The 532,130-nt window shown below is 43.1% G+C and overlaps 6 protein-coding genes and 1 long non-coding RNA gene across 18 annotated transcripts in view; 4 read left to right on the forward strand and 3 right to left on the reverse strand.

The window, feature by feature from the left end:
* Window positions 1–22,657, forward strand: part of UPF3A (UPF3A regulator of nonsense mediated mRNA decay) — a 26,621-nt gene extending 3,964 nt beyond the window's left edge. The window contains exons 3-10 of one of the 5 annotated variants that reach the window (XM_055702167.1): window positions 6,654–6,760; window positions 8,674–8,772; window positions 8,867–8,977; window positions 12,377–12,432; window positions 12,525–12,683; window positions 14,450–14,610; window positions 17,961–18,255; window positions 21,183–22,657. In XM_055702167.1, the coding sequence (XP_055558142.1) occupies window positions 6,654–6,760; window positions 8,674–8,772; window positions 8,867–8,977; window positions 12,377–12,432; window positions 12,525–12,683; window positions 14,450–14,610; window positions 17,961–18,255; window positions 21,183–21,356 (1,162 nt within the window). In that variant the 3' untranslated portion in view covers window positions 21,357–22,657. The remainder of the gene's footprint in view (window positions 1–6,653; window positions 6,761–8,673; window positions 8,773–8,866; window positions 8,978–12,376; window positions 12,433–12,524; window positions 12,684–14,449; window positions 14,611–17,960; window positions 18,256–21,182) is intronic. The other 4 variants (XM_055702163.1, XM_055702164.1, XM_055702165.1 and 1 more) reach the window with 4 other exon arrangements.
* A 15,776-nt stretch (window positions 22,658–38,433) lies between these two features.
* Window positions 38,434–50,027, forward strand: CHAMP1 (chromosome alignment maintaining phosphoprotein 1). 5 transcript variants are annotated; one of them, XM_055702458.1, is made up of 2 exons: window positions 38,434–38,556; window positions 46,315–50,027. In XM_055702458.1, exon 2 carries the CDS (start codon window positions 46,375–46,377, stop codon window positions 49,243–49,245), a length of 2,871 nt encoding a protein of 956 aa, XP_055558433.1. In that variant the 5' UTR covers window positions 38,434–38,556; window positions 46,315–46,374; the 3' UTR covers window positions 49,246–50,027. The 5 variants fall into 5 exon arrangements, with proteins under 5 accessions (XP_055558433.1, XP_027660689.1, XP_055558435.1 ...); XM_027804888.2 differs by lacking the exon at window positions 38,434–38,556 and adding an exon at window positions 38,837–39,157; XM_055702460.1 differs by lacking the exon at window positions 38,434–38,556 and adding an exon at window positions 39,191–39,629.
* Window positions 50,028–90,736: 40,709 nt separating this feature from the next.
* On the reverse strand, window positions 90,737–104,474 carry SOWAHC (sosondowah ankyrin repeat domain family member C). 2 transcript variants are annotated; one of them, XR_008730832.1, is made up of 2 exons: window positions 102,746–104,474; window positions 90,737–91,394 (listed from the first exon to the last, which is right to left on the reverse strand). XR_008730832.1 is itself a non-coding variant. In XM_027804904.2 (1 exon), the coding sequence occupies exon 1, from the start codon at window positions 104,337–104,339 to the stop codon at window positions 102,822–102,824; it is 1,518 nt and encodes a 505-aa protein (XP_027660705.2). In that variant the 5' UTR covers window positions 104,340–104,474; the 3' UTR covers window positions 99,422–102,821. The 2 variants fall into 2 exon arrangements, 1 of the variants encoding a protein (XP_027660705.2); XM_027804904.2 differs by lacking the exon at window positions 90,737–91,394 and having other exon boundaries at window positions 99,422–104,474.
* A 106-nt stretch (window positions 104,475–104,580) lies between these two features.
* On the forward strand, window positions 104,581–134,975 carry SEPTIN10 (septin 10). Of its 2 annotated transcripts, none has more exons than XM_055701689.1 (10): window positions 104,581–104,721; window positions 112,898–113,015; window positions 113,743–113,938; window positions 115,402–115,588; window positions 120,109–120,270; window positions 121,841–121,937; window positions 122,504–122,672; window positions 129,881–130,013; window positions 132,744–132,931; window positions 134,112–134,975. In XM_055701689.1, the coding sequence occupies exons 1-10, from the start codon at window positions 104,692–104,694 to the stop codon at window positions 134,125–134,127; spliced, it is 1,296 nt and encodes a 431-aa protein (XP_055557664.1). In that variant the 5' UTR covers window positions 104,581–104,691; the 3' UTR covers window positions 134,128–134,975. The 2 variants fall into 2 exon arrangements, with proteins under 2 accessions (XP_055557664.1, XP_055557665.1); XM_055701690.1 differs by lacking the exon at window positions 134,112–134,975 and adding an exon at window positions 133,165–134,044.
* Window positions 134,976–156,461: 21,486 nt separating this feature from the next.
* Window positions 156,462–414,707, reverse strand: SH3RF3 (SH3 domain containing ring finger 3). The gene is made up of 10 exons (XM_055702859.1): window positions 413,869–414,707; window positions 253,835–254,110; window positions 246,597–246,692; window positions 222,913–223,281; window positions 206,527–206,627; window positions 202,267–202,437; window positions 198,667–198,917; window positions 194,318–194,622; window positions 170,885–171,222; window positions 156,462–159,887 (listed from the first exon to the last, which is right to left on the reverse strand). The coding sequence occupies exons 1-10, from the start codon at window positions 414,262–414,264 to the stop codon at window positions 159,719–159,721; spliced, it is 2,472 nt and encodes an 823-aa protein (XP_055558834.1). The 5' UTR covers window positions 414,265–414,707; the 3' UTR covers window positions 156,462–159,718.
* A 7,887-nt stretch (window positions 414,708–422,594) lies between these two features.
* On the reverse strand, window positions 422,595–424,884 carry LOC129735409 (uncharacterized). The gene is made up of 2 exons (XR_008731001.1): window positions 423,795–424,884; window positions 422,595–423,497 (listed from the first exon to the last, which is right to left on the reverse strand). It is a non-coding gene; the product is annotated as an uncharacterized LOC129735409 (long non-coding RNA).
* Window positions 424,885–450,663: 25,779 nt separating this feature from the next.
* EDAR (ectodysplasin A receptor) lies at window positions 450,664–523,984 on the forward strand. 2 transcript variants are annotated; one of them, XM_005438822.3, is made up of 12 exons: window positions 450,664–450,972; window positions 497,264–497,332; window positions 498,040–498,162; window positions 499,271–499,452; window positions 504,213–504,298; window positions 514,517–514,603; window positions 515,730–515,858; window positions 515,947–516,021; window positions 516,321–516,393; window positions 517,107–517,266; window positions 520,237–520,297; window positions 521,686–523,984. In XM_005438822.3, exons 2-12 carry the CDS (start codon window positions 497,282–497,284, stop codon window positions 522,003–522,005), a joined length of 1,347 nt encoding a protein of 448 aa, XP_005438879.1. In that variant the 5' UTR covers window positions 450,664–450,972; window positions 497,264–497,281; the 3' UTR covers window positions 522,006–523,984. The 2 variants fall into 2 exon arrangements, with proteins under 2 accessions (XP_005438879.1, XP_005438880.1); XM_005438823.3 differs by having other exon boundaries at window positions 515,733–515,858.
* Window positions 523,985–532,130: the final 8,146 nt, after the last annotated feature.

Raw genomic sequence — 532,130 nt, forward strand, 5'->3', positions numbered from 1 at the left:
AAGATGTATTTCTTAAATTGCTTTGGTACTAGACTTCAAGATGCTGCAAGCAAAGAATACACATTTTTAAACTTTTGAACAATGAATTCTCTGATACATGGTACTTGGATTGTCAGTTTCCTTGAGTCCTGTGTATGAGCCCTGTAATAAAACAGCGATACAGGAGAAAAATGTTCTCTTCCTCCTGAGTTTTGGATTTGTGTTCTCTCCTGCCTTCACAAATTTATACTCTCTAGAAAAAAGTCTTTTCATATAAGTTTGAATTTTGCAGCATGAACTGTTTTGTATTCACTTTTTTTGCTTCATTTTGCTTCTTAAAAATTATGCTTACTTACAAAAGATGTATTTTTTCAGAATGGGTTTATCTTTACAGGGTTCGTATGGCTACAGCTTCTTGCGGTGAACCATGCAGTTTACATGGGCATTTAGCTGCAGTTCTGCAAAGTATTGGCTTGACTGCTTACTTGTTCTTTGACTGGCCCAGGATCACTTCACCCACTTTGAATGCTGACACATACCTATGTACATCTGTTTATGGCTTAACTCTATATATGTTAACACACTGTAGAATATACAGTAAACTTCCAGAAATTACAAGTTAGAGACAAAATTAATACAGTGAGTTTTGATCTCCTCATACAGCAGAGAAATCTCTTCTGTGTGTAAAGCATTGTATTGCAGTAATCTGTCTTGTTATGGACAGTTGACAAAATTTCAGAAAATTCTGTGCATGTGTCTTCACACTATTCCAGCTAACAGAAGGAGCTACAGGACAAGGTGGGCATGCTGTCTCTACCGCGCCGTCTGTCTGATTAGCTTTTTTCTAGATCCTTTATCGTGTGCATACGAGCAATCAGTCCAGAGAATTCAGTGACAATATGACATGGAAAGATTCAAGCAAATTCTAACGAGAAGCTACTCAGTGAAGAGGATCTGTTTGTTGGAAAGAGAAAGGGGTATACAAATGTTCTGATGCAGAAGCAGACAAATTTGCCTTAAGAGCTGTAACATCTCAGTGTAACTCCAGCCTGAGTAGCTCTGGATAACTGAATTTTCTAAGAGCTCATTTAGGTTTCTGTAGAGTGCAGACTTTTTTTTTGTTCTTCACACACTGTTAAACCACAGAACTCCTTTTCAGAAATTGATGCCAGCAATGATGGAGACTGAAAACTGTTCAGGAGCAGTTAGACAAATATGTTCATTTAGACAAATAAATATCTATGAGAACATATTAAACACAAGGATACAAATTCTGTATTAAGAAGTCCCTAGACTGCAACTAGCTGAAATTATACGCTAGGTGAAGTGTCAGTGTATCGTTTCCATTTTTTAATAAACTTCTAAGCATCCTCTGCTAGTTGCTGTCAGAAAGAGGACTAGAGAAGTCTTAACTGTAGCTGTTCATACATTTTTATTTCCAAGGTCATCTCACCATAAAGGACAAAACAAACAAGATACGTGTATCAACTCCAGTTTCTCTTTTTTTCGCAGTCTAAAGGTCATCAAAGTTTACAATGTCTTATAGGCAAGCTATAACACTTTTTAAAATTTCATTTAAGTAAAGTCATTAATGTATAACACTTTTTCAGTTAACATCCGTGTCAGTAAAATAATTTCAGAAAGTGACTGTTGCATTGTGTTTCGTTCATTTTTTTCAGATCCATCTGATCTGCTGCATGACGTTTATTCTCTCTTGTACATTGACATCACAATACAAACAAAACATTCTGTGACTGATTTGGTGGCCTTCAGAGATCTAAATTTAGATTTACTATTTAAATCAATTTAGATTTGTTGGGTAGACACATCATCTGATACCTGATAATAAAGATTCTGCCTTCCTGACAGTCTGTCTTGTTCTCAAACTCCAAATATTAAGTATTTTTTCCAGATACTTTTTTTTTTTTTTGTCTACAAGTCGATGTTTCTGAGTCTTCTAAAGCTTGAGTCAAGTGCTTGAGCTCTGACTCTGCAGGATTTGGGTCATTGCTTGGGCGTGGTACTGAGCTAGGACTCGTTAATATCGTTGTGAGGTTATAAAAGTAAAGAGATCTGAACAGGAGCTTTGCTTATGTGAAACCTAGTCAGATAGTTGATGCTATGCCACATACTGCAGACTGTGATGAAGCTTCTTGCAAACAGCACTCCTCCTTTTCCCTTCATAAATTATTACCAACATCTTGCTTAGGATTATTGTGATTATTGTAGGCAAATAGCATTAATGCTGTAGGATGGTGGTATGCACCCAGAAACAGCTGCTTTGAAGGGGCAGCACCATTAGAGCTTCTAGGGAACCGCCACAACAGTGTTCTGGATGGAATGAGTAACAGTCAGTCATTGCAACCGTGCAGTGTTTCCGCTTCTCCTCTGCTGTGCAAATTGTGCTCGTTTATACATGTGTAAAAAGGAAGGGCTGAGTTAAGTTAGTATTATGCCAATTCCGTCCACTATGTGAATGACCACAGAAGGTGAGAGATGACGGTGAAGGCCAGTGGATTTTAGCTTGACATGACAATGTAGATGATGAGTTATCCATTTGATCAGAAATTATTAGGTAATATAGGAATGGGTGGAGGAGTTTAACACTCCAAAAATTAGATGTAGAGATCCACATATTTAACATGTTTATGTACATGTTAGTATGTATGTGTGTGTGTGTATATATATACACACACACACACATATACCATGACTGACAAGTTGACAGTTTTTTTTTTACCAAGATATGATGGCTGTTTTTCTGGCTTACATGTTGCTGTTTATACTGTAGATAACTATTTAAAATCACTTTCCTGTATACCAGTCTTTTTACACAATTGCGTTAAAAGATACTTTGTAGAAGTAAACTATTAGAATGTATTTTTTATTAAAACTGTTATAAAAGTAAGGTCTTGAAAAGATGATAGACTAAGTGTTAGAGAAATACATGTAACCTAAAAGATTGAATGCCCTTGAATGCACAGCAGAAAACAAAGTGTGTTGTACTGAAGAAATGTGTACAGTCAAGTCTCATCTGGGTTGTTTCCATAGAGATTGCTCTAAGTGATATCCCAGAAATGCCAAGATTATGTGCAGTGTATCTGTCCAAAACATGATATGGATGGAAAGCAATGTTATAGACAGCAAACATATGGCAAAATAGAACCAGCTGTCTAGTGTAAACCTTAACCATGCAACCCCAAAACTGAATTTCAGATCCTGAACAAAACCTACGCTGGTAGATACTTTAATAAAGGAGGGGGCACAGAGAGTCCAGAGAGTCTAGTGGCCCTTCTGTAGAATTCAGCTGAACGGCAAAATCCTGAAGAGCAAAGGCTGTATTTTATCCAATAATTGCTGAATACAAAGTACAGAAGTAAGGCAGAAATGTTTGTTCCTAGGAGAGGGTAGTAGCTACCAAGTGCCTGTGGCTGTGAAACCCTGGGCATTTGCTACACGGTCACACAGTGGGTAGGTGAAGAGGGACTCCAGGGTTGGGAGCAGCAGCTGGAAGTCAAGTGTCTGAAACCCAGCATAAGAGACAGTGTTTTATATTTAGGCCAGTGCTAAGCATTTCTGACTTGCTAGGTTTAATAAGCTTCCCATTATAGAGAGTGAATTTTATGCTTTTTTTTTTTTAGGCACACCACTTTGCTGGGTAAGAAGCCTAAGTTAGGTGTCTGAAACACTCTGGTGATCAGGGGTTTATCCACTTACGCACTCTTGACAGCTAACTTGCATGCATGTAAGAACCAGCTCTTTATTTGTAGAAGTGGCTCCATCAGAGAAGGAACCTGTAATTGCTAAGCATTGTTGTAGCTGTGTTTCTGCAACCTTCTACCCTGATACACAGCAACAATAATGAACAGACAATCCTATTTTATTGTGCTGCTGTGCACTTCAATATCTTACTGTGCACAAGCATGCTTTTATATTTTTGTATGTTTGTGCTGATGTGAATGAAATTCTTGAAGATGTTAATAATGTATTGCAGTAACATTGGATCACTTATTTGCAAGGTAAATTTTAAATCTCTGCTTTCCAGAGTCCCATTTATATGTTTCAGACTCATTTTTTTTTGTACTAAAAAATTCTTAATAACCATATCAAATGTTTCTCTATTTTGAAAGATACTCACTGTGATAAGCCTAAGCTGAAAATGTTAAAGAAAATACTATGTTGTGTTCCAGGAAAAGATTGTGTTGCCAAAGCAGATGAAACAGATGATGTACAAACTAAAGGAAGCAAGAAAAGAATAAGTTTTTATTTTCAGGTCTGTTTCACAATGGTTGTGTGCCCAACCATAAGGTTCTAAGTTACTGCAGGGAAAAAAAAAATCCCAACTACACGATGAAGCTGTTTGCTGTGCACTAAGACAGAGAAGTGTCACAATAATGTATTGGGTAGGACACTTAACCTGAGTCCCAGTCTTTGATCTACAGAAAGTTTAGGTGTTTTACAAAAAGATGCATAAAACACTAAAATCGTTGTTCAGACTAGGAACTGAAACTCAATTTCTCAATCTCAGATGGTAATAACTGGGCTGAAAAATAATGCTCCCTCAAGATTACTGGTTTTGTCTTGTGAATCTTCAGCACTTCAAGTGTATAATTATATTTGGTATCTCTAATGTCAGGCTTCATTTAATCTAAACATCAAAGAACATGAAACATAAGAGTAGTCCTGTTAACATGACAGAAAAGGAAGTTTACTTCTTGGGAGCCACCAGTTATCAAAGAGACTTCGTTGTTTCAGCCATTAGGCAGCACATTTCTTCCAGCACAGCTATGGATTGACACAACTAAATGTCCTCTTTTACATACACTTGTAGGCCTTTTTAAAAGATATTTTTTAAAACTGTATTTAATGATAAAAATTGTTACGTTTCATCTTTTTTTTTTTGCTGTGAAACCAATGAGAAGGAAGCTGGCTTGTTTCATCTGCTTTGCACCTTGGTGGTAGCTCCACAGCCACCTTTGAGATACCTTGTGTTGCATGTGCAGACTGGAGGTTTGCAAATCTGATCACAGAGGATTCTGCAGGGTTTGCAGAACGCCATGACAAAGCATAGCCATGTGCCACCATGCACATTTGGTCAAGTTGTCTAGAGGTTACTTGCAAGCAGTCCACAGCTGTGTGGCAGCTGAGCATGCCGTGCCTGTGTCTTTCAGCACTGCTTTGTGTCAGCAGCACAGCCCTAGCTGTGCCATGGCAGGCATTGTTGTGGTTACCTGCTTATAGTTCACTCAGTGGTGTTCCCACCCTAGAATATCAAAGTATAGTGAATATATATGGATGAAACAGCTCTTCCTTAGAAGTAAAAGCCTTATGTTCTACGTGCTGTCGAAACACTCCATAGCTGGTTTTTGCAAAATACCCAAATGAAAAAAGCCCTTTGGGTTTTTTTAAACATTTCTCCAGGCTGCAATATCAAACACACATTTGGTGGGTTTACAAAATTATTGGTTAGTTATTCACAGCAATGCTCTTCATGGCCACCTTCTAACACCCAAAGTGGAATCTGTATGGATACACGTCTGAAAAATAAAAAATTGCTTGGTTTGTAGTAACTGTTGCTTTGAGCTGCCGTGTGCATGTATCCTGTGATTGAACACATATTTTTTGGTCTTTCTCACTCATTGTGAAATCTGATTCTGAAATAGCTGTGGGATTAAATTACAGTTGCAACTGTGTGTTTATTGTCTCCTGCTGCTGGTGGTGAGTTTGTCTGAAGACAGGCCATATGTGGCAATAGCATTATGAACATAGGTATTGTAAAGTTAGGGGCTTGTGTTCAGATATGTTCAAAAATCTGGTGTAATACATAGCTGCTATTGAAGGCAGTTTAAGCTGAACTATTTTATATCACAGTTGCAGGGGTTTAAAGCACGTACATGACATGATTCACAATAACTTAGCTGATGGGTGGTAATTCATTAAATTACCTCTGTTTCTTTGTGGTTGGTGGCATGCCAGCCCTGAGGTTTTTGTATGGCACATTAAACACTTACCCTTGGAGTGGGATTTATGCCAGTAAATTCTTGACAACTCAGATATTTTTTTTTTAGGTAAGTACTTGTTCATTCTTTTGCTAGAAATGCTATAGATTTTCACAGTAATTGTTCTTCACAACTAGACACTGCGTATATATCGATACACATGTATGTCAGGTGGCATGTATTTGTATATAATTCAGTGGATTATCTTGTCATTTTAGTCTTTCATAAAGGTGGAAATATCTTTAAATATAGTGACAGCTTGTCAACTGCCCTTTCACTAGGAGCTTTTATTACCTTCTCCCATTTCAGCAACAGTAGACTTTCTTAGCACAACCAAGAAGTTCGCCAAAAGCACGCTGTTATTCATATTTCTTAAGTAATGAAATACTAGACTTAAAGCTTTGATCCTGCGCAATGGAAACATATGCTCCATAATTTAGGGAGACAAAAATTTGTCTCAGGAAAAAATTCACAGTTGCACCCAGGAAGCTGTTCAGTTACTTTCTGTCATATGTATAATTAGGTATGTGTATGTAAAGACTTTCATATGCATGTTTAAGGTAGCCTTTTCTCAAAGAAGGTGAGAATTGCAGTGTGAGCCTTCTAGTTTTACCTTTTTTCCTAGTCCTAAACAGAATAGTAAATAACAGAAAATAAAATTGTTTCTTGTTGCAGCCTTTATCCTCATCTCTACTCAAGAGCATACATTAACTTTAGAAATCCTGAGGACATCCTTCTTTTTAGAGATCGCTTTGATGGCTATGTCTTCATTGATAATAAAGGTTGGACTATTTGTAAGATATTAAGTGTGTATATATACATATACCATTTTAGAACATTTATTTACTTCCTTTTTGCTAATTATGCCAGGCTTTTCTCTCAATATACAGTTCATCACATACAAATATATTAAAATCTAGCACTTAATGAAGTGCAGAATACATTTGTCTGTGCAGTCTTGCTTGTCTGTGTTGTGTGCATGCTTTATCTGCGTTCTTGTACCTTAAGCAGTATGGTATTAAGACAGTTATCTTACACAAGCCTCACAATTCATCACAGCAGAAATGGAACACATTTCAAGCATGAGTTGTTACATCTTCAGTGCATTTCTGTGAGATGAAGTTGTGCTACTTATTCCTATTTTGAAAAAGGAAGACAAAAACTTGACTTCATCGTTTTGGCTACCCACTGTGAGATACGTACAGCGTAACTTTTTAGAGCATTTACAGACAGCTTGAGTCCCAAGAACAAGAGTCACAAAAGTGGTTGTCGTCTTTAAAATGTTCAGTCTGCAGAAGTTTGCCCAGCAGTAGAGAAAAACTCAGTAATATAGGTGTGGATAAATCCAGGTCTGCTACAGTAGCATGAAACTGCCATAGCCAAGAAATGGCACTTTCCCTTTAGCGGTTCCTTGCCTCCTTCACTCATACCTTTTGTAAAAAATTGCATGGGTTGTATAAACCAGACATAGATGTGTGGGTTTCTGTCTGTTCTGTACATGCAGTGTTGCAGAGGTTGTGTGAAAACGAGTCCTGTCCACTCTTGCTGGAGGGTTGATCAAGAAGCTGGCTGTCAAACTAACAAATTCCTCTTCCACGTTTCCTACCTGAGATATTTTATAGGCTTCTAACTTACTCAGATTTGGATAGATTTTTCGAGAGATGGAGAACACCACATTCCTCACAGTGTGTGGTTCCCAGATTGAAAATTCTGGATGTTTTTAGGTTAAAAACTAGAAAGAAACTTTTCTTGAGATTCTGCCAGGGCTTCACTTCGCCTAAATTAAACATGCTCTTCAGTGTTACGCTGGACAGAAGCGAGAATATTCTGTGCACTGCAAAACTGAGTTTGGATGCAGCTGGACAGTTCAGCATGATTGATTGTGCAAATAAAAGAGCACAAGTTTTGATCAAAGGTGCCCTCTGGTGAGGCTTGTGGCAGCACTGCATTTATTAAAACAAGGATTACCAGGTTCAATAAGGTTAACACATGTTCTAGCAGATTTAAGCCAATTTTTCAGTGGACTTGAGCAAACTGTAATCTTGAGCTTGCTGCAAGTGGAAACCAGGCGAAATTCAAAAGCTGCATACAGACATCTGACTGCAGTCCAAAGAAGAGTCCAGTATTTAAGGCAGAATTCAAAACAAAGAATCCATGTCAGTAAACACAAGCATCATAAATAGAAAAAAAGATTCACACAATTCTACGTTCTGAGTTTTACAGTTCTGGTTCTGAAAGAAGGTGGTATGTTTTAGTATTACCCAGCATTTATTTCTTTTTTAAGCCTTTTAGCAACAAAACTTTACAGAAGCAACTCAATTGTTTCAGATTATTTCCAAGTAGTACTTATCACTTGTCAGGCTGAGATTTTATGTACATTTTTGTAATCAATGAACTATAAATGATAATGAAAGAATTGTATTGTGCACAGTAGTCATCTTCATTTTGACTGTCTTTGTTAGCATGTCCAAAAAGTACTCAGTGTTTCTGTATATAATTAAAATATAAATGTGTTCTGTTTTGAATTTAAAGTACTGCTACATGTGATTTTTCATTAGAAGTTTAGGATAGGATTGTAGAAAAATTCACCTTGAAGTAAGACTGTTCAACACAAGTTTCAAGAGTTTTGAAAATTTTGCTTGACTGTAGGGAGGGTTTCTCCCCCTCAGAAAATTAAGCGTTGTTCTCTTTTAAGGTTTGGAGTATCCTGCAGTGGTTGAATTTGCTCCATTCCAGAAGATTTCAAAAAAGAAGCTGAAGAAGAAAGATGCAAAAGCCGGGAGCATTGAAGATGGTAAACACATTTTCTTGGTGTCACAGTGGAGAATAGATTCCATTTCTGTCATGCATTGCAAAGTATTAACATAATGCAAAAATTTTTTTTACAGATCCAGAATATAGGAAATTTTTAGAGAGTTATTGCGCTGATGAAGAGAAAGTCTGTGCCAATCCTGAGATTCTTTTGGGAGAGATTGAGGCCAAAACAAGGGAACTCATTGGTCTGTTTTCTTGATTTTTTTTGTATTATTGAGAATATTAAATATCTTATTTTTATATCTTTATGATATTAGCTGCAAGAGTTGACCTGTTCAGTCTAACAGATTGAGATTATCGTAGTTAAATTTTTGTTACCCAGCCAAGTGGTGGCAGGAAACAGCCCACCTACTCCTTTAAGTCTCTATGCATGGAATCACTTGACTTCACTGGAAGTTAGGCGTGCACAGTGGCTTCAGAAATAGGTCCTTAATATTTCTGAATACTTACAGGTGTATTAGAAGATGGAAGATTTATTTTTAAAAGATAAAATAGCTGAATACTTAACAATTGATCTCTGATATTAGCTGCTTTTATTGAGAAACATGAAATTATCTCTCTTTGTTCTCACGGTCAAGATTCTGCAAAAGCTTTGCAAGTAAGGCAACACCTTGTTTTCTGTATGCATGCAGCATGACTTTCACAGTCTCGGGGAGAATCTTTAGTAAGATGAACACTGAAATCTTTAATGCCAGTATGCAGTTCTCAGGATGACATGGAATACTGATGTGCTGTGTTTCCAAGTGACAACATGCAGAACAATTACTTTTTCCCTAGGTGTGACAATCTAGTAGGAAAAATACCAACCTTTGCTGTTACTTCTTTACAGTGTAAAAGTAGACACCTCTTTTGGTTAGAATCATAGAATCGTTTAGGTAGGAAAACACCTCTGAAGATCATTGAGTCCAGCTGCAAACCTAACGCTGCCTGAGTCCACCACTAAACCATGTCCCTAAGCACATCTACATGTCTTTTAAATACCTCTAGGGGTGGTGACTCCACCACTTCCCTGGGCAGCCTGTTCCCGTTCTTAATAACCCTTTCAGTGAAGAAATTTTCTTAATATCCAATCTAAACCTCCCTGGTGCAACTTGAAGCCGTTTCCTTTTGTCCTATCACTTGTTACTGGTGTTTGAGAGTTGGCTGGGGAGATTTGGCACTTAAAACTATTTAAAGGAAATAAAAGTGTTGAAAGTATGGACATTTAGATAATTCTGTTATCAGTAAAACTTGTTTGTTGCTCTTCTAGATAGGGGAGTTCCCCAAAATTTTTCATTTACCCCAAGTCTTCCATAGTATCTGATAGCAGAGTGAAAACAATCAGAATTTTCCAAGAAGTTTATGATTTACAAAAAGTTTACAGTTTCGAGCAAGATTTATTAACTTAAAAATATTCTATCAATGGAAATGATTAGTCTTGAGTTGCAGATCTCCAAATAACAGTATTGGCTGAAGGCAGCTTTACATTCAGAGTTTTAATGTTTTGTTTCTGTTAAACCACAGAAAATCAAATTAGTTGCTTTATTCTTTCTGCTATTCAAAGCTGTGGCCATTGCTATCAATATAAAAACAAAGGTTACTTCAGTGGATAGCTTGTTTATAGCAAAATTATGTAAGGGTTTAGTTGTATGTTCAGTTTCAAAGGTGTTACTCCTACTGAAGCCAATGAAAGATGTGCCCAGGACTTTGTTGGCAGAATCAGGCCTCACATTCTCAGCATTTCTCCAGGTAGTGTTACCAAAACCCAGCGTGTTTCATGTGTCATGTATGATGTGTTAGCTCATCAGTTTCAGTATGACAGAGAGATACAAAACAGATTTTCTCTGTAATGAGATGAAGATGCTCATTCTTCTGGCTTGTTTGTAGAGAGCAAGATAAACTATAAGAGTTAATGCTGACACAGGTCTTCGTTTTGTAATTTGTTTTCTTTTACAATTCATAAAACATTTTAAGGAAAACCTCTTAAATTTTTATTTGCAGTAAGGCCCATAAGTAAGATGGGTAAAGTTCAGGTTTGATAAACATTCTTTTTTGCCCTCCTCTTTTGATCATACTTATCACACTACCTCTCTCCCTTGAACTTCAAGTATATTTTCTGATTAAGCTGCTTGTACCACAGCCTTAATCATGACTAAGGTCAAGTTCTGGACTCCCAGTGCAGCTTGTCCTTTCCCCAAACCCTCCAGTAACAATTTGTGATCACTTTCAGCATGTAACAGTGCTCAGAGGTGGACACTGCTCAGGCACAGGAACCTACAGGAGCAGGAAAGAGGCAGAGCTGCAGATCTTAGGGACTGGTAGGGAGGGTGCTGGGGACCCAAATTTTTTCAGTATGGGGGAGGCAGCATGGGAAATCTAGGGATAGAGGGAGGAAAATCTCAAGTCAACAACCTTTTTTGGTTGTTGCTTTTGACTGTTGTTACTTGCTTAAAATAAATACTGAATTCGGTCTAGTCTTCCCGTTCATAACTGTGTAACAAGGTTTTGTCATTAACGAATGGGTTGCCCCCAGAATATTTATACTTTCAAGACAAAAAAATGCAGATGTTTTGGGGTATGAATTGTGTCTAGATTTTGGCTATGCCATTTCAAATTCAATGATTTTTTTTTATTTTTTCTTCCAAATCTTGTCATGCATTCCAATAATGAAATTTTCTTCTGGTTTGAGGAAGAATATTATACATAATTGTAGGGCAATTTCTAGTAGTAAACATTTTCTGTAACTGTTACCCTGGGACGTCTAAGGTTGACAACATTTGTTGTAACTACTCACAGCTGTAAGTACATGAATTCCAAGTTTGAATTCAGCATTGACAGTCATGAATGCTATGCTATACGTGATACAGGATTTGATGATGTTCTCCTAGTTTTTGTAGAATTTGGGGATGGTTCAGGCAGATGGCTTAGGCTAGATTTTGGAGTGTTAGGACAGCTCTGTAACATAAGAATGGCTGTGTGATCCAGTAGATGAGGTATTCTATTTGTTATTTGGGAAGCTGGAGCTTTATTGAATCTGCTGATACTTTGCTATGTAACCTGGGAGAAACCACTTATATCTTGTTCATCCTGTTTTCCCATGGAGAGATGAATGCTAAATGGTAGTTACATGGAAATGTTGTATGAGAACAAAAATGTTTCCTTCATGATGTACTTCAAAATCTGGGATTGAAAAGTGCTGTGTGAGATTACAGTAATGTGGGCTGTTGTGAACAGCAATATAGCTAGGTTTTGATGTACAAAATTAAAATGTAGGAGGAGATTCTGAACCCGTTTCTTTCCATTTTGGTGAAATAACCATTCTATGAGCAAGAGAAAAAAGACAGTCTCTTGAACTGAAAAGATAATGACTTTTAATTAAATAATCATGCAACATACCTCTGTTGCTTGTATCCCTAACAACAAAAAAGCAACAAAGTGTTTCTAAAACGGAACAATGGGAATGCATTCAAAAATATATAACCAAATAGATTTATTAATTATTTAGCTCCCTTGCAGATAAAGCTAGAAAAAAGGGGTTAGTACTAAAGTAAATGAGTACATATTTTAGGAGTTGAACACTATATCACAAATTTTTTGTGTTTTAGCTAGAAGAACAACACCCCTTTTGGAATATATTAAAAATAGAAAATTAGAAAAGCAGGTACGTTCAGACTTTTGCCTGAAGTTCAACATTTAAGTTTTCACGTGTTTTTTTGTTGGACAATTTACAATTAATAATTTTGAACTCTTCAGAGAATACGAGAAGAGAAAAGAGAAGAGCGAAGGCGGAGAGAATTGGAGAAGAAACGTCTGCGGGAGGAAGAGAAAAGGAAGCGTAGAGAAGAAGAAAGACGGAAGAGAAAAGAAGTGGAGAAACAAAAGAAATTTTCTGAAAAAGAAATAAGGATCAAGGTACCTTAATGAAAAAAGACTACTCTTCTGTTGTAGTTATCCAGAAGTTCCTTTAGTATCTCACCGTTTGTTTAGTGTACTACAGTACAGTGTGGATATACCAAGCCAGTTTTGACTGGAAGGGAAAGTAACGTAGGGCTTTGGGTAGGTGGTGCTGTTAGAAAGTGTGACTAATTGTCATAGGTACAGCGATGTGCTGATGCAGTTATGGCAGATAACTCAGATATCTTTATACATGCTGCTTTCTATGCCAACATAACCTGACAGAACCAAATTGTTCTGTGCCAACATGTTGGAAGATGATTGCAAATACAGCTTTAACAGTTTCTGCCATGTAAATCCTCATCTAGCATATGTGTGGAGAGTTTTTCATGTTTATGCTCAGAACTGGTGTATTTTAATAGTACGCTTTAACCAAGTCTTGCTAATTTCAGTCTGCGCTGCCTTGTAACTATCTGGATGGATGTGCTTTAATTGACTTCACTTAGGTGGATGTATTTTGTGCTATTAAGTCTGGACATCTAAAACTTTATTTGTATGAGATGACATAGATAAAAACTATTCATCTGAACTAAATTTTGTGATAATGGAAAGGCTTTATAGGCTGTTTTCTTGAAGAGGAAAATTGATACACCAGTCTGTAGCTTAATGCAAGGACACAGACTCGCTCCAGATCTTGTGGTGGGGAGAAGCCACAGAGCTATGTATTTCTTTCCTCTTTTCTTCCTGGACAACAGTTTTCTTCACCTGGAGGTATAAAAATAGTAAGTTCTGAAACTGAATTACAGACTTTTTGTATCTGGGCATAAAGAAAAATACTGTAGTTGAGAAGAAAAGGGACTTGCTCCTTAAAATGTATTAATCAAAACATTGTCCAAAAACTCCAGTATTTATGACATTTCTGTGGTGATGTGACCTTGAAAGCTAGTTCTGTCTCTGAAAGAAAAGGAGACTATTACCCGAGAGAAACATTGCAGAAGTTTTAGATATTGGAGAAGAGTAATGTGTGCTCATTTCAGAAAAACTGGTGGAATGAAAAAATTGATAAGATGTTCTGCTTATTCCTGTTATGTTAGAGAAATAGTTTGAGACAGTCGGTCCTTCTATAAAGATTATTCCTGTAATGCTAGACACTGCTCAAGCCCTCTGGGGGCTATTTGGTATGAAAGGAACAGACTTGACAACCTTCATCTCTGAGGTGAAAATGTAATGTGATCTTTTCTGCTAATACCATAATTTTTTGCTCAGTCTGTATCTCTTGTGTCAGGCTGTATTTATACTAAGCACCTACTATATGCCAGGCTATCCCAAGTAGTTCATGTGGCACACATTTTATATGTAGTATTTCAAGGGATGGAAGTATTAATCCTGCTCTCTTTGTGGTGTCGTAGAGGTTCTACTTACTGTATTGGCAATAACGCTGAACTCTGTTATATGATTTCTAAGAAATCGTAGACCATAATAATGTCTTTATATATAAAACTCAGGAGAGAAGAGTAGGTAAGTGCTTTCTGCAGTATTCTCAGCATATTTGAAACTGTGCAGTGGAATGCTTGTGAATTACTGTCACTCCTTAGCACAAGTAAACTGCCCTTTTTAAATAACTTTGAAGTTCATACTTTTAAAATACATTCCTAGCATTTTAATAAGATATTTTCAATCTTAAATATTGAAGGAGGTTGCTGATATATGTAATATGTTGTTAAAATGTCTGTTACGACAGAGGGTAATAGTTTTACATCATACTATATACAAATATCTCTTAGCTTCTCAAGAAGCCTGAAAAAGGAGATGAACTGGCCAGTGAAAAGCACAAAGAAAAAGGTGAAGAAGCTGACATTGAGGAAAAAAACTGGGATAAATCACCTGGATCTGGGAGTATAAAATCCAAATCTTTGGAGGGTTCACTGAAAGAACTTAAGGAAAAGTAAGTAATATTTATATTTTAGGCTTCAATTTTTATCTTAAATGCTTTCATCTCAAGTCTTAAACATGATATAAGTGGTGCATTAACTGGGTGTTTTTTCAGCAAATAACTGATTTCATTCTGTGTGTGAACAAATCTTTCACTGTACTTCTTGTAAAAGGTGTTTAGTAACAGCTTACTGGCCTGGTGGCAGTATTAGTGGATGCAAAGTGTTATTTGTGAAATGTCTTGAAATCCCAGATTAGAATGATCTCTGTTTGAAAAGGTATTCAGATTTCATTCTTATTTCACCTGTTCCCCATCAAGAGCTCAGGTAAGGCCCTCCTTCCATTACTGATGGAAGGCTGAACTGGCTAGGTTGCCTTCACGCTTGGTTTTGCTGCAATAAGCATATAAATGTTTTTGGACAATGGCAGAATAGTTAAGGTATGAATGATAGACACATTGAGAAGGCTGTCTCCCAATGCCATTTGTGTTATTGTGCTACATTGTGTTACAATAGTAAGAACAAGAGGTATAGCTTAGGCCTGTTACTACTATAGCCTGGAAGTGTTACACATTTGCAGCAGTTGCATCTCTCTTTTGTCCTTCGGCAGGTCTGTCCCATCGCAAGCAGGATTCACTCATAAGATATGTAAGATACATAACTAAGAATACGCTGCTGAGATAAATAGTACTTGGTTCTTCAGTAGAGCTTTTCAGCTAAGCTCTCAAAAGTACTTTGCAGTACATAAGGACAAGCTGTAGCGTTCAAATAAGTTACCTAAGGTATTATGTATATATATAAAGTGTAGGAGGAAGTTTGGGACTGTGCTCTAGGAGCCTTGCAGGCTTACCTACCTATTCTGAGTAGTTTAAATTTTACCTTTGTCCACATAGGTTCTTGATTTTTTAAAAAAAAATACGCAGGAGCTGCAAACTTTCTCTTAATGGCAAATAGAAAAATAATGAAAATTTTTAAGATCTATTTAAATTCTTTAAAAAATAAAAAACCCCTGGAAAATAAAACCACTGAATTTGCTAATTGAAGGAATGGTTCACCAATAATATCCTACATGCATTATTCATCTCAGATATGGGCTCAGTGTTTCAGTGTGTTGAGTATGTCCTGAAAGATGCTGAAAACTTGCATTTCCTATTCTCTAATGCAAGTTGAAAATATTCAGCAACTCTGTTCTTCAACAAGGGAGACAACAGGGTCAACAGAAACACTTGCGGGGCAAGTCAGTTTTTTGCTAATAAGGCTTTTTATGTGTTAAGCTTTTGGTGGTGCCATAAAACGTTTTTACTATGGATCCTTTAATAAGGCATTAATGTAGATTTTCCAGGTGTAAAACAGAGTCCTTTTGGCTGCTCAGCTACAGTAAGTGTTACATTGTCTTTCCAAGTGTTCATTTCATCATGATTATTAGTGGGTGCGATTAGGTAGTAAGCTATGAGCTATTTCAACTGGATCAGAAATAAAGTTGCAACTACTTTGACTCAGAAGTCAGTAATAAACTGTAGCTTCCAATTTTAGCTGCAAGAGACTGAATTGCCTGTTTGAAATAACGTTGTAAAGCTCAGTAGCAATAGCTATCTACCACAAATTAAAACCTCGGTATGAGATGCATGGTCACATATGGATTGGAAGCTATACCAACAGAAATATGCTTCCATTCCCTTTACTTCCATTCATTTCTGCTTTCTCTGTCTTTGGGTGTGTAGCTTTCTCTTTTACCTAGACTTTGTAATTCCTTACCCCACCATTTCCCCTGTTGCCTGCCTGTTCACTGTGGCTGAATTTAGAAAACTACTTTAACCACTTTTGAAGTGGAGTTTGTATCCCTGTCACCTGCCTACCTCCAGGCACACCCATTCCTTCCTTACCCACAGTAACAGGCAGGGGAAGAGACAGGTACCAGGCAATGCTACAGCAACAAATCGAGATGTGTCTTTCTGGCTTTTTGGAAGGTCATGCTCTGAGCCTTGCTAGAACTTCAAGTTAATGTCTAGAATAGCATATTAGACGTGAAACAAAACAGCTTACAGCCACATACCCCTTGAGAGCCAGCATAGTATTTTATATATATGTTTCTGTGCTACAGGTATGGTATCTCTGTAATTATGATTGATTCAGATGCCTGGGACATTGCTGCCACTTGGTGAATGTGTTAGGCTGGCACAAGCAGAGTCTTGCAAAATGCTGAATAACTTACCTGTCATTCAGGTTGTTTTGCAGACCTGCAGCTCTTCCTGAGATGGGGCTCCTGTCTTGGCAGCCCCACCGATGCCCAAGTTCATGGTAGAGGTTGAGCATTTTCACAGTTCTGTTATTTTAGTTAAAAAAGTGATACAGAAAGGTCTTCTATTGATGTGAAACCCTTCTAAATGAGCAGCATATCACTGTTTTATCATGACACCATTAGAAAATCTCCATCCTCTCTGATTCTGTCTGCTGATTCACAAAATGTGAGCAGATTGTACAAAAGCACTTTCCTGTTTCAATTTTAAGTAGTTATACATATTTAATATATAAAAAGAAGCTGCCTGTATTTGTTCCCTTTAAAGTTCAATCTATTCTGTAATCTTTCTTCATTATTTGCAGATTGGCTGTATGAGAGAACCACTCTTGCTGAGCAGGAACAATGAAGTAAATTAAGAGAGCTGAGAATTGTATCAGACAGGCAGCAAAATGTTGCAGGCTAAATAGTCTTTATAACATAAACCTGTTGCAGCATAGCAGAAATTAAGTATTATGTTGTGGTAAGGTAATGGCCTTTTGCCTAAATAAAATATGCAAAGGTAGACTAAATTACCTGGAGACATAGTAAACAAAAGCCTGGAACATAAGTATTCATTTTCACAAATGCTTTCTGCAAGTCGCAGCGTCAGTGAGTAGAGTCTTAAAACTTTACAATTTGTTACATGATACCTGCACAATTCCTTCGGGCCCAGAATGTTCCCATTCAAGGGAATACTCATGTATATGAGTTACCTCAAGAACAAGCTACAAGGGCTAATAACGAAGCGTGTGTTTATGTGAAGAGTGTGGCAGAACTATGTATGGGATTGTAGAGAGGGATACAAATTGAAGAACAGGCCTTCCACAGCAGTTGCACAAAAGTCCGATCTTGCTTGCAAAGCTTTGTCTGCTATTTTGCACTGAACGCCTTAGTCAAGGGCCGGTCATACATGAATGAGACATTCAGCAAAATTGCACATAACTCCTTTTTAATGAGAAGAGAACAACCTTGCCATACAATTGATCTAAATACTGTTGCAAAGGAAAGCTTTGTGTTGTATCCCTCAGCGACTTTTTTTTTACTGTTAATTGCTTCGATTTTCTTTGGTTTCATACATACTTGTAGGTCACAAAATGATAGTGACAAAGAGCAAAGAGATTTGGAGAGAAGATTTCGAGAAAAAGAACCTGAAAGACAAAGGTATCGACTGGATGATGGCAGAAAGCATAGAGCTCACTATGAGTTTGACAAGTTTTTGAGAAGGAATGAAGAAGAGCTGAAATGGGGGAAAGGATACAACCAAGACAGAGGAAAGAAAGGGAACTACAACTACGGCTTCACTGTGGAGGCAGTAGACAAACTGGGTAAAGAGGACAAGTGTGATGACATGGCATCCAAAAAGGAGCGCATAAGAAATAAGGTTCTTTTATTCATTTAGGATAATCTTTCATTAGTTAAATATGCTTCGAGATCACAGGTTTTACTTTTGCAAACTCAGCATAAAGATGCTTTTTCAAAAAAAGCAATTCTTTATTTCATTTTCAGTAAAAACCAGGCTGCTTTCTGTTGTTATCAGAGGACAATAGCAGTTAAAATAAGTTAAGATTACAGGTCTCTGCTCTTTCACATTACAGGTCTCTGCTCTTTCACATTTACAATATATAGAAGACATACTGTCTTCCTTTCAGCCCTAGCATTTTTAGAGCGCTATTCTTGGAAGCCTTGTATTTTATGAGTCTATTAAAAATTGTTACACTTCTGATCTGTAATGAAATATATAAACTGTGGCATACTAGCCTTTTAAAAAGGTACTTCCATTACCCAGCTCATAAAGTAATTATGTTGTGGATTAGCCAGGCATTGCTTGGTAGAGGAACCATAAGGACTTAAATAAATAGCTAATTTGGAGACCATTGTATTTAGAGGGTGTAAATGTGCAAATTCTTCAGTATTGTATACCTGCCAGTATGGAAAGGCTGTTGTTTGGTTAGGACAAATTATCCTCACAGTCATTGTCAGGGAAGGAGCAGGTGCAAAACCAGTGCAAGCAGGGTGTGTGGTAGAGCTGTGCCTTATTGTGTCCCAGAGACACAGGGCATCATTTTTCTCAGACTGTCTGAATTTGTGGATGTGCCAGGGTCTTTTCAGGAGGTGGCTTTCCATGTCACCCTCATTTTCTCTCCCTTCTGAGCCTGGATTTTCCACAAAAGATAACCAAAACACTGTTTTGTGTAGAATTTTTTTCTACATGTGAAACTCTTTCAAACAAAGTGACTGATTTGTGATGTGGATTAAGGCTGACAGGGAGTAAACTTACCACATGCAGAGTGAGTCTGTATGGAGCGTGCACAGAGCAAGCCCAGGTGGACTCACTGTGCGTAAAGTAAATCACCTTGTGCAAACACAGAAAGCCTGGTGTGCCCCACTTCTTGTTTATGCAGAGGTTAATGCGCAGTATGGGTGAGTTTTATCTGCATGTATACAGTAGCCACTTTCCGTGTTACACCAGCAGCTCAGGCTGTAGAAAAGTCAGAAAAATGGCTAGTTCAGAAATGGGAAGATGGGAGAAACCATTTTCCTCATGCTTGTGATGCTGCTCTTGAAATCTGGCAAAATAACCTGCAGCCTTGGAACTGGGTGGTGGGTCTTGGGGGACCTTTGGTCAAGCCTTAAGAAGCTGCCTCCTTTATTTCTTCCCATCACACATCTGGTAGCTTGCTGAGCCTCTGGATTAGTCCACACTTCAAGTGCTAGATTTGTTCCCTAAAGACAATAAGCAGTATCGGTAAAGTTTTTTCAGTGTGGTGACTTTTCCTTAGAGTGTTTGTCACATAGAGAAGAGCTAAGGGCTGAGTTTTAAAACTTACCTATAGAATTAACAATGCCAACACAATTTTTTAGGCAGAGATCGAACTTCTATCTGAAGTTTGTAAGATTTAATTAGAAAATGGGAAATTTCTGGTGTAAGTAACAGTTGTGCTAGCTTTCATGCAAACTGCAAGGTTCAGAGTCTTGTGATATGAAAAATTGTTTGGACCCTTTATTACAAACTTCCCAATGGGTACTGTTTGTCAGAGGATCTAGTTTTATGCAGATGTTTATGATATAGAAAGATGTGTGTTATGCATTTCATACCACACTACAAAGCACCAACTAGAATGATCTCGTTGTATGGCCCAATAGTGAATCTTGGTATCTGGTCTAAAGAGATGCGAGGAAAAAAGTGGAGCAAAAAAGATAAAGGTGAAGGAAAAAGAAAGAAAAGGGGAAAATGCGTATTGGGAATAAGAATGAAAGAACAAAAGACCAGAATGACTTCAGATTATGAAGGTAGTTGAAAATTAATGTAGTTTGATGTAGGACAATTTCAGTGCTCTGCCACTGTCTTAAAACAGGCTGTTAAATTTTATTCGCTAAACTTAAGACTTTGGTCAGTAAGCTTAGGTTTTGGTGAATGGATTGCTTCATAACATTAAAAACTGGTATTTGTTAGAGTATGTATGTTGAGACAGTATGTTTTATTACTGAAATTTCAAGACTGAAAAGTGTTCTCAGGAGCTATGGAACATCACCATTTGCAAGTCTGAGGTGTCTTTTCCTTGTAAACTGGCTCCTTCCATTTTCCAGTGACCAAGTCAGCATGAGTGTATGATTGGGTCACTCACAAAGCCTGCGAATACTCAAATTGTACTTACTTTGTTTATTATCAGTGGGTGAATTCCCCAGCTCCCATACTCGGTATGGAAGGCATGATGAAGTGGAACAATAACTGCAATTTCATTTTGATATGTATAATTCAAATGTACATTCCATGTTTAAATCATGGCAATGAGTGATGATTTGAAAGGTACTGCACACATATCAACTGGTAAAGTTCAGTTGAGGATAGTTTTCTAGCTGTTACCTGCTAAACTGTTCTCCAATTTGTCTTTTTTTTAAATGCTTGTATTTAATATTTGTTGTTCATCTGCAGAGTTGCAAGTGCGCAGGCTGCTGTTCTCGGTTGGTGTTAGTGAATGGTGTAACATTTTTCAAGTTCTGCCTGTAATACTGTGTTTGATAGTTGACTGCAGTATGTCTGCTTGTTTATGTCAAATGTATCGTAGGATCTTTAATTTTTACAGCTGTATTTATTCAAAATGCTTGGCTCCCAAGAATAGTGTTCTAAACAAGACAGATATTAAAGAGTCAGTTCTCATTACACTCCATTTTTTTCGTGGGTCTTATGAAATGTAAAGTGATTTAACACAGAATCTGCTTTCTTCACAAACATTCATCACTTTAAAATCCCACATATGTCTCCCTCACAGGTTTCCCAGAGCATTAACCACATCTCCTTTCTTCTAGGATCGCCCAGCCATGCAGTTATACCAGCCAGGAGCTCGCATTCGAACACATATGGGATCTACAAGTAAAACCTATGACTGCAGTGGGAAGTCCTTTGAAGATGCTCTTGATAAAAAGTATGAAGCAGATAATTCAGTTGGAGGTGGTTCTGAGAAGAGCGAAGAAGCAGAATAAAACAAACTGGAGGAAAGACTCGTGAAAAGGGGTGAACTTCAGATACAGTGTCATGACAAAATAATCCATCAGACTTTCAGAAATCCACAGGCAATTGCACCAACAAAATTATAATATCTCTGCCTCTTACTTTTTGTAAAATACAAGGGAAGAGTGACTGGAATCATATAAAGTATGTTACAGCTAGGAATATTATTGCTTTTTTACGAAAAGCAGCACAAACACTATTTGCCTAATTTAAAAGCAGTTCAATATTTTATTAGATTTACCTTGAAATAGAAAACCTCTAATAGTTTTAAAGGAGTATTTATATAAGACTTTTCAGAAGCTATTTCACCTTTTCAAGTCTAAAGAACTGAAGCGTACGTTTGCATCAGTTGGAAATCTGAGGCTTTAAAGGTATTAGGTGCATGACATGAGGGTCACGGGACCCCTTCCTGCAAGTGGCAGCGCAGGGGCTGCTGCAGGGAGTTGCAGGTGGTCTCGGTGGGACTGGCCCTGCGAGGAAGCTCTGGAGCCAGTAGTGTTTGCAGGATGAGGCCCACAGTTTGCACAGTTGTGAGAAGTGTCTGTTGGTAGCTGTACCTCATTGTGTTTACATTGTTTTTCAATTAACTATAGCGTCAGGTGTTAGTAAAGCTGTAAGTATGTTGTTAAAGAGTTTGTCATTTTCTGAGCCACTTTTGCCTTTTATGTTTTAATAGATTCTTGTGCTTAAAACAGGAGAAAGCTAACGCAAACCTCAGCACTTAAACAATATATCTGGTTTTAATAAATTAGCTGTTTTTTATGTTTTTGACAACTGACTTTTAAAAAAAAGTTGTTGTACAGTGATGACTTTTTATATGCTAATGTTTCATATAAGTTGTGGTTGCGGGATTTGGAAAATATGATATGTGAACATTCTGCAGTTCTGTTTGTTAAAAAAATACACACATATGCAACTGCAAACTACCATTTTTGTAAGATCTAGGCCAGATTCTGCCCTCTGATGCAGGCACATATGTGTGTGTGTGTGTGTGTGAATATCTCTCTTCCACTGGTTTCAGTGATAGCCATGTGTTTACAGAAAGGCAGAATATGTTCATTTATCTTTCATGGCTGAAAATTTCTCAGTTGTCTGAAACTGAGACCTGCTTTGTCATTAAAGTTAAAGAGTAAGATATTAATTTATTTTTACATCCTCTTGGAACATTTTATTAAGCATAACATCTAATTGTTCTAGACTGAAAAATTATTTATTGTATTTTCCCAGATATTAAGCATTAAATAGAATAAAAGCAAAAAGATTTTGACTATGATTTTGAGATGTGATCTTTGGTGATTTTTTCATCTAATACTCTAGAAAAATCAAGTAAGATGCTATGCTACTTTATATTCTTCAGAAGCAGATAAAAATACAGTCGAGAAGAATTTTAATACCGAGCCAAGTAAGTGAGCTGCCAACTAAAATTAGTTCAAGCTTAAGTAAAACTGCTGTTGGAGAATTATTTGGATTTAGCTCCATCTAAAGTTTATCTTGTTTGCCAAGTCTGTCCTGACTGCTGAGAAAGAATTTTGTCTCGGCATCCTGGCTGAGTGAGGTAGCGTTAGTGCAGGGCAGGCTTTCCCTTCAGTGAAAGAGCCCAGCTTGGTCTAAAGAGAAGGCGACTTGCCAGGAAAGTTCTCCTGCCGTAGAGCCAGGCAGAGCTGAAATCTTCACCAGATGAGGGTCTGCCCAAAAGCAAGTGTTTCCCACCTGTTTGGGTGCCCAGGGGAGGCTGGAGGGGGGGTGTCTCACCTTGTGGGGGAACCACAGGACACAGAAAAGTAGCGATTCTGCATGCGCTCACAAACTTGAGCTTAGTATCTTTTGGCTTTCGAGCTACTCCCCTGCCTTTACCCGAGTGCCAAGGTTATGAGTATCCCTTTATAACATCATAGGTAATTAACCAAACACAGTCTAGTTAGCAGTAATTTTCTGTTTGGGTCTTCTTACTTTCCATCTCGGAGTTGCCAGAGTGGATGTCAAACCTCGACTCAGTAAAAACTGTCAGGATTTGAACATCCGTATCTGTCCAGTCAAGCAGCTGTGCCCTTGCTGACTGGGATTCCCGCCACCTGTTCGCTTGTTTTTGCTTTCTTGTGAGTGCAGCCTCCTGCACGGGGCAGGGAGCCCGGCCTTCGGCTTCTGTGCTCACGTGGGGTGAACATTCAGAACATTCGGATTAGGATGGGGAGAGTGCGCTAGTCTGCATCTGCACCCGGCGGCTTGGCCGCACCGCTCCTGGAGCTCTTGGGGCTACCTCTGTGACTCAGCAGGTACCAGCATCTGCTCCTCCCACATCTGAGGGGGCCAGCAAGAAGGTACTGGCCACTGCCAGCAGAATCTGAGCGTTTCTGTAGCCTTGCAACGCCTGCCACGACCTCAGGAAAGGACAGGAGCAGCGAGGCAGTGCCGGGAGCACCAGGAGCCCAGGGCACGAGGGAGTGCTGCCTGCAGGCTCGGCACTGAGGTGTGACCCCGGGGAGATGAGAAATGCCTCCCGCCAGCAGAGAACATGCCGCTGCTGAGCTTCCCCTCTCTGTGCTGACGGCCATCTCCGGGTGGATGTGGGAGCCGGGACTGGATTTGGGGTGGGGTTTGTACAGCCGTGTCTGTAGGGCAGACTGCACCCCTGGCCTGATGCGGGCTCGGGGGGCACCGCCTGCTGGAAGCGAGCGGATACCTCATTGGTAACGCTTGCAAAATACGATGGCTAAAGCAGCAGAACGCATTTGCAAGGCTGTGCCCCGACCTCTGCTGCACAGGGGTGCAGCAGGGCCTGAGCCTGCGCCCCTCGCTGCGGTGGCGAGGTGGGAGAAGCTGCCACCTGCTCAGTCAGTGCTCGCTCGTTCTTCTACGCTTCTCCCGATGACACCAAATAAATGCAGGCTCGCAGCCTGTCTTTGTGCAAACTCAGCATGGCATGAGAGCTTTACTGCCACAATAGTAACTTTGTTTTGCAAATTCAGCTTTGCTGAAAGTAGATACAGCATCCCTGTGGAATGGGCATCGTGTCTGGTTACATCAGAGCCGACTCTGGTGCCGTCTGTTTTCTTGCTTTTAAAGTATAATGCTCAACATTTAATAAAAATATTCAGTGACTTGATAGCTTCACTGAATTTCTGTTGCCCTGTTTCTTATTAAGTCCTGAGGTCATCAACATTTAGCAATATGGAAATCACCCGGCCTGTCAAACTGGAATTGGGCTCCATTCTGTCATGAGCTATTGTGTTACAGGACACTGATGTGGAATGTAAATATTCAGCAAAAAAACCTGCATTCGTGCCTGTCACAGCTTTAAAGAGAAGCTTATTGAACTCCAAAACATCATACTGACACCTTCACATTCGATTTTTAAACACATTCTGCTGCTCCTTTTCTTTTAAAAGCAAATGGCTGTAGGTTGTTTTCAGAGAGCCTTTGGAGGCCAGCAGCTCAGCTCAGCAGCCGCAGTAAGCCTCGCTGCTCGCCGCGCTGCCAGCATGTTTGCTGCTGGCCTCTACTTGCAGCATTGATCCTGAACAGCCCAAACAAAGGCGTGAAATGTTAACATGACAAAACCCACTGACTGCACAAAATTACACTGAACATCAAAAGAAAACATGCTTTAAAAGGAAAAAAATAAAAATAAAATGCAGTACTTGCCCCCCAAACCTGATGGAATATAGGATGGTAAAAATCGGTGGCAAGTGTGACTTGTGAGTTGGTAGTGCTGGTCTGAGTCTTAAATGATGAAAGGAGAAACTTAAAATTCTCAGGTTATTATCATTTATTTATAACTGTTTCCTTTGAAAGAAAGAATATGTGAAACAAATGGGAAACCTATTGATTATTTTTTTTCTTACCTGATCTGATAATTTCCAAGTGATTTAAAAGCATGCACTCTGTCTTCTTTGCATCCACTTGGGCTTTTCATTGAACTTCTTCCTGAAGACTGAAAGTGTTGTCTTCTTACCAAGAGCTGGTTTATCTCTTAACAGTTTAATCTCCCAAACCTCTTCACTGCTGTATAACTAAAAAGTAAATATTTTCCAGATATATTTTGTGGTTTACATGTTATTAGACCACATCCTGATCTCCTGAACGTGTCCCATTTGCATATCTCAGCTACAACTATGTGAATACTATCAGAGGCTCATTACTGTTACATACATAAATATTACAGTATTTTGATTCAAACTGACACAAACACAGAAAACATAGGACTGCGACTGTGAATGCAGTGTTCTTCACCCCATTCAAACAAGTAGCCCTGATTAGGAAAAAAACCACAAACCCAGCTCTCTAAAAGGGTAAAGACTAACCTCAGAGGGGTTTCAGATGCAAATTGGCTCATGGTCCATACAGGATGGGCAGCCTTCAGCATGGGCAGAAGGCAGGAGACAAAAAAAGATGCAGAAGTAGGAAGCTGTCTCTCTTTTTTTTTTTTTTTTCCCTTTTTAAAAATGTTTGTATACTCTAAATACAACCATTTTGCATAAAACTTGCAGGATTTTTTTTTTTTTTAAATTAGGATCTCAGTTGCCAGCTCTTCTGAACAGAGAGAAAAATAATGCTAGAAGGATCCAGCTGGCCAGACAGAGTATTTAGATCATTCACAGCACAAAGGACCTGGCCTGTTACCACTGATCTGTGCCCAGGTCACTGTGCTGTGCTGCTTTCCATCTCCAGTTACCGCAGAAATGCAGATGGTTCTATTGAATGAGACTGAAAAGTTCCACTTCACATTGTTTCTTAACAGTGAACTTGAATATAAGTTCTGATATCTGACCTTACCTGCTGGAACTTCTTGCATGTTTTTGACAGATTTTCAGCATCTAGAAACAACAGTATGTGTATAATTATGTTCTCGGGCATTCGGATGAGACAACTGTAATGCCCCTGCATAAATTAACTGTGTATTCCAGCGTGTTGTTGCCAAAGATGTTCCTCACCCACTCTGTGGTACAAGAAAAGGAAAAAGACAGAGAAGAATAAACACAAAATAATCCTCACACACCCTGATCATTTTAAAGTGTGATCATGAATACCATAAAATTGGGCTAGAAATAAGTCAATACTTTGCTGTTAGAAGGAAAGAGGTTTGGAGAGGCTGGGACTCAAGAGGAGACAATAGGCTGGGCCATCGCTCTATACGTTGATGAGAGAGAGGAAGGATGAGGTGACGACAGGCTGGATGCTGCCTGTACCTTGAATTGCAGAAATCTTGGGGATGACCATGGTTCAAAACTTGTCTGAAGCATTGACACGGAGGTGGGGTGGAGAGCACCTAGCAGCCTGGTCCTGCGGAGGACCCTGCAAATTCCCCACCCCCATTGATCAGGGAGACCTTCCAGCAGCAAAGGGGGGCCACAGCTACTACAGGCATTTTTTCAGTGGTATAAAGGGAGAGGAGGGCATTGCTGTCCAATCTACTTCTCTTTCCCAGAACAAAAGAGAACAGAAAAGAGATGTAAAGATGCTACTGAGGGAGAGAGGGTCTGTTGGGGCCACGGGTGCACCAAAGTGCTCTGCAGCCTCCTCCCTCCCTGCTCCAAGGTGTTTGGCTGGCTGTACTGAAGGGCAGCTCTGGCACAGGGCAGCTGTGCCTGGCCACGCACCTCCCACCCCAACCCACCGACTCCATTTCCCGGCTTGACCTGGGACCTCCTTGTCCACTACAGACCCGTTGGTGAGGGCACGGCCCCTGCCCACCCTGGCTCCCGGCTCCCGGCTCCCCTTCCCTCGCAGAGCAGCCATCTCTCCACCATTCCTGTAGCTGCTACCAAAGACAGAGGACTTGCTCTGCTGACAGCAACGTTACTTAGTTTGGAGTTGGGGTTCTGCCTCCCCTCCCCTAGGAAAGTTACAGCTCAACTCACTCCACTGAAATGAAATTAAATACTTGAGAGCTAATTTGGCCCTCCACACAGGGCAACATCCAAAACAATTAAGAAGGGAATATTAACTGTGATTAGCTTAGGGATGTCAAATGAAAAATGGAAACACTTCCACAGCTGAACAGACTTCATTTATAACACTACCCTGTAATACAAACATTAAACCTGATTGTGTATTGAAAACTTCTAAGTTCCTTACGTAAAGATCAAATATCTAAGAAGAAATGTGTTACATAGGGTAGGAAAGTATTCAGTGGGTGTTTAAGGCATACTTCCAATGACTTGTGATTTCTCCATAGCTACAGCGTTAGGTAACAGGTTTATTGCTCTACTCAATTACTGTCATTACCATGTAATAAGAACAACAAAAAGGCAATTCCAGAAAGTAATTTAGAGGCCTAAAAGAATGAAATGAAATCAAATAGCTGTCTTGTATGATTATACTCCATGCCTTCAAACTGTTGACATTTTCACCAAGAGAGAAACTTCACAGGTGAATATGATATATTTTTTTACATTTTGCTTATGCAAAAAAGGTAATCTAGAACTGCAAACTAAATGCAAACATCTCTCATTATAATATTAACTGAAAGGGGGGAGGCATGAAATTTTAGCATGATTTCATAAATCAAATGAAATCCCTAGATGCAGAGAAGAAAATTCATAACAACTTAGGGGAAAAAAGTTTAACCATACAGTACAAAAAAGTTATTCACTAGACCACAGATGGCTTCTAACACTACATGCGTTCTGTTTGCTAGTGAAATACTTGCTCTGTAACTGCTGATCCAGCAAAAAATCTGTATGGAGTTCCTTCACCTTCTTTGGGAAAACCCTCTCTTGGCTAGATTGAAAGGGCATCTTCTAAGTACTCCACCTACGGAAATCACAGCATGAAAAAAGATCAGAAGTTAAATTACTTTGGCAAAAAAGAAATGTAGTAAATGGGGTACACCTGATTTATCTGGATTTTAATGAAGTGTTTAATTCCATTCTAAATGGAAATTATTAGATGAACTAGAGAAGCTGGAAATGAATTCAAGAACTGCGAGCTAGGTGAAAGTGCTGGCAAACCAGCGAAAGACAAAAAACTGGGGATGAAATGAGAACCACAGTGGAGACAGGTTAGGAGCTGGATCTGGGCTGACTTTACACACTATTTCCACAAATGACCAAGGCAGGAGTGAACTAGTGATATCTGAAGAAATAAAACCAAGATAAAATGAGATAGTGCAAAATGCAGGTACCACACTTGGGGACGAGTAACAAGAGCGCTCTTAACTGAAGATCTGGATGGAAACAACCAGCTGTTTTTTAAGTCAGTCATGGGAAAAACACAATCCACAGTAGGTCGTGGTTCTGTGGAAGTCAGTCGCTGTCCTCGAGTGTGTCAGGCAGAGCATGGCCCAGAGACCCAGGGGAGACCTACACCTGAAACCTGCCCTTGGACACTGGAAAACTGCCTGCCCCTGCTCAGGAAAGATGCTTTCAAGCTGGAAGGAGGGAGGAGATCAGGACAAAGAGGGAGGGAAGACCAAGCAAGCTCCTGCTCCCCAAGAACACATCACATGGGAGATGGCTGAAACCAGGGAACAAAGAGGGTGGGCTTGAACTAAAGGTCACTCTTGGCACAGCAACAAGTAATATATTCCCTATAGTCAAAAGAGGATGAGCCTGGGACTTGCCTACACAGAAGAACAGGTAGGTACCCAGCCTGCGGCGCTAGCTTTCTCCTGTGGCATCTAGAAGTGGAACAGAAAAAAATTCTTCATCAATCAATAATTGTGGTTGATCACCAGACTTTCACTACACCTTTACAGCATGGTAGGATTGATTTGCTTGAAAACTTAGCCACAGCTGCTGAAAAAATACTGCTTCTATAAAAGTAGCCTGTGATGTATGACACATCACGGCTAAATGTTACCTGACACTACAGCTGATCAGGAAGACAGGTACCAGCTTTTTTGAAAATGCTAGTAGTTTTGGCTAATGTTTCAAAATTGTTGAAGGTATTTTAAAGTTTATTCCCTCAAACAAAGAGGGAAAGCAAAAGCTGTTTTGAGGGGCTTCTTTTTTTCCCGTAGGGTAAGCCTGGAACCCTCAGGTGGCAAATGCTGACAGCTCCTGTATCAAACACATTTAAAACATGAAATAATTTTTAAAGGTGGGTCAGTTCCCTTCTCAAAAACTATATATCTTCTTTCAAGAAGAGGAATGAAGCTCTTGTCTCTGAGGTGCTTTTAAAAATATCCTTGTGCCATAAGACATAGAAAAGAAAGCAAATTACTGCTGCCGCAAACTCTCAGCTATTTCATTTCTTGATGATGGATGTTTAGCTTTGTGCTATTGAGATTCTTTTGTGTGTATTGTCCGATGATGTACCACAGTTCAAACAAAACCCAGGAAGGACTTCCAAACTCCAGCAGAATGGAAGTGCCAGAGGACTTCATGCTTGAAAAAGAAATGTAAATTTGTGCTTTCTCTGGAGAAATGTTTACCACCAGAATGGTGCGAGGCAGGCAGGAAAAAGCATTCAATATAAATTAAAGGATTTAAATTATGTCACTTTTCAGAACGTCTTTTGGCATTACTATAAGGCTGGCCAACAGCTTTCCAGGGTGCTGTGTAGTTTTGGCATCTACAGACATTTTCCTTTCCAGAAGCATAACAGTGCAATAAACTTTTTTTTTACCTTGCTGGTGTCAGCATCAGCGAATGCTCGGGAAGCACCTGTGTCCGGACTCATCCTGCCTCCTCACCTCTGCACCGGTGATAGTGGTGGGGCAGTGGTGGAAGTCTCTGCCAAAATAAATAATGTCGAGGCCTTGGAACAGGCAGACCTAAACACAGCTACACAAATAATACGAAGGAGAAAGTTGTCTTGGTCAAGCTTTGAGAGGCCCCAATATAAAGCTTAATCCAACTCTGCTTTAGGCTTTGGTAACCTCACAATGAATGAAAGAAAGTTTGAGACAGAAGGACCTTTCCTAGCATCATGCTGACTGTGGCAGAAAACAGAAAGATCGAACAAGCCCCATGAAGTGATCCAGCACAGCTCAGCACAGTCCAGCACTGGTGTTAAGTAACATTTACCTGGTGGCCTGAAAAGCATATAGTATTGACAAAGGATCCACGACTCCTTTCCTGGATTAAACACATTTGAAAATGGCAAATAGGGATTGATGAAAAACATCTACTTATAATTTAGGTACAGATTTATAATTTAATATAATCCAGGAAGAGATCTTTTGGAAGATGTTGGACCAGAGAAAGATCATAAAGAGATACTGGTATTTTGAAAGAAAGCCAGATAACATAAAGTAAGTAAATTTAGAAAAAGAGCCTTTTTCTGCTGTAAACTGTAAATTGGTTTAGCCTGATGTTACACCTTTAGCCTAGAGAAGGGAAAGGACTCTGCTCCAAATCAATTTCAATGCCTTTACAAAGGTGTCTGGCTGGAGCGAGATATGTAAGTTCCCCTGATAGTCAACAGAGATCTTGGTTTGATGCATTTGTCTCTCCAGAAGCACCTAAAGACACCTGAAATGCACAATTTATGGGATTGCATTCCCATACTATGTTCCCCCAGAGCACAGGAATGCAATCAGTACAGCTATAGTTAATTGTTTCAGGATGTGCTATAAAAAGCATTCATTTGCCTTGCACAGCCCTTTGCAGAGAGGAGAATGCACTAGCTGCTGGTTTGTTGTCAAGAGTAACGCAAAGCGTACATTTTAGCTCACAAATCCCCTGTAATGTGAAATTCTTGCTACTTCAAGATTGTCTTTTTCCTCATAGCCCTCTGGACAGGGGGCACTCATGGCAAAGGAATTTGTTTCCAGCCTCAGTCTGCCTGCTGCCCTCTCAGATCCCCATTTGGACATGTGCACGAGCCTGTGAAGTCACACTGTGCTTGCGTCAAAATGTTGAGATTCTTTAACTGAATAGATACAATCTGGCAGCTTTCTGCACTCATTGCACCAGTTTTGCAAACTAATTATGAAGTGTGTGCTAGAAGATTGTTTTTCATAGTGTCTTCTATTAATTAATTATAAAAAAAAAAAAAGAACTTCCTTTGTATCTGAATAACGTCAAGAGTAATTTCATCACACCAACATTCTCAGGTGGTTTCAAGTGGGCGTACAAAAAGTAAAACCTTCAGTCCTCCCTTGTGGCTCCCTTACAGGTGCATAGGGACTCTTAAAGAGAGGCATTTGCCTTCTAGTGTTGGATGGCCACCTGGCCACCTTCTTACCCTTATCAGCATTGCCAGCAACAACCTTCCTCTTCACTAAATGCCTGCAGAACTCATTTAAAAACTCAGCAACCATTACGCACACTCCTGGAGAGTAAAGCATATCCCCACAGACAGCAGTGCCACAAACTGCATCGCGCTGACCCACCAGTGTTTCATCTCTTCGAGCTTTTTCAGTGTTGTCGCCGATATGGCACTTCCTCCAACTAAACTTCCAAAATGGAAGCTCAGCGAATGCCAGCTGTGGTTGCTTTCTCTCCTAGGAGGCAGACATCCATTTCTAAAATGACTAGACAGACACCACCAGCATTTCAGAGCCCACATGCACAGTGTGTCCATGCTCAGCTGGCCAGCGGAGGGCTGGATCTGCTGGCCATGGCTGCATGGAGCTGGACACCAGCAGGCTACTGATGGGTGGAAACCCCCTTAACACAACTCTCAGGCTCTACCCTTCATGCTTTGATGCCATCAAATGTATGAAACAGTGAAGTTCATGGTCAGGTCTTTCTTTCAAATTTAGATTGCAGAAAACCATCATTCAAGAATTGTGGGTTTCCTTGTCAACATCATATTCTGGATTTCATGGCATCCATGAACTAGAAAAAGCTGTATCTCATGGTATAGTTCTACAGCCCCCATACTCCCTACAAGCTGAAGCCCTGACAGAGGAGATACACCTACATCAATAAACCACGCGGGAAGAACTGCAGGGCAGGAATAGGTAACACAACATCAAGTGGGGTGCCGTGAGTTTCTGCTCCAGTTTGAGACAATGGAGTAGGCAAATGTTCTCAGAGGTATGAGCAGATCACAGGGTGACTATGAGCCACAAATGTGATACAGGCAAATGCATTCTTGTGTGTCAGGCAAGACATTTCCATAGGAAAGGCAAGTATTGTGCAAAGCTCTGGGCAGAACTCACCAGTACCACTAGGGACATTTCTCATTCTTCAGGTTCAAGAAAGACAAATACTACCTGGGATGAAGGCAGACAAAGACTAAACAGTTGATTAGGGGCATGGAGGGCCTACAGAAGAAAACAACTAGAATGAGCAAGAAGACAAAGGCTGAGAGGGCTCACATGACTTTCAAGAAGGCCATGAAGGCCATGAAGGATGAAGGCCAAAAAGGAAAAGCACTATTTAAGTGCAAGGAAAAATATGGCAAAGAACACAAAACAATTCAGGACTCCTTTCCAAGAGGAAGACCTCACCATAAACAGTGGAGTAGCAAATGTCACTCAGTACACTGGTAAGGAATGGTGAGGAAGTCATGCATGCTCTCTACGTCTCTACAAAGTTCATGCAGAGGGAACCAAACCCCTTTCTTTAACTTCTGGCATCACCATAACCAAATGAATCTATATGGTATAAATGCCCTTGTTTACGTAGCCTGAATGTACATATTCATTTTGGCACCAGCGTACAAAACAGCAAGAACAGTACCTTTCTTACTCCTTCAGAACTCAAAATACTAAATCCTAAAGGAAACACATTTGCCAGGGTTTTAGTTAAGATCTGAACATCTTCCCACAAATCAAAGTAGGCAGATAATTCTCAGAAAGTTTAAAGTCACAAATGAGCCCTGAAAGTTTTACTCTGGATGAAGTCCATTTTGTATCCTGTATAAACACGGCCAACTGCACGGCTTGGTTTCAGTGGGAAAGGGGGTGTGAGTGCAATAGCAGCAACGGGCTATTTTTGCAGTTTGGAACAGTCGTCGTTTGCCTGGCTGTGCTTTGGGCATGGATCCAAATGCTCTAGGTCTGAAAATGACCAACCTTTCCATCCTACCATTGTAAACTCCACTCATTTTCCCAAGCTCGTGTTATTTCCATGACTGTCTGCTGGCACCGTCCATCCCAACCAATGGCTCTAGTTACACTTTGGCTTTCCCCCAGGCTGCGGCTGCTGAAATGCCTCCCCCTATGCCCCCAGAAAAGGGTTTGTGTCCAGCCACATCAAGTCCCTGGTCCTCCTCACTGCGTGGCCTCATGGACCTTAGCTCTGGCACAGAGAGGGGACAGCTAAGAGGGGTGGTCTCTGGGCTGCAGGGCTGGTTTCTGCCACAGCCTGAGAGAAGAGGAACAACACTAGGTTTGTCCTTGGGAGCTGAGTGGCAGAGGACGTGCCAGGGATGCCCAGCGGCTGTGCCCGGTGCATGGCCACCAAGGGCAGGGACACCTGCCCTGGGCACAGGGGCTGCCTCAGGGCCAGCACCCCAAAGGCTGCCCTCTGAAGGATGCTGGCTGGAGGGATGGCAGGCAGGGCTGCAATGGTGGCCCCGTCACCGCAGTGTCACAGTGCTACCACCCAGCAATGCAGCAGCCACACTGCCCTGGGACAGGATAAAAGGGGGCGTCCTCCTGCGTCCTGCTGCCAGCCTGGCCAGCCTGGCCATCAGGACAGAGCTGGCCCAGGGGAAGCATGAAGACATCTGAGAGGACCTCCTTGAGGAGCTGGTGGAATTATTTGGAGGGGCTGAGGGAGGAAGACCAGAGGCTGGATGAGGCTGCTAGAGGCTCTCCACTGCAAGGCCAGCTTCCAGGGGGGCCACATGCAGAGCTCATCTGATGGAGGGAAATAATTTTCAGCTGGATAGCCATGGCAAGACCAAGCGAATGCCTTCTTGAGGAGCACTGCAGAACTTGCCATCCTCAACCCCTACAGAGCCAGGGGCAGCAGTGTAAGAAATGGGATGCACAGATGTTGCAAGGGGTCCTAGTGCTTTGGAGCACCCACCGGTGTCCTGCCAGGTGCAGGAAGGATTCTTGTCCCTGAGGTCAATGACGCCAAGTGCCTTTTGCCACTCTGGGGAGCCCCCAAGATGGCTCCAGTTTGAGGAGGTGTGGGGCCTCTCCTGGGAAGTGTGACCAGCCTGTGGGATGAGGATGCAGGTTTTGCTCACGTGCTCAGGGAATTCTGGGGTCAGGAAGGAATTTTCCCCCGGGGCAGATTGGCACTGGTCCCCGAGGGTTTTTTGCCTTCCTCTGCAGCATTGAGCATGACCACTTGTCAGGGCTCCTCTACTCTTCTGGCTAGGCCACTGCCCGCCGCTGATGCACCACGCAGGTGGCCTCTCATGCCCTGCAGCTGAGGAGAGGAAGGCTTTTTTCCCCCCCAAGGTGGGCTAGCAAGTGTCCCCAGGGGTTTTTTGCCTTCCTCTACAGCCTTGAGCATGGGCCCTTGCCAGGCCTCCTTTGGGCCATTTTGGCTAGGTGCCGGCTGCTCCTGCTCTGGGGAAGAGGCCCAGGGGCATGAAGCTTTCTAGACTCCTAGGGTGGGCCCCCAGGGGTTGCTTCTTTTTCTGTATTGCACTGAGCACAGCCCCTTGTCAGGGCTCCTCCGAGCCATATTGGCAAGGTTCTTGCCTGCTGCTCTTGCTACTCCTACCCTGACTCTTTCCAGCTCTCTTTCCCATTGCCAGACTGTGACAGGAGCAAGCTCTGCTCTTCCCTTGGCTCCGTTTCTCCAGGCGTTCTTGGCTGTGCAAGCCAGCCCGTACTTGGAAGGGCTGCAGGCTTACTGCACCGCCAGGAGCTGCTGCTTCTCAGCTGTCCCTGCAGGCAATACAAGTGTGGGGCAAGCACCAGAGCGCTCTTCGTGGATCTTCGTGTGCCTTGAAGCACAGCGGAGCAAGTTTTGGAAGGCAAAAGGTGTGCTTGTCACGGATACGTCACAGCCTTGAAAATACCCCATGGTACCACACACCCCCTCTTCTTCTTTTGTGCGTGGTCAGTTCTGATCCTCACTCTTCCAGTTCTCACTCTTCAAGAAAGAGGGACTGCTTGGTGTGTATTCCTGCTGCTCCTTTCTGCAGCTCCGTCACTTGCCCTTGCCAGACTGCAAGGGATGTTTTTTCAAGCCAAACTGAAGAACCTATCGGTCTGCTCCTGGCTACAGGTGCGCATTAGGTTAACGCTTGTGAGCTTCAGCTCAGAAACAGGTTCAGAAAAATCAAATAAAACCAAACCCTGTTTTCACTTGTAACCTTTGTGATATGCGTCCCCCAAAATGTGTTTGGAGCCGACCCCCCGCCCCCTCCCCCCCGGGCATTTCGGGCAGTAACAGTCTCATTGTTACTCAGCTCTTGGTGAGCGCAGGGCATGCAGCGCAATAGCTACGCTGTGCTGTGCCTAGAGCTCCGCCTGGCAGGTCTGAGAAGTCCATCCAGAAGAGCAGCTCTCTGCAGCCCCATCCAGAAGAGAGGGGCACAGACGGGCAGACCTACAGCACTGAGGCAGGGACTGAAGGCTCCAGGCTGAGCTGAGATACGTCCCCTGGGCCCTTGGCATGAGACGGCGTTGGGTCCTGGGGGAGGCCGGTCCCAGCCATTGAGACCTACAAGAACCCCCAGGACCCTGGCAGATGTAGACCTGTACTGCTCATACGGTCTCCTTTAGACATTTATGGTTGGCCACTTTGCAGACAGAAGGAACTTTGTTCTGAAGGAGCACTGCTGTTCTCAGGCTCTTTTGTTTTATTATGTTCTTCCCAAGGGAAACAGTTCAGGCATTTCTAAAAATGAGTACAAGGGGGGGGGTGTGGGGGGGTGTGTGTCAGGAAATCCATGGGGAAATGAACAGGTATTGTTCCCCTCAAAAAAATTTGCAACCATTTAGTTGAGGAGTGCATCCCGCTTCAGATTTGAGGGCTTCATCTTTGAGCCTCGCTAGTGTCAGAGATGTGGGGTTTTGCCATCCTGTGAAAATCCCGCTAAACTGGATGAACACAGAAGACTTTAAAAACCCACACCTGACGCATACTTTTTCCAAGTTTGTTCAGATGGTCAAATGCACAGCTCACACCCCCATCAGAAGGTACATGCCTCCTTTCCACAGAGTGACGGAGCCAATGCCCAGGCTGGGACATGGTTACCCATTCAATCCCTTCTGCTAGTGCAGGGCTGGGGAAGGAATGATGTCCTCGGCCCGTACTGTTAGGGAAAGAAGAAGGTAGAAAGAACAGAAGAGTTCAGTTGGAATGATCATCTAGTCCAACTGCCTGACCAGTTCAGGGCTGACCAAAAAAGTTAAAAGCACGTTATTAAGGGCATTGTCCAACCGCCTCTTAACCACTGACAGGCTTGGGGCACCAACCAGCTCTCTAGGAAGCCTGTTGCAGTGTTTGACCACCCTGTCAGTACAGAAATGGCTCTTAACATCCAGTCTAAACCCCCCCTGGAGCAGCTTTGAACTATTGCCACGTGTCCTGTCGTTGCCTAAAACTCCCAAATTACTGCACTCTGATTTAAACAAGAGCGCGCACACAGTTCAGGTCAAGCTCTCAAGTGCTTCACCCTCTCAAGTCCACACCATCTCAAGCTGTCGAATCTGATCAATGTAAGGACTTCTAATCAAGGGAGTCAGTCCTGGGAGACAAAGAACAGATCGAGGTAAGGACACCGTAAGGTAAATTATGCAGACAGAGGTCTCCAGGTGAAAAAGTTCTGGCCGCAAGACGAGTCAAACCGCTAAGGTGCTGCCATCCTCAGAAAATTAGTTGGAAGTAGGGGAAAGGTAACCGCGGTAACAGCAGACAGCGACCTCCACTCTGCCAGCCCCCCGGCGGAGGGCAGCCCCCCTCCCCGGGCAGCCCCGGCAGCGGGCGGGCGCCAGACGCGGGGAACTTCCCCGGCCCGGCGGGCGAATGACAACGGCGGGTGCCGCGGCCACGCGAGCGCTCCCCGCGCGTGACGCGTGCCCTCGGGCGGCGCGGCGTGCGTGTTCGGAGGCAGGGCACCCCCCGCACCGGCGCGGCAATGAACCGGCGCCAGCGAACGGCTCAGTGCTCTGGCTGGGAGGCCTTCCCGGGTCACGGTTTTCGGCAGCGCCGCCCCCGAGTGCCGGGGAGGGGAGCTGAGCGCCTCCCGCCGCCGGCCCCGCCTCGAGGAGCCGCAGGGCGCGGTGCGGGGGCCGCCGCCGCCCCCTCTGCACGGCAGGCAGCGGCACGCGCCGGCACCCAGCGGAGGTCCCTGGGGCGCCGGCGAGGCCGCACCGCAGCCGCCGCCGGGCAGCAGCGGCGGAAGCCGCACCGGGCAGCGCGGCGGGAGCTACAGCCCGTGGCGCGCCGCTCGCCGCTCCCGGCCCGGCCTCGCCGCTCGGGTCGTGTCACCGCGAGGAAGCCCCTTCCCCGGCCACCCTCCCGCGGGGGAGCGGTCACCGCCCCGTGCCCCGGCACCGCGGGCGCTAACGCCGCCGCCGGGCACCGGGCACCGCGCGGGCACGCCCGCCCGCGGCTCGCCCGCCCCCGCAGCGCGGACCCGGCCCGGGGGAGGCCCGCGGGCCCAGCGCGCTCCCGCGGCGGCGTTACGCCCGCCCCGGCCCGCGCCGCCCGCCTCCCGCCGCGGGGCTGTGGCAGCGGAGCACCGATGAGGCGCCGCGCTCCCGGCGCCGCGGGGCCTAACGGTGCGGGGTAGCAGGAAGCGGCTGGGCTGCGACGGACCCGCCGGCTACGGGAAACGGCAGCGACGAGCGGCCTCCGCCGGCGCCTGGCGGCCCCGCCCCCTCCAGCGGCCGCGGCGCCGGGCGGGCGGGGGCGGACCCCCCCGCAGCGCGAGCGGCACCGGGCAGCCGCCGGGGCGAGCCCCTCCGGTGCGGCGGCGCCCCCTGCCGGCTGGGCGGGGCCGGGGGGGCCGCGTGACGGACCGGCGGCGCGGCGGGGGGGGGCGGCGGGCGCCGCGGCCCCCTCCCCTCCGTCAGGGCAGCGGCACGTGACTGAGCCCGCGCGCCGCTGTCTCGACGGGCTCGCGGTAGGGCGGGGCGGGGCTGCGCCCAGCGACGGCGCTTCCGGTTGGGCGGCGGGCGGGCCCGGGGGAGCGATAAAGCGGCCGCTATTCGGCCGCGCGCCCCCTCCCGGAGCCCCCCCCTTCCCCTCCCCCATCCCCTCCTCCATCCCCTCCTCGCCCTCCCCCTCCTCCGACTCCCCGCCCCTCGTGCGGCCCGAGCCCGCGAGCGCTGCCGGCCCGGCCTGCTGCCGTCACCGCCACCGGCGGGGGTGCGCCCGGCCCGGCGCCCGCCGCCGCCCCAGAGGTGCCTCAGCGGTGAGTGCGGGCGGGGGGATCCCCCTCGCCGCCCCCGCTCCCGCCGCCGGCGCACGCACAGGGCGGGCGGGCGGCCGGGGCCCGGCCCGCTCCCCTCCCCCTGGGCACCGGGCCTGGGCCTTCCCCTTGTCCAGCCCCCGCCGCGGCGTCGCGCCGGGGGAGCGGGCGGCCGCCGGGGGGAGGCGGGGGGGCTGTCGCGCGGGCCGGCGGCGGTCGGTGCCGGCGCGGGGGAACAAAACCGGCGGGGCGTGAGTGGCGGCGCCGCGCGTGGGGAGGGCGGGGGGGGGCGCCCGGCGGGGCGGGGATGAATGGACGGGCGTCGCGGCCCCCGGCCCCGGGAGGGCGGCCCCGGCAGGGCCGGGCGCGGGCCGAGCCGGTTGCCCTGCGGGAGGCCGGGCCGCAGGCACCCGCTCGGCGAACGAAAGTTGAACCGGCGGAGAGAGGAGCAGGTGGAGCGCGGCGCCGGTTCGGCTTTTGCGGGACGGCTCGGGAGAGCGAGCCCCCCACGGGCGCGTCCACGGCCATGACAGCAACCGCGGCGGGGAGCGAAGCGAGGGCTCAGCGCGTTGGCTGGGCTGCGAGCCGGCGTCCTTAGGGACGGGTGAGCCGAGTGGGCTGCTGGCGGCGTTTGGAGCTGAGCTCTGAGCCGGAGAAGGCTCGCGTGGGTTAACCGCACTCACTTCTCGGAGCCTGGAGGTGGGCTGCGGGAGCCTGTAGTACCTGGTGCAGGTGTTGGGCGGATTTAATGCTCGCCTGTGCAGAGGGGGAGTTGCGTTAACAGTTCAGCGCTGTTAGAAGTTACACTCTTCCATAATCTCCTTTTGAACCTCCGTTGCTTTCAGGATAATGTGAATGGAATTCTTAGCCGGGTGTCACCAAGATTCACAACCTTGGTTCACAGCTTCCGACTGGATTGTGTGTTCTGGCGGGTCCAGTGGCACTTCATTAGCTCGGGTTCAGCACTGCAGAAATGAGGTTTCTGGGGCCATTTTGGAAGCTAGCTATGTGGAATTATGAATTTGGCATTAGCCCTGTCGGAAGTACATGGAAATGTTTCCTACCCCAAATCTGCCGTAGGTATATTGATACTACTCCACGGTTTAGACAGTTAGATCTGATTAAGAGCTGATGTTGGTGTGTAAAATTGTCATTCTCTTAGCAGAGATGGAAATCTTGAAAATAGTTGCATTTCTGTTCACTTTGTGTTTCTTAAGTCATCTGCATATGCATCAAGTGTTGTCACTTTGCAGCTCTCCTCTGACTTGAACCTCTCCTCAAAACGGAACCACGTTAATACAGCCGTTTCCTGCCTGGATCTGGGGTCTCACGTGTTCTCAAGCGGAGCTCGCCATTTCAGTGCGGGGTCAGGTCAGGGTATTTGTGCCTTTTTAGGTGTGTAGTTATTAAGTTCAGCGATAGTTGCTGACAGAACTTAGCCCAAATAGATTGGCTGGTAGCTGGGAGTTCAATTGTGAGGATGCGTTTAGATTCCTGTGGACGCTGCTGGATTAGCAGCAGCGTAGCGCTGCCTGCCTTGTTCACAGTGCATTGGAAGTGACCCCCTTACCTGCTGTTTGTGTTGTGAAGTCCCTGCTCTGCCGTGCTGTGAGGACGTTTTGTGTGCAGCTGCCTCTGGGAGCTAAACTTCTGTTTCTTGTCAGTCACAACATGGGGATGTAGCTTCAAGAGAAGCATCATGTTGCCACCAGGCTGCCATTTACTTATTGGCACTGCAAGAACATGTCATTTTTCCTTTTGCTTAAACACAGCAATACTCCGGATCTCCTCCTGTTAGAGGCAGTGATGCAGCTGTATCCAGCTTGCTTGTGCTGGGAGCTGACTTTGCCATCTGCCCTCTTTGCTGATAGAGGTTATGGCTGAACTGCTTGCCTGCAAGAAACTTCCAAGGCTTATGAAAATGCCAGCCTACCTGTGTAGCAACTGATACAGGGAATCCAATGCGGTTGTGGGGAATCACAGAAAATAGAGAACTTTCTTCTTGAAGTCTTTCCCAACTGTGCTGGCATCATTGATGTGTGTTGCATGTCCTCATTATCTGTTTGTGTCTCACCAGGCTTGATTCTTTATCAAGAGGAAAAGAGATGCAGATCCTTCTGCCAGTGAGAACCAAGATGGTCTGATTTTGAAGAATGATATGACAGACTACTTGTTGCTGTGTTTTGAATTCGTACATGTAATGCTACAAGCGATCTGTAATTTTCTGTGCTCATAGGCAGTCTAGATCTTTAGCTTTGAGCCTTTGGTTGCTTCCCTCTGGCACTGCCTCATGACAATCACAGCTTATCCACTGTAGAGGAAAAGCACAGGGATATATTAAATGTTGCAACACTGGGTGTATAATATGTTTATTAAAAAAAAACCTGAAATGAGTAGTAGACGTGTAGCTATGAAATTGGAATGGAGTTGAGAAGTGGAGACATCTTGTTAGCTGCCATAGTAGGTGTTGTGCCATCCCCTGGTTGAATTCTTTCTTGCACACAGTATTTCCTGCACATTTCTTTCTACCACTGGGAGGTTTTTGAGAGGCTGTAGGAAGTACAGCTTAATCTTTAGTGGGATCCTCATGAGTGATGGGATGCCGAATCCAGGAATTGGGTCTGAATTGGCTGTAAGTGCTGGCTGGGAAGATACCAGGAGGTCTGTCTGCTCTGTGCCTTAGCTTAGGCCACTCCTACTGTTCAGCCTAACAAGAGCTCAACAGAGATTGCTGATGCTGTTTGACTGGTCTCTGTGGTTGCCCTGCAATATACGTAGCTGACTTCAGAATTTGCAGTTATCTCATTGCATCTGACTTCTTGGGTACTTTTTCTTTCCACCCAGTTATGACTTCAGCCTCTTGAATGCTGAGAATCAAGCAAGAAAAGTAGTGATGGTTGTTCTTTTCTCAGGTGGCTATATGTCCTCATTACTGATCCTTTTCCTCAGCTGTTTTTCGCTTCTTCCTATGGTGGAGGAGGTTATGGCCAGAACTGCAACATAGGGGACAGGAATTGGCGTAAGGATCTTCAGCATCTTTGCGGAGAGAGGAAAGACCTGGTGGTAGGAGCCTTTGTATGTAGGTTCTAGACATGCATGAAAGAAGGGGGATGGGGAGAGGTGGTTGATGGAGCAGCAGTAGACACTGGTGTGGTCCCACTGCTGAGATCTCTGGGTCTGTTCAAGCAGCTTTTATTTAACCTGAGTGATGGACATTGGTTTATGTCACTTCAGGTCAGCAGAAACTTTTAGTGAAGCTAAGAGCCGAGTTGGTGCTGATGCTGTTGGCTCTGCTTGATATCTGTGGATATAATGAGCTTGTAGACAGAAGCACTTACCTGTTCAGGTAGATTTCAGTGGAAATATTCATGTCTCAGGAAGACTCTGAATGAGCCTTGGCTGCCTTAAGCTAAAGTTTAGTATTGCAAACTCCAGCTCCTTAGTTGAATCTTAGTACTTTGTCTTGAGGTGGAGATAGGATGCAAACACAGGACAAGCATAAATGCAGGGCTTCAGGTTTCTGCTGTAATTGTAATGTGTTCTCAGAATAGGTAAGCAGTTTTGTTGAACTATCTGTGTTTGTTTTCTCAGTGGTGCAGCCATGAAAAATGAGAAAAGTGGGAGGGGACACAGAAACAGTGGTTAAGGGTTGCGGTGTGCTTGGTAGTCTTAAAAGTGGCATGCAGCACGAGCCTCAGCTGTAGCCACTGTTGCATGGCATATCCTGTAATTGTGAGTTTGAGTGAGGTCTCTCTGCTGAAGTGTCCTTTTTACAAAACAGGTGGGGTCTCGCAAGTGTTCAACAAAACAGTGGCCTGGTGCCTACACAGCAGTTATCGTACTTGGATGGGAGGCAGCTTGTTTGTCTCTCCTAGGAGTCTTCAAGCAGGCTTGAGAGATACTCCAGTGGCCATCTCCCTTCTGCTGTGTTGCATGCAGGACCTTGTCTCTTGTCATGACAACTTGGATCTTCATTCTGAAATTCATACTTTTCTTCAAAGGGCTTCAGATGGCTGGATTGATGTTTGGACTTAGTATTTGGTCAAGTTCTCTGCAGTATGCATGGGGCGTCCTGCCAGATGGATCGCACCAGTTACTTTCCTTACCCTTTTTATGGGTTTGAGTTGGAGCAGTGCAGAGGGAGGTCCCTTTGGCGTCTGTAGTAAAGCATTTACACAGAGGAAGCGTGGTCCATCATTTTAGTGCTGCCAAAAAGATACCACTGAGCACAGATTACATCACAGTTCATGCAGGCCCAAAGCCATGGGGACCTGGTTATTGAGCAGATGGTTTCTAGCCTGGCTGCCTCTGCTGACGTGGGCCTGTTAAGAAAACAGTGACATGCTGTTTCTCAAAACTTTCACCCAACTAGGCAAGGCAGGATCCAGTGCGAAACAAGTTCTGATGCAGGAGTTGACAGCAAAGAGAAATGTGAAGCAGACCGTTATCTGTGTGACAAACTTGAGTATAGAGGAGGGCAGTAATCAGAGCAAGCTATGCAGAGACAGTGGCATTTGAGCTCAAAGTGAGAAGGGATCAGGAGGGATTGACAGGAAGAATCTTACAGACTAGCTATTCAGATATGTGCTAAGTGAACTGGCAACATTTCAGAGTTTACTCCTGCAGAAGAGTTTCAACAAATTTGAATTGATAGCATGAGTTAATAGTGGCTCAGCACTGTTCAAGTTTTGTATTCTATTTTAAAACTAGATTTACTATTCCATGGAGTCACAGCCTAAGGTGCTGCAGTACTAAAGAGTTGTCTTGGCTCAGTAGCGTGCCTCAGTTCAGTAGAGGTTTCAACAGAAGAGGCAGTTTCTTCAGTGACTGCCAGCTACAGTGTGCTGAAATTACAAAATTAAATATGGTGAGTGATGGCAGTGTGAGAGAAAGTAACCCCAACTCTATAATCTTATTTCTTATGCCAGAGGCTTGAATGTCAACCTTTGGATGTCTGGAGATGAAAATGAGGAAGTGCCTGTAACTTCTCTGTTTCCAGAGTAACCTCCTGGTCAAAAAAGCTTAGCAGCAACCTGTACAATTTTTGGAAGGAAGCCAGGGACCTTTTCTTCTCACTGTTGCATTTGGAAAGAAAATGGAAATATCCAATGTAAAGTAAGGTAGGACTGAATATAAGGAGAGGATGGGAGGTGAGGTGAAGTGTAGTTGGGAGGAGTGAATAACAGAAAACTGCAGAAAGAGCAACAGTTAGACATGTAAAGAGCAGAGAAATTATGAAGAGGGTAAAAAAGTTTGTTAGGTAAACTGTTGTAAGCTATGATAAATTCAGTTTGGAAAAGCCTTTTTTGGTTTTCTAGGGAAAATAAGATGGACAAATTCAGGATTACCACCAATTTTGGAAGTGGCAAATTCCCTTTCAATCATGAAAATGTGATAGTGCTGTATGACCTTATTGTCCTAATTATGTTCTGTGATCTAGTTAAAAAATGTATTTCTTTAGCTCATATGATCAATTCAGAATTTTGGCTTTCAAGTTGAAATCTGCCTTTCTTTCCATCGCCCCAAATCCCCCAACCAAAAAATAAACCCTCATTCATAAAGACTTTTAGGTCTTTTGCAGTGTTAAGATGTGGCTTGCTTTGTTTTTTTTTCAGTTGACAATTTGTTTGCTATTGCATAGTTGCAGGCCACTGAAGACTACTGTTATCTTTCCATTTTGTTTTGATCTTTTACAGGAATATAAGGTTTGTTATAAGATGTTGGGAAGTGTTTTGTGGTGAACACTGGTTGCGGTGTGGACTACATTTTGATGTGTCTTTTGTATGGTTGCTGATAATGCTGGGGAGCTACAACTTACACCCCAAAGGTTCTTCCATTTCACTATTTGTAGAGCAGTGCAACTGTGACTCGTGTAGCTAGCCTGTGGTTGGACGCTCTTCAGTTGTCTTACAGATGCAAAGCAGGATCCCTCTTAAAGCTCTGTCTGTGGTCACGTCATACTTTCCCATTGGAAACCTACATATTCCTGTGATTTAATGTGAAGTGCTTGTGCGTAGTGCCTGCAAAGAAGTTGTTCCATGAGCAGCAGCTCAGCTAGTGGACATTTATTTCTTAGCGGTTTGTCCCCGCTGCTCCTCAGCCAATCTCTCTTTCCTGTTCCCCCCCCCCCCGTATCTGTGTCATCCTTTAGCAGCACTGTTAATTTGCTTTCATATTCTCCCTGCCCCAAACCCAAAGCAGCTCACCGTTGTAGTATTTGTAATTCCTTCCCTTTTCCCCCAATTACAAGCTGAATCAGACACTGCTTGTTCTGCATCTTTTAAGACTATTTGCATACTGACCATTCATGTACTGATTGATTACAGGCTAAACAGAGCCAGTAACTCGTTGGAGGCATTTCTTTTATTCTCTACTCAGTTCCTGATTTTCATGAAACTCGTAGAAATTTGAAATGAGATTGGGTTGCTTTGTCCAATTTGATTGACATTGACTGTAGGGCAATGTGTTTGTGTAAGCCTCATTTCCATAAGAAACCAGGGTAAAAATGCTTTAGGAATAAATTAAGGAAACTTGGTTTGGATGCATATGTTTAGATTCATTGGTAGACTACTATATATTTAGACAGGAAAATTAATGTTAAAATTACACAAAACTTTTGTGTGTTTTGAAACAGTGTCTTAGAAGACCCCCAAAATCAGATTGATAGCTTAGCATGATAATCATGTAACAACATTTAATTTGAACCTACAAGAAGATTATGTGCATTTCACATAGATGTCTAAATATTCCTTTTCCCCATAGAGATACCCCCCACATTTATGTGAAAATGACTTACAGAATATGGTTAGACTTGGTTTTCTGCTTATTGCAGTAACCGATCGGGGTAAATTCTGCTGGAAATAGTGGAATCTAGCCATATCATTAAAAATTATTTGCATTTGAGATTCTGTATTTCTGGGGTTTGTGGATTTTTTTTTTTGGTTTTGGTTTGTTTTGGTTTGTTTTTTTTTAAGGTCTTGCAAACCCAGTAATTTTGAGAAATTTCCATCTTTCTCTTTGGGTGAGGCAAACAATGTTTTGAATACAGAGGGCTGTCAACTACAGCAACTGGAAAAAAAGTCACTGCTATTTTTTTTCTTAAATGGTGTTTTTGTTGTCATTGTTGTCATGAAATAATGGAATGGAAAAATTCTTTTCATAATGGATAAAGTCTTTATGAGCAGCAGCTTTTGTTTTTCATGTAATTAGTGAAAGGAAAACAGTGTTTAACAGACAAAAACAGGGCTAGGCTTTAAGCTGCTGTTTCCTTGAAATTTTTTCTGTCTTTGTCAAAACCAGCTAATTTGTTTTGAAATTTTATGGTGAACGTGTGGTTTTGAAATGGCTTTATCGCAGTGGCACTGTTTCAAAGTACTTTTTGTTTTCAGTTTACATGTGTAATGTAAATAAAACCACTTAAAATCTGGGAAGACAACTGAGAAAGCAAGTCACATTTATTAAAGGAAACGTAAACCTAGCTCTTCATTACCTGGGTTCTTATCATTTGCTTGCAGATTGTTTTACTTAGTTAGGAAGGCCTGTGTTAAGTAGCTTTGTTCAAGTTCTACTGATGTAAAATGACTTGCAGAAGTTGGAGACACCTGTGATTGGATTTCTTTATGAAGTAGTACCTGTGCAAAAGTTACGCTTTCTAAAACGAAGGGGGGTGTGTGTGTGTGTGTTTAAAAAAAAGCACATGCAGTTATTTAGGAATGATTAACATTGACAACTAAATATACAGATTTTTTTCCTTTATTGCAGGAACTGAAGATTCCTCTTTAAAAGGTGCAGTGCTGTGAAAACTGTTACTGACAATTGAAAATGGACATGTTGCAGATCCTACGTAAAACCACAGAGCGCTTAGAGTGTGATCACTGCAGCTTCAGAGGAACGGACTATGAAAACATACAAATTCATATGGGTACCATACACCCAGAGTATTGTGATGAAATGGATGCCGCCGGTTTGGGTAAACTTATATTTTATCAAAAAAGTGCAAAACTGTTTCACTGCCACAAATGTTTCTTTACCAGCAAGATGTATTGCAACGTATATTACCACATCACAGCACAGCATGCAGCACCTGAGAAATGGAATGAGGGGCAGAAAGAACAGGTAGAAGGAGATTCAGATTCCTCCAAAAAAAGTGTTGCATTGGAGCCACAGAAGCCTACCCTTTCCCCTGAGTCACGCAAACCTACTGTTTCTCCTGAGCTCCCCAAATCTGAACCTGTTGTTTCCCCCAAGCTTCAGAAATCTTCAGTGTCTCCAGAGCCCCAGAAGTCGGCTCAGGCAACTTCCTCAGAGTCAGAGAAGTCAGCCCAGGCCATGTCCCCAGATCCAGAAAAGTCACCCCAGGCCACATCTCCAGATCCAGAGAAGTTAGCCTCAGCTGTGTCCCCTGACTCTCAGAAGCCATCTCCTGCTGTGTCCCCTGACTCTCAGAAGCCATCTCCTGCTGTGTCCCCTGACTCACAGAAGCCATCTCCTGCTGTGTCCCCTGACCCACAGAAGCCAGCCCCGGCTGTGTCTCCAGAGCCTCGTCGGCATTCCCCGGCTGTGTCTCCAGAACCTCGTCGTCATTCACCAGCAATGTCTCCAGAGCCCCGTCGCCATTCTCCCGCTGTATCACCGGAGCCTCGTCGCCATTCTCCCGCTGTGTCTCCGGAGCCCCGCAGATACTCCCCAGCTGTGTCACCAGAGCCAAAGAAACCCACTCCAGCAGTATCCCCTGAACCACGAAGGTATGCCCCAGCTGGCTCTCCTGAGCCCCGAAGGCATCCTTCGCAAATGCGTAGGCCTGCTTCTGCTTCTTCACCCGAAACCCGGAGGCCACCTCCTGCAGTTTCGCCAGAGTCATGGGGACCTGGTCCGACTGTTTCCCCAGAGCCGTGGAGATCCACACCTCACGAGGTGCAGAAGTCTTCCACGGTATCTCCCTGGGCTCCAAAGCCTGCCATGTCAGTGTCTGTAGAATCCCGGAGGTCTGCCCCTGAGTCCCGAAGGCCTGGCCCCGTTGTGTCGCCAGAACCTAGGAGGCTTGTTTCTGACTCGTGGAAATCTACATCCTTTTCTGAATCCCAGAAGTCTACTCTTGTTTCTTCTGAGCCATGGAAACCCATCTCATCTGTTTACCCTGAAGGCTGGAAACCTGTTCTGTCCCCTGACACGTGGAAGCATTCTCCCCCTGTTTCTCCTGATCTTCGGAAGTCTAGTCACACTGTTTCCTCTGACTCTTGGAAGCCCTCTTTCTTTCCTGAGGTCCGTAAGCCTGGCGCTTCAGTATCTCCTGACTCTTGGAAACTCTCTGAGTCCCGGAAGTCTATGTATTTTTCTGAAACTCAGAAATCCACCTCTGCTGCTTCGTCTGAGGTTCAGAAACGGGCGCATTTCCCTGAACCTCGGAAAAGAGCTCTGTTCCCAGAGTCTCGTAAGTCTAATCCCGCTGTTTCTGCTGATGTCCAGAAACGTGCTGTCTTTTCTGAGCCCCAGAATCAGGTGTCTACTTCTGCTGTTTCTGCTGAAGGCCAAAAACATGCCCTGTGTTCTGAAGCCCAGAAAGCAGCTATTGTTTCTTCTGAAGTCCAGAAGCATGCCCTATTTTCTGAAGCACAGAAGCTCGCCCCCATTTCCTCTGAAGTTCAGGAGTCTGTTTCCTTTCCAGAGTCTCAGAAATCTACTTCTCCTGAAATTCAGAAACATGGCCTATTTACTGAGTCCCAGAAACCTCTTCCTTCTGTTTCTCCTGAGACCCCCAAACAAGCTGTTTTTACCGACTCCCAGAAATCTACTGTTTCCCCTGATGTTCAAAAGCATGCTGTATTTTCTGAGATGCAGAAGCCTGTTGCTGCTTTATCCTCTGATGTCCAGAGACATGCTGAAACTACTGTACCTTCTGAAATCCAGAAGAACATCCTGTTTTCCGAGTCTCACAAGTCTGCTCCAGGTTTTTCCTCCGAGCCCCAGACACCTAGTGAGTCTGGTGAGAGTGACTTTCTTTCTCACAGTTTAGATGATCAGAAACCACTGGATGATTTATTCTCACAGGATGAACAATCAATATTAGCCAAAGAATCACCAGAAGACATGTTATATTCATGCCCAAAAAAGAAGCCGAAGAAGGAAAACCAGGAGAACTCGGACTCTGAACTAAATAGCAGTGAGTGCGGAAAAACAGAGATGGACTCAATGGAGATAAAGGAGCAAGAATCCAACAGTGACCAAGAGCAGTATGATATGGAGTCATCTGATTACGGCAAAGAGAGCAAAATAGATGCAACTACTCCCATGCAGCCACAGTGCGTGCTGCAGTTTACTGAAGAGAAGGAGGCTTTCATCTCTGAGGAGGAAATAGCAAAATACATGAAGCGTGGCAAGGGAAAGTATTATTGCAAAATTTGTTGCTGTCGTGCAATGAAAAAAGGTGCCGTCTTGCACCATTTAGTTAACAAGCATAATGTTCAGAGCCCATACAAATGTAAAATATGTGGCAAAGCTTTTCTCTTGGAGTCTCTTCTTAAAAACCATGTTGCTGCTCATGGTCAAAGTTTGTTGAAGTGTCCGCGTTGTAATTTTGAATCTAATTTTCCCCGAGGCTTTAAGAAACACTTAACCCATTGCCAAAGCCGTCATAGTGATGATACACCTAAAAAACACTTGGACAGCTTTGAACCTCTTGAAGAACAGATTTAATCTGTTTTTTCCCTTGTGCTAGAAAAGCTGAATTTACAGAAGTGTTCAAAAGTGTTGCTGTATGTTAACAGAGTAGTTTAGCTGATCTGACAAGTCAGAAGATGCATGGTTTATTGTACTATGTTTAACTTGTCTTATAGCTGTATTACTGAAATGATCTACTTTCAAAAGTAATTTTAAATACGTGTTCATGTCTTTGTATTACCCATCAGTAGAGTCATATTTTATTTTTCCGATGTACTATGTTTTTGAAACCAAAATGGATACAAATTAGTTTTGTAAAGATTTGTAAAACATACAGGCAATTAAGGACTGGAGTGACAAGCAATCCATATATTCCTGTGAAGACTGAACTTGTTTTTTCACATTTGTTAAATGTTGTATTTTTCAAAATGTTTTTATCAAATTCTCAGAACTAAAATTCTCCCCAAATTGAACGTGAATGAGCCAGGCATGAGAAACTGCTAATCCTTCTGGAATAATTCCACCCTGAGGTTGTAACTGAGTATATGGTCATTTGTTGGAAATCTGTTGCACTCTGACTGACTTGTCTCGGATTTGGAAGCATCCAAGGTACTTATTTTGTGATTCTGTATTTTGGCCATGTTTTAAGCATGTACTAATATACGTTAAATTGATGGATTATTGCCAGACTATGTATAGCTCAACACTTTCTCTTGATGATTCAGATGTTTTTATCATCAGAAAATCCCTAAATTTCTTGTATTTGGTGAAATGTCATGCTTTAATGTTTTAACAATAAAAAGAAAACCAAACAGGCATTGGCCATTTTTGTTGGGTTTTTTTTTCCTCAAATCAAGAACAAAAACCTTTCATGTTCAACATGTTGTCTCTTAAGTATCTTTAGCAACAGGAGATGCAAAATTATCCTGCAGGGTCTGCTCTGAATACTTCATCTTGCCAGTCATCAGCCTATGAAAGCAAGGTTAGTCAAAATTTCCTGTCAGCTTCAGAAAAACTCATCAGACATAAACGAGGGAAGACATGGAAAACAGGAATTTATGCACTGTTATTTAGCATGCTTGCTTTTGTGCTATTTGCATATTAACTGTTGAAAAACCACAAGTACTTTATAATTCAGCAGGAGTATAGATTTGCAGTGGAGGTAGCGCAAGGAAAGTTTCCTTCTCTTCAGGCTAAAAATTGTGCCTAGACTTAAGCTGTTGTAAATACTGGCTTGGAATATGAGGGTGATAGTGTTAAATAAATAATAATCAAAAGTCTCCAGGTGTAAGCTCCTACCGAAGAGCTTCAGATTGATTTGATTGAGGCCTGTGCCTGATACCTTTTGTGTTTCAAGAGGATTTCTGAAAGGAAGGAAAAAAGCGTTCAAAGCTCTTCTCTTTAGTGACTTCTCAGTGCTGCCTATTAAGAGTAAGCTTCCTTGCAGGGTTCTCTCGCACGGGACCAAACCCGTTGTTATGCTGCTAAGTCCAGTGTCCTTCACTTCCTTTCATGGTGTCCAGACTAGAATTCTAGAATTATTTCCCCACCCCCAGGAGTGACTGTACATACATCTGAAAAAGAGCATTTGACTAGTGAGGCTCTGCTAGTGTACTGAACTTCATAGAAAAGCTGCTTTTCTCCTGTCGTTTTGTCAGTCTTGGCACAGTCATTTGGTTAAAAAGATGCCTTATGCTATTTGAATAAAAGGAAGAAATGAGAGGTTTGTTTGAATTGGAAGTCGTGTCACCTTTACAGTTCAGTGTCTCAGTACTGATGGATATTTCTCACTGCTGTGCACCAGCTAACTTCCTTGATTTCTGGGAACGCATCATCAAGGCTTGATGCTGTTTCTCTGCATATTTTTTTTCCTGACTACTTGATTCTTATCTGGATTTAGAGCTGTCAAAGTGTACTTTGTAACTCTGGGAGAAGAACTTTCAGAGTTCTCTTGATGTTAGGGCATTGAATCTCTTTAAATTCAGACACGATGAGCACTTCCCCTTTTGTCTTGGTACAGAGTTTTGTCAAAGTGTTGTGGCAGTTGAAGGGCATTTCTGTTGTGTATTGTTTTTGTCCGACTAAATATTCTTTTGCCATTCGCTTACATAATGCTAGTTTGAGATCTTTAAGATGTGTGGGAGGATCTGCTGGAGCCTGAACTCATTTAACTGATTTCTCTAAGGAATGTGTAAGACGCCAACAGAGAGATCAGACTGGATTTATTGTTTCCCTTTCAGATGACCCATTAAAGACACTGAGGAGAAGGATGAATCCTCCTGAGTAGAAACAGTGATCATTCTTTTTTGACATACGAAAGAATTGCAAGTGAAGCCCTTCAAGATTTTCCATTGAAAGAATATGCTTAATGCTATAATGTAGTCCTTGGATACTCTCTGAAATAACTTCAGTTAAAATTGTTAGTAATTTTGTTTCATATGTTAGAGTATGAAGCAAATACAGAGGTTTGCAGTTTCTGGAAATTGTACAGCATATTAAGTAACTGGGGCGTTTCATCAAAGCCGGCAGTGTTGTGTGCTGCCCTCTTACTCCTGTTCTTTGGCACAGGGACCCTTTGGGGTCAGTGCTGTGTAGTTCTAACTTCACATTTCCTTTGGAGGTGGTTTGCTTGGGAAATAGCGCGATCAGGTCAGGAGGCAGTAACTGGGGCAAACACAAAGTTTACTTATAGTATAGGTATTTCAGAAAACTGCAGTTCCTTCCCTCTCTCAACCCTGGGGGCTGCTCCTGCCTGAGAAAAACGTAATGACAGATCTTAGATATAAAGAAGATAACTCTACCTACTGCCCCTCCCTGCCCCCCCCCCCAAAAAAAGGCTATTTATATAGCCTATGCTGTGAAATGTCGTAGACAAAAAAACTCCAAATACAGTATTACTAGCCCACACAGTGGCTCACAGGTGGTGCATACAGCTATGAAGTAATTACTTTGATAGACAAAAAATGAGAAGCCTGTTTGGAACAGTGTATTAAAGTGTAGAGAAAGTGTAGAGCTCCAGCTGGAATGGGGCAGGAATAGAATCTTGTTTCAGTAACAGAGATGAGTACAATTAAACTTGGATTTTTAATGGATTTTTGTAAATATCCTGATTTTTTCATCATGCTTAAGAATAATGGGATTGGATATAGCAGGTTATATATATTTAAAATGCCTTTCCTTCTCTTTGTATATTACTATATCAATGCTTAAGCTCATGAAATTTTAGAAGCAGAAAATCTTGTAGAAAATACAATTATTGAAGGTTTGCCTATGACTTAATAGTTTTGTACTGTGGAGGCTTTTTTTAATTATGCCTGTTTATTGACGTAGACATGAGGTCATCACAACTGTTGCTATGCTCATATTTCTGTATTTTTAAAAGGAGTAGAGAGAGGAAGAGTAGAGCTGTTGTTGTGACCTGTTCTGGTCAAATAATTGATTTTCTGAAGTATAAGCATATAAGAACATGCTTACTTCCCATGGGGGATGAGACAGGTTGCTCAAACAAGTATCAGAGTTGGGTAAATCAATTTAAAACTCAAGAGTGCAAAATTTGCCAAAGTGAATATGAAACTGAAAAGCAAATAGATGAAGATGTAGGGTTCCACATGACTGCTAACCTTTCTGTATATGCTTTGTGACAGACTTCAAAAGCATGATTGTGTGCTTTTAAAATACGGAATGTATATGAACCTTTCACAGCATATGTATAATACTTTGCCTTTTCTTTCCTGTAGGTTTACATGTATTTAAAAAAAAAGGCACACCCCCACACACACCCCAGTTTCTAAGGGACTTCTTGGTCAAAAGAGGAGTAGACCCAGTTGCTTTTTAACTAACAGCATTACCCAACCAGGGTTGCCACATGGATGTTGTTCAGTTAACTCTAAAGATCAGAAACACAAGCATCCTATGTATAATTAACACTGAAAAATTATATATAAAATACCTAATTTTTCGATGTTATTTTGTAAAACTTAAGAGACTTAAGGAGTTAACTCCATACCATGTGTATATAGATAACTTGAATGCATTCTGTGACTTGCTGCTTTGTATGTCCTGTGGCTGTAGTTCAGTGTAGAAAGAGTGAAGTTACCTAAAAGCCAGTAGAAAATATTTACTCATGACAATACAAAAGGCTGTGAAGATTACTTTTCTCTGTTTCCCCAGTATTCAAAAATATTATTTCTTGCAGTGAAAAATAATACAAATTAATGAAATTCAGCATAGTGAAATAATTTCCTGACTTTGTAGGGTGTCCTCTATATGTACTTGGGTATAACTCACAATAATCAACATGAAGTTTCTCTTGAGTTTCTAAAGAATGCTACTTTAGTAATTATATGTATGATTGGGAAAATGCTTCTGTATGAACTTCTAGGCAAGATGTCAGTGAAAACGGCAGTTCCTTTGATACAATCCCCATCCTTGGAGAGGAATCTCTTCTGTGTATGCTTGGAAGGATGCAGGTTTGAGTCCTTTTCATGGAGAATGCTTGGTGGAAAGTACAAAATGGAAACAGGATAAAGAAACACCAGAGGATGTTGTTGTTACAGAAGAATGTCATTTTTCAGGTAAATTAGCTGTGGCCACATGTGCAATACAAATTTACCTTCATCTCTTTCTTGCAGAAAAGGGAGAATAATTGCGTGGAATGTCCAGTCATGTTTTTAAAGTGTATTTTCACAAGCATTCAATCAAATTAAAAGTAGTCTTCTGCAGAGAAATAAGGTGTTTTTCAGCAAAGTCCATTTCTGTCACAGATTACAACTTCATTTGATATTTGGGAAGAGATTCTTGCAAGAATTACTTCTTTCAGTAACAAAATACTTCATCTTCTGTCAGCATACCAAAGAGTATCTAAATAGTTGTCTAGGTGTATGAGTACATTGTTTAAGCTCTAGATTAAAGCAATCATAGTATCACAGAAAGGTTTGGGTTGTAAAGGACCTTAAAAGTCATGTAGCTCCAACCCCCCACCATGGGCAGGGACACCTTCCACTAGACCAGGCTGCTCAAAGCCCCACCCAGCCTGGCCTTGGACACTGCCAGGGATGGGGCATCCGCAGCTTCTCCGAGCAACCTGTGGAGGTCTCACCACCCTCACAGTAAAGAATGTAACCGCTAGAATTCTTACATGATGAACATTTACATAATGTTAATGTTATTGGTTGATCTCGTATTAATAAGCAAATTAATTGTAGAAAAACCCCATTGTTTATCAAAACCTGAAGACCATTTAGGATTCAGTAGTAATGTTTTGAAGTAAGAATTATGTGTGCTTCACACAGAAGTATTAAATTTTAGTTCATTTAGCAGAAGCCAAACAGTAATTTTTGCTTATTTTTGTCTGGCATGCTTGGCCAGGTATTTTCTTCTGAGTTGCACAATCGAAATAATAGGTCTATTTTCTTTTTTCTTTTTTTATTTTCTTCCCCCACCCCCCAAGCCCCCCAGAAGTGTTGCCATCTCCACATCGTGAAATAACTGACCATGTAATTTCATGATCAGCTCAGGGCAGTATAACTGTAGCCTTTTTCTGGATGGTGCTGGCCTCTCCCTTGCCCTGGCAGCGTGTTCTCACCATTTTTCCTCTGTCCACTTTGCTGTCCATAGTGGGTTGATCTTGGCTGGATGCCAGGTGCCCACTAAGCTGCTCTATCGCTCCCCTCTTCAGCAGAATTGGGGGGTGGGGAGGAGATAAAAAAAACTTGTTGCCCAAAATAAGATAAAAAAAAACCCTTGTGGATCAAGATAAAGGCAGTTTAATGAAGCAATAGGAAAGTTTGTGTGTGTGGAAGCAAGGGAAAACAAAAGATGTTATTCTTTACTTCCCATGGGCAGGTGATGTTTGGCCACTTCCCAGGAAGCAGGGCTGCAGCACGTGTAGCAGTTGCTCTGGAAGACAAATGTTGTAAATAACGAATGCCCCTCGCTTCCTCCTCGTTGCTCTTAACTTTTATATCTGAGCAGGTGTCATATGATATGGAATGTCCCTTCGGTGACTTTGGGTCAGCTGTCCTGGCTGTGTCCTCTCCCAAGATCTTGCCCCCACCCCCAGCCTACTGGTGAGGGGGGGGATGTTGGAGAGGCAGCCTGGGTGCTGTGGCAGTGCTGCTCGGCAGCAGCCGGAACACTGGTGTGTTGTCAGCACCTTTCCAGCCACCGGTACCAAGCACAGCGCTACGAGAGCTGCTGAGGGGCTCAGCCAGACTCAACATGCTGTTGTACAGCCTTGTGGTGGTGCAGATCAGCTTGCAGATTCTGCTGGAAACTTGCTGGTTTTCCCTTGTGTTCTGGAGTCAAGTCTGTTGGTATGACTGGCCTTGCAGCTGCAAGTGCTGATGCAATGGAAGTGAGTGTGAGGGGGATGTTTCTCCAGAAGATAGAGGGCCATGGCCAGAAGGGACTGTGAGCTCATGTGGGCTTACAGTGACTCTAAAACTGCACCCTGGCTTGCAGACATGCTGGCTAAATTGCTCAGCAGGGATGTCCTGACAACTCGGATTATTTTCTCACATCTACCTCTTACCTGACAGTTGCCTGCTGGGTTGGTCTTTTCTTTCAGTGCCTCTCCGTAGTCTCTTTTTAGTCTAGATCTTACTGAATGCTCCTGGCAAGATTCTTCTTATGCCTCGTGAAAGAGTGCCAAAGCCACAAATGATAACCCACGACAAAACGGATAAATTACGTGTGTGTGCTTAGTGTTTTGTTAGCTGAGCTTGGAGACTCGCTGTTCTGTTGAAGCCATGGGGTAGCTCTCATTGTACCTAGACAATCCTCGACTGCAATGGAGGTTTGTACAGGTATCAGGAACAGATTTTTTCATTCTGTCTCAGATGTTTGTACAAATACTGACTCCAAACTGCACAACCTTCTGAAAACCAAAACCTCAAACTCCAGAGTTTAAGCGAAACTCAGTGTAGAGGCAGGCATTGTTCTCAGTGGCTTCCTCCATGCTACAGGAAAAAAATTATAAATAGTTGTTTTCTCTTTGTACACTTGACACTTAGTGTTATTCCTTATTTTCCCTCCATGTACAGCTGTAGAACTTGAAGCATATTGAGGAAAATTAACTCCTTTTAAGTAATTTCCAAACCTAAGTGAAGCCTCCTGCCTTTTGAAAGTAAAAAAAAAAAAAAAAAAAAAAGAAATCCTTGAAACCTAAGAGGGAAAATAAAATATTTGTATTAAGAAAGATACCTATCATAGAAACCTGTCATCCTGACCTGGTAGAAGACTAGAGAGTTTTATTAGTTATAGCATCCACGCTATGTACTTCTACATAGGAATAGTCAAATGTTCACAGGCATAAAAGTGTTCTGATAACTCCTTAAACATAGGTCCTACATACATTTTCATCTCTAAAACAAGATTAGGAGCTAGCCTGAAAACAAATAAAGTAGTTTTCAAAAAATAGCAGATAATGGAAATGGGGGGCCCAGGTCACGGCCGTGTTCCTGCCAGTGAAGAGCAAAGGCTTGCAGAAGCATGGACAGATCATGTGGGTTGACACCAAGTTGTGAAGCAGGTATTGTAGACAAGGATTTGACTTCTGTGACTCAGGGACCCTGTGTGAGGACTGAGGGCTGTTGGGGAGGAATGGGATCCTCCTGGCGGTACTGGGAAGATCAACATCTTTGCCAACAGGCTGATAAACCCGATGAGGACAGTTTTAAACTAAAAACGATGCAGGAAGGAAATGGCAACCTGCAATTAAGTGAACAAAACATGGGAAATGAGTGGAAAATAGAGGATGTGGGGGTCGTGTGATCAGGAGACACCTCCGGAAAAATAAAATGGTGAAAGGAGGCTTACATCTCACGTGTATGTATACTCACAATGCTGGCAGCTTGGCCAAACAAGCTGGAGGGACTATAGCTGTGTGGGGTCACTGCTGGAATAACTGAAATGTGGTGGGCCAACTCATACGGCTAGGTTGCTGTGATGGACAGTTACAGGCTCTACAGAAAAGACAGGAAGGGAAGATAAGGAGGGGATGCTGTTGCCCTGCAGGTGAAGGAGCAGCTTGGATACATGGTACTTCTATAGGATGTACAACAGGCTGGTTTGAGAGCATGTGGGTCAGGATTGGAGATGTCAGTTAGGGTGACATCATGGTAAGGATTTGTTGCAGTGCTCCCAACCAGAATGAAAAAGCAGATTAAGCTTTCTTTAAACAGCTTGAGAAAGTGTATCACAGGTGCTGGTCCTTGTGGGCGACTTGGTCCCCCTGACATCTGATGGACAGGCAGGATCCAGTCAGTCTAGGGGGATTCTAGTGCGTGTCAGAGACAGCTTCCTGATACAGTTACTAGGTAGGCCATTGGGGTTCACAGACAAGGAAGAACTGGTTAGGAAGTTGGCAATCAAAGGTGGACTTGGCTGTAGTGACCATGGAATAGTGGGGTGCAGTATTCTGAGGGGGAAGGAGCAGATAGAGTACAGACCATAGACTTCAAGAGACCAGACTTTGAATTAGTCACGGAACTGGTAGGTGGGATCAGAGGAGAGGCAGCTATGAAGGGTAAAGGAACTGAGGAAAGCTTATTGCTCAGATGCGTTGGGATGATCTCAGGTAGTGAGAGGTAACGTCAAAACTTAAAACCGCCTTCCCCCACACCTCCCTTCTTCCCGGGATCAGCTTCACTCCGGGTTTCTCTCCCTCCTCCCCCGCGGGCCGGACGGTGCTGGGGCTGGGGGGTCCCTCAGGCGGTCCCTGCCGCTCCTGCCCCCCGGGGGAGGCTCCCCACACTCTGCCCTGCTCCAGCCCGGGGTCCCTCCCCCGGGAGCGGCTCCTCCGCGACCTTCCCCCGCGGGAGCCCTTCCCCCGGGCTGCAGCTCTTCACGCACCGCCCCGGCCGGGCCCCCCCGCGGTGCCGCCCTTCAGGCCCAGCCGGCTCCAGCCCGGGCCCCCCGCGGGGTCACAGGCCCCGAACCCGCCCCGGCCCGGGCTGCCCCCCGCGGGGCCACAGGCCCTGCCAGGAGCCGCTCCGGCCGGGCTGCCCGCGGGTCGCAGCCTCCCTCGGGCACCCCCTGCCCCGGCCTGGGGTCCCCCGCGGGCTGCGGGGGGGGATCTGCTCCCCCGTTCGCCGCCATGGGCCGGGGGCACGGCCTGCCCCAGCGGGGGCTTCGCCAGGGGCTGCCGGGGCATCTCTGCTGGGCGCCTGGAGCCCCCCCTGCCCCTCCTGCCCGGCCGGGGGGCTGCAGGGTGCTGCGCTCACACCTCCTCGCCCCTCTCTTCTGCAATTGTTCTGCAGATTCCTCCACACCCCCCACCACCCCCATCCTTCTTAAATACGTCACCCCAGAGGCGCTGCCACCGTTGCTGATGGGCTGGGCCTTGGCCGGTGTCAGGTCCATCTTGGGGCCGGCTGGCATCGGCTCCCTCAGACACCGGGGAAGCTTCTGGCAGCTTCTTGCAGCAGCTTCTTACCCCTGTAGTCCCCCTGCTACCAAAACCTTGCCACACAAACCCAATGCATGCTGTCCCATTAGTACAAAAAGTCTGAACAAAGAAAATGTGGGACTGAGTGGGGTGGGTGGATTAGTGACAGCAGGCCCACAGAAGGCTGAGGCACCCCGTGCCAACTTTCTTAGTCTTCACGAGCAAGGTTTCCCAGGCCCCTGTGGTTAGTAAAGGGGTTGAAGGAGTGGAAGGACTATCAGCAGAGAAGGTTGAGTTAGGAGTTACTTGAGAGAACTCAACTTATCCAAGTCCATGGGACCCTACAGGTGGCATTGCAGGGTGCTGTGAGAATTGCCTGATGTCCTTGCAAGGCTGTTGTATATCATCTTTTACAGACTTTGTGGGAGGTCTCCAGTGACTGGAGAGAAGCAAATATTGCACCCATCTTCAAGAAGGTTCAGAAGGATAGTCCAGAATTGTCCTGGTCCTGGCAAATACTCAATCTGTTCTGATAAAAATGCTAAAATCAGATGCTGAAGACGACTTATCACTGGTGTTGTATAAATGTTATACTGATGCTGACTTTGAGGACAGATTCTTTCGGAAAATTAAAGAAATGCAGGGGCATGTTCATAGAAGCTCCTTCAGTTGTCCATCCTTTTGCAGAGTTTCCAAATCTATGACATTATAAAGGCTCAGCAGTGCAGTTGCTACAGACCTGAGTTGGCCCGATGACATCCTGTGCTGTTTTGTTATGGAGAACGAGGAAGCTGGTAATGACCAAATGAAGAGTTTGGAGAAAACGAGCTCTGCGGTTGAAATGATGTCTCAGCATGTCAGCAACACGCATGCTGGTGCTACGGCCTCACAGATGGGACAGAAGGTTTTACACGAAGACCATATGCGCCCTAAAGAGATAATGTTATGACCTCTCTGGTGCAGCTTTGGCTTAAGGGGTTACTGCTCTCAACTGCCCGATTCCCTTTGCCTGTGCACTGTTCCCTAACTTCTTTTTGTTTAACTGTTTCGCCTGTGTGATTTCTAAAGCAGAAACTAGTCCATAAACAAGACTTGACTGAAAATATTTTTTTTAAAAAACGGAATTTGTAAGTGCCTGTGTTTATAGTTAAATGAAGGATCCCACCATGGTGCAGATGGGGTGTTAACATCCAGAAGGGGCAGAAAAAGTTAGGTAGGGCTGAATAGTAGGTGGTAATTACATATTTTTTGGTGAAAGAGCATACACCCCGCCATGTATAGCCTATGTGGACCAAAATATTCCTGTCTGAATGAGTCCTTCACCACATGCCACCTCAGGTACCTTCTGAGACCCTGCTACTGAGCAGTCTGGGACTTGTAGCAGCTGAGCTTCAGGCCTCCCTCTTAAATGAAATGCTTTCTACATCACGTGAGGCAAATCAACGTATTTGAATGTTAATGCTATTCTTCAAAGTTCAAATATTTTGCTGCATAAATTTGTTATTTCTGTGGGGATTAAACCCAAGATTAGAACTGTGAAATACTATTTTCCTCATTTTCAGGTGTTGTTCTGCTCTGTACCGAGCCTACTGTCCATTATTACTCTTCCTCTGATTCTAAAGCAGCATCTTGTTTTCAAAGTCAGCATTAAAAATAATTGCCAATATGGAATATTACCTTCTCCTAAAAAGAAATAATTGTTGTGGCTAATTGCAGGTTGGAGTTGGCACAAATAAACCCTTAAACAAACGAAATGTTCCTCATATGCCTGTGAGATAAATATGTGCTGGACAGAAATTGATATATGTGTGCAAATAAAATGTGGCTTTTGCGAGTATCACTTGCTCAGATGTAAGAGATTGTTTTGTTACAGCTTTCTCTCATGTTTGACTTCCTGAGGATCTCAGAGCTAAAACAATTTTCAGAACTGGAAACTGAACAGACTTTACCCCCTTTTGACTGTGCTAATCTCCGTGGTGTTAGCTGCAACCATAGGAGTGTGAAGTGTTAGAAAAGATTAGTGTGAATATCCACGCTTCTGTGTTGCAAACTTTGGTGTACATTTCAATTTACACAAGAGGAATTCTGGCTTCTCTTTCAATTGCAATATATGGATTTTTATAATTAATTGTTTAATTCAATGTGGATGTTAAAGAAAATGTAGTTTGAATCAAGAAATTTAAAGTGCTAAAGCTGCTAACTGGTGTAACCAGGCCTCAGCCCTTGTATAGCCCTAATCCAAGGCTGGTTTAAAACCCAGTCAAATTAAGCTGTAGGAGGATAGGAAAACAATAGATGATCATTTTGTTTACGCAGGTGCTTTCTGCAACACAGATGGCTTTAGAAAAATTAATATAGTGAGTAAGAATTGCTTGTTCAAAGACTAAGCATGCTTGAAAGATTGTGTGAGTTAAAGCAGGCAGAAAGAAGATTATGATCCAAAGAGAACCTTGGAACCGAGGCAGAGGCTGGAACCAAATAGATGAATCAACTGGGACGAGATTGGGTGATGGATTCCAGAGCTGATAAGACCAAAGGAAACATCTAAAGCCTCGGACATTGACTAATGATCTGATTAGTGTATATAAGCTGTGCTGCATCCCTTTGCCAATCACTGAGGTGTTGGCCCAGCTCTGAGTTGTGATTAAAGTAAGCCTAGCGGTACCCACATCTGTGTGAATTTCTCCTTTAACAGTGGATGCAATCACATTTAAAACAATCCTAAAACTCTGACGTTGCCGTTTGTGCATTACTATATCATGTCTTTCGTTTTTCAGTCTCATTATAAGATTCTTTTAATCTGCTCTTGGTTCAGCAACACCTTTCTTGGGTAGGCAGGACCTCTGCTGGAGCTACAGGGAAATTTGGCTGGGAAGCGTGTTCATCAGCCTGCTCGGTGAACGCCGGCTGCCTGACTCAGTGCTGGGAAAACTGGCAGCGAGCAGGGAAGATGCCAGCCACTTCCTAGGCTGCAAACCTTGCTAGAGCTAATGCTTTTTGTTCTTCTGTTAATGAAAGCATTATAAACCACGGTTCAGCTCTATGGATGGTGGTGTGCCCCCCATGCGGGGCTCACGTGTCTGGGTGCAGCTCGTCTCAAGCAGTGCAGCTTGCCGCGGGATGCAGGGTGCAGCATGCGGGATGCAGGGTGCAGGATGCAGGATGCAGGATGCAGAGTGGGCACTGCCGTGCTGCTGCCTGCAGCCTGACTGGCTTCTGCACTTCCACCCCACTGGAGTTGTGGGGCCTTGCCTCTTGACTTGGTTCACTATTCCTTTAAGCTCTTTTGAAGAGCTGTAATATCTACTGAGATAAAAATAAAATGACGGATGGATGGGGGTTGATAACAGCGTTGTTGTTTTGCGCACATGACAACTATTCCACCACAAAGATCTTGATGTTATGCTACACCAAGCGCTGTTTTATCTCGTCATCGCTCACTGCTACCCTGAACCTGGTTTTGGTGAAGTTATCCATTAGAGGGAGCTACAAAGCAATTTATTAGTAGATCAGCTTTAAGGCATAGTTTTTAAACATGTTTAATACACATACCGAATACTGATACTTCAATGATATGTTCAGAAATAGCTCTGTGCTTTTCTCTTTGTTATGGTGAATTAGTTTTGGCCCTTTTAAGACTAATTTCCTCGCCAAAGTATCCAGAGTCCTCTGTTTTAAAACATTTCCTTGTTTTCTTTTGACACCCTTCTCTGCTGTGCAGTTGTCCCATTCCCATAGCACGTGCATTATTTTACAAGGTTGTTTTAAACGCTTATGTAATCTCCAAAAAATAGCCACTCTTTTGTTCCCTAGGTCAGTACTTCTCTCATCTTGATAAGAAAAAATGCTAAAGGAATTACAGAGGAAGCCTGCCCTTACGTGGTGGTATTGAAGAGCCAGGCTGTACTCAAAACCACCTAATGCCAGCCTTCTGTGCAGGGGACCCGTGCTGGGGATAAGCTCTGCAAGTGCAAAGAGGATTTAAGTACAGTCCACAGTGGCTGGTGCACACAACAGAGACACAGCCTTTGACTGATGAGAGGGTTTAAAATCTCAGACCTGTTGACCGCCAGAGGCTGAGAGGGTAAAGCAGGGCCACAAGCACTCCCCACAAGTCCTGCTCGTACAGCATTTGCAGCTGGTCCCTGCTGCTTTTGTGAAAGAACCTGGCACAGCTTCTTGCCCAAAATTCACGTAGGGGAGGGTGGTGAGTGATGGTCACACAGAAACGCGCCGGAGGGAACGAGTGAGATGAAAAGGATGCCAGTGCAAAGCCAGATTTAGACTCAGGTTAAGCTTCTCCAAGTCTGTGCAGAGAGTGGGCAGCCTCTGAGCAGGAAATCTGAAAATATAAATCCAGGCATGGCTGGCACTGCTGTAGGAAATCTGCCTGCAAGGCGGTGGTACTGCCGGCCTGATTTACCCTGGAATGTTTCCATTTCCAGCACTGACCACGTTTTCTTGGCTATTGATGGGCAGCAAAGCAACTGTGCTCCGAGACACTGCCTTCAGATGCAGCCTGCTCATCTGCAGTCAAATGTCCCCTTGAAGGAAGTTTGCCTGAGTGAGGCTGTGCACTGCTGACTTACTGAGGCAAAAGCTGTTTACAGATATAAAATACAAACAAGCCCAGAAACTTTTCTCCTTCATTATTTTACATTGACTCTCTGTGGTCTGGGCTGGCTCCAGCATTTTTTCTCACTGTGCTCATTACTCTGGGCAGTGATGAAACTGGATAAGCCAAATGACCAACTTGGCTTTGACATGATTATAATGTCTTAATGAAAGTAAGGGGGAACACAAATGTGCTGCCTCAGCCATGAGAACCTTCCTGCTTCACTTACAGTAAGAAAAAATCAGAAATCCTTAATTCCCTCACTTTCAGATTTCTCTAGCACACATCCATACTAAGGCATTGCATAAAACATCAGGAGGAAGAAGTCAGAAGACTTTCATGATTCGATCTTTTGAACCTGTCAGTGAGAAATCCTTTGAAATGTAACTTCCCACTAAAGAAACCCAGGTAAAGCCATAGGGACATTTTAATCGTATTAAAAGCGGTCACCAAAGAGGGTCACATCACTTGGAAGCGAATGCTGCTTTTAAATAATGATCTTCTGCTGCAAGATAAATTGACAAAATAAGTGTGATAAATGACCTTAGGCGGGACTGCTGGCATAGCCTTCATTGTGTTTTTGAAGCAGCAAGGAAGGATTCAAATACCTATGCATTTACAGCAGAACTGGGCTAATTTATCTGCTCTGGTTTCTGTCAGCACGTTTATGTCCAAATAGCTGAAGTGAAGCTTCCAGTTCTGCTGATAAGTAACAGAAAATTAAACCGCTGCCGCTGGCTTGCACAGCAGAGTTTACATCGTTTTGCAGCAGCTGCGGGGTGCATTCTTTATGTTTAATGTAAACAAACAGATAGGACCCCAGCTCCTGGGGGGGGGCTGTTGGGGTTGGAGGGCAGCTGGCTGCTGCAGAGCCATGCCTCGGCGGCCGGGCTGCTGCCAGGCTGCCTGCACTGGAGCCGGCACAGAGAAAGCAGGCACTGAAGCCTTTGATGGCTCTTGGCCTGTGCTGTATCCTATCCAGATTTCTTAAAACTGGCTACTTTATTGTTTGGCTATAAACTGGTGGTTGATTAGATGCAAGTGGGTTTGTTTAATTAAAAAAATAAAAGGCCAGCTAATTGAGTTAAAACTATGTGGTTTATGGGAGAAAATGCCAAAGTTAATTACGGTTACCATCTGTTTCATCAAAACACTCGTTCACTTTGAATACCTCTATTGTCAGGGCTGGGTTTAATATCTTTCTCGGATTTATTCCAGTGAGGAGATACTTTAAAACTAAATCACGTTGTTGCCTATAATCTAGCAGACAACAGAGTGGTGGTGTCTGCAGTGACCTTATGGTGCTATTTATTTTAAAGGAAATATTGCTGTGGCTTTAATCACTGCAAGCTTAGCTCTGTGCGTAGGAAGGTTGCATGATTTTTTCCAGGGATTTATTCAAAGAAATCTTTGTGTATGTGTTTCTTTGTGAGGCAAATTGCAAACATGAATGGTGTTCTCTTCTGAAGTACCTCCTTTCCGCTACCTGGCCATGATTTAATTCCTGCAATATCAATTCTCAAAAAAGCCATGAAGAATTCACCTCTCCCCACGGTACTTACACACACGTACACATGTATGTGCACACACCTTGCTCTTAAGAGCTGTGTATATATGAGTTAGCTATCTTGAGAGTCTTCCCATACCCTTGTATGACACAGCCTGGAGAAACTGAGTGACTGGCATAGCATGAGCTTTTACCCCATGGACTTGGTTGCAGCAGGGGGCCATCCGTTGCAGGCTGCTGCAGTACTGCTGGGCTGCCTGCCTTCACTGGGGGATGCTAGCACAAATACCAGTTCTTGACTAGTTTCCAGGAGGGTTGTGAGGTATCTGAAGTCAAGGCTTATGTATTGCTGTTGGTAAATAGAAGAGGTCAGACTAGTGCACAGGTGGTAGAAACAAGGTGGCTGTGAAGCTGGCATCAGGATAACAAAAACCAGTATCTTCTTTTAACATCCCACCTGTCTTATTATATACATGTTCTCTGAAACATTAATTTGGCTGGCAAATGAGAAGATATCCCTGACTGACTGTTTGTAATTTCCAAGGCTCAAAGGAACATATGAATTCATGTGTCCTGAATCCTATGAATTCATGGAAAATTCAGTGGAGGTTTAATCTGCTTCTGGAAAGAAAAAGTCTTTGCTCTGCCTGCTTCAAAAACAAAAACATCCGTTATTTTTCTTGGTGATAGGACCGTACTGCTACCACTCCACACAGTGAAATGACGATTCCTTGAAAATCTTGGTACTCTTGTATCTTGGATAAATACTAGCCTAATGGGAGTGATAAAGAATTAGGCAATAAGATTAGAAAGAGAGATTGTTCCTGAATCAGTCCATTAGGATTAACCAGGCTTTGTTCCATGGCAACTTAGCTAAGAATAATCATGACTGCAAATAGTGCTGTTCCAGTTTCTTGGGTGGAGCACAGAGTAAAATTGCTGGTCTCCAAATACAATTGTTAATGTGTTTGGCAGTTCTTAAATGTCACTGTGGCCGTACTTCAGCAATTCAGTTAGAGTTGGTTTTGCTCTCACATGTGATGCATAAATTGTTCAAAACCCTGCAGGCTAGCTGAGTTCATAAGGTCCTTGCATTTTCATGTTATTTTCCGTGGGACATGATTTCTGACATTAACAGTTGAGGTTGACAGTATTGTCTCTGCCACCTGCCTTGAGTCATGGGTGGCATAGAAGGTGTGAATGGAGTATGTGAGATGTGGGCTGAAGCGATCAGGCTGGCACGTTGGTGGGTCCTGATGATAAACCGGTTCTCAGGAATGTGGATCTCTGGTGAAGAAGTTCAAAACACCTTCTCTGTTAATCGTGCTGCAGTACACACATACCCGGGTCCCGTTCTGGGTGCAGCTGAGCTGGGCCCAAAGGAAAGGCAGTATTACCAGTGAGCAGGCTGATTACATTGATTCTGTCAAGGAGGAATCTTAAGAATCTGTTAAGAATCATACATCTTGCATTTCTTTATATTACTCGTTTTTCTTATTCTACTGTGCACTCCCCCTATCCCACATTGCAATATATTTTTATTTTAAACACATCTTCCTGTCTCATCTGTGCTCAGAAACTATGGTGCCTTCTTAATTCACGAACCTAAGTTAGCATTAATCATTTTACGTATTTGATTACAGTGGCATAGTCATTTAAAGAATGATGATGAGCATGAATTTAACCACTTTACAGGCAACACTAAATGTACACAGGGTCCAGGTAGCATTTGTTTGTGTATGCAAAATACTCTGGTAGGAAAACCCACCATATTTACTGGCTTATGGTTTAACGTGTATTTCCAGATGGTCACTTATTTCTCCTAAAACCAGCTGAGGCCCCAGAAGATGGTGTGTGCAGGTATGCCACTGCTCTTCACAGGTGCCTCTCTTCGAGGGTCTCACTGCGATGGACTGCCTTTGGGGCACTTTCCTACCTCTCCTCCCCATACTCTTTACAAGGGCTGTTAATCCAACAGGCCCAGCTCTTCTGGGCACCCAGCAGCCTCTCTCTTTGGGAAGTCTGGCTGAGGCTGAGAGCATCTGACATCTCATTTAGCTTTAGCTATCTGGCCTGAGCCTGTTGTCCAGGTTCCTCCATCAGTCAGTGGAGAGTGGCAGGTACCACCAGGGGATGGCTCAGGCGCTCTTGGGGCAGGCTTTGGGGATGGGAGGCTGCCTCCTCCCCAAACTCTGCCCTCCTTCCCCCTGCTGCAAAGGGGACACAGGCATCCAGCTAAGATGTGACCCAAATGTGTAAGGAAGGAGGGGAGATGGTTGCCAGCCAAAGTGATCCAAACACAGACTCACTGAAGCACTGTTTATTCATCTGAAGGGATGCAGAATGCAGAAGAGGGGATGAATGGAGTGAAGCCCATGCATATATTTCCCCATTAACTTCAGTGTCTCCTATTAAGCTTTGGCAAGATACTTTTGGTTTGGTTGCTCTCATCCTTGAGTTCAAAGAATCACCCTTTATTACGGGTGTTTCTCCCAGGGATCCAACACCAGGTGGCATTGACAATTGCCATTACACCCCCCCTCCACCTGGCTTCTCTGGCAGGCCAGCACCTTTCAGGTTTTGGTCTCCTCTTTTGCCCTAGCGCCAGGTCTGGGTTCTCACCAGGCATTCTCCAGCTCACAGCATTGCTGCTGTTATGGGCTTGTGGTGTTAGCTGAACTCCACCTTGCCTTGCCATCATTGCCTCTTCTGTTTTTCCCCCTCCAATTACCTGCCTCTGATTTACAGCTAGAGTGGATAATAGCAAACTCATAAAAATTACAGCATCTTTATGACAGAATGTTTGTACCAACCACATTTACTACATTGCACTCAAACTCTCCAAACATACAGTTTCATTGAGGGTAATTCTGGAGTCTGTTTACTTTTAAAAGAGCCAGAAAAATGAACATAAGATTTGTGCTTGTGGTTGCGTACAGCCCTGTGTGCCTTTGGGAATGCAGGGACTCTGCCTTTGAAGGCTATAGCCATGTAGAAAACATCTGTAAATCTTGCGGAGACATGACAGATAGTCGTTCTGGGGTGTGTCATTTGGAAACTCAAGTTTGCAGAAAGCCCATCTCACTGATTGCAGTCTTCAGGCTATGGAAGATTATCCATGAAAAGCAGACCTGCCGCACACGCATGCAATGCATTGGGCACAGGCCTAGGTTATGGCGAAGGGCCCGTCCCATCTGAGACTTTTCACAGGCAGTGTAGTTAGCTGAAAGAGTGGTACGTGTGTGGTCATGATACTGATGCTCCCATCTGCCATCCGATGTTCTTGTCCTGGCAGAAGTGTTGTTATGTGCCATACTTTTGCCATGAGGGGGAGTACACACTGCTTACCAGCTGCATTTTGATTCCATTCCCTGTCCCTACACTGTGTCCTTGTGTATCTACACCTCTCAGCACATCTGCTGAGTTGGCCGAAATACTTTTCAAGATACTGGTTTAGGAAATATTTGTGCGGGAGCAACAAAGCAGAAAATGCAGCCTTTCTGGTTGTCCTTTGGCTTGAAGCTAAAATGAAGTTCACCAGCTGGAGAGAGGAGCAGATGCTCTGCAGGCCCGTGCTGGTGCATGAGGCCATGCTCCAGGGCTGGCCACAAGCCACACTCACAGCACCGGGTTAAAACAGTGAAGTGTGTGACAAAGTGTCCTCCATGTTCACTGGCTGCTGAATACCAGCCCTGAGCAGGAGCTAGGACTGTCCTTGTACTGCTTACCAAGAGCATTTATTCTTCAGATTTAATTAAAAAAAAAAAAAATTAGACAAAAATAACACACACATACCCCTTCCCTAAATTACAGTGATTTATTCAATGCTTTGTGCTTTTTTGCCAAGGTCATAAAGAATACCTCCTTTTTAATGTGTTGCAGGAGAGCACTGATACTTTTTCCAGAACTGATTTAGTCTGTATACATTGAAGTTTGATATCCTGCAGATGCTTGTCTAATTCTAATAAAACAGCCAGACTGACCCAGCATGGGAATTTTATCATAATCCTCCTGAGGAAAAAAATGTTCATCCCAAGAGATATGTCATAGGTCAAACAAAAACTGTCATACCTCCTCCATGTTTTAAAAACACCCATCATCTTTACTTTTATTTACCACAAATATAAAAAAAGGTTTTTGTCAGCAATTTGTCTTTTTGTTTATGTGCTGGTATGGTAACTAATTATTACAAGTTCCACACACTGCTAATCTTGCCATAATGGTATTTCTAGTATGACAACTTTCATCTGCTGACTAAACAAGCACAGTCTTGCCTTTCTCAGCATGGCCGTGAGTCAAAACCAAGTCACTAGGATTTGAGCATCCTGGGGCTCGCCTGTACATGGGTTTTGCATCAGCACAATTAGGCAAGTTTAAGTCAAAACAGTGCAGCCCCCAAGCATGGGTGAAACTGCACTCTGGTTAAAGTGCTTATATCAGCACAGCTCATCTGAATAAATTCAGTGCAACAAGCAGCCCATGATGGAATAGCCGTGCTAGATAGCTGTCCATGGAGCGGCTGTCCTGGTCTGGCTGAGACAGTTCCACAACGTCCACCACTCTGCCAATGTGGGAGGAGCTCAGTGTACAAGAAATTGGCCGTCATACTGCTCACCAAGAAGGTGAGATTTTTCCCTTTGCCTCCTTTCAGATCTGGGAATTAGGGGCCTGGACTCTGAGCCTTCAAATGGTTATAGGGAACAACACAACACAGGGAATACCCTGCTTTCACGTCACCTCACACCAGATGACTAGGTGCAGGAAACATGCTCTTTGCCACATAGCCCAGTGCAGTAAATGTTCTTCTTTTCATTTCATGCAAGTGGCTTATCATGCAGGATCCTCACCACAGGACCAGACTCAGGGTAGTTGTCCTCTGTCACATGATCTGCTGCCTATGACGCATCTCCTTACTGTGGGGGGTTTGTTTGTTCCTTTTTTCTTTTTTTTAAAGCCTGGTCACCATGTGCTGATGGTGTAGGTACACAGTGTGTTTGCTTTGGCAATGAAAGCAGCTGAAGAATTTCCCACTTCATCCTCCAACCCAGCTGCTTACCCTGTCCCTCTTGGTTATGCTGATGCAACCGCCTGCACACAGGTAGTAGAAGCCAGGTCAGAGAAATAGTGATGTTAAAAAGGAACTTTCAACAAAAAACCCCACCCACAATGGCAAAGGGGACACTGACTTGTGGTTGGGACAGGAATGCACTGCAGACGACAAGCAATTTTTAATATGTCACTACAAAAGCAGTTCATTACAGGACTCTGAAAAAGAAGTATGAAGCAGCTTATGTTAGGGGGAAGGGTTCACAAAAAATGTGAAAAACAAGTGTTGAAATAAATAGAGCAAACAACTAAAATGACATTTGGAATGACACAAATGTGTTGTCATGCACTGTAAGTATCAAGTGTACTTCTTCAGTCCGCCTATCTAATCTAAACACAGAGCAGCATGTATATCTAAAAAACAAACTCTTCCAAAACATTGCAGATACCCATCTTGCCCTGGGGAGATGATAAGAAGGAGAGCAAACCAGGTATGACAACTGCTAGAGGCATCATGTAATGCATGGTTAGAAGGCATTCACATTCCGCTCTAATGAGAGCGTAAAAACATACCGAGGAGAGGAGAGGAGAGGAGAGGAGAGGAGAGGAGAGGAGAGGAGAGGAGAGGAGAGGAGAGGAGAGGGGAGGGGAGGGAGGGGAGGGGATGGGGAGGGGAGGGGAGGGGAGGGGAGGAGAGGAGAGGAGAGGAGAGGAGAGGAGAGGAGAGGAGAGGAGAGGGGGAGGGGAGGGGAGGGAGGGGAGGGAGGGGAGGGGAGGGAGGAGGGAGAGAGAGGAGAGGAGAGGAGAGGAGAGGAGAGGAGAGGAGAGGGAGGAGAGGAGAGGGGAGAGGGAGGGAGGGGAGGGGAGAGGAGGAGAGGAGAGGAGAGGAGAGGAGAGGAGAGGGAGGGAGAGGAGAGGGGAGGAGAGGAGAGGAGAGGAGAGGAGGTGAGGGGGAGGAGAGGGAGAGGAGAGGAGAGGAGAGGAGGAGAGGAGAGGAGAGGAGAGGAGAGGAGAGAGAGGAGAGGAGAGGAGAGAGGAGAGGAGAGGAGAGGAGAGGAGGAGGAGAGGAGAGGAGAGGAGAGGAGAGGAGAGGAGAGGAGAGGAGAGGGGAGGAAAGGAGAGGAGAGGAGAGGAGAGAGGCGATGGTAGGTCTCAGTTAAAAATTCAAGCACATTAATGTTGAAAGTTAGTTTCTCAAAGTGTCTTATTTTATTTTTTTCTATTCAAAATAGACACCATGCAAGTTCAGTATAAAAAAAAAATAGAGGTAGCATTAAAGCTTAATTTTGAATGCTAAATTTACTGGAACAAATGTGAATGCTTTTATTGCCACCAACATATTTAAAAGCAAGTCTTCAACCTGTTTTTTTGTCTTACAGCAAGCTGTTATGGTTAAAAAAATCCCACCCCTTTCCAAACATACCCAGCTTTATCCCAAAAAATTCCTTGCATAAATTCTGGTTTGAAGGAGTAACTTTTACTCAAATTGAAAGTCTTTCAGGGACACTCCTAGAGCTTGTTTTCCAGGAGTTTGGACTAACATTACAGATTTTTTTCCGTGACTGGTAATTGATGCACCCCACACGGATGTGTCCTACCCATCCTAAAGTGCTATTGGCAAGAAAAGTGAGGTGACAAGGTTCGATGTGATTTGCAGTGAGGATAGGAGCCAAGCTGCCATCTGATTTTAATGGTGATCCTCCAGGCCCCAGTTTGCTCACAGATGATCTTGCTCAAGAAAGAGAAGAGAGAACCTCTGGTTCTGCAGACAAGAAAGCTTCTTCCTGTTGCTTGAAACAACACTGGCTACTCTGTGACCCTTGAGTGTATTTTCACTTTGATGTTAAATAACAGATACACAATAAAGCTTCTGCTATATTTTAAGTGCTGTTTGGATGCACTCTATACAACAACAACTTCTAAAATGTCTTTGCTTTAAACAGGAGAGGATATAACATGCATTTTTTATCTCGTACTAATAAAAGATTTCTGAGTAGGATTAGCTAAGGAGACAGTGTTTGAACTTGAATTACTTTTTTGTCTTGAGTGTATAATCCTGGTTCAATAACACTGAGTTTCCAAAAAGCATTTTGGTGTCATTTTTCCTGTCAGTGCTGGAAATCCCATGAAATCACCAGTGACTATATTTCATGATTTCAGGGATGAAATCCTGAAGGAGTTCCTGAGAGATTTTGGCTATGCATGGAAAGAAATTGGAAAACTGTACCTTCTTTCTTTGGCTTTGATGCAGAATGACTCCTGCCTTGGTGCTAGTCTTTGCTCCTGCCCATTGTGCTCTGCAGGAGCACCTGCACAGAGTCCAGCTGTTTCCTTCCCTTCCTGCTCTTCCGCCTTGACGCCACGCTGCACCGAGAGCCTCTTCCACCTGCAGAGCTGGGCTTTTAGTACCCAATGTGCTGTTCTCTTAAAATGCACTTCAGTCTATACTGGCAATTTTTGTCTGTGACCTGGAGGGGAAATATTTAAAACCCCAACAAACAACAGATTTCAGCTGTTGACCTCAGCAGTTCTTAGGAACCACATCATTTCCCTGATACTTGCAATCCAGTAAACCAGTCAGGATGCTAGCTGCTGGCCTTCAGCCAGGGAGCTGGTTCATCTGCATATGTCTGCAATCGTTCCAGTCCATTGCCACAAGCGCCATGGGCAGTTTCAAAAAAACAAAGAGATGTTAAAGATCCTTCAGTCTTTGTAACTGTATACTAAAGAGAAGCAAACAGCCTATTGCTGCTTTGGAGATTTAAGGAGCTGCAGTACTGGGAGGTGGATGAGACCATTTCTTTGGTATTCATTTCTGCATAGACACTGTTAAAACCAGTTGCAAAATGGGCATTTTTCCTGAGCTTCAGATCAAGCCCATATTCCTGACGAGGGCGTCATGCTTACCCCACCAAGCAGGCTGGCACTTACTTATGTGAGCTGTTGGCCACAGAGAATGAAAATTCAGGTAGAATGAAATGCCAGTTTATCCCGGGGGGGGGGTGGTGGTGGTGGGGGAAACACGTGCTTCTCTGACCATGTGAATGATGTGTATTTTTGTGGATCTTTTTCTTTTTGTATGTTTACTCACACAACAAACTTTTCAGGTTAAAGTTCAGTAACAAACCAGAAAGTTTTCTCATTGATTGGATATTAAAACAGTGAGGCACAACTATGTCTTAACAAAAATGTATTAATATACCATCAGAATACAGTAGGGCAGCATTTGTTATCAAGGTAAGGGAGGGCAATGTATTTTACCCTTATTTCAACCTCATATATGACAACTTTCTTTTACAATGCAACTCCCTGGTAGATTTTAGATAGATCTTTATGTTGCATTCCAGCCACTGCAGCACAATTATTACTAAATGGCTAGTGGTGTTGCCTTAATGTGTTTTTTTTTGTTGTTGGGGCAAGCTCCTCATATCTCTTCACTCATAAATTTAGGCTCCTTCCACACTGCAGTGGCAGGCACTGAAATCAGGGAGGATTCGCCACTGCTGTTAGAGTGGAGTATGTCAGAGGTGATTTTCATCTATATAAGGTGTCTGATTCTCTGTTAATCAGCACTCCCCAAGGGTCACCACTGGGACAGTCATGCCAACTCCTGCTGCAGAGAAGGCAGAAACAGGTATGGGATCATAGAAACAGGTATGGGATCACACCAGAGAAGTGTTGCAAATGGGGCTGACACCCCTTAAGGCCGTAACCTAAAACTACCAAAGTCAATGGTACTTCGGCCCTTTGAAAATTTTATCATGACTTCCCAGTCTAATATTTTGGATATTGGGCCACAATCCATCCGAGTTCCCTTGGATTTTTTTTTTTTTCTATCTGAGTGGCAAACATATCAGTCTAGCTGTAGCAGGGTAACATGCCAAGGATCAAACTTGTCTGTCTGACCAGGATAGTTTGGTGGAGGAGGGAAATATAATCAGAGCTGGATGGCAAACGTGTCACTCATAACTTTTTTCTGCAGGATTCTCTTTCAGTGTAAGTGGATAGCAGACAGTTCCTGCATGGGTAACACTCACTGTCAGCTATGCAATAATTTGGATTTTTCCTTATAGGGTCTCAAGCCCTGTTTATTGACCATCCCTCAAGTCTTGTTCAGAGGAGAAAATTATTTTTTCAGAAGACTTTTTATGTGGCTTATATCAACAACCGTCTGATGGCTTATACAAGCCATGAGGGTGGCATCATCTCTACAGGATCTAAGTTAGACCTGTGTCAGAAGCGTCTGTGTGGTTTGTGTTAATTATTTTGGATGTCTTGAGATGTTACAGACCCAGAATTTGGGACCATTTGGCATTGTTTGGCACTTTCTCAAATCAAAGCCAGTAACCCAAGGTAAGCCTGGTGGGAAGGGTTCATTCTCAAATTCTTTCTGGGGCTGAAAACACAGAAGAGAAAGGTTTCTTAGTCTCAGTTCCTCTGCCAGCACCCAAGGTGGTCAAGAGAATAAAGAAGAATCAAGAAGAAGGGCCTACTCAGTTCTAAGCCAGACCATGATTCCAGAAAATAAAGGTAAAAGTCACTAGCATCTCTTTACTGAACATGTGCAACGTATATTTTTTCAGATATTTCTAACCTGGAAATAGGAAAAAGCACATTTCATGCCAAACTGCAATTCTTTCCTCCTGAGGATGGTGACATTGCAACCTTGACATATTTTTTAATGTGAAAAACAACACTTTGTCTCTTGGTGTTATTCTGCAGTGCCTGATCTCCCACAGCTGACATGAAATGAAACACCCTTCCCCCCTACCCAAAGCCCCGATAAAATCAAACTGAAGTCTGAGAATGGAAAATTTCAGACCATCTGTTCAAAGTTACAAACAATTGAAACCAAGGTATTTTTCTGGCCAGAGTTTTCAACCGTATCTACAATAATTAGGTTTAGTTATATTTCTTTAAACGGTGTTCCTTTTTTTCCCCGCACAAACACATTTATGATTAGAGCCCTGAATGCATTGGAAAAGGCAAAACAAACACACACAAAAATCCCCTTTCTGCAAAGATGAACAGGGAGAAAATCCTCTTCCAGAGTCAGAAACAAGGGTACTGCTCATAGCAAAGACAAACCGTAGCTGCATATGCCTACAAAAATAGTTTACACTCTGATAGCATATGGGTTTGCTGCCACCCTTGGCAGCAAATTACTTTCAGTCCCCATCCATAGATAGCTCTTTGACATGAGTATCCATGGCTTCATTGTGGTCTCAGAGGAGTTAACAGCACAGTCTCCAAGCCCTCATAAAGGGGAGGAAGAGCTGAATTTTTTATCTTTTGCGGTTTTTTACATTTTTTGCATATTTGTGGCTATTGCTGTATAGCAGGTGACCTGCAGGGGAGTACGTACATTTAAATGCTTCTGTGGCTATCAGCTTAGCAGCTTCACCCTAGCAGTCAGCAAACTTCAAAACCCACTTCCATTTGAGAAAGTCTGCCAGGGTGAGAATGATTCCCTAATTAACCACATCCTCAGTGTATCACCATTAGATAACACAAGGAGATGTGTTCACGGCTTGCTGCTTCATCAAGCTGCCGTAGTGATTCATTCCACATCGGCTAGCACTGGGAGAGCAGAAAAGCCCACACTGGCAGCAGAGATGTGAAGCAGAGAGCACCATTCCCATAAGAGTTTCTTTCAAGTGGTATCTCTCCCATCGTTTTTCCACAGACGAAGGCTTGCCCTGTGCTGCTCCAAGAAGCCTGCCCTCCATTTATCTCCCAGAGTAGGAGATCTTTGTGGTTGGGTCAGCCACTCAAAGGGTGTGAGTCAAAATGTGTGTTTCTCGAACCTGATGGCAGCTGGGCTTAACTGGATGCCAGACTCTCTGGAGCAATAATACTCAGTTTCCACTGAATCCTGCTCCTGGAGATGGGAGAGCTCTTGAATTTCTTGCAGTCATAGAACTATTTGCCTAAGAGAAGAGAAGCTGGAGCGTGGTGCCCCACTGTAAGCACTGCACACACCACAATGATTAATTGTTCTTTGTGGGAACCCCTGTCTGATTACAGTCATCTGAATGCTGGCTAAATCCTCCCAGCCAGGGGCCTGGACTCCTTTGATCATCAGGCAACAACAGCTGCATGTAGGCATCACCAGAAGATGTTTCATCTGTCTTGGTTTAGACACCCACCTCCATATAGGAAGCTTAAGCAACTGTTTTTGGATCAGATCATCAAGCTCTTAGAAACCTGTACTTGAACAAGATGCATCCAAACCTCTATATTCAGAAATAAAACTTGTATTTCTCTGAAGATGTGAAAGGAGATTTATGTTTTGAAGCATCTCTGCGTTTTCATTTGATTCCATCCTCCCCAGCATCAGTCCCTGTCACCCACATGTAACATTATGATTGATGAAAGAGAGAGAGAGAGTGTGTGTGTGTGTGTGTGTGGTTTCAGGGTCTGTCATCTGCCTGTTAACAAATGTGATGGGTGAATAAATTACTGGCAGTACAGCCTGGTGCTCTGAGTTATTTCAGGGACTCAGAGTTATTTTTGCAGGATGCGCTGTACTTTATATTACATGTCTACAACACTGTTCCTTACCCCTGTGATGCATGTCTAGTTTTTCTTCCAAAGAATAGCCTCTTCTAGGAGGCTTCTCTGGGCCTGTCTTTCTCTGCAAGGACATTCTTTAAAGAAGTGAAGCACTACTTGAATGTGGCATGTACTTGACTCCTTTCCCAGGAAGTACTCCAATCTTAAGGATTAGACTCAGTGTGTGGAAAACTGATGGGAGTTTCCCTCAGGAAGAAAAGTTTGATTTGTTCAGCCAGGGAGGGTTAGTATTCATTCCAGCAAGAAATATAGTTTTATGGTTTAGCTCTAGTAGCTGCATGTCAGTTATGTCCATATTAAAACATGGCTCAACTGTTCTTTGTTCCTAGTTCAGGGCCAGATGGCAAGGCCCTATGCTAACCTGCGTGAAGGGAAATACTGTACTTTGATCTTCAGTACTGGCTAGCCCAGGATCCTGCCAAGATCCTATCCCCCCCAGCCCCCTCACCTACCACAGAGCAAGTTGATCAGCTGTGCATTTGAATTCCTAGTCCTGCTTTTTCTATATTCACTTTGCTGAAAGTCTCCCTTTTCCTCCAAAGGGCACCTTCTCTCGTGTATTTGCATTGCAGTCCAATCTGCTCCAGATACATGCCTGAAGATGTCAGGTATGTTGTACAGTATACAAGGAAATGAAATGTTTAACATGTTATTCCAAGTCCTGTAACATCAACTACGCGTACGATGTGAGGGAAACAGGGTTTGGTTGTGATTCTTGTCCCACCAAAAAAATCTTGAGTGCTTGTTCTACCGGTAATGACCTGCTACACATCCTATTTTCCTGCATTATTTTACTACAATCATTTAGACTCTGCTGGGACACAGACAAGGATGAGAAACTGAGAGATGCTGAGCTGACAACAGACATGGAAGAGACTTTAATGCACAGAGTTAACTATGCAGGGTGAGACAGGTAGACAAAACAGGCACTTGGCTTAACAACTTGTTGGGAGGATGGTGGTACACTGAAAGAAATGGGGTTATTTAAAAGCAGCTAAAAGCTACCGATTAAAATACCTCTGACAATGGCATCATAGCTGTAAGTGTCTACAAGGAAGACACACCCTTAGGAAGACAACTGTCAGCTGTGCTGTCCAGGAAGGAAGATTGCTCTTCCAAGAGGAAGAAATCTAGTACTTCTCATTAGAATTCTTCACCTTCACTGAAAATGGTGGATTTTTGCCCTTGCCAGTTCTGGAATCTCTAAAGTTACATGTCTTAAAACGGGAGAAAAATACTTTCTTTTTGTGTCTCGTTCATAATATTAATATATGAGTAGTGTTGTAGCTTTGAGATGTTGTGGGAGTTCCTTACTTTACAGCAGCTTCACAAGCAAGGCATTTGTCTAGTGCCAAAGTAGACTAGCATGCCAGCCTGACCTTCAAGAAGACAATGTCCTTAGTATTAGTTATATCTCTCTTGGGATGTCCTTTTTTTCTTTTGTTATGAATAAGGTAAGTCTGTTGAATAATGTTTGTTCGTTATCAAACTTTCCATTCTTAGGAAAGGAGAGGCCTTCTTCCTCTTTAAGGGTGTTTGTTTTACTTCTGAGGGTTGCTAGGTTCCAGTATACTGGTAGGTAGCATAGACAGCAGGGTTTAACAACAGATTTTCTGTATCTGAGTCATTGGATGTACTATAGAAAGAATATAATGTTCTTTAGAAGGAATCAGGGTTTTCAATTCAGGATACATGCAATATAAAAATTAGCAAAATTAAAAAGTGGTGATGTCTCACCATTTTCTTCACACAGAAAACATGGCCAAAAACACATCAATCTTTTAAGAAAACATACGAAACTTCTAACATGCTTCATTACATTTCCTTTTCACAGTGGTAATGACTCGTTTTGAAATAGTACCTCCTAACTTCTGTAACTTTTTCCTTTTTACAATTCTTTTTAATAAAAAACCAGTAAATAACCTGAGGTGTAGTTCCCCGATGCACAATTAAATGGAACAGGAAACTACCATGAGTGGGAGTAGGTTTGAATGGTCACTGCATAAGCACCTTTCTGTGTGAAAAGCCTGTCTCTTCTGTCTCAGCCTGTTGCCATGCTGCTTGCTTGTGGAGCTCTCCAGCCATCGGCTGCTGTTGGATTAAGCAAAGCTAGTCAGAACTCATCATCTTCCTGCTCTTTGCCATCTCCTTGCTCTGTGTCACTGTTGGCAGTATCCCAGGCTGGCTTCGAGCTGTTCAGGCTCTTATCTGGGTAACATCTAAATCAGTATTTGAAGTACAGTTGACCCTACTTTACAGGCACAAGGGTAAGTAAAATTGGTGTTCCCCAGTCTGTGATGGGCTCCATGAAACGTGAGAAAGTGATCCATGAAAAGGCTGTACAATAGTATTTGTAACAATTGTCCACACAGCTACTTACCTATATGAGCAAACAAACCCAAGAAGTAGTGGTAAAAGACAAACCTTCAGACTTTGGTCCTTTTTTGTGGTTATAAATGCAAATCTTTGTGGCACTGCTGTACAAGCAATCTTCTGTGATCCTTTGGCTAAAAATGTCGAGGAACACTGGAAACAACATCTCTCGGTTTCTATGACTTTTCTCTGCGCAAAGGGTAACTAAACAGTGTCTCACAAGGCATGTGTGCCACTTCTGCACTGCAAATGTGACCCTCTGCAGCAGCAAGCATGTGATAAACCAGCCAGGGTGGCTGTAGCCCCTGCCTGAATGGCCTTACTGATGGAGCACCTTGAAGAGGGGCACTGAGACTTTTTTCACTGAGAAAGCCATTCCCCACAGGCATTATCAAAGTGACCTCCTGATCCTTTTTACAACCCCTTCTTAAAGTCCTTCTTCGCCATGCCACCTAGCCTCGCAGTTACCCACCAGCAGGCACAGTGGGCCAATGGTGTTATTGGAAACTGCGCTGACTAGTTTTGTCTCAGTGCTTGATCATTATCTATGTCATCTCTTGTACTGCAATCAAACAGTAAAGGTCTGGGACAGTGACTATCTCCTGCTTTTCTGTGTATCACTTACCCAGCAGGGTCTAGCTCATGATGAGGATATTGAGGTGCTAAAGCAAAAGAAGTAAAAAGAAAATAAATTTCAAAGAATTAAAATAATAGAGTGTTAAACAAATGAAGTAATAAGTACCTATATTTAGCATATTATACATATTTTTAAACAGTTAGTAATGGAAAAGATCACCGTAGGAATAATAATTGTTACTATTTTTGCCTTGTGTAGATCTTTTCATCTATGAATCTCTGAGCATGCTAATTAAAGACTTTGTGCATATCCAAGTACAAATAATTCCCATCTGGAAGGGATGGGATGCTGAGAGCAAAGCAACTGATGCCAATATCCTCATCTAACATTATCACTGCAGATCTGAGGTTAAGCTTCCATTTTTCATTAGTTAGTAGTAGTATGACAACACTGGATTAAGTAGGTCCTCATCTACCGCTTGATACATGGGCCAGCAGTCACCATCAGATCGAGGATGTTTGCTATGGGCATGTACCAGCAAATCTGTGACTTCAGAAGTGACTCAGTCATTGGCCAGAAACACTTGCATGCAGGTTTGCTTAGTGTTAGCCATAAAGCTGGGATTCAGCTTCAGAGCTGAAGGTGGCAACTTCCTTCTCATTTGACCACTCATCACCTGTGGTAAAATAATTCCTTCCTCCAATTTCTTATTGTCAGCATTAGGATTTCAGCTTTCCCTTTGTGGGATGGCAACCACCTCTTCTCTGCAGTAAACAGCAGAGCAATCAGTGTCAGTACCAGCCACACACCTTTTCTTTTGATTCAAGCATCCACAGCCCCAGAAGACAGTCTTCTTGGAAGAAAGCAGCAATCTTTTAAACTTTCACCAGACACTGTTTTACTAAAACCTCTGCAGGTGGTTGAGTGAATTTTCACTTTACTGTGTGCCCATAGGAAGGGACAGATGCACTTTCTCCCTGCCACCGCCCCATTTGAAAGCAAGGTGAGTGGTTTCCATCTCTGTTTTAAAGGCCAGCTACCCACTGGCAAAACTCCCACGGTCCAACTGCTCTTCCCTTTTCACAGACTAACAAATGCCCAGTATTTCTTGGAGCAGCTCTGAGTCAGGTTTGGGTTTGTGCCATGGACCCGTCACAAGGAGCCAGGCAGCCAAATAGGCAAAAGGTGCCACAGTCACATTTAGCTGTATCCTTCAGTAGCTCTTTCAGTTGTAATTCCCTTTTTGTTCAGCCTGGAGCTGATGGTGGCTCAGGGCACCTTTGTGTGGGTGGAAAAGCTTCCAGCAGCAAAGTCTGGAACACTGAAGTCAGCTCCTTGCACATCCTCCCCCCTGCCTAGGTGGGCTGGCCCAGAGATTGTCTGCTCAGATGGCTGCAGATGGAGAAGAGGGTCAAGGAGGATAAGTAAGTGGCAGATGGCAGCTGAAGTTGGATCAAAACAGGAGGCCTCACCTCTCTGTGACAAGCACTGACAGGAGCAGGTTTTTTTTTCTGGCCACGTTTTTGTTGACTGTCTTTAAGAAGCGCCTCTCTGCAGAGTACTTTGAGGTTTTTGATTTAAAAAGTCCACCGCTTTCTGCTGTTTTCCCCATCTCACCCTGCCTGGATGTGTAATGGGCCAGACCCAGACCTAAGTTAAAAGTATCTGTGAACACGAAGCTCAGGTGGCAGGGCCCCTTGATGCAGTTCTTTTGACCAGATTTAATGCTTCTTCAGCTGTGGGGAGCTGTTTCAAGGGGTGATCCACCTTTCTTGCCATGTTTGCTGCATGAACATGCTTGTGCAAGATGTGTAGTAAAAACAATGCAGCCTTTTCTGTGGCTCTCCTGTGTTGACAGAAAGCTGGCAAAGCTGTCTGTAGCCCTTCCCAGGTGCCCTTCTTGTGATGATGCCAACATGTTTTGCCAACACTGAATTGGCCAAGATAGCTGCTTTCATGTGCACTTAAATTCTCCTGTATAAAATGCTAGGAGTGGATGAGTAAGTGAGTTGCAAGCAGACCTGTAGGAACTGGTATATGCCCATGCAGTGCTGTTCTCTGTGCAGCTCAGGATACAGCAAAGTTCTTGTGCAAATCCAGGGGTATTTAGCAGAAGTGATTGGTACCTACTGCCAGCTGTTACTCTTTCTTTTCGCTTCTCCTGCTTTGACAAAAAAAGAGATGGATTGGCCTAAAAGGCTGGTGTCGAGTTGTTGTGTAAAGCAAAAAAATATCACACTTTTATCTAATTTTGCAATCTCAGGATGGGGAGAAGCTAAAGATGAGACCAATACATGACAATAAAGCTTGCAAGCAGGACAAGAAAATATGGCAGAGGTTTCAAGCCTAACTGTAAGACTTAGGCCTTCAATAGTCAAATTGATTGGGCAGTGCTGTTGAGATCAATAAGCTTGTATTTGCTACCAGACATGCTAGTGCCAGTAACCGCATTCTCGGCATAGGACTTGTAGTGGGTTTGTGTGGCAAGGTTTTGGTAGCAGGGGGACTACAGGGGTAGTAAGAAGCTGCTGTGAGAAGCTGCCAGAAGCTTCCCCGGTGTCTGAGGGAGCCGATGCCAGCCGGCCCCAAGATGGACCTGACACCGGCCAAGGCCCAGCCCATCAGCAACGGTGGCAGCGCCTCTGGGATGACGTATTTAAGAAGGATGGGGGTGGTGGGGGGTGTGGAGGAATCTGCAGAACAATTGCAGAAGAGAGGGGCGAGGAGGTGTGAGCGCAGCACTCTGCAGCCCCCCCGGCCGGGCAGGAGGGGCAGGGGCGGCTCCAGGCGCCCAGCAGAGATGCCCCGGCAGCCCCTGGCGAAGCCCCCGCTGGGGCAGGCCGTGCCCCCGGCCCATGGCGGCGAACGGGGGAGCAGATCCCCCCCCGCAGCCCGCGGGGGACCCCAGGCCGGGGCAGGGGGTGCCCGAGGGAGGCTGCGACCCGCGGGCAGCCCGGCCGGAGCGGCTCCTGGCAGGGCCTGTGGCCCCGCGGGGGGCAGCCCGGGCCGGGGCGGGTTCGGGGCCTGTGACCCCGCGGGGGGCCCGGGCTGGAGCCGGCTGGGCCTGAAGGGCGGCACCGCGGGGGGGCCCGGCCGGGGCGGTGCGTGAAGAGCTGCAGCCCGGGGGAAGGGCTCCCGCGGGGGAAGGTCGCGGAGGAGCCGCTCCCGGGGGAGGGACCCCGGGCTGGAGCGGGGCAGAGTGTGGGGAGCCTCCCCCGAGGGGCAGGAGCGGCAGGGACCGCCTGAGGGACCCCCCAGCCCCAGCCGCGTCCGGCCCGCGGTGGAGGAGGGAGAGAAACCCGGAGTGAAGCTGATCCCGGGAAGAAGGGAGGTGTGGGGGAAGGCGGTTTTGTTACTTCTCATTACCCTACTCTGATACTCTGATTTGATTTGTAAAAAATTAAACTAATTTCTCCAAGTTGAGTCTGTTTTTCCTGTGACGGTAACTGCTGAGTCATCTCCCTGCCCTTACCCCAGCCCACGACCCTTTCGTTCTATTTTCTCTCCCCTGTCCAGTTGAGTAGGGCAGTGACAGAGCAGCTTTGGTGGCCACATAGCATTCAGCCAAGGTCAAACCACCACAGGACTTTAAGTGTCCCAGCCACTCTGCAACAAGACCCCTGAAGTAAAGGGGATCAAGCAATGAAGTCTGCCAGGTGGAGTGAACTGAACCCAAGCAAATGTGAATCTAAGTTCTCCTTCATTATGTTAATAGTAGACAGGGGACACTGTTTCTCGACTTTTGTCCTGATAATTAGGACTGCTCCACGCATTTCCTATCTTTTCAATCTATTTTTATCTGGAGAAATCTTCACAGAGTACGAGGCAATACTCAAGTAAATAGTGTGTGCCTTGTTCCAAGTAAGGAGCAGTTTTGATAAGCTTTCCTAGATCGCTTTTGACAGCTTCAAAAGCAATTTGCCAAGCTATGAGCCACCTTGTTACATGTCCTAGAAGAAGGTGTGTTAGAAAAGGTCTCTGGCCCATTGGCAGGAGGCTGTGCTGTAGCAGGTAGTTGTGTCCTGCACTGCCACATGTTTGGTGAACAGCTACCTTTTGAGACTCGTATCACAGTAAAAATGAAAAACTGTATGCATCATTGGGGTCTCAAAACTATCAGAAAGGTTTTTTGAGGTTGTCTAGAACAGTATATAGCTGACATGGGGAATGCAAGGTGTCTTTTCTTTGGGCTGGGGCTCCATCCCACCATCAACTGTAGATGGAAGGTGATTCAGGGAGTCCTGCAGCCTGTCTGTTTGCACGGGGTATGGCCTGCTTCAGCAGAGGTAATGCTGCACTGGTGCAGGCAACCTCTGAAATCAGCTCAAGGAGGAGTGCTTGCACAGACTGCTTTTGTCATTTCATGGCCACGGGGTACATTCACCCGGGACCTCAAAGTGAAGAGCACTGTCACACCTGTAACCAAAGAAGAAAACACCTGGGTCTCTCAAGGCACTTTTGCAGGAAAGACAGCAGGGATCTGCCAAAAGTTTGTAAAAATGGGAGCAAAACATTAACTAACCCTTGGAGGAAAGCCTGGGGAGACAGTTCCCCAACCGCAGTTTTGAGTGAAGGCCAGGCAGGAGGGCAGCTCCCCCACAGGCCAGCATCCTCGCAGGGGAGCAGGGGAAGGGGGACCCGCTTTCATTCGAAGCGAGCTCTGCAGGCTGGCAGGGGGTCAGCCTGTGGCACCCAGCCCTTGGCAGGGATGGTGTGTTGGTGAAGGAGCCCGTGGGCCCCATGGCCGGCTGGAACCTAGCCTGGCAGCTGAGGCCTGCAGGTCCAGTCCAGCCTGCATGGTGACCCTCGAACCTCGCTCATCCCCTCACCAGTACCAGACCCTGCATTCAGGCCAGGCTGAGGGTACTCCAAAGAGTGATAAAACTCTGTCAAAGCACCTCTGGAGAACTTGGCAGTGCCCTAAGGGCTTACTGTAGTTTTGAAGGGCAGAGTTGTGCTATTTTCCTTTTTGCCTGGATATCAAAGTGGCTGCCAGACTGTCCAGCTCATTTGCAGAAACCGAAGAGCCAGAAATAATCTGACAGAAATCTGTCTCCCAGCATGTGGCTGTCGATCTGCAGCCTGGGCTCTTGCGTCGCCATGGAAATTAAGAAATCTCTGATTAAGAAACCTCTGAGTTTAAATCTCATTGAGAAGGAAATGAAGTAGTGAAGTGTCACAACATGGCGGGACAAAATCTGTCCTCCTTGGATTTACAGTGAGATAGAATAGACATCTTGGGACCAGGATCAGACAGGATGATAGGGACTGTAATGGGCTCCTATCAGAGGGCCCCACTGGCAGAGAGAAGTAATGCCTTCAGTGGTTACAGTGTGTTGAAAATTTCTGTCCTGCCCTTTGGAAAAACATGCTAGTTAAACATTAACATGGTTCCTTTAGCAGTGGCCCAGGTCCCAGGCTGGGGACAAGCACAGACAAATGATCACAAACTTGTGTTTCTCTCACCTTTCATAGAGCCAGGGTTACATCCCAGCTTAAGGTTTCTTAGCCTATATTTACCTCACAGCACGAAACCCCCTGGTTTTCCTGACATGGTGATTTTAGGAAATAGGTGGAGCATGATGGAGCATGGTGAAAATGTGGTTAGACAGCACAGGCTAAATCTTTTGAGGAAGGTCCCACTGCTCCCTTCTTTCCCAGTTTCTCAAGTATTTGCTACTGCCGAGCTGTTTGGCTGGGCACTGATGCTTTTCTGACCCTACCTTGAGCCGAGTTACTTCATTAAGATAGCAGAAAACTAAGCCTACAAAGAAAAAATTTATCACTGCTGCAGCTGTAGCAAGGAACTGGGTCTGTTCACTAAATGGTCAGATAGCTGGCAAGTAAGGGATGGTATGGTGAGGAAAAGCAGTGATTGAGAAACCAAGGGGCAGGTCTCTCTCCTTTGGAAACAAGCTGTTGGAGCAGGTAGGCTGTCTTGTCCAACTGCACCCTTATTTCTCATGGCTTGTGTGCAGCTGCCAAACCCCGGCAGCGTGGCAGTCCTTGTCCCAGCTCTGTCCTTCAGTAAGGCAGGGCAGTTGAGCCAGGACAGGCTGTAGGAGCCACTGCAAGGTGTGTTTCACCGGGCCTCTGACTTGGGTGAAGTTATGTGGCAATCTAGGACAGCAAAGGTATGAAAATAAGGCCAAGGAGAGGGGAAATCGAGACTTTCCCCATCTCCAGTTATGGTACTCCCACATCCTGCTTTGGTTACTGCATACTCTCTCGTGCTGTTGGAATGAATCGTTTTGCTCCAAAACCTTCTAGGGAAGTGAAATGAAAAGCCAGAACAGCACATTTATGACAGAAAGGCACTCAGTCTTGAAGTATACACATGCAGCAGAAAGCGTGGTGCCGTAATCTGGTGTTAAATATGCCAGGCCAAAGATAATGTCGATCAGGGAATGGCATGCAGTCCCAGACCCACAGGGTCAGGAAGAGTGTGACACAGGATTTGTGCTGCCTCTAGGCTGGCTGTAGGAGGTGACAGGTGATCCAACATAAAGCTCAGGTGGCACAAACAGATGATGCCAGATTTCCCATTAAACCCCCTGCCCCGCCCTGCCAGTACAACAAATTAGCTGTGAAAAACTTGACTCTGCAGCAAAAGTTTAGCCTAAGTCAGCACTTTCCATTGTGTGGCTGCAGCATTTTTGACCTAGGAGCCCTAATGCTGGATTTACTGCACTGTGAAATCATGGGTACAGGAAGAGGGATGCAAACAACGAAATGAGGCCAAAGCACTCAGCACCTCAAGAACAGTGGCTGGTAGGACTAAACCTGCAGAAAACTGCAAGGACCGCTGGGTCTGGCAGTGTTTGAGCTCCCAGCTCTATTGTAAGCACCCATCAGAGCAGATTAACAGCTTGCCAAGTCCAGTATCTACATAAAAAGCTGGGAAGAGGGAATATGATAAATTATCTCTCCATATTCTGATTGCATCTAATTTGGTGACTGACCATCTGTCTCCTTTTTTTAGCTTCTTTTTAAGTCTGTGGCATATGTGCTGGCTTTCAAAATCACTTCCAGATGTAAAATTATGTCAGATAACAATCCCTTTTTGCTTCTTTCACATTAGATATTTAGGTGTAATGGGTATGGCAACACAATTATTTTACCATTGCCTTTCTCATAATTTTTTTTAAAGTGTGCTGTATTCCATTGTAAGAGTACTGTGCCTGTCCTCTCAAGTAAGGAGCCCCAGTGCCTACAGTATACACACTGACATCCAAAGTTTATGTTCCACATGCTTCTCTGCACAAAATAATGGCCTCTTAAAAAAGCAGAGAAAAAACCCAGCTCATTGGGTAGTGTGCTTAAGGTGGGGTCTATAAGGAGGAACTTTTTGAGAGAAGAGAACCGGGTGAGGAAGATACTGGTGTTGTCCCTGATTACCAGATTTTTTTAAAGTAGTTAGAGGGGTTTGCCCTGGAGTGTCAGACTTGCACAGTGACATGAACTGAGTTCATGGAAAAATTTAAATAAGCAAAACACTAAATCCACATGGAATGCCATAAGTGTGAATGTCTAAAATTTGTCTCCTGAGGATTTCTGGACAAGTTCTAAGTACTCTTTAACTAACAGTGAAAATGCTTTGAAGCTGGCTCTGAAATGAATGCATTTCTAAAGATGTCTCATCTTCTTTCATGTCCTTTTACTTTCTGGCTCAGCTTTAGATAACATGCTGGAACCATCATTTCTGCCGAACTTATCACAAACAGTATCTTCTGCCTGCTGGCATTCAGCTCATTACTGAGGTGAAGGTTCTCAAATATTTCCGTTTCTTTTATCAGAAAGTTAAGAATCTTTGCATAAAATTACCATAATGAAAAAATCTTCTCTGAAAGCAGGTCCTGGTTATTAAAGTTACCTGGAAGTAGTATAGTGAAGGTAATGGATACTTTACATCACAGATAGTTCAAAAAAAAGTATGAAAGGACAAAATAATTTTGAGATGTATTGAAGCAGAAGCTTTTCAGAAATGGCTGGTGAAATCAAATAGTTTGAGAAAAATTATTTCAGGATAAATTAAATATTTGGTTTACCCTAAAATGCATTATTCTTTCTGTTTTGAGCATTGTCATTCATATTTAACTTAGTAGAAAGTAAATTTCAAGGAAATACCAAAACAGAAAGCTGAAAATAAATGCATTTCATTTTGAAAAAAGCAGAAGTGAAACAAGTAATTTTCTTAATTTTTTTTTTTTCTGATTAGACAATTAAAACCCAGCATCAATTCACAAAATGTCACGGCTTTACTGAAACTTCTCTGAGAAATATTTCCCATATTTGTACATATAAGTTGTTTTCCAGGTGGGAAGAAGAGAGAGCAGGAGGGGGATGCAAACAGCCATAAGGAGACAGTAGTTGCAGGCCCTGCTGCCCATCTCCTCTAGCGAGGGTCCTGAGGGGCCCCAGTCCTGGTTTGCTGGCAGAACTCTCAGGGAAAATGAATTTGCCTGGGGCTCCCAGCCTGCACTGTGTGCAGATGGAGGCATCTTGAGCCAATGGAAGAAAATCAAAACCTCTTGTTCTGAAACACTTTAATCTAGTGGGGGAGAGACCTGTTAAAGTAAGCAGAAATTCTTACAGTGTAACCCATTATTTCCTCTATCTATGGATTTAAGGAATAGCTATTAGAACACTGATTTTTTGTGAACCCCTCCCTGTTTGTGAATGGCACCTGAGATACGGCCCTGATTCTGGGCAAGCTCCACTCCCTCTGGGTGAGACCTTGGAGCACCAGTCTCTCTCCACTAAAAGCAGAGGGACTGAGGGTCTTGAGTCCATGCTCTGAGTGGTTCTGCTGGAAGAACGTGACTACTGCCTTGGTACTGCAGCCCAGGTGCAGGTCTGTTGCTCACCCTTCAATTTTACCGCAAGTTTTCAGACCACTTTGATTTTCAATCCATGTTTCAGCTTGCTTCTCCTTCTCAATCTTCCTAAAAGTCATATTTGCTGTCTTTGCAAGATGATTATCAAACAGCTATTTGCTGCTGCTAACAAGGGGCGGGGCACGGACAGACACGACGACGATGGATGAACATTTCTGCCAAAAATATACAAGAGATTCCTACTCTTAAGCGCAGGATGTCTCAGCTCTAAAACTTTACCTGCACGTGGGCTGTGCTGCCTTGTAATGGGTTAACCATCCTAATGTGGAAATGTTTATTTCTGGAAAGAAGAATCCACCTGCAGAGGTACCTTTATACTAATATGATGGAAGGTGTGACCATAAAGTGCATGTGGTATAAACAAACCAGTAAGGATAAGGCCTTATCTTCATAAATAATTCAGTGGAAACTTTCAAATTGGAGTGCTTTGGCAGTATGTCATTATTAGAAAGTGCATATTACAGCAATGTAGTGTTTGCTTGCTTTCTGGATATGCTATGTACTCCATGGATTTTAGAAAAAAAAAAAAAAAAAGTATTTTGGCATAGAACAAAGAAAAGAAACAATAGCTTTAAAACACAGCACACAAATCCTTCTGGTGGCAATCACTCCATGCAGTAGGAGGCTTGTCTTCAGCTAAACTAGTCTTCAGGTACATCAGGTTCTGGCTAGTGAAGCTCCGTTGTCATTTACAAGCAAGCATATCTAAGTGGTTATGTTGTCTTCACTCCATTTTGTTCTGATTTGGCTTATCTACTTGTGCTTATTAGTCTCGGAGCACACAAAAGGGACCAGCGCATTAATTTACACAATCAATTACACAATAATTTGTTTCATCGGGTCACTCTTTTGTGAGTTGCTATTTGCCGAGTACTGCATTGGAAACATTTATTGGTTTTAGGAGAGGTGATGCTTCGCTTGGCTTGGGAAGCAGAAGACAGAAGTCCTCACAGGCAGGAAAATCTGGGCTAGATGGAAAATGCATAAGTAAGATACAAATTTAAGGCACAGAAATTGTACTTGCAAAATACATCTGTGTGAATTCTGCCATTAAGGGAACTCTGGAAACCACAAAGAAAATAACTGCCATTAGCCTGGGAATGACAGTAAAAAGGTTTAAACTAAACTGTATTACAAGTTGTTTGGGATGCACCAAGAGCATGTGTAAACATCGGGGTATACCTGCACAGTACATCTAAGGATTACTAGCAGTTTGCCACCACCAGAAGGGGCAGTCCAGCCATTCTCCATCCTAACCTAGTCCCTCCAGCCCTGCTTGCAGCCACATAGCTTTGTCCCTTCTCTTGGAGCATCCCTATCTCTCAGACTAGAATTGGTGAGCCAGTTCTCACTTGGCAGAAACTGCTCACATTTTTATTTTGGCAGGGTCATTTTTGGTCAGCGCAGCAATGCAATTGGCACTTCTGAGCACCAGAGCCAGTGCTCAGAAGAGGACAAGGGCTTTCACCTTGTGTGAGGGGGGCAGGCAGAGGGCTGGTGCCTTTTCGTTCAGCTGCAAGGAGCATGTAGGTTGCCAGAGCTCTGTCATATTGCAGCACCTGCAACCTAAGGTACATTAACTGTGCTGTACAGTTGTGTAACTCAAAGAAGTCTGTTCCCTGGCTATGAGTCCCTAATTTTTCTGCTGGATTCATAATGCTGCACCGTCTTTTTCTCCGTGCAGAGCTTCTGAGTATAGAGGGGAAAAGTTTGTTTGGGTGCACAGAGTATGTACCCTTACAGTAAGAAGGGTAGGCCTTGAGTTGTTGGCAGGGATACTCTAAACAGTGTTAGAGAAAGCTATGCCTTTGGATGGAGAATTACTCAAAGCTTGCATTTTTTCTCTCCTTCCAGTTCCTGTGAATTTACAGCATCAATATTTCTTACCACGCCAACAAACCAGCCTCAAATACCAAGAGTTTGTCCCTTCCATGAAAGCTCAAAAAGACAGAGAAATAATATGAAGACAGTTGAAAATCTCCTTCAGATGCAACCATGTCAGTATGGGTTACTGCAGACATAATGCATTTTTTTCTTTATATGTGTTGGTTTTTTTGAGTTGGTATTAGCACACAGCCTATTCCTTAAAACGCTACAACACCGCTACTGCCTCTTGTGCTGCACTCCCAATTTGACAGTCACTGCTGCTAAACTGCGGTATAACTGAAACACCGAGGTATTTGCATGGGAAGATACTCTCTGGAGTCTAAGAAAAGCTTGTAAAAAGAACAGCTTAAAACTGCAGATGTATATGTGAGGTCCAGATTCTGTAGAAAAGATTAATTTGGGACTTTTAGAACAGTAGAGGAGATATAGCCATGTATCTTCCATTAAATAGTATGAAGAAATCCCCATGTCCAGCTTGGAAAATTTGGAAAAAAAATATTTAGTTGCAGATGACAGAGTCTTCTTGAGCATACTAGCTCCAGCACTGACCCTTTCAAATACCAAATTCATTAGGAAAGAACAAAAGAAAACAAATATAGAAAAACTGTTACACATATAACTGTGCTGAAGAATGGAATTTAAAAAAAAAACACCACAAAAAATCAAGTTCTTAAATTCAAACCAGCATTTAGGGGCTACAACAACATAGAAACCTTGGCAGGATAGTGAGCTCTTACTGAAGGTTATTGTTGTTATTCATTTTCTGGTAAAGCAGGAGGCAGTTGTGCTAGAATTTATCAGGGTAATTTAGAAGGAAGCTTTTTAAATACCTTTACTTAGTTCTTTTATCATTCTCTTAAACTTTTGACTCCTTCTGGTTTCACTTTTTTTTTGGTCAAAACCACAAAAATTTGTTAAGGAAGACTTGGTTAGTTGAACTCAAATTTTCACTGCTTGCTTTCTGACCATTGTTTCTTTTAAATCTTGTACAAGCTGAGGTTAGCTCGATGGGTCCTGAGCTTCAGATCCCATTCTTTGACAATACACACTTGGGAGAACTGGAGCTCAATATAACACTCAGAGTAAAAACTAGGGAGGTGTTAGGTTTCTGCTTAGTCATCTCTTCTTTTTTTCAATTGTTGTTCCTTTTTCTTTTTTCTTTCCCATTAATGACTGCGGAATACTTTGCAAAGAATGCTGCAGATGACCAGTCTTCTGTGATGCAAAGTGTTATATTCCTCTGCCTCTGGAAGCTCCCCAGTGTGAACACCAATACCTATTTGTATAGAATGCCATGAGGAAACAAATCTGTAGAATTCCTAGGAGAAGAGGAAAACAGAATAGATTTAAAAAGACATCCAATGAGGATGATTGAAGACTTAGAAAATTACTTTAGTTTAGCTAGTTGTACAAGATCCATTGCCCTGTTACCCACCTGGCAAAGAATAGGCTCCAAATCTTCATGTGTGATCTACCCAGTAATCTTTTGAGAAAACAAGGAAGAACCAAGTCCCTTTGTGGCTTTTGGATTCTAAATATTTCCCACTGTCCAAGTCAAAATGTGCTTTCATAAATTTCCTGTTTAGCTGCTCTTGACCCTGAGGCAGAATTGAACTCCCCAAGCAGCAAAGTCCTCAGCCAGACTAGAATTCATTTCGAAGGCAGTGACAGCTTAGCTTTCCATTGGGTTAGCAGGGTCTCATCCTGCACAATTGGTTGGTCCTGTGCAAGGGGCTGTGTATGCATATATTTGGGAGTAGAATGGGGATGGAACAGAGGGAATCAATGTCTTTCCTGTGAAAGACCTTGTGGGCCTGCAAAGGTATAACATCAAACCACAGTATAGGGTCAAGAATTGTGCATAAAGCCACCTTTGGGTGCTGGTTTGCTACTTTAGAGCTTTGCTGATGGCCAGGATCCTAAATTATCAAACTTTCTTCTTGAGTATTTTAGCGTTTGCAAATCAAGGAAGGTACTTTTTTTCCTGGAGTAGCAGTTCTTAAGCTTTGAGTCATGAAGTATTCTGTGGCGGTCCACAGAAAGGCAGCTGGTTATTCACACAATGGTACAGGATTTGTATGTTAATATGGCTCTTTTGAAGTTACAGCTGGCTCAATTTGCAATTACCAGAACATAATGAAAGAAATAAGAGTTGGATGGAGTACTTTCTTGAAGTTATTCTGTAATCTGTGGACTAACAACTGGTCTGCAATGGCATAATTTACTGCAACGTGGTTTGTGGTGTGCAAATGATGGAGAACTCTGGTTCTCTGTTGAGTAATTACCATAAAAATTTATGTTGGCTTAAAAGTACTTATCCTCAGAAAGTCCTTGTTCCCTCCTTTGACTATAAAAAGATTAAAAAGAGTATCTGATATAGTCATTTAACTTCTTGATGACTGTATTTGTCTCCTGTTCAATCAAGATGCTAATATTGCTGCTGATAAAATACAAGTTTGCAGACACATGCTGGCGCCAAATTTATTGCTGCACTTGACATGAAGAAAGTGTGGCTAAGGTTAATCATAAGGAAGTTCTAGTTAATCATAGCTTTGGAGTGAAATAGAAGCAATGTACATGCATTAGTGTAATACAGAGCAATTTTCAGAAAAAAAACCCCAAACCCTAATATTTTATTATTATCTCCCTGTGAGACTGCAATTTGTAATTTGCACTGTAATTCCAACAGCTGTCTTTTCTGCCCCTCTGTACAATCAGAAATAGCATCACTGTGTCATTGAAGAAACAATTTTTCTAACAACAGAACTAATAAATGCCTTCTGTTAGATGCAGGATTTAGCCAGCAAACACAAATAGACCTTTTACATCAATACCAGCTAAGATTAACAGTGACATTTAATGTCACCCACTCATTCATGAATTGCCACATTGTCACTGTAAGCCACAGGATGGAGAAAAAAAAGGGGAGACAACTACCAATGAAAGTTATCATTCATGGGAGTGAAGAAACCGCAACTATTTAAAGGTGTTAGTCAAAAACTCTAAAATTAGCAAATATTTGAATCCCACATAAAATCCATATTTAAGATTGTAGGACTGAATATTTATTGAGAATTCTGTCCAGCAAATATTTTTTTTTCAGGTTCAGTACATTATATTTCCTACTTACTCACAGTATTCCTGTGTTAACCTGGACAACTCATGCAGCATTCGTGTGCCTCATTTCTTCAGGCTTATAATTTTGGGGGTACATTTTACAGCAGTATTTCCCATTCTTACATGCGGATTGAAAGCAATTTAGTAATGTCTGTAGAGAACCTAGAGATGCTTTGTATGAGTAGGGTAACAATGCTCTTTTGATGAAACATAGGAACCTGAAGATCCTATAACAACTGCCTTTTTTCTCTCATATTCCCAAAACAAAAAAGCAGATTATAGGGACCAGCAGGATTAGTGAGATTCTTAACTGATGTATGGTTAAAATTACACTGCAAAATTAGACTAAATTTGAAATATCATTTTTTTAACAGAGTTTTATTTTTTTCTGCAATAGTTTTGTAAACATTAGTATAGGAACACACTAAGTAGATTTTTGGTAGCACTCGTCATTACGGTAATTAGCTATCAAGATCTGGATGCGAGTTGTCAGCTAAAGCCTTGTAGCCAGTCTTGCAGTCACACACTGATTTTCACATATATTCATCAATTAGAAGGGGTTTAAGTCCCTCCCTAGGAATATTAAATCAGTCTAGCTTGAATTTGTGTTGTTTAGACTAGGTTTTAAGAATGTAGATTTGAAGATTTAGGCTAATGACAACCCTTTGATGCTATTTGAAATTTCATGAATGCCAAATGTTCTAAAAGATTTTTAAATGAGTTGACTGGCTCCCAGGAGAGTCATAGTGAGGCAAGAGGGTAAAGCAGGAAAACATCTAGCCAAAAGCCACATGCCTTTTCTTTTTTGTATGTGTATATATATATGATCTATTTTACATCAGTAATCCCTGCCTGGCTGCCACTGTTTGAGCAAGCTACAAAAATTCTAGGGAAGTGGATGAGGAGCTACATCATTTCTTGTATTTGGACACTTGATATTATGGGATACCAACTGTGATTTAGCAATATTAGCCTACAACCAGTAGCAGTAGCAATGTCATTGACAGAAGTTTTGACAGGCTCATACGTTTCCCCCACTCCCAATCCATCAATTTCGACTGCCTCAGTATCACTTCCCTGTTTCATTCAAGCGCAAGTCAGAAGAGCTGGTGAGACTATCATGAGGCCGTAAAGGACCACAAAAAGTCACGCTGGTGACAACAGCTCATAGCTTATGGTTACAAGCCCTTTCTAAAAAGACCACTGGGGAAAAAGCAATATTCTCAGAGTAGGTAATTCTTTATTATTGACCACTAAAGTAACAGGTCAGAGGGATTTAAACCAGGCACCAGAAGAGGACCCCTGAAGAGCACTAGTGTGGAATGGGGAACACTAAAATTGTTCCATGATGAAAAAAAGGAGCGGTTGCACTGTAGTGCTTAGTCACTGTGTGTAGTGACGTGTTTGAGATGGGTTATTTTTTTTTTCCCCTTCTCTTTACCTCAGACATTCAGTTTGAAGGGTGTGTAGGGAAGTGAACTTTCAAAATTATTAGTCATCTGTGAAGTTACAGTCTTCTACTTTCAACAGCACGTGAAGCAAAGTTTTCCAGAACATAGATTCATCTACATGGGGATCAAAAGGGACTCATCTGCAGAGGAGGATGAGGAGGGCATTCAGGTTAACCAGAACTCCCATTTTTGACATGGCTAATGGAATAATCAATGGAAATCCTGTGAACTATGCTTAGCGTTTCTTATACAGAGTGGTCCATTATTCACAGCGTTGCCTTTAAGGTACACAATACTGAAATAATTGAGGAGAAAGCGTTGCCTTTTTCTACATTTGCCCACCAAGTTTTCTTGTCTGTGTTATAATTAGGATGCTGTATGTGGAGACCTTTATCACCAACACAATATTTGTTCTTCTCACTCTTGAAGTTTAATGTAGAACACGAAAGCTTATGTTCAGTTTTTCCATTTAATTCTTAATAAAGAGATCTCATTATTTGAAGCATCCTCATTTTCTGTGCTTTATAGATCTACCGATCAATATTTGTGCAATTCAAGCTACTGAAAAATCGGGGAAAAAAGGGGTGTGTGTTGGTAGCTAGGAAAGATGTGGGTAGGTCCAGAAGGGATGAATGAAGATGCACAGCGTTGCACTCCTGAGAGCTCTGTACTTTGCCAAACACCATCAGCAAGACATTTTCATAACAGTTCTTTGTCTTTGCTACCTAGTGGAAAACTGATTGCTTTTTTTTTCAGCCAGGTATTTCAGTTTAGAAGGAATCTCATTTTAATTTAGAATTCTCTGAGTTTTAATCTGTTCTGAGAGGTTAAATCTTAAAATTTGCTAACAATGTAAAAAATAATGAATTTACACTGTACAACTGGTATATCAGAGAGGAAAAAAGCACAGTCCCTCAGTGCATGCAGTAGAAGCCTCTGTTTATTTGTACTTACTCATTTGCAAACATTACTTCAGATGAATTTACTCCAGATCAGGGAAAAGATTTGGGTTCTCATCTTGTTTAAGCCCCCATAGATGTGAATGCTGGAGAAAGGCTGCTTTCATATACAGGTTCAAGAACTGCCCAGCACTTCACAGATGTGGGCACTGAGGAGTGATGATGTTACTGAAGGTGCACATCTTCCAGTTCAAACACAAGGTGCCTGTTTTTTTGCTTGTTTGCATTTTTATGACGAACTTAAGGAACCGTTTTGTTTCAAAATGAAGATTCTGGACCTTTGTGGACAAGAACATCTGTGTTTTCAGCTGGACTCCTTCCCCCCCCCCCCCCCCCCCCTTCTAATAGTCTCTTCTGAGGATGGCTTTAGTTATCCCAGAAACAAAAAAATTTGCTAAAAGTTGATTACTGCAGGAGCTTGAGGCAAACTTTAAAAGGTGAGAAAAAAATCAGGTTGAAACTCAAAAGCCTAACACTTCCTATCACCCTGACAGCTATCAGCTGTAGAATATGTACCCACCATGCAGCCTGTAGAAGATGTACTACTTGGGATATATTACTGCAAGCTATTACCCACAATGCAATTAACTCACTTTGTAACTCCTATACAACAAAAAAAACATCCTTAAATGATATATTTTAAGAACAGATACGATAATTTTACAGCAACCCTCTGCAGTAGTTTCCTGTAGCAGTTGTTCAGTGTTTATCCAACTGATTTCTATCAGTAGCTAAAGAAGTAACACACTCCAATCAGCCATATCTGCTCTGCATTGTACTTGGCACCACTTAAATATAGGAGTCTCCTCAGCACCCCAGTTTCACCCATAGTTCAGTTCACACCATTTATTCACATATAGTGTAATACCCGTACAAACATCACAGGCAGGTGAAATGATGCAGCATCTCTGCTTCCATCCCCACCAAGGAAAGTACTAGCAGAAGCTTCAAAAGGCTTCAGATTTGCCAGTGCTACAGGGCACTGCGCAGCTGCAGGCTGCGTGAGGTGGCAGCTACAACACCTGCAGCCTACTCCACCCAGTCCATCTGCGACAGAAAGGGAAGTTTCAAAAGTCAGAAGGCAAGTGCAAGGTTGATGGCTAATCATCCTGCTCAGGAGGCAGTTGAATCAGTGGGACCTAGCTGCATTCCTTTAATTATACTCTCCCAAATTTTCACAGTTACCTCCATAAGACATACCTATAGTAATATACTATGGGATAGGTTACAAGGAAAAGAAATACCAAATATAAATGTCCTTATATATTCAGGTGTTACAAACATGTTTTCTGGTACTCGGAGGCTTCATGTCATGCACGTTTATGTTCAGAGAACAGAGGACATCTTTATAGCCTGCATAGTTAGTTTTGTCTTTCTGTATTTCAAGTAGTAACAAGGACAGCAGCTCTTTACTATGAACTGTGCCAAGGGATTTCTGTGCCCCAACAAATATTGTGGACATCAAAGAGGTTTCTGTTATTTATGCCCACTCTGCTACCAGTTTCTCAGGCACTCTAAGGAATTGCAAAGTGAAATAATTGGTAGAGGTCAACAGCCAGCTAGAAAAAGTGAAAAGCCTCTAGCTTCAGGGTAAAAACACTGAGGAAATGCCTGGTGTTTCAACTAAACTTAGGGCTAGGTCTAGATACAGCTCAAGCAACTGCATTATTCTGGTGGTCAGAAATATTTAAGATTAAGGTTCCAAAGCCTCTCTTCAGGGACAAGGATTATTGCAAGGACACATCCTATAGGCTGTCTGCTTTAGACCGACAGCAGTAAGCTTCAACAGTTTACCTCCAGGGATGCAGAGGCATGCACAGACACACACACACATCTGTTGACCTCCATTGTCACCCCAGTCCTACTACAGGTTTGCAAAATGCCTTTTAATGAAATATGGGCATATTAAAATAGAATATGACTTGCTAGCTTCTTCTCATGCTTCCCAGTAATCTAGGGGAGGAGACACTTTACAGCTGTCTATACAGAAGTGTAGATGGAGCTAAACTATAGTGGTTCATTCAGCATGGCTAATCCAGCTGAAAGAACACAGCTTTTGCACCTTGACCCAAGTATTACCTGCTTTTAAGGTAACTCTTCCACATGCCACTAGCAGCTTAACTCCTTGAAAAAAAAAATTCAGGATAGGGTTTCTTCAGGTTTTACCACAGAAGATTAAATACCTCACCTGTAACATGGTTTTATTAAAAGCAAACAAAACCTGGTAGCTTGGCTCAGTGTCTCCTGTAATGTGGGTGTATTAGGACACATCAGTACTAACTTTGGCTAAACTAAAAATGATACAAGATAAATTCTGGAACAGTTGCAAAATGATAAGACAAGGTGTTTTGTTATAACAAAATTGGGAATTCAAAACCGTATGTTCCATTTTTTCTGTCAAGCTGTTCACAATTTAACACAAACTAAAAAGCTAGTCCCTGTCCCAAACCCTAATATTAATCTCAGATTTCTTCATTCTCCCCATGCTCAGCTGAGGACATGAAAAAAAATGACAGTAAGTACCTTTTTCTTCAGCGTCTACAAGGAAACAAAATGCATGACTAAACTACTTTTTTCTGGATCAAGTCTCCAAAGTTTAATCTGTTGCCTTTAGGTTCATATGCATTCCATACAACTCAAGGCATATTAAGTCGGGACTGTAGTCCCCTTACCTCTCCTTTCTAGCCAATGGAAAAATAAGTTAGCAATGCAGTGCTGAAGGGCTTCTCCTCCAGTGAGAAGCCTGAATGGAGCCATTCTGATGGACCAGGACTCTCCTTCAACACCTGTAGCTAGCTACACTCAACACAAGAGTTGTTTGTGCTTTTGCAAGCAGTACTAGCTACACAAAGAATTGCTGGTGAGAGGACCAACTAACGTATCAAACATCAGACATTAATTTACATTAGAGCTCTCAGCAAGTCTTCTCCCTCAACTGTTGTTTTGAAGGAGAAGGGATGTATGTTTAGATACAATTTTCTAAACAATTTGTCAAGCCACTGCGTAATCAGCAAGGCTCATGTAGCCTCTCTCCTGCTGAGTCCTCCATCTCCCCTGTAACCTCAGCTGCTTCCTGCATGCCCCCACTCGGCCCGAAGCTTCCAGGAAGGCTTTCCCCTCGTTCCTTCTCTCACTCATGTTCCCAAACTACTGATTAGGGGTTGCTTGGTTTGGAGCTACATGCATCCTGATCCATCAGCATGGTAACAGCCAAGCCTTTTTCCAGTCTAAGCACAAATCTGATTTCTCTCTGAGGAGTTACTAGCAGCATGAGGTTTACTAGTTTTAACATATATTTTGGTAAGGCAACAGCTTCAAAAAAAATTTTAGATATACCAAAATCCCACAGTCCAACTTGGTAATGAAATGAAACCTCCCTTTAGAGAAGCTGCCAGCTATAGTTAAGACATTACAAAAAGCCTTAATCCCAAAACTTTTTTAATTAGGTATCGACCTTTACATAGTCGCCAAAACCGAGTCTTCCCAGAGTGAGAGATACTTAGCTGCACAGAAATAAAGTCAGGACGCTATTTTAAGTTAAGCAGTGACACTCTCCCAGGCCCTTATTTAGACATACTTCTCCACAAAAAAAATTGAGTCTTCAGTTACTTCAACATGAGCTATTAGAGAGTAACTGCCAACGAAAAAAGTTACTGTCTTGCAAAGGACTCAACTGAATTTTTTCCATGTCTTACTGTCTAACGCTTGGAAGAGTATCAGACATCTTTATGATACCCTCCCCAAACCAGCGCATAGGTGCTGCTTGCATATTGGCTGTTCAAACTGAGTATGTAGCATACAGAAGTCAATTCAAGCATAAGCAATTCATGGGCTCTTTTTATTTCAGTAAAACTAAAGCTTACAGATTCTTAACTCATAACCATTCAGAAAGACACCCATAAAAAGTTGTAATAATAGAAACTGACAGGGTTCCAGGCCTCTAAAATATTTCAAACATAAGATACAATAAAAGGTATCAAATGTTTACACATTACAGTCTTGCTGCCTTACACACCATCATAAAGAGTGAACAAACACATTCAGTAACTTCAAGCGTACCATTATAAAAACACCAGTAAGTGCTCCACTTTTCTGTACCGTAAAACTCTTATTCCAAATTCACATCCTTCTAGGCAATGTATCCAAAATATTTGACTTAAGAGTACCTTTAGACTGTAAATATTCTGAAACAGGGCATCAAGCCTTTCCTATCTCCAAAAAAACCTGAAGTTTTAGCTCATGTTATAAAAAGTAACCATGTGGAATGTGACAAGTCATAATGTGAAATCAAAGTGCTTTAGTTCCATAGCGCAGACAGACACTAGTGGTTATCTAGCCATTTGTCAATATATCTCCAACACCAAAAGATACGTTTGCTGTGTTGCACCCCACTTTGCAAAGACCTTTGGACCATTATGGTGAAATTTCATTAACTGGCAGCTAAACAGTATCAGTGGATCAACAGTTTCATTTTGATACCTCAAATAATGAGTTATAAACGAGGCATCTTTTTACCATTTTTCAAGTTCCCTTAGTAATTACCAAAGTTCTACTGTATTATGCAAGACAAAACTACGTTCCAGTTAGTCTTTTAAAATCAAAAGTGTGCTACTTTCCAAATCCCAAAGCACTGAAACCCTCAAATTATTTCCCCAGACCCCAACAGCTATCTAAGACTCAGTATTTTTGTGCAATTCTTTGCTATTTGAACGTGAAGAGATAAACACTTCACCCAATAACTCATACGAAAGAACTATAAACTCTCAAAGCACAAAGTTACTTTAGTAAGGTTTGGACATCAGTAGTTGCATGGAAGAATAGGTGCTCAATTCAGAACTGGCCATGCTGAAGAGGGCTCATCTTGCCAGTGTTCCGTCAGAAAACTTCCTTTCTACAGAAGTCTAAAAAGCTATTTATCTTCCAGAGTGAAGGAAATTTAAGACTTAGGCATTTAATTACCTTCTCCGTTACCTTCTCCGTTACAAAAGAATTAACTGTGAAGTATATGAATATTCCCCCCCCCCCCCCCCCCCCCTTTTCATTGTACAAGTTTACAGCTTAAATGGGAGGGGCTGAGGGAAAACTTCTGGTCCTGTCCTACAGATGTAAAGACAAAGTGCTTTGCAAGACTGATTTTATCCATCACATTTGTGGCAACCAACCCAAAATGAAGGCACATGAAATCTATAATAACATAGCTTATAAATTGTAAACTAAATCTGAACCTCTGTATAAATTCTAGGCTTTTTGCACAAAAGTACTGACCAGCACCTATGCAGAGATTCAATTTTTTTCACGTAACTTTTCCCAGAAGTAACTGTCACTCGCATGCCTATGCAAATACTGTCATTTATTAGGTTTTGACACAAAGTGCAGAAATTGGTAATTTATCTGCATGGGAAGTCTGAAACAAATGAATTGCTAGCACTCCCTTCCCTTGTCACTACAAGAAACGTACACCTACAGGCAGCTGTTACCTTGAAAGTGCACATCTCCCAGCAGCAGTTTCCCTGCAAGGTGTTCTAGAGCTTGTGGCATGCATTTAATCAGTTTCTCAGATTTGGATTTTAACATGTTGAAGCCTACCTACTTTTGGTTAATGACAGGCCAGACATGCACATACATTCTGAGGAAGCCAACTCGAAACACGCTTTACCTTAACATCTAAGCACAGATGAGCTGCTACCTTGAACCTCACTCAGGATCCTGGGTCAGCTCAGTACCTCATTCTTAAGGAAAGCCAAATCTAGATACAAATCTGCCTCCTAGATTTTACTGGAATTGCTACCTTTAAAGCAGAGAAACAGGATTCAAGGTTTGTGAAAGGTTTAGCAGACGGATAGGCTCAATCAGATTAAGACTTACTAGGCTGTTAAACAACAGTTCAAAGCCTTGGTTATCACTCCTCTAGAAATACAGGTTTAAAAGAACTCAAACACCATTGGCATCACTTAACTAGAACATGTCATTATACTGCTTTCACTCAGGATGATAAACAGTGATAGTTTCAGAGTTCTAGTTTGTAGTTATTCACCTTGTGTATGAATTCACACACCTTCCTTTTTTATTTTTTCTTTCTCTCTCTTCGCCTCCCCCCTCCGCCCCCCAATTTCTGCACAGTCAGTTGAAGGGATTGGCACACAAGTTACTACCAAACACAGACCTGTAGCTATTACATTACAGGACCATACTAGAGTTTCATCAAGGTTTCATGCAATGGTGTCTGTGCTCTTTTCTAAAAGAGAACAACTTTCACAGGTAGTACATACAACACAATTTTCTGTTTTTAAATGCAGTGAGTTACACAAACAACATTAAGAAGAACTGACCAGACTTAATAACTGGAACTGCGCTAGGTCTGGCACTTGAGAATTCACAGTGATTAAAATAAAATTGCTTTGCCTAAGACAAAACATAAGATACCAAATATATAAACTCTTTGCTTCCATTATCTTGTATTAGTATTCCAACAGCGATAAGCAAGCTCAGTAGTATCTCAGACAGCAGAGACTTCTGCATGTGGTTAACTTTATTCATTGTTTGCAGTGCAATGGATTTTTTGTTGTTGAAAATATTCACAATGTCAAATCAGGCAATTTTCAATGCATAAAGTCAACACAGGCTCAAGTCTTTGACGGATTTAAGCTTGGATTCTGACAGGAAACCGTTATCCAGCCTCTCATTTTGGGTACCCAACTCCACACTGTGCCAAGTGGTATTGCTGTTAAAGAGAAACTTGAAAGTACACTTGCATATTACTTAGGTGTTCTTCTGACATAGCAAGTTGTTTGTAAGTAGTTTATAGTACTAGCTGATAATAGAAAGCATAGAGCATTTGCGTTTTTCTTTCCCTCACTCAATTTGCTAATCCTAATGTTCACTAACACAGGTTTCCAATCCTGACGCCTGCTCTTAGAGTGAAAGGACCACAGCTTTCAAACACCCCAGCATTTCTCAACGCACCTGCTGCTTCCCATTCCAGCAGCGAGGGCCCAGATGAAGCAGCTGCCCTCAGGAGTTATAAGCCACCAGAGCCCTATTGACCCACTGGGCTCACCTACCCCACTGAACCGAGAGTCAAAGCAAGATATTGAGGACCCATCTGCCCAGAACCCACGAGTGCAGATGAGCACCCACTCGTACCTGCCTCACCCTCCGTGCCATGCCCTAGGGCACACTGGTCCATGCGCCCACCTCCCAGACCTCCTGCTCCCTGGCCTTATCCAAAGACATTGGATTTTGGCCTAAGCTTGAACGACGCTTTCAGGGATTTCTCCTCGTGCTCTTCCTCCTCAGTGTCACCGCGAAAGGAGGGCGTGTTGTGGATGATCTGAGTCCTGAAGCGGATCTTATTAAGCCGAGGCTTCATCCGCCCACTGCTGGAGGCTTTCCTGGTCATCTCCTTGCCCTTGCCTGGCACCGCTGCCCCTTCAGTGCCCTCAGCTTCCTCCCCAGTGCTGTGATGGTGGTGGTGGTGGTGGGAGAGCCGGTAGCTCATGAGGTTGGAGGGCAACACCTTGGAGAGCCTCCAGCGCCCGCTCCCATTGGCAGCGGCCCCTTCCTCCTCCTCCTCCTCCTCCAGGGCCCCCACGAGGCTCCGCATATCCCCCGAGGTGCCCTGGTGCAGGTACTGCGCAGCCTTGCGCCCGCTGTAGTCGCGGATGTCCACATCGGCGTCGTAGGCTCCTACCAGCAGCTTCACCACCTCGGCGTGGCCGTGCATGGCGGCTATGTGCAGCGCCGTGTGCCCGCCGCTGGTGCGGGCGTTGATGTCCACGGGCAGCTGGTGCCGCTGGGCGAAGTTGACCAGCGTGGCCAGCAGCTCCTGCCGCCCGTGCTTGGCGGCCCAGTGCAGCACCGTGAAGCCGGTGATGAAGTCCCGCTTGCAAAGCAGCGCCGGCTCGCAGCTCAGCAGCCCCTCCAGGCTCTCCCACCGCCCGTCCGAGGCCGACAGCATCCAGGCGTGCTCCAGGGGGTCCAGGGCTACGGCGCCGGTAGTGCTCCCCTCCTCCTCGGCGGAGGACGAGGCCACCGAGGCGCTGTCTGAGTCGCGGCCGCGGCCTCCCCCGGGCAGGGCGCCGCGCTTCAGCTGGGGCGAGCCGCCCCGCGCCGCTTCCCGCAGGCTCCTGCGGCCGCCTCCCTGCGCCGCCGCCCCGGGGGCGCCCTCCGCCACCGCCCCCTCTTCTGCCGGCGGGGGCCGCCCCGGGCCCGCGGCTACCGCAGTCTCCTCGCCGCCTCCGCCGCGCCCGGGCGGCGGTCCCCGCCGGGAGCCCTTCCGCTGGCCTCCGCCCGCCGCCGCGCTCGGCCGGGGCGGCTCGCCCCGCCGCCCCGAGGGCTGAGGGCGGCTGCCGGCATCCTCGCCCGCCGCCGACGGCGCCCCCGCCTCCTCAGCGCCCGCCCGCGGGCAGGGCGGCGGGCTCGGTCGCTCTGCGCTGTCCCCCGCCGCCGCCGCCGCCCCCTCCTCCCCGGGGGTCAGGGCGGCGGCGGGGGGCTCCGGGGCGCAGTACCGACGGCGGAGGTGCACGTACTTGACGCCGGTGCCGGGCTCCTGGCGCACGGTGGCCACGGCGTTGACCAGCTCCTTGAAGCGGTGGCGGGCGGCGGCGCGGCGGCCGGGCTCCGGGGGGCTGAGCCAGTCCCGGAAATGCTCCAGCAGCTCCGCGTTGCGCGCCCGCCCGCCCCGCGCCGCCAGAAACCGCACCACCGACTCCTGCCGCAGCTCCGCCGGCTCCGCCATCACCGCCCCTGCCCCATCGCGTCGCGCCGCCGCTCCTCCTGCTGCTGCTGATGCCGCCGCCGCGGGCGCGGCGGAGCCGCGGCTGCCCGAGCCCCTCCTCCCGGCGCCGGCATGCCCCGGCAATCACTGCCGCGCCGCGCCACCCTCCGGCCGGGAGGGGCCCGCGCGGCCGCCCCGCGCCACGAGCGCCCGCCTCAGCAGCGGGGCGGCTACTGCGCGCCCCCCGCTCCGCCCCCCCGCGCGTGGGGCTGCGCGGCCCCGCCCCTGCCCGGCGGCCGGGAGCGCGCCCTCTCCCCTCGGCGGCGGCGCCGCCCGCGCGTTTCCTTCCCTCGCTGCCTGGCCCGGCGGGGCTATGGCCGCTCCCCGCGCCGGTCGGCAGCCGGTAAGTCCCCTCCGCCGTGCGGGAGCCGTGCGGGACGGGCGGGGAGCTCCGTCGGTCGTTACCCGCCGCGGCGCTGGGGGCCCCTAGCGGTAGGTGCCACCCCGGCGCGGCTCGGGGGACCGGTGCCCGAAGGGGAAGGAGGGCGGCGGTTACCGGTTACCCCGTGTGGGGAGGGAAGCGCCGCCGGTACCGAGCTGCCCTCGCTGAGGGAGCGGGGCCGGCGGGTGCCGCTGGGGAAGCCGCTTCAGGGCGGGGGTCGGCGGGGGCTGCGGGGCGAAATAGAGCCTCCGCATGCCGCTGAGGACCCGGAGCTGCCAGGCTTTAAAAGAAATTGCTGTTAAAGGCCCTTGTTTTCAGTTGTCGCCCGTCTTAGGGCTCCCGTAACGTACCGCATCGCGTTTTTCAGGTAGTAAGTGGAATCTTAGCTACCGAAGCTATTGAAGAAGTACTTAACGCGTGGTGGCAAAGCTGTCAGCTTCGCGCTTTGAAGACGCTGAACGCATCCACGCGTTAGCGCTGGAGCGTTAGTTCCCTTTTGAACGTGAAATAAATCGATTCTTTTATGACTTGAGTTTTCTGCTGTGTTTTACATCTCAGCAATGCAAAGCGCGGAAGGGTTCTGGAAGCAACAGGGAGCGGGAAGGATTTGGGGAGAAGTCCTCCACCCTGCCCATGTGTTTAGCTGCATTTGCATTTTCTGGTAGCGGGAAGGTAAATAAAGTACCGGTCTCGGGTGCTCCTTGGCTATTCCCGCCGCCGCGCTGTTACACCCCCGTTCCGCTGGCAGAGCCGTGTGTGAAGCTGCCCCGTGAACTGAAAAAAAAAACCGGAAAGCGGCTGTTGCTTTTCTGAAGTTCTCTTTCCTCGCAGTGGTTTTAATCCAGGGCAAGTGCCTTGCTCTGATTCTCGATGGACACCTGGGGGAGCAGTAGAAGGAAGAGGGGCTGCTTTGAGTTCGGGTGCTGAAAGAGTTACTTGGACCATTGTTAGAGCCCCCATAGGGCCGACCGCGTCCTGGAGTGAAAGGGCTTCATTCATGGTCCCCTGCTTGCTCACAGCGCTGTTGACCACAGCTTGCCTTCTGTCGAGGCTCCCACCCAGAGATCTCCATTTCGCACGTACTGTCTTTAAGGCCTGTATGAATCCTTTCCAGCTGCAGTATAATGCAGTGCAACACATTAATTTTATATAAGTTTTCTCTCTTTGTACATGTTATGTATATGTAGTGAGGTGGAGAGTAAGTATTTCGCAGGCTGAGTCTCATGGGAAGCTGCAAAAATGTCGGGAGAAAAAACCTAAGAGCCAAAATATGAGAACCAATACAAAATTGTTTTGCTGGTTAAAGCATGAAGACTGTGGAGAGATGCAGTAAATCAGCCAAAGTGAGTGAGAGCAGGACTGAGGGTCCACTAAGTGGATAGATTTGGTAAGGGAAGAGAGGAAGGCATGTACGTGAAAAACGTTAAGAGAATGCTATAAAACCAGATGTATAGCATAGCTTTGTAATGGAGGGGGATGATTTTGTATTAGGTTTATAAATGTAAATGATATAAATATAATGATGTAAAATGTATTTATATTGACATCAAATAATATTTCCTAGTTTAACTAACACATGCTGTATAATGTTAAAGAGTTTCCTGTTACTTTCTGGGAGATACTCTGTTTTCAGTTGTGCAAAAGAAATGTAAAATCACTCTTAGAATGCGGTCTGGCCTTTTATAAATCTGTTTACAGTCAGACTGCACAAAGTCTGAGGTACAAGTATTTAGTATTTCTTATTTTTGAAAGTTTGACTTCTGGGAGAGTTTTGGCAGCCATGGTCTGTACAATAGCATACAGTGCTCATCGTTGATTAATTAAAAAGGAGGAAAAAAAATAAAACCTTGTTGCAGTCTGAGAGCCTTCTAGTAGCAACTGCCATTGTCGCATCCAAGAGCAGTATTGCTTTCTCATTTGGACAAGCAGCATCAACAAAAAGGGCCTGATGTGGTCACTGGTGAAGAAAACTGACTTGCTGCTCTTCAGGAAACACAGTGCTAAAGCTGAAACAGGCACAGCTGAGCCAGCACAGCCAAAGAGGTACAGATCTTCTGGAAGTGAGTGCAGTTGTGATACCAGTACTGATACTGGCGCGAGTGTTTTTCTGTGTTGAACTCATCCGAGAGGGCTGCACTAGATTTCCGTTTCCTTGTTTCCTTCCTTGAAAACACACAGGTCAAGAGAGGCCTTTCTGCTTGACCACAAAATGGAATGCTTCCTCCTCCTGCGTAGCAGTAGCTGAACAGTCCCATATGGACCAGTACCGCTGTCATCATCCTTTGCCTGGCACATGGAGTGCCAGCTGTGAGGAACTGGTTTCTTTTTTATCCTCAAGCCTTGATTCCCCACCTGCTGCCTTTTACCACATTGATCCGTAGGCAGCAATGGAGGAACAGATACTACACGTGCTAGATTTTCAAGTTACTTGGATGCCCATTGGTGAAGAGGCCTTAGTGGCATTTACAAATGAATACGCTACTGTCTGTGAAATCACCTCATCACAACTGGGAGACTAGTAAAGTGTCTGCTTGTTTGTTCCTGAATACCTCAAAATACAGTCCAGAAGGACATTCACTAGCAACCTGCACATTGTGCCCCTGTTCTCTACTTACAAGGCTGCCGCTTTTTCCTCTGCCCATCCTGGGTGAGCTCAGGGCATTCAGGAAGATTCTGTCCTGCCTCAGATTTGTTCAGATGGAAACATAGGCCAAAAATGTCACTTTGGTTTTTTTTTTTTTTTTAAGGTTATTTCTAAGGGCTCTCTACATACACACGTATGAAGGAAATCTTGTGATGACTTATGGTTTAAGGCAACCTCAGCTGTATTGTGTGTTGAAATGGGATAGAAAAGGAAAATAGTTGGTGCACCAGAATGCCATGTAAGAAGTCATTTGACAGAGATGAGGGAAGAATCCTGGACTTCTGATGTTTGGACCAATCCCTAAAAGTTGTCTGCTGTTTCTGTCAGACTGAATAAATTACCTGATAATTACCTGATAACTGTGAGTGAAATTGTCAATTGAGTTTTCATTAAATCATCTTTTGGCCAATATTTTTTTTTTTCTACACACCTTTTGGAGGGACTGTTTTGTTCCATACTTGGCTCCTGTGCGTTGCTTTTTATTTTATAGACTGATGTATTAATTCCATGTAATTTTAAATGATCTCCTTTCTTACTCTGCATCTTCACAGAGTTTGCTTTCTTTGTTTTCTTTTTTTCTGCCTCCTCATCCTATATTTTCTGTTCTCTCCTGTGTTATTTTGCCAAAGTTTCCTTTCTGTTCCCTCTACACATCCCATCTGTTCTGTCTCTCTCTCATGCATGTATCTACATCAAGAGATATCAATGGTATGCATACCTACACCACACGTCTACATTTTAGATTTTGACTACCCAAAAATAGAGAGTATTTTTCTACTTGCTTCCAAAATCTCTTTAGTTTCCTACTTAACCTCATGTTGGGAGGCAATAGCAACATTGATGTTTACTGGATTAAATGTAACTTTGGTTATTAGGAAAGTAATTGACTGTGAGTGAGTAATGCGATTATTAGAAGATTAAAATAGATTTTCTGGTTTAATAAATGTCCACACCTGTTTGTGATGGTGGAAAACTGACAACACATGCCCACCCTTATGACTGATGCCCAGGCATCCTTCCGAGGGCTTCTGTACACCCTGGGTAGCTGTCTGGGCCTGGTAGGACCCTCACCTCCGGCCTAAGCACACCAACTTTGATTACTTTTTTTTCTTCAAGATCTGAAGGGCATATTTCAGTCATCTGTACAAGCTGAGTGGCAAACTAGTTATTTGCCTGGACTACTAGTCTGGTTCTGCAGGGGGCTTATGCAAAAAGAGGTGTGTAGTCTGAGACCCATCTTTTGCTGCGGAATAGCCCAGTGTTGTGCAGTTTTAGTCTGAAATATGTGGCAAATTTAAAAGGTAACTTTTTTTTGTTTAGTTTTTTTTCTGAAAGAAAAAAAAAAGTCATTTTAAAATGCTGCTTTTGTCTTGGGTGGTGATTTTTGTTTGTGTGCTGTTTTTAATGGACAAGATGACTTTATATAAACCAGTATGCTTGATTAAATGAATTTGCAGAAATCCAGATGCAGTTCCAACTGCATGCTAACCACCTTTAAAAAGGGGGGAGGGAATGAGTGAGATGTGATTTGGACCATCTCAGGCTATCTATATTGTGTGCTATTTTGATGGCAGTATGAATTCTGAGAAAGCAGTAAGAAACAGGAGGTATTTATGGGAATATTACAGCTCTCATAGCATTCAGATTACAAGCTTTGGGTTATTCACTGAATAAAGTTGGAAGAGATGCTGCATGTGGAGACATAATTTAGCTGCTCCATCCAACGGACATGAATTTGCAAAGACTGGCTAGTATGGTGGCTTACCAGTATGGTGACTTAATTGGTTTCAGCATGATTTACATGTCTTAATTTTTGTGTTATCACCATTTTTCTAAATTATTGATATGGTAGTAACTTGTTTTTCAGCTGGATAATGTATTATTTCTTTAAGAAGTAATAAGAATGTAGGCATCACATGGTCCATTTTGTGGATTACATTTCCCTGCTTATTTGTTAGGCTATAGCAGAGTGAAGCTGTATGAGGTGCTGCTGTTGAGGGAGAGACGTGATTCTCTTGAAAAATTTCAGAAGGAAAAATGTCGGCTATTGCTTTTCTATTAAGAGAATGCTTCAGTTGATGGCAGGTGGAACAGGGTCACAAAGTGATTCTTATATAAGGAAGGTGGAGGGAGGGGAGTCTCCAAATGAGAACAGTAACTCTTGGTCCTGTAATGTTTGTTGCATAGAGAACAGAAGTATAAACATGCAAGAGTGTAGGCTTCTAAATCCGCCTGACTGAGACTGTCTTGAGTTGAGCTGCACAGTATTTCTTGAAAGTTTTGTAGTCTTAAGAGCTTTTATTGCAGCATTTTTTCTGAAGCCGATTCCTGAAGACTCTCTTGTGTCTTAGGACAACTGTCTGAACAGTTTAATAACAGTTAAAAATCCCTAAAAAATGGATTTATATTTTTAAATAGAAATAGATACTGCACCTTTCTGTCTCTAGCTTTTAAAGTGTTGCTCTTAATGTAGTGTTGATTTTTTTATTTTGCATGTGTGTGCTACCAGAAATCTCCTCATTATGTCTCATGATCAAGTCAACTCTGGCCATTTTCTTGAAAGAGCTTAGAGGCTGTGTTTCTGTACTGTTTCTTTGTAAAAATGGCTTTTGAGACCCTAAATTATCCCTTTTTAATCATCCTTCAGTTTGCCAATCTTCTCTTTAAAACAAGAACCTTAGGACAAGACATTAAAACATGTTCTCATGAATGATATATGATTATAGTATTATTTCTGCTTGAAATTCGTGTTCTTCTCTGTGGTGTGTGTTCTCCTGCTTGACATTCTCCTTGTCAGGTCACACTTAGCTGGTTATGTGTGAGGTTTTGGGGTGTGGTGGTTAGTGTTTTTTTTTGTTTACTGTGTCATTACCTCTAACAGAAGGGACTGGAAAGTAATCTTGTGGTTAAGGTGCTAAATTACATGTGTGGTGAATGCGATTCATGTTCTTGCTCTCTTAGTCTTTCCCTTTATTACCTCAACTAATATCTTTGTGCTATCTCTGCGTGCACAGAGTGAAGATGATATGTCTCTTCCCCTCACTCCGGGACAGTGCTGAAGAAAGCTGTGCATAAAACACAATTTCTCTATTGGGGAAATTCTTCTAAGTACCAGGTTCTATAATCTGTTTTTACGACTTACCAGGACTTTTCTGTGTTGTGTAATTCTTTTGTCTCTTATCTGAAATGACATAGAACTTGCCATGTACTTTTATATATTTATATTTCTAAAAAAAATATTTTAATTTTCACTCATAACTGTGTAGTGTCATTAACTTTTATGTACTGAAGAAAGATGAAATATGCTATCTTAAAATAGTATTAAAATTTGAGATGTCTCAGAATATCTTGGCAATTGCATAAATACTGCAGAAATTGTTACTGTCTGTCCTGATGCAATACATATCCATAAGAAGCATCTTTGGCAGAAACTTAGACACAAAGAAATTAACAGTCTTGGACATGTGATACGACTCTTGAAGTAGTGATACAGACAGACATCTGTTGAGTACAAGCATAGCTGTAGCTTTCTAAGCAAAGCACAGAGAAGACACCTTGTTTGCATGTTTATTATTTCTCATTGTCCTATGTTTCATGCAGATATTTGGTCAAATTTCAGTGATAAACAGCCAATGTAACAGTGGAAGAACTAATTATTGTTGATTTTCTGTTTCTAGAAAACAGTAAACTCATGAGTTTAATTGCTACATTGTAATTAATCTCTCCCTTCCTTTTGAAAATGAAGTTACAGAGTTAATGGCTATGAGGACTCCGGTTGGCTGGTTCTGCACTTAGCTTTTTATAGCAAATACAGCTGTAATACCAGTTTCCTAAGCTAAATACTTTTTAATTCTGACAGTCTTTTGTGGATGATGTGGTAGTTATTCTATTGACTTCTGGAAATGGTCAATAAGGTTGTGGGTTATTGGTGGTCTGCCCACTGGAATCCAAGTGGACTGGAAAGAAATTAAGTTCTTTCTGCTTGTGTTTGGGTTTTTGTTTTTGGGTGTTTTTTTTTTGTTTTTTTTTTTTTTTTTTTGTGTTTGGTTGGGGGTTTTTTTGAGAGCAACAAATGGCTATGAAGGGATTTTGAGGGTAGTCCAGTGTGGTTTAGATTTAGGCTAGTGACATGAAGCCAGAAGGCCTCCCTTCTACAGTTATGCTGAGCATTTTGCACTAGTTTTTAGTGTGGAGGCTCAATGGTTTGTTTTAGAGAAAGTGTCTTATATTGGTGGAGATAGAGGTGGTTTGAATGTCAGGCTATGTAACTATAGTTGTTAGATGTGCTGCTACTCTCAGATGCATTTATCTTTAAGTGGACAGAATACTGACAGTTTTCAGTGTTTCACATCCCTTTTTAATAGCAATTTCCATATGGTAGAATACCCTGAGAAATTTCTTTTCCAGACATGCTTTGAATAAACATTTTTTATATAGCTGTAAGACATCAGATTTTCTCTTTAACTTGTTCACTTTGCTTACACATTTTCTCTCATTGTATTAGCCTGAAATGGAGTTCTCTGATTGTAATAGTGTGAAATGAGAGTTAGTGCAGTCGGTAGTCTTACACAAGAAGTTCTGTGCAAAACAAGAAGAGGATGAATTTTGCTGCGAGGAATGTCCACATCTTTTTAGCTGCAAGAATTCTGAAATTTGTTATGCATACCTGTTATAAAAGGTGGCACTTCTGTGGGCTTCTAAGTGTTAAATTGTTTCCTACTGTTGGCTATATACATGTTCCCAGGAACCAGTAACAGTTTCCAATTCCATGCAGACTGGAAACATAAGAGAAAGGATAGCATGGGCCTGTCACTGTTTATTTTGATAGGGAATGTTTGTTTAAAAATACAGTCCATTTGTATCAATCAAGATACTTCCTTTTGGTCTTACGCATTTTTAGTGTGCTCATTGCTTTGATGTCATGATGCTAGATTGCTAGCTGATTTTTAAAGAGGAATGTGCACCTTTAGACATTTCTAATAATGCACGTAGTGTTATCTCTTAGAGTTCTGGTGTGTAGATAATGTGTTATTTTATATAAATAACAATTTCAGTTCCAGCTACTCAGAATGAGTTCTGGTTGATAACATCCACCTTCCTGTGATTATGGTCTCTGTTTTGAATTCTGCTGCTTAAATTGTTTTTAAATATTTTTTTCTTCATTTCTAAGAGCAAGCCAACTGTCATCTGTTTTCTGTCTAAAGTTTTCAGTTGGACTTGTCTGCTTGATTTTGTTCATGTTTCATGGGTTTTTTTTGCAAAACATGGACTTCACTTTGAGCCTGCAAATAGTCCTGTAAAGTAAATTTGAATGTTTTCTCAAATAATGGAATAAATTTGATTTGACAGATCTTTTTTCAGACTTTTGCTTTTCTTGGTTCCATGTAAATCATAAGGAATGAGTTCTAGCTTACTAGTAGAGTTCCTTTATTGCCATTGCTAATGGCTTTGCAACTCACTTCTCTAATGTATTTTTAAATTATTTTTCTGTAGCAAAATGATGGCTATCGAACTTTATCCTTGTCTGGGCATGTTGGTTTTGGTAGTTTACCTGATCAACTGGTTAAAAAATCCATCAACCAGGGCTTCTGCTTCAACATTCTTTGCATTGGTAAGTAGTATCTGTGTATTTTATAGCTTTGGTAGCATACCTGTCTTTAGGAAGGGACCGTAATTTAAATCCAGTTGGAATGTTAAACTCTTTCTTTAATGTTGAGCATGAAATATAATTCCACCCCTTCCCCCAGCTTTGTATCCATCCTTTGTTTTTATGTTTAGCATTTTCATAAACAGTATGAAGACCAAAAATGTTCAAAATGGATGCCACGCATTTATGGATTTATGGGCAGCTGCTTGGATTCTTTTGAGTAAACTGGGCTACACTCTTTATTTTTACTGTAACAGAGAGTTTCAGATCAAATAATCCTAAAATTCCAAGGTGGTGTTAATGAAATACTTCTAGATTTATCAAATGTTTGCTCTAGTATTTTATTGATAAAACCCATGTTGAACGCTGTGGTTTCACAGCTAGTTACTTAGCTTTTTAAAATCTGTAGGAAATTAGTTCACACTTCTAAAGAAACCAAGGTGTCAAGAGACTGTTCTGCTTATTAATCATTAGAAAGTAACTCTCTCTTATCTGTAGGTTGATGAAAAAATGAACTCAAAGGTAGTGCTCTTTATGAAAAAGGAATGCAAGCAACTATTTTGCTCGGTGAAATCAGTTGACAAGTTTTTGTGTAAATTTGTCAAGTTCCTGTGATAACACTTCCTATGCTTATTGTAGGTATTTATTTGACGTGCAAAATTTCTTCTCCAACCCTTCTGTTTAACTTTAGGGGAAACTGGAAGTGGGAAAACAACCTTGATAAACAGTTTGTTTAACAGCAATTTTGATGATCCTGTGTCAACGCATTTTCTGCCAAGTGTACGACTTAAAGCCCAGACTTATAAACTCCAGGAAAGTAATGTTCTTTTGAATCTGACCATTGTAAACACAGTGGGGTTTGGTGACCAGATAAACAAAGGAGATAGGTAAGTGCCCTCTTGTTGCTATGGTCTGCAGAAGTTTTGGTCCTCAGTTTCAAGTTGATTTTTCTTTGGGCTTTGTAGTAAATATTTGTCTTACATATGTTTCAAATATTTGGTTAACTGCTTTCACTGTGTACCAAGTAAGTATATTTTTCTTCTCATCTAGGAAATTATTTGAAAACTCAGATAAACTCTGCCCCTTTCTTGATGATATAATCTTTTATAAATGTATGTAAATACAACATGCAGTATGAATAGAGTTTCTTTTGTGGTGGACAAAAACAGGGAGAAGGTCAATGGGAGACTTCTTAAACAACCAAACAGGTTATAATGTACTGTAGATTATATGTATTATATCTGCTGGGTTTTTAACAATTTGATTGAAACATATTGAAGACCTTAAACTGGAAGGAACATCACATGGGTTACTGAAGGCCTGTGTTTTTTATGTTGGACAGCTCAATCAGAAGTTGTAGAGGTACCACACTAGTGTCTTTCAGAACTTTTTCTGAGTCTCTGCTTTTGTGAATAGAGGATTTTAAAATATTGAACTGTCTCTCAGCAGATTTTGGTTTTTTTCACCTTAATTGTAAAGAATTTTAGCAATCCTTTGTGCTCTATGAGTGCCTAAATGGTAGTAATTATAAATGAGAGTTAAGATTATCATGAGAACTATGACTTATGTATGGCTGCTAGTGACTTGGATGAATGAGATGCAAGTAGATATTAGTACAGATATTAGAGGTTTTGATATGTCGTACAGGAGCTGCCTTTTAGTCCTTTTAATTTTGTGTAACAACTACTCCTGAGTTTTAATAACATTTGATCTCGTTTATAAACTTTGTGTAGAAGCAGAAATATAAGGGTATGCTGCTTGTACATCTAGTGACACTTTCTTTTAGAAAGCAGATTATAATCTATTTTTAAGTAGGAAAAAGTATACTTAAACTGTACTTATTGCAAATCAGATTTACATTCTTCTCTTACATTTCTCCTTTTCAATTTTTGGTTATTGTTTAAGAGCTCTCTCATGTACAGTACTTATCTTCAGAAGATAAAGGAGGTCCTGTTTCTTGGTACTGGTAATTGCATGTTCTTTCTTGTATCCAAGAGTTTCATATCTTATTTGTATCTAAGAGTTCTGCAGTTGCACAGTTTGCAAAAACTTATAGAACATCACTTGGGAAGATCAATTATAATCATAACTAACTTTATGTAGCTTTTTTCACTAATAGTAGCTAGGAAATGTTTTACCTATATTAGGCCCACAATCCTTTTTTTGAGTAGCCTTTCAGAAATTAAGATTACTCTGTACATTTAATTTTTTGCTGTACTGGGTAGATACTTTGAGCAGCTTTTTGACATGTAAAGCAAAAATCCACAAAACAGTACAAGAGGAATTCTTTTCTTAGTCTGGCTCTGTTTAGGAGTAGCTAATCTTTGGTTGTTAAATTTTGTCTCTACAGCTATCAGCCAATAGTGGATTATATAGATGCACAATTTGAAGCCTATCTCCAGGAAGAACTGAAAATTAAACGTTCTTTATTTAGCTACCATGACACGCGCATCCATGTCTGCCTGTATTTCATTTCACCTACAGGCCATTCCCTAAAAACCCTAGATCTGTTAACCATGAAAAGCCTAGACAGCAAGGTAAGACTTTGAAACAGAGTTCCAAGAATTTGTCTTATTTTCTGAAGCATCTTGCAGATTTTAGATCCTCTACCACCTTTCAGTTCTATATCTGTGTGTTTGGTTTTGGGATGTTTTTTACTACTGGTATACCTTAAGTTCAGTATAAATTGGTTCTGCAAGTAGCTTGTAGTTCATCACCTTTTTATTTACAAATCAAAAGGAGAGAGGGAGATCTGGCAAAAGGTTGAAAAAAGAAACAAAACAAGGTTTAGGAAAAAAAGTAAAAAAATTAGAACCACACCAATTTTACCTTTAAACAAACTGTTAATATCTTATTGTGATTGGGTAGATGAATGCTGTAATATTTTGATTTAAGCTTGTTTCTAGTTTACTACTGAGTTTTGGGACTGCTGGAAAGTTGGCATATAAAAAGCTTTGCAGCACTGCGAAGATATTTGTTATAAATAACTGAAGAGGCAAGTGCCATGAACAGAACACTCTACCCGCATGGCTTTTTCTGAAAAAAACTTGCATTACTGTTTTAAGCTTCACACCTTGATTAGTTTTGGAAGTTTTAAAATAGCAGTTTCTAGTGATTACTTGCATTTTCTAAATTCTTACTGTTCTTCTTTGATTAGGGCTGTGTGAACGAGATGAAGGTGAATGTGTAACCCATTTTAAGAAACCTTACATAATTTGGGTTTAATTTGTTGAATTTTTGAGAAACTTGAAAACTTAACTGCATTTGCTGCTCCTCTAGCCCTTTCCTTTGTGCTTTACTGGAGCCTCTGCTGCTAGATTTTCTTTATGCATTTTCTTGTTCATGAGATGTTTCTTCAGGATAACAAAGGTAAATCAGCTGTCTATTCCACATTTGTGATTGATGAGCACATTTGGTATTTTTATAATTTTGTTTGTGGATGTATTTTGCATTTTGAACTTTCAGTAGCACAGAGGAAGTTGGGGGGAGGTATGGTGGGATAAAGGTAGGGGAGAGCAGGGTCACTTCTTTCTGCTATGGTGTTGGTTTATGCCAGATTGAAAAATTTGCAAAACTACTCTGTAATATGCACTAATAGCTAAAGAGTCTTGATACCACTAAGTGGGACATTTTCATGGAGCTTACTGTTCTACTCTAAGTTTTGAAGTTAGAGGCTGTGTTAAACCACAAAAATATTGTTTCTAGATTGTGCTCTCTCTTTACTGAACTCCCTTTAAAACAGTGTTTCTTCTAAAAGAAAAGGAAATAGATCCATGAGTTCCAGCATCCTGAGAAAATAATTTTCTATCAGGATAAAACAAAAGTAATTCTACTTTGGGGGATTTTAGCTTCTAGACCTACTCAAACTGCTTTGGCTCAGAGAGAACATGAATGGCATGTAACTTTGTTGTTTTATCCCTTTGCAACAGATTCTACTTTCTGGGCTTACTACAGAAATACATATATACTCCCCCCCCCCAAAAAAAAAAAAAAAAAAAAAGTAGTATAAACTTTACCTGTAGTTTCATTTCCATCTCATGGTGGAATCATGTTTGTGATGCTTTTAGTACTGCATTCTCCTAGTGGCAATTCAGAACTCAGGATTTCCCAGGATGTGGAAGTCCCTGGGCACGTTTGCTGAGTACAGAATTCCATAAAGAGAGGTTGGTACAGCAACATGTGTACACTGAGTGTATAAATCTATGTCAAAAGTTATCTTCAGTTTCATCCTAAATCCACCAGAGTGTACATTCTTACACTTTTGTTATGGCCTGCTTGGTACAAAATAAGACCAGATTATGCATCTCAGAGGTAAAGAGGATTCTTGGAATAGGATAGGGTCATCCTATAGTCTGTAATCTTGGGAGAAAAAAACAGAGGTATCTGTGGAAACTAATGTTAATCTATTGCTTATAAATTAGATTACTAGCTAAGAATTTTGCCTCTATGTTTTAGACACTGGCAAGCCTTGTAATTTTGCTTAGGACTGAGTCACTACAGACCAGCCAGATTTCATTCACAGATTAAGAGAATCTTCTCTATGCTTTCTTGCTGGGAATTAGTGACTATTCAACTAATAGATCTGCATTTTTAAGTCATTCTTGCAGAATTATATATATATTACTCTTAAGTCACAAAATTACACAAATTTACCTTGTGGGTTTGAGTTTGTTTTTTTTCTTTAGAGTCTTTGGAAATTTTTCTATTGATTTTAAATCCGCCTGCAGGATATCAGCCCATAATAATTTCAAGTATATGTATTTTTTTGCTTCTCTATAGCATAAAGGGACAACGGATGTTTTGACATTAATGTAAGGTGTTACATGAAAATCTTAATTTAAAGGAATAGTGTGTTTTCCCCTTGGCGGGGCAGAAGCAACACTGCATTTCCAGCAGAAGGGTGATCAGAGGCCTGAGTTTTGTGCTAGCAAACACAGAAGTAATGTACATGGATAAAGTTTTATCCTGGTGACTTTATATGGTCATTCTGCATTGCTATTGAATGAGGCAGACTCAGCTGCTTCTTCCCATTGTGCCTGCCTGAGTATTTTGGGCAGCCAGTTCCCTGGGTGAGGGAACTGATTGAAACTGAAAGCTGAAGATTTTTGCTTGGTTGGAGAAACTATCAAGCTGAAAAGGGATCTCTCTCCATGGACAGCTGCACAGATTTTAGTTCTACCTGGCAATGAGCAACTGCAGGCGAGGGGAAGGGCAGGACTGTGGGTTTTGTTGCAAGTGTAGACTTTTTATGTGGGGGTAAAGTGATTCTGTATTAATGGCCTATAGCTTTGTAGCAAAATTCAGTTTTGTAGTTGTGGAGAGCTGTAGCTGGGGAGGAGGCTGGAAGGTAGTCAGATGATTTCCGAGTGACTAGTAGGCATAGGACCGAGCAGTGGGATTTGAGGCACATCTATATGTGGTCCAAATCAATGCAATTTGAAGTCTCTTGTTAGTACAAATATGTGCTTTCAATTAATTTTATTCTTGGATGAAAGTACCGAGATAATAGTTTTCACGTAAACCTTAGATTCTGCAAGCAGAAATTAATTTTTAACAGATTAAGCAAAGATAACTTTTTTTTGTTGCTTATCTAAAGCCAGAGTAGTATTGCTTTTGAATTTTAATACAATGTTTGTGATTTATCGTCAATGTTGATAGCTGTAATCGCAGTTTCTGGCAATTTTGCTTTTCTGTTGTTACTGGTCTCCTCGGTCGTTTTTCTCTGCTATTCATTATATAAGAAATTTTCTTTTAATTAAAGAGTGCTTGAAAAACTTTGTGTTGAAAATACAGAGTAAAAGGTTAATTCTGAGGAGTCTGTGTTCGATCCATTTTAAAAGTTATGTGATAGAAAATCTGAATTGATGTGCCTCAGCTAATTTGATTGAAGCTGTGAATTACTCCTAGCTGTAATAGATTGTTTATACAATCCTAAATTAGCTCAGTTATTTAAAAAAAAGTTCTAGCATTTTATGTGATTTTTAGATATTTTACCCCATGTGTTGGGTTGCATACGCTAGGCAATTGGTGACTATCATCAGATAATCTTAGAAGGCGTACTTGGGAGTTGGCGTGCTATTTATTCATTTGAGCATTTTGCTTGAGATGGAAGAGTTACTTCAAAAACATCCATTTTGAATCCATTCTTGAGATTCCATGCTTAGGCATTTCCATTCAGACAGAATATTCAGAAGAATAAAAGGAATGTGTGTGTGGGTTTTTCTCCCCCCCCCCCCCCCCCCCCCCCCCTTCCTTTTTGCATCTATGATTAAGGAACTCTGTAAAACTCTTGTCTTCTGAAATTTGTATTGTTATTTTAAAATATTTGGACATTAGCATGAATTCTTTGTATCTAGTTCTGAAAATGCATATTTTCGGAGTGGTGATAATATTTTAAAGAAAAATGTGGCAGCTACTACCTTCCTAAGTTACTGTCTTAACTATGGTAGGAAATAGAGCAGTTTACCCTAGTGCAACTGAATTTCCAGTGCTGAATAATTAGTGTAAAGACTGGTAGGCAAGACTCTTCAGTCTTCATCATTCCTCTGCTTGCAGCAGATACTTGAGAAACTCTTTGCTGCAGTGGTGAGGTGAGCAAGGAACCCAAGGAGGAGGCTCGGGGTAGGCACGGTTTGGTAGCCAGCTTCCTTTCCTTTGTGTATTTAAACTATCAACTTTAATTTAACACCCGAACCACGTTCCCCAGTGCTGTAAACTAAAACAATCTATTTTTTTAGCAGAGACATAAATACTTAAAGTAATTTAGTTAATAAGTAGGTGTTGCTGTTCTTTTGAATACTTCAGTGTATGAGACCACCTTCCTTGTTCTTTCCTCAGAATTAATGAATTTTAAGGGAGTATATCAAATAATCTGTTGTTATTTTATTAAATGATGCCAGTGAATGTATTTTTCTGTTTGTGAAGCTTTGATATTAATGGAAAAGTTTGGGCTGTGGGGGAAGTTTTAAAGAGCTTATCACCAAACAATTTAATTTGTAAAAGATGTCACCTCAAAATTGAAGTCTTACACATTTCATATAATTTGTGTCATTAATAGGTGAACATTATACCAATTATAGGCAAAGCAGACAGCATTTCTAAAACCGAACTACAGAAGTTCAAGAACAAAATCATGAGTGAATTAATTAGTAATGGCGTCCAGATATACCAGTTTCCAACTGATGATGAAACTGTTTCTAAAATTAATACCATCATGAATGTAAGTAAATGACAAAAACATTGATATTTCAGTACTAAAGCATCACTATCTAATGCTGATGCATGCCTGTTCTTTCACGATTATCTCGAGGCTTATAGGTTTGTATGTAACAAATTGATCTTTTTCACTCCTTAAAAAGCTTGTATGTTTTATTGGTGTTTCCTCCCTGCCCCCCCTACCTGCAAATCTTCCTGTCCCTCTGCTGTTGCTACCACTTGTTTCAGGAGGCTTTTTCTTTTCTGGCTCAGCAAACAAAAGGAGGTTCTCACTCAAATACTTTTCCTAATTTCCGGATAATTAATATATAATTACTAACATAGATGGACAGCTTGGCTTGCTCTTTTCCTCAGCAGATACTACCTTACATCTGTTAGGAAGTATATTCAGGTGTCTCGTTTCTCCAATATTTTTCTGGTCTTTGTCATAGCAAGTGTTCCATTTGTTTTTTCCTTTCATTTGGTACTTTCATTTGAAATTAGGACAAATTTTCTCAAGGGATTAAAAAGCCAAATACAAATCTGACTTTTTTACTATTGTCCTTTCAGTTCCTCCCAGAAGTATCTGACAGCTTCAGCTGAGCTTGTGGAGCTAGATGTTTTTGCTTTGAGTGCTCCTATTTGCTGTTCATGTGCCTGGTTTGTCAATGCACATGAACATATGTTTGCATGTACAGAGGACTGAAAGGAGGGAGGAGGAGCCCGTGTGCTGGAGTGTATGGCACTGCAGTCCCAACCTCTGGCACTTGTGCCAGGGCGTGAGGATGTGCAGGCTGGTGTTCAGTAGCAGTCCTGCTTTTGGGAAAGGTGATGGTCTGTTACTTACCCCTTTCACGCTCTGCTAGTGATTCATTTTCCAGTTAATGATTTTTTATTTATCTTCATTCAGTCAGTTGTTGCGAGTCAGCATGCAGACAGTCAGTACCCAGCCTGTATTTGTGGCCGTTTGGTCGAGCCCACAGCAGTAACCGTGTCTTGGGTTCAAACCTGTGATCATCTCATGACTGTTACTGGGGGTATGAACTCTGACCGAATGTGTATCAGAGGGATATGTTCTACAGTGGCTTTCTATTTATTGCTGGTACTCTTCCTAATGCAGCTCAAGATGTGGTCGGCTGCCTTTGCCACTGGGGCAAACCTGCTGGATCAGGTCCAACCTGTTGTCCACCAGGAGCCCCATGTCTTTTTCTGCAGAGTGCCTTTCTAGACAGTCAGCCTCCAGCAGGTGCTGGAGCATGAAGTTATTCCTCCTGACATGCAGGACCGGGCATTGCTCTTGTTTGAACTTCATGAGATTCCTGTTGGCCCATTTCTCCAGCCTGTTGAGGTTCCTCTGAATTGACAGCATGCCTGTCTGGTCTATCAACTGCTCCTTCTGGTTTTGTTATTGTAGCTTGACTTTTGTATCAGTAGTTTGACTCGCTACTCATCTCTTCAAAGTGGTTTTTGGTTTGAAATTGCCTGCTGGCTTTTTGTGAAATGGTGTTTTTCTCCCCCTAATTTATTTCTGAAGTGTTTTCAGTTCTGACATAAGAATGCTGAGAGATAAGACTGTATTGGTGTGACTCTTACAGGGGCATTTGCCATTTGCTGTAGTGGGAAGTACGGAAGAGGTGAAAATTGGAAACAAAATGGTGAGAGCTCGTCAGTACCCGTGGGGTATTGTACAAGGTAAATGAATTCTCACAGGTACTTTTATGAGATTGTTGTTGTTGAAGTATAAAATTCCCCATTACTAAAAGGGGCTGGTGTTATCCACTGATACCATATTGATTGTATTTTGGATCAACAGTTTAAGGAGTTTAGCAATTAGTACTTGAGGCATGCACTAACTGGTATTTCATCAGCACTGATGCCTCCCTGGATTCGAGCTATGAGATGGTGTGTGTAATTATTTGGGTAGGTTAGTATGGTGGCAGTACCTCTAGCGCTACCAATTTCAAGGTTTTGTGGTTGTCAGTAAAGAAGAGGGAAAAAAAAGAGAAATTTATCATTGTTCAACTCAAACAGGAAATCAGGACATGTTGGAACATGTTTGCCAGTACTTACAGTTAGTGCTTCAATGTGTGTATTAGAAATTATAAGGAAATATAAGAGGTATAATAAACAATGAGATACCTTTTCCTGGAAGTATAATTAGTATATAAAATAAATTAATCTCAGTGCTGTTTAAAATATATTTTGACAATTTTGCTATTTGTGCGTAATAATAAAATCTTCCTCCTTTAACTGATTAGTGGAAAATGAGAACCATTGTGACTTTGTAAAGCTTCGTGAGATGCTTATTTGCACAAATATGGAAGACTTAAGGGAGCAGACTCATGCACGCCATTATGAGTTGTACAGACGCTGCAGACTGGAAGAGATGGGCTTCAGAGACGTTGGCCCTGAGAACAAACCAGTCAGGTAAAGAACTGAATGTACAGCACTTACTTTCAGCATCCATTCACTTCTCATTTGACTGTATCAGCCCAATACAGAGCAGAGTTCATACACAGAATAGGTTTTCTAAGGGGGAAAGAATTTTTTATTATTTTTTTTTTAAATCAGAGTAAGTATGTAGCTGTTCATTCAATTATCTTCATAAAGAAGCATATGGGATTATATGAACATTGCTTTTAAAAGCATACAAGCTAGTTGCACTTCTGAAATTTTTCTCTTTTAGAATAAAGCTGGGGATTTTAATTTTTGTCATGGAGAATGTGAGTTTTCTTCAGGTATATGCGCTTTATGTAGTTTGAATTATTTTCGTTGTGTATTAGCATGCTGTTTTACTTTCTGTCTGGTTCTGAACAATGGTTTGGTTGGACTCAAAAGTTCAGAAGGAACTAAAGCAAAAACTTACAAAATCATCGGTTACACTTGGCTTCTCACATTATCTGTCATAATAACAAAAGTCTAGCCTTTTCAAGTCAAGAAATCTCTTGCTAGACTGTAGGAAGTTAATACACAATTCCAAAGGAAAGTTAAGCAGAGGGTTAGAAACGCTTTGTTGTTTCATGTAGTAAAGCTATTTTCTGCGAGAGATATTTACAATTTCTGTATCCACTTTGTTTAATCTTTTATTTCCAATTCTGTCATCTCCCTCTCTGTATTCCAACTTCCTTTGGTTGTTTTATGCATGGGACTGTATTTTGTAAGTCATTACAATCCTGATGGGGAAGAACTGATGCTTCAGGATATTCAAGTCATCATGGTTTAGCAAAGTGCTATTATTGCATAGTCACGGTGGGAAACACTGTCTTAAACCAGACAAGAAAACAAAATAAGACTTTGCATTAAAAACAATTTCTAGTGCTTTGAACCAACTGGTTTGTTTACTTTGTGTTTTACTTAGTGTTCAGACTGTCTTTACCCATTCTATTCTGGTGAAAATAAATTACTTCTCTTCAATAGTTGCTTTTAGTGGCTTAAATTCTGTTCTTTCGCTTGTACTTTGCACCGAGGTTCTAAGGCAGTTGCAGTTACTGTAACTCGTAGGGTGTTGATGGAGCAGCATTACTTTGACTAAGTCTAATTTATATATTGTTCATACAATAGTAATTAAATAAGATTCATGTTGCCAGGGGAAGATGCTGGATGTGGGCACTTCTTTCTGAAGCCTTAATGTCAAGGCACATTTAAAGATCTGTTCATTTAGATGATCTCGAGCTGACCATGAACCACAGTGGTCTCTTGACATTTCTCTTGACTTAACGAGAAAGGAATGAATCCTTTTCATAAGCAGAGAACCAAAGGTGAATGATGTTTAAAACCAACTGAAGCTGATGATAGATTTTTCACTACATTTAGGTTTAAGTTTAAGAGCATGTACTAACAGCTCATACCTTGTTATTTTTGTCCACGGAAAGCTAATTTTAGAGATTGTTCATGGCAGTATTGACTGCAAAACTTCTGGCTTTTCTGAACTTGAATTGCACGGTGTACAGCCATCTCAAGATAGGAGTTAAATTCTAAAAATGATTATTCACAGAAATGTTGTCTTCCACAGATGCAAGAATTGTCTTTGTAAAACCCCTAAAACAGTTTGTTTTTTACTAATGGTATAAAGTGGCAGGTTTGTATCAGAATGTTACAGTATTTTATGCTTCAGAAGTTGGTTTAGAAATTCATGGAGATACAGAAGTGCTAAGTCCCCCCTGGTGTATACTTTTTATGTATGGTCCATTAAATGTCAGTTTATTGAGAGCTTTCTGACAAGCCAATACATGTAATCATTAGTTTTGGTAAATTGAATCTATTGAAAACGTCATTGTTTTAGAAGGATGAGAATAGGTATTTCATAAGAATCTAGAAAAATTAACTTTTTCCCAGATTTACTGTGACAGGAAGGGAAAAGTGGGACTGTATCTAGGATGTATGCTTGACCTTTAGTTATATGGCATGGTGAACGACATTGAGGTCTGAAAGAGAAGGCATTTGGTCTTTAGGGAGAGGTGTTTTATGATACCATAAAAAGAGAATTTAGAGGTTCTGTATGTAGTGTAATTAGCAGACTAATGTAGCCTTACTTAATTAAAAAAGCGCCTTAGCTTAATGAATCTACTGAGGAAAACAGTAAAAAATGTCATCCTCAGCTGTGTGATAGGAAACGTCTCTTTCCATAGAGGAAGTTCAGTGTTTCCCATTTTGCTGACTTGTAGATTTAAGTATCTTTCAGAATAGGGACTATCTTGTTGTTCTAGGCAAAAATGTGTTATTAAATTGTCATCCTCTTTATCCTTAAAGATGTTTATAGTTTATGCATATGGATTCTACGAGCTGTAGTTTTAAAGTACAGTTAATATTGCATAGCAGTATATGACTGATGATTAAAATTTTATGTTACTTGTGTAAATAATGATCAAAAAAATCCACGTGACTACTCACAATAAGTAAAGAGCATTTAGGAAGTACAGAGGGATGCTAATTATATAGTTAAAAGGTGTAAGGACATAGACAGGACTTTGGGTATTACAATCACTGAGAGAATGGAATATAAAATCATCCATAGGAATTTAGCTATTAATTCTAATGTTTTCAGGACACCTGGTTTATACTGGCATTTTATCAAACCATTATTTATTTAAATTGAATAACAGTAATGAGATAACTTTAATCAATAATTTGGCGTTTACTTAATCTCATTCATATACCTTGCAAAAACAACACACAAAACTTTTTTTATCAAAAAAAGAGTTCAGTCTTGTAGAGGGGTATAATTCCGAAAGGTCATGAGAATTAGAGTCACATATGTACCATATCAGATTAAAATATAAAATGTGGTAAACCACTTTAAAAATGAAGAATCCACCATATGATGCTTCAGGGAATAAATGGGATTCCATCTAAGGCTAAAATTAGTCATATAGGTATAACCTGGTTTCCAAGCCATGAAAAGCAGCCAATCAGGAATGGGCTTGGAAAGCCTGTTACAGTAAAATTTATGTAATTAAGTTAATGGACAGAAGAGTATTCCGGGGGATGGCTTATGCGTTTTATACTGTATCTGTTGGATGTAAAATCCAGGAAGCGCTTTATTATAATTTTTTGCTTTCTTATAATTTTCTAATACTTAAAACTGGGATTTGCATTTCTTTGTTGCTGAAAAGTAAAGATAAACATTTTTTTGGTGTGGATGGTCTAGTCCTGCCTTTTTGGTGGTCCAGTTATGTCCATTAGGAACATGAATTCCTAGTTTCAGGTCAGTCTTGGCAAGAAATAATTGCTGAGATGTCCTGAATGGAAAAATTTGGGATACTTGAAAACAGAATCTAGACATGAAGAGTGCTTCCAACCAAGCAAACTTCCAAATACATACACATCTAGTAAGCTTAGATGTTTGCAAGTGAGGAGAGGGTTGCTACTGTTAACTGTTTGGAAGCTGGATGTTTTGTAAGCCCATTTTCCAATCTAAGCTATGTTGTTGCTTAAGGGGATATTCTTGTTTTGAAAGAAGAGAGCTAACAGGCAAGGGTCTGCTGAAAAAAGCCAAAGATTGGTGTTGTATGTTTGCATATTTGCATTCTCAGTTGTTAATAATTCTCTTGTTTAGTTGTTTTTCTGTGCTCATAATTACAATTTGTTCTTCATCATAATTGCAGTTAAACATAAATATAACATGAATGTCTCAGTTTCTCAGCTATGCAAGCAATCGTATATTCCAGGCTTTATTCCTCCCTGAAATTGGGATAGTCAGACCTCGCAGGTCTTGAACAAAAGCATGTTTATTTTTTGGTCTATGTTGAGGATGACAGCAGAAAACCAGGAAGGATTCAGTAATGTGAATAAATCTACAAGTAGAGGAAGATTGATAGGACTCTAGTTGTCTTTTCTAAGAAAGGAAACCTAGTATCTGAAAGGCTATTAACTTTTTCTTTAAGAAGTCACTTGGGAATGGAGTTCATCTGACCAAGTGCAGATCTTGGCCTTTGAGCTAAGTATTTTAACCTCCTTATTGTAAGACTAGACTGCATCCAAAATACCTGTTCTTCATGCCTCCTCTGGGAAAATGGCTATTATTTGGATCTATCATAACCTTAGTGTTGCTTAATATCAACTTAGGTAGTTCACAGAGTTAAGCGACCATGCTAAAAATACCTGCCACTAGTTAAATTATAATTTTTTTTGTTTTTCTGATATAATTTAATAGATTAATGTTCTGCAAGAAGTTACAAGTGTAGTTTTCGAGTTTAAAAGCTTTTTAAAATTTAAATGAAAAAACTGTAAAGTGCTGTAAAAATATCTGTGTTGTTCAAAGCCCACAAACATTGTGTTCCACTGAGAGTTGAATTCATTTCAGTATTTGTGAACGTAACATGTTTGATTTGCGTCTTTATATTTAGGCTTCCTTGTTCTAATACTTACGCGGATAGAAAAACTGTATGTCACAGCTATGCTTCTGTAGAAAGGTAGGTGATAGTGCTGTTATGAGGATGGATTAAAGGTGTAGACTTTCTTCACAATCCCTTCCCTTCCTCCAAAACCTCAATAAGAATACATTCTTTAAAATAATTATCTTTAACATCTTAATTTTGCAAGTGGTTTTGTACAGAGTATAAAATCCTAGAGGTCCAACCCAGAAGACTGAGAGAGTCTGTGAATTTGATTTTCATAATGTGCTGTATGGGAAACGGAAAAGTGGTTTACAGTGAGCAGTGGATGCAGTAATGTTGAGAGGATTGGCTTAAGATCTGGATCTATTTTCCACTCCTCCTCAAACCTCCTGAAACCAAAGACTGTTTGGATCATTATGTTGCTGATATGCCAAACACAGAAGAGGAAAGTTTGTTTTAATTTTGTCTTTGTGATTTCCAGAACAATTCCGTCCAGGGGGAAGGGGATTTAAAAAATACAGTTTTATTTTTCCTCTTCCTTATACGTGTAATTTGATTACTTAGTAAATCCAGTGCCTTCAAATTTAATCTTTTACTAATTTCAATAAAAAATTACTTGTACCTGATAAATTAGCTTAGGTTGAGTCTAAAGATGTCCCATAATGAAATGAAGGTGCGATTGCAGCATGTTAGCTTAGTCTAGCACTTCCTCTGGCGGATTTATTGCACCCAAAGGCAGCATGTTAGCTAGCAGAACTGACACAGGGCCGAAAAGTGTGTATAGTGAGATTGCTAGCACTTGAAAAACCTGTGCTGTAGCTTTATTGTTATTACATATGCTGTCTAAACTTAAAGATAGTGTGAATTATTATACCTGTGTGAAAACAGTGCCCTCATTTCACATCGTAGGTACAATTTCAGGACAACCAAATTACTTCACAGCTGGTAAAAAAAATCCTAAACCCAAAAAGGTTGTGCTCTGAATTTGTTTTGTTGGAATGTATTGCTCAAATAAGGTAGAATAGGAAAAGTGCTCTGACCTTGAGGTCTTACAAGTGTTAAGTCTGCATGTGCAATTTCAAGATGATTTTTCTCTTGCTCTTTAGATTGTATTTTGAATACAAATAAGAAACATTAGGATTGGGAAACTGCCCAGTCATCATAAATTTAAATACAGAAGAGAGCTGGTTAAGCTCACTCACTGTTGCTCTAAGTAATTAATTTTTTATGGGTTTTTTTGTAAGCCTTTCAATTTATAAATGGTTTTAATAGAAACAGTAAAAGACGAGACTTAAAAACTGGTACATGTGTATTAAAAATATAAAGCAAGTTTAAATTTTTGATATACATATGTATTTATTTTACACCAGAGCGGAAGGCATGAGGTACGGGGCAGAGGGCAGTAGTAACTAACTCATGGTAGCTGAAAAGAGCTGACTAGTCGGCACTCAGGAAGCGTCAGAAGAGATGAATGATGTGAAAGAATAGCCCCAGAACAGAGCTAGAACATCCATGTTTTGATTCATTCATAATCCCTGTGTCCTACAAGACACTGGACAGATCGTTTTCTTTTTGTAATAAACCATTGGCACAGCTCTGATCCACCAATTTTGCCTCTCTGAAATCTTGTGACTTAGAGAAATTTGTGGCAAATGTTTTATTGGAAGAAGTTGTGTCATTAAGCAGGTATGTTTTTCAAAGTTAGTGTGCTCTTTGGTGTATGAGATACATCTGTGTGCAAGCTCCATTCCATTTTCCCTGAAAAGCAGAACTTTTTCTGCCAGCACTGTGGTGATAGCAGTGGTAGTATAGACCATGAAAATGTCAAACCTTTAGTAGTATATGAATAAATTACCAGCATCTTTTAATTTGCTATGCTATGCTTTGACACAAAAGTAGTTTCTCAATTTCAAGTACCTCTTGTTTGGAGGAAAAATTTGTGTTGTGTACTGAAAAGTCTAGTAGAGTAACTTTTTTTTTTTAAATAAAGGGAAGGGAAGCATATATTTTAAAAGAGATGTTTTAATTACTGTTTTTTTCAGTTGCAAGATATTTGCTCATTTATCTGAACTAATTTACACCTCCTGTATAATTCCAAATATGTGTGGTATATATGGAGTGTATTAGCTTCTGGGAGAGAGGAATCATGAAAAAACAAGCAGTCTTGAGGTGTTGGCCAATCCATGTTGGAAAGTCACCCTATCTTTTGGATGTTGAACTACTTAGGAAATTGTATTTATTCTGTATTAATGTAACTCTGCCATATTTAAATTTTGACATTAAGTAAAGAGAGTGCTATATATTTTGATGGTCCTGTTATTTTGCTTCCTTTTCATACAGGAATAATCAGTTTGTTAGTTGTATTCATGCTCCAGATGCATTGTTTTGGTAATGTCCTCTTTTAATACTGAGGTTTCACAATGCAGAAATTTTGGCAGATTTTTCTGCAATTTTGGTGTTTTATTAGGAAGTAAATAAAAAGGTTATATATGTTGGATACAGAGAGCTATAACTCAAGTCTTTTAGAACATGAGATTTCTAAAGTGCTGTATTTACTTTGAACTGTAAACTGCCCAGAAACTCTTAGCATAAATAATTTTACTCAGGTTTGTTAAATAAAAATGTAGAAAGGTAAGATGCTTGCTTCTGTTTTCGTTTGTTTATGAATTTTTATGTGACGACCTGTAGAAATTAATACTTCAGATGAATATTAATTTTTCAAATAATATTCCAGATTGTTGGTTTTCCACCTTGAATAAAGCAGTGTACTGGAGACTTGCTTACATTTTTGGACTTCAGTCTACAGGAAACCTATGAGGCAAAGAGGCATGAGTTCTACCTTGAACTGCAAAGAAAAGAGGAGGAGATGAGACATCAGTTTGTGCAGAGAGTGAAGGAGAAAGAAGCAATGTTGAAAGAAGCAGAGCAACAGGTAGGCATGCCTGTCTGTCTTGAGTTTGCTGAGATTTGGAACAGTTAAGCTCTTACTAAAATCACAACTAGTTAATATTTATCATTTCCTAATATTTTGAGGGCAGTAATGCTTAAATTCAAAAGCAGATTGATTACACAGGTTGATTGGATTAGCAGATTGTTCAGCGACAAGCAAAAAAGAGAATGTGTCTTATGAGGAGCGGCTGAGGGAACTGGGGTTGTTTAGCCTGGAGAAAAGGAGGCTCAGGGAGACCTTATCACTCCCTACAACTGCCTGAAAGGAGGTTGTAGCGAGATGGGGGTCGATCTCTTCTCCCAAGTAATAGGCAATAAGATGAGAGGAAATGGCCTCCGGTTGCGTCAGAGGAGGTTTAGGTTGGATATTAGGAAAAAATTCTTCACTATCAAGCATTGGAACAGGCTGCTCAGGGAGGTGGTGAAGTCACCATCCCTGGAGGTATTCAAGAAGTGTAGGTGTGGTGCTTAGGGACGTGCTTTAGTGTTGGACTTGGCAGTGTTGTGCTTGTAGCTGGATTCAATGATCGCAAGGTTCTTTTCCAACCTAAATAATGCTATGATTCTATAAATGGCAGTCTTTTTTGGGAAAGAGGGACCTTATGGTCTAAAGGCTTTGGTGGATTGCTGGGACAAGTCAATAGAGTAGGAGGTGATATGGTGAAGTAAGAGTGGTGAATGCAGTGGTTGCAGTTTTCTTTGTCTTCTCTAGCAGAAGTTTCTTCTGAGAAACATTGGTGTGCCATGGCAGTACAGTAGGTGCTTTTCATGCATAGGTTGCTCTGTAAAAACCAGGATTTCAGGAAAAAAATTCCATGGGTTGTTTTTCAGCTCAAGAGTGTGGCATGTATGTTTGTATGACCTCCAGGTTCAAGTTGTTAAATATAAGCTCAACTCTCATGTTAAGAGGTTTGAAAGTATGTGCGCGTGTGGGGTGTTGGTTTTGTTTTGTTTTTAAAATCTTACCTATTCCCAGCTGCCTTAAGAATATTTGGAAATGTGGAACATTTCTTGAATATGTTGGTGAAGATTTTGTCCTGTCAAGCTGAACTGGCAAAACAGGATTTTCTTGTCTGCTTTCTGCCAGACTTTACCATGGTCGTGCCTATTTATATTAAAACACCAGTTTAATTGCAAACCTGTGTATATCTATTATTCTTCTCTGTACTTCAGTCTCCCAGCAAAGATGTAGCAGTTTTTGCAAAGTGTTCAGATGCATATTTTAAATAAGAAGGTGGCCTAATACTTTGTTTTCTAAATCTGTTAAGTCTCCCATGCTACCTGTGGATAAAAAAAATATCAGGCTCAATCCTCCTCAATATATGAGGCTATCCACTTGGAAGAATACTTGGGCATGTCCACCCAAGTAGGTTCTTCAGCTAGGTCTTGCGCAGTATCTGTGGTACCCTTTGATGTATTGCTTCCGTGGTTTATACCAGGTGGTTTGTCAGCTCTGCATATTGCAATTGAATTATGGATGTTAGTTTCCCCAGTTCCTGAGCTGGGAAAGTGATTGTGCAGTCACTCCTGAAAAACATTTGTCATATACTCTTGCTGCTCATTCTGCAAGCAGCGTGTACGTGTATTTGGAAACTAAAGAAAAATGGAAGTTTCCATTGTACTTAAGATTGCTTTCCATATCCTTCACCTAGAGGAAACTTGTAGGTGCAATGGTAGTGCTCATTATCGCTCCTGAGCCATAGAGTCGCTTCGGACCTTACTGTTTCTACCCTGAATGTTTTTATTGGTATACCTGTTTTTGCAATGCCACCTGGTTAACTGTTGCAATGAAATAAATAAATGAACAGCATACATACAACTATACACACACATATATTTATAAAATCTGTCAGCTCTACTGTGTAGAACAGGCATACTGTTATATTTATAATCTTAGTTATTTCTTAGTTCCTTTTTTGCAAAAGATGGAAATAAATTTCTCTGATTTCTATATGTGCTCAGGTTGAGTTACACCCATGCAGATAGGTACAGAAGCAGGATTCTAGGAGAGTTTGTGTGTGGGGAGATGGGAGGTGAGGGAGGGTGGAGTGAAGGGCTTTTTGGTTATCACGCACAACTTCGCAGTAGTTTTAAAACTGGTCAAAATGCATCTGGAGAGTAAAGTCCATTATTATGTCAAAAGAACAATCGAAGAACAATTACTGCAGAAAAGCAGTTAATTTCCTGCAGCTCACAAGTAACACCCCCAACCAAATTCACTGTGTGTGTACATATTAATATGTAAATGTAATTAATATAAATATAAATATAAATATATATATATATGAAAATACATACCTGTATGAGTCCTTGCTCACTTGGTCTTAGGGAAGTAGATTCTACTCGACAGATCCTGTTTTAATCCTTCTGTTGTTAATTGTTTCCTCTCTAAAGGCCTCCTTATTGTTGATATAATAAAAATGTAGTAAAATCTAGTAGGAAATCTAATATTGATTTAGTGCCTTCCATGGTTTCCAGCTGTACTTTGTGTGTGGAAGCCTGGCTTCTGTGAGAACAATCTGATGTGAATTATTATTTTTCTGGATTGCTGTTTTTTAGTCTTACCAGTTTTGAGAACTATTATGTCTTAACGACTTTTAACACAAGTTGAGGTAGGTTTCATTGTTTAATTGCAGAGGGATTTTGTATTCTAATACCACCACCTTGTGTTACTAGTTGGAAATACTATTTTTTGTGTGCTTGCTTTAAACAGATACAGACTAAATTTGAACATCATATGCTAATGCATCAAGAAGCAAAACTGAATTTAGAGAAAAAGAAAAAAGTTCTAGAAGATGAAATAGCTGTGTTTATTGAGAAGAAAGCTAATGCTAAGTTACTCCAATCACAAGCATCTGTCTCTACCCCTGTTAGTTCGAAGAGAGACAAGGACCGCAAAAAGTAAGTGCTGATACTAGTCATCAGAGGCAGCAATAAAAGAATTTCTTCACATATCACTTTTATAATGCAAATTACAGTAATTTTTTAGAAAATTTACAAACATGCTCCTATTCTGTTATGTGATAAGAAGACAGAAGTGTCTAAAATACCCTCATGCTTGGATTTACTTTTATTGCAATTGCTGAATGTTCTGTGAGCATTCTTTCTTTTTTTTTCTTTCTTTTTCCGTGGAGGAACCAAAGTTTTCGACTTGAACTCCTGTGCTTTGATGTCAGAGATGAAGAAATTGTGAATGTTCACAAGCAGAGCAAGAGAGAGAGGGAGAAGTTAGAGAGGGAGAGAAATTCACCCAGGGAATTCCAGAAGTAGTATTTGATTGCAGCACTCAGGTTTTGAATGTACGATATGTTAGTTTTGTGAAGAAGTCTGACTGCTGCTGTCCCATAATACTTCTTCCTAATACAGATTTTTGAGAGGAGAGATTGATAAAATTGGCTGTAAAATTATGATGAGTGCAGAATATGACCAATAAACATTTCACTTCCTTCCCTCCCACCCACTTCTTTCTTTCTCCACTCCCAAAAGAAAAGCTCAAATAAATTGTGAAATTTTAGAAATGTATTCAGAATTATTTCCAGAACAACATGCCCAACTTCTTCTTATATAAACATTGAATTAAATGTTCATATATCAAATTAAATTAAATTTGTTCTCCTCCAAACCCAGAAGTCAATTAACGTATTAATTTCCTTTCCTGGTAGGTTGCAATGTTACTGCAAATAACATTTTGTTCAATAATATTTTCTGCAATTGAAAGCAGATTTTTGGTACAGAAATTATTCGTAACTGCTAGATTATGAAAAACTTTAGAAACTAGATTGGTGCAAATATTTCCACAAATATCATATCATTAAGCTTTGACATTTTGGGGTTGTATGTTAGCAGCCTGCTCGTGTTTTTCCCAAAATTTATTGCATTTGAAGTAATGTTGCCGAGTTCCTTTTCTTAGACTCCTTTTTTAGGATTTACTTATGAAAGTGGAATTGTTGGTAACAGAATTAATTATCTGCACTATTATGAGTAACTTCCAACTTGAGAAAATTTTTAGGTCTGTTTTCTTTCTTGTAGCTTTGTTTGTTCAGAGTATGTTATACTTCATATGCTTGCTTTTGTTTTTCAGTTCCAGCTTTATGTAATACTGATGATAGAAGAAACAATATTGATAAATTCTCCTGAGGAAGCAATGACTCATAGGGTGCTTTTGGAGGTATAGGAGTTGCAGTTTCTTACAAAGGATTTGGAAAGTACCTCTTGTTGCTGTGTGCTGCAAAAGAAGAATTTTGAAGTGTGACCTGTACCCATGTGGTGCAGCAATTTCTGTCATTGCCATCACAGACTTTCTGTTATGAGTCTGCCTTGATACGCACTTGCCTTACTACATGGCTAACTTGCTTTCATTTTTAGTGCATTGTACCAAAGAAAATGTGCCTGCCATAAACAGTTCCATTCATAATATGAATGCTGTAGTACAAAAGTATTCAGTGAATATATCTATTATAACCTTTCTAAAGAGTTATTTTCACATGGTATGATACATTAGTCTACTAAGTATTATCTAATACAACTTGACATAATTCAACCATTTACTGATTTTGCTGACAGATCTTGTTTATAGGCTTTTATGTACAAGCGCTGTCCTGAATTTCAGATATGATCTTCCTAATAAAAAGTTATTGAGATATTTTTGTGGTGCTGTACTGTTGCATGATAGTTTATTTGACATTATTAACTTAGTATGGAAAGTACCTATAACTTTTTGGCGCTTGTGACTGTGGTGTTCAGTTACAGCAGAGGCTGAACTTCACAAAAACTACTAACTACAAGAGCTTCAGGTTAAAACAAGTTTAAAATGTTTTTTCTATTTTCAGTAGCCATGATAACTAATGGGAAACTATTAAGAGGTGCAGTTCTCTGAAGTTGTTTGGTGTGACTCTAAAAACGAAATACTAACTTGACAGAAATAAAATACCTTTGTTTTGCTTAAGTGTTTCTGTTGTTCTGGTTTCTTTCTTCCCATGTTATTAAAAAAAGGAGTAAGATTTCACTTTAATCTGAATAATAGAAATGTTTTGCATCTGTTTTAGATGTCTTAAGTCATTTATTGATTGGAAAAACAGACTATTTGTGCATACTGTGCCAGAAAGGCAATATGACTTGTGATATACTTGTTGTGTACCACTGTACTTACAGTATCATAGAATATCTCAAGTGGGAAGGGACTGGTAAGGATCATCGAGTCCAGCTCCCTGTTCCTCACAGGACTACCTAAAATCAAATTATATGGCCAAGATCATTGTCCAGACGCTGCTTGAGCTCTGACAGGCTCAGTGCCGTGGCCACCGCCCTAGGGAGCCTGTTCCAGTGACCGACCTCATCTTCTATTTCACTCACTCAGTGATGCCTGTCATATAAGGTTGTTTTCCTTCAATTCTGTAGCAACAGGGAGGAATAGATGCTAAGAAACATAAATCCTTCATTGACCAGGACAGGATAGGGTCAAACTGCTAATTCAATCAGCTCCACAGGAGATGTAGCATAGGAGGGAAGGGTTGAGAGGAACCACTCATGCAGCCTGCACACTCAACCAGCATATAACTGATGCTTCTTTCAAGAGAAGACAATGGGCCAGGGCCTGGCCCTGTGATTGCTGTCTGATTGCTCCTTGCTGAGCAAAATGTAGCTTGATGAAAGACCATATTTTTTGCTTGGCTTTGTACCATTGAGTGGGCCATTTGCATCTGTTCGATTAGAAACAAGGGATACACCCTTCTTAAAGGAGGTAACAGCTAAAAAAAAATAATAAATCATTATATTAAGTGAGCAGTAGATTTGGAAGTGTTATCAAGTGATTATGAGCAGAATGCAATTACAATTGTGTGATGTGTACTGTCAGTACTGTTAGTCCCGCATGGGTTATCCAGCTACTGATGTTAGCTTGTGCCAGGCTCTTCATGAGCGTTACAAAACGGCATCAAAAGCCAGCTTTAGCTGTCTATAGTGTGGCCGGTTTGCTGAGGACAAAGCCTGAGATGGTTAAGTGCTGTGTGACCTAGATAGCTCTGTGCCTGGCCAGTACTAGAGGATGTGCTGTGCTTGGACAGCTGGGAACCATGGCAGTACCACACGTGGTACTGAATGGTCAGAATGGGTTTATGTTCAGTTGTGCGTTGGCCCTGCAGGACTCGGCAGCAAAACAAAACTGGTGCAGGCACATATGCAGGTCTCAGGAACAGGTGGCATGTAAAGCAAGTTTATTTGGTTATAGCACAAAATGAGAGCACCGGTGGGTTTTTCTTTTCTTCCTGATATTTATTTAAGCAGCAGAGAGTCATCTGTAAGTATGGGAAATTCCATAGATGTTTTGTTGTACGTTCAGCTAAAGTTGAGACCAGGTAAGAGCACAAGTGCACATCACAGCCTGACAGTCAAAATGCAGTTCAGAGAATTATAAAGGAACAACTAACAGCATCTCCTGAAAGTGGAGAATTAATAGTGGTAGTAAATAAAAACATAGATGCCTCATGGTAGTTCATCTTAGCTATGTGCTTTTTCATTGAACAGTTCAGAGAGGTCTATCCTGCAGATGAAATGGTTTCAGAACCATTTATTGAGGTCTCTTTATTGTTATGGTACCTTTTTCAAGTGGCTACTGCTGGATTATTTATGGCCTTTACAAGTCTAAAGCCTTTACATTTTTAGATCCTTTCCTTAGGATATGTTCTATATGTAGTTTATATATTTACGCTTAACTATGTCTTTAAAAATACTTTGCCACAAGAAAACACAGCCAAGATGCTTAAGTGGTTTTATCTTAAATCTACTGCTTATAGTATAGCATTGCCTACAGATTTGGTGTCAGAAACAGATTTATATTGTGAAATTAGGTGGGGAGTATACTGGACGTTGAAGATTAAGAATGTATGGACATTGGAAGCAAGGACAGGCGACACGGAAGGACTACAAAGATGCTGTTCGCCACTGTAGGGAGAAAATGTGTGCTGCCAAAGCTCAATTAGGACAAAAAAAGGGCTTTTTTGAATAGGTTAACAGCAAAAGGAGGATCAGAGATCACATTGGTCTGTTTCTTAATGAGGTTGGTCACCTCACAAATAGGGTTGTAGACAAAGTGGAGATGTTTAATGCCTTCTTCACCTTGTTCTTCAACACCGATGATGGTCCCAGGGGCCCCTGGAGCCCTGTGTTGAAAAAGCGTGGCTGGGGGCATGATAAACTCCTAGCCGACCCTGAACTTGTTTGAGACTTGCTGCTCCAGTTGGATGTGGGTATATCTATGGGGCCTGATAAGGTTCGTCCCAGGGTACTGAAAGAGTTGGCTGATGTTATTGCAGGACCACTCTCCATTATTTTCAATGGTCTTGGGAGTCTGGAGAGGTCCCACTTGGCTGGAAGGTGGCAAATGTTATCCCAATTTTCAAGAAAGGCAAAAAAGTCATTACAGGCCTGTCTGTCTCACTTCAGTGCCTGGTAAAATTATGGAGAAGGTTATTCTGGATGTTACTGAAAAGCACTTGAGAGACAGCGCAGTCGTTGGTCACATCCAGCATGGGTTCATGAGGGCAAAGTCCTGCTTAATGAACCTGATTTCCTTTGATGATAAGGTCACCCATTTGTTGACCAAGGGAAGCCAGTACACGTGGTGTTTGGTTTTTTTTTTTTTTAATTATTATTTTTGCAAAGGTTTTGATGCTGTCTCTCTCACAGTATCCTTATGGACAAAATATCCAGTGCGCAGCTAGACAAGTCCATAACACGTTGGGTGAGCAACTGGCTGACAGGTTGAGCTCAAAGAGTTATGGTACATGGGGTTACATCGGGCTGGCAGCCAGTCACCAGCGGGGTCCCCCAGGGCTCAGTTTTAGGGCTGGTGCTCTTTAACATTCTTATAAGTTATCTGGATGCAGAAATGTTAAGTAAATTAGCCAATGATATGAAATTAGAAGGAGCTGTGGACTGCATCTAGGGCAGAGAGACCTTAGAGGGAGATCTGGATAGGCTAGAGAGCTGGGCAATCGCCAACCATACGGCGTTTAACAAGAACAAGTGCTGGAGCATTAGGTTTACAGTTGGACTCAATGATCTTAAAGGTCTTTTCCAACCTAAATTATTCTATGGTTCTCCACCTTGGATGGGGTAATCCTGGTTATACATACAAAATACAGGAAAGAGACTGGAGAGCAGGCCTCCAGAAAGACATCTGGAGGTTTGGGTTGATGGCAAGTTGGATATGGGTCAACAGTGTGCCCCAGCAGCCAAGAGGGCCAGCTGTGCTCTGGGGTGCATCAAGCACAGCATCGCTAGATTGTCGAGGGAGGGGATTGTCCCACTCTACGCAGCACTGGTGCAGCCCCACCTCAAGCACTGCATGCAATTTTGGCGCCTCAACAGAAGGGCATCGGGCTGTTAGAGTGTGCCCAGGGGAGGGCAGCCAAGACCGTGAAGACCTTGAGGGCCAGACTTAGAAGCAGTGACTGAGGTCACTTGGTGTGTTCAGCTTGGAGAAGAGAAGGCTGAGGGGCGTCCTCATTGCAGTCTGCAACTTCCTCAAGGGGGGCAGCGGAGGAGGAGGCGGTGCTGATCTCTCTCTGGTGACCAGCCATAGGATGCGAGGAACGGAATGAAGCTGCATCCAGTCCCATCAGATTGGACATTGGGGGAAAGGTTCTTCACTGTGGCAGGTCGCTGGTGCAGGCTCCCCAGGGAAGCAGCCACGGCACTGAGCCTGTCAGAGTTTGAGGAGCATCTGGACGATGCTCTTAGTCATATGGTTTAGGTTTAGGTAGTCCTGCAAGGAGCAGGGAGTTGGACTTGATGATTCTTATGGGTCCCTTCCAACTTGAGTTATTCTGTGATTTTGTGATTTTAACTTACAGAAACATGAGCCTCTTCCATAACAGCAACATCACCTCTATATAAAAAGGAAAATAATCAAAAGAAAAATAACTAATTTTTCAAGATCTTTGTGAAGACTTGTGTAATTCACACTCAGTATATCACTGCAAAAAGTAATTCAGTGTAATCCATAGACAGGTAGATTACCTAAATGGATTTTTGTAAGGTACTGAGGCTTCTACCTTTCCTTGTTTTCTTTACTAAATATATTTGTAAAAATCCAGACCATAGCATCAAGACAGCAAAACACTGATAGCTAGGTATAGATACAGGATTTTAAATCAGAAAAAAAGGCTTCAACAGGATTTTCACTAGGGTGCGCTCAAAGAACGTGGCTTTCGCTCCTGGGGGATGGTCTGTGGCACTGAGCAACTGTGTCACTGGGCCATGAGCAAACCTCTGCAGCTGAACCTGGTTGTATCAGGGGGGTTGGAGTAGATGATCTCCAAGACGCCCCTTCCAACATCAGCGATTCTGTAATTTTGTAACTCATTTAGCCTAAGCAATTTATTTTTTTTTCCCCACAGCAGGGAGTATTAACCTATTTTCTGTAGAAATAAAGCTGTGAGCGCAGGAGGCACTATAAAATGAAGTGCAATGAGAGCTCTGAGCTCATGTGGTTAATTATATCTGCTAGGGCATTAAAATGCTGAAATCAGTCTTTCTAATTTGAAAACTTAAAAATACAATTACATCTCATTCTGATCCAAAATCTTTTTAAAAGACTTCCCAGAAATGTGTGTGATAATGACATATTTTTCTTGTTGGGAAATACTATTGAGATGTGTCAGGATGGTTTCTGGGTGGTCATCTTGGGAGCTTGAAACTTTCTGAAAAAGAGTATTATGGAGCTGCACAAATGTCTTTCGGCATCAGATATTTATCTCTTTATTTTTAGGGTACCTGTACTTGCGATCCGTAAGTAACCATCTCTCTTGGCACTTTCATGTATCACAGTTTATTGGTGTAAATTTCATAAACAAGGGACCCACCAAACTAATGGTTTCAGAATTAAATTCATTATTCCAGCAGAAATTTGTCTTTCTCTGATTTTCATATCTAAGTGTGTAGAATTTCAGTGTGTTCCTATTCATATATACAAATCCATACATTTTTGTAAGTGTATATACACAGAGCGGTGTATCTCACTCCTACCTGTCTAGGTACGTGTATATGGATACGTAAATCACTCACAAGTGTTAATGTTAGCTAAGAGTGGTCCCCAGGCTGTGTGATGCCTGATCAATTCAGGAGGCTATTTTAGTGCTTGATACTTGGTCTTTCCGCCTGCCAGCAGTTTCTGTGCTCGCTTGTGCTGGGAGTAGGAAACCTTTACTACGCCATGCGTCTGTGTACGTTTGGAGGGGCTGATCCTTCCCTGAGAACAGACTGCGAGGCAAGAGCTCTTAGCACCCATAAGGTTTTACTCTTCTGTCCTCACAGGGTGGAAATGTGGAACTAGTCCTTCCTCCTCAGTGTCCTGGTTTTGTCTGGGGTAGAGTTAATTTTCTTCCTAGTAGCTGGTACAGTGCTGTGTTTTTTAGGGTTTAGGATAAGAGTAATGTTGATGACACACTGATGTTGCTGAGCAGTGCTTACGCTAAGTCAAGAACTTTTCCATTTCCCATGCTCTGCCACCGAGGAGGTGCATATGAAGCTGGGAAGGGACACAGCCAGGACAGGTGCCCTGAACTAGCCAAAGGGATATTCCATACCACAGAACATCATGCTGAGTACATAAACTGGGGGGAGCTGGCTGGGGGCCACCAATCACTGTTTGGGGACTGGCTAGGCATCGGTCAGCGGGTGGTGAAAGATTGTATTGTGTATAATTTGTCTTTCTTGTGTTTTCTTTCTCTCTTTTTGTTGTCTCCCTTTTCATTACAATTATAATAATAGTAATAATATTATTATAATTAGATTTTATTTTATTTTATTTCAGTTATCAAACTGTTCTTATCTCAGTCCATGGGTTTTACCTTTTTTTCCAGTTCTCCCCATCCCACCAGTGAGGGGGCGGTGAGAGTGGCTGGGCTGGGCTTAAACCAGGCTTAAACACTCAGAAAGACATCAACTCCTTCATCTAAATCTTAGAAAAGACAGAGACCTTAGCAGTCATCAGCTTTTTGGAGGGAAGCTAAAATAATTATCATGTTTACGAAGAGGACAAGAAGGTGCTGGTATTTGCATAGCCTTTTGGGGCTAGATTACTAGCTTCTGCTTACATGGCTTCTGCTTACAGCTGTTTTGTTGAATGGTGGTTAGTTTTGGGAATGCCAGAGATAAAGTTCCATTCTCCCTCATGCTGGCAGTGCAAAGATACTCGGTCCTTTTAGCCTTCTAGACAAACCTGATGATCCCAGTGCATTTTGGTAGAACCAGCTGAGGGATCTGACGAGGTGTGCAAGCAGCCAGAGAGATGGGACACACAGAACTCTGTCGCCACCTTTCCTCCAGTGTTCCTTAGCCTCCCATCACGCTGTTAAAGACTCGTTTGACTTGCAAGCTCGAGTGAAAAATCCCTGCTAGCTGCCATCTAGAAACACAGCAGGCCACAATGATGGATTGTGCAGAGGACACCATTGCTGTTTTGTGCCTGCGTTCACAGTGGATGAATGATATCCAAGCTTGGCCCCACAGTCAAATCCCTCTATATCCCTAATAACTTAAAACGTGCAAATGCAGAATGCAAAAAGCTATATGTGAAAAATAATTTCTTTGTCTATCCTGATGGAGTTTGAGACTGGCATGTGTTTTGTCTCCAAAGTTACAGAACTTTCTTTGCTCACATTAGCTTCTCAAGGAAAAAAAAATCTCTTAGGCAAGTTAGAGCATCTTCTGCTTCTCAATCTCCAATGTATTTATTCTCACAAAATATGTTAAGAAGTTGGAAGATACTGCTTGCACTTACAATCGGAAAACAGGACCTGCAGTGGGTAGGCCTCAGATTTTTTAAGCATAATTAGAATTTTTTTTTCTTTGCACCCACTCAATGAAAATGAGCCATGGAAGAAAATCCATCATAGCTTTTAATCTGTAGTTACAGTCACACAGGAAATCTGTGATGGACCAGGTACTTGGGCTGACATCCTTTGCTGGTACTAAGCATGGGTCTGTGCTCCCCAAACTTGTACATAGTTCTCAAACCTGCTGCAGTTTTGGTTGATCTACTTAAGGAGGAGGGTGATGCAATCTGAATTCTGACTAAAAGGAGTCAGAGAAAGGGGTAGGTTTGCGTGAGACCTTTATCTCCCTAAATCCAGAATTTAAATGCCTTATGCTGTTGCTTCTAGATCCCCCAGTCCCCCAGGTTTTAGTGAGGTACTCCTGTACATGTTTAATGTCTCCAAAACCATACTGGGGCTCCTGAAGCAACGTGGTCCGTGGCGTGGACCTGAAGTGTCTGTGAGTATATCCTTACCAGTGGAGAGACTTCCCCGCTGGTAGGTAACGTATCCTGAATTGTCAGTCCATCTGGCTGACATTTTTCAGCTTTATTTAGATAGTAAAGTATGTGTTGATTCTGAAAGAAAAAAAATGAGCAAGTTTAAGTTCATGTCAGACTTTACTCATGGCTCCAGTATGGATGCAGTTTGTGCTGAACCAAGCTATGTCAACAGGAGATGAGGAAGACCTACCTCAAACATTCCTTAGCCTGGTGGGCAAGATCGTTGTCTAGAAAGGTGAGAAAGCTCATTTCAAATCCCTGCTCCAAGTCAGGCAGAGCAAGGGGCTGGGTTTAAAACTCTTCACACTCTGAAATGATTTGTGAATGTATTTCCCATAGTTTCTTATGATGCAGGTTGCTCAGGTCGCTGAGCGACAGTGCTCTTTGCGAGGGCAGGTGTTCACGTGCGACTGCTGGGAGGCGGCGTCTGCATCGGTGAGTTTGCTTTGGGAAAATATATTTCTTATTTGGTATGAAATGAAGTTGGAAAGTACTAAAGATGGCAAGCAGCCCATCTGAAACTCTGCAGAGGAATTTACAGATGTCTGTCCTTTCAAATAAATTAACTTTTCCCTGGCGATATTCAGTCAAGTTTTAAGCAGCAAAGCTACAAAATCATCCCTGATCTTGCAACTATGCCAAATGCAAGAGAAACACAAATCGAGGTGTCCTCTGGGTGTGTGTTTCTGGTGTCGTCTTTAATCTGTTCACCTTTAATATCTGAAACCCAGTTATTGACTTCAAGTTGCTAAAGACATTCTTCCAATAAAACTTCTTGATGTAAATACTCAGAAAAAAACAGATGTGAGATCAGGCACTTCTGCTTTATAAAACACCAGATCTGTTTGCAGTAAAGACTGTTTTTGAAGAATATTACAATTGGCTTCAAAATATAATTTCTTGGAAATTAGGAGGGAAGGGTATATTGTGTTTGCTGTCAGTCTGGGTTTCTCTGGATCTTCTATTTGGCACATTTTTTGTTGATTTCTTCTCTGTTGTAAAGCCGATTTTAGTCTAGTTTATGGAGGCTGCCAGTGAGGGGTGCTAAATAACCATCCTGGAGAGCCTGCAGCTCCTGGAGCTGCCTCCTGCTGCCAGCCAAAAATTAGGTTTAAGCATAAAAACAACCCCCTAGGCAAAGGAAAGCTGTGAAAGCCCCACTTTATAAAGCCAAAATTAAAGAATCATCAGGACTTTACTCCTCAGAAGCAGCCAGGATGGAAAATCCTTGGGCAGTGTGAAGTCCATGAGGGTGCGCAAAGTGCAGGAAGGATTCAGCAGGGTGAGGTGTGAAAGGCCATGGGGCAGGGACAACGTCTTGGGCATGAGTGACCCAGGGGGCCGAGAGGAGAGTTGTCAGGGTGGGCATGGTATGGTAGCAGTGACAATCTTTACTTTCCCAGGGTGGGGAGTTCCATGCAGTGTATTGTAAAGCTTAGATGTTGAAAAGGAGACTCTTGAGATTTTTCTGTCTTGACTTAGCTGTCCAATACATGAGATAGTCTTTTGATTTAGACCAGTTTAACAGTCTCACTGTGCACATTTTATTTTCTTTTAATTCTAGACGTAACAGCATATCCTTCCTCTTTCATGTTAGCCGCTTGCTCACTAAATCTTCTGGTAAAGGCTCTCAGCCTTAGAGCTGAAAATGTGCATTATATAAGTCCAAAGGAATGCCTTTTGGTAACAGACTCCGTGGCTTACATCCCAAAACATCCTTCAAAGTAAAAACTGCACAGCTGATGTCCCGCCCTGGTGTGCTGACACCGGAGCTGGAAGGCATGCCGGCTCCAGCAGGCACCACGTGGGTACTTGCTGCTCCTGGTGCGATGCTCTGGAGTGTTGTCTCAGGATGGGTTTGGAAGCAGTTCAAAGCAGAGAGTCAAGGTGCAGATGTAACCAGATAGGACAACAGAAAACTCCTTTTTCATAAGAAAGAAATCCCCTCTTGGATTTCTGACATGATTTCTTGTAGGGTTGGAGGGGTGAGGTCTGGTCGTCTGGAGGAGGGTGAATAGGATGGGAGCAGTCCTGTGGCAGCAGATGGTAGGGACAGTGGAAGAAAAAACTCCTTCATCAGGTGAAAGTCAGCAGTGGCGGGGGGGTGTGTTTCCTCTTTCTGTCCGAGGCAAAGGGAGTACCTGAGACCTGGTTCCTAAATGACAATTTCCTACAGGTCCCTGAAGGGAAAACCTTTTCTTCTCTCTGAACAAAACCCAATGAAATAAAACATGTAATTTCATTTCATTCTGTGCAAATTGCTCCTCTGGGCACAATGAAACATTTTGTTCTCAGGCACGAGTGGGTCAGTGTGGTCTCAACACTTGCCTGCCGTGTGATGTTCATCCTTCAAGCTGCTGGAGAGGATTTGTTCTGGGCTCCTGTGCTAACGCCTCAGGCATCCTAATGATGCTCTGGGATGGGCAGCATCTGGGTAACAGCCCTCACAGCTGGGCGGGCAGCAAGGGACGCCGCTCGCACCCAATGGTCTGACTCTGGCAGGTGGGCAGGAGGGTGGCCGAGCCTCAGCCTTGCCTGGTGCCTGGAGGGTCATCCTGAGCCTGACGGGGCAGGTCCCTCTTCACTCGGGCAGAGGTGAGGATTGTCACTAGCTTTTCAGGCAAATGCTACAATTGCTCAGATGGGGGTAGCAGGGCAGGGGCTATTTATTACCATGGGACTAATTTTCAAATAATTTGGGAATAAAACCCGAGCCTTTTGGCGAAGCGGAAAAAAATTCTCCAACTCTGTCCCCTTGTCTGCTGGTTCCCATTCAGGGCTGAAGCTCAGCACCAGCTCGCTTTTTCTTTCTGCCCCTCTCTGTGACTTCATTTGTAGGTCACGGAGGTTTGATCCCCTTGCCTTAGTGTCTCAGCCTGCCGGTGAGTTGCTGGTAGCAGGGTGGGCATACATATGATTTATCCTGGAGGAGGATGTGACTCTTCCCTGGGAATGCAACATGGGGACAAAGCTGGTTAACTGCAAGCTTTTGGTTCACATAATGCAAATGTAGCATGGACAACAAGTAATGTTTGCCATCCTTTTGCAAAAGATTAGAACGTAAGAGCTTGTTGAGTGCCCTTTGGGAGGGTTTCTATTTGATTTATCGAATCACCACTTTTTTTGTGCACTGTTGCACAGTCTGTCACTTCTGCAGCGTGGGACTGCGTGCTGCGGCACCCAAAGGAAAGCAGCAGGAGTGAGGAACCTCTGCAGTGCTGGGGCACCTTCCTAGGGGCACCTGGTTGTGATGGAGCTGCCTGTAGTCCCCTGCCCCAGGGCCTGAGCCTGGGGGCAGCCACAGGGCTCCCATGGCTCTTAGCAAGGCAGGGGCTTTCACCCGGGGGCAGGGAGGGAGTTCTGCATCCTTCCACCCACAGGTAATGCTATTGTAGCATCGACTGTGTGGAAATTAAATACAGATCTCATGTCCTTAAAACTGCAATATGAACCCATGCTTTTAGTGCTAATTCCCACTGAAAAAAAGCTGTGGTCTTCCAGGCTCCTGTTTGCACTCTCACTTTCACACATGCACACACTCATCCTTCATCTCCTGCTTGCAGACTTATTTTAGCCCTTGCTTTCTGAGGGCCTCCTTCATGAAATATCTTTGGGTCTGATTGTTTTCAGGTATGTTGGTTTGTACCTTCTCCAGGTTAAACTTCACAACTATTCTTTGTCTGTACAGGATTTGTAAACTTTTCAGGTCCTGTTGTACTATTTCTCTGTCCTCACTTGTGACTGTAACACTTCCCAGTTCCATATTGGCTCCAAATGCAGCATATGCTGTTTTCTATAAAGACTAATAAGAAGCCACCAGCTTGACATCGACTCAGATATCTGCCAGGACATGCGCTCCCGGCTAGACTCCATTTCTGCTGTATGCCCTGAAGAAATGAAGCAGTGACAAGTTGGTGGGGTGCCTTGCCTCACAGCCTTGGGCTCCTGCCGATGAGCATGGTGCAGCCCACTCGGCTGCGAGCAGCTGGGTGGGTGGCCATTCCGGCTGGGTGGGTGGCCATTCTGGCTGAGTGGGTGGCCATTCTGGCTGGGCCATCAGCCTGTCACTGGTGTTAAAAGCCGGATTAGCCCTGATGGACCCGTGAGGAGTGTGGGGATCTCCAACCCCTCCTGACCAAGTCTGAAAGCCTGATGGGATGGGAAGACAACTCTACTGGAGCTGTTGGTATGGGAGAGAGCTTTCAGCCTTTCCCTGGTGTGCAGAGGTTACACTCTGGCAGCATGACAGCGTATTTATTTAGTGGCATGGCAGCAACCTGATCAGGGACACTTCTCAGGAAGCTCCTGTGTTTAAAATGTGAAAGTGGCAGGAGAGAGGGGAGACCCGGTGATCCTGAACTTGGGATTTGAACTTGCTTCCCTGCTCTTTCCTAGCATCTCCATGGGCCCTGGGATCTCTGACTGTCTACGTTCAGCTCTGAAACAAGGATAGTATTTTCCTGTGGCCTGGAGTGCTGGAAAATAACCTTCTGGGCCTAATATGAGCATCTATCAAAGACTCAAATTTTGTCATTTTGTAAGACACAGGACAGGCATGGTAATTACTGTTTCAGGACTAGGACTCACTTTAGACTTGTACAAAAATCGAGCAGGTGATAAAGCCAGGGCTGCTGGCAATTACACGGCTGAGTCTGTGCATACACATCTGTGCTGAGGCTCTTCACTTCAGAGGTAAAGCACGTCTTGCTGGACACATAAAGTATGATAATTCTCCAAATGACAGATTAGAGCTGGAAGAGCATTCATTTAATGTTATCCTACGCTTATATTTTCACAAGGGCTGGGTTAAATATATTAGCAGCCAGGAGCCCTTTTGTGCTTGCTGCTGCTGGACGTGCTTGCCCACTTTGTGTCTGTATGGCTTCACAGGCCCGTTAGAGGGACGGAGAGCAGATATTTAGCTTCAGGGGCCACAAGGGATGGAGGACAGAAGAGGGCTGGGGTTGACTGGGAGCTCTCCCAGGAGGGAGAAGAGCTGAGCAGTGAACATCTGCATTATGCCTCCACTCCCCTGGGTGTTAGTGCTGGGGGATTTGGCTGCCAGTGTGGTCAGGCAAACATATTGATGACTGTCCTGAGGGAGGGATAGGAGAGTCCCACCATTTACTGCTGGGGCCACCCATTTCCACTTGCCCTGCCTGCCTGGGATTCTTGCTCTGCTCTGCAGTTTGTTTCTCTTTTCCTTCCTCTTCCCCCCACCTCACAGCTCTGCAGCAGCCTTTCTGTCACTGGCTGTGGCTGTCTCAAGAGGTTTAAGGAAGGAGTTGATACTGCTGGCCAAGAGCAGCCTGGCCATGAGCAGCCACAGCAAAAGGAGATGAAATAACCCCCAAGTCTTGGTAGCTCAGGGGTGGCTTTGCAGGCTGCTGGGTCTCTATCTGTGAAGGACCCCAGCCCCAAGATGCTTCAGTGAGGGAGAAAGCAGAAATGCTCTTGGAGACCCACCACAGCACTGGTTTGGTTTGCTGGTTGCGCAGCTGAGGAGGGATAAAAGCTGTGGATGCAGGTGATGTTTGCCCTTGTTGCAGGCTGCAGAAGGCAAAGTATCAGTGGCAGGACAATGCAGATGACACCCCTCCCCCAGCCAGACTCACAACCCCACCAAAGGTCTGCATCACTAAATGCGCCTTTGATTATTCTTCATCTCTTGGGGTGCCCTGCTTCTGCAACCATTGCCTTTTTTGTTCCTCCTGTTCAGCTTTGCCAGGTGGCCCTGTGGTCCTGTGGTAGCCAGTGCCTCAGCTGTGACAGCCCTGTTGCCCTTGGACTGGAGTTGTGCTCTCACTGAGCATCCCCTGGTTGCTGGAGCAGCCCCTGCCAGCCCTGTGGCTGACCCACTTCCCTCTGTGTGTCCCAGCTCCTGCCCAGCCTGGAGCAAATCCATGGAGAGGCAAAAGCATGTGGTGGTCTCAGCATCATCAGGGTGGTGCTGGGGCTGGGCATAGCAGTGCAGGGGCTGATGTGAGGTTATCTCTCCAAGTTGAAAAAACTTTATAAACATTTGAAAAAAGAAAAAAAAGAAGGAAGAAAAGAATAAATGTGGCACTCTTAAAAAATGACCTATCCAGAACTAGGTTGGAAAATGTATTTGGTTAAAAATATAAGAAAGAAAGAAAGAAAAGAAAAAAAAAGCAGATTAACTTCTGAAAACCCAAGGTAAAAACAGAGTTACACTTATTAGGATACAGTGGAGATTTAAGTGAGACATTAAAGAGGTTTGTTCTGAGTAATATATTGGATTTGCTGTTATTTTATTAAGTCAAAGGCAAGCCTGGCACTGTGCCTTCCTTCACTGCATCGTATGAGCACCTGATTTCATCAGTAGAGGTAAAGGAGAGGTACCAAGGCTGTTTTTTTAAATTCAGATTATCACCGTTTGGCCCAAGGAAAGGTGATGGATTAAAAGAGCTAAAATCAAGCCCGAAACCCATCCAAATAGAAAACAGACAGTTTTACATCCGCAGGTGATTACTGGCATTGCTATCCAGCACTGCAGCAAAAGAGATGATTCTTTAAATTATACCACTCTGCTTAGTGAGGATGGTAGTTTTAGATTTGCTACAAGGGTCTTTTGAGCTGCACTCCTCTTAAAAACATTATTTTAGGGTCTCCTCAATTCAGTTATGGTTGTGCTTGAGCCATTAGAAAAGCCCACATTGCCACGTTCCCTCCCGTACGATGGCAGAGGAATGGGGTGTGAAAACAAAGAAAAACTCTAATCTGCGTTGAGCCGTAATGAAACTAAATTTTGCCTTAACTGTGTTTGGTTCTTCTGCCATCGCTGTCAGATGCCAGAGGCTTTTTTTCCTAATTGAAAATGATAGCTCCCTGGGTGCCGGGGAGTCATGTGGCAGCCTTTTATTGCTGGGTGGATTATGTGCCCGCTATATTTCACAGACTGCCTGGAGAAACGCTGCAGATTTTATTGATATGAGGGACAGTCCCTCATCGTTTCCTTTTGTCTCTCTCTCTCACACATGCTTTCTCAGTGCAGCTCATTTCCAATTTTATTAACATCTGGGATGTGGTAGGAAGGCTTCAATACAAAAATTAGTGGAGAGCTCAGAAAGAAAAATTCCCTGATGCCTGGATTACAGGGATGTGCATGTGTATGCTTCCACTATTTTAGTAAAGGAAAATTTGGGAGGAAAAAAATAAATTCCCCTGAATTCGTTTGACCATGAAAAAGTTAAAGAAAGAAAATTCATCTGTCCTTAAAAAGGTTAATTCAGTCTATCAAACCAAGGAGATTAATGAAAGTGCAAAACCTAATATAGTTTAGAAACTAAGTCAGCTTTAGAAAGCAAGATAAGACTAATGACAAAATAAATCACTTTATAGCCATTTAGCAAGGGTGGTTATGACTAATGAGGTACTGGGTGGGTGTCCCCTTCTGAGCTGCGGTTATGCCCAGCAAGGGTGGGCCAGCAGCTCCCTTGTCCCCTGGTCACCCACTGAGATTGCATCCTTGCGTCTTGGCAGGACCATGCCGAGCAGGGGGGATGCGCTGCCGAGCATCACTGGGCACAGGCAGTAGGGCTGCAGGACAAACCTGCACTGCTGCAAGCCTCACCAGCACTGAAATCGGCAGGACGCTGCACCAGTGTGCAATTTGCTTTGCCCACTGCTGAAAAGAGAAGCCTTTTTCCACACAATAGAAGTTGCTCTGCATCTGTGTGAGCTCGAAGTAGTTGGTGAGGAAACGGGGTGACATCCTCAGGCTACGGCCACCCCAGAGGTGGCCATCACATCCACCCCATCCCATGGCCAGGGGGAGCTTGGATACCTGCTTCTAGCTGTTCTGATTTTGGATTGAGCCCCCACCAAGGATCTCCTGGTTCAGTACCGGTAAGTCTCCAGCAAGACTGGAGCCCTACCCGCCAGCTGGGTCTGGGCTTGTGGATGTCAGCAGGCACCTGAGCCAGCACTGCCCTGGGATCTCAAACACTGGACTGCATCGCATCCCACCGCTGCCGCGATAGGCACGGCGAGGGGGTGGGTGAGAAAAGGCCACGTTATTGATAGATGAGCCCCATCCGAGCACTCCTGGAGCTGGGCTGAAGTGGCCCTTCCTGCTCACGCTGCACCTCGGGCGCTGCCTGCCCAGCACGGCGGGGGCAGGAGGTGCTGCCCCCCCAGCTGCTCCGCTGCCCTGCAGTGTCTAAGGTGGCATTACTTCAGGCACCAGCCGATACTGAGGCAGTGATGAGATTATCCAACTCCTTGGGACAACCTCCTGAGTGCTAGCCCCCCTCTCAGTGCAGTGGCTGGCCCCCCGGGACGGGGGATGCAAGGCTGGAAGGTGCCTCAGGCACTCACCATCTCTCTCTGATTCATATAAATAACCCAACACCTGCTGGAGCAGCAACAAGCGACCTGAGCCTCCCCACCCCTTACCCTCCCTCTCTCTCTCATGCTCTCTCTCTCTCAGCTAATGAATATTTATTTAGACAAACTGAAGCAGTGCTTTTAACAAATTGTCTTGGGCAAAGTCTAACATTAATTGGGTTTGTGTTTCCAGAGCACTTTACTGTCCTCTGCTCCGGGTAATTGGATGGAGGTGCAATATTGCAATGGCTCTTCATAATAAGCCATGGGAAATGCTCAAGAATACATTTTTGTGCCTTTAAATCTGAATGCTGCCCTATATAATCAAGGGCTCTTCTATGAGAACTGGAGATTTGAAGGAAGGAGAACTTAACTTTTTGCTTAATTTTTCTTCTAAAGTGCCTGTTCCAGAATTCTCTGACATTAACAAAAAGTTTGGGCATTGGGTCGTTTCTTAAATGAATCCTATTGCTGCTTCTCCAAGCTGCTGGGATGTCATCAGAGGAAATCGAGAAGCTGCCAGAAGGCCATGCCCTTCAGGCAAGGAAGTCATCCGCAGCTCAGACCTCAGGGTGGCTTCCTTCAGGTTCCTGGTGTTGCTTTACAGCTGAGGCCTGAAACTCTTGCAAGGCAATTCCCTCTATCACAAGCACAGGTAGCCCTGGACCAGCTTACATAGCATCAATTAAAATGGCATGCAGCGCTGCAAGAGCTCAGCAAGAATGCTTGGCTTTTTTAGGGGCTGGTAAGAAAGTAGCGATGGTGATATGTATAAATATAAGTGTAAACACATATATATGTGTGTGTGGTTTATACATATATACACATATATTTATCACAGTAGTGAAGGCAAGATCTGTCGTGTGCAGCCACCTGCACCGACAGGTGCAGCTCACTGCTGGCAGAAGCAATGAGCTCTGGCTGTCCTCAGCTCTCTGGCTCACACCAGCTGCAGGTCAGCAGCCATGTCGCCAAAGCCTTTTGAAAATCACCTGCTTTATTTTCTAACAACAGTAACTTAAACAGGCGAATTATTAATTGGCTAAATTTGGAAATCTGTCCTTCATCCTTCTCCCACGATATGATGAGTCCCTTTCGGGGGATGCCCTGGCTGATCCCTAAAGGTCTCAGTCACAGGAGCAGAGCTGGTGGGGGAAACCAAAATCCCAGCTGCCCCTGAACAGAGGGCAGAGCCTTCCTAGATGGGGCTACAGCTGCTGCTCATTGATTTACCTTCCTAAAAGTCCAGTTTACTGTGGCCACACTTGGTGTATTCACTTACTTTCAAATGTCCTTTTAATTGTAGATGTGTGAGTTATTTGGCCATTCTACACCAAATGGTCTGAAGGCCCAACAACTTATGCACACACAACTCGTGTCACTTTTAAAGATCTGTTCCTTTTTTCCTGCCTTGTAGAGATTCATGCACAGTCTTTTGCATGAGGTGTATTTAAAAAGGAAAATAAAAATGACACATTAATCCTCTCCTTCCTTTGCCTCCCGGATGAGCAAAACTGTTGGAGTAAACTCAAGCTTGTTTCTTCATTTATGCTGAAATGCAGAAGCCTAAATCAAGCGTTGAGAAGATTAGATTATGAACTTTCAGTGGAAAAACTTCAGGGAGACTAATTCTGAGAGCTGCTGAAAGCTTTGAGTTGTTGTACCCCCTGAGCTGCTGCAGACAGCTATTCCCTCCAGGAGAAGGCCAAAGAAAACTGTTGGCTTCCCTGTGGAAAATGCCACATGGTACAGATACCAGCGCAGATCTCACGGCTGCATGGACAACTGCCGTGGCCGCCAGCCCTGGTGTGCTGCCTGCACGGCGCAGTGCCCGGCACCCACCGCCCCTCACCCGGAGCCTGGCACCACGGCGCGGAGTAATGCGCAAGACCGATGTGCTGAGCAGGTTTGAAGGCTTTGACTTTTGCAGTAACTTTTTGCACAACCGACCAACCAGCACAAAAGCCACTGCACATCCAACGTGGGGCAGCCAGCAGGAGAGGCAGCCCCCCAGCACACGGTGGTCTCCCGCGAAGCTGATGGTGTTGGTTGCGTTTCATTTTTCAGCTGTCCTGTGAGTGTCCCAGCGTAAAAGCATTGGAGATATCTGGGCAGTGCTGCTGTGTATAAACCTGCTAATCCAACAAGAGAAATAGGCCAGAGGTGCAGCAAATGTTTTTCTGCCTCTCTGAGGCACTGCGATGTGTTTCATCAGAGGAGAACAAGCTGGGAGCAATAGACATAACAGGATTAAAATGGTGGCTGCTCTGTCATTTTCCACGCTAACCCGGGTGCCTGAGAATTGCTGAAATATGGCTGAAATGCTGCTCTGCTACATCTTGTTTAAAAGAGTGATTTGTTAAAAGAAAACCCAAGCTGAACAACTGAGTCTGGTCCATTAAAATAATATGTAAACACTGGCCCCACAGTTTAGCCATCACACGTTTTGATAGCCTTTAGGAACTGAAAGGCAATTCTCTCCCCCCTCTGCATTATCATATAACCTCATCAGAAGATAAACAGCCTCCTTACCCCCAAACATTTTGCAATTTGCATTTAGATTGTTTGGTGCCAATGTTCAGGATAAGACACTTCCCAGCTCTGTCAAACAAAACCTGATTGTCATTTAGCAGAATGGCAGTCAATTTATGTTTCCATTAATGCAGATCCCAGGCAATTATCTGGGGAGGGGAGGGGGAAAACCTTAACAAATTGCCCCTCTGTCTGCTAGGCTGATTTTCCAGTGGGCAGCTGGAGGGCAAATTCGACATACCCGTGAGGAAGAGGAAGTGAATGCCTTTCTGCTGTAAAGGAGAGGTGTGGGGAGCAGCTCACAGACCCCTTGGCTGTGCAGCATCACAGACGAGAGCCAGCCCCGAGTGCCTCGCAGAGCTGTGATGTGGGTCAGGGTCCCTAGAAGTGGGTCAGGGATGGTGGTGGAGATATGTCAGGCTTTGACTCCCAGCCTGACTCAGTGTAAGAGCTGGGGTCCCCGTGGGTCTTCTCAGAGCTGGTACGGCCTGTGTCCGCTCAGCAGGTAGAGATGCGCTGCCAGGCAGTGCTCTGTCTCCATAGTCCCCTGGCCCGTGCCCTCCCTGGGGACCCTGGCCCCCAAGCTCTTGTTGTGCTTCTGCTTGGCGAGGTGGGATGGCAGAGTGCATGCCCTCCTGGTGACGGGGCTGCTCTTCACCGCTGCCATGTGCACCCCAAAACTGCACTCCTGGGGCCTGCTGCAGTGTTGCATGCACTGACACAACTGACACGAGCTTTACCAAGCTCTTGCGTAGACGGGAAATGTGAATGTAACTGGGTTTTCTCTGACAGTAAGTTGAAGATGCTCTTCCCTTCCGTCCTGTCTTAATGGCTTCATTTTTCCTTTGCCCCGTCACACAGCTGTGCTCCCCATCAATGCTGTGCTCCCCACGAGGAGCCCATGGGCAACAGCCAAAGGCAGTTCCCCCATTTCTCATCCCCATCTTTTGCTGGGGTGCAGCACCGATGGCACTGACCAAGCCTGAGGTTTCCCCAGGCACGGCATTTCCCCCAGAGGACCATCGCCCTTAACTAAAAAGCCAGCCCCCCCTTTCCAATGCCCTCTCTGAGAGGTGGCCAGGTACCACTGGGGCAGCCCCGCTCCCCGGCAGCACTCCTTGCTCGTGGGTTTTTCTACACAAACACATATGTGTGCTCACAGGAGGTTGCAAAGCTCACAGTCCTGCACGCAAGACCATTTCTTTTGCCTTTGCAAAAGCACTGTGTCACACCTCAGCTGGTGTGAAAGAGCCATTTGTCAGTGACTCCCTGGCCAAGTCGGCGGGATGCTGGCTGCCTTTCCCTGGGGCTGCCGGGGTCTCCGTAGGGTGGGAGTAAAGACGAGAGCCAAGCGGGGCCGGGCTGTAACTACAAACACAGCAAGGTCACACGGGCTGTCTGCTGCAGCATGTTGCTGGGAGGGGTAGGGGGCAAGGGGACCCCCCAGGTGGAAGCCCCTTGGTGGCCTGGCTTGTGGTCCCTCCACGGCACAGTGGGACAGGTGGTGCTGCTCAGTGGCTGAGAAGATTTTTAGATCAAGATTTTTTCTGAAGGAAGGGGAGACACCCGCACCCCAGTGATTGGAAATACATCTGTGACTGTTTGGAAAGTTATTTTTGCTACACGAAAGGCTGGGACACGAGGACAGGGCCTTCTCCAGACTGTATCACCTCTTGGCTTCCCTGCGAGTACAGCTCATTTATTTGGTTTGGCACTGACTAGCCAAGCTGTGTAGCTGCCAGGTTCACCATGTTATAAGGAGCTGCTGATGTCAGGAAGAGCTTTTGGCTGTAGGAAAGCCCTGCAGATGTTGGCCAGGTGGTTCTGCTCTCCCTGAGTGTTCAGGAATAGTCAACCCGTGTAACAATTTTAAAATTATTATTTGTCTTCTGAAACATGACTGGAATTCCCACCAGGTGCTGGAGCAGGAGCAAAGGGTGGTGTGTGGTGTGAAGGCTGGGTGAGGTATGTGGCATGTGCTGGCAGCGTGTCCCAGAGAGGTGCCAGAGGAGCAGGGCTCCCAAAGTGTGGAGAGGACCAGCATTCGAGATGAGCTTAGAAACGGCTGGCAGGCTCCTCCATGCGGCATTTTGCACCATGCTTCTCATCAGGCAGGGCAGCCACCGAGGCTGAGCAGAGGTAGAGATGTCACCTGCCTGTAGAGGAACGAAGCTGGGTTAACTATCATTGATAATATACAGCTGTGGGCTGGCTTCAGGGGCGGCGGGTTGGCCGATGTAGATAAGGTGCAGCTGTGGCTGGTTCTGTTAAGGGGTTGGGAGCCAGTGAAGGGAGGGCAGCTGGGGAAGAAGCAAGAGAAGAAAGAGTGGGCCCTGGATGAGGTGAGATGAGGAGAAGGGAGCAGAGGGACTGGCATGAAGAGTGTGTTGGTATGAGATGCATCTTGTTGCAGCTTGATAGTTTGGAGAATGCTGCAACACCTGCCCACATTCAAATTCTTGTGGTTCCCATATTTCAGAATGTTGACTCAGGATCCAGATAAGGCAGACACTTGTGTCACCTTGCTGGGGAGTGGCTGTCTTGAGCAAGCCCATGATAAAGATGCCCTGGTGAGCTAGCTGTGCAGGGCTCCTCCCTGCCCTGTGTGCTCCGGACTGGGACAATGAATAACCATCTGTGGTTGCCCCTTCCTCAAAGGCATCTCCCAGCTGAATCAAGGCAAACAAATCCAGACCCAGTGCGTGCTCCTCCTCCAGGTGCTCTGCACCATGCTGCTGAATGGGAAGCTCAGGAGACATGCAAAAATGGGCTCACACTCCTCATCTGGGTTAGGGGAGCATTCGGATGCCCAGGGTACAAAGAGCTTCTTACCTCTTTCCCAGTTCTTTGGGTGTATGTAGCCTGGAGGACGCGGGACCCTGCCAGCACCACGCCCAAGCCCACCTGGGGCAGGAGGAAGGGGGTCTTCCTCTGCCCACAACCCTGCTCAACCCACCAGGTGACCTTAGAGCAGCCTCAAAGTGCACTAGCAGGATTAGAGGCTGCTGTTTTCCTTGAAAATGCTTCTGCTGCTGCATCCCTTCCCAGCCCCTCTGCCACAGCCTTGCCCTTGCCACCTCAGTCCCTTTTCTGGGCTGTCCCCGCTCTATTTCTCTAGACTGACACACCTTTTCTCCACAGGTAAATTGTTAACCTCTCAAGATTTTGAAGAATCCCAGATCTGCCAAAAGAAGATCCTGAAAGAAATTCCAACTTCTGCTTAGATGTCTCTTACCTTTAACTGGTCTTTATTTATGTGGGAATTACTACTGAAAGCAAAGGAGATGTACGGTCTGCTCAAAAAAGGCAGGGTTTTCACAGGGGTCTTCCCTGTTTCCTTTGTGAACCTCAGAGGCACTTACATTGCTTGCTCACACTGCCACCTAACAGAGAAACCTCAGTCAAGTTACCTTAATGTTTATTTTATTTAAAGAATCAGAAACACAGTCATTGTAGTTCATTTGTACTCATATCTGCCAACATTTCCTAAATCACGTTAACATTCATGTATAACAAAAACATTTTCTGAGCTGTGCAAAGTTCAAAGGAATTGTTCAATTACTTGAACCCATTTCTAGAAGAGCAAACCTGGCATTTTACAAACTGAGGCCACCAGAAGGAGTCTTTTCTTTTCCCCATCCTGTTTTAGGAGATGCAGATGCTCCCTCCTCCCCCTTTCCCTGCTATGACAGGTAAAAATTAGACCACAGCACGAGTCGAACCTCTCTCAGTCCAGCACTTTCTGAACGGCACTGGGTCACGTTTTTGTATCACTGAGCTGTATTAAGTTTTGCTCTTGTGCTCCTGCCATGGAAGTGATTTGTCCAAGAAGATTACTCAGTAACCCAAACTGTGATGATAAGCAATAAACAGGGTCCAGAAACAGCTGTTATCAAAACAGATAGCGCCCATCCCCAATATTTTTCTTTGCAGGAGGTATGACTGTAAGGGCTGTCATCCATTACAAAACACACCATCCTCCCTGCAAAATACATTTTAAAGCACTGATTCCATGACATGACATCTGCATGTTTTCCTTGATCTTCTCACACACCAACTTTTGTCCTGTTAGAGTTAAGCATGAAAAGGTGGAAATCTGGAACCATTTTAGATCTGGCTAAACACAATAGGCAGCAAGCAAGCTGTCATCCTGTTTCGTCTTTCTGAGTGTAGTAAATACATCCACGGAACAGAATTTTAAGAGAGCTTTAACCACTGTAAATTGTCATAAAAAATCTCCTCATCTCTGACGAATCTAACCCAGAATTTTTATTGTAATTGATAACATGCATTTTGGTGTTGCTGACTCGCTAACCGTGCAGTTCACTGTTTGAGGTGCAGTGATACCAATTCTGATCTGGACCAAATAAGTGGAACAGATATGGCTCCAGTCTCAAGCAAGATTTTCCAGAAGATGTTTCTTCAGTCTCTTACTGGTTATGAAAAAGCAATTTCCTCTCAACAGTAACTAAACTTTTAGTGGCTGAGTCAGGAATATGAACAAATGCAGCAATGTTAAGTATAAAAAGAAACACCCTGAAAATGATGCCTCCCTGTTTGAAGGTGCTATACTTGGCTATGGACTGTGTTTCTGGAATTGGTTTGTTACGTGTGACAGCAAGAAGAAACTTATTTTACAGAGAACAAAGTCACGGAGCTGAACTCAAATAGGAACGCTCACTTACATGGGTTTTGATATGTACTAGTATACACTGCATGAATGAAAACAAAACTTACACCTTCGCATATGAAATACTGGAAACGCAGTAATGATGTTCACCCACTGGGCCTCTTCCTTTTAATAAGATCATCTCCAGGTTACAGTGCCTCTGACACGCTTTTAAATGACCACCACATGTGGGCTTTGGCAAACAGCCAGCCGCTGGCAAAGGCAAGGTATGGATACAGCTATGAAAAGCCTTTCATCACATTTCATTTCTCAAGAGCTGATGTCTTTTTAAATACTCTCACAATCGCATTATGGATTTTTTTCTCATTCTGCTTCATAGGAACAACTGGCTAAACTCACTTTACATTTATTGCACCTTTAAGTCCCTGGTAGATGGAAGCTTATATTGCCTGATACGGTTTGAATTGTAGCTTGACCACATTAAGAAATTGAACAGTCTCCAGAACTGTACATTTCTACAGTAAGAAATCACATTTTGACAACGCTAATTACAGCCGTCGCAGATCAGCTCTCGTCTCTGTCATGCAACGACAGAGGAAAACTCCATGGTCCCTGCGCGTGCTAGAACCTGCAGTGTTCTTCTTATTGCCATGAAAAAGTCAATTAAAACAACTCCTCTGGGAATTAGTTTCAATTCTGGAGTAATTATCACTCTCCAGACAGAACGCTGTGCTTCAGTGTGGGTCTTCAGCCACTCTAAATACGTAGGAGAGAGCAAGCGTGTGCGTGTTGCACAGGCACACCCCCCCACGTATATTTATGGGTGACCAAACGCCTTTTTCTCTTTTCCTCTACGAGGCACAAACAAGCAGTCTGATCTTGATCTTCAGGTACGTTTCTAATTTCACACGTTGAATGCAAATCTTGTTGCAGCCTCTCCGTCTAACCAAACCAAATCTTTAACAATTAAAAAAAATAGCACCAGATGTGTGAAAAAGAGGAAATGTCTGATCTAGTAGGAATATATATAAAGTAGAGCAATTCTTACAGTAAAAAGGTAAGTCATACAAAAAAGCAATGGAAAGTGATACTGAAGGACAAAACTCCATGCTGCATATAGTAAGGGCAGAAGACAGGCAAAAGGGATTCTGCTCAAATAACCACAGTTTAATGGTGGAGCTGTACTTCTTCCAGGACCTCCCCGGCGGCAGCGCCAGGACACCGGATGGTATGGGACTCTGAGCACTAACACACTCACCGACAAACTTGCGCAGCATATCTTTGAGGTATATAGAAAGCATAACGTTAACATTTTGGACTCCTCATTCTCTCTTGCACGACGATGCACCAATCTTTAGCTGGGGTTTTCACCACCCACCCCTCCCTCTTTTTCCCTCAGGAAAAACAAAATCCCAGTTTAAGAGCTTCCTAGCACACCTCCTTGAACTCCCAAATCCATCTTGCATAGGCCAGTAATAAGAACACTGCAGCTCTGACAAATAAGTTACAGCAATATAACAACTTTTCTCTTAATTTTTTTTTTAAAGATATCTTCTCTATAATTTACACAAAGGGTTAACAGCCAGAGTTTAGGTTACGTACAGTCCAGATGGGCATCCTTTCAGTCTGTGATTCCAGGTGGAAGGCACTACTTCAACATACCACTGTATGCACTGCACGCGGTCTCAGGAGCACAGTGGGGCACTGCGTCTCCAGAGCTGTAGACTGAAGGGCCTGGGGGGAGTCTTTGGAAATAAAAATGGCAGTGGTTATCAGTCCAGTTTCTCTTTGCCGTCTCTTCTTGTGCTATGTGTTTTCCCCTGAAAGCTCCTCCAGCTGAGAAAGCAGCGAGCTGTCCTCAGAAGCTCTCGACAAAGCTCCCGGGGAAGAGGCCCGTCCTGCCATTCCTCTGCAACGTCCCTTTGTACCAGCCATCCTCCCGTTTCTTGTGCACAAACACAATGTCACCTTCTTTCAGTTCAATCTCTGCCTCGCTCTGTGGCGGGTATGGGACCACAACACGGTACCTTTGGAGACAAAAAAGCAAAGACCTGGTCAGGCAGTGGTCGAGCCTGCGCTTGATGAGTGCAGCCAGGCACCAGAACCAGAACCAGAAATGCTGGAGAAAAATACTTTTGAAAATATTGGCAAGTTATATTTTCACATATAAGTTGTATCTGATGCAGCTGGATTTTCTCCTATAACAGTATGACGGGGAGATTTCTGGTGAGCTTGGCTGGAGGCTTGGCCAGGATGTGCACCGGAGCCAGACCATGAAAGCAGGAAGGTGTTGTCAGACGGCTGGACTGCTCATGATGGTCCCTGCTCCTGGTCATGTGCCAAGCCTGTGCCAAGAACTTGGCTGCTTTTGCCCAGCACTGCATCTGCCTCATCCAGCACTGCATCTGCTCCATCCAAAAATCATAGAACCATAGAATGGTTTGGGTTGGAAGGGATCTTTAAAGGTCATTTGGTCCAACCCCCCTGCAATAAGCAGGGACATCTTCAAAAAAATCTGGTGGCTCAGAGCCCTGTCCAACCTGATCTTGAATGTTTCCAGGGATGGGGCATCTACCACCTCTCTGGGCAACCTGTTCCATATTTCACCACCCTCGTCTTAAAAAAATTTCTTCCTTATGTCTGGTCTAAATCTACCAGGCCCTACTAAAAAGTCTTTTCCCATCTTTCTCATAAGCCCCTTTCAAGTACTGAAAGGCTGCAAATAAGGTGTCCCTGGAGCCTTCTCTTCTCCAGGCTGAACAACCACAAGTGTCTCAGTCTGTCCTCACAGGAGAGGTGTTTCATCCCTCTGACCATTTTTGCGGCCCTCCTCTGAACCCGCCCCAACAGGTCCATGTCTTCCCTGTGCTGAGCACCCCACAAATGGATGCAGCACTGCAGGTGGGGTCTCACCAGAGTGCAATAGCAGGGGAGAACCACCTCCCTCGACCTGCTGGCCGCGCTGCTTTTGATGCAGCCCAGGATACGGTTGGATTTCTGGGCTGCGAGCACACATTGCTGGCTCATGTCCAGCTTTTCATCCACCGGTACCTGCAAGTCCTTCTTGGCAGGGCAGCTCTCAATCCCTTCATCCCCCAGCCTGTATGGATACTGGGGGCTGCCCCAACACAGGATCAGGACCTTGCACTTGGCCTTGTTGAACCTCATGAAGTCACACGGGCCTACTTCTCAGGCTTGTGCAGGTCCCTCTGGATGGCAACAGGGCCCTCAGGCATGTCAACCATACCACTCAGCTCTATGTCATCTGTAAACTTGCTGAGGGTGCACTCCATCCCACTGTCTGTGTTATTGATGAAGATATTAAACAGAACCATCCCAATACAGACCCCTGAGGGTCACCACTTGTCACTAATCATCCCGACATTGAACTGTTGACCACTACTCTCCAGATGCAACCATCCAACCAATTCCTCATCCACCAAACAGTCTATCCATTGAATCCATATCTCTCCAATTTAGAGGAAGGATGTTGTAGGGGACTGCGTCAAAGACCTTACAGTCCAGATAGATGACATCCACAGCTCTTCCCTTGTCCACTGATGATGAAAAATGGGGTTTGCAGTGCTCTCACCAACTGTCTGTAATATCAGCAGAGGTTAGCTAAAGCAATTTGCATTTTTATTGTATTTCTTGAGAATGTGCTTTGGGTCCCTTAAACCTGGAAGGAAGCTAAAATGGAGAGATATCAAATGACTTTCAAAGCACTCTCCAAACCAAGAGGTATCCTTTGTCCTGAATCATTCAGAGGTTCTCTTAGAACTTAGTTTTCAAGTGTCATTTCATTTCAATGAAGTAATGACAGGTCTGATCCTGATACGGCTATGCTGCACTCAGGCTTATCAGCAGGCATCCTGCTGAGTGCAGACCGGGCCCTTTCATATCAACACACTTGTGTGCAGAGCAGGGAATATATTTCTGCTGCACTGTATTCTTTTCTTGTACTTATTTGGCTTTCGGTTAACAGTCAATAACTATCTTGCTAATTGCAAAGTAATTAATATAGTAAGATAGTTAGAAGATGCCAATTGATTACCTAAGGCCCACCTCCTGAGGATTAATATTTCTACAACCACTGCATGGCCACTGATGTCTCCGTCATGTTTCTTACAAGGCAAGTATTTATTTAAAATAATATCCTGTCCCTGAGGACTAACTTCAACATGCCCTGGAGGCTCAGGACCACTCCCTGAGGCCATTCCCAGTGAGATTGTACCAAAGCAAGGGGCTGTCCAGTGCCAGTCACTAATTTTCTTTGCAGATTTTGCTCACATATCTAGTGACTGCAGTTCTGAAACTAGGGCCTCGACTTTGACATGACAGTAAAAGTACCAGGTTTGGCTCTGTGTATGGACATCTCCACAGCCAAACATCCTGTTATTTGGAAAAGCATTGAACTCCATTTGGAGTGGAGATTCTGCTCTAAAACCTCTCTATGGCCTTTTTATCTTGACATAGCAACACAGTTGTGTAGAAAATATATATGCTTAACTGCCATCAAAAATCTGCTGGTCATCTCTATCCCTTGTTGTCTCTTAATCATATTAATAAACCTAGTTGTCACTTCCTTCCTTTGTGGAAAAGCAAATAACAGAGGTTGAAACCTGTGCTGCTGGCTGCCTGCAGGAAAATAGTCTATCACGCTATCATCTGTGGAACTGCTACACTTATATTATGAACCTTTCCCAATTACAGCCATTATGCAAATGAATGCACACATTATTTCAAACACTCTGCTGCAGTACTGATTAATTAAATTATCAGAGTGGAACAATTTTAGCTAAGATGATGCCAAGTTTCAGATCTCACAGCTCTATGCACAATCACAGTGCATCAGAGCTCTGTACCAGGATTTCAAGAGGCTTTAAGAAGAAGGTTGGACCTCAACATCAGTTGAGTGGTGTGGAGGTACTCATGGTCCCTTTTGGCAGATCGGGAAACAGAAACACAGAAAAAGGTGGTGTCTTGGGCAGGGTTGGCATGAAGACCCAGCTAGGACTGCTAACACTTCATGCCATATCTTAAGCACAGAGCTACCCTTTTAAAGCCAGACTCCTAGGAGTGATGAGATGCTAGTCCCCGAATGGTTCACATGAGGAGGGAGGTGAGCACACTCAGCAGGAATTTGCCCACTGTCATAAAAAGGGGTTCTTCTCAGAGATTCAGAAAAATAAATCTCAGTCACAGCATTATCAAATGAAGTACTTTTTCCCATTTACGGAACCTCAAATGTTATGGTTTAAATTTAATTAACTACAGTACCTCATCAAATAGCACCAAAGTGGTTTTGATAGAGTGTCGAAATCTTAAGATATGAAAGACCTTGCAAATCGGTTAAGAAATCCTCTGCGTGAGAGATGGAAAAAGATGCTACGCTTTTTCCCTTGAGAGCTTTTGCAGCGGGGCCTGGGGGAGGCAGCCCGGCGAGGCTGCAGCGGGCAGCAGCAGGGCACGGCTGCTGGCACCGGGCTGCCTGCACCGCAGGTTGCTGCTGTGCCACCCCTCCTGGACGCTGCTGTGCCACCCCTCCTGGACGCTGCTGTGCCACCCCTCCTGGATGCTGCTGTGCCACCCCTCCTGGACGCTGCTGTGCCACCCCTCCTGGATGCTGCTGTGCCACCCCTCCTGGATGCTGCTGTGCCACCCCTCCTGGACGCTGCTGTGACACCCCTCCTGGATGCTGCTGTGCCACCCCTCCTGGACACTGCTGTGCCACCCCTCCTGGACGCTGCTGTGCCACCCCTCCTGGATGCTGCTGTGCCACCCCTCCTGGACACTGCTGTGACACCCCTCCTGGATGCTGCTGTGCCACCCTTCCTGGACGCTGCTGTGCCACCCCTCCTGGACGCTGCTGTGCCACCCCTCCGCGCCTCCAGGTGGCATCTTGGCCTAGTTTATCCTCTGGAAGAGAACTGCAAATACATAACTGAGACACATTTTTTTGGCAGAAAAGATTTCTTCTCCCAGACATTCTCCCTCACTCCCAAAAAGGCAGTCCTGTATACTTCTATTTATATCTCCCCTTTTCATTTCACCTTTTGTCCCCTCTTTGAGAAGCGACTATAAAGCTGTAGGCTTTCTTACACCAAACTGCTTCCTGACATTTCAGACTGATCCCAGAGACTTCTCAGTTTTGTCTGTGTCACATTACATCTCTAAATTACCAACTTTTCAAAATGCTAATTAGCTGGGCAACAATAATGATGGTAAGCGTGACAACCACCTCTGCCTATTATTAACAATGGTTGCTATTTTTTGTTGTAAATCATACTCTGGGATAGTTGTAATTCTGCTAATTTAACCATTTTGGCCCAAACTCTCCACAGCAGTTGGCTGTGTCAGGCTGAGGGTCCCACATTCAGCCCAAATGGTCTCATCACCTCCAGGAATAAAGCAAGGAGTTTTGCACCAGTAGGACCCAGGTGAGGGCTTCCACAAACAGCCCTCAGGTCCCCATACATGGGAGCAAAGACCTGTCCTGTGGCACCATTGGTCTGTCAAGGATGGTGTTCCTTCAGAAAATTACCTGTCCTAGCCAGGTTAAAATCATTCAAACCACCTCAAAATGGTACATGCTTAGTAGAGGCTTGTATGAGAACAGAATGTAAAGTCTCTGCTAATTCATGCTCCAAGATGTCCTAGCTCTGTGGGACCTCAGAGGCTGCATTTCTCTTCCTTTCCCAGCAATGGGCTCCTCTCATGTTTTTCTCAGGGCACAGACCTGACAATGTACTTCCCCACTGCTGGCTGCTGTGGTACCCTTGGGTTGCTCACTTCAGCCCTGGAGGGGACTGTCTGGGATGGGTAGTGCCTGGGAGGGTCCTCAGCGCCCAAGAGAAGTACATGAGGAGGGGCTGTGAGTAGTATTGGCAAGAATGGGGGATGGGGTTTGCCTGGGCAGGGAAACTTCAAGGAGTTGGAGAACAGGGTAAGGTAAGGGAGGGGATGGAGGATGTGGGAGGCTGGTGGGAGAAAAACCAGGAGTCAGGGGAGAAATGGGGCCATGATGAGAACCGGAAGCCCTGACAGAAGGTGTGGATATGGCTGCTGAGGAGGGCAGCTGGGCTGAGATGAGTCTGGGAGAGCCTTGGCAGGAGGGAGCCTAGGGCTGGGACATGTCCTGTGGGGCAGGAGAGTGCATGGGTAGAGGCTGGCACTAGGGCTGAGGGTGGGACAGGGATCCTGGCAGCAGTTATCTCACCAAGAGCTGGGAATGGGTCCATCAACACTGTCTCTGCTGTTAGTAAAGACCTAGGAATCCCAGCTGTCCCCTGTCTTCATAGCACTTGTCCTCACAGACAAAAGAAACACCTCTCCCACCCAGCTCTCCATTTACTACTGCTGCTGACCTGGAAGGTGCAGCTAAGGCTCCTAACTACAATTAGATATTACATGATGGAAGTTCTGGTTTTGTTTCCTGTAAAAAAGCAAAATGATTAAAAATGTCATGTATGTAGATGCATAAAGACATCTATTACCTTAACAGAACAGGAATGTTTCACACCCATGCATCTGAGATGAAGAAACAGGCAACTAAAATTGCCCATGACTTCACTTTTGCTTCCATGCAATATAATCTTTCATTATATGATTAATCTATTAATCCCACAGGATGCCTGCCACATGTAACACACGAGATGTCCTGCTTCGGACATGAGTCAAGGTTCTGATGTGGAAGAAACATGTGGCTGCCAAAGCCACCCCATCTTTTGCAGAGGTTCGAAGATCTCTAGCAAGTGACCACAGTAAAACTCACTGAGTAGCGCAGGCGTGGGGAAAGTGGTTTTTCTGACTCCTCCAGCTGCAAAGCCTTGTGCTGCACTTTTCACAGCGTGAGAATCATCTCACGCACCGTAGTGGCGTAGGAGTCAGCTGTCTGGTCTAAATTACTCACATGCAGGCTCTCTGTCAGCATGCACAGACAGGCATTGAATAATATTGATCAGAACTGATCAGTAATTAAGTATTGGGTTCCGGCCTGGACACTGAGGAAAAAACCAAATACCAAGTATCTGCTCACTGAGCAAAATGCATGCATCCAGGACACTGACAGAGCTGAAGAAACTTAAGAAAACAGATCTACGAGGACGCAAATCAGGTTTGAAGGGCTAACCTCCAATCTGGTCCCATTTAGAGTGCTTGAATTCGGATGATTAATGAAAGCTTCTGTTTGTTAAAGTATGATGCACTAAGGACAGGTTGCAGGGGTCCAGTCCTGTGGCTCCAACTGGTCCCTTGTGTGTTAGGGATACACAGTTAGTTTTGTGTGAGGATAGATAACTGGTGACAATGAAGCATCTAGCCCAGTTAACGACTGCTCTTGCTTATCGGTGGAGCTCTGTTTCTCCATCCTTTTACTGGCAGATTGCAGAGACCTGCAAAGTGCCTCTCCACACTACAAGACGGAACCTGCTTCACCATATTATGGTGTCTGAATCAGCAGCCTCAGAAGAACAAATCTCAGCTGGGTCTTTTACCCTTCTGCTGGAAATATTGCAGGATTCACTTTCTGAGGTGGTTTATTCTAATTTCTCAGTCCTTAGGCAGGTATCCCACGTCAGAGAAGCACTTAACCTCGTGCATACACGTCACTGTTCAGTCAGAACTTACTCCGGGGGTCAGTCCTCTAGTATCACTTTCCAGGAAAGAAAAAAACCCTTCCTTTGCTTTCCCTTTTGGCAAAGGAGATATACGTGCACAACAAAATTGAAGTCAATGGGCGTTAAGCACATGCTTGAATGCTTCCTTGAATTGGGAGCTCAATTTCTAATGTGGCAGTGATTTGTAGAAAGGATACATGGAAACATGAAGGCATCTATTTTAAAGGTCAAACTCACTGCTCCCATCTTATTCTGCTGCACTGTTGTGGTTACAACTTGCTTGAAGGCTCCATGAAAACCATAGAAACACAGCACAGATACGCCAGTCGTGACAGTTAAGTCTGGATGCGACTGTTTTATCAGAATATAACATGGCAGAATTAGTGCCAGTTACTATAAGAGTCAACAACGCGTGACTTGTTTTACTCAGGTTTGCACCTGGGAACAGTGCCAGGCAGCAAGGGGAACATGACTCATGCACACACACATGCACACTCAACTCTCCTGTTTTGCGTAATGTACAGTCATATTTTCTTCAAGTGGGTGGTAAGGAAAGTATTTTGCTTTGGTGCTGCTAGGCAGACAGCATCCCCCCCCCGCCCCTTCCACGTGAACCAACAGTGTTGGTGGGTGTGGGCGAGTCTCTGGCCCAGGGCTTGCCTCATCACAGCGCATCCCTGTGCTGGTCCTGTGACTTGCACCAGCAGCAACTGGATGGAGCAGTAGGTGGAAAAGAGCATGTGGGGCGCTCGCAGCCTGATGGGGTATTCACTTCACAGTCAATCACTGCAACACGAAGTGGCAAGGACACCAAGGACACCACCTGGGAAATTTCTCCGCTCTGCTGCTCGGACTGTTGGATGCTTTATGGCAGAGAGCAGATGCAGGAAGGTGGTTTTATAAACCGACAGTGGGAAACTACACCCAGAAGGCAGAGACGGGCACTAACTATCCCAGAAAACCAGTTAAATATCAAGGTTAAATGATGGGAGAGCTAGGAGCAATTTCCTTTCTAATCCAGCCATCCATAACCAGTTGTGGAATATCAAGTAGGATAAGATAGAATAATTGTTTTCTTCGTTCTCCCCATGCACAAAAATTAAATGAGAGTATAAACATTAGCAGCATCTCTGAGAGGGCGAAACTCACTTCACCTTCCTGTCTGACTGGCTGCAACTCCCACGAAGGGACGTGCTGCCAGGCAGCAGAATAGGCAATTCTTCCCTTAAATTGTGAGCATTGAGCCATGAGCAATCAGAGCCTTTTTATGTACCACTGATATGGCTAGTGGCATGACCAGTAGGTTTGATCAGTAGCCTGGATGGGGCGAGTGCTAGAGCTGCAAGCCAGCCTCTGTAGGAGAAGTAGCAGTGCTCTGCTGTCTGCATGAGCCTCCTTTTGAATGCCGTAAATATTAAGGAATGTGCTACTTCTTCCAACCTTTCAGTGCTCTGTCTCTATGCGCACAGATGGGCGTTGGGAGACAGAAAGCCAAGTACAGCTAAGTGCACTGAAATGCTTTGCAGCTTTTTAAAATTTCATCCAGCATCTGAATCTGTTTATCTAACCTTTTTTTCCCCTCTCCTCCCTTTTCTTTCTCAGAGAATTGCTCCTACTGTGCAGATGAAATGCACCAAAATGCAAACAAGCAAAATATGGAGCTGAGTGACGTTGAAGGCGAGTTCCTCCATTGCCAGATGTGAAAAGAACAAGTGGTTTGAAAACCATAATTTGTTTTTAAAAAAATATAATTTGGTTCTTCTGAGCAATTTGATGATTTAATGAGCACAGATGGATGTGGGATGAATTTCTAGGAGACAAGTGTTTAATGTATCTGCTCAGATTATTCCAGGACTAAGCATTATCCTTCCTAGTGCATGAAGGTAATTAATATTTCCCATTATGGGCATGAAAAAACCCATATGATCAGTTAAGGAATGCAGATACACCAATGATATGGAAGTTAATTCATAAATCAATTAGAGAATCTTGCCTGCTGTGTATAATTAGGGTTACTTCAATTATAGCTTATTTTTGGATTTAAGACTCAGGAATTAAAGTGCTTAAAATCAGAATAAGTTCCTTACCACCATATACTGCAATTGGAAGTATTTACTCAGTTTTAGCAGTCTATATCTGTTTGCTCTGTATCTATTTACTCTTCATTCCAGCATAGTTGATCACATGCAGCTAACCCATGTCCCTCTGGTTCTATTCTGCCACTTAAAATTGTCATCAGTTAAATGTTTCACTGTCTGGGCCATCCTGAGGTGAACTGAGAAATTTGTAGGATATGGGACTGGCCCTGGCATATCAAATAATGGGTCTGGACTTCCTTACAGTAAAGCTTTGAAAGCAGCACCTCAACAGGCAGCTCTGGAGATGTCAGGGGATGTTCTTCCCAGCTTCTTTTCATGGCTACATGTAACTAAAGGTGTAGCATTCCACTGATTTAGTTACACTGGTGCTAAATCTGGTTTATATTGATTTAGCTTTTCTTATAGCATTAATTTAAACTGGTGTAGACCAAATTAAGTGCGCCTAAATAGGGACTGGTTTTTCAATCCTTTTACTAAATTGCTTTTTCATGGATTTTAAGGACAAGAGACTACTGTGATAGTCTGCTCTCACTGCCTTCATTACAATGCTGAAGGACTTCCCTGCATTTATTTCTGCTTCAAGTTTAATAGCTGTGCTTGAACAACAGCATCTCTTTCAGATGAAATGTTCAATCTAAAGTAAAAATACTCCCATGTCTGTCCTGTCTGCAGTCTCTTACAGACCTACCAAGACATTCCTAAGCCTGCTCTTTATCAAGTGTACCACAGCTCCCTGTATCACTCACTGCAACAATATAGTTCTAAATCTTCCATTGTTCTTATGATGATTCTCTAAGGCCGCTCCACTTTGCCTCAGATTTGGATCTTCTGAAATATACTGTTATTCTGTGTTCTCCTTACCAATGTGTTGAATTAGCTTTGTACCAACAGGTCTGTCCTTTTCATCACCTACCTCCCACTTCAGTCCTCTGTTCTGCAACAGCGGAGACTTTATGTTGAACAGTGCAGGTACAAAACCCGACTCTTTTTGGTCTACACTACAGGCACACGCAATCATCTTCTAGTGATTTCTGACCTAGAGTTAGATTTGATGACAGTATATCGGTTTTCAATCCACTTAGTATCTGCTGTGTCGGCTGCGTACAGTTTACTCAGCAAGGCATTTTATGGTAACAAACCAGATGCCTTAGAAAAGTTTAAATATATTATCATGTCATTGTTACCCTCCCAACCAAATTTCAACCTGTGTTTAGTAAAACACTGTAAGGTATGAACTGTCCTATAGGATCCCTTATTATGCCCTGAATCATCTGCTCCATGACCTCAGTTAGATTCAGGATCAGGTGGTTTGCCCAGTCCGTTCCCTTCGGCTTCTTTCATACACTCAGTCAAAAAGTTTCTTTCAAACTTCTGGGACTTTACTATCATTCCAAAACTGTTTTAAATATCAACTCCAGGGAGTTCCCTAGACCGCTTTTTGAAAACTTTTCAATGGTTTTGTATAAAACATGTTCTCCTCAATCTCGTTTAGAGTGAAAAGCATTTCAATACCATTGTATCAGTGCATTATCTGTTCCCTTCCCAGTCCTCAAACCACAGCCTTGTAGAAAATATTTACCTGAAGCCACTGTGACACTGCACATGGAGACCCAGTTCTTTTCTCTACCTGTCTCTAGTCAGTTATCTCTCTCTCCACCTGCTGTTGTATTTTGATGTTCCTAGTCTACTCTTTGTGGGTTTGCAAGGCCAGTTACTCTAAGGTTTCAAGCAGGCTGCTGAAATGAACTCCAGAATCACTGGTACATTCCTCTCCAGAAGTGAGCTACATTTTTGGTAACGGGTCACTGAAGATGGCAATACCTGTAAATATCCTAAACAGGAAGAATTTGAAACAGTCCCTGTTACGGCAAAACAGGCCAGAAAGGGCCTTGATGAGCAAACACATCACCCCTCTTGCCTCTAGGCAGGAAACACCACATGACAACTTAATAATTTTGTTAAAACATAGGGATATCATTTAAAAAAGTGGCCTTTGCTAACAGCATTTACACCCTTTGGGCTGAGAAAGCTCTGCTGTCCTTCATATTTAGACCAGGGCTGTAAGGTGTCACGGACAGGTGCTGCTCACCACTTTTTTAATCCATGAACATTAAACCTGCACTGTGTGCCAAATGATTTTCAATGGGCAGGTGCATGTAAGCCCTGTCTTCCTAAAAGACAGCTGAGTCACCTACAGTCAATCCACACAGCAGCAAAACTGCAACAGCCCTTGAGCAAGTTGAACTTGCAGCCCTCCTCCAAATGCTCCCTGAAGATGCAGGTGACATCAGGAGATACTCAACTTACCTTTCCCGGGGCAAAGGCTTGGGCTCTGGCCGAATAGCTGCCATGGAAGAGAGGGGCTGCCTGGCAGGAGAAGGGATGGAAAAATTCAAATCCAAGGAGCCTGTTTTCCTGTGCAGAGGCTCCAGCCCCATGGCTCCCTGCATTTCACTCTCAATAGGGCACGAGCCAGCTCTGCCGTGGCTGGAGAGGGAGGAGAGCTCAGGTCCCACCGCCCCTTGCAGGACTCCTTCAATGGCTGCCTGGGGCTCGTGTGTGGGGGACACAGATGGTGGGGAGCGTGACTTCTTTTTTGTTGATGCTCCTGCTAGAAGTTTCAGCAGTCCACTCTTCTTCTCCTTCTGCAAAGGAACCAAAGGAAATATGGGCAGTGAGCAGACATACCAACTCCATTTTTCTTTTGGAAAATCGCAATGTGTGTGGCAGAGAACCTCCCAAAACTGTCATGACTAGAGATGGATCCAAGTAGAACTTGAGCTTTTGGTAATAACAATCCTGTGAAAACCCCTCACCATCCAACAGGGCTTTAACTCGTTCAGCAGAGTAAGGACCTAACATACAGCAAAGATTATTTCTACTTGCAAATCCACCCAGGCAGTGATCCTGTGCCTTTTGAAAGAAATAGTGCAGTTACAGTGGGACAGAAAAGGTACAAACTTCCCATGCAGAGAAGGCAGCAATCAAAGTGCTGCTCTCGCCCTCTCTCTTCCAGCAGAATCCTGTCTCTCAATACAGAAATTCCCCAAAAGTAACAAATCAGACTTTATGGCTAAAAGCTTCCACTGGGGAGCACAAGGGTCTGAGGAGAGATTTCAGATCCCAGCCCACTGCAAAAGAAACGCTTATCTTTACTGCCTCATTTACCACCTGATGCAGATTTACTGTAGGGAGAATGGAGGCGCAGGGCAGTGGTTTAATAGTTCTATCCAGCGTGTGCTCCTTTTCACATCCTGCATCACACAGCTGTACCTATTTGTGTCTTCCTCCCAGAAGTGGGTCACCTCTCGTGTCTTAAGGTAAAGGCATTGCCTTGATGTCTGAAGATAGATCACAAAATTCACAATTGGCAATTGCAGTGGCAGTGCATGGAAGGTTTCAAAGTTCTACAAGGGCTTTTGATGCAGAGGAATGAAAACAAGATAACCAGCACCCTTTCAATTAATGTGGGGAGAAAAAAGAGTTCAGCCTGCATTACTGAAGAAACACATCTGACCTGGTGTGCTTTATAGCAGTGTGAGAAATCCTGCTGCACATTTACCTCAAGCACACACAAACACCAAATATTATGTCCCTCAGCTAGAAAGGGTAGAGGGATTGTGTGCAGAAACTGGCCACCCTCCAGCACATGCAACCAGCAATGCTGTGCAGTAAATTTTCCATTTTTTTTAAAGACACAAGAAGTTTTACAAAAGGTCTGTTAGATTTCCTCTTCTGTCTGAAGCACAAGCCATCACCCAAGACTATCTTCAGAGACTCAGGGCTGTGAAGTTTAGCTAGATTTGATAATTTGTTCTATAATAGGATCCCAGGGGATAAAAATGAACCCAGCTACTGCAATACTTATGGAACAGAAACTCTCTCTCTATCTTCAAGCAGGAACACTCTTTGGAAATACAACCCAGTAATTTATTTATTCTCTGTAGACAAAATGTCCCATGCAAGGTTTAAAATTATGCTCTTTTATGTGCTGACTGCTGAAGTAATTTCTCAAAGCAGCTTTAAGGAATAGGAGGGCTACAATAAAATAAACATAAGCTTTTAGAAGATGGTTGGATTTACTGCAGTAAATGTACTTGGAATATCTGGTATCTCTGCTCCCAAAGTTTTTTGCACTCTTTAGCTGTTACAGACTGGTAAGAAAACAGAAATACCTTAGATGTTTAAGACACGGAAGAGCTAAAAAGAAGCACAGTTGTAATCACAGAGACAACGTCCACTGATTTTTGAAGAGCAGAGTCTGAACTATGCTTCCAGATCTCAGTCTCCTGCATACCACTGGTTCCAACTATATGTTCTGTTTAAAAGGGCGTTTGTCACTTACAGGATGAAAGGATCCATCCTGCCAAGATGTTCATCCAGGCAGAATCCATGGAAGCTAAGGGAGGCTGGCCATATGGCACCATCAGGTCAAAAATACTCAATAAATTCCCCTGGAAACAATAGAAAAGCAGACTAAATGCCCCTGACAAACATCTTTCCCCAGTGGGAAGGGACCTTTGTGGGAGCTGTAGTAGGTATGCACGCTGGAATTCACCTGAAACACCAGAAAAATACATCAGTATTTCTCTCATTCTCTAATTAAGAAATATTGCTGCTGTCATCATTATATCAGATTTTAAAGCTCTTCATGAAATTGCAAAACTCATCTTTCCCAGTAGCACACTGAACCAATAGCTGCAATGATCCCAGCATACTGTGTCAATACGCATTTGAAGGTGTCTAAAGGTCAGTGACAGAATACAATAGCTATTGTGGGGCTCTGGAGAAACCACTATTGTGCAGCAGTGAGCACTTTGAGCCTCTTTAATTGGCAGCTTTGCACATCCAAAGTAACTATGTGAACTAAAGCCCTGTATAATGAACAATTAATATTCCTATGTGGTAGCAGCTTTTCTAATTTTTGCTTCTAATTTAAATACCTTGGCAAATTTTCATTAGAAAAACCTTGTGTGACTTAGAGCACTTAAAGCATAGAAGCAAAAACCTTTGGAAAGAAGGGGATGCATATATTCACACCCATCTGCACATTAGAAAGCAGATGAGTCTGACAGTCATTCAATTTTGTTTACAAGAATGGCTTCCACTCTACATGGTTAGCCCTGGCATAAATTTCTACGCTCAAGCTATATCCCTCAGATAACAGAGAGCTGTAATGAACTTACTGATGTACCCTTTGTTCTACTTTAACAAAAGGAAAAATAAAGAATTGATTTTTAGCCCTTAGTCCACTGTCCATTTCACTAAACTTTTGAGACTAAGATCAGTGTTCTTTAAACAAAGAGGATGACTTACTTCAATTGCTTAGCCTAGTCCTTCTAGTCAAAACCTGAGGAGCCCCGTGCTTCCCATCATGGCCCTGGGCAAAATATTTAGAGGTGAACTGATACTAGCCACTTCAGGCACCTGGAGATTAGACATTACATCCAGGTCTTTCTCCCTTTGAGTCTGGCAAATGCTCTCAGCCTTCTGGTATCCCATTGCCAGACCCTCTGCCGATGCTGCTCAAAGCACTTCAAGCACAGCAAGGACTGTCAGGAGCTGATAATTTACTGTGATGTCTCTCATGAAAAACAGATTGGGTTTGAACTTTGGTTGATCAGCAATTCAGCCTAAACCCCTTCATGCCTCCTCCCTCCATCTGTAAAATGGGACAAAGTTAAAACTCCTCCTCGTGCCATGGGACTTTGTTAATGACTTCAGTGTTACAAAGCTGTGCATTTCATTGGGAGTAACCCGTCCTTTTCCAAGGCTTTAATATTAAAAATAGGAAAAGATTCAGAATGGGATGTTAGTATGCAGTCCCAGTTGTGATTTATTGCAAATGTCCAAGTATTATGAATTCATTTAATATTTAGTGTAATAGCAGCCATCCTTCACCAGAAATTAATATTTATATGGCTGTCTGAGACAGTCCTTTCTTCAGCAGTTTCACTGTAAATCAATGAAGCGTTAATGGGCATAAATGCTGTAGAGAAATCTACACTGATTGGTTACAGGCTCTGTGGGTTTTCAAAAGAGATAAGAAGTTTACAGAGGACATATCTGATGACTTTCAGGAATTAAGTTTTTGAATGAAAAAAAAAGTATTACTTTTTCCATTCACAGATGTCTGTTTTATTGTTTTCTAGGAAATCTGTAATCTACAGAAACAGCTGGGTAATTATTGAGTTTTCTTTGTCTAGTAGCTACATTTCCAACTGACTGCAAACTGTGTTTGACATCCCTACCTCCTGAACCTGCCAAGGTCAGACCTTCACATCTGTGTTGATGGATGGATTCACAGTATGGACAGCACTTCTCCCATCTCCTGGTTACTGCCCACATGTTTAACTGAATTTAAATCGTCACCTTTGTTGCTCAGGTTTTATTCTAGGACATTCAGAGTAAAAAATTTCAAACCATTAATTTCACAAGGAACAATACCTTGTTAAAAAAAAAAGGCAAAAGAGCGAAATTAGCTCTTTCAAATACATCTCAGGCTGCTTCTAGTTAAGCAAAAAAGGACTGTGAACATAGACAGTATAGGCAGGTCAGAATTTCTTACTTCTCTAGTGAAGCCTACGCTTGAGACTCTGTTCCTATGGTGTAGCACGAAGGAATCTCTGTGGAAATAAGTCTCTGGAAGCACAAGGATGAGATCAGCAGCATTGCTGTGACTCTGAAGCATGCACCTGGGGAAGCCAGCACTTGGACAGGTGTGAGTTCCCCTCAAGATCTCACTGTGGGAACATTTGGAAAAGTGAATACAGTCTGAGCTTAAGAACTCACGAAGGACTAGATAAAAATTAAAGTCTCAGATATGTAAATGTTGAAATATTTTGCTTCACAGTAATTGGGGATGATTTTTCCCCTCATTAATAACCCCACTTGAAGATAATAACTAGCTCTTCTTTCAGCTTCAGAGATGAGATGAGCACAGAAAGCAGCTACTTCCTTGATGACTGAGTGGTAACGGAGTCCCCTGTCTGCAAAGTAATAATCATGCCATAATCCGAATACCAATTATACGTACTGGCTATATTAATACAGATCTTCTTCTTCTTCTTTTTTTTTTAACCCACTATAATAAACAGAAAATTCTGTTTTAGTTTTCTTCATCTGCAACTCCTAATACTTAATTTCCTACCTATTATTATTTCCTCATTAAATAAATGAGGAAACCTTACTGCAGCTGATAGAAAAACTGGCTCCAGCCATTGAAATGAGATAATTTCTCATGCAACACCAGTTACATCAATAGATAAGAGAGCCGGAGGGAGAAAAAAGGTTTCATTTAAAAAGGAAGAAAAAAGAAACAAAACTGTTTAAATGCTGCCCTGAGCCCTACAGAACAAATTAGGAACTCATCTACCAGTCAGTACCCCAAACCACCACTTTTATTGCTTGTTTAACATGGTCAGTACCTGTTTCAGTAAATTTGAGTTAGTGTCTGGAGAACAGTGCATTTTTATTCTGATTCCAACTTGGCTACTAGTGATTGATGCTTACACTGAAAGAGTAGGTGGTACTTTGGATTACGTCTTTTAGGACAAAAGCTATTCAGGTATTTAAATCTGTAAAATTATTTGACCCAAGATTTCGATAATTATTTACAAAGGAGATTATAAAAACAAACCAGCATAATCTCAAAAGCAAGCTTCAAGTCTGGAATGTCTTTGGATATGTATTTATTACTTGCAGTTTGCCACTATTTCTCATGAAACAAGACAACAGTAATTACTACACAATTCCTTCTGATTTTAGGGTAAGACTAGTTTTTTTATCATGTATTGTATAGAAATATTTGCCAAAGATTTAGTTTTTAATGGAGACAACTGCTTCTGGCCAGAAGTCGATCATTATAATCTCAGTATACAAGCTCCATGCCGAGGAACAAAAAGGATTTTGGGATCATAATGTCATTAGCTTTTAGATCTCAGTGATAGTAACATGCATACATACATGCACAAACATATTAGACTGCTGATCACTAATTTGAAGATAACTAGTATTAAAGCCAAGAGAAAATAAAATGTCTTGCAGTTAGACCTGATTCGGAATTTCAAATGTTTTGAAAACAAAACTGAGAAGAAATTTTGTGTTCAGGTCCCAGTACAGCAAAGCACATAGGCACTTCATCATGTGGTTTTGTTGAACTGGGGCAGATGCAAGGCCCTAGAGACTACTAAAAGACATAAAGAGGTAATCTAAAAACATATTTTCATATTCAATTCAGATGGAATATTAGATCTTTCAAGCACTGGAACAAAGTTAAAGGCTAGCTTAAAGGCAAAAAACAAACCCCAACCAAAACATGTAGAGGAAGCAGAGAGTCTCAGCTATTATTGAGCTTCCTGGAGGCTGCTGAGTTTGTAACAGGCAGAAGGTAAAAAGGAACGCTAACACAATTAACAGTGAATGAGGGACAGGTGATCTGCTATGCTGATACTGTCTTTTTTCTGTGTTCAATGGAGGGGGAAGCTGGTGGATGGATAGTTCTGTATTTCATTGCTTTTCCAGGTCTGGTATGTAAGGAATAGGTGATGGTTATGCAAAGGATGGAAATTTGTTAGGATACGCAACTTACTCCATGCCCCAGTAACAGTTCTCAGTGATATTCTTTTAGTGGCAACAGCTGAAACAAAACACCAGTGAACTGAAAACTACTGCTGTGATGAAGTAACTTGAAATCGTGTGCTGATAAAGTGAAATGCAAGGACACCACCAAAGAAAGTGATAAAACTACGGTTCTCATCAAGACTGTGGCAACACTTCCACTTACTTCCAAGCACCCACTGTCTCTAGAACTAAGCTCAGCTGGATGTGTTTTGGTTCTGATTTTAGTCCATCTCTTCCTTTGAAGTGTGAACAACCTCTCTGGGGACACAAAAGAAGGGAGTAGGCATGATATCCTCACACACATTTGACATTCAGCTCCCTTCTTCACTCAGCAATCCACTGGATGTTTGATTATCCTACAGCAAGTAAGGGAACTTCACACAAAGCACTGAGATCTCCCCTTCTCTGATCCGCTCTCCTGCCTCCAGCACAGCCTATACAGAGAGGCACAAAGTATGCATACTTTCCCTGGGGAATGTGGGGTCCCATCTCATTTCAGGAGAAAACTCAATCAAGGAGTTTCATGCAAGTGCTTCTAGTGTGGTATGCCCAAGCAAGAACAAGAATTCCTGCTCAGTTGTATAAAAAATCCACATCCTTTATTTCTAGAAGGGAACCTTGGTACCCTGCAGAGCTGGGCACATGCTGTGGAATCCTATGTGGAAGCAGGTAACTTCCTCAGAGTGAAAAAACAAGATCCAAGCCACTTTTTCCTTACCAGTAACTCCTGCTGGCTTAGTGTCCTAGTTTTGGCTGGGATAGAGTTAATTTTCTTCCCAGTAGCTGGTATAGTGTGTTTTGGATTTAGGATGAGAATAATGTTCATAACACACTGATGTTTTGGTTGTTGTTCAGTCGTGATTAAGGACTCTTCAGCCCCTCATGCTGCTCTGCCAATGAGAAGGCTGGGGGAAGAAGAAGTTGTGAGGGGACACAGCCAGGACAGCTGACCCAAACTGGCCAAAGGGATATTCCAGACCATATGACATCATGTTCAGTATATAAAAACTAGGGAGAAAGCTGGCTCGGGGCCACTGCTCAGGAGCTGGCTTGGCATCAGTTGGTAGGTGGTGAGCAATTGCATTGTGCATCACTTGTTTGGTATATTCAAATTCTATAATAATATTAATAATAAATCCTAATTATTATTCAAATATTAATATAAGTTTTAATAAAGATAAAATACTATTATAATTACTATCATTATTATTATTATATCTTCCTTTTCTGTCCTATTAAACTGTCTCTATCTCAAGCCATGAATTTTACTTTTTTTTCCAGTTCTCTCCCCCCATCCCACTGAGCAGAGGGAGTGAGCAAACAGCTGTGTGGTGTTTCGCTGTCTGCTGGGTTAAACCATGACACTCAGACACCTGTTCTGCTTGTCATATTTTGTGAATCCCATTTTCTAGACAATTAATTCTACCCCCACGTTGAATGGGAATTATGAATTCCAGTGCAAAGCATGAGCCTTAAAGCTAATAAACCTTCATGCTCAGCAAAAGTTAATGCCCATTCTGAACCCGGCCAATAAACAAATGCAGTGTGCACTCTGGGAATACAAGGCCCAAGTGTTCCCATTGACTCTGTTCTGCCTGACACAGAAAGGGAGTCACTCCTAAAACCTGATGCTCAGCAATGTCAAAAAGGCAAGAGAAGATTGAGAATTGTTAGGAAAGCTCTAGAGAAAGAGTTAAAAAACATTTGTAGAAAACAGCACCGTGGGAAGCCCTGCCATGCCTAACTTCCTGAATGTTGTGTCCTATTCTGGCCACTGCATCTGGAATAGGGTATTGCAGAACTACGAATAGCACAGAGAAGGGCAATGAGGACCAAGAGAGGTGTGAAACAACAACCATACATTGGAGATGCCTGCTTGGAAAGCAAACAACTGACAGGAAATATGATAGTGGTCTACAAAATCCCTGTCTGCTCCGAGAAGGTAACTTGGGAACTGATGGGTTATTTCCCACAATACAGGAATTAAAGGGAACCTCATGAGATTATCAGGCAAATGGTCAAAACTAAAAAATAGGAAGCACTTTTTCACACAACACATAATTAAATAGAGACTTAATGCACACAGTATCGTGGAAGCCAAAAGTAGGAACAGGTTCAAAGGGGATCAGACAAATTAATGGAGAACAGACCTAGCAAGGGCCATTAAAAGAATGGTATGGATCCAACCTCTTCTTCAGGGAGCCCCAACAGGTAAATGAAACAGCACTTACAGCATACACAGGGTGACTTCACCTCACTACAAAAGAGATCATAAGAACAGTGAGAATTATTACTATGATTAAAAAAATCAGCTATTTGGGCAAGAGCATAGGAAACAGGACAAAGCCAGGAATGAGCCCTCCCCTGTGCCCTCCCAGCTTTGGGAAATCAGTTGTTCAGAGACTTCCTCAGCTGCAGGGGTCTGAGAGAGGGCAAAAGGCGCCTGGCAGGATGCAATGTCAGCCAAGGAAGAGACACAGAAGGTTGGGAACTGCAACCCCAGAGAACTTTCACAGCCCTGCAACTGCTGTTTGGATTCCTCAGCTCCATCTCTGCTGTGCAAAACATCATAGATCAAGGGCTGCAGCACTCACTGCACCAAGGAGAAACAAAAGTACTGGTGATGGGGCTGACAAAGCCTATTGCTTCCCAGAGCTCAGCTTGCTTCCTAACCTGGCACTGCACTGCCTTTGTACATACCAACTGCTTCCTTGGAGCTACCATAGGGGTCTCCTACATGATGTTGCACCATGTCTTGAAGACCTACCCTAAACTGAAGCCCAGCAAATGTTAAACCTTTGCTTTAATACAAATCAAGTATGAATAGATGATTTAGGCAACTGTGGTAGACTAACTGTACTTTCCAGAGAACTTAAGCAAAACAGCTGGACATACTATGAGCACCCTTCTGAAACTTTAGGTTAATTTATTCAAACCAGAGGAGAATCTATCACAGCTTCACTGACGACACAGGATTCTGAAATGAGAAAAAGATATACAAATACATTAACCGTTAGACAAACTACTTAGTGTTTTTAAACAGGATGATTTAAAATGACTGGTTAGCTTGCTGCTGCTTGTCTCTCGTAAGGAAGTGAAAAAGATTTATTGGTCCTGGGGAGCACTGGGAGCAGCACTCATATTTTGCAGAAAGCCAGAGCAAGCACACTCATCGAACACCTGAATGAAAAAGAATCAATGACAGAAGTCAGGATGTGCTTTGGCATACTCTAATCTTACACGTAGTTACCTCTGGCTCTCCCCATTCACAAGGGATGGATTTAATTTCAGAAGCAAACAGTTAAAATTGCTTGGTCTTGCTTTGTAATCTTATTAAATGAGAGGCAAGTGAGACTTGTATTTTTATGGAAAGCAGAAACATGTGGGTAAAAGGTTTGGATTAGTGGAGGTCATCTTGCCCATTGTTGCTGATGTATCTATTCCTGCTTGGTTGATACTGTTCCACCAGCTGTGCCACCTCAGGCTGTAATTTCAGCACTTCCAACAAACTAAATAGTATTGGGCTGGCCTGCACTCAGAGGGAAGATTGCTTGTGGAAAATTCAGGCATCACAAGAGGTATATTCTTCTCTTCAAAATCAATTTCCCATGGAAGAGAAAAAGGGCTGTCTGTGGGCAATGAAAAATTGTCAGCATTTGTGTGTACCAGGCACTGGAACACATTACAGTGAAGCAATTCCTACAAACAATTCATCAGTTCATATAAGATGCATTTAGCTAGAGACTGAGGAGTCAGCTGAGACTGACAGAGCATATCACACCTGCACGGACTGTGGCCTAGAGGTGACAAAAAGCAGAAGCTCCTCTTGCTCAGGAAACGTATTTCTGAAAATCAGCTGGGCTTCACACTGCTGCTGGGGGAGCCTGGACTGGGTGAGGAGCGGGACTGAGAGGTGCCCTGACAGTTCTCAGATAGTCTGACATTGTAGATGTAGGACCTTGACACCATCAAAGCCACGAGCATGAAAATTTCGCTCTCTCTGAAGGCTGCCCTCCAGTTTTGCCAACTCCCACAGCATCAAATCTGAATATCCAAAAAATTATTCCTACTGTATTAGGTCTTGCCCCTGCTCCCTCCTGCCCTCATGAAAGCATATTTCAAACAAGGCAAGTGATACTTTATTAGCATCGAGAAGAGAAATACCAATGCACTCAAGCCAGTGGCTTCTTTTCTGGGAGTAAGGGGAATCTCAGCCTCTCAGCACCCATGGGAGTGCAGGGAATCCCAGCTGCTCTGTTTCCATGGGCTTCACAGGCCTCGCTGTACCCAGCAGCCCTGCACAGGGACAGAGCCATTGTCCGGTGCACTGAGGTGTGATCAGTTATCACGGTGCATAAGCTTTGCAGACAAAGCAGCTGAGGTTTCTGCAACCTCCCCCGTCAGCTGTGCTACAGGCATTTCAGTCCTACTACATTTCCAAGTGATGCCCTGTGAATTAGTCCTGGGACACAATGAGGTGGCTGAAGTCCTTTTCTCTTACAGGGTTTAATTGATCACGTATACTCTTTAAAAAAATGAAGAAAGAATCCCAGGATCATTTTAAAAGATTGCAAAGTAAGTGGCTGTCGGTGTAAGAGGAATGTCCAGGCATGTAAATGACAATTTCTTTGATGAAGTGACCAAGGCACTGTGGCTTTCTAAATGTCACAACACTTGGCTTGTAATTACTAGTAAGCTTTGCAATAGCAAAAGGCTTGGTAGAAGCTGCTCAAGGCCTGGCAGCATTTGTAACAAGAGCATCCTCTCTTCATCAAAAACTGAATTTCACCTGTTTTCCTAGTTTCATCTTTTTGTTATTTAAAAAACAAAAATGGAACCATCAAAGACCATTCGCTAAAAAATCCCCTCCCAATTCCCTTAAACTTAAGTCAGGTATTTAGGAGTATAAAATTCCTCTTTCTTAAATTAAAGAGCTAAGCAAGAAGAATCATCAGTGAGAAATAAAGCTAACCAAGGGGAACACACTGTGGCTTTTTTTCCTTTTGTATTAATCCTGGTTTTACATTGCAATCCTACCTCTCCATTCTATCTTCCCTTACTTTGTTTGTTTCACCCACTTCTTTTTCCCTGACACATGACCTGTAGGTATGATCATATAATTAAATGCAACTGAGTTTCACCGATTTAACTAATTACCACCTGTCAAGTGTGCCACCTAAGCCAGTGCTCCCCATTTCCTCATCCTACCCCAACTGTGAGAGAACACGTTAGCTCAAATGTCAGGCTTAACCTGATTTGGGTAACCCAAGATGTCTGAGGACATGCTTTATGCCAAAGCTGTTAGTAGGATAATTTCAGTGGTGCAACCAGTGAGCAGCATCTCACATAGGTTACACACATAGCCAGTCACATCTGTAACTTAAGAGGTCTCTGGACACAAATTTGTTGCTTGTCTGGAGTGGGCTATGCAATGAGGCAGTGAAATCTGCTTGGTGTTTTCACATGCGACTACTGCAGAAATAATTAGCAATGACAACACAGATAGAGCGTATTCCTCTTTTATTATGCTAGCTAGTTGACTGATGCAGAAGAGGTCAGTGTGACCTGAAATGAAAGGTGGATTCTGCCAACTAACAGCAAGAAATGGTCAATTTTAACACACAAGCTCAAAATGCCTCTGTGAGATGTTGGTCACATACACCTCACATCTGAAAGATGGAAACTATAAAGATAAAATCACTACTGCACTGGAGCAGAAATGACAGCTTTGTCATAATAGTCCATCTCTGAGCCCACCTACCATAGATGAAGATGAAAAACCCTTTACACAAGTCAGATAACAGCGCAAGATTTCCCTTTGACCGCAGTTGTTGATTGACTGGTGGTCTGTACAGACTGACAGCCTTTCTTATTTTCATTTTAGCAAAAACAGTGTGGGTAAACAGTGACTTAGAATTGTCTCATCTTCAATTTGATCATGGCTGATTGGAACGTCTCTGCCTATAAAGATAACAGAATTAGTAGTCCATTAGTTAAGCAATCACGACTGCTATTCAAGCTCCTGTACTATGATTACTTTGCTCTATCTGACAACCTTCTCACAGCAGAGCAGGCAATATGATGAATATCTTGCACAAGTTTGTTTTTTCAACTTCTTCCTGCTAGGACAGCAATGTGTGTGTTTGAGGGATCTGTTCTAGTCTTGCACTTTCCCTCTTTTTAAGTCAGCAGCATACATGCAAGAACTCAAACTGCAGATAACCAGATGTTACCAGTTGCTTTGCAATGTTTTCCAGTTTATGATTTTCTGTAAAACCAAGAGGACATTTCAAGTAGGTACCAACAGGGCTTGTCTCAGTCCCGCTGCTAGTCAATCTTTTCATTAGTTACTTAGTAGGTGAGCTAGAGAGTGCACTCCTAAAACCAGCAGTGGGCACTGAGCTGATCAAATCTGCAAGCAGTTGGAAGGTATACTGGTTTCAGTTGGGACAGAGTAGGCTGGGGGCACATGAGAAATTGGGAAGGGACACAGCTGGGGCAGCTGACCCCAACTGACCAGACGGATATCCCATACCATATGATGTTGTGCTCAGCCATAAAAGGTGGGGGAAGAAGGAGAGAGGGGGGACATTCAGAATGCTGGTTGTCTTCAAAAGTCACCATTATGCGTGACGGAGCCCGGCTTTCCTGGAGATGGCTGAACACCTGCCTGCTGATGGGAAGTGGTGAATGAATTCCTTATTTCACCTTGCTTGCATGTGCAGCTTTTGCTTTACCTATTAAACTGTCTTTATCTGAATCCATGAGTTTTCTCACTTTTACCTTTCCAATTCCCTCTCCCTTCCCACTGTGGCAGGGAGTGAGCGAGTGGCTGTGTGAGGCTAAGCTGCCTGCCAGGGTTAACCCACAACAGAAGAATAAGCAGGTAAGAATTTGGAACAATTTTCCTAAAATGGAGAAATCCTGAACCACCATGGTGAAATCTGCAAAGACAAGCATTGACATGCTACTGTTAGGAAAGAGAAATCAAGTGCACAGATGCAAAATGAGAAGTGACTGGCCAGCCAGCAGCTCTGCAGAAAGGGACATGGGAGTTACACTGGATCACCAACTGGACATTAAATCAAGATGCTGCTGCAAAAAAGATGAACTTCATCTGGAAAAGTATTACCAAACATTTAATATGTAAGCCACGGAAAGTGCTTATTCCATCCTAACTGGCACTAACAAGGTCTCAGCAAAACTCCACACTGGGGCACGGTTCTTCATGAACCCAGCAAGCTGAAACCTGCCCAGAGGACAGCTGAAAGTGCAATCAGAGGCCTAGAAAGCATTACCTGTGAAGAAAGGCTAGGAACTGGGCTCAGTGAAGTTGAAAGAAGACAATTCTTGAGGACTGAACACATTAATAGTTCTCTGATAGGTGGGGCTGTCAGGAGAAAGTTGATCAGCTGTTCATCTAGAGCAGGACGTGAAGAAGCAAGATGAATTTGTAACCATAAAAGACTCAGGACGGGTAACAGGGAATTTTCTGGCTCCAGGAATATGAAAGGACAGGAACAGATTGCTCAGGGAAGTTGCAGAATGATCCTAATTGAACGATTTTCAGAAAAGTTAGACAGATATCTCTGGTGGTTAGTTGGCATACATCTGATTTTCTCACAGCTGGTGACTGGAAACCCATCCCAGGCCTGTGGGGCCACCATCCTTCCTACCTTCTCTGTGCCCCTTATCCTGCTGGCCAGCTCTATCTCTTGGCCAGGTTGCACCTAAACCTGCCAACCAGGAGTATCTGGCTTAGATTTAAAACCTGCCCAGAAAAATTTAAAAAGTTGGAAAATCAGTTCTTGCTGTCCTGCTCAAAGCCTAGCTTACGTGTTTCCTTTGACACAGAAGGCACCATTTGTGGACAGGATCTACCTGCCTGACCTTCCCCCTTTTCTGTCTCAAAACTTAAGATATGAAGAATAACATGATGTTGTACAGGAGGGAATAGAGATCTCTCAAGTCATCATAAAAGCCAGCTACTTCCATTTGAAAATATACCAGTTCTGAATTGATTGTGAATTGTGACTAAAATCTACAGCGCAGGAAACCTACCTTACTGCAAAATAAGTTGGCCATGAACTCACATTAAATTACTTCTTCTCTCCCTGGGGCATCTGGTGATGAAGTCCAATGCCAGTCTGCTGCTAGTGTGCTGAATACAGTGAGCTGTGAGTGAAGGTTAATATTTTAGCTTCTGTAGTCTTAAGTTACAGAAACGTACCAGTGAATATTAACCAAGCAAAATATATGCAAAAAAAGCAAAGCAACAGGTTGTGTCCTGCCTTCATAATGAACCGTTTTTTAAACGATTCACTGGTTGACACCCTATATTAATTGATTGCAGGCAGCCTGCAGATGTAGTGTCTGAAAAGTAACTTTTGCATGGTGTACTTTCTGAATTTCTGAGACTGATCTCTTCTCCAGAGGCCATAATAACAGCATTTTTTCCCCAGTCCTTCAGAGACCAGCACTGGCTCCATATCTTGACTTGGTCTGAAGGGAATTACTGGATGCTTGAGACATTCAATCAAAAAAACAACAAACCAGACTGACTTTAAAGTGGCTTTACCATTTGGCAAAAGAAAAGCTGAGGGCTTGTGAATGTTTCTGCTGCTACTGCAAAATGAAAAATAAACAAAAATGTACAAAATGACATAAATATCCCTTTGCTATAACTTGGGTATGCCCTCGAGCTATATGACAAAACCAGAAACGTGACACAGGTATCTGTTGTCTGTTATAATGAGCTGTTTCTACGGTACTGATGTTTGTCAGAAACTGCAATTTCATTAGAATTCTTCTAACAGAGCTTAACGAAGTATTTCTACATTGACACTAGATATTTTAACTCACTTATTACGCATAACCATAGAGAAAACCAGGAAAAATACCAGTACCTGTGTGACCAAAAATAGAAACATGGGCACTGAAAAGTTGACTATAGCCAATTTTCACAGGAAAGTTCAAACTTTGCCTCCATAAAACAACGGCATTGGCACTTGAGATACTTGTATCTCAGTGAATAATCTCTGTTGCCTCTTGGTGGTTTAAGACTTACTGGATGCTGAATTCATAGTTAGAAAACCACTGAGGAAAGTGTGTGTCCTGGACACATGTGAGCCCAAGATGCCACCAAGTCTGACACGTTACAAGTTGTTTCATTGTTTTCAAGGCATCCAGCTTCTTACTGTGTTCTTCTGCTGGAACAGTTTCATCCTGCGTGTTTTCCTTCCTGGGAGTGGTGGGGCAGTGGCAGCACCATGCCAGCTCTGTGTATTACTGCTCCAAGGCAGAAAATGGAGGACAGGGACAGGCACAGCATTCACATTCCATTTTTTTTTTCACCTGTGCATGGGAATTGGGAGCTTGACACGAGGGAATGAGGGATCAAACCATGTTCTTCAGGAATAGGGCATGGAGAGGGCAGAAGCTGTGATGGGATGCTCAGCTGCAGAGTTATGTGGTCTGGGCTGGGGCCTGGCCCCTATGATCCCTCAACAGCCAGACTGTGTCAATGTCTCCTATCGGTATCATGAGAGTGCTTACATGTCACACGACTAATCCAAGGAGAAGCTTGCCATCCCCTCCCACAGCCTGGCCCCATTCAGCCATCTGGTCCTGTGTGATTCCTTCTGCAGGCAGGGGAATGCCATGGGAACGCCAGTGCCGGGATGCTCACACACAGACACGCACATGCACTCGCACACACACACACGCCTCCAGCCTTCTGCTTCCAGCTCTCCCTTGCGTGCTCTTTCTTTTGTCAGTCCTACTTTCCTCCCCAGGCAGCACTAAGGATTTAGTAAAAGCCCATGGGTCCTCTGTGTTATAAAATCAGCTCCTCCTCAGGTGCCAGAAGAACGCTGCGCTTTGGCATCCAAACAGCTTCATCTCAAGTTAGTAGATAAACTGAATTTCCTCTTGAAGCTAAAGCACTCTCCATCTTCTCTTTCCCTGGATCTGCTTCCCCTTACGGCCACAGAATGCAGCACAGAACCACTCAAAACAGCATTAGAGAAATCCACTGTGGACACTTGAGAAATCCTGTGACAGCACTATGAGGCAGATAAGCAGAGGCAGGGGGAGAGAAGAGAGAAGAGGAATAGCTTTCGGAGAGTGCTTGGCAGCAGTCAATGCTTGAAATATCTGTGGGGAGTTTGAAAGCATTTCCTAACATCAAAAATGTGAAGAAGAAAAAGAAATTTTGATCAATGGCGTATTGCCCTTGATCTAAGCAAAAGAATCCTAGCCAGTCAGAAATAACAAAAATCTGTTTTATTGTAAAGCTGAAGTTTTCTATGTTTTGACAGCTGGGCTCATGCTTTTGGCTGGGTTATTTGCCAGCCTTAAAATACTCATCAGCGAGTTGCCAGGTTTTTGTCCTTTCAAACTGAACTCTAATGATGAGGGAGAAGGTGCTGGTGAGATTTTAAGCACGAGTTCCCCGTCCTAAAACAGAATTTTGTGGCCTGCATTTACATGACCAGAAAAAGAGGTTTCTACTCCCTGGCCAAGTTTCTGGTGAATCACTTGCTGGTCACAGAGCCAAGATTTGCTTTCTGGAGCATGGGAAGCAGTGGCTCATTTGTGATGAAGACAGCCCCCTCGCCTTTGTTGAGAGGAAATGGATTAACAGTACATATTCTGTGCACAAGTCTTGAGAGAACTGAAATAAAATATTCCAGATTAAAGCATCCTTACTGAAAACAAACTGGAACACACGTTAAACTGAAAAGTCAAATCTGACTGAAAATGGTCAGTGAAATGCTGGTGTTGGTGGTTTCAGGACCAACTCAGATGTTTTACAGAGTACCCAAGCAAATTAGTGTCACAGAACTTACCCTTTACCTTTTTGATGCAAACATTTACACTACTATTCTAATGTTGCTTCCTCTTAATGCTTTCTATATTTTGATACATTTACTCTAAGAACTCAAACCAGGCTTTTCTGCTCTTGTGCAATTTGGGCATTGTTTTGCATTGCTTTAATTTAGCCACTTAGTTGTTATCATTCCATTTCATACCTGTACAACTTAGGGGGTTTTCTTAGGTGAACCAGTTACAAAGTGAAAAACACTAAATCATTTCATATCTGCTATGAAGACTGAATTCCTCTTCCAGAAATTCAGGGTCAGTCATACTGACTTTGTGTCTGAAAAATCTACTTTCATCAACTCTGTGCTTAGCTTCCTTTACCTGTCCCAGGGTGACCACTATTTTTGTGATGTCATTTTACATCTACAAAGTCCTTGCAAGCGCTCAACACTTTTGAGTTGAGATCACTTTTGAGACTGATCTTCCATTTTCTGGGTAAGGAATTAAATTTCTTAAGTGGATATGAAGTGATAACAAAACCTTTTCGCTCAGGGACATGTTAATATGAGAAGAGGTTGCAATGCAGAGACTAACAGTAAGTGAAAGCTGAAGGTGCACCTTGTAGGATCAGGTCCTTTGGGTAGCTTCAGTTCTGCCAGCTGACAGCTTGAACAAGCAGTTGTAATGTGAACTAGAGTCAAAGAACATCTCAGACTTTACAAAGGGCCTTTGATCTAGTCTCCAACCCTACATCAAGCCAGGGTGGGCAACTATGCATGCAGGTGCCAGGTCAGCACTGAGGGATGCTGCCTGATGGGACTGGGCACTGGGCTGCAAATCAGGGCGAGGCAGAAGCAGGCACTGACAGAAAGGGGGAGTAGTGGAGAGGGAGGTCTTTCTGGTCATGTCTTTACTGGCATATAAAACAAGGCCAGGATTTAGTATCAAACCCTGGTCTGCATCCGTTAACCATTGTGGGTTTGGCTTATATCAACTAGCATTCTTCCAGGACAACGTATGGGCATGCTTTTGGCCACACCACGTACCAAGACTCTTCTCAAGGAGCAGCATGGATGCAGCCACCCTGTTTTGGGCAAAGAAGAAAGTTTAGAAATGTCATGCAGGGACACTTGCAGGGCCAGAAGCCAGGCCTTGGCTTCTTCTATTTTGTCATGCAGTCCTTAAACCAGGATCATGCAAACATACTTTATCTTTGAGGAATGAGGATATTTTGAGCAGGAGGACCAATATTTGAGAAAGTGAGTGACACTGGTGAGGACAGATGTTTACTGATTCAATCTTCACATGCAAAACTGTTGGTGCATGTACAAAGTAATTTTCTGAAGATGTGTCTCTTGTTACCTTAACATCAGTAAACAGCAGCCCCGTTTGTTTTCCCATTTGTTGTGACTTGCTTATCCAGATCCTCTATATATTCCAGGGATACAGTTACTAAATTTAAAGCTGAAATTTGTTGAGAACAGATTTTTTCTCTCAGCACACTTGTAAGAAACATTCAATTTTACATTGCCATTTTTCAAATATTTCTATAATCTGGCTAGATAAAACAGTAAGGAATTGGTGTAACTCAGTGATGAATTAATGGCTTGCTTGCTAGTGCAAGCTCTTATTTTTCTGTTTAGCAGACATTGGGCCAGACATTTTGGAAGAGTTTAATCAAAATCCTCATCAAAAGCCAAATGAGTGGATTTTAAGGAAGGTTTAATTACAGTGGTCAAACCACCCAGCATGATTTGCTTGATTTGATTAATGTAATGAGAAGCACATTTAATGAGAAATGCATTAATTCATTCAAACAAGTGGTTTTATCAGAGGTATTAAGTATCAGCCCAGATTATGTACAGCAGAAACCATTATAGCAAAAATTGACCGAGGTCAAAGCAGTAGTCATGCCATAATTACAAGCTCTCAGCTGTAATATACCAGTTGAACTTGGGCAGTGCTCATCATGACTGAAAAAGCAGGGTCCCCATTTAAAAAAGTCCCTAAGACACGGGGTTTTACTTCCATTCCACAGCTGGGATCTCCATTCTTTTCTTTCAAATGTTCAGAAGATTCAGGAACTGGGATCGAATTCTCTTGAGTCTCAGATGGTTACACATGCAGATATTATTAGCGAATGATGAGGTGAGAGCTCAAAGGACTCCTGATACCAACCTCCACCCTTAAAGGAAACAGAATGTTCCCCGTTTGCTCTCTGTTTTATCTCCCTCCTGTCCCTGTGATGTCTTTGGGACACTCCTGTTCCTAACCTGGAACAGGACAACTTTCAGGGAGAATTATTTTCTGTCTGGGGAAGGAAACCTCCTTCTTGGAAAAGAAGAAAAATTAGCCTCAAGCTGGAATTATTTCAGAAAAAGAAGAAAGAATTGCCTTTACACCTTGCTTTTTTTCAACCATCTCCTAATTTCAGCCCCCATATTCCAACCTTCCTGTTTCAGGACCCCTCCCCATGGGCTCTACCCAGCACCCTTCACCTCCACCCTCCCCACTGGCACCCCTTCTCTGGTGTCCTCTGCTATATGTCCCAACAGATGCTAATGCTCTTCTCTCTCCTGTGCTGCCCTGACCACCGTTACCTCTTTGACTTCTGGTCTCTTCCCAATATTTAGTTTCCAATTTGTTATTCCTGTAGTGTCTGCTCTACCTCTGTGCGAACCGCCTTTCCTGCTGCTTTGTACTCTGTCCGTATAGCACTGAAACAGCTTTGATTTTCAAGAGCTCTACTTCTAAGCCTGCTCGGCTGCCTGAGCATTTTTCAAGCACTGTTGCACAGTGGACTTAAAGCACTGTCTATTGCTCAGTCTTTCATCAGCTACCACCAGCAACTGGCAAAGGAGGGTAGCTCTGAAACTGTTCCCTAAGCGGACAGGAGGCTAGCTCAACAGCTGAGAAGCAGAGCACGGGCCCAGTTGCAGATAAGATCTTCTGGGGGTTGGTGCATATCGACAAGTGAAGACCGGTGTGGAGGCCATATTTTAATTCCTGATTAAGTCAGCAGGAGTACGACAGTAAGACACTATTGTTAAGGTGCCTATATTAATGTAGGTGCCAAGGTTCACTGGCAGATTTTGAAGTCTGTATCAAGACTTTGAACAAATAAGCTGAAGCAGGGAACTAGAGATATCAAAAAATAGACCTAAGGATTCATTTACTATATTAATAGAAAATGAGCAAGAAACCCATTCCTGCTGAAAACCGTAATCCTTAGGAATATTTCTGCCACTTGCCTTTAAACCACAAGGAAACAAAGAGTAAAAATTGGAATTGAAGTCCCTTGATTTTGGAGAAATTTTGGGATGTGCCTGTATCTGACTGCTGCATACCAACACGAACTCGTGATATTGGCATATAAATATTTGCACAGAGGAAAGCTTTAACAATGACGACCTCACCAGTACACTCAGCAAGGCTGTTCCCAAGGTAAAGACTTGGTTCTGTCTTGGAACAAGAAACCCAAATTGCATATACAGACTCGCTACAGATACTGCCCCTTGGTGTCACACTTGGTATCCTTGAATGGAATCTAGGTGGGAAATTACAAAACATAAATTGGTAGAAGATCATATCTTAAAATACTTTTCCCAACTATCTCCAAGCCCAGCCTTCAAGCAGCCAGCCAACTTTGCTAAACTTATCTGAAGAAAATTTCCCAAGGACAAATACATCTGACTATATTGCTGATAAATGCAAAAATTGAAATTGATCTCCACAGCCCTCAAAAGAAACATGAAAACCAATGGATCCTCAACATGTCCATCACCAAAAGCAAACTGCCTCCTACATACCATATGCCCTCTGTACCGTGGTGAACTTACATTCACAACCAGTGTGTGAAAGAAAAACGTGGTTAATAACAAGAGAATGTTTCCCAAAACAGCCATTCTCCCTCTGATCATTCAGCCCTCATCTTCAAGGGAATCCTACGAAAGAAACTGAAAAGGCTAAAATGGGATTAAAATTAATAATTTGATGGGACACCAAAAATTGTTGATTCCAATAACATTGCTAATTTTATGGTACATTACAATTTACCTCAGATACAACTTGCTAATCTCAGTTTCTCAGGAGATAATTATCTGTGCATTTCTTCCGTCCTGTGCTCAGCAGAGCTGAAGACCTTATTACCGCTCCTCTTACTAACATCCCCTCTATTCCTTTCATCTCAAAGCACCTGACTGATTAATATCATGAAACTGAACTCAGATAAATTGCTTCCGATCTTTGCTTATCTGGCAATTTGCTAGTTGTCCCTGCTTCTCTTTTTTGCTCCTTGGATTTGTCTGTTTTTTCGTATCGGGTATACTGATAACATATATTGCCTTTCTTCACAAATATTCCTTCTGAGGGTTATGTCTGTTCACTATTTACCAGAAAACCTGCCCAACAAGCCTCCACTTCAGAAATATCAAGTGTGGTTTCAGATATGGCTCCAGATTCTGACTCACAGATTCCTTTTGGAATAGTTATATGGCTTTTACTCTGGCATTATTCAAACTCTCAATGGCTTCAAAGAAATATTTGGGTTTACGCAAGGAATAGGAATACAACTTAACTGCCCAAATATCTGTCACTACTTCTTAAAAGGAAAGGAAGCATCAGAAACTCAGATCATTCTAAAATGAAGGTGAAATATGACATGGAGGAGATTCAGGAATATACTGTTCAACACAGAGAAGTTATGCACCATCCAATCCAGTCAGAGATGATTTTTTTTTATTGTTACTTCTCTCTGATACTTCACAGTTACCGAATTGGTTTTTGGCAATGCTCATTGCAATGATGTAGTATATTACTTGCTTTTCCCCTTCATCCATGTAGCTCAAAACCCCCATAACTTCCCTGTATTCAAATTCAGTAACTTAAAGCTGTAACAGCTTGAGAATAGTTAACCAGTATCTTAGGAAGGGGCTCGATACAATTTTGCCTAGGAAATTTCAGTGTGTGGTCCCACATGAAATAAAATGGACTACAGAATAGCATGATATGTTTTAGGAAGCAGTGCGTAAAGCTCTAAGGTAATGTGCAGATCTACCACTTTCTGCCAAAAACCATACACTTACTTGTGCTTGCAGAAGTAGTAGGTATTGTTCTGCTCACACAGCATGCAGTCCTTGATGCACACTTGGAAGTCATTCTTTGTAAACAAGTACCTAAATTTCACATCCAGGGCAGAAGTTCTGCACCCCTCTTCTTTTACCAAAAGGGACTCAGAGAAAATTCAAGACAGGATTAAGGAAAGGATTTTAAAACTTGTATTCTTCATCTTGTGAAACTAGCGGTTATCTGTGACCCTGACCACACATGAGACCTGCAGCCTCAGCATTACCATGTACAAAGTAAATATTTACCCCATATGTGCCTGTCATCAGGAAAAAGCTTAGTGAACACGTGGACAGAATTTTCTGCAGGTCCAAAGGAAAAGCATGTCCCCACATCTCTTCCTCCTACTCAGATACAAAACAGGATCTTGCTTCCAGCAGGCAGTTTGTATCAATGGGCTCTGCTAGGCAGTGCTAAGATAACCCTCAGCATTGATAAATGAGAACTGCTAACACAATGTAAACATTTAGTGAAAGCAAAACATTTGCCAAGAACCTAAATGGCTGGGCGCTTAATGCAGTTCTCCACACTGTCTTTCCTTAGCAAGGTGCACAAGGGATGGGCACCCAGCTATCGGTCCCACTGCTGGCTCCTAAGAGTTTGAACCTACAGTGCATTGCACCTACATCCCAACAAGCTGTATTTAATTCCTGTCTCCCCATTTGGCTATGCCACTGGAATAAACGTTTCTGCTAGAAACGGAGATGTTTCTGGAGCAATAGAACAGCTGCTGTTGCCCATGAGCCAGTGTTTTACTGTGCCTGTGGCACCTGCCCTGTGTCACTATCATCTCCTTCCACGTAGCGAGGTAGATGGCTTCTGACTTGGCCATCCCGTTTCCATGCCCATGAGCCAGCTATAACATCTTTCTGCACCACTGCAAATTTGCAGATCCAGGCACTGATCGTTGGAAGAGATACAAAAATTCAGCCCATTAGTGGCTCAACCTTGTTTCCCACCTGCAAGCAGGTAACACAAGAGCAGTGTTGGGGATGGTGGTAGGGAAAGGATGAAATGGGAAAATGACATGAGACAAGGGTGGCCAAGCTGGCAGGTGATGAAAACCAGCTTCCCGCCCCCCCGGGCAGCTGCAGGATCTCTCCTGGACAGCCCCACGGGAGGGAGAGGCAGCGGCAGCGTGGGGCACGGTGGGGGTGTGGCGGCCCTTACCTTCTCATTCTTCCTCTCCTCAGCCTTGCTGGTGGGGCCAGGGGTGGAAGGGCCGCCCAGGGGCCCGCCGCCCGCCTCACCGTTGAGGTGGGCCGCACTGACGTTGGGTGGGGTGATGGCGGCGGCGGCGGAGGTGAGGGGGATGAGGGGCCGGGCCCCTGGGGTGGGCGGTTGGTGGCCGTGCTGCGGGGAGATGGCAGGGTGAGGCCGGATGGCTGCCGCTGGCAGGCGGGAAGGCGAGCTGGGTGTCCGCAGGGGCGAGACTGTGGCGGTGGGCCGCTCCGGGGCCGGCACTGGGGGGTGAGCTGCAGAGGAAGGACAGAGCAGGGTTAAGCCCTCCATCACTGCCAGACCCAGCACTTCAGTGGCCATCGTGGCCACGAGGTGCCAGGGCCCGACAGAGAGCCAAGCGCTCAGCCTTAGCCCAGGCTAAATCTCAGCCTGCAAGTGTTTCCAGCTATATCCTAGAAATGCCCCTCCTGGCTTCGAAAGGCCCATCTGCAGTCACCAAAAAGGCTCGTCATCCCTAGCAATGTGACTGGGGAACAGCCTCACCATCCCTGCCAATGCTTTGCCTAGAAAAAAAAAGAGCAAACCTACTGTGTTTTTAAAATACCTTATCTCATTCCAGATGAGCTGTTTTCCAAACCTCCAGGACCTGCTCCTAACTTGCTAGGTTTTGAAGAATTGCAACATGGGACCTAAAGGGTCAGCCCCTGACCTCGCAGATGGCAATTACAAAGGAAGGTCTCTTGTTTCAGCCCTAGCAAAATGATCAACAGCACATCATTGTGCTGCACAAGATAAATTAAGCAGAAATCCACCAGAGGATTTCTGAGCTCAGCTTCACCTCTTCCAGCAAAGTCCCTAAGGGACTATGCAGTGCCTTTTAGTCTTACTGCCCCTGCTGAACAAACCCTGCCTACAAGCACCAGGAACCAGGAACGAGCACTCATCCGTTTAACAGTGACCGTGACACACTGCCGAGGTCAGCTTTCCAGGGATTCGGGAGCCTGTTGCGTGCCTCATGCTGCAAAAAGTGTGACAAAGCTCCAGGTCCATTTCCACACATTGTTACCTTTGACTTCCAGGTTGGTTGATTGCCTAGGTGTGACCTACATACAGCTCCACTTCAAGTATGTACAGACCAGAAGCCAAGTCCACGCTCAGACATTCCCTCACTTAAACGATTAAATAGTAGGACTGGCTGGAAAATGCCCATTTCACAAATGATTTCAAGGTTTCATAATGTGGTTTAGTTCTGCCTCAGTGGAAAATTTGAACCTTTGAATACTTTTCTGAGCACAACCTACTCATCCCCCCCACAATGGCCTCTATTCTGGCCAGGGCATTCACCTGGGCTGTGAAAACACAGGATCTGGTCACTGTGCTGTTCTCCTCTGCAGAGAACAGCTCTGGGCAGCTGTCTGTACCCTTTGCAACCTGAGTCAGGACAGCTTCATTGCTGAAGTCTGATTGAACTACATCCATTCCTGACAAAAAGCTTTGATTCCAACAAATCAGCTTTTCTTTGACCAAATAGCATTTTTCTGGAAAATTTCTGACCCACTCTTATTTGTGGTTTGTTTTTTTTTTGTTTTTTTTTTTTTTTCTACAAATTCATCCGAAGGATATATTTTTATGCAGGACCAGCTGGAATTCACTCAATCTAAAGCTAAAAAACAATGCTAGAACAACTCAAACCACTATTTTCCGTTTCTGTGGTTAACAGCGGCACCCATTACCAGGGATTGAAACAATAAAGAGTGCTTTAATAAGAAACATTAATCTTACTCACTACACCAGCTGAGCATTCCTGCCAGGAGGGAATTTCACCCCTCAGCCTTATACCCTATTATCCAAAGCAACAGTGAACATGATGGGCCACTGAACATCAGATTAGCACCTCCAAAGTTTACGTGATTCTCCCTCACAGTAATTCTTTGACTCTGTAACATTTCTTTATTAATGCTGCTCATAGCAAATAAACCAAATTATCATGAACCAGTCTTGAACTTGATGTGATTTTACTGTGTAGCATAAGGAAGGGCCTACGACTTATTACAGACACCTTCAAGACTATTCTTACTACCAGTTACCATCCCTCTCGGGATTAACAAAAACATACATTGGAAAACACAACTCCTTTCCAGAGAGCCAGACAGGGCACCACTGGTTGTCTTGAAGTGATTCCCTCCTTCTGATTTTCCTGTTTGGAACTGGTGTGATGAGCAACCACTGCTGCCAGAGATCAAATTTTATGGGATGGTTAAGCTTGCAGGGTCAAGGTTTTGAACTAGTGGTTGTAGGGAGCAATGACTTCCCTAAACTTAGAGGAAAATCATAATAATGGAATTCACTGTATGTACCTGGACACAGAAGATTGATTTGATAATCATATTAGGTACATTGCTTCTTTCATATGGGACTCGGTGTTTCCAGACACAAAGGAAAGAGAAAACATGCGAAACTAAAATAAATGGCCTGAGAAAAATCAACTCTGAGCAGAGCTCTCACATTTTATTCTGTAATTTCATCTGCTTACTGTTACAATGTATGCCTTTGCTCTGGGATCTCTGGATCTGGACTGTGCTGCATCAAACATGCTATTAATTAGCAATGCTCACTGAAGGCTATTTTTGTTCTACACCACTCGTATTTCATTTTGGGTGTATTCCTACATTAGTGGCCTTGTGCAAAATTGATTTGTTACTCATGTATATTGCAAGCCAACAGAAACGTGATTTGAATACTGTGCCAGCCTGTCTCTCTTGGAAAGCTTTTCCGAAAGTCAGTGTGCATTGCGCTGCCCTGCAGGACTAAAGAGACCTTTTGAGGGGCTCTGGTACCCAGGATGCTGGTGAGGACATCTATTATGGAGAATAATACTGATACTCATGAAAAATGTTCTTTATTTACCCAGGCAAAGGTTTATTTAATTAAAACAACAATCTCATGAACCTTCTGGAAATGCTGGAGAACTCCCCACTTAGAAGATTTTGGAGCAGCTCTGTGTTCCCTGGATCACCCTGCCTGCCAACGCCTTGGCACTTTAAGATGTCAGAGTGACCTGGAGGAGCAACCTTAAATCAGGGAAGCTACTGGAGGTATAGCACAGCAGTGCTGAGGAAGAAAGGTGTAGGGCATGCCGGGTGTGTGGGGCAAAATGATCTGTCACCTTGGTTTCAGGGGAGTCCATCTGCCTGTTGGCATGGGCGCGGGAGGCACCAAATGCTTCCTGAGAGCCTTGCCCAAGAAGGGACATTTCTGCCTTTGCAGTGTGGGAGCACAAGGGCTTTTGGAAGGGTGTGACTAGAGGGGAAAGCAGCGTGTTCTGAACTAGACAAAAAAAGAATAAATCGATTATTCCCCAGTGTGACACAGATGCGGTGTAAAGTCCTGCCACTGTTTATTGAGGAGTCTGCACTGTCTGAGATACAGATTCACATGTATTTGATTACATTTTCTTCCCGTTGGTCTGGACTCTGTAGGAGGTGAGATTAGATGGCCATTATGGTGTCTTCTGGCTTCAAAAAGTGTGAATACATGACTTACATTGCAGTGTATTTCTCATTTGTGCCTGCTCTGTTTTGTATCTAAGACCTCAGTTTTCAGCAGTCACAGTCCTTACTGATCTGCCTTTGTAAACACAATGGCTCACGTCCCGATAAAATATCAGAAACAAAATGTTTTAAACTTTGCTATAAAGTTCCACCACAGGATTTACTTTTTACTTTATTCAACATCAGAGCTGTTTAACATCAAGGAAAGGGAATAAATTGTACTCTAGAAAGTCATGCTGTACATCAGAAAGGGAACCTAGAAAGAACAGAGGCCCCCTGGTGTGAGAAGCTCTTATTCTCATTTCAAAAAGGTGGCAGTATTTTTCAGATCTTTTGCTTTATCACTAACACCGGGTCCCGTTCTGCCTAATAAATACCTTTCATCCCTGAAGCCCAGTGAAATGCTTCTTAATTTTAAGTCGTGTATTACTTGCCCTGCGATAAGGGCAGTATTTTTCTGTCAGCAAGCCAACCGGACTCAGAACCGTTAATCTCCTCAGTATGCAGGGTGCTTGCTTTCACTCAGATAAATTGTATAAATATTTGTAAACACTATAATCTATTTCAGCTGTAGCAACAGAACAATCTGATAAACACAACAGAGATCAATAGAAACCCATACATATTACAAGCAAATAAAACATACTCTAGTCCACATTGACTGAGCTGTGACTAAAATGAGAAGGCAAGCTGTGGGGACGGGCAGATTCGAGAGGTTTGTGCTTGAGGGGTATGACACCAATCCTGCCAACGCAAGGCGAGAGGCACCGGCGGGCGTGCACGTACCCATCTGCATGGCGTTGCGGGTCTGGCTGGTTGGCTGCTGAGCTGAATACCTCAAGCAGTTACTCAGCTGTGGAGAGGCCCCCTGGAGCTGGGGATGCGTCTGAGGAGCAGTGATAGGAACAACCGGTCTGACGGCTGCGGCGGCATTGGTGTGACCAGCCCCGATGGGGTGGATGGCTCCTGGGGCTCCTTTTGTTGCTGGAGCTCCCCCAGCTCCGCTGTTCCTGGGCTGCCCAGCTCCCACTGGCACCCTGTGTGAAGAACAGGCACAGTGTAAGCATGCTGCAGAGACCCTGATACCCAGCCACGATGCTGATAAGCACCCCCAGTTACTTAGGGGGTTCAACACGATACTCTCTCAGGTGTTAAACCGAGTTATAGATATATATTTATCTTTATAGGACACAGTTGTAAGCATGCTGGAGGACATTTTCACCCTTTTATCCTATGGGAAGAAGTACAGGGCAACAGTGGAAAAGATAATTTTTCTCATAGTTTTTTTTCTTAAGCTACATTTCTGTCTGAATAGTTTCTAGTAAAGTCACATATCTAAATTCAGAATAAATGGATATCTCCCAAATGCAATTTTGTGTGCCAGAGGCTATTTTACAGGTACTAATGGAGTGCTAATTAAAACAGACTCAGAAATCTTTTCTTAGGACCAAACCTGCACACAGCCCCACAGGGAGAAAAAAAGCTGGATAACAAAATCTGTGTGTGGCTGTTGAAGGAGACTGAAAAGTAGCAGACTTGGCAGGGCTTGGCTTGTCTGAACACTTACCCTACCGATGTAACCAGCACCAGCTTAGACTTGCTAAGGAAATGCAAAAGGGAAGGGAATACAGCAGACCTAACTGAAAAGGAAATCCAAACAATAACTGACCCTTCTTTCAGCTGCATAACCCCATACAACTGCATGCACTGGTTGTATTTCACTTGAGTGGCTGGGGAGACCTTAGAGGGAAGGAACGAGGCTCTTTCTTCTATGCAATGAGTTCACCCTAGAGTAGGTCTTAGTCCTCCTACCACTGAGCTGGAAACTCTGACCAGGTGTAGGAGGACACTGGGGAGGACAGGACAGCAATGGACAAACTCAGCTGCTGCTCAGCAGCTTTCTCTGAGTTTCTTACTCAGGTTCCTGAGTAATTTCCTTCCCCAGCAGCAGGTGCCATGAAACAGAGGGATCATTTTGTGCTCTTCTCTTCTCCTGGACTGCTCCATGTGCTAAGCTCCGTGTGCTCCGTGTCCTCCAGGAAAGGACAGCAGAGGGGACGTGATGCAGAACGAAGTACGGTGGAGGAAATGGAAATGAGACAGTGCAGAGGTTTGGGAAGGGAGGAGAGGATAACAGAAAGGTTACAAGGCCAGCCTATGGGGGTTGGGTTTGGGAGAACTTCTGGTGCTCCAAAATTGTATGGGAACATAGAAAGAAGAGCAGAACGAAGCAGTATACTGAACAGTCTGGTCTGATTCAGAGAACAAGAAAGACAGAAGTAACCCTAAGAAAAGAGCAAAAAGGGGAAGAGCCCAAAGAGTGAAATTCTGATAGAAAGAGACCAAAACACAGGCTGGAAGATATGGTCCAAAACTGAAAAAGATAGCCATCCCCTGTGCCCAATCCCCCCTCTCTGCAAAATCACATCAGGAAAAACAACACTGTGGTGTCATTGACTTGATTGATCTCATGATGCAAGGTTTCCCTGGATTACATTTTGCTAAATGAATCTGACTTTTTTTTTTTTCCCCTTCATTTTTTTTTCATCAGCCTCCAGGTAGGAAAAAGCTGGGAACCCCACCAGATGGAAATCTTGACTGTCTGTCATCTGCTGTGAAGAGCTGGCAGGTTAGCAGCAAGGTTCAGCTGGAGCTGGCTTGGCCATCTGCACTAGATTGAGTTTGCCAGAAAAGCACACCTAGTAGTCCACTGAGAGCTGTGTCCAGGCAAATATGCACACCAACAGGTACAGAAACTATGTGACTCCCGCAGAGCTGGACAGATGTTGGATTTGGCAAATTTTCTCTGCTGCTCTGTGCCTGTCTGTCCATCTAAAGGGTCTTGTCTTTTTTCCACCATGCTCTGCTCACATATGTGCTTTGGCACCTTATAAATCTAGTTTGGTGTTATTAAATTCATGGGCAACTTCTTTTTCTTGGATTTTGTAGGGAGTGGCAGAAAATCATGCATGAATCTAATCCTCTGCTTTGCTGTCAAAGGGGAACAAAGTAAGTTGAAAGTGCAGCAAATAGGAGATTTTGTTGCTATCAGATTTTTCTTGCTGTTCTCACTGAGGGTGATTTACACAGGAACTTAATTAGCTCATAGGATCATAAATATAATCATACAGCTGCTTTCAGGTTTTGTGGAAAGCTCTTTTGCCCTTTAGCACTTCTCTCTGTCTTGTTCTAGCTGTGACATGCTGCATTTAATAAAGTCTTGCTGATTCAGATCACCAACCCTTCAGCACAAACTTCTTTACTAATTAAGAGCTGAAGAGGCATGGAGTGAAGGCAGCCAAGGGGCTCTATAAAATCAGGTAAATACATTTAGGCTGATGAACAGTGAAGAACCCATGAATTAATGTGGGGTTTTTTTTTGTTTTGTTTTTTTTTTTTTTACTGAAATGCAGTATTAGGACTGTCAGCAGGCTTAGTTATCGTCTTCTAATCTGCTCTTAACTATTGGTCTTGCTCAGTCCACATATTACAAACTTGACAAACTTAAGATGGAACAAAACTGGATCAATTTTCCAAGATCAACATTGTCTGAGTTGTGAGGTGCCTGTCTCTCGAGAGGAGTGAACGATGGTGGAGACCATGTGCATGTGAGAGGAGAGATTGAGAGAAATATGAAAAAGAGCGAGCTCGGTTTGCCAACCCATGGTTGCTCTAAGGGAGATTTTGGCATACACATGGCAACATTCACCTGCAAGGAGCACGTGGGACAAAACCGTCTAGGATACACTAATGCACTTTCTCCTCAGCTTGCAGACTATTTCAGAGTGGGCTGTAGATCAGAAACAATCTTTGATTTGGTGTGTCCAATACTGAACTCTGACAAATGGCACTCCTCCTCAAACACACTATTCTTTCACTTTCTCATCTACTGCAAATGAGACTGGTAGCTAAAATCAGACAATTTATTGAACTCTCCTACCACTTCTGGACAATAGTCCAGATCCAAACAACCCAGGATCTTTGATTTAAGAAAAATAAAATCTCCACGAGGAGCTACTGAAAAGCAAGACACAAGCATTCCTTATTTTGTTTTTCCCTGTTACATGTCCGGTAGTTTTATAACAATATAAAAATCATTGGCCAACAAACAGATTCTTTACAATAGTAAAACCTGGGCTCATCAGACTTTGTAGTAAGAGTCTGTAAAGGCCATCATCTAACACAGCTAGGAAGTTTTCTGAGAACATGGATAACTGCAATACTACAAGCAGCAAGTTTCATTACCTAAGTCTGCAATGCTACCAGAAAATTTCTGGAAGAGGAGTGTGATTAAAAAGCAGAGCTACATGGTTTTCAGCACCCTCCAGATGCACAACCCCTCTCAGTCCCAGCTCAGGCATATCCACTTTGACCACTGGTCCTCACCTTGAAACAGGTGTCACATAGTTGCCTGGGAAGACGCCGGACATTCCACTCCTCAGAGATGTCCCCTTGAACCAGCCGTCTTGACACTTCTCAATGACCCGGTACATCTCACCTTTGCGAAGCTCCAGCTCATCATTCTTCTGAGGCTTGTAGGCGTACAGGGCTAGGTAGCTGTGGGAAGAAGTCACACGAGAAGAAAGCACACAGATGTCAACCACCACTTGTCCCAATTCGACTCCAACCCCACAGAGCAGAAAGTGAGCAGATCCACTGCTCAGAAAGGGTAGTTAAAAAGGGACATCATTACAGCACACCACAAGGAATGGCAGAGACAAGATCAACTGGATGCTAAGACAATAAGGGAATAACTAATTAGAGTAAAGGGAGGGGGTAATTTAGAAATTCATCGGACATACTTCTCACTCAAGGCACAACCAAAGCAAAATACTGCTACAAAGCAGCACTGCAGTTAAGGACTTAGCAGCAGTTTCAGAAGGACAAAACAATTACAGAGACAGCCAGAGTAACCAGGAGTTAAGTGGGAAGGCTTTGCAAAGCCTAACATCTGGAAGAAGTATATATTCATATGCTTCAGGGTGGGAGCCACCTCTACTGTGGGTTTTCAGAAGTAATTTTTCTTATGGGTAGGCTACTTCAAAAACATTTAAGGCAGCTTTTCTTTCAGCTTTCTCAATGTTAGTTATGCTGGCCAGTTTTTAAAACAACACGCCAAACTGTTCTGATCTGGTATGGCAATTCTTGTATTATGTGGGTAAAACAAAAAGTAGCAGGGGGCCAAATTCTGCTTGGGGAATTTTACTGTAGTAAGTGAAGTGGTAGAATTTGGCTTTGGATGTTTTGCATGCAAGTATTCTAATAAATCTTTAACAGAGGACCCAATATGTAGAACTTTTTATTTAATTAATTACAGCTTTAATTTATTCCCTTTGTTTAGAATCTTTCTTTTTATCTCTCTTTTTTTCTTCTGTTACTACTTCAGGGATGTGTCTAATGTTGTGAGATGACTACAGCTGAAAGTCCCTGAAGATATTCTCCCTGTTTAGAGAGATTCTTGTTGAAAATTAAGAATGATTGCTTGCACTTTGGGGAATAAAGGGAAGTTGGGATACAATAGCAAGAGTGCACACACAGGACAACACTTTCTTTGTAAATACCATTTTTTTTTTTTTTTGTGTACTGTCACCTTTCTACAAATGCAAAAAGGGATTTCTGGTAATTCTTGATCAAGGTTGTGTCATCTTGAGTTTTTTATTTACTTGTGCTTTACAGGCAGTGTAGAGAGATTAGGACAAATGGGGAAACACTTCAGAAAGTGCATTTACACTACAAAGTGCAGCAGAATGCTCTTAGGCTCAGGGGTGGGTGAGAAAAGGCTTGCTGCCCACCTTATAGCAGTGATCCAGAGAAATAATGAAAACTATAACCATTGTGATTGTAGACTTGCAGCCAATAAAAATGATACATGGCTTTTTACTTCTGCTCTCCAGGAAATATAATTGAGGAATAAATTCTGTTAGTTTTCCTGATTCTACTCCTTTATGGTACTGGTAGATTTCCTTATTTTTATTCTGAAGGCAGTAAATAAACAGCAGTAATGAGCGGAATATGAAATATTTGGTAACAGCTCCTTGGGGCATGCTTAGGCTGATGTGCCTGTCTCTGTTTACCACGTGCATGGGGTACAAAGACCTAATCAGAAATTGTATTCCATTAGTCAACAGATGGGAGAAACCATCCTGCACATCTTTTGTTGAGCCTAAATAATCAGGTGGTCCTGAGCAGGTCCGTAGCTGCTGTTCACCTGATGGAAAACATGAGGCTATGTATGACCTGAAGAACATTAAAATGCATCAGCCTGACATGAAATAAGGTTGCACGCTTCAGTGCTAATCCTTCAGCATTGCACTCTGCTAGGACATAACGGAAAGTGTCAGATTGCACTCACTCAAGGGAACAGAAAGTGTGGCTTTGACTACCTCTTTTTAAGTTGCTGCTTACACAAGGCTCATATTCAGAAGCTGTGGATAAAGCTGGGGGTCAAGGACAGAGCATTTTAGATAGACTCACTTAGCCCCTTCCCAAGGGGCTACATGTAATAATGTAATTTACAGGTTGAAATGCTGGAAGAAGGTGCAAGGAAAATTACCCTAAGTGGATCATAGGCTGCTTTCCCTTGCAGCTACCTCCAGCTTTCCTACTATCTCCCTGCAAATTCCCCCAACTCAGGCTCCAGTAAGCCTGAATATCCAATACCACAATGAGCCTAAACAACCTCTGGACAGAGCATCGAAATCCTTGCAGAGAGTTAAAGAAGGTGTACAACAGCCCAGCCTGGCCTCCATGCCAAAACTGACAAATCCCTATGGCTAAACTGAAGAAAACTTGTATGTGATAACCACACAGCCTGACCCTGGGACAACAGAGGGGATCAGCACTTTCTTTGAGGCCCAGTGACCCCACCACTTACGTGGGGCAGTGAGGATGGCCATCCCTGGGGGCTTCCTCTATTAGTCTGCAAAGAGGTAGGGGCTTCTCCAAACCCAGTGACAGACAGGCCCAGGCTGGGTCTGCTGTCTGGCTGTGGCTGGCATGCCCACTCCATGGGGACAGGTGCATGCCCTATATGCTGGCACAGAGGGGGCTGTGGGAGAGCTGGCGGGATGCCTGCTGTCATACATCGCTGAAAAGAATTTGAGTGCAAGCAGCTTCCCTCCCTAGTGTTTCTGGGCTTTTCCTCTGGCATGGGAATCATGTCTAGGGGTCCCGTTTGCTGCAGCTGGTTTTGCCTTAAGCCAAGGCCTTTGGACTTGGACATGTTTCACCGTTCTCTACATTTTAGGTGTGAAACTTCACCAGCAAACTCTCTACAACCAAGAGGAAAACATTAAAATGCAACAATCTAAAATCTTGCAAAATTTAATAGCAAGTTATTCTAGGCTACATGAAACAGTGAGGCTAATGGTTACGGAGCAAGACCTAGAAGGGGCCAAAATGTTTATTAAAAGTCCCCTAAAAAAAGGCTTGAGCAAGAAGGTAGCTCATGTTCTTAGCCTCAGGGACCTGCCTGTGACTCTACTTGTAACGCAGAAGCCCCAGGGCTGTGTCTAGGGTTGTGCCTCCCCAGTTCTGCTACAGTTTTCAGTTAGCGCTTCTACTTTGACTGGAACTTGGCTTACAAATGCAAAATGACAGACTGGATTACAAGGCTGCTTCATGAGGGAGACGATAGGAGAAGCACGGGAGGGAGAAGGGGAGGCTTGCTGAGGCAGGGAGGCAGGGCCATTGCCAGTGAACTGGAAAATGTCCTGATTCAGCAACTAAATACTGGAAATACTGCCAGTTACTGCTTCCTAGTCTGGACAACGCTTACAATAAATTTGTGCCCTGCTATGTGCCACAGAGGATGACAACAGGGTGATGATGAGACCTCTCTGTGGGGCAGTCAGTGATGTGTAGTACCCCTCAGGTATGAAGATCTCACCTTAATAGCCAAGAAGAAATTTGGTTTGGTTCTGTTCCAATTCCCCTATTCTCTTTAAAGCAGATTTGCTATGTTACTTTTAAGATTTTATTTGTGAATTCAGAGCTTGGTTTAGGCATATCATAAAACCCTAAAATACTGGTGTGCATATGTGTCTGTCTATACAGTTCTACTGCTTTCACGAGGTGTATGTGATGAGATGAATGGGTTCAGTATTGTAACTAGACAGGTACCAGATAAACTAACCAGGCTAGAAGAGATTTATTATGATGAAGTCTACTCTTTTTGTTTTGTATCTAGTCAAACTTCTGTTTTTTCAACACGCTATTCAATAAGCCTATATGCCCATGACATGAAGTTCATTCGTTGCCTTTATGGCACTCAGAAAATGCAATTGGGTCATTTTTTCTTGTTAATGATGAATGTATCAGGTGTTTGATTGCATGGGACTACACCTTTTTAAGAGCTTTAAATGAAGGAAGATTTTCTCTAGTTGAGAGGCATTCTGTTTGCCTCACAGTGATTCATTCAGCTGTAATAAATATACCAGGGGTTTAAAAGGGCTCACAGAGAAAGGGGGAAGTCTTGCTTTTCTCTACTCTTTTTTTTCAATTTCAGCAGAGGCTGGATCATGTATGAAATTGCAATCTCTCTCTTCTCAGAATGCTCCTGAGCTGAGATTCAGGCTTTTCAAACACAGGCACAAATGCGCACAGAAATGGAAACAGAGTATGCAGAGACTGAGATGAGCTGCTTACATATTGAGGGGGAGCTGGACCTTCGGTGGTGTTCCCTGATCTCCAGTCACTGCACTTGTCCTGGGACTAGCCACTGTGGCTGTTCCAATCAAAGAGGAATCCTGAAAATAAACAAAGAAGAAAATACAAGGATTAAGATAATGCCCACCATTTCCTAAAATGCTATGGGATGAAGGCATAGAGGAAAAAAATCACATCTTTTATCAATTCCCAGACTTTCTAATTTCATGATGCTGCACTGAAAAAGACATCTTTTAGCCTTACGCATTTCAAAAATACATTTCTGACAGAAGGGATATTAGGTTATTAACAGCATTTCCATGTACCTGTCAGAGAAATTTAGTTGTACCTTGTGTGCAGATCTTAAAAGTTTTAGAGTGCAAAATGGCTTGACTGCTTTGTAAAATTAGCTCAACAAGTACATCTCTGCAATAGTACCTTCTCTGACAAAAGCAACATTTCCACCTCAAAAGCTTGCATTTAAATTTGTACTCATTTAATGGTCATGGATCTACGGAGAAGAAGATACAATTCAATGTAAAAAACACAGTCTCATTTATGTATACTGTTTTTATCATCAGGAATATTCTTCTCCTTAAGAAAAAGTTGACCACACAACCCGAAACAGGAGTACCTCTGAATGGAGAAAGCAGAGGTCTACTCCACTTCTATCACAGCAAATAAATCCCCGCTGTCATACACAGAACTGGGCAGATCCTTTCTAGCTATTAATGTGAAAGGCAATTCTAAATGTAATCATTCATTTTTCAGAGCTTAATGCTCAGCAAAAGTATGTAGGGCAAACCCTTTTGAGTTGTCTCACCAAAGTCCTCATTCATCTATGTCAAAAATGAATCCTGACTGGAAACTTCTCCTGAAGTAATGCCAAGGCCTGTAGCAACAGATCTTTGCTGTAAAGACAGGGCAGAACTGGGCTGATGTGACCTGTAATGGTTTACTTGAGCAGAAGGCTTTTTTAGTAAGTCTAACCAAATGCTGCATGCACATCCATACGCAGAATGGTTCTACAACGTAGGATTCAAAGTTTATGCACAAATTGCAGGTCCAGACAGAGCCTGTTACATACAACAAAGATTCTGAGCAGTTCACAGACCTCCAGTGCAGCTTTTCTGTTTCCAAATGCTATCCAACAAACAGTAAATATTGAATTATTTTGGGAACAGAAACACAGGGACATTTTTTGCACTTAAAAATGACACTAAATTAAAACAAGATGCTGAATTAAAGCAAGATACACATTGCTACTTAATTAATGGATTTCAAGGTCACTTCATTCCAAAGAAGCCCACATAATTATTACAGTGTCATGTCTTGATACTGAATTGCTAAGCTATATTGCTTTGCTTTATATTAACACAATATCATTAGGAAATCATGCAGTAAAATATGAAGACACTGCTCTGTGATTCCACAGATTCTGGCACAAGCAGCAAGCTGTCTCTGCTCTCACCAACATCTATGATCAGTCATGAAGTTGTAGTGACAAGTACATCTCCTTTTTCTCATTATTTCCCTTCACTTTCTGGCTGCTTGCTCAAACAAGGAAAGTTCCAGGCAGCTTTTGGTCCTATGTGTAAAAGTAAGCGTTCTTTCCAGTTCTGTGACTAAGGCTTTATCAATCCTGCCTGTCACGTCAGTGAGGTAACATCAATTTACAGAAAAAAAACCCCAACCCACTCAAAAATGTAGGGATAGCTTGAGAATAACCCCTCATTTGTTATTTTGAGCTGGTTAATAGGGTTAGGGATTGCAGGAGATGCTGGGCAGAAAGACCTGGCAGCTGCCTCATCCAAGAGGTGAGAAATCAGCTGGTTCAAACTTCTTAATGTTGTGCCACCAGTGGACGCCTGCTCTGAGCTAGAGAAATTGCCTCCAAGAAAACACAAAACAGATTGGTCCCTACCCTTTCCTCGTAAGGCAAAACAATTTGTTTTTACCTCATGAAAAACTAAAGCTGAGTGAACAGCCTCAGGGTGCAACTGTAAAGGTAGAGAAGATCACAGGAGAGGAGGAGAGGAGGAGAGGAGAGGAGAGGAGAGGAGAGGAGAGGAGAGGAGAGGAGAGGAGAGGAGAGGAGAGGAGAGGAGAGGAGAGGAGAGGAGAGGAGAGGAGAGGAGAGGGGAGACAAGACTATTTGAGTTGGAAGTGAACTACAACAATCATCTAGTCCAACTGCCTGATCACTTCAGGGTTGACCAAAAGTTAAAGCACGTTATTAAGGGAATTGTCCAAATGTATCGTAAACACTGACATGCCTGGGGCATCGACCAGCTCTCTAGGAAGACTGTTGCAGGGTTTGACCCCCCCTCTTGGTACAGAAATGCTTCCTAATGCCAAGTCTAAACCACCCCGGTGCAGCTTTGAGCCATTCCCATGCATCCTATCACTGGATCCCATGGAGAAAAGATCAGCACCTCCCTCTCCACTTCCCCTCCTCAGGAAGCTGTAGAGAGCAAGGAGGCCACTCATAAGCCTCCTTTTCTCCAGACTAGACAAGCCCAAAGTCATTAGACACTCCTCATAGGACATTCCTTCCAGCCTTTTCACCAGCTTTGTTGCCCTCCTCTGGACGCATTCAGGGACCTTCACCTCCTCCTTCAGTCGTGGGGCCCAGAACTGCACAGTGCTGCAGGTGAGGCCGCACCAGCGCTGAACGCAGCGGGATAATCATCTCTCTTGGCCAGCTGGTTATGCTGTGTTTGGTGCACCCCAGGATGCTGTTTGCCCTCTTGGCTGCCACGGCACACTGCTGACCCATACTGAGCTGCTCTCAGCCAGCACCCTAAAATCCTTTCTGCAGGGCTGCTCTCCAGCCACTCCTCTCCCAGTTTATGACTGTGCTCAGCATTACTCCATCCTAGGTGCAGAATCCAGCATTTTGACTTGTTCATTTTCCTCCCATTAATCATTGCCCAATGCTCCAATCTATCTAGATCCTTCTGCAAGGCCTCTTGTCCCCCAGGAAAGTCAACAGCACCTCCAGTTTGGTATCATCAGCAAACTGGTTAATGGTGCATTCAACTCCTGCATCCAGATCGTTGATAAATATATTGAACAGAACCGGCCCTAGAACTGAACCCTGAGGAACACTGCTGGTGACTGGTCACCAGCCAGATGCAGCCTCATTCACTACAACCCTTTGAGCTCTGCTCTTCAGCCAGTTCTTCACCCAGTGCACTGTGAACCTGCTCATCCCATCCTTCTGGACAACTTGTCCAGAAGGATGGTGTCAGGGACAGTACCAAAAGCCTTACTAAAATCCAGAAAAACTACATCCATGCTGCCTTCCCTTGATCTACTAGGTGGGTGACCCTATGACAGAAAGATATCAAATCAGTTAAATAAGACTTGCCTTTCATGAACTCATGTTGACTGTTCCTGATGATTGTATTATTCTTTAACTGCCTTTCAATAGTACTTTGTATAATGTTCATATTTTTCCCAGGAACTGAAGTTAGCCTAACAGGTCTGTAGTCTCCTGGGTCTTCCCTCTCACCCTTTTTGTAGATTGGAATAACACTGGTTAGATTCCAGTCAGCAGAAATCTCCCCAGACCCTCAAAATCTTTGGTAGATGATCGAGATCGGGTCTGCCATAGCATCCACTCCTTCAGTACACTGTGATGAATCCCATCCACCTCATGGACTTGTGAACATTTAGCTGATACAGCTGGTCCCTTACAATTTCAGTGTCCACAAATGGAAAGTCACTGTTTCCCTGCTTGTGGTCCTCTGACTCAGGGGACTGGGCAGCCCAAGATCTATCAGTACTATTATAGACTGAGGCAAAAAAATGCATTGAATGCTTCTGCTTTTTCTTCATCCCTATTAGTCAGATGACCATCTTCAACAAGTTTTGGTCCAATGTTTTCTTTAGACCTCCACGTGCTATTAATATCTTTGAAAAGCCCTTCTTGTTATCTGAAACAACACTGGCCAGTTTCAACTCTAATTGAGCTCTGGATTTTCATGTCTTCTTCCTGCATAAAGGAACGACAACTCCGTACTCTTCCTGAAAATCCTGACTTTGCTTCCAGAGATCATACAGTTTCTTTTTCCTGCTGAGCTCCACGAGGAGTTCCCTGTTCAGCCAAGTTGGTCTGCCCTGCTTGCTTGATGCGCAATACAGTCTGACCAGCACTTCTAGACACCTAAACACTCAAAAGCAGATTCCCAGGGTACTCTGCCAAATAGCTCCCTCAACAGCTTAAAGTTTGCTCTCCTGAAGTCCAGGGTAACAACCCTGCTGTCCTTTTTTCTCATTACACTGAAAATTTTAAACTCAGGCATTTCACGATCACGATGGCCAAGTCAGCCACCTATCATCACATCCATCACAAATCCTTCTCTATTCACAAATACCAAGTCTAGGAGGGCACCTTTCCTAGCTGGCTCACTGCGTACCTGTGACAAGAAGCTATGTCCTACAAAATTCAGGAATTTCCAAGATCTGCTCTTCACAGCAGTATGATATTCCTAATCGATGTCTGGGAAGTTGAAATCTCCCATAAGGACATGGGCTACCGATCCAGAAATGTATCCTAATTGCCTACAGAATAACTCATCAGTGCTTACAGCCTTGCTGGGCGATCACTACTAGACACCCTCAACAATATCTCCTTTCTTTTCCATGCCCCTAATCCTTACCCAGAGGGTCTCCACCACATCATCACTAACTGTAAGTGCTGTGCAATCAAACCTGTCCCTTATGCATAGGGCCACACCTCCACCTTGTCTGCCCTGCCTGTTCTTTTGGAACAGCCTGTAGCCCTCCATCCCAGCATTCCAGTCATGGGACTCATTCCACCAAGCCTCAGTAATACCAATGATTACTTAGCTCTGCGAGCTGACCAATGCTTCTAGTTGTTCCTGTTTGTAAGGCATTTGCTACCCATTCCTTAGCTCCTAATATCCTCTCAGAGCTTGCAGAGGTGCAGCTATCCCAGCCAGGAGTGCCCACTGCAGGCACCCTGGGCTGAGCCAGCCTGACTCTGCAGAGAGACAAGCTCAAGCCTGGAGAGCACCATAGCGGTCTAAGCATCATCTATTTGCTGTTTGCACTGACAGTGGTGGCTTCTGCATCTTCTACATTAGTGGTAGCACAAGTACTTTCTATGTGCTGTTACACTTGTACTAACATAGAGTCCTAGGGATTAATAAATCATGTAATTGTTACTCAGTGTTGCTACATGACAATGTTGCTTTCTTCACTTGAATAATCCCAAATAAATCTCCATAGTCCTGTAGGTCCTTTACCCACCTGATATTCAGTTTCATGCCTACAGTCTGTTACTGTAATATTGCTGCATCTGATGCCATCCTGAACCCTACAAACTGTTCATTTTTGCCACTTCACACAGCCTGGTACCATATGCATCTAAATTCTAAATCAGTGCCTGCTTCCTGATTGTGCTCCAGTTTTTCTTTCGCTGCTTTCCCCTGCAGGCTTGGACACCACGGTGTACTTGTGAGCATGACCATGCTTTTCATCATCAGGTTTTACTCCACAGGACCTGCTGGCCTTCCACTGCATTGAATTCAGCTCCTCTGTTTGCATTTTGGTGTTTAGTTTCACACAAGTATTCTGCTTTGCAGCTTCATCTGCCTCTGTGGTCTTTGATGAATTCTCTCGGTGGCTGCCTGATTGCTACTATGCGTCTGACTGTTCACCAGCTTTGCATTGAAACTGCAGTCTCTGACACAGTTGGTGAAGTTTTTCTAAACCTCCTCTTTCAAGGCCCCATTCTCTCTTATGTATCAATAATTATCTCATACTATAAGATACAATATTGCTAGGTTATTTTGCAAGATAATATTTGCAACAGGATTCTGAATAGACTGAATTTTGTGAAAGAATAATCTCTTTCTTTATATTTTGATTATCTTTGCTGGAAGTTTACCTTTGCACTTTTCATTCCCACAATATTATGTGGTATCCCAGCTACTGGTAACACTAATAATCCCCCTGGAAAACACAGCAGACCTTTCTCCATGACAGCTGGTAGCAGGGCTTAGTTTGTTTTCCTTCTTTATTTAGCCCTGGAGCCAGGTTGTACTTTTGCTATTGTGATCTAAGGAACAAGGTACTAAACATGTCCTTTTCTCTTTATCTGCTCAGGGGAATGGGAATCCGAGACGATGCTATGATTTTTTTTGTTCTCTTCTTTGATACCTTTTGGGAGGTCTATGTGCCACATCCTTCATTTCTGATAGCACGTCCCTGCGTGATCCACCTTCCCGTGGCACCAAGCACACAAATACAGCCATGCACAGGCATTACACAGGGAGGACTCAAACACTGCAGCATTTGTGTCTTAACCCTTCTTCCACCCCTGCTACTCGCCATTGCTAAGGTTTTTAAAAGGCACGAGGGCACCTATTGACAAAAACACGCACCTTGCAGAGTTTTCTCAGGGAGGCACTGAGAAGTACTGTCTGATTGCCATGGATTTCATTGCAATCTAAGCAATAAAAGTCACTTCTGAAAATGTCATTTGGTGCCCCTCTCTATCCTTATGAGTGTCTAATGCCTTTAAACATTTGGCTGTTGAGTCTCCAGAGATGACCTACAGGGTATTCACACTGTAGCACACCTCCTGATTAGGAGGCTGTTCAATGGTGGTACACAGTTTTCTGAACTAGACACTGCCAACTCTCATCCCGTTTACTTAGGCCACTAAACAGCCAAATCTGACGACTTCTTGCTCCCACTTCATTCTGGCATCCTCCGAGTACCACTTACCACTGCTGATATGTGCAGCTCCACAGCAACAACTCTTCTCTTCCAGGGGGCAATACAGCCACGGCTGCCAGCCAGCAGGGAAAAACTGCTGCACAAAGGCATGCCGAAGACCACCTCTGGGTACTTCTGCACTAATTCCTGCTTCTTTGCACCCACTGTGCAGAGCAACGTCACCTGTACTGTGGAAGGCTAGATCTTGAGTAAAACTACCAGATATACACATGGGCACAATGATGCTTCATGACAGATATCTCACTCCCAGCTCATGCTGTGCCATCTGTTTTTATCACCAGTTACTCTAGTGTGGTAGGTGACTATGTACCCATGGGCTGGATAGTAACACAAAAGGACTCTTGCCTTTTCTCTGTAAACACAACAGCCTCCTTATGACCACTGAAACACAACTCCCCCTGCTTCCCCAAACACTTAGGCTAATGTCTTATAGAAATTCATAACTCATGCCTTGAAGGCTCCTTAAAAATTGTCTTTTTCTTCTGCCCCGTCTCCATGTTGGCTATTACAAGGAGACTTGTACGTGAGGGCGAAGAATGAAGAAAAGCTCTGCAGGAAGGTATCTTGGGGCTTGATCTGGTCCTAGCAACAGTGTGGTCCTCTGGAGCAAAACAGCAGTCGTGTCTGCTCTCAGTCCCCACACACATCTCCAACACCATTTTTAGATGCCTAAGTCACAGCACCAGGTACCGTGCTGGTGTCATATAAAATCAAGACAGCCAAAGCTAGCTGTCAAAAATGAACTTTGCAGATGACTGTCCAGCCTGAGGGTCAGCAGTTCCTGGTGAGAACAAACAGTCCAACTTGCTCAGAAGTCACTGCAACGTGTCTAAGCTCAGATGGATCTCATTCCTCCTCCAACAGATAAGTATTATTTGCAAGAGAACTACAGAAGCATAAAAACAAATTGCACTTTAATGTATATGTAATGATATATTTCTATTACAGTTTATAGCATATACTCCTGGGTAAATAATACACTGCTGAGATGTTGTTGCCTCTTGTGTCAGCTCTGACATATATTTAAAAGCAACCAGCCTGGCAAAACATTACTGACAAGCCCACAGAGACCAGGAAATTAAAGGTAATAACCACTCATGGGGGCTGAAACTTCATCTCAGATTCATTCCCTTTCTTCCCATCCACACCTGTGCTGGTCTTGGCTGGGATAAAGCTAATTTTCTTCATAGTAGCTAGTGTGGGGCTATGTTTTGGATTTGTGCTGGAAACAGTGTTGATAATACAGGGATGTTTCCATTATCGCTGAGCAGCGCTTACACAGCATCAAGGCCTCTTCTGCTCCTCACCAACCTCACCAGCGAGCAGGCTGGGGGGGCACAGGGAGTTGGGAGGGGACACAGCCGGGACAGCTGGCCCCAACTGACCCAAGGGGTATCCCGTACCACATGGCCTCATGCTCAGCATATAAAGTTGGTGAAAGAAGAAGGAAGGGAAGGATGTCTGGACTCATGGCATTTTGCCTTCCCAAGTCACCGTTACGCGTGATGGAGCCCGGCTTTCCTGGGGATGGCTGAACACCTGCCTGCTGGTGGGAAGTGGTGAATGAATTCCTTGTCTTGCTTTGCTTTCATGTGTGGCTTTTGCTTTACCTATTAAACTGTCTTTATCTCAACCCACGAGTTTTCTCACTTTTACCTTTCCAATTCTCTCCCCCACCCCACTGGGGAGGAGTGAGCAAGTGGCTGTGTGGGGCTTAGTTGCCGGCTGGGGTTAAACCATGACAACACCTCTACGGAAGCAGAAGAATTAGGAGTCCAGACTTCCAGCATAAACTATCTTTTTCTTTCTCTTGTAGATTTACTTTAGATTTTCACCAGTACTTTAAGGCCATGTTTGCAGTTTAATTTGAAAAGACATGGTGCCTATAGGGATTAGTGAAGTGCCTTGCAAAAGCACAAAACTCAGTCTTGGAGGGGAACAGAAGTCATGAAGACAGTGATAAAACTAGGAACAGAGTACAATGATATTGCAGGTTGCAGCAGCCTTCACAGAAAAATAATTGCTGCTGCTATCAGACGAATGTTCTTATCATCTAGAAAATCACCAACCAGAAATCTCTATTTTGACTTCAAAGCAAATCCAGCACTGTCTCACCACAGGGCACTTATCACATTCATTAATTCACAGGAAAATTTCTTTTAATGTCTTGAATGCATATTTACAGCTTACTTAAAATTTCTCTTTAATATTACCTTAAAATAAGAGAAAAACATTCAGCCATTCAACTCACACAGGTTGAAATCCGTCCTCTGGAAATACCACAAAAAAAAGGCTAATGGTCTTTAAGATTCCTGTGACTCGTTTCTCTAATTTGCTGACTCCATAAAACAATGACTGTGGCAATCACTCCAGGCCTTAATGTTCCTAGAAATAATGTATTAGCACTTAATGCATGGTAGTGCCACCAAGTATTGATGAAAACTGTTACACGCAAGATCAAGTAGCCTCATCAAATGCTAATTACCAAAGTGGGAGCTGAAATGGACTTACCAATTCTACAGTAAGACTTTTTCTTCCATAATGGTATGTGTGTAAAAAAACAAACAAACGTGCATGATAACAGCTGCAGCTGCATAAATAGCTGTATAAATACCCAGTTCCTTCCTGCAAAAACTTTAGCTGAATTTATGTGATTTTAGCTTTACTCAAGGGTTCTTACAACCTGGAAGTATCTGCAGCTATGGATGGAGGTGAGGCAGAATATTATGCCAGCCTGTTGTAGCACCACATCGAGCCTGATTATTTTTTGACTCATAGTAGGCCAAAATCTCTAGACAATGTCTTCTGTGCATAGCTCATGGAGCTATGCAGGGAGCTGGAGAAGTCACGTAAATGTATTTTCTGAGCTTCCATTTCCATTATCTTGCAATCTAAGAATGACTGCAAGTTGGAAATAAAAAAACCAAATGTTTTTTGTCATCTTCTTCCAAACATTCATCTGACATTACCATCCATTAAGGACTGATTATTCTGGTTTGCAGCTTCTCGGTTCCCCCAAATGAGGACTAATTAAGCATCATGTGGATGAGCATCATGAGAACCGTACTTTATTCAGCCTTATTTCTCTCTCAGACTAACCCTTTCAGCACTAAGCACCAGTGTCTAGCTCTCCACCCTGTGGTTTTAAGTGGTTTTATAGTGAATAGTTTCTTGCAATTCTGGGGTCAAAGAACAGAAAAAATCAAATGCAGAGAGACTGGAAAGGTTAAAGTGAAAGCTTGACATCTAAAAGATGTTAATTTAACCCCACGTTCATAATTATCCTTTTGATAACTGCACAACAAACTCAGCAGGATCCTGTGCAATGCTTCCTGTAGGAAGTCCCCCTCCAGGGACATAGTAGTGGTAAACAAATAAACAAAAAGGGAAAATACACACTGTAGTAATTTCTGTTGAAATGTCATGCATGTACACATAGTGTGTGCTGGATGGACAGGATTTTGTGGTATAGTGTAAATACCAAGAGAATGCCTTGCTTGCTCTTGAGGCTTCCAAACCAGTAGTTGACTGGCAGGTAGTGTAAAGCCTCAGGATTAGCCCTGTGCAAAAATGATTTCAGTGGCAAAATGTTTTTGGGTTACTACCCTGAGGACCATCTAGAAAAAAATATTTTGCTTTTGTTTTACAGGCAATGGGATTTCACACACACAGTTGAATAACCCTTCTAAAGCACAACCTCCTCTTCCCAGATCCTGCGAAAAAAATAGGTTTTGTGATTCTTGAAAAATCTTTCAAAAGGTATTTGTGATGAGGTAAATTATGGGATAAAGAGAAGACACTGTCTTTAAACTGGTAGCTTCTAAAAGAGGATTTTGCTTTGACCTGGATTCTCAGTAGCTTATGTAATCAGTCAATAGACTGAGTGAGCTCATGTGTTTCATTCGCAACAGTTGTGACAAATAATGTAATATATCCCATATGCACAGAGTATATTCAAAGACCTACTGGTAGAAAAAGAATAAAATAATGCAGTTTACATGCCTGCCCGAAACTCTCTGCTTGAAAAAACTTAACTCCTTCCCACCTACAAAACTCCCAAGAGTTCTTTGTAAAGTTTTGATTTAAAATAGAGATGCAATGAATAGGTAATGTCTGGAACCAGATCTAAATAATTTTGTGTAGAATCAGGAATGTACAAAGAGCATGAAGTAGTTTAGGTTAGACTTTAGTAAAGTCTCTTATGCTGTTTTCATGACATATTTTGATCTAAATGACAGAAACACAGGTCAGACTAATATTACTTCTCTTTTGCCATTTTGACCGGTGCAGCCTCCTAAGATAGCTGCCCTCGGTTTCAGCTGTCTCACTCTCATTAATGGATGTCCAATCAGTTGTCATTCACAGCCAGAGGCAGAGCAGGTTGGATAGAATTTGGACTCCAGGCCAAAGCTGAAAAATACCTGAATTTTTCTTCTTTTCACAGAGCCTGTTGTGCACTTGAAAATTCAAGGTTCATTTCTAGTCTCTGGATTTTATGTGCAATCTGTATGCTTCTCATGGTCAGCACATTTAGGTTATCAGCCAAGACTCAACCAGAGTTCTGCTATTACATTTTCTCAGCTAAAATTCAGCACTTCTAAATAACTGATAAGGAGCCACACTTCCAAATGATTTATATACCAAGACACTTCAAGGAACATTTTTCATTTCAAATACTGTCACTCTTTGGGACTGCGAGTGTGCAAGACATTGTTCTCAGTTTTTCCTGAACATGTGGCCTCTGGTTAGGAGCCTGTACTAACACTTGCTGATACAAATAGACTTTTTGTGCATGGTGATGAATTGCTCAAAACACACATAGAAGTTCCTTCTGCAGGGAGGATCCTGTCTTCCTTACTCGGCTGTTATCCTGTTGTGCACAAAGCCACACTTCATTATTCATGAGAGGCATTTTCTGTCAAAAACCAGGGGATTTGGAGCAGCACTGGCCTATGACCTTTCCAAATAGCAGGGAAAGAATAATTCATAAGGGGTGCAAATGGAAGCAAGACAAGCCATCTGAGGCCTAGGCATGATTACTGTCCAGCGGGACCTTCCCTGCTCCCCAAGGAGTCTCAGTTACGAACTGGTCCTCTGCATCTGTAACCTAATTCAGCTTCAGCTTTATCACAGGCCTGCAGCACTACTTAAATCTTCAATAAAAATCCATTTTTACAGCATGATAGGACATTCTGCATGATGGACAGACACTATTACCTTTTAGATGGAGATCTTAACGTTTAATGAGTGATACTTAGCATGCAACAAAAAGCATACAAGTAAATTTGCCTGCAAGTGAAATTAAGATCCCAGCATTGCCTCTTTGAAAATAAATGCTTTGTACCCCAGCTGTTGTGGTTTTCCAGTTGCTATTTTATCCAGCTGAGGTGGCTTGAAGCTCATTCTTCTACCTTTGAGCATCCCTGGGTTTGCAGTCAATGAAGATGTTTTTTAGACCATCACTCCTTTAAAAATGTATCTTGGCTTTTGGAAAACAGCTGAGTTGGTTCTGCTTAAAGAATAATGAACATGTTATGGAAGGCCTGTAGTTTTCAATTATTAAATTAATGATGTGCAGAAGTGCTTCCAAAACATGTGATTTCATGCTCTGGTCTGCATGTCAGTGCTCAATACACATAAATCTGTGCCCTTCTGGAGAAGCAGAAGGCTTATAATAGTCTAACAACTCATAAAAACAAAAAACATGTCAGCTCAGCATGAAAGTCTGGTTTCAATTCACAAAAATTGACAAAAGCCACAGGAATGTAGTACTACACGTGAAATAATTTCTAAGGGGTGGAATATATTCCACATATACTGAAACACCTGAAATTTGCACCTACATTTTAACTTCCTACAGTAAGAAGCCCCATTATCTTTGTTTCTTCTCATGTCAGCAGAGAGAAAGCAGGTACCTCAGATGTAGGAGCCTCTGGTCTACAAGGAAAATGGATTCTTGTTTTAAGAAGAATGTTTCACTGGGCACCAACAGGTTGCCTGAGGTAGGGGACTGGATGTCATTCAAGAACTACTGCAATTGAATTCTGTTTATTCAAAGGACAGGCTATAGGAAAACTGAGTCAAACTTTTTAAAAATGTAGCCTCCCCCCCTCCCCCAAGCTAAATACCTGATACGTACCACAGAAGCTCTTACCTTTCGGTATTATTTTGGGTTAGTCCCAAACAAAATTCCTTTATTTCCTTTTACGAAGAGATCTGTTCAATACATAAGTGTTTGGAATTTTCAAAGACATGATATAAAGATAGAAAAACCCCAAATTTAGATTCTAATGTTGAAAGGAAAGGCATACATTTGCTAGAAAGTCAGTGCTGAAACCATAAACTTGTTGTTCCCCTTACGCTTTGGCCAAATTTGCTGTTGCAAACTAGCAGGGGCCTGAGATGGTTACAGAGAGAACCACTCAAGGTCTGTGATGACGACTTGCAGGGCAGAGGTTCCACTTCAAGTGAGGAAAGACAATGTGAGACACCTTCCTGCAGCAGAGCTCACCGCTAAGTTTGGCAGCTATATGCACAGCCTTCCTACCAACCTGCCCATGCTCTCAGCAATGTGCCCTGAGCGCTTCCAAAGCAGCAGTAGTCAGCTTGTAGATTCTCAAGATGTCAAACCCTGAACAAGACGTACAGGACATTTATCTTAAAAATGCCAAACACATTTTAGAACAAAACAATCCAAAGACAAGATTCGCACTGTCCCAAATGCCTTGATGTAAGAGCTGGAGGCCCATGTTTATGTTACTTTGGTTGGTGTTCAGCCACGTGAATAAAAGGAAAATGCTGAACTGACTTTCTGTCTAAGGCTAAAGCATCATTAATTGTTTCAGAGCCATGTTGGGTCTTAGCAGATGGCAGAGAAGGAACTGAATTTCTGATATTTTTAATTAAAATATAACCTCAGTTATTATGGGATTAATAGTTACATAGTTACATAGATAAAGCTGCACAATTTTAATGTGATTTGGTAAGAGGCAGATTCTCTACTCTGTAGACCTCAGAAGGCAGGTGAATTCACATTGGTAGCTCTTGTGATTTTACTGCTAGTCTTATGTGAGGCATTTTTCCGAAGGCTGCTCCTACAGGCAAGAGAATATAGTGAGAACTTCACCCCCACTTCCCCGCCCCCAACAGATCCACATTCCTAGCAAAGTTTACAAAAGAAAATGCTTAAATCACTCAAACTAGAAAACAAATAGTAAGGCTCCCAAAAGCAGAGATATGTATTCATACATGTAAATGCCACATTTGGGGTAACCGGGTCTTTGGGCCTGCAATAACACTTTTTGACAGAGGGAAGCCTCTTTTCAGTAAGGCTGATCCAAACCACCAAGACTCCTTTTCCCCTTCCCTGGATTTTGGTCAAGACAGTTTTGGCCGGCAGTGATGCAGGCATGTGCTCAGATGCCTTGTCCGCAAACTAGCTCAATGCCCTGAGGCAGAAGAATCATTCCCCAAACCTGTTCCCACCATGGTGGTCACACTGGAGTGTCTTCATTATACCCCAGCCCTAGCTGTGCTTCTGACCATTACAGCAATTCTATGTCTTCCCATCTGCTGCAAAGGACCCAATCAACCTTCCTGTGGGTTGGATTTTGATAATCGTATCTTGTCACAGGGAACATGGGGCCCTTCTTGTCCCCAGCTACTTGTGCCCAAATGCCCCAGTGGTCTGCAAAGTAAGTGGGGTTTTGCACACCAGTTGTTTGGTTAAAACAGGGGAGAACAGTCAAGGCACTTTCTGCTTCAGGGTCTGATTTTTCCGGTTCACTAGCTTAGAATGAGTCTGCGCATGACTCTAGCAAAGGGTGTGCATGGTGTTTTCCTTGACTAGCACAAGAACAGAAAAGCCGCAGTCTGTCACATCTCTGTAAAGTCCAAATGTGTCACTCTGAGTGCCAAAAACCTGGGTGTCATTTACTTGACAAGCTTGGGACCCTCACTCACGTCTAGGGCTTGTGCTGCTTCACAGATGTCCCAGTACATCTTGGCACACGTGCTGCTTTGTGTGGGGGCCGTATCCTCACCTTCACCCTCCCTCTGAGAGCTGAGAGGAGAGGGAAGACCTTACAGCACAGAGACCCCACCTGGAAAAGGCATGTGGAAGAAAAATAACCAAAAATGCAGTTTGACAGAGCTGCCTCTCTGGCTCCTACATGTGGGTGGGCAGTAGAGGGAGGTGAGCAGCTGAGGCAGTAACAGAGGGTGCTGCTCCACCAAAAACAGCATTTGGCACACCGTTTCACCTGGCCCTGTGGCACACACTGGCATGCACACAGGCACCCTGCCTTCCCCAGTGTCCTTGCAAACCTGTGCTGCAGGGGCCTGGGGGCTCACATCATGGGTGGCAGTATGGCACAGCCATGGAGAGTGACCCCATGGTCTGGTGTACCACACTGGCCCCATGGGGAGACCCACCAACACTGCAGATGTGAACGGGCATTTCTGCCCAAGGCAGTCCCTGCAGTTTGCTGCTTGTCCCCCTTCCCGTCTCCCAGCCATCTACACACATACCAGTGTGGGCCATGCCTGTAATGCGAATCGTTTCCTGCTCCGTGCCACTGCAGGGGTGGGAAGTGATCCATGTTTATCCCTGTATGGGGACACAGGTGCAAGGGGCAGGAAGGCACAGCAAGGGAGAGGAAAAGGGCAAGTGCGGCTTTTTTCAGCAGAGAAACGATGGGTGGGAAGTCCCTGCCATGCTTAGATTATCTCAGCACTAGCAAACAGCACAGACCACAAGGAGCTGGTCTGTGGAGGGAACCTGCGGATGCTGATCTGCACACCAAGTGTGTAGATGACTGAGCAGGAAGGCCAAGGCAGAAGTTTGGAATGATTATTATTCTCTGTTCTTTTCTACAGCTTCAAACTGCAAATTACCACTTGGATTCACTTATCCACAGAAACAGGGGGCATTTGCAAGGGGTTTCAGTGCATCCCTGGTGAATTTACTTCCTGTTTCTACCAGGCCTGTAGGAGCAGCCTCTCAGAAGCTTGTTTTGGGACCTGTCAGGATATCCAGGATGCTGATCCTCTGCCCTCTCCTTTGAGAGGGGGAAGGATGGCGGGTTGCACCCTCAGCACGTGTGGTGGTTTAAAACTCCTTGGGTGTTTCTGAACAGCAGCTACTTGCTGGGTACAACACTTGCCAAAGCATAGCACATTTACTCGTCCTTCAGTGATTTGCAGGGAAATAATCACTCCAAAAATCTTTTTTATCCCAAATGTGTGAATTGCATACTGACATTGCTACCCTGCAGTGTAAGAGATACATTCAGGGTAACAGGATCACTCAAAATTACTACTTTCTGCAACGGAAAGTGATGCAACATAGATGGCATTACTTCAAACAAATTGTAGGATTGCTTTTTTAAAAAATGTGTATTATTGTGAATCAGATTTGGCTTTATCTTCTGCCTCCTCAGGCCTGCCCACTGGTTAATGCAAGGATGGGAATGACACATCCCAAGTACTGTCACATCTGCCTGACAGTACTGTGCAACCGCTTCGTGCAATGGTCAGCCATTTTGAAAGAGGCAAGGCAACAGCGTGCCACCCACTGAAGTTGCTCAAACCCCACCTCCACCCCCGCCTTACCTGGGCCGGGGCACTGGAGGAGAGGTGGGTCAGGTCCCCGATCCTGGCGGCCGCCCGTGGGTCGCTGGAGCTGATGAGGACAGGCGCGCTGATCTCCATGGAGTGCCGATTGCTGGCGGCCTGGGAGGACTTGTGTGTCATGCTGAGGGCTGTGAAGGAGTGGCGCTTCTTGGCGTTCTTCTTGCCCTCCGCCTGCCGTTGGGCTGCCCCGGCCACCCCAGCACCGGCCAGCGTGGAGCAGGGTGCCAGACCCACTGCCGCTGCTGCTGCCACTGCTGCCGGCTCCGTTGGCAGCGGCACATCGCAGCCGGAGGCGGCAGCCAAGCACGTCTTGTCCATCTCGATGAGCTGCTTGGCGGATTCATTTAGCTGTGTGCAGAGGAAAAGGGAAAGATTAAAAAAAGATTAGAGAAGGGGGGATGTTAACAGACCATCACAGCTCGCCGATGGCACCTTCTGGACCTGCCTGGGCCTTCCTCCCTGAAGCACCATGATCCTTTCCTGGTGGCCTACTCCAGTGCCAGCTGCAGCCTCAGCAAGGGGATCATGCTGAGTACTGAAATGTGGCGGCTGTCCCCTGGGACAGAGTGGGGTCTGGGGTGCTATGCATGCCTGCACGCCTGAGGCCCTTGCTGCAGGGCAGATCTGCCCTGGCAAAGGGGGTGCTTGGGGCAGGTCCCCAAACCAGCCTGATTTCATCATCTGTCCACTCTCTCTCAGTCAGCCAGGCAGATCCCTGGGAGGCATGTTGGCACATTTTGTTTCCCAAAACCTGCCCCAAGCCAAGTGTTACTGTCCACCTCCAGGGTGATCCCAAATTTATTTAATTTTCTGAAGTCGGGTGACTTATTTCCATCCACTTCTTAGTGACAGGAAAATCAAAAAAGAGGTTGAATAAGCATCCAGGAGAGTTAGGCTAGAACCAGGCACCACAAATTGCTGCACATTTTAAAAAAACAACGTTCCCCAAAATAGCTTGTCCTAGGCTGCAGAGGCAGGCTGGGGGAAGGAGGCAGGAGCCTCTTCATCAGTGTTTTGCTGTTTCCAGGTCCATCATGGGCCTATGCTTGATGTTTGCTACACAGGCGTTTGATCCAGGGTACGGCTTCCAAATCCTTCCACTTTCATCTCCCTGCCTCCCATCTGACACAGGTTATCCAAATGCAGATGCAAACCAAAGGCATTTGTTCCAGCTGTATCACCTCAACTGGGGAAGAGCATGATGGCCACTGGAAGACTTGCTTGGTATCCAGCTTGAAAAATTGGTCTCATCAGTCCTCCCAAAGGGTTTAAAGCTTGGCCTACAGCCCAAGGAGACAGCAGAGCACCAGGACACTCAAGCCAGTTTTCAACCCACCATTTCTCATTCAGTCCACACTCACAGATAACTTTGTGCCTATCAATGGCAAAGGCATGCTGGGCGGGACAACCCTGTCGCTGAAGTCTCTTACCTCTTAGCCATCCTAACTCATACACGAAAGCTATGTCTTGCATAGCTGAAGAGTTTTTAGGCTCATAGGCGTGCTACAGTCACTGATGATACATGAAGTGCGCTCTGAAGTCAGCAGTGCTTTCTGCACAGCCCTCCCTGCCAATAGATCTTCCCTTGAGGGGTGCTAACAGCTGAGGGAAAATACCACATTTTGCCAACAGACCTTTATATTAAACTAGGATGCGCTGCAATATGTTTGCATTTAATGAATAAAAACAACATATGAAAAAGGGAGCCATGGCTAATGCACACGTGCTTTTGAATACACTGCTATTCTGAGACCCACATAAACCAGAGGTGCATATAACACTATTCTGGATCAAAACCAGGCTATTTTTGTTTCTGTAATCTCTGTATGAATTACAGCAGCATCCAAGAAAATCAGCAGAGGACAAGGTCTTCTCAGGCTTTAAATAAAAAAATAATAATAGTTGCTGCTCCAAGCCAAGCCACTTCAGAAAACTAATACAAGTGAAAATAAAAGGGAAAGAGAGAGGGATGGGAAAGATAACAACAGAACCGTGCATTTAAACAAATGTGTAATTGGCTAGTTTTTATGTCTCCCAACCACTGTCACCATGCTGCAAATACAAATAAGAAATATCTATTGCTAGCCTTATGCCAGCCCTCCTAAGTGTGAAAGCATTTCTGACTCCATGAGGACCCATTCTAAGTAACAGGCAATAAACACACTAACACATCGAAAGTCACCATCAACTTGTCGGATCCTTCATTCTGTGACAGCTTCCACCAAGTCAACCAAGAGGCTCCAATTAATGATGCTCCACTATGGTCAGAGCTGCTGGGAGTCCTGCAACCATTCAATTAGCAGGCCATTTTCCCAGCTGCACTCTCCAACTCGAGACCATGCTTACAGCCAGCACAGTGCACCTGCCAATTTTTGCCAATAACAGCTGATCCCATTTCAGATTCTTCAAGAATGTCCATTATTTCCCACTTCATCATGCTCTAAATTGGTACAACTTAATATTTGCCAGCAGGCTCCAAGCTGCAAGGAAACCAGATGGCTCCCCTCCCTTAAGTAGGTGTTACAGCTCCGCTTACCCAATCGATGGAGATAGTCTAGCTCAATTGTTTGAAATATTAAGGAGAAAAGGAGAAAGATCAAATATGTATGATTCTTTTCTACAGCAGAGGGTGAGGAAATACTTTGCTAATCAACAGCAAACATGAAAAGAATATATTTTAAATCTTTGACACAGGAAAATATAGTGTCAAAAAAAAAAAAGAATTTAGAACTTCCTGATTATACAGCAATGCTCCATATGGACGATGAACTGCTCCAACTCTTAATATCAAAACTCTGATTGTCTTGTAGGAATTAGATTATAAATCCCACTGGCTGAAATCCAATTTAACACCAAAGCTGTTCTTTTTAAAACAACAAAATCCATTATTTTTTTGTTCAAAGTAAAACCTAGTTAAAAAGGTCAATAAGAGAGCTAGCATCTAAACACAGAGTGATAAAAAATAGCCCTGTATTGATATAAACAAAGTCATTCTCAATATCAGTAGAAGATTAAAGGCAAAAAGAAAACCCCTCCCCGAAACAGTCAAGCTAATGAACTCTTGGGAACATCAGAGTCTTCCTGAAATACTGGGAAAATATAAATTTGGTCTGCCAAGATAAAAAATGCTTTATAGCTTTACAACTTTATTTTTGTAGAGAACTGTTTTTAAACAGCTTTGCCCACAGATGCTGGAAAGTACTTCCCAAATAGGCTACGAATACCAGAGAAGAGGTTCTACTTACTACTTTGTGAAAGCCAGTGGTGCTGCCTCTTCACCAAGAACTTTTAGAAACCCTTTTTAAAACATAAACACGATTGCTAATTTCTTATTTTAAACTCTGAGTATGTAAACAAGCATTGCTTTCTGGTGTCTGTCATCTGATCTTCAGGCAGATCTGCCTCCAGAGGAGAAGCTTAATGGAAAGTTCTGACCCGCAGTCATTCTCAGGAATTTGACATGTCTTATGACAGCCCGTAATACCAGAACTCAACTTTCTCGCCTATTTCTGATTCCTCCTCTAGAAAGAATCTATATTTGAAATTCTGGTCCTGCTAATCTCAAATCATAAAAAGCCCTTGAGACTGCAGCAGGACTGATTATACCCCAAACGTTCTGCAACAAGATGTCCTAGTAAACTCAAAATATGATTTAGAAGGATAAGGCTTGGATTTGCGTACCAAACCAGTCTAACATTCCCAGCAGCCCTGCACTCCTGGGTCTGGGAATGCAAAACCTCGTGAGGGCAAGCCTTGTAATAGCTGGGGGACCCTACCATGCAATGAAACCGTACAGTAAAACTGTTCACAGGGTCTCAGGGGCTATTGACTGCAGGTGCTGCATGCTAAGAAAAGGATGCACCAGCCTCAGTTCATAGAGCTACTGTGCCTGTTTCTCAGGAAGGCATTCCCCAGCTGTGAGGAACCCTACTGGAAACAGCTCCAGCTCGTCTGGTTTTAAAAGCAAAGGAGGGTGCATGTGGAATACCTCTTGTGCACAGAGCCTTGTTCACCTCCAAACAACCTTTTCCCACAAAGGGAGCAGTAATCAAGCTCCATTCGTTAAAAATTTGCTGACCTTGATCAGGGAGCCACACTGCTCTCCTCGCCACAATGCAAGCTGTCATGACTTTGGCCTCCAGCCAGACAGCCCATGCAATATGAGCTAAGGGAGAGGTTTTTTCTTCTTCTGGCTTTTAGATATGACTATTTTAGATTTCTACTTGAGACTTTACCATATGGGCAACAAAGGTACAAACATTAAGCTACCTCACTTAGGACTTCTCCACTGCCAAAATTAATTTTTTTATTAGTCTCTAGATAAACCTATTTTTTCTGCAGAATGCATTATGGTGACTTTTTCTCTGCACATGCTTGCACACAGACACATACACACACCCCAGTTCACTCCAGTTCCTGATACATGTAGGTTTAAAAGGGACTACCTGTAAACAGCTTCAACATATTTCTCTTTTAAGGATGAGGGGATACAGGAGAGAAACTGTCATCTGCACTGACTATCCCCACATGGGACTAAATATGCTCTTTATATCCCAATGTGATTTAATGAACTATAGTTTCAATGGGCAGTGTTATGCACCCACTTACATATCCCAGCTAGGATGAAGAGTGAGGAAAAAGCTACTTCTTGTCCCGTGTGGGTCCTAATTAATTCTATTTTAGTCAAAATAAAAAATTATTACTTTGGAACTTATTGTTATTATTATGGAACAAGACAGAAGCATGGGAAATTTAGGTTAGATTTAAATAATTAACCTTTACTGCATCTTCCTTGACAAATACGCCAGTGCGTTCACTAATCCATGGTAGTGGCAAAATTTGTTCTAGCCCAGCTTAGACCTCCAAGGAACACCTTGATGCACGGTGGTTACCACAGCAGCTCCTGGGTTGTTGCAGTTCACTCACAGTGCTATCTTCTGTAAGACAGGACAGTGTCTTATTCTGCTACTGAATACTCCCAGCTTTCTAGACATTTAGGTCTGAGTAAGGGATTAATTTCTGACTGATATCTGACCTACCAAAGAGAGGACCGGACCTTGCTCTGTTTCTGGTTTAGCAACATACTTCAGTGCATACTTGATACTACGCAGACTGAACTGTTGCTAATGGGACTAAAACACCATTCTTTTCTGCATAAGGAAGGATTGCTTAAATTCTCAGTGTTACACATGTGCTTAAGTATTTTCTTGAACTGGAGCCAATTTGAACCAGAAAGTACAGTTTATTAAGACTTTCAGGAAAACAGTTCTTCATTTGCTATGTAAGCTTTTATTCTATCTTTGTGGAAAATACTAGCTGAAGGGTGGTGCTGTTGAAATACAGGTATAGATCAGAAATATGTAAGTTCAAGACCCCTTTTAAAAGTGAAAAGTTACAAAACTCCACAAATCAATGCATACTTAGTGAAAAAGAACAAATTGGTAAGAAAAAATATCCTCAAGGTTTTGGAAAGGAGCCACTGAGCAGAGCATAAAGGAAAATTAAAATTCTTACTAAAACTTCTTCACAATGTCCCCCTGAAAGACTGAAAATGTTTTCACCTAGGGACTGCTAATTTTTATACTTTACAGTTCATAAATATTGAGAAGATCATGCACATCCCTATTTTATGCCTTGCAGAAACTTTGGCAGCTTTGGAGTTCCATAGCTGATTTTGTGATTAAAACAAACAGTCTGAATTTATTACTGCATTTTCACTTCAGAGTAGTTACTTTCAGGAAATATTAAGTTCTTATGCCCTCACTGAATTAGTTTCACTAGTCTTATAATTTATGTTCTGAAGCACTGTGAGGTTATTAAGTAAGTAAGGGCATAACTATACAAATGTCTCCTGTCTCTGCTAGGTCCCTGAGAAGACTGCATCTGTGAAAGCATTTTCATCCCCCAAAAAGCAGTTTCAGAGAACTAAAGCAGCTTTTCCTTACTGTTATCCCTACCAGCAAATATAGGATACAACCTTTCTTCTACTGTAGCCAAGTAGCAAAACACCCTTCGACTCAAATGGGCATTAGGAGAAAGTACATAATACTTTATCTAATACTTTACATGTTCATTGGGTAAGTTACTACAGTGGACGCACAGCAGTTTCAAGGGCTTACTAATGGGATATTAGTAGACAAAGTTGTGCCAAAGGCTCTTCAATCAAGTCATATTGGATGCATCTACAATTTTCATCTTTTATGTGTTTTGTAAATTCAGATTTTAAAATATTTAGAGAAAGCCTCCACAGTTGTCCATGGACAGTTTAAATTCATTGGGCAGAAGCTACAAAACCCTATCTCAATTATGCATTTAGGCACCACCTCCTAATGAACAATCATTAGTAAGGCACAGATTAAGAGAAAATATTACGTCTAAACCAAAGCATTATTTAATGTTGTTGTGCTAATCTCTAACAATCCACTATTGCCTTTTCTCATTTATGGCTAGGGAGGGACAAGCAAATGTGGAACAGATTTTCTGCAAGTGGTTTATCCATCATGGAAGATAGATTTCTGAAACTCCACACTGTGACTGAAACAGTTATTCCATACTCCCAGAAAATACAGGAAGTGCAGTACATGCATTTGCTTGAACATATTCACACAGAACAATAGCTGCAGAAATACTTTTCTAGGACACATCTCGAACTTCAGGTGTCCTGTTCCTCCAGTCATAGGCTGAGGCATACCTCTTGTTCTCTTTTCCAAGAGCCTGCTAAATATGTTAGCATGTTCTCAAGGAAGGAAGTCCCCAGATCCATACAGCAGATAGCCTTCCTAATAAGGGTCATACATGAACACAGTTATGTATAGTCTGGAAAAAGCAAGCCAATCAGTTTTGTCTACAACATGGTTCCCTGAAAGGAGCTGTACTTAGCGATCTATTTCCCTGTCTTACAAGATCTTTCTCATTTAGCAGCAATGTCACTTCTAACGCACTGAGAGGCCAAAGGAATGTAGCATATTAGAACAGCATGTGCTTGGACGAGCGTGTCATCATGATCTTGCAGAATGAAAATAAATGATGCGTGCAGCAGAAGTAAACACTAAGCCCTGGGTGGTGAACTGGGAAATTTTTTTCTTTCTCTTTTTTCCAAACAGTTTTAAGATGGAAAATGGTTTTCAGTGGTGGAGAACAAACACATGGCTTGGTGAATCCCAGAAAAATGCGCAGTCTGCTGCAAAGTCCGCTCAGGAGCAAAGCACAGCAAGTAACCTTATGGAAACTAATGTTCAAATCACTGTGAAGGAAGAAAAGAAAACTAAATGCAATGGCATCAAAAATAAATGAACTCACCAAGAAGTATGCTCTCTGCATCCCTCTGTACTCCCTGAAACAATTCAAGATATCTAGACTTCAGCTCCAAGTATGAAGACTATCTTACACTGATCTGTCATCTCTGAATCTCAGATCTGCTCTGTGTTTTCAATGTGCCTAAGAATTTCCTTCTCTCTTCTTCCTATCTGTCCTATATGGACACCCTTTTTCATAATGAGATGCTCATGCCTGCACCAAAGCTCCTTTGAAAGCAACAAATGTAACGACAGTTTTACTCAACATCAGAAAGAGCGGGAGAATCCAGCCTATTCTTACTTATAAATTATTCAGAAAGCTAAATAAAAAGTGCAGTCATGAATTCCAGGGCTTGATCCTAATTCCTTTGAAGTCAGTGGCAAAACTCCAGCTGCCTTCAATGGTGGAAGGACTGGTGCCCATCTGGCACCAAATTCAGTACCAGAAGAGTCCCTGTTGGAGCTTGTGAGGAGTTTACTGACAAACTATTTTTTCATAAAAAAACACCAACTCATCAGAACTCAAGCACTTCCCAGGAACGTTCTGGTTTTGACAAGACATCCATCAGGAAACAGCTTCTCAGATGATGTTTCTCAGCTAAGACACTGGAATGACCAAGGCTACAGTGGTTTGGGAGTTCACCTGGGTACCTGGGCTCCTGGTTCAAAGTCCCTGTGTGGAGGAACAGCCATGGGAGACCTGAAACAACGCTGCCACTTTCCCAGTAGAAACCCACCAGCCTTCTGGCTATGCTGAGTCTCCTTTACTCTTGTTCTTGCCAAATGGAAAACCTTCGTGATTCTCCCTTTGAGTCCAGGTGCCCACCTGCACAACAATGGAAGATGCTGGTGCTGGCAGTACAAGCGTAAGCAGCCTTGTGCTGGGCTGCAGTCTGGACAGGAGACCAAGATGGACTCAGGAGGCTTTCAGAAGCAGTTTGGATGTAGTCCTCATGTCTCACTGTCACCTGGCAGCTGTATGAGCCCTTTACTGTTGCTGCCAGTTACTGAAAGGAAGTGCTCTGAAGCAGCTTTGTGCTGAAATCTAGAAACCCCTTCACTTTCAGAAACTCTCACTTTGAGTCAGCTGGATCTCAAAACTTCAGAATGGGCTAGGAAAGATATTGCAGTTCCTGGAGCAGAGCTGTGTGGATCAGAAGTGATCTCTAAGCAAGATCTGTAGACCCTATGTGCCTTAAAAAGAGCTATGTTTTCAGTTTTCTGGCAACTTTCTACCCCCTTCCTTAAAGTTCCAGAGGGTTCCTGGTGCTATTGTTTACTTGGGTGATCAGGAATACCCATAACATTTTGAATTAACTGAAAATTGAGAAGTCAAATAACACCAAGGCAGAGGATGTCTTCAGAGTCAATGCACACATCAAGCCTGGGAGTCTTGAAGCAAATAGCTTCCAAATTATGGTGTGTGACCCCAAGTATTTATAAATGGGATTGTGAACCAGGCAATATCATGCTCATGTTGTTGCGCAGACCCTTGTCTTCTTAATAGCTGCACTGTGCACACATGCTACTAGCCATGACACCATGCCCTTTTGCTCATTCTCTGAGATTTGTTCCTGGAAATACTGTTCTTGGAAATACTGTGTTTGTAACGTTCAGGGCTGCGTGAAGGAAGCAACAATATCATGTCTTTTTTTTAAGGAAAACACTTGCTTCCAACTTAATGTTATAAAGGGCAAGGACGAAAGAAAAAATATTTGCTGAAGTCCTTTATGAATTTGATAATAAAAATGTTCTGGTGGACAATGAGAAAAAGGCTTACATGCACCTCACTTCATCGATGTTATCTGCAGAAAGCATGAAGTTGGTTAAATCTGTGAAGCTCTTGGAAGCTCTTGGAATTGCAGCATGAGGAGCACATGGGAAAGCCAAAGTAATTTTTCAAGTACTACAAGGCTTTGCCTACACTGAGCGAGCAACAGTCTTTGTTGCGGTGATTTACAACTTTGTGCAGAACAAGAAATCTTGTCCAACTGGGGAAAATTAAGTTTTATGTGCTGCAACTGAAGATTACCTGTGGGGAACTGCACACAAATAAATGCATTGCTCTCTCTCTCTGATAAAGCTGTGAAATGAAGAATGAAAGCAAATGCCAAGAAAATGTTTTGGTTCAACTGTTTGTAAAAGGAACCAAGGTATACAAACTTTAAGCAGACATTAGCACTGAAGGGTTGTGATAAACAGCCTTTGCCCTATGTGTACTATATTGAGGAAGGAGACATTTTTTACTACATAGTCTTCTGGCTCCTGCTTCCCAAGTACCAGACAGAGAAGGATTGCTGGATATGGTACAGGGTATTTCCAATAGAACAATGTCCCATGGGGCTGTATAGTTAAATACTGTGTGCATGGAGCTCCTGCTGCAGCTGGCTACAAAGCAGGGCTGCTGATTGTGGTGGAGAGTTGCAGCACCAGCTCCAGGGTCACCCTGCATGTTTCACTGGGAGCAGCCAACATCAAAGTATGTCAGCCACCAGTCACAAAAGCTGCTGTGTCATCAGAGAGCTGTGTCCAGGCTTTGGGTTCACTGCTTGCCCGTGGGTTTGAAAATATGTATCAGGAAATGATGTATTCACCCAAGCGTCTGATGACTCCCTAGAGGGACAGTTCTGAGATGTCTCTCTGAAATGGGAGATGAACTACGTGTGTTTGAGATGGGCAGCAGCACATCGGGGCAGCAGCACAGCAGGATACACCAATAGTCTGTGCGACAGGGAGACTGGCCTTCTAACCTATGCACACAGATGAAAAAACGTGAGAGAGAGAGAGAGACATAACTTGTTAGCCTGAGTATGCATCTTGTAGCTGCCCTATCCTGTGGCTATTACGGTGTAAACTCTGCTTGGAATTACCTGTGCCTGAAATTTAAAGTGCCTCCTTCCCACATAGATGTGCCGATGCCTGGTACAACGGCACAGCTCATTTCTCTCAGTGGGAGCACTACTTTACATCCTTCTTCACTCTATACAGTGACCAGTTATTTAAAAACAATTTTTACAGGAGGTCGTAAATAAAAATTATACTTCTGTCTTATTTGTTAGAAGGTGGACAACAGATTGAGACAGCGTTAGGAAGCAGTGGCTGTTGCACATGGCATAATCATACACATCTCACTGGTGTAGGAAGCCTGACCAGTAAATGAAGACTGTGAAAGCCAGTCTGTAAGATATGAAAATGTGTTTTCTGTGCTGTTGATGATGTAATTGGGTTCACAACCCTCCCCGCTCATTTTGCAGAAGTAAAATCTGACATGGCTGAACTGTGACAAATTCCCTCCACTCCGCAAATTCTTGACTGAAAATGGCAGCATTCAACCTCGCACTCACAGCATGACTGACTGCCCCTCGCCTAGAGGAATCATCTGCAGCCTTCTTTGGAGAATCCGAGATGTTAAAGTATGATCGGGTACAAGGCTGAGGTCAGAGTCAGATGTCTCTCCACTGACTTGTCAACAGCTGCACTCAAGGAGTTCATTGAACTTTCTGGCTATCAAACTAGAAAACGCTATTTGTTCAACTTCCTGAGTTTGATATCTGATGTAGGGTAAAGGACATGTACCCGGCGCTGTTGAGTCATGCAGTGAAGCAGCGAGTACCCTTCCCTCGTGCATGTTCATCTGAAGCTGGATTCATGCTCTGGTTTCTGTCAAAGCCTGTTCTGCCACGAGCGTCACTGCCAGATAAGAGGTGTGCCATTTCTTCAGCACCAATGAGCTCTGAGCAGATCTTTTAGGATGCTCAGGCACATGTGTCACATTATAGCAATAAAGTATGATGATTGCTGGCATTAGTCACTTTTATGACATCCATATGCAAATGCTGTTTATGCTAGTATGCTACAACTGGAAGGAATTTGGAAAACCACTGCTCTAGGCCATGCTGTTTGAGTTCCGAGATGGCAAAATTAATGGGCTAGCAAGAAATCTGCACAGTAGGAAATCTTTCTGAAACTGCAGAACACTGGGTGGTGGGTTTTTTTTCTGTTTGTGGAATTACTCAAGCTCAAATCTTTTCCTAACACACTCCTTTCTGAAAATGGACTGCCCTGGGTTGCACCTACATTCTGCAGGCAGAGAGTCAAGTTGTCCGGAGGAAACTGAATTTTTGCAAACTGTGACCACACCATGTGATGCAGTCACACAGAGACATTTGTTAATAATACTTCTATTATTTTTGCCATTAAATGCTGAGAACTCCCACCACACATCAGAACTCTGTTGTGAGAAGCATCATGCAAACACAGAGCAACAAGACAGCTCTTGGCCCAAAGAAAGTACAATTTAACATGAGCACAAGAGACAACATATAGATACAAACAAAATATACGAGACTGTCTTAATCAGCAAGATGGACAGAGGATTTTGCACACCATAAATCTTCTGTAAGCATCACAGCCAAGAACAATTTTAGAGAAAAGTCTGGAGAAGCAGTGCTGATGCAGATGTCCAGATGTTTCTGAAGCATTTGTTACAACACTGAAGAACAGAGAGCACTATGGAAGAAAATGAGAATTTGAAAAAAATGACAAAGCGATTGACATCGCTGGCTGATCAAAGACATGGGTTGATCTTTCAGTAGTAAAAAAAAGATGATAGGTAGACAGAGTAATAAGTAATCAAAGGTTTGCAGGTATGGGCTGGTTGTATGGGCTCTACAGGACAGCAAAAGGCTTCAGAAAGAAAGGAGTGGCAGCAGATGGGCACTCTGGATGGTTGTGAATGAGGTAGGTCTGCATTTGCTAAGGATGCAAAAAGGATGTAGCTACAATCAGGACGCAAGATGATGATAGTTCAATCCTCATGAACAATCAGCAATCAGGTTGGCCAAAAACTAGGTAGAACTGACAGTCACATGGATGAATGGAGCCAGGCATGAGGATATGATTCCTGTTGGCAATGTCTTTATTACTTGCCATGAAACTACATTAATCCCTCTTCAACCAGTGACCACACAGGAACAGTAACATACTTACCTCTGTGTACTGCACTGAAACCTCAGGTATGTGTAGAGTGAGAGTTGCTCTCTGCAAAAGCAGACGTATGTGTCACTGGAGTGGTGTGAGGCTGCCTTTGCTATGACCCTAAACTCAGCCCTCAGGAGCACTGTTGTGCCCTCAGAGACTCCCATATGACAGACAAAACCTTGTGCTTGGGATAGAGCATGGCCTCAAGCAGTAACTGGCCAGGGTTAAACCATTACAGCCCCCAGCTGCTATAGGGCAGAGCAGCTCAGTGCCAGTACCAGGAGCTCCCACACCTTGTCATGGCCTGAGGGACTGCCAGGAATGTGGTATCAATCATCTCTACAGCCCTCCTTCCACCCCAGTAATTCATATATTGAGGGAGAGGAAAAACAGGCACTTGCCAAGTCAACACAACCACACTTGTCTCTCCTGAGCAATGCACCTATGGAAGTAAAAGGCTTTGTCTGGGAATGGGCAAGCTTCTCTAAGCACTAGACTGGAGCAAGGAGAGAAGGTGCTCAGGCTGTTATTTCTGCCCTCAAAGGAAAGACTCACAGTCCTTCCTTCCAGGCTAGGAAGAGAAAATAAAAAGGACATATGAGGAAGACACACCTGTAAATTACTCTGTTGCTGAGGTAGAAGCATATTAGAGAAAAGGGATCAAGGAGACGGCCATCAAGGAACATGCCACTAAGCTTTACTTTCCCCGCCAACAGCAAGGAAGGCAGGGAGTGCTCTCCCTCCTTCTCCAGGACTGCTTTCTTGTCAAGAATCAGCAGCACAAGGCAGAAGTGCCTCTTCCCCCAGTGCCCTCGCCTTAGCCACAGGGTAACTCCAGCATGAGTCCACCACTGACTGAATGCTTCGGCACCTCTCCTGCTTTGTCCCAAGGTTTCTAGAAAAAATCTGTTATGGAAAAATTCTATTATGGAAACCTCTCATGAAATTTCCTGTCAATTTGATTCAATTGTGTCTAAACCGATCGGAAGACTTCAAAGTTAGATTTAGAGCAGGTCGCTCCCTCCAGCCTTACTGAAAACAAGGTTAATATTATTAACTTTGTTTATGGAATGCCTAGTGCTGCTTCGTCATAAAATTATAACTTAATAAAATAATTAGATAAATTGAGGAACAACCAGGAGGTAGAGGAGGTTGCTTGCCCAAAGCCCCACATTCCTCACCTCACCATTTTGGTGTAATGGCTTAGAGCACAGTTCGACGGCAGCATCGCCTGCAGAGTACCTGTGGGTGAGTGTTGCTGCCCTGGTCATGTTTTCCTTCAGTGAGTGTGAGATGCCACATGTCCTCTTTTCCCATCTTGCCACTTTCTGCCCCGTATCAGCATGGATGTCCATGTGGCTGGCTATGCAGTAAAAGGGATGATGGAACAGATATGACTGGAAAGTTGAAAACTGACAAATGAGTAGCTTTCAACAAGGTGAGTTCCCTGATGCACCTCAGCCACGCAGCCCCATATCTGTTAGTCCTGGAACAAGGAAGGCAGAAGTAAGTGTTGTCACAGATGAGGCAAAAGCAGGACAATCCCTTTGGCAGCAGCCCTTGCTTTTGTCAGATTACAGTAATGCCAATATCTCACCCAAAAATGGTGCAGAAGAACATAAAATAAACAATGGCTGGTCTTCTTTTTAAAGGAACAAAATTAGCAAAACCAAGGGCTCCTATGTAATTTATTCTACAGGATAGACTAAACACAAAGGGGTGAGCCTTCAAGAATCCTGTGTGTTCTGGAGAAAATCTGGAAAAGATGGAGATCCCCAGATGAATTCCAGCTATCTCCCCCTGTTTCTGATTTTTGTTTTTAATTTGCTTGTACTGATTCTTCCTCTAGTCTTTTGAACTTGGTTTTCTCAACATTCAGCTCTAACACCTGACAAAATGTTAGAGGATTTGAGACTTAACTCAAACATCTGGTTTTGGCATAGCTAATGATATTTTTAGGCTAACAATCAACTTCATATGTTGCTTTTGTTGTTTGAAGCCTGCATTCAGCACACACATGCACTCCCGGGTCTCTTTGTGCCTAGACTAAAGACAGTTCGACCATTCCAGAATCTGCCACCTCTAAGAAAAGAGGTAAAAACAATTCATAGTTTCATCCTATCAGGAAACTATTATTCTTGAAACTATTCCTCTTTGAAAGCTTAAAGGGTCAAGCTCAACCACATTTTGTGACTCTTCATCACAGTAGAATAAGATTTATGTAACATGCTACCTGAAAACAGAGATTGGGGGGGGGGGGCTCAGCAAATCATTTATGGTGTCACTGACATCAGCTGTCCATCCTGTCCCTCTAATGGAGCTCATCGTACCCACCACAGGCACAGCAAAGGATATAAGATGTGCTTCCACCTCCTTCCAGTGGCTGGGATATTGGACCCACTTTTCCTTGGCACTGCCAGCACCAGCGCCGTGGCTGACATGGAAACATTTTGCCCTTTGCTCAGAGGGCTGTGCCCACCAGCAAAGGGGCTGATAAGATTGCCAGTTTGCCAGAGGCATTGCCCAAACATCTCACACCTTCCCTCTGTGGCTGCGTTTGGATTGAAGATCTCTACTTTGAGAGTTTTAGGGCACCAGGAAAGCTCCCCAAGAAGGAAGCTAATTAAGATGTGCAATGTGCACTAACAAAAACTTTAGGAAACAAAATGAAGAATGCCTGTGTGAGAAATAATGAAATCCTCTAGGATTTTATTTTTAATTAACTGCTAGACAAATCATGTATCTGTTGACATATAGCTTCTTAATATATATTCATGCATTAGGTCTAGGTAAGCGAGACTGAAAGATACTTTCTTTTCAAAAGCAGAAAGATCCCAGGAATTCAGCAGTGCTGAAACAATCTTTAGAAGCTGTCAAGAGGTGATCAATGGCTGGAAAAGACAAAAGCTCTGTTCTCATGCCTCCTCTAGAGAGAGCAGATTACTGATGATGTGCACTGGAGACGCCCCGGGGCCCCAGGATAGCAGGTACTTTCACTGGGGTATGCTGATTTCTAGGCCTCGGAAACCTGTGCCCACTGCTGAAATGGTTGTGTGCTGTGAGGCTGCTGAGCACCACTGGGAAGTCCAAAATGTTTGTTGCACAGGCAAAAGCTAACCCTAAGTAATGTGCTATCTGTTTAGTTGGTCCTTCTGAGTAGATTCAAGGCCAAAAGGACTGATGCTTTGCCTGAGGTATTTTTCCACGTGAAACATTGCAGGATCATATAAACATCTAATTTTTTTGTGTGTGTAAGAGACCTCTTTAGCACCTGTGCCAGGCTTCAGCTATCCCAGGAGCAAAATAAGGAAGTAATGGGCAGTAAACAGTGCATCCAGGCCTCCCCAAGATTTGCTGTACATGTGTCTTAATCATTTTCAGAAGCTTACTCATTCAGGACACCTTGCTGCTTCTGAAAGACACAGAAGTTTTAGGGTCCTTAGTAAAATCAAAACAACCATTGACAGGTACATGACAGACAGTTTTGGAAATTTATAAATATTGCCTATAGCATCAAAGAACTGACTTGAATATAGATACTTCTTGCTGGTGAAATGGCAGGTTTAATGTGCAGAGCACGTTGTGGGGCCTTCCTTTTCACACCATGCAGAGCACAGACACAGCCTGAGCAACTACAGAAGAGTAGTGCCTCCTCCCTTAGGCTGGAGCTAGCAGCCCTGCCTTCCCCTCCTAACCGAGGAAGAGGAACAAGGTCTTCTACAAATAGGCTCATCTGACATGTTTTAGATGCTTCCATTAAGCAGCAATGCCTGTTTCTCTCCCTACAAGCACATGGTTAGCTCTCTCGATGGTAAGGGGGAATCCAGACAGTTAGCTCAGATGTAGAGATTTAACTGCTGTTGGTCAGATGAACTGTATCTAAGAGACCTGCGAGGTATCACAAAGGTTTTGGAAGAGTTTTTCCCAGTTCAAAAGCACTACTAGGGGTAAAACTGCTGTTCTGTTGCTGCTGCTGCTTCTTACTACTGCCAGTATGACTGCAATTCAGCAGATGTCTCTTCACTTGCCATCCAACTGAAAATTCACAAGTTGAAATAAAGAGAGTAGAAAAAAGGATGATAGGACAGTAAAGAGAAGGAAAACACTAAATGGATGAAAGTATCAAGCAAGGTGCAATAGTTTGTGAAGACATTTTGTTCTCTCTGTCCGAGGAAATTGGAGAGTCATCACCGGCATTGTTTTGTAACAAAAGCAACCCCGGGATCATAACAGAAGAATATAAACTTCTGAGGCAGAAACCAAAACTCAGCATAGAAATAACAGAAATGAGACAGAATTACACTCAGAACCAGAAAACATGTATTGAAGCCCAAGCATAATCCAGGTCAGCTGAAGGTAATGGGAAGGCTGATGGGTAGCGCTGTGTGCCGATAGCATGGGGAAGTGGCAGCACATGCGAAACACAGGAGGTGAGACCCCAGTCAGTTTGCACTGGAGAGGATGACAAACAGGATTTTGCAGGGCAAGTGCTGGCAGTCCTTGAATGGATTGTGGCTAGAGAACAAAGTTCTCTTATCAGCGCAACAGTAAAGGTCAGTTAGGTACCTAACTTGCACTTCAATTTGTGGCACCTAGGAGACAGTGCTTCAAAAATGCCCCATACAGTTATAAAAATTATACATATGCTTTTGAAAGACTCAGGAAATGGGCTTATTTACCCAGGTTGCGTGCTGAAGTTGGTTGGGCTGGAAACCTTCTATAAATTACCCTACAGAGTTATTTTTACAAAACAAAATGTAGGAAATTCAGATATTACTCATAATGGGAGATGGGCAGGGAAGATACTCCTGAATGTGACAGCTAGCAAATTTCTGGTTCAACAGTCCCTGAAACAATAACAGGTGATAAAAGTTTGGATGTGGTTTTGATTAACGGAAACATTGGTCATAACATATAAATCCTAATAACTTAATTATGAGTTAATTCACATGAAAGTAGGCAGGAGGACAAGCAAGAGAAGACCTGTAACTAAAATAGTCAATTCCCAAAAGGCAAATTTTCACAGCCTACGGCTACATCTGAATTTACGCACTGGCTGTCACTGTGGTTCACCACAGATCTCGTGACTGTCTGGGCTGGAGGATGACTCAAATGTGACAGCACTCCCACCTATCTCTGTATGCAGGCTTCCCCTCCATGGCACCCACCCGAGATGAACCCTGCAGGAACGTGCTCCCCAATGCAGAATCTAGAAAGCAATCTTGCATTGACTTGTCCAGACATAGCCTGAAGGCAGTGAGTGATTAGAAAAGGTCTGCAAACTGAGGAGCTCAGTTAATCTAATAGGGGAAACCTGGCATTTAAGTCAAAAGGTGACAAAGCAGCTCAATTTTGTACCATGAAGATGGAGGAAAGTCTCACAGTGTCTGCATGAATGATCACCTCATGAAGGATGCTAGAAGTTAACAAAAAGCTCAGAAGAAATTACTTAAAATTAAAAAAAAAATAAAAATATATTTTTCCCAAAGTCGTGCTAATTCACATTTTTGCATGGCAAATCAAGTCAAAGAGCAAAAGGTTCTTTATATAAGCAAAAGGAAAATAAGAAACTGAGCTTTTAGGCAGAAAAGATGGCCACGGATTAAAAATATTATGTATAAAGGTATAAAATATACGTATATATAATTATATATTATTATATATCGTACATTTAATCTTCTCCCTGCTGACTGCTCATAGCCTTAGTTTTCTTGAACTGACATGATAGCTATTTGAAGTTTTTCAAATTATTTTTCTTTGTATGTGTGAAACTAATCAATAATTTTTATTCATGGATTGATGTGAAAGTGGTAGTAGGTGTATAGGTTCTTACTGAGGTCCCTCTTGCAGCCTACAACACAAATTCTGCATGTTTTAGTTTGAATGTGAAACATGGGAACTGTATTTTGCACTCCATTCACATAGATATCTGATACCAGAAAGTATCTTGGAATATTCTACAATATTCTATTCAAGAGGAAAGCAAGTAGGACCAACTTTTTAGAAACTATGAAGGTGCAGGAATAAAAGTCTTAAAACAATGTAATTACAATATTTGCAAATGCATATCAATAAAGCTTTTCAACAGAAATTTGCTGAACACCTCTTAGGGCTTACATTGTTGTCAGCTTTAGAAGGTTCTTATTCCATTTCTATCTGACATACAAAAGGAGAGAGAACAGAAAAAAAATCAATTCTGATGTTAATGGGCATAATTCTTAACTCATTAGTTACTTATATCTACTTACTACTGCGATGAATTTGCTCCTCTGAGATTTAGTAAGTCAGCTTTTCTAAAATCATCTGCATTACTTTCCTTCTACCCACCTTTCAAGAGCCTCCATTTTTATTAGCATTAAATGATACTAGCGAGGCTAAAATGAACCATTTTGACAGTCCTTAAAAACAGACTGTATATTCTTTTTGGAAAGGGCACCAAATAAATGTTATTACCTAATGTTCCTTTTTTTGGAAGCATTTCATAAAAGATACCCTGAAAGGTCTAGAGTATGCTGCCACAGAGACCCCACATACATAAATGACAGGTCAGACATCAAGGTTGAATTAATTATGAGAGTCCCATAGGGACCCATCCATCTGTCCTGCAGCTGAAGGGAGGAACCAGACAGACCGAGAAGAGAGAAAATAGAGAGAGGAAGTGGACAGGGCAACAATTATTGACATTGTTGAAAACAGTGAAAACATCTATTACAGCTAGAAATACACACATGCTCACATCTGAATTTTCAAGAATATAATTGTGATGACTGCCACTGGGGACACAAGGATATCTGGAAATGGCTAAGACAGGAAATGCATATAGAGAAAAAAAGTAAAAAATCTGCCATCCAGACTGAATGCCAGAGTGGGGCTCGCACCACCAGGAAAATCCTGAGGAGTCCTCAAGTCAAGCAGGTCTGTAGGATGGGCTATAGGAAAGGTTTTGCTCTCTTCAGAGTGGTTCCCTGCATCTCCTCCTGGAAACCTGCAAGTCTTCAAATTAACTGAAAACAGACAGACACACACTAAACTGAACCATTTGCATTCATCTGCAGGCTAACCAAAGGCTACCCTCAGCAAAGAACGTAGTTATACAGTTAAGGACAAACTGTGCTGGGAAGTTGGGTCTCTGTGACAGTACTCAATGACCACAGCTGGGATCCTGGTAAATGTGCTCAGGTTCCCCTGTATGAATTAAGCTGTTTTAGGATGACTGGTAGATCCGGTGGTACAGTACAAAACTGTTAAATGTGGTAATCTGCTCTGCAAAGCTAATTTTGGAATGAAAAACCATTTTTTCTTTAAGAAATACATTTGGCTTTTGATTTTTTTTTTTCTTTTGGCTGAACTCTTTTTAAATACTGACTTGCAAGAATTCTTTTCCTCTGGGTCTCTGGGGAGTCCTGTGGATCTGTGCTGCAGGGCACTGAAACCATCGGCTCTGCCTATTCTCCTCCTCCCTATTTCTCCTAGACTTCCATTCCACCTTTTTCTCTTTTTAACTGTGAAGAACAGGAGAAGATCCCCATTACCCTGCTTCACTGCTCTGTAAAAAGAGTTTTAAAACTCCTAATATTACTTAATCACAGCTTTCAGTGCTCCTGCTGCCATAAAACATTATAACAATGGGCTGGCACTTCATCAATTGTAATTTGCTGATATTACAGTCACAGTAGCGCTTGACATAATTGCCTTGCTCTACCACTGACTCATGAGGCTTCTTGGTCTCGGTCAATACTTCTTTGCACTGGGGGCTGCAGTCAGAAATTTTGGTCTAACAGCTCAGGTTTTTGAATTTCCAGTTCCTGCCCATCTGAGCAGGATGAGTCCCTCCAAATACTTGGTAGAACATTGCCCTCAAATTTAATTCCCAGACACTTATATCTATTTGGACACACTTTATTCTTCATTATTCTCAATTTTACACATAGCAGCACAACACTTACAACTTCTAAACAGAGATAACAGCAGTTATTAACAATGAAGGAAATAGCTTCAAGACAGTAAAAGAGAAGAAATTTAGTTAGGATTTTGAATTCCTTGCAGGTTCAAAACTCTTCCCAGCAAGAATATGGCTTCAAACCACACAGATTATTAATAAGATGTTTATTTCAGGACAGAAGGCACCTTGAGAATCAATTTGATTATGTTGGGTTTTTCCGTAGACAAATTAAACCATAAATTATCAGCCCAAATGACTTCTACTGGAGACAAAGGACAGCAACAAAATAAGAAAAAAACCCAGCACAAACTCTCCCTGACAGAGCATATTGTGTGTGACTCATTCTATAAAAGTCACCATTGTGAGCTGCGAATATTTATTCCTTATACAACTGTAGCTCTGCTGAGGTTGGGACAGAGATGACACTACAGAGGCAGGAAAAAGCCTCTCTGCAAAGAGCTGTCAGACACAGCAGGCACACAAGCACGCTTGCTGGACACTTGTAGGGAAAGAAGCATAAAATCCATGTTACGTTACACTTATATAGCTGTATGGACAACCACACATAATGCTGAAATAGAGACTTCCTAAAACACTGCAGGGAGCAGATATATTTTTATGTCTTCATCTGGTTTTTTTGTGCCACTTCTTTGTGATACCACAGCCTGGCTCTAAAAGTCGCCCTCCCAGGCTTCCCTTACAGAAATGGCCCACTCTCAAATTCAGCAGGCACAGGGTGGAAAGAAGATGAGGGAGCCTAGGGAGACACTGCAGACTTTTAGATGGGCTGGATGAAAATCACCAGCGCTGGGAGGCCAGTGGGGTCCTGATGAGGAATCTGCTGATTGCCCCAGCAGGGCTGTGGCACACCCCTCCTCACCACCCAGCCGTGCAAATGCTTTGCAACAGAGCATTTACAAAAGCCTTTCTTGCAAGCGTCTGTATGAGGGGCACGGCAGCAGATTGCCAGGATGAAGCCACACCAAAGGGGGGCCACATCAAGCATTATATCCCCTGTCTATACCTCTGGCATGCTCAGCTATAAGATCCTTGAAGTGATCAGCTTGTTGTCTAATGCTGTGGCTGCTGCAGCAAGGGTAAGGGGTCTTGTCTGGGCTGTGGGAGCAGATGGGGACATTAAAGCCTGCCATTGGGGATGGACTCCAGGCTGGAATTTGCTCCATCCAGAGTGCAGAGCTTTGGATGCCATGTGAAATTCCACGCGCTTGGGCTCACACAAGTGGAAGGCTACTGTGAGAGTTAAGCTTTCCTTGTCCTGCATATTTTGCCAAGATTTTGAAAACCTCTTAATGGACTCGGACAGACTCAAGGAGTGGTTTTAGATTCAAGTACTACTTGTTTAATGGATTTATTTTATAAACATTGGCATTGCCATTTTCAAAACTTCTCTGGGATTTGGCCTGCTGATTCCTCTTAATTTTTAATGTAATGTAACATCTGAAGCTGGCAACAGCAACATAATTGTACAACTCCATGAGTTGCATAAGCTCATCTCGTATTCAGAGCAAGGCCTCCATCCACCAGGACGTGGGTGAAATAGGTGGCTGATGTTTCTGTCTGGAGAATCATTTCCCTTTGGCTTTACAAACCATGGCACAAATAGTATGCCCATGTCACCCAAGTATCTCATTTGAAACGGCCTTTCAAGCCTCCTGATTTCAAATTTATACAGCTAAAATATATGCGTGCACATATACATATATAAATATATGCATAAGTGTATACAGTTATATTTATTTTATATATGAGTGTGTCTGTATGAATGTATAAGCACACACACATTCCTGCTTGCTTTCTTCTCCCCTGGTGCTGGCTACCTAGCTGATTGCGTCTCTTTAGAAACTTCCAGCACCGCTGATCTGACCCTTCACAGTGCTACCTCCTGCTCCTCTATGGCCACCCAGGACGCGCTGGTGCTTGGAGAACTTTAGTGAGGCACCATTGCACGTGTTTCCAACAGGCTGTTCTTCTGAGGCTTCCAGCCCTTTACCCCGTGAGATCAGTAATGAGGGAGAACATACCTAGGGGTGGGAGAGGCATCGGGATGTTATACAGTGCAATAAATAAGCACTTAAGAGTCTGCAGGCAAAACTAGAGCTGGGGAAAGGTGGTGGGGTGCAACGGTGGCTGTGCAGAGCTCCCCAGTTCACTCATTCTGCAGCAAAGTTCAGGACAGCAACATCGCACTCCCCCAGGACAAGAAAGAGAAGGGAAAAGGGATGAAATCTGGGAGAAATCCAGCTTTCTCATTTAATCACAACAAACTGAAAGTGTGTTACACATTCAGAATAGGAGAAAACTACTCATTAACTTATGCAAGGCAGCTGGCTTCCCAATAATGGCTCCTACACATTCTGGTTTTAATATTATTTTTCTTGTCAACTGTGGGAACGCAATGTATATTAATGACGGTTTATTCCAAATTGGTCATTGTTGGAGTTAATAATTAGGTAGTCAGGCACTAATTATCTCTATTTTGTCTCCAATCATTAACTAAGAAATCTGGAGGAGTAATCTTGGAGGCAGGCGTCAGAGCCAGCCAGAGTAGGGTGGGTTCTGCTGTGGGCACAGGCGTTGCTTCACTCCAGAGCGCAGCACCAGCCGATGCCTGGGAGCAGAGTCAGGGTGATACTGCTCCGAGCACTGGGTACAGAGTGGCAGCACCTTGACATATGTGTGTCGTGCCCATCCATTCTTTGCACCCCTGGGTTCACCTATGAAGAGGAAAGCTCCTTGAAGGCACTGCCTGGCACCTGGACAATAGAGCTACTCCAGTGGGGCCACCATGTGCCACCACTGCTGGCTGCAGCTCTTCTCCTGAGCAGCATCCAGCTGGATGGGCACCAGCAGAAGGGTGTGCAGCAGTGGGAAGAAGTGGCACAACAAGTCTGCTTGAAGGACATGAAGTCTCAGCATTTACTCTGAAATAAGCCTCCTGTGGAAATGACCACAGGAAAGTGCTCAGGACAAAGATGGGTCTGGCACAGAGGGAAGGTGAGACCTTGGGCACGCAGATGGAGCTGGCTGAGTGCCTGCTGGGGCAGGGGACACACACAGCACCCCTCCAAAGGGCTGTGCTTTCAGGGCACAGCTGAGTGTACACTGCTGCTCCCCAGTAGCACCCACTTGTCCTCAGATGTGTGCAAGACACCTTGACTGCAATCATCCTCCCCTATTTTCCCTACGTACTGGGGAGATTACACCAGAAACACTTCAACAGTAGTGTAGGGCTGGCCACTTAAATGGAATCAAGTGTATTTTCACAATGCCTTAAGGGACAGCAACCAAAAATTTCCATTTTCAGTTATTCTGTTATGTTTTTTCCTTCTCATTTAAGAATTTTCAAGTTTATCTTGCCCTTGTGGGCCCAAAAAACTCTACAAGATGTCAAGACCAGCACCCATCACCATCTGTTACGAACTTACCTCAACATAGAGGATAGGGAAAATGCCAATCTTGTCACCCAGCATTCCTTCTGCCCAGTTGTCATCTACCCTCCTGATGACTGTCAAAATTTCATCCTAAAATCAGATACACAAAACACATAATCAGATTTTTCCAGTAGAAAGATGCCAGTTTTTAGTTACCCACATGACAGCTTACGGAGAGAGTACACACAGAAGGCCATAAGCCAGGTAAAAATGTTCCCTGAATCCTGGGCCAGCAGCATCCCTGCCCCAGCATGCCACCCCAGGCATCCCACCCAAAGCGCGCTGAAGCACCCTGCAGACGGGTGCAGCTCATGCTGGCTGCCAGCAGCTCCAAGGGCCTGGGCCCAGCAGGTGGGAATAGGCAACTCCTGGCTTCATTGCAGGGACAGGGAGAACATTTGACCCAGGAGGCCATCTCTAACCCAAAGGCAAAAACTCTCCAGCATGAAGCTGTCCCTGTGCATCCAAGAGCCCACTGCAGCACTTGGCTGCTCCGGAGAATGATTCAAAAGGAAGCACCAGTAGAGCATTGGTAGTCCTGGAAACACTTCCAGCAAGAAGTATTAGGTATAGAACGAAGTGCTCAGCAACTAGCCTACACTGCTGATCCATTGAATGTCAAGTTTTCCTTTTTAAAAAAAATAATAGGAGGTAAAAGAGCAAAGCAGGTAAAAAGCCAAGGATAACATAACAAAAAACAAGTTGCGTGCAGCTGTTGGGTCAGCTTCAGTTTAGGTACAAGTTTGTTTTCTAAAACCAATGGCATCTTAATATTATATTTAATCTAAGGGATCTCACAAAAAATTTCTGTGATTATAAAATAGAAGGCCAAGCAAAGTGCAAACAAGATTCATATTGCTCAAAGTTTCTCAAAATTTAACTCTCTAGAATTAAAACCTAGAGCATACCAGTCATTACAAAAGCTCAGGTGACTAGAACCAGACTCTGAGTTTTCCCAGTTTGAGATGCTCAACTTGTCAATGGATTTCTGCTACCACATCTGTCATACTAAACCCAGCCTTAAGCCAGCACCGCTCGCTACAAAGGCTGCGGGAGGCAGCCCTCTCTGCAGGGCACTGCCTGGATGCTCACATCTCCTATGGCCAGAGGAACAGAGTGGGCTGACAGAAGCTGTGAGGTGAAGTTTGATGAGATGCTACTCATTCTCTCATGGCATTTAATCTTCCTCCATGCCTGTGCAAAAATTTCTAAAAAAGAGGAAAACATCTTCCTCCAGAAAGCTAAGACAGAGTTCCCTGCCATTCCCACTTTATTTCCACCACTCACTCTAGGAAAACAGGAGCTACATATTGTCTATCACCCTCCATGTAACAACCTATCCATGTTTACTGGTCAGATGAGGGGAGCTGTTTTTTTGCAGATACTTCTCACATAAAAAAACCCCACAAATTCCTGATGCAGGATGTTCAGACCATGGATTTACGCCAGTAGAAAATGATGAGATCAGGGATGTGATGTGATGTACTTTGCAGTTTTTGAACATGTGCATTTTGAAAACGTGCACTTCGAAATAGTTTAAATGGTTCTTTTGAATTATTCATCTGAATGATCCATTAGGGGAAAGCTTAGAGAAACAGCCATAGACTGAATCCTTCAGCTATTTATTACAGCTGGAGGGATGCAAAAAGAATTTGTGCATTTAATTTCCTGAAGAAACAGATAGCATTCCCTTCCAAAGCCCTCTCTGTACAGACCATTTTTGATCTGTGTAAAGAGCTGACAGTAATACACCTCTGCAAAGTTTCCACATACTCTTACAAAAGACCGATTATCATAAATTTAGAATCTAGGTAAAGGGGGTAAATGAGGAAAATAAAAGACTTCGTTGCTTCAAGAACCTGCTATGAGTGTCCCTACTTTCTATATTTGTTCAGCTATTTTCTTAAAAGAGTTTAAAAAAAACCAAAATGCGATGGGTCTACACTTTCACTGTATGTTTATGTATACATATATAATCTTATGTATGTGCATACATATGCATACACATCTATAAATGTATATGTATATATATATATTTGCATATTTATACACACATAAGATAAGAAACTAAGAAAAAAACTTTTAAACTGTAAAATCCTAGAAGCACTCAACTAGATTTTGTTAGAGGCACCCCGCAATCCCATCCCTGGAGAAGGCTGGACAGACACCTGGCAGGAAAGGTTTATTCTGCATTGATCCTACTTGAAAATGGGGCAGGGAACAGGTGACCTTTGAGGATCGCTTCCAACTTTACCTTCCAGACCTATGAAACCTGGAAGCATTTCTATACACCAGTCTTAGTTCGGGTCTGCCAAATCTGGCTGCTTAATGTGGTCATATATGTGAAAATCAGGTAGCTGAACATCCTGAGATATGCTGACTTTCAAAATGTGTATCTTTGTGGGAGAGCAAAGTGCAAATCCTTAAGAATGCTCTCCATTTCAGAATGTGTTTTAAGAAGGGTGTTGAAAATCTCCAGGAATTACAGCAAATCCCAAAACATCTTTACAAATTCTTTATTAATAGAAAGTTGCTTTGAATTCTCAGCCTGCGACATCATTCTACACCCTGGGCTGGTGAAAGCTTCAACATGAACTATTTTAGTACCTTAAATCAGTTGGATAGCCGTGCTACTTATAAATTCCTAGAAAGGTTCCCAAAAGGATCATGAATAGTAAAGAGCCACAGATCTCTTGGCATACCACTTCAACTTTCTGAACTTCACTATTTCACATGTACTAAATTGATTTCCAGGCAGCATAAAGGAATCCAAGCCTCAAATCTCATTTCAAAAGCCAATGGTATCCACTGTAGTTTGACAAAGATACCTCATGCTCTTTTTATGCCTGTTGCGAAAGTCTCTAATTATTTGCTCTCTCCTACTTTCTCAAGTCTCTCTCTATTCATCAGGAGCGGGCAGCCTTGCAACAGGCACGTGGGACCTGCAGTTCCAGTTTATAACCATTATCAGAAAGCAAGTCAAAGATGAATCACTTAAAAAGCAATCTGATTGATGGAGAAATTAGCCCTTTCTCTGAGAAAACAGCACAAAATTGTGTCCAATAACAGTCATGATTCACAGCTTGATTTTTACTCCGGTCATTAATGGCCATTAACGAAGCAATACAAAGCTGATGTGCCTGCTATTCCGCAGAGATAACAACTCCATCTACGGCACCAGTGAAATCTCAGTGATGGCAGGATGGCACCGTGTGGTGCTTGGTGTGCCCAACACTTGCCAGCTGGCACAAGAATCCCAGTTGCCAGCTAACACTGGGATGGTCCCTCTGTGAACAGCAAATGCTACTGGAATTGAGTTCTAAGGGGCTGGGATGCCACTCCACAGTCAGGAACCAGTATTGGATGTGATGGCTCCAAGACTGGCACAACCACAACCCATCACTGTGGGCTGGGAACAAAAGTACTGGAAAATGAAGGAAATAGTTGGTGTTATTAAAAATGTAATGAGCAATAAAGCATGCAAACAGTTAATGATACCTTGACAGGTTTGAGACTCACCTACCACTGGGACTCAGCCTTCAAAGGGCCATGTGAACTCATGCATGCAAAGGGTGACCAAACACCCAAAAAAACCTGTGGGCTGAATTTGGACTCAGTCTAAGGCTGGAGTAACTACACAAACAGGCAACAGTGCAATTACTTCAGATTTGCACTGCTACAGCTGAGAGCAGAGAGTGCAATTACTTCAGATTTGCACTGCTACAGCTGAGAGCAGAGTCCTCATGCATATGGTTTGTACTAGAGGGTGCATAGTCAGAAGAAGGATGGATTATTTTTTAAAAACAGATGCAGCAGCAGCCCAGGCTCATACTGTGGTACCATGTAAGGAGACATTAGAAAGCTGAGTTAAATGAGTATGCAATGAAACTCTGTAGGTCACAGGCTGATTGCAACCACAGTAGTGAACATCAGGAGTAACACTTCTCAAGCTACTGGAGTTAAACTGGTGCAAAGCTTTCACAAGACTGGAACCAATTGTTACAGAGATTAAAATAATTGCTAACTGCCCAGTTTGGCTGACTGCTGTCAAACATTGAGGGAAAATATGTTAAGTCACACATCTGGGATGTTTCGTCTTGTAGCCACTGCAGTGGGGAAAGCAGTGGCAGGACCCTATGCAAGTACATATGGTTTATTTGGGAGGAGGAGTTAGGGGAACAGTCCACATGTAAGAGAATGACAAATGTGAGCTTTGTTTGTTGCACTGGATACTCAAGACAGAGGTTTCTCTATCCCTCCCGGTTTTATACCTGCACATAAAAAATTATTATATTTCATTTATCTTTGACCTTTTATCTGGACAGTTTTGCATCTACAGGAGATGAAGATGGGGGAAACGGCAGAAGCCCTCTGCAGCACTACTCATGAAGATCAGTGCAAAGCAGACTTCATTTCCTTGCAACCCACCTCTGGAACAAAACTGACATTTTAATTTTGAAAAAAACAACTCCCCCCCCCCCAAAAAAAAAAAAAACAAAACCAAACCAACTCAGAACACCAACCCACAACACCCCCCCCAACAAAACAGAACACCCAAACCCCACCAAAAACCAACTAGTAAGAGGAAACCCCAAACATCCTTCCTTTGTTTTCTTTTCCTGCACCAAGAGATATTCTGACTGCATCATAACAAAGGGGATGGGAAAAGCAAAGTCCAGCAAAAGAGCAACAAAAATAGTAATACAGAAGATCCCTATGTTTGAGTTCCTTTCTTGCAGTTTCTCTTCAGAGGAAAACTCTTCTTTATTACATGTTTATAAATAAAAACTGATAACAAGTGTCTGGTAGCTTTAAATGAGTTGCAGGACACAAATAGATTATACTAGTTTGTATAAACGGTATACCAATGCAATCCCTCTACCTGAAAGAAGAACAAATGGCGTAAATGAAATTGACATGAGGTCCAGCATCTTCATATGCAAACTAAGACATTCAAATGATGAATATTGCTCCTAGTGACAAACCACATTTACACCAATGCAGTCAGTGCTCATAGCTCTGTGCAGAGGAACTGACTGCATCAGCAGACGATCTAAAATCTGGGCTAAACAGGAACCTTCATCAGTGCAGGTGACAGCTAAAATTAGCATTGAGAAAACTGATGAAAACATGATGGTAAAGTCCCAAGATGAAAAATAGATTATTCACTGTCAGGGAGAACAATAGGCAAGACATAAAAACAGTTACAAAGTGACAGTGCGTGTAGTGGAAGGAGCTAAAGAAGAAAATAGCAGTAGAAGAGAAAACAACCCCCCTTGGGAAAGCACAGTCATCAGGGATAAAAGGATGCAGACAGTAACACAACAGGTAAAAAAAAGGAAAATTAAGGGACTGAGAGTAGAGCTATATAGCAGAAAGAAATGCTTCACGTGAGAATGACACTGGACACCCGAGAAAATGAGAACTATCAGTATACAAAGACAGTAATTGTAAAGGATGTATACTAATATACGGCACCAAATATATCAAATACAAAAGTGTCTAGGAAAGGACCTGCTCTAACAAAAAAGACCACAACTGCCTGCCATATCTATTAAGTTTCTTAGACTGAGCAAGCAATGAATACTTTTAAGTGGACAAGAAAGATTGCTTCTCAGAGAAGTCACTGTTGTACCTCTGGAGAAGCAGTGAGGAAAACAACACGCCAGCAAATATATATTTACTGATAGGATCTCAAAGGCAACTTCTGGCTAATTTTCTGTTAGTGCACGGCTGCTGCTTCTCACTAAGCAGCCCACTTTCTTGCAGAGATTCACAGCTCCAGGGAGGCTGGGTAGTCGCAGGGTTTGCAGTGTTTGCAATCAAACACTTCAGTTGCTATGGGCAAAAGTGCTTACAAATCTTTTGTTAAATAAATATGAGAAAGTATACATTCTAGGAAATTGTGTTCTGCTGAGAAATGTTGCAAGAGTAAAAAATATGTTATATTCAGTGAGAAAATTATATGCTGCAAATAATTCATTCAGCTATAATAAGTAGCCTCAAAAGAGGAGGTCAGTAAAATCCTGGTGAAGGATATTTTTATCATCTATTTCATATTCATTCCAGCATAACTGTTATTACTTTATGTGATACTATAACAACCACAGACAGCTGAAATAAAACAGAAAACGACAATGAACAGGTTCTCCACGGCATTCAGTGCCATAAATTAACATTGGGGGATATGCTTTATTTTACTGCAGGTTTCTTGATATCTATGAAGTCCATCTGAGGTCAACACAAATTGCTTGGGATGGGAGGGGGAGACAGAAAGCAGGTGGGGAGGTTGGGGAGAAAAGGGAAACATGACATTTTAAATCCAAAGGAAATTACAATATCTGTTTTCTCTCATTTCAACTGGAATTTATTAAATATTTTGGTTTTAAAAAAACAAAGACTTTTAAAAATGTCTACTTTTTAATGTCTTTATGTTCTTAACGTAGGAAATACTGTGATATATGATGATAGTGTATTTCAACAGCTAATTGGTATGATGCAATATACATTTTGAAGCTGAATAGCATTTTAAAATGCTGGAACATCTGATTTAATAAGGAACGTTAAAAGACACATTTCCATTAGATTTCTTCTGAAATTGAGTCGTTCTTGCAGAACATTTCAATGCAGATGAAATGTATGCTTTTTAGATAGAAAAATGTTCTCAGAAATGTGCAGCCAGTTCTAATTGTTGATTTTCACTGGCTTTCTACCAACCTTGCTCTACATAGCATGAGCTATCTCACTGGCTTCCCCTTTAGACAAAATGGGAGCAATTTCCCAATGATGCTAACACGGGGCTTGCCCTGAGGGGAGGCTTTAGGCCCACCCAGTCCTGCAGCACGGCTGGTACATGGGACATTGCTGGGCCACCAAGCAGGCTCTGCCCCTACAGGAAGAAGGATTTACAAGTTGGGAGAAGTCAATGTCCTTCAGCAGATTACATGATGGGATGTCCTGCTTAATAAAGGAAACTCAGCCCCATCAGCCTGTCCCCACTAGGCTGCCTGAGCTCAAGGAATTTCATTTTCTTATACAAGAAATCAGCTGAAAGAAACAAATGGAGGGGAGGGGGTCCCTAGGCAGAGTTGCCAGGGAGGCCAGGCAGATGTCCCACTGGTCCCTGCACCACTGTGCTCCAGACTTGGCTGCCGCCACCCCACGTGCGCCATCAGTTCCTACAGAGGCAGCTTTCTAAACTCTTTTTTTTTAAAAAAACACTATTCCCCTACCTTGGTGAAGGTCAGGCAATCCTTGTCTTGATCTTTATCCTTTATTTCAAAGTCATAAAGTGCTTTGCCCTGAGGTGGAGCTTGCGGGAGGGGCTTAATACACTGGATGTAGCTGGCGGGGAAGAAGCCATGGTTCCCATTGAGCTCCCCATGGTACCAGTTCTCATCCACCTTCCGCCGCAGTATGATGATGTCCCCCTTGTTAAACTTGAGGTCACCGGGCTCTTTTCCTTCATACGCATAGAGGGCTTTGCCATAGGGAAGCTGAGAAACACTCTGGGGAAACAAAATATGCAACATCTTTAAGCAAACGCAAACAAACCAGCACTGATTTCCTTCTTAAAGTCACTTTCAGCTAGAAGCAAACCGATAATCCATGACCAAATTACCCCAATCACTGCAGCTGACTGCTACATAACACTACACCCTGGATCTCACAGGGAAACTAGGATGTGTGTGATGGTAAGACTGAGAAGGTAAGCCTATTATATCAGAGCAGGCACTGCAGTTCTCTTGAAGCTCAGTTGAAACCTGTGCTACCTCTTACACCATCAAGCAGCATCTGTTACTTTGCAAAATATACCATGTAAGCAGGACTACGTGTTTAAACAAGTAAAACCTGACATGTCTAAAGGTAAAATATTAGATATTTTGACCTTCAGGGGTTGCTTTGGTTTCAGAGGCTCAGAAGATAAACAAAATAAAACAAGCCTGAAGATTCACATGGTTCTAAAAGTTGGCAAGTTGAAAATTTTTCATTGTGTTTGTTTGAATAACGCCAAACAATTTTGAGTTTGAAGCTTTTAGTTTAGCTTTTGATTCTGTAACCAAATACTGTTACTTCTTTCAAAATCCCCAAGTCTCACGCTCCTCACTGAGGGCTACTGTAAACAGTTATAATATTCTTTGTTGCTTCTGAATTAATGTCCCTGTGGAAAAGCAGAATTGGCAGAATGTCTCAAATCTTTCTTTTAGAACTAGAAAGAGCTCTGAGGCTTTTCACTCTCATTAAAAGAAACAAACTTAAAAAACAATATCACAGTACAAGAGCAAAGAAGCCTAAGAAGTTAATAGTTTGGTATGATAGAAAAGAAATTTATTTGATGGAAACTACTTGATTGTGAAGAATTTTTCCTAGAGCTCACTTTGGCTTGGTGCAAGATTATCTCCCCCAGGCTGCAACTGCATGGACAACTTTTTGGTATCGGTTTATGCAGCCCTTGCCCTCCTTGCATACTTGCTCCCCTTCTTGCTGAATCCCACAGAGCAGGGGGTAATTGTGTTGGGCACAGCTGCCTGCTGCTTTGGTCCTATAATAGCTCTTTTAACCCATGCTGGGGGACAAAAGGTGTATCATTGTATTATCCCACGCCAATTCTTGTTTTATTTAGCTTAAGCTAAGAGTCAGCTTGCAAGCCTCAGCACAAATATGTAGCAGCACATACCACTGGGGATGTTAAAGGGGTCCTGTAAAGTCAACCTTTCATAACAGTCTTTTTTTCAGAGATGTATTTACAAAAATGACACCATTTTCTGTTGTATATATATGCCTACGAGTAGTCTGTTCCCTTCTCTGTATACTGGTTGTCAGTGGGGTGTCCTACAGGGACAATAAAAAAGTAAAGATATGTGTAATAAAACAGCCTGGTATTCCCCCAGGTGTTTCTTATGCCTGTACTTCTGGATGACATTCCTGTGCATAAGAATAGCACTCAGATGCTTTCTGTGGTGATCAGGTGGAGCGGCCTGACGGAAACACTCCGTTTCCCCATGCCAGCCAGAAAACAAGATGCTGGGATGACTTTTTACGGTATTTGTTACAGCAACAAGCAGAGGCATTTTTTTGATCCCAATGGGTGCATTAAATGGACCTGCTCTGGTAGGGCAGGTTTTATGCTCCTATACCTGCATCTTTTGGCAGGTGGAGAAGCACCAGCTCGTCATCTGCGCTGCCTGCCAGTGCTGGCTCCTCCGGCTGCTTCTGCGTGCCAGATGGTGACTGCGGCAGGCAGATACCATGCTGTTCAAAAAGTAAGTTTTTTGAGTGCACCTTCACACACGGGCATTAACTTACTCATTTTATTAGGAAGGGCTTTAGTAACTGTGCAGGTCTTGAAAAGCATGTGCAACAGATCTTGCCTACACAGTGAGGGAAGCAGTCAAACAGGCACAGCTCCACAGAGCACTATCCGTGGTGTCTGGATGGGGATTTAATTTCATTCAGATGTTTCCCTAGCCCTTGGTTTTCTCATTACCAGCTTACAGTTTTTCTTTTTCCTCTGTATTCTTTTGAATTTTGCTGTATGTGAATGAAGGTATCCAGTTAAAGACCAGTATTTTGGAAGCACATAGCATAACAAAAAAAAAAAAAAAAAGAAAAAAGGATAAAACCAGAAAAGAAAATCAACAGCCAGCTAAGAAAGCATATATCAAACTGTCTCTGCCAAATCAGTGGCAGCATCCAACTGATATTTTTCTCTCTGCTATTTCCCTTGACACTAAAGCTTTGCCCCCACTTCCCAGCATTTTACAGATTAAGCATATGATACCATCAAACTCCTTAAGTAAGGCATAGATTGCATTACCTATTTGAAATTAGGAAAAAAATATTAAGCTGAAAGACTATGGAACCTTGTAGTAATTTAGAAATAAAAGATTCATTACTTTAACTCATGCTAGGAGGAGACAATTTATCAAACACAAAGTAAGACTTCTGCCAGGTGTGCACTGAACCACTGCTGATCCAGGCACACACCTGGCAAGCACTCTCTGTATCACTTACCCTAGATGAGGCCTGACTATTCCCAAGATCTTTGTAGCAATTCAAGGTCAGATCACTTTACTTTTTAACCACTTTCTCTTCCCAAGCTTCATTTTAACATGTAAAAAGTCAACAGCCCCAAGAGCTACAGAAAAAGAAACTGGATTTTATTCAGTCTCACACATCATCAGTGAAATTCTTACGCAACACATGCTGGGCTTTTATTGCTAATTAATTGAGCTGGCTGGAAGATGATTCAGGTGCCTGTTTATACCTTCACCTGATGAAAATGCAAACTTTTCAGCAAAACAAATTGCAAGAGAAAAATTTTCATTTGAAATCTGGCATTGTTTTATTTGGAGACCCTAATGTGGCACCCCAGGGAATTTGCAGTTTAGGTGCTCGTGTTCCTGTTCTCTTTTGTGGGCTTAATTATGGACCACATCATCTGGGGACTGTCCTGCACAGGGAAGATCTACGTATTAGGTACTTAAACTACCACTGCCAGTGGGAAGGTGCTTCCAGAATAAAATGTTTCAATTATCAGATACAGCTTTTCTAATTCTGAGCCACGGCTTTTCAACTGAAAAATCTGTAGAGGTACTTTTTAAAATGAACATGTTGTTGGAAAAGTCAGCCTTCTACGGAAAAAATGCTGTGATTTAAACATTTCCCAGCCTTTCTGTAAGGCCAGAAGTACCCATTTTGATTTAAGCATGCCAGGTAAATCTTGCATTTACTGTAGCCCAGGCAGAGGTAAAAAAATAACATGAGTCCTCCAACCCTTTTCAAATAAAGCTGCTTTTCCTGTTCTAAAGCTGTGTCTGCTCCAATCGACCAAACAGAGAAATTCACTATCACAATTACCCCCCAAACCCCAGCATAAATTCTTGAAGCTCCCTTGCTGATATTTTCTGGCCAAAAGGTCCAGCTTCAGTGGACTTTCAGTGGTCAGATTATATTAATGAATCCTGGTCCCTAAGAAGCAGATTAAGTTTCTCATTATTGTTCCTACTTTTGGTTCATCCAAAAGTGAGAAGCAAATCAGATTCAAAAAGCTCCTCTTAACTACACCTGAAAGGAGGGAGCATTAAGCATATTCCAGAAGTAGAAGAAAAATGATCACTGCTGCTGTTTGCTAGTTATAATGTCACTGCCCCGCAACAGTTAGGCGATTCTTAGAAATTTTCCTATATCCTATGATTATTTCCCTCTTTGCCAAATCCTTGTGCAATACAATTCTGGCCTAATCACCCCTCTTTTCTTCACATGACTTCCCCAATTCAAAGGGAAGGGGATCAGCCAGGAGCGATCTCCAGGTCATGTGCAAATGCACCAAGTCTTGCCGGGCAGCATGACCTTCCCATTTTCTGTTCAAAATCTCTGCCCCATGCTCTTTCCTATTTCCCCTCAGCTCTTTTCTTCCACACAATGGCATTTCAGTCAGACATCATCTTCAGCATGCCCAGGTGGTCCTTCTTACAAAATCTTCTAATCTAAAACAGGCTGCAAAGTGTCATCTAAGGAATCCGACTGAAGAAAACCAGAGGCTGGCAAAGGTTTTGGTGGAGGGCAGTGATAAGCACATAGAGATGTTCCTCCAGCAACTGCAGGCAAGCTTACAACTTTCTTTGGCTCCCTGCTTCAGCAGAACAAACCTTCCTTACCCCTCCTCTGCTGCTCCTGCGCCTGGGCACCACAGCAGCAACAGCTGGTGGACACCACTGAGATACCTCAGTACTCCCTCACCATCCACTTCATCCCCAGCCCCTCAGCCAAAGCACTTTCTCAGCTGTGGGGCCCCATCCTGGGGTCTTCTGCAACACTATGTCCTGGGAGTCTCCTTTTCCCTGCCTGGGCCCATTGTGATGCTCCTCTCCCCACGGCACCTGGCTCACGATGGCCACACCTGCATCCAGAGGCTGACACAGGGGCAGCCTGGCTGCCCTGCAGGGGACCCAGCAGAGACCCCACTACCTCCCTTCAAGTCAGCTCTTGACCTGTGCTCCTGCTCTGAGGGGCTCCTGCCGTCACCCCCCTCCCCAGCTGCCATAACATTTGGCCAGGCACAATGAAGGCAGCTGCAAAATTAAATGGCCTCCACATCTGACTGTATCAAGAAATCGATTTGCCCTGTTGATTTATTGTTAGGTTAACTGGAATTTGGCTATGATGTGTATTAAATTTCAACACTTTGTGTGGGTGTGTATAGAAATAAAGAATGTAAGAAAGAAAGGAAGGAAGGAAGGGATGAAGTCACAGTCAATGGCAATGGCCAGTTTCTTTTTCCTGCCAGTAAATGCATGCTGGCACAATGCTGAATACTGCCAAAGGTTTCTTTTCTGTTTCAACAATCAATACTGACGTAAAAGCCTGAAGCATTAATATGCTGAACCCCCCCCTTGCAGAAGACTCAATGATATGTTGGCAACTCAATCATTCTGCATTTGTGTTTCAGCAGTGTCAAATGGTAGCAGTTAAGCAGAAACCTGCTGGCAAATTGACAAACAGCCGCCATGAAGCAATTAAGTGGCAATGCTGGAAAATATTTCATTACGTATCCCAAAGAGCATAAGGAGGGGAAAAAAACCCAAATATGCTTTGTTTTCAATAAATTCTCCCAGTAGAAAGCTTTTTATAGTGTGAGCTGCACAGGTAGAGTAGGTCTTAATTTTTCAAAAGTGATGGAAAAGAGACATAGGCTCGAATATGCTCAAAAGCAGCACAGGCTTCAACATGGGTCAAAGCTTGCCAGTTTCTGCATGCGGTACTTGATGAAGGAGGTCACTACTTAGAAAGAAATCTGATGCTTGCCAGAAGTACAGTGCAGGTGCCTGCACAAAACATTCTTTTCCTACTTTATATTATTTAGGAAAGGAGAATAAAAGCCTCCCCATGCAACTGGTGTTTTTTGAGAGAGCAAAGAGCCTGGATGTCTAAGATGAATGTGCCTTCAGCTTCTGTGTCTGTGCATAACCAGGGAGAGCATACACTGAAGCAGCATCAAAGCCCCACATGCAAAATCGTCAGAGAGGCTGGCCAGATTTTCTGGCTCACAAATACATGGAAGGAAAGTCCAAGACCACTCCTTGACATCAATATATTGCATTATATAAGAAATCAAAACTAAAATACACAGAGGCAAGGCCTCCAGCTACCAAGCCCAGATAGAAATGCTATGATCCAATCCTTCTCTCAAACCAAGTTTGTGTTCAGATTCCTGGAACCCAAGAAACCTCTTGAGGCTTCTGCTACATCTCCTCTCAGCAACAGCAGAGCAGAAGATTGTTTTCCTGCCATGTGAAAGCCAAGTTAATACTGAAAGGTAATTTCCCTCCCCCAAGCTCTTGCCTTGTGCTGCTCAAGCTGTGCAAAGAAGGGAAACAGCCTCTTTGTTTCAAGGGCTTCCTCTGTGCATGGGGATCCCCCACAAGAGACAGGTCTGATGCCGCCTGTCTCGTGGGGCAGCAGCCTCATCTGACCCCTGTTTTCAGAGAGATGAAGGGATGAAGAGATTAAAGAATTGGGGAAATGTAAAAGGCAGATGAGTGTTTTAATTCCTCCTTCCTTCTGGTTCATAGGTCTTGTTCGTAGTCAGAACCAGAGGTGAAGCAGGAATGGATGAAACCAAACAGTCTCAGAACATGCTGCTGGAACAGCCTGATAAAAGCACTACTAGGACAGGATTTTTTTTTTTTTTTTTGACTGTACTGAAGTAATTTTAGCAAAACATACTGGCATGTTGCTTGTTGCAGTTCTTCAAATTTCTCAAACACCTCCATATCCCCCATCCTCCAAATATCGGAAGAGTCTGTTCCTCTGAATGAATGAATACACATTTATCTCTTTCATGAAGTACTATCAAGTGTAAACATCCAAAGCAAATCAAATGTTGATAAAGAAGAAAAGGCACAGAAAGGAAAAAGTAATGAAAAGCATGCACATCTCAGTGGTAAACTATAATTAAACACACAAACTATTACTATGGAGCATAAATAATAATTAAAACACATATTGTTAATTTTTTGCTTCATTACTCTGAAGCGTCACACATTACTCTGCATCTCCCAGCCTATGCAAGCAAAAATTCGGAGGTGACACATGGGACTGCATTTACATCTTCCAGCTAGTAGGCAGCTCCCCACGAGCAGGCTCGGCGACACTTCAGCATATGGTTTCCTGCCATCCATAACAGCTTTGCAGAAATCGCAGCAGCTGTGCTGGAGAGGACAGGGGTTGCATGGTGGGGCATCCATCAGCAGGGCTACTGCGGGGGAGATGGGCTGTTCCCTTTTACTAGCACCCAGATCTTGGCACCGAAAGCACCCATTCAAATCAGCTGAGAGTGACTTCAATCACAAGCATGAAATGCCTGCTTGGATCTATTTGGGATGGCAAAGCAGAAGGCAGTCTGGCGTACAGAGCAGTCAGTAATAAACACAAGAAGCGACTCAGTTGTGGTGGCAATGACACAGCCATGTCTGCTGGGCTTGGTAAGGGCCACGGCGCAGGGGCTGTGCGCTGCCCCCTCGCTCCTCACTGTCCAACCTGCTACAGGCACGTTCTGTTTAACATCCTTCAAGAGCAACACATGTCACTTAAATCAATAGCGGTGCTTAAAACACGTTTCTTCTTAGTCAGCCCTAGGAAGCAAGAGAGAGCACTCGTACATGCTGAAGAAACAAGGGGCTGCGGCCAACTTTAGCCAGTGCAGTTATAACAAATGTATACCACTGTAAGATCTCTGACCTGCAGAGTTTTTAGCAGCTTCTGTCCTCAAGAGGAACTTTCAGGATGACAGATCACAAATCACCATTATATCTCACAGCAAAAACTCTTAAAAAGTGGTTTGCCTTCCATGTAAGATGGTTTGTCTTACGTACAGCCATTGAGAAGCACTGTCACCCCCGGGTCACCTGGCCTGACAGATCATGATGGTGACACTGCAGCATTTGCTTTCACAGAAAGCTAATTATAGGAAAATGAATCAAAGAAAATCTAATTTCGCATAAAGTAGCAGAGACAAAACCCAGCAATGTGCTATTAGTCAGCCCTGTGTGAACCGTCAGTAAAAGCCTAAAAATCACAGTTTGCAGGTACAAGCTTTCTGAAATCAACTTTGAGAGTAGGCCGACAACAAAAACAGCACCACGAAGAATGAAAATGGAACATAATCCTTTATATACCCTGGAAAGTGTCATGCTTATTTATAGTGCCATATAAATAGTAATTAATCACAAAAAAACCTCCCAACTTCTGAACTAAAGCTCTACTGTTTTATTTAACTTGGGACCTGGACATAATGGTTAGGTCCTGATCCTGCTGCTGCTGTGGAAGGCTGCAGTCCTTGTGACACCCGAGGACACATGCAGGTGATACACACCTGAGCTGTGCACAGCTCCTACCTGCAGTAAGAGGTGAAATCCTTCTCCAAAACTGTTTTGAAGGTGCTAGGAGGTCTTTGGAACACCTTTATGCCTTCCCAAGAGGTGGTCTTTATACATGGAGAGAAAGTGTCCAAACAGGTTATTTTGTAGTTTATTCAGCAAACAGGCCCAGCTTGCATTTCACTTTATAAGGTCCATCTTTGTACACACCAAGATTAAAGTATGTTTCAAACTTTCCCTTGGCAAATGCAGTTGATGCACACAGCACAACTGAGAAAGAAACAGCAGGCTTTCCACTACACAGCTTTGTCACACAGGCATGTTCGGGATTCTGCACTTTACCAAAATAAGAGCTGTTTTACAGTCTGATAACGCTTCTCTTAGGAAGTTTAAAAACCTGAATGCAAGACTGTCCCATGCTGAGTTCATCCAGTTTCATAATCACAGCTAAAATAGCTTCACACCTTCACATCTTATGTTGCTTCAGCCTGTCACTCATTATCTACCAATATTTACACATTCAAAGATCCCTTTTTCCTAGTAACATGTTGTTTAAAGCAAAGTATTCTCAAACTACATGCACTCCTGTTAAAAAACACGTGATTTTCAGGGTCAGGATGGATTTCTAGCAGTGAATTCACAGCTAGCGCTGCCCAGAGAATCAGTGGGTAACACCAGCCAGCTGTTTAACTGTGTCAGCACAAAGTCCCTCATGTTCTGCAAAACCCAAAAGCTTCCAGACTCTCTGCTCTTTAGTAAGTGCTACTGTCAACACACTTCTGGCATTGTAGGTCAAATTCTGGTTTCAGTTAAACCACTTTAATCCAGTTAATCTTGATGAAGCGGCGTGGAAGTATAGAAAATTCCTGCACAATACAGAGTTTTATCTTCCAAGTAATCTTCTCTGAAACAAAGCTGAATGGCTGGCAGCCTCTACCAAGGGAAATATTTAGTGAAGTCTCATGTGCTGGCCAGCCACAGCCTTTAAAAAAGCCTAGGTATGTTCTGAGAATCTGTCTGTCCTTCCCCTTTCAGGCAGAAAACAGTTGCTGGATCTTAAGGGCCAAATTTTACCCCTGAAATCCTTCGCAGGGCACCCGGTGAAAGGACCAGGTGCTGCACACAGACATTTCAGAGCAGGAGCTGGTCTACAAAGAGTCCCAAGCAATAGCTGAGAGGACTTCTAACCCAAGTATGCAATGTGGCTTCACGAGAAACCACCAGACAAAATACGCCTCGACTGACTGACTGCCTTGCAAAGGCAAGGGCCACCAAAAACATCCTGAATGAGGGCTTCAGGAGCTGGCAGAAGGTTGACACAGAATAAAGCAAATAATAGAAAAAAGCCCATCTTCTGCTGCAACTTAAATGGGCAATCTCACTGCAATGTGCTACTTGAACAGTTCAAGGAAGAAAGACGGCAAAGTTGGCTACATGTAGCCTCCCAGAGCCACGAATAAAGACACGCTATAAAACAAACAGGAGCTCCCTCGAGGCTATGGAGAAACACAAAACAAAACCTTATATTCAAGGCACTGTGGCAGTCATATAACTTGTGTTCTCCATTCAAACTGTGTCTTAAATCCTTTAAATAAACATGAACTCTCTCGCTGATTACTCCCCAGACAACACCGCTTCGGTCAGGAGCAGGACCTGGTTTTCCCAGCTGCCTGCCAGAACCCAGTCCTTACTTGTTTTTTGGTAAAAGAAACGAGTTAAGTCAGCCTGCTGTGCAATTTTGAGACCCTTATGTTTTTTCAGGCTCTTTCACCTCCACAACAGCAGCATCTACAGCCCTGGAATTTTACACAATTTTTTACGCTGTAGATCACAGCAAGAAAAAAGAACATTTTGGGGAAAATACTGAGAAGTATTTCATAAAAGCCCATAACATGAATCTCTGCTGTAACTGCTTCATTTGATCTTTCCTGGTGGAAGCTGACAAAGCATGGGACAGCTTATATTTTCCAGTGGTGCCTTTGTAGCTCTGCTACACAGCCCGATACCTTTGGTTTGCTTTCCAGCCTTTCCACATCTTTCTTCTTGGCTCCTTGCCTTGTGACTCAACCATTTCCTTAGCAGAAACCCTCTCCCACCTCCACCCCAGAAAGGACTTTATGGTCCAATCCTGCCACAACTCACCAGAGCTGGATTTCTTCCTGGCAGACTCCAAGCAGGTCCAAGCTTGGAGGTCCCACTCCCAGACCCTGCTTTCCTGGCAGTTTTCCACTGCAATTTTTTTCTCTCTCAGGTGGACTTCAGGGAGGGGAGAGGGGTAAGGAAGGGTCTGGAGATGCGGCTGCCCCAAAAATGGAGCAGGCAGCTGTATTTACCATCTGGCGAAGCTCCCAGAGCTCAACAGAGGGAGCCCCACTCCGGCGAATCTTGCTGGGATTGCTACCAGTGGAGAAGAGACTTCCTTTTACTTTTAAAAACATAAATAAACAAACATCAGGAAAATGTTTTCCACTCTCCCTCACTCCTTTCATGCAAACTTTAACTTAAAGGTTGTGCAAAAGCTTCTCCCATAATTTCAATCACGAAGAACCAAGAAAATCAGTGGCTGAAACAATGCAAGCCACTTCGGCAGTCTCAGCTCACAGGCTTCCAGCACCCAAACAAAAAAACCAGAAAAATTTAAAAATGAAGGAATTTTTAAATTTGTCTTTCTGAGGTGACATAGGCTTGTTCAAGGACCTTATTAGAATCATTCCTCCATACAGAAACCTGCATCTGCTGAGGAGCTGAGGAGTCTCTGAGGGTGTCAGGCAGAGTATTGCAAGCAAGGTCTGAAGGGTAAAACAGCAATGGTTTTACAGTGGAGCGAGCACGGCCACTGCCAGGGTTTCCAGGGAGCATGGGAGAGGCAGTAAAAGATAACTGATCATGAAGACCCTCTGATATAAGAATGTGATGAAAAAGAGTCCACTCAAAGAACAGTGACATTGGCAGGGTGGGTCATAAACCGAAATGGGTGAATGGGTGAAGAATGAGAAGACAGCCTTAATTCTTATTTCTGATGAAGGGAAGGATCTGAAATTCCTACTTAAACCCTAACGCTTCTGTAGAAGATAGCGTTTGACTTGCTTATACTGATTTTACTGTATGCTTTATAATAAGTAAGTACGGTGCTTAGGAAACATCTTTTTCTGTTGTCTTCCTCACTGCACGTGAGCAGAGAGCAGAGCCCTGCAGTATAGAACTGAAAATATATCCCCTGCTTTCCCCTTGTCCAAAGTTTTCATAAGGCAGCTTTAAAAAACATACTCTGTGAGAACTTTCTGAGATAGTATTAACAGTTTCATAAATACTGTATTACCTGAACTGTGCCTTCCCTGAACTGACAGGGCATTTGATAGATGCACCAATGTGCTGCATACAGTGGAGCTAAGGAACATGTTTCCTTGGTAGCTCAGCTGTAAACTTCAATAGGTGGATAAATTCCCATGTCACTAGAGAATATTTACAACTGAACCTGATTTATCAGCAGCATGCCCTTACCAACAGCCCGCACAAATCCTGTTACACAAAACCGGCTATGGCTCTTTTCTCATAGTTACATGAAAATCGCACGGTTTCTTTTGCACTGGGACAGGCTTTATAGCCAGTGAGATGAAACTGCATTAGGTGATGTTAATGTTGAAATATTCTTGGCTCAAAATGTTAGCATGAGAAAAGTTAGCTCATCCACATCTGCACTGTGTGAGCAAGTGAGCAACCCCCTCGTCCCTTCGCTGTCGGGGACCTTCTCAAGTGGGAGTACGTCGTGGGTCTCTATGCACGTGTTGTCTGAAGGAATGAACATGCTGACCTATTTGTCAGGAATTAAGAGAGATTATTCCCGCCCCCCCCCCCCCCCCCCCCCCCCCCCGGTTTGTCATGATTGGTAATATCAAAATATCTGGTATCCATTAAAAATGAAAAATCCATGCTTTTTAAATCACAGCATTTCAGCTCTGTTTCTGAAAAGTGTCCCTGTGCTCGTTATTTTCCCCAGAACAGGACCTTATTTTTTGGGAACCCTGCCCTTTCCTTGGCGGGAATGCAGGCTCCCTGCCTCCCTGCATCCTGCCTCTGCTTTGTCCTCCCATCCAGGTTCCTTGCCCTGAAATGACTCATTAGCTACAATTTACTGACATGTGCTTTCTACACAAAGACGATTAGGAGTGGCTTTCAAGCCTCAGTCCTGCTGACAGGTGTCCTGGTTTCAGCTGGGATAGAGTTAATTTTCTTCTTAGCAGCTAGAGCAGTGCTGTGTTTCGGATTCTGTATAAGAACAATACTGACAGCACACTGATGTCAGTTGTTGCTGGGTGATGTTTATACTAAGTCAAGGACTTTTCAGCTTCTCAGGCCCTGCCAGGAAGAGGGCTGGAGAGGCACAGGACATTGCGATGGGACACAGCTGGGACAGCTGACCCAAATTAGCCAAAGGGATATTCCATACCATAGGGCATCCTGCTGAGGATATATAAACTGGGGGAAGAGGAAGGAAGGGGAAGGGACATTTGGCATTATGGTGTTGGTCTTCCCAAGTCACCATTATGCTTGATGGAGCCCGGCTTTCCTGGGGATGGCTGAACCCCTGCCTGCCCATGGGAAGTGGTGAATGAATTCCTTGTTTTGCTTTACTTGTGTGCATGGCTTTTGCTTTACCTATTAAACTGTCTTTATCTCAATCCATGAGTTTTCTCACTTTTACTCTTCCAATCCTCTCCCCCATCCCACTGCGGGGGGCGGGGGGTGGGTAGGTGGGGAGTGAGCGAGCGGCTGCCTGCGGCTTAGTCACTGGCTGGGGTTACACCATGACACAGGACAGAGTGGCACCTTCCTGCAGGTTAGCCAGCTGGCTGCCAGAAGGGCTTTAATCAGCTCTGGCTTTGACGAGCACTGGGTGGTCACAGAGGAGGGCTGCCCCATGCCTTCTGTGGCCTCGCTGTACTGAAGAGGCCAAAGAGCATCTTGCACTCTGATGCCACGAGTTCTCACGTCCTGTGGCGGGAAAGGTCCCCTCTGCCGCCGTGCTGGGCTCCCGTTAGGAGCAGTTCAGCTACTCCCCTGACTGGAGCAAACCTCTGTGTGGTTTGATGTTAGGAAGCAACAGCAGTTCCAGCAGACAAGGAAAACATCAAGGAAGATACAAGGCTTCATAATGCAAATCACGCTTTTATGTCATTCTCCTGAATCCCATTTGGTGAGAGGAAAGTTGATTATCTACAGAATATGGGTCAAAGTTATGCCTTAAGGATTTTTCGGTGCTTTGGCTGCTTGCTGACATACTACAGGGCTCCTTGGTGCCTTTTCAGGTTAAAGCTGTCAAAGTGCTGTCCCTGTGCATCTTCATCATCATCATAATACTACTAAAAAAATTCATTTCCTGCACCCACTCCCAGGAGTTTCTCTCATGCTGAATTTAATTGATGCTTCCTCTTGCACTCTGAGGAATGATTACAATGAACGCTACACATGTTTGGAAGCACCTCGGATTTCAAACTGTGCATGGTTTCTAATTAAAGGGGCACACACAGGATGCTTGTGCTACATTTCACTCCTTTCTGTGGCTATTATTACTACATACATTTCAGCGGTAGTCAAAAGAATCTCCTCTACCTCACATAATTGGATCCTGATTTAGACTGGATAATCACCAGTCGTTGATCTGGGTGAAAAATGTCTTTAGGATGGGAAAAAAGATGGCTTGAGATGTAACTAGCCCTCTGGCAGAGACATTGATATTAATGACCTAAGCATTTGAATTTCTGGCTGACTTGGGTATGTAGTACCCGACGTTAAGCACTGGTGCTAATGAAATAGAAGAAAAAAACCCACCCACAAACAGCTAGAAAGAAACCAGCATAATCTGCAAGGATGTATATAAGTGATGAAGCAGCACCCTGCTGTCTGGGTGCCCAGGTCTCTGCTACTGCAGTCAGTTCAGTTGTTCTGAGGAACCAGGTGAAGAGCATCAAAGGACTTGTTATGCCCTCAATCACATCCTGACATATTATTGGCACATTTGACATATTCCTTTATCATCCATAGATGTATTTCCACAGAGCACGGTCAAAGCTGCAGATGTGCTCAACTCCAGAGGTTTTGGGAGCCACAGCCCTGCACGCGCTGTGCCATAGGATATGGCCTTGGTGCTTGCTGACCTGTTGGCGTCGGTCAGACAGGGCACATGGGAGCAGCTTGGCACGCTCAATGCCGCTTGCAACCTTCCCTTCCCCCTCTAGTCCAGGTGCAGCCAGAGACAGCTTCATCCAAGGGTGGCTGATGCTCAGAGGTTTTGGAGGAGTAGCAGAGACCTGGGCACCCAGACAGCAGGGTGCTGCTTCATCATGGGTAGGTGAGTCTCAGCACTACCCCTTCCCCACCCACCACCTCCCTCCCAGCTTTCTGGTTGCTGTGTGACTTGGTGGTAAATACTTCATTCCTGGGAAAAACTGCCTGACTTCAGGTACAATTTTTTAAATGTTGCTCAGCTTTAGCTTCAGAAATCTCAGGACCCCAAATGGCTGGGGGAAGCAACCAGCGCTGAAATCTTGCCCCAGTTAGTTACGCATCTGCATCATCAGCACCTGCATCTGACATCAACAAAGCTGCACAACAAAGCTAATACCCCTGCTTTTCTGTAAGAAAATATGGGGCTGTAAACCTCACAGGGGAAAATATTTCACATGTATTTGCTATTAATATAAAGCCAGCTCGTAAACCATATCTTGCAAAGCTGTGCAGTCATTTCGAAAACCGCAGCTACACCTCACTAGATGCAATGACCTTAAATGTTTTCCAAGGCCTGCCTCTGACTTTGCGTACATGAATGTAAATAAACCAAGAGCTCCCCCACTGACCATAATGACAGTATTCCTGATTGTCACTCTTGTGGCAGCACAGTCAAGTTCCGTGGCAAGTGACACCAGGGGAAGCGCTATGATAGCAATCCTATACTGCATTGCGTGCATCTTTTATCACCTAGTAATATTTAAAATATGGGATGCATTTGCTCTTCGAATACCTTGTAAAATGCTACAGGTTATAAATAATTCAAACCAATAATAATGGGATGCCTGGGCATTTCTTTTTCAGGTTTGAGAAGGCAACTGTCTAACTTGGTGAAACAAACTGGTTTTACTGAAATACTTTTTGCTGCTGATAAAGAAATGGATAACAATTAGATACTCTGCATATTAGCAGTAGAAAAAGACTTAGCAACAGAGCAAACTGGTGCTGGTGTATACATTTTTACTACTTACTCATCTTATGAATGGTTTCGAATCCTTTCAGAACAGAATCGAACTTCTGTGCCTCTACCCTGGGCTAATGCTATAATCACTGGGATATTGTACAAAGCAGGAGCACTGGCTTCTCCTCTGGCCATATTACAAAACTGAAGAGCATTTTGATTTTCAAAGACAGATTTGAGATACTTAACTTAAGTAAAGGATTAGGGTACATCTCTCAAAAGGAAGAAGAGACTTCGACCTCTGAGAGGGGCAGAAGTAAGAAATACTGCCATTCTCAACAATTCCCTAGCAGCTAATTCAGCACGCTGGCTTCATCTCTCCCCTCCTTCAGCAGGCTGACACTTCAGGCTCCCAGCCTGCCCTAACTCTTGTAACTGGGTGACAAGCTCAGGTGACCACTTCAGGACCGTGGACTCTGCTATGGGAACAAGAGGCCTGCAAAACAGGGGTAATGTATGGAGTTAAGCATTGCTCGGAAAAATTATAAACGTACCCTGAAAAAGACTACATCCTGTATTTCTACGGCATCAAAACCAATTAAACTTTGTTTCCCTGTTCGTTATGCCTAATTATTCCATCATACCGCCTCCAAAAAGCTATTCATAGTTATGTGTGTCATGTGACCCCAGCATCTTTCTGAAGACTAAAGGTCTGCAAGTACATTTTGTGAAATAGCAGAGAGTGCTGTTTGGTCAGGCAGTATCTCTCTGAGACATCCACCTTCGTGGAGCTGCTGGAGAAAGTTGCAGTGCTCTCGTCTCTCTCAGCAATGGGACCTAGAGTAAAGAACTCAAGAAAGAACTGGCCAAAGATGCGGTTTTGTGATAGGGGTGAGCCCATCTTCAGGCAAACTTTGCTGGTGAATGTGTCTGTGGGTTTAGCTCCCCGAGCTGACTCCTTAGGCTGTGAGACAAGCACAGTGCACTGCACAAGGAAGCCAATGGGACTGCACACCCGATGGGAGAGCTCAGATGGGAACCAGGACCTCCTTTTTCAGCAGCAGCCCCCAGATGGGCTCTACAGGCTCCGCCCTACCCAAAAACCACAGCTTCAGTATGACAGTAAGTGATAGCTCCAAGTCTGAGAATGGGCGCTGGATCCCTCACTTGAGCAGATGGGAATTACTGTGCTGAATTTCAAAGGAACAGAATTTAATCTCCGTACGATGCCAGTGCTTTCTTTTCACCACCTCATCCCCCTGCCTGCCAGAACCTCAACTAAGAAATTGCCCACATCCTGGTTTGAATGTTTCTATGGAGCCAGAACTTGAAAGACTATGTTTGTGCTCAGAAATTATGTGTAAGTCCATTACAGCACAATAACTCAACTGTAATTGCCTAGCAGTAGAGGCTGAAACAAAGCAAGTATGAGCAAATCCAGAATCTGGGCAAGTATGAGAAAAGGCAAGGATGGACAAGGACCCCTTTAAGGCTGTTGGACTCTCACATGACTGCTGAGTCTAGTCCTATGCCATCAACAAGAAATGTTGCAATAGATATATTTCTCAGGTCCCCAGACATTTTTTTTCTGCATGCTCCAGTTCACCACAGGCAACAAAGCACCCCCCAGAACCCTCTTATGAACTTAACACCAAGTAGGAAAGACCATAAGCTGTAACTTTCACATGGTAAATGAAGGCAGCAGGAGAGAGCAGAAGCAGAAGCATGGCCAGTGTCCTGCTCCTGATGAAGGAAGGATGCTCAGTAAAGCTTGGTAAGAGGGCTTGCTCACCACATGAGATGACAGGTACCAAGCAAAATTCAAAACACATCACCAAGTGGAAGAGAAAGCTTCTTTCTGACCACAGATCTAAAGACTGATGGAAGCCAGAGCACATGGCAAAGACACACCAAGCAGAAGCTTGGTACGACTCTGAGACCCAGTGCACCCTGACCTGAGTCCTAGCTCTGGATGTGGCCGATACCCAAATACTAGCAAAAATGTCAACCCTGCATTGAAGCTTTTTCACGCAACCTGCAAAAGTCCTGCAGCATGAGATGTAGGCGATGTAAGCATGATGCAGTGTGACAATAGCTTTAAAATCCCTTTGGGCATATCAGTGTAGCAAATACCTAATGACTCATACTTCCAGAGCACTAAACATGCCATTACTCCTGCAAGAATCTGATAACTGTAAAAATCCCCTGATAGATAGGAGGACTGTTCAGCCAGTAAGATCCTGTAGCTACTAGATCAATGTCTTCTCACACAGGTAAGAAACGAGAAATTATGTGTTCAATAGTTGAAAAATACAAAATTCTCCATAGAACAAAAAGGGGGAAAAAATCAAACCCAGTTCCAAAACATTGCACTGCGAAGATGTCAACCCCTCAATTTGGTCTCTATTACAGCAGTTTTTGGCTATTTTAACACAAAAATTGCAAGAAACTTTGCAAACTTGCTTTCAGAGAAGGTAATTTTAGTAGAAGTTGAAAAGTGCTGATGACCGTGGAAAGATCCTGTAGGCTGGACTGTATAAAACAATTAATCTGTGTTAACAATTTCTAGAGGAAGTGACAGGAAATGCTGCTTAAGGGAGATCAAGCCCATTTTACCCTTCAGCAGATACTACATGAAAGGGCAACAGCAGCTTAAGATGTTCCTTTCCATGTTTGCCAGTATTGACCTTGTTCAGGCAAATTATCAATCTCCGCATCTCCTCTGAACTCCCATCATTATGAGTGCACACACTCCCTCAATGTCTGATATGCATACATTATCTACATGAATTAAACCAATTTGCATTTGTACGCTGAGCAGCTGGTCTGAAATTTACTCCAGAATAAAGTTTTTTTTTAAAAAAAAATATATCAAAACCCATATATGCAGCTGGGATTGCTTATGAGTGAAAAATGTGGTATCTTTATAGCCAACAGCATATGTATTCAGTACGCAGATCTACAAATATTGGATTCACTGCCAAAATCATTGTTAAGCAAACTGGCTGACTCTCTGCATTTCCCTTATGAACCAGAAGGAACCTGCTGAAAAGAGGGAGACAAAGCAGAATATTTCGCAAAAATTTCAGACCATGGATTTATGGTGTGCACAGTGCAGTGCCATCTAGCTAGTTGCAGCACAGCACGTTTCTTACGAGGATATGAGCTTGGGTCCTGGGGAGGTGTCAGCACCCTTGTGGTGAGCACTGACTGTGGCTACATCACGGCAAACTAACTGGTCTGGAGCAAGGTCAGGCACCTCCACACACAGCTGTGGTGAGTGCTGTAGACCCACAAAACAGCATACACAAGTGACACTGGAATGAGATGCTGTTTTCAAAGGGATTTAGTGGCCTCCTGAAGTGCCGAAGATGTCACATGCAACAGCCTCTTGCTCTGCAACACTCAACCAGAACAGCTATATTGCTCAGTTTGCAAGATCAAAAAAAAAAAATTTTAAAAAAATCAGTCTTCATTTATGCCTCTCTTCAAAACATTAATAAATGCTAAATTCCCCTCTACTTATTTCAGATAATGGAATCTATGTAATGAAAATAATTTTTAATAGGGCTTCTCTGTGTTTTTACTGAGGGCATATTTTTACCCACTGCATGGAGCTGACTTTGCACATATTCATTCTGCTATTTTAGCAGTAGGAGACTAGGTTAACACACCAGTCAGTCACTCCTGGAGATCTGGATTCAGTTCCTGGCCTACATGACAAGTGATAATGAGTTTGGTTATTGAATCTCCAGGGGATATTTGTTCACATTACTAAGCAACCGCATAATTTGGCAAGATGTGTTAAGTATGTGCTAAGGATAAGACCAGGGGCCAATTGCTCAAATGACTGACACAATGCAGCCTCCCTCACATCACTATACCAAACTCCTCCTTTGTGCAATTCTCTGGAGATGAGGAGAACCGTGCAGGATTTCCAGCTTGTCTGTTTTAGTGTCTGTGTCAACCCAGGCCAGTGCACAGCAGGGCAGGTACGATCTGGATCTGCAAATACATACAGAAACAAGACCTACAGCCCTACCATTAAACTCAGCATATAATTCAAGGTTATTTTAATCAGCTATGCATCCTTTTTTCAGCACTTGCTGCACCCAAGTAATAATAAAAAACAACGCAAGCTGAAAAAAAAACCCAGCTGGGATTTAAAAAATAATTCCATAATGGTTATTTTTGTTTGTTCATTGGCAGGCAACTTTTCAGGGTTTGCATCTCAAGGTTTTTCTCTGCAAACACAATGTTTACAAAGTTTCATTTAAATAAAATGAGAACTAAAATTCTTGCATGATCACAAAACTCCATAAACCAGTACGTTGGCCATTGCAAGTACCAGTAACACTGCTATGTCATGTTGGCTAAGCATATCAGGCTTGAGTTTCCTCAAAATGGGCAGATTGCTCCTTGCAGCCAATGTGGCAAGAGTAGTCACTTACCCTAAGGCTACGTCCAGGGGATCTTTTGACTTTGGTCTATAGCTGACTGTGCCCCAGCTTCAACGGGAGGCACGCACAAGCTGTTACAGGTGTCCTCTGGACTGGTAGCACAACCACTGGGAGAGCAGATTGAGTCTTTCAAGGATGATACCTACGGGTATATAATTGCTAGGCTATTTTTAAGAAATCTGGCAACCTCCTTTCCCTGGCCTCTGTATAACAGGTCTGTGAGCTCTGTACGCATCTGAGGAGCAGGCCGGGATTTGGGAAGAGAAAGACAGACTTTGCCTTGTCTCTGCATTACAGTGGCACATGTGTGGGTGCTGTGTTCCCAGAGCCCAGGCTAGCAGGCTTGTCTGTGTGCTCCTGCACCTATGGACCTTGGAAGTCTTGGGGCCAACACTGGGGTACATAGAGAGATTTAGATACTTAAGGAACAAAGGTGTTCTTCATTACTTTCTGGGACTTTGGTGCCTACATCATTTAGGTAAGTGAACGAAAGCATTCTGGATCCTTTCCTTGATATACTGGAGTAGAAATAAACCTTGCTAATGGGCCATCAACATCTGCTATAGATTAAGGTTCAAAAGGCGTTAACACTTCCAACATGTAGGAGATCCAGATGTCACATCAGCACCCAGTCATATGACAGAAGTCAGAATTCATTGATAGCTTCTGCAGCAATTAAAGTTCAGCACCTGTCTGGCTTAGACCCCTAGCAGAGAACAAAAAACCCTAGGAATAAGCCTGCTCCCATTCCAGCGGGAACGATGTTCATCGTGGGGGTGGCTGGTAGCTGAGTAAATCTGGAACGGCTGCAAATCAGGAAATGACTTGTCAGCCAACTCCGAGTCTTTTTTTGGCACACAAGCCTCTTGGGAAGGATAGTGGCAGGAATGAGGCATTTTGTCTGATCATTTGGGAATTTTATGAATAAAAAGATAAAGTTCACTTGCTGTGAATCACAGAAAACCAGAAAACTCTCCCTGCCACGACCAAGAAAGTGTGTGAATAAAAATTCATTGAAGAGAAGCCATGGTAAAGAGCGATGTTACTCATAAACAAACGCCAGTAAGCTTATGCTCACCATGAGCTGGGACACAGAGCCAACAATTAAAGAGCTCCCGTTTACACTGGAAATAATGTTATGGTACTGTTCCAGTTTTCACTGAAGGTCTGGACAGTGACAACATCTCAACTTCCAAGGGATGGTGGATCTGAGCGTGATGTTTCATCTCAGGCAGCAAGCTCACGGCAGCCGGGGAGGACACTGGGCTCCACTCCCCTCAGGCTGCCTTCTCCTTTCAGCAGTGCTGTGCCTCTGGAGCATGGGCAGCCACCACACTAGCAGTAACTTCGAGTACAGCACCGTGGGTGAGCAAGATGGTTAATTACAGCGTACCTGATTTGCCAGCCCATCTACGGAAACATTGAGTCATGTCAGAAATGACAGAGAAAACATTTGCTTTGATTTAGAGCGCCTGCCTTCTCTTTAGGGATGCCAGAGACTCCGAGAGTGTGAACAAGCAGCAAAGCAAGGAAAACATCTAATCTAGTACTTGAATTTATTTTATATGTATTTTTCTCTCTTCTCTCATAACACTCCACCTTCCCCAGATTTCCTTTAAATCAAGTTCTGCTCCAGTCTGATGCAGTTCTTCGGAGTTGTATAAACCTGTCTGTTCAAATGGTCCACCCGCAGAAAAGCTGTGTCAGCCTTAACTGCATCAAACCAACCATAAATCCTAGATGTGCCAGAAAATGCTGCTGAAATGCCAAAGCAAGCCACGCTTTCCAGGTTTCCTGCAGGGAGAATGAGCCCCGAACCCCAAATGAAGGACTGTAATAATCCAACAAAATTATAATTGCTTTTTGCTAATTGGAAGACCATTAATATAAACACCACTTTCCTCATGCATCAGGGTGTCCTTCCTCCTGCCAGATTTTAAGGATGGTATCCTCATTTATTCCAGCATTAAGGTGTACTCACCTCTTGCTAAAAAGCCCAAGATAACAATGACAGAAGAAATGTGAATATGCATCTGAGACGGGGGGCAGGGGGCCACATAGGCCAGCGTCTTCTGGGACCTGGCAGCAAGGTGCCACAGAAAGCATTCTACAGCCATGCCAGACCCTCAGACAAGTGTCCCCAAGAAAAGCATCTTGCTCACCACAGTGTCCAGCAGCCATCAGATGCCTGACCAACAACTGAGTTGGCAACTATCGCCAGCAGTAACGATGCCCTGAAATCCCCAGCTAGGTGGGCCTCATCATCCACTGACAGTGGTAAATCAAGCCTAAGCCGCTGGTGAAGAGGCAGCCCAGAGGAAATTAAGAGGCAAGAGCCATTTCTCTTCTGGCACATCTGATACTGAGATATTCAGGAATATGTTAACAAAAGGCCTCTTGACTCAAAAATCTGCCTCTGTGTCATGAGAAACATGAGCCGTGGTGAATTAAAATAATTACGGCCTGACCCTATTTATAGCATGAATTGGTGTAATGCTGATGGTGTCAGTAGATGGGGGCAACCCACACCAGCTGAGAAACTGGCCCTATATGTTGAATACATACCACGTCTGGACATCTCTGACTCTTGGAAACTGCTGAGACAGCATCTGCTGCCAGTCAGCTTTCAGCTGAAGGGATTAAGCAGCTCAGGAGGTTGGTAATGGGATATGGGCACTTCCATCCCCGCTCCTGGCCGCAGTTCAGCCCAGGTTTATGCTGACCTTTGTGAATGAAAGGCTTTGCCAAGAGAGGGACCCGGCCGATGAACACCCCTTGTGCTGCCGACAGGCATGCTTCTGCACCATGGAAGCAAGGCACGGTGCAGCTTGGTTATCTCGTCGGGGAGGAACTGGTGGGAATGCAGTTAAATGGCCTCATCCGTCCCTCAGGCCGAGGCCAAGGCATACTGGTGGGACAGGCATGGGGTCCCTCTACCTAGGCGAAGTTGTAGAGATTAATTATGAATATTATTAATTCAACATATTCTACCCAAATGAAAGCTGGCATTTTCAAGCAACTCCTGGGAGACAGACTGTTTTATTCAGACAGCAAGGTAAAATTCATTTTGTTGAAACAGCCTCTTCTGCTAGACTATAGAGTGCAAAGGCAAAAACCTGTTTATACTATCTCTGAATGTCAAAAGCACCCTAGCTGACCCAACAGAATAAGGAATCTCCTTACTTTCCCTTCAAAACCAGGAAAAACTTAGCAGGAGAAAAAAATAAACATTAGGATCAGGAGACTGCTTTGGGTCAGATCCAGCTGGTGCAGCAATGCCGTGGGAGGGCATGTGGGTTGCCTTGGCACCTGTAGTGCCAGCTTAATGGGCGCAGGTTGCCTCTGAACCCTCTGAGAGGCAAGGACCAGCCATGCCCCCATGGCCTGTGGCTCCTCTTCCCTCTGGCACTTTCACAGATGCTGAAGCACGGTCGCAGCCCTGCTGCTGCCCCCATGACCCTGATTTTGCTGTGAGAGGGAACAGCAGCCCCCTCTCGCCCAGCTGCGGCCATGCCTGCTGCGGTGGCCATGGCTGCCTGCTCCCACGGAGGGCAGCTGGACTGTCCCAGGGCGGCTGGCAGAGGCTCTCTGCAGCTGCGGCTTCAGGACTTGCCCCAGCAGGGTGAGGTAATGACACAGTCGGGGTCTGTTGAGTTTTGTAGCTGGAACAGGAATTTCTCTGGAACCACTTGCTGCTTATAAATGTAAAAAAAGTAGTGTGCTTATACAATGCTGAGACTGAAGGCCCAAGCAGTGGGACAGATAATATAATACTCCTTCTGTGGCAGTGTCATTAAATAGAACTTTGCATAGGAGCCAAAGCACAGCACTGCAAATCTCTCTCTCCCTGGCAAAATCCTTGCTGCCTGCATTTTTCGGTATTACTCATTACCGCCAGGAGAATGATTTATTTTGAAATAGGAGGAAGAGGAGACACTTGGCACTGCAGCTTTGAAGAGTTCCAGTCTTGTGTTCTGCAAAAAGTATTCTGGCAAAAATACCATTGAAAAAAATTAAAAAGGATTTTACATTAAAAGGAAGAAGAATAAAAAGATTTTGTTCAGTGTGAATTCCAAGATGATTCACATCCTCTTCCCCCTTCCTCAACATACGTCATTGCAGTCATGTGACAACTTCTGCAAAGAGTCTTTCCTTGATGGGGAAATTCAATGAGGAAGGTCAGCACAATGTTTATGCAAAATGAAAGCTCCCCCCACCCAATGTTATTAGTGCTAATGGGAATGACTGGTTAAAATGAGGCAGCAAATAAATAACAATTGCCTATCACCCAGATAAAGGATGGAGGCACTCAATGAGATGGCAAATGTTGACATAAATTCTGTGTACATGACACATATGACATCTGTGGAGGGGAGGGCATGAGACAGCTCCATGGTTTGAGAAATGAGAAACTCAGCTTAATTAAGCTGTAGTGACCCATGGGCAGGCCAGAAAAGACTGCCTTCCTGCAATATCACATCTCTACTTTAATACAGTTCCCTGAGGGGCTTTTAAGCACATGGGCATCTATCAGTTCCCTAGTCTCTTTTCATAAAGGTCCAAAAGAAGAAAAATTCTTTGCCTGGCCCAACACAACAACGATTTTCACTCTTGAAGAAATAAATACACAATAATCTTAAAACTCCCTTCTTGCCTTTAGTTTAAATTTATTATGAATTCTATTGACATCTAGTCATATGCCAGAAGGGCCTTTGACACGAAATGTTAGAGGTGCTCCCTAAAAATGCAGTAACTCAGTGTAACCTGCTGCACATTTCTGATGGCTACCAAATTATTCCCAGCCTCTAAAGTTACAGCTTCACCTTCCCTCTTTTTTGAATGTCTGAAGAAACCAAGCCTTGAAGATGATCTGAAAAGATGCCAAAGACGAGCAGTTTTTGCTCTCATTCTGCACAATGCCCCACCAGCACTCAGTTATGCAAGAGGTCTTTGCTGTTTCTTGTGCTATCTGACTGACCCCTCGTCTCAGCTGCAAGCTTTTGCCTTTCCCACCCAGCTAGCATTTCTACCATCATTAGCTGTGCAGGTTTTCACTGAATTTTCCCCATTGTTATCTGCCTGATAGGCAGTTGTCAGTTTGCTGCTAACCCTTCTCTGGCTAAGCAGCCCCACGAGGCAGCTGAGTTGGATAAGTTTGATAGCAGGACGATGCTGAGCGATTTGTCAGGAATCAATCACAAGCTGCACAGTTCACCGTTTATTAAAAGGATGCCATCATTTGATCATGTATATGTAGGATGGACAGTTAAATTGGACTGACAAGCTGTTGTCAGCTCAGTACAAGGGAAAATACCAGTGCTGACAATATGACAGCTTTCCAGCGAGGCACATGTAGGAACGAGACTACGTGATGGTGAACAGGCTATTAGAGCATGCCATGCCACAGCCCAAGAAAATCCCAGCGCAGAGCATTTTAACTACTACAAACATGTTAGGTACTTGTCGTCTTTCATTAGCTCTTGTCTAATCTCATTAAGCTAACAACCTAACCAATGGCAATAAACCACTTGCTCAACAAACACTATGTAGCTCTAATTGGCATTAATAGGAGATACCTGCCGGCCCCTCTGTGCCTCAGAAAGGTGCAGCCCTCCAGCGCTGGCTCCCCTGCGGCAGACATTGGCAGCGCGGCCCATACCTGCTACCTCCAAGACAGGGCAGCTACTGCTCTTCCAGGAGCCAAGCCAGAGGGACATGAGCTTGTGCAAACAGCCGCTCTTCCATAGAGTCGGAAAAGAAAATATGTACAATTTTCCTATGCCCTGCTAATCCTGGGTGCCAGTAAGGCTTGCCAGCAGCAGGGTATAGACCATTGCATGCCCTGGGAGACTCTACCTTGGACTAAGGGACTGGTACTGTCAAGGATGCTCCTACAACTGGGAAAGCACCAAGCCTGCAGACACACTCTCCTCTTGGTCTGTGCCAGTAACGTCTTCCACTGCCAGGGAGGTACTGGCCCTCTTGTGCAGAGTTTCTACATTCTTAAAATATTGCACAAGATTATATTTCCACATCCAAGAATGATAAAAATTGGCAACGTGCAGCAGATTTACTCACTCAGATTTATTCTTGTACCAGCAGCAGTGAAAACCTGCCTTGATGCTTTACTATATGAAGCACCATTTGTGGAATTATTCATTAGCACTTCATTTATAAATCAGACTTTTAAAAAATTATTGGCAGTATCTCCCCTTTTCAAATTCCAGACTTTAATAAAAATAGACTTCCTTTTCAGAGCTCTGTGTATATAATACCTAACAATATATTTTTTAATAGTGTTTGTAAAATGTGGCCATAAATCATTACCGCTGTCTTTCATTTATGAACCATAGTTGTGCACTGAGCACAGGTTTTATTTAAAAGGGAACATGCACATAGGACAATCCTTTTCAGAACCCCATAATTTCCCTAAATTGCCATCCCAAGGAAAAAGGACTATTTTACTTCACCTTTCACAACTGTCTGGTCACTGAAGTGACTGTTTCAGACAATTTGCTGCTCTCAGCTCCCTGGGGCACAGCCACAGGACTGGATGTGGCCAGGGTCTGGTGCTACAGAGCTAATGGGGGCTGGTGGAGCTGCCCTGGTCCTGCCCTGGCTGCCTGCTCCCAGCCCACCCCGCTGGGGCTAATGCATCAGCTGAAACCTCAGGGATGGACAATAGCTCACTGAGACGGTGTGATTTGACCACATGGCAAGCCCCCATGACTCCCTATCCACTTAGAAACAGATTTGCACAATGTGCATTTTGCTCAGAAACATCTAAAAAGATTAATAAATGAGGAGATGGATTGTGCAAACTATTACTCACATGAACGCTCCCCACCCACCCACCCCATACTCCCTGCTAGCACCAAGTCTCATCAATTCTTCGGGGTTCTTCAGGTTTTCAACTATCCTAAAAGAAGAAAAGGTCCTGCTGTGGTGAAGAGGAAAATCCACTGGAGGCCTCGATGCAGGCACGTCCATCGGCCATTCCTCCCCAACAGGGAGGAAGGAGGCGAAGCCAGTGGTGAATTCTCCCTTTGATCATGTCTGGTGTTGCAAATGTATTTATTTATTTTTTTTTAAATATGTACTTTTACAAATCAGGAAGGTTTTAACTTACACCTTCAGCGATGTGAGTACATAAAGCTTGCCTATGTAAAACTTTAGTGGTGAAACCCCACCAGGTGATTTTCCTATCTGAAACATAGATGCATATTTTGCTGAAAAACAAATTATCTTGCAGTGCATGCATTCATTGTAAACATTTATTCGTTTAACAGAAATAGTTAAAAAACCCCAGCTACTCGTCTGATGCTCTAATCAAGAAATTACAATCGCTTGGGACATAAATATTGCTGTTTACTATTTATAACTCTTAATAAGCTGCATCCCATGAAGTAAACAATTTTCATTTCCAGTCCAAAAGATTCTCTTCAGTGAAAGAAAAAGCATAATCTGATTTTTCAAAACACACTAAAATCAGACAGAATTAGGGAGTCAAGTATTTACTCAGGGAATTTCCTTCTCACATGTTAATCCTCGTCACTTCTCACAATATATCTCTCATGCATGTTTCAATTTACAGGGCACATTCACTCTGACAATTTATTAAATTAAATGGCAAAAGAAGGTGAGGGAGGAGGGGTCTTATATGGGAAGAAAGGTTTACAATAGATCCAAAAGAAAGTATATTGCAAGACAAATAATCATAACTGGGGCATTCTGTAATCTGTTTTTGAAGTAACATGAATTTAAATTTTAGACATATCCTTTGATCTAACTTTTCTGGGGGATTTTTTTGTTTGTCGCTTTTTTTTTTTTTTTTTAAAAAAAGGAACACCTGAAGTACAACAGCTGCAAGCAAAAACTGCTGTTAACTTCTGGTGGATGGAAGGAGTAATTGATACCAGCATTTGCAGAGCTTCAGCACTCGACAGAGGGAACATTGAGGGAAAGGTTTGTGGTTTACAGATCAACACCATCTATCAGTGGTGCTTTTCAGGTGAGCACTGCCAGCCTCTTTATGCTATTAAAATGGCCTAAAATTATGAAGCTTGGCTCTGGGTTTCTTTGAAAGTAAAAGGAGTTTTCCTACCAAGTGAAGAAATGTTATTCGGTTTCTGCTTCCAAGTACTAAGTGCCCTGTTTCACTATTCATCTGCAGTTGTTTTACCACCAGGAAGGTGAAATGGAGAAATGTCCGAATTCAAAAAATCTGTCTGTACATGGAGCGGGGCCATGTACCTATTACATTACAGGCTCTGTCATCTGCTGTGATAACAGATATGTATGCAAGGAAGAAACCCAAGAAACGCTGCAGACGCCGGAGCAGAGCTCCCTGTGCGTGCAGTATGATCGGGCTATTGTTTAAGATCTGTTTTAGGGGCTGAAAATATTTCTCTGGCAATGCTGTGAAGGTAAAACCAGCTCAAATTATCTGCTGCATCAGCACCATTCACATGGATGAAATATGCCCAGGGAGTATGAATCTTGTGACAGACCTTTCCTAGCCATATTATACAAAGTACGCACTACATTTTCAGATAGGAAACATATTTCTTTGTTCTTTCATGTTTGTTTACCTTGGTTTTCTCATTTCTACTTCACATTACTCATATCTGTTAGGCAGCTAGCCCTTTTGGGATGGTAAACCTGACAATTTCAGAGCCACATATCCTTGCTCTGAGAAGCAAGCAGCTTGCCTGTACTGCTCACAAGAAATTCAAGCATGAAGGCCTATCCATGAACATAGTCAAACCCCCTTCTGGAAAGCACTACAGACACACGTTGTCATTTTATGGTAGGAAATGTCCATTGCAAGGGCTCTTGAAAGAGTCCACATGAGGGGATGTGCTGATGCCCAGCTGGGGGTTTGCAAGATGCCACACATGGCATGGAGAGGCTGCAACCCTTTTTAACGAAGCTGGTAGCAACACTGGACTAGCTGTATTGCAAATCACCACTTCTTCCTAAACACAAGATCAGCAGCAGTGACAAAAAGGAACCACTATGAGATACAAGCAGGAATAAATTAAGAAGTCAGTATGCAGACAGAGTGGAGAACAACATCATGAAACTGAAATAACTACTTTATAAACCACAAATTACATAGGACTGTCTGAAAAATAACTAAGTTAAGATGACTACATCAAACAATACCCTCATCAGCAACTCTTTAAAATTCCAATTTGTCCAGTCTCTTTCCTCTTCTAAAACTAATTTTAACATTTAACCTGATGCACTGAAGGCATTTATAAATAAACCAGCCATCAATAAGTACTATTAATTGCTACTTCTCTATGGAGATTTGGTGGGTCACATCCCTGAAGTCCTTTACCATTGCTATGCACAAGCCAAAAGGGCAGGACAGGACCAAGGAGGACAACGGGCCAGCTCCCGCTCCGGCTGTGGTGGGTGCTCCCCCATCCTGCCAGTCCTGCACTGCCACGGGCACAGCACATCCCCAGAGCAGCAGCAAGGAAAAAAAATCACAGATAGGTGAAGGCAGCACAAAAAATACAAACAATAACTGAACAAAGAAGTGTTCTGCAGACAAGGGGAAAAAATGGAAGTCCTTGTTCCCTTCCTGGAAACCTTGTTTGTACCAGTCTAAGATGATAGTAAAGAAAGGCCATTTTCCCAGGGAATAAAATGATCTTGTTTTCCTGAAGATAACATTACAAATATAAAATAAAAAGGGTATGGAGTTATCGTATTCAGTCAAAAATTTAATCTACTGAATCTTCTACATAAAACCAACACACCCATATCAAATGAACTTTTCTTTATCCATCTGACTTGTTCTCACGAGTCATATTAAAAGAACAGCAAATGTTTTAGGATTCAAAATCTGACATATTTTAAGATATCTAGAAACAGGAACTTTTGAATAGTTTTTGAACCATTCTGAACATACTGAACCAAGCATACCTTCTTTTATTCCAATTTAACATCAAATTCCAACCTCTCCTGGCAGATCCTACTTTGAGGATCTTTGCCCTGTTAAGCCTCATTCCTGCTAATTGTCTGCTGAAAGCTGAATAAATATGCTTTCAGGGTAGCCAATGTGCTTTGAGGGTTTTGGCTGTCTGTTGATATGAAGGATCCAAATTTTCCTCGTTCCTGGTTTTTTTTTTGGTTGTTGCTGTGGGTTTGAGAAAGATTATGTTAATATTTTAGAAAGAAATCCAAGCCTTCTTTTTACTTGAGTAATTATTTCCACATCATTCAGTGCTTCCAGCTTTGGAAATATTTTCTGGATTCCTTCTGGTGGTCATCTAACCTATAACATAAAAGGGGGTAAGCATGCCACATTTGTTTTTCAGTAACTGGGCGGTACATGAAAAAAATTACTCCAAAGCCTGCCTTGGCTCTGTTTCAGTTTCGAAGTTATTTCTTACTTCCACACAGCATTAATTTTGGGATACAGCAAACACACTTGTCCTAATTTTGAAATCTGACTCAAGGTTTTTAAAATGTTGTTTTCATTCACACTGCAATAGATCTCTCTACTTTAAGGAAACATTTACTACATATTTTCAATCAATTTGAGGTTTAACCTCGTAAAAAACTCCTTAAGGTGATGACCTTTGCACTGATCCATTTCCACCACAGTGGAATTTAAAATACTTATTTGGGAGTACACTCTGCTTAATTTTCCTGCTGAATGAGGCTTGGCTTAGAAAGCCAGTGTTTTGTTTGGGATGAATTTCCAACGCAAGTTTTGAACCATATCACAGAAGTTAGAGAGAGGGGGACAAGATCAAAACAATAAATAGACCTTCAGAGTGCTGGGCACCCCCTGCAAAGGAGAAGAGCTGGCAACCTGCTAATCACAGCAGGGTTGACTTGGCTGTCCTCATTCATGGAAGTAGGCCAATGCATTTGAAGGGAGCTTTTACTGAGTAAGTGAGGTGCAGATCAGTGTAAGGAAGACACAAATTAGCTCATCGGCTGGCCAAAAAAGCTCATCTTTCTTGCTCAGACCTCTCCTAAAAGCTGTACCTTAACCCACACAACCACCCTGGGTTTTTTGTATTTCCGCTTGGAAGTCAGGAGAGCCTCCCTCCGACTTCTAAAAGACAGAGCAAGCCAGGGCTCTGCGATGTTTTAATTGGTTCACTTGGGAGCCACCCAGATTTGAATTCCTGATTTATATTAATCACAGGCTTAAAATTCTCTTTATGCCAGAGAAGTCCTTCTTGTTCTACCCTTACTTAACATCATAGTGGGGAAATACATATGAACGCAATTAACATTTATATTCTTGACTTGACGTGGACAGAAAAAAAAATAATCTCCATCACCTAGTGCAAAACTTACCACTTCTATTTTTGTTTTAAGAAGTATTAAGTAAATCAGGCTTTTGAAAAGTAACAAAGGCTATATATCCACCACTTCTACTTTGTAGTCTGAGATGCTACATGCATATATTTGGGGGATTAAAAAAATCAATTAAAAACCCAAAGGGTTTTTAAAAATGCAGAACAACTTCCCCACTCCTGGACTTATCATCCCATGACGTTCCAAGAAGCTGGAAGGAACTAATTTTCATCCTGAAGAAAAGTAAGATTCAGCCGACTCCACTGCACGTTCCCAAAGATCACTGAGACACTAGAGGAGAAAGTCTCTACCGGCGTCAGCATGTGACATGGGGCCATAGAAGAAGATTGGCAGAGTGGAAGAGCTGGTGCTGAGGACCTAAGGACCCCACTGTAGGCGCTTTGTGAGCTTTACCTCGGATGAGGCTCTAGTCTGCAGCCATGAACTAGACGTCCATTACTAGCTGGAGTGCATGAGGTGTGCTGCACTGCATCTTCCCACTCAGTTTCCTCTGAAAAGAATCAAATTTGTGTGCTCCAAGACCACCCTGTGACAGAGTCAAAGCACGGTTAAGTAGGATACTTGGATGAGACACTTCAAACACACACTCCTGGTCCAATTGATAATACCCCCATAGACAAATCCACAGTGACCAGACAACGATGATGCATGGTACTTACTTCCACCCCAGAAAACTTGTCAGAACAAAGTACCAGCTCTCCCCAGCCCCACTTATCATTGTGCAGCTGAAGGATGCTGCCACAACTCTTCCCTCCCTGAGGTTTATGCTGCTGTACTTGCACCAGTCAGCTTAAAAAGGCAGTACAGGTCCACTATATGCCAGTACTCGTCCTTCACAAAACTCATATTCTTTGAAGTCTGTTAACTTGTACTGGACATAGACGAAACAGGATCAGTAGATGTAGACCAACATGAATAGGTGTGTGTGAGCCTCCAGCCCAAGGAGCAGCAGTACCCCAACAGTGATAAAAACTCTCCCAAGTCTGCTGGGGTTACCTCACAGCAAGTCCAGCCTTCTCCCCACCAGCAGTCATCCTGCCACCCCATGTAACGTGCACAGCAGTTCAGCACTCTTTCCCTCAGTGTTCATGCTATCCTGTGAAAAGCTATAATTACCCCGGTGCCATATGGTGTAGAGATGGGTGGGAGCAGCAGAACCAGAGCAAATGAAACAAGCACTTATCTGACTGCCTTTGACAAATGAAGATGAGGAACCTGAGCCTTTTTGGAGACGGGAAGGCCCAAGCCAAGCTGATTTTTCCCACAGTGGGAGGCAGAGCTATTGCAAGGTGGGGAGGACAGCAATTCCCGAAGCACCTCCTGCCCAGGTAACAGAAGTGCTGTAAGAAAGTCTGCTCAGGCAGGGCTGCACATCCCTTTTCCATGTGCTTCCCCATCTCCCCCTGCACAGTAGCTTCTCTGCCCAAAGACCCTGAACAAACAAATGTACAGCCCTTTTCCTTGCTTGTCCTTCAGCTGCTTGAGAGCATCGCATCCTCCTATTAACTCCAGTCCACTCAAAGCAGTGGTTTTTTATCAGCCCTTTCTCCCTGTCCATTTTCTCCCCCAACAAGGCTGTTCCACTTAATTTAGATCCTACGTCCTCCAATTTTGCCAATATCTTAGTTCTGTCTATGTCTTTTATATAACGTATATTTATCTGCCTTTTGCGTCCCAAGGCACTAAAAGAGGGCACTTGAGCTTTAAACATTCAGTGACTGTTTATTAAAAACCTCCTTCTTTGTGCGTCATTCATTCAAACATGCTGAAGGCCACTTTCCCTTTAATAAGGTCTCAGGAACCTGGAGAACTTGGACAGGACAGGTGAAGTGGAATTGCTTCATTTCTAATACCCCAGACATAGTGCAAAGTGCTCTGAGATTCTTTCATTCAGCACTTATTTATTGTTCATAATTCACCTCCTTCTGACAGAGAAGGGCATGATAGAGCTAATTTAATATTTCCATGGTCAGATTCCATTCATATTCGAGTGAAATATCAGTAAATAAAACTGAAGCACCATTTATTAGGCTTCTGAAATTGTCACAGGTTAGGTTATCAAACACATTGTGTGCCAACAGCATGAAAATTAATTCGCAATCCTGCTCACCAGACAGTGGCCAAGGAATCACTCAGTCCAGGTGACCAGTGCTTTTGGGAAGCCCCGAGTCCTTCCAAAAATATGGCCCGATAAAGAAGTCCAACTGAGATAAATGAGAATTGAGTGAATACGGCAATTTATAAAGAATTGTTTAATGGAGCTGAGCAAAGCTGTTTGGTTAGGGTACAGAGGGAAGAAATTGCATTTGGTGTATGGGAAACATGGAATGGATTTGCATTAGGTTGCTTCAGCCCACAAAAGATGAAATACTTCTCATCCCCAAGAGAAAAATGTTCCATCGCAGCATTTACCAACTGAAACAGAGGTTTGGGTTTGGTGGGTTTTTTTGTTTGTTTGTTTGTTTGTTTGTTTTTTCCCCCCAGAGGCTTACGTATTTCATTCAGCACCTAACAACTGGCCACTGCCGAGTCCTGACTCTGCTAGAAGAAGCCTGGAGGTGCCAAGAACCATGGCGTGGACTGGCGTTTGCAAGTCCTGCAGCCCTGGCTTTCAGCAAGTTCACTAGGATTTACTGAGAGCCAGAACTTTGAAAGGTCTAAACAAGGATGCCTTAGAAAGGTTAGGAAAAATTAAGACTCCTTCAGCCGCTTCTAGATTCAAGGTAGATCTGTGAACTCATGCTGAGTTTCAGAAATAGTGGAAGAAAGATTTCCTTCCCCTTTCCCCCAGTGCATACTTTGTTTTAGCTTCCTGAAAAGCAAAAAAGGGAAATTATGGAAACTGCATAAAAGAAAGCTTGACCTCACAATATTTCCAGTAGACTTCGGCAGCTTTAAGAATATGTGTAGGTTGCTGAACTACTGGATGTACATCCAGCCTGACCCTTTGAAGTGCACACATCTGAAGTTCAAAGTGAGTCAGAGTTTAATAAAGTGATTTACTTAAATTGCCCGTATTTTGAATTCTCAAGGGCCAAATGCCCCATTTAATTTGAATGTCACCAACAAATGGCAATATACTGAAAGCCTGGAAGATACCAGAAATCTCCCAGCCAGTTCCCAAGGCTGAAAGCAAGGACTTACATAACCCAAGAATGACTACAACATTTCCTACTTGTGATTCATTACAAAATAAAAGGAGTTTGCAGGCAAGATAATTAAAGAAAAGAAAATGTAAGAAAGATAGAAAATACCAGAACTAGTCAACTACAGGTTTTAGCTAAACTCGTGCTTTTGGCCTGTGATTTATTCTACTGGATGTGCCATTTGTTGGGCTGTCACAGTCCATCCACAGTCAGTGCTATTTTCCAAATCAAGTCATGCAAAGGCCAGGCAGGGAAGGATCACTCACTGTAAGACAGTACATCAATCAAAAAGGTTATTTTCATGGACTTGGTCTCTAATCAAGCAGCAAATCATTCTCCAGTTTTGCTATCAAGGACCATTACTTTTAGGAAGTGCTTAATCTGAAAAAAATGCATCTATTTGAAGCTACAGTGTGTCTGGTAAGATATACTGAAGACAGAGGAAATGAAGTATGTGCCACACAACTTACCCTCTCTGCAGTGTTTTATGAATAGCTTATTTGTGGAGAGAGAGGTAAGTTGCTGGCAAGACAGGAGTTTTAGCTTTCTGTTTGTCTAGTTTGTTGAGTTATTACAAAGGTCACTCCTGCACTTCAATTATCCTGAGTGCCACTTTTGATGGGGGAATTTTCATATTATATCCAAGGTGCCTCAAATATTTGCAAAAGGCTTCAGGGTACATGTGCCTTTTTAATTTAAGTGCCTAGATAAAATTACTGTTACATCTGTGTGTTAAAGTATTTTCCCATCAAAGTCGGAGTGAAAGCCTATAAAGCCTCAATATGGCACCATTTGAATGTGGCTGCCCTCCTGCAGGCAAAACATCCCTACCAGGGCATGCTATGCCACCTGAACGTGCCAGTTGGGTCAGTGCTAATGAGAGCCATTTACTGCATACCCCTGGCCTGCCAACCATCCCTTGGGAAATCCTGAGGGACTGTATGCATGTACAATGCAGAGAAACGAGCAGCAATATCAGGGTTGACTTTGAGTTACCCCCAAATCAAGTTTATTGCCCTTCCCCATAACAGAGTTAGCATCTTGAAGTCTTCATAACCCTAATAGCTCCGTTGTGCAGAGTGGCATACAGGAGCCCGCATCAGCTTTCAGAAACGAGCAGTGATTGAGGCCCAGGGTTTGCACCACCTGAAAAAGTACTCTTCTCATCTCCTGTGAGTTTGGCTTTCAAGGACAGGTTTTCTCAGTGGTCAAAAACAGGCCAATATGCCCCCACATACACAACAGGTCAGCTTCCTGATGCCTTCTGTAGCAGGAAAACAGGATGGAGCGTGGACATAACAGACCTGACAAAGCTTCATGCTGGGACCTCTGAATTCCTGTTTTCAACTGTCAGGTGTTGTTCACCGCAACACTTTGCTCCAGCAGTGATCCCATTGAAATGCATGGGGAACTATTATTTTTTGAGCAAGGAAAAACTGAGAGAAAACCAAGCACTCAGCAGACAAAAGCAACTTAGTGCCTTCCTGTACAGATCTTGTCTGCCTCATCCTTTCAGATTTCTTCCACAATTTTAGGGGAAATGTTTTACTAAAAAGTGTTCCTAACTGCTTTCACAAAGGAAGAAGTTTAGTTGCTGCTTAATGAATCCCATAGCAACCATTCTTTGCTATCATAATGCACAGATCATACAGAATAACTTTGTAATGGCCGTTCAAAATGTGATCTAGATAATGAAACACATGTTAGATCAATGTGTCTTAATGCATCCTCTCTGCTGCCAGCCGCTCACTCTGTCTGCCTGCGCCTGCTGATTCCTAACAGTGCAAGGAAACGCCTCTAAGTTACCATCAGCTGAACACACATGTACAGAAACACCCAGAGGAAACCAGGTTTTGGACATAGCTCTGAGTACAGCTAATCAGCAAAGCCTACTTTTCTTTCTCACATATTTGTTTCAATTAGAGCTTTCAATCATCTCTGCAGCCCCAGAGAGGGCTCACACAACCATCGTTGCTGCTAAGGAGGTCATTCAGGATGCTGTCTGGAATATTTGTCCTTTTTAATCATCTGCCACCACTGCTCTTTTAGGACGTTGTCACTCACAGACTGAAGAACAAAAAGGAATATTAAAGTGAAATGGTGTCTGTTTGAATGTGGCAATTCCCTGCATAAAAATGAATCCCATTAATAGGAAAGCCCAACCTATCTCCAGGCAATATTTCAAATCCTTGTCTGTCTGTAACCTTGGAGGAATTGGATTCCTTTATATTATTTAAATTATATACTAGAGGGAGAAATTATGAGGTACTGGTCATTTAAAATGCTTTCTTTAAAATATATAATTAAAAGAGATAGCAGCCCTCCTAACAGCAATTTCATCATGACCGTCTAAAAAATTCTGAATTTATTGGCATTTATAAAGTGGCATTTTGTACCACAGCCTTTCATCAGTAAACCAAGGTTCAAACAATTGCCCTCGCAGACTCATTCCCTAATACCTGAGCATGTAAAATCAGTAAGTGAAATGACAGTGGACCAAAAAAGGGAAAGGAGTCCTAAAAGAAGACACACAGTACTCATATACTCCTTAGTTCAAAACCTTAACTATGTTCAGTGGCTTCCCACTTCCTAAAGTATATGTGGTTTGCAAAGTCCTGGGGGACTGAATATTTGGGCCAGACTTTTATCTCATTTACCTGACTGTAAATCCAAAGCAGCTTGCTGATCTCAAAGGTATTATTCCATTTTATAGGTTAGGAGCAGTTCTGCCAGAGCAATGCACACTTTTAAAAACGCCTTTCTGAATTCAGCAGTCATTCAAACAATCTAGCTAAAAATCAACTGTATTGTTAGGAGCTGTCACAAAAAAACCAGGATAGCAATTGATAACATACATGCCTAGTAACTACATATTTGCTGCAAAACTACATAAATTTAAATTTTTTTTCCCATGAAGAAAGTGCCTCTTTCTCTTATTATACACTCCTGTGCAAAACACCTCTGAAATCCAGGGCAGGTTCAGCAATGTATTAACCATACAGCATTATAAAATCAGAATGCCATTAATGCTAACATTTAAAAACTTCTTTCTTCTCAAAACAGCAGGGAAAAATGTGTCTTGAAATGGTATAAAACACCTGTGTAAGAATTTGGTCCAAAAGGATTGTAAAAGAAAGAAATCCCACCACAAACAAGGAGTTAAATCTTTTGGCTTGCCCACATATATGTGCTTAAAAAATATGTTCTTCTCTGAAAGTGAAGGTGTGGAGAATTTCCATTTTAGGGCTAAATACATATTTTAATTGTATTGGGGGCATTCTTAAGCAAAAGGCCATGATCAGAAGGGGATTCAGGCATCACTTACAGAAGGAAAGGAGCCAGAGAGTTAAATCTCTCCAGAGCAGAACATGCATTTGAGAAGCAGATGACCAAGTTCACATCTCTTCTGTCTCTGGATCACTGTGAGCACACAGGGGGTCGATGCTATTTATTTGCTCATTTATTGGAAGAGTTCCACTTCCTATAAAGCACCCATTCACTGAAGCAGGAATCCGCACTGCTCCCTTCCCAGCTCTACCACAGGCTGGATGAAGACTCTTTTTCTCCTCTGATGAGTATATTTAGTACTTTATAACAAATCACTTTCAGGACCAATGGCTGAGAGCAACCATGCTGGTGCTCAAGGCATAGTGCTGCAAGAGCTGCAGCGGTGAGTATCTGTCTTGAATTGAGAGCAGGACAAGGAGACAGACCTCCTCCTCGTCCCGCTCTCATGGGCTCCTCTGCTGGGTTGGCAAACGGTGCTTGAGTATCCTTCAGCATCCACTCTCAGGAAGAAAAATCCAAACATGAACTCTTCCCAGTACTTCTGAATTGTTTTCAGTTGTAGCCTAGTTTTCTAAGGATTATGTGATTCTACAATGTGCCTGCCTCTCCAGGTGCCCTTGGGACTTTTAGCCTGCTGGGCACTTTCAGCCAAAACTGAGGCAGCAGAGTAGAGTTCAAAGGTAACATGATGGTCATGTGGAGGAGATGGTGGCGAATCCACACCAGCAAGGGGAGCTGGAAAGGGGAAGGAGAAGAGAGCAACAGTCTTTTTGAGTTCTTGGACAGTAGAAAGGCTTCAGTTGAACCGTGTGGTACTAAACAACAAAGCATCCTTGTGGGAGAAAAACTTTGTCCAAGAAATGGATTCTGTGGTGCCTAGTAAGGGACGAATGCACATCACAGCTGCAGCATAATTCAGTTAGAAGTCCATCAGCCAAGAGACAGGCATCCATTGGAAAGCAGGCATCGTTAGTTTGGCTGCTTATTGACCTATCTGCTTATTAGCTAAGACAGCACTCTCTCCATGATATGCTGTGGGAAAAATTAATCCAACATGGAAAATAAGATGGGGGCACCCAAGTTTAGTAGGAAAGCACAACCTAAGGAGCAAATGCAATGAATAGAAGACAAGAAATTTAGTCTGCCTTCTCCACAGCTAAGACTGAAATGAAAGAATAGTGGAAAGAGTTGACTTCACAAAGCTGAAAATTGAACTAAACTAGTTCACTGTGTCAGTAAAAATAAATATAAGGCTTCTGCACCTCCCTTTTCAATGTAAAAATGTATTTTGTCCATTCTGAAGGACTCTAAATGCCATCTGATTTCTGAAACGAACAGCATTCAAAGCTTATTTTAATTTCTCAGTGTTTAAGTTTCAGATTTTTATCTACCAGTGCTCTATGATACAATGTATAAGGCCTCTTTAATAATTAAAAAAAAAAGGAGTTTTTGTTCTTCTAATACTGATGCACAGGTAATTTATTTGTATATTGCAGGAACTATGTGAGGCGAACTGGATTTTAGTTGCTCGCTTTAAAGATGTTAGCACGTTGTTTTACATTTAAAACAGTTTTCTACCCAAGGGAAGTTTATATATACTCCAGCAGCAAATTTTCTCTAACCTTCCTCTGTTGTAATGTTCATAGACAGACCATGCTCATATTTATGTCTGTTAATGATGTTGACTTCAGTCCTTTACGTTTTCAAACTTGTTAGCAGAAGCAAAGACCTTTAAAAATTTGCAAAGAATAGGGATCTAATCGTTTCAGAATAAAAATAGGTGAAGCACTCTCTGTACAAGTATGCATGCATATAGTTATTTTAAGAAGGTAAAACCTACCACCAAAATAAATGGAGGAGCTGACTTGAAACTTTAGATAAAGAAATTAGCACAACTATGAAAAACATGGAAGATCTGTTTCCAGAAATTAACCACAACCTCATTAAAGTCTCAAAGCACCAGCAAATGTTATGAGGGAACCCAAATATCCCCAGCAATATTTCCTGTGTAGGTAATATGATGTTCCTTGATAACTCTGTTACTCCGTGCAACCATAAACAATCCTTTTTCTTTCCCCAGCTTTGTTCTCCAACAGCGCAGCAAAAGCTCACGATAAAGAAATGCTGTTTTCCCTGGAGCACACTGTACGCCTAGCACTCTCCACTCCTCCAGCTCTCCAACATTTCTAATTTATAAATTACAGAGGTTTAGCCTGAGAAACTCAACTATACAGTGTTGAGGGAAATTTCCCTTCCTCTTGGCAAAATATGACTTGTGCTTATACACGTGCACATAGCTCAAGCTGAACTCCTCATACTTCAGGAATTTGGAATAGGTGGGACCAAGCTGCACTTTGGGCTGTGACAGAGAAGCTCATGCAAAAGCCCTTGGCCAGCTGAGGCTTTAGTTTGGTTTTCACATCGATAAAGTTAAAAATCCTGGGGGGTGGGGGGAAAGCCAAAATGGCTTTCCAGAGGGAAGAAACATTTCTGGTGGGGGTAAAATCAATGAAAGCAAGCTAAAAAAATGCCCCTTTTTCTTCCCAGCACAACAAATTGCAGCTGATCAAGCTAGAATGACTCTGAGGGAAGGTCCCACATTCCTCTCACAGTTTTGAATGGGCAAGTCTCAAGTACTGCCTTGGGCTGTACTTGGATTGAGCAGCAAAAGGGTAAATGTTTTTTTAAGCCTATGTCAAACACTTTGAATTTTTCCAGTACACAAAGCTGAGCTAGAATGTCATGAGTAAGTGAATATTGGGACATTATGGCATTTCCTTCTCTGCTGAAAAGGCATTTCATTTTAGAAATACGGCTTTGGTTCTGATTAAACCTGGGCACAAATTCAGGCCAGTGCTTTATTTATGAATATAGATATTTCTATTCCCTGAACTTAACTCCTGGATCTTTAAAGAAATACAGCCCCCCGCTGCCCCAGACCAGGACTGCCACCAATGCCAGCTGCTGCAAGGGTGGGAAAACCTGCCTTTGAGCTGGGTGTGTGCTCTGCCTGGCATGAACTACTTCGGAAAGCTGGAAGAGGCTCTTGAGGAAACCCCACCGAGCAAGCGAGACACCCGGACAGCAGGGTGACATCTGAGAGAAAGAAGGACTGCCAGAAAAGGGCTGTCATGAAAGAACTAGCTCTGGAGGCTGGAGAGGAGCCGGCGAGTACACAGGAGCTGCTGCCTGTCCCAACTGGCTCTGCCTGCTAATCCACTAATGATTATGGATTGTTATTCCATGGCAGTGCTCTAATTCAGCAACTGCCTTGTCTTCTACATGCTGAGACATCCATACCACACCATGCTTCTCCTTCTCCATCCTACATACCCTGCTCAAATGTCTTCCACACCCAAGAGAAATCCTTTGAAGCCAAGAGACTTACACCCAGACCTCCTTCCACTTTCATTTTGATTGCCCAAATGACAGTCTTTCAGTAATTGGGATGTTGTAAATACTTCTCTTCCAAATTTTACTGCCTACAGAGAAAAAAATTCTTAACATTTAGGACTCCTTACTCATAAATTAAGCTAATGTCAACTCTAGAGTGCTCTTGCAAAGGCAGAAAAAAACCCCTATTTCATAAAGCAGTATCTTTCAATCAAAATTACAAACCTGCTTAACCATTTCTCAACTAAACAAATGAAAGTTTTCCTTAGTTTATATTCCACCAATTAGGGATTCATGCAGGAACAGGCATCTGAGTAACGCACATGTCAAATAAAGCATTTTAAAATCTTGTCATAACTGTATCTGCAACAAGCATGTATCTACCGCACACCTAAGCAGCTTCATAGAGTAGTTCACCTTCACCTCTGTCTAAGGGCCAAGATGAACAAGTGAAGGATCAAATCTCCTTCCCAGAAAGAAAAAAATCCACAATCTGTTCTATAAAGTTATTTAGACAAATGGTCCACTTTGTGTTCAAATAGTTTATTTATTTGTAAGTTTGCATAAGGTGAAAAACTGTCAGCTTCAGGAACAGAAACTTGCTCTTCGGATGAGCTGAGCAGGCAGCAGTGTTATAGGGTTAGCAACAGCCCTTGTGCCCCTGTGCACCCACGTGCAGCAGGTCTACCCCTCTCACGCTGCAATGCAGTGAATCCTACATCATCACCACCAGTTAGCTAACGCTGTATTAGTGCTCTTGGCTGTACGTTCTTTAGGGTAGAGGTTTCTCTAATATACCTATGAAGTACCTGCTGCTTGTCTCTGACAAAGGTAGGGAAAAGGACGCATAATAAATCATGCTCTGGGGTCATCTGGAAGGTGTCAGTTGAAGCAGAAGTCCATCCATGTGTATCAACAAGACTGTAGTGAGGGATACCTAGGTTTGCTGATCGAGTGAAAATAATTAGCAAGGACATTTGGCTTTTATAGCTCACTGATTAAAGACCGATAAATTTATGAACTGCCCAATGCCAGAAGCAAATCACTACAGAGCTACTTAAGTGCAAAACTCCCTGGGGAAAACAGACGCTGCACCAACGGCAGTTGCACAGGCAGATGCCAGACATACAAACCTCCAAGGAACAGGCAACACCAACACGCACCTTACTGACTGTTTGAGTGCATTTGAGGTAACTTAATGCCTCACTTATGTGGCCAGGCACAGTCCTCTTTCTCCTCCTCTGCTCTATTTTTAAATATTTTTAAAGCTCTTCTTTAACTGTTGCTCCCTCTCTACCCATCTTAGTACTGAACTGATTCAAGCTCCCAAACCACTGGAAAAACTGTTGGCTTGGCTTTGGGTGAGTGTTCCAGATGAGTGCACTGGCTCGGCTGTGTCACCTAAGGGCAAGCCAGAAGGGGGTGGCAAGGCCAGCCTGGTCAGCACGGCAGAAGGCCCAGCTGGAGGGCTGTGGCACTGGGTGACAGCCCTCACACCAATGGTGCTCCGAAGGCCCTGTGCCTGGCTGAGGAGCAGGCTGAGATAGCTCCCAAGCACCTGGAGATGTGGAACAAGAAGTGCTCAGAGGCGATCCAGAAGAAAGGTGATGTGCAGAAGGAGGAACACCAAGTTCAGTGTCTTGGTCCCATGGGGAAAGCTGCCAGCCTGGACAACGTGACCAAGCGGACAGCTATATGACAGAGGGCAAGCAATGAGCATTCAGTGTGAGAAAGACCGAGTCTAGGAGAGGCAAATAAAGGTCTGCCAGTTAACTAAAACACCAAACAAAATCCCAGAGTCCTGTTCAACAACCCCCAAAGAGTGACAAGAAGCAGATGACCGCAGAAAAACAGGGTAAGACCAGGACAAGTCTGGGCCTTGTTGCTTTCTACTCATCCTCCCTGCAGGGTCCCTTTTGTTTGGCACATAGGACAGAGGCTGATTGTCTCCACTCTCCCAGCCCCTCACAAGCTATTTTTGATTCTGTTTTAAGCAGGACCTGGTAGTGCTGAGCTCCCAGTGCACTCGCGGTGGTGGCAATGAAGCACTCCAGCAGAAATTAACACTGGCGGGGTGGTGGTGGAGAGATGGTGGGTGTGTGAAAGAGCTCCTTTTCTCAGTTTGTGGAGAGGAGAGCAATGTGCCATCTGCGTCGGCCCAGGGTGCGTTTGCTGGGTGTGACCTCTCAGTGATGCTAAATGGACACAATATTTTTAGCTTAGAGATTTCCACTTTTTGTGATGGTTCAGAAAATCCCCTGCAACCTTATAAAAGTTATTTTGCTATGGTGCAATTTAACAGCAATCCAGTGAGCTTTCCATGAGCTACAATGACATCGACACAAACAGTACCACTGCTTTTGCCAGTCAATAATTTTCTTTATGCCCTTTGTAAGTCCACAGCAAGTTCATTAATGTATTGAAAGATACAATTTGGAGGACAAAATGCCATATCTCGAGCTTTGCACGCACAAGTATCAGTCACTTTTACAGTGCCACCATCTGTTTTTCCACATACAGACATTACAACTTCCAGAAGCCCACTAAAACATTAAGCCATTAAACTTCTTCATAGCTTTGGATCATCTGCTTCTTCATCCCAAAGGTTTCCCTCCCCACCTTCTATATTTTTTCCCTAGCTAAGGACCAGAAGAAAAAAAATTCCTCCTGAGTAAGTACCATGCATCTTCCAGCACATACAGGTTCATGGGTACAGTTACAACAGTCTAAAAAAATTACCTTGAACAAACTGTGAACAAACAAAACTCCATGTTTTCACAACTACTCATAAGGGTAACGTGACACATGATGCTTCCGGGAATGTACACAAAGGCTCAGAACAGCATTAGTGTGGATTCCCAGGGAATTTATCAACAAAGTCTTTTTCTCTTATTCATTCCTTTAGCAACAATCTATCTTAAAGGATAGCAGAAGAATGTGTAGACCCCATGGCGTCTAGAGAGAAACCAGATCTTTGTTTGTATACTTCCTAATATAATTTAGATCCCTGGAGATAAATATCTTATGGATTATCCCTTTTTATGCCTGAGTTCACTGCACTTTCTCACTGAGAAAATATTCTGTCAATCAGTGTAGGTCCTGCTTCCTCTTTCTTGTACGCCAGTTTTCTTCCACAGTGTCAAATCCAGAACTGACAACTTACAGCAGGCAGAACAGATGGGCACACATCAGCCCTGAACTATGAAAATACTGTGAACTATTTTAAACAAAAATAATAACAACAAAAAAAATTATGAATGGTTTATAAGGAGGTTTTCTGGGCCTGCTTCATGTAAAAGGTGAAGCAGTCCACACGGCATTTTCCAACTGTACAGTCTATGCCTGCAATTAAGACGGTACCTTCAGCTCAGTTTAAGTTGTATTTAAATACAACAGAAGAGCTGGTTAACAGTGCCCTGCTGAGTCCCCAGAAGTACTGCACATATAAATACTCACAGGATCTTTGGACTCCCACTGCGTACATCAGCCAAGGAGGTTCAGCACCAGAAGTGCAGCACCCAGCACCACCATGGCCCCATCCAGCCTTCCTGGTTAGAAAGGGCCTTAGGCTTCTCCAAGTTCCATGCTAAATCCCCATACCACCTTGGCTGGAGGGACAGAGACACCAAGGAGACGTGGGTAGCCAAAGCCTTGCTCAACTGCAAGCCACTTCTGCTCCAGCAGATATCAGCCTGGAAGCAGTTGACCCAAATGTTGGCTCTGTGCACCTACTAGTATAGCTTTCTAGGTTTGAAAGTTGTATGCATGAGTAGGTATGAAATGCATTTTTATTTGCAGTGGGTTTATAATGCCACCTTAGCCTCCTGAAGCAGCAGCACTTTCCCCACATACAAACTGTGTAATTGTCAGATTTATATTCAAAGAACCTCAACATAAGAATCATTTGCTACGAACACACAAATAGAGCAGTTGGGAAGGGTAAAATAAAAGACATACAAAGTATATTACTGAGCACAAAAAGCAAGCAAGCAACAGTATAAATGAGATGATAGCAAGAAAAGATCTTGCTACTCTTTGGGAAGTAAGATTTTCTGTGTACCACGTAAAGATATTGTTATAATATACTGTCTGTGTAAATCATACCAGAAAAAATTGTGCCTCTGTGTCTGGATAGTCAGTGCATTAAGGATTAGATGCAACTTGGTAAATTTTGAAAGTTTCTCCAAATGCATTCTTCTAAATTTCTCACCAGTATTGCACAGAGGTAATTAAAACTACTGTGAGTTCTTATACACGCTTATGGGCTTCCAGCTTCCCAATACTTTTTTGCTTTATATTGCCAGGCCATTTCTTTTTCTTGTGCCAAAGATATATCAACTCCTTTAAAACAGAAAGGCTAAAAAAGGCAATACAATCCCCTAGACAGGTCGTTTAACACATGCTTTGCTTAATTGATTGGAAAAAGCTAGTAATTTCTCGACCTAGACAATATAACTTCTCTAATGCCTCTACTGTTTGTTATAAAGGGAGACAGAAGGCAGCATAGGTACCATTGCAGAACACGCTACCTTTGGGGGCAGCACTGGATGCAGAAGCTCATTCCACTTAACCTGCAACCACTGCTGCCTCCTCGGCCACTATTTGCTGCCCCTCCAGGTTGTGCAGCGCTGCCCAGCTGCACCAATCACCTGAGTGACCTGACTTGAAAACAGCCACCTCAAAACACATCATAAAAATGGCAGCTGCAGAGGATGCAGCTACCCCTTTGCACACCAGTTCCCTCCTGGGGACGGTACCTCAGCCTGAGCAGGGGACCAGGACCTGGAGACTGGTGCTGACGGGGCAGACCCTGTGCACTTGGGCAGTTTCACGCCTGCTGAAAGCCCATCTGCATCTGTAGTATTGCCAAAGGAGATGGTCCCTGTCTTCCAGATGGTCCCCCTTTCTTTTTTCCAGCCAGCTTTCGTACACGCAAGCACAATCAGCCCATTCAAGGATTTAGTTGGACTAAAACCCATCCTTTTTCTCCTTTCTGATTTGTTTTGTTGCAGTGGTTTTCAGCCTGATTACCATGACAGGGAGGTCTGTTATGAGCACTGGTACCTTGCAGGGATGTGATAACCCAGTTATCAGGTGCCTACTTTTGTGCTAAGAGTAAGTATCACCAGCAAATAAATGCAAGCCATTATTCACTACTACAAACATAAAACTGCTTCTTCTAGCCACATGAGAATAGGAAAAGTGTTTTGATTTGCAAATGTGTTACCTAACTTATTTTAAGTAACGTGATTTGAAGCCTGACTTATGTGGACAAACAACAGGTCCAGTACTCTAGCCACAACAAACCTACGTGTTTTTAAATAAAGCTTGTCCTCACTTGTATCCTACATTCCTAGAGTTTTTCTGATTTGCACATACAAATGTAATTGACGGATTGAGCATACAAACCCAGTGTTCATATTAGGAGGAAGTAAACAGGAGTCACTAGTAGGCAGGCATCCTCACACTCAGTTTTGCCAGTGGGCTCAGGCTGCAGAGCAAGGCTGCTGTGGACACCATCGCACCACAGGGGAAAGACACCCTGCAAAGCCTCAACAAAGGTTAAATGCAACATGCTTAGGTCAAATGCTGTCTTTCAAATGGTGCAGAAATTTAACACAGACCTAATCCCATGTGCCCGTAGAAAGGTCTCTAGTGGGAGGTCCCTGAATACTTTGTGGATCGTACACCACATTTCCCAGAGAGAGGAGAGGCATAATTACATGGGGATCATGACAGAACTTTTAAAACCTCTGGAACTAGACATACAGGAAACTGGGGGAAATGTGTGCCTCTGTCCTGTTCCTCAGTCTTTCAGTGTGTCCTGTCTTCCTGTTTTGCCCTCCTTGCGTGGCATCACTTCTAGATGGGACACAGCAGGAGCCGAATTTCTGGGAGCTGTGTTCCTGTCCCCTGCACTGATCGTGGCCTCCTAATTTTTTTCATGAGATCAAGCTGCTACAGCACTGTGCCAGAGTCCTCACTTAGAGGCAGATCTCACCACAAACTCTCTTGCAAACTTCTCTTTTTTTCTCCCAAGAGAATTAAAGACCTCATTACAAAACGTCAGCTGCTGAGCAGAGGCAAGATTTTATCCCATTTTTTGCACACATCATTTTCTAAGCAAGGTAAAAATTGGTGAGTTTTTCCTTTACCGTGTCAACCTTCAGAAGCTATTTCATCATCCACTGGAGCTCCTCTGAATGACCCTGCTGGCAGTTGGGCACACTTTGCCTTTGGCTTTGAGAGCCAAGGTTTGAGCACTGGGGCTAAGCCTTGGACCCTTTTGCTGTCCTGGTCCCTCTGAGGGCCACCACAAGCCTTTTTGTCAGGCTGACACCTGGCACTCTGGGGTCAGTCAGTGAGGTGTCCCCAAAGCCAAGGAAGCAGGGGATACCTGCCACAGGGCTAGGATCTCAAGTTGCTGAAGTTTTTACACTATTGCAGCAAGTAGCATCTCTGGTAGTGTGAAAAAAGGCAAAAAAACCAGGGTTCTGCACACCTGTCATAGAGGTGTCTGCATGGGGAACTTGCATTGGCCAGTTCATCCCTGGGCAGGAGACCTCAGCCCTGCTTCCCCAGCATCAGCAGGAAATCCACACCTGATTTCAGCATAAGTGAGACCTGGGTTCGTTGCCTCAGGCAGGCAGCAGACACAAAGGTCTGACACCAATGAGTAGGGAGACATGCCTTTTAATCTCCAGAATTTAAACAGGTTTGTCTTCTTTGCAACAGACAGTTGTTGCCTGACAAATCTAGTATGAAACTTTCATAAATTCTAACATATTCTTCTGTAAAGCACAGATCTGAGAAGCTGCAGAGAAATGCTAAATGAGTTCCGGTCTCCATTCATGCTGCACGAAAACATTCTCTGACTGTGAATAAAACATGTCTTTATCACCCTCCTCCTCCATTAAAATGAAAACCTATGACCTGCTACTCCAGCTGATGACAGCTTTACATTTTTGGGGTAAAAAGAAAAAGAGAAAGCAAGTCACCAAAATGAAACCTTGAAGACTACCAGCTGCATGTGCTTTAATTCCAATTACACAGAGAGCATTTGTACACACGTCTTGCAGAGATGCTATATGGATCTCAAAGGCTGTTTAATACAGCTATTAACAGTTTATTTTAGCCACCCTCACAGAAGACTCAATTTGCACTCAATAGCAAGGTGTGAGATGGGAAAGACTTGTTTGCATCCACATTCGAGAGATCTCATTGGTCCATAGGAGGACACTAGAAGCCTGCCAATTCTGGAATGCTTTGCTCCATGGATTTGCTTTCCGTGCGCTGCCATCCATCCCCTCAACCCAGAGCCTATCCACCAACGCTGAGGATACCAACTTCTGTGCCTGGCTTTTCTCTCACTCTAATTATGGAATGAGTGACATCTGGCTGCATTTTGATGCCACCTGTTGTAAAGCCCAAGAACAATATGCATTGAGACTCATAGCTGTTTCCTATTGTACTCATTTTTAATATTGTGAAGGCAGAATTCCCAGACTATTAAAACAGCCTGAATTTAAAACAAAAAAACAAAGCCACGGCTGCAATGCAATTTAACAGAAACCACAGAAGCACATGCTTCACACTGAGGTTTACTCCTCACTACACAGGAATGATGTGGTGGACACATACAAAGGGACCCATTCAAAAAGTCGCCAAAAGCAAGCAGGATTACACTCATGAAGAACATGTTGGATTTGGCACAGACTCCCTTCTCATGCTATCATTTTAGAATAGGCACTCCAATTACTTTAATGCTGTCTTGGATGTTCAGTAGATTCTACTTCTTCAATTGCATTATGTATTAAATCTGCCTTCCAACCATAACCCGAAGTTTCCACGTAATTAAGTCCTTCACCTATGCTATGAACAAATAATCTTTCCTCTTTCTGTATGTAAGAACACACGTACAAACCAGCATGCATTACATTAACAGTGCCTCTTCTCCCCCCTCCTGAAAATACTCTTTGCTCTTTATAAATGTGTGTAAGTTCTCCTAATCATTTTCTGAAAATGCTTCACAAAAAAAGTTAAAGCCTCTCAGCAAAAAGAAACGTGAGAAGGATCCCCAATGAAAACCTAACAGCAGCAAGGGCGTCCTGCATCACTCTCCCTACCCCTTAGAGCCCCTTTCATGTTTGCTGTAATGTTGCACACAGTGCCATCCCTCTGAACTGGAGCCCAAAGATAGTTTCAAAGGTTAGGTCACCCCATTTAGCTCCCACACAAAGGCTCCAACATAAAACCCTACCCTGATTATTTATAGCATCAATCAAGACACTGTCCAGAGAGACCAAAGCATCCCAAGCCTGCCTCAACTGGCCTTATCAATAGCTTGTTGTCTTGCCTTATGCCAGGCCTATCTTCACTGCAATAATCATGCAAATCAAGAGCAAGTCATGCATATACATTTGTAATTTATGCGCTCAGGGTTAACCCAGCACCTTTGGTGAAACTGTGGAAGAACTCTAGCAAAGCAGAACCAAATCAAAGGACTTCCACAGCGAAACACTGCAGAAAATGCTGTAAAGAAATGGTCTCAGAAGTAGGTTTTTAAAATCTCAGCTATGAGTAAATGGATTAAGTTTTATGTCATGCGTCCCACCATTTAAGCTATTTATGTCACCCATTTTTGTAATTTAAGTCTTTTTTTAAAAGGAGTTTATGTCTTACTCTACATTTTAACAGCAACTCTATATTTTTATGAAGAAAGATACACATCTGTCATTTTTATTAGTGTCTGTCACAGACTCTATTCAGGTTTGAGACTATCTGAAAGAGAATAATCCGGTGTTGTTAAAGGACTGTCTGGACAAAACGACACAATGCTTAAGCTGGGCATAGATTTTTACTGTAAGCCATTTGTTGGAATAAAAGGAAGACTCATCATCACATAAATATTTCATGAATTTGTATCAAATTTGCTGAATTGTTAGCTTCAGACAAAAGAAATCAGTGGAAAATGGAAAGGCTTCATTTTGACATTTTGAAAATGAAAGGTTTTGATTTTCTCATTTGAAGTTACTTCCATATACAAATTTCCCTCATTTCTTAGAATATTTGAATTGGTTGGAAACCAAAATAAAACCTTTCATTTCACGTCAAACAAAATGTTTCACTCAACCCAAAGCGTTTTGGAGGCTGTGGGGTGTGGTGGTTGTTAGCCCTCAATTCACTGAAAATTTCATCTAATCCACTCAGTCTGACATGAAACTACCCTTTTTTTCCTCGGAGACACTGAGAAATAGAAACATCTGTTGTTCTCCATCCTTTGCTCAGTAGGTATTTTTTATATCCAGCATCTGATACTTTATGGGATGGTTTTAATACAAGAAGGTCTACTCAGCACTTTAAATACTTTTTACTAACAAGTAAGAACCCAGTGTAAGAGCAACAGAAATACCCAGAAGTTGGTTAATTATGTTTTCTTCCAATTTAACAGCTTCCTTAGAAATGACTACTCTAAGGTCAAGGATCATAGCCTTTAGGTGTTATTCCAAGAGTGGCAATGGGATTCAACAAACCCCTAAAATCACCCAACTTCACAGTTAGAGCAGCTGTGGCACCATTACACAAGGTGGACCTTTCAGCATCATTCAGACTCCAAAACCCACATGTATCTCACCTACCCCTGAAAAACAGGCATCTGTTTTTCATGGCAATGTAGGGGCTGCCTCTCTAGGCAGTGGAGAGAAACAGACAGTTCAACAGGGTAATTAATCTTATTCTGGGAGAAGTGTCTCAGACAAGGAGGAGAACGTCTCTGGAGGTTCTACCACTAGTGAATGACTGTAAAGGAGTGTTTCCTCACTGTATCTCAGGATAGATATCTGGTTTTAAAATGGATCTGACCCTGGTGGCCAGAACAGAGCCAAACAGCTAATAGCCCTTAACTGGGAAAAACTGGCTGTACCTGCCGTGTAGTTTGTCAGCTCTATGCACCATCCCCAAGTCCTCACAGAGAGAGAACTCCCACTTCATGGTGATCAAGTGAGCATCACCATGGAAATGCTGGACTCTTACAACTCCTGTCTCTAGCTCCGTAATGAACACCAGAAGCACTCAGACAAGCAAAACTGGATTTATTTCTGTGTATCTGAGTCCAAATGTCTTGGACCCAGTTCCCTCTTGAAGCTCAGTACAAGAAGCAGTTATCAAGCTCGCTGTGCTTCACCTCCAGTTTCCACCTGAGAAGCAGGTGTTCACACCACTATTGCTTGTTTTTCTTTGTCACCTTTCGCAGAGCATTTAAAAGACATGCAATGAACTCTGCCAGTCCTTAAATGACACTTCGCCTGCCTTCACCCTCCACATTCCCAATGCGTGTCTGCTGACCAGCCGTCTTTCCCCTCCTCCCAAAACCTGAGCAAGAAATCTCAACAAACTTCCTCACCACCACTTGTGCTTCTTGGAGAAGCACAGCAGAAGCAACAAGAGAGATGATACTTGTGCTTGCCTGCAGGCACACGTTCTCCCAAGGATGCTGTCCACTGCTGCTGCCTGCATGGGTGAGCCTGCCCGCCTTCTGCCCAACCTGCACGCACCAAAACACAGCAAAATATCTTGCACTCTTTTGGCAGTCCCCACAGGTACCCCTGTGCCCATGCCACGGCAGCCCACTGCAGTGTCTGTTGACAGTTAGCATCTCTTCCATTCCTTCATCAAGTCCAGGGGAGAAGAAATGCCACCAGGCCATCCAGAACCAGGCCAGGAGGTGCCATATTCCCAGATATTGGCATTTTCTCCATCGTCGCCCCAAGCACAGTTTTGTTAACAAGTGATGATTATTGCTGGGTTTTTTCTCCCTGTTGGTTTCTCTGTAGAAGCTCCCGTGATTTAAACCTTGGGGCAAGGCAGAATAGTATCACCCAGCGAAACTGCAGTACACATTAGTCAAGAAAATGCATGTATTACCTAGTACTTTCTCACTGAGAGTGTGTCTGAGCACATTTCCATTTACTGAAAGAAAAACAGAGAAAATGGTTATTCTAGAGCCAAGGATGAATAACAAACCAGTTCTGTAAACAAAAATCTTCCTAATACATCACTTAGAGAGGAATTTTAGTTTGTGGAAAACCAAATAGAAAGACCATTGCCATTCAGTAAAATACATTTTACTGCTTTTCTCTTATTTTTAGTACTATTACTATGGATTATTTGTATTTAATTGTTATTTGATCTTCTGTGCTGTTACTTTAACGCAGAGCATACTCAGAATTATGCCTAACATTGCATGGGATATGGTGCTCTGCAAGGCAATTGTGCTGTCACCCAGCCACAACAATGACATCTCTGTAAGACGAAGCAAGAAAATATAACTCAAATGTAAGCACAGGGAAAGACTTAATCGAAGTGCTATCTTCTACTACTAAACATATATCCTGTGTCATGTAAACATGGCATATTCTGAAAGTTTTTTATGTTTGAATTTCCTTTTAGGAAAGTACACTAAAATGCCAATTTTTGCCTTATTAAACAGATGTGTAATTTGCTGAGAAAATTCAAATCATTCTATGTTCTGCACTTTAGTTACATTACAGGTACTGTGCCAGAGGATAAGCTGCAGCAATCAGAATGATTTCTTTCAGGACTAATTGGCAGGTAGCAGAATTCCGATGATTATTACAGAAGCTGTTCTCCTTACTCATGTGTCTAAGCAAGAATCAGATCTAAAATGTTAGTTCCTAATTTAGTCTGAATCCCTATTCTATCTCTGCCGATGATATGGGTGATTTACCATTTTTAAAATACACTTGCCAGATAATTAATGCTGGCAGTGCTTTAGTGCCTTTCTCAAGCTCAGTTAATTTTCCACATGTTCATATTCCAGCCATAAAATCACCTTTTAGTCGAGTTCACAATGTAATATGAAAGAAAGAAAAAAATCCCAAAAGATTTATAATTTGTGTCTAACCATAACTGCATGGGCATGAAATTAGCAGGAGCGCAAGCACAGTCGTTCTGACTTGTCAATTGTCAGGTAATGCTTGTCATATTTCAGATCACAGACAAGCTCTATGTCCATTTTCTCTGCAGGTGCCGTCCATTCGCACTGGCGGATGGTGCAAAGGAACGGTACTTGCCTGTCTGTGTCTCCTAAGAGTCACCCACAACTGCTACACTAACATTTCACAACTGCCCTCATTACCATCACTGCATAAAGCGCAAACGAGGGAGCTCCCCATGGAACTCTAACAGTTTCTGAGACCTTGGGACTCGTCAAGGCAATACCCACTTTGAAGCGAAATAAAATGCTTTGAAAATACATAAAGAGAAATTGCATACAGAAGGGAATTACTGAAATGACATGTCAATACGTGAAATACTCTTCCAGCCCACCCATCTGTACAATTCAAAAGTTACTCATTCACTGGTAAGACGCATTTGACTGTGAAGATGCAAAAGGTGGCAATTCTTTTGATAAACACTTTAGCAATACGCATGTAGATGGCATTACGATTGAATCTTGTTCAGAAAATCCCTCTGTGTATTGGCAGAACATGGATTTATATGAGAAATGTCTACAAAAATAGGAATGTAAAGTAACAGAAAAGGAAACCAAGTTAGGAAAAAAAGCCCAACAGTTCAAGCTAGATGTATTTATAATGTAGGGTTTTAGGTTAATGAGAACTACCTGAAGTAACCACTTTAAATGCCTACTTTAAATGTAATAAACAGTAATTATGGATAAAGACTCACATAAATTAAGTTCTAGAAACTGCCACTGAATGGCAGAGCTTCAGAACATGGTGTAATTGTACCCTAATGCCTCCGAACCAGAAGACAATTTAAAAGAATCAAATCACAAGACTTTAAAACAAATCTTACTGTGATAGTGCCTTGACTTAAGAGTTCAAGAGTCAACTTGAGTTCAGAAGGGTGGTGTAGCAACAGTGCAAGCCCTGAGAGGCAGATGTGCAATACACAACGCCCTTCTGAAATAAGGTCCTGCTGGGAACAGACAGGTTCAGAAGAGAAGACCACAAGGTCTTGGTGGCTGCAAAGCCGTATCAGAGAGAAGGAGCTGGGGTGCCAGTGCTGGCCCTGCGTGATTTGCTGCATGCTACGATGAGACCCAACTAATGACCAATTTTCTTCTCACAAAATAATTCTTCTAACAGGGTAGCCCCAGGAGGGACATGAACTATAAATATTCCTAGCTGTTAAATTACCTCAGCCGTTAACAGGCTTTGATTTTTGTCCTGACATTACTTAATACAAAGCACAACAAATACTGCTGAGGCTTTTGTGTCACCTTCACGACCAGGAGAGATAGTTTCCTTCTGTTTCTATAGTATCAATAGCTCTGCGATGAAGTACAGACGATTAGCAGAAAGTTGGAAGGATCCACCACTGAAAAGGGATTATTGCCAGTAGTTTTCATCTCTGTTACTACCGTTTCAGCTCCCTAACAACACAAGAGCACTGGTACTCCGCAGGTTTCTGGAAGGATTATGAAATATATTATATTCTCTGTTGCAACGGCTGTTCCTACAAAAACCAAATGGGAGCAAAAGAAGACAAAAGCTGAGTGCTTCTGAAAATGCCACCTCAAAGATTTATGCCATCTTACTCTTCCCATAACTACTCAACATAATCTGGTCCCTCAACTGTACTAATGTGGCCACGCATACCTCCCCCATACCCACAGTAAAGTCTATTTCCAGCTCCACTTGCATGGCTCAACCAAGGTAAGGCTGTCAATGGCTGTGCTTCGCAAGCCTGGTCCCCACTCACAGCATGTCCACTTCCCACTGCTCTTGCAATGCAAAAGGACCTTCAAGAAGATACAAACATGATAAGCTTAAGAATTGAGGATGGAGTCTGTAAGCTGATCCTTTCCCCAATGTCTTGCAGTCTAGTAACTATGACCTCCTAGATCCTCTAAAATTTCACAATATCTTAGAACCCTACCCACACAGGAAGATGAGTTTCTGCTCACTGCTTTCATTTACATAGTTTCTTTCTATTAGGAAGCATGCCTAATGCCTCCTAATGAATGGGACAGTTTCGCAAGTCATACAAATTGCTCTCTAAGTCTGCCCTAACCTAGTAGATGCATAATGTCCTCTTTTGTCACCACTGAGCTGGAAAGCACTTTACCATGATCACCTGATTCATACACATAACCTTGCTTTTTTCCAGAAAAAATACAGAGCAGAAATGCTTATTGATGATTTCTCTTTTCTGCATGATTAACAATTTTGCCATCTCCATCAAGTAATGCTTTATACTGTTGCTAGGATATCTTTTCTTTCTAACATACTTAAATAATCTTTACTGTCCCCAGCTCTGCTAACCATTGATTTTTCCCTGATGTCTTTAGCTTCCCTCATCAATTTTCTACACTTCGTAACTTCTAACTTATATTGATTACCATCTTCTACTCTTTTTTTCACTTTGCTATAATACTGCTTCTTCATTTCTAATTACTGCCTTCCTCATAATCCTGAAACAGGATGGGCTTTTAGCCAATAGTGTCCCACTCAATAAGAGAATCTATATCTGCTTATCCAATAAAATCCCCTTTAAAAACTCTTCTTTGCATTCTTATAACAAAAGACTTTCTCAGTTAATTTTACTAGTAGTTTTCCTTAGTTTTGTGTATTGACCACTACAAGGAACAAAGCATGTGTATTACTTGTTCTTCTATGCCACACACCTGTATGCCTGCACTGAATTTGATCAGCCTGTGAACCCTAGGTTCCTTACCAGTCACTAGGGTAGAACATCTTTTCCCATTATAAGGTGATTTTAGAAGGCAGTTACTTCCTGAATTAAGATATTTTCATCCATCTTTTATTCAAACTTTAAGCATGTCTCTCTCACTGTGATGCCCTACATCACTGCCATTCTTCCTTCCACCCAGCACAGACAAAAATGTAAGCAGCACCTGACAGATTTTGCTCTCTGGCTTAACATGGTGAGCAACCAGATGACCAGCAGCACCACACTCTTTACCAAGGCTCTGTTGATTAATATTGATCCACATGCTTTCAAGGTCCCACAGTTTTGAGCTATCCATATTCATACAACATGCAACACTGGCTTTATGCGGACTGTGTAGATTCTCCCCACTCCCTTCCCATCTTCTTGCCCTTTCTGTCTTTCATAAGAAAGATAAAAATCAATGATCTTAATTTTTCAGTGTTAGGAACCAACCTGTTAGTTTTTAGAAATGGCATTTATACCATAATTGCACCTTTTCTTCAGGGATGATGCTGCATTCCTAGGACTTGTCTGAACTATTAATACAGTTTCCAAGCAGTAAGATTATCCATTTACCTGACATTCTATATGAAATTGACTCGATTTGTTTGCAAAAAAAATCTAAGTTTGAACTCTCTACTGCTCCCTCTTTTGTTTTCAGCTTTATATCTCCCTTGGTGTGTTATCCAGTTTCCAGGAGGGAAAACTAGCTCCTTTGCCTCCCACTGTACAGGACTCAGTGATCTGGGTGTGAAGTGACATAATTTTCCATAGAACCTAAATTTCCAGCTTCACCTCAGAAATACAGTCAACTGTTCAAACCCTGGGTCTCCTACTTCTGTATTTTTTTACTCATTCACTTGAAATAATATCTAAGAAAATCATGTTGGCTTTTCTCCATGTCCTTGCCTGAAGTCTTCTACATTCTGCATAATTCCACATTTGCAGAAATAATTTCCTCTATTGTCGATAACCACTGGTGGAAACTTGCCAGCCTTACAGTTCCATTTCATGTTTTTATGCTAGGGAGACAGCTGACATTTCTTGCTGAATTCTCTATTCATTTGCCTAAACACACAATTGCTGGTGATAGTTGAATTTGAGGGTGACTGAAGAGCCTTGTAGCAGCAGTGATCCCTCACTCCACAGGCTGTAACCCTTCAAGCATCTCTGCAGTGGCACTCTCTTCTGCTCTGCATGGGGAAGTTTCTCCCATAATTTTTTTCAGCTGGCATCTGTAAAAGGGTTGATATTTCTAGCTACCTTGCATGTACACTGGTTTGCTCTTATCATCTGATCATATTTCTTTAATCTCTAATTTTTCTTTTTTGCTTTGCACACATTCTTCCTTCCTCTTAGGATCTCAACAGCATCTTGTTGTCTAAGTCTGTTTCTCCTAAATGTTGCATGGCAGCAGGATCCAAGCTTCTAAGATCATGTATATTCTCCTTCACTAAGATGATTAGCTTGCATTCATGCACTGGAAATCTGAAGTCTTACCAAGAAAAGTCAGCTCCATGCTCTGGGTTTGACCAAAAAGGCACTGGTCCCTTGTTGCACAAACATACAGATGTTTTCAAGAGGCTCACAAGAACCTTGCTTTGTGGGTTGCATGGAGAACAGTGAGCTCCATCCCACAGAGACAACTGAACAGAAATTAAGAGAAAGGCACAAATACAGGTGCTTCAGCAAAACACTGGACAGGCCTTTCCTCCCCTTTGCCCAGAAAGCAGCCTGCAATTCCTGCCTTGACCGGGTGAGCTCCCCTTAGCACAACTACTGACACATCCCTGTCTATATTTTAGGTAGTGCTTAACCATTCTCGTTTTATAAATGTATCACCCTGAGAGACTATGACTAGTTCATTTAGAATTGCTGGAGAATAAATGACACTTCAGTTAGGTTATTATCTGAAGATTTATACAGATTAGCATAGATATGTCATTGTAATATATGTCTGGATTTGTATAACTCCATCAGTCAAAAGGGAAAAAAGCCATGAAGGGTCTAGGTACGGTTACACATGTGGGCTTCGAGTTTTCCCTCCTGACTTCAGAAACCTACTTGAGGCCCACAAATTAGAAGCACAGCCACCCTGACCAATGTATTTAGGCAACAAAAAGTGATAGATGTACTGAGTTTCTCTTGAAAATATCCTGAAATCAAGCTGCCTCCTGGAAAGTGCTTATTCCTTTCCCCTGACTGTATGGAGGGTGCCCCTGTGACATCAGTTAGGTGGGCTGGTCCCTCACAAAGGTTAGCAGCTAGCAAATACTGGAGAAAATACTCAGTTAATGTTCACCTCCTTTGAATTACAGTGTTTTCCCAAAATAGAATGGTTAGCTTCCTCCCAAAGAGCTATTTTAGTTGTGTATTTTTCTAACAGGCAGCTCTTGTGATCCTGTTCAGACACAACCAGTGACTCGGTGCGTTAATAGCACCTCGGTACCGAGATAACCTAAGAATATAAAATGTTGAGGATGTGTGGTGTTCCAGTCTTAATGTACTTTTCCTGAGGAGCTCTGCAACGAGGCAAGTTGTTAAGTGTTGTTATGACACACTCCTGGGCTTTCACTTTGACTTACTTTCACATCTTGTTGAGTTTTCCAGCGTCTGAAAAGGTCATTTCGATGTGCTGAGGTCATATGTTAAAATGCTGAAAGCAGGGGCCCTCACTAATGGTGCTCTGAAAGCGATTGTTTGGCAGAAGTTCATTGCAGAAATTGCTCTATACTTTTTAGGGTTGTAAAAGGAAAAATTATACTTTGTCCTCTAAGGAGGGGATGTAAAGATGATGTCCAAGAGACATTGTTCAGCCACCGAGAACTGGATAAGTGGGTGGGGAGAGAAAAGGCCACTAGCACCAGCGAGCAGCCAGAAGAGCACTGGAAGGCCAGAGGAGGGGAGAAGGGAGTCAGGGAAGTTGTAAATAACAACCAGAAGAAATAAGAATATTCCTAAATACAAGTACAGAAGCAGGCAAGTCCCTCATCTACAAAACTAACATCAGACTTCTGTTACATAGTCTGTTACATAGTCGTTATGACATCTAAATTTAATACAGATTTCCATAATTTTTATTTAAAATTTGTGTTAATTCCTGTTTGGAAATGCATAATTTGTTTTAAAGATAATTTATTTCCATTTAGGTAGAACACAGTGCTCAGCAGTTTTACCCAAGCAAAGTAGCGTTAATTAAAACCAATGAAGGAGACCTCCCACAGCCTTCTGTACCTCTTGAGGCACTCTGCCTTAAAGACATACTAGAAATAAACAGAGGTAATTATTTTATTTTTTTTTACTTTTCTGATCTTCCAAGAAAAGGTTTACTTCAAATGCCTAGGTGCTGGGAACAACATTTAAGATGGATTGCAGCAAAAGACAGCTTTGGTCAGTACAAAAAGAAATTACATGACTACACAAAGTTCCCACTTCAAGCTCTTGTTCTCCCCAAACTGAAATCAACAGCACGTGGAGAAACAGTCCACAGAAATTTCCTCCCTGTATGCACAGAGCCTACATGCCATGAGGTCTCCGAGGAACAATACTCCTTGGGACTCGGTGCGGGTGTGACAAGGCAATTTGCAACCTCTGAACCAATCCATCACACTCATGCAACAGCGTTTAGCTCTGGGACTCATCCCACCAAAATGGGCTAGACTACTCTCACAAGTGGGAGATAAAAGACTGGGATACAAACCAGGCCTTACTATTTGACCATAATAATATTCATAGTACTTCAGAATATTCCTTCTTTAATACTCAAATATTCAATAATCATATAAAATACAATTGCAGACATGCCTAGCGACATGCTATACAAATACTGTCCAGCAAGGCTTGGGGAAAAAATAAATAAAATCAAATAAAAAGATAGTCTGTGCTTCAAGAGATCAGATATGGTTGGAACACAAAAGGGAACTATGAGAAAAGTTGCACCAAAATTTACAGGAAAAGCACAAAGAGTTCAACTTGTTTTTTTTCACAGCCATCATTGGCAAAATGGAAATGCTAGCAGCAGTAAGAGAGAGCAAACAGGATTTTTGGGAAGCAGGGCCATTTCACTTGTGTTCTGTTTTGTTTGCAGTCTTCCATCTCTATTTTATCTGCTTACACTGCAGACTCAGGCTTCCAGAAAGGCAGGGAATGCGAGACCCAGGTAGACTGAGTTTTTAGTACGTGAGCCTTCTTTTGTAAAGACGTGCTTACCATTTTTTTGTCCACTCCAGTAGTGCCACTGACAGTAGAACCAGTTGCAAAGGCAATGGGAAGCACCATGAAGTTTTTCCAGGACCAATAACTTGCCAAGAAAAATCTCTGCCAGTTCATGACCTCTGACACTTGACGTGTACTGTATTCTACCCTTAATTACAGTCTGAGTAGAGTATGTGTGCCCCTACATTAGGGTATGAATTATTTCATACACATGATTACTCATACTGTGCATCAATTGTAAAAAATGTTAATGTTCTGTGCAGTTGAAGATGACATCAGACGTTCTGAAATGTATACTAAACCTCCGGATCGCAATTCAAAGCATATGTTCTGCCTGGTCTGCTGAGGACATAATGGTACAAACCTAGGATGCCTTTAATGAATAAAACACTAGTCACTGATACCATGTGCATTATACATACTTTCCACTTCACAGGCAAAGCAGTTACAGCTTTCACTGCCTGAAGCCATACTACATCAGACCATGACTGTATCACATCTAAGAGCATAAGCACATTGAGGCGGTGCACTCTTTGAACAGGAAACGTTGAAACGAAACCAAAGGTGCTGCCCAAAGCGTTGCTGGCAATCCCAGACCTGGCACCTCTGCCTTTGAGTCAGCAGCAAACCCACACCGAAGCCTGCTCCTGGGGTCTCCGTGCTGTTGACTATTGCCTCTGCTCAAAAGAGATGCCACTCCGCTTCTGGTTGCTTGGCCAGATTTCAGTGTGTCATACATACCCTGCCTACCTCTATTCCTCCAGCAGTGACAACAGCCTCAACAACCTCATTATTTTTCTGCCCTAAATTATCATTTTATGTCCCTCTGCACTGCTAAAATAAGGGCCATAATCCAAGCCAAAAGTGCATTCCAGCAATACTCAAAATCACATTAAGATTTTATCCTAAGCTTGCATTCAGCAGGGTGAATTTAAGTACCTCAGCACAAGCTGCACAAGACCCCCAGCTCCCATTAGAAGCAAGCATGGGATCTACCTGTTTTGTACCTGACAATGAGTGTTCCTTTGCTAATTCAGAAATGCTAAGGAAAGACAAGCTGGAAATACATGAGAAATCGGCCCAAATCTTGTCAACTATACAAGAATAATGCTTCATCAATACTTGCATTGATTTAAGCATATTTATTCCAAATTGGTCTTAGGACAAATTTAATGCAATTTTGAAGCAGCTTATTTTGGTGCAGTATCATCAGGGAGAGTGGTGGCTTTGTGATGGTGTTGGTTTTTTTTTTTTCAGGATCCAGCTGAACCAAAATAAACTGCTCCTCTGATAAACTATGAATGTTAATAGATAGATCTATGATGATCTAGATAAATCAGTATCTTAACCTGATGTACAGGTCTCTCAGCTTCCTTCATTCATGCTGTCAAGGCCTTTGTGCTGCGGTGTCTCTGCATGTTCAACACATAGGACCATGCAATGGGTATTCGCCTGCTCATGAGCCAAGAGGAGCTTCTGCACAAAAATAATGTTGATTAGGTTTGGCTTTTTGCTGTATCTGTGTAAGAGTGTTTGACGTTTACTCCCAGTTGTATACTGATCACTGAACAGTGCTTATGCATCCTTCCCAGCTCTGGTGACTTATGTTTAAGAAGACAGAATGTGAGTGGTTCCGCTCTCACTTGCTATCTGTGCAAATCAGGCCTAACTTCATTAATTAAATGTAATTGCACTAATCAAAACAAAAGCTTGAACACCGTATTTCAAATTATTTTGGTAGAATACAGTTCATGCAATTAGACCTCGTGAAAATGTCAACTTTTTATGGAAAAAAAAGAGCATGTTGATTTCCAGTTTTCATTTCTGTTTCTCATCACACCTTTCCAGCAGAGCAAATATTTTTTGATTAGGCCTAGTAACCAGTGTTTCCTACGAGAACTATGATGAAGACTATTTCCAAAGTATTCAGCTTTCCATTTCCTGATTCTGATATTTCATTCACTTTAGGGTAAACTTAGACAGTCAGGAAAGGCCCTCTTTATTTTCCAGAGTCCTCATAATCCAGGTCCTTTTTCCTGGACATAACACATCCTACTTTACTTAATTTCTAAGGTAGAACGTGTACAAATTCAAAGCAGATTGCTTCTTCCTCTCCTGTCCTCTAGCCTATTCTTAGTTATCCATACGAGTCTCAATACCTCCAGAAAAGCTGCCTTTTGCTTTTTGGCTTTGGGAAGTGGGAATTATTTCTGAAGAAATGTATAAATATTTGCTCTGAATGCCTGAACAAATGAGTTATTTCCTGCGACTTGCCTCTTGATACCTTAAATCTGTTAGCATTTTGGCATCAGATCCTCCGTTCCCTCAGTGTCTCAGATCACAGCATGAATTGATGGCTTATGAAAAAAGGACAAAGTAATCTCTGGAAACACTGAGAACCAAGAAAAAATAATTAAATAAAAACCGAAAGGAAAACAGCTTAGGCTCATGTGGAAGCAGAGGCTGGGCTGAGGAAACATTAGCAATTTCTGGTGGCTCTATTATTCCGCTGGTTTTACTGTTGTCCTTCCTATACCTCCAAAGGGCAGGTTTAGCAAGGCTTCACGTCAGCAGGTCCCTCCCAGCTCTCAGGCTGCTGCTTGCAATTTACGAGAGCCTCTCTGCAGCCAGGTCAAAGCACACCCAGGGGAAGAACAAAGAATTTGGTGCATTTACGGCCCCTTCTCCACCCCCCAGCCCGGGTTTTCCTCCAGAATCACTCCTTTCATTCCAGCGAGACGCAGGGCCAGCCTGTGCCTGTTAGCCCACACGTCTCCCAGTTAGACATGAAAAATATATTTATTGGACACTGAACATTTGCAGTAGGTGCATTTCCCGTGCTTAAGAGCTGGGCTTGGAGGATGCCTGCTATCTGGCGCTGGGGGCAGGGAACGACCAGTGGAGAAGTTGAAAGCATTATTCTCGGATGTCAGTACTCAGTTCCCCTTCAAAACCTGAACCACAGTTCCCAGTAATTTAGACAAAAGTCCAAGAGTGAATCATAGGGGCTAGATGTCCCTCAGACAACAGGAGTGGATGCAAATACTAATTCCTGTATGCGCTGCTCTGAAGCAACCCAACTGCCCAGCAAAAAAATCACTTAAAGAGAGAAGAAATATATCTACATCAGCTAGTTTCAATCTTTCCTAAAATGACTACACTCCAGAAGCACTAACAAAGAAGCAGATGTAAGATTTTCTGCGACTTATCTCCAAGGCAATTATTTATAAATCTCCTTGATTCATTATGTGCCAAGCCTAAATTAATCTCGGGTTTAACAACAGAAATGTATATGTAGCCTTGCACGTTGCAACCAATAGTGCATGCTAGGCATTTTGCTCTATAGATTATTTTTGATAGCATGAAGCAGTTTTGCCCCTTTTGAATATTTTAGGCAGAAAAATAATTTTCTTGAAGAAAAGACCTTGGCTAGGGACAGTTCCTGCTGCGTGATCTTTAATCTAGCTGCTTCCGAGGGATTCTAAGGGGTCAGGGAAAGCTGGTACCCTATGTGTTTGAGAACTGCACGGAAAACACACACACCTAGGTGCACATGTGCACATACACACACAGAGTTATGTAGAAAACTGCAAAGTACGGTCTTTCTCTTCCCTCTCTCCTCCCTCCCATAATAAAATAAAATTAAATGGCATGAGTCCCTACAGATTAACATTCCCCAGGCTTAGGTATTTTTCTTATCCAAAAGACATCTTACTCCTGGTTGCCAGAGGCAGTGCAAACAAGGAATGACAGGGCAGCTGGCATGCTACGGCATAGTTTGGTCTGTGCTGTAATCTCCGCTGCATCAGATGCAGATTTGAAGAAGGAGTGATGCTATTTACGCCGCGTATGTCGCAAATTCTTGCTCAAAGCATTGCAAAGTTCACGTTTGGAGGCTGATATTTTTTTACTGTTCCCCTCCACCCAAACACTAATTGTTCTTGCTTTTTAATGAAAGTCAGCAAAGTACAGGATTTTAATTTAAGCTGTCAGTCAAAAGTAATGGAAGAACTAGAAGGCCTGACACTGCTTATTTTCTGTGTGCTGAGTAAAGCTATGTGAAGGGGTATGTTTCAACAGGAATGAGGAAGGAAGGACCAGGGCCAGAATAATTAGCAACCAGGCCTTATCTAGGACAAATAATACGAGGGAATAAAGCCATTAAAATATGCAGCTTATTTGCTGATGCTAGAGCAGATGTGGCTTCTTTTCACGGGAATTAAAAAATAATCAAGGCAACAGAAATTGTGTTCTGTGTTCTTATGGTATTTGGTGGAAACTCTGCTCTTGCCAAGGGCAGGAAAGCTGAACTCAAAACAGGCAATGTTAAATAAATGCCCACAATCGTACCCAGCACGGTGCTGGTTATAGCCCGGGGTCTGACCAACGGAGCGGAGAGATGCAAAGCTGTGGGTATTCATAAGCTGTAGGTCAGCCTTGCAAACCATCCACATGTCTACACTGAGACTGTCACCCACAGCACCGAATCCCTTGGGGCAGTAGGGACTCCCCTGCAGGTTCCCCAGGAGATGCACATTCAAACCAAGCTCTAGAGCAGCCCAATGCAGTGCAGTAGATAAGCAAAGGTAAGCAAGGCAGATCCTTCCCCATCCACCCAGGGGCACCCACTGAAGATGGGGAGAGGGAGGTTCTGGCTCAGGACGGGGTGACAGGTCCTGGGGCTGGGACTGGACCCAGCCCCAGGGACCCTAATGCAGAGGGGCTTGTGTGTACACGAAAGGGAGGGGAGGCGGTTTCGTGCCTCTTCTGTTCCTCATCATGCCATATTTCATAGAATCATAGAATCGTTTAGGTTGGAAAAGACCTTTAAGATCACCAAGGCCAACCATTAGCCTAGCATTGCCAAGTCCACCACTAAACCAGGTCCCTAAGCACCACATCTACACATTTTTTAAATGCTTCCAGGGATGGTGACTCAACCACTTCCCTGGGCAGGCTGTTCCAATGGTTACTAACCCTTTTGCTGAAGAAATTTTTCCTAATATCCTACCTAAACCTCCCCTGCTGCAACTTAAGGCCATTTCCTCTTGTCCTATCACCTGTAACTTGGGAGAAGAGACTGGCATCCACCTTGCTACGACCTCCTTTCAGGTAGCTGTAAACAGCAATAAGGTACCTCAGCCTCCTTTTCTCTAGGCTAAACAACCCCAGTTCCCTCAGCTGCTCCTCATAAGACTTGTCTAGACCCTTTGCCAGCTCCGTTGCCTGTCTCTGGACATGCTCCAGCACCTCCACGTCCCCCTTGCAGTGAGGGGCCCAAACCTGAACCCAGGATTTGAGGTGCAGCCTCACCAGTGCTGAGTACAGGAGGACGATCACTGCCCTGGTCCTGCTGGCCACACTGTTTGGGATACAAGCCAGGATGCTGTTGGCCTTCCTGTCCACCTGGGCACACTGCTGGGTCATGTTCAGCCAGCTGTTGACCAGCACCCCCAGGTCCTTTTCCGCCAGGCAGCTTCCAGCCCCTCTTCCCCAAGCCTGTAGCGCTGGAAGGAGTTGTTGTGACCCAAGTGCAGGACCCAGCACTGAGCCTTGTTCAACCTCATACAATTGGCCTCAGCCCATCATTTCCATCTGTCCAGATGCCTCTGCAGAGGCTTCCTACCCTCAAGTAGATTAACGCTCCTGCCCAACTTGTTGTCACCTCCCAACTTACTGAGGGCACACTTGATCCTGTCTCCAGATCACTGATAAAGATACTAAACAGGACTGGCCCCAGTACAGAGCCCTGGGGAACACCACTTGTGACCAGCCACCAACTGGATTCAACTCCATTCACTACCACTCTTTGGACTTGGCCATCCAGCCAGGTTTTTTACCCAGCAAACAGTATGGCCATCCAAGCCATTTTTTCTCTAGTGCCGCACACTTTTTCTCCTGCCTGGCCCTCCTTTTGTGCTTCAGGAGGAAGTGATACCTGGTTTTATCGTCTGCTTTGACATTAATTTCCTATATGGCATAGGAGGACAATGTCTATAAAAAGCTATACATCTATGTCTGTCTGTCTCTCTCTTTCTATATATATATTTCATAGATGGAGAAATAACTCAGCCTTAAATGACACCCAACGCAACTCCTGATTAAATTGCCACATCAGTTATGTTTGACATGTTATAGCCTAAGAAAGCTGTATGGAAATAGGAAGGATGATATTTATGTACCAGGCAGTATTAGGATTCAATCATTTTGGCTGAGATGCTCAGTTTGACTCCTTCAGCTACTTCGTCAAAGGGCCACAAGTCCAACTTGCTTTTTACTTCCAGTGTTCTGGGACTTGTTATTTGCCATTCACTGTGTTATTAATTCTGGCTGCCTGAACATTTTCATTATCATAGGGAAAGGAGGAAACCAACGATAACTTAGCGGGCATTATTCCTGTTTAGGTGCTCCTCTGAGATTTCCTTTTGACTGCAATGTATTTCATTAATTCGGGGGACATTCTGGCATAGATGTCTAATTAGATCTACTTAATGGATTTCATGTCACAGAGGCATGTAAATCTTTCCATGAAAGACAAGGTTTGTATTGAGAGATAATACCTTTTATTAGACTTCCAGATGGAATTGAAAGGAATGGACACAATTTTCAGTTTCTTTAAAAAAAATCTGTAATACTTTGCTACAAACTTTTCCTTTCTTACCTCTTCAGGCACTCAAGAGCTACAAAGACTTGACCACAGCAGTATCTTCATGGCCTTTGTGTATTAGCAATCACTTGTTTTTCACTAAGAGCTTTTGCCACGTGTATTTTTCTTATTTCTTCCAGAATTTTAATCTTCTGACATTCATCTGTTTTTACAGCCCACTGCATGTTATATCCGATGAATGTTTATATTCAGTTTTACTTGTTCAGAGGTGGAAGGGATCCCCAATGAGGTTTCCTTCCAGGTTTCTATGCCCAAAGATCACCAGCTCCCAGAGATTACAAGATGCCACTGCAGTCACCGTAATTTTCGTGTTATTGTCTACTTGACTTGAATATATATTCAGCAATTGCCTATACTTGTCAATTTGTATGCCCAATATCAATTTAAAAATATACATTCTTCTGTCTTAAAATGTCTAGTAGAGTCCTAAAATCTTTAGTGAGAGGAGTTGCTGTGCCTGGTTTGGTGGCTCACCTGTTCTCATGAGAGCAGTGCAGATTGTACACCCACAGGCCACTTTCATCCTTCAGCTTAAGCTTTATTTTTCTGATGCTGGAGGTATTTAAAGTAACTGACAAAGCAGATTCTGCCTCATGTATTAGACACTGCATAGAAATTTGTAGCTAATTTATGGGTTTTTAATGCCCGATATTAGTATATTCTGCAAAATGTGCAAAATATATTACTACAATTTGGAAAACTTCAGTTCCTGTAATAACTAGTTTGGTATTATATTCCTTGAGGTTTTAGGATGCTTATAGTTCAATAGCAGCTGCAGATCTGTTTTGGCAGATATGACAAAAAATCTGGATTGATCTTGCAAGCTTTCTCATAAACTTCCAATCCCTCTTTTAATGTTGCTAAATACATGGCTTCAATTAGATCCCATGGTAAATTGCGTGAATTTATTCTCAGTGGCTCCAAACCCCATATCACAACCCACTTGTGTACAACCCTACCTTCACAAAGACTTGTGTGCGTGTTTGTAAGTCATAAAAATCACCTCTTCTGTATGCAAAAAGCACAGCATTGTGATATATTCTTGAAAAAACAGTCCTTGTAAAAAACTTCCTCAGCTGTAGAGACTAGAAATTAATCATCCCACATACAGTTTTGTTTTGCAGAGAACAGGGGGAGGGATAAATCAACTCCTGCGGTCTCAAAAGGCAGCTTTATTTTTTAAGTGCATTCAGGTATGTGTCAAAACTGGTTTTAAAAACCCTCAGTTTTAGGATATCTCAATGCTAATTTTCAAGGGTTAGATAATAAAAACCCTCTAAAAATCAGACTGTGTAAGATGTTTGGAATTTGGCACCTGAACACAGAAGCTGTAAAAGTGTTTTTCTTGTGAACAAATTAGATTTTTGAGTAGTTCATGCTTTATAAAAGTTATAATTAAGCCCATCTGCTACCTAATACAGTCGTACCTTAAAATAATATTGACTTCCTGTTTTGCAAAATTACATCCTTCCCAAAGTCCAAACAAGGAAATAAACTTTCCTAGTGCACATCATATTATGTCCTTTGCAATATTGATAATAGTTATTCAAAACGATACCTTTTCATGGCTCTTCACAGAGACGTAAATGAAATGGGTCTTGGTATAGAGAAGCTCAACTGAGCAGATTTGTGAAAAGCAAGCACATGCTGATACAGCGAAATCTTTAAATTGGGTAAGCTGGAAACTGGTTGCCACGCTTATCCATTATCCTCAGACACAAAGCCCATAAAGCGTTCAACCTCAGTCCACATCAGTAATGACTAAAAGTCATTAACGTATGCAATGGCTGCTTGTTGGCCTATAGGAAATGAATGGATGGCCTCAGTTCAGTTCACGAAGGACAAGTGGCCAGAGCACAGAAACCACGAAGCACTGCATGGGGCAGGAGACCGAGCTGCCCTCTCTGCCCCAGAAGCCCCATCCTCCGGAGAGCGTCTGGGCTGCAGGCAGCAAGCGGACAAAACAGACATTTCCCACTATCAATTAGCTACTTCTCTCAAAAGCAAAGCTCAATTTTAGGAACAAGGAAGAAAAAAGTCTGGAGCCTCATGATAAGCCCAGGGGATTAATAAAGACAGTTGGGTTTACAGGATAAAGTAGAGACTTTATCACCTGCAGTTCAATCTACCAACTTAAAAATACATGAACTCACAGGACTGGCTTCAACACCACATGAAATAAAAAGCTAAAATAAAGTCTGTATTTGGGGAAGTATTTCTAAAAGATAGAGAAAGAATGATATCCAAGACTGAAGGTCATGCTCGGCATTTCTCCCACCCTGCAAAGCTTGAAGTACTGAATGTAGTGTTGTAGTAACAGACAGCATAATGGTTGTCAGAGATTTTCTTTAAGAACATAGATGAAGGAGAGGGATGGGTCCAGGAGAGAATCTCAGCTTCACAGAAGCAGAGGGAGTCACAAGCTTTCAAATTACCTTCTGTTTGCCTGCTGCTTTGGACACTTTAATTTTTTCCTAAAACCTAAACCCTCCTTCTAAGCTTCTGGTTTCTTCAGCATGCAATTTATCACAATCTTACTTTATTGTGAAATGCACTAAAACACCAAGGCAGAAAGCAAAGCTGAACTCTGTTTAATCCCTCTGTTGCACTGCAGTAAGAGCAAGCAAGCAGGGAGGTGGGTTTTTTTTCTATGTTTACATTTATGAGGGAGGCAGGAGAAGAAATGGGAATGGACGACTCTCCTTGCAATTGGGTTTGGAGATCCTGAAAAGGCAATAATAAACTTCCAGAGCACAGCTGCTTGGTCATAGAGTGGAAAAGCACTTCCAACCACAACTTGACATCATTCGGCATTTCCTTAACTGTTGGCAGGGTGAAGAACGCGCTGTTATTTTACACAGCTATGAAGTACATGCCACAGGAGGTTTTAGCTGCAGTGAGGGCTAAGCACAGACATCAAAGGCTAGCATTTGGATGCAAAGAAGTGAGAAACCCACTTTATTTCTCATAATGAAAAACGTGACTTACGCTTTATCAAACCCTAACTTCTAATACGAGTTACATAACAAAAAGCCCCGCTCTTCTGCTGAGTGCCAAGCAGCTATCAAATATTAAAGAGATGAGCAAGAGCTCTGAAAGGGGGGTGCACGGTCACACTGCGGCAGCCCGAATGTGCACGTGTGCGCGTGTGTGCCTCTGCATACATGAGCGAGAGAGAGTCTTCGTAGCAGGATGGATCCTGAAGGCCAGTGAACAAACCCACAAACCTCCTCCTCTCTGTGTTGTATTCCCAGCATTCCCAGTTGCCCCAGGAGGCAGGTGTCCCAGAGAGGCTGAGCAGGAAGGGAATGGATTGGGCTGGGTGCTGTTTGCAGCCTCTCTGCCAATGAAGTTAATGGGCTGCCAGGGGTGGGCTGTTAATAAGCCCAAGCCCCTAAATCCCAAAGGCAACATGGCCTGTTGGAGATAGCAGCTGTACCAATCCTCCCAGTAGTGGGGACTTTGTGAGATCCAGTGATGGATAACATGAAAATCATGTTATTCTAAAAGCTGAATTTAGCTTTTCCCTAAAACTAGTTGCTTGCTGACCCTTGTGATTAAAGTAAATCTTGCAGGTTTTCTCAGAGAGGAAGAAGGGAAAACAAGGATGCAGCTTGGAATCTCGATACTTGGAGTTGGCAATATTGGGGCCGTGTCTAGAAGAACCAAATGAAGCGTGGGGAAGAAGAAGAAAGGTGGGGCGGGGGGTTGGGGTGGGGTGCTGTGGGCTCTGTTGGGCATCTTCGACACTAACCTTCAGTTTAAATATACTTTCTTGTAGTGCTGAGTTAGCAGCGAGGTAAGCCATCCTGACAGTGGATAAGGCTTTTCAAGTGGATCAAAGACCTGGAAAGCAAAGAGGAGTGGGACGTTTCTACTGACTTCCAGGTGGTTTTGTAATATGATGAAGTATAATTTTATTCCTTTTGTACTCTCTGCTGACATAACCACTTTCACAGAGGGAATAAAAACAACTTCAGGACTTCTGGGGAGAAAGACAGAACTGCTGACTACTTGGTTTCAAGTAGTTCACCAATCAGCATAACCTAGTCAAAAAGCACACTGGACAGGTATATAAAGAAATGCACCACAATCAACTATACTTTTGAAGTTTTTGATCCTGGAGAAAAGGAAAGGAAAAATGGGAGGAAAAAAAGGTGAAGCTGAAGAGCATAAAAAATGTTACCCCAATACAATCAATGTAAAAATAATTTTTATAGAGTGCCCCAATCAATGAAAATTCAATTCAGTTCTGAACTTGAACAACATTACTGTCAGGTAAGTTGAGATCTGAGTGTGAGACATGTTACTATAGTACCTACTTATAAGTCACTTATCCCAGAATTCAGTATATTTACATCCCAGGTTATTGTACTCTGGGTGGAATTAAGAAAATTAGAAAGGATTTGTCAAAAAACTTACATTCAAATTGTTTTGACAAAATACAGACACGTATTGAATAACCTGGGATTTGGTGCATGTTTAATACAGGTTGATACCATTATTATGGAAGAACCTTATTTCATGTGGAGCATGATGTGTGTGTGAAGTTTCTTAACTTATTCAGAAACCTTTGCAACCAGCAAAGTTGCTAGTGAATTTCTGAAACTCTGCTTAGTAAAAATATTTTCAATTACTAACAAAAGAATGAGATTAATCTGATTGTGGATAATGTCACCAACAGATTGGTGGGGAGCACTTCATGAACAAGAAAAAGAAGGGAGCCCCATATTCACATTTTAAAGAGAATTAAAAATTAGATCTAAACCAGTTGTTTACATGACTCCCAAGAACTACAACAGCAGAAAAAGAAAAAAGCCAGTGAGAAAAAGTACGCAAGTGTGTCCTCTTCTGGAAAGTAATTAATGTATAAACAAAACCCAGTCAATTGAAGTCAATGTTTCTGATAACAGGTGAAATTATCCTATGAAAGCCTCCCCAACGTGCTTAGCCATGCCATGCACAGGTTTTGGCCATTCAGATGAAGCTGCTCTTCACCTGCCCGTTTGTGCCCTATTGACTAAAACCCAAACGCAAGCACTGAAAACTGCCCATCTTACAGCCTGCCTTTGAAGCAACCAGGCCCCAGAATACAGTCTCCTTTCCGAAAAATGAGTTGGTTTGTGGGGTTCTTTGCCACAGCCGTACAACATGACCTACCAAGAGGCACCTCAGCCCAGACTGTTGGGACAAGGGGACCTGGCCCCACAGAGGGCAGAGAGCAGCACAGCCCATAGCCAAAGCCATGCTAGACATGATGGCTCCCACTTCCACAGCCACCTTGCAGATCCACACCTGATCCCAGCTAATGCCCGGCACCCACTCTGGAGCAAACCACAGTTTATGCAGCAACATGTTTGTTCTTAAACTCACCTCTTCAAGTGTATTAGTTCAAGTCACATGAAACTAATACTCCAAAGACATAAATGCAAGGATTAATGCCGTATTTATGTAAACAATGACAAGTTTTTTGCAGTAAATGAAAGCCCACCAACCTACAGCTAGGTTTAATTTGGCAGTGCCTGCATTGAATAAATGCACTCTAATGCTAACTGCTGGCATCACAGCTATGCTCAGTCAGCTTTATAATTCAGCCAACGATACTCCTTTCATCAAGCAGTTCAGTATACTAAAGCTTTTCTGTGTTGTTCCCCCACCCCCCCACCCCTCATCTGTGCCTTTGGGATTTTTTTGGATTGGTTTTCAATAGAAATGAGCCTGAGCCATGCTATGAATGGGGTATTAAAGGACAGCCTGGTGACAAAGTGAACTCTCCATGTAGGTTTATGGTCAACAATCACCCATAAAAATAGTACAAAGAAAAGTGTTGTGGTTTTTTTTTTTTTTTAAACTACCACTTAAAAGCACCAACAATTCCCTGAAGCTCAGGTACTAGACTTGAATGAGCCAAATAAAAAGAATATTCAAATGGTAACAGTGCAGTGATCGACAGCAGGCAACTCTGGTTAAGCAACATACCGGGACCCTGATTTTCTGCAAAGGTCTGCAGATGATTCCCACATTGCTTTGCCCTTCACGTGTTTGAGGGTCCCTTGCTCAACAGCAAGAGGTACTATTGCTGTGGTTTCTCATGCCTTCTTGGAATATGATCAAAGACCCAACAAGTAATTCTTGTAGTCCCACACAGTTGCAGTCTGAATATCAACTTCTCTTTCAGGCACAACTATTTGTACTTGATTTGTTTTCATTAGTGCATTAAAAGCCAGCTGGAGCAGGAAGGAAGGACAGCGGACAGGATATACATATTTTTTACTCCAGACATGTTAAACCCACAGACCTACTACACCTAGCACTTCAGACACATTAAGTAAACCTTTGTTGAACATGTATCCTAAAAACTGTCAGTTATGCTTCACTTGTACTATCCCTCTTTGGTTCCACGTGGTCAGGTATGCCTTTTCCTGTAATAATGTTGCAAAAAAATTAAGGGATCCTCTAATTTACTCAGCATGGCTGTGGGGTGCAGAGCACAGGTCAGGCTGCAGCACTGGCGATCACCATCCAATTGTTCTGCTGCCACCGGTGCTCTAACTGTCCTCATTCCCTCCCTCTCTTTCTCATTTTCTTCTTCTCTAGAATACTTTTTTTTTTTTTTTCCCCCTAACACATTGCTGCTTCTTTACCCACACACAGCTATTGTATGAGCTCAGGCTGATATCTGGGTTTAATTAACCATACTTGTATTATGTAGCAATACAATTTTGATATGACTGCTATGTTAGGAAGAGTGGAGTAATATAATGGTCTACTGAAGCGTAGCATTGTCTGTTAAATTGAAGGTGCAGCATCTCCTAAAACACAGCAAGCAAAGCCACCCACATACTTCATGTACTATTAAAACACCCTTATTCAATTTCACTCTCAAATAGACTTCTGAAAAGAAAAACTATATCTTGTAAAAACATAAGGTGGCCTGAAATATTGGTTTATGATGAAAAAATGCCCTACTGTCAGCAGCTGGAAACATTATCCACTCCGCACAGAAAACTTATTGGGAGAAAGGATTGCAGTGAGGAAATCCATGTCATAAGAACGGTGTGAGAAATGTTGCAGCTCATGTATATGGTCACCCATTAGTTGATATCCCTGGATACTTTCTCATTTTTTCATGATCTCTACCATGTTGCATGCACATGCACACACACACACACATAGAGGGGAAAAAAAAATGCTGCAGATGTCTCAGCTAGTCTGTGTTGATCAACATGTTTCAAAACATTTCTCTGTCCAAGTACACAGGTAACATTTTTGCTGCTGTAGCCAAGAGGAAAGTCACACCACTAAAGCTGCATGAGTAGATGAAGTCAGGATGACAAAGGAGGGATTACATTTAGGTAAATTTTGTTTACACATGGTTAGGGATGTTTAAAATCTTCAGGGATCTGAGTGCTGGAGACAACTTGGAAACAAATGTTCCTGCCCTTGCCTCCAGTAAGATCAGCGTGGTGCTGTTAGGAAAACTGTCTCGTTATGAAAACGGGCAGCATCTACTTTTCCCCACATCCTATTCTAAAGCAAAACTGAGGGGTTCAGTGTTTTCCACAACGGCTCAGCAGTTAGGGTGCTAAGTCAGAACAGGAACAACCAGGTTCCTGCCTGCTGTGCCAAATCCAACCCAGGCATCTCAGCATCAGTCTCTCAGGTCTGAAGGAATGGTCCCAAATGCCATTTTCTGCCAACAATTTTCCAAACTGGTTCTGCCCAAACTGTTCAGTTTTCTACGAAACAGGATATTGGCAGTGCCAAAGTGAGCCCAGCATTGTGGCGTGGAGGCAGGACCCACACAGGAGCCTGGGAGACCATGGCTCATTGTCCAGGCGAGGAGAACACAGTACCCCACAGAAAGGTGTGGAAGAGCTGTGGCAGGAGACACTGAAAGACACCTGAAGAGGAACAGCACGTTGATAGTGGAAACTGGGTGAGAGAGTCCAAACAGACACAGATCATGATAATCCTACACAGTCTTCCAATCCCCTTAACCATTTCCCCAGAATAGCCAAATGTTTTCTCCTTTAACCACATAGCGGTCTCAGGACCCTCCTGGCCATATCAGCCAGCAATGGTTGTTATAGGCAGGCAAGTTGTACCCTGTCACACAAACTAACACTGGCACAGACCTTCAGGACTCCACATCACACATCCCCAAAGGGTTTTAATATCTAGCAGTGCACAGTCTGGGATGCCAACTGAAGGTGACGTGGAGAGACAGATTAAATAACGAAGAGCTTAAAAAGAACGTGAAAGGTCAGGTTTCTCTAATCTCTTCCATCAGGCTACAGCATGTTTTTTCCACCTTCCAACAGGTGGGCCCAGACACTGTTGCCTTTCTCCATGACTGCTCTCTTAGCATCATTTTTCTAAAACTCCCTCTCTATTTGCAGTAAGATCTTTCAGTGATTGGCAACACTTTTCCCAGCTACAGGAATTCAAATTGGTAAGACTCCACTGGCCATTCTGGATGTAGTCAAAGTGGATTGACAACAGGGGCTCCCAGTACATGCCTCTCTATTTTATTCAGGAGTGGAACATGCCAGTCTGGCTGCAAGGCAATCCTAAAAAAAAAAGTGTGATGCAACACTAGGGGGGCAGGGGAAAATGTTCTGCTTTCCCCTTGATGATCTGTATTATGGTAACGACAGGATATACAGCATTTAAGCCAGTTTGGTCAGCTGTTGTATCGATTACAGAATACCCCAGAAAGCACCTGGCTGGTGTGGATCCAGGTGCTCCAATATGGATGATGAAGCACTTGGTGAAATGCTTAACAAGGAGCAGGGCTGCAGTGCAGCTGGGCTAGCACTCGCCTTTCAAACACTGAGCAACCCTTAAATGCCCTTTGATTTTGTATCCAAAATATTTAAATTCAGGGATGTCTGGGTTTGCTGCTGTTATATTTTATGGCCCATCAGCAGGTGTGCCACAGAGTCCTGTACCAGACAGCCTGCAATAGGGTGGCCACACTGGCAAGGCTGGCTGGCCACATGTCCTTCCTTTGTAAAGCTGGGACTTCTTCCAGCACCAGGGTGGCATATACAGCATCATGCGGTAAGGACAAGACAGGAGTGATCAACCAAAAAGTACTTAATAAAGCTTAAGAGCCATCTAAATCTAGGCTGCTGCAGTTTTCCACTTTAAAGTCAACATTCAGAGACAAAGCCTCTCCAATCACAGGACTCTCCACATTGCAGATAAACCTCCAATTAGCTTCATTAAGGCAGCTGGCAGCCAGGATGGAACTTGCCAAACCACAAACCCTGTAGCTGGCAGTGCAGCTTTATCTGTTTAGGAAATACACAGCTTTGCTCTGAGATGTTACCAGAATGTGATGGAAGAGCAAAATCCAGTGTTGAAGTGCTGCTGGACTTCTGTTGTTGGAAAACTGCACCTGCAAACCAGTTTCTTTGTTTTGCTCAGTACAGGTGCTGGGAAGGCTTTAGAACAGGGGTCCTCAAACTACGGCCCGTTGGCTGGATATGGCCCCCCAGGGTCCTCAATCCGGCCCCTGGTATTTACAGACACCACTCCCCCCCCCCCCCGCTGGGTGTTGGGGGGGGAAACCAAGCAGCTGCAGATGACTGCCTGCCACTGCATCCACGCACCGGCCCCCTGTTTAAAAAGTTTGAGGACCCCTGTTTTAGAAAGACATGAGCAAAGACTTTCATGAGCCTTATGTTTTGCTGATTTGAGTTTTTGTCCATCAAGCAAAATCCCTACTATTAAGAACCTGTGTTCCTCTATTCTGCATCTCCACAAGCTATTACATAGCAGCTTTTACTAGAGATAAGAGGCCAGACCATGACTAGGGCTGAACTGGCATAAATACAGAGTGGATTAATTCTGCTCCAGCAAATGAAGTTTGCCTGGATTTACAGTGATGTAGAAGAAGAGACTCTCGCCTGCTTCTGCTCTTGCACAGAGGGAATTAGATAGTGAAGCATGACCATTAGGTGCCAGAGGAAAAAATAGTTGGCACCCCGTTCAGAAATAGTTGTCATAATTGCAATATGGCTTAATAAAAAGAGTAATCTGGAGAACATAAGGCACTCCATTTTGTATTTTGCGGACAGTAACACCCAGTTTTCACTTTCTGATTTATGGGTTTGCTTCAAGGTATTCAGTGCTAGCTCTACAGCTCAGTTAAACATGATTTGCACTATTCTGGAAGCCCAGAAAGGATTCAAAATAGACAACTGAGGATTCTTTTCACACCAGGAAATTCTCATTTGGCACAGGACCAACACAGCCAGCTGTATGCGGTGTACGGGACCTGTCAGGGATATTGCTGAGCGGAAGAGACTGCAAATTACAGCAACCAAGTTGTTGTTTGTAAGGTTCCTGCCTCCATCTTGGGTATCTTTGGGTCTTGCACTGGCTGGTGCTGGTGATGTCTAGTACAAGTGCCTTGGAAGGGACTATGATGAAGGAGGCAACCACAGCCCATGATTTCATGTGATAAATACTGCAGAATACACTCTCTGCAGTGGTGGATGGAAAGCTGGGTGCAGGAGGCATTGCTCTACCAAACTAATGAGCTTCTCCCTGCGATGTGGTCGGCACCGGGGCCAAGCTGCCCTTGTGCCAGGCGAGCTTCCTCCAGCAGCAGCTTTGGCAGTGTAGCCATGCCCGCACCAGGAGCTCTGGCTGGCAAGGTCCTGCCAGCCACAAATCATACCTTATCACGGCTCAGCTCAACAAAGTTAGGCTGAAAAGAAGTCCTGGGGTAGACTGAGGCCAAGTCTTGTTAGAGAGCTGTGCTATTAGACTGTACATCTTGGGTGATTAAAATAAAACTCGTGAGCTGACTAGACCTTGTGAACTGAGTGCACAGAAATACACCTCACACTGTCACTATCACCTGATATGGAAACTTAGCCTATCCTTACAAGAAGTGTAATCCTGCACATCATGGCACAGAGTCGTGCTTCCTTTTGGGAAATACAGCCCCATCAGGAGTACAGCTCACCAAGGGGCTGGGGTTGTGAAGCACCCAAACTGCTGCTGCTCTGCAGCACCACAGGATGGATTTAGAGCAACAGGCTCCAATGTTCAGGTCTTTCTATCTTCATTTTATTGTGAAAGCAGATGCTTTCCACATAAATGTTTTGGCCAAAATCCCAGTGTTCTCACCAAAATTGCTTTGAAGGAAATTTTTCATCCTTTTTCATTAAGCGCACACATCCAGCTTGCAACACAAGACTAAAGTGATGCCCAACTGTCAACCATGTGCTTTCTTAGAGAGAGATCATTTTGACCAGAGATAAAAGTGAAAGAACTAGCCTGGTTAGCTCAGTAATTTTGACCAGACATGGACAAAAGAAACCTAAATGAATTTGACCTGTTACACATTTACCTCACCTTCCCACTACCTGAACATATAGATGTCAAACGTCCTCTGTTCCTTGCACTCTCCTGCTACTCTATTTGCCATGAGCAGATCTTCTGTATGTTTGCTTTGCTGTGATTCAGCACCACTTGGTTATACTTTTAAATAAAAGCAGGCCAAGGAGTGAGGCCAAGTGCCGGCTCCTGAAGGCTCACCCCCTTTTGCTGTTCGCCCGCTGCCTGCTCTGTTTTGGCCTCCACAAGGCAGTCTCTGGGCATGATCTTGCCATATGTCGTTGCATCCCCTAAGGCCGGTGTGGTGAAGACTGCCCCAGATTTTTCTGTGTCCTCCTTACAGCATTCTCCCTCTAACATTATATCAGCACATCATCGTGAGTGACCTTGAACACTACATGTGCTCTCCTTCCACGGTCCCAAGGCACTAAACACAGGTCCTCCATTCCAATGTTACCAAAACACCACCCTGGTGCTTACAGAAACCTGGAATGAAAAAGATGCACAACAAATAATAATTGTGTCTTAGGTCCACCAAAGACCATACGGGGTTCAAAGGAGATCTGGGGCTGAGGGCTATACGGTGTGGATGTGGCCAGTCTGTTCCTAAAGGGCCCCTCAGGTGGGGGGGTGTGGGGGCAGCAAACGCTGTCTAAAACGGAGGCATTTAGCTTATACAGATGTTGCTGCTGGTCCATAGAGCATCCCCAGGTCCATCCCCAGGACACTGCCCCAGAACTGCCTTGCCTGGCTGAACACTTGCGTATGAGAGACCTGCAAACCTGCACATCTGGCAGCATTTATGCGAATGGAGACAGCTCTCCTGTGAGCACAGAGATGTCACGGTCTGAGAACACACCTTGGCTTGTACGTAAATCCTTCCAAAACCCTAGCCCTTCATATCCACGCTTTCTGTTCCAAGCACAAGTTTTTAAACATATTAAAGACTACCTTGCTGCTAGCAATTATGTATGAAAGTCAGCATGCAGTATCAAGAACGAATAATTATATGTTCTAGAACTTTTATCACCTTTAATTTAAAAAGGTTCTGCAGATAATTGTATGCATTCAAAACAAAAATAATAACATCATATACAAATACATTCTGAGAAACAAGACTGCATTAAGTAACTTAAGAAGAACTGTTCTACAGGAAATATAGTTAGAGTCTGCCGTCTCCTAATTTTATTTTCAAAACAACCTTCATTTTTAACAAACATGTTTAATTTTCATCTTTTGTTGTTGTTAGTGTTGTCTGCTATTCCCACAGCAATAAAAACCTATCGTAAACAGTGCATGTGTGTGTTAAAAATAACCAACTACTTCAGCAAGTTATTCTTGTTTCAGATTTTTTAAATCTCTGCATTAATGTCCATTAAGATAACCAGCCAGTTCAAACTGATTGACATGGTCAAGAAATGTCCTCAAAATTAAGTTTCTTATTGATCTTCAATTTAATTTTAAAAAGCTATATATTAGACTTTTTTAACTAAAATACTATTTAATACCTTATTTCTGTATTTTTTGTGCATGACTGAAGAATGGAAGAGACAACAAAGACAATATTTTTCTCTTCAAAACTAAAAATAATCTCCATCAGATAATCTTAATATTTTGTCAAATTAGGACAGTCAACTATCCAAAACCAACAGTTCAGCTAAAGGGCTGTCAAAACACAGGTTTTTGGGTACAGATATTTTTAAGCTGCTACTTTCTTAAAGCATTTAATAGAGGGGGATTCAATAACTTCAAGCAGTCAAATCAATGCACTTTCATTTGAAAAGTCCATCTATGGCAAAAAAGCTTCAGCATGGACACTGGGACACACATGACTTTTTGTAGACTTGCGGAAAGTGTATCATATTTACAGCACATCCAACTTCATGCTTTATTAGTGTGACCTCAGTTCTCATCAAGTGTGAAAATGGACCTCCAACATGAAATCCATTTGGCATTTCAGCCGTTCAGCTGCAATGCTACTACTGAGTAAAGAATGTAAATTGCTTCCCCACTTTCATTCTCCTAATGATCAGTCTGCAGCTGAAATACTTCTAGCTTATTATTAATACCCATTTGAACTAATGCTTTTAACTATGCATAAATACCAGAATGTGTTACTTCTTTTCCTCCACCATCATGCAGAGGCAGGTTGAAGTAATCTGCTGAAGTTTGGATTCAAAATGCCTCCACAGAGGAGGACACCCACACAGACTATGCCTGAAGGAAACACCAGTGTGGGTGAAAACTACTCCTATGGGCTCTTGCCCTCCATCAGCACTCACGCCTATACGAAAGAAGCACATGGAAAGTAAGGAGGTGACTGGTGACAGTCAACACAGCTTCACTAAGTGTCATGGTCTTCTACAATGGGGTTACAGCAGTGGTGGATAAGGGAAGAGCAACTGACATTACCTATCTGGACTTGTGCAAAGCATTTGACACTGTCCCACACACCACCCCGTCCCTAAACTGGAGAGACATTGATTTGATGGATGGAACACTTGGTGGAAAAAGAACTGGCTGGATGGCCACACTTGATGAGTTGCAGTCAATGGCTTGATGTACAAGTGGAGACCAATGATGAGTGGTGTTCCTCAGGGTTTGGTACTGGGACCAGTGCTGCTTTAACACCTTTGTTGGTGACACAGACAGAGGGATTGAGTGCACCCTCAGCAAGTTTGGTGACAACACCAAGCTGTGTGGTGTGGTCAATACCCTGGAGAGAAGGGACGCCATCCAGAGGGACTTTGACAGGCTTGAGAGGAAGGCCCATGCAAACCTCGTGAAGTTCAACACCACTGAGTGCAAGGTCCTGCAAGGCCAGAGCAATCCCAAGCACAGATACAGGCTGGGTGGAGAATGGACTGAGAGCAGCCCTGGGCAGAAGAGTGTTGGTGGACAAGAAGCTCAACATGGAGCAGCAATATGCATTTGCAGCTCCCAACTGTATCCTGGGATACATCAAAAGAAGGGTGACCAGTGGGTCTAGGGAGGTGATTCTCCCCCCTCTACTCTACTCTGGAGTACTGCATTCAGCTCTGAGGCCCCCAACATAAGAAGGACACAGACCTGTTGAAGCAAGTCCAGAGGTGGGCCATGAAGGTGACCAGAGGGCTGGAGCACCTCTCCTATGAAGACAGGCTGAGAGAGTTGGGGTTGTTCAGTCTGGAGAACAGAAGGCTCCAGGAAGACCTTCCAGCAGCCTGCCAGTACCTAAAGGGGGCCTACAGGAAAGCTGGAGAGGGGCTTTTTACAAGGGCCATGTAGTGATAGGACAAGGGGGGATGGCTTTCAACTGAAAGAGGGTAGATTTAGATTAGGTATTAGAAAGGAATTATTCACTGTGAGGGTGGTGAGACACTGGAACAGGCTGCCCAGAGAAGCTGTGGATGCCCCATCCCTGGCAGTGTCCAAGGCCAGGCTGGATGGGGCTTTGAGCAACCTGGCTGAGTGGAAGGTGTCCCTGCCCATGGCAGGGAGGTTGGACCTAGGTGATCTTTAAGGTTCCTTCCAACCCAAACCATTCTGTGATTCTAAGTTAAATAAAATGGCATTAGAAGAAGAGAAGTAGAGGTCAACAACAGTGCTGCTGGGAACCAAGAGCCAAAACCTGTTTGAGCATGAGACTAGCAGCCATGGAGGTTTGTGCTGAAGAGAAGCCGATAAGAAGGGAAGGATCTGGGCCCCTGCAGCATGGCTCAAAGCTGTGGGAACTTCACCAGCTTCAGAGGGCTGCAAGCCAGCTCCACGTGAGGGAGCAGGGAGGACTGCCATGGCAGTGTTAAAAGAAAGTGCAAACTGTTATTATGAAAGGCAGCTGTTGCTGAAAAAGCGTCACATTGAGTGATCAGAGCTGCACTAGTGTCACATGGAGCACATTGCACTGTCCTCTCCATCCCGGCAAAGGAAATGTCCACCACAGCGGGTTTCAAGCACAAAGTCCTCCCAGAAAACAGTTTTGTGTGCATTCAGATAAGCAATTATACTTCAGGCTACTATGCTAGTTACCCAAACCCAATATAAATAGTCATCTTGTTGACAGATAAAACACACGGTGCCAAACTTCTTATAACAACAGGACGGGCTATTAATCCCATTCAGTTTTGATGTTATAATGCCATGGAATATATTTCCGTCCACATTACTGACAATTAATGCAGCCTGCACACTGAGAGGGAAAGCTTTGTGTTCCAGGGGAGTAAAATTTCCATGTAAATGTGGGACAAAGGTTCCAAATGGATGGCAAGCCTGAAAAGGAAAGATTTACTACTCAACATGCATTTTGCCACAGAGATATATTTTTTTTAAATAGTAGTAATAGCAGAGCAATGTCCTGCCTGCTAACTAATTGGATTTGTGCAATTCAGGCACCCCAATTTACACTGAAATGGTTTGCCTGCCTTCCTTTTTTTCAGCCTGGCAGATGGACTAGGCAAAAATGTGAAATTCATACAGTCATTGCTACTCATAGCCCACTTAATTCACTTCTTTAGTCAAGATTAAAAAAGAGGGTACCATATCTACCATAACCATCTGGACTGAAATTTGCCAATCTGGACTGACTGGAAAGAAGCCTGAGCTGTACTAAAGAGCGAAACCCTGTTTGGGCTCAGCGGAAGGAATTCAAGCACAATGGAGATGAGGTGCTCCAGGAGCTGGGCACACCAAGGCTTGCTCTCCACTCCACAGCTTCTCTGCCATTTATGCAACTAGAGACAGGCGAGTTAAAAATGTTAATCAAGACATCAGCATTTTATATACTTTTGGGTTTTTTTTTGACATCTGGCAGTATTTATACAAAGTGGGAAGAAATTAAGAACGTAGCCTGCATGCTTTACTTTTAAAAATGAGAAATCGATCAGGTGATGCATTGTCAAAGCATCACACTTTCAGCTAAGAAAATTCCTTCTAATGAAAACATACTGCCAGTTGCTGAGCACAGTTAGCGTATTGACTACATGTTTAGGATTCATCAGAGCTCTGATGGGCTCAAACCACCTCTAGCACAGGGTAGAGGAGACAGTCTGGAAAAACGAAGGGCAGGAAATGAGCCTGGGTTGGCCAGTGGGTAAGTTTATATCTGATTTCACCTGCTGGTAAGCAGGAGCCTCCATAGATCCCCAAGTTCCTCATGAAAATGCTCTGAGGGTATTTGTTAACATCTGTATTTACAAAAAGCAGCTAAGTTTTTTTTTCACCTACACATATCTTCTGATGGCCATCCCCAGCTTTTTAACCTCCAGAGTGAATTTTCAAGGCATTCTCCATCTGGAGCAGTGTTCATATGCCACTGTGTATAGCACTGGGGAAAGTACCTGCTCCGCACTCTGCTCATTTCCACACCGCCCAGGTGCTCCTCCCTTGACTCTGTCCCACTGCAACTGCAACCGAAGTCTTGAGCACTAGAGCTGGTTGACAGATACCATGTAGTATTTTCAGTCATGGGCTATATAGATTTTACCCTCCAGCTTGTCTTGCCCCAGAGAGAGAAGGGATGAGTCAGCTTTGGGTCACACTGTGAGCTTAGCAGTTCTCCCAAGCTTTTCCTGAAGATTTAGGTGGGAGCTGGAAGGTGGGTACGCTGAAGTCTACAGTGAGGACTGTCTGTTTTTTAAAAAAATATATACAGAGAGAATTTTTTTTTAATTATACAAAACATGTTTGGATTTCAGATCATCTACAGAGGCCCCTTCCCATAAAGTGGCTGTCTCCTGGGAACCCATCTGAGCCATGACGCTTCCCTTCCCATCCGCACACAGGTCGCAGGAAAGCTCCTCCGGTGTAGCTGTACCCAGCTTTACTACAGAGTTTTTTCAGTCACACTCTTCTTCCGTCTCGTACCAATCTTAAATCCTGATGCCATTCAAAAGAGAGGAAGCAAGAGATGCAGAGGCAATTTATATATCATTAGAAAGGCCACCCTGCCTTTCATGGGCTCATTGACCCCCACAGGACTATGTGAATAAGCAGTGTCTAGCTTTCTTTCCATCCTGGTAAATCTACACCAAAGCATCTCCATTTTCAAGACTGGTGGGTAAGAAAGCGGTGAGGCAGGCAGGGACGAGTTCTCCAGAGCTGCACCAAAGCCTTGACCCTCTCCATGGGTGCCCACATTACGTCAAACACTGGGTCTGGCATCCATGCACACACATCCACACAATGACACCCCAGCATAGGGTCCTCGTGATGAGATGGGCCAGAAAACATCTCTGCCCCATGCGCTGCGAGCTGTGCAGCAGTGCTGCCTGGCACAGCGGTGCTCCCTGGCACCCAGCCTCCCCGCAGAAGGTGTCACCGAAGGGTTCAAGTCAGAAAACGGCTCATCACTGAAATGCAAGATCAGACTTCTCTTCTGAAATGGGTCTGGCACAACACTGGTGGCGAAGACCACAAAACTGTTAAAACATTAACTTTGGGGTTGTTTTTTAAAGTGTCCCACCTGTAGCCAAGTTGTGAGGAAGGCAATAGGGCTTCATCTCATGTCTTAGTCAGTGAAATTCCTTCAGGTGTGACACGTCCAGGTTTGTCTCAGTGCCACCCTTCACTGCCAAACCCAATACTGAGCATAAAGGTCTTCTGCTGAGTAAGAGCGAGGCTTTGAGAAGAGAGAAGTGTGATGGCGAAGCAGCACAGCAGTAGGTATCACCTCTTCGAAAGTTATATTTATAAAAATCCACTCTTCCAGTAAATAAATTTTAGTACCAAATGTGATTTGCACTATGCACGCATGTCTAATTTACATGCTTGTGAAAATTTGGGCTGTATATCTTATCAGATATTCAGGGTCAAATGTGTAGGTGGCTCCATTCACTTAAATAAATTAGCTTAAAGTTCCTGAAGATCTTAAGTCTGGTTTTGATATATGTTACTTTAAACAGAGTTGACTGAGAGCAGACATACTGTTAAACTAAAATGTTTTTATTCACTGAACAGAACTGGTAATGACTTATTTTATGCACTGGTGTATTTACTTTTCACTCATCTGACTTGATTCCATTATCAAACTTTTTTAATGACAACGTTGTATACAGTTCGGATTGCAGTAAATTAAATTTTTGCTTTTGCACCAAGTCTTTGTTTCTATGAGTTCCAAAGGAACAGAAAGGAAAAGTTCTATATTTAAACAAGACTGTTTTTTTTCCCCTAAAAATACTTTGTAATAGTTATTTTTTTAACACCACCGAGACAGTGACGACAAATCAAAGGACAAAACACCTGGAGGTACAGATAAAACTGACAGTATTATTAGAAACAGAAACATCCTTGTAATATTTGCATATAAATATTTTACTTATTTATACTAATTTATTTATTTTATATTTATTATTTATGATTTATATTTATTTATACCAGCTAAAATGCTTATGAACTTTGTATATACTTTCACTTTATTTATAAATAAGATTAGCAACCATTGTTTTTTCCAGAGGGATTACAAATTGGCTATGAACACAAAGCTAAGAAATAACTCCATCTGTTAAGTACACGTAAAAGAAAACATATTACAAAGTATTTTTACTGGTGTAACATCTGGAACTCCAACGTTGGGATCAGGTTCCTTTTAGCTACAGAATCAGGGAAAGAAGCTAGATTAGAATGTGTGCAAGAAAGCAGGAGGCAAAAGGAGGGAGATGGGGATAACGATATGGTGAAATGAGTGTCCATAGAAAGATGCAGTCCTGGGAGCCAGAAGTGACCACCTGCTCAGGAGAAGCCAGCAGTAATAATTTGCAGGTCTCACTCCCATAAAGAAAGAACTTAGAAGGTAAGAAGATGGTACCTTTCACAGGTTCACATCCCCCAAGTAAAAGGGATGGCATGGATAGAAAGGGTTAGGTATTTATGGGGAAAGCAGACAAGACATTATTAAGAGCAGTGCAAAGATAAGGTTTGACTTGGATGATATAATGTACTGATAAAGTTGAGGGAGATGTCTCCTACCCAGAGTGTTTTAAAGCCCTTGATCACTGTTGCAATACTAACCAGTTAATTAGAGTTGGGACACATGTAGCAATTTACTGGGAAATGAAATTTTGAGGTGCCTTAAAGAAAAATGATAAAAATCCCCAGGTTTTCATAGCACTGTTTCCAGAATGCTTTGATGTCCAGGTACATTTAATAAAAATGAAGAAAGCAAGAGTATATAGATTCCCAAAACACTGTGGGAAAAGGGCAGAGAAGGAAATGTACTTTCTGTACAAGAGCTGGGTCTCTCAGCTGTGACGCCCAATTTCATGCCCCTGGGCGGGGGCTTGGTCAGGACCTGCCATGCCCCAGCTGAAGACCCCATGGCCAGGCAGCACTGTCCTGGGCATGGAGCTGACTTTCAGCCTTCTCCATCTGCAGCGCCTGCCGCACGCAACCGCGGCGTACTTGTGCCTTGTGTCAGGAGGCTGGGTGACTGTGCAGCTACCGCTCCTACAGCATCCTTGTACAGTAATAATGTGGTTGTGCATTACGGATGCCAAACTATCTCAGAGGAAACAGAGAAGTCTGTGGGCGCAGGGAAGTGCGTTACATCTGGTCCCCAAAGTGGGATGGCTTCGGATCTGGGTGATGCTGCAGCCCCACTGCAATAGTGGTGGCTGTTTAGCAGCGGGCTGATGGCTTGAGGACCACAAGCTCCCTGGGCACCGCTCTACATCCGACTCTGCTGCAGAGAGCTCACTTTCCCCCTCGTTTAATGAATATTTAAGTAAGCTGTGCAAAGTGGGAACACCATTGGCAAAACAAAAAGGGTATTCTGGGATCAGCCGCTCCCATTCACATTTATAGGAAGTGTTCCTGGAAATGGGTTCAAGTGCCCCCAGGCAGTAAAGGGAATTGAGCCTCTCACGTCTCGGGTTAGTGGTATAATTATCTGCAACTGAGTAAAGAGGCAGTGGGCTCACCCTTCCTCTTTGGTTTTCTAACCCAGGCTTTTATCTCATCTGCTTTTATTGCAGAGTTTGAAGATTAAATGTGACACAGAGAAAGAGAAAGCACTGGAACAAGATGCATGGAGCTTTTTCTTTCTTTTTTTGGGCAAGAAAGAATTGTTTTGGGTTGATTTAAAGCATTTTTTTCCCCAATTGTTTGCTCTTGGTCAGAGAACTAAAGAATGAAGAAGTGGGCTATTAATTGCAGTTTGGGATTTTATATCAAGCTCTCCTTGCTTTTTCCTACAAAACAAGCAACACATACACAAAGCTTTTAACACATCAACAAATAAATGTCACATAAAATAATTAGGTTCTATTAAAGACACAAGTATAAAAAATCCTCAATATTGTCTTTTTAATGTCACTGTTTTTAAAGGAGAAACCACATATCTGTGTATCTATAGTTCAAATGGTATTTAAGGATATTACATTTCTTTTGGGGAACAAATAAAAGAGTTGTAGACGACCTTAAGCTGTTTTTGAAATTCATTTAAGTTAAAGCATAAAGGGAAAAAGAATCCCTAAGAAAGAAATTTCTGCTTCTCCTTGGGCACCTTCCTCTCTTGCAAAGTAGTTTTTGGCCAGTGTCATTAAAGAGAGTAAATATGGCCTTATCTGTCTCAGCAAGACCTGGCAAACTTCACTAGCAGAAAGCTGAAAGCACTGCTTCTGATTTGTCTTTGTATTACAGTCACGTTGCTGGTCTTGGCTAGTTACACCACACTATTAAAATAGGGTAGCAGGTAGGAAAGAGGAGAAAAAAGGAGGAGGAGGAGGAGAGAGTGGAGGACGGGGCCAGATGCAGCAGCCACCTGACAGGCAGAAAGGGAGGAGAGCGGCTGCACGGCCCTGGCAGCTGCTTGCAGAAGTAAAATCACGCTCCACCCTCCAAGACATCTTTCCCTGAGAAAAAGGGAACTAAACCAAATGGCAGACAAAAAAATTGGCAACTGACAACACTTTTGCTATTTGGTTGTCCAAACTTGGAAATGGTTTGACGATGGTTTAAATGTTACAAATGAGCAGCTCCCTGGTGTATTTGACCCAGATTAACAGCCTCCATGCTGCTAGCACCAATGTGAAGGCAAAACAGTGGTAACATTGGGAGAGTAAGTGCAAGGAAAAGGTTTCTACAGTCAGAGCCTTGGATAGCTGGGAAGGAACAAGGTACCCTGCATGTAGAGCAAGACTGCCCACACACATATTAGTCATTTCAAAGCCTGAATTCTCCAGTTCTCACTACCTGTCTCGTAATCAATGTGGAAATGAGAGATGTTCATCAAAGTCTAAAATAGATCTCTCCCCCTAGCTCCTTCACTCTGGGGGCCAACAGCAACAGCGTGCAGAAACATTGGCAGGAAAACACTCTCGCCTTGCTTAGTAATAGCTGTATCTTGGCTTATTCTTACCAGTACTCAAAAACATGTAAATGCCCCAGACTTCCCATCCTGTTAATTATTTTTGTCAGAGGAAAATTAAATTATACTTCATAGCTCAGGCTATTGTCCTATTCCTGTAAATATCTTCAAAATCTGTATACGATTCCTGTAATATCTTCAAAATCGCTATACGAGCATGGCTTACTTTTAAGAACTGCTTACTTTTAAAAACAGCGGTCATTTTGCAGTGTCTATAATATGAGAACTTAAAAATCATGGGAAACAAATTTGAAAACATCACCGTAAAGCAAGAATTTAATGCATTCTGCAGAGGGGTAAATCTTGGAACAGACATGCCCACATCAGAGAGTAAATCACAGGCAAAAAATCTTGATCCTTATGTCGTCGCAGTTACCCAGAAAGGCAAGGTACTGGTGCTGTAGTGCACTTCCACTGGTTCAAACATTTCCTTCTAACTCGTTCCACACATGCCCTGCTCAACATCCCAAACTAAACTGTTTAGGTGACAGATGAGCTCAGTCAGGAGACTCAGCTAGATATCTTGAAAGAGACTTTTTTTTGTGTTATTATACAGTGCTAGCATTGAACTCTGTGTTGTCATGGAAATCCTCTCTTTCCCCAAGATGTTTAAAGTAAACAGCCATCCCTCTGCCTTTCCTCAGTTTTCATGAATGACAGCTTAACTACTACAGCCACCACTTATCCACAGGTGGTTTTGGCAGTTTAGGAGGTATTTCTCATATTTTTTCACTTAAGTCTGGAACAGAGGTCAAGGCATTCCTCTCTAATCGCTGACCTTCCTTCCCCTCAACTTCTTTTCTACACCAGCTGCTAGAAAAAAAAAAAATGCAGTGCTATCCATTCATTGATATCCACAGATGAAAAGGTATCAGTTTGAAATCTCTCACCTTTTAAAAACATATGAAAGTCTTCATTTAAAACTCTCCCAGGTCATACTTTATACTCTTCTACTTCTGGTGAAGGGGAGGGGAGGAGAATCACCCCTAAGTAAATGAGTGATAACAGCTTCTTTCTTCATCAAGACTGGTACTAACAACACTGCTGTATTTGCAAAAATGAAAAACACTGAAATCACTTAGACAAGCACCATGTTAGTAAGTGGGAGCGACCATCCTTAGCATAAAAGTTATGGTGTGTCCACCAAGACAGGCAGCAATGCAGACAACACTACAAGTCACCTCTTCTTTGGGCACACCTCCACCAGTACTGCACATGATGAAATACCGTGAAATTCTGCCTGGAACAGGCTAGTTACATTATTTTAAGGAGAATCATATTTTTTCCAGTGCTCTTGATGTTTGAAAAAGATTTGGTCAGGAGGATTTTCTGTTGACACAAATCTACCTCATGTTCTCTTTATTTTAGAATGAGGGGAAATAATAACTTACACAGAAACTACTGTCACCATACTTGCTGTTTTCCTCTTTTGCAGTAGCAAAGAAGAAACTGGACAAGTAAACCAGTCAGAACAGCACGCTCAGATAAAATCCTTCCCACCTTCCTGTGCTATCTATGCATTACCACCATACTGAAAACCAAGGGTGTCCCTAAGGTACCACAAAACACTTCCAGCAAGCATCACCAGAGAGTATGCTTCTGCAGGGAGAAAGGTTATGCAACAGGGCTTGCAGCCACGTGTGTAGCAAAACAAAACCGTAGAGCTCAGCAGGGAAAGATGTAGAGCTGGTGAAAATACTTCTGCACAGCTGAAATGAGTGCTGCTCCCACTTACATCAGAGCTACGCTCCTCACGTCACAGGTCTCTTCCCTCTGTTTCTGGGTCATGTTAAGAAACAAGGGAGCAACAGTGAAACTTTGCACAGAGACTGAGCCTCAGCAGCACCGGCTGTAGGAAAATGCTGGTGCCTCACTGTCACTTACCTTCATCAGTCCTGGCACAGGCCATGCTGCCCAAATACATCCTCTGCAACCTTGTGTCTTAAGCCAGAAGCTTTGAAGGAAACTCACTCATTGTGAGCATACAGCACCCAAAAAATTAGCCTTAAGGTCGCTTTGTGGCAACAAGTGACCTTGCCAAAAGCCAGGCTTCGTCCCAGGCACAAAGCGCCACGCTGCCATCAGGCTCACAGGGTCACTTCACTGCTCTCAGAGGACTAAATCACAGCCTTCATGCCCCAGGTTTTGTTAAGTTCAATGAAAATGTGCAACTATTTAAGTGCTTCATTATTCAGGTTCTTTGCTGTCACCTGACTCCGAGCTGTCAGTCTTCTCTGCTAAACATCACTGACTGCCCCTCTCAGCGTGCTCGTTTCCCTTTCCCAAAACAGTCCATGCAAACCTGGGGAGGGAAGGGTGACTGTCACCTTAATGGGCCCACAGCATTCCCTGTCAAATCCTCTGTTTTTCAAACTCCACGAACACAAGCTTGAAACACTTCAAATATAACATTTTTCTTTTTACCATGTTTTGCTGTCAACTCAAGTCACAAAACCACACCACACAACAGCTAAAACACCATTTCAGCCTGCAGCAACCTCCTTGATTCATTTTGGCCCTGGGAATTACTCCTTCAGGTTGAAATACATGTCAGCCACAGAAATTTCAACTGTTTTAATATTTGCTGTGCCAAAAAAAAAAAAAAGTAAAATATTAGTCGACATGAGAGTGATACAAGCTGTCTAATGACACAGAAGAGGTCCACTCCTGCCAGCTCCCCAGCACCCTCCACACCCATCCTCTAATCTTTGGCAGACGCTGGTAACAACGCCTGCGGGATGCTTGGTGTGAGAATCCTGAATCATGGGCAGGAGCGAGGAGGGATCTCAGGTCTGATCTAACATCTGGATTGTGCAGCTTCTCGGCAGACCACGCACAACAGCTTCTGATGAGACTGAAGCCTTTGGAAACCCTGACCCTGTTAGCTGGCTATGGTTTTGTTGCTTTGGCTCTCCTCCTATGCACATGAATCAAAGACTTTCTGTAGTGCTCTGGCTAGGTCACAGACTTGGATAGTAAGGTAAAAGTAAGGCTAATGAATCATTTTCCTCTGCTGCTGAGTCCCATACCTATCCTATCTGTGGCTAATTTTCACCTTTGCTAGGATCAGGATAACAGCTCCTCCATCCACAGGGAATGTCAGCAAAGTACATGCAGATCAGTGGATGGGAAGTGCCACAGAAATGCACTTTATTAGTCTGTTACACAGAATATGTCATTGGTAACCATGTAACTAGACAAAGGAATGTAATAATAAATGTCTCAATCAATAAAATAAAATAGTCTGGAGCAGTATCAAACCTAGAGCTGCTTATCACCACCATGTAAATTTTGTTTTTGTTCAAGGTTTAATACAACATAAAGAAGGTAACAAAGATGAAAATTGTAAGCAACGGAATGGAATGGAATCCTCAACCGCTTATGAATTATAACACTAAAAAAAAGAAAAGAAAAGAAAAAACAAATGTGTTGGAAAACAACTGTTGAGTACATTACACATCAAAACCAATTTTACTTCTGGGTTCTCTGAAAGGAGTGTTTCAATTTTCACACTCTAAAAGAAACCATACGAGAGCTTTAGATGCTCCAGATGGGTCGCCTTTTGTTAAAGCTTTTGAAAATCAGCACTATAGTTGTGTTTCATGGATGAATTTTGGTTGGTGTGTTATTGCAATCAGTAATGCTAAAACAGTCTGTCAAGCTCTCCAGTAGACAGAAGACAGAAGAGAGAACTAAGGGGAAGGAACCCACACAAACACCCTTTTAAAATCCATAATATATCATGTCTTCTTTTTTTTGGAGGACATGAATTGAGAAATAAAGAAAAGGCTGTCAGTCAGGAATGGCTCTGCTAGTAAACGGCAGCTTGTCATTCCACACACTCCCAGATTTTTTGGATGAAAGCTTGTGGGAAACAAATAAATTGTACTTCCTATATATTACAATCAGCAGGCTGGACTCAGGATCCTACATATAACATAAGCCAAATGAAATAGATCCCCCTTAATTTCTAAACACAGTGATCCAAGTTATACTCTTAATGAAAAGGTGATCGCATAATTAACTCTAACCAGCGTGGTTTTACAAGAAACAGGCCTGGTCAAGCAAACTTGCTGCTGTTTTCTGACAGAACCATGAGTCTGACGTGCAGAAACCATCTGCAGTCCCAGCACAGACCTCTGTGCAGCTCCCAGACGTGTGCAGCTAGCAACGCTGACTTTTTGGAAAGCGCTCACACAGCATCAATGCAGCCGATGCTAAATCAATTAAAAAGCAGCTGACAGTGAGTTCACACACATGAATGAAACCCCTCTGATCATAAGTGGGATTCATCACCCAACAGTAGCTTTTTTAATGGGGCCTAGAGGGATCTGGTTTCTGACACAAAACTGCTCCGTATCTTCATCAGTGATCTGAAAGAAACCAATTTTTGTTAACAGTTGGAGAAGGGTGAAAATTGGAGGGAGGGGGATAAACACAACTATGTGTCAATTATTTAAGTTGTCTTGAGTCGCCTGATAAGGAGTGTTCTTCTGAATTACATTAAACCCACGCAGCCAGCTGGAAAATTGCCGTACCGGCAAAGACTAAGGAAAAAAGGATGAGGATCTACAACAGAGGTGAAGCTGTCGGGGGAGCACCATGCCCTGTCCCAGTGGCTGCCCATCCATCAGGGGAAAACACTGACAGATTGGAGCAGGATTGGATTCAAGAAAATGCTACAAAATTTATCTGAGATGGAAGAAATGAAACAATAGGAAAAGACTTTCTTATTTACCCAAGAGAGCTCAGAGGTGACTCATTAGCAACATTCAGGTTGTTACAGAGGAAAGAGGTTTCCAGTCATAAAACGTGCTTTAACCTAGTGGGAAAAGACATAGAAGTATCTAACGGCAAGTCTAAATTCAGACTAAAAGGCAGAATTCAACACAAAAAAGCCATATTTAACATATCAAGACCTTTTCCTAGGTAAAAGAGCTTCTCGTTTGCTTTGCTGTTTTCAGCAAAAATGAGGAGCTGCATCAGTGCAGTGGGCATGTATCTGTTAGATCTGAAAACAACTGAATTTTAAAAAAAAACAAAACAACAACCCGACCCATTGCATTTTATAGGCATACAAACTTATCCAAGGCTTCACTGAAGAGGCAATGCTGACCGAACCATCATGCTGAAAGATCGATTTCCTAAGAAAAAGCAAGCACCATATAATAAGACCTTGAAGGGGTACAGCAGAGATAAACCAGGCGTGGGGGAGGACTCGCTGGCGGCTCCCTCAGTGCCCGCCGCCCCCAGCCCTCGCTCACTGCTGAGAAATCTCATCAGCTGCAATTCAAGTCTTTCAGGTGGATTAAGTGCTTATTATCTTTTTGAGTAGTAGCACTTCTGTTGTAACCATGACCATCTAAGGACATGGCACAGGCAGGACTCGTAGAGAGGTGCAATACTTTTTACAGGGAAAACTAGCACGCATACTTTTGGGCACACGGTGGCCTTTTCCAGGCGCAAGGTAAGCTGTGGAACAGGGCAGGTTGGTAACCAGAGGAGCACTGATGAAGAAGGAGGTGGTGGTGGGGAAACAGCGATGGATGCTGGGGAACGGTCCTCAATGGCCTTGGTGTGGCTCCCCCTGTACCCTACACCTGCCCCTGCAACCCCCGCACTGACTCCCCTGCCCCGCTGCATGCTGAGGCCAGAGCACAGCTGCATGGCTCTCTGCAACATCAGCGATGTGCAGCTGCTTTAATAAGTAACTGCACTTAATTCATTAACTCTCCAAGATTAGCAGAAGACGCGCACTGCAGCCAAGACCAACAGAGCCAAATAAATTTGGAATTTTCAGGCCAAGTCACAGAGTTATGACAAACCAAAGATTTTTTTTAAATGAGGAAAACATTCACTAAGTACTTTTCGTTCTTCAGACCTTTGCAAAACCCTTTGTAGGATCTGCTTTAAACAGGGCTGTTCCTAGAGCAAGCACCAACACAAAACTACACTAAGACTTTTTATTTTGATGACGTTATTTTTAAGTGCATTAAAAAAGTGGATTCACAGCAAGAGGTCAGCTTCAAACTCACCAATGGAAAACAGCAGGATATATCTGTAAAAAATCATGGCAAAAAGCAGCCAGCCCTAGTGAAAACTGTGAGGGTGGATGTGGGTGGAAAGGAGATTGCTTGGGGAGAGCAAGGCCGTTTCTGTTGCCTCTGATGCCAACAGTCCCAGACTGAGGGACCAGCCCCACCTGGTCAGGGCACTGCACGCATCCAAAAATGCCACGCCGGTGAGCACCTGCAAGCCAGCAACCTCTTTACATCCATTAACATTACGGTCACTGCAAGAGTGTTCAGTTATAGCGTGAGTCCAAACAAATGCAGTCCTGTGTTAATGACTTCATTCTTGCTTAGCCTGACCACCAGGCACCAGGCAGGTCGGGACCCCTCCGTGTTTCCATCTGTGCACCCTGCATTAATGCACCACTGCCGGAGGCAGGAAGTTAGTTTCTGTGGAACTAGTCTGGCCTTAAGATATGTATGTACTCAGACCTGTGAGAAGATATCACGCACACAGATTGTAGGAGGACTTGCAAAGAGTTACCATCCATTTGAAGCAATGGGTAGTGGCCAGCAGGCACCTTCACCTCGGGGTGCCCCGTCCCCCAGCCCCGGTCCCAAGTCGCTCTATAAGCTCATCCCAGCTCCCTGCCCCACCAGCCACTGGGTAAACCCGTCCTCAGTTCAATGGGCAATGGGATCTCAGTGAGGCCTCTGCCGTCTCCCACAGGCCCCACCAGTGCTGAGGCTGGCACCCAGTCAAAACCAGTAAGTGCTCTGGGGGGACCCTGCACCTTAAAGTCCTGAGTCCAGGCACACGCTTCAGGCACACTACCTATGCCCATAGCATCCCTGACGCTGAAACAAATGCCGCATCTTTGACAAGAATAAGAATCATAAGCAAATCCTAAGAACTCAATACTATAGTTGTTCATTAAGAAACCCCCAAAGTCTGTGCTTTGCAAGCGATATCATTTACATATTATTTACCTAGAAAAATGTTATTACTGTACATACCCAAGACACACCAACACAAGCTTTGTATGAAATGTGCATGAATGCGTTCCCATACCTGAGCTTAGGCAATAAGACGCCAATACTTTCTTCAAATAAAAAGTCAGAGGTATGGAGGCTGACAGCAAGCTCATCTTTTAAATACTCAAAAAGTCCCCAGGGAACTATAAAACTCAAGAACTACTGTGCATTATTTCACAAAAATGTAGGAAAAAGTAGAATTTCTTATAAAAGGTGACACATTGTAAAGTGTAAGTCGCATAGTATAAGAACATAAAAGCATGAATAATAATCTAGTATTAAGTATATAGAGAAGTCATTATTAGGGAAAAATCACAGATTTTCTTTTTATCATGAATTTGGAAAATTCTAAAAAGAATTTGAAAAGTGACAGTACTTTATTCAGAGAAGTTTCTTCCAAGTGGAGCTTCTTTAAAAAAAACTTGAGAATAAAAGTTTATCTATATCTTCTATTGCTCCAAAAATGTTTGGAAGAGGTGATCTCTGACATTGCACAGTGAGGTGGGCTTTGGATGGTGTCAGCCTTCTGTGGGTGGCTGCAGCCTCCATGCCTTGGCCACCCCAGTTCTTGGTGCAATGTCTTAATGACAACCCTACCTCCTGAGGTAGTTTTATCTATCGTGCTGGTATGGACGTGCATAAAGCCAGTGTAAACCAGGGCTGCTGCTGAAAAGGATGCTCTGGCCCTCCTCGCCACCTGAAGCTGCTCTTTCCTGTCCTGCCTGCTCCTGCCAGCATGAATATTTGGATGCTGTGGAGTGAGCTGGAGAAGGGAACTAACCCAGCTGAAAATGAACCCAAAGTAAAACACAATTCATTTCCCTTCGGTTTCACTCCCTTGTGCAGCTGGGAAAACCCCAGTGGTGGCAAGAAGGGGAAAGGGAGAAAAAGCAGTGAGGGCAACACACGGCGGGGTGTGTGTGTGTGATCTGGACCACCTGCCTAGCAGCAGTCTAGCAGGACGAGCACAAAAATGTTCAAGCCTCTGAGGCAGAACCAGCTTCGGGTCCTATGCCTCTAAATCCTTAAATAGAAAAAAAATTGGGTGGAAAGTTTCTATTTTACATCACTGCCCCAAACCCAGTGAAAGCAAACCTCTGAGAGGTGGTGGGAGGGAGGAGGAAGGCTGGTGGTGAGTGGGACCAGCCCAGCCATCCCAGTGGGTTTGACTAACGCTGGCTGGCACAGAGGGCACAGCAGCACATCACCACGGCATGGGGGAAAGCCAGTGGCATGTGTCAACACTCAGAGGGACTCCACAAGCTCAGCTATTGTTCTTCATCCCAAATGCTCAGCCCACACCCACTTCACCTCACTTGGGTGATGCTGAATTCATTGCAAGACAACCCACCCTGTAATGAGGACCGTCAAACCCACATGTTAGCACTGGGTGGAAGTGCCCCAGCAGACTGCATGTCAAGCTTTTTCCTTCTCTCTCCTTTGCTTTTCAGTCACTTTCCACCACGCACCTTTTCCAACCATCTCCCTTGTGTGACAACACAGTATTTTGGTTTGTCAGCTTTTAGGTGTCAAAGTATATTGACACTTTGGCAAACACAACACTCCTGCAAGCTGACAAGCATGACTTCCCTGCAGAAATTACAACTCTGCACCCTCTGCTACTTCTGCCTGACATGACTCTGAAAGCAAACTTGCCAGCAAGCCTTGAAAACTGAATCCTTCCACTTATGCTACCTCTTAAAACAAATGGAGACCATTCACTAGCTTTTAGGAACACACATCTATCTCTTTCTTTCTTTGATTGCTTCAAACTAGTATTCACTGCTTCTTAAAACCTCTGCATTAAAACTCTCTAATGTTTGTAACCCATTATTTTTGTGTTATCCATTAAAAAAGGGTAGTGATAAAGCACTGACACATTTGGGATAGAATTAGAGAGAGGTGGATTTCCCATACAACAGAGAACATAGCTCCCTGACTTTGTGTTTGCCACTGAGATACGCAAGTTGCTGTCAGGCGTGTAGGCTGAGGATTACCGTATTGGAGTGGAGGCTCATTATAAACATACTAATTGGTACCACGAAGGTGGCAAATGCAGCACTTCAGACAAAGTGAGTTCTAGGTTGCAAAAGTCAGAGAGCTGCTACTTCAGAGTCTGTAATTAACAACATTGCTTATGATGGCCAAACTAGTGAAGAATAAAAAAGATTAAATTTTTTCACTGGATCACTGAACACTTGCCAGAAAGATCACACTAAAATTCAGGCAGTTAAGTTTCTAATTCACAGCCATGATGTTTGACCCCAGTTCATAAACCAATGCAATATAAAAGAGCAGCATTATATGAAGTAGACTATTTCATATTCAAAAAGCCCTTTCACTAACAGGAATGTCTTCCCAAAACTCAGAAACTCCTTTTCCCAGTTTCCACAGTAATTTAGAGTCACTCTAATGAGAGAAAGTTGTGAGTCAAATCCAGAAAGATCCGCATCTTAAGAGCTGGCTACAAACCAGTGAGTATCTACGTTAATCCAGAAGTATTTTCTAATGTCTCTAGCATGCAAAGAGGCCTTTTGTGTATTTGTTTCTCCTACAGGAGACAGCAGAAAGGAATAAATTAAAGAGCTGGACTCCAGAGGGTTAAATTTTTTATGAGGTACTAAACAGTCTCTCAGGTTGGAGACCCTGAAATTGTGCAAAAATCAGTTCCCCTAATTTTTTCTTTACATAAAGTACCTGAAAAATGCTTCACATCTACATCAAAACACAAAATAAGATTATGTCTTCAGTTTGATATCGGATCTAAAAAGCAAGAAAATCACTGTTTTTTAACCTGCTTTCAGTGCAGTCTACAATATAATACAGATCAAGAACACTAAGATTGTATGCAGACACTGCCATGCAAATAAGGAGCCAAAAATTAATCTGAACCCAGGGTGAAATTCAGGGAATTAAGAATACCTTCTGCTTTCAGTTACAACTAGCAGTTCCACCTTTACAATGACAACTGTGGAGAATTTGGCCTATATCTTCTAAGAGAAATCTGTGCTGTATCAATGGGTGCCCTTCTATTGTAGGAGGGCAGTAATTAACGTAAAGCAACAGTTTAAGGCAGAGACAACAGTACTGATGATTTAATCAGGGAATTTCCTCATAGGCTCTCCCAATAAAAAGGACTTACAAACATTGCTACCTAGAGTCTTTTCAAAGTCAGAAATAACAAATATTAATTATCTTCCACGGACCACCTCCATGGCTGCCTCTGTAAGCTGACATTCAGGAACCTTCAGGATTAATTACAAGTAATGAAGCTCACTTCTGTGTCGCACAGTTAAACACAACTCCCTGCAAATGAGTTTGACCTTTCGTGCACCGCGTGCTCTGGAATTCCTTACCCAGAAGGGGATTACGTGCAGCCAGCATCTTCACATAAGAACCAGTATCATGTATGAGCCATGCTAAGAGTCTGGCTCGATATTCAGGCTTTAAAAACAAAACAGGTATTTGACAGGAAACCACGTTTTAGTCGACACCACCATGTGAGCCAGTGACAGGCAGGCTTCCTGCGGAAAGTGCTTGACAACACTTGTGCAGCCTTGTGAATACGTGGAAGGTATATCTGCACTGACACACAGCTCGGCACAGAGAGGCCAGAGCTGTGAAGCCTGAAGCTACCCCAATATCGGAGCATTACAAGGTCAAGATTGCTGCGAGACTGAGCTAAAGAGCTAACGCATTATTGACAAACTATTCAGCCCTAGTAGCACACTGAGAAACATTCCCATACTCCCAAGTGATGCCATTAAATCGGTAATAGGATGAAATTTTATCATGCATTCCATAGTGAGACTTTTTGGAAAAGCAGCAACTTAATAGGATTATATAGCAACGTTTTGCAAAACGAACATGAAAAATTATATCTAATACAATTATTAGTTTGAAGAGGCAGGACTGCTGTTAATCAATCATGTCAAAACACACCTTCTGCACTTTTGCTTGAGTCTCACTCAGATGCTGGAGCCAGGAGCTCAGGAAGTATGGACACAGAGAAGACCAAAGACAGCGTTCATCAAATGACCTCATCGACTTCAAACATGTTACTTTGTGTCATCATTTGAAAAAAAAAAAAAATATTAGTAGTGGTATGAAAGAAAACTAGAAAAAAGCTCATTCTCCAAAGCTTCTCCACAGACATGCAGATTCAATAAATCACATCTTAAAAATCATTTGACATCTGAATTTAAAGGCCCTGATGGACTTGATCCTCACAAGCAGGGAGAGCCATGTCCTTCCCCTGGAGAAAGTGGACTACCTCGTCCTTTAATGTGCTGACCTCTAAGGCTGGGAGCTAACCAGGTGCTGATGAGTATTCGCAGGTCAGTTTTTATTTTCGTAGACTTTAGTTGCTGCCTTCAGTCATCACTCCCGGTAGAGAAGAAACAGTTTTGAAATGCCAGAAAATTGACAATCTCCACTCTTGCAGAGGAAAGCCACTAAATCTAACATCACTTCTCATCACCTGCCATTTATAGGTCAGACGTGTCCAACTGCAAGTCAAGATTAAAAATGGCTTGCTACTAATCTTAGCACAAACATTAGTGCTGCTCTAATACACCGCGCTGGGCAGTAGGGTGGGAGATTAAATAATCAGCTCTCTGGCTGGCCTCTAACCTTGGCTTTGAAATACCTGGGGGTAGGAGCAACATTAAAAACATGTTTAATGATCTCTGCCTGTCTGAGTCAAGTTTAGCAACAATTACAACAAAAAATACAAGTAGTCTCACTTCAAGATGCCTCAGAAGATGCTGACAACAGCTTTGACTTATGTTATTCTTAGTCAAATAAACACCATCTAGACAGTACCTCTCAAAAGTGCTGTGTCTCCTGCTTTGTCTTGCAGCTGCTAGCATGGCTCCTGGCAGCTTTAACAATTTTTACGGGATAATTACACCAGACAATTTTCCATATGACTTTAACTTCATCAATATGATTATCTTTGGTGATATTCATGTAGAGATGTCACTGGAGCATTTCAAGCTGGGCCAAAGATAACATGTTTGGATCATGCAACTGTTTCCGGTGATTTCCTGAAGGATCTGTTCCCTGGGTGCATTTTATTTTTTCAAAACAAAAACATAGCTCCATCACAAATGAAGAAGCAAGATGAGATCAGCTTTTTCCTTCTGTGCAACTGAATGAATCTAGATGTCTGCAGATTATTAAGATTTCTTGGAAAATCAGTGACCATAACAAGAACCTTCTGTGCCCCTCGATGAACAAAAAAAACCCCATCACTGAGTTGCGAACCGAATTTATGGAGCAGAAACACTTGTCAACTTCATTTGGGGAAAAAGGTCTGAGGTGTAAGAAAAGCCTGTAGATAATGATTTACATCATATGGAACCTCTCAGCCCTGTTCTCTTTTAATTACCTTCATCACTAGGGAGACAATGGGGTTTTTGTTTCGTTCTTTCAACTTCCTGAAGCACCGCTGTCCTATTAATCACCCTGCTGCAAGTAACAGCATAGGGATAACTAGCTGTATAAAGAATTAGTTCATCTCACCTAGAATTTATCTGCTCAAAGCAGGGAATCGTAACCACCCGGCTAAGCTGCTTGCTGATAATAAACATGGAGACCCACGTTAGTGGTAAAAGAAAAAGGTCTGAGGTGCTACCACCATCCCAAGCAACCACGGCAGAGCTACCAGCCGCTCCTCACTGCTGCTGCTGCTGCTGCTGCTGCAAAGGGAAATGCTGCTGGGAGTCAGCTGAAGGTCAGCTGCTGCTGCTGCTGCTGCTGCTGCTGCTGCTGCTTCCTCTTCTTAAAATGCACAGCTAGTTTAAGGACAGATGCGATTAGAAAAACCTGCACAGATGGTTTTTGCCAGAGACTCTTCAATAAGTTACATTTATATTCACTTAAGCTCGGAGTAAACCAGCAACATTATCGTTAAAATTAATGTATTCATGCTTCTGTTTGCTGTAACAGTTATCTTGTTGTAGATTGACTTGCCTTCCTCTGTACAGTCTAGCAGACAACAGAAGGTAAATTTTCACCATCCAGAGTATTCTGTAATGTAAAATTCTTCACCAGATAGGAAGGTTTATTACCATGGAGGAGCTATGGTTAAAATAAAACAAACACAGGTTTCCTGGGAGAAAGATAGCCACAGTTTGGAGTGCAAGGAGAGAGATGATCCTAATAAGGCCATGTTTGGTTCAAACCAGTGGATCTAACCTCCACATGAACAAAACAGCCTAATCCCATGCTTGATGCCAATGCAGGCCTGGTAATATAAATAATGAAGATATTCATCTTCAGGTAACCTAGAGCTCAGTTCAGCATGGAAAACTTGACTAGCTCCTGCCTGAAGTCATCCAGCTAAAAACCAAAGGGTTAATTTTCTAGAGCAAAGCACACCAAAGGTATCACACTCGGCCACCTGCCATTTGTTTTCCACTTCACAGAACTGGCAGGTGACAAAGACAACAGCGCAGTCTTAAAAGACTCTTCCTGGCCCCCAGGCCTGGCTGGCTGGGAATGCCACCCTGCACCCAGCAGCACCCCTGTCAGCTGGGGCCATCTCCGCCTGGAAAGCCTCATGGACCATTTTCTCTTCCTCTGTTAAATCGCGCTGACAGTTTACCAGAGGGGCCAAGAGAGCGTTAATCACTCCAAGTAATGCCAGCCACAACGCTGTGCACTCAGAGCCCTGCGGCTGCCCCTGCCCCTCACCCCCCCGGCCTTGCATCTGGACTACATCCATCCCTGAACACATAACCTTTATGTAGCTAGGTTATCTAGCAATTTTTCCTTGAATATTTCTTGAATATTTTATATTCCTTGAGCACTGTTCATAGTAATTGAATAATCCAATAATTCTCAGCAGCAACATACAGCTTAGTCTCTTTCTAATTTGAGCATGATGATGCCTCATAAATGAATTGGGGCAAGCCAAAAAGTAAAGGCGTTTCAGGCGGTAATGAAATCTAAAATGCTTGCCTGCATCAATTTATTAATGTCACTGCAGAGCAAAAAAGCAATACAGCATCAGAATGAAACACACTGCATCTGTGGCTCACCTATCACCTACCACTTACACGTACATGCACATCGTGTTAATTAAAGACTGCAAGGCTGTAGTACAGGTTTCTCTTTATTGAGCCTTTCTGCATTATTTCATGTATAACCCAGACTAAGATGATCTGATAAAAGCTCAGTAGAAAAATGTCGGTGCAGCCTGCCAAGAACCACACAGACTTGGCCTGTGGACAAAACACAAATCCACAACTGTGGAAAGGAAAACAAAAATGAGGACAGAAAACCAAATTCTTTTTCATTTTGGGATATGGAGAATAGAAGTGTGCTTTTCAGCAGCTGGTTGCTTACATGAAATATTTAAAACTTGCTCTCTGCAGCACAGCCGGTAGCTGTTCAGAACCAGAACCACACTGGATATCGCAGGGTCCTGATGGACAGCATTGCTCAAGCAGAGTACGGGATTACTAGAACTTCCAAAGTCACCCCAGTGTAACTATGAACCTTTGGGGAGCAAAACCTTTCCTAGGGGAAAGCCTCCAAGAGAATATCATAGACTTGTGCTACACCTGTTTGAGCTCCTATTACAAAAAAGCAGGAAGTTATTTTGACGCTGAGCCAGATTTTTTGAGAAAAATGCATATAAAGTACCTCTCTGCAGAGCAAACTACCATATTTCCGTATCTGAGGGTTAGCTATTTGGTGATTTTTTTCTGATAACATACTGTGCAGGCAGCTGTGTCCTCAGTCTAACACGATGTCCCTGCTCTAGTTTGCACAGTCTGAAGAATTTTTATGGCACTTTACAGCACTCCACTGCTACAGTACAGTGTTTTCCAGGAATTCATATACATTTACTTATAAGTTAGATTTATACGAGAGCATTTCATGTTGATCAGCTGACAGTACTATGCATGCATGATCAACACAATGTCTCAATCTTGACATTAGTACGATTTGAGAAACACTTTTTCAACTGAGTAAGAAAGGTTGGAAGACAGGCGGAAAGAATGGCATCATGAGCCCTTCCCCTACAAATATGGAGCAGCAAGAGTGGAATTAGACTGACATATTTAGGTACTAGATGTTTGTAGATATTTGTGTGTCCGGGTAGGCATGTTACCCAGCCTTCTCCTGAAAGACTGGAATACACTGGGAAGAAATTTCAACACCCACTAAATACAGCTTTACTGACTTCTTATTTTCTGGCTGACCCTGCCCTGCCTGTCCCCACCCTATACCCTCCAACCCCCACCCCCCCCCCCCACTCCCAAAAAAAGAAAAAAAAAAAGAAAATTTCCATTCCACACTGAAGTGCATCCTTTGCATAATAAACTCAGCCAATTCACTTTCCTTGTTTTCTTTTTACCTTTTGTATTATTTAGTTTATATCAACATAAACAGTCTTGAAAACACTGAACCAATTCATCAGTAGGCCTGTTTTAACTTGAGCTGCAGCTTTTGATAAACATGGACCACATCAATTTACTTAGTTTTATGTCTAAATAGCTGGATAGTCATTGCAAGCTAGACACATCTGAAAAATCCCCCAGAGCAGACAGGCTAGCTGGCCTCTGTCCTGGGGTTCATCTCGCCTCTTTCCTGAAATGCCCTTTGTCGCCAGCCGCCTTCTTCTGGTGGGTTGTTGCTCTGGCTTCGCAGAGAACACACCAGCCTCAGGAGCTCTAATTCCATCTGTTCACAGATGTAATCCAACTTCTTCTGTATCCTAATTGAAGGTACAAAATCTATCTTATAACAGGACTGAAAAATAATTACACCACACCTTACCAAATACTGGCCTCATGCACCTTGTATCATGATGACCCAAGAGGCGTTGATCCTATCACTGAGGTTCATTAAAATACACAAGCTAAACAGGCAACGAATAGCAGAAAAGCTAACCAGTTAAAGTTAAATGAAGTAATTAAGAAACTTCCCTACTCCTTATTGTTGCAATGCCTAGCACTGCCTACTGCAAACCAAGAGCCAGAAACCTTATGCAAGGAATCATAAGAAAAATTGACCTTTTGTCCTTCACTGTAAAAAAAAAAAAAAAACCAACAAAAAACCAAACCAAAAAAACCACCCCAAAATAAAACCCAAAAATACATGGAAAAGTGGTTCTGTCATATGAGGACAGCCAGGATGAATCACACAGCTATTCAGATAATTAGTATGTACTTTACTAGTAGATCCTCTTTTGTTCCTAAAGTGGAATTACAAAGGTGGCAGGCCACCTGCTCAGTCTCCAAAGCCCTCAGAAAAGGGTCAATTGGGAGGCTAGAAACCACTCAAGTAAGATACATAAAGCAGAATAAAAATAACGCTGTTAAACTTTGAAAATCACTACCATCCCAAAAGGTATCATTGGGCCCATGGCAAATACAACAACAAGCATAAGGCATGTGTTATCTGGAGTCGGCAAATACAACAAGAAGCATAAGGCGTGTGTTATCTGGAGTCAGAAATTCAGAAGAAGGGCAGAGCAAAGCACAGGCTTTGTTCATAACTGTACAACGTGCTGGCTGCAAGGACTGGAACACCCTTTAACAAAAGGTCCCAACTGGAAGCTCAAAATTAATGGCTTTCTTTAATGGCAAAAATGTACACAACCTCTGTTGGCACCACTGATGTTTAGAAGAGATACTGCCCCAAAGACAAGATCCACTCCTCCCTTATTTTTGTAACCAACAGAATTTAAAGAGCAAATACAGAAAACACATCACAGCCAGAACAGACTACCAATTTCTTCACTGATGCTTGATGCAAGTCTTCCTGCTCTCATGTCAAACATCCCACCCTCCACGTGACAAGGGCAGATGCAGTGCACCCTCCTGAGACCCAGAAGAGAGGGAAGAATTTTGCACCTTCTAAATGCAAAATCACAAGGCTATCTAGTTCTTCCAGCTCCCACTTTCTTTTCTCCTATCTTCCCTCACTTTTTCTTTTCCTTCATATTATTTCCCTTAAACTAATTGCCCCAATGTTACTCAGGCCCCATCCCACTTTTCTACATTCTGACAGAAATTAGGATTCTTCTTTGTACAGATGTGTACCATTACTGGTGCATTTGTGATCACCCCATTTAGCACCTTCTTGGAGAGTCAGGAGGTGTAGTCTACCTTCAGATTACCTCTGTGTCTTATACCAAAATGTGCCCAATATCAAACCTTGCTGTAATCCCAGTCACCTCTCTTACAGCCTATATGCTGCCATTTCGATTGACTATTTTGGGTGTTTCAGTAATTTCCTACCCATGTAATAACGGTCACATCCATCCCATGCAAGTATCCTTTCATGCAAGATTTCAGGAAATACTATGTCAAATGTCCAGCCACTTAACCATCTGAAGATCTGTTATTTGTAAAGGGCTGTTTGGTAATAAAATGAAAAATAACCTCCAGCAATATAAATACATATGCAAAATGACCAGTCATCTTTACTGCAACAGCTGCTGAGGAAACACAGGATTTCCTTGACTTAAAATAACTGAAGTGTTTCCATCAGGTGGAAAACAGTTTCTGAAAAAGCTCTGTATTTTACTCTGTTTCACTAAATTAACCCCAACATGATGAACAGAACCAGGAACATTTTTTTATTTTTTTTTAATTTCTGTGCATGCTGCAAATAAAAACCTACCCATTCCTCCTGGTCATGCAGCCATTTCATTCACCACAACTCTCTGTTTCCATCAAAACAGCATCAGGGCTATGGCATGCCCTAAGAAAACAGAGCTTCAGCAGCACGCTGCTGTCACTTTCAAGAGCCTTTTCAGGCTCAGAAAAACCTGGGGACCTGCCGAGGACAGGCACCCAAACCCTGCTGCTTGCAAATCTCCTCAAGGCTCTGCCAGCACTTCTGCCTTCTGTGAGAGCAAGAGTCAGCACAGCTAAAAGTATCGTAAATACAACACACCAGGTGGTTTACAAAACGCAGTCCACAGGCTGTGCAATGCATGAGTTTTCCTTCTTGTTTCCAGATATTAAGAAAAAAAAAAAATCCAACACATTTTTTACTAGGACTATTTTCCTGTCTGAGTGGGGCATCCGTCAGGGCAGCCCCAGCTATTAACATGAAGACAGAAGAACACCTGAAATTGTCATTTTGCACTCCCAGTGATGTCCTGTGATCACACATGGAGTCCCAGCAAAAACACTCCACAGTGTGCTCCTGCCCTGGCTCATCTGTGAGCCACCGAGAGCGCACCCAAGTCTGTAAATAGCAAAACTCAAAGCTCTCCTAGGATTAAACACAGTGGTCCAGTGCAGCAGAGGTTTACTTTGCAAAGACTTCTTCCAAATACATTCCGCAGAAGGGGAAATAAATTTGCATTATTTCATCCTACTGTATTTTATCCCTGGGCTGTTCTGACTACCCACCCGCTCCAGGACCAAGAAGCTGGTTAGACCAGTGTATGTGCCGGCTCATTCAAGGATCAAGGCTTGTGAGTGTTTCAGGGAATCCCATAACCATGATACAACTTCAGCCTGCCTAGAACAACCATGATGTGGATTTTGTGTTTTATTTTTTTTTCTGATTATCATTATAAAAAGGGGAAAAAAAACCTGAACTGTTTGTGAGTCTGCAAGGATACAGGGATCTATCTTATGCTGGCTGTGTGGACACAGCTCAGCTTTGGTGTTACTGTTTACTAGTGGTGTAATCTCTTTCACAGAGGGATGATACAGTAACACCAACAACTTGGAGACACATGGTGAGAACATCTTAAACGAAGCAAACAATGCATTCCAGGTGGAGAAACATTCAACATGTACTAAGTTACCCATTGTCTTTTTAAACCCATTGGCTTGCTGTGACTGTCACATTTTTGTAGTGTATTGGCCACACAAAGAAAATCGAGGAAATGTTTCAGCAACTATTTTTAGAGTATCATTTATTATCCTTCCATTAAGTCTTAACTTGCTGTTTCAGACTGCATGTACATGGATACATCTGCTTCTTTTGACTTAAAAATGCAATCTAAGGGTCTCACAATTCAGAATAATTGCATGGTTCCACTAATTTATATGTGGTGACGTGGAGTTTCCTGAGCTGCCAAGTAACCACAGGACATGGTCGAACAAGCAAAGGGCTGAGAAGAAGGACAGGCTGGGGCTTGGAGAGCCTTCCATGTAAGGACACAGAACACACGCAGCTTGGGCAGTGTAAAGAAAGAGGACTAAGGAGCTGGGTAAAATGCATTCTAAGGAGAAGCCGACTATCTGACGAGAATTGAGTTTCTCATTACACAAAACCTAGGGTCCATTTGGTGAAAAATTATCAGTCAGCAGGCCTGAAATAAAACAGTTAAAAACATAATTATCATTGTGAATCTGAAAGCTATGGGATGTGGTAGTGGCCAAAATGTATGTGTGTTCAAAAAGAGAAGATAAAACGTTTCTCAGAGAGAAATCCATTACTGACCACCAAACTATGCACAACACCCAGCCTGGGAAACTCCCAAGCTGCTGGCTGCCAGCAGCCAGCAGCATGTACCACTGGGAAAGATTGCTTTTAAAATCATCCTCCATCTTAGGCTTATTCCCTGAGCACCCCACACAGGTCACCATTAGAAACAAGCAACTCAGTGATACATATTTCTTTAGGAAAGCCCCTCAGGTTTTGCATTACACTCAAAAAATGAACTACTCTCAAGGCAATGATGCCAGAAGAAAAGCAACAGCAGTGCCTGGTGTATGCATCTATAACACATTTGCATTTTAAAAGCAGTATGTTTGCCACATCTGAAATATTCTCATTTCCCTCAAGTAATTCAGGATTGCCTTTGAGAAAGGTGGAAGAAGAAAAACCCAGACAGACTCAACATGTGGGTATATTGGCAAGGTCTAGGTGGCAGGGCCTTCCTCCCTACCCCCTCCTGATGATGCAGAATCAGCCCTTCTCCATCCCGTTCAGAGCATTGGCCAGACTTCGTACTCCCCACAGCTCCTGATGGATGCACCGAGTGTCTCATGGACTGCATGGAGGGGACAGGCTCCAGGCACCTTGAAAGAGCCACCCCTACTGAGGAAAACACATCTAGTTTTGCTTTCTTATCTGCAAAACACAATGCATAGGGAAGAGCTACACCTGCTGCCCCCTGGCCTGAGAAGAGCCATGCCCAGAGCATCCTGCTCAAGGGTTGGTCTATGGGTGCTGCTGGCACCTTCAGTTATTATAAAATGCCAGCCCTGAGCGGGGAAATACTGACTTTGTTCCTGACAGGGAGCGAGTAGGTGTCAGTGCCAAATCCACAAGTTAATTAAAAACTGTATTTTCTATGGGAAAACAACACGGCCGTCATAATAGAGCTATAATTATGACCAGGTTTCCACTGGCAACTTGTTAATTGAATCTTATGCCGTTTCTTAAAGGAGAGCAGAGCTGCTGTCACGCCCTCTTTCCTTCCCGCTGCTGCAATTTCTTCAGCAATATTCCCACAAACATGTCAATATGTTTGTGCCCCAGCTCTAAAAGGGGCTTGGTATAATGTTGCATGGTGTGCAGCATCCTGAGAAGAAGCTGCTCTACCACACGGCAAATCACTACACGTGTAATTACCTACATGATTTTATACAGAGCATCAAAAATGAAAATATGGGTAAGTCTTGTCTCTCCTCAGACCTGCTCTGTCACCATGGCAACCGGACACTTTCTCCCCCCCTGCCTCATTTTTCCCAAGGGACAAAGAAACGACTGGAGACTTCACAAATCGGCATAGATTAAGCACAAGTAGTTTGCCAAATGCATTCGTTCACTGACAGCTCTTACTTCAGTAATTGCGTGCATTGTGCTCGCCAAAAGTGAGCTGCTGTAAACACGGCTGCCTGCTTTCTGCCTGGCACCATCCCTGCAAACCCCCCCCGCCTCCTCTCCTCCACCTCCACCTCCCTCCACATGCCCAGGCAACCTCCCTCCAGCCAAGTTAAGTTTTTGTTCTGTTCAGCCATTGTTTTCCTGTTTACACGCACATGGATGAACGGAGGTGAGCTCCGTTTGACTCCATCTGCACCGTGGAGTCCTAAATTACTCTGGCGAGCAACAGGTTGATGCAAATACCTACATCCTGTAGACAGCCCTTGCACATGCGGCATGCGACAGGGGAGAAAGGCAAGGTCTGGGTTTTGTGACCCAGGCAAATGGAAACTTTCACAGCAGCGCTACATGTCTTGCAAGCACTGCCTCAGCTGCAGGAGGCGTGTGGACTGGGGCTGGCACAAGCCCTCCCGAAGGAGAGCCGCCGGGATCTGCCTCCCACCCACTTTAAATTGCTTATGGCTTTGCCAAACTCTAACTGGTTGGGCTTCGAAGCCTCGTGCCAGGTGTTTGGCTTACACTGATGGAGCAGTTTGCTTTGGGTTTGGTGGAAGCGCTTCTTAAAACTATTCTACTCCTGAAAACAAGGCTGGGGAAAATATGCTTTGTGTGGGTACTAAACCCAAGATTTTCCTAATTTTCGTATGTTCCAGAGTTGAAAACAGGAGGAGAGGGGCATGTATGTTTGCACAATGGGAAAGGTGTACCTCTTTCTTCTTTCCTGTGAACTGTCCTCCAAGTCTGAGTGCTCGAATCCCCCCCAGCCCCTCCATCCACACATGCTGAAGAGCGATAGAAGCTCCCACCTCTGCTGTGTCGGTGACACCAGGAAGAAGCCCCAGGCAAAGGGGTCCTGCGGCCCCACAGCTCCCACCCCTCCCGATGCCAGGTGCTGCATGGCCCTGTGCCTCCCCGCTGCAGACAGCCGCAGGGCTGCTGGCCACGAGCATGAAAAACAAGAGCCTTGTCCCACAGACGGCATGTGGGTGACACACCGCCCGGGAAAATGGCCTCCTCCACATGAATGAGGCTTCTCACTGCTTTCAATGCAAATGAACACAAAGTGCTGCAAATGCAATGATGACCCCTCGGGCCAGCTGTCAGGAGGCAATGTGGAACGTGACATCGAAGATAAAGGCTCCCTGGCACCCTGCACCAGTGATGTCCACTTGCCCCAGCAGTCACTAGACATTGTTCTCGCAGATGTACCAGGCGCTCTCCCAGTTCGGGTCATAATGAGCTGCAGATGTGACAGGCGTTTCAGATTCTGAGTTTGCAGCAATGAAACACTCTACATAGATGCTTCTGCCTCATTTTTCCTTGTTAATTTTTAATAATGACAATTTACTTCATTGTTCGCTTCATACACTGTAACGGCCAATTCAGAAATCATCCTAAAGGGCTCTGATTGCTTAACAAATCTTGCAAACAGCTTTCCAACACTTTTTATAAAGCGTGTATCCTGAAATTTCAGTGTCACTTTGATAGTTCTCTAGAGGGAAGTAATACATAATTAGGAGGCACCATACTTTGGAGATACAGAGCCAATGCTTCAATTAGAAACATCCCTATCTCACTTTTAAAGGACTTCAAAATCAGCATGAGAAAAAAGCTGGTGTTATATACAGAATATATTTACACACATCAAAGCACAAGTCACAGGCGAAATCTTAATTAAACTGAAATTCGGGTTGATCAATTAATTCATACATTTCAGAAGGGAAAAACACCTTATATAACTCCAAGAAACTATCATAAATGTTGGAAAGCTTAGACTTTCCAAAACAAGGCTAAACTCAAATTCCTTCAAAGTTATAGGTTTTACTTCACCGCAAGCCTTCATGCTTTGCCTGTAACCCTTTCACACGGTGATGCAATTAGCTCCAGTTTTCTGGCTCCTTTTGGCACAGAGCTAAAGCTATGTACATGACCTTCTGGTACCAGCTCCTATGGTGTTTAAGAGTATAGTGAATGCTGTATTAGAAAAACCCTGAAGTTCCCAACAGAGCTACAGCTCCTCCATATCAAACTCCAGAGCTGACTCTAAAAGCTGCTTTCCAGCACAGTTTATTTAACATTAGCCATAAATATATATACAGTCTTAAATGCTCCTCATTTCAGGGAGGGGCTGCAATAATATAAACTTTACAGATGTTTGCAACACAGAGAGCAAGATTCTTGCAAGTTATGTCTGGATATCATTGCCTCTCAGCATTCAGGAAGGTAGATATAATTTCCAAAGCATGGAAATGTTTTGTTTTACAGAACTAAGAATTTATATTAAATGACACCAACTTCTACCTTATTCTACTCAAAGTAACTTGTAACCCAATTTTACCTAGTTTTACCTGTTCACCAGTTAAAATAATAACCCTGAGGAAAGGTTTGCAGTAACATACCTCACAAAGGTAAGCTCTTTAACAGATATGCACATCATATTCACAAAGGGAACATGTACACACTTATTTTGGATGCATTCTTATACTTCACATATTCATGCCTTAAACACCTATCAATTGCATCCATGTTCTGCAAGTGTATGGAAGTGGCTTCTGCCCGTGAGGAATACCTGGAGGCAAGACTGTTGGTGTTTTTATGCAAATCTGTACTTAATATTCATATAAAAAAATAACACAAATGTTTCTGAAAAACAAAATCTTTTTAACTTAAGTACCTCTTCCCATTCTATGTGATTTGCCCATTCGTTACAGAAACTAAATAATTCTGTATTATGAAAAGTTATGCTATGCAAAGTCTCATGCTAATTAGTTCATTTTGGTGCCTTTAAGCTGAGAGGAAGGTAGAGACTGAGAAAACATGCTCAATGCAGAAAATGAGTTTCAACTTCAGATTTCAAAGGACGAGCATTCCTCCATAACACTGATCATCGCAGCGCATTTCCAGGAATAAGTAAAACAAACCAAAACCAAAGAGGGAGGGGGAGTAGAGACTAAAATCTAGGTCAGAGGAAGAAACGAGAAAAGTACAAAGCATCCTTTTGCATAAGCCTCACAACTGATTGTGTGAAGGTCTCATCTCCCACCACACTTGGTGCATGTGTGACACTAACTGCCTCCGCACCGTAGAGGGAATGACGGGAATGTCAAACAAAGGGGGCTCAAGTGGCACCTTTGGTGAAGCACGAGAGATCACATCAGGGTAATAACATATCTGGCTATACTAAAGCGAGATCACTACAGGGAGAATTCACTCATGGCACAGCCTGCAAAAAACATAAATTACTTTCCTCAATAAAAAGAAGGGCCAAAGAGCCAAGAGGGATCCCCAGCAATACTGCACTCAAGGTAACGCCTACAAATATAGAAAGTATTTACTACATTTTTTCATAAACAGACCAGATATATAAGTGGTTCTTACACCCCAAATCTTTATGATCCTCTATTTGCAATCTTCATTCTGCTGCTCAGCCACCTGGTTTTACATTTACAGATGGCTTTTAGATCACAGTTTGTTATCTTATTCAAACATAATTAACAAATACATTTCATCCTCTTGCAGCAACAGAGATCTGACTCTGTGATAGAACAACAAAAATGGAAAACTTCAGCAAACGTAGCTGGTTATTGCTTTCTGCCATTCTCTCAGAGATGTCTTCAATACTTCCTTCTATTCTTGCTGTCTTCAGAATAAGTCCTTTCCTATTGCACCAGGGATGCAACTCCTGCTTAAAGCTGCTATCATTTTTCTTATCTTTGAATAGAAAAGCAAATTAACTGATGAATGCATCTGTTATTTCCTTATCTTTTGTGTTCAATTAACCACTATCATTCTGAGTGACAAAAACTGTCTCTTACCATCTGCCCACTAGAAATCTGCTTTAAGAACATTTATCATCATTTATTAATCCCTATAAATCAACTTTCTTTTTATTCTTAAGTTAGTGGTTTTGCTTTTCTTCTGGCTTTTGCTTTTCTGTTGGCTCTACCATGAAGCCCACAGCACCCTATGTGAGGAAGATAACACAAAAGGAAATTAAAGGACATTGTACCTCCCCACTGAATTGCACCCCTACAAAACCAGAGCAAGTATAAATTTGAAAGCTGTATAGAAATGCACAAATAACTGGCATTCCAGCAGAAATTTTATTTTTAGCATCTTGCAGCCTCTTCATCCTTGAAGACTAATTTGGGCACTGTAAGGAGCAGGAGGGCAGAGAGGCAAGATGGCTGTGCTGACCCAGTGCTTGCCAGCCCCAGCGCAGGGCTGCTTTCCATGCTGCTGGGGAGCAGCCCACCGCGATAATTCCCATCAGGCACACGACAGCTTTCTAGTCATTCCCCTTCCCAAAGCACATGTAAGTGAGACCAGGTGGTGGAGGCATGTGCTGGGGCTATGGGCTGAGCCGTGCCTCCCACCCGCACCCCCAGCATGCACCCTTGCACCCACTTGCTGCCTGCCCGAGGTGCATGTGCTCACATCTGTTTTCACAGGTCTCCAGCTGGGATCTGCATTAAGCCCCGTGGTGATGGTGGCCCCACTCTTCCCTTACAAAACTAGCTGGGGCTTTGCTCTGAGGCTCAAGACACGGGCTGCCATGGCACTGGGGTGGGAGCATGGTCTCACAGTTCATCTCAGACGCTTCCAGCCAAGCACTGAGTGATACCAAGCTCCTCTGATGATGAGCATTTCTTTACCCCTTCTCTGAATACAAAAGCATATTAACTGATGAAGACATCTGTTCTTTCCTTATCGCGTATGTTCCATTAATTACTACTATTCCCCCTTTTTCTGGTTGCACCTAGAGTGAGGTGAGTCATGAGAGTCTGCATCATCTGTAGGACTTAATTTTTGCTCTGTCTGGCTCTGGCTTGGTTCACTCCAGCCAGCTCTCCCTGAGCGAGTGCCTCAACACCCTCCTGGGGATAACTCATTCTGGGGAGCACTCCCTCAAAGTACAGACAAGACAACAGGTACGGCTGCCTCTGCCCCACGCAGATTTATAATATTATCCCAGTAGGTTCTGTATGCTCTGTTTGGGTCTTAGAAGCTGGTGCCATGCCCCAAGTCACGTAACATGCATTTTCAGCTTCACAAAATAAAACCACCTCTGCAACAGATGGGAGTGGTTTTATTTCATGAAATTCTGAATAGAAAACATAAACCCCCCCAATTATATCTCAGGACTACTGGAGCACCATATGGGGCGCAGAGGAGATTCAGGGCTAAGTACTATGTGGGATGGATACACTTAGTCTGCTCTGGATGGAGCTCACCATAAGCAACAAGAGTGCAAACCAATCCGTGCCACTTGGCCTCAATGCTAAGGGTTAGTCCCTAGCTTTCTTTTATGTTACTCCAGTGGGTCCAGGAGATTAAAGTTTCCTTCGTTTAGTCTGTCAGTGAGACAGACTTTTAGTATTTCAAAGTACATTGTTCAGCTACTAATTCCTAGCATCCTTTTTCATACTTCTCGGTAAGCATTGTTCCTTGCTGTTGATCAGGACTCCTGCAACAACTCTGGACTGAATCACCTTTCTTATTTGACTTCTTCTAGTACTCCTTTATCACTAACACTGAGCCTTTTAAGAATATTGTCCCCCACAAAGCAATTGTAAAAGCCTTTTCCCTGTGGAGGATGCACTGGTTAGCACAGCAGGCTGACTTTCAGGTTTTGCAGAAGCCTGCCTGTGCCTCCGTTCCCCAGGCATGAAAATAAAAGAAAATCCCATACTAGTCTGTTAATGATACTTCCTTACTCGCAAAGATTTTCAGGATGAAAACATCTGTATGTCTTCCATTTTTATACATTATGATGAGAACCCACTTGGAACTCGTATCAAAATACGACACAACTTTGTGAGCCTGGCTTCGCACACTCCACAGCTGTCACCACGTAATCCAATGTCAACGCATCTCCACTCTTCCAACTGCAAAGTGGATAATCCTATACCCATAACTGTGAGGGAAGAATTAAGGCTGGTAAAATAGCTCAGTATCCCTGAATGAGAATGAGAAGTTTGTGCCAGAACGGTGAGGAACCATTAATAACGGCAGCTACATTACATTCTCACATGATGTTTCCACTAGCTTCTGTAGGATTTTTATTCAAACTGTAAGAAAACAATTCTGCATTATTTCTACAGAAAATAACTGTCTTTCCATTTTTTTTCTCAGTCATTTTTTTCAATCAGTACCAGAATAATTAAAAACCTTCAATGGCCAGGATTTGTCTCGTTTTTTGTTTTCAAAGAAGCTTTTCTTATCTGTGAAGAGACTTTATCATCTATTTTCTCAAACTGTAAGAGATTTACAATAGCTAGGGATTACAGCAAGGTTGGGTGGTTCTTAATTTCTTTGTATCAACCTCTGGTGTCTTTTCCAGAATCCTTAAATCTTGTCCTTCTGTAGATGGCAAATCATTGACTGTTGTGTTTATTATTCTTTTTCCTGTTTCATTTGTCCCACGTAGCCTGGTTTTTTTCATTCCTTTTATAAAAATCTATGAAAGGACACAATATGCGGAGGAGAGATAACTATGTATGTATTCCAGAGAATACTTATCTATAATTTAGTAAGTTCATTTCAAAATCATAGCATTTGGATTGGTTTAGTTTCCATCTTGTACAGCAGTCACCATCAAAATATTACTTTCTTCCTTCAAGGGAAAGCTGTTACCATGGTATTCCTATTTTTCCAAACACAGAGGCTGGGCAAAAATTGTTAACCTCCCTAGTTAATTCCCTTCCTTCCAGTGCAAAGGTCTACAAGGGTAGTTGCAACATGACTTGTAGCTGCTTTGCAGCTTGAGGGCAAAGGGAGACTGGTCGGTGGCTGGCAGCAGTTTCTCCAGCTGGAGAGACTCCTGCACTCAGTACAGTTCCCATCTGTTTCCTTGAATTACGATCGTGTTTGGACGAACACCATAAAAATTTCACTGTGGTGTGGCACGAGAAAAGCTTGCCCATATCATGTCCGCTCACATCTGAAGTTTAAATGCTCCATTTAAAATGATCAGCAGGCCCTATTACTAAAAAAGTGGAAATTTTTGAGTGAGAACAGCTACATTTTCTGACTCTTTGCTGTGCTGTGGCCTGGCTGAAACCCATTGTGGAAAAGTGCGGAGAAGCATCTGCGGAAAGAATGACATTAGTGAAAGTCAATGGCCTTCTAAAAAGGTGATTAATGGACGTGATCCATCCAGAGAGAGATCCCGCTCCCCGGGAAAGGCAGGAGTGCCCAGGGACAGGGCCTGAGTGGCTGACAGCTGGCGGGGCTGGTTTGTTTCTCACTTCGAACACTACAGCAGCAGCAGGGCTACAATATGATACAGGACAAAAAGCTGCAAAACGCTGGATGACATTGGCAGATACAACTCCCAGCTGCCAACCCTGGCTCTGGGGAGAGGAGGGCGCTTCTAAGTCAGGGCTTCTCCTGAGGGCAGCTTTCATGGTGGAACCTCTTCAAACCATCTCCTTTTGAGCACCTGGGTGACATCCCTGCTTACAGAGGTCTGTCCCGGTTTTCTGGGCACTCTCAACACTTAGGTTTCCCAGTGTTCCTTTGCTTAAGCATGCTGGTTAAAAGCATGGGCTTTGGTCCAGCCATGGTTTAGGTTTTCTTTGATCCTTCCCTAGGACCCACAAGTGAAACCTGCCCCACACGTCCACCCTGAAAAGGAGCAGTTGTTACAACAGCAGCACCGCCTCACCAGGGGCGTGCTGCCATCAGAAGTCACATGGTGACAATGATCACAGTGAAGAGCCACACACCCTTCAGGAGGCCATCCCAGCCAGGGACCAAGGACAGGTGTCTCCCAGTTACAACAATTTATTTGGAGGTTTGATGAAAAGCTTTGTTTCAGTTTAAGACATTTTCTGCCCCATCTTGTATTGAATCAAGTGGAAGTTCGGAATTACGTTTTCAAAATAAGAAGTTAGCTTGGTTTTGTTTTGAAAATGTCAAAAAGAAATGTTTCAAACAATGCAAACTTATTACTTGTGTTTTATATTTAGCTGAAATTATTCAGCAGATTCAGATGCCCTAAACCTGTATTTCTAGAGAATAACGAGCCAGTAGGACAGTAAATTTTTGCACAGCTCTAGCCTGGATTTGGTTTTGTGCAGCTCTGTCTTTGCTGCAGACTTAACTTGAATTATCTGCACTTATGGTCCCCTCTCAGGCTGAGCTGCCACACTGTGAAATGGCCGTGTGCAAGCATCAGGATTAGTGAATGGGATGATTTTGTTAGCAGTGCAAACAGACTACAGTGCTAACAATATGGTCAAGTCAAGTTTTTGGATGAAGTGTTTATTTGTCAAATACAGTTTCAGAATCATTAGAAGGATTCACAACTTCCACTTGAGTTTAGAAAATAATCTGATAAATATTTTATATGTGTTACACTGCAAAATATTTCAGAGAACTCCAAGTGCTCTGCTTCACCACATTTTTTTTTTTAAACAAAAGGTTTCTCATCTTTCATTTTGATACACTCTTCAGGAATGGCACTTCGCTTTTGCCAAATGTCTTGAAAGATCATTTTGCATCAATATTGACAGCATCGCCATCCGTCGCTTGTTCTGTGTGCAACCTGAACAAGTCTCACAGCCAGAGACTGTTATCTGGTGTTGGCTGTGGGATACAGGCATCACCTCCTGCCTGATGGGTGGCATTCCTGGTGTCACAGCCTTCCCTGAGCTGACAAGGGACTGATGTCTGTTGCCTTGAAGCCATCTATTCCTTTTCAAGGAGTGTAACTGAGCAGCCCCAGCACCTCTGGGGGCAGAAAAAAATAGATGTATCTGGCAGAGCTCCACCATGAGCCACTCACTCACTAGCTAGTGAAGCAGAAGACAAATACTCTTGTTTTCTGGCTCTCCCCAGGCTAACCCATCTCTGAAGCCCATAGCAGCAGCAGCTGCTGCAAATGCTCCTTCCTCCTGTGCTCGTTTTGGCTGGGATAAAGTTAATTTTCTGCATAGTAGCTGGTATGGGGCTATGCTTTGGATTTGTGCTGGAAACACTGTTGATAATGCAGAGATGTATTTGTTATTGCTGAGCAGCGCTTACACAGCATCAAGGCCTCTTCTGCTCCTCACCAACCCCACCAGCGAGCAGGCTCGGGGGTACAAGGAGCTGGGAGGGGACACAGCTGGGACAGCTGGCCCCAACTGACCCAAGGGGTATCCCATACCTCATGGCATCATGCTCAGCATATAGAGCTGGGGGAAGAAGAAGCAAAGGGGTGGTGTTTGGCATGATGGTGTTTGTCTTCCCAAGTCACTGCTTATGTGTGATGGAGCCCAGCTTCCCTGGGGATGGCTGGTAGGTAGTAGTGAATAAATTCCTTGTTTTGCTTTGCTTGTGTGCACAGCTTTCACTTTACCTACTAAACTGTCTTTATCTCAACCCATGCATTTTCTCACTTTTACTGTTCCAGTTGTCTACCCCATCCAACTGGGATGCACAGCAAGCAGCTGTCTGGTTCTTTGCTGCTGGCCAGGGTTAAACCACGACACCTCCTTCCCTCTCCACCTGTTGCCTCATTCACCCAGAAACCAAATGTGTTCCTAGAGCACAGCCAATAGGGGAGACAAGCATGCTACAGAAAACTATTAGTGGTCATTTCGAAGCAATGCCTGGAAATAGTTCTGCGGCAGGGAGAGCCGGCTTTGCTGCTGACCTCTGGGGAGGCAGCAAGGAGGGGGAACCCCAAGAGATGGCTGATCTGCTGCTGCTGTTCCCCAACAGCCTCCCTGGGCTGCTCCAGGCTGCAGCGCCCACCATGCAGAGCCGCAGACAAGGAGCTGTAAATTCCTCTGCAATGTTTACTGTAAGTCATACTTCAGTGAATCACCATTGCAATCCTCTTCTGTATTACATATTCAACATCTACTCCAAAACAATGTTAAAAATAACTGATTTACTTCCAGCAGGCAGATGGCTACTAAATCCTTCTCTATCTTTCTGTATCCCATAAAACCTAGGCTTATATCTTCAATATATATATGCTGTGATATTAAGATATTAAAGTATTGAAAACACAGAAGTTAAAAAGCTGATGTAATTAAACATACCCTCTGAAGAAAAGCTCAAAGTCACTGAAACTATGCCAGAGCTGTTACTCAAACTTCAATGGCTCAGCATCACCCAGAAATCAAACAGACAAGCAAAAGAAGAAATTGGTTTGGGTCCCTTCTATATATTAAGTAGTCAGACAGATAAAACCTTTGGGATACACAACTGCCTGGATGTTGCAGCCCATCCTCCCAAATCCAAGTCCTGCATAGGAGGCTCCAAAATCACAGTAATGTCTATCTTTACCCTGCTGCATCTACCAGAAAGCAGCTCAGGTTCACCTGTTTTCTCTATAGAGCTAATAAAATGGTTTTCCCTTGGGGGGAAAAAAACCAACCCAACCCAAACACTTATTTATATATATATATATACATATATATATATATATATATATATACTCTGTGCCTACAAAGACAGCTTTTCAACCATCTTCAGGTATTCACCAGTATCATGAAATCCATGAGAACAACTTAGCTTGGACAGACTGGCCTGGAATTTTGCTTACTGGGTTTCTAAACACTTGTTAAGGAAAAAAGCAAGTAAATGCCTGTCTTCAGCGGGATCCTAAATTAATGGCTGGCAGCCCACTCCCTGGCTAGTGGGTCAGGACACCAGACTGCTGCTTGCCCAAACAGCTCCCTGCCAGGCTATCGCACAGGACTTTCACCATCAGAACAGAAGCATAAACCCCTTGAAATCAATGGGAAACTCTGCTTATAAAGCTGATGGCGTGATCCTGCCCTCCGTTTTTGCTTCAGCATCAAGGACACCTAGGCCTTTAAGCCATGCACAAGGCAAGCACGCCTGCCCTGAGCCCCTTGCAGGCTGAGAAACTAATGGTGAGCGCAGATATATCATCCTAAGCGACAATTAATTGACCTAGAAGTTGCAGCAACTCCAGAGGCATCATTGCTGGCTCTATTGTTTTTTAATGTGTCATTCAGAGAAGGTCAGTAGGCTCCTGTAAGAGACATCAAAGGACTTGCTGAAGCAGATTGCCAGCTTGAGAGACGATTAAATTATGATTCCTCAGACTGCAGTTTTATCTTATGGTGGGTGATTTGTGTGCAGGGCATAACAGAAAGGAACAGACATCTCAACACTTCTCAAAAGCTTTTTGTTTTCAAGGGACCTACAACAGACATCATAAACTGTGTAATGCAAGAGCCGCAGGTACAAAGATAGTGTCTCACCCCTGCCAGATAGCTTTGCTAGGCTCTGTTGATGTATTAATGCCACTGAAAAAGCAGCTGTAAATCAGAAATGTAGGTCTCGTAGGGTAACCAGACACTGTTAAAGAGCTGCTGATTTTGGAAATGAGAATTCCTACACTAATAAAAAAGTAAAGAACTTCATACTGAAAATGGAGGTAAAAGAGAAAGGAGATGCACCTCCCCAGTATCCAAATCTTCAAACTCACTTCCAGAGTGCCTGAAGAAAACAAACCATTTGTTTTGCCTCACGGCGTTAAAAGCTGCAACCACCCAAATATCAAAGGCTCAGATTTCCTCTCCCTGTCAGCAACTATTACAACTAAATTATATTGTTAAAAAAACAACAGCAAAATGTCTGCATTGCACTGAAACTTGAAAACAAAGGAGTCTGCATGCAACATGTAAAAACCAAAGCATGCTCAGTGAGGTTCTCTCAACAACTTTCAGCTTAACAGGCTTGAGAGGTGGGCTCGTGCAAACCTCATGAAGTTCAACACCGCCAAGCGCAAGGTACTGCACATGGGTCAAGGCAATCCCAAGCACATACACAGCCTGGCTGGAGAATGGACTGAGAACAACCTCACAAGAAGGACCCGGGGGGGGCTGGTTGACAAAAAGCTCAACACACAGCAGCAACGTGCATTTGCAGCCCAGAAAGCCAACTGTGTCCTGGGCTGCATCAAAAGAAGGGTGACCAGCAGGTCAAGGGAGGTGATTCTCCCGCTCTACACTCTGGTGAGACCCTGCCTGGCACGGTGTGTTCAGCTCTGGGGTCCTCAGCACACGAAAGACACGAACCTGTAGGAGCGAGTCCAGAGGTGGGCCATGAAAATGACCAGAGCTAGGGCACCTCTCCTCTGAAGGCAGGCTGAGAGAGTTGGGGTTGTTCAGTCTGGAGAACAGAAGGCTCCAGGCAGACCTCATAGCAGCCTGCCAGTACCTAAAGGGGGCCTACAGGAAAGCTGGAGAGGGGCTTTTTACAAGGGCCACGTTGTGATAGGACAAGGGGGGATGGCTTTCAACTGAAAGAGGGTAGATTTAGATTAGGTATAAGAAAGAAATTCATCACTATGAGGGTGGGTGTTGAGACATTAGATCAAGTTGCCCAGAGAAGCTGTGGATGCCCCATCCCCGGCAGTGTCCAAGGCCAGGCTGGATGGGGCTTTGAGCAACCTGGTCTAGTGGAAGGTGTCCCTGCCCATGGCAGGAGGGGTAGAACTACATGACTTTTAAGGTTCCTTCCAACCCAAATCCTTCTGTGATTCTATGATTCTGTGATTCTATTGCACCACCTTGCTACTGGATGGTCTTTAAGCAGGCTGTGAAGAACAGGGGTGCACTAACCTTATGCACTAATGTGGTTTGGTTGTGTGATGGCGACTACATCCTTGGAAGAGCACACCTTCAAATAATATGCAGCAATAATCAGTGCTGGTATTGCAGCATCCTTAGTACTAAACAAAAGAGCACGAGTAGTAATACAGGTAGCACTCAAGGTGGAAATCTTGAAGATGTGAGAGAGAGGGTAAATTTGTGCTTCAAGAGGAATGAAGCAGCACCTTGACAAAGGAAAAAATAATTCTCACTCTAGGAAACTCTATTAATCTAAAATAAGGAGCAACTTTTTTAAACTATTAGAGCATAGTTAGGCTAAATTTTCAGGAAGAAGAGTTTGTGTCAAATTTGGCAAATAGTTTTGGCCATTTTGGTTTTGGGGGTTTTGGGGTTTTTTTTGTCAAAACTAAAGTTCTTGAAAATAGTAAGTTTTGCTGTCCTGACCCTCCATTTAGTTTTGGGGTTTACTATTAAGAAGAATGGCTGTGAGTAGCTTGTAAATGTTACTAAGGACCTTCCCTTTGCAGTGATTTAAAAAAAGGGAAATCTTCCATAATTGACCCTTACAAAGTATTAGTAAGGAATTTACAGTGCCAGAAATGCATTTACACTCTTGCTGCATGTTTACATCTATTGGATAGCCTATGCTTTTTTTGTTTGTTTGTTTCTCTTAGGCATTTCAGCAGCGTAGAAACCTAAATCTGCAACTCCTGGGACGACAGTGCGCAGGGGGGATCTGGGGCTGGGGTTATGCCAGCATGCAGCATCGATCACCCCTCCTTCACCCCAACTCCAGTGTCCCTGACAGCACCACCCCCCATTTGAGACAGTTGCTGGTGGGAACTGGAAAGACCACCAGCTCCAGACACAGTTGATTGCTCTGGTTACTTTCTTTGGACATTCTGCCACCTGCTTTCATGACTTTTAAGCCCTACCTTCTTAATCTGTTTATGACAGTGGTAGAAACTTTAGGATCTCATTCCCCTTCCACAGTCTTCCTTGAGATCTCTCCTTTCAGGCTGTAACAGCTTCTTTCAGGTTTAACAGTGTAAGTTCCCATCTCCCTCGCTCCACACACATGGTACATCTGGAAATGTCAGGCTGAAAGCTATACAAGCTCAGAAAAAGTGTGCCAAGAAACACAATGTCAGAAGAAGAAAACAGAAATTTAAGTTAACCGGGTATGCTATGTAGTTTGATGTAGAAGAAACAGAACTTGAAATTTTAGTCTTAGATTTCTGTGCATGTTTGTGTGTGTGGCTGTGGGCATAAACCCCATTTTTCATCATTTGTGTACTTCACAACACCCTGGTCTAGGCTGGTGAAAGTACAACATTAGTGACTATGCAGCCAAGACAAATGGGGTTTTTGAATCGCACTTAACAAAACAGAAATCCTGAGTAACATCCATAAAGGTTGAAAACAGCTTTCTTCAATTGTTACTGTGTTAAGGTGGAAATTAAACATTTTTTTTTTTCTTTGGTTATGCAGGCTTCCTCAAAAAGCTATTACCAGCTATTTTTTAACAGAAACATAAAGGGGCTATTTCAGAAAACAGCAACGTAAAATTACCATGAAAGTGCTCATACATAGGGCAGGATGAAAATTACATAGGGTGTAATTTTCACACTTGGCACCTGTTTCTGAGAGAGAACAGGCCTTTTTAGGACACTTTAGGTTAACATGAAGAATCATGAGAAAATTCCTGATGCTTTCAGAGAACAAGGTGGTAACTACAGAGCATTTGTAAAATTGAATAGTGGAGCTGGAAACTGAAGAACAAACGTTGAAAAGACAGAAATAAACCCAACTGACCGCACGTGGTCCTTTACTACGGCTTAGCGGTTATGCATATTATATATGTGAGGTTTAAATGTGCACATGAAACACAGTTAAACAAGGTGACGCTGAAATCCCCTGGGTCAGGAATAGGGAGGAGGCTTTACAGAGTCTCCATCACTCCTTTATATAGTCCTGCTCCTTTTTATTTCCCTGGGCTTAGTCTGGCTGAGGAACAATCCTCACTTCTGAGGCAGCACTGAGGGGGGACCTGCCAAGCTGATGGGCAGGGAGGTGTCTCACTTGCCCAGCACAATCTGCTGCAGCCCGGCCACCTTGCTGCTTCTGACACAAAAGTATCTTAGGGAAGTGATGTAATTTACTGTACTTGGGCACAAAAAGCAAAATAAAACAGGCAGCATAAGACCCAATCCTTAAACTGGCTGGTTTGATTAATTTATCAAAGGGGAAAGCTATTGCAGTAATACAAAACATTATTATTGAACAATGATGAAACCATATTTACTACATCTGATTAAACAAAAGACAGGCAATTTCTTGGGCAGTACACAGGTTCCTGGTTTATTTTGGTTTATTAATACTTCATGATAATTGTGTTCCATTGTTTTGCTAGTAAAAAGTTGGCAACAATATCATATTTGTTTCTATTAAAATAGTGATTTATAGAGTAGTACTTACATTAAAACCATTGCAGGAAGATCAATTTATCAGTGAACTTTAATGGACAAATAAACTGGAGACAACATGTTCAGTTCAAATGAGATTTAGCCTATTACTGGGCTTCAGACTAAGGACACAGAAAATTAAACTTTTGCATATTAAACAATATTGTAAGCAAATGCAATTTACCATTTTGTTTGTTAGCTAGTTTTCCAAAAGCAACCACAGCCATCTGCATTGTAGACCATTTATTTTGTGTTGAATTGGAAGTAGCAATACAGCAATATGACGCAACAATGCTATTTTGGTATCATTTCCATCTCACCTGCAGAAGAGGAATCCAGCAGCACCCTGTGGTAAGTTAACAAAAAAGGTTTCTCAATGTTTAACCACACCAGCAGAGCTGCCCAGGCATCCCCCAGGCTGCAGGCAGGACAGCAGGCAGCCCATGCACAGCCACCGGCTCCAGGGTAGGTATTACCATTTTGTGGATGTAAGTGGAAGCAAGTGCTGGTCTTCCTGGGACAGACTTTTTGAGGTGATGCTGGGAAGGGTGCGGGGATGTGACAGGGTGTCCATCCACAGGCGAAAAGTCCCAGTCCTTCATACAGAAGAGCAGAGTGAGCCAGGTTCCTGCAGTACTGGCCTCACAGATAGGCTAACAGACACCCAGCTCCTTTCAGTAGGTAGGAACAGGACTCTCAAATCCTTTGTGAGCTGGCAAATGGCACCCAGTGTGTCAGAAACTGTCAGAGACCAACCACGTGCAAACCTGGTCTGCAGTGAGGGGGCTTGGCCATTAGCAGCAAGATGCAACCACGCGGCTCCTCTCTACTCTGCTCCTTACACTGGTAGCAAGACCCAACGTTAACCACAGGAAGTATCTGTATACACTTAACTTTCATCAGCCTTTAAATGCACCTGTTTTCCTTTTGTCTAAATGTGTTTAACGACAAAGAGCGATTCCTGTCAACTTCAGCGCTTTTTTTGTATTAGTTTTGAAGACACCACAGATATATTTGGAGTGAACTAATTTACTGATCTGGTCCGAGAAATTTTTACATGCCTGTTAATAGAACAGCTACTGAAAAACTGCACTATAAATACACAGATACAGAATCCAACTAGATGGGGTGCTTTGGTTCTCACTGAAAATACTCTGTATTTTCCCATATGCTAATACGTGATTAGCATGCTAATAAAAACAACACATCACTGGGGTAACTCACAAAGTATTTTGCCACATACAGGAAGCACGTGCCTTGTTATTTAATAAAGCCATGTTTGCAAATAGCAATTAAGTCAAGGCCTTTGCCATGCAGTAGTTCTCAGCAAACTTGAGGTAGGTAAGTCAGTCTTGAACCAGAGCAGCATAATGAGCCAAAGGACACGTGACTCGGCTACCTCACCTGGAACATATTTAATCAGTTTTAGCCACGCATCGTCGATTTCTGCATCAAAATGATTAATTATTAAACAAAGCATTACTAACACCATGTTTGTAAAAAATTACGTACCTCATTCCGATGGAGTTTTAAACAGTTTACTCTTTTACTGCTCATTTCTAACTGGTCTAAATAGGGCACTGGCAATAATGAACAAATTTCAGTCCAAGAATTTGAAAAGCAATTAAGACATCTGCTGCAGCCCCGGGGCTAGGCGCTCGCACCCTGCCCAGGATGTGCTCCACAACTGACAAAGTTGTACATCCAAATGAACGCTCCCTCAAGCCAGGCATAATGCTGATTGCCACAGCAGACATGATGGCTATGCAAAATCTGGACAACTACTGAAATTATTTTTTTAAACTAAAATAGCCAGAAAAAAAAGAAAAACATACTGAGAGTGAGTAACTTGGTAGCTCTGCTAGTAGCTCACTTTAAGGAAAAGGGTTGTTAAGAAACATTTAACTGCAGCGTAAACTTTTATGGCTATTTTAGGTATGAATCCTTACATGTGTACAAGAAAAATCTACCCTAGAGAGAGAGAGGAAGACTGAGGTGATAGCTGGTCTGTGTCCTACATAAATTCAAAATCATAGCCCCGTATCTGGGAATCTGTGTACCTGATTCACACACGTGCAGCAGTTCTGCCACGCACTGTGCATGTAAGATTTACCACGCAGGTCAGGAACAATCCACCCTGCAGATGCAGTGAGTGTGATGTGACGGGTGCCCATCAGACCGGCTGCCAGCACCCTGACACCAAGACTGCAAGAAGCAGCAGAGCTGGCAGACATGTGTCCATTTTGCCTACATCTTTCTACTATGCAGGTGCAAGTGAAACAAAAACTGTGAAATGACAGATATCAAAAACAAAGAAAGAAGAAACTGGTCAAATTGTATTAACTTGAGTGAAAACTAAATGCCTTTTAGAGAGAAATGTCCTTTGCAGAACACACAGAATGCCAAATACAGATTTTGGATTCATCTATGAAAATAAAACAGATTATGTTACTATCAGAGAGAGTACGGTAAAGCATCAGCCCTCACATAAACCCAGTTACATTCATACATACATAAATATATCCCTGACCTGCCAAATTTCCGCAGCTGATGTAAACTGTTTTTTTAGATATTTCTATTACATGAGTAAACATCACTTCCTATATTTTTTGTCAACTGAGTGTAAGGATTTAAAGAAGACAAATCAAGATTATTTTAGATTCCCTGAGGAAAAACAAACCCATCTGTCCTCACTCCTTCCCCGCTGTTTTACAGTGTTCACTATTAGTTATTTCCATAACACACCTACATTTATCCTTATCTGCAGGAGGAACATTTATCTCACAAATACTCCTGTCAAATGGCTCTAAAATGCCAGCAGATACAACAACAACAAAAAGTTGATCCCCATAGAAATGAAATATATAAGACAGCAAAGGAGTCAAGACGAGCTCTAAACTGGTGAGCCTAAAGCTGGTCCCCTGACACCTCCCAGGCAGTGTGACATGGCACACTCGGGAACAGGCACAAGAAGTTGAGAAACAAGTAGAACGGGCAAAAGAGAAGTGTGACGCCTGTTTTACTACATAATGTCGTGCTTGTTACAATGGTGCTTCTTAAACAGCTCTCTGGTCGAAGACATCACAGCTGCTTGCTCTTTTCTTCCTCCCCCTCATGGGTGGCATATGTCAAAGCTGAAGACCAGTCCTGCCTGTAACAGAGGTGCAGTCCCCGGCACTGAAAGATCTCTCTTTACTGCCACGGGCACGGTGGTAACTCTCAAAGGCTAGCGCTCACGGCACCACAGCACCACACCAGGCAAACTCCTTTGGAAGCTGTTTTTACAGGCACCCTCCCCTGGCGTCTTTTAAACCACAACAAAGTAAACCCACCGAGCAATCGGCAGCATTAAAAGTGGCAGGGAGCACCTCAGTGTGGACCACCAGTCTAAGCAGCCACCGCAGAATCACGACCTGCGCTCCTTTTTGCAAGAAAATGCTCCACTAAATCTGAAGAAATCTTACAGAAAGTGTATTATCAAATTGCAATGGCTTAAGCCAGCAGAGCTGATGGGAAGCCGTGTTTACTGAGCTGCAGAACACACCTGTAGCTTCTCTGGAGAGTCTCACAGCAATGTGATTTTAGCTTTCCACATCAGATACAGGGCAGTACGAGCAGGTGTATGTACGGGAAGCATTTCCAAGCCCCTCGCTATGTAAGCAGGGACTCAACCCAACATTTACAAATGATCCTGTATCGTGCAGTTTGCAACACCTTCAAGGGGGGCAGCGGAGGGGGAGGCGGTGCTGATCTCCTCTCTATGGTGACCAGCCACAGGGTGTGAGGAAACAGAATGCAGCTGCATCCAGTCCCATCAGATTGGACATTGGGGAAAGGTTCTTCATTAAGAGGGTGGCAGGTCACTGAGGCAGGGTCCCCAGGGAAGTGGCCACGGCACTGAGCCTGTCAGAGTTTGAGAAGCATCTGGACGATGCTCTCAGTCATACGTTTTAGGTAGTCCTGCAAGGAGCAGGGAGTTGGACTCAATGATCCTTACAGGCCCCTTCCAACATGAGATACTCTGTGATTCTGTGAACTTCCACTGAGAAGATACTATAATGCACTGTCATAATGATCACTTTACATAGGTGATTTCCAGGACAGCAGTGGTTTACAACACAATTTCTGTTGTGCTTTTGCCTTACATCATGGGACTTCAGTTTTACTCCCCCTCACTTCCACTGACAGTGCTGATATTCAAACCATGCGCTGAGGTGTAAATGCAGCATATTACCAACCCGATAAGAAAGTTAGGACAACAGCCATGGAATTGGCAATTTTATTTCTCAAAAGCTGCTTACTGCACGCCTTACCTCCACAGCATGCACACATCTCTCTTAACACGTGTTTCCGTATCAGTGGATTTGGTGAGTCTCTCCAAGACAGTTTTGTTTAATGTAGCACTGAGCTGTGCTGTTTCATTAGCCTCAGTGACAGCATCTCAACTTACCTGAGCTGCAAGTTTACGTTTCTCTGCACTGACAGTCTGAACACAGTTTAGCTTGTGCTCAGGATAATCACAAATCCCATCTGTCTTTGCCTCAAGAAAGACAAGGGCCCTTCTGGGGAGGATCCTGTGCTGTTTTGTCTGCTAAAACTCAGTCCTGTGCTACCAATTCAAGGTAGATGAGACACGAGGAGGCAGCTGGGCCAGGCAGAGAGCCCCGCACTATGCCTACGCCACCCGCTGTGCTCCCACTGGTGCCCTCCCATGGAGCGGCAACACGGATGAGAGGCATGGCTGGCGTCGGGCCCCTTTCCACGGCTGCTGGCGCCCAGCGGTGCGGACACAACTGCGGACCTCAAGCTGTTCCCTGTGTCTTTCCGGTAAATGAACTGTCTGGTGGAGGCAGCTCTGACATGACATAGCTTAGGGTTGGTCAGTGGAAATCTCTACCAGAGCAGCGTGAACGTGCTGACACGGCATGTACTGGGGAGAGAAACTCCAGGCACACAAGTCAAGGGCGACAAAGAGAAGAAATGCATCCCATTGTAAGGGATATCAAGAAATAAATAGTATATAGGAAAATCCAAGGCTTTTTCAATAGCCCGAAGAAGACCAAGCTGTTTATAAGAACTATTCTCATTACTTCCAGTAGCCTGTCTACAGCTGTTGGATATACGAGATACATTTAGACTCTGTTCCTACAATATTTTTTTTTAATTCTATCTGAAGAAAAAAATATTTCAATGAGCCTTGAATGTATCACAAAATTCATGATAAGTACTCCTGTTATAATGCCTACTCTAGTTGGAAAAGATAAGTAAGTTTAACTAAAGCTGAACATACATTTGCTTTCTATTTGGCTTTATTCTAAAATCACAGTAGTCTTGGTAATACCAATTCTGAACACAAATACATATAAATTGTTTACTTAATTCTTCCTTTTATTTGCTTTGATTTATTTAGAAACAAAAACATGCAACATCCTTAACATTCTCACCATAAGCAAACACAGACAAACAGCTTGCCTCAAACTTGAATTAAGTCCTATTTAAAGAACACCACAAGGCTAATTTTTAGTACTGGCAGCACAGTGATACTGATAACCACATTATGCTACTGAGCCCAACCATGGCTTCCAGAGAAAACAAAACAGATGAGGAAAAATGCATCTACTTCTGAATAGAAGTATTCACACTATTCCTCAGGCTTATTTAACAGGCATCACAGTATGTGTGTTTGCAGATATACATGTTGGCATTAACATTATCCTGTCTCTAAGAATGCTCCACCAAAATCTTTACCTCTGAAAAGATGAATGCTATGAAACTCCACCTTGAACTAAAAATGCCTTCTACATTAAACACACAAAAATTATATCAAATTTCATTTTCTTTACTTCATTCTCCCACACTTCTTGCAGCCTGCAAGACCACAGACAATTCCAACTAACCCTCAAAGGATTTTCCACCATCACATTAACATTACAAGGTAATGAGTAACCTTTGAGTAAACTACAATTTAACTCAGTCTGCAGTGCACAAAAGCCTGGCCCACCTGCTCTGTAAGTCAGCAATGCAAGTTTCCATGACCAAGAAAGATAACACCTTGTCCACGTTTGCTCCTGCTAACACGGCTGTCCCTCAGCCACTCCATTCCCCGTCTGTATATGCTGAAGTGGTTTGAATGTACCTTTCATTAAGGTTCTAATATCTCACTCCTTCAAATCCCCAAAACAGTGTTTGAAATGGAGGGTACCTCAATGTACACTAAATTAAACCTTTGCAAAGCTCGAGGTCCACAGCAGCAGCAGACCAGATGGTCAAAAAAATAAAATACAATCTGCCAACAGCAGAGAGTTACTTTCACATATGGTAGCACAGTGGCTACAAATCTCCATTGACAACATGAAAAAAAACCTCCTGCACCTCTGACCTCGAATTAAAACCATAGCCTCATTAACCTTGATCAGTAAAATGAGTGGCCACACACACCTCCTTGCTGATACAACTCCTCCATGTTTAAAATGTCTGTTGAAACTAATGACAACTTATATATGCTTTTTTGTTGAACCTGACCCTCAGGATTAACTAAGGCCATGACACAGGACAAACCTGTACTGCGGTCCTTCCAGATCTGGCAGGACAGCAAACAGAAACCAAGTTTTTAACATTGTAAAGTAATCAAAAGTAGTGGTTTCTAACACACGGCTCAAGTGCTGTTGTCACTGGCTGGGCAGGAGGGGACAGACATCGGTGCCAAGGAACCAAGAGCCAGGTCCCAGGGACCCAAACCCCCTTTACTGAGTGGGCATGCCCACTCCTGCCATGGGAGGTCATGGGAATGATGGAGCTGAGCAGACGCGCGCTACGGTCAGGTCGCACCCCCAAATGCTGCTGTACCCCCGCACCCAACAGCACACCCATTTGTGGTGACATACCCAGAAACCTGTTGTTTCTGACTACAGCCTGGTAACATGCTGAGCACTGAGCTGCCCTGTACAGCTAATTTAAGCACACCAGGCTCCTTGAGTGTTAGCAACTTTATGTGCTTTCCCTAGGTGACAAGAGGATTTAGCTCCAGTAAGATAACTGCAGCATACCCACAAGTCCCCGAAGAGCACTGTTCCCATCACAAAATAGGGAAAACCAGGTATTAAGTCCCACAAACAGGGTGGATGAGTTTGTATAACGCATGGGAAATGCTGAGGATAATGCCTGTACATTCACCTGTCACAATGCCAATTATTTTAGTACACTTAAATAACAGAAAACTGCCTTGCCTTTTGCTTTTCAGTAAAAATAAATACTGATATGTGCTAAGGTTTTCATCATTTCTCATGCCCATCTTTGTCATTTACATGTTGCAATGAACTCGTAACTAACTGCAGTGGTAAGCACTTACAGTAGACAGTAAAAAACTGTTGTTCACCTTTCAAGCTCTAATTCAAGCTCCACCAGCTCCCAGATCCAAAGGCACCAGAAATTAAGAGCTGTGTTAAAGTACCAGAGAAACTGAAGAGGGTTAGAGAACAAGCTGCAAAAACAAGCACAGGACTTGGCAGTATTCAGTACAGTTCCACTTCTCACATCCTTTTTAAGACTGTAGGAACTCAACAATGTGTCATGGCTTGAAGGATAAAATCTCACCTTACAAACCTAAGAATTAGCACTTGAAAAATCATGTTTTCCATCTACTGACATAATCCTACTGATGTACCCTTGTAAAACACCTTATTCCTTAACCTGAGGCGCACCTACAGCATGTGTGGGGCTCCTTCACCGGCAATTCCGTTAGCCTTACCCAAACTGCCATCTGTTTGCTGCAGAACTCTGGCTGCTGAAGTGCACCGGGCACTGCAAACAGAGCAGGCAGGTCTTCTCCCCCGAGACTGTACGTACACCCATCTGTGTATTTTCAGCGATATATCTAACTTCACACCTGAATTCGAACTATTCCCAGAGAATTCAGCAATATATCTAACTTCACACCTGAGTTCAAACTATTCCCAGAGAACCCACTGTAGCCTGTAGACAATATACATGGCAATAGAGATGAAGATCTAAAGTCTTACTGCTGCCTAAAAACACCCTATGACAGATTTCTGAAAAGTAGTTGTTGCACAAATAAAAGGAAAAAACATCCTCCTCATGTTTCCCTGCTTTTTGAGCCTACTTCTGAAAGGCAAATTTACCTAGAGAAAAAAATAAACAATTTAAAAAAAAAAAATTATTGGAGAGAAAGCTGATTTTGAACTCTATACCCACCTTTTTTCGACACCAATCCACAAGTAGCAAGACCATAGAAAAGTCTTATGCTGAAAGCTGCAAACATGAAGGAATCTTCAGAGAATCTCCTCTTGAGAAGAAAGTAAAGTAACATTAACTTCACAGCCAGAGAAACTGAGAAAAGGGGAAGCTGAGTGAGTGACCTGGCACAGCTGGAAAACGGTTCAGCTTCGGTACTGCACTACAGCCTGTCGTTGTTACTAGTCATACTTTTTTACAGAATAGCCTATTAACAGGGGACTTTGCAGGTAAAATCACAATCCAGGCTTTCAGGAGTTTATGGTCTAGGTTACATGAAAAACAAAATAAATGCCAGTGGTAATGTACATATGTCTGCTGTAAACACTGTAAAGCAGGTAAGCCGAGCCAGCAGTACAGCCAGCAGAAGACACACTGTGTTGTGGCTCTGGAGAACCATCACTAGGCATATTTCTTAATCTTTCAAAAGGGCCAGTTTTAACCTTTACTCAGAAATATACTTCACATAATTGAAACACTATTTGTTTTTTCTTGAGAGCGTCCAAATGAAGCAGCTAAAGCCAACTTTTAGAAACAGCACAGAAGACAATACAATTTCAAGTGAGGACGCATCTCCCTTATTACTGTCTGAAAATCTTCCAGAGAAAACAGAAGGTATTATAGGAAACTATAGGTAATAAACATTCACATAGGGTTCTCAAAGCTGAAGCAAGGCTATTGATCTTTTTTTCCCCAGCCTAAGCAGAAGTTGGAGAAGTGAAATAACAGAAGGCAGCTGCACCAGGTGGCTTTATGGTCCCAGGTCTCTTCTCACTCCTCCCTTCCCCTTAGAAAACCTGCTCCCTTCCCGCGTTAAATCCTGTCTCCATTCGAAGCTGAAGGGTTCCACTTTCAATTCACACCCTAGGGCGGGGGGAAGCAAACAGAGCTGGCTGGGGTCCCAGGAACACACCTGCCAGCAGCCCCACGTAATGGACGGTGCGATCCCACCTCACATCCTGCTTACCCACCGAGATCACCCACCCTGAAACAATGATGAGAGACAGCCATTTGCCACCACTTCCCCAGTTTTCTTTTGCCTGTTGGGCACACGTAAAACCTATGTGTGCGTGTGAAAGTAATAGTCCATCTTTACAAAAGAGCACTCATTAAAACTCATTAGTTGAGTCCAATGACCCCTCTGGCTTTACAGGGTGTCATTTAGGACAGAAGCTAACTGAATGTGTTCTCTAAACACCACAGATGCATTAGTTCGCATATTTTAACTTTTGTTAAGCTACCTCAGGCACTCTTACCTGATACCCACATACAGGAAGAGTGACACTGTTTTTAAAACCTGCCATTGTCAAGGTATGTATATTTAGAAATAGAATTGTTCAAACAGTGCTTCTTTTGGACCCTCAAGCTAGTAAGACCTGGTAGAGTATTAGTTAAACATACATATATAAAAATCTGTTAAGAGACTTTCACGTTCACTTAATTCTGCAGATTCAGGGTCTACTATGAATCTAATGGAAACTCTCTACCACAAAAAAATTGCTTTTTTTATGTAGCATTTTCAAAATGCTTCTCAAGTGTTGATTACTCTTTTAAGTCAAACAGGAATCTGTACAGAAATGGTTCATACAGTATCATCTACAATGGAGTTCCACGGTTTGTAGCCACTCTGTTAATGCAAACAGTATGACAAATAAGAATGCATTTCTTTTCTAAAAATTAATATAATGGCCATCAGATTTCCAGTATTCACCATATTCACCATTCTTCCTCTATTACTGAATTAAAAACACATTCAGAACTGAATTAAACCCAGAGCTTTCATACAAATTAATTTGAAACCCAAAAATGCAATTGGCTTTTGCCATCCATTAGCATGCTTCCACTACACGTGAAAAATACTCTCCCAATTTCCATTAAGAAACTTGAGAATTTATCCTCCGTGCAGGGTCTGAAATGTAGCACACCTATAACTGCGGACAAGTGGAAGCCCATTAGCAGTTACTTTCATCATCCATGAGATCAGCTGTGGGGAGATCACAAGAGAGCAGGGAGAAAAGCCACACAAAGGAGAAAAATATAATCGTTTGTAAAATATTCCCTTTTATGTCATACTATGCCCACTAAATAATTAATTACAAATACATCAGCCGCTGTTAAAAGAAAAAAAGAACAGGAGGGGGAAAAAAATCAATGAAAAGCTCACAAATGTAGCTAATAAAAAAAGTACAAGAAGGACTGCTGTTCAAAACCGCCCAGGTTAAATGCTGAAGAAAGCGCTGCCAGCAGCAATAGCCTGCAGGCATCCCATGCGTGATTAGTGACTTGGTGCCACAGAAACAGCTATGTTGAAGAAACCCTCTGACCTGAGGATCTTGACACCAGGAGCTAATTGCAGACCATGTAATTGCCTATTCCAGATGGCTCTGTAGTGTAAAGCCACACTGCCTGCGCCCAGTTTTCCACAGCAATAGCACCATGCAGGTCAGAAGAGTCTGCATTAATTATTCCCTGTTGCCGGCATCACCTAAAATTCCTAATCGTTTTTGGATTCTATCTGTAAATAAAGATTTCCATTAAAATGCCTTGGAGGAAACACCTTTCTGCCAGTTAAAGATGTGAATTACACATAAATACCCTGTCTGTTAACATGATTTTATGTGAATACAACATGAGGTTTTAAAAAACTACTGCACATGAAATATGAATGTGTTTATTCTGGGAGAAAAAAAAAAAAACATTGCTGTGGAAGAATCACTCTCGTTTACCCCCTCCCTGGCTATAGCAGAGACAGGCAATACATGTTTTTGCGATTTCACATTGCCACAGACTGATCTCTTTCACATTACATGCAAGACAGCTGATAACTTGCTACCTGAAGGGCAACTGTACGGGTAGAAAACCACCCAAAAAGGGGAAATGGCTCAGACAAGAGAGTTCACAGCGGTTAACCTCCTGGAACACATTAGCTACACCAACTCCCAGTTGCCCAGACTAAACAACCTTGAAAACCTCTTGATTTTATTCACTAACAGGAAATGATTCAGATACAGTTTTGCAAAGGCAGTCAACAAGAAGAGGTAAATTACGCATGCTCGCTGCGCTACATTTTACTATGAAACAATAAAGTTTAAAAATTATTCAGCTCTGGTGTAATTTTTTCTTCCTTCTTTTTAGTGTTTTGCCCTCAGTTGGCACATCTACAACGTAAAATGTGATGTATCTTAAGAGCTCAATACACATCACTTAAATTTTTTAAACACACACCCTACAGACTCCTGACAGTGCAGTGCACAGCCAGGTGTGAGACACAAACTGGGATCTCTTACAGAGAATGGTGCCTGCATATAAATAATAACTAAAACTAAAGTGCTGTCAGGTCTGTGGCTATGAACAGAGAGACTTTCTTTTTCCTTTAAAGCTTGCTTTTCGTAAGAGAGATTTACTTACCCACATAAACGGGCTCCCCAGTTCAAGAGAGACAGGGAACTACTGTACTGGAGGGTCCAATGGAGGGCTATGAAGATGCTCAAGGGACCGGAGCATCTCCCTTGTGAGGAAAGGCTGAGAGCGCTGGGCCTGCTTAGCATGGAGAAGACTGAGAGGGGATCTTACTAATGCATACAAGTATCTTAAGGGCAAGTGCCAAGAGGACGGGGCCGGGCTCTTTTCAGTGGTGCCCGGTGACAGGGCAAGGGGCAATGGACACAAACTGCAACAGAGGGAGTTCCACCTGAACGTGAGGAAGAACTCCTTTACCTTGAGGGTGACGGAGCCCTGGGACAGGCTGCCCTGAGGGGCTGTGCAGTCTCCTTCTCTGGGGACATTCAAAACCTGCCTGGACGTGACTGTGCAACCTGCTGTGGTTAGCAGGGGGGTCAGACTAGATTATCTCCAGAGGTGCCTTCCAACCCTGACAATTTTGTGATTCTGTGATAAATGTTACACACAATCACCGAACCTGCACGTAAAAGGATCAAAATCTTTTCTAGCTCCACAACTCATCCCAGCTGCTCTACAAAGCACAGCTATCGTCACAAACCCCCAAACCCCCTATCCCTTGCCAGACGATGTAGTACCAGCAGCAACACAGCAGTCCTGTTACCTAAAAATAAAGTCAGTCTCCTTCCTCCTGCATGTATCTGTAAAAATGAAACCACCAGATCTCAGGTTGAATTTCCATAAGGCAGAGAGGAGTTCACAGATATCGCAAAGTTTTAACTATACCAGCCCTATATACACTTAGATACTTACAAGCACACAAAGCAGGCAAAGGAATGATATTTGAGATAAGCCACCAGCATTCTTTCACATTTTGCTGGTCAAATAACACACAGTGTGTTGACTTCCCTATTATCAGACACCTGGAGCACTGCTCTGATCAAGGACAAACTCGAGACCCGACAGCCTGACCCTGCCATCAGCTCCAGACTTTGTTGATGCAGACTACTGGCAATTATTTCCCATTGTCCTTATTATAAAAATACCCACAAAACATTAATCCCAAGGGGTCTAGTAAAACCCCCTCATAGCCCATCACTGTTCATGTTCTAATTAAGAGCTCCAACCAGGTGTTTATGCCCCATGCAGCCAGGCGGAACCCACATTCAGGATAGTTCTCCTGAGGCAACTTCTGCAGCAATTCATGCCAGCAAAGCCCTACCTAAACAAGGGTGGGAGCTGGGGGTGTGGGGGGGCAGAGGGGCAGTTCTGGTTGAGCAATTTGACCTCAAACACAACTCCAAGGGCTGCAAAAGGATCAGAAAGCAGCAATTTCCCTAGTCACGTGCTGAGGCTTGCTGGGAACCAGCAGCTCTTCAACAAAGTCATGGGAGGAGGCACCTTACAAAATGCCAGCTTGTGACAATTTTAAAATATGGGGTTTGCAGCATCCAGATTCCCACAGCTGGAGGGATGGTGCTGGGCAGGGTGCGGCACAGCACACACTGACACTAAAATCCCCTGCGTGTCAGGCTGACATACTCTGGTTCCCATGCTCACATCAAATGGATTCCAGCTGGGAGAGATGCTTTCCTGGATGTCCGAGTACACTGTACCAACATTTGTCCATGCTATCCTAGGAATCTATAAACACTAGCAGGGCCTTTCCTGCTCTTTCTGTTATCTTTGAGTTTTGGTCTTACGTTTATAAAAAAGTGCTGGTAAGTGACTTGTAGCCTCTGCTGAGTCAGGCTCTCGGGAGGCAGGTCGTTCGTGGATATTTCCAGAATGACCTTTTTTTTGCACAGTTGTCTCCCATAAAAGGAAGCTGAAGGCATTGACCACGTGGTCCCATTTATGTATGTGGTGCTGGGAAACATAGGCTAAGAGTACACTGTGAACACAGCGAACACTGTGACTGGGCAGAGAGGGAGGAAGCACCACAGGGTCATGTATAGTTTAGCTCGTCTCAGGGACAGATGTACTAGCAACCTGCAGACAGGACAGGGGGGACAGCAGCAGCAGCTCAAGCAAATCCTGGCATGTCTAAACAGCTGGTAGCCGGTGCAGGCTTGTACTGCAGAGAGGTTGTTCCCTGCTTGAACAGGAGATGAGAAACGAAGTGCAGTGCAAGGCATTCCCCAGACATAGGGGGAGTAGGCTGATGCTGCAGATGTTTGTTCACCAAGATAACACCACCCTTCCTCCCTTTTCACCACCCCTACACGACAGCAGCACAGTAAGGGGCTGGGATCGTGACTCATGCCAAGCTGGCGACAGCCTCAAGTGTGCAGAAATGAATGATGACTGCCCATGGGGGCTTACTGCTGGGCTGTTCCTAAACCGGTTGTGCTACTAGAACAGCAGACCTTTTAAGTCCCATGGTCTGCATCAGGCTTTTCCGCTGCACATCCAGGACAATCCTTCTGTTCATCATCCTCTACCTGTTGCCAGCTGTAAAGGTTTAGCATTCCTATTTCTAACACAATCCTAACATAAGCACAGACAGTAAAAAACAGTGCTAAAACCAGTTCCTCTATTTTTACTTTTTTTTCTTCAGACTGGAGTTCACACAATTTGCTAACCATATGCTTTACGGGACTTTCCAGTCCTGCAGCACTCACAGGAGTCATCAAACCTAAAACTGAAGAGTAGACTTGCTTCTGAATTCTGCAACGCTTACATTGTCCTATAAATCACGGTCTCCACTCCCCGGCTGCTCATCGGGAGCCAGGATTTTTTCATACCTGCAACACTTAGGACTTTAAGACACATCTACAGCCATCATTATTGTGGGATGCTTTCCCAAGGCAAAGAAGACACATGCGTAAAAGAACAGCTTTGACATTTTCTTTTCTGTAAACACAGCAATCCAGTCATTTTGCTAGATGGAGAACCTGGTAGGGGAAATCACCTTGCTGATATTTAAGAATAACCTTTGTAACTTCCAACCAAAGCTTTCACTTCATATTGCCAGTTCCTATGAATATTTCAGGAAGTAGGCCATATATAAAAGACGTGTGACACTTGTAATGCTCATCCTCCCTGCAACAGCTGACAAAGAGCAGTAACCCTGAAATTACATTTTATAGTCCTGCTTTCTCCCAAGTCCTTCAGCTCCTCTTTTATGAATTAAGTCAAGTGGAAGACTTCAGCCATGTTCTTAAGCAATTCCTGATAGAAGGACACAGGCCACTGCAGCCCTCATGGTCTCATGCTAAATAGATGCAGACAGGTACAACCCGAACAGAGTTCAGTAGCTACTCAAGAGAAAATTATCTCTAACCTCAAGTCAGCCCTTTATTTTGTGAAGAGGACACACCAGACACATGTTTAATTGAGAACACGCTGCTATAGTTAACCACAGGCAAAACTGCTGTAATGGAGATTTAACACAAGTATGCATTTAAAGCCTCTGCTGAATTGGGGCCTTAAATGAGTACCTCACTTGGGAGAGGGGAATTATCACCAGAATACCTGCATCTGTAATAGGCCGCTGGGAACTGCTTTCAAAATTGCTTCTGAAATACTCTGTTTTCAACATCCTATTATCAGCTCTATTTGGGAAACAATGGATGTAATTTAGAGAAACAGTTCAGCAAAACAGATGGGTTGCGTGTCACTTCTGGGCTCCTTCAAGACCTGTTTCCTTCCTGCATTTTGAGAAAACTCACCAATACCTAAGGGAACAATAGTCAGGAGCCCCATATGCTTTGTATACATAAAACACCTATATTTGAGTCCTAAAGCTGTTTGGCAAGCCCTTCTTGCTTCTGTTTCTGAGGGAAACAAGGCTGTAAGACTTCGTGACCTCTTTGTTTATCATATTCATCCATTCAATACTACTGACAAAGTGGCTGCGTTCTTTGATGGCTTGTGACGTGCCTTGCCAAGTTAAACAAAGGGCTCCCTGCTATTCATCTCCTCTGCTGAGGTCTCTTACTTGGCTGAACCTGTTTGTCAAACATCTATAATAGCTATAAATACTTCAGATTAACTCACAGTAGCCCCAAAGCAAAGACAAGCTATACATTTTCAGGACAGGTGACAATTTCCAAAGCCTGAAGAAAAAAAAGACTCTCGTAGCTAAGTGGCTGGAGCAACAGTTGCACTTTCCATCTCTGCTTCCAGTCATCGATAGTACAGATGTGAACATTAAAACACACAAGCATTCAGGAAACTAGCCAAAAACATCCTTTAAAGATTAACAATGAGGGATGCAACTCCTAACAATGCAAGAGCAATGGGTTTACAGTTGTAAGGACTGCTTACTTCTGAAGCCGCTGCCTTCATTGCCATGACCTGGCACAGCCTCTGTTGCCCTCCTGTGTCATTCAGTATCTGTGTTCATGTTCCTGGGCAACCGTGGCCCTGCTGGAGCAAGGGGGTTGGACAAGATGCCCTTCCAGAGGTCCCTGCCAAGCTCAACCAGTCTGTGATTCTGTGATCTACCAGTAATGTACAGGGACACACTCTTCATATTCAGATCCAGATCCTCCCACACAGCCTGGGAGACAGGTCAGCTGCTTTTCTAGTGCTTTTTCAGTACTTCTTTCCAGTGCCTGTTAAGGGCCCTTTTGGCTGTTTCCATCTTACAAAGTGTGCATGTTCCTGAATGCACCTGCTCCCCTGGCACACAACCTGACTGGGCTGAAAACCCAGGACACGTCACCTCCTCCTTCTTCATACAAATGCACCTGATAATAAGTACTGAATGGAGATAACCCTATCATTTATTCTTAACTCAGTTAGAAGGCTTTAATGCATTAAATAAGCTCATAGTAGAAGACAATGTTAGAAATTTTAATAACACACATTGCAGCTTAGCAAAGGTAAGCGTACAAATTACAGTGCGTGTATGCCCAGCTTGGCTTTAATGACTTCAGTAGGAAATGAGACAATCAAACTATGATTCAGAACAAAGAAATTATCCAGGGCCTTTCCACTGGCACATAATAGAAAATCAGACTGATCACAAACAGCCAAGAGAGAGATTTGCGTACAGAAGGAGCAATAGACCGTTCATATTAGCTACAGATGAATTTATTTGTCTTAGCAGACAACTTCCTATCAGTAATGTTGGTTATTTTTAAGGTTAAAATAGCAATGTTTTATATTGAAACAAAATAAGAGAACAAAAGTTTCACTCTGAGGCAGTAAGTTAAAGTGAGAGCAACATTTCCTTCTTAATAGACTGACCACTTATCAATCTTCAAAGGAAAGCACAACTCTTGAATCAAAACATTTATATTCTTCCTCCTTTGCTTTCCCTCTTGTTACAGGAGCTGCTTTGCCAGATGGTGGTTAGTAGATGAGCAGTTTCCAACGATGTGGCTCTTCTGGACCTGTTTTGCTGATGCACATGACATTTAAGGGCTACCGGTCCAGCACGGAACTTCTCGGTGGCAAACCCTAACCCTTTCAGAGGGATAGGTAACAACCCCATCAAGAGCACCACCAAAGGAAACCTGAGAAAGCTGCAGCAGCATAGGGATTTACTCCATCCTAAATCTTCTGGGAGGATTTCAACAGGAGAGGGCGGTGCAGGCACAAGTGAACATCTCCCAGGAAATGATTACAGCATCCTTAACCACAGGTTTCAAACAGACAAACTACCTTAGTGTCCCTTCTTCTGGGTTCTTGGAAGGACTGCATATGCTATGGGTGGAGTTTGCTCTGGACAAGTACTGATTTACAGCAAAGTTATATTTTTCACTAAAACTGAGCTATAAGCAGCATCTTTTAGATGAAAGAAACAGATATATTTTTTTTTAGGGTTTCTCCTTTTCCATTCAAATTCACAGAAACAAGTTTTCAGGGAAACTTGTAGGAGCCTACAGGAAATAGACGTAGCTGTGACACAAACTCTTATCTTGCCTTTTTTCCCCCCAGTTTATTCACCAATTCTCTAACACTGGCAATAATCTCCCATCCATGGATAAAATAAATGTACCAAATGGCTAATATTTTGCGAACTTAACTACACATACCCTATTTTCCCACAGCAGATGTATCTAAGAGCATCAGTTTCCCATATTGGACAAACATAAGGAGAACTCCCCCATACTTTATCTGCTGCAGTAGGCATCAAGAATAACCACATTTCAAGTCCTCAGACCTTCCTCATAAAAACAAGAGTGATTTCTTTTAAGCTTTCCATGAGGGCCAGGGGAGAAATGGTTAAAAATAAAATTAAATCAAGGTCAGCAGAAGCAGTATCATGATTTCCATGTTTTCCATCTTCTCCAGATATGGAATGATTTCTTCTAACAATACAGAACAAAGTACTATTTAGCAAGAGAAGTAAATTGAGGCTGTAAATTGAGCCAAGTAAATTGGCTTTTTCCTTTGCCAACACAATGGAGCTGTCAGTTAACCTTGAATGTGTTCATTTGCACATATTAACCCTCCGAGTCCCATAAATATAAGCAGTCTTTTTGTATGATGGGGGAGAAAGTAAATTTTAAACTCCTGAAACAATGGAGAACAGGAATTTTAATTTAAGTTTTCCTTGTACACATGCACGGATAACCCTCCCTTTAGCAAAGAAAAGCTCTTTTTAAAATTGAAGTTATCATGCTGAAATTATTAGGATAACTCCTGGGAAAAATGCATAATCTTTACATATCAGATGCCAAAATGACAAAGTGAACTATGTTTAATAAATATTATATTTCCCTTTGAGTTCATACACTCAGTTAATCATGCACTGATAGGTGAAAAATGTTTTTAAAGCTCTAAGTATTGCAACTTAAGCATTTAAAATTTGACTGGCGTCCTGGTCTTTGCACATCCCTGAAGGTCTCAAATCTTCCCTCCTTGGGATGTGAGCCAGCAAAAGTAACTTGGAAAAGACTGAGACTCTCAGATCAACAGCGCTTTTCCACAGCTGCCAAGTTGTATGCAGTCCTGCTGCTGTTAAGTGAATCACTGAGCACATTCATCCACACCACCAAGGGACGGGCATGACCGCGCTGCTGCCTGCAGCTCGCTGGTACCAATTTCTGTCCTGTTTTGGGGCAGAGGTGGTATTTTTAGTGGGTGCCTGGGCTGGCTGTAAGTTCACACTGTGTGATTCCCACTGCACTAGCACCCATCTGTTGTTTTGACCCCAGAGCTTGGCATGGGGCTGCTTCCTTATTTCAGGGTATCAATATTTTGATATGCAGGGGAGAGAATTTGCAAGAGAAAATACAGAAAATGCTAGGCCCTATCTCCGTATCTTTGAGGCATAGCTTTTCAAGCCTGACAGCTTATCAGGCTCACTTAAAATCAAACCTCAGTCTCTCACAGTACCCAAAAGGGTGCAGCAAAAATTGTTAACATCATTACTTTGCATGCTTAGCAAGAAGGTTTAAGTGTCACTCCAAAAAAAAAAATCTTGACCACAAGGTTACTACTGCGTGATTCTGCGTAGGCGAAAGGAGGATCCAGAAGTAAGAGCAACAGGATTTAATTTAGCCTCCTGTATTTATCACCACTCCTCCACCCTGGAATCAGCTACATCCAGCCCTTGGTTCACAACATATAAAACCATGATCAAAGGATGTAAAGTCCTTCAGCCCAGTTAGGGGATAACTAGGAGATATTTTGATCCATGACATCCACCTGTCCCTAACCTCTCCTCCCAAAATTCAAGGTGCACTTGCATCCCAGCTGCAATGGTCATCAGCCATTACTACAGTTCCTCTGTGAGGTCTTTTACCTTGGGAGACCGGTCCTGGTCTAGCCAGTCACCTTAATAGATGCACATCATCTTTAAAAATAATAATAATAAAAGCAAGTTATGAGCACATTTGTACCATTTAGCAGTGAAGTATATAGCAGCTGTATTTAAAAGTAGCCACTACCATCCCGTGAAAGCAAATGAATTATTTAGATATATTTATAGGATTTATAGGGCAACTGAAGCTAAAGCTAGTTAATTGAAATCCTGATAACGGATTGAAGCCCATGCTAGATACTATACTGTGAAATGCAAAGTCTTTATTAAATAAAGCCATTAAGGAGGATGATAATCCCAGTGGCCTTAAATATGAATAAGGTGCAATGTAAATAATAAAAGGCAAAAATCCAATTTTCATGCGGTGAACTTTCAAATACTCTGCTGTTTCCATTAAATTACCTTTTATTCAACATACTGTAATGGCACTGAGGGCACATCAGGCTTACTTGTAATACAATTATTGTTCAGCATAAAAACTGATTTTTAACTTGAAACAGAAATGTGAAATATTTTATTTGGGTTCTCTCATATGTCAAATGACATGAAAATTAAGAACAAAATCTTCACAGATGATATAAAAGGGAAAATAAACAAAGGAAAAACAAACACATGCAAACAAAAAAGACCCGGAACGTGAAGACAAAAGAAAGAGACAGGGTACATAATAGTAGTTTTCCAGTTAATTTTACAGCAATTTAATAGTAGGAAATAGAACAGGAAAACAATTTCAGTAACTAAAGTAACTTAACTTGGATATAGGCCAAATGGAGCTGCAGTACACATTCAAGGAGGTGAAACTCATCGAAGCTCTTTAACCAGAACAAAATCTGGTGTGAAATGTCTGTTGTGCTCCTTCCAAACATGAGGATGATGACAAGCACTTGAACACATCGAGTGCCACAACAGCACAGTGCTCAAGCCTGGAGGCATGCAGTCGCTCCCTGGCTCTAATGTTCTGCTAGTGGATCACTTTGGACATGCTTTAACTTCTCATCTACACAGGCAGCACTGATATTTACTATTTTCTATGAAGCATTCTGGAGTTAAAAAAAGTTACCTCTATATATTAATGAACTCAAAACTGTAACATAAGGTCAAGAATTTACTATTACTGTTCAGAAACAGAATATCCCTATTGCAAAATTTAAACAATCCATTAAAGATGAGACTATACTTGCTATGGATGTCAAACAATTTTTCCACTATAAACCTTTCTGCAAATCAAAAGAATTCCTCCAGAAAGCTGTGATGGAATAAAGAGAAGAGAATGACTGCATATTTATTCAATTCTGTATTCAATTTGGAAACATTATACCCAAAGAAACCCTTCAGCATGAATTGCAATTTTCCTTATAGCATCTTCACTGCATCAAGATGTTTAAGGAACCATCAGTAAATATCTGAACTACTGTAACCTCCCAAAACACATAAACATGCATTTTACAATATTGACTTTTCACTGTCTGTAGCTGTGTCTGCCACATCCTATTTTCTGTGCCCATTCTCTGGTCTTAGAGTCACAGAACCCATGGGTTGGAAAGGACCTTCAAAGGTCATCTAGTCCAGCCTCTCTGCCATGGGCAGGGACATCTTTCACTGCATCAGGCTGCTCAGAGCTTCATCCAACCTGGCCTTGAACACTTCCAGAACTGTGGCATCCACAGCTTCTCTGGGCAACCTGTTCCAGTGCCTCACCACTCTCACTGTGAAGAATTTCTTCCTTATATCTAATATAAATCTACCCTCTTTCAGTTGAAAACTGTTCTCCATCATCCTATCACTACAGGCCCTGGTAAAAAAATCAAAAATTCTCTGTATCTTTCTTATAAGCCCCCTTTAAGTACTGAAAGGTCACAATAAGGTCTCCCTGGGGCCTTCTCTTCTCTAGGCAGAACAACGCCAACTCCCTCCGTCTGTCTTCATAGGAGAGGTGCTCCAGCCCTCAGACCATTTTGTGGCCCTCCTCTGGACCTGGCTGTAACAGGTCCGTGTCTGTCTTGTACAGGGGACACCAAAGCTGGACATAATACTCCACGTGAGGTCTCACCAGAGCACAGTAGAAGGCAGAATCACCTCCCTTGACCTGCTGGCCACTCTGCTTTTGATGCACTTCAGGATACGGTTGGCTTTCTGGGCTGCAAGCACACACTGCTGGTTCATGTCCAATTTTTCATCCACCCGTATCCCCAAGTTCTTCTCCACAGGGCTGCTCTCAGTCCATTCATAACCCAGTCTGCACTGATAGTGGTTTCTCCAGGTGCAGAACCTTGACTTGACCTAGTTGAACTTCATGAGGTTCCCATGGGCCTACTCATGGTCCCCCTGGATGGCATCCCTTCTCTCAAGCCTATCAATAGCACCATGCAGCTAAAGTAAACTTTCAGACTTGCTGAGGCTGCAGTCAATCTTACAGTCTATGTCATTAATGAACAGTACTGGTCCCAATACAGACCCCTGGGGAATATCACGTTACTGACCTCCATTTGGCCATTGACTGTTAATGTGGTCCACCTCTTCTCCAATGCTGCTGATGTGCAAAATGGGGAGGGAGCATCTGGGGTCGCTCAGAAACAGCTGTGCAACCACAGACAGTCTGCCATCCTGTGCCGAGGGGGTCCTGGCACTACGGGGTGATGGGCCAAAGAGACAACGTCAAGAGGTCACAGGGGCGATGGCAACGGGGATGGTTAACCTGCTGCTGCCCAGGTGGTTGTGAGCAGCAAGGGGCACTGATGGCATGGGACCACACAGGGGCACAGAATGGGCCATGGGGGTTTCCTTAGCTGTCACCTCCCATAAAGCCTGAATGGAAACACAATGCATCCCCCCATGCCTCAACAGAGACCCAGAAAAAACCCTCCATGACCTGAACCCACAGGGAGCACAGTGGTAGGGATGTGATCTCCATGGGAGACCTTCATTACTGGCAACATCGTTTCCTTTTGCTTCTTGCGTGTGCAAAGAAAGTAAATACATGAAATGAGAGGGAAAAGGCAAATGTGTTCATGGCATGCAGAGCACAAAATAGTAACACCTGGAGACCTACAGTTAAGTAATACAGCAACTCCGTCAGTGCAAACCACTATCCTGAATAATATTTGCACCAGGTCAATGAAGCAAAGCTATTAGAATGATGATCCCGGAGTTTATCTTCCTAGGAAGGAGAATATTCCCTTCCAGCAACACTCTCAAAAATGGCTCTGCTGAGGTGCTACAATACAGCAGCTACTTACTACGGTAGTGATTTCTCACACCTCCCACCAAAACTCAGTCACAGTCCTGAAGAGGCCCCCGAGGCTCTCACATGCCTCTAAGAACAGCTTGGGCATCACAGCTCCTTCACTCAGCTTCAAAATCTGCAGTCTCCTGAAGCTACAGGGGATGAAGGCGAAGAGGAGATGGAAGTAAAAAAAGAAATCAATTCATCCTCTCTACTACAAAGAGAGACTTTTGCTCTCTTACCACGTGCCTAGCAGCACTGCCAAGTAGCAGATTACTCACTCTCCTTCACTAATTACTGAAAAAAGCTACAAAAACCAAAACGGTGTTTATTTGAAGTTCATTCAGACAAAACTACTAAGCAGCTAGGATACAGAACACTGCAATGGTCAGGAATTCCCCATACGATTACTTCCATGGGTCTGCAGCTACATGACTTGAAAAAGTGAAATATGCTGTAGAGGCATCCTTTTAATGCATTTCATCAGCCAAGGACAATCTTCAGGGGGGAAAAAGCCAAAAGCCCCAAAGTAACCTTTACCATCTCACCTGAGGTTCACTCTGGTCTTTATCTGCTTGCTGCCAACCACTCTGGGTTTACACACTAATGAGACAACTTCAGGCTGACCACAGTCTTTGCTCTGTGTTTGCTTCTATTTATTTCACCAGCACTGGAAATGAATCACTGATTCAGGGAGTCAGTGTCACTATTCGAAACCTTTAAGTTGTGAGCTGACTCATCAAGGAAGCACATGTTCATCAAAAGCATCAGAGCAGCTGAGGAACCTCAACTCCATCCACCTTCCCACGATCTCTTATTTTGAATGTGAGCTCAGGCTCTTTTCACTCCAACCCTGTGCCAACGAAGTTTCCCTCTGAAAGCTACGGAGACAATTAAATATATGCTTCTCCTACATCCAAGACCCTAAAAGACCCCACTTTCATCACAGTTTTCATAACCAGAGGAATTAGTTGTCAAGTGACCAAATCAAGCGGGAAAGGGTTCCTCTGACAGGGCAGCATCCTAGTGCAGAAACTACCCAGCACTGCATGAGTGGTATCGCGGAGGGAATTTGAACTTCTGTTTTTTATAAAATCTTATTAAAATAACAGAAAGCCAAAATGCATTAAAGAGGCTGGAATAGCTACAAGAACTCCTGGAATTTCTATGCCTTGTTTGATGAAAAACAAAGAACTACAAAGGGTTGAAAAACATCACCCGTTGGGAACATCTCCCCTCCTGCCATGGACTGTGCCCCTTTTATTGTCACCTCAGTGCACCCTGAATCCTCCTCCCATGTTCACGGGCAGAAGACAGCTGCCACTGTTTTCTAAGCAGGTGGTGGCCTATGTGAAGAGCAGTCAAAGCAGGGTAAGTCTAGGGAGATTTAATTGAACAAGTATGCCGGCATGAACCCACCACCTCTGCTTCAGCTGTAGCAATGAGAAAGACGCTCATCAGCAACAGCTGGCTGTGTCCCTGGTGCGGCAGAGGTTCCTGAGCTCAGAGAGGGGGGATCAGAGACTCAAAAAAGAGTGTTCAACGTGCTCTCCAAATCTTATTAGTCTTACTGACCACACTCCAATGCCAACCTACAATGCTGTCAGGGGAAATTCTCCCTAAACATTCCTTCATACTTTTAAGATTAATCTATCATGTGAGCCCTACTCCCACAGGAAACAAACATCCAAAATGATCCTCTCCCATCTTCTGCACAGCCCATGCTGCCTTTCAGTATGACTAAACACAGTACAGTCACCCTGTCATTACGTACTGCTGAGCGCACCCCTCTCCCAGGGTCCTCAACCGCTAGCATCACCGGTGACTTGTGAAGTATTTCATCATCCACGTGGAAGAAGCTCACCTTCTGGTCCCTCTCTGTGCCCACCGCACAGAAAAGACTGATGATGCCCAGCCTGAAAGCCAGGTTCTGCAATACAGGCTAGAAAGGATGTGTTCGTTTGGGAGGCTAATGATTCAGCAACCACCCCTGTCTGTGCCTCCACTCCTGACACTAGCAGGTGCCCTGGCCCACTTAAAGAGTGATGATGCCTGTGGAGAGAGAAGGGGGGTAGAGGAGCCATAGCCCACCCCCTGGATGGGCTGTTCCTGCTCACTTCTGCCTGCTGGATGTCTTTGGTGACAGAGCACACAGGAAGGGGATGATGACACATACCCTTTTTTCTAGATCTTCTGTTGTCACTACTAACAAAGCGGTTTGCTTCTGGGGGTTCTATTTTTACTAAATTTTTAAAGGTGGGTGAAACATTAGGGAGAGGACATGCATTGAAGAGCATGACAAACTCCCCCAAGTCCCCCAGAGGACCGCAGTGACTTGATGCACCAAAGCCATTTCCCACTCTCATTTGGAAGCAAACAGGACTCATCTTCTCAGCTCTGCGCACTGCAGAAGGCAGCAAATTCACTGCTATATTTCACACCAAAACAAAAATAAAATAGAATGGCCAAACCCAATTCTTAGCAACAGGTATTTTGGCAGTATAAAACTCATATCAAACAAATATTAGAAGCAGAGGTACTGGAAAGCAAAAGCCCTGTGGCTCTCTACACCTCTGCATCTCTTGTAGTGTGCTGCCAGCAAGACAAAGGGAGGAAGACACTGACTGTCCCCTTGTCTACTTGCTTCCTTGTTTTCGAGGCCCGTGATGAGTGGGAGATGGCCATTCCACCCTAGCTGTTGAGTTTTTGTTTGTTAATAAACACAAAATGACCTCTCTGGCTGAACAATATTATTACAGATGCTGAAACCCACACAGCACCTTCTTTAAAGTATGCTAAGTTGGTTCTGACAGGAATGACCACCATGGAAATATATACTCGGATAAAGTGAGACTGACTGCATATAAAAGGAAGTCCTGTGTTTATCAAAAGAACAGATAAAATTCAAGCTAGGAAAAAATAAAGTTTCCTTTCTGCAATATAGATCAAAAGTACCAATCTTTCCTTTTAGAAAATAATTTACTGATTTTTCATTATTAAAAAGGTATGATTGGTTCAGGTTTTACATTGCTGCATGACTGTGAAATATAAATAATCAGATGTTTTCCACTATGATCTAAGACAGAGATTACCTACACAGCAGAAGAGAATAAGCAAAAAAAAAAAAAAAAATTCATCTCATGGTTGTCAACTATTATTTTACTGTATTTTATGATGTGTATGTATGACTATATTCTCCAAGGGCTTTTTAATTATTTGTTTTAGAAAGGAAGTATGCAAAAGAACAAGGCTCTTCACACAGAAACTCTTGGCTGAAACGCAAGATGCTCTGGACTGAACACAAAGCCATCCACGCCTTCCTCCTCCACGGCGTTGCACCCTTCCCGTGTAGAGCCGGCAAGGAGCAGCAGCCCCGGCACTGATAAATCCTGCCCACTCAACGTGCTGCAGCTCACGCTTCTGCCAGGAAAGTCTGTACTATTTCTGTCTCTTATCTCGTGACATTTTAGCACAAAATCGCAAGGAGGCTTGGCAGCAAGGACCAGAATAGCCCGTGACGACGGGCCTCAGCATCCCCAAGGGACAGGCCCCTCGCAACAGGCTGGAACCCATTCCCCTGCCTCCCCTCCAGCCAATTCCTCCTCCCCTTGGTGGGCATCCCTCCTCCCTCACATGAGAAGCGCTGATCTGTATTTTCAAGGTGTGAGAGGAAGATGCATATGTGCACATCTATCACCCCTCAAGCAGGCATGCCCTGTCACAGGGGGTCACCACAGGCACACGTCCAGAGATGCAGCAGGACCAGCTACTGCACCGTGACACAACATAACACCCATGCCTAGCCCACAGTGACAACACCATATAATTTACTGAACTGGATACGGACTCCAGAAGAATGCATGGAACAGGCTTTTCTGTCAAAAAACTACACATTCACAGAGATATCTATATGTTACACATACACATGCATGCATGTATTTGTGTGTGTACCTTATTTACAGATAAATGTTAACAGAACTCAATCAAAACACGATCAAAACAAAAGCTTTCCTCTACTTTCTTCCAATTTACTGAATTAAAATAATTTAAAATTAATAAATTATTACTCTTATTGGAAATGAAAACATATTGATTTACTTACAGGGATGACACTATACAAGCTGCAATTAAAGCATTTCAAAACATGTAAGAAGGCAGCCAATAAAAAGGCAGCCTGCTAAAAGCTGTTTCAAAACAAAATTAGAAATTAGAAAGTAAATTCATAAAATCATGTATTTTCATAGTAACTCACACAGGAGTTTTTGATTGGAATTAGCCTGAAATTAATCTGCAAATAAACACATTCAGTAATCTTTACTGAAATGATCATTTAATGAAGTAAATATGATCATGCCTCTATTTGGCTGACTTCTTGGCTGTCAGTTGGAAGGCAATCAGGAGGCAGCACACCAAACACAGGGGGGTCTCCTTGGTTTGGTTAGGACTGCAATATTTTTACCCAAAGTCCATCCACAACAGCACAATCAACAATTTAGATCTCTCTTTCCCTCTACCCATCTTGCACCTAAACCCACTTTAATGATACATCAACTGCAGCAATTAACAAACCTCGTCCAGAAGGGGAAAGACTTTAACAACTTAATGAGACAGTAATACATATTAAAATCAATATTATTCAGATGATGTGTCTAATCTAGTCCTCGCTCTGAAAATAACTGAGACTGTAGGAGAAATGATCATTTCGATAACAATCTTGCCAGTCTTCTGTTAAAATATTTTCTCTTTAAAATAAAACTGGGATTTGTTATCTCATGCAAGCAGACCATTCTAAAATTAGCAACAGCCAATTCATATTGGTTTGGATCAGGTTTTTAAAAAACTTGGAAGAAAAATTAATGCTAACTTGCCTGAATAATCAGACTCTCATGCCTGTTGCTGTAGCAGCAGAAAGACACTCTAAGCATCAACTAAGAAGCAATCTCTTTCCATAAATGCCATTTTTGTGCACAGAAAGGCACTCCTTAACCATATACAGCCTTAGTTTCACTTGTCTGATAAATCATATTCCAGCTGACAGCCAACACGAGGGACAAATTCCTCACTACCACAAATCCTTAAGGTATCTTCAAAACAAAGCATGGCTGAATGCTGCAGTGGGAAAGGGCTTTTGCACCTTTGTCCAGTCACCTTCAAGAGCAGACAAAAATTCCTCACCATCCCTGAGTCAAGTTATGTTATGCAATCACCATGGTGAAAGAAAACACTCCCATCTCTCTCTTTTTTTAATTAGCAAATCCCACAAGCCTTCCCTCTTCTGGCACCCAGCACTGCAAACCAGACTGCTGAGCCTTCCAGTTTCCAAAATGGGACAAGACAGAGACCTGCTGCAGAAGCAGCTTTCCAGCATCCAAGAGGACGTGCACCACTGAGAAATCCCTGCCCTCACCGGGGTCAGCCTCACAGAAACAGACTGCTCACACCAAAAATCCCAACCGTTCCAATGGGACAAGAAGCCAAACTTCAGCAGGGGCCAACCCATGCTTTGAAAGCACCAGAAACCAGTTACAGGACAAACCTGACAATGGTTTTCGCTATTTAACCCCTTGATAGCTGGCCTGCTGATGCGGAGGACCAAGCCTGGTGATCAGGCACCAGACCTTCCCGGTGATCCCCAGAAGAGGAGCAGAGGAGGGGTGCAGCCCCACCAGCTCCTTTGGACAGATATTGGGCTGCCCATCGCCTACGTTCACAGGTGACCCCAGCTAACAGCAACCGGTGCACAGCAAGTTCTGTGGAGCTGATGGAAGCTGTGCTTAAAAGACTGGGCAGAAAGTGCTCTTAATTCCAGATGTTTTACATTTTTCTCTCTACTTTTGAAAACAAAATGTCTTTTTAATACCAAAAGTAATATTCCCTCCTTCTGTCCTTCCCCTGAACTGAGAATCTCATGTATGTGTCGTTAAATTAATGTTTGTTCTTTCCAACTGAATAAAAACATTCAAATTACATGCAAAGACAATTAGATTAAATTATTGGGCACAAGCTGTGTTTTTTAAAAAGCTGTTCAAACAGTTTAAAAGGTTTTTCAGCAATGCTCTAGCAACATAAGCAAAACTTCCCGCAAAGAGGAGGTAACGAGTTTAACATTACTGCTGAGGAAGACAGTAACAGAGCCAAGTGAGTAAAACTAGCACATCAGCAACCCCACCACCACCCCGACATGTCAGGAAAAGGCATGGCTCAAGCTGTCAAAGGAATCTGAACTGGCAGAAGAAAGAGGATCTGGGGCTGGTAAATGGGGAGAACCTGTTCCCAGGTCCATCTGCATGATGCACTAGGAAGAAATTTTTCTCACTTTTTTTACTCTCCTTTTTTGTTTTTTGATTTTTGGGGTTTTGGGGTTTTTTTTGTGTGTGTTGGTTTGTTTTTGTTTTTTTACTCTCTTTTGCATAACGGTCAAGCCAGCAACCTTCCAGCCAAAGTACCAGTCTGCTCCATGCAAGAGGCTTCTGTAATCAGGAGCAGTTTGGTTTGGTGCAAGACTAGGGATAAATAGGTAGCTTTCAGCTGGCACTGCGTTTCCCTGTTGCTCCCTCCCCAGCTGCAGAAGCAAAGCTGCTGTGGGAGCTGGGGCAAGGCCAAGGTCATGCAGCTTTCTCAAATCCCATAGTTTATCTTTGTCCAGGCTCTCATGTCCTGTTAGAACTAAGCCTGGGTTCTTCCCATGACAGCTTACCCCAGATTGGGAAAACCTGTTGCAAAATACCAGACTGCATTGAAAACACTTGCAAAAATTTGGCTTGATATGTGATAAGTGAGTGCTGGAAAGCTGAAACAGCATGCATCCCCAGCAGTTTTGGTCTGCAGAAGCCACCAATTCCCTGAAACCTGAATGAATCCAGTGAGTAGAGGTCAGCAAATACAATGTTGCAATGCTTAAAGACATTAATCAGATGGAAATATTAGTTACAACTGGCCTTCTGAAGCATAAGAAAAGGCTTCTAAGGAAGAGTGATCTACGACTTCAAAAGAAACTGGCATCCCATAGTTACAGATATTAGAGGTGGGTTACTGACATTCAAGAGGGAGTTATGTTATTTATCTGAAATCTAAGCAGTGCTTCTTAACAGAGACAGCATGAAATGTTGAACAGAATAGTGAAATTAGAGGGGATATTCGAAACACAGCAGTGCAAAGCTCAAGAAGTACCCAGACAGCCTTTTCAAGTTAAAACCATAATGGGATTATTAACCTAAAATTATGGGACAGTAAACAAAAACAACTCTAAAGACCTTCCCAGAGCATAACATCCTCCACAGCATAAATAAAATATTGTTGTAGCATTTTAGGTGGCAGTTTATTGACTGCATGGACAGCTTTGTCTAGCAAGAGCATGCATAGCCTCCCCTTGACCTGTAAGTACAGGCACTGGGCATTAACAGCCAGCACCTTCAGCCGGTCTGACCTGTTGGGCACTTGGCCAGCACCACAAGTCTGCCTGAACATGAACTGATAAGATTAGAAACAAGGAATACAGTGTACTGTTACAGCCCATACACAGCGCTCGCTGCTGCATCCCTGCACCGACGTCCCCCACAAAGTGCAGCATCTCTGCCCAGCTCCATGCAGCAGCAGCAAATAACTGTTGTAGCTCCAGAGTATACAGTCGGTGCTTTTTAATCTCCCCAAATCCCAGCCTCTCTAGTAATAACTCTGTGTTTGTAAGGCAGCTTCCCTCTGAAGATCGCAAAGCACATGAGACTGGGTGAGCGCAGCTGGGGCTGGTTTTCAGCTGCGAAATGTGAAGCTCAGAAAGTTCAGGCAGCTCACAAGAGGTCAATGGATCTGCACAGAACCACACTCGCTCTTCCTTCTCAGCCTTAACACCACAGCAGTGCTGTCACCCCAAACAGCAGAGATTTAGGGGAGGTGGGAAAAAACTTGCCAGAATTAAAATGTGCACAAGATGTTAGGGCTGAGTCAAGCAAGTCTATCCATCTCTCCTTGAGTAACCAGCTACCAAACGCTGAACACTGTCATACACTAAGCGTTACCGGCGTTCCTCATGAATCATTCAGAGGGATGACGTGCAGGGATTAAACTTAGCATTCACATCTGACAGCAAGAGCAGTCCCACAGAGGCAAGCTACACTGACAGACTAATAGGGAGGGTCTGGGGCTAGTGCTGCAAAGTCTTCTCCATGGCCCCACACCTCTCTAGAGCTGACTGAACCACTGCTGGCCATTTCTATCCAGAAGGAAAAGTCCACTGTCAACAGTGGCATCCTTTGGTGACAGCAGGCCCATCATGCATTTTTCTAGCTTGCAAGTAAAAGTTAACAGCATCATCCAAAGACAGGTAAAAATACGCCATTTCTGGAAAACACCATGGACAGGTAGATGACACCTGCGAATGGCAGGCTTTCTGAAAAGCGTAAGCTCAGTGAATGACGAATTTTTCTGAATTCTGACGAATTTCAGCCCCTCAGCAAGCCCCTCTCCTATGTTCACTCACTTCCATGAGGGCAGGTTTCATTACTGGGATTTTAAATACTCCTGGCTATATTTTTCACAACACTCTTGTATGATTGTTAATCTCCTGCATTGAAACATATTTTTTAGCCATCTGCCAGACAAAAAAGAAAAATCCTCAAGATCAGAGACTTTGACATGTGGAACATCAGTTCTATTCAGATGGCTTTACACCAAACTTCAGGCACTGGCCAGCCAAACCAAAGTATCAGAAGCAAGTAAGTCAGAGGGAAAGAACAAAAGTATGGTAAGTCCATGGGCCTATGCACACTGTGCACTGGTGACAGGAATGGCACTCCTGTCTGTGCAAATCTGACCATTAGAAGCCCAAGTTGAAGAGTCTCCTCTGCCCAAGACCAAGTGTGTCCCCTACACAATCCACTGCTGCTTGTAACAGACAAAAATGCATATAAACACCAGAATCCATCTGCTTCCCTCCCGTGAAACCCATGGTGGGATCTTCACCTGACAGACAAAGTATCCAAGAAGGAAATGCGGGGGCAGAAAATTACTGCAAGGCCTACTCCACATTCAATCCACTGTAAGCAGTGGCAGGTGAGGCAGGATTCTCATTAAAAAAAAAAAAATATGCCTCAATGTCTCTTTCTGGAGAATTTCTACAAAGAAGGCGACCGAAAAGCCTAGGCAGCAAATTAGTGCTGCTCCCTCTGCTTGCAAAACTCCTGTGAAGCCAATGGTAATAATCTTTTTTCTGGGCTAGCAAATGGCAGCCTTCCACCTGAAACAGTGAAATAGCTCTGCAAAGCTGATACATGGGAGAAGCATCCAGTGCAACACAGAGGAGCAAAGCCCATCTGTCACTTCACTCAAGCATGCTGACACATCATTTTCCTTATGCGCACATCTTACTCTCTACTGTTACCTATATCCCCGTCTGGTAACCCACCACATGCCCATCCGTCACTTCAGCCATGTTCCCTCTTCTGGGGAAAACATGAGACCTTTTGTTTTTCTAGGTTGTTTTATTTTTCATGCTAATGTTGTTCTCAGTTTGTGTTGCAAGCAAGCAATAAGCCCCACACCTGGAGGGGGATATGCCTGGTTCGAGAGGAAATTGGTAAAGACTTGTATGCATTTAGCTGGCCATTAGATCTCAAGAACTCCTGAAAAAAATTTGAAGTGATAAACTGCAATAATTGTTAAAAAGAAACCCCAAACCCCACACTCGGTAAAGAAGGCAAATTTACCATAATGCCTCAACAATCTAAGGGAGCCATTTACTTTGACAGAACCTGAATTCCCCAAGCGGTTTGACAGTGGTAATGGAAACAGAAGAGCCAATAAATTATAACCTTGTGTGTAATGCGCCTACCATTATAAACCACTCTTAGCCTCCTGCTTTATCCCCTGGGGGGCTACTCTAACAGTTGCTGGATTTCTTTTCCCTCGTTCTTCCAGTGCGCTCTTTCAGCAGTCAGACCCCTTTCTTTATAATGTCTAATACCATACCCTGCATTCACATAGCATCTTTAACATGAACATCCCCAAATATGCTATACTATTTAGAAACAGACCATTGCTTTTTTACAGCCTGAAATAGAGGCATTGGGCACCTAACTGGCTTACTAAAGGTCACATACCACTATATATCAATAGAATCTCAGATATTTTTCAAGCATGTGTTAGTAGGTAACCACCACTTCCAGTTCTCTCATACTGAAAATGTATATCACATATCTTAAAACATCTACAGTATTTCAGAAATGTTTCTGAAGAATGGCCTTGTACTCCTTTAGGAGCAGTGCCAGTGCCAGTTCATCCCCAGATCCTCTCACGCTGGGTTTCAGCACTCTGGATAGACCAAGTCTGCGACAGACTATGGGAAAAGAAGGACCAAAGACCAGATAAAGAAATACACCACCCCCACCCCCCACAAGTTTTGCCAAAGTGATAAACAACATTCATTGATTTTAGAAAATACTGTCTATGCAACCTGAAGTATGAGGTGTAGAAGCAAAACACAGACATAGTAGCAACACAGAAGCTGGCCCTGCAGTGTCTTCTAACGTTAATTAAAATTCTCATAGAAACAGATCCCTGGTGTGATTCTAACATATCGGTCCGAGGATCTGGGCAAGACTGAAGTCTGATAAAAGTGACCTTGGCTCTCTGCCACTGCATTTCACAATTAGCAGTTTCCTTCCCAACTAAAAAGCCCATAATGGTATGTCCCATTTTATATACCACATTACATAAAATGAAAGGTATTAATTAGTAAAATAGTGTAATTTGCATTTAAGCCCCAGGCAGCAAATCTACAGCACTTTCTGAAATTATACACACATATATATATATATATGTATTGTCTCATAAAGAATCGCTGAAGCTCTCTCCAAGGGAGCTAAGCTGTCAAAGACCAACAAAAGACTGAAAGGGATGCAATTCTGCTCTTCAGTACCAGCCTCAAAAAGCCTAATTCTAGACTGGTTTGTACCATCTATTGTTTAGTACAGGGAGAGGTTCTGTACTCTTGTCTCCAGGATAGCTCAGCGATCAGCTGTATCAGCAGCTCCAAGGAGGATTATTCTCCCCTGCTGCTTTTTTAAAAAGCAGATTAGTTCAGACTTTCTTTCACTGTAATGAACCTTGTAAGGATCAAGCGCATGGCATTGATTTCCAGGATAAAATTGTGCCATGAGTCAAAAGGCCAAGCAAACAGTTTCGCAGACCCACTCTGCCCCAGCAGACCCACTGCCCCAGAATCACCCATTAGCCCTATCAAGGGGGGGAAAATTGCAGTTGTTAAACATAAAAGCTGACATGTGATTCTCAGGTCATGCGTAACTTTGTTTTCTATCAAATTCAGTTGGGTAAAAACCCACACAGAAGCAGACGATAGAACTGAAGATGCTCACCAAAGTGCTATACAATCAAAGCCAGAAAATGACAGAATGGGATGTGGTTTTGTTTACTATATGGTATCTGCAATAACAGATAGGGAAGTGACTTATCAAAAGCCTGCCAATTTATTGTAAAATAATCAAAATTCAACTTCTCTAAAATCTGCATTAACGTATAAAATTACTCTCAAGTAACTTTCCTCCTCAAGCATTTCCTTACATGCACACACACCACACCACCCACCACCCCCTGTAACATCCCAGCTTGACTAGGATTTAAATATATGAAAACCAGAGATTGCCTTCATGCTGGACAGTCACAAAAGCCTGGTCAGGGTGCAAGACCCTGCCTCTGCAACACAAACACGGCAGGTGCAACAAGCCTTCCATGCAGACCCTACCTCCAGTAAGGTAAGACTCTTTGGGACACGAAACCAGACCATGAGGAAACTGTATTTTAATCTATCTGATGAATGCAAACTTCCCTTTTCAGAATGCTAAAAATCAAGATGACAGGAGTTGTCTGCTATGACACAGCTGTAACACTAACTTTAGTTGAAAAACAAACAAGCAAAAAAGCAGAGGACAGAATCCCATTGCCTTTTTTCCTTCTCTAAATTTGACAAATCGTTATTAAACACCTGAAAAGCATTGAGGACTACAGCTCAGTAATAAAGGATCTACCCTTTCAGAAATATTGCCAAGCACATTTCACTTCAGACTCCAAAACTGAATTTTATGGAACAATGTATGGCATTTGCCATCATTTCCTGTAGGCAAAACTTCAAAACGCCGGTACAGGTCTATTCATTTTTCTCAGGAAAAAAAAAAAAGGAAATTAATTAATTGAAACATTTACTATAGCAATACAACTTCACAAGGAATGTCTGCATCGACCTTTCCAAATCAAAAGCTTGTACACTAAACTACAGGCTCAAGCAGATTCCATGAGAGATCAAAGACAATTAAATATATCCACTATACATATATATGTATATATGTGACATTAGTCATAAGATGAAGTTCACAGTCTTCAGAGCATCTCCACTCCAAAGCCTCCTAAAGAGGTCCCATAGTAAATTTTATCATATCAGATTATACAATGATGTAGAACACCGGGAGGAATTGATCTTGTCCCCTTTGAGTCAATGAAACCCTCGCCATAGATTTTAAAGGGAGCAAGACCGGGCACTCGATTACCGTTTTGAAATAAACAAATGCATACGCTGCCGTCAGTGCTCTCCTTCAATAAATCACACACCTTATAGACAAAAATGAAATTACATTCCCTTGGGGAGGGAAACTTCAGTCCCCAGCCCCACTCGGTTCCGGCTGTCCTGCAGCCGGGCGGACCCTTCACGGCGCCCGGCAGCAGAGGGGGGCTCGGGGGAGAGATGCCGGCGCGGGGTACCGGCCCGGCCAGCTGTTTCTAGCGACTTATCCCCGCAGGCAGCACGGGAGCGGGAGCCAGCTCCTGCTGCACCTGACGGACACCCGGCAGCGGCCGGCAGCCGAAGAAACGCGCTTTGGAGGCACTTCGTGGTTCTTAACTCCGGGACCCGCGTCCAGCTCCGGGGCCCGTCGGGGCGGCGGCTGCCGGACAGCTCGTACGAGCCCCCGCCGGGGGGTCCCGCGCCGCCCCGGCCCCTCCCGCCGCCCGGAGTACTTCGAGGACACCCCCTTGCCTCCCTCCCACCCCTGCACCGCGGGGCGGGCACCGCAACCGCGGGCCGGGGGCGCGGGGAGAGGCCCCCGCCGCGCTGCCCCGCCGGCAGACAGCCCCCGCCGCCCCGCGGGACGTCCCGCCGCCAAACCGCGCCCGCGCGGCGCCCCGCGGGGACGCGCACACGCCCGGCCGCGCTCCCCCGGCCCGCCCGCCCCCAGCCCGGCACCCACCTTTCCCAGCAGGGCGCTGCGGCTGGCGGCCGCCAGCTCCCGCAGGCTGGCGGCGGCCGAGGCGGCGGCGGCGGCGACGGCGCTGGGGGCGGCGGCGGGCTGGGGGTACGCGGGGGCCGCGGCGCTGGGGCTGCCGCTGGCGCCCCCGGCGGCGCGGGGCCGCTGTCGGATGCCGTCCAGGAGGCGGACGAGGAGGATGTTGGCGGGCAGCTCGTCCACGCCGCAGCCCACCAGGATGCGGCACTCGGGGCAGCGCAGCTCGTGGCGGGAGCTGACGATGCTCTCCAGGCAGCGGCGGCAGAAGGTGTGCTGGCACGGCAGCACCTTGGCCGTGGTGTCCAGCCGCTCCAGGCACACGGAGCACTCCAGCAGGTCCAGCAGCGACGACTCGTCCATCGCCGCCGCCGCTGCCGGCTCCCGCTCCGCCGCCGCTCCGCCGCCGCTCCGCCGCCCCCTCGCCTCCGCCTCCGCCCCCGCCCCGCCGCCGCCGCCTCCGCCTCCCCTCCGCGGGGCAGCGCAGGGCCCCGACGCCCCTAGGGCCGCCGCGGCCGCCGCCGGCGGGGGGGGGGCGGCGGTGGCGCGGCGGGGGCCATCGGGGCGGCGGGGGTGCACGGGGAGGCGGCGGCGGGGCTGCCCCCGGCGGCGGACCCCGGCGACCTCGGGGGCTGCCTGGGCGGCGCTGCCCACGGCCGCGCGGCGCAGCGGCGATGCCAGCGGAGCGGAGCGGAGCGGGGCACCTGCCTGCCCGCGCCTCCTCCCGCCGCCCGGCGCGGCGCGGCTCGGCTCGGCGCGGCTCAGCAGCAGCGGCGGGGCCCGGCGCGGCCCACCGAGCCGCCCGCCGCGCCTCCGCGCGGGGCGGGGAGCGACGGGCAGCCCCGGGGGGGCGCCCGCGGCACGGCGGCCGCCCCGCGGGCGGTCCCCGCCCGCCCCGCCGCCTCGCCGCCGCTCCATGGCTCCCTGTAACCCGACCCAGCAGGGCTCGCCGCCCGCCTTCCTCCGCCGCGGCTCCCTCCGCCACCGCCTCCTCCTCCTTCTCCTCCTTCTCCTCCTCCTCCTCCAGGCGGAGGCTGCCGGACGGGCAGTGCGGCCTCACGCTGCCGGGGGCAGGCGGAGGAGACCCCCCTCGGGGAAGCCGAGGACACCCGGGCAGGGAGGGGGGGAGCCCCTGCAGCCCGGGCCGGGCGCCCCGAGGGCCGCGGGGGTCGCGGTGCCGGCCGGTCGGGAGGGGGGTCCGTGGGCACTGCCTCCCCCTCGGGGGAGCAGCGCCTGCCCCGTGGGCCGGCGCCGGGGCCGGGGTCCGCGCCGCCGTCCGGCCCCGCCATCCCTGGCGGCGCGGCGCCCCCTGGCGGGCGCGGCGGGGCGCAGCGGGCAGCCCCGGTGCATTACGCCCCCGCAGCCCGCGAGCTTCAGCGCGTCCCCATATAATCGTGTTTTGATCGTTATCGTGTCGTGCCCAAGCCCTGTGGGGGCTGCAAAGGTGACAGTAAGAGGGAGCGTCGCGCCCCGTGTCCCCGCCCGGTGTCCTGTGCCCCTGCCCTGTCCGGTCTCCCCCCAGTGCCCGCGTCCCAGATGCAGCAGCGGGACGGTGCCGGGACTCCGTGTGAACGGGTGCTCAGGCGCTGCTGGGAGAAGCGAGATCCTGGCAATCTGCAGTTACACATCCGTGGTGTATACTCACCACAGGGGGTTTTAAAAAATCAGGTGCGGCCACTTGCACGTATGCCGTATTAACAGGGCTGCCCCTCAGAGAAGCCACAGGAGAAGCCCCATTCTTCAGATTACTGTATCTTTTGAAAAACCCCTTTTTGACTAATGTTCAACCGCTAGTACCATTAAAGGGCCTACTTAAGGCGGAAACTACAACTGAAATATGTCGTAATCTTGCCAAAGGGAATTTTCACCTCTGGCCAAACCCCTAGCCCAAGCTTTCCCCTCTACCTGTGCTTCTGCTGTAACAGGGAGCTTCTGGATTCCGGGACTGCAATCCAAGCGCTTGCAGAAGCCCTTCTATTGCTCTCTCAAGTGACACTTTTAAAATTGACTTTTTGTGAGAGCTGTGTCAGGAAGGCTGCAGAAAAATCTTTCTGTCAGCTTTATGACTCTACAGTTAACTTCTGATGTATACAGCGAGATGACCCTGTTGTGATAAGGGTAATCGAAATACTGTATAGTAAAATTTACTAAATTGTGGTCTGCAGAAAGCCATGAATCTCTTGCTGCTCTTGTCTTACTCTAGAGGAGAAGGTGTAAGTGTAAAGCTAAAAAGCGCCTGATACAGCGCTCAGATCATTATTTGTTGCTGAGTAATGTCCAGTAATCTAACCTATGTCCTTGCAGAAAGAAATACCAAACTCAACAGTTTTAAACTATAAATAATACTGATGCCTGGAGAAATGTGAAATACAGTATCAAGGACTTGGGCTTTCTCTGGAGTAAAACTGTTAATTTAAGAAAAAAGAGTAATGGAGAACCTTTAAGGATAAAAGCCATTGCTTCAGCAAGGAGGGGGAAGTGCTGGAAAATCTGTAACGAAATGCATAATCGTTTCAGCACCTCCAACTGCTTCCTCCAGAGATGAAAACTTAAATATTGCTGTCAAAACATAAAAGCCAAAAGCGCTTTGTTACACACCAGTGTACCTCCAGGGACTCTTTTCATACATCTTCCTTCTGGTTGCTCCAGGGCTTGCAGCCAAACCAACCTGTCACCAGGTCTCCCAGAGCTGCCCAATCCTCAATCCAGGAAAAACACTCTGGAGAACCAACAGCCAAAGATGATGAGAGGATTCCTTGTTATTGGGACAGCTTTAAAAAGGTGCAATGTGCAAATATTTTCTTTTTCAATAGAAGAAATTGCTGACGTGCTTAAAATGAGAGACTGCTGTAACCCACCTGTAAAGCACCCTCTTGGACACAAGCTGGTTGCCATCATGGAGAAGCAGAAGCAAAGCTACATCAGAACCCTGCAAAGGGGAGGAGGCAAGGGAGCTCTCAAATCACCCTGGAGGAGCGTGTTCGAGGGAGGGAGTTGCTGAGGGACGTTGAGGAGGATGGAGGAAATGGAGAACCAGGCAAAGACGGGGGAAAGGGGACACAAGAAGAAAAAGAGATGAGGAAAAAGGAAGGGAAGCAAGGATGAAAAGAGGGAAAGATTAACACAAGGTTACACAAGGGACTAGAGACAAGTAAAAGCACACTTCTATGAAAAGGAGGGAGAGACTTGCGAGTTGGGCTTCAACTAGAAAAACCACCTCCTGAGTGTTTGAAAAGTCTTTGATGAAAAAAGAAGCATTTTCACAGTTAAAAGTTTAGCATGTGTTTTTGTGCTTCCCTGTGCCTGAGCCTAAATGAGAGTTAGGCCAGGCCTGAAGGAAATAAAAGGATAAGAAAAAAAAAGTCATCACACACACTTTCTCTTCTTGCCAAAGAGACCATGGGAAATACTACATTAAATATTAAGAAATTAAATACTCAGATTATTAAGTTTGGAAACAGAAAAAAGATGAAATGTTCAGAAGCCCGAGATAAAAACAGAAAGGAATGGAAAGAGACACAGAAGTTGTAACAGTTTTTTATTTACTTTAAAGAAAAGTAGATTTTATTAATTTCCCTGTCTCAGCTGCCAAAACATCTCACTTCAGATTATACGTGTGAAGTGATTATTTGTGAACTAATTAAGTAATGTGATTAACATGGTTCTTAAGCAGAGGTGCTGTTGTACACACCAGGATAGAGCTGCACGTTTTGCCGCACGTCTCTTGGTGAATGTGAGGAGATAGCTGATAAGCAACTGCTGTTTCAGGCTGTGGAAGTGTCTTCACTCCCATGTGGATGAAACAAACCCTTCTTGATGCATTAACTTTGAAGAGTACCTGGAGACAAGAAGCGACTCAAAGAAGCAAAATACTATTGCAGGAGAGTAAAGTGACATTGAAGCACTCCAAGGCTTCATTTGTAGTTGTCCTTAAATTATAATAACTCACTAGGTGTTGCTTAGTGTCTCAGTTAAAAATAGAAAAAAGCCTGTTCTGCTTTCCTGGTTCTTTTCCCTGCATGATCTTTCTTGCTGTTCAGTTCAGAACAGGAGAAACGGACAGTTCTTGCTGTCTGTAGCTGTGTCTACGTTGGTTTTCTGGGGACAGCACATGGATGTTACACCTTCAGCTTTACCTTCATACATTTGCATGCTGCTCTTGAAAATAGCTACCTATTTTGCAGTCTTCTACCACATCGGATTTGATTATACAGAAATTATTCTCAGTCTTTGTTTGTATGCTTGGTCTGCTTATAAGTGTCTACTGCACAGTAACTATTCAGTTTGCACAGCTAGGGAACATTTGCCTACTAAACAATGAGTAGCTCTTATTTGTATGATTCTTCCCAAACCTGGAAAGCATTATAAGAATGGTAGGCATTATTATTTTAGAATGAGTCAATGTAATTAAACTTGCAGTGGAATGCACAGCAGTCCATTTTTACTATCGCATTTTTGCTATATGTTTAAATGATCATTCAGTTATGCTTACATTGCTTGCTTTATTTACATTTAGATTAAAAAAAAAATAAGGCATTCTTGGACTTCTGAAGTGAGTTATATTAATACTAAGCAGAAGCAAGGAGGGGGACTTGTCAGCTCTGCCTTTTCTCCCTTTTATTGGACCTAAACAGTCTAGTATAACTAGCAAAAAATAACAAACTGATTTCAGACCATGATAATACTTCTCCAAAACAGACAATTTTGATTTGATGATGGCATCTTCTATCTGCTCCTTTGATTTGATGGAGATGAGATTTTTGACCAAGATTTATGTATCTGTCTACATATACATCCCTCTCCACTGCAGAAGCCCACCAATAGCTCTGCAGAAAAGCTTTTTCTTACACATGGAGAGGGAAACAACTCTGTTGCCTGTCAAGAGACAGCTTGTACAGAATCAATGGCTGAAAATCCTTATGGAAGCTACAGCAGGGTCACCCTCCCCAAAGTACGTTGGCTGTTAAAATGCCTGTCCTGGCAACCTATGTGTGACAGCGTACCCTTGCATCAAGATCTGGAGATCGTATCTGGGATGCCTCATGTAAGACAGTCATAGTAAATCCATTTCTTTGGAACGTGGATTTTTTTCAATGCCAACATGGAAGACTGGTTAAGGAGGACATATTACTTAAATTCCTCTTGACAGTATTTTGACACTGTAAAGAAAATCTTTAGTCCCTTTCTGTTTAACTACAACATTGAAATCCAGAAAGAAAAGACATCCATATACCTCTGCTCTCTCCATACACACATGCTGGCTGTGTTGGCCACAGGTCAGAAAGATGTGTGTTTAAGAGTGCAGTGTAATGGCAGCAGATGTTCAGGCAGGCTCTGCAGCTGCCCTGACTTATCTTCCCCAACAGCCCTGCCTCGCTCTTTTGTCCCCTCCCTTGCACCTTCCCTGTATAGTCAGTGTGTCTCCATGAGACTCATCCAGACAAAAAATAACCCTGGAAAAAAAAAAAAAGAAAAAGAAAAAGAAAAAAGAAAATACTTTTGATCATAGAAGTGAGAGATAAATGTTTAAAGTCTATACATAAGGAAAATGATTGTATTGTATTGTGATTTTGTTTCAATAAACTTGTGAATTAAAACGGCACTTCCTCTGGGAATATGTGGTGTCCATTGCCAGTCTCAGTATGGCAGCCTATCAAACCACTACGGTTTTTCAACTAGTTTTATCACATTCCTTGTAGTTTGGGGTTTTTAATGACATGGATGGAGCCAGGCAGGCATTGTCTGTGTGCAGCTCTCACTACACATCCAGCCCTCCTAGCAAGGCATTGTCCTTCCCATGTGATTATACAGCATTCCTTCTGCGTGGCTTTCAAGATGCATCTTGGGCTTTTATAAAATTAAAACTTCAGCTTCTACTACAACTAATTTTTTTTTTCTTTTGAAAGGGCTGAGAAATCACTTCAAACATTTATGAGCCTACCTTCTTTGCAGTAAATTTGACATAAATGATGCAAGGAATTTTTAATCTTTGCAGGAATTAGCTTGATGGCATCAAAGGCTGAAGAAGATTATTCTAGTACTGAGGAACTTTTTCAGGTCATGACTATAGTGAACTGTAGTTCCTTGTCCTCTCTAGTAGTCTGTTACAGTGCTGTAAGATAAAGAAATATACATTCCATTTTTTTCTCTTCTTCATAGATCATAAATTTGATTAAATTTTCTTCACTTGGCCACACAGACATTTTCTTAAAAGTTGAAGGAAAGATACTTCTGTTAGTGGCGAATTCATTTACCTTATTTATCAAAATACTTTTGCCAGTTTGTTGATTTCTTCCCACTAATTCACACGTAAAATTAACAGCATCTTTGAGGGCATCTGACAAAGTCTCTGTACTGGGTTTGCATCGCATTTTGGTAGCAGGGGGACTACAGGGGTAGTAAGAAGCTGCTGTGAGAAGCTGCCAGAAGCTTCCCTGGTGTCTGAGGGAGCCGATGCCAGCCGGCCCCAAGATGGACCTGACACCGGCCAAGGCCCAGCCCATCAGCAACGGTGGCAGCGCCTCTGGGATGACGTATTTAAGAAGGATGGGGGTGGTGGGGGGTGTGGAGGAATCTGCAGAACAATTGCAGAAGAGAGGGGCGAGGAGGTGTGAGCGCAGCACCCTGCAGCCCCCCGGCCGGGCAGGAGGGGCAGGGGGGGCTCCAGGCGCCCAGCAGAGATGCCCCGGCAGCCCCTGGCGAAGCCCCCGCTGGGGCAGGCCGTGCCCCCGGCCCATGGCGGCGAACGGGGGAGCAGATCCCCCCCCGCAGCCCGCGGGGGACCCCAGGCCGGGGCAGGGGGTGCCCGAGGGAGGCTGCGACCCGCGGGCAGCCCGGCCGGAGCGGCTCCTGGCAGGGCCTGTGGCCCCGCGGGGGGGAGCCCGGGCCGGGGCGGGTTCGGGGCCTGTGACCCCGCGGGGGGCCCGGGCTGGAGCCGGCTGGGCCTGAAGGGCGGCACCGCGGGGGGGCCCGGCCGGGGCGGTGCGTGAAGAGCTGCAGCCCGGGGGAAGGGCTCCCGCGGGGGAAGGTCGCGGAGGAGCCGCTCCCGGGGGAGGGACCCCGGGCTGGAGCAGGGCAGAGTGTGGGGAGCCTCCCCCGGGGGGCAGGAGCGGCAGGGACCGCCTGAGGGACCCCCCAGCCCCCCCCGGGAAAAGGGAGGGGTCAGGGGGAAGGTGCTTTTAAGTTTTGATATTTATTGCTCATTACCCTACTCTGATTTGACTGGTAATAAATTAAACTAATTTCCCCAAGTTGCATCTGTTTTGCCCTGCTGAGTGATCTCCCTGCCCTTATCTGGGCCCACGAGCTTTTTGTTATCTCTCCCCAGCCCAGCTGAGGACAGTGACAGAGCAGCTTTGATGGGCACCTGGCATCCAGCCAGGGTCAACCCACCACTCACTGATACGGTGGCCCAGCTCTCAGTTGTGATTAAAGCAAACCTAGTGGTACCCACGCCTGTGCAAATTTTTCCTTTAACACTCCTCTTGAGGTACTTCACCGAGACTGCAGATACACGACGGCTGCAGGGAGCCTGCGGCGTGGCTGGCACAGCTGCACCATTGCAGTAAGGCCACCCCGCTAGCAGAGGCCCCGGCACGGCATTGTAGTTATTCCTGCAATAACATTCTGCAAAACTGTGAGAAGACAAACTATTTCATCGCTGTCCTACCACTAATGAAATGTCCATCCTGTTGTTTTGGAGAAATCCATCGCAGGGAATAAGAAGAGATTGCTGTGGTTAATCTATAAATTTCTAATTGCAAGGGTTTTTAAGAATTCAAAATTAGCTGTTTAATCTTCTTGTGTTGTAGTTGTTTTTAAAGGCCCAGTTGCCAGTAAACTTACACTTGATAGCTGAATTTCTGAGATCTGTGTGCCCTCATAGAGGCTGGACTGTGTTCAGCTGGGGATGGTTAATATTTCCAGTTTTAGTCAGGGTTACTCAATTACTCAACTTACAGCAGCTAGCCAAGAAAACTGATTTCCCTGGAGCCCCGTTTTTTTCCCCAGAGGCCCATCTTGCTGATATCTGCCCAGTACTGCATAGGCACAGGGGTTGTGCCTGTGTCCCTGGGGCAGCAGTCGTGCCCCGGGGGCTGGTTCTCACCTCTCCAAGGGAAAACTCCAGGTCTCACCCCACCCCAGCAGGACCTGAACCATTGTGTTTTCAGTGTTTTCCTCAAACTTTAACCGGCACACCCAGCCAGCAGAAACTGCTGCTAGGCCATTGGTTAATCAATGCACGGTCAAATCAACAAGCCATCTGCAGCTAAAAGATGAAAAAATACTGTGCACTGTAAAATTCTTCACTTCTGTATCACACTTTTGATTTAGTAAATGTCTTTTCTTAAAAAAAGGAGAATTAACTTTTCTTTTCTTGCATGCGGTTCAGGAACAACTGACTTATTTGTAAGTTTGGAAGAATGAAGATTAATTACCATATGTAAGAGAGAACACATGTTCTTTCAATCAGCATTGACTTCTTTAAATTGAAGAGGGAAAACAGCAACCAACAATGCTGCCAAAATAAATGTTTAATGGAGCACAAGGTTGTAATTTTCTCTATAACGAGGCGTACCATCTTTAGGAACAAAATGGGTACCATCTCTGCAGACAGGCATGTACTTAGAAACATAAAGATGCAATAGGCAGAGAAGTCTTCACAGTTTCAGGCTACAAACAATACAGGCAGGGAATAACTCAATAGACTTTATTAATATTCAAACAAGCAGCTGTCAACACTTCATCCCAGAACAAACTGAAGCTCCTTACATAGCTTTTACTACTGTAATAGTTAGGTTCATTGGTAGTAGACTGGAAAACATGCAATACTAATGAACCCTCCCTGCTGCTCCTGGCCTACAGTTTAATCCTTCCTAAAGTGAAAAACATTTACTACATATGCAATACCACGCTCCCAAGAGGCTTCAGGTTCAAAAGAGACATTTCAATTTTGTTTCTTAGCAACATACATCCAATAAAAGTGAAACACTATACAAACTGTAATATGTTTGTGTTGTTTTAATCTATAACACAGTACTTTGCCAGTGCTAAGGAAGTACATTGCTACAAGATCTTTACAAGGTCTCTTATAATTGGACATATGCATTTTATGTTTTCCCTGCTAGATTACCTGCTGCAGAATATATTTCTGAAGACACTATAATGTGTTCATGAATAATAAATGAAGAGGTAAGTTCTACTCTCATAAGGGCATGCTCACCGGCATTATAGTGTGGTTTGTTACATAGGAAGAGATCTTTCGACGTTTCATTTGTAGGCAGCATTTGAGCATCCTGCAAGGACTTGATTTCTAGAATCAAGCCTTCAATGCCAGGCTAAAATTATTTGTACAGCACTTATTTCTTGGAAGGACAGCAGGCATGGCTTAGTATTTTCTTCTTCTGCCTCCAATGGCTGACTTGATGTGACCAAAACCAGTTTTGCGGTTTATCAACTTTAATGTCATGTTGAGGAAGAGGAGGAGACAGCCAGGTCTCTAGAGAAACATGCTGTACAGAGGAACTTTCAAAATTTCACTCATTGCAGCTATAGCTCTTCCCCTCCATCATTCAGTTTCGCTGCTTCCCCAGTGCCTGCAAAGAGGAATAGGAAACATGATATTTAGTTTCTTCCTATGGTATTTATCATTCTCCTGTATAAATATATATATATATATATCTTTAAAACTCAGAAATTACTCATCTCTAGAAAAAAACTATAGCACTTGTATTCTGTAAGTGCCTAGTAATAACAGTTCCAGCATGTGAACACTGCATTGTCAATAGGCATATATTAGAAAGGTGCAAACAACAAAATTCACTTTATGAAGAAGTGCTGGGGTTTTATTTAATGTAGTATGCAAGATAAAAGAAAATAGCATAAATGGTTACCTGTCTTCCATCAGCTTGGAAGTATATGATTCAAGAAACGGCCCAGGGTTTCCACTTCATGCCACAATTCGCCCTCCCGAGGAACCTTGTGCCCTGGTCCTCTTCATGCTGATCTTTATACATCATATTCCCTACGTTAGGCACTTCTGTGGACTAACTCATATTTTCTAGTAGTGTGAGCCAAAAAAAATCAGTCTGAAACATTCAGAGAAAATTGGTTTGAAGGGAGGCCCATAAGTATCTAGCACCATAGATATAACTTATGAATTATTTAACATTGAAGGTAGCTAAGGAAAACAATACCACGCAGAAACACCAGGTGGAACTAGGAGGAGAGGAAAGAAGGAAAGAAAATAATCCACTATAGTTTGCCAAGTTTTCTGAAGAAATAATTTTTCTAAATGCAGCCTTGGTAGAAAATTACTTATTTACTTATATTTCACTAATTATCAGCTTCTCTGGATGCCTACAAAATTTCATAGGTTGATTGGCCCTTTAAAGCAAAGAAGCAAAAAATCTACTCTGAAATAATGAATATGATAACTCAGCCTAATATGATATAGCCCAGCTTGACACCTCCCTTTGCATGCAAAATCCGGTGGCAAGACATAAACTGTCCTCATACTGTGATCTAATTACCTGATTTTTTTTTTTTTTTAGAAAAGCTTAATACTTAGTTGCTCTTGCTGAAGTCAACTGAAAGTTGTGGTTGCTGCCTGCTTTTGTAAATGAGGTTATAAAAGTCAACAAGCTCCATCAAAATAGAAGAGGAAATTAATCACGTGGTGAAAGGGCTCAGCTTCTCTCGTGGAAATAGTTAACTCAGCTGACTTGAATCACCTGAATAACATGAAAGAAGGGTTTTTTCCCTAGTTCAGACCAGTGCAATGCAAGTCCCTGTGGATCAATAGCTACTGCCTAATTTCCACTTAAACCCTGAATAGGAAATCACCCTCAGCTGCGCTGAAGTGCTACCTATACATTTTGTAGAGAGTAAGAAGCCAAAGACAATCCTGAAGTGAAGTTTTGGAGCAGCCCCTGCTTCTTGCCTCATGGAGAGCTCTCAGAGGAGATGCTTTGTGGTGGCGACTCTAAATCATCTCTGTCCTCAGTAAATAAGAGGAATGCACATCCGTCTCTATATAAAGAAATTATATTAGGAAGTACTTAAGATTTTGTATTTTTAGCTTTTGCTTCTACAGGAAACACAATTGCAGAGTCCTGAGATTTGTAGGATTCAGCAAAACAGACGATAAAATCTTCCACTACTGTTCATGTGCCCTGTGACTATTTTTATAACTTTATGTTGGTTTTGCTACCCATTTAGATGTCACTGTTTAGCTTCAAGTGACTCCCCTAGTTGAAATATTAAGTCTTTTTTACCATTAAACAATCCAGGATACATTTAGAGTTTGGGGTTTTTTTTGTTTACTTGTTTATATGTCAGTGCATTATGCTCACAAAGGCACTAATAGCAAAACCTTTACAATTCTATTTCTGTTTAATCAGAAATATTTACTGGAGAAATGATGAAAAAATGCATTGCTTGTAATACAGTAATTAATCAAGTATTCAGTGCCCAGCACTGAAGGTGATTTTCTTAAGTGTGATGTTTACACGGAGGCATCCATGTTTTCTGCATAGAGAAGAGTGATAGTTAGTACTGGATTTTCTGTATTAATATCCCTTCACAGATCAGCATTCACTATTCATATGCTTCTCTGGGATTTGCCTTCCTCAAGATCATTACAATCAGAGCACTTATTTGCTAGATCACTTACAGAAAGAAAACACAAAAAGTCCTGAATATAATCAAAGCACATTTTCTTCCATTTCCAGAATTGATAACTATGCAAATCGAAAAAGCACCAGCTTTCTATTAAAAAAAAAAAAAAAAAAAAAGTATTTCTTCCTGCTGTGTTAATTTTCCCTTTTTTATTTCCCATCTGAGAAGCCAAATTATAATAGCTTATAACTGGAAGGCCAGTTCATACTTTCTTACGCCTTCTGTAATAATTCATCCTTGTGCAAAAGCGTTAATGTTGCCCAGCAGAGCGCCATTTATACCTCATTTGCAGAGCATAAACTGTATAGTCCAGGGTATTGCACATTAGGTTCTCCACCCCATAATTTAAAACTGAACATAATCAGTAAAATTACAGACTCTACAATATTGCCTTTCCAGATCACATACGCATGTTGTCGGTGCTACTGTGTGTTGTAAAAATCAGCACACAGAGGAAATGCTGGTGCAAGAAGACAATAAATTTGAGTGGAGATCTTCTTTCCCCCAGAAGAATCATATCATAAACTGTTTTCTCAAAAAATTTGGCTGGAAACTCACCTCTGCTGGGCTAAGGCAGAACGTAATAGAGGTGTTTATAACTGAACACTAGTATACAATAGGTATGCAAGTAATAGCATTTAATAAATATTATTAGGAAATTATACACTTTGGTCCAAAGGAGCAAACAGGTTCAGAAGCAACACTATCATGTGTTTTTTTAGGAAGTCATGCAACAAAAAAGTGGAAAGGCAATGTGATATGACCTCTCTGTCAGTGGGCCTGATACTGATTCAATCACTTCATGCTGCCTGTTTATGCAAAGGGATCACCCAGGCCCTGTAATATTAACATTATGGGTCAAACTACTATAAATATTCCTGACAAAATGAGCTGTGTAAATAGATAAAGCTTTACTGCTTCCTGCTTTTACTTCGACTTCAATATACTAACAAATGTTAATAATATGCTAAAATGCCGAGCCTGGAATATAAAGGTTTTATAAAAGGAATTATAAAGGTCCCCTCATCTCTCTAACAGACAGGAGAAGGAGAGTTTCCCATCAAAGACTGCGACTCTTCAAGTTGTGCTGCCCAGGTATATGTACATTAAGATGCTGATGATCTCCAGGCATATGAGGGAAGATGCAAAGGGGCAGCCACATCCTTCACCACTGCAGAGTCTGGGGGTTGTAGGCAGTGGTTAGAACACATCTCAGGAGCTACTGGGACAAACTTTTAGAAGCATGGATGAAAAGGAGACATTTCAGGCATGCAGCTGTTCCAGCCTTTTTTTATGCTCACACAGAAATCAGTATACATCTCTGAAGTGTTGACTGGGTACACCTGTGAGGCATTTTTCCCAAAGCAGGGACCTGAACATGAAGCCTCAGCTACGGAGAAGTGTTAAATAACAGCATGGGCTGACACTACCATCAATACCTCAGAAGTGCCTGAAATACAAAGCTGTGCTGTCAGTTCCTTTCCCTTTTGGTGGACTCTGGCAAAGTAGCTTCTACCTGTCTTGGGAAAAGAGGTCTAAAGAGTTGAACTTCTTCCTGGCAAAGGAAGAAGGAGATCTAGTGCCTCCAGGGAGGGCTTTCTATGACAAGTGGTGCTCAGTTTGGGTCTTTCTATTACCTGTTTTCATTTCAGATGGCTGGCAGCTTTAGATCTGAAGGAAACAATTTTCTCTCCTTCTGCAGGAGTATAGATTTGCAGAGTGGTTTGTTTTTTTTTTTAACTATTTTGTGTGGCAAAAATGTAACAGAGAAAAGGTATTAAGAAGAATCAGATGCCAGGAAAAATCAAAGAGAACTAAGGCCAGAAGCAGTTCAATGTGTTTTGGCTAAACCAACAGCTTAAGCAACATTGTCTAACTCTCCTTTGGAGGCACATCCCTGCCAAAGATGCTATGGACACCTATGCAACCAGTTCCCTCAGTAGTGAAGAGATATTTTGCAACATGTGCTCAGCAACTTGAATGATTGCCCTGCTGTGGAAGAGGTTGTCCATGGTTCAGCGTGCTTGTGTATCCCTGCAGGCAGCTGGTACCCTTCCTGGTACTGGCAGAAGCAGCTGCTTGGCTCTGGGACACACTTCCCCCACACATCACACAGACAGACAGACAGACAGACAGACACGCCTGCTATCAGCTATTTCTCCATTGCCCTCCTATACACACCCTTAACCCTTCAGACTACCTGCACACCCTCATCTACCACTGCTCTCCAGACTAAGGCCCCAAGCATGTGCTCCAAAAATAACTCCAAAAATAGCTGTCCCGTGGTAACATCTGCTCCATAAGCACCAACCTACAGGCTGATCTATAGAAACCATCTGCAAGGCAGTTTGGTGCATGTCAGCCCCTCCACCTCGGGAGTGCTACAGAGCTGTGTGAAGAGGTTGGTGTACCAGTGGCTGAGAGAAAAGCACATTTTCAGTGCTTATTTCTATTTTTTTGTAATATCTAATGAAGTGGCACATCAAGATAATAATGCAATAGACCGGGGGAAAAAAGCATTATATATTCACCCCAGTATTTTTTTAAATCAGAACAAGCCTCATTCTGCCTCAGAAAACAGGTAGGAGGCTTTTGCAGGCTCTGTCGCTTGCTGAAAGAGAAATAGTTGGGTTTTAGAGTAAACCAACCTGTACAAAAAGAGAAGTGAGGTTTTTTTAAATAACCTTGCATAAAAAGGAAATGCCATCACAGGGAGAGACTGAAGCAGCTGTATTATTCGACCCTCAAAGCAAAATCTGCCAAGATTTTTTAATGGCAGAAAAAAAGAGAGGAGCATCTGACAGGGAGGAGGAGAGCACCCCAGAACCCAGGTGGGATCTCTTTCCACAGCCCAAACAAACTAGACAGAGACATGACTAGAGTTATCACTTGGTCAAAAGCAATTTTTCATCAGTAAACCTCAGTGCAAGCAGTGGAGCAAATGTGGATGTACGAGCTCAGATGCACCGTATCCCAGGAAAACACATAATGCAACCACCAGTGCAAAAACCAGCAGGCGACAGAGGTGTGATGTCTAAGGTGTCTTACGTACAACTGTGTTCCATGGTCTGCTTGCTCTCAGGAAGGGGAAATGAGTGCATTTGTCAGCACACCACAGGGCCATATACAGGCAGGGTTAGCAGTCCCCCATATGGTGAGGGCAAAGTTCCCCAGGAGCCCAAAAGTTTCCCTTAAGAACAGATCAGACAAGTAACTACCAGGAATGATGTAAGCACAGATCATCCTGTCTCAGGCAGAGCGTTGGACTAGATCACCTCCCAGGGCCTAGTCTGGTCTTATTTTCTATGTTTTCTGTGTTAATACCCAGCTAAATAATGAAGTGGTAGAATTTGGAGAGTTTATAATATCCACAGCTGTGTTGAGAATACAAGAGAAATAGGTGGAGGTTTTACAAAGGAGTATTTCCTAGAGAAATATTAAGGAAACAAGGGGTGGTTTTGCACTGTTAGAAAAAAAGGCAAATAGAAAGAAGAGCACAATGTTCTGCCATTGCGCTGCATTTAAGAGATCTGTTTACCACACAAGTAAATGGAGGGGATGGTCTGCTCTAGATGGGAATTGCTGGCTTGTAGTCAGACTGGAGAGTAACCCACTGCAGAACAGGCAATATGCAACTATTGGATGAAAACCAAGAGTTTTGCAAAGACAGCACCACAGGCCCACATCTTAGGGCTAGACCCACACAAGTGCGCTGCAAAAGCTGTGGGAGGAACTGGAAGATGTAAAAATATCTCTGGATTGCCAATCACCAGCAAGTGGCTGGAAGTGGCCCTTTCTCAGTTTCCCAAGCTGCGAGACTTGTTTGCAAAGAGAGATGGAGCAAACTAGATATGTCCCAAGTGGTGTCAGAGCCAGAGTCAGCAAGTTCTGAGCAGGGTTGGACATGGGGACAAGCTGGGTGGGATGGGTGGCTCCTGAGTCAGCTGGGCATCTCCAGGGATGCTCAGAGCATGGCTGGGTACTGCTGGGGGGCCCTGGGCACATCCCATAGCTGTTTGGCACCTTCATAGCTGGAAGTGGTTTGAGGAGCACCTGTAATGCATTGTAATTTCTATCCTTCGAAGAGATAGAAAAAATACAGTTTTGTGAATTAGTGCATTTTTTCTGAAGTCAAGTAACTACAGAATATCTTAGAAAGTTTCTAGTTGCATTATGTTGTCGTTTACGATTCATCAATGTGTTTTGTCCTGTTGTGTAAAAATACACCTGTGCTTTGATGGGGAAATAAGGCTTTTGTAGAAGAGAGAAATGAAGTAATTACAGTTGATGGAGACAGGACTCTCCACATCCAAAAACTGCGTGGGAAAAAAAACATTTCATAACACCAGCAAATACTACTTGCTTTGGGCATCATTTTGAGTCAGGGGAGTTAAATTTCAGAAGTATCTTTTCTGGGGAAAAGAAGTCTCTTTCTGATAGATCATATGGTGCTGGTGAAAACAGTGAAGCTGAAGATAGGCATTTTCCCTTGGGTAACAACCCAGCAGCACTGAGTCATAACGACATTTTTTACAAACTCTCAGAAAAAATCCATGGAAATTGCTCTGGAGATTGAAAAGCTCCAGGCTTGTCTATGCCTAGAGCACCTGGGAGATGGACACAGCCTATGCCTGAGGACCAGCTTCCTTACAATGCCAGCAAAACAGCATTTATGTCATCAGTGTCTGCTTCCTAAGGTAACTGAAGACCACCATATGAACAAGCTTGTGAAAAAGGGTATGGAATGACTTGGGAACCCAGCACCCTGCATCAACATTAGTTCTTGATCTACACCCCTGACTCCGAGGTGTTTCCATCCGCTCCTCTCTGACATTTGTACAGGTGGAGGCGGAGGAGCACAGGTCTGGAGGGGATCTGCTGGGTCACTGAATCCAGTCCCCATTGACTGCAACACAGGCTTCGATCGAAGCACCATTTCCCATGCCCTGCACCCACAAAGGTCCTGTCACAAGCTTGAAGCCTGTAGGAAAAGATCAATCATGATACCTTTTAAGGCAGCAGAGTGAAAATCAGGTGAAACTGAAACCATTTCCAGTTCCCACAATAACAGGATATCTGATGGATGCTTCCAGGTAGATCATGGCCTGTATTGTGAATGAAGGACACACTCTGCCCCTTGCTGCTGCTGTCCAGCAGGATAACACCTTTCTGATGTCAGATTGCAAACTGCCTTAACTCTCAATGTGTGAACTGGACACACTATGTCTGTCTTAGCAAGTAACAAACTCAATAAATGTGAATTTGTAAAGCAAAACCATAGGCAATGACCTAGGACCTGTCGTTGACACAACACAGTTTGGGGAGGATAACTGCTGGTCTGATCCCCAGGACCACATCGGCACATGTCAGGTGTGCAGCTGAGACACGTCTGGTTTAACCTCCTTTGGGGAACCCCATTACACCCTGTGGCGCTGCCATGACACAGCCCACACTGCAGTGAGTGGGGACAACTAGGACCACCACTTCAAAACTACATTCCTGGTCTGGGTTGAAACACTGACGTAGATGCACCTGCTAACGACCCACCTGAGAGCATTATGCCATCAAGAGCACCTGTCTGTGCCCTGTCTCCCAGCCCCTCAGAGAGACGTGCATGTAGAAAGCAGCTGGTGACAGATTATGCATTTTAGATGATAGAAAGGAGTTCCTCTTTGTGCCTTACAGGTGATCAGCAGACATCCAGAAGGGAATAATATTAGGTGAAAGGATGGTGCAAAGAAGCAGCAGAATAGCATCAGCTCCTCTTGAAGGTATTGGCATATCACAGACCTCTTCTGTCTTCAGTAATTCTCCTTTCTTTTTGCAGCTCTTGCTGCGAGAAGTGGCTAGGAGGGATGTGGAGCACTTTGATGAAGAGCAAACCTGAGAGCTCAGAGTAGTTCAAAAAAGCTCTCACTGCTTGTAAGAGCCAAGGCTTGACAAGCCCCTCTCCTTTCAGACTCAAGAGGACTCCTTCAGATGCTGAACTTCAGGGAAACGAGCCTGTGCAGTTCTCCTTCGTTTTATTTTTAGAGAAGTAGGCCATGCGTCTTTCAGAAATGTGCTTGGTGTCTGTCACTAAGACCACAGCCTCACAAACACGCTTTAGACTGAGGTAACACACACCCAGCCATCGTGGACTGGAGCCTGGAAATTGTTATGCCCTCTTCACTCCTGGCTTTTAGAGAGAAAAAAAGAAATTCCTGTTACAGTTGATATGGCTCAAACAATAGAAAATAATTAACTGTTTCATCTTCTCTTAAATAGGAGTCAGTGCTCAGATTATTCCTTATATATAAATATATATCCTGCAGTGGGATTACAGCATCTAGAAGTGCAGACACGGAGTAGGCTGTAGATAAAAAGAGCCACTGGGTTTCAGTGAGATCCTGTTTTTGTCAGGAGGCTTCAGACTGACAAATGTTCAAGAAACTGACATCTAAGAAAGAAAAAGGACATCATTTTCCCCCCAAAACTCAAAAGGAACATACATGTATGGGTTTTAGTGCTGTTCTTACATCCAGTACGAGAAACCTTGCTTTAGCCACTCATTAAATCAGCACCCATTGATCACCACAACTGACCGAAATGAACCTAATGATAAATGGTTTGTTATACAAAAAACGAGTGAGGGAGAACTAGTGACATTAAGAATATTTCACAATTTAAGTTATAATAAGTCTTCTTTCCTGTAAAGTTATTTCTTTCAATAATCCATTCTGACTTTAGCATCTCCTGAATTAGAATTAGTGACATTAATACATTTTTTTACTATTCAAATGATGGTCTACCTTTTTTCCATAGCTGGGTATTTAACTTAGGAAAGGAGATAAAATTAACATCCATACAAGGAGATTGTTTAAATTAACAAGAAAACTTTCCATGGTTGGATGAGGTAATAAAAAAGCTTAATTATTGAAAGTTACTGATAAAGTTAAAAAAAAATCTTCATGAAAGGTATAACTTTTATGAGAATCTGGAAATTTCTGTACTTTTCTGTTCAAAAGCAGGCTCTCTCCTTTTCATGTGTACTTGTTATTCTGGAAATCCTAGAGTTCATCAAGAAGGTAAGAATCACAGCATCATCTGAAGAACATAGAACTTGTACATCTAACATCTATTTTATCATTCACAGGCTTGTGCAGACCAAATTAATACACACATTGAGCTCTTTTTAAAAAAAACTAATGGCTTCAGAAGACTTGGAACTACTAGATTTATGGGAGACAATGAAGATTTATTGAAGAGAACTAATTACACCTTGTTATCCATAATTAATGCCTTTCCAATTAATATTGTAAGACCAGAAATTACAGGGTGAAAAAATCTAGTCACAGAAGGAACAGGCTTCTGAGTGGCAGCCCTAGTGGCAGAGCAGCTCTCTGGAGAGAGGGCCAGATCCAGAAAATCTTTACTGAGGCTACCCTTAGCATATTATATTGCTGTCTATCTCTCCATATCTGATATATAATGCTAGCTTTACAGAAAATGTAATGAGACTTGTAATGGACTTCATCTGCCTTTTAATAACACCGTGCTTGCTGAAAATCATTATGAAAAGCAAAATCATTATTATGAGTGGTTTTACATAGGCAGGAGCTGAAAGACGGTAATCTAGGTAATACAGCTATTTATTAAAGCAAAAAAAAATTTTAACCTGGAGAAAAAGTACTTTCAGGGCCTAATCCTAGAGATTTTTTTCATCCTGCATGGAATCTACTAAATCTACAAGCTATCAATGTTTTACAGAAATAGGTCATTTTGTAGTATTTTAGTCAAGCATCACAAAAACAACTTAAAGAACATGGCTTGCATGTTTCCACAGTTACCTCTGGTAGTGAAATTAAAGAAAAAAATAGGCAAGGAACCCATTTGCTTCTCAAAAGAGATACTGAGAAGGGATCACAAGCTTGTGGTATGAGCCCAAGTCCTGCACTCCAGCATGACCCAGAAACATGATGCATCCCTGGCAGTCCACGAGTGCCACTGATTAACTTTGCAATAGCAGATATTCTCTTTTTAGGGCCATAGAAAAAGTTTAGATGGGCCACCAAGCTGGTATGCACCTTATTATTGAAGGTTGTAACACAATACTGCTGCCTTCTCTTAACATAACTCTTGTCTTTATTTCATTTGATTGAGTGATGGCCTGAATTATGAGTTTGAGAGCTAGACCAAGATTCAGCTTTCCCATTACCCAGGGCACTGGATTTGGCAGAGAGATTTCAGCCCATATCTGCACTAATGGGAACAGTTTCGACAAAAATGTAAGTCTGGAAACTGGAAAAACACAACCTTACCGGACTGTGGTATTATGGTGTGTTCTGGTAAAAGAAGGCTGCTGAAAGGCCACTGGATATGTCCTAAAGAACGGGGGAAGAAGCTGCACCTGAACCCCAGCTACAATTCACCTCCCCATATCACCTTTTGTGCAAGGAAGGGCTTGGCCACAGCAGGGGACACACAGCTCATGTCGTGCTGGGGAGGGCAGCTGGTGTGACCCTCATGCACAGGACAACTCCTCCAGTGACAAGGTGCAGAGGGATGGCACAGCAACCACAGTGTGTATCCACACCGTTCCCCCCCGGAGCAGTTCTTAACTCCAAAACCAACGTAGGTCAGGGGTTTGGGCAGCTGATTGAACCAAAAAGCCTGCCCTTACTCCTGCCCCACATCTCTGCCCATTCTGCAGGCACTGTGAGTGATGTGTAAGGGCAAAGAGCTATTAGATGTCAGCAGGTGCAGGTGCCACAGAATTTGTCACTGGTTAATGTAGCACAATGCATGACACATACCCAACAGTGCAGCCTTATGTCTTTGTATTAATACAAGCCTTACGCCACATGAACGCGTTATTTTCTAGTTTTAAATTTCTAAAGCCACTACATTTTCAGGTCTGCATCTTAACAAAATACATACTTGAAGTGCACAAAATGTGTTTTCATACCTCCAGAATCCTTAGCCTCTGTAAAGTATCACCAGACCAATTCAAACAAAACCAATCAAAACCAAAAGCCAGACTGCTGAAACCCAGTGTCTAACACATTAACGTCTCTTGATTTGTCTTGGTTAAAAGGCCAAGCAAATCAAAATAGATTATAGAGCTATAATTGCTGCTTTACTTGAGATATGACAGTGAAATGAGCTGGTTTACAAATAGTTATTTAATTTGATTTCTAGTTTGAAGATTGATTATGCAATCTTCATCAATGATTTATGTATTTGCAGTTCTTTATCAGTCATTTTAGTACCAGAGGCAAAGCCAGTCCTCCTGTGGGCAAACTTCAGTGTAAGATTCAAGTGAAGTATTTATGGAATGAGGTATTACCTTCATTTCTGGAACAAGTGAAAATGTGCCCTCCACAGTGTGGAAAACAAGCAGGTACTCCAAGTGCCTGATTTCAAGTGCACTGAACATTTTCTTAAGCCATACAGATGGGCATAGCATATACGGTTATAGCTACATCTGTAATAGCTACATCTATAGCATACTTACAGATATCACAAGCTGTTCAGGATAAGAATGAAGTGAAAACATGATTTCTATAAAAATTGTTTATAATTATAATGACACACCCTCTGCATTTTTGACCTGTATTTGCTGCATTTGCTATAAACTTGCCATGCCCTCTCTACTTTGCTTTTCTTTGCTAGCTGCTGCTTCCCGCTCTAGCCTAGACATAACTGTGTTGCTCTGCTACAAAAAGAGCTTGTGTTCTCAGAAGGTTTATAGGACCTTTTCCTTCAACCACAAAGGTGACAAATGCATCTATGTTCTGCTTTTAATCGAAAAAAAGGGAAGAGGAGGGAATAGGAGCCTACAGAAGATCAGAAGTGCCCAAAAAAATGCAACTATAGGATTTCCTTTTATTGAGAAAACTTGTTTTTTCCCCCACATTGTCCTTGTGGTTCTGCACAAAGTAGAAAATTTATATAAAGTCACAGATTTTAGTATTATTATTTGTCTTGATAGTTCCAGAAGAAAGGAAAAACTGAGAGGCAGCAAGAGGAGGACTCTCTGGTTTCACCTAAGCATGGTTGCAGATGATTTTAAACAGAACCAGTTTTAAAGGTTTTATTACACAGTTCTGTCACTGTTGACGAGAAAGAGAGATAAGGGATCAGACTCACTTGAAGCCAGACGGCTCCTGAGCACATACAGGAATTCATGGGGCTATGGGACATAGATATGTCTCGGACAGGTACAAAATATTCTGTGGAATGACAGTGCCAGGACACAACAGTGTAAATCAAAGCCCAATACCCTACCACATTTAGCAACCATGCTCCTTGTGCTTTACTCTATATAGAACTGTTGTATTCGATACCAGAAGTAAATTGGTTTTAGTGGAGGAACTTGAAAGTAAATAACGTGCGCTCTGCTGGGAAGTGCCACATCCCTAGCAGTGGCACTGTCCCTTGAGGAGGATTTCACACAGGGGGAAGGAGGGAGGCATCGTGCCTTCAAAAGATTTCACTGCATAGGAGACTGGTAATGAGTAACACACATTATCTCCATACCCTACTGAGACACTTTCTTCCTCTCAGGAAAAATTATATTTTATAAACACATTTAGACTTTTTCTCTGAAATACAGTTGTAAGGACAAATCCAGCATAGATGGAGACAGAAGGAAAGATGGGATCTCCTGGCACTGTTCAGGGAAAGCTATCTAACTTGATGTCCCAGCAGGGAAAATGCTGTGCACTTAGGGCGGACTATCTTGCTCACTTGAAAGCCATTCTAAGCCTGGAGAGAGGAAGTGGTTTGGCTGCATCTTTCACAGTACAGTAACTCCAGTCAATTGGATTCTTGAAGCAGGCTTTCTAAAAGGTGTACCATTACTTCCTCTTGATATTTTTTGTGTCTTTACTCATTAACGAAATATATGAAGAAGCACTCTGGGATGGAGAGGGAGGGAGCTGCAACAACAACCATTTGCAGAATCCCACCAGGTTCAAACATCACTACTACCTTTTTCAAAGTCAGTAGAGACATACCTTTGGACAGAGGCCAAAACTAAAGGTATATTACAGGCCCAAAACCTTTGATATGTTCCAAGCGCAGTAGGTGTGTCTAAAGCTAATACATAGAAATGCATCTGGGCTAAGACATGCCAGGAGAGAGTTGTCCTCACTGTGGAAGTCAGGTCTATCTTCTCATGAGCCTACCCTACTCAGATGGCCATTGCATGGGGAGGATGGCCATCAGTGTCTCTGCGCTGGAATGAGGCGCATAAGGCATATGGAGCCCAACTGAGGACAGGCAGATGGATGCTGTAGAGCAGTGCTAGGGCTTTGATGCTGAAATGAAAATAAAGGGTGTGGTGGTGCCAGTCTCTTGCCTGCCATAGGTAAAATAGTAGAAAGCTTCCTGAGCCTATCCTGCACAAAATGTAGTGACTGTTTGGTCTCTGATGGAAAAATGTTAGCATAAGCAAAGGACTTTAGGCCAAGGAAGACTGATAATGCTTCTCCCTAGTCTCCCTACCTTCTTAATTAAAAGGGAAAATGAAAAAAGGATTTAGATTATATTGAAAGAAAAGACACCAGGGAGCAGATTCAATTTTTGAGTCACCACAGAAATTCTTTAAAATTAAATTACAGTGTTGTAGATCTGACATAGGATGTATTATTATAGTGCCCCAGAGAAGGTCAATAAAGTGTATTTTAAGGTCTCCGCAAGATTCTATCAGGACTATAATATAGATAAGTCTCATTATTTCACATGTTTTGCAGCTGCTGTAACTTAATTTTCAGGGGTGCCATCATATAATTATCAAAGATGATTAAATTTTATGCCCCCAAATCTTGCAGGTTATGTCTACAGGGAAAGAGTTCAAACATATTATATAATAGCAAAGATAAAATTAGACTCCAGAGAATGAATAAATAAATCACACTAAGCAAAAAAAGGCAACATATCTACCAACAGACCGGCACATTTACAGCTGCAGTTACTGCCATATGATGAAAAGACCAATTTAAAGCACTGCAAATTTGCAGGTATTTCCCAGAACCTTGACTTTTAACCACTTACCAGTAAAATATCTCTGGTCTTTCAGATACAAAATCTGTCCACACTGACTGATGTTTTCATCTTCTCTACAAATACAGATGGACCACTGTGTCTTAATATTCCATGTGTGGGCCAGATTTTGCCTCCAGCACTCACTGTGAAATTGCAAGAGTACAAAATTTATGTATATTTAAATTCACATTAATTTCACAAGGAAAAAAATGGGAAAGATTGGTGGTGGGCTTATTTAGTCTAACCAAAGGTGCTTACTGCCGTCTGACATGCCCTCAATATCTGGGACATCTGAATTGGGCTGGCAGTTCAGACAAAAGACTTGTGAAAGAGGTCTGCTCCCTTGTAAAATAGCAGCTGAAGGCAGGGGAGCATGGTGGGATCTAAAATTAATCTAGATGTCATTATATATTAGCAAGTTATTTTTTTCCTGAGGGGTTATTTAGCTGGGGAGTTTGATCCGGTGCCTGCTGAAGGACCCAGGTGTTTTGATCACTGGGATAGGTCCCAAGACTTATTTTAATCATCAGCCTATGTGGGTCAGGGATTTAACCTAGGACTGGCCATTTATCAGTCTATACCTTTTGTGTGGTAAGGGAATAAATTAAGATTTGCTGATTGTGGTAACTTTAAGTTGAAAAAATGTGGCGGGAATAGTGGCCAAGAGATGATGAGAACAAGGAGGAATGTGCAGAGGCTGAAAAGACCAGCCCATCAGGGAGTGGAGGAAACGTGGACGATGCTAGCTGTCCTTTTTGCCTGTTTGAATATGAGGCCAGCTGACGTCAATGAAAAGCATGCACTGAAAACTGAGGAAAAGACTCTGTATGTGGAAATTTCATGCCATAAGACTGAGTTCTTTAAGCCATGTCTGAAGCATCAGGTGTCGACCACTTCCCAGGCAGGAGAAGTCTCCTTATCGCTCAAGGTAGCTATGCCTGTGTGTCAAATCCTTACCACAGAGAGGCTGATTTACTGCCCCACCGTAGGGTCTGCCAGCCCCTTTTTGACTGCCTGGCACAGCCCTGGGCTGTAGGAGCACCCCCACAGCCACCCAGCCTGGCCCAGGCTTGGCCTTGGCAGCCCCACGGCTGGTCCGGATCAGTCTTGCTTTCACCAGATGCATTTTCTTTGACAATCTTCTGTTGATTCACCAATTTACTTGAAGCAGCTGTGCCTGCTGCATTTGTAGTGTGAGGTGAGGGGAGCTTCTGGGGAGAATTCAGGGAGCCTTATGGAAAACGCAAGTTTTTGTAACGAAGTGTAGATTTTTGTGGATTTAATGGTAGTACAGCTGGTGCTGCTTGGATGAGGCATTTCTGAGAAGATGAGTAATTAATCATTGCTACTTATATCCAGACTGTTTACATTTCAGCTTTTTGTACTACAGTATAACTCTGATAAAGTAGGTATGTTAAGGGCAGTTCAAACTATTCACACTATCAGCTAAGACTCCAGGTTTTTCTTATGTCTCAGAACACCACTTTTGCCTCTGGTACCACATGAATAAAACCTACACAGCAAAACCCATTCTGCTGTGAACTCCATAGTGATGCTGGGCCAGCATTACAGTTCCCAGAGCTACCTCAGTTCTCCCTCTTTTGGCACTGGCTGTTGTCATTATCTGAATGACTTCACCTCAATGCTCTGCAGAGCCCTCTGCACTGCTTCCCAAACCCCTGCACCTCCCCAGTCTCCCACCACCTCTCGCTACAGTGAGTACCTGCATCTGATGTCTTCCCCCCATGACCCCTCCTTAAAATCACATCCAGTTTCCATCTCTCTTCCTAGCTCACATTCTTGCTACCCTGCTCCCAGTCCCAGTCTCCCTCTCCCTCCTTGGTCTCCAATGCTTCCTCACCAGGTTTTCCTCCTAATTTGCTTTGCATGCCCACTCCTTGCCCGCTTAGAATTCAAATCATCCTTTTTCTAGGCTTTCCAAGCACTGGCAAGGTTGTTGTAATTACTGAGTTGGTCTTCCAGTGCCAGAGCATTCTTATTCTTATTACTTACCTAGAGAAAAGGATTTGAAATGTGGTGCCCTGGAGGGGATGGGAATGCCTACTTTAGTCTAGAGCAAGAGGCTAGAAAAATATTCAAAGACCCAAAAGCCCAAGAGCAAAGAATATTTCTAAGATTTTTAGAGAATGGACAGGCTGGGAGTCATTTGTAACTATATTTAAAAGAAGTGTAATATTCCTAGTATTCCTAGAATGGCTTTATATCAAGAAGCTCAAAATATGCCAGTCATTAACTAAGCTTAACAGCTGTTAACTAAGTGCTGCTGCAAGGAAAGCATAGGCTCCATCAAGCCAGCAGATGAGAAGCTGCAGAGGTAGATGCAGAACCCAGAGCTCTCATTTCACAGGGTATTCTGAAGGACTAGCTCGAAAAAATTATAGTACAATATTTAGCATTTTTATTTGTGTGAAAGAAGCATAGAAAATTGCCTTCAGTGTTTACCTGGGTATCATTTTGCATGCTCCCTTCGTGTGAAAATAATGTATGGATATGTTTAAATTAAATGATGTATTTGTGCATGCAAATCAGTTTTCTTACACGTAGGCAGAAGTCTCTTCAGATGTTGTATGTGCAATTTAAGAAGCAGCTTTGAACATTTGGCCCTGTATTTGCCTGAAGGAAAGAAATCCAGTACATTAAGATCACATTCTTCTGTGCCCAGCCTTAGCAGTTCATAGAGCATGTTGGGTCACTGACTCTGCTAAGCATTTAAATTAACTTTTCTTAACAATTACAGTAATTAAGTCTCTCCTAAATTACAAATTAAGATCATCTGGATGCATTATAGAAGCAAAGGTGGTATTAGCAGGGGGGACAAAACAAAAAGCTTACCAAGTCTTCAATTACTCATAATTTTACAGAGAAATGTGTGTTTTTACAGATGAGGCTGTGCTGTTGCTGTGGGTGTGTAGGCTGAGGCATCTCTGCAGTACATCCTGGCCGCTGCTTCTGTTCCTGCTGCTCTCCCTGCTCCTCGTGTAGCCTCTTTGGCTGTTTGTAAGATCTTTGTTAGGTATGCCAAAGTGCTGGTGCGAGTTTGCCGTGGCTTAAAACTCTTGTATCCATACAATATGTTGATGTCCTCTACCTCCCTGTCTCTCTGAGCACTTGCCTGACTGGTGAGCAGCTGGCTTGTTCCAGATGTAAAACATTACATGGACCAGTGTATAAAGCACTAAGATAATGGGGGAAATTTGGCTTAAATACAGGCTTGAGCCTCAAGCTAACATGGCAGTATAGGCAGAGCCATTAGGAAAGCAACTTAATTTTTGTTTGTCCAGCATGTACCACAAATAAAGACCAGTTATACTGTAAGCTTCTGGTGTAGACCTGCATAATATTTGGCCAGCAAACGATTCACTTAGCCTTTGTTTTTTGTGGTTAACAGAGTAAAATATCTGGGTAGTATTTCAACAGGAAGGCAAAGGACACAGGAACATTGCAAAGGGTGTGGGTGGAAAGAAAGGGGTGCATTGCAGCCAGAGGATTTAATTTCAGATCATTAACAGGAGAGAACCATTTTCTACCTTTGAAGGATATAAAAACAAAGGAGGCATTTCAGAGCCTGCATAAGCTGTAGAAACAGAATGTCCAAAGGAGACTCTTGGAAGAGTTTAGCCAGGATTTACATAGTGAGAAGTCAGTATGAAGATAAATCAGCCAGTGTGGATGCCAAAGTGACTGGCGCAAGTGAGATCTATCAGTCCAGCTTACGTTATTGTGCACCAGGTATGACCTCATGACCCTTGTTCTTCTGTCTTCCCAAGCTTAACATCTTGTGAAAGTGTTTTCAAAGTCAATTCAAGATACAAACAAGAGGCCAAACTGGCTCCTACATCTTTCTTTTCAGGCACAAGATCTTAAGGCATCTGTGCAGGCTGCCAGCACAGAGATGTTTTCCACTGCCGTTGAACAGTGGTCGCTTCAATTGTAGCTCATTGACTTCACAGATACTATTTACATGCTCACTAATGTTTCTGAGGAGTCTTGCCCAGAACAATCTGGACCATGGGCCAGAGAAAGCACAGAAAAATGCATTGGTTTAAACCAAAATCTTCGGCTGCTGCCAACACCCCAGTCCAGTTTTCACCATCTCCACCCTTTAGTTTAAAAGAAAAAATGAAGAAGATAAAAATATTTAACCAGCAAGCAGTGAAAATGCTTGGAAGAGTTCTTGGTTTAAGCCCTCGGTCTAATTCAGGCCCTATGTACCAAGAGAGTACTTTGAATACTGTGTTGTTAGATGTGCTGGAAAGAGAAACACACACAGGCCTCTCACACATCTACATATGCCTTCTATTCTGAGGATATTTTCCCAGGAATTAGCATTTTAAAACAATTGTGGAAAAAGCTTTGGATTCCTTCTGGGAGATGATCCCAAGAAGCTCGGTTGATATATTGTAGGAACAAAAGACAAGGTAGGGAAGTTGGGTTCTGGTCTAAGAAAGGTAATGAACTGTTTCAGGGCAAACAGAACTAGAATCCTACCTCTGAGCAAGCACATGGCCTTACAGTTCACCTTTAAAATGGAAACAAGAAGGATGCTTGGAGAACAGCCTGCCAATGGGTAGCAGACAGTGCAGACAGTGGTGTCAGCCATGCCTCCTGATTGCCTGCTAACCTTCAACCACCTGCACTCATATGGCGGTATTATTGCAAGGCTGGGTTTGGTTTTTTAACCAGCTGACAGTTTGAATGTATTGTGTATTTTGAAGGTTAGTAATATACCATAGTCATACTTTACAGATGATACAACACCCTACTAAAATATTAATTTTTTTTAAATAATAAAAAAATACTATCAAATCTGCAAACCATCTACATTCAAGAAGGCAAGTAATCTGCCAAGAAAGAAGTTACAAACAAAATGGAAATTCATAGTAATACCTTTGAAAAATATGCTACAAGCATGTATTTGGAAAAGCATCCTGAATACTTCCTCTTCATACAAACTTCCTAGATTAAAGGTGTATTACATATATTAAGTGTAATAAGAGTGTAATTGATTTTAAGGGATGTGAATTTAAATTTTCCTGTCACTCTGGAGAAAGAGCATGGACACCGGATGGGTAGTGAATGGAATGGGATATTCTACTAGACCCAGAAATTTGTTTTGGCCAGATTTACAACCTAAGCTTCCTTGATTTTTTCCACCATTCAAGTGACAAATTGTGACATCATTGTGGTTAGCTTTACATATAATTTTATGATGCAAATTTCATTTAGGTTTTGGGTTTGAACCAATGGCTCAAATCACCACCAACTTAGAAACTTGTTTTAAAAGGTGTTTATAAGGTCAAAACAGTTTATGTCCTGTTTATAATTTTTTATGAAATTGAAGTCAAGTGATGACCATGTATTTGATAACAAAAATCTCTAAGATTATAAAAATTGTAACAAATGCTTAAAACACTGCTTCAGTTACCCCTTCTAAGCGATTCCTCCAAGTCAGATTACTCCAATGTTTTATTCAACGCTTACATACAACAGAGAAAAGCAAACTCCAAGCCGAGCGCCTCCTGGTTTATGCCAAAAGTAAGGCATTTACAGGCTCAGGTCTTGCTTGAAGTATCTATGAACAATTTTTTGCAAGTTAAATCACTTCTTAGGTGGCTAAATGACCTCAGTATGCCATAGCTATTTGAGAACAACTGTTAACTAAAGAATTCCCTCATGTAACTCCCCATAAGTGTAACAGTGAAATACACGCTTTAATATGCTGGTGACTACTGCTCTTAACAGGTGGCAGGGCTTGCTGTTGTCACATCAAGGTTCAGATCCCTTCTGAGGGATGCAGCCTGATCCATCAAAAGTGGAGGCTGCCAAGTAAGATGGTTCATCATTCAAGCACCTCATATGCCTACTACTTCTTGGCTTTCTGCTCAGATCTTGTAAATTCTAGTGGTATAAGAAATCCATTATTTGTGCTACTTAAACCCACCAGATAAGTGTTCCTCTGGCAATCAAGTGTGAAACTGCTGGATTCCCAAGTGTCCTGCAGGGTTTCAGTTACCTGTTTGGACAGGAAAGCTTATGGCTTTTGCTGAGGTAATCAGGAGTAAAATGTTTTTGAATAATCTGGGTCTTATACTCTTACTGGTTTATTTCTTTATAAGAAGTCACCAGATTAGTATGACGGTGCTAAAGACGAACTTTTCCTGACTGGCAGGGGTTACACAAGATAAGGTAGAATTAGGCACCTGAGGCTGAATTTAAAGAGTTACCCAAATTACTTTGCAAGTGCAAACTACAGTACTCTATTCAATTATAGGCTAAGGTACTGTGCTTTTTACTAGACTTTTCCTCTGCTGTAATGTCTAAACAAGTGAAACTCCTAATCATAGGGGTTGTCAAAGGCAGAGGCAAAGGGATGCAGAAGGAGAAGGAGCATATTCACACTGCAGGCAGCTGAATGCTGTCCTGGAAACTCTGTCTCTGACACAACTTTGTCTCAGAGGCTCCCTGCCTTATTATCCTGCTTCCCACGAGACACACAACACAGGCCTGACAGAGCAATAAACTCTTGTGCTGGCTGCTGCTGAAGTCACTGCAAGCTCCTCTGGAATATATCAAGTGCTGTACACTGTGGTGTAGCCTGAAAAAATCAGTACTGAAGCATTTGAAATCAAACATCTGAAGTTATTGGGCATATTTGATCATCATTTGTCCTCCATTTCTCTCCTTTTTCTATTAAATCAGGCTAACATTACCCATTTTAGAGAGAAGTTAAAGATACAATCAATATTGCTTGTAAAGCTCTGGAATACTAAGTGTTTTACAAGAGACATCCATAATATCTTGGCAACAACCATAAGAAAGTTAATAGATGTGTAGCAGGGCTTGCTATTGTGTCATTAATAATACTCATGCTTCCACATTGCATGAGGAAGAAAAAAGGATTGCAATAAGAGCTACCTGTTCAATGTGCATTGACTGGGGTGGGTACACGTCCGATGTCTGGGGACAGAAGCTGCAGAGGTAACCTTCACTGTGGGCATACCATGAATTCTTCGCTGCGTTAATTCTGGTCTTGTACTGCATCCTCTCTTCCCTTCACAGCCATGCATGTGGTGTCCAGCCATGGATATACATATAGACCCAAGAAGCCTGCAAATTTTAATTTCTGATCTCAAAAGAAAAAAAACTGAAAAAAACCCCCAAGTGTTCCTTTGATATTATATTGACCTTTGGTCATTCCCAGTTTTCTCTCTCCCTCTCTCCCTTTGCAAGTTTTCCCTCATCTTGTTGTTCTTGCTAATTTTCATCACTTTCTTCTCCCTTTATGCTAATACTCCCATCCTTTCTAGCCTGTCATTGTCCCCTTCTCTTCCTTTTTCCCCGCAACCTAACCATTGCCCTGTGCCTTCCTCTCCTCCTTTCCTTTTCTTTCCTCCCTGCACTCACTCATGTTTCATGTTCCTTCCTAGCTCATGTATTCTTCCTGTGCATCAGACGTGCCATTAAAAGCACAGGAGGCAGATTTCTTTTCCTTTCAGATCAGCACTACAATGCCAGTAAGACTAACAAGGAATAATTACAGGGAAAAGTTTGTCCGGCTTCTACAGTGTTGGAGCACATTCACAGCAGGAGGAAAGTTTGGAAAACCAAATAACTCACTTTTCATTGTGAAATGCAAATAGCAACACTCACAGACTCATACCTCTCTGAGATTGGTGTGGGTAGTAGCAAAAAGCAAACTACAAATTTTCCTTTCTCCAAAATATTAATACTTAAGTCAAAATCTGGGTAATGCTAAGGTTTCCTAAAGAAATACTTTGATAAATATTAGCTTAGGGAAAATTGCTCCCTTTCTTCTGTGGTCAAATAACTTGTAGTCTGACTTTTCAGAACTGTTATAGTCTCTGACAGTTTGATACTAAAGACAGATAAGATAAAGTTGGACTGTTTTGAAAAGATAGAGAAAATACAAGGTCGGCGCACATTGTCTTCTTGATTTTGGACAGAACATCAGCATGTGCGTAAGTATTCATAATTTACATTGAATATATACATAACCTAGGGACTGCCCTAAAGGTTAGGGTGATAAAGAAATTGTCTGACATTGACATCTTTTGGGTTGGATGATTTCAGCAGAGAAATTATAAAATTAAATGAGATAGATAAGAACATGGAAGATGAAGATGGAAGAAATCTCTCATAGTTGAGATTTCATGCAAAAGTTTGGAACAACAAACAGCAAATCCAGAAGCATCAGAGATTAATGTGCTTTAAAACCATAGTTTTATCTCCTCCCCAAATCATAAAACCTCATAAAATGTGACAAAGTTTTAGAAATATGAATATGGTAAGTAAAAGAAACCAACTGTATGACAAATGTTTTGCCTGGAGATTATGCAACAAGGAATAAAAATAAATGAAACTACATAGAAGAATTTTGATAAAGCAAATGATTTTACAACAGTAAGTACAGAAATGTCAATGCATAGGAAAGGACAACATATATGCAAATGACAAAAATTGCAATGCAAAACAGTACATACGAACAAAGATGCTGCAGAGAATGAAGCTACAAATTCAGAGTGAAATACAGTGTAAGACAGTAAATACCCACTCTTCCCTGGTTTAGAATTTTATATCCAAAGTCTAGCTCAAAAAAGCTTGAGCTACTGACCGTCCTAGCATCCAATCTTTTTATTAAATCATCAGCAAAACTCCAACAGACATTCATAATCAGGAAGAGGCCTCTTTAGATTATTTTTAATACAAGTTCCTACAATAGTGTATCTCAAATGTCCTGTGCTCCATTTGTTCCTGGCCCTCCAGCTTAACTCTTTCCTAGCTTCCTCTCTTCCCTTGGCTTTTCAGACATTAGAGAAAGAGTTGTCCTTGGATCCATCCTCCTGTGCTCTCCAAAGCCCATCTGATTTTTTTCAAAGACTGTGAAGAAGATACCATATAGCATATAAAGTGTTCTCTCTCAACAACAAAGGAAAAGGTGGTTTCATTTGGTTTTCATTTAACTACTTCTACAGTAGTTGGCATGAGGTCTTCCTTCCAGGAAAGGAGTCATAGTTAATACATTTGTTAATTACATACACTCTAGAAGGCACAGAAATACGTTGTTAAATATTTCAAGTATTACAAACACGAGAGCATGGTTACTGTTAGCGTTTGAGCTAAGCTAATTGCTTCGTCATTTTCAAACGCTAGCTGCCTTTCTTGTAGAAAGACATAATTCTGAAAATTAGGAAAATATTTAAATGAGCTAGCCCGGAACAGTCTGCCTAATGATTTGAAAGAAGTTCTCCAAATGCTACATGGAGTTTTGTGACTGTTGGTAATCAGCTTCAGTTCCCAGGTATCTGTGGGGCTGGGGGCTTCTTATGAGAAATAAACCAAACCTTTCTGGCTGTAGGAAAGCTTTCTCAGACTAGTCTCTGTACAAGCCAACAGCCATGTGCATTTTCTCAGACCTAATAAAAAAAGCAGAGGCTGAAAGGGAGCGCTGTGGTTCATGGAAAAAAGAGAACCAGTGAAGGGCAGAACCTACTTGCCAACCACATTGGAGGTAGAAAGTGTTGGGGGAGAAGGGCTGAGGGTGGCAGTAGGTGTTACAACAAAACTGACTAAAGGGACTGGGTGAATTATGAAGGAAAGGAAGAGGGTTGGAAGCCCTGGATGAGCACATTCAGGTGTAGTCATCAGTTTAACATCAGTGAGTCCAGCCTTTGAAGCCGGTGGATACTTAGAGAAGGTGGAAGCCCTCTGCAGGAGTGTGCTTACGATTCTATGTTTTGGGAAACACATGTAAGCACTGGGGAAGGGGCCCTTTATCAAGCATACCCCCAGAAGTGCTGCCTTTTAACTGCTAGGACATCCTTTTCAGTTATTTTACTTTTCCTTCTTACAGTATTATTCTCTCTTAGCCCTTAGTTTTGCAACAAGATGGACATCACATCTTCTGGGAGAAAAAAAGGGTCTTTAGGTGGCTCAGCTTTAGGTATAAAGCAGATGATTTTCTACCACAAGAGGAGAAAGGATCGCCAAGGACCGAAGTGTCTCACAGTCCTCTCTCCTTCTCCTCCTTGTGTCACCATCTGTGGATGCAGATGTCCTGCACCACACTGGGCAGGGGAGTACCAGCCCCTGCAGAAAAGGAAGAGGATGCAAAATGCAAAAGGGAGAGTACCATCAGCCTTACTTAGTTGATGACAGCAGCAAGAACGTACACAAGGCAAACCCTTGTGTCTGCTTTAGTTATGTAGTGCAGGCACTTTTCATGCCACCCTACCTCTTCCATGACCTGAAGGAAGACACGGGCCCTTTGGATAAACCTAAGGAATATTACAGTGACATACCCTGCCCTTGTGTTGTCTCTCACATGACCAAAGGTAGGGTGGAAGGATGATTACGTGACAACAGATAGCCATGTGCCACAGAACCCTCCACCCCAATAGAAAAGATAAGCAGTAAGAAGCCTCACAAGTCTGGGTGGCTGAATCCATAGGTTATCACGACCCAACCCTCCTTTCCTTCCTCATGGCCACATCTACTTATTTTTGCACTTGTGCTTGCAGGTGTCCTCATTTCAGCTGGGTGCTCAGGGTAGTAATTTCAGCTGTGTCAGAGAAGGTAAGTGGACACACATGGATGTCATAGGGGCTGAAAGGGGGAGTTAATCCTTTCAGCCTGATACCTGATGGGAGGCATTAAAATGACAAAAAAATGCATTCATTTTGGAGGCCTTTTGACAAAGGTAGCTCTTCTTCTTTCATACTTACTTTTCCACTGTAACTGGGTCAGCAAAAGATGGTATGTTCTTTTCACACAGCTCTTCACCACTAAAAAGGGCACACACTCAGCATGACACACAACCTGCTGAGCAGTTCCTCTGGGCCAGCTGTCAGCCCTGGTAGGATGTGGACTTCAAGATGAAACCATGAGAAGTTCACTCACAGGCAGGGCCCTGGGCACCTGTATTGCATTGTGATTTTACCCCAGGTATGGCCTGGATGCCCTGACATCAGCAGGGCTGCTAAACAGCTGAAAGCACATTCTCATTGTGGCTTTTGATTGCCTTCTGCTTAGAAGACTGGGAGAAACAGAAGAATGAAAAATACCTTAATTTAGGTTAAAGATATAGAACATAAAATCTTATGGCGCCTCTCAGATCCTTGATGATACACCATCTTCAGAAAAACATTTTGCTCCAGAAGTACTGGAACTAATGAATCCTGATTTCCTACAGATTTCTGTCCCGTGGGTTGACTGACTTGTGTGGTTCAAGAAGATGTATGCTCTTTGGGTGGCTGGAGAACGTGTGAGATCTCTCTCTGCATGGATTTGTTGCTTTCTCATAAGGTGTGTTCGCATTGTGCTTTCCTCAAATCTGGGCAACAAATTGGGGATGACTGTCTTTAGCCAGCTGCTTATTGTTAAGAGACTTCTGAGGTCTTTGGTGGCCAGTAGATTCAATAGTTGTTAGAAGGAACACAAACTTCTCAATAGCCTCACTTCCATAGGAAATGGGGCTAAAAACCTGTTGTTCTCCTTCTGCCTTTTGCTCCACACTTTCTTCTGTCTTTCATGGTCCTGCAGCCTTTGCCTCTTGGATGCACCCTGTGGGCTGTAGGGAGGCAACCTCATTCCTAGTGTATTTCATAATTTCCAGTGAACCTGCCCAGCTCAGCTATTACTGCCTTTGTCCTTGTCTCTCCTAAAACTTCATCTCAGCAAGGAACTCAGTTCAGGAATGATTCAGTTGCTGCTAAGAGAAGCAGTCCCTCTGGAAGGCCAGCCAGGCTTAGCCATATTTTGTCTGTGCTGTTGTGATACCAGCCATAAGCTTTTCTTCTCTGTAGGTAAGAAGTAAAAGCAACTTGCCACGTAGCCCAGGGTCAGTCTTTGACAACTGGAACCACTGAATTGAATGGCCTGCTTAATAAAATGAAAAAAATGCCCAATTATAATGTAATGTTGATTTATACCATGGAGTTTGGTATGTGTTAGATAAGAACTAGTGTGTGGCCCTGTTTTCAATGCACACATTTGCCCAACAGTGCAGTGACTGTCAAGTCAGCAGTGGAGTTACAAGAACAGCACATACCAAAATACAGATTTTATGAATCTTGTATTCCAATAAGGCTGAAAGATCTCCTTTGAGAAATATTTTCCACTGATCTTCCAAGCACTGACAGCTTTTCGTCGTACGTGTTGGATGCTCACAAAAAAAACAGTTGTAATGTTGATGTTTCTACTTTATGATCTCTGAGTTAAATGCTCTAGTTGCACTCAAGCCATTTCCAGGTATGTTGTTTTTGTTTGGTTGGGGTTTTTTTTCCACATTTCATTTATTTTCACTTCAGTGTTAAATAATGCTATCTGAGTAGGTTATTTTGCATTTTTCAATTTTAAGGAACACTGTCTTTGCAGAAGTGCTGGCAGTTCCCTCAAGCAGTAGTTGACAGCCAGAATTTCCAACCGTTAGAAAGCTCAACAGTGTAAGTATTGCTGTTCTGCTTCGAAAGAAAAGAATCAGCAGTTCAGAAAGGTGGTTATGACATTTTCAATTTGAAAAATATTAAAGTTATTCCTTTAGAATTTGTTAAAAGCAACAGGGAGCGGTGTGTTCCCTGGGCTGCCCACAGGTCCCAGGGACCCGGTGACTCTTGGGGTCTCCCGTGCTGTCCCGCCCCAATGCAGTCCTGTGAGAAGTGCGGGCGGTCCCCAGATCTGCTGCTGAAGGGTAGGAAAATGAGATGGGCTTCAGAGAAGTCACCCCAAATTCCCTCAAAATCAAGGTATCTGGGCAGAATAGCTTCATTTTCCATACCAACACCCGCTGAACCGAACCAGTTCCATCACCAGGCTTCCCCCTCGCCCCTTCTGCTCCCGGGAGCCTCCAGAAGCCTTTCCCTGCCCTGCGCCCCAGGGTCTGGCTCCCCTCCTGGGAGCCAAACCTGATAAAACCTTCTTTCCCTCCTGTTCGCCAGCAAAACCCGAACGCGGCAGGAGCGGGACAGGGATGCGGAGCTCCTCCTCATCCTGCGGTGCACCTCTAGGTGGGGTAGGCGAGTTTCCGCAGCGAGCGGAGCCCGCTCCGCCGGCCGCGGCTTTGCGAAACTTGCCCAGCAGGGCGCGAGCGGGACGGAGCCGTTGGGGCGCCCCGGCGAGGGCAGCGGGGCCGGCGGCGGGGGCTTTGGTGCGCTTGGGCTCCCCGCGACCCCGCTGGGGACATTCATGACGAGCTCTGCGAGAAGAGGAGACGTGTGCCCCAGCTTCGGCACCTGCGAGAGCCCGACCAAGGGGGTACCCCCAGCCCTGCACCCGCCGGAGGACCTCTTCCTCAGGCTTCGGCGGTGGTGAGCCCATCTGCACAAGGTAGGCTTGCGTCCGGCACCTCTGCCGCCTGGCCCCAAAGCCAGCGTGGCTCTGGTACGGAGCCGCTCTGTCACGGGGATGTCACTGAGGGCTGTGACTGGAAATCGTGTCCCTGATAGGTTTCATTTGAACGAGATCTACCGTTCAGTGAGTTTCTCTGCTCCTGGCACTGGGCTAAAGAACTGTGTTTTTCTGTGAATGCTAGAAAGCAGCTACAGTTCCTGGTAGCATCTTTGATTAAAAGCTAAAATTTCCTCACATCGAATGTGGTTTAGACTTTTTTTGTTACTAAAAGTACCGATGTTCTGACCAGTTCGCAAACTCCAGAGGATCCAGCGGGTTTGTTTTATTTGAGTGGAAGTACGTATTTCTCCAGGCGGTAGTGGAACTGCTGTTTCGGCTTTTGTGTTAACATGGCAAACTAATTTGCCTGTACATTTTAGACTGTTGCTATACTTTTGAAATCACAAGCAACGCTGTAAGATATCGCAGCATCGGTAGTGTTGTGGCTGACTGCATATACATGTGAATACATGTTTGTAGCATGCCAATTTTTATTTTCCCTGCTTCCTCAATCTTGCTGTAAAAGGGTGCTGTGGGACTGAGGGCCAGAGAAGAAAGCAGGCTGTCCGCCCATGCCAAGGATCGTCTGGGCAAGCGGTGGCATCGCATGCCTGTTCCAAACACGGTATGCTGTAGCCATATGGGCTGCCGGAGCAGCTCTGAGAAGCCCAGCTCAGCTACCTCTGGGGGTGCAGAGAGCTCAGCCAGGGCTGCAAAACTTACTGCAGCAGTAAAGTGGCCTGCTTGAGCCTTGCACGACTGTGAAAGGCTGTCACTGGTACTGAGCTGGGCTTTTTTAGCTGCTGCTGCCATGGCTACGGCACTGATAATGTGGATTAGAAAAAGTGCGGCTCAGCACTTGTATGTTTAAGAGAAAAAGTGTTTTCAGTTTTGCAGCCAGTGGAGCTTTAGATATTACGTGACGGGGCACTGGGTAGCACTTCAGATCTGTCCCCCATGGGATGACTGGTGAGCTCCTCAGCCGGTGCAACGGTGCCAAGGAGCTTAGTGATCACTGCCCCCTTGGGGTACCACCCAAAACCTCTTCATACGCCTCAAGCTACCAGGAAAGCTTTCACACCTACAGCCGCTGCTCATTGGAATAGACAAGGCCTATGGCTACTGCTGCCACTCCTCTACAGCAGAGCCAGGAGAGGTAGTTTCAAATGATCGGTCTTGAAATGTTTTGGACAAATGGTGGAAAACTCTGGCAGCTTTATAAGAAAAATCATGTGAGAATGCAAATTTTAAAGGGAAAGTAATGTGATTGTGCAAAGTGGAGTCAAACCCTGTGACTATGATCAGAATTATTCAGTTCTTTGTTCTTCTCTGTCAGAAACAGAAAGTGAAAAGTAAAGAAAATTCAGGCATCCTCTATTGAAGAGCAACACTGATAAGAAATTAATTTTGAAAGTAATAAACAAAAGAAATCAAATGAAGGAATATATTCTATTCATTAGCAGCCCTTTTGGCTCCACACCTCTCAGTGGAAACAATTTCACCTTGGGGTAAGCTCCTGTGAGCCCCATTTCACTGGAGATGTCTGACAAGGGTCAAACTGTTACCAAAGCTTGGCGCAGCGCATTTGGTTGGTAGGGTACAGCATAGTTGTATTGCTGTTTGCAATAGCATAGTCTGACCACAACAAAGAGCTCAGATGAGAATGTGCCCAGAAAAAGCCAGCAGGCTTTTTTTTTTTTTTTTTTTTTTTTTTTTTTGGTAGATAGATAGCTTGTACAGAAAACTGCTGTTCATAAATAAGCATTTTTTTTTCTATTGCAGCTAGATGGAAAACATGTGATGCTTTCATTTTTCACATCAGATCGTGAGATGGTCATTTTCAAGGGATCATACTGAATTGTATGCCATGGAAATCATCTCACTGAAAATGTTGAACTGAATGTAATTGTACCATAGAAGTGTTTAGAATTCCTCTGAAAATGGCTACATGTAAAACATTGTAACTTTACATGCAAGGGTGACATTTCTTGGAGGACTGGAGTATTTTGACAGAGTCTACAGTTTCTAATTGAACCCATATAGCCATGCTAGATAAATGTTCCAAGTCTCAGTTTTCAAAAAACAGCAGCATAATCTTTTGAAGATAAGATTAATATTTAGATAATGTTTTTCTCATGTTGTCATCAGTGGAGGAATTCCCCCCTAATATCCTTAACAGAGTTGTTTCCTTTAACCATGTTAGGATGGAACTGGGTTTCAGATCATATCTACCCTGCTTCTCTTCTCAGCTAAAGGGTAGATAAATTGCAACGTGAGCTACTGCCTATAGCAGAATAACCCAGAGGTTCCAGCATGGCCACACCCTACATGAGTCATTGGTGAGGAGCTGGGGATAGATCAGCCTTTCCATTCACTCCCGTTAAAGGTATCCTGTTTCTTCCTCCAATTATTCTCCAGACCAGGCCTTTGCTGCCTTCTGGTGCCCTCCTGACCCTCAAGACCCACTATATTTTTTATGATGCATCCAGAACATAACAGGTGCCCCTTTTTACCCAACAGCTCCTGGAGCAGCAGCTATTGTTGGAGAAAACCCTTCCTTCCTAATATGTAGAAATGTTCTGGACAGTGCAACGTTAGGGCAGGGAGTCGTTTGCAAAAACATATATATTCTATGTATATTCTTGCCATGCATATTCCAGCGAGGTAAGTCCCTGTAAAGGATTAGATATTACTGAACAAGGATGGAATTTTGACATTTATGACTGTCTGCCTCGGCAAGTATTATTGACCTGTGCCGGTGGTCACCGTGTGGTCAAAGTGCTTGGCCATACTTTTCCCAGAAAACTAAGAACCTGGCTTCATATAGCAGAAGATTAGGACATCCAAATATTATTTGGAGGTCAAGTAACTTGTTGGTTTCTTGTTTGATTTATCACTCATCCAATTCTATAAGAAATGAACTGAGATCCTGGGCCCATGCAGTCAATGGCAGAGCTCCCACAAGGGTGGTGGGCTCAGCTCTTGCTGGCTCTGGGGCAATATTTAGTGATCAAACACAGCTTCTTGAAGCATATTAGTTTTGCACACATTTATTCTGACTTGACATAGCTCCGATCTTTCAGTTTCTTCCAACCAGGGAAATCAGAACAAAAGTACAGAGGAAGCTATTTTCAAATTCAGGAGGAGTCCATTAGAAACAAAAGAATAAAAGATAAACAAAGATGATTTTAAAGCATTATCTGCTATTGTCTTTTGAAGAAGCTAAAACTTTGTCAATGGAGTTTCAAATCTCTGCGGAGACAGATCAGGGCCACATCCTCCTGATCTGTTGCTAGCAACTGCTGGGTTTGAACTGTCACAAGTGGCATGTGAAGTTAATCCACAATGCTTGAGCTGAATCACCCGCCATGAATCTAGCAACAGGTTTTACATTACCACATTACCATAACGTCTGACAATCTGCAGCGCAAAATCAATAGCAAAGTCCCTGGTGGGTTTCATAGAGTTTCTGGCATTTATTCTTTTTCAGACTCAGTTCTGCAGAGCTGATCTTTTTTTGGATTCAGTGCCTTAAATTCTGCTTGTTTCCTTTTTGGGAGGGGAGGGTTGCGAAGTTTTTATGTGGCAGAAGGGACTGCCAGAGCTGCTTCAGTTTTATAGCAGAAGGGCTTTTTCAGGAAGTCAATGTTGCCCCATTCCCTGCCCCACAAGAAACCTCTCCAGCAGTTGGTGGCATCTCAGCTGACCCTCGCCTGACTTGCTGTGCACACAAGGCTAGGAGGGTCTTGATGAACCGATTATCCAGGGGCCTGCTCTGATAATAAACATGTGCTGGATGAACTGTGCTTTGGGAATGTTACTTAGATATAGTCAATGGCCACTAGGGAATTGGGGAGGGAAAAAAAAAATTTATAATATTTAGCTTGACTACACTTGTGACATTCTGAAATGTTGATAGACCTGAGACCCTTTTGATCTTAAAGGCCAAGATCAACCTGGTTGCAAACGTCCGGCATCCAAACCTTCTCAACCAATCTTGAATGAGATGTTTGCTTCCCTACTGGATCCTGGCATAGAAAGATACATGAGCTCCAGTTTCTCACTGTCTTTGTCTCTGCTGTACAAATGCTGATGGATGTACATCTCCTGCAGATCATGTTAATGAGCCTCTGGTTCATTAAGCTTTATAGCCAGGACATGGTGCTGCAAACTTGGCTGAATTGAAGTCCAAGCCAGCTCTTTGGTAAAAAGGAACCCTGGAAAGATTCACTTTTTCCCCCCATCTCCCCTGGAGGTTGTGTTGTATATGAAGCTCTGTTAGACCACCCTTTATCCTCTGTTCAGCAATGTAACAGGCTGGGGACCAAAGCAGAAACATATGGCCTTTTAATTCTGACAGTGCATCCATCTTTTCCTTCGCATGTGTCACAAAGAAAAACTACTGAAGTGCCAGTTAAGCAGCATACAATTATTTGCAGATTGAGTGTCAGGTTTTTTCTCTTCATTTTGAGCAAGAATCATCTAAATAGTTCAGGATTAGATATATTACAATCATCCAATGCATTCTTGTGACATGCTCCATTTTTCTCTCACAACTGTGTACGCACTCTGCTGCTTGGGAGGAGGACCAGGGAGGGGGAAAGATCTGTATACTAATAGTTGATAAATTAAGACTTTGTAGAAGTTGGCTTCTGTTGCTGAAAAGAAGAAGACCAAAAGGTCCTGTGCACCCAGATCACACGTCTTGGAAGATGAAAACTGGGATTGCAAAAATACGAGGAACAGATGAGACTAAAGGCTAAAAATGGCACAATCTGTTAAACTACCTGGTGCTGGTTTATAACCTGTTGTAGTTAGGCACTATGAAACAGACAGCATCCTCAAACATGAGACTTCAATTTGCCTTATAAATTGGACTTATAACAAAAAGGAGTTTGAAATTACCATCCTAAAGTAAAGTTTCTCTTCCTATTGGATTCAACAAAAACAAAAAATTGCAATAGATTTCAAAGCAACAGAATTTAGTCAGTGCTGAGCACAGTTTAATACAGTCCCTGCAGGGCAGTTGCAAAAGAAAATCATAGGATCATAAAATTGCTTAGGTTGGAAAAGACCTCACGTCCAACCATTAACCTAGCATTGCCAAGTCCACCACTAAACCATGTCCCTAAGTGCCACATCTACATGGCTTTTAAATGCGTCCAGGGATAGTGACTCCACCACCTCCCTGGGCAGCCTGTTCCAATGCTTGACAGCCCTTTCAGTGAAGAATTTTTTCCTAATATCCAATCTAAACCTCCCCTGGTGCAAGGTTTCTTCTTGTCCTATCGATTGTTCCTTGGGACTGACCCATCACTACAATCTCATTTCAGGTAGTTGTAGAGAGTGATAACCCAGTCAACCAAAAAAAGAAAAAAAAGAAAGAAAAAAAAAGGGGAAAACCCCACCAACCACAAAAACCCAAGAAAAGGCTGATAATGTGTTCTCCTTTTGTCCCTTGAGATTTTGCCATTTCTTCTCTAGGTGGGTAGCTGGTGGCAAGGGGTGCCTCAAGTGAAGAAACGTTTGCATTTCAAAAATAGGAGAGGATGATCCATGGGCTGCCACTGGTCCAGTGGCCTCTGTGACAGGGGGGCAAGCAAAGCAGCACCACCTTCAGCTGACCCCTCCTGTCTTTCTGAGTCTTTTCCACCTGCACAGCAGGCATGGCTCAATGGCTCACAGACTTGCCTCCAAGCTGCAGGAGTTTACGGGCTAGCAGATCCACGTGAGCCGAGGCTGGTGTGAAGTCTGGCAGTCTGAAACTGGATTCATGAGGCGTTCAGTTGTGCTGGCTGCAGGAGGGCAGTAATTTCCAAGAGAGGGGCAGAGCGCACAGCTGAGAGCAGTAACTATCTCAGCTGTCACTATTTAATCCATCACCAAGTCTGAGTGTCAGCACCCTCCAAGAGAGACGAAAGCAGAAGTGAGTATCCAAGCGTTGTGGGGTGCAGATTTATTTCATTACATTCAACTGCTTTCCTGTGATGAGCTTTGTCTCTTTAAATTTTCTGCACAGAAAAAGCATGTGCTAACATATTGCCAGTTGGAGAGTTGTATTTTTGTGTGCATGTGTAGATCCAGTTGGTTTGTTTGGGATGTAAAATACAAAGGAAAGAGCCATTGTTCTTTCCTTGCTCTCAGTCTTCAAAAATTACTAGTTCTCATAAGCAGACCAAAACAGATAACAGATGGCATTGGCTAGCAACAAGGAAACCTAGATGCAAATACAGTATGGTATAGAAGGAACGTCTCTGATGTGGCAGGGTTATGTTTTCTATCATGGTTTCTAACCGGTTGTGAGAAAAGATCCAACACTAGCAGTTCGTGGTATTTAACTGGACGTCAAATGTGCAAATAATGCAGCTGATGATCAAATGACGAAATTGATAATAAATAAATAAATAAATGAACATACAGGGGTTCGATCCTCTTCCCAGTGCAGACACCAGGAGACTCTCCACTAATGTCATCAGCTATTTGGATGGGACCTGCATGCCCATTTCTGATTTTCATCCAAGGTCTAGATGTGCATAGACTACACTACAAAAAAGAAACAAAAGGTGCTGTCTGTGAATGCTTTCTTGGCCCAAGCAAGAAGCCACTGGATTTTATGACCTCAAAATCAGACACTGTGCAGGTCACTCAGAGAAGGCAGCAGGTCCTGCACATCAGCCACAAGGGTCCCAAGCAGCGCCTGCTCCCCTCAGCCTGGAGATCTTGCTGATGAACCAGGAGCCTCAACCAGGCTGAACTACAGGGGTTTGGCTGTAGCTGTGTGGTGCAGGTCTCCCAGGGCTTGTATAAGGTTGGTTTTAATTTAGCCTGGGTGGAAGTCAGACTAAACAAACAAGCAGATATCTCTGCTGTGAGCATCTCTGCATGGGGAAACACCAGGAGCACTTTGAGGAGGCAGTGGACGGTGCCCTCGGGGGTACAGCTCATGGGTGAGGCGCACCCACATGTAGATGAGACATCTGGTAGCAGTATGATGACTACACACATTTTCCACTCACTCCTGCCCACAGTGTCACCTCTGCCTTAGCTTTTAAATTCCAGCCTGCAGAGCTGGGAAAGACAGCACAGGTTAAAAGAAACTAAAATCCCACCCGCTTCTCTTTCCACTGGGAGTGAATTTCTTCTTGTAGCGAACAGGTATTGGATCCAGCCCCAGGAATGAACAAAAGAGGTCTGAGCAGCTGAAAAGTTGAGGTCTGATGTCTTGGTTGGGTGAGACTACAATTGCATGCTTTCTTCCTGCAAAAATGGATGCTTGCCAAATCTGCAGTATAATACAGAGCACTTGCTCCTTGTGCTGCAGGGCCCTGAGATACAGGGCCTTCAGTGTAAGGCAACAGGCAGACAAACGCATTCAGAATGACAGAGCGATTTCTAATATTTACTCTCTTTGCCTCTACCCCCAGTGCTTGTACAGGCAGATCCATGGCAGTGAGCACAGCCTTACCTTGTTGGTAGAAGGATGTGGTTAAATGTGCACTGTTTTTTCTAGAAAATGAGTATGTTGATGTGGTGCCAGTCAAATGCTGGCAGAAATTTGAGAAAGCTGTGTAGCTCACTTATTCGTTGATGCGCCACTCGTAAGTCATGTGCCAGTCCCGTGACTTTGCTGGTAAAATACGTTTTTTCTAGTTCTTCTCCCACACAATGCTGAATCGATACCTATAGAGAGCATCAGAGCATCAGCAGTTTTCCTCATCGTGTAAGAAATGTATAAAATTCAAATTTTCTTTGAAGTACTTAACACTCCTTTTGTTTTCAAGTAAAATTGTCACTGAGTTCACTGAGGTTTGCCCACGCGAGGAGCAAAGACTCTGTCCCCTTGGGAGTATGCAAGCCATTTTCTAGTAATTTGTCTGCTAAGGTGACAGATTTCCTTATTATAGCACTGAAAACAGGAACTTCACTGTCTGCTAACAGAAGTGACTTTACATATTTTATGAAGCTGAGCCAAAGGCACTGCTCTTGTTAAATGGAGTTGGTGGCTGTTTGGTTGGTCTGGACATGAGAATTACCTGCTTCCCCTTCCTCTTTTTTGTTTTTGTTAATGAAGGCTTTATGCCTGACTAAAATACATAGTTATATTTTTCCCTTCAGGTCATGTTATCGGAAGCTTTGAGTTGGGGGTGGGGGTAAAAAAGTTCACTTACTAAGTAAGATTAAAGCAATTAAAGGCTAAGGCTCATATTTAGTTTTCCCTCATAGATGCTATTTTTCATGCAGTGACAGCATCAAAACCTTTTCAAGTTTTATAGCTATTTCACATTTGGCAGAAACAACAGGAAACCATCTGTAGCAAAGCAGGATTGTTGTAAGCATAATATTCAGTAATGAAAAAAAGATTAAAAGAAAACACTGTTATCTTTATGTGATAGCTTTGAAGGTGCAAGGAGCAGGATGCTTGCATTTGCCCATCTATCTACTAACATCGTAAAAATTTTCTAGATGAGGCAACCATGTAGAAAGTTGATTATTTCAGCAAAAGGAAGAAGTCCAATAGGAAATTTGACTTTTGGTTTCTTGTTGAGATTTCTGTGATGACTGTAAAGATGCTTGTGTGGATGAGGTTGTATATGACTGTTTTCTGTATATTGTGACTTAAATGGCAGAGCTTATAGGCACACACACAACTTCAAATAGACAAGTTGTTCCACAGAAGACGAGTAAGCTGTGCATGTTCTTAAGCTTGAACTCCTTGCTTGAAAGTCTTTTCTGGATCAGGGAAATAAAATAAATTTTAAAAAGTAGAAATTCAGGTGGCTCATATTGCCTTCTGTTCCCTTATAGCAAAGTGTATTTGTTCTGGCTTTGTTGTGTTTTATGTGCTGGAAAGGAGACATCCAGACTGAAAGACTGCATACTCAGGAGTCGCAGGTGAAAAACAGTTTTGCTGAAGCTTAGTTTGTTAGTTGGGGTGTCACACCCTGAGGCTGCAGTTTTAGGGGAGCTCATGATAGCCACTGTATACCTCTGAAGACCGTAGCTGATCCTGCAAAGTTATTACAGTACTATAAGTATGCTCAAATTTCTGGTCATGCCAAAATACTCGTTAGTATGTCTGTTCAACAAAGGGAAAGAACCATTTTTTCAGGTGTGCTCTAAGATTTAGCCTGGGCTCTTTTCTCAAAATATGTTGGAATTTTGACTAGTGAATGAGAAACAAATCAGCCCATCTTGTAATTTCTTTGTCACTGACAGTGTTTCACATATTAATAATTAGACCTGGTTTTAAGACAGCATTTCACTGTGCAAAAGTCAAAATATGTCAGGGAACTGCAAAATCTTCTCGTTATTAATGTCTTAAATTATGGCTAGACACCCTGTTTTTCCAGTTTTCAAGGCAAGTTTTGAAGGCTTTTTTTTCCAGTGCTGAGCTGATGAGACATTAAAGGTTTCTTTTTCAAATAGTTTGGCTGTTGGGTTGCTCCTTTCACTCACACCTGCCCCTTGACTTAGAATCGTCTCCGCCTCTTCAGCATCAAACACTGAATTTACATAGGCACAAAGAAAGTGTGGAAGGCCAACAGCTCGCGCTGTCATTAAGATGGGAATGCAAGAAGAACAAAGCAGCACAATGGTAAGAGAAATATCACAATACCCTACCTTTCTGCGAGGCTGACTAACCAGGGCTTTCCCACAGGAGGGAAGGGTGCTGAGGATACCACAGGATTAGCAGTTGCATGCAGGGCTGCTGGCAATGACTAAGCCGGTAACAGTGAGGGAGTCAAGGTTCTAGACATGAGTCAGGTTTTGAACTTGTTGCGGTTTATAGCGGCTCAAAGGGCTTTGTACGGCATCACTGTACAAGTCTGCGACTGTGAAGTGATGGGCTTACAGCTGGTAGAGCCGCTGGCTGCTGCAGGAAGGAATGCTTGCTTTCAGCAAAACGTTGTAGTCAAGCTCAGCTCCACACGCTACTCACCCACAGTGCAGCCTTGGTTTTGCCTCTCACTTCAATTATTTTAATGCCTTTCCAAAGTACTCCGGCTTATTAATTCAGTACGTTCTTCCTAATCATACAAGTATCCCTGAAGAATTTCAGAGATGCACATAAGAAATGTGGCAAAGATATTTCTTAATAATACATGACAGAAATAAGAAAAAAGCGGTGGAATGATATTATGTGTTTACCACCTAAAGTAAGTAATTTTTTGTATGCATGCAAGGGGTTTTCTTCTGGAATTTTAAAACACAGAAGCAAAGAAAATGAGAGGGAAGCATGGTGTCTAGATTTGTTTTTTTCGTTCACGACTTTACGTTTATCCTTTTTAAAACAAGTTTGGTGGAAAGACTTGAGGTGCTCCCTCAGTCCTGATGTTGTGTGTGGTTTTGCCATTTCTTTTAACAAGCTGATGATGTGCTTTTATTTGCTGTTGCCTGTGCCTATGACAGAACTGGACAAAAAGAAAAGGTACAATTGCTGCATGAGCTGCCAAAACTGTACTAGTTTAATCAAAATGAATGCAAGAGAAAGGCATCCACTTTTCCTCTTGCAAAGCCAAGTGCAAAGGGAGTGCTAACAGCTTAGGTTCCCAGGAAATACGTACAGAAGCAAAGCTGCTATCTGTGGTATTTTCCCTATCATTACTGATGCTAGCTGGATTAATTTAACAAGCATTGCACACAGACCTTTGCTTAGCTTTATAGACATGTCCATTTTTGCAGAAAAGATGAAAATTCATAAACAGTTCTGTTTAACTTTGCAATATTTTTCATCTTGAGTTTTCACTCCTTTTCATATATACAGGTGAAACACCTTGCCTTAATCACAGAAGAGCGGTTAGCAATGGGTCTGTGAAAAGTGCATGGTATAGCAGGCATCTTCTGAATCTTTGATTAAGAGGTGCTCTGAGGTGGGAAGCAGATACTTTCTGTTAGATCATCTTCATGGACTTAATCCCATGGAGGAGGAATTGGATGCCAGCAGACCTGTCAGTTCACATGCTAAATCTGAAATTTAGATCCTAAGAAGCCTTGCTCGCCTGCCCCTTCACCCCAGAGGTACCTACATACCTTAACACCCACATCTGCATCCACTGAGTTCCTTGCATGCCCAAACACGTGCTTCTGGACATGCTTTACCTGGCCTGGACCGTGCTGGATGAAACAACCTGCATGCCACGCATAAGCCCTGCTGATGGGAATGGTCACACTGTTAGGTTTAGCCCATGCTTAGGGAACTCAGCTGGGAGATCTGAACTTGATCTGCTCCTCAGCCTGGGGACACTTTAGCTGTTTCTCTCACAGCAATGCCCCTGGCCTCGGCTCTTGTGCGTTCTGGAAGAGACACCTGTACATTCCTCCTTTTTTTAACTATTACCTTTTCCTAGGCATAAGTGACTGTTTGGAGAGCAAAAGAAAAATAATGCTGCCGTGTGGTGACTAGGGTACTTGCCAGGGTGTATGGAGATGCAGGCTTTGGGGAATACTAAGATCTTTAAATTTTTGTCAGAGTAAGAACTGGAGCCTAGTTTCCAAACCCTGTCTCAGGTGGTGCCCCAGTCACTATGTTTGGGAGTCATGTGTCTGAGTGAAAAAGACAAAAAAACTGTCTCATGCAAAGCAGAAAAGCATCAACAGGAGGGGACTGGACAGCCCTGCGAGGGAGCCCCTGTAAGCTGTGCTGCCCAGCTGGGGGCTCGGGGCTGTCCCAGCTCTGTGGAGCCCTCCCAGCCTGCCCCTAGCCACTGGCAGCAGGGAGATTTCTAGAATGATGTTCGAACAAAGGAGGATGCTTTCTGCAGGCAAGCAGAGACATTTGGCTTTGTGTCATTCCGTGAATGATGGAGTTATTAAGTGCAAAGATACGGAGCAGTGGTAGGAGGGGCTCCATAGGCTGGATTTTGGGGGAAGCCTGGAGGACTGGATGGCAAAGCCTTGCCAAGTTCCTAAGCCTTGCCAGGGCCATGGTTGAGGCATATCTGCTGGCTTGTGAGGATCTGTGTTTTGAGGCATCCCACTCCCAGCAGGCTCTGGCTGTAGCAAGGTTGCTACCAGCTCCTGCAGCTTCCCCAGAGCACCGAGTCCATCATGGTACCGCTCCTGTTGTGAATCTGGCCTGATCCCTGCTTTAGCAGGGAGCTTTCTTTGGAAAAATGTGCTAAAGACTAGCCCAGGCTAGATTAAATCAGGGATGGCTAAAAGGCAAGTAGCTCCAGGAGCACCAGCATGGGTGAAGGTTGATTTCTGATGGATCAGTGTCTTGTGGCTGATTGCCAGCTCCAGCTGAAGCTCTCCCCACTGGGATATTTGCAAAGACCTTGTTGCCATGGGCATTTGTCCGTGGCTTACATGAACAGGGATACTCCTCCCACACTGAAGTGCACCAGGTGCCCTGCCCTGGCCACCTGCACCATGAAACCTTAAAAACCACAAATATACTTAACATTAGGGTAAGTTAAAAAAAAATAAAAAATCACCCCTCCTGCAAATATCCAGTAACCCCTGTGGTTTTGGTACTTTCTTGAAAGACAGGGGTTGGAAGTTCAGCTCCCTGTTCCATATTAAACAGAGGGAGTATTTTGTGTTGTCCAGTTTTACTCAATGTATGTCATACTACCCTACTAATAAATTGATCTGTGGAAACCATATACCCCTCTGAAATGTGCTAACCATACCCTGTATGCAAGCCTTTAGTGCTTGCTAAGAAGAGGAGCAATGCTTTTTGATGTGTTGAAGAAACAGCCATTCAGAGTGCAACTGGAGAGCACGGCAGAGATTTAGGAGAAAGATGTTGCAGGGGCAAACTTCAGTGAAGGTGTAATAGGTGGTACGGATGTAGTCATTTCAGGTGTTCATTTCCAAGCTTTTGAGTGGCTTTGAAGTAAAAATGGTCTACAGGAACCATAATATTTTGTGAACACTGAAGGTAAACTTCAAAAAATCACTTCTATTGCAGACTATTTGGTTTTATTTAGGAGACTGCTAACTACACTAATACACTTTTCCCTGTGATTTGAGCGGCTGATGCTGCTCTGCGAGTGGGTGCAGCATGATCTGGCCTTTATGTTTTGAGGACTAAAGTTATTCCCTTTTGGAGAAGTTTGTTTTATTAAGCACAGGAAGAGCTATTTTGTAGCTCTGTATACAGCTTTGGCTTCTGCCTACAAGAAGAATATATTTGTGAGAGATAAACAGGACTTCAGGGATTCAGGTGAGGAGCTTTATATGTGTAACAGTCTGAGCAAGGAGAATTTGCAGAACTGGCTTCGTGCAAACAGGCAGACTGAGTCATTGTTTCCTTAAGGCTTTAAACTTACATCACCATGAAGTGCCAAGAGAAGACAGGGCGGCCTCGTGGCTTTTTTTTTAACAGATTTGCATACCCAGTATGTCATGACATGACAACAAAAATGAAACAGTTTTAATTGACATAAAATGTATGTGGGTTTGGGTGACTTTTCAAACAGTAAGAATAGTGCAGAAGAAAAGTAACAAACACAGCTTATTAGTAGCAAACAAAAATGCTACCCTTTCCATTGCACACTGGTTGGTCGAGCTTTGATGTAATTAAGTGTAACATAAAAATAACTCATCTGTCAATACCATCGTTTATCATGAAAGGATGAGCTCTCTGTAATGCATGGCTTTAATTAACTGTCACTTGCTGTCGAAGTTGAGATGCAGTATACACATTTGGCACTTAGGTGCGTACATGAGTTTGGAGATGTCTTAGAAGGCAGAGCCAAAAAAGCCAACAACCGACTCTGAAAGCAACCTGAGCTCACATGTGAACACAAGCATTTGCTATGCATTGAAAGCTTTGTCCTTTAAACAAGTTTCCTGCTTGCACCCTTTTTTGGAGAAGAATTAGCTTTCGCTGTTCACCATTTAAAGCACATCACTAAAACATGCCTCCGGGTCTCTGCACAGTGTGACATTTCAGACAAGCTGTAAAAGAAATGTGGTTCCTTAGTTGCTGTTGTGCACTTGGTAGTTGTACCTTCCAGAAATGCTGTTTCTATAACCCCTTACTTACTTCAAGCAAACAGTCACAGAAACGAGGAATTTTCTGTTACAGCCTTTTTACTATAGACACATTGCTACAGCTACAAGTGTGTGATTTTTCTGGTACTTACCCAGGGCAATGCATGTAGGCAGGCTGAGCTGTTTTCTGAGAGCTACCCCAGACAGGGGCCTGGGGGACTGCAAGGGACCACCTGGACCAGGTAGGCTGTCCTTAGCTCTTGCAGAGGAGCAGTGTGCCAGGGGGCAGGAAAGGGCTCTTTTCACAGCCCTCACAAGTCGCAAATGTGACTGTGTTGTTACATCTCACTTTGCAAGGTGATCTTGACATTACCCACCCTGTTGCAGGCAGAGGCTGATGATGCATGATGCCACATTGCCCTGGTGGCAATGGGCCCCAAACAGGTGAGGGTGAGTTGCCTGGGGTTTTGCTCCAAGTGGGATGATTCTGATGCAGAGGCAGCACATGCCCAGCATGTCTTTGCCTCCTCCAGTTTATGAGGGAGTTGAACAGCCATGGAGAACGGCTGCATGAAAGGAGCAGGCAGAGCAGAGGGACAGGATTGCAGCACATGTGAGGGTCAGAGGAAAGGATGCTCAAATCCTGTTTCGGCTCCCAGGTGCATGAAGAGCAGCAGGGACAGGGTCAGTGGCTGCAGGCAGAGCACGGGATGTGGCCAGGGGAAAGGGGTTCCTGCTGCTTTCCACCACTGTGCTGCTCCAGCTGGAGCAAAGTGAGGAAAGGCAGCGGGAGGGGTCATGCAGAGTTAGAGAAGGAGTCATCGGCACCACAAAGCATCTGTGTTGAGGAAGAAGCTGAAGTAATAGGAGGCAAAGCACTGAATGGGGACAAAAATTGTAAACATTTGGAGGACAGGGAGAAAGGTAGCATCTCTCTGGGGGCCAGAGAAGGAATTGCTGGGGAATCCAGGGCATTTGCTGCCTAATTCATTGCTGGTGCTCTCATTAGGCCAGAAGGCTCTGGTAGTGCCTGTAACTGCTTCTGGAAAACTGCAAGTTACTTTTAACAGGCAGGCAGCAATGGAGCAACTGCCTAGAGACACGTATTTCTGTTTCCCTCTCTTGTGGCTCGCTGAGAGATAGGGCAAGCTGAACTGGCCTTGCTATCACTGCTTTTTTCTTTTGCAAAGCTGTGCTCTGTTTATTGCATTTGACTTTGGGTTCAAGCAGCATTCTGTAGCATGCTGTCAAGAGCTGCAATGTCAGAATGAAATACTGAATGCTATTTCCTCAGATGCTTGGTGTCGGAAATTATGGAGGCTCCAGGCTAAGTGTTCACAACAGATTCCCATGATTGCTGCTGTGGAGCCATGCTCCATTTTTCAATACGTTGGTCACAGGCTGAAGAAACTGATTTCTTGAGAACCTCTAGCTGGCACCAGATAGAAGACATCATCCCCCAAGGGCGGGGGGGGGGGAACACAAAACAAAACAAACAAAAAAACCCAACAAACCCAAACAACAAAACACCTCATAGAAAAGAAAAGAAAATGTATAAATGGTAAACCTTTCAAATGTGTAAAGAGAACAGGATACCTGTGGCCAAGCTGAGACTGATGCTGCAGCTTCACAGGCGGTTGTGGCAGTTCAGTTCAGCTCAAACATAGATGTTTCTCCTTCCATCCTAGTGGGCAGATGTTGAACATGTTGTACAGGTGCTCTTCCCACCCTCCCTTTTGCCGTATTTTAAATCTGCTGCAAACTTAACCTGCTTTATTCAGATTTGTAATGGCATGAGGTTTATGTGCTAGCTGGGACATGCAAGAACACAGAGTCCTAGAAATGCTCATAATTTGCATTCTTAATAAAACATAATTTAAAATCCTAAATATAGAAAGTGCTCTATAACTGAAAAGGATTAAACCAGCTCCTTTTTCCCAGATCTCAACATCCCAAACATCCCTGTGAGCCTAGAAATTTTGGGAGAAACCCCGTAAAGGCCTGGCTCTGAATAGTTTGAAAAAGGCAAATCAGAAACCCAAATCTAGAGCTTTCTGTTGGGTTAAATCCAGAACATGCTGTTGGGTCCTCCTCAATGGCAGGGCCAATCTGTGATGCTAGAACAGCCCTTAAGGATGCTTAGTTTTTTTGCTAATCCCATATTGCTTTCTGGTTCCAGGTTCAAAGATAGGCATTATGAAATGCTCAAGAAGGGCAAGTTTTTCTGACTTTAAGTTTCATATTAACCACCAGTACTGTAATTTTTCTGCCTTCTTTTCTCTATCAGTGTGATTTCTGAGTGTCTCCTCATGTATGTTTTTGAGTGCCATGGATTAATGCAGTGTTATTCCAAATGCCGAGATAATTCTTCACCCTGGAAAATGCTCTTTAACTGGTTCTGCACCACGAATGGTATCCTCGTGCCTCAACTTCTATTGGACTTTTGAGTGATACAATGATATGGACATTAAATGTCTTTGCAAATTGCTGGGTGTTTTGCTCTCTCTTTATGACAGACATTTTCTGCCCCTGTCACTTCAAAGCCTTTGGCAATTAGCATAACACCTGCTGATGCTAGATTTTCAGCAGCCTGAGCTTTGGGGTATTCAGTTGTGTTTCTCTACATCCTGGCACTGTCCTGAGTGCTTTCTTCTTTCCCTGCCATCGTTTGCTTCATATATCTTAGTGTTCTATGTCTTTGCCTCCCATCAGACAGGTTCATTGTAAAATTAAGTCGTTATTACCATGGGTCTTCTTCCAGAGGAATTTAAGAGGCTGAATGAAAGTGTCTAACCACAGCTTGCTTAGGGAGAGGATGGGTATGCCTAAAATGAGGAAAACAGGCTTTTCTCAGAAAACATGGGGACCTCATGAGCTGATGCCATAGTCCTTCTCATCATCTCCCATCAAGTCAAAAACTTCCTCTTGGTCCTTCACAAGCAGCCGGCATGCTACTGCTTCCTGGCAGTGGTGGTGGCTTAGGCATCCTGCCCGGCGCCTGGTCCTGCAGCCGGGCTGCCGAAGGCAAAGGAAGGCTGTGCCAAAACACAGGTGCCCGCACAGGCGGCCAAACCCATTTCATAGTTGCACCCCATGCCGCAGACTGCCTGCCATCACCAGCTCCTTCCCTGAGCACACCCCCACGCACTCCTTCGTGCCCCTCTGTTTTCCCTCCGCCCACTACCTGCATCAGGGAGTTGATTTATTTTTTTCTTTCTTTTTTTTTTCTTTCACCTCAAAGTGATAGCAATTCCTAGTGCATTTATCTTAGATGATGTGGTCGTTGTAAGATGAAGTACCTGCAGCAGCCAGTCTGCGGTTGATTTGAACACAGGCGAGTCTCGACAATGAGCTTAAAGGAGGGTGTCAGGTATAAATCTTGTCTTCAAACAGCCAGGGTGCATTCCAGACTTCAGAGACACCTCTTTGTGTGGAAGGGTGGTTTTTTTTTTATGCCTCCTTTTTCTTTTTCTTGGACCTGGAAGAGGATGAAAGTGGCGGGGTGTGTGCGTTCGTTTAGGCTGATAATGAGAGCAGGGCTCACGGGCATGGTAATTTGGCAGCCTCTTCACTTCCTGTAACAGTTTTAAAAAAAAATCATCCAAGGGCTGCTTAAAGACAAACATTTTTTGTTTAACTACTGGTGGTTCATTTTCTGAACAACCATGCAATTAATCTTATTTGTATTAAAGAAGCAGGCTGCTTTTTGTAAGCTTTTCTGAGCTATAATTAATGAAGATCAAAAATGTTACAGAGACATAATATTTAACTTTTCATAGGTGTGACTACACAACATCTGCAGCAATTAGAGAAGCAAAAGAAAAAGGCATTGTGTTGAGATTTTTCCCTTCAAAGTGTCTTTGTCAAACCTCTTTCCTGCTCACAGCCCTTCAGTGGTCTAGCTGTGAACAGTTTTCGGTGAGGAGACTAGTCAATGGTAAAACTGCAGAATGTTTTTTAACTGCATTGAGAGATAAACATATGGTCCAAAAATGTTATCAGCTAGGTCAGACTTGCAAGGACTGAGTACATGAAGTGCAGTACTACCTGTATTGCATCTTGAAGGACTGGACCCAAACAAGAGTGTTTATTGCTTGCATAATAGTTTTCAAGCAAATGCATGTGTGTGTTAAAACTTCAAAAACATCACAGCAGTTTCATGATATTACATGTAAAAAATCCTGGATGTTTTGCCACTAGGAATTCTGTAGCACAGATTATCTTTTAGCTGTGCAGCTTAAAAGGATAATTAGTTTGTAATAAGTAGTAGCTTATTTATCTCTGGATGATTAAATGAAGAACAACTCTGGAATGTATCACTTGAAGATGTATGACAAGAAATGTGCATAGTTTTACCTTGGCACTAGCTGCCTCCTGCTCCACCAACCTTTCAGCTACTCTAGCAGAAGGAAAATCTGGTTTCCACTGGCCTGCATTCAAAACGCAGATGGCTCCAAGTGTGTCACTCGGATTCACAAGACAACAGCATGCTTTGCCTTTACACACAAACAACGGGCGCATGACTTCATTACGCCAGGGATCACTCATTTCATGTGCATGTGTCATTTTGCTAACACTTTGCAAAAAGAAGCTGCAGCTGCATCATTCCTATTAGTATCAGAGCTCCTCTGGCATCTGTGTGATCTGGGGCAACTCTGATCTCAAACATGGTTTGAGGAACAAGCTATCCTGGTGTGATCCCAAAACCAACAGAGGCACCAAGTTAAGACTGAAAGAGGAATCGATCTTTGTCCTTTCTTTGTGGGGTGTGTCACCTGGGAGGTGACATGCAAAGTCACAACCCAAGGATGTCCACCTGTACATCTAGCTGTACCCTAGAAAAATTTGTGCTACCTGACGTCAAGTCTCTCTGTCTCCAGTAAAAATAAACTGTACTTCTAGAAACTCAGAGGCAAATATGAGCAAGCGGTGCAGGGCAGCACTGAGCACCCTGCTGCTGTGCCCCAGCAGCCTGCACCCCAGCCACTCCTTCCCAGGGAGACAGTGTTTTGGTGCCTTTGTGACTGGGGTTCCTTGCGTTTAACCTGTGCTTGATGTCTGAAGATAGATAGGTTTGGTCTGGAGAAATGTTTGCAAAACTGAATCATGGAAAGTTGCACATGCTGATTATATCGTACCTATTTCTTTTACCTTGTGACTCATAACTTTCCTAAGTATACGCAAGCAAAAAAAGTCTAACAATTTCTTGTATTTAAATAAAAAGCCATCTGCCATATACAAGAGACATCTGGTCCCTAAAGCTGTCCTCCTAATCCCTCTCAAGGTCAGAGCCCAATAAGTTGTTTATGGGATGTTGCGGTGCTGATGTGTGCATGTTGCCCTTAGATCAGGACCAGTGGTTTGAAAGAGGGTGCTTGGCTTGGTGCGGGGACCAGCTGCAGCAGGGTGGCACATTGGCTGCCTTGGGGTTGTCAGGATAGTTAGCAGCAACATGCTACCTAAGTTCTAAGAAAACCAAGCACCAGCACGTGTCAGTAGCTTCACCTTTTTTTCCTAATTGCAGAACTGTTGCACACAAAAAATACACACTTCCAGTACCAAAATCTGTATGTTCTTTGAGTGATTTCCAGATTTTTATATTTTAACTGAGGTGAACGCCTCCCATAGTCCCCCCACTTACTCATCTTACCAAATAGTCTTTCATCTTCTTATCTTTCAGACTGTAAGATCTTTAAGGAAGAGACAGTCTTTATTTGTGTACTGTACAATACCCAGCATATTTAACACTAAACTCAAATGTTTGCCTACACTCTAAAATAGTTGCCAAACAGTGTGGCTTAAGAGGGTGTCAAGGGTGTTGATTTCTAACTATTTAGAAATAGGGAGTGAGAAACAGTGTGAACACACTGTAGGTTTTGTTCAGAATGAAATGATGGAGCATGGACCCACCTGAGGACCTCAGTCAGAGAGGCCCAAGTGCAGCGTTGGTCAGTGCATGGCTGAGGTTGCCTGTGCAAGAACAGTTTTGCTCCTTAGCTTCTTTCTACCCCATGCAACTTGCATGTTAATCATAGCCATTTTCAGGGAAATGTTCTGATAAGGACATTTTCAGGGAGAGTCAGAGAGGTCTAAGAAGATACAGTCGCAGTGCTCACACTTAACATGTTCTGCTTGTTCAGGGAAACAAGGTGGTTTGGGTTTGTCTTTGCCTCTCCAGCCTGTTGCCTTTTACCCAATAAATATACTGTGTGAGGCCCCAGATATTTTATCCTGCTCCCAAAATGCAGGCCTGCTTTAAAGTCAGAGGAACAGTGTCTTTGATGGCTTCTACTTATTATACCGTATAATCTTACACATGCGTTCAATTTCTAGGTAAAAACACAGCTAGTTTGACTCCATATGGCACTTTTTCATATGTGATTCTTTTCTCTGGTGACCTGCAAGAATATGAAGGGAGTCAGTCAGAAAATAGTACTTTCACCCTCAGTTCATGTAGGAATAACTAATTGCATGGGCATCGACCACTGGAAGTTTATCTGTTTTCTTCCCCTGACTGCCATCATAACCTGAAATCAGAAAATCACTCTGCATCTTGCTTTTTTGTGGTCTTACAGATGAGATCTTTCAGTGTTGCTTTTTTTCTGCCTGTGATTTTAAATGAGTAAAAGATCTTTTTGAAGAGCTGTATTCCTTTGCCTGCCTATGTGTGGCTCCTGCCATTTAAGATGTGCTATACAAGGTGCCCATGTGAGGCTGGCAGGTCTGGTGCAGGGCCCGGAGGGGACCTGCAGTCTTTTGGGGGGCCACACTGGGTTCAGGCAGGATGCCATAGGACATGTCCGATGGCACCAGGCGCCTGTGTGTGGGCACCTGTGTTCCAGCCCTTGTTGAGTTCAGCAACTAGAAGTACTGCTTAGCTAACAGCTCCAGAACGATTCTGATCATCTCCCTAGTCAAAAGATTACTTCTTTTTTGCCAAGTACATCGTGCGTTTCTTCTTTCTTGCTCCCATGGTAGTTCCTGGCTCTCCAAGTAACCACAACCCTTACACTTGCTAGTGCATATAGTGGATTCCTAACTTGAATATAAATACAGTCATTTTACAGCATCCTAGTAGGGTTTAAAAATTGTGTAGATGTTTTAATATCACAAATATGAACCAATTACTAATGCTTAACAAACTTTTAAGAAAATCACACTGAGAACAGAACACCAAAAGACTGGCTGAGAGATAAGATCGAAGCCATTTTTTGGGGGGGTCTAGCTCCAAAAACACTGAACATCCAAAAAGTGAGCTCACTCTATTTTTTAAAGATTATTATTATAAATTTCCTGTGCCTTGTTGCCTTGTGTAACTTACCCTCGTGTTTCCAAAGAAGCCTGGAAAAACATCAGACCTGTGACATTACTGAACAAGTAGTATGAGATTTACTTCAATATGTACTACAACTGCTAGATAGAGAAATTGTACCTAACTGGTCATGAAAAAGGCTCTTTTTCAATCCTGACCTATAGCAGTTGCTAGAGATTTAAACTAAAACTTTGTCCGAACCTTCCACTCAGTGTTATAGAGAGGGAGATCACTAGGAATTTTTTAGTCAAGATTTGCTTCTTTCTGTATCTATTTCTTTGTTAAAGACACATGACAAAGTGAAGTTAAAGTATATCTGCATCTGAGGCAGGTCATGGATTCTTCTCTTACAGTGGTAGTAGGCTGGTGAAGATCAACATACCATATTGCTTGTGAGGAATAATCACATTTAAAAGTTTAGCAGAGAATTGCACTTCCTGCATGGCTTCATGCCCTTGACCCCAGATTTCCAGTACTTTAAAGAAATCCTCTTTGTCCCCATTACACTGAATCTGGGAAAAGCAAATAGGAGTGTGTGGTGGCATTCATCTGTAGTAATGAAGTGTTCGTGATAAACGTTGTTTACTTTACCTTGTTGCACTTGAAGCTAGAGGGTATAACACAACAGCTGTCTCAAAACAATATTCCTGATGCCGCTGAGCCTTGGACAGCTCGAGTTCATAGTAATTGCCATCAGAAGTCAGAGTGGAGCTGTCACACCAGGGATTCAATGTCTTTTCTAAATATAAGTTTAGGCTGGCTGGTAGTTCAGAGGAAGTTGTACGAGGCATGAAGTCTGGCACATCTGAGGATTGTCTGTACATTGGTTGCAGTGCCTTAAGTGTGTCAAGATAAGGGCTGCTCTCATCAGCCCCGTGTCCACCGCTGCAGAGTTCCACAGGCCATTTTTGCAGAGGAGTCTGCATTAAAGTTAATAAAGATTACACATAGAAAGGGGCAGTCTTTTCAGCCACTAATTTGTTCACACACATACACAAACCCTGCCAACACTGTTTCTAAGCAACTGAAACCATTTATAAATTCAACTCTAATTCAGGAAAGAGTTTTAGACAATAAAACTGGGAAAAGGTTTTGGAAAATACAAACCGATTCAAATGCAGCATTTGCTAAGTGGAACAGTTTATATGTTTGTGGTACCTTACCTGAGAAAATTGCTTATTTATTTGAAGGGAAGCTAAAATCTTTCTGAAAACCATGGGGAAATACTTTTAACCGGGACTTCTTTGTATGTACAATTCCACCCCATCTGAACTCAGCCTTCAGTTTGACCAGTGGAGCTCCCTGGAAGCCTCCCCTCCAGTCATGCTGGCAAAGCACTAGCTGTCCCGGAGGCACAGACTGCCAGACCTGGAGCAGCAGGAGCAAGCCGTCCCCATCCCCAAAGCAGCTGTGCTTGGCCCAAAAGCTGAGGAAATTTTCCCTTCCTAGATGAAAGGAGTGCTTGACATAGTGGGTTCCCATCATGGAAAGCTAGTTTCTTTTCTCACTCCAAAGCAAAAAGAAAGGGGAAACCAGCCCAAATCACACCACCATAGCTTTAGGACTTAGCGTGTAGCGATCCCAATGTTCACAGTGTGAGACCCAGCACAAGACACAAGTGGTGAGGTGTCCCACAGGTATCCCTGCCAGAGAGCCCTGGAAGGTGCCCTGGCAAGGGTCGCTGACCCCCTGAGCTGCCTGGGTTGAGCAGGAGCGTGAATTAGAGAGTATTGCCTACCTGCTCACTGGCACGTTTGGGATATGGTGCTCGGGGGGATATATAAGCTTCCTCAGGATTACTGCTCAGTGCCATAATGGATGTCTAATTATAGGTCTTTCAGCAAAAGAAGCAGCCCCACAGAGATCTTAAGCGACTAGAATTTAAGTAGAGATGTTATTTCTGGGATATTATTCCCACAGGCCAAAGTACAGTTACAGTGGCATTTTATGTTTCCTCACACACAAAAAAAGTTAAATGAGCAAAGCGTAGGGTTTTAATTTAATCACTTAGGCACAGTGTTTCACCTTCTGCTTCCTCCTGGTAATGCCATTGATACCTGGGAAATTGTTTGGTCTGAACCTTCACACGACACAGGGCAAAGGGTCTGAGCAGGTACAGCCTGGCAAGCTTGATAGTGCAAGCTTGGGTACCTTCTTTGAAATCACCAGAAAACCTGATCCTGTATACCAAACAAACAAACAAACAAGACCCATGCTATCCAGCACTCCTCCAAAACGGCCAAGGGAAAATAATTTTCCCTCCACGTACAGGAGAACAAGTTCTTGAAACAAGTCAGAGGTCTCCTTTGTTCCTAATGAGAGCCTAGAAATAAGGCTAGCTATGCCTAGCCACTTCAAGGTGAGTGCTTCTCTGCGTGCATCCTAATAATGGCCAAGAAAAAGGTTTCCACAAGTTGTCCATGACTGATCTCTCCCCAAAAGATAAACCGTATGAGGAAAAGATAGGGAAAAACAAGCGGTCTGATTTCCAAGTAGGTGAGAAGCTGTTTTGCCCTCTCTAAAATATCACTTCCTTGGGCAAAGTGACAGAAAGATGGTACAGTCTGAAAGCTTGGAGTTGGCATGGAAACAGTCTGCTGGGGAGTGCGCACATTTCTGACTTGGGAATAAAAATGGGCAGAGTACACCAGGATTAGGAGCATTTGCAAGCTGTGCCTTGGGAATAGGCAGTGGGAGAAAGAATTAACCCATCAGAACTGAGGACCGTGCCTTTACTTGTTTACTGATGTGTCTGCCTGGGATATTTTCAAAGTCAGGGTATTGTTTAGAGGATCCTTTGAGTTTACTCAGGATGTCATTGAAGCGCAGAAGGCCAAAGCTTGTACGTGTCCGACACATTGTGCTGTACTACTGAGAAACAGCATGCAGTAGGATGGTGAGAAGTCATTAAACCAGAGGGAAGACAATAGATAGATTGTATTTTCGGTCTTATTCATATAACAAATTCAATCCCAAAACACATGGAAGGGTTTTACAAAAGGAGATACGAATTGTGCATAAGAGCAGGCTTGTTCATACCAGCATGCCACTAGCTTCATGACACAAGGTAGAAAACATGGGACTGTGCTCAGCAATATGTTCAATGTCCTTTTGGAGCATGTGAACAGAGGGCTTATGTTTTAGCTGTTATGGAAAAATATCAGCTGCTGAAATGCAGTTACAAAAATGGGCTCTGGACTGTGCAACATGGCAGTGGCTCAGGTATTTAGTTAAGAAAGGGCAGCGGGGCTTTGGTTGCACAGCCACCCTGCAAGGATCGAGGTAGTCCTTCGTGGTCCTGTGCTCCCTAAATGCTAGCGTGATAGCACTCCCTTTCCCAAGAATCAAGGATCCTTCCCTAACCATAGATAAATAGGGTGCCTGTTTACTCATCTTAAATAGCACCGTCAGCAGTTTAATACTTCAAAGATCTTGCTAGGTTGCTGGCTGGGTGCCATCACCCTGGAGGAAGGATGCCCACATCACTTGGCACAGCTGCCTGTGCTTCTCTTTCTCTCTCCTCCAGTCATCAGTGCCAAACGTGCCCCTTTGGTGAAGCCCAGGATTTCTCCTAACACCATGCCTGCTGACGACACGCCACACATACAATAGCCTTTACAAACACAATTAATTGTCTCTGAGATGTACAGCAGCCTGGGGAGTAGCTCAATCTATAGCAGAAAAAAAACCCTGTTCCCTGAGATACTGGCATATGGGAACTAAGAAGAATGGATGTGAGCACTTTAAATACCAAGCCAGGTAGACTGTTGCAGAACTATCCCAACCCCCAGCTCCCTGAACACATTTCAAGGATGAAAGTGAGTGATTCATGAGCAAAGGGGGATCTGGTTGTGACCAAATATCCCAGTCCTAGAGTAAGCTGAGTATTGTTCTTAAAACCTGTTGGCTTTCCAAAGATTTCAATTTGTGTGACAGGATGCTGGATGTATTGCCCAAATGGTCTGTCAAATCTGTCACAGTGACAAGGAAATATTGTCCTCTTCTTCTTCCTTCTGAAATTCCTTGAATACCTGGTGCCAGCAGTTCAGCTGATAATGCAAAGAGGGATGAAAGCAGACAGCCTTGTCTAGAAGAAGTGACTTTTCAAATGGGCTGTGACAGGCTCCCTTCATCTTTCTGTAACATGTCATTTTGATGTAAGTAACAGACTGCAAATAAGCCCTTTGGTACAGCAAAGGCTACAACAGCTTTCATATTTTCACTAATTGTGAACTTTTACTTACTTGTTAATGTGCTAGTGACTATTCCATTACTCAGAATATATGGAGTGTTGCATTTCAGGCTCTGAGCTAGGATTTGGTTATTTTCAAGAGAATATTAAGGTTTCTGATCACGCTGCTAAGTACGGGTTTATGCTAGGGTAGTTCTGTGGTGCTTGTACTGGTGTTGTTTTGGTAGGGATGTTATACGACTACTTCCTTTGAGCACAGTGAACGCACACTGCTTTTATCTACATGATCATCTCTCATTAATTCTGTCAACTACCATAGTGAGTGCACTCTTTGTGTGTCGTGGCTCAAATCCAGATGCCGCCAGGATCACTGAGAACTTCACCGCAGATTTCAGTGGGATTTCACCTGCACAGCTGTGCCTGGTGCTCCACCTCAGGGAAGGAGCAGTCTTGTTCTTCCTCACATCCCAGGTTCTTCCTTTTAACTAGGTTCACTCAGACAACCCATGTATTCTCAAGTGTCTCAGTCCCTCCTAGTCTAGGGACCATGGTCTCTACCTGCGGCAGGTCTGGAGGCAAAGTCCTCAGCAACCACCCTACTTCACAATATGGAAGCTCAGAGCATGGGACTGTGTGCGAAGATGCAGCCATGTCCCTCAGTGCCTTCCAGCAAACACTACTGGAGATGAAAGGTTTTAGATCTTTGATACAACAGAAACATCTCGAAAGGCCAGGGCAAGAAAGCCTACTAGAAAGCAAGACAGGGCTGACTAAGTCTGTTTTACTTAGGGCAGGCAAGCACCATCTGAGGTGTGACCAGAAGCTACTGCATGCCCACCATGGAGTTAGCACAGCAGAAGAAGTATCCCTGTGGCAATGCTGGCCTCGGCACAGAGGCTGATGTATGCCTTGGGCTTCACCTCTCCTGGCTTAGTCCCAATGTACGCTAAAGTAGCCTGGGGGCTGTTTTAACTTGTATGCAACTGTAAGGGCTCCAGTGGACCACTGCTGTGCACAGACAGGGTGTAGGAATGGTTACAGGTTTTCTAAGTTATTTGAAGCATCTATGGCAACTTGTTTGGCTGATCCATAGGGGGATAACTAAAGTCTACTCAGCTGCACATGAGCTCACCCTTCTGAGACAGGTCCAAGGCTTTACAAAAATAAACATGTTTACATAAGAGAGCAAATGTTTCCCGTATTTGTCGCTTCCAAGCTGATCTACAGCATTCAGTCTATCATGGGAATTATTCTTCTGCTTCAGCCCCTCCCTTTAAAGCATGATCCTACTATGCAACACAACAAACAAATTCTGCTAGGCTGCTTACTGTGCAGGCCCCACTCCAGCCTCCTTCACTGCAGTGTGCTTTCAGGATGACCTCCCTTCTCTGCAAGATGGCTTAATGGATAATCTTCCATAATGTGAGGCCAAGAACAGGAACAGGAGCAGCGCTGCACAGTGGGGTTGACATGTTGTGTTTGAGCTACCTAAGAATATGCATCTGATAGGTCTGTATGCCTCCTATAGGTTAGAAAAGTAGTACTAGTCCTTTCTGACACTGATTTCTGATACACCTATGAACAGATGTTGTCTTTCCCAGTGAGAAGAGACTCCTGTTTTCCAGCTGCAGCAGAGTCAGTGAGGTTCACATGCATACATCTCAGATAGTTGCATATACAAGCACTGCCAACGAGGGCTTTAGCCCAGGACGTCAGCGGTAAGTATGTGAAGCATGAGAGAACAATTACATTTGTGGCCCTCAGACTGCTTTCTTAGCTGCATGGTGATGTAACTCTTAGGCTGTTCCAGGTTTTCCCATGCTGGATGTTAAGTTAAGTAAGCAGACTGAGAACGCTCTAGCAGCCACGTTCAGAGGAAGCCTTACAGGTTTAAGTGCTTAACTTCATGGGTTTAGTTCATTCCCCTACTCCAGCTCCTATCCCAGACTTCCCCCGTGTTTACAAGCCTTTAGTGTTATTTTAGCTTCTCGCTCTTGCATTCATCATAATCTGTGAAAATCCGAGTTGACATGATGACAAAAGTTGTCACATTGAATACATTGTTTACTTGGCTTGAACAGTTATTTTTATAGTCTCTCCAGAGAAAGTTTCTTATTCAAATTTGCCAGAGATACTCAACAAGTTTAACTAGAAACTTGGCATTTCCTCTTCCAAAAATTCTTCGAATGGTATTTTCCAGCAACAGACTAATTGACAACATCTTGCTTCACAGAGGCACACATCCTTCTGCATTAGATTTTCTCCACACATTCGCACCTGGAGTTTAGAGACCACCAGTTCAGCACAGCATTGCACAGCCGGTAAACACCTCACCTAGGAGGCATGCTGATCAATCCCCAAAATTCAGTTTTGCGTAAAAAAGAGATAAAAATTCTGCCAACTCATGGCAAGAGTGATTCTTCACACCCAGACCAAGATTTCTCCAGCATTCTGAGCTGTATATTTTACATACTGAATCTCTCACCAATTTAATTTTCCCCAAGGCTTTCATATTGTTCTGAGGGAAACAACAGCTACGATCCTTTCCAAACCAGTGGAACGAGACATCATGTTTGACAGGAAAGGCCTAAAATTTATGTTTTGCTTGCTTCATGCTTAGACTTTAATTTACCAAAACAACTTCTCTAAGAGGGGATAGTCCCTTGTTATTTATATCCACTGAACACCGCAGTTACCTGTGGGATCCAGGACTGTCTGCATCTGCCTTATTTCCGTATCGATACCTGCAGACATTTTAACCCAGAGGATGGGTAGTCTACTTTAAATTTTATTTGTGACCAATGAGGAATATCCACCCCCTGGAAATTTTAAGCTTGGCAATAATAATAGCTCTCACAAATTTGGGCTAGGTAGATTCACTAGCACCATAAAATATTTTACGATACATGACTTTGGCCTCCAGAAACCATGCACCAGTTTGCAAGATGTCTGCAGCAATCTCTATTAGAGAATCTCTATAGGGCTGCAAAACAATACTTCTAGGTATAGCCAATTGGTAAAGATCAGTGTGATTTGCAATGTACAGTGTAGTTAAGGTAAAGGGGAGTGAGGAGACAGGGTAATCCAGTGGCAGCAGCCATGATTTCAGGGTGGTCAAGAGATCTTGCCACAAAAAAGGAGAGCTCTGCATCCCATAAACACGTTTATTTAGATTATGAAAAATGTAAGGCAAGATCACCACTAACAGATGATCCAGCTCTACAGCAGGCAAAAGAAATGGCTAAAGAAGGTTAGTGGCTGGCTCTCCCACCAGCCACCAGGGAGGTAACAAAGCTGTTTATAAAAGAAAAGACAACCGCCCCCCCCCCAAAAAAAAACCAAAAAAAACCCCAAAAAAACCCAACCAACCAAACCAAGCTTTGTCATTCTACAAAGTCTCATCTATTCTGTTTCCAATTTGTAAAACATTTTAGGCTTTAAGGAGTAAACAATGTGTTTCTCCTTCTGGCTCTTCAAACAGCTATTGGATTTACCTTTCTCACCTCTAAGATGGTGCATTTACTGCGTGTCCTGCCTTGCCTCCTGCATCCTCCCGGTGCCTGGATGCCGAGCTGAGTGCAGGCAGCAGCGCCAGGTCCTCCCGAGCCCGCACTGCCCAGAAGCACTGCAGTACCCAGCACTAGTGTCGTGTCTCATTTGGGCTGTTTAGTTTGCTAAGCCACCCATGCCCTGTGCCACTGTTCTTTCCTCCCCACTGCTATAAATGTCTGTCCCTTCGTATATCACACAACAGATGTGGAGGCATTACATTGCTGGACGTAAGTTTTTTTTCTAACTTGCCCTGCAGAAGCAACACACACATTTTTAACATAAAAGGTAGCTAATTAAAATATATCAAACTGATTTAGGAGGTAGTTCTCAAAATCTGTCCTGTTCAGAGGGGAGGTTACCCCATTACCTAACTCTAAGCAGCATCTCAAGGTCCTCCAGAAAGTACTGAAGGTGGTACTACCAGTATAAGCTAGTTTTGTGTGAGCTGATCCAGCCAAAGAGCAGGATTTCTCCATTTCAGACGAACCCAGCAGACTAGAGCTGACTTTGATGTACATACTAACTTTCTAATGAGGATAAACTCAAAGTGGTGTGGTCCCAACACAGCAGCTACGATTGAGAATAGCTGATGGATCAGACACACAGTCTTTCCCCCAACCTGTACCTCTCCAAAGGCATCCAGTTAGCACTGGCTTGCTCATGTGATGGTGTAAGTAGAGCCTTGACCTGTTTGTTAGACTCCTTTCAAAGCAGATACTTGACTCCAGCAATTGCTTTCTCTGGGTTCAAACCCAAGCAAGGAATAATACACCTGCAAGGCACTCCAGTCCATTTTTAATGCACTGTCTCTTGAGGAGAAAGCTAAACCCATATATTTTCATCATCCCTGGGGCTTGATACTACTGCAACCTCTAGGACAGGGTCCTTTAAAATTTCACCACTTGTAGCAATGCAGAAATTCCACTCTATGAATGCCCTGACTTTCTGCTTAGTCAGTGTGACATAGTGTCAAGGATGGGAAATTTTTAGGGTTTGTATGAAATGGAAGCTTCCCATGTTTCTTCTGAGTTGTTGATCTTCAAAATACAGAGGTGCCAGCGCTGCAGGAGCAGTCACTACTTTATATAAAACAAGGCTTCTGAGAAGTTCACTGTCTATGCAAAAGCCATCCTTCAATATTTCATGCAGAAAAAAATACAGACAACACTAAACCATTGCAGGTTTACTCCGAAGAGAGTACCATCTCCTAGGCTCTACACATTACATATCACTCTGCTTCGCTTTTATGTTTCAAGATGGCAGTTCAATAGCATTAGTGACTCCCATTTTTCTACAGGTCACTTAAGGAGTTAACAACCTAATTTTAACATGGTTGATCAAAGAGCAATTGAATATCTGCAATGTATATTTGCTGAGGTCTATAGTTTTGTGTGGTTTTATTAAAATAGATGTTACCTATTATGACATCCTCCAGCAGTTTGAGCTTGGGGTTGGCCATCAAGTGACATACAAGATACTCAGAGAGGTTAATGGACAAAGAGTAACAATTTCTTCGCTCTTTTTAAAGCAGAACTGTTCTTGCCAGCCCTCACAACTGGAATCTCTCCTGACCATGCAAGTACGTTTGCCTGTAATACGCTGAAGTCCTCAAAAAAGAGATATTAGAATTTGAGGATGAAAGCAGACTTTTGTAGCAGAAATATTGCAAAGATGTTCTGCCAGAAAAATCTTTTTCAGCAACTTGAGCATCCGACTCAAAATAGCAGATCATGATGCTGGAGTCATTGCTTTCATCCAGCACCACAGTGAAAAGATTTGAGCTGGCATGGCTCAGCAGTCTGCAGGAGATACGATGACAGCTTTCTGAGGGTGCAGATTGCTTTTGTTCTCCAGATGAAAACACTCTTGCCATGACAGTCTCAACATCTACTTCACCAACCTGGCAAAGCAAGGGACATGGAGAATGGGAATGTGTTGCTATGGCATCACTGGAAATACAACAAATTTGGTAGAGTTTATTCCAGCAGAATGAAAAACCCAGGGCAGTTGTTAGGCACAAAAGGAATGTATTTGCTGGTGCATAAACAGCAACACTATAAAACTGATGTATATCTTACAAATGCAAAATATTTTTTCACATCTTGGTAGCAATGCCAACAAAGATTATGGGGAAGGAGGGAGAAGAGCAAGTAAAACATTTACCACCTTCAAATATCTAGTAGCTTAATAGATGAGATTTTATGGTTTCTAGCAGATCCCTAGCTGACTGCGGAAACCTTATTCTCTCCACAACCTCATCTGGGGGTGCGTGAAAAAGAGCTTGTACACTCTTCAGTGAGATGCTCTATCCCGGATGGCTGAGGCCTTCATAAAAATATTCTGTTGCATTTTAGACATTCACCTCAAGAAAGCTGGGGACAAGCTGGAGGAAATCCAGGTAGAAGCACAGCCAGTACACTAGAAATCAGAGCTTAGTGGTGCAAGACTGGATGAGTTAGGACTGTTTTGCATAAAATACAATCAAGCTGAGACATGAGGTCAGACTCAAACAGCTAGGAGACTACTGCAGAGCAGAAGGAAATCAGCTGTTCTTCAAATCTATAGTGGGTAAGACAAACAGCAGCAGCTTCAAGTGAATGAAGAGAGACGTGCATTAGACATTAAGAGAAGCTGCCTAATACCAAGACCAGCAAAGCATTGGAATAAATAGAGGAGAGGAAATTGTGTGATCTCTGTCACAGCAGGTTCCCAAGACTCAGTTAGATAAATGTTTGCTGAGGTGGTGGAGAATGATTTTGTCTTAGTGTGAGACAGAAGGGTAGATTAGATAACTTCTTGAGGTCCCATCCAGTCCTTTTCTTTTTGGTGATTGAATTATTTGATAATGATAAGTATATAAGCACAGAACTCAGAATCACCATTTTTTTTACAGGATGCATTTTACCGTACTGATGGATTGAATTGGCAAAAGTCTATATAATTCTCTGTAAAATCTAATGGCTTTATAGTCTGATGGTTTTGCTGCAAAGTGTCTTGGAGGTACATAGAATTTTAAAGAAAGTACAGCTGAGAAGATGCAAGAATCTTGTTTGAATTAAGCTAATTTAATGTAGCTCTGAGACTTGTTTCAGTATAAGCTTTATTCTATTAATGTTACCTTATCATCAAAATCACTCCTGCAAAAATAGTGAGATGAAGTATAGCAAAAAAAAATCCATGCTGGCCTTGCAAAAGGAATTTCTATCTTAAAACACTTGGCCACAAATGTCACGCATATATCCACAAACTAAAAAGCTGTCAGATGTCATAGAAATTAAATACAGGGAGAATTAATTTTTTTCCATGTATAGTAATAAACTGCATGAAGGGCATAAAATGGAGGTGCAATATCCAAACCAGTAAGCATCTATTATCCATGTTTTCCAATAAAGGTCCATGCGAACTGAAGAACTGTTTGCAGTACCATCTGAATTGCAGGCAAGTTTAATCCAAGCAGAGCCTTCAGCCTCTCATTGCGCAATTATGGTGAATTCTTAAGTGCTAAGAGAGTAAAAAAATACTTGAATTTACAGCTGTAAGCTATTCTTTTCTTTCTTATAATCCTGATAAACATGAATTATCCATTAATTACCAAAAATTATTTTTAATCCTCTTAGAATTATGTTAGTTTTAGTGAGCTCTGCTTTCTGCCTTGCACTTCTGCCCGCAAGCTGAGTGGAGTGACACAGCTCCAACCAGACACAGGGTGTTTCTCCTCTGTCGGGACCTGCTGCGCTGCTTCCCAACAGCCTGTCTTCCCTATCCAGAGCCTGGCATATCCGACTTCACCCCTCATCTTCCTATAGCTAACCTATAGTTTCTCAACTGTGTGGGATCTAGTAAGACAATTTCTTTGAGCGCCTCCTCAGCCTCCTCCTCCTCCTGCTTCAGAAGTCTCTTCCTTACAAAGTCCAGATGTGCTCCACCAGCCTGCGGTAAGGTAGATTTGCGTTCTTGGCCACAAGACTCTCAGACAAAGCCATCCATGGCATGTCCAGCCCTGAAAAAAAACCCAAAACAAAGCAAAACAAAACAAAATAAAACCCACAAAGCACAGTGAGAACCTCCTCCTCCACAAGCTCCAAAATCCAGGGACTGATGAGTCAGCACAACCTTCCAGCAAGTTCTGCCTCTTCCTAGCCTAGAGGGATCCTAAATAGCTCTAACACTTCTGCCTAGCTCTGCTCTGAAACCCATTCAAACGTACGCCAACAGGGCTGAGAGCAGTGACTTGGACTAGCTCAAGTCATGGGACACAGGCACAGTCCTGGTGCAGGTATCAAATGTGTGCTTAACATTCCTCTATGGCCTGAAAAAAGACACAGAGAAGCAGAGAAGCACCCATCTCCTCTCAAGAGGGTACAGCCGTGCAACTGCAAAAACACTACAAGGGCCCCAGCGAGAGCAAATTAAGGTGCCAGTCAGAGAGGATTTGCTGTGGCACGGGGAATGGGCTGCAGGCATCACTCTTCCCAGGCAGTCCCTGTCCAGCCGCCAGTGCAGGCTCCTCTCAGCAAAGCAGTTCCTCTACATGCCCTGCTCAGGGGAAGGGCTTTTCTTGGAAAGGCACAACCCACCCAAGTGCCTCCTCTGCTGCGGTCCAGTTGCTGTGTTTCACCTGTAGTACCTGCTTTGTGTATGTGTCCCTCAGCCACCCAGCTCCTGGGTTCAGGCCATAATACCTATACTTCTCCCTTGGGGTGGTGTGTAACCAAGGTTTTGTCCTAACAGCTAGCTCTTTGCTCTAATTCTTGTCACTGTCCCAAGGCACTTGGTGTGGCATTGCAGAGCTTCGCCAGGGGAAGTGCAAGCAGCTCACTTTCTGCTGCCATGGAGCAGACAACCCTGCTCTCGGTCGAGCAGTCTTCTCCCATGCCTTCAAGTAGAAGCTTGGCCCAGGTTAGGTTTAAGGCTCACCCTCTGCCCCATCCCACCGCTCAGCGTGGGATGGTTGCAGTCCTGCTTCCTGAAGCTTCGGCAGCCTGGGCAATTCCCTTGTGTTGCGATTGCTTCCATCCCTGGAGCCCCCATGCATTGTGATTGTCTCCAGCCCTGGGGGCCTTGTGCCATTTTCTGGAGTCCTGTAACCCAGACCCAACGAGGCAACTGTTCCTACAGCTGTGGAGGGACCGGCAGGCAGGACCCCACCAAAGGGCAACCACAGCCTGTGCTTGGCTCTGCTGCCTTATAGTTATGTCATGTTCCCCACTCCTGTCCTCACCCTTGGTGCCCTTTCTCCAGCCCAGGGCTCCCGATCCAGACACCAGCCCTCCATGTCTCCTCCAGCTCCATGCCTAGACTTTTGCCCTGGTTCCTGCTTCTATCCAGCTTCATCTCTCCTCTCTGGCTGCCCTCCGGTCTTCATTTCTCTTCTAACCAGAGAACAGGGAGCCCTGTCCCACCCAAACCCTGGTATATAGGTGTGGCAGCACCTTGTGGGGTTTAATGCTTAGGCGGTGCTCAGAATAATTAAGGGGCCAAATGGATTCCTCCCACAGCTTGGCAGCCCCAGAAGAGAGGGGATATGCATACATTACCCCAGCAATCCTGCACACGGTGTTCTGACACCACACAGCTCCTGTTTTCATGTCATTCCAAGCAGCCTTTGACGGATACAGGTTTGCAGCAAGCAGACAGGACCTTTGCCATGTTGAAATGCCTCCAAGCAGCAACCACCCATGTTGGCAGGCTATTAAGTTTCTATAGAATTTTGACAAGCCTCCAGATGAACATCAAACCATCCCAAATCTCCTGAGGGGCTAAGAATGATAAAAAAAAAAAAGAAAAAAGAAAAAAAGAAAGAAAGAAAAAAAAAAGAAAAGCCAAAAAAAATGATTTCACATGTCATTATTCCCTGCAGCTTTGTAGCTAATTTTGAATCTGTTGATCCTGGTGCCAATAAATATTTTATCTTTAAACTACCTCTGTACTCAGACTTGGTTTCATTCTCAGGTTAGTGTTGGTGGTTCAGCTAGCAAGTCAGTGATCTAACAGCACGTATAGAAGAGAGATTCGCCGTATGTATCTACCCGTGCATATTTGTTCCATTAAGCACAACCTCACACGGCAGCTAAGTATTTCTCTGGGAAAGCTTCCTTTCTCAGGAGAACGTGGCTGCAGCACCAATATACGTGCTAATGCACTGCCCCCCAGTGGAGTCGGGGCCGGGTTTAGGAGGCTGAGCCTTGCAAACCTTCCCTTGCAGGGTGGGTGCCTAAAGAAAACACTCACGGGACATATAGTAAAGTGAAACGTGAAATTAACCCTTCGTGAGGCAGTGTTAAATCTGTTCAAAGGTGTTTTATGGAGAGGATCATTCACATCCGATTTTAAATTTGCAGCACAAAGTGGTGCTGTGCCAGAATACCTCCTTTCTCAGCAAGCACTGCGCTCAGAGGGAGCAGAAGGTCTTCAGATGCTTGTGAATGACACTTCACATTTCAGAGCTTCTGAGGGGAGCTATAGGAAGTTCTCTATTTTTAAAGAATAGCCAATTCCAAAATCCCTCGAGGCTGATGAGGTGTTGCACATAACTATTAAAGCAGCTGGAAGGAGCTGCATTCATTCACTATACCATCCTTCATCATCCAGTAGGAAAATGTGTTCTGGTCTGTAACAGAAAAGATTATGTTTCTTTGATCATAATAATGTTTCTGTAGATAACTTTAAACCCTCTTAGCGGCTCCTTGTCTTTCAGACTTCTTAGGACTGTCATTGCTTCCTAGAGGTCCCTTTCCTATCAGCATTTGGATTTTCCTACAGCAACACCGAATATTAAAAAACCTGAGGTTTGGTTCACAGTTGCTGTCAGACTCTTGGCAGGTCCAAAGACTCTTCTATCAAAAAAACCCCAGCTTTAGATGAATATAATTTTTAAAAATGCATGCAACTGAACATCTAGGTGGCAGAAATCAAGACCATAAGACCACGATGTTCACCATTGCTTTATTCTTTTCTGTGTTATCCTCTTCACTTTTCCCACAGTCCTTTTCCACATTTTCATCACATCACCTCGGTATCAGGACATGGTAATGCTTCTGAAACCACATCTCCACATTTTCTTGTGCTTGTGTCACTGGAATGGGATGAGGCAATAGATGTGCATACGTGTGATAAAAATATATTTTGCTGCTCACAGCATAGTCGGATTGTACCACCATAAAAGGCCTCTGAATCAGCTCAATGACCAGTTAATGGAAGTGGGGGAAGAAGAAATATAAAGCCAATGTGAAATACAGTATATTGGAAGAGAACGTGTGGGCTAGGCTTAGTCTTCAAGCCAGAAGGAGGCAACAGCCTCCCCCAGGTGACTGATGGAGGCAGTCATGAACACCCTCGTAGTGCATGTAGGAAAAGCAGCATCTGGCATAGCACAAAGAGTATGGCTTCCTTTCTGTACATGTATTTTCTGAACACCCTATAGGCTTGCCTTCCAGATCATTAGTTTGCCAGCCTGAACCCCCTCCTCTGCTCCCAGCTTTGTCTGTGCCTTTTGGGGTGCTTGCTGTCAGGTCAGCAGGTGGCAAAGCCTGACCTTCAGACAGTGTGGGGTGACCAGCAATCTGTGCAATGGTTTCCATTTACCCCCGTTCTCAGGTTGCAGGCATCCAGGCTGAGGCACCAGCAGGATCCAGCTACATGCCTGCCCTGGGGCAGCCAGCCTGGTGGGAGACTTGCTCAGCTACCGGCAGAGAACAGCCCCTGGACACCGCTGGCCCCCTTCTCTCAAGATGGGTGGTAGCAACCTGCTCTGTCTCCCACTCAGCCTCCGCAAGCTCCTCTCCCTCATCAGACACCTCTCACAGATGGAAAGGATTTGGGCTGGTTGGACTGACAGTCATTCTTTCTTCTCATGCCCTGCCTTGTTGTGCTTGCTTCGCCTGGTTTCGGCAGTCGCCTGTGGGGCTTGTGGGGAGGGGGGAGATGTTTTTTGTAACACTTTTGGCTGGTGGTACACTAATCCTGAAAATATTGTTCCCTGCCCATCTACACGTGGGGTCAATAGCGCCAGTTGTTTTGTTAGTGGGTTTTGCACAAGACGTGCACCTATGTCTTCTGTAAAAACATAGAAGTAATAGAGACATTGCACAAATTAGATGTGCAGTACAGTACGACCTTGGTAGGTAATAGCAGGCTTCTAAGTTATCCTTGACAAGAAGATTTAATTCCTAAATCAAGCAGGTACCATGGGCTGTCTGAACTTCAGTAAAACATTTGACACTGGTATACGTAAAGAAGGTGGGAGAGGTCCAACAGGCAAAACTTCAGCAAGCAGAGAGCTATGGACGGGTCGTGTCAGAATAGCAATTACTGAACTGAAAGCTCCTGCCTGGTCTCTCAAAACCAGTCTTATTTAAGTGTCCTGAAGTTGCAAACAGGATTGGCTGAGCGTGCCAAGCTGGAAGGCAATGTCCATGCTGCAATGGCCAGGATGCAGTCACAAGGTTGCTGCTTCATGGAAAGGAGGTCAAGTGGTTGCTCACACACGTTTGCACCTTGCGTGGCATCACTGGTGGTGGTGTCTCAACGTTCTCATGAGGTGCACGATGGTGGTGGAGGTGGGAGAATAGGCATGGAGAGAGATGTCTGTTATTAGACCAAATGACAGACCTAGAAAAAATAAATGTATCAGGCCTAGTTCCTTCAGTAGGCCCAGAAAGCAGCAGTAAAAGCCATGCTAAATGCAAGGTAGAAGTAATCACTCTTGGATCAATCTTTCTATGCTAATCAATCCCACCACATAAGAGAAAAAGGTGGTTAACACCTGTGGTGCATGGCGGGTGTTACCTGGGAGCAAAGTGATGGGCTGTAAGCTCCTGCAGAGGGGAAAAAATGAAGAGGAGGGAAGAAAAAAAAAAAAGGTCAGTAGCACCTGTGTTATATTTTTAACACTTTATTACATTTCTGGTATTTTGTAATTAACCCAAGTTAATTGCAAGCTCTTGGCTTGCACATTTCCAGCCCAGAGGATAACCAGTTTTTAAAACTAGCTTGCTCCCTTGAAAGGCTCTGCTTGACATAGCCTACTAACGGGTTTATCAGATAAGGTACTACTAGGCTTAATGCATTCCTTAATTAGGAATGTAAACACGTTCATTAAAAAAAGAAAAAAGAGAGCTTTAGAGAAATTATTAAGAGATTTTATGATTATCGACTTGAAAGATAAAGTATTCCAACAGGGAAAGCCATTTCTTCCTCCTTCCCTAGGAGCGGAGGAAACCTACTTTCTAATTGTAACCCTACATGACACGTTAAGCACAGAGATTTCCCTCCGCTGGGACAGTATCTGATCCAGGCGGAACAGAGATGTGAGGGATAGCCAGCCCCTCTGAGGGCATGTGGGTATAAATAGATGCATTTGTGAACACACGAACATGCAATTTCTATAGGCATGTCCGTATCATGGGCTGTGACTTCAGCTGCTGTTAGCCGAGGTGGTGGTTGCTCCTCTTTTAGCCTGTACACGTGGTTGTTGGCATAAATAGCAACCTGGCAGGTCATAGCTTGCAACTACCCACGGATACGAGGGATTTGTTTGCTCAGGCATGTTCCTCTGCCTGGTGTTGGACCGGGAACTGTGTTTTGGCCTCTATGCCCCATCCCCTCACTGTCCCCCTGGGGGGACCCACGACCACAAGATGGGTGGGTGGATGGGGTGGGAGGCGGGGGGCTGCTCCCACGTACCACCCCGCATCCCTCTGCTCAGGGCACAGGGGCCCGCAAGCCCTGGCTGGTGCTGCGGGCACCCCATGCTGTGCCCCCCAACCGCCTGTCCCCTTGGGCACCCCCAGCATGGCGCCTGCTCGCTGTGTGGCCCCTGTTCCCGGCGGAAAGCTACCCCTCCCCGTGCTCCCTCTCCCTGCTCTTCCCAACAATGGTGGCCCGGGCAGCTTGGGATGTACTTTTGAATTTAAATGCAGCCAGCCTTTAATTTACAAAAATAATAAAACCCCTTCAAACAGAGTTATGTAAAAAGTAGGATAATGAAAAAACTGATGTTTGTTGGCAGTGTGTGTATCCCTTTGTCTGCGAGACAGAGGCCTGTTGACAAACAGGAAGCTTTTCTGGGACTCTGAAGTCAAGTACCAAAGTATAAACGGCCACCACCTAGCACTGACTTCATTGCATTTGCCAAACATGTGAAACTCTTCCACTGTTGCTCAATGCACTTGTACAAGGAAAGAAAGTTTGTGGCCAGGACCCTCCTGAGACCTCCTCCCCTGCGCAACAACCTGCTCAGGGTTGCCTTCAAAGGTGCCACTGTGCCCTGCTGCAGCCCCCTCCCACAGAGCCCCAGCTGTGCCTCTGAGATGCAGTAATTCAGATGTTTTCATGTAAACCGTGGAAAAAACAGAACTGCATGCTGACCTCTCTAACAATTTTCTGGCTTTTAGCTAAGAGATGCAGATGTGCTGCAGAGCTAAGAGCAGACATTATTTATGGATGGTCACCATGGGATTTACCATTTCAATAAATTCTGCTGATGATCAGTGTCAGATTTCACCTCGATTTCTTCCTGTAAAGTATTTCTAAATTACTCCACCTCTGTCCTGTCCATCAACCTTTATTGTATTAAAAAGATGTAAGTCTGCATGGTGCTAAAAATCTTTCACTTCCCAAATACTGGGAGATTTGAAGGTACTGGGCAGCTCACAGGATCAGACACTGAGAAATGGAAACAAGGTGTGAGCTCAAATCCTTACTGATCTTAATAATGCAAGCTAAGACTCAAACTGTTCTTATTAATTATCTGTCATCCAGAAAGCATAAAGCCTAGTAAAAAGGAAAAGGTGTTAGAAAAACATCATCGTTGCTTTGGTGGTTTGTATTTTCCTAAAAAGCCTTTAATTTTCTGCTCCAAATGGGAAGTAATGCTTGTCTTAGGAACTAAGGAGAGCTTCTGAATCTAAAGTCAGTTGTTTTCGTACCAGCAATTTTACTTCACACCTGGAAGCAAAATGCCAAAATCAAGTTTCCTCTCCTTCAGGTAGGGGCAGATGGGGAAGCTTCTCAGGAAGCGGTGATGGAGAAAGCACCGAGACAATTCAGCACTGGGACGACCTGGTAGATGGTGAATGGCTGTACTGTTGTTTGTAATTCTCACCTTAGAATTACTAGGCTGGGGAGTCTAATGTGCTCATTTGCAATTTTTCATGGTGATGTAAGATCCGCCTTCCAACTATTTCCATAGAAAACTCAGGTGCCCTTCGGCAGCTGCGAGCTGGCAGTGGGGCAAGCTCGCCTGGGCAGTAGAGCAGGAGCTCTCCGGGGAGAATGAAGCACAGCCCTGCTGTGCCTCCAGCATGCTGCTCCCATTGCTGCCATTGCCAGTGCTTCTTAAAAGAAAAGCCCAACCCCTCCTAAAGCAAATAAGTAAGCATGCAATCCAGAAGGAATAATATGCCAGTTGTAGCACTTCCCAGCAGACGTTGGGGAGACTGAAAACAACAGGGAAGTCTTCATGTAAATCACTTTAGAAAAAATCTATTTTCCAAGAGATGGAAAGCAAGCCTCTCCCACTAGAAAATCTTCATAGGGACCAGCCCAAAAAGCCAAGATATTTTTCCCCATTACAAATATAAGGTTCCTGATTTTTTTTTAATTGTGCATCACAGCAAATCCCTAATTTCATTCCTTATTTATTTATTTAATTATAGAAAACAAAAGAGATCATGTCACCTAGCCTAAGGGTCTGGGCAGCCTTTTGACTGGGGAGGTATGAGTACCTGCTCACATTTTTGCTCTAGTATTTTCTTGTTTGTATAGAGCAGCACCACCCGCAGCAGCCTCCATGGCAGGAGGTCATGAGTACCTTTTCTCTACTGCATCATTTTCCCACCAAAATATTGGCTTTTCTAGCAGGAACATCACTGAGGTGGATGCGTTGTGATGGCAAGTTGTGAGATCAAGGAATTACCATTTCCCTGACCAAAAAGCTGTCTCATGATCACCCCCCTCTCACCTCCCCGGGTGGCTCAGGTCACTGGGACAGCAGGGTGGGGGGTTTGCCTGTGAGCCATGTGCCCTGGGAGGACTTTGGGGTGGGGATGAATACCGCCACGTTCCTCTGGTAACCCTGGCCTGGCAGGGTTGGGTTTTGGAGGGATGCTGCTGGCAGACTGGTAGATAAGACCAACATCAGCCTAGAGGGAGGCTGAACTGGGGCCATACCAGTAGCAAGGGAATCAGGGGGCAGCTGGCTCAGCACCAGCTGGCTGTGGGTGCGCTGGGGCCAGGCAGGGAGACCTCAAGATCCCCTCAGCCACGACACCTCATTAGTGCTCCCGTTTCTGCAGAAACACAGGCCAGCCATGCAAAGTGTGTTGAAAAGAGCCTTTCCTTCTTTCTTGCTTTTGCTTTATTCCTGCATCATAGTCTCTTTTTTTTTTTTTCCCTGAAAACCTTTTCAGAAAACTGCTGGCCCATCCACATGAGAGCCAACACATGTCTTTATATAAGGTGAGAAAGCAGATTCGGATACACCTATCCAGATGTAGTTTCCAGATAAACAAATCTGTAATAGGTAGATAGCTCTTCACTAGGCTTGATTGCTCCCACGTCCTCAGCACCCAGTGTCCCCATTAACAAATTAAAGAACCTTTTATGTCCCCTCTTGTCAATGCAGATCTCACTTGAAAATATCTTGTTTCTGTGCCCAAGCAATGAATTCTTTTTCTGACAGAGTTGCCAGATCACAGGGGCAATTAAAGTTTTATGCATAGCTTGAGCTGCTGTCACTTCCTTTTGATGTTTCAGGTAGAAGGAAGAATGGAGTTGTATCATTTTAGTGCTTTTTACATCTCTCTCTGAGGTAATTCTTAAGGTATTTGCAAGGTCAAAGCAATAAAACACAGATACGGGGAACAGTGTAGTTCACGTTGCCCTACAAATGTAATATTGTTCTGTGCAATATTTTTTCACAACAATAAAAATGGTAACCAAGGCTACAAAATAGTTTTCTTCATCATCTCCTTGTTTCCATTTGCTCATATTTCTCCAAGTTTATTCTCTCCCCGAGCTTGTTCTGCCATCATTGTCATTCAGTGATGGGCTCAGAGAACCCTATTTTCTCCTGAAAGAAAAACTCAGACCGCATCTTTTTTCACAAGACCAGAGCCAGACTGAACTCTACTGCTGAATTCTGAAACCTGTGAGGCCCTGCAGTGAGGATTATGTGTTTATCTCAGTTAAGGAAGATTTAGCAGCATCAGGAGCATACAGAGATTGTCTGCTGAGCCCATGCATCTGTGGTAAAGGACGTTCGCCAGGTTCTTCTCATAAACCCTGGGAACTCCAGGCAAGCACTGGGTTTTCTGGTGGCACCTGTGAAGTACATACAAGCTGCCCACATTTGTTTATACGAAAGCATTTGTCCCGCGTTCTGCTGTTGTTAGTAGTGGAGATCTTGGGTGTGGATTCGTGTTTGATACCAGTTGGCCAGCCTCTCAGGAATTATATTCATAACCACAGTCCCTGTCAACCAAACTGCTTCTTAGAAAACCCAGAAGACAAATGCATATAGAAGTATCAAGGTGGTGTTGTCCAAGACAGCAGTTGCACCTTTCCCTCTCACAAAGTCAAGTTTTGTGTCCTTGAATTATGTGATATTTAGCTTCATTAGTGATGCAAGAAATGCAGAGACATCAAAAAAAAAAAAAACCCACAAAAACCAACCCACCTCTCTGTAGCATTAAGAAAGATGTATTTCTGTACTTCAATCCATAGGTTTGTTTTCCTCCTTTTTTCAACCACATTTTTAAAAAACAGAAGATTTATGGTAGGAAATTACCTTTTGCACTGTGTCAGTTACTGAAGCCACAGAATTAAAATAGCAGCAAAGGTCATCCATCAAAAGCTGTGAGCTTTAGCTTAGACCACCAGCTGTGGTAACCTCATTGTTTGCACTTTTCCTATATTTAGTTTCCTATATTTCCTATATTTACTCCATTTACTCACAGATCCTGTAAATACCATAGCAGTGCTACCTTATCATCTAAGTAAGTTATCACTTTCAAAGGCTGACTGCCATGAAGGGTGCTTTTTCTCTTTTGGACAGCATGAGCTAAGCATTTTCTGCCTGGTGATTTATTTATTTATTTGTATCTACCAGTTCTTGGTAATAAATCCCAAATAACATATAGAAGAGCCTTTTGTCTGGGAGGAGAAATATTTGAGTAATAGGGTCCCAAGTATCTCTTTTCTTATGCCCCCTGGCCAAATTTGTGCCTTGCATTCTGCTGGAGAGATGCTGAGACAAGGAGTCTCTAGCATTTCTTGCTGTGATTGCCACTGGGAAAATAGTCTTCCTTTTCCTGTCAGCTTATGTGTATATTCTTAAGAGATATTAACAAATATGCCCCAAAAGGCAAATATGGCTGTAATTAGCAATCCCCTCTGGTCATGACGAGGCTTGCTGCATGTTGCACACCTGATCCACAAAGAGACAGGTCTATGTTTCACACCTCCTCTCCAGAGACACCCACATGGCCTAAACAAAAACATGAATCAGGGTCTGTGGAGGGCTTGGCAGACGAGCTGCTGGAGATCCCAAATTGCTTAGGAGCAATTGCGCGGTTCCAGCAAAAATAGACCTCCAGCTCCTTCCTGCTCGCCGTTGCATGTTGTCCCACAGGAGAGAGTCATTTGCTTTAGTCAAAGCATGGCAGAATATGAGGGAAAGGTGCAGCATCTGATAATTTATTGAGAACTAATTGCTTTTAATGATTAGGGGCCTTAATAACTGGCCACTTCTTTTTCCTGCTTCTTGGCAGAGGTTGGCTGATTGTCTGAGCTTTGCATGTCTTTACAGATGTCAGCTAGAGACAAAAGTGATCTTAGCACTAGAAGATGCCTTGTTGTGTGGATGGGGTTAATGTGTGACAGATAATACAGTGCAGGTATAAATTAATATACCTGAAAATTGACAGCAAGCCCAAGAGCAGCCTGGCATATCTTGGTAGATACCTTCAGGTATCACTCCAGCTGATGAGTTACCTATGGCCCTACTGCCAGAAACCTCCTGCATCCACCTTCCCTCACTCCTATGTTACAAAATTAAAGTTTTGTAAAAGCATTTTGGATTTTAACTCCAAAGGAGGCGAAGGAGGGAAACCAACGGAAAATTACACTGCCAGTTTATGGCAGTGTGCTTGAATAGGGGAATGAACAATTAAATTGAACTTTTTGGTATTCCAATTTGGGGAAAAAAATCTCCCCTGGAGTTCTAATCTGGCCATATTCAGCACTTTGAACTGGCTTTTCCAGTTAAAAAAAAGCATTTCCCATATGCTTGACATATTGCTGTGTATAATGATGGAATGCAGGGAAAAAAATGTATGTTTACATACAAAACATACCCCCACATGCATATTTATATTGAGGAAAAAAAAATATTTTATGTATGTATGTACAGCTTGACACTTCCAACATTTTATGTAAATAAATGCCAAATGGATGGAGAAGACTGTATTATACATTAATGGGCTACACTTCTTCATTTCCATTTTTCAAATCTGGCTATGATTGCATACAAGTACCTCAAACAGCAAACATCTGGGTGGCTTGAAATCAACTGAAGCATGTTTGTACTGTGAGACATATTCTTACTGTAAAGTTACAGATTCAAGCTTTACGAGTGAAATTTTTGGTGCTGAGCAACCTCAGACCCAGTTTACAATAAGTATGATCATTTTGCAGTATGAGTGGGGACGCAACCTTAATAATATTCATATTTAAAGTCTAACGAGCTCTTTTATAATTGGGGTTCAGTTTAACAGACGTGTGTTAAGACTATAGCCTTGGAACTTTTCCAAGCAACTGCACTGTCATAGCCAAAGCCTTCGTCCAACTTACATGTTTGACAGTTTATACAACTGCATGACTATTTTCTGTCTCTTACCTCCAGATTTAGGACAATTTATCTCGAATTCTCTTTTGTTTCTAGGTTTCAAAGTGCAATTTCCTGCAGAAACGAATATATTCATAATTCAGGTTGTCCACCCACCCACCCAGTTACCTGTCTCAGCTAGCCCAATTGCTGGAAGGAACATATAAAGCAAGTTCATAGCTTAATGCTGGAGTGATATAATCTTTGCTTAATCAACTTAATGTTTAAAAATGTAAATGTTAGCAGCTATCTCAAATACTAGAGTGCTGCTTTCATGTAGGTTGTATGCTTGAATGTGGCACAAAGCAGTAATTGTACTTTTCTGGGAGACTAAAAGCCTTGCAGTGACTGAGGCCTGGAAAAGTTGAAGAGTAGTTTACAACTGCTAGGACCAAAGTGTTGCAACTGTATCTCAAACATTTGCAATTTGAAGCTGTAAAATCCCTAGGGCATATTATGTGCTGTAACAATACCATTAAATATGTTGTATCATGCTAACGAAACAATTTGTGCCTCCTTTTCGTGTCTCTTTTTTCCTCTTAGAAAGAAACCCAGTACATGAATATGTAACATTAGCTTTTATTTAAAATTATTCATTTGAAGAAATGAAATAAATTGGCACATGTGTTTATAACAGAGATTGCGGCTTTTCTTTTCCCCAACCACTGTAATAGCACTTAAAATAAAAAGTTGGCTTCTTCCTTGGGTTTAACCTCTTATATCTGCGGTTTGCTTATCAAGAACAAAAAGTAGCCGATGCTCCCTACAGAAGGCAGCTCTGGGCTTTCTTGGTGGATCTGCAGGAGCCGTCAAGGAAGGCGCAGCCCGGGCATGCTGATTGCCCACACTGCTTGCCATCAGTTCATCCCCTAGCTCTGCTTTGGCCTGCTCCATCTAGATCTTTCCTAGACAAATCTGACCTAGTGGGGTTGAGCACTAAGCGGTATGGACACAAGCCAGGCTACTGATCTCCAGCCCTCTGTCATTTGGCAGCCAAGACGTAGCTTTTGGTTCCTCTGTGGGAGGATTTCTCAGCCAGCCAAGAAGTGCTGGGTCTCAGACCTGGTTCCTCAGCTTCCACAGATTTTTATAAACGTTGCAAGACTGGACTCCCTTACACCACCAGGCTTCTCAAAGAGAGGAAAGAGATGTGCAGTCAGGGTGTGTAGCGCACGCATGTGTGTGTGAATGCACGTGCACATCTCCCCCCTCTTTGTTTACACCTCTGGGCATCGCTCTCATGCAACCCTTGTTCTGCTTATGAGCCTTTCTGTTCTTGTTTTGGCAACACATGCAAATATTTACTCACATCCATAAACAATCACCTATTCTATCTTTTCAGGTAAAATATCAAGACAGCATGTCTCACCTGGGTGAATGTAAATGGGCTCACGTGTTCCCTTTTCTGGTGGTAGGTATTTATATTTCTGTATATGTCTCCCCAGTGTGCAAAGATAACTGGGTTCTGCTTGGGTCTTTGCAAACATCTGCCAATTGTCATGGCACAGCCACAGATGACACAGAGACTGAACCCCAATGCAGGGATCGATTTCCATTCAATAAAACTGGGCATGTGCTGCTTAAACTGAGGCTGCTAAGGAAGAGGACGAAGGAGAAGAAGCTAGAATGGAGCAGAGGCAGAAGATGCTGGAAGAGCCGATTAGGCTGGGTGTCACATGAAGCACAGCCTTATCATGGTTAAGGCCTGAGGCAGCACATTATCTCAGGTTGTTATAATTGACCCCCACGATCACATTTATGAAGGCTCATTAGAGCTAGGAGGGGTGAGGGTGCAAACTCGGGCATTTGTTGTGCAGGAGAGTGTAAGAATTAATAGGCTGGGGATCACGGACTTCAGTATTTCAGGGAGTGGGTTTGCCAGCAAGCATGAATGTCTATGCTCTGAGAAATTCTTAGAAGGACCAGATTGCTGAAAACTGTATCTGCCTCCATCCCGTATAGTGGCACCACTTCTGTTTCTGAGCTTTAGGGGTGTTTCATGCTACAGTGCTGGTCCCACCACCTTCTGAGCCACAGCAATGGGGCAAGGCAGGGGGGCTAGGCATGGGGGATGAAAGCAATGGAAGTGACAGTGCTCTCGGTGCTCTCTCATGACAGGTCTCCCTGGTGTACTCTGCCAGCGCTGAATACTCCAACTGCGGCGAGAACGAATACTACAACCAGACCACGGGCATGTGCCATGACTGCCCCAAGTGCGAGCCGGGCGAAGAGCCTTACATGGTAATTTCAGCTTCTTCTGCTGGTAGGGGGACACATATTGAACACCAAATGCAAAAAGCAAACGCTGTGTTACATGGTGGTAATATATGGATAGGAGAGAAAATGGGGAAGGACAGAGATGCTTAAGCGGGAGCACTCACGCCTGCAAGCGTGTTGTGGGAGCGAGGCACCGTACATGCACACTAGTAAACAACATCCCAGGAACAGCCTGCTGAAAGTGTTATTGTAAGAGTCATAAGGTAAAAGTTTCACACACAGTCTCTGCCAGTCCATTCTCATCTCAATAGTTATTTAAAAGTCTGATGCTGTTATTCCGGCGTGGTGTGATAAATTGGTTATTCTGGCATGCTCACTGGCCCCCCACACTGAGAATCTAATTTTGCTCTCCCGCTAAGATATTTTGGCACTAGAGGAACTTGGATGCTTCTGCAACATTTTAAATTATGGTTCCTAAGTAACCATTTGATTTACAGCAGATAATTGTTGCTTATTAAAAAAATAAATTACTGAAATCCTGTTTGGTTTTAATAGGATAAACATCCTATTGCAAGAATTTCACACAGTTGGTAGTCCAGAACAAGTATGCTTGAATAATAACCAGTTCGGTTTAGTTTTATTTAATCTAAACATAATGTTCAGCTGGGACATGTGAGTTCAGAGGTTACAAAATCTCATCCAAACATTGCCTTTTGTGATGTTCCCTCTGGGCTCTCCTAGCATGAAAGTAAGATTGTCGATATCCCTGCTGCAGCCATATTTCCCCTGTCATCTTCTCTGCTCTTCAGTTCTCAGTTCACTTTCTGTCTGAGCAGCAGCTGAAATTCACTTCTATTACTTGCTGGAATATGATAGAAAGAGCTATGGGGGGCCATGTTCAGGGAACACCGTGCTCCGCTTCCCTTTTTCGCTCCCCAGCACAGAGCGTGCTGCATCCTTATACCCCTCCATGGACTTTTTGGGACAGATGCTAAGGGACAAAACACCACACTTCTTTCCCTTGGTGTGACGTTGTGCCGCAAAGCCAGCGGGCCAGGCTATGAACGCTCCCTTTTGCTAGAAGCCAGCACGCAGCACAAGCCTGCTTGTCAGTGACTTCGTATTGTTGCAGACATGTGGATACGGCACCAAAGATGAGGACTATGGCTGCATCCCCTGCCCTTCGGAGAAGTTTTCCAGAGGAGGTTACCAGATATGCAGGCGGCACAAAGACTGCGAGGGTTTTTTTCGAGCCACAGTCATGACACCTGGTGATCAGGAGAATGATGCAGAGTGTGGTCCTTGTCTCCCAGGGTAAGGGACTTAATTGCAGACCTTGGCTCTACCGAGGCACTGCAAAATACTTTTTTAATGTCAAAATACTTGACAGCCTCTCTTCACGTCCTAGCTGACTGTAGGTGCAATACTGGTGACTTATGCTTTTCAGTCTCTGCTAAAATAATACATTTAAATGTTTCAAAAGCATCGGTGAATGTAGTAAATCAGAATATGCCATTAGTCTTACTGAAATCTCACTGAAGAAACAACTGTTGGGAACAACTAGAAAAGCTGAAATTTCTCTCACTAGAAGTGGAAAGGGAACAGCTCATATACCCAAGCGCAGGTGTGTGCTGCTGTTTTAGATGCTCTCAGAAGTCCAGCTTGGCCTCCAGCTGCCGCTTCAGGGGGCCACCTTGTAAGTCCTGCGTCCTACTAACGAGCTTCATGAAGGTGCCTTAGATACAGTGTTTAGGAACATAAAAAATCCTCTCTCCAGGTGTGACCAGCTAGCAGATTTGTTGGTAGTTGACAGCATTAGCTAACACAGCTGTTAGGTGAGATATACCAAGGCATTTTAGTCTCTCAGGGTCTTTCCTAGCCAACAGAAAGGGGTCTAAAGAGTTGCTAACCCGGGGTGTGTGTGCTGTTGTTCAGAGTCAAAACAAGTTCCAGGGCTGGATGAGGGGGCTTATAATAGATGCTGTTTATTAAGTCCATCTTTTTAATGGTCTCTTATGCTCAGGATAATTCTGATAGCAATGGTGAGAAAGCAATTGCTACACTGAATATGTTAGCAATATATTCTTGATTATATTACCTTTGAAAGTCTGCAACCCCAAGCATACACCTGCTTTCTCAACAGTTTTTGGTAGGGTGAATAAATACTCTAAAACACCACCTCACCTGACATACCTTTGCAGGTTCTGCCAGTGTGGCTCTTTGGTTTAGAGAGTAATGCCTGCTGACATTTGGCTTTGGGCAGTTTGCAGACACTGTATAACCCACACCACTTACAGTGCAGGAAACCCTTTTAAAGAGGCCCTGCAAGCTTCCAGGTTTATTACATCAGTGAGCCTGTGTGAAATTTTCACAGTTTACAAATAAGAAGAGGGGCTTGTCTAGCTGCCAGCTGAACAGACTGATGATGTGATTTGAAAAGAGCTCCCTCTTGACGTCCCCTCATACATAATAAAGAGCAAGAAAGTTAAATAGTGGCTACAGTTGCTGTTCTGCAATTTTTGTCAGGGCTAATGAGGTCACCTAGGTGAGAGCAGGGTGCTAGCTGAAAATAATCAGCTTGCACAGCTGGTGCTTGGGGAATAATCTCAAAATACCGTGTTTGCACAGGTGTAACCTGTAGCAGAAACTGGCCTGCTGGAGTCTGGCTGCGTGCTGCTCTGTGTGTGACTCTCAGGTCTTGAGAATGTTTGGCAAAGCCAGCAGTTAAGGAGAAACACCCTCTTCCTCTGAGTTTGAAGAGATGAAATTCTTGAGATAAATTAAATATGAGCTAAAAGAAGTTCTGAAGCTGCCTTAACTCCTTGTGCGACTTAGACACCCCAGAGGTTGCTCCTGTGGGATGGCGGAGAGAATGCAAAGCCCCTGCATCAGAGCAGAGAGCTGGCGAGTGGCATGGACTGAGCAGCCACCCTTCCCTGTTGGCCCTAGTGGCACCGGGACAGCCAGGTGGCAGGGTGAGTGGCAGCTGGCACAGTGCTCCCTTGCCCAGTCAGTAAACCTCAAAGAGTCCCCGAGGCAGTGGGAGGGAAAAGCCAAGGTTTCCATTTCCATAGGATTGTGCCTCCATAACGCGCTGCAGACCTTCCCCAAGTAACAGCCACGTGCCACGATCTGTATTTAGGGGCACCTCCCCCCTTTGCTCTTTGTCACCCTCTCAGTAAAGCAGCCTGAGGAAAAGTTGAGCATGTGGCGTATTCTGACCAAAAGGGTCTATCATTTGCCTTAAAATAGGTGCTGGAAAATTACATATTTTCCCCTCTATTTTTTCACTATTATTGATGATCAATTTTAGGGAAGAAGGAGACCTTTGGTACAAGAGCATGGGTCATCCACTGCTGATCTGTGTACAGGTTCCCTTCCATGTAATATAGGAATAACACTATTTGTCATGCTCACAAGAAGAATGCAAGGCTGTGACCAGGGAAGAATGTAAAGGCTTAGCTCCAAAGCTATGATCCTTAAAACTGAAGTTCAGCTGCCAGTGAACTCTGGAGGTACCTAGCCCTAACCTCCTGGGACACTGCAGACTTCATCCTCCGATTCTGGCCAGAAGCTCTTCCATCTTGTTAAACAAGACAGGTAAAGAATGTGGAATCTAGGTGCAACTCGGACTATTTCCCTCCATCCATTAGGTAGGTGTTCCTGGTTTGGGACTGAAGTCATAACCAACTAGGAGCAGCCACAGCATGTCAGAGCAAGGGTCCCTCTAGCCTGGTCATCTGTCTTCAGAAGTGGCCACGAGTGGAAACCCCCAGAGAAGGAATAACAATCCAAGTGTACATGATACATATCCCTCATGGTGTCTCAGCACCTATTTTCAGCTTGGAGCAAGTCTCTAGCCTCCTCACAAGATGGAATTGCAACGAGGTCATTTTCTTCCCCTTTTCATGAGTTTGTCCATGGTTACAGCAAATCCAGGTTCAGTTCTCTCCTCTGCGGTGTTTTAAGAGCAGGAATGAGCTCTTTCCTCTGTTTTCTGAATGGAAAGTGAATTTCTAATGAAATAAGAACTTCCAGTTCTGGATTAGGCAGCAGATGCCTGCACCTATGTGCTCATCACCTCCCTGTTGCCTCTCTGCAGACTGTCCCCTGTTGAGAACAGTCGTTGTCCCCAGTCCCAGGTACCCTGGTCCTTGCAGGAGGGTAGACCTAAACCTGGGCCTAAGTCTCTTGAGTCTGACACGATACCGTGAAATTCGCCCTGAGATAAACCACCATGGGGTCAAGTGGGAAAACACTTGTCTGTTTTTCAGTCTAGCCTTTACTCTTGTATTTTACAGTTCAAAATCCGAGCCTGGCAGGTGCTAAGGAAAGAGAAAGAATGAGTCTCATAGTGGAAGAGTAAACACCATGAAAATTCACTATTTCATTCCTGGGCCACTTTTTCTCCACAGATAGTGATATAAAGGGATCAGACATTTCCAACATTGCCTTTAATATTTCGTGCATTGCAAAGTAGCCAGAAACACAAACCTGTTGCCAGCACTTCACAGAGGTGAATCATTGATGTTTGCAGCTGCAGAGCTTCCTACTTATGTGGGTGAACAGTTGCTTGCCATGAGCATCCTCTTCAGTTTTCTTTACATGTCCTCTACCACTCTGCATTGCGGTGAAAACCTAGAAATATTCCACCAGCTTGATTTAAGTGTCAGAAGGGTTGTTTGTCTTTCCTAAACCTCTGTAGCTGTTAGACTGTGGATCCTAACTATCCTGTATTTTTTTTATAGATTTGTATGTATCTTTGGCCCACCACTCTTCTTTTTTGTAGTTTGGCAGTCATTTCCTCCTTACTCATTAATTAATGTTACACTGGTCCCCATAAGAGAGGAAAGATGACTTCTGCTCCTGAGAGAAGGGTGGAGTGGCAGATGAGGCACAAGACACATTTGAAGGGAAGAGTTAGGGTGATCTTTTTAAAACTTTTAAGAAAGAAAGGAGGAATCATGTTCAGTTTATCTGCTCTCTGAGGTACCTCCAGCCCCTGTCTCCCCTTGCAACTCCGCATACTCCATTTCCTGGACCTATATGCCTTACTGGTAGGCTGGGTCATTCACTAATGACCAATTGATTTTGATAGGCAGTTTCAGCAGTAACTTGCTAACAATGCATGAATTTTCCAGAAAAAAAAAAACTGCACATGCATTGACAGGTACATAGGAGCAGAAAACAGATTCCCCATTGCATAAAGTGTTTAGTATGTTAAGTACCTGTCTGCATAGAATGGATTATGAATTTATTCATTTCCTCATTAAAATTTGTAGTGATTTACAAGTGATTTGTAAAGACATATCTATAACACCAACTGTGTATGATTTTGATGTAATTTACTCATTAGGCTGCCTGTGGATCCAGTTCTTCCATAACCAATTACTTTGTTTCAACGCTAACTTTATTAGCAGCCCAGAAGTTCAAAGCATGAAAACTTTTCCTTCATGCTGCAATTCCATTATCAAGGACTAACTTACAAACTATACAGCAAAGAAGAAAAAAAACCCACCCAAAACCAAGAACAGCAACCACAAAAAAACCCCAAACCTGTAAAACCTATATCTGACTTTCCTTGTAAGGGTGGTGTTTTCCTGTATTTTTTATTCTGGTTTGGATCAGATTTGATTCTAATGTTAAGGAAATTATTATTGTGGTTTTTGTGAATAAAATTAGCCAACCATATACAACTGGTGGTCTTGCCTGAAAGGTTACTGCTTCAAAAAATAGCATTCCCTTATTTTGAAAAATCTTATTTCAGGGCATGCTGTAAACTGCAGCTTGAACTCAGAGGGGAGAATAATGTTGTTTTAGGCAAGGGTACTACTTCTTGTCATGTAGGCTTGATGGTTGATTAATTGTCTTTTAGGAGGAAAGGAAGAAAAGAAACACTGTCTCTATTCAGACAGTTTTTTTAAAAAAAAGAATAATCTTTGCATCAAATTGCTTATAAAAGGTTTTTTTTTTTTTAAGTGATTTTATCTCAGTATAATTGGTTGCTGGTGAACCATGCTCAGTTGTAGCATATTATTTTACACTGTTTTGCCTATTCTTGCCCTTCATTTCAGTTACTACATGCTGGAAAACAGACCTCGCAACATATATGGGATGGTTTGTTACTCATGTTTGCTGGCACCTCCTAACACCAAGGAATGTAAGTGTTCCGTGATTTCTATGTATTTCATCTGGTCTTGACTTGGAATCATCTGGAAGCACAATATGAAGCCTTTCAGCGATGATAATTATGTTCAAACAATAAGTTCGTCTCCAGGAAAGCAATTTCTGCTTCCAACTAGCTTTGCCAACAAAGGGAGCAAATGCTGAACATTTGGGGAGGGAACAGAATCTTTGATTTTAGAACCTGCTATTGTTCAGTTGTGCTCCAGTTGTCATCTGTTAAGACATACCATACGGGACTTGCTATGGTTACTTAACCCGTAGGTACAGGGAGTCACAGATCTGTGTATTTTAAAATTCAGTTTCAGTTCAGCTATGAAGAAAACATAGGACACTTTGTAGATGCTAGTAAAAATGCATCGCACCTTTTCATATCCTTCGGTTTCAAAGTGATACAAGGGTTGATGTTGGCATGTGGTAGTCAGCACTGATCAGAAAGCTAATTCTGTAGATTTAATTGATGAAAGAAGCTGTAGTTTGCTAATTGGAAAAAGCACGTATGTATGTGTGTGTGACATCCTAGCAGTGCCTATACACTTGCATGCCATGTACGTGCAATGGCTGACCCATCCTCATGCCATGGAGGGAAGGGACAATCATGCTCCAGTGATGTAATGCAGAGTCAACCCCCCATGCTCCTTTAGGGGGTAAAGAAAGAGAGAAAAAGAAGGAAAAATTAAGTTCTCTCTGAATGACCAAATTACTTTGACAACCCCTCAGAGAATCTGGAGCAGATCAGGAAAAATCCTGTCCATGTTCTGTTCTTTTAAAAGTCTTTATCATGAAAAAGAATTGCAACTTTTTGCCTGCTTGATTTGAAAGCAGAGGTTGACACAAGTCCTTTTGCATTTGTTTGTGTACATAAACAGCAATTACTTAGTTCAGATGCTGCTGAACTGTGTATCATCGGTGCTCTCTCTGTGAGCCACTTCAAAGGAGGGTAGGTCATGAAGAGCTGCCACCTTTCCTGAAGAGCAAGAGCTCAGATGAGCCAGGGGATAATTACCACCTCACAGAGCTCCTGGTGAGTGGTAACAGCCCAGGTGGAGGCATCTCCCTGAACTGTCTGCATGCAAAGTGGCTGGTCTGTTGTACAGCTGCTCACCCTGTTCGGCTGCAGAAACCCACCTGGTCCCGAGATGTGCACTTTGTCTGAGACAGCGGGAGTGGGCAGGGGCAGGGTGAGCGTGCTTTTGGGAAGATAAGGTCTGTATTAAGAGGTGAGGTAAGGGTGCTAGGGAGGACCCGAACCTGAGATGTGGGAAGAAAGGGGAGAAGTAAGTGAAAACATGAGGATGGGAGTGTCAGTGGGAGATGAGGGTATGTGGTAAGAGGATGCAGGCACGCCTCCTCCTGCATGTGTGTGTAGGCTGGCTGCCCCACTGGTGGGAATACAACCATGCCTGCTGCTAGACGATAGCCAGAAATTAATCCCTTCCTCAGCTCCGATGGTCTGTCTGAAACACATGCTGAAATCAGTTTTTAGTAGTATCAGACATGTTGTAGCTTACTGATTTGGCAAGGAACTACCAGAAGATCTTAAGGCCATTGCTGAGATTGAAAACCAGATCTTTGTCTTTTCTAGGATACCTGGCAGAATGATATACAATGTGCTTAGTTCTGTGAGGCAAGTGTGAATTGCACAACTGATTAACCACATGCAATTTTGAACTCGATGAACACAAGAATAGAAATATATTATCTTTGAGAGGAATTTAGGCAGGTGCATAAACCAACAAATTGGCTGGGTACTAAGGTAGGAGAAACCTTAGTCCCAGAAAGAGTAAACATTACCATTTTAATCAAGTCTACAGAACCAACCATTTGATTACAAGTGTTCAAAAAGTGGGAAAGCTTCTTAAAATCCAAATTCCTCAAATCACGAAGCTCAGGTAATTTGGTTTATGATGTCTAAACCTCTGGACTCTGTTTGGAATGGCAGCTCACTAATACATAGGCAATAATGTGTTCTGCAGATGGAAAAGTCAGCCTTGCTGCAGGAACCTCTTGAAAGGCTCGCCGTTGTTGTAGCAGGCAGCATAAAATCTGGTATCTGCAAATGATCTTTATCACACATTTCACTGTCATCAGATTATACCAGTCAGAGCAAAGAAAAGGTGACATGTCAGTGTTGCACAGCTGCATAATTTTTTGAGGTTCGCAAATTCCAGACTCACCCAAGCACTGTGTTGTGAGCACATAACCTTAATGTGAGCACGCGGTTTCTGTCATCTGAAGGATAACATCAGTTCTTTGGTAGGAACAGTTCCTCTGCACGGAACAGCTTCTGCTTGTTGACTGGCTGTCATGGCGGAGGACCCAGAACAAGAGCTCCAAATGGTCCCAGGAATCTCTGGTCCTTCCTTGAGATTTTGAAGTAGCATCGAACAGCGCTCAGGAGCCTAAACCCACACCAAAGGGGTGCCTCTGCCCCAGAGCTCCTTTTCTTCCAACACGCCTGCGTACAGTGCACTGCTGGAGAAAGGTGACCCAGTGGGTTGCAAGGACACAAGGATGGCAAAGTACTTACAAATAGGAAGTCGGGGGTGACAGGCTCTGGCTTTACACCCCTAGACAGAAAATGAGGGCAAATAAATCCCATTTCAGGCCTTCATTAGGTCCAAGACAGGGTTGGAGGGCAGTTGTGCTCTCCTTGGCTAGAAGAATACCTTGCTGGGGCAGTGCCTGGCCGGCGTGTTGCCCAGGGCCAGAAGGAAAGAGCAGCTGGGGGAAGTGTGCGTGTGCGCGCGTGTGTGTGTGTGTGTGCGTGTGTGTGGTGTATGTGCCGCTGCGTGGAAACCGCGCCGAGAATTTGCCTGATGATATATTTTATCTGGCAGAAAAGTACTTGGACTTGATCAAAGGGTAAACAAACAGCTTTCAACGCCAAGAACCTGCGGTGCAACTTTCGTCTCCTACACAGTCAGTAAACCCTGAAATGGCTGAGGAAACAAGATGAACACCCCATGCCCCAGCATCTGGAAGTGTTAGTGTAAAAAGGACTGGAAGTGAGAAAGAAATTCCCTGATAGGCCTGTGTCACTGTGTTTTCTTTTCCTCTCAAGGGACTTGAGGCATAAATAACACAAAATCACATGGAAAAGAGCTGGAGGAGAGGGAAGGATTTCACAGCAGTCAGAGATTTAATTGAGGCAAATGTATCACCAGGTTACCATGTTGAAACTCTGTCTGTGGACTGAAGGATGGAAGCAACAGTGTTCTGCAGCCTGGGAGGAATACCAGGCATCAGCGGCAGCTTGTGGACAGCCGGCACGTGTGAGGAAGGGGCTATGCGTATGTGAGCTGGAGGATGTGTGTTTTGTAGCAGGAAAGCTTTTTCTTGCTGGAAAAAGGGTAAACATCACTGTAACGACTGCACGTGTTTGTTTCTTGTGCACTGTGAAATGCCTGTGTCAGAATTCCGGCCTCTCAGCACGCCGCTTGCTCACTCCTACACCACCGTGTAGGAGCCTCAGGGCTACTCCGCCAAGCACAGAGGAGCACACTGCCAAAGCAGACAAGGTGCGAGAGCTTCAGCTGTGCATGAAGCACATCATGAGCCATCAGTGGCCCTTGCTGACACTAAATTGGGATATGACACCTCTGTGATAAATAACAGCATTGCAAAAAGTAGGGGAGGCACGTTTTCTATGCAAATCAAAGAATGAAGGTAATGAGCATCAAACCACTTTAAGATGCGGCTTCCCACAGTTAATGGTGCTGGATTTTCTGTCAACACCTCTGGAACTGGAGTCACTTGAAGCATCTGACTACACAGGGTCGTTTTGTTGTGCATCCTTTCTTTTATCCAGCGTAAAAGTATATGCAAAAGACAGAAGACTTAAATGTATACGGAGTTTCTCTGGCAGAGAGTACAATTACTGCTGGAGGACATTTTTGTCTTTTAGCAGCTGCACCTCTCTGTCAGTTTATGTATATTAACTCCACTGTTCTCTTCAAGCTTTGATATTTGCAGTTCCAGTTCAAAAATGATGGAGGAAAACAAAATCAAACCCTGCTACAAAAACTTGAAGACCATTTACTCTGACGTTGTATTTACGCAACTACATCAAATACGCAAATCCTTTTCCACTCACAGATTATTGATCTAGAGAACTTTGGCAATTGATTGAGGGTTTTCTTTTTAGTCTACCGGACCTATTTCTAAGTGTGTATGGGCACAAAATATTGTTATGTCTCTCACCCTTTTTTGCTTGTTGTGTATACGAAAACAGCTGCAATAATCAATCTGTGTAGGTTTTTAAGTCTAACACCTACCAATGATGGCTTAGGAAAATTAAAAACAAACAAACAAAAAAGTAAGGAAAAAAAAAGAAAAAGAAGAAAGGAAAACATATGTAGTCAAGTTGTTTTTTAATTACCAGAGAGAAAATGGCATCTAGAAACAGAAAAGATCATTTTTTATTATTGCATCGTTAGAACTTCAGAAACAACTAAACAGATGAGATGGAACAATTGACTAAACAGGCTGATGGCTTCGTGTGATGAGCTGTAATCAGGGGGTCACGTCCATACCCGTATACTGAAGACTGAGAATTCAGCCTCCTTCATTGAAATGCTTAGCACAAACAAGCCTAATGCCAAAAGCACTTGTATCACTGAAAAATAATTCTTTCAGAGATTTTTATTTTAACTCTCCATTCTTTGTAACATCACTAATTTTCTTTCCTTGCCAGTTTTGTCCTTTTGTAATACAATCAACATCAGGACTTCTTTTTCCTGCTGTTTCAAATTATGCTTACAAATGAATAGGCTTGTTAGCTGAGGCTAACAAACTTGTGTGTGTGTGTGTGAGTTGTTTGATCTCTGAACACTCCATTCCTCTTCACATGTGGAATGGGAGAAATGTTGAAGGCAGTGCTTTATTGTGCACCGGTGGTATGGCCTAATTCTCATCCCCTTAGGGTTTGTCTATATTAGGAAAGGTACCTAATCTTAGGACAAAATTGGCCAGCCTCAGCCATAAATTTTCAAGGGGAGAAATCTAAGAAGCGAATACGGGGTTTGATGTCTTCAGTTGTTGGAAAAGCTGGGCCCAGGTACCACTCGCGAAGGCATCTGGTCCCGGTGCAGTTCCCCTGAAAGAAAACTCCAATGACTGATGTTTTCACCCGTGCCAGAGCTGCAGCTCCCACAGCGAGCACTGCCTGTCCGTGGGAGATGTTGCAGGTTTCTGCAGCATCCCTCTGCCCAGGCTCATGAGCTGCAAAACCTGCAGAGCTGCAGCATTCCACCACTTGTACAGGCTGGCCACCACGCGCAGGGGAATGAGAGTGGTTCCTTGCGGCTCCATTCTCTTCCTTCCAATGCTCTGAAGTCACTGTAGTAAGGCTTAAAAGGCAGTTATCTCCTTCGTACTGCACAGAGAGAGAAGTGGCAACACTGAATTCCTGGACATAGGCTTAGTTCATGAAGCATGTGCCTATGACCTTCCAGTACTGTGCGATGATTACAGCTCCCAGTGAATCCTAACCAAAACTTCAACAGATTGACAAATAAATTGTCAGACTAAGGCCACGTGGCCTATAATTGTCACCATTTCCCTGCCCCGGCAAAATAAAAGGAGAGAGACATAAAATAGTTAAAGACATTACAGAGAGACAATGCATAACATATTTCCTTTTATGTGTCTGAACAGTGGTGGTTACTTACAGTGAGAATGACCAGATTGAAAATAAAAGTCTGGGGGAACTTAGCTGTCACCATTTTTAGGAGGTTCAGTTTCAGGAATTAATTAATTTCACTCTTCCTGGTTTAATAACAACCTACACTAACTGAAGTATCTGCCTGTGGCTGCAGGAAACATTGGGGGAACTTGTCTTATAGGATTCTGTGTGTCCCCTGAAAATAAGACTGTTATTAGTGATTTGCAGAATTTTAAGAGTTGGTTCGTGTTTGATTACCGAAGTCATATGTAGACGCCTTACAGAGTGGCTTGGCTTTGCTGCTTCAGCTTCCATGACTTGCCAAGTGCACAGGGTTTCCATTTGAAGTGTTGTTTCTTTAAGTCTGAAACCAAACCTGTAAGTACCTGAATATAAATTTACATTAATTTGAAAATCCTGACTTCTGCTTGCTACATATCTAGGTCTTTATTTATGACTAGGTTTAGTTATAACCTAGTTTTCAATTACTTTGTCAGCCATAAACTGTCTAACTTTATTGAGTTTCAACTCAATATAATTTATTTTTCATCTCATATTCCAGGCTGCTAGTTATTTATTTGTGTGTGTGTTTTACCTTACTTTACTCTTGTAAAACAGTCTCGCTGGCCCGAGCAGCTCGGCTGGCAGTAGTGAGTGTGCGGTGCCGTTGCTGAACGGACCGTGGCTGTGAGAAGAGGGATGCATCAGGAGAAAGCAAGCTGCACTCAATGGCAAGAAATAGATGCATATATACACAAAGACATTTTAAAAACGCTTCTTATTTCAGGATCACTCTGATAGTCTGTTGTATACACACTTTGGGTGTTTCTAGAACATATTATTAACTATTCAATAAACTTTATAAAAAGCTGTTGCTAGCTATGAGCAGCAGTTCTTTGCATGGACCAGTAAGCTGACACCCACAGCAACATATGTCAAGAGCACATATGGTCTCCAACTGCAGCAGATTTTATTCACTCACAAACACTTGCAAGGGTTCATGTTGGTAAAACTTTCTTCCCTGTGCCCTTCTCTCACAAATCTGGTAGTTTTGTTTGTCACTTCATCTTGTAAGTCTGTCTCGAGATACATGAACTGTAATAGTCCTGTTACATAAAGCAGAAAATTCTTTGAAACAAAAAACAAACAAAAAATGTTATTGCTCAACATTTGTTCACTATGAGGATGAAAGGCTGGCTGAATGGGAATTTAAGTTAAAGCTATCTTTTGAGTTCAAAAACCCCAAACGAGAATACAGATCCAATTGTTCTTTTAAACAAAATTTTTTTAAAAAATGAGACTGTATTTAGACTCCAAGAAAGTTATAACTAAATTACAATGTTTGAATAAAAACATTTATAATGCAAAAGCTGACCAATCTTCAGTGATAAACTTTTTTCCTAATGTCTTTATCACATTCCTGCAATATTACCTACAGGTGTCTAGGAATATAAACCACTCTCTTGCACAGCTGTATTACAGCCATCTATCTTTTTTTGTGCTTAAAATAAAGTTGTTTCCATATGTTGCACTGTAGCACCTTAGGATGTCTCTGCCTGAGCTATATCTAAGTCTTTATAGATTATGGGAGTGTCACCTATATAGGAACCAGAATTAATAATGTGATCAGGATACAAAACTGGATGTGCACAGCTGATATTGCAGTCATGTTGTAGTGCTGGACGGGGAAAAAGCAGCAGCTGAGTTCTGTTTCTTTTTGCTCACACAAAACCGATATGAAATGAACTTCTGCAGAAGCTGGCATTTTTGGTTCCTCTTGTAGTGCAGGTGCACGAATTGGCACTTTCTTCTAAGCCACATCTAAAGAAAAATCTTGGCCCATAATGAATATGCCAAATTATTAAATTTGATAATAGGCTTAAAATATGCATAACAAGTAACCCCCACCTAGGCATATGTAAAAGGCCACCACGTTCTAGCACCAGCCTTGATTTTGCCATGACAGGCACTAAAGAACAAACAAGGTGGGCCCGTTCCCATGCAAAGAAAATTCTGCACGTAGGCTCTGGAGCTCACTCTTGTGCACAGGAGAGGCACATGTGTGCACGTGCGTGTGCACATGGCTGGGGCAGCATGCCGTATCCCCACGTGGGGCAGAGCCGACTGAAGCATGACAATGGTGTCGAATGAAGAACGGATGATCTTCCTCCTTACTCTTCCCATGCTGTGTGCTGCTGCATGACTTCCCACTATGGAAGGCTCTACTCCCTTTTAGAGACAGGTGAAAAACATGAGGTTTTTCATGGGTTTTTTGGTATCATGAGATACCAAACAATAGAAAGATTGATTAGGCGGAAATACTTCAATGATTACGTATTTCAGATGAAGGAAAAGAGAGAGAGGAGAGTTTGATAAAACTTGCTTCTGGAGGAGACGAGCTGAAGCTTGTTAGATAAACTCCACACAGACAAAGCAGCATGGCTTGCCCGTGTCGACTGAAAGGCAGTGTAAGAAGAGCTATTGTTGACTTGTTGCAGCTTGCAAGGACTGCACAGAGTTACAATTGGCTGTAATTGCATTTGCCAGGGGGACTGCAAGAATAGGCACAAGCTGGTAGCTACAGACATGAAGTATGGGGCTACAGCACTGGCCACTTACTAAACTTCCTCTGATGTCCAGCCATGATGAGTAAATACAGAGGTTGAGACCAAGGATGACTCACTCAGTTTTGTGAAGAACTGCAGAAAATTACCTGTCTTTAATCTCTGCTACATGCAGATGACATCTTTATCTAATGATACCTAGATGGCCTACTGCTGTATTCAGTTCCTGGAGCTTGTAACTAACTCTTCTTAGAAGGATGTTTGTCACAGAGAAGGGACCAGAGGCAAGAATCTGCCTGTCATTTATGTAATATGAAAAGCATCTGAATTAACAAAATAATGTATTTAAAGCTTTATGAAAACACTTCTCCAGTTTGAAAAAAAAAGCCTAATTATAATAAATGAATCCATTTCCTTCCAACAAATGAGGTTTGAAAGAAGTTTTACCATTGTTAAAGGAAATTTCCTTTGAAGACATCTGCAACTCATACTTTGTGGCCACTTTAAGTGTACATTTCTCATTCACTACATGCAGCCATATTTTATGTTAGGTAGTACTTTTTTTTTTCTTTTTAAACAACATTTCCCTTAATTTGAAGAACATGTATATTGCTTTGTTCTTAACCATGGAACATTTCTCAGACCATTCCAGACCACTTAATTTCCTGCAAAGTTTACCTGGTGGGGCTAATTTCTCAGAATATTTACTGGGTGAAAAGAACGGCACGGTTAGTTCTCAGCTACTCTAGCTGCCGAACTAGCTTGTGGAGCCGTGGGCTGTGTGCACCTTACCAGATGACTGGGACAGTCTTTTGTCTTCAGGTCTGCTGAATTTAATTATCACTGGGCTTTTTCCATAGACAGCTAACACAAAGCAGGAGGGATTTCATACCCCTTCCAAGCAGAAGGTGGTTTTCAGTGTCTGTTGATAGTAGCTGTTTGTATTACCTGCTTAGCAATGATATCAAAGTTTATATGAGAATGAAGAGAATGTTTTCTCCCAGGCCTCATGTTCTTAATCTGTTTTGAAATGCTATGCCAAGAGCATCTTGTATGAAAGCATTCCCACCAAAAGTCTTATTCCCAATACTATGTGGTATTGTCAAAATATGTTGATTTATGAGTTGGTCTACCGCTTTGAAAACTTGGTGGATGACACCATCTGAAAAATTTATATTAACTTTTAAACTTAACTGTAGAATTTACACATGAAAACTCCTATTGGACAATCTCACTCCTCTGCCAGCATGAAGTATTCCTCTGAGTCCTTCATTTCACTGTTTTGGTGGATTTTCCCCCTCCCCAGAACACAGATTTGGACATGATAAGAAACGTACTGCCCAGCTAGATTGCAGGAAATTCTAGTATTCCCTGTTATGATAGTAAAGCTCCAAGGAACAAAGAGGCATTCAACACTATTATTTGCCACCTTTCCTAGGTTTCCCTGTAGGGTGATGAGGTTTTGCATACTGTCAGAGTTTCACAATGATCCTGCTAATGAAGGATGCTTGTGAGAAGCACTACTTTGATGAATCTACCATCTGGTACTTGGGGTCTGCAGTTGCGAATAGTGGAGTGGGGGTTATAAACAGTTTGAGTCATCGGCTGGATGCTGGGAAACTTTCTGCTACCCAGGAAAGATCTGTTATATAGGAATCACCGTATACCCTGCCTGTGTCTGAAGATGCCTGGGTTTCTTCTAAGTTCAAAACCATTCAGGAGCTTTGACTTCTTCCACTCCCTCTAGATGCTATGCAAAAATGTAGTCTGTAACACAATTTTCAACGTGCGAGAAATGCATATTGGGATTAGCAACATTTCAAAAAGCTAAGAGTTCATGGGTTCTTTGCTAATGAATGGGAAATGCAATCAAGCTAAGTAAAGTCTCTGTTTACTTGGGCTAAGATCTTCCTTTGGCTGAATAAAGTAACCGTGGAATTTTATGTCATTTCTGTTTATATTGTAGGTGCAGGGGCTACCTCTGGTATTTCAGCCATTTTCCCAAGTACCTCTGGCACAAGCACTTTCTCGCCTTACCAGCATGCTCACAAAGGTAAGAATGTATTCACAGATTTAATTTAGCAGCTGTTTTGAAAATGGCATCAGCAAAGTGCAACCAAACTGAAAATATCTATTGTGAATTTTATTGCCACTATTTCTGGATTTCTAATACTGCTGCTGAAAATAATTCAGAATGAATTTTGATTTCTTGGTTAATCAACACCACTGTTTTAGTCAGGTGGACTTAAAATGGACTTCAACTGTAGTCAGTAATGCCAGCAATAAATTGATCTTATTTGTAGCCATATGGAAATGGCACTATACCTCAGCAAAGCTTAGCTTAGACTGGTGAAAATAATTTAATACACATATAGCCAGTGTTTTATTAAGCTAACACAAACAGTTCTCCAGCATGATTATTAGGTTTTAAAAATATGTGAACGTGAGAAGACACAACAGGAAAGATGCAGTTAATGAGGTACTGGCAATGCTGATCTTCCTGGTATTGTGTGGAAACATGATCACGAGGATCATGTTTTCAGGAAAATTAATGTTTCATGCATTTTTACATATCTGCCATTTTCTGCATCCTTTTGTGGCTTTTCAGTTCTAGTCTTTTGCATCCAAATTCTGCTTCTGAATACCTTTTCACATACCGTATTTTAAATTCACCTTCTAGCCACGCTGCATTTTAAGTCTCTGTTAAAAAAACATCAGTTCTTCTACATGTGCAGTGCATTTTCCTTTTTAATGCAAAGCTTTTGAGGAAGCCATAGTTATCAACAGTCATTTCAGCTCTCATCCCATTTGTTTATTTATTTTTTCTCTTTTCAGAAAGTAAATGTTAGGAAGGCTCCTACTCTTGTTTACATATAGCTTCCTATATTATTAGCAGATAATACAACTTTCTGCATCTTTGTATCTGATAGATCACACCATCAAATATATTTAATGAATAGTGTTAACTGCTCAGTACAGCATAAATGTCACAGTTTTGAAAAACTGTTAACTAGTTTGCCTTTGAGATGTAACAATAAGTTTTTCAATGTTTAACAAGTAACCAAGACTCAACTAAATGAGCATGCAGGATGTAAGAGTAGAGTGGATCACAATCTGTTAACTGCTCTCTGATGCTAAGAGTTGCTCCCTTATGAAAGTATTTGTTTTGTTTACTCCAGCAGATCTTTCAGGACAAGGACATTTGGCTACAGCTCTTATAATTGCAATGTCTACCATCTTCATAATGGCTATTGCCATTGTCCTCATCATCATGTTTTACATTGTAAAAACAAAACCTTCTGCTCAAGGTAATTGTTCAGCAAATGAAATTTTAGCTGCAAACACTATTTTTAGATAGCTTCTGAGAATAATTGCTATTATATTTTTATATTCTAGCCTGTTGCAAGAGCCATTCAGTAAAAAATGTTGAAGCTCAGGCTAACACACAAGAAGAGAAGAAAGAAGTACAAGGTATATATTGCTTTAGTTTTGTTTTTTTCTGTATGAGACACCATTGGGCTTAAATACTCTTAATTACCATAATTACAATTTCTTCTTTGAATTGTACAAAATCCATGTCAGTTTACTAAAGAATTGTGTATAATAGTTTTTGTACTTTGAGAATGTCATTTAATCCTCTGACAGCAATTAAAAAGGTAGCAGAGTGACTTGTGTTTGCGGTAAGGTTGCCAGCAGAACCAGCACTTGAGACAAAACACTACTTTGGAAACTCATTGCCAATTTAAGTTTCTTTAATTGTTGATCTACAGATAATGTTGTGATATTTTCTGAGAAAGAAGAGTTTGAAAAACTCACAGCAACTCCAGCTAAGGCTGTTAAAAGGTGGGTAAAAGACAAACGTACTTCCAGTCTGACCGAAGTGAGGGAGGGACATAGTCACCATTCAACCTGGTTACAGAGAAATACATGAAGAACAAATTAGATGGGTATGCTTGTAGTTTACTGCAGCAGGGAAAAGACTAGATGCCTTAGTAGAATTTCTCCCCTTCCATTTCTAACAAAGGATGACAGATGTTACCAAAGAGAAACCTGTGTCTTCCCCACTCCCTCTGGGATCAGCTCTTACAGCTCCATTTCCTCTTTTGACAGGTCCATTTTTGGGACCTGAGCGCTGTTCTTGCATACACACACTAAGTAAGGTTCCCTTTCACCTCTAGGCAGCAGGGGGAAAAACAGCTGCTCCAGGCCTTAAGGAAACTCTTCGTAGCATCATCTGGGTGGCACGGTGTGGTAGTTTTCCTCACCTTGTGTCTGCCTGGTGGCCAAACTTGGTTGGGTAACATGATTAGGGGGGGCTAAACACTGTCCTCATCTGGAAAATCCCTCTATAAAAGGATTCTTGAAAGCTATGTATGACTGTGTAGCTTGGTGGGCCTTGTATATATGCCCTGAGCAGGTGAATGCAGTTACATTCAAAGGATTTCAGAAGAAAGGCATTAAGATGCTTCTATTCCATTACTCTAGGATAGCAAAAAGATGATTGGAGTCAACCCATGAGAGGCTTCACTAAGATAACAGTATCCTTCATTTTACAGTGAAAATGATGCATCTTCTGAGAATGAACGACTTTTAAGCCGTAGCATGGACAGCGATGAAGAAGCTGCAGTTGACAAGCAAGGGACTCCAGAGAGATGCTTGTTATCCTTAGTGCATTTGGCCAGAGATAAATCTTCTACAAGCAATAAATCAACTGGGGTAAGGCTATTTTGAAATTTAAAAATGAAAAGCATTTTTCTGCATTGCTTTTTTTTTTTTTTTTTTTAAGAAAACAATATACAAACTATCACCCCTCAAAATGCATTATAGTGCAGACCAGACTAATTTACAAGAGCTTCTCCAGACAAATTTATTATAGAGTCTCATTTGCATAGTGACATATATGTACATAGATGCTGTTCAGGGCTGAAAAAATAAATTTCCTACAAGAGCAATAACGTTGCTATTTTGACTATCACATTTTATAGCCTAAAGAAAGAAAAAACAAGCAGCAACCCCCCAATATAGCTAATGCTAATATAACTAACCGCAATGCTACACTTACCACAGAAAATCCAAGATGGAAAAATAATGCAGCAGCATGTCTGGCTTTGTACGACAGCACAGCATCTGTGTACCTTGATCCAGTAGCATTGGTATTTCCATGGTATCAGGTTTTCAATAATATCTGGTGTTGTGCTTGGACTTTGTGTATAATTTTGAAAACCACACATGTGCTTTGAAGGTCACTCCTGTGCTCTGAAAGACACGGTAAATCCACTGTTTGCTTTGCTCTGGAAAATCTTCACTTCATCCTGTTGAGTGTGTACTGCTTGGGGTGTTTTATCTCACTTGGAGTATTTCAAGGCATATCTAAGGCCACACCTCATCCACACAACTTTTTAGCTTACAATAACATGAAACTATTCTTAAAATGAAGATGTCTACTCTGATAGTTTTGATGGTTTTAGTTCTTCAAAAATTATTTTTAAATGGCAATAGCTAGTATAGAAACACATCATTAATATCAAACATCAGATATTTTAAGAATATAAAAGATTTAAAATGCATCTTTTAATGTTTGCATGTTTTAAATTGCTGGGATGGTTCAGCTCAAACTTTCTAAAATAGCTCATTTTTCAGCTGAGACCAGTCACACACAGTCTCACACAAGAGAAATATTTTTGTACTTGTAGACAGTTATGACCATCTGAAAATAACTTATTCCTCCAATGCTTTTATTTTAAAACTCAGTTTTAATATCTCTAAATATCCCACTTTATCATCCTTCTGTGTGCACCCGTTTGAAATTCCACAATACAAGCTGGATAGGCATGAAATCGGAACATGTAATAAGAAGCGGCTTACCTTTTAAAGACCATGTATAATAGATACATTCTCCAGAGTCATTTAGATGGGTTGCTCGTAAGCACGCCTGAAGCACAAAGTATTTCTTCCGTACCTTCTGTTCCAACATACTTTTCATGGACTGGAGCCTGCTGACAAGGCTGAAGACAAACTGCAATGAAAGTGCAGATTGTGTCAAGACCCTCTGCCCTATACCTAAGATCTCACAATTAAGCCAGTTGCAAGAAGTTAGAAAAGCAGTAATTTGCTTCAGGCTGGGGAATAAGTATCATTTCTAGTACAGGAAAGAGTATTTAGTTATTGGACAAGGGTAAGCAAAGTTAGAGGCTTGCTCTTAACCAAGTGTGCTCCCTCCTGGTTAAAGCAAAAGCCATCATACAATGAGCTACCACACGGAGGATCAGCAGGCTCAGCTTTACCTGTTTGCTTTCAGCATAAGCTTTACAAATTCCCCATCTTCTGGCTCCAGTAAAAAAAGCATCCTACACAATGCATAATGGGCATAAGTCTTTAACCTCCCTTCTTGCCCCAAAAATGAGAAGAGAAGGAAAATCAGCATCCAGTAATTTGCTTAAGAGGAATTTTAATAAATCCCATTAAAAGAAAATTTTCTTTCCAAGGTTCTAAAACAGCTAATCCAGGCCTACAATAGCAAAACAACCGATTAAGCACATGTAAATTATACCAAGAATATGTGAACAGTCAGTGTCTGCATTGCATTGCCCTGCGATACAACACATTTGCACAGTGTCTGTGCCTGCGAGACAGGCTTCGGGTGGAGCAGCCGCTTTGTGGTCTCCAGCTGCAAGTCTGTGTATTAATCCAAGTCATTGATGTGCCTTGCCCTTTAAAGCCCAAATAAACCGAGGAAAGTCTTTCCACAAAACAAAATACTGAAAGCAGAGCTTTTTTCCTAGCTGAGTTTGCAGTGAAAAGTGGCAAATTTGTGGAGATAATAGTGGCGTCCCATCAAAAAGACAGCTTTTCAGAAAGCTCAGTCCTAATGAGAGCTGGCAGAAGGATGATAATTCCAGTCCCTGAGAACTCATGACATTTTGACATTTGTTTTCACTCCACATTGAATCCAAAGCCAAACCTTGAGAATATTTTTGCTAAATGAAACTCTATCAAAATGTCCATTTTCAGCTTGGAAAATGTCAGGCTTTCAGTCTGAGTTTCTTTCTTGTCAAAAATGACTAGAGCATCCAGGACCTCACCCTGTCCAAAGCTTCACAGATTTTTATTTTTTTTATCCATCTGCAACGTGTTTCAGATTCATCCAGGCAATATATCATGGAGGAAAATACAGTTAATTAGTAATGCACTAAGTAGTTCTATGTCAAATGACAGAAAGGAAGATTCCCTCCTCTACAGTCCTCTTAAGACTACTGGAAGAAGGCAATTTCAGTCTGAATTTAATTCCCTGCAGCCAGTCCTGTCCTGGTTTACCTGGTCATCCCTGCATTAACTGTCTGTGTGCGTGCTATTGGGTTTGTCCTCATTGTCAGGAGTTTGCTTCAGTCTGAACGAGAAATAAAATATACAAACACTTGGAACAGAAAAGTTATTGATCTAAAAAAAGACTAGAAGATGGAAAGGAAGATTTCTAGCAGTGGGAAGTGAAATTGGAAATAGGTTTATGCTTCATGGAATAATTACTGTGTCCTTTTTCTTTGAGTCTTCAAAAGGGACCCTTGAGGACATGATGTGATAGCCCCTAGTGCCATGAAATGAAGGTCTCCAGCAGAATTTCCACTGCTGTCTACTAATTGTTTACTCCCGTGACTGAAAAATTAATGAAATAAAACTCTTTTCATTTAGATTCAAAGCCGAAGGAAAAAGATACTTGATGTGTACGCTAACGTATGCGATGTTGCAGAAGGTGAGTGTACAAAACCTGTACCTATACTAACAACATGAAATTATATCGCAAGTGGTTGCTGTAAAATAAGAAAGGCCTCTACCTTCCTACAGAAAGTAGAAAGTCCCAATCTAGAAAAGACATTCCTATAGGCAGATTGGTACTCACTTGGCAGGGAGCCCCGTGGTGCCCTGAGCCCAGAGCTGTCCGGGCTGGAGCACACCTCGGCTTCTCTCCAGGCGTGTGCATGGGCTTCCTTCCCATGGAGAGCGGGAAGGGCAGTGTTGGGTTGTGCTGGGAGACACACACAGACCAAGTTGCAGAGAAGCATTCTGGCATTCCCCGTCTAGAGGAAACCTGTTTGATTTATTTGGTTAGTTCCTTGGATAGCAGAGAGTAGTGATTTGGGAAGGGTCAGAACTGAAGGTAAGACACAAGTCTTGACCTACTCTGCTTCTCTAAATACTGTCCCACCCCTCACAACAAAAAATTGAGTTTCTAAGTTTTGTTTTAACCCTCTTTAACACTTGACTACCTAGACTGTTTTGGCAGAAGAGACCTGAATTAATTTCCCTGCAGAACAGGAGATGTGACTGCACTTACTGCCCTGCTCCGCCACCCCATCCACCCCCAAAGACACACACACTGTGTGCATGTGTGTGTAGGAGTTTTCTGTGGTTCAGGGAGATCCATCTCCCAGCAAATTACTGCTGCTGAGTACGAAGCAGGAAAACTACCGAAGCAGAAGACTAGTTAGGGGAAAATGCTGATTCTCTCCTCAGTTCTGTGACCATGAATATATAGAAAGAATGCCCAGGGGGAAAATAGCTTTTTCCCCACAGGCTGAATGTTAAATCCTCTCTAGACATTCAGTGATAGTGATGACAATTGAGCACTTGCAGAGACTTTTATGCTTGCAAGCATCTAGCATCACTGGTTCCCCTCACTCCTCACATTCCTACAGAGGCAACTTCCAGTATGAAAGATGTCACAGCAGCTGCTCACAGAAGGCTCAGGGAAGGGTCAAACCTGTCTCTTGAGCTCAAACACTGTGCCTGATGTGCAGAGGTGTATTAATGGAATGCTCACTAGGGATATGGTTGCAGTATACTTTTTCTAATGGCTAGCAACTTGTTAAAGGAAGGGGCAATGCCTTGGGAATTCATATGACCCATCTAACACTTTTTTCCCAGATGTACTCTAATTATTGTACCCTATTGTCTCTAGGAGGAATTAATTTGGTAATACACAACCATAACTTTGGAGCTAGACATACCTATCATGGACAATCACTTAAAGATTTTAGCTGTACTTATTGCTAACAGTATATACCATAGTATTTTAATAAATATCTTGACTAGTCAAGAGCCATGCACAGAGCCATCTGACAATAAACATCTCACTTGCAGGTCTGAGCCCTACGGAGCTGCCATTTGATTGCCTGGAGAAAACCAGCCGAATGCTCAGCTCAACCTACAACACAGAAAAAGCCATAGTGAAAACGTGGCGCCACCTTGCCGAGAGCTTTGGACTGAAGAGGGATGAGATAGGTGGTATGACAGATGGCATGCAACTATTTGATCGCATCAGCACAGCGGGTTACAGCATCCCAGAACTGCTAACCAAACTGGTGCAAATCGAGCGGTTGGATGCTGTTGAATCCTTGTGTGCGGATATTCTGGAGTGGGCACAAGCAATGCCTGCTCCTGAGCCAGCAGGGACATCCTGACATGCCTGCCTGGGACCCATGCTTCCACATCAACCACAAGAACCATGATTCCAGCAAGCACCATGTCAAAGACTTTGGACAAAAGACCATTGATGTTTCTTCCACATAATCGCTCCCAGTAACCAACGGGAAGCTCTTCTCTTTTGACTTTTTAAAAAAGTGAAGTTACACATCTACCAAAACGAGAGCAAGAAGCTTGGTATGAAACATGTCATTAAACAAAATGATCACGTTAAACAGTTACTGATAACAAGCGGACACACAAACATCCATTTTGCAGTCTGTGTATAAGTGCAGATAACCCTGCTGATACCCTTCCCACCTGGCCTTCAAGAAAGGCATGGAATTGCTTTCTGAAAATATTCCTGTCTCTTAGAGCTTCATTCAATGGTTTAATAGTCACAGTCAAAAGCAGTACCACAGCTACAGTATCAATACACATTAGGCACACACATTTCTATTGGCTCTAACATATTTAACATGTAACCAGGTTCCTTTTCTATACTTCCTATGGTTTTTTTGAATCTAGAAGTATGTGCATAGGTGTATATACACAGTCCTCAGATTAACTAACCATACTATATGAAAAAAAAGAGTCAACATAATCTACAGATTGAAGTGCTTCAAAACGCTGTACATAATGCACGTAAATGATCTCTTGGTCCATACTGACATTTCAGAAACTGTAAATTCAAACTGCTGACTTGCTGAGGACAAGCTGGTTAGCAAGTGGGCAGTGAAAGTTAGCAGACACTCCCTGTAAGTTGAGAGCAGTAAATTTTTCTCCTCTTCACCATTACAAAAAAAAAAAAAAAAGGCAACAAAACCAGATTGTTCAGTACCATGAAAAATGTATTTTTCCAGTAATGGTATCTACATATCAAATTATATTCCAAAAAGAGGAATTACAGACAACAGTAGTGCATATTTGAAACTAAGAGCAAAAAGGGTAGATTTCTTTAGAGACACTTGAAATGCAGAGGAAAAAGTGTTTTTTAGATGTTATACTCTTGTAAACACTGACCATGAGCACAGAATCCACAAGTGAAAATGAAATCCTCTGGAAGGTAAAGCATTATTTTGAGTTTGTGTACAACAGAAATTAAACTTTTTTTTTTTTTCCTTTTAACTAATCTCTGATTTTCACAATTGAAAGTTCTCTGAAACTTGCTCAGACTACAAATCAGTAGCTGTTACCAAACCTATTTGCTTGATTTATAGCTAAAATGAGTGATGACGGATTTCAACAAGTGCAACCACTAATTAAGAGACGTGTCAGTTACAAAGCAATACTTGTTAAATTCCAAAATGCATGACTGAACAAAATGCTATAAAAAATATTAACCATTACCCTGAAGTTAACAACCAGTATTCCATCACTTAGTAACCAGATCTTGTCTATGATGGTATCATACTTGCGTGGAACATTTAGTATCACCCTTTAACATCTATATTTAGTACCTTTCCAGCACTTGATTTGTACAGCAGAGTAAGTACATACTGCAACATAAAACCTGACCCACTCATTCTTCTTCCACCATTTCTTTCATATATAACACCCTTTTCATTAATTTGGATATGCCAAATTTGTTGAGAATTTTTACTTTTAATGAAGCAGCAAGCTGCACTTATTTGAACATTTAACTAGCGAACCGATGTTTAATTTAGGGTGCAATTCCTGTTGTCTTGAAATCAATGACAAATTCATACAGATTTCAACAGGCTTCAATAAGAGTTCTAAATCTGCTGACAACTCGGCAAACTTCAACAAGATTTTCAAGACTGAATTCGCAGTTTAGTACTATTGCTAGTAGAATAAAAAAGGGAAAGAAAAAAAAAAAGAAAACATGAAGATTCTATTTTTCTTGTGCCAGTGTGTAACTACAGTGTTATTCAGTGGACTGCCTCCTATACTTCACATGTCATTTAATAGTACACATCATTTATTTGTTTAAAAGAAGATACAGGAATCCTCTTTTTTATGTTTATTGGGCCATGAAAAGTTAGGGTCTTGAAATTGATGGTGCCAATGTGAACACAGACTATTTAACATTATTTTATTTAGTATACAGTATTTTTATTGTTACACAAAAGATGTACAGGAATGAAAAAATTTTCTGTAGATCTTGCCAAAGCTTACTTTCTAAGATTTTTGTTTAATGCTGTATATATAACTTATTATATTGTAAAGTATGAACATAAAATATCCTAATTAAAGAAAGAGGTCAAACACAGTTGCATTAGCCATATCTTTGATTAAATCATATATTGCCTTATAAATCTGCAATTAAATGAGTTAGCCAAGGGCTAGCAGGCACATTCCTGTGGTATGGGAGCGTCTAGGTAACATAGACATAACATGAAGGGTTCTTTGTGTTCCCATAGGATAGTGCTTCACTGCATTACACCTTGGAAACAACTGAAACAAAAACCATTTTGTCAATACAGTTTGGGTTTGATATTTCTCCTTGTAGGTACTACAGAAATGCCAAACTCCTAGCAACACCTTGGAGAAACCGTTTACATTATTATCTATGTATTGAGAGCTGGTACAGACTGTTAGACTGGTGACTAATCTTACAGTAGCAATGCTCTCTCATTAACGTCATTTCATTTTGCCTTCCTAAATTAGCAGTGCTACACCACATTATCAGAGAGCTTAACTGGAAGCCTTCACTGCCTGACAGGATAATTATGTTCATCCAATCTGAGGCTGCACTGGTGAGAATGCCAGCAGAACTGCTCGCTTCTACGAAAAATAGAGCACCAAGCTGCATTTCCCCCAGACCCTGGTGGCTAAGCTAAGACTTGTGGAGTATTTCATACAGATCAGACTTTTTCTAAATGTAAGAAACACTGTCCTACTTTAAAATCAGTTTGGGATTTTGTTTATTCAGACGCATATATTGGTTTTAGCATGATGAATACATTCTTGTTCCATCAAAGATTAAATGAGAGAAAGGCTACAGAAACTGCAACAAATCTTTGAGCTTGCCAGCTGGCTGGGAGGAACTGATGTTCTCAGTTTCACTTTACTGTCTTTTTACTCCCTGTTAACGTCGTGTGAAGCACACTCCAGCAGGCATTGCTGCATCTAAACACGTCACTGCCTGAAAGGCTTGAGGGTTCTGTTTTAATGTGCTTATGGACAGCCACCCAAAGGAGAAACTTTGCCTTCTCAGGTTTAACTTGACAAAGCACAAACTCGGGTCTGGATAAAATACCCCTGTCCTTCCACTGTGCAAAATAATAAAACAAAAACCAGAAACATAAAAATCAAACCACCTGAGAGCTTCTGTAGGATGTTCTCTTTGTTTTGATTTTTCCTTCTTTCTTTTTTCAATTTTTCATTCACGTGCAGTGCTTCAAGCACACCGGGATGTACTTGTGCAAACAGAGGTGCTTGCAGTGACGCTCATCTTGTGCTAAAGCAGGCATCTAAGGTAAGATGGGTTGCATCCTCAAACTATGGGCTGTAGTGTCTCTAGGCTATAAAGAGAACCTGGAGTGACAAACTTTGGTGTAAGCACTTATTGTACAGGTGTCAAACGTGAGAAGAGTCGAATCTTACCAGGTAACGAATGAATTTCATGTGTGTGACTGTATTTCAGCTCAGTAACATCGCTGAAAGAGCTGCAGTCAGCAAGTGTAGAATAACGATGAACCTGAACCTATTACAAATTATGTTAATTGATGTTCTGTTTTGGGGAATTACTGGATCATATGAATGCTTAAGGTGTACTTAAGGTTAATTTCTCTGGGATTATGTAATAGTGTTCTTAGTATTTACAGCAAAATTGGCTCATGTAAGGTTACAGAATCATAGAATAGAACCATAGAATCATTTAGGTCGGAAAGGACCTCTAAGATTGAGTCCAACCGTTAACCTAACACTGCCAAGGCCACCACTAACCATGTCCCGAAACACCACATCTACACATCTTTTAAATACCTCCAGGGACTCTGCCAATCCTAATGACGATAAGTGATTTCCAACAAGAAATTAAACAAAAGTTTCTGAGTTTTCATGTAAGACCATTAAAGATTTTAACTTGTTACAGTGACTTTACCTCAAATGTAAGCACATTTCTTAACACACAATCTCAAATAAAACTCACTTCAACGATCCAAACTCTAAAGAAAGAGTTCGGATCACTCTTGCTTAGAAGTGGCTCTTTTCCTCTCCAGCAAGCAGTTGATCAACTTCAAACTGTCTTCTTCAGAGCAAAATATCAATCCTGCTTTTGGTGTGGAGAAGCCACTTTTTATTTTTATTTTTAGAAAAGATTTTTATTTTTAGCTCCTGACAGCACTTCTTTAGGAAACACTCATTATCTTGGTCTGAGCTTTTCAACCTAATGCTGACCCAGACCAGACTGAACAGGGGGGAAAAAAATCATAGAATCAGATTTGCTTGGGTTGGAAGGGATTTTAGAAGTCATCTAGTCCACCACCCCTGCAATGAGCAGGCTTATCTTCAACTGAAATTAAGAGGTTCATCTTCAACTAAATCAGGTTGCTCAGGGCCCCGTCCAGCCTGACCTCGAACGTTTCCAGGCATGGGGCATCTACCACCTCTCCGGACAACCTGTGCAAGTGTTTCACTACCCTCACCATAGAAGATTTTTTCCTTATATCTACTCTAAATGTACCCTCTTTTAGTTTACAACCATTAGCCCTTGTCCTATCACAACAGGTCTTACTAAAACCACCTGTCCTCATCTTTCTTATAAGCCCCCTTGAAGAACTGAAAGGCTGCTATAAGGTCTCCCCAGAGCCTTATCTCCTCAAGGCTGAACAACCCCATCTGTCTCAGCCTGTCCTCACAGGAGAGGTGTTCCATCCCTCAGATCATCTTTGTGGCCCTCCTCTGGACCCACTCCAACAGGTCCATGTCTTTCCTGTGCCAAGGACCCCAGAGCTGGATGCAGCACTGCAGGTGGGGTCTCACCGGACCAGAGCAGAGGGGCAGAATCACCTCCCTCGGCCTGCTGGCCGCGCTGCTTTTGATGCAGCCCAGGATACGGTTGGCTTTCTGGGCTGCAAGCACACATTGCTGGCTCGTGTCCAGCTTTTCATCCACCGGTACCCCCAAGTCCTTCTCAGCAGGGCTGCTCTCAATTCCTTCATCCCACAGCCTGTACGGATACTGGGGGCTGCCGCAACCCAGATGCAGGACTTTGCACTTGACCTTGCTGAACCTCGTGAGGTTCATACAGGTCCACTTCTTGACTTGTCCAGGTCCCTCTGGATGGCAACACGTCCCTCAGGCATGTCAACCACACCACTCAGCTTTGTGTCATCTGCAAACTTGCTGAGGGTGTGCTCAATCCCACTATATCATTGATGAAGATATTAAACAGTACTGGTCCCAGTGCAGACCCCAGACCCCTGAGGGACACCACTTGTCACTGATCTCCATCTGGACACTGAGCCATTGACCACTACCCTCTGGATGCAACCACCCAACTAATTCCTCATCCATCAAACAGTCCACCCATCAAATCCACATCTCCAACTTAAAGAGAAGGCTATTGTGGGGGACCATGTCAAAGACCTTTGCCAAAGTTCAGATAGATGACATCCATAGCTCTTCCCTTGTCTGCTGATGTAGTCACTCCATCATAGAAGGCCACTAGGTTGGTCAGGCTGGACTTGCCCTTGGTAAAGCCATGCTAGCTGTCTTGAATCACCTCCCTGTCCTCCATGTGCCTTAGCCTAGCTTCTAGGACGATCTGTTCCAAGATTTTTCCAGGCATAGTGGTGGGGTTTAAAATTTGGTAAACTCCCAGGGTCCTCCTTACTACCCTTTTCAAAAAAAAGGGTGCAATGTTTCCCTTTTTCCAGTCACCAGGGACTTCACCTGACTGCTGTGACTTTTCAAATATCAAGGTGGGTGGCCTGGCAACTACATCAGCTAATTCCCTCAAGACTCTGGGGTGCATCTTGTCAGGTCCCATAGACTTGTGTATGTTCAGGTTCCTCAGGTGGTCATGAACCTGATCTTCTCTTACAGTGGGAAGGACCTTGCTCCCCCAGTCCGTGTCTTGCAGTCCATCCCCTCGAGAGGTGTGGGGGAGAGGCTGCCAGTGAAGACTGAGGCAAATAAGTTGTTGAGTACCTCAGTGTGCTCCTCATCTCTTGTTACCAGTTTGACGGTTGTGTTCATCAAGGGGGTACGCTTTCTTTGACCTTCCTTTTCTGGCTGACTTACCTGTAGAAGCCCTCCTTAGCACTCTTTGCATCCCTTGCCAAGCTCAGCCCCAGCAGCACCTTGGCCTTCCTGACCCCACAATGTTTACTTACAGTAGTGTATGTGCTCAGGTATAGTGATTTTAACTTGACTAACCCATAAAGTATCTTTACACAGCTACAGATCCACTTTGATCCATCCCTGGATGTCTTATTCATCACAGGAATTGCCACACAGCCTAAGTGTGCCCTAGCAATAAAAGAAGATAAGCAAAAAATCACAGTCACCGTATTATATCCCTTTAAGAGGCTGCCTTTTCACAGCAGAAAGGCTACTGTTTTACCTTGTCCTAATTGACACAAACTGTCTCAGACTTTTCCTCTGGGCAGAGGAAAAATTGTGCCTTCCTTCAGAGCAAAGGAGCATGCCAGCAGGAAGAGGGAGGCTCAAGAAGGCAAAGTGGGAAAGAAGAGACTGTAGCACAGCAGGGAATGGAAGACGACTGTTAAGGGCAGGGGCAGGTACAGGACAAGGCCTCAAACAGCTGTGATGTAAAGATGAATGTTTCTGGGAGTTAGACGAAGCAAACAGAATTTTCTGCAAACAGAAAGTTATTAGAGTTCAAATTAAAATTAAGACCCAACCCCTAAGGAAATGAGCGGGTCAGGGAGAAAATTACCAACAAGACCTTTCATTTCCTTTTGATGTGCATTTTTCTTTTTTTCTTTCTTTTTTTTTTTTTTTAAAAAAAAGCTAATTGTTCTTTATACTCTGATAAAACCCAGCTTTCAAGTTGAAAGGACCCTGTAAGTCCTTGGAAATGGTTACTTAAAATAAAAGACTTAAGAGCCTCATACAAAGCTCTGGTCAACTCAAGGTTTTGCTGCACGGACTTCTACAGCCCATGTCATGAACACTGTAAAAATAGCATTAGGGCTTTTTTCTTTTGTTTTCTATCAGCAGGCCCTCCTAGAGAGAGCACCTAACTGCAAGTCTACAGATAAAACTAGTCCCAACTCCGTTACTAGCCTTTTAGGTGACTTTGTGGAAAGTTCCTCCTAGGCAAGATTAATACTTACTACCTTGCAAGACCTTTCCCACCTAATCCCTTCCTAGCCTGACCAGTATCGTCCCAGTATTTCCTTAGAGAAACTTGCTGGACTTCACAGACTGTCTCTGATCTCAGGCTGCAGTCAGGAATTGCCCTCTACATAGCCTTTGATACCTGACGACATTAATAAAACAACACAACAGGGGTAAGGCGGGCTGAAAAGGATGGGTCTCAGCTTTGCAGCATAAAGCAACAACAGCTGACTGCCTCCATATTCTATAATTGGGGATCAATAATCTATTATCCATGAACAAAAAGATTATGTGCATAAATGCCCAGCAGTATGGGTCGGAGGATGAGCTGAAAAGGCATGCCAGTTCAACCTCTCCCCGTTGAAGTCAAAGGCTCAATCAGTTTAGAAGTCCTGCTTTGTTATGAGGAGGGCATATTTAAGAGAAAAAAACCTTGCTGCTGCAGATGAAAAACACGACCCAGAGGTAAAACAATGACTATTGTATGCACAAGTCTTCTGCAAGCAACCTCAATACTCCTCTGTGATAATGAAAAGCAAAGAGAGCTCATGATCTTACTATGTATTGGATAGGCTTCCTAGTGCATATTCCAGTAAATACATTAACACAAACAGGGTAAGAATGCACTGGCTTAGTCTATAGCTAGTTCTAGACACATAATATTGCATATATATTCTATTTCCCCACATCCAAATAAGCTCTTTTGATTATTTATTGTGCTATGATTTGTAATGCATAGCACCTGTTACCTCAGGCATTATCACTATCAACCACTCTTCAAGGACAGAAAAATGTTGATTCCTTTTTGCCAGTGTTCTGGGACTAGACCATCTGAATGCTTACAGAACAATAAGAAGCCTTTGCATGCTCTGCTGCAGAAGACATCAGTGATTAGCTGTTATACAGGTCACACACAGGCATCTCACTTGTCTACCACCACCTTTTTTTTAAAAAAAAAAAGGTAATTCATTTTTTTTAATAGGTGAGGTTGCTTTAGAAACAAGTTTGTAATAGGATTCAAGTTAGTATTGCAAGACAATTCAGGAATACACGATAACTTTCCAATTTAATCCACCATGTAGAAGTAAATGAAAAATCAGCAGCAAGTAACACCGAAGACCGATCAGCAGAAAGACAACTGGAAGAGGAAGGAAGCAGAGTTAGGTGTCTATTTCTGGAATTTGGCTTTGGCGTGCCAGGCTGCTGTGAAAAAAAATAAATAAAAATTGTAGTCACACTTCAACATGGAGTAGGAAAAACCAGGAGGACATCAAACTGCCACATTGTGGGAAGGACCCTGGAAGAGAGAAATTCTGTTTATTTGCATTTCTTATATAAATAGCTCTTGAATCCACATTCTAGAATACTGTTCCTTCCGAAGGACAAAAGCAGTCTGGCAGCGCTATTTATCTCCTACCTTCTTCAAGGGCATACTACTTTTCCAAAAAGCTGATGTGTGAGTAGAATATTATACTCCTGTTTGAAACTCTACCACATTATTTTTTTTTCTGTAAACTAGAAAGATTATTTTTATTTCTTTTCTCCATAACTAACTGTACTGGTGATGCCATTTTATGGAGCTGAAGATGACCTTAAAGCAAACTTATTAACATGAATGTTATCCTATGCTGAGCTTTCATAGCCACTGTTGTTAGCAGCATCCTGGCCACTGAGTTTGCAGCCCTAGTTTGAGTATGTCTACCACAGCAGTTACTTACCATTAAGCTGCAGTGGTCAGAGAGGTCCTATATGCAGGGACACATGCCTTGGGAAATGTCTAAATATCCTTGAGTAATGGGTATAGAGAGAATTGAGTTTGGAAAAAAAAATAATAGGGCTTCTCAGATCTCTTTTTCTCAGGTAATTCTCTAGGTGTGACTTTAGAGATCAAAATGTCTTGTGAGTTACTTCTCGTTAAAATTCAACTCAGGACCATTCACTCAAAAAAAGTAGCTACAAACAAGTAAACAGTGGTTTTGTTCAAAGTTACCTCTTCTAGTAGTGATCAGGTAGTCATAAATATATGATACACTTGCTTTCAAAATTACATGAAAAACAAAACAAACAGGAATGCTCCTAACCATGCTCAGAAGATGGCATTAAAGGCTTCTGTCAGCCCAAAATGCATCTATTTTTGGCAATGGATAGTGATGGTTTTGACACATCACACTACAAGAGTCAGTATAACACATAAAGATGCCTTTGCTCATCACAGCGTTTCTCAGGGGGATGTCAAGGGTAGGATCACAACGTTGCACAGCACTACTACTTTTGCAATAATTTGTGTGAGTTTTAAAAACATGGGAGCACTATATCATTGAGAGGAGCAAAAGGGGTCGCTGCTTTGCCACCACAGTTCCTCTAACCATTTGGAAAGTGGAAGATTGCTGAATTGTTTTATAGATCAAATTTTCAGACTTTCTGCACTACATTTAAATACGTTACCCTGAAGATAAACGCTTTCTATCAGACCATGATAGAAAATCCCTGAAGCCATATAAGTTTTAGGTGAAAAACTCAGTATATAATTAAAGGATCCAGTGTCACAGGTCTGAATTATGAGCTCTACTTACAGCTCCTTTTAAAATCTGGTCTGGTAAGTTAAATCATATTTTAGACATTGATGCTGATGGTGAATAAAAGTTCCTCAAAAATATGTTGCCTTCAGCATACTTTCACCTTCCAAGTTAATTTATCTGCTACAAGAAATTTTCCCCCATAATATATTAAATTCAGTTATATAACATTAGAAAAGATGCAAGCCAGTCATGTTCAGGAAAACTGGAGGATAACTGTGAAATCCCACTTTAAGAGACAGACATTTTATCAGCTGGTGAAAATCCCAAATA

This window comes from Falco cherrug, chromosome 2 (assembly GCF_023634085.1).
Source record: "Falco cherrug isolate bFalChe1 chromosome 2, bFalChe1.pri, whole genome shotgun sequence".
Lineage (NCBI taxonomy): Eukaryota > Metazoa > Chordata > Aves > Falconiformes > Falconidae > Falco > Falco cherrug.

Bases quoted from the DNA above. Each gene is read 5' to 3' on its own strand.
- EDAR (XM_005438822.3), top strand. From the start codon at position 497,282: ATGTCTCACCTGGGTGAATGTAAATGGGCTCACGTGTTCCCTTTTCTG. The intron at 514,604-515,729 runs GTAAGAATGTAT...TGTTTACTCCAG, and splicing joins TTACCAGCATGCTCACAAAG to CAGATCTTTCAGGACAAGGA. The intron at 516,022-516,320 runs GTATATATTGCT...GTTGATCTACAG, and splicing joins AGAGAAGAAAGAAGTACAAG to ATAATGTTGTGATATTTTCT.
- SOWAHC (XM_027804904.2), bottom strand. From the start codon at position 104,339: ATGGCGGAGCCGGCGGAGCTGCGGCAGGAGTCGGTGGTGCGGTTTCTG.
- CHAMP1 (XM_055702458.1), top strand. From the start codon at position 46,375: ATGGACATGTTGCAGATCCTACGTAAAACCACAGAGCGCTTAGAGTGT.
- SEPTIN10 (XM_055701690.1), top strand. From the start codon at position 104,692: ATGGCCGCTCCCCGCGCCGGTCGGCAGCCG. The intron at 104,722-112,897 runs GTAAGTCCCCTC...ATTTTTCTGTAG, and splicing joins CCCGCGCCGGTCGGCAGCCG to CAAAATGATGGCTATCGAAC. The intron at 113,016-113,742 runs GTAAGTAGTATC...GTTTAACTTTAG, and splicing joins CTTCAACATTCTTTGCATTG to GGGAAACTGGAAGTGGGAAA.
- SH3RF3 (XM_055702859.1), bottom strand. From the start codon at position 414,264: ATGGACGAGTCGTCGCTGCTGGACCTGCTGGAGTGCTCCGTGTGCCTG. The intron at 198,918-202,266 runs GTGAGGACCAGT...TTCTTCACACAG, and splicing joins TATGTGACACCTGTTTCAAG to GGTGCCAGTGGGAGCTGGGC. The intron at 194,623-198,666 runs GTACGTGCACGC...CTTCCTCTGCAG, and splicing joins CCGCAACGCCATGCAGATGG to CTCACCCCCCAGTGCCGGCC.